Source organism: Gopherus evgoodei, chromosome 1, assembly GCF_007399415.2.
Source record: "Gopherus evgoodei ecotype Sinaloan lineage chromosome 1, rGopEvg1_v1.p, whole genome shotgun sequence".
Classification (NCBI taxonomy): domain Eukaryota; kingdom Metazoa; phylum Chordata; order Testudines; family Testudinidae; genus Gopherus; species Gopherus evgoodei.
In genome coordinates, this window is record NC_044322.1 from 95,277,651 (window position 1) to 95,685,235 (window position 407,585).

General features: G+C 43.6%; 2 protein-coding genes across 3 annotated transcripts; one reads left to right on the top strand and one right to left on the bottom strand.

Moving 5' to 3' along the window:
• Positions 1–24,555: 24,555 nt before the first annotated feature.
• DNAJC3 (DnaJ heat shock protein family (Hsp40) member C3) lies at positions 24,556–97,786 on the top strand. The gene is made up of 12 exons (XM_030567542.1): positions 24,556–24,726; positions 37,366–37,476; positions 40,900–41,024; positions 44,031–44,105; positions 70,794–70,946; positions 73,251–73,432; positions 75,770–75,889; positions 78,315–78,420; positions 78,506–78,626; positions 90,108–90,240; positions 91,212–91,360; positions 95,081–97,786. Exons 1-12 carry the CDS (start codon positions 24,645–24,647, stop codon positions 95,233–95,235), a joined length of 1,512 nt encoding a protein of 503 aa, XP_030423402.1. The 5' UTR covers positions 24,556–24,644; the 3' UTR covers positions 95,236–97,786.
• Positions 97,787–114,315: 16,529 nt separating this feature from the next.
• Positions 114,316–406,818, bottom strand: UGGT2 (UDP-glucose glycoprotein glucosyltransferase 2). 2 transcript variants are annotated; one of them, XM_030567556.1, is made up of 40 exons: positions 406,642–406,818; positions 404,195–404,277; positions 390,917–391,047; positions 389,494–389,606; positions 385,480–385,654; positions 381,824–381,920; positions 376,871–376,943; positions 367,382–367,482; positions 346,116–346,215; positions 339,727–339,787; positions 320,125–320,216; positions 315,661–315,811; positions 309,744–309,863; positions 306,183–306,268; positions 295,331–295,466; positions 280,740–280,871; positions 278,373–278,537; positions 275,175–275,298; positions 274,997–275,095; positions 273,249–273,343; positions 267,405–267,611; positions 266,310–266,348; positions 263,051–263,182; positions 251,789–251,916; positions 229,050–229,145; positions 227,307–227,409; positions 220,411–220,490; positions 205,002–205,191; positions 178,186–178,344; positions 173,943–174,028; positions 166,422–166,506; positions 162,694–162,779; positions 152,741–152,833; positions 148,932–149,016; positions 148,054–148,236; positions 146,481–146,641; positions 143,311–143,425; positions 128,716–128,832; positions 126,740–126,884; positions 114,316–116,196 (listed from the first exon to the last, which is right to left on the bottom strand). In XM_030567556.1, the coding sequence occupies exons 1-40, from the start codon at positions 406,776–406,778 to the stop codon at positions 116,174–116,176; spliced, it is 4,584 nt and encodes a 1,527-aa protein (XP_030423416.1). In that variant the 5' UTR covers positions 406,779–406,818; the 3' UTR covers positions 114,316–116,173. The 2 variants fall into 2 exon arrangements, with proteins under 2 accessions (XP_030423416.1, XP_030423426.1); XM_030567566.1 differs by lacking the exon at positions 266,310–266,348.
• Between the last annotated feature and the right edge of the window lie 767 nt (positions 406,819–407,585).

Below are 407,585 nucleotides of genomic sequence, written 5' to 3' on the forward strand. Positions count from 1 at the left end.
CACTGAAATCAACAAGGATTTTATTTAAGGATCTGGGCCTAACAGCTCCAAAAGATGTTTATTAGATGCATAACTAAGCACCTCTCTCAACAGTTTGGTGATTGGTCTTCAACATTACTTGAGTTCAGCATACTTTTGAATTTATTTTGACTCAAAGGAAGGCACACAGAGATTTTTGTCTGAGCTGTCTGGCCAATTTAGTTTACTTCATATTAAATTAACTTAAGTCATAGAAGCTGCTGTATTCTCAAGGAAGTAAAGCAGAGAGTCTCAACTGACTTAGCAGCTTTTGTTTAGCTATTACATAATCAAGGGAATAAGTAAAATTGGAGTTCATGTCTTACTCAGAGTCCTTATACTCTGTATTGTATTTATGCCAAACTGCATATCTATTGTGGATATTCAAATACTTTGAGTTCAGTTTCACTCTTTGGTCCTGATGTTACCCTAAACTTTAGACATCAATTAAATTAGTCTACAGTAGCTCTTCTGATTTAAAAAAAGGGTAACAAGGTAGTGGCCTGCCCTAAAGGAATTGCCAGGGTGTTACCAGGGGGCTTGTCTCCAACCTGCAGAGGGCTCCCCAGCGCAAGCTAGCCTTGCTAGCCCCTGAAAGGACACAGATACAGTTGTATTCCCTCTAAGCTGCATGGTAACCCAGGATTGATTCAAATGCTGCGTACTTGATTAGCAGAGCCACACACATCCAGCAGCATGTGTTCAGGTGCCCGGGATTCTTGCAGCTTTGCAGCCACACCCCTGCAGCTGCTCCCAGGACCCTCCTGCTGGCTGTGCAGAGTGTGGAGGGGGAAGGGATGCTGATGATGGGGTGTCCCTCTCCCAGGGCTGGCTCCTGCTTCTTTGCCGCCCCAAGTGGCGAAGCAGGGCGGGGGGGGGAGCCACTCGGCAGCAGCTCAATAGCGCTGCTTCGTTCTTCGGCAGCAATTCGGCAGCAGGTCCTTCACTCCCTCTCTTCCTCTTGGGCGGCACCTCAAAGAGGAAGAGAGGAACTGAGGGACCTGCCACCCCTTTCCATTGGCCGCCCCAAGCACCTGCTTCCTTCGCTGATGCCTGGAGCCAGTGCTTCCCCCTCCCCCCACTCCTGTATCCCATCTTCATGGAGCAGGGGACAGGGCTCAGCACTCAGAGCAGAAGAGAGCGTTGCCATCTGAGGTCTGAACATGCCTTCTGGGCAGTGAGCGAGTGCCTTAAAGAGACAGTGCACTGTCTCTCAGAGACTTCCCCAAAAGCCAGCTCACACAATCTCTCTGTCTCTCTCACAGACTCACACTCTCAGTCTCGCCCCCTCCACCCTGCCCATGTACCCCATCTCTGCAGAGTGGGGGAGGGGAGACAGGGCTCAGGAGCAGGAGAGCTTTCAACTAGTGCCTTAAAGAGCAGCAGTGGTCCCCAACATGGTGCCTGCGGGCGCCATGGCACCCACGGGGTCATCTTAGTGCGCCTGCGTCCTGGCCCCCGAGAGAACACCCGCCGAATTTCAACAGCATTTCAGCAGGGATGGTTCTCGATGACGCTTGTCACCAAGTGATGTCATCGAGAGGCGTTGCCCCCAAATTTCGGTGGGGACACCTCTCGCTGACGCCACTTGCCGTCGACCAGTGATGTCATTGAGAGGCGTCACTCCCGAATTTCGGCGGGGACGCCTCTCGATAATGTCACTTGTTGATGGCAGGCAGCGTCATTGCTGAAATGCCGCCGAAATTCGTGCTCCACTGCCGGTCCCGCCGGCCAAAAAGGTTGGGGACCACTGGCGTACAGCATCTCTCAACATTCCCCAGCAGCCAGCACACACAATCTCTGTGTCACACAGTCTTTCACATTCACCTCCCAACACATACTTGTATTATGGTTGTTGGTACTTCTTGGTATTTCCTGCAATGCACACATATTCGCTGTAATTTTACTCTTTCAAAGTGTGTTATCTTAGTTTGACTGATCTATGCATTTTATAATTTTTAATTCTCTTACACTTAAATTTAATTCTTTGAGTAGTGAGTTCTAAAATGCCTAACCTGTCCTGGCTGGAGTAATTATCCCTATGTAACTTTTAAAAAATATATATATTATATCTAGGTTTTTTGTTTCTACTGATGCACATCCACACCTACCTTGGTGCACATAACAAAATTTATTCCACACATGGATGGAAAAAATTAGAGGGAACATTGGGATACAGCCTTCTGCTCAAGGACTGACACACACAAGCAGAAATTCTTCGAAAACATAAGCATTATTAATTTTAAAAAATAAGTAATTGCAGTATTTTTGATAGAAGCAAGAAAGAATACATAAAACATTAAAATACAATAGAATTATATGAGGACTGAAGTGGTGCAGCAAAACAAAAGACAAAGATTACACAGATCATATAATATATGGAGATATACCTATCTCATAGAACTGGAAGGGATCCTGAAAGATCATTGAGTCCAGCCCCCTGCCTTCACTAGCAGGACCAAGTACTGATTTTGCCCCAGATACCTAAGAGGCCCCCTCAAGGATTGCACTCACAACCCTGGGTTTAGCAGGCCAATGCTCAAAACACTGAACCATCCCTCTCTCCTAACAGTTACAATATAATAGATTAGGCCTGCACAATTTGTAAAGTGGCAAGGGCCACATTACTCCAAAGAAAACAGCTGAGGGTCGAAACCCCCTGGCCCTGCAGAAACACCCTGCCCCAGCGCTGCCCAGCCCTGCAGAAACAAACCCTCCTTCCCCAGCACCGCCCCACCAAAACAGCTGTGGGCCAAAAAGGAAGGTTGCGGGTGGGGAGGTGATACTTTATTTTAAATCAACCAGGGGCTTCCAGCTGAAGAGATGGCTGGGAGTCCTCTGGGGCAAATTAAAGGGCCCAAGGCTCCAGCGGCAGGGGAACCAGATCTTTGCAGGGCTGGGGCAGGGATTTAAAGGGCCCAAAGCTCCTGCAGCTGAGGGGAGCCCAAGCCCTTTAAATTCCAGCCCCAGCTCCAGCCCGGCCACCGGAGCTGGGGTGAGATTCAAAGGGCTCTGGGCTGCCTGCAGCCGCAGGGAACTCTGAGCCCTTTAAATCTCAGCCGCAGCCAGGATTCAAAGGGCTCTGGGCTTCCCACAGCCGCGGGGAGCTCTGACCCCTTTAAATCTCAGCCACAGCTGGAATTCAAAGGGCTCTGGGCTACCCCCAGCCGCAGGGAGCCCAGAGTCCTTTAAATCCCAGCGGCGGGGAGCCCAGAGCCTTTTAAATCCCAGCTGTGGCTGGGATTCAAAGGGCTCTGGGCTGCCCGCAGAGCGCCCTGTGCATAGGATTTAGAATCCCCCTGCGAGCCGCACAGTGAACCTCCAAGGGCCACATGCGGCCCGCGGGCCATATGTTGTGCAGGCCTGTAATAGATATATATATGCGTGTATGAGTCTCTGTATACACTCAGTCTCTAGTCTAGATGTTGCTATTCAATAACATGTTTAATACAATTTAACATATATTACCTTTATAACTCATTACAATATTATAGTTTTAGAGAGAATTATTTACTTAATACTAACATTTAATAGTTAATTGTTTAGTGTATTAATATTTAACATCTAACATTTAAACTTCTAACATCCTGTGAACCAGACTAGCCAAGCGGTCGCAGGATGGGTAGGGAAGATTTCACTCAAAACACAGGCATCCAGATTTATTTACAGATAGATCCCCACAGTCCTTAACAATAGATGGAAATATCAGACTTACACTTGTATCCAATTTCCTCTGTTTCATCTTAATGGTCCTTCTGATCTGTCAGTAATGATGTTAAGGATGGTGATTGTCAAGGCCACAATTTTCCTAACTGCTGCCGCTGCTTCATGCTGCGGGTGTAGTGTCATTTGCTGCTGACTGTTGCTGCTGGCAGGGACTGCTGATTGCGCTGCTATGAAAGCTGTTGCCATGGTGACCTTTAGAGTTCTGCTGCTACTGCTGCTTTTCCAGGTAGCTGCTTTTTGGAATTTTCTCAGGTAGGTTCGGTTCTTCTACATAGCCTCAAACCCACTGCACTCATCCTGTTAGCTGTTGACCTTATATGCTGGTAGCTCTCTCAAGGTCTATGCATTACATAAGAACATAAGAATGGCCCTACTGGGTCAGACCAACGGTCCATCTAGCCCAGTATCCTGTCTTCTGACAGTGGTCAGTACCAGGTGCCCCAGAGAGAATGAACAGAACAGGTAATCATCAAGTGATCCATCCCCTGTCACTCATTCCCAACCTCTGGCAAACAGAGGATAGGGACACCATTCCTGCCCATCCTGGCTAATAGCCATTGATGGACCCATCCTCCATAAATTTATCTAGTTCTTTTTTGAATCCTGTTATGGTCTTGGCCTTCACAACATCCTCTGGCAAGGAGTTCCACAGGCTGACTGGGCGTTGTGTGAAAAAATACTTCCTTTTATTTGTTTTAAACCTGCTGCCTATTAATTTCATTTGGTGACCCCTAGTTCTTGTGTTATGAGAAGGAGTAAACAACACTTCCTTATCTACTCTCTCTACACCAGTCATGATTTTATAGACCTCAATCATATCTCCCCTTTAGACATCTCTTTTCCAAGCTGAAAAGTCCCAGTTTTATTAATCTCTCCTCATACGGAAGCTGTTCCATACCCCTAATCATTTTTGTTGCCCTTTTCTGAACCTTTTCCAATTCCAATATATCTCTTTTGAGATGAGGCAACCACATTTGTACACAGTATTCAAGATGTGGGCATACCATGGATGTATATAGAGGCAACATGATATTTTATGTCCTGTTATCTATCCCTTTCTTAATTATTCCCAGCATTCTGTTCACTTTTTTGACTGCTGCTGCACACTGAGTGGGTGTTTTCAGAGAACTATCCACAATGACTCCAAGATCTCTTTCTTGAATGGTAACAACTAATATAGACCCCATCATTGTATATGTATAGTTGGGATTATGCTTTCCAATATGCATTACTTTGCATTTATCAACATTATATTTCATCTGCCATTTTGTTGCACACTCACTCAGTTTTGAGCGATCCTTTTGTAGCTCTTCGCAGTCTTCTTGGGTCTGAACTTTCTTTAGTAATTTTGTATCATCTGCAATTTTTGCCACCTCATTATTTACCCCTTTTTCCAGATCATTTATGAATATGTTGAATAGGACTGGTCCCAGAAATGATCCCATGGGTCTCATGGGGGACACAACTATTTACCTCTCTCCATTTTGAAAACTGACCATTTATTAGCATAATTGCTATTTTTCCTCTAACTTATCCTCACTATGTCAAACTTATTTTTAGATAGCTAAGCTCCTCCCCCGGCACTGTCTTGGGTAGAGATCCTCTCCTGATGCCATCTTGGGAGAAATGCTGAGTCATTTCCCAATCATTGCTGGAACTTTCCATACCCTAACCCTGTGTCTTTCATAGAGGATTATTTCATCCATCATTCTGGATTTTTATCTTTAAACTATCACTAATTACTATTTATCTAAAGTCTTATTCTTAAAACTAACTGCTGTTTTATGCAAGTCAAAGTGTCCTGATACTGTCACCACATTAGTTATATCAACGGGAAGAGGTGAAATTTTTACAATAATTAAACTCCTTTTTCAATTTTTCTCTGCCGGTCTCTATCATAGTGTTGCAAGGTTTTTCAAAACAGCTAAAAGTAAAATATCTCGTTACACTGGATTGATGTGAATGCCTCTAAACATTCAGAAGAACTTCCTTCTGGATGTGAGGAGAAGTTCTACTCTCCCACAAGATGTGAAGAGGAGTATAGATGGGACTTACGGTGATATCAATTAAAACCAAGATTTTAGGATAAAACAATGAAGGTCTGACACTGTATGGTGATGTGTTCCTGGCAACAGATGTGGCGCTTTTTTTTTTCTTTTAAGTGCTTTTCTAAAGAGCCTCACAATAGGATACCAGGCTTCACAGGCGCCAACATTTCTTGGTGCTGGTGGGTGCTCAGGCCCCCCCCAGCCCCCCCCCGACTCCACCCCTCCCTGCCCCTATTTGACCTCTCCCCAAATCCCTGCCCCGGCTCCGCCTCTTCTCCGAGCATGCCATGTTCCTCCTCTTCCCCCTCCCCCCCCAAGTGCTTGCCACACAAAACAGCTGTTTTGTGCCGCAAGTGCTGGGAGGAAGGGAGGAGAAGCAGGACACAGTGGCATGCTCAGGGGAGGAGGCAGAGGAGGAGGTGAGCTGGGGTGGGGCGGGGAGCTGCATTTTTCCCCTGGGTGCTCCAGCGCTGAGCACCCATGGAGTTGCCGCCTATGCCAGGCTTATGAAAGCATGATCCCCTTTCCACTGATGGGGCTCAGCTGCATAGGGATTTCCCTAAACCCTCCTCTTCCCAAACTGCCCCATACCTCCTAGTGGTCAGCTAGGTACATTGGAACCTGAGTTATGAACTTGGGAATGGAGGTTGTTCGTAACTCTGAAATGTTCGTAATTCTGAACAAAATGTTATGGTTGTTCTTTCCAAAGTTTACAACTGAACATTGATTTAATATAGCTTTGAAACTTTACTATGCAGAAGAAGAGGGCTGCTTTTAATCATCTTAATTGACATGAAATAAGCACAGAAAATAGTTTCTTTAGCTTGTGAAATCTCTCTTTTTAATAGTTTACATTTACCACAGTACTGTACTTGCTTTTTTTTTTCCTTTTGGTCTCTTCTGGTGCCTGATCATAACTGAAGTGCTACTGTACATGCAGTGTGCTCAGTTTAGTTATTTTTCCAACCCCACCCCACCCCTGTAAATTCAGATAACCCTTCTAATTTCAGGACACTGTTCTGGTGATAGTTAAGTCTTGGGGAAAGAGTGTGTGCAAGTAGCAATTTTACTGGTCAGCACAAGTAAAAATGGAACCACCAGGAAGTTGATACAATAATATCAATGGTCTCCAATTATCTACACACCAGTCAGGGAGCTCTTTCAGTTGGTATCAATCTGATGTCAAAATGCTCAGCTAACAGGCTTATCAGAAGCCAAAAATGCAATGCATGTCTAGAGACAAAGGGGCACGATAAAGCTAGAAGGTCAAGTCTGATTTCCATTACACTGGCACAGCCCCACTGATGAGTAGGATTTGGCCCTTGGAATGGAGAGCATTGACAACAGTGAGAGAACCAGCAAAATGCAGGAACATTCCTTGAAATTGTGACCCAGGAACCTCTTTGTACCAACTGGCAAGGGGAACTGAAGGGATGCCTGGGTTTTACAGGAATCTCCGGATTCAAGTATGTGCATTCTCGTTCACCAAAGAATGTCATGTGAGGTCTCATAAAAGTGTGTCTCATGGGTCATAAATATCATTGCAAAATGTATGTATATGTACACTGAAAATGTTCTTTAAGTCTGTGTCACAGTTCAGGGCAACTGCTCCTGTATTTCCTCTTAGTGGTCCAGCAAGAGCACCCACACTCTCCAGCTGTCACCTTGCTCGGTAAGACCTGCATATGTCTCCTTTCTGACCAGGGTATTTCCAGGCTGCACAGTTCCCTGCCTTAACTGAGTTATTCCCAGCACAGACAGGTGGCTTAAGGACACCTATTTGCTTTCCTTTCCATTACCAGTGCTGAGGTTTTTGTTTGAAACAATGGGTTTCCCTCCACATAGCAGAAGATAGAAGAGGCCCTGGAAACTCCTCCATTTTGCCTGTATCCTGCTCCAGCCTCTTTCTTGCTCAGACCTCTGGACGGTACTAATGGGAGCATTCTAAGCAAAGAATTAAGTACCTTCCAATGATTTGGAAGCAACCAGAGACTTATCAAACCAGCAGTTTATTCCATCACTGCTACAAGCCTAAACCAAGAACTTCGCAATTATTGAATGTATTTGATTCCTTTAACCAATTTTAATTTTCACCTTTCTTTCTTGTTATAAATAAACTTTTAGATACTAAAGGATTGGCATCAGCATGATTTTTGGGTAAGAGCTGAGTTATATATTGACCCGGGGGTGTGCCTGGTCCTTTGGGATCAGGAGAACCTATTATTTGGTGAGACTGGTTATAAAGAACCACTCATCTTTAAATCCAGTGTTTTTGGTGTCACAAGGACTGGAATGTCCAAGGAAACTGCTTTCATGACTTCTTGTTAGCCAGTGTGGTGAAACAGAAGTTTACTTTTGTTGCTGGTTTGGTATATCCTATAGGGGATTAGCCACCAGTCTTAGGTGTATCTATCTGCCCTATTTCTCAGCAGTTTGTCCTGCATTTGGCATCCTCAGTTGTGACCCACTGAGGCATGGTTACACTATGCCTCCCCTCCTGCTCCCCAACCCCCCGTCCCAGCCCTGAGTCCCCACTGCAACCAAACTCTCTCTTGAAGCCCGCATCACAACCTGACCCACTGCCCCAGCCCAGAGACCCGCCTTTCACCTCAAACCCCTCATCCCTGGTCCCAACCCAGAGCCTGCACCTGCAGCCAGAGCCCTCACCGACCTGAATTCCCTGTCCCAGCCGCAGCAGTTTCGGTGTGGGAGGGGGCTCAGGGCTGGGGGTTGAGATGCAGTGGGGGCTGACCTCAGGGGGTCCCTGGCTCCCACCAGCATGTCCCTGCAGCTGCTAGGTGGAGGGGTTAGGGGAGTGCTGCATGCTGCCCACACCTGGAGGCTCCACCCCATGAAGCTCCCATTGGCTGTGGTTCCCGGTCAATGGGAGCTGCCCTTGTGTTGGGAGCAGCGCGTGGAGCCCTCCTGACCAGAGCTGCAGGGATATGCCTCCCCCAGAGCACCCATGGAGATCCTGCCCCGCCACGCCCCTCCCCCCCGCCTGCCCTGAGCACTCCCAGGCCAAGTTTTAGTTAGGGGTATATAGTAAAAGTCATGGACCGGTCATGAGTAGTAAACAAAAATGAATGGTCCATGACCGGTCCATGACTTTTACTAAAAATACCCAGGACTAAAAATAGCCTTATTTCTAGGTAGTCACAGTTTTCCGGATTCACAACTTTAAGTTTGAAGCTAGTCCTAGATGCATCAAGGGGCTCAAATTTCCCTTGCTTTTTATAAATAAAACAAATGTCACTATTATGTGAAGTCTTGTTTACTAAAATCTCCAAGTTTATCTAAAAAGTTGTATCAAAACTTCAGTTTTCCTTCTCCTACTATGTTAAAAATTATATATACTTTAAAGCTGCTGGGTCTGCCAAGAGGAGAACTGTCATTGCCTACATTATCCACAGCCTTTGTGGCAGTGAAGAACATTTCAAATTGTTGTGATTTATATCAGCTTGTTATATTATGGGTGCAATCCAGACCAGTGAACTATTTGTCACCTCTTACCCTATAATCCTTAAGTGCATTAAAGCTTTGCTACTGTAGCTCTCTGCCTGGGATGCCCACAATCAGCAACAAGCATGCACTTTGTGTCTATGTATTTGGCAGCCTTGGTCCAATGCTTTGGATCCAAGAGCCTGCCTGCAATACCATAGACTTCTGCTTGTCTCCACCAGCCCTGGTTAAGAACTGGCAGGGTGACTCCACACTCTCTCCAGTCCCAAATTTTCCCCAAAACATATGTTCTGAAATGCCCAGCCCTAGTCCTGGAATAATCAGAGGAATTGGTCTCTTTGCTCCTCTTTGGTCAATGGTGCTGGAACAATTTTTATATTGGGGGTGCTGAAGGCAGAAACCACATATTTGGGTTATTACTACTTCAGGCTGGGTGTGTGGTAGTACCCCCAATACCTATGTTTATAGTCCAGTGACCATTTAAAATTAATTCTTCTGAGGGTTATGTCTAGATAAAGTTCATTCAAGCCATGAGAAAGATGACATGGAGTCTCCTGGTGAAGAAATTTCTGGCTGGGGTTATCTGCTAAAATGCAAATTACTTGGTTTCTGTCCCCTCTGGTATAACTGCATGAACATTAAACATGTGATTGTCAGTCTCCTCCTCCACCATGAGGGTGTGAGGTTTACTTTGGCATTAATTCCCAGGTTAAAAAAAATAATAATTCCTTGGTCCAGGATGCAGCAACTCTTGCATGGGTAGCAAACATATTTTAAGAATTATAATTTCAGTTTATGTTCATAATTTTGCATCAATTGCTTACACCTATATTACGCGATAACCAGTGAGTCGTGAGCTTTTCACTGATAGCTTGAATGACACTTACCAGAAATATTTCATGACTTTAAAGAATTGAGGTACACTTGAACTGATTATACCAGCTCCAATTCATTACTAGCGATCTGGCTGCCTTTTGCCCCTGCCCTATTCTTAATGTCAAAGATTTCTTTGTAAAGTCAGTGAATTTGGAGAAAGTAACTATTCCAGTCATTGGACATAATTTCTCACATCAATAGTGTTTAGCAAAGTACTGAGGAGTCCAGTTTGTCAAGAGGGGAGACACCACATTTCTACTAACTGCACAGGCACCAAGCTCACTCACTCCATTTAGGTTTCTTGAAATATTTTGGTTCACAGTATGCATGCTCAGAAGTTTAACAAAGACATTTGTTAACATGATGTCCTATCATTAGATACTATTGGTATGAGCACACAACACATAGGCCCAGAGTTTCAAAAGTAAGTAGAAATTTTTAGTGCTTCAATTTTGGGGTGCCCTATTTGATACACTTTGAAGGTGTCTAATTTGTAGGAAAATAGTGTTCTTAAGTTCCAATACACAGGTTCTCTCACTAGTCACTTTTGAAATCTTGTCTCTGGTAGCTGAAATGTAGTATACAAAAGAAGAGCACCTGGGGGCAGGGATAAAGAAAAATGTGGGAGCACAGAGAACTCTGAAGATGGAATGCTCTTAATGTTACACCCTGCTCTTGGCCAACAGCAGATAGCGAAAGGGGGACATCCAGAACTAAAAGCATAAACCCCCACAGCTTGTTTAAAGAGTTAGGCTCTACAGGTGGGACATGTAACAGACTCCCATCCTTTGTGAATCATGCTTAGAAAGAGATGCAAAACACTGACCATTGGTTTTCAACTGTTAATGTAATAAATTACTTTCATTGAGAGACTATTCCTGTGGTAGAGCTGGCAGGGTCAGATACAGCACCTAATGCTATGATTTGGCCAAGTGGAGGCCTTTGCCTTCCAGAAAGCTTCTGTAAATAAGCTGTGACTACAGGTACATCAGATCTCTAGTTCTCAGCTCCGACCCCCAGGCTCTTAGTTCTTCTCATTTCTGAAACTCTGATATCCTTGTTCTTTTATTACTTTACAGAAGTGCATTTAAAATGTACTGCTCTACCCATTAAGTGGCATTAAAGTTCACCACAGCACTATAGTTACATTCCTCAGTGTAGTTAATGTGAAGTAATTTTAGAAAAAACAAAAAGTCATCACCACTACCTATCTGAGCTCATTAGATTATGTGGATTTGACTGTTTGCAGGGACCTCAAGTGGCAGTATAAAAGCATTACTAGTATGTTAAATTGTTTTGGGTTAGATGCTGTTGTAGGTTTTTCTACACTCTTTGAATATCTTGACGTGTTGAACATTTGTACTATTTTAACAACAATAATGCAAAAGAGAGAAGTGGAGGAATTGATTGTGTGGTTGAGGGTAGGGAAGTTCGTTTTTATCAGGGGAATGGTTGTGAGGAAAGCTATAAGCCTTGCAGCAAGGTAAATCAGTGTGTTGCATGTATTAATTATTTGAGGTTTATGAAGGATATTCTCAGCTGGTGAACAGTGTTGTGTGTGGTTTTGGGTGTGTGTGCATGTGTAGACTCTGGGAGAATCTTTTAGGGCTTGGGTAATTTATCTTGCTAGTATTGGGGGAGGGAATTTTTGTGCATTGAAAAGGGTTGAATAAAAGTTATTGGTACATTCTGTGGAAAAGAGGAGGATGTTATCCATCTTATAAAAGATGATTTTTTTCTTACATTAAACGGCAACCATTGAGTCATCCTGGGCTGTGTCTGCACTGAATGCATAAATAAGCAAATAGAAAAACAGACTGTAGTCTTTCATTTACTATAATTTTAGGTGTGACTTGTAATAATAATTAACTCCTGTTGCAGACCTGAGCCAGACATACACCACAGATATATTAAAGAATCCAGTCAGATTCTCAGTTTGATTAATTCCCCTCCTCTTCTCAACTTTAATACCTTTAGTTACCAGTATTTCATTCTTTCAGTCTCTCCCTCGCTTGCACTGAGAGAGAAACTACAGTATATTTTTTTCTACTTCAGGAAATTACTGCTACTCAGTTTATACTAGGAAAATTCTACTATGACTCAGTTTTTCAAGGCTCATACTGTTCACAAACAAGTGCAAAAAGCAAGACTTTGGTTTGAAGAGAAGATGCTAGTTCTACAGTCCCATTACTGGGAAAGAGGAGAGCAAGTGGATACTTTGAGGCCCTCTGGATGTCACTAGTAAGTAAACAAAACCTTCCAGAAGTCCAAGGGCTAGTTAAACCCTCAGAAAAATCCTGGATTTTAAGAATTTTTTAAAAAGTAAAATTTGACTAATGCCAGTATTTTGCTGTGATTTATAATTTATAGAAAAGATGAAGTCTACACTGCTTAACGTTGGGTACCTTTGTACAATAATTTGAGGGGAAATGCCCCTCCCCCCCACATTGCGCCTGCTTTAGACTTCTCTGCAACTAAATCCTCTTTTTCTAAGGTCCAAATGTCTTTTCAAGGCTTGTTTTCAGTGATAGTCAGCTGACCTTCCTGAGTCAACAATAAAGCTCAGCTGCTGAGCCTTCCCTCACTCTCAGACATGCCAGAGACGGAGGCAATTTCCATTTATTTTTCAGAAGTATCTTGCAGAAGACTTGAGAGTTTTGATTGGGAATTTCATACCTAGATATTAGTACTGGATCCATTAGAAGTGTTTTGCTTCCAGGGACTACGTCAGCAAAATCTGGAGTGAAAGCAGGATTTGTTATGAAGCCTGTATTCCCTGGGAGTTGTAGGGCTAGTGTTTTCTGGCAACAAAAACAGAGTAATTTCAGATTTTCAAAGCTGTATATTTTGGAAATTTCAGATAATCCTTGTAGTAATATAAAATAATATTGTATTGTAATACTGAGGGCGAGTACCAGCTGTGTACTGGGAAGAGAGCAGGGATGAAGCACTATGGATGCTGCCAAGAGCAGGTGCAAATGCCATCTGCTCTGCAGCATGGGGAGGGAACCTGGCACCAGAGTCAGTTTCCCAGTGCCCTACCTGCCATGGGGAAGTACTGCAGTGGTTTTGCCAAGTCCAGGCCTGTGAGAGGAGGGGAGAAATTGGGCAGTGAATCTCACCAGCAGCCAGCCCCCAGCCTCTGCCATGTCCCCTGGTATGGGGGGGAGGGAGGAGTCAGGTGTCATCACTTAAAAACTAAACCATCCCATTTATTGAAACAAAGTAGTGGCTGCTAGAAGATGTGCATATATTGGAAGGGGGTATTTGGAGGGAGTACCTGCAGCCTCACACTCAAGGTGAAGGGGCAGTCATGTTCCCTGTCATGGTGGCAAGTGCAGACCTGGGACTCAGCACCAGCCCATCAGTCAGTGCCTCTTTATGGGCTTCTCCGCCTCCCCAGGGCAGGGAGCCAGGGCCTTGCCTGTCACCTCACTCAAGCAGAAATCGGGAGGGGTGGGAAAGAGAACAAAGTGACCCTGCATGCTCTGCCCATGCATTGCCTCTGCCCCAACCTATGTCCTGCACCCTAGATATGAGTCGTGTCTCCAGGCAGAAATCTGGGTGGTGGGCATGGCCCCACATACCCCACCCACCTCTGATTGGGGATTCTGGAAATGAAGAGTCATTTAGGAAAATAAACATAGCAATAACAGCAATTTCCAGAAAACACCAGCTCCGCTTGGGACAGTCCCTGTGCCATGGTTGGTATTCTTCCTGACATCTGCAAGAATAACAGGAAGAGCAATACAAGTAAACCCCAGTGGGCTAATGTCAAGGTTTTTTCCCCCACTTTGAACTTTAGCGTCCAAAAAGTGGGGACCTGCATGATCACTTTTAAGCTTAATTACCAGCTTAAATTTGGTACACTGCCACCAGCCAGAAGTCTGTGTGTGGCACACTTCTGTTCCCCCAAAACCTTCCCTGGGGAACCCAAGACCCAAACCCCTTGGGTCTTAAAACAAGGAGAAATAAACCATCCTCCCTCCTTTCTGCCCCCAGACTTTCCCTGGGTTGCCTTGAGAGGCTACACAGATCCAAACTCCTTGGATCTTAAAACAAAGAGGAATTAACCCTCCCTCTTCCTTTCCCCCCACCAATCCCTGGTGAGTATAAACTCAATCCCTTGGATTCTGAAACAAGGAAAAATCAATCAGGTTCTTAAAAAGGAAGCTTTTAATTAAAGAAAGAAAAGGTAAAAATTATCTCTGTAAAATCAGGATGGAAAATGCTTTCTGGGTACTCAGATTCATGTAGACTAGAGGGACTCCCCCCGCCCTCCCAGCCTGAGATTCAAAGTTACAGCAAACAGAGGTAAAAATCCTTCCAGCAAAAGACACATTTACAAGTTAAGAAAACAAACATAAGACTAATCCGCCTTGCCTGGCTATACTTACAATTTTGAAACATGAAAGACTGATTCAGAAAGATTGGGAAAGTCTGGGTGTATGTCTGGTCCCTCTTAGCCCCAAGAGCGAACAATGAACAAAAAAAACCACAACACAAACAAAGACTTCCCTCCACCAAGATTTGAAAGTATCTTGTCCCCCCATTGGTCCTCTGGTCAGGTGTCAGCCAGGTTCACTGAGCTTCTTAACCCTTTACAGGTAAGAGAGACATTAATCCTTAACCATCTGTTTATGACACGCCCCCCAAATCTCAGACAGTGTGGAACCACACTGGCGGTGATTTCTTCCTAGAACTTTAGAATAAACAGATTAATAAAACACATGCACCTTTACATATACTACTAATTATGTAAACTGCACGACTTTTTGCATTTTAAGGACAATTTTTAACCAGTTGATTCTGGGAAACTTTCACGGGAGAGTGCATCAGCTACTTTGTTAGAAGCTCCTGAAATGTGTTGAATTTCAAAATCAAAATCTCGGAGAGCTAAACTCCATCAAAGCAGTTTTTTGTTGTTTCCCTTGGCAGTATGAAGCCACTTCAGCGCAGCGTGGTCGGTTTGTAGCTGGACCCGCTGTTCCCAAACGTATGGGCATAGCTTTTCCAGGGCATACACAATGGCGTAGCATTCTTTTTCACTGATTGACCAGTGGCTTTCCCTCTCAGACAGTTTCTTGCTGAGAAACACGACAGGATGGAAGTTTTGATCTGGTCCTTCCTGCATTAAAACTGCTCCTACACCACGCTCAGATGCATCTGTGATTACTAGGAATGGTTTGTCAAAGCCTGGGGCCCTTAGCACAGGGTCAGACATGAGTGTCGCCTTAAGCTGGGTAAAGGCCTTCTGACACTCATTAGTCCACTTAACTGCATTCGGCTGGGTCTTTTTGGTCAGGTCTGTTAGTGGGGCAGCAATTTGGCTGTAGTGGGGTACAAATTGCCTGTAATATCTCGCCAAGCCTAAGAAGGATTGGACTTGTTTCTTTGACTTTGGGACAGGCCACTTTTGGATAGCATCCACCTTAGCCTGTAGGGGGTTTATTGTTCCTTGACCCACCTGGTGTCCAAGGTAAGTCACTCTGTTTTGGCCTATTTTTAGCCTTAACAGGTAGTCCTACTTGCCTGATGCGCTCAAAGATTTTTTCCAAGTGTTCTAGGTGTTCGGCCCATGAATCAGAAAAAATGGCCACATCATCGAGGTAAGCAACTGCATATTCTCCCAATCCTGCTAGGAGACCATCTACAAGTCTTTGGAAGGTGGCGGGTGCATTTCGCAGCCCGAAAGGAAGCACATCAAATTCATACACCCCTGCATGGGTGATGAAAGCTGACCCTTTTTTGGCGGGTTCATCCAACGGTACTTGCCAGTACCCCTTGGTTAAGTCTATTGTAGAGATGAACTGGGCACGTCCTAATTTCTCCAATAGCTCATCGGTGCGTGGCATTGGATAGTTGTCGGGACGAGTTACCGCATTTAGCTTACGGTAGTCCATGCAAAAGCGTATTTCCCCATCTGGTTTGGGTACCAGAACCACTGGAGATGCCCATGCACTGGTAGATGAGCGGATTATACCCATCTGTAGCATGTTTTGGATCTCCTGTTCTATAGCAGCTTGGGCCTGAGGAGACACTCGGTAGGGTGGGGTTCTAATTGGGTGAGCATTACCTGTGTCAATGGAGTGGTGTGCTCATTCAGTCCATCTTAGGGTGGCTGAAAACAATGGGGTGAAGCTAGTGCACAGCTTCTTGATTTGTTGCTGCTGCAGACGTACCAAGGTTGTGGAGAGGGTCACCTCTTTCATGCCACCATCACTCTTTCCTTCATAGTAGACACCTTCAGGCCACTCAGCGTCATCTTCTCCCTGGGCTGTAAACTGACAAACCTTTAAGTCTATGGAATAAAAGGGCTTGAGAGAATTAACATGGTACACTGCAGGCTTTAGGGTGGAGGTGGGGAATGCTATGAGATAGTTAAAAACTCCTAGGCACTCTTGGACCATGAATGGCACTTCCTATGACGCTTAGGGGCCTGCTGCACCTTCAAGACCATAACCTGGTCTCCTACTTTGAAGGAACGCTCTCTGGTATGTTTATTATACCAGGCCTTTTGCTCTTCCTGAGCATCCTTTAGGTTGTCTTTAGCAAGGGCTAAAGAGTGTCGAAGGGTGCTTTGTAGGTTGCTTACAAAGTCTAGAATGTTAGTTCCTGGGGAAGGCATAAACTCCTCCCATTGCTGCTTCACTAATTGTAATGGCCCCTTAACCTCGTGGCCATACACAAGTTTGAATGGTGAAAACCCTAAACTGGGATGTGGTACAGCCCTGTAGGCAAAAAGCAACTGCTGCAACACTAGGTCCCAATCATTGGAGTGTTCATTTACGAATTTACGTATCATGGCCCCCAAAGTTCCATTAAACCTTTCCACCAGGCCATTGATTTGATGGCGGTATGGCGTGGCAACCAAGTGATTCACCCCATGAGCTTCCCACAGATTTTTCATGGTCCCTGCCAGGAAATTAGATCCTGAATCTGCAAGGATGTCAGAGGGCCAACCTATCCTGGCAAAAATGTCTGTTAAGGCCTGGCACACAGTTTTAGCCCTGGTGTTGCTTAGAGCTACTGCTTCCGGCCATCGGGTAGCAAAGTCCACGAAAGTCAGTATGTACTGCTTTCCTCTGGGGGTCTTTTTTGGGAAAAGACCCAGAATATCCACAGCTACTAGCTGAAATGGGACCTAAATTATGGGGAGTGGCTGGAGAGGGGCTTTGACCTGGTCTTGGGGCTTTCCCACTCGTTGGCACACCTCATAAGACCGGACATAATTAGCAACGTTCTTGCCCATCCCCTCCCAGTGGAAGGGCTTCCCCAACCTGTCTTTGGTTCTGTTCACCCCAGCATGGCCACTGGGATGATCATAGACCAAGCTTAAGAGCTTTCCCCAGTACTTAGTTGGAACTACCAACTGTTTTTGAGGATGCCAGTTTTCCTAGTGTCCACCAGAAAGAGTCTCCTTGTATAAAAGTCCTTGTTCTACAACAAACTGGGATTGGTTAGAAGAGCTGAGAGGCAGTGGGGTGCTCCGTGCTGCCGCCCAAGCTTTTTGAAGGCTGTCATCTGCTTTCTGCTCAGTCTGGAACTGTTCCCTTGAGGCTGGGGTTACCAGTTCTTCCTCAGACTGTGGACTTGGGCTTGGTCCCTCTGGAAGCGATGTAGGTGATGGGGTTGTTTCCGTTGATGGTGAACCGCTTTCCGCTGGTGCACTATGTGATATTTTAGGCTCCGGTTGAGCCTCTTGGGTAGGGTTGTCTGCTGCTTCTGCCAGTTCAGGCCCGCTGGTGCCCTCTGGTGTTGGAGTGGTAGATGGGCTTGCAAATGCTGGCGTCAGTGCTGGCAACGGTTCTGGTGCTGGTTGCTTTTCCAGTTCTGGGACTGGATGCACTATGGCTGTTGCCGTCGTTGGCAGGAGATCCGGGTCCACCACCTCTGTCTGAGTCTCTGGTAACACAGATGGGGCCCTTGTGGATGGCTTAGGAACAGGGATGGGTCTGGAAGCTTGCCTGGTTTGGCTGCGTGTAACCATTCCCACCCTCTTGGCCCACTTCACCTGGTTGGCCAAGTCTTCCCTCAGTAGTATGGGGATGGGATAATTGTCAGACTGCAAAATCCACATTCCTGACCAGCCCTTGTACTGGACAGGCAGTTCAGCTGTAGGCAAGTTTACAGATTTTGACATGAATGGGTAAATTGTCACTTGGGCCTCTGGGTTGATGAATTTGGGGTCCACTAAGGATTGGTGGATAGCTGACACTTGTGCTCTCGTGTCTCTCCACGCAATAACCTTCTTTCCGCCCACTCTCAAGGTTTTCCTTCACTCTGAGGGTATTCGAGAGGCATCTGGGCCTGGGGATCTTTGGTGTGATGGTGGTGTAATGAACTATACTTGGTTGGGGTTCTTGGGGCAGTTGGCCTTTACATGTCCCAGTTCATTACATTTAAAGCATCGCTCAGCTGACTGGTCACTGGGCCGAGGTGGGTTGCTGGAGACTGGTGAGGTGGGACAATAGGGTGTCTGGGGATTTCCTTGGGTTGTAGGTGGGGTCTTGGGTTGCCCTCGGTGATAGGGTTTATTTTCTGTTTGCCCCCTGTGATATTCGCTCCCTTTGCTAGTAGCTTTCTCCTTTTCTGCCACTTCCACCCATTTGGCTCCAATCTCCCCCACCTCAGTTACAGTTTTGGGCTTCCCATCTAGGATGTACCTTTCTATTTCCTCAGGAACACCCTCGAAGAACTGCTCCATTTGCATTAGGAAGGACAGCTCTGCCAGAGAGTTAGCATTTGCTCCTGATATCCAGGCATCCCAATTCTTTCCAATGTGGTAGGCGTGTCGGGCAAATGACACATCTGGTTTCTACCTTAGGGCTCTGAACCACCGACGGGCATGCTCAGGTGTTAGCCCCATTCTGATTCTGGCCTTGGTTGAAAAAGTTTATAATCGTTCATGTTTTCCCTAGGCATTTCAGCCGCCACCTCTGCTAAGGGTCCACTGAGCTGTGGCCTCAGCCTTATCTACTGATCTGTAGAGATGTTGTAGCCAAGGCAGGCCCTTTCAAAATTTTTTAAGAAGGCCTCAGTGTCATCACCTGCCTTGTAGGTGGGGAATTTCCTGGGATGGGGAACAGTACCTGGAGAACGGTTGTTAGGGTTGGCTGGTACATCCGGCCTAGCTTGTGCTAATTCCAGTTCATGCTTTCTCTCTCTTTCCCTCTCTTCCATTTCTTTTTCTTTTATTTCATCTCCAGCTCTTTTTGTTTCATCTTTATAGCTCTTCGTGGGCAGCCTATTTGGCTTTTTCTTCTGCGTCCAGCCTAGCCATTTGCTGTTTAACTGCTTTCTTGGCACTCATTTTTCTGCTTTCTTGTGCTGCCCACACCCCTCTGCAGCTTAGGCTGCTTGGTTAACAGAGATTTTCTAACTAGCTATACCCGAGAGATAGAAAGAAAGAAAACAATTCACTTGTAAATGCCTTTGGCTGGCTCACAACTTGAAGACTCCTCTTAACAAAGACTCTTGTTAAAAAAACTTAACACCTCTGCCCTCAGGCTGCTTTCCAAGCAGCTAGAAAGGAGAGAAAAAAAATCCTATTGGCTTTTCGGTCCCAGAATTCCCACCATGTCAAGGTTTTCCCCCCCTCTTTGAACTTTAGCGTCCAAAAAGTGGGGACCTGCATGATCACTTTTAAGCTTAATTACCAGCTTAAATTTGGTACGCTGCCACCAGCTAGAAGTCTGTGTTTGGCACACTTCTGTTCCCCCAAAACCTTCCCTGGGGAACCCAAGACCCAAACCCCTTGGGTCTTAAAACAAGGAGAAATAAACCATCCTCCCTCCTTTCCGCCCCCAGACTTTCCCCTCCCTAGGTTGCCCTGAGAGGCTACACAGATCCAAACTCCTTGGATCTTAAAACAAAGAGGAACTAAACCTCCCCCTTTCTTTCCCCCCCACCAATCCCTGGTGAGTTTAGACTCAATCCCTTGGATTCTGAAACAAGGAAAAATCAATCAGGTTCTTAAAAAGGAAGCTTTTAATTAAAGAAAGAAAAGGTAAAAATTATCTCTGTAAAATCAGGATGGAAAATGCTTACTGGGTACTCAGATTCATATAGACTAGAGGGACTCCCTCCCACCTGCCGCCTGAGATTCAAAGTTACAGCAAACAGAGGTAAAAATCCTTCCAGCAAAAGACACATTTACAAGTTAAGAAAACAAACATAAGACTAGTCCGCCTTGCCTGGCTATACTTACAATTTTGAAACATGAAAGACTGATTCAGAAAGATTGGGAAAGTCCGGTTGTACCTCTGGTCCCTCTTAGTCCCAAGAGCGAACAACGAACAAAAAAAAAAAAAAAACACAACACAACACAAAGGCTTCCCTCCACCAAGATTTGAAAGTATCCTGTCCCCCCATTGGTCCTCTGGTCAGGTGTCAGCCACGTTCACTGAGCTTCTTAGCCCTTTTCAGGTAAAAGAGACATTAACCCTTAACCATCTGTTTATGACAGCTAATACTATTGATTCCTGAGATTTTTTGTCTTGTTTCACCCTCCTATTGAATATCTGTTTCCAGGTTTCTCCACCCACCCCCCAGGATCCATGTTTCATACTTTAAACTTTTACAGGTTGAATCTTCATTATTTCACACTAGGGTTGCCAACCTCCCAGATTGGCTGGGAGTCTACTGAATCGGCTTCTATCTCCTGGTGGCTGTTGAAAGCTATCCAAGAGATTTTAGAAAGTAAAGTACAATTGACATTATATCATGATGGGGAAAAAAATCTCCCAGTATAGTTTCAGTCAGAGCTGGCAACCTAAGCCTAGAATGAGGCAGAAGAGGAAGGGTGAGTAACCCCTGGAGAGAGAAGTCTAGGTTATCTCTATTACTGTAGTGCCTAGGAGCCCTAGCTATGATGTGGATATAGAGCATGCTGGTAGAAAGAATTAGTGGCTGATCACAGAAGTGGCTTTTCTGTTTCTTCTTAACAAGAAGATCTAACTAGACCTTGATGTTTGTATTCCTCTTGTTGAAGAAGAAAATTGCAATGCACAAGATTCCCTGGCCCATATAGAGAATGTACACATTCCTTTGTAGCTCAAAAACTTGACATGTATTGTATTTGAAATATCTAGTCTTCCTGCTGTTACTGCTGTGGTACTTGTACTGGAACTAGCGTAAATCTTGGTGATGGTGGTATTTTGTGTGGGCTTTAATATACCCCTGAAGGGGTGGTGTTTTCACTTTGGTGGAGGACTAACAGAGAGCAAAGGAGACTTCAGCAGCAGCTGAATCCCAACAGCAAGAGGTAAGAGACCCTCACATGTAATACTATAATTGGGATTGTTTTTTTCTCATCTGAGATGTATTTGCCAATCAACTATGAACAGCTCACTACTAAATGCAGATAATACTAAAAAGTGAACTGTTGCATATATCCATGAAGACAGAAAATTAAAAAAAACAAAACAAAAACAAACAAACCTCAGCAGAAATATGGTGTTGCCAACTCCCACAACTTGCTAGCAAGTAACAGGATTTTAGCTGGGGCTGGAACCACTTGCTCCAGAAGTCCAGACCTCTCCCAAATTTCAGTCCTGCGGGGGTGGGGGAGGACCACCATCTGATTAGCTACCTTCCCCACTCACCTGCCTCCAAGGAAAAAACAGCCATTCAGAGCTGCTGCAGGAGGAAGGCAGAACTCCCCCAAGTCCCCTCAGGAGCTGTCACAAGCAAGACATAGGCAGTCAGACTAGTGGTCAAAGCAGGAGTCGGAGTCAGGCCAGGTCACAAACCAGGAGGTCAGCATCGAAGACAGAGGGTCAGGTTACCAGGAGATCACAGGCAGGAGACAAATTTGAGAGCAGAACCACAGACTGATAACCAGAGTCAGGACACCAGGAAGTCAAACCATGGGAGTGAATGCAAAAAGCACACAGTCCACAGCAGCATGGATACCAGTTGCACAGACAACTTCCTGTTCCTATACTGGTTTATGTAGTAGATGTGCACCAATCACAATCCCCTGTATCCTGCCAGTCAGGTTCCAGGACTGAAGTCCACTATTGAATTTCAGCTTTTATCCTAGCAACTGTTACCAGGTAGTAGTTTGGTATTTATGAGCATCTAAGAATCCTGTAGACCCAAGTTCTAGACCAGAGGTTCTCAAACTGGGGGTCAGGACCCCTCAGGGGGTCATCAGGTTATTACATGGGGGGTCACGAGCTGTCAGCCTCCACCCCAAACCTTGCTTTGCATCCAACATTTATAATGGTGTTAAATATATAAAAAAGTGTTTTAAATATATAAGGGTGGGGATCACACTCAGAGGCTTGCTATGTGAAAGAGGTCACCAGTACAAAAGTTTGAGAACAACTGTTCTAGACTCATGGTCCCCGACAGGAACCCAGAGGCATTTTGGGGATGGGTGAGGAGAGGAAGCAATTGAAACCATTCTCACAGGATAGGAGACACAGATGGAACAGAAAAAGCTCCATTGTCACCAGAATAAACTAGGAAAGGATATTTTAATAAAGACCCACACCCATAAAATAAGCCTGAGCTCCTGAATTAGGGGCTATCACCTATTAGTCACAGCAGGTGACAACAGCAACAACAAACAAACAAACAACTCTTAAAGCAACGAACCAAGACGGATTTGTTAACTGGGCAGGAAAAACGATAGACAGGGTAATAAATGCAAACAGAACAAAATAGCTCGGTGGTTTACAGAATAAAAGCAGGCTTGAAGCCTAGACCAAACGAGAATCAAAATGGACTTAAACAAATAAAGTTTCAACGTTACTCAGTTCGTTGCTGTAAGGGGCTGTAGACTGGATGGAGTCAGCTCATGTTTCCTCTCTCTCTCTCTCATTCAAGTGAATCAGGATCAGAATCTTGAGGACCACATCACCAGGGATCAGGACCGTTCGATGGGATGGAAAAGATATGCCTTCACCAATGGAACAGGTAAGTGGTTGATGTTTCCTCTTGATGATTGCCTACTGGACTAAGGTTGCCTCCTGAGCAGATACCAGCCAGGGTACCGAGTAAGTCCCTTCTGTATATCTTCTGTTGCTGGACAGATTACCTTGTGGTCATGTGACCCTTTCTCACCCTTTTCCTTCAAACTTTCCCACCTCTGCCTTGTTACCAGGCAGGATATTTCAAGCCATATTCAATTAAAGTAAGCACCTCCAAGAGGGTGCCAAACTATAATACAAGAAGGCAAACCAAATATAGAGGGTGAAAGACAACCATAAAACAAAATGGCAACAATCCTTAACACCACAACTAAGGGATGTGTAAAATGGGTCACTGTGCTCTACTCCCTTCTCAATCCCTGCAACTCCAGACTCAGGAAGGAGAGAAGAATCCCTGAGGCCTGAAAAGGGGAACCCTGTTGCAGCTGCCTCTCCAGGCCTGGGATGTGTGTGTTACAAAATCCCTAGACCTGTAAGAAGAGAAGAACTGAGGCTGGGGGTAAGTGCATAATTAATTGATTGGGGATGGGAGGGCATAACTGATCTGAGTGGGGTGGAGGCTGAGGGACCAGAATTGATGAGGCCACAGGAGGTAAATAAATAATTAGTTTGGGCTGAATAATTAATTGATGGGGTGGGGGGATGGCCAGATGGCAGTACAGAATTAATTAGAATTTGGGGGTTTGGTGAGAAGTAGGAAGCTCTGCACCATCAGAAAGTGAGAGCACCTGGAGAAGGGCCAAATCACTTGAATAAATTGGGAGAGTTGGCAAATGGCAACAGTAGTTCTCCCTCCCCCCCACCACACACTTTGGGGATGGGGGGGTCATAATCATGAGATATTCCAAAAAATACAGTATCTTTTATAAAAGAAAGTTGGAGGAGGGGCATGTCTGGCTCATGGTTTCTGAGTTTGGGGCTGGGAATACTGCTTTAGTTGGTCATGGCATACCCAGGGCTCTCTATCCTGAGGACCCAAATCCCACAATCCTGTCCACTCAAATGACTGTAGGATATGGGGGGTCTCTCAGGATGATTTTTTTTCCTTTCTGTGGGTTCTGGTCCAAGAAAGACTGAGTCCCACTGAGCTAAGGTTTTGGACCAGACTGAAGCTTTAATGCGTCATCCCTGTGCAGGCTGCAAAGCCTCGACACACTAAGCACATGCACAAGCCTCTTGCTCCTGGTCCCCCGCCCTACTCTCCCCCACTCTTGCCCCTCACGCTTCCCCACTCATTCCGCCCCTGCTACCCACCCACGTTTTGCTCAAGAAGGAGCGAGCACGTTCTCTTGCCTGGTGAGGGCAAAGTGGCTCAACTGTGGCTCTTGCGCATGCTCCGGCCACCCCTGGCGCGCAAGCGCAGTATCGTCAGGGGAGCGGCGCCTGACACTAATCCGCGGGCTCTCCACGTTTCCTTAGAAGGGGGCGGGGCAGACGGCGGCGCGGCCAATCGGATGCGCCCACGACCCACCCCAGCGAACTTGGAAGTGGAACCGCGCCGAGAGCCCTGCCTGAGGCGCGTGGCGGGGTCCGGAGTCGCGCCAGGGCTTAGGGCGCGCGCGGCCGTATCGCCATGGTGTCGGCCAGCGCGTGCGCCGGCCAGGTGGGCGCCGTGCTGCCTCTGCTGCTGGTGCTCTTCGACCTGCTCGGCGAGGGTGAGGGGCTGCGGGGCGAGCTCGCGCTGGTGCACGGCGCTGCACGCAGCCGGGGGGGGGGGAGAGGGAACAGGGCTGTTTCCTGGCGGGGCAATGCCAGCCTTCTGGGGGGAGCTGCTGCCCAGCGTGCGGGGGGTGTTGTGGTGCTGGGACGAGGGGCTCGGAAGTGTGGGTGAGCTTGGGGGCGGTTGGCACCGTGGACTGAGCACGGGGTGGAGCAGCGCTGGGCTGGTGAGGGGACGAGGCAAGGGTTAGAGTTGGTTTGGGTTTTAGTGATATGTAATCGGATGCTCACCACAGAGAATCCCGCACTTCCCCGAGCGCTGTCAGGTATTATCGCATCACAGGGTTGCTCTACCATCTCAACCGCACCGCTGCGTGGTTTGAGTATTATGTGTGCCCCTTAACCTACTGACGCTTTGAGGAGTATCACCGCAGCAGCGCTGTGCTGGGCTCCAGTAGCATGATGCCACCTGAGGGAGAACAGAGCAGCTCTGTGCTGGATTTAGGGGCAATGCTAGTCTGTGGGTATTGAAGGGAGGTAAATCTGTGATGAGCAGGGAATGTCAGCCGGAGTTGAGCTTGTCAGAGGTGCACTGTCATTAATTCTGGGTACAACCAGAGAATTATGGCAGTAAAAAATAGAAAAGTTTGTAACTTTTCTAGTTGGCGACTGTGGACAGCCAGTTTGAAAAGAATAAATGTTTCTGAAAGTTCTAAATTCAAATAGATTTTAATAAAAATATGATGACCAGAAATAAACACAGCCATTACCATGAATTGTTGTTTTTAAAAATCCTAGTATTTAATTAATAGCATTTCTAGCTTTGTGTTGTAGCTTTGTTTTGGTGAAACTACAGCAAGGTCTTAATCTGTTTTCAAAAGAAACTAGGGAAATTGATAGGGTGCTGTTTACTGTATGATTATTAAAAGTGTGGATCTAGCTTAAAGAGTGGGCATGTGGAAATGGTATGATGGAGCTCCATACTCGTGTCTTACTGATTTCGTATCAGATTTGCTCAGTTTCCAAGTAAAAATACTTTTTTTTCTAACTTTTAGCTCTGTAAGGTTGCTTTGGGCTGTGAAAATCAAGGTAGTTTTTTTTTTTTTATCCTTCATCACTGCCAAGAATAGTGGTTCTGATGAACAAATTTATTCCCTCAGCTACACTCATGCAACCCTTTCAGTTTCAGATTGTGTCCTAAGTAACATCTGTGTAATCATATGGAAAGCTAATGGGGTTGCACAAGTGTTTGTGAGGGCATAATTTGAAAGCAGGTTGTACAGATGTATCAGAAGACACAGTTTGGCCTGCAAAACTTGCATTATTGCTTTTAATTAATGAGATGGGGGGGGGGAACTTTTGCTGTCACAGCTCAGTGGATCTGGACCTTTCTGAAGGCTGTGGTCACTCTGGAGGTTAGAAATGCACTTCAAAGTTGTATTAAATGAGAATTCTAAAACCTGGAGTGTAATATTGAATGTAACGGCAAAGATACATTGTAGTGTATAAATATATGCTGCAGGATTATTTTGTTTTTTCCCCAGCTACTTTTGCAGCAATGTTAAAGGAAGAGTACTAACACCAGAAGAATCAGTCTAAGCATATGTACTTGTTTATAATCATCTGTAGATAATTCATCTTCCAAATATGTTCCCTATAGATGCAAGGAACATGGATGACCTTGTTGCTTTGTTGATTGTCGCCTTGGTAGTCACAAGTTTACTTTCTAATTTTATATATATTTTTCTAAAAGCAAGCTTTAGTAGATTGTGAAATGTTCTCCCAGGGAAGGATGCCATTTAAACCTGGACTGGACAAAGCAATCTAGGCAGGGAACAATTCTACAGATTCTTGGATGGCCAAAACATGATCTATTAGGTGTTTTTCATCTCTAATTTCTACGTCTTTAATATCTCTTATGAAGTAATATTTTATTTTGGTATATGAGTGGTTAATGTAATACATGACTCACATTTTCAATAGCTGTAGATCATATTGTACATGTACATTGTACATTTTTAGTTTCTTCTTATTCTTGCCGTAGTGGTGAAAGAGTTAAATAGTGAAATGGAGATTTGTAAATGGGGGTGGTGTATTACTGTGAAGTTTCTACCCTCCTGGAGGCTTTATTCATCTCTTCTTCTCTCTTGGAACAGAAGCAGCATTTTAAGTCACAGTTATGATGGGTTGGATCACAGAAACCCCCTTGCGGACACTCAACTGACATGCCAAGACTACTTCTGCCCCTGGTTTCCCTGCCAGCTTGGGACTCCAGAGCCCTGCCTGGCTGCGCCAGACACACTTGTTGGCCACAAACACAGACCCAGGTTTGAACCACATCCCACAAACTTTAAGCTTAACTGAAAGCAGCTTAAGAAATGTTCCTGTCTTTAACACTCAGATGCCCAACTCCCAATGGGGTCCAAACCCCAAATAAATCCATTTTACCCTGTAAACTCATAAATTGTTCGCCCTCTATAACACTGATAGAGAGAGAGATGCACAGCTGTTTCCCCCTACCCCCTGGTATTAATACATACTCTGGGTTAAATAATAAGTAATAAGTGATTTTATTAAATACAGAAAGTAGTAGGATTTAAGTGGTTCCAAGTAGTAGCAGACAGAACAAAATGAATTACCAAGCAAAATAAAATAAAACACACAAGTCTTTGCCAAATACAGTGAGAGAACTCAATACAGATAAAACCTCACCCTCAGAAGTGTTCCAGTAAGCTTCCTTTTACAGACTAGTCTCCTTCTACTCTGGGTCCAGCAATCACTCACCCCCCCCTGTAGTTACAGTCCTTTGTTCCAGTTTCTTTCAGGAATCCTTTGGGGATGGAGAGGCTATCTCTTGAGCCAACTGAAGACAAAATGAAGGGGTCTCCCATGGGCTTTCTGTTGTGGGTGGAGACCCCCTCCTCTCTCCTATGCAAAGTCCATCTCCAAGATGGAATTTTGGAGTCACATGGGCAAGTCACATGTCCATGCATGACTCAGTTTTTACAGGCAGCAGCCATTGCCCACATGCTATCTTGACTGTCTCCATGAAGACTTCTTATGTGGATTGGAGCGTTCCAAGATCCACTGTTCGTTAAGTGTATCTTGACTGGGCACTTAATTTGCACATTCTTTTCTCAAGGAACTGACCTAATGCTTTACTAAGGCTACTTAAAAATCAAGTAAGTACATAGCCAATATTCATTACTTTACATCAAATACAAAAATGATACATGCATACAAATAGGATGAATAGATTCAGTAGATCATAACTTTTACAGAGATATGTTACATGGCATATGTAGCCTCAAACATATTCCAGTTATGTCATATATGTATGTCATAAGCATATTTCCATAAAGCCTTATGGGGTGACCGTCATAACAATCTCCCTGATTTTAAGAGGAGTTTATGGGATTCTCTTGGAGAAGGGTACTTAGGTTGGGGAAAGAGATGATGCTGGAGTTCACTATTAGTTATTTTTTTAACCAGTTCTATTTCACCAGCTCATCTTCTATGAAAGTCAGTGCATGTTCCTCCAATTCACAAGTGTCTAATTTCACACCTAATACTTTTTGGTACCACCAGTCATTGAATTGTGACTTTTAAAAAGTTCCCTTTGCAACTTGATAACTTCCTATAGAAGTTCATATTAATGATGTAAGAATCTGTGGGACAAAGGAGTGTATTTTAACCTACAGTCTGACGTGGCTGCTGGTATTGTACCTCAGATGTCTAAGGGTTATGAAAAGATTCCAGAACTTTTGGAGGTGAACTGCAGCTTGCACTGCCATTTCACTAGTATTCTAGTATCTGACTGAAAATGAGCCCCAGTCTTCATCTGGAATTCTTCTGACTTAAGAGCAGAAGAATGGCCATACTGGGTCAAACCAAAGGTCCATCTAGCCCAGTATCCTGTCTTCCAACAGTGGCCAGTGCCAGGTGCCCCAGAGGGAATGAATAGAACAGGTAATCATCCCCTGTTGCCCATTCCCTGACTTCTCCAGCAGAGGGGCCTTGTGCCAAATAAAAGCCTCTTGGATCAAAGATATTTGTCCACCCCAAGCTAGAGCTGGGAAGAGAAGACTAGATGGAAAAGCCATGTTTCTCTTCTGTCACTATCCAAGTAGCAAAGCAAGTGGGTCATAAGGAGGGGGAGAAAAGATGGGCCAGCTCTACAGGCAGCGTAGCACTCGGAACTGGCTTGGCTCTCTGCTAAGCTTCTGGAAACTGCATCTCCTTACCACCCTCCTTTTTCCTTCCCCTCTCACTAGATTTCTCTCACTGATCCCAAGCTGCTGCAGAATATGGAGGGGAAGGAGTGTCACTGATGACTTTTTCTTGACCTCCCATGTCACGTCCATTTTTGGGAGTGGAGGGGATTTCTCCTCAGTTGCTAGTATCCAAAGTTACTCCATATTCTTAGTGAGTGGCACAGGTGTTCCTTTCTCAGTCTCCTCCCTTCCCAAATCTCCTTTGTCTAATTGCGTTTAGAAGCAGTACAGCTGCTACTGAAAGGCAGACCTTGAATATATGAATGGGGGAGGGTTCCAGACCCTGGCTCCGGACCAAGCCCAGATAACTGTGCTGTTGATGAGCACCTTTGTGCTACTCTTGAAAGCTCCTTGTGATGGGCACTCCTCTTCCTGCTCTATATACACTAGTTTCCCCTCAAAAAAAAAAAAATCTTTCTGCAATATGTAGAAATATTAGAAAAAAATCAGTTAATAGCAAAATGTCAGACTCACTTTAAACATCACACTTCCATGTAAAATTCTTTAGACCTTCTATAGTTCCATGTAGCAACTTAGATTAGTGTTACTGAAGATGTATACATATTTTCTTTATTTTTATGGCCTCTTTATGTACAGTCAACTTCACTGTTTCCTTTGTATAGTCACATAAGTTCCCTTGTTGCTTGTTATTTGCATGGGCCTTTCACACATCATAGGGAAGAAAGATACATTTTGGAAGAAGAAGAAAAAAATGCTATGGAAAAATCACAGACTCAGCGGGGAGACTCAAACGTGAAACTTTTAATTTTTTTTTAAAATTGGCTAGATTTCAACCCGACTGAGTCCCTCTTAAGGTTATACATAGAGATCTAGGGGATTTTAAAGTCTGTATATTCTAAAGGTTGTATATTCTACATCAGACATTCTAACTCTGCTCCCAGGATATAACTACCAGGAAATCTAATATTTCATTTCTTGAGCTAAAACAGGTAGAAATAAACAGTACTGTAAGGGTTACAGGACTAATTGCACCTCTGTTGCCTTCTGTCTCTGAGTTCACCCCCTCAGCTATCAGGCCTGGTGCCTTTACCTCTCTTTGGGTGGAATTCTGCAATTCTCCCACTTAGTTTGGTCTGAGCTACCCTATCAGCCATGCTTTCCCTGCAGGTGCAGCTGGGTTTGACACCTGCAGTCCTCCCCCTCAGGAGTCTCTGACCAGTGCTAGTGACAAGACAGCCTTCTTACAAATCAAAACATTGCTTTGTTCCACTGTTAAAATTAAACAATTAGAAAAAATGATTAAAAAACAGCAAATAGACAGGCTCATGAGCTACTTTAAGTATAGGCTTACCATTCCCTGATGGTGATCTAGTCAGATCTAGTTTTTTCAGACACCCCAGGGGGTCTTGGATGTCAGTCTGTTCCCCTCCAGCATCTTGCCAGCTACTGCCTTACCCAGGGGGTGAAGTAGGGAGCAGGAAAGCGAGTGTGTGTGTGTTTGTCAATCAGTCAGTCTTTATCTAGCAAGAATCTTAATTACTATCAGTTTCTGGGCTTTTGTCCATCTGGACCAAACCGGTGTAGTAAGCTCAGCAAGAGAGCAAATCAGACTCCTCAGAGCCAATAACTCTTCCACTGTCTCATAACAATCCTCCAGTTTTTATGTTGGGCAGCCTGTCTTGGGCCATTGTTTCCTTACAGCACATTATTAAACTAAACCAATGTATTCATACAGAAAACATCCCAGTAACCACGTCAGCATACAGTATTAAAAAATTATTATACAGCTGCTCCATGTCTGTCACAGCTGGCACTCAGGGTTCCATTCTGTGTCCCCTTTCCCCACCCCCTTATGGAGCTGATTGCACTATGATGCTTAGCTCCTTGCAAGTAGGGTTGCCAGGTGTCTGGTTTTCCACTAGAATGCCCAGTCGAATAGAGACCTTGGCAGCTTCCATCAGCACAGTTGATCGGGCTACTAAAAGTCTGGTTGACTGCAGTGGGGCAGGTAGGCTCCATGCCTGGTGGCTCCGTGTGGCTCCTGGGAAGCAGCAGTATGTCTCTGTCTCCTAGGTGGAGCGGCAGCCAGAGGGACTCTGTGTGCTGCCCCTGTCTGCAGGCTCTGCCCCAAGCACTGGCTCCACAGCTACCATTGGCTGGGACCCAGAGGGACGTGCCGCCGCTTCCTGGGAGCTGCACAGACTTCCTCGTCCCCTGGAAATGCCGGAGCTGCCTAAGGTAAGCGCTGCCCAGAGCCCACACCCTGAGCCCCCTCTCGTGCCTCAACCCCATGCCCCTGCCCTTAGCCCCCTCCCACACGCCAGACTTCTTGGCTCCAGGCTTTGGGGACTGTACTTTGGGTGTGGCTGTCCCTGCTCAGTACTTTCATTTGCTTCTATTGTTCTACTGTTGGTATAATTCTCCATCACCACATCTCATATCTGTTGCTTTCAAAATCTTGACAGCATTGGTGTATATGCTGCTTCTTTCAGTTTAACTCTGCTGAAATCCTTGTGCATGTCTTCATCTTCTGTATACTATATTACTGCATGTCTCTTCTTGATAGTTTCCCCAAGTTCCAGTTCTGCAAACTTCTGCATTTATGTAATGCTGCACATTTTTTCTCAGGTATACAAAGAATTATCAAATCAGCCCCATTCTCAAATAATTTCACTGACTTCTCATTTTAGAATCCAGTTCATAATTTTCTTCTTTGATTTATAAAACACTCTCTGGACTTGCTTCTGTGTGTTTCACATCTTGTTTTTCCTCTCTCCCCATCAAAGTTCCTTCTGCTCATCTAGCACTGGGCTCCTCTGTCGCTTCTGACAGTGTGGTTACTGTAGGGAACCGTCCTTCACGTTTCCTGCATTTGGATCAGCCTTATATTTCTCCTTGAATATATTTGTTTGTCCTTGTCTATTCCTTTTAATTTGCCTCTCTCTGCCATGATAGCTGGAATTGTTTTATATACAACTCATCTTAAAATTATTTTGGGAAACTTTATATGAAAGATACTACCCAGAACAAGTAAGTCTTATTGTATAAACTCTATTCTTGGAGCTGTACTGACATGATTGATGATGAATCAGGAACAAAGAAGTGAAGGAAGCTTGTTCAGATTCAAGCACCATTCCAAAGACAGCGAGAAATCAATCTTTTCTAAATTAGAAAGGATAAATCTGGTAGAGAAATGTTGTATTCCTCACGCAAGCAAAATTGAAGTATGAGGACAAGGAGCGGGAGGCCCTGAAAAGTGCTGTCTCCATTTAGAGCTGTGTTATTGTGAAGGACCCTATTTATTATGCAGTTGAATACCTGACCTGCTGCCAGTGTAGTTTTATTGTCAATGAATGTATGTTAATTTCAGTGCGGTTTGTTTGATTCTGCTGTGGTCCATAGCCAAAACTGTCTTTTGATCTCAGTTGAAATGAAATGTGATCCAGTAGAATATCTGACTTTTTGAAAAGGGTTTCACACTAAAGCAAATTTGAAGTGGGACATTCTGTACAAGTGACTCACTTTCACTAATTGTCTCTGTACCATTTGCTGCTGCAGTAGGTATTTATAGTTTAAGAACCTTCTTCCAGTTGACCCAGCATCTGATTGATACTGATACAGAACCCTAGCTTTGTCGACAGGCCCACCTGTCTGGAAGCCCCGTCTGAGTGTTGGACATATGTGTAGTTTTCTTATCTAGTGATGTGTTTGAGGTGTCACTTTTTTGAGTTAGTATTTCAGGCCAGTGAAGTTTTCTCAGTGACCAGATAGAGCAGGTCGGCAGCCTTTCAGAAGCAGTGTTCTGAGTCTTCATTTATCAGAGGGGTAACCATGTTAGTCTGGATCTGTAAAAGCAGCGAAGAATCCTGTGGCACCTTATAGACTAACAGACGTTTTGGAGCATGAGCTTTCGTGGGTGAATACCCACTTCGTCAGATGCATGTAGTGGAAATTTCCAGGGGCAGGTATATATATGCAGGTAAGCTAGAGATAATGAGGTAGTTCAATCAGTGAGGATGAGGCCTTGTTCTAGTAGTTGAGGTGTGAAAACCAAGGGAGGAGAAACTGGTTCTGTAGTTGGCAAGCCATTCGCAGTCTTTGTTTAATCCTGAGCTGATGGTGTCAAATTTGCAGATGAACTGAAGCTCAGCAGTTTCTCTTTGAAGTCTGGTCCTGAAGTTTTTTTGCTGCAGGATGGCCACCTTAAGGTCTGCTATAGTGTGGCCAGGGAGGTTGAAGGGTTCTCCTACAGGTTTTTGTATATTGCCATTCCTAATATCTGATTTGTGTCCATTTATCCTTTTCCGTAGAGACTGTCCAGTTTGGCCGATGTACATAGCAGAGGGGCATTGCAGGCATATGATGGCATATATTACATTGGTGGACGTGCAGGTGAATGAACCGGTGATGATGTGGCTGATCTGGTTAGGTCCTGTGATAGTGTTGCTGGTGTAGATATGTGGGCAGAGCTGGCATCAAGGTTTGTTGCATGGATTGGTTCCTGAGCTAGAGTTACTATGGTGCGGTGTGCAGTTACTGGTGAGAATATGTTTCAGGTTGGTAGGTTGTCTGTGGGCGAGGACTGACCTGCCACCCAAGGCCTGTGAAAGTGTGGGATCATTGTCCAGGATGGGTTGTAGATCCCTGATGATGTGTTGGAGAGGTTTTAGCTGGGGACTATATGTGATGGCCAGTGGAGTCCTGTTGATTGCTTTCTTGGGTTTGTCTTGCAGTAGGAGGCTTCTGGGTACACGTCTGGCTCTGTTGATCTGTTTCCTTATTTCCTCGTGTGGGTATTGTAGTTTTGAGAATGCTTGGTGGAGATTTTGTAGCTGTTGGTCTCTGTCTGAGGGGTTAGAGCAGATGCGGTTGTACCTCAGTGCTTGGCTGTAGACAATGGATTATGTGATGTGCCCGGCATGGAAGCTGGAGGCATGAAGGTAGGCATAGCGGTCGGTAGGTTTTCGGTATAGGGTAGTGTTAATGTGACCATCACTTATTTGCACCGTGGTGTCTAGGAAGGGGACCTCCCGTGTAGATTGGTCCAGGCTGAGGTTGATGGTAGGGTGGAAGCTGTTGAAATCGTGGTGGAATTTTTCCAGAGACTCCTTCCCATGGGTCCAGATGATGCATCAAATTTGAAATAGTTGTGTGTGAGGATAAAGGCACAGAGCTCAGCAGCCAGTTGTGCTGTAGCATCATCAGGGATAGTGTTCCTGACAGCTTGTATTCCATCTGTGTGTGGGATGTTCATGTAGAGAGCCTCTACATCCATGGTGGCTAGGATGGTGTTTTCTGGAAGGTCACCAATGCATTGTAGTTTCCTCAGGAAATCAGTGGTGTCACTGAGATAGCTGGGAGTGATGGTGGCATAGGGTCTGAGTAGAGTCCACATATCCAGACAGTCCTTCAGTGAGAGTGCCAATGCCCATGATGATGGGGCGTCCAGGATTTCTGGGTTTGTGGATCTTGGGTAGTAGATGGAATAACGCTGGTCGGGGCTCTAAGGGTATGTTGAAACTTCAGGACTAGACTTCAAAGAGAAACTGCTGAGCTTCAGTTCATCTGCAAATTTGACACCATCAGCTCAGGATTAAACAAAGACTGCGAATGGCTTGCCAACTACAGAACCAGTTTCTCCTCCCTTGGTTTTCACACCTCAACTACTAGAACAAGGCCTCATCCTCACTGATTGAACTACCTCATTATCTCTAGCTTACCTGCATATATATACCTGCCCCTGGAAATTTCCACTACATGCATCTGACGAAGTGGGTATTCACCCACGAAAGCTCATGCTCCAAAATGTCTGTTAGTCTATAAGATGCCACAGTAGTCTTCATTTATTCACTTTAATTTAAGGTTTCACGTGCCGGTAATACATTTTAACATTTTTTAGGTTTCTCTCTATCAGTCTAAATATAATATAACTAAACTACTGTTGTAGGTAAAGTAAACAAGGTTTTCAAAATGTTTAAGAAGCTTCATTTAAAATTAAATTAAAATGCTGATCTTAAGCCGCTGGCCTGCTCAGCCCGCTCCCGGCCTGGGGTTCCATTCACCTAGGTTGGCAGCGGGCTGAGCAGGGCCTGCGGCCGGAACCCCAGACCGGCAGCGGACCGTGCTGCTCAGCCCGCTGCCGGTCTAGGGTTTCGTCTGCTGGCTCCTGCCAGCCAGGGTCCCGGCTGCTGGCCCCGCTCAGCCCGCTGCCAGTCTGAGGTCCCGGCCCCGCCCACACAAAGTGGGTACCTATCTTCTCCCTGGTTCTGACCCATTCTCTTCCCCTCTCTCTCTCTGCACTGAGCTGAAGGCGGTGGTGCACTGAGCACAGGGCTGGGGGTGAAGGAGCAGGCTGGGGGTTGGAGTGCAGGGTCTGGCCAGGAGCTAGAATGAGGGTGGGGGCTCAGGGTTGGGACAGGAGGTTTGGGTGTGGAGCGCTTACTTGGGCAGCTCCCGTTTGGGGCAAGAGGTGCAGTTGGGAATGTGGAGGTATGTGTGCAGGAGCTCCCATTTGGTGCTCAGGGTGGGGGGTGGGGATGTGGGAGGTGCAAGAGTCAGGGCATGGGGTATGGGGAGGCTGGGTATGTGTGGAGGGTGCAGGAGTCGGGGATGAGGTCGTGAGGGGGATGCAGGGAGCTGGGTGCAGGGGTCAGAGCAGAGGGCTGGGGGCCTGTGAGGGGGTGCAGGAGATGGGGCATGGGGTGTTGGGGGCCTGGGGTCCGGCTTAGCCCGCTGCCGGGAGCCTGGCAGGCAGCAGCATGCCATTAAAAATTGGCTCGCGTGCCATAGGTTGCCGACCCCTGAGATAGAGAGAGGAGATTTGTTGGTAGGAGGGGATCAGCTGGAAAGAGCCATGGAGTAGAGCTACTTCAGCAGCGTAATGAGGAAGCACAGCCCATATTCCCAGTTGACGATCTGGTTTGCAGAACGTCCATTTACAAAGAGGCCAGAATCTTGTTTTTAAACAGAGTGGCTTTTCTCTCCAAGAGACTTCTCTCTCCCTTTCTCTGTTCCAAATTTTGAGAGAGCAGCCATCATTCAACTTTAGAAATTGCCATACTGGCTCTGACCACTTGTTCATCCATTGCTGCATCCTGTCTCTGAAACTGACTAGTATTGGATGTTCCAGAGGAGGCATAAGAAATTGTGTGGTTAATAATTATGAAATAACTTGCTCATAGGGGAAGTTTCTCCCCATTTTTGCCAGATATTCTTATGCCCTGAGACATTAGTGTTTAATTTTCCTCATGTTCTAAAGCCTCTCTTATGTAGCTGTGGATGTCATACATACATACAGATGTCTAAACCTTTTCTAAAGATAGAAGAATGAAGGACAGTCAAATTAAAAGGAAACACGTTTAAAAGTGGATGTAAGAAAATGTGTTTCACCATTACACATGTTGGGCTTGATCCCGCACCATGCAGTTGATTGGAGTTTCACCATTGATTTCAGTGGAAGCAGGATTAGATACAGAGTCTCTGCAGCAATAACAATTATAAATTCAGATTTATACTGTAAGAATTATTCCATTGAAAGTGCTTGGCTTTGTTCACATTTCATAATACACTAGGGGCTGACAGGTCTCTTGTACAACCTTGCTCTATAGGAGTTAACTGTACTTGAATATTACATGTAGAAAGTTTGACTCCTGGCAAACAGTTTGTCTTGGAATTTGAAAGACTGTTCTCATCAGTGTTTGTTTAAATTCCATTTATAATATCAAAATATGCATGATAACCTGTATTTAGGACTTGAATTTGTAAAAATTCTTAAATAAAAGAGCATAAAATAAAGTTAAGGGGAACTTCAAAAATTTCTGTGTGGATAGTCACTGAAGAGACTACGAAGTTATCCATCACACTCTCACAATCAGGTTATTGAACTAAATTTAATATTAAAAAATAACTGCTTATGTTTATTCTGTTATGCACAGTATGTGATCCTTGTATTTAGGACTTTAATTACAACAGGAGAGGACAATGTATTTTGCTACCTTATTTGGATATAGAGAAACTTGTGTGTGCAAAAGCTAGGTAGAATGTAGCTAGGGATGCATATTCAACAACTGCTTTTAAAATGGTGACTTACAGTATTTAGACTTTCTTCATTATAACTAGATCTTTGGAGGTGGAGGGGAAGAAGAGTTAAAAGTCTGAAAGGAAACTAAGATATTGTCTCAGTATTGAGCAATGTAGCATTTTGTTTTCATGTGCTTCTCTATCAGCCATATATTTTTTGGGTAGGGAGCTCTTGCCTGGTAACAAAAGATGAACTGTCCCTTATGATTTTTATGTATTATGGAGGGAGGGAGAGAGAGAACACTCTATCCATTCTTTTTTGGTAGTGTCAACTTTGTGAGAATCAAACTGCGATTAAAAATGTTGACCCTTCTATTTTAGGAGTCGAATGTGGAATAAATGCTGAAGTAGAAAAACAACTTGAAATGGGCAAGAAGTTATTGGCAGCCGGACAGCTAGCTGATGCCTTGTCTCACTTCCATGCTGCTATAGGTGTGTATCTGAAGATAAAATTATTTGACTGTGCTTGTGGTGCAGGATTTTTGTATTGAAATGCTCTATCCTTCACTCTTCCTCATAATTTGCTTAATTAATAAGCCCCCAAGTCACAATGTGTGGGTGGACTGCCATGCCCATGTGAGACCACATGGAGCCCTGCTGACCTCATGGATGCAGCAAATGGAACCCCATATGGGTGTGGAAAATTCTAGGATCAAGGCTCAAACCTAGAACAGCCGTAGAGTATGTGAACACCAAGCCTGGGAGGTGTTGCAAAGCATGAGGCAAACTAAGTGCTTGTAACCACCTGGATTAGTATAATTCAGTGGTGCACAACAGTATTACATAGGAGGGCACATAAACCTAAGCACAATGTTGTGTAGGCCAAACAGATTTTACATTCTTTAATAAGATTTACTCACCTGTATTGATTTATATTTTAAGTGCAGCTTGTTTTGCATGTATTTAGATAGACAATACTGTACCTAGAAACAGATTATTTACCCACTTGTATAAACATGATGACAAAAAGCTAAAGAACCTGCTGTTAGTATATTGTTTTGAAGCAGGCTGTGGGCCTTATGAAATGTTCTGGTGGGCCGTGTATGGTCCATAGGCCTCAGGTTGGGCACCCTAGGTATAATCAGACAACATGTTTCTGTTATTGTCTTAGCAAAATTAGAAAAGAAAACCAAGTTAACAACAAAGAAAAAGGGGGGGGCTGTGTGGGAAGGTGGGGTGAGATGCAGAGGGACTTATCCCTGTTTTCTTCCTCTACCCACCCCTCCAGCCCCATTTAAAAAAAAATCAAGCATATACTTTTAAAAAATACTACATATTCCTTGGGTGGGGTAATCTTCCTGATTTATGAGAAACTGTACAGGTCTGTCTCATCTTACGCTGGGGTTACGCTCCACAGTCAGTGTGTAAAGCGAAAATTGCGTATAGTCAAAATTACATTGAGTGTAATGGCGAGTGGAATCGCCCGCACTACAGAAACAGTATTTAAATCTTTTTCTTTTTTTGTCCTTGTTTTTGCCAACCGCATAAAGCTGAAATCGCGCATGTTAAATGCGCCTAAGATGCGACAGACCTGTAAAGTGTTTTGGGACTTACATTCCAGTACTAATTTAATTTTTTCATAACTTTTAAATTCACGCACATATCCATTGGTGGAGTGGAAGACACGGACTGTTGCAAGTTCATACATTTTGAGTATGTTCATTGCTTGGGTTGAATGCAGACTTGTGCTTTGGAATGTTATAATCTTAAATCTGCTATTAGTTAGGGTGACTAGATGTCCAATTTTTAAAGGGACAGTCCCGTACGTAAGCCCTCCTGCAGGTGTCCCGACTTTTCATTAAAAACGGGCAAATTGTATTTTCTATCTATTTCCCTACACACTCATCAGTACTGGTGGGTCCTGCTGCTGGCAGGTCCCTGTTTGCTTACTGCCCGCCTAGCAGTGGTGTGGGGTGTGTGTGTGTGTCCTGTGGCCGACGAGGGGGGTGGGTGTGCAAGGCTAGTGGTGGGGCAAAGCTGCAGTGCATGGGGCCGACTGCTGGTCCATGCTGCATGCTGGCTCTTGGCCAGCAGGGCCCTGCCTTCCTCCCTGTTTCCAAGTGGCATTGGCTGGGTGCTGCAAGCTGCGATGGCTGGTGAGTGTGGGCAGGCACCAGCTGGTTACATGTCGCCTCTGCTGCCCATCTATCATCCATGATTCCCCCTCTTGCTGTCTTCTCCATGTTTTGCTCCTTTAAACCCCAGCCTCGCTGCTCCTCCATATCTCCCCCTGTGGGGTGTGTCCTGCTCCCAGCGCTGTGCAGAGAAACAACCCCTGGTCGGAATGCTCAGCTCATGAACAGCCCGGGCGGCAGGCTCTTTCTTTCCCCCGCTGTCTCTGGCTGGGCTGGTGCCCTGGGAAAGCTCAAGACCCTCTGGCCCGGGGTGCTGGCTACGGGGAGACAAGCCCTGCATGTGCCAAAGCCCTGCACAGTGCTGGCATGGGGAAGCCTCTCTGCCCCTCAGCTAAGCTCTGGAGTAGGAGGGAGGAGAGGGGAGAAGCATTTTCCAAACTGTTCCCGCCCCGACCCGGCAGGCTCCACAGCAGCCCCTGGGGGAGGGGCTTAGCACCCACTTTACTTGCCCCCCTGCCACCCTGGGTTGTGCCCTCAGGGAGCGTGGAGCTGCTCCATCCCCTAGGCACCCTCCACTGCTGAGCCACCTCTCTGGCTGGGTTTGCTGATGCCCCTGCAGTCAGGTTCCCTGGGCCCTGATGCACAATGCATCCTTAGGGATTAACCCCTTCCAGCCTGCGCTATAGCCAGGGGACAGGGCGAGGCTGGGTTATGTCGGTGGGCAGCAGCAGTCTGGAGGCGTTATCTGCCTTCCAACGCTGTGTGGGCAGGAAGGGACAAGCTGCTTCCAGCCATGGGGGAGCCAGGGGGAGAAGATGAGCTCTACAAAGACTTGGGCTAGGTCATCTCCTCCCTTCCTCCCCCCGCCCCCTGTGGTTGGAAGCCGCTCCAGTCCCTTCTGTATTGCTCAGTGCTGAAACGCTGCTGCTGGTCACGTTCTGGTATGAATCCTGGCAGAGAGGGTTAGTTTGGTCAGTGTCGTTCTCTCCTCTCTCCCCCCCCCACCCTCGGTGTGAGAGAGGTGTACGGGAGTGTGTGTGTGTCACCTCTCCCCGGGGGGCGGGTGGGTAGGGGTGTGTGTGAACCAGCTAGGCAGTATTTCTTTTTAACAGCAACAAAGAGTCCTGTGGCACCTTATAGACTAACAAATATATTGGAGCATAAGCTTTCGTGGGTGAATACCCACTTCGTCAGATACATGTAATGGAAATTTCCAGAGGCAGGAATAAATATGCAGGCAAGAATCAGTCTAGAGATAACGAGGTTAGTTTTAACAGGCTTGGTCAACTTCATGTTAATTTGAATGTTTGTAAATTATAAAGTTATGAAAACATTGGACTATTTATAATAATGTTGGTCATTAGTGGAATAATGTGTATGCCGCCTTTATTTTGTGCATCCAGTATCAAATGTAGGGACCATGGCAAACAGTAAAAGCATTAAATACGCATCCAAAAGTAGGCCTGCAATTTGAGATAAAAAGGTTTAGTATGTTTTAGCTTAACTCCACTGCAGAGCTGAAATATCCTTACACGTTCACCTTCAAAACCCTTAGTAATGTTGCTAATATATGTTCACAACCTCTCTATTGTCAATAATGTTAACATAAGCAAATTACATGAGATGTAAAATATTACTGTGTACAAATGCTACTTTTGCTAATTGTTAAATATAATTGTCAAATTGCTTAAAATCAGGCAATGCCGCTATTATGATTGCAGCTTAGTTGTACCCAAATTACATTGAGGCGATGTTCTGATTATTTCTTCTTTGCTTGCAGAAGGGGACTCTGATAACTACATTGCCTATTATAGAAGAGCTACAGTATATTTGGCCATGGGCAAATCTAAAGCTGCAATTCGTGATTTAAGTAAAGTGGTTGAACTAAAGCAGGATTTCACATCAGTAAGTAATGCTTTTCTCGGGATTCCTTCAAGGTAAAAGAAATGGTGTCCTTTTTGTTTTCCTGTTTTGTTTATAAGGCGCAGTCTTTTTTTTAGCTGGTGGTATAATAAGAGAATTTAATACCCCATATTTCAGGAAGTTTAACATTAGAAACCACAAGATACTAGTGCGTGTACTATATTGACACCCTTACATTAGCTGAGAGAGAGACTAGTCTTGTCTCACTCTAACTTTTAATTTTATACCTGGCCTATAGTAAAATGCCCAAATCCTCTGCTAGCATATCTAAGGGTTTGTAATGAATTATGAGTAAGGCTAAGGCTTTTTTTCATGAGTATTTTTAGTAAAAGTCACAGACAGGTCACAGGCAACAAACAGTCATGGCCTGTGACCTGTCCATGACTTTTACTCAGGCACCACCCCCACAGCTCCATTGTGGTTCCCAGCCAATGAGAGCTGCGAAGCTCTGAGCAGAGGCAGCCCACAGAACTGCCTGGCCATGCCTCCACCAAGCAGCTGAGCAAGGGGGATGTCGTTGCTTCCGGGGAGCCCCCCAGGTAATCCTTGCCCAGAGCCCGCCTTATCCTGTCCCATGCCCCAACCCTCTGCCCCTTCCCATACACAAACTCTGTTGCCTGGGAAGTGTGGCGGGCCATGGGTGCACGGTGGCCCGAGACTGGCCCAGCAGTGGCCAGTGGCGTCTGGCGCAGGGCTGTCTAGCTGTCCCTTCGCCAGGCACATTGGCCGCTGCAGAAGTCATGCAAGTCATGGAAAGTGATGGAATCCATGACTTCCATGATAAACTCGCAGCCTTCACTAAGAGTCATTTATAAGCAGTAAAACTGGTTGCCAAATCAAGAAATAAGTTACTTTTTAGGATATCCGCCTACTTTACCAAACCTCTTAGAGGCTAGTTACTGGGAGATGTCTGAAGTTGGAATTAGCCATTTGACCACCCTCCCTACCTGCTACCCAATTTTTTTGTTCTGAACTGCAGATTATCTCCTCAAATTTTAAAAATAATTATTTGGACAGATTGAGTTGCACACAGTTTGAAAGGTAAAGATAGACTATCTATTTCTCTTAGCAAAAATGATAGTTTATATAATGTTTACAGTGTTGTTGTAGCCATGTTGGTCCCAGGATATTAGAGACACAAGATGGATGAGGCAATACATTTTATTGGACTGACTTCTGTTAGTGAAAGGGACAACTTTTGAGCTTTCTCAGACCTGAAGAGCTCTGTGTAAGTTACTCAGTGTCACAGCTAAATACAAGGTGGAACAGATTGTTATGTAGTTAAATCTGTTCCATCTTGTATGTAGCTGTCACACTCAGAGTACCTTTTCCTGACTGAAGAAAAGCTCTGTGGAGCTTGAAAACTTCTCTCTCACCAACAAAAGTTGGTCCACTAAAAGATATTATGACCCCCCACCTTGTTTGTTTTTATATATTTGTTACTATGACAAATTTGACAAGTTCTCTCCTCTAAGAGATGTATATACTTGTTCATTAGCCCATTCATTTATAAGCCGACCCCCCCCCCCCACCGCTCAAATGGATAGGTAAAATAGCAAAAAACTGTATGACCCTTTCATAAGATGACGCTATATTTCAGGGGTTGGAAAACTTTGGCTCCCGGCCCATCAGGGTAAGCTGCTGGCGGGTCGGGATGTTTTGTTTACCTGGAGCATCTGCAGGCATAGAGCCCCTTAGCTCCCTGAGAGGCTCTATGCCTGCAGACGCTCTAGGTAAACAAAATGACAATGTATTAGATATTCAATTCAATGATTCCATAGAATTAAAATCATCAAATTTTGGTGTAAACCTGTTTATAAGGCGACCCCCGCTCTTTGATGCATCACTTTTTTTTACCAAAAATATTCAGCTTATATACTCGTTCATATGGTAATTTTACAACAAAATTATGCCTTTTTAAATGACCTTGTTCTAGTGAACAAATGGAAAGTTTCTCTTTTCTCTCTTCCCCACCAGATTAAAATATTTGGTATAAGAATATCTTTAAAGTCCCAGGACTAGTTTACAATATTACTAGCAATAATTGTCTTGTAGTCATTAGATTTTTATTTAACTACCTTATTTAAGAAAGGGTGACTGCAAGTCTTAATATAATAGCTCTTCTAAATTAACTGGCATGAAAACTTTCTTATCCTGAATAATCAAATTTCTGTTAGGATCCTTCCAAATAATCTGCACTGACTTTTACAATGGCTTCTGCTAAGAGTCCTCATTAAATTATCAGGTTAATAGAAGTATTAACAATAAGGATTTCCATACTCTTTTGCTGCAATCTGTTGAAAAAGCTGTGAATTAAGAAAATCAAACAGTGTAGCAAATCAACAGTTTTTCTTGGTACAGCCCTCTGATGGAGGGGTTTGGGTGGTAATTGGAGCTATGCCTACATTTGCAATGATGGGTAATTACTGGTCTAAAACCTTGATGTAAAAAGCCATAATCGTTTTTGCTGAAGCTGCTCTTGTAAGAACACAGCATAGCAGGGGTCGGCAACCTTCGGAAGTGCTGTGCCGAGTCTTCATTTATTCACTCTAACTTAAGGTTTCGTGTGCCAGTAATATATCTAACATTTTAGAAGGTCTCTTTCAATAAGTCTATAATATAAAACTAAACTATTGTTGAATGTAAAGTAATATGATTTTTAAAATGTTCAAGAAGCTTCATTTAAAACTAAATTAACATGCAGAGTCCCCCGGACCAGTGGCCAGGACCCGGGCAGTGTGAGTGCCACTGAAAAATCAGCTCACGTGCTGCCTTCGGCACCCTGTTCCATAGGTTGCCTACCCCTGCAGTATAGGAAAGGGATGGAAAGAGGAGACACCTTCATATCTGCTTTTGGTTCAGTTTGCTAGATGGGATGGGGGTGAAATTTTCCATTTTAATAAATTTGGGGAGATTGGGTTTTAATTTTTCTTTTGAATACAAATAAGAACTGAGTAAAGTACAAAAATGGTTACTGTTCCATTTCAGGCAAGATTACAGAGAGGACATTTATTTCTTAAGCAAGGAAAATTTGATGAAGCAGAAGAAGATTTCAAAAATGTGGTAAGTAGAAAGCATAGAAAACTACACTGTTGGCTTTAAATTCAGATTATGAGCCAAGAGCATTTTCTCATAACCTAAATCCATTGTAGACCCGCATACATATGTAGCTGAGTTGCAGACTGCATATTTTTTTAAAGATGTTGCAGCAGAGTTTGAGCTATTTTGTATAAACAAAAAAGTAGTAATAGAGTAATTGTGTATTAACCGTAGCACCTTTTTAATGAAGCTCGCAATACTTTAATTTTTCTGTTATAAAGAAACAGTTCAGTTGCAAATGCCACTACATATAAGATGTTTTCTAAACAATATAATGAAAATAAGGCTGCATTTGTATGGCTAAGTAGATTTCTTCTGTCCCATTTTCTGTATCACTTCAATTATTGCTATGAGAACAATCGTGTAGTGTAGGATTTTGAAAAATATTATTGTCAGGTTTAAACATGTTTTACCACTTCATCATTCTTCCTTGACATCCACACTAGGGGAAAAACTTGTGCCTTCAGAGAGGAAGGAAAGCACAGACTTTACGGTGCAAGCCTGGGACTTTGGAAGATCTAGGTTCAGTTCCTTGTCCACAGACTTCTGGTGTGACCTTTTGCCAAGTTACTCAGTGTTCTGTGCCTCAGTTCTTCAGCTATAAGATGACTTCCTTACCTCATGTGGGTGTTGGGAGGTGCTCAGATACTGCAGGAATGGGGGTCGTACAAGTAGTGTAGAGGGTTTTTTTCCCTAAAAACACTTTTGGTTTATTTTTTATCTTGTCAGGTAAAAGATATTTATAAATCTTGAGCACACTTACAAAAAATGAACTACTTAATCTCAAAATTAACTGCATTTTCATCCTGATATAACATACTAGGGCCTCTTTCTTTTCTTGTCACATCAGGCAGGCTAGGTCTAGGTCGCTGAGCAAATTCCAAAAGATATTGGAATGGCTGTGTTTGCTTTGCTTTTCTCTTATGTAGAATTGTGTATTTTAATGGTCAAGCACTTAAAGCTTTAAGAGAGAGGCAATTTTTATGAGCCAGAGTAAAGAACCCTATAAATATGTGTAACTATATACCATGGTTCCAGCTATGTTCATGAAACGGCGGAAGTACAGAGATTTGATGTTTAACGGAGACCCTTTCCATGAGTGCTTAAGAGAAAAAACCTGGTGGTCATACTCAACGACCCTTAAGTGGTATGGAAGAGAGGAGAGAGATGGTATTACTGTGTTAGCTGAGTGTCTTGTCCTTATAATGGATTTTAATACTATAGTGACTGATTACTGTTTTTGTGTGTGTGTCTGTGTGTGAAATTAATGTTTCTCCAGACGTTTGCTGCTAGCACCACATTTGTTTTTTTTTTTTTTTTTTGGCCACTAAATCAGCAAAACAGTTTTATTCCCATCCAGCTTCAGGAGTCTAGAAAGAGCAACAGAACACAAAGCTTAACTTTACTTTTCAAATCCAGGCTAATATAAAATAAAGTTGCTTGGGCTTAACCTATTGAGTATCATATTAATAAAACTAAATGACTAGCAATTACTGCTGATATGGACCATTATGCTGGAAAAGTACAGTAGTATTAAGCCTATTACAACTAGTTATGAATATCTGTAGAAACCCATTTCAGTTTACTAAAACATTGTCGGAATATGACCATCAAATATTAATTATGAAAATATATACATTTTAAAATATTTGTGAAGTTTCAGACTCCTTTGGTCTCTACAAGGTAGTTGTACTTGTTCTATTTCTTTAGTTTCATAAACAAAACAGATTTGCTTATGTACATATAATCACTTTTACTGTTCTCTGAATTTCTGTTAAAAGCACAAACTTCAATTAATATGGTACAGTATGTCCCTGGCTTTTTTTAACTTAACAAGCTCATAATTGTATAGGATAATTTAGAAATGTTAGTTGAGTGAGTTTTAAGCTGTTTTTAGCTGATGTTCTGTGGTGTGTGGAGGCTGGGAAAGGGGGGAATTACCTAGCTCTCTGAAGCTAGGGGGCTTAGACCAACCTGGTGGTTCTGCCAAACATTCTGTGTAAACTATTAGTCTTATGTGTAGATCATATATAAACTAAACTTCTCAGAAGATGAGGGACATGCTTATCAATACTATACATTTTTTCTGTTGGTTTGTTTAGGCATTTGTATGGAAAGTACTTAGATGGATAGTCTTTCTGAATGACTTCCAAGACTTGTGTATGGTAATTCCGCTTTATGACCAGGGGAATGGGGGAATATCTGTTACAATTCATAATTAGAGGGCTGTGACCGTAGCATTAACCAGCTGCTGAGAAACAGAAGAGTAACAAGTTGGCCCTGATGCTGCTGTCCTGAAGGTGTGCTCTTGAATGTGGGTTGGTGCAGTCCAGGGAACCCAAGGAGGACCTTGGGTAACTTTTTCAAAAGCATTTAAGTGACTTCGGAACCTAAAAAAATTTGTGTTTGGAAAATTTACCACTGTCTCTCTCCCCCCTCCCCAGCCCCTTTCCTCCTTTGAAACAACTATTGGTTCACCTTCTAAAGCAATATTCTCCATCTTCCCTTAAACATCATGAGGAAGACCCATATCTCTCGGTCAGAATGTCCTCAACAAGGGCACAGTTGTCACAGAACTCATGGCTCTGTGTCAGGAGTCATATACCACATGAAGGCACCTTCTGACTTTCAGAACAAAGCTTTGGCTCTTTTCCTCATTCGGAAGCTGTTCTGATGGTGGGAAAAGTTTGTGCTTATGCAAACAATGGTATTTTACCAGCAGGAGTGTTGTATAGAGGAACAAGACATTTTCCCTAGCATCCTTGAACTGAGGGGGAACTCTCTTGGCTGATGCAAACCATGGAAATCTGAATGATGACAGGAATGTAGAGCCCCTTTTGATTGCCTATTCTTAAGGAAGTTTTCTCGCTGTGAATCCAAGAAACCAGTCGTTCAGTCCCTCCAGGTGAGGGTAGGGGCTCAGGGGGTGAGTCCCTATCTAGGCTAGTGTCGTGATCTAACTGCTCCCTCCCCTTTACCCTCCTCAGAAACAACCATCCGCTCTTCTTGGGCAGCTAAGCTTCCTCTCTCTCAGGGAACTGTTGCTACACCTTTAAGGGGCGAAGGAGAGAGGAGCAGGAAGACCCTTCTGGATACTACAGTGACAGTAGGGACTGCAGAGACATAAGACCCAGCCTAAATTAGTTCAGTTGGGGTTTGGATGTGCAGGGAAGACACTCTTTTGTGGGGAAGCAACCTCATTTCCCCGTCTCCCCTTAAAAAAAAAACAAAACAACGAACAAAATAGCATGCAGGCTGCTAATTCCTCCCTTCCCTCCTTATAAAATAACTTTTGGCTCTCCTGGGCAGCTCAGATCTCTCCTTTGGAAATGCACTAATGTGTCATTATTAAATATTTATTCTCATGTGGAACCTGTTAAAGCCTATTTCTTGTCTGAATGTGGCAAGACAGAGCCACATGTTACCAAAGGTCCCTAGTTAGCTCTAGAGAATTATTGTTCATTTGGAATGGCTATTCTGTCTCTTTGTACAGCTCCAAGGCTTTGAATAGTCAGCAGGGTTCCTCAGATGCTTCATATCTAATATTTCTGTTGTTCTTGTTAGCAGCCACACAATGAAAGTCACTATGAAAAGGGTTGGAGGAGAGGTCAGCATCCTCTTCTGGGCCCTGATCCAGCACTGCACTTAGTCAAGCATGTGATTAATTGTATTGAGATATATATGGGAATATTGATGTGTTAAGTGGTTTGCAGGATCAGACACTCTCTGAAAAGGGAGGCTTCATCAAGTCACATGGTACCTTTCTCCATGTGTCTTTCAGCCTTCCCAGAAGAATACTCTAGCACTGATGTGAAAAAAGTCTTTCCAAAAGCAGATGGGTGATAAGTGACAGATACCAAGTTTGCTGCACCTGAGTCGTGCAAAAACCGAGAAACTACTGCAAAGGGCCTTGCTGACAGACTTGTTTAAACTGATTCCAGTTGTGAACATTTCACTGTTAAGCACCAACTAGTATATGTGGACTGCAGTGAACATATTGTGAATAGAGATGTTCTGTCTCTTAGAGATGAATTTTGGATTTTTGAGCATGGAGGAATTATATTTAAAAGCCATAAATGGAAGATTCTATAGTTTCACTAGGTGTCAGCAAAGACTAACCAACTTTGAATGTTGGTGTACTTAGAATTTTTTTATATTTTCCTAATTTAGCACAGGCTTCAGTTACAAATATGTCACAGTATTTATCCATGGTCATCCAGTGTGTGTGTAGGAGGTCTGTTTTAGTTGTGGATGGAGCAAACAGTCCTCGTCTAGTCCAATACAAATGCTAACACCATTATTTCAGGCAGCATGAGAGCAGAGATACCCGAAGTGCTATCGTCTGTTTCTCAGTCTGAGAGGTGCACCCCATGTTGACATTAGACTAGGCCCCCAAATTATTTACACTGTAGTAAAAATGGTAGCAGCAAATAGAGAAGGCAATCTAATGTGCAGCTTTTTGGAGAGTGCCATTCTTCCCCTCCTTTGTAGTAATCTAGCATTATTGTAAATATCGTAGATGAGAAATGGGGAAGGGAATTTAGTTAATTAGTCAGTGCAGGACTTTACTTTAGAGGATATTCTAGTGGTGTTCCTCTCAAATTTTAGTAACTCAAACAATGGGGTTCTCTGCCATTTTCCTTGAGACTGTTCCACAGCCTAACAGATCTGCCTGTTAGATGATTTTCCTTCCATCCCACTGATATTCAGCCTGAATTTTTGTTTGCTCAATGTCATTCCATTACTCCTTGGACCTGCAGAAACTGTTCCTCTCCCTATGCTTGGCAGCCTATTGCTGCTTGGACTAGGCATACTGCAGTTTGTCTCTTGCAGCTCTACAGTACAGAGGCCCTCCCACTCGGACTGTGTCCTTGCTTTTAACATTCACAAATGGCTTCCTCTATCTACAATGTCACTGTAAAGCACACAACTCAATCTAGTCCATTCACTTTCTCTTTAGCATTTAAACACCTTTGTACTTATAAATTTCTTCCAATAAGGATCCTAGATCCCAACCCACTTAGATATGAGAGATCCCCCCTCACCCTCTCCATTCTCTAGGTACAAGCCATACCTTCTTCTCTATAGCTAGGTACACAGGCTATGATATTACATGTTCCACACGGAGAAATTAATTGACCTGTACATTCAATATGCTGCTTTAATTGTTAATTTCAACATGTGAAAAAGGAGTTGCAGTACTTGCACACATGTCTGCGAGGTTGAAATCATAGTCTGACCAGGTACAGAAGCATAGTAAAAGCTTGTGAGTGAAACCCAAACTTTGGATTTTTTGACTCTTCAACATTTGTGCTCTAATGAAACATTGTGTATATAATATTTAGAAGTGGCAGAATTTTATTTTTATTTTTTATAATTTTGACAGGTTTAAACATAACCATTTTTTCAAATTTTTTTTAAATTTTTGTAGTTGTGGGGAAACTTGTGGTGGGGCTCAGATATGGTTGTTTGTCAGAGAATGATTATTTAATGATGGTAGTTTTGAGTTTCAAAAAGTGGTAAAGCTTTATAACCACTAGAACACAACTTGTCAAAATATGCAAATTAAACATCCTTAAATCAAACTCTAAGTTCTCAAGCAGATTTCTTACTTGACCTATCAGTAATTTTGATGATTATCAATGGAAATATTTTTTAATTAGTTTTGCGTAATGTGGTGAAATTGATGTTTCTTCTTCGAGTGATTGCTCATATCCATTCTAGTTAGGTGCAGGCCGTGCGTGCACGTTAGTCGGAAGATTTTTACCCTAGCAACTCCGGTGGGTCGGCGGTCGCCCCCTGGAGTGGGGCCGCTATGGTGCCTGATATATACCCCCTGCCGGCCTGTCCGTTTCCTCAGTTCCTTCTTACCGCCGTGTCGGTCGTTGGCACTGTGGAGCGCGGCATAGCTGTCCCTCCACATACCTAGCTTCTCCTTGTTCACTTGTTGTTTATAGTTATCGTTAGTGTATAGAGTATTTAGTTCATAGTTGTCAATTAGTTACTGTATATAGTTCAGCGGGTTCTGGCTCTAGCCCTTCCCTGTGCCCGGGCTCATGCCCGGTTCGCCGGGATTCAGCTGTGCTCGGCCCTGCAAAAAGCCGATGCCCATGAGCGATCCCCACGACGCCTGCCTAAAGTGCCTGGGGAATCGCACATATCTGAGAAGTGCTGCATTTGTAAGGCCTTCAAGCCGCGGACCAAGAAAGAGAGAGAACATTGTTCGAAGACTCTCCTTAGGGAGGCAGCTCTTAACCCTCCTTCCTCGGCAACCGATGCCGACATCCGCGCCGGCACCGGACCGCGCTGACACCGCGAAGACGCCTCGGCACCGGCCTTCCCCGGCGCAGGGTCCCGACAGAAGAATATCAGTGGTCTCTTCTCCTGTGAAGCAGACTCGTGCGGACTGCCCGCGCCGACTCCTGCCGCGGCCCCGACGCCGTGATACCGTCGACTCCGGGCCCGAGAAGTCCGTTGAGTCCGGTCTTGGTGAGCTCCCCGGTGAGACCCATGGTCGAGCTGACAGTCCCCTCTACGCCAGAGACATTCTTGTCAGCCAGGGACCTGATTGCAATGACCGGAGTCTGCTCTGGCCTCAACCCCCGGCACCGCCGGTGCGGGTTCTTCAATCTAGAGGCAAGCCAGGAGCCATGAGACCTCCGTCCCTGGAGTCGACGGGCTGGCACTGATCTCCACCTAGGTCCCGGCACCGCTCCAGGTCCCGTGGAAGATCTCGATCGAGGCGCCACTCGCAGTCCCGGCACTGCTCAGCATGGCGGTACCAGTCGTACTCACGGCGCAGATCCACCTCCCGGTACTCTCTGCACCGTTCCGGTTCTAGTCATCACTACCAGCACTGAGACTCCCGCAGCCGCTCGCACTGTCGGCGTTCCCGATCCCGGTCGACCTCCTGGCACCGAGCTGGTGGCAGGTCCTGGTCGCGATCTCGGCACTGTTATGACTCCTGGTACTGGTCTCTGGCACCGAGGAGGTCTCCATCAATGGGGGTGAGGGGCCCATACCAACCTCGTTCGCCCCCTCCCCCCGGCCGTCCCGCCAGCCGTCTGTGTCCTCCCAGGCGAATAGTCTATATGCCCCGGACACGGATGTACCTACCACCTTGTTCCACGAACCCCAGCCTCAAGAGCATGGACCGCAGCAGTGGGGGTTCTGGACGCCTTGGGCGTACCATCAAGCCCAAGGCCTTCAGCCGGGTCCCTCACGTTCCAATGTCTCGGAGCACAGAGTTCCTGAGGCCACGATTTCCCATCCTCCTCCCCCTCCCATGGAGGAAAGGTTGTCCCAGCCTCAAGACTCTGAACCCCCTGCGGAGTCGGATGCAGTCCTTCAGGCAGAGCCCTCCGCAGACCCGCTTCTCCCAGGTCTCTCCTCTTCATCGTCTCCGGATGAGGCTGTGGCTGGGACATCTACCAGCCCGCCTCCACTTGACCTTAGGGCGCACCAGGACCTCCTCAGGCGTGTTGCACAGAACATGAACCTGCAGGCTGAGGAGGTCTCGGAGATACAAGATCCAGTGGTGGACATATTGTCAGCGGATGCCCTCACTCGGGTGCCCCTTCCGTTTCTTAAAACCATTCAAGCCAACACCACTACCATCTGGCAGTCTCCGGCTTCTGTTCCCCCCGCTGCGCGAGGAATGGAACATAAATACATGGTCCCATCAAAGGGGTATGAATACTTGTATGTCCACCCTCCCCCTTGTTCCCTCATCGTCCAATCTGTGAATGAGAGGGAGCGACATGGTCACAGGTCCCGGCCCGAAAATCCAAGGAGGCGAGACGCATGGACTTACTCGGCCGGAAAGTCTACTCTGCGGGGGCCCTCCAGCTCCGCGTCTCTAATCAGCAGGCCCTCCTTAGCCGCTACAACTATAACACCTGGGCCACAGCGGACAAATTTTAAGGAGCTGCTCCCTCAGGACGCACGTCAAGAGTTCTCCACGATTCTTGATGAGGGCAAAAAGGTCGTGAGAACTTCCCTGCAGGCTGCCCTAGATGCCGCGGACTCAGCTGCACGTACTCTAGCATCTGGCATTACTATGCGCCGTATCTCATGGTTGCAGGTCTCCAGCCTCCCCCCGGAACTCCAGTATACCATCCAAGACCTCCCATTTGAAGGCCAAGGCCTGTTCTCTTACAAAACTGACCCTAGGCTGCAAAGCCTAAAGACAATAGGGTCATTATGCGCTCCTTGGAGATGCATACACCCGTTACCCAGCACAGACCCTTCCGGCCACAGCAGCAATGCCGTCCCTACCCCCAACCCCGGCAGAGGCAGGACTTCGCCAGACGGTGAGGCAGGAATGGTCGTCGCAGACAATCCAGCAACCAAGGAGGCCAGAACCAGAACCCCTCCAAGCCTTCTTCCGGGCCGAAACCTTCCTTTTGATCGTGCGCCCGAGGGCGTTGTACGGGCGTTGTACCAGTTTCATTGATGGATCCATCCCCTCCGTTTTCCAACCGTCTTTCCCTTTTCCTCCCTGCGTGGTCCCAGCTAACATCGGACCGCTGGGTCTTATGCACAGTGGAATTTGGATACCACCTGCAATTTGTTTTAAATCCTCCCTTCCCTCGTCCCTCTTCAGGGACCCCTCTCACGAGCAACTCCTCCTACAAGAGGTGCGAGCGCTCCTCACCAAAGGAGCCATAGAGGAGGTTCCCGAGTTCGAGCAGGACAGGCGGTTTTATTCCTGCTACTTTCTAATCCCCAAGGCGAAGAGAGGTCTCAGACCTATTCTCGATCTGAGGATACCTAGTAAAGTTGGAGTTCCGTATGGTATCCCTGGGGACCATTATCCCATTCCTGGATCCTGGAGACTGATACACCGTCCTCGACATGCAAGATGCCTACTTCCATATAGCCATCTTCCCACCCCACAGGAGGTTCCTCAGGTTTGTGGTCAACCGGCAACATTTCCAATTCGTGGTCCTCCCGTTCGGCCTATCTACGGCCCCAAGAGTGTTCACCAAGTGTATGGCTGTAGTCGTTGCCCACCTTCGCTGCAGTCGTATACATGTATTCCCATACCTGGACGACTGGCTTATCCGGGGAACTTCCAAGGCGCAAGTCCTCAGGCACATCCGCATTGTCAAGAACCTGTTCGTAAGCCTAGGTCTACTGATCAACGTGGAGAAATCAATGCTAATCTCCACACAGAGGATAGAGTTTATCGGCGCCACCCTGGACTCCACTCTTGCCAAAGCCTCTCTGCCTCTCTCGAGGTTCCAAACTATGGCAGCCATCATATGGAGACTGCAAGCAGCGCCCCTGATCTCAGTGCACACCTGCCTTACCCTCCTGGGCCACATGGCGGCCTGCACGTTCGTAACGAACTATGCAAGGCTCTGCCTAAGACCCCTCCAGTCCTGGCTCAATGCACAATACCGTCTGGCCAGAGATTTAGTCGACATGATTGTCACAATTCCACAGGGCGTCTTGGACTCCCTCCAGTGGTGGCTGGACCCTTCTGTGGTGTGTGCGGGGCTCCCGTTCCATCCGCCCCAACCCTCGGTGTCCCTGACAACAGATGCCTCCTCCCTGGGTGGGGGGGCTCACCTCGGGCTCCTGCAAACCCAAGGCCTGTGGTCACCTCGCAAGCTAGCCCTCCACATCAACGTCCGGGAGTTGAGAGCGGTCCACCTTGCTTGTCAGGCGTTCCGTCACCATCTGCAGGGCCGTTGTGTCTCGGTATTCACCGACAACACGACGACCATGTATTATATAAACAAGCAGGGCGGCACGAGATCCTCTCCCGTGTGTCGAGACCTTACAGCTCTTGGACTTCTGTATAGCCCATTCTATTCACCTCATCGCGTCCTTTCTCCTGGGGTCCAAAACACGCTGGTGGATCATCTCGGCAGGTCCTTCCTGTCCCACGAACGGTCCCTTCACCCGGACGTTGCTCTTTTGCTCTTCCGGAGGTGGGGGTTTCCCCAAATGGACCTCTTTGCCTCCCGCGGGAACAGGAAATGCCAGATGTTCTGTTCCTTCCAAGGCCTCTCACCGGGTTCGGTGGCGGACGCCTTCTTTGTTCTGTGTACGACACACCTGCTCTATGCCTTTCCACCGTTCCCGCTCATCCACAAGGTCCTATTGAAGGTGCGCAGAGACAGGGCCCGCTTGATCATGGTATCTCCAGCGTGGCCTCGGCAGCACTGGTACTCCCTGCTGCTGGACCTTTCCATAGCTGACCCTGTCCCGCTGCCCCTTCATGTGGACCTGATCACTCAGGACCACGGCAAGCTCTGTTACCCGGACCTTCAATCGCTCCACCTCATGGCGTGGCTCCTAAGTGGCTGACCTGGTCTGAGCTCCGTTGCTCTACCCCAGTGCGGCAGGTGCTCCTGGGGAGCAGGAAGCCTTGCACTAGAGTGACATATTTGGCCAAATGGAAGCGCTTCACCTGCGCGGAACGGAGTTTCCTTCCCACCGAGGTCTCCATTGCTAATATCTTGGACTACATCTGGTCCCTTAAGCAACAGGGCCTGGCGATATCATCTCTCCGGGTTCACCTGGCAGCCATCTCCACCTTTCACCCGGGGGGGATGGCCGCTCGGTGTTCTCTCACCCTGTGGTGACTAGATTCCTTAAGGGCTTGGAGCATCTCTACCCCCAGGTTCGCTGCCCTGCCCCTACTTGGGACCTTAATCTGGTTCTGACCCGGCTCATGTCCCCTCCATTTGAACCATTGGCGACTTGCTCCCTTCTCCACCTCTCATGGAAAACCGCTTTCCTGGTGGCCATCACATCAGCGAGAAGGGTCTCGGAGCTTTGGGCCCTCACGGTAGATCCCCCGTATACTGTGTTCCACAGGGACAAGGTGCAGCTAAGACCGCACCCAGCCTTTCCCCCCAAGGTGGTATCGGTTTTCCATGTTAACCAGGAGATCTTCCTAGCTGTCTTCTTCCCAAAGCCACATTCGACTCGCAGGGAGCAGCAGCTACACTCACTGGACGTCTGTAGGGCGCTCGCCTTTTTACATAGAGCGAACTAAGCCATTCCGCAACCCCTCCCAACTCTTTGTTGCGGTGGCAGAACGTGTCAAAGGGTTACCTGTCTCCTCGCAGAGGATTTCCTCGTGGGTAACGTCCTGCATCCGCACCTGTTATGAATTGGCACACGCCCCCCCCAGCCACGTGACTGCGCACTCCACCAGGGCTCAAACCTATCGGCTGCTTTTCTTGCTCACGTGCCCATTCAGGAAGTATGCCGGGCAGCAACCTGGTCTTCTGTCCATACCTTTGCTTCCCACTATGCCCTGGTTCAGCAATCTAGGGATGACGCAGCCTTCGGCTCCGCCGTGTTGCACTCTGCGACATCTCTCTCCGACCCCACTGCCTAGGTAAGGCTTGGGAATCACCTAACTGGAATGGATATGAGCAACCACTCGAAGAAAAGACAGTTACTCACCTTTGTAACTGTTGTTCTTCGAGATATGTTGCTCATATCCATTCCACACCTGCCCTCCTTCCCCACTGTCGGAGTAGCCGACAAGAAGGAACTTGAGGAGCGGACAGGCCCTCAGGGGTATATATCAGGCGCCATAGCGGCGCCACTCCAGGGGGCGACCTGCCGACCCACCGGAGTTGCTAGGGTAAAAATCTTCCGATGAATGTGCACGCGCGGCGCGCACACCTAACTGGAATGGATATGAGCAACACATCTCGAAGAACAACAGTTACAAAGGTGAGTAACCGTCTTTTCTGACATTTCCTAATAAAATCAAATTGTCCTAAGCCTAATAATATTACACACACACGCACACACTATGTTAAAAACTTTACTAAGGTTGCAAAGTCAAGCATACAAAAGTTAAGAAATACTCAGAATTAAGGTTGCCCGTGCAACCTTAATTTGGCCCGTTGTGCATATGCATTATGAGAGCATGTGATCTTACAGTCTTATTATATTTTTTATGGAATCCCTGCCTCATTCAGCGCACAAGATGGACTGTGTGCACTGAGTGAGCAGTTACATAATTTGTTTCATCCTCATAGTTCAGTGGGTGGCCCCAGGCATTATTGACTGCATATTGTTCATATCCTTCTTCGAATACACAAGTATTAGTTTACCCATGGGCCTGTCTGTGGTACTTATCGGTGTAATATCAGGTGCTTCACAAATACTGGTTCTTCTTCGAGTGCTTGCTCATATCGATTCCAGTTAGGTGTGTGCGCGCCGCATGCACGTTCGTCGGAAGATTTTTACCCTAGCAACACTCGGTGGGTCGGCTGGGTCACCCCCTGGAGTGGCGCTGTTATGGCGCCGGATATATACCCCCTGCCGACCCAACCGCCCCTCAGTTCCTTCTTATGGCCCGTGACTGTCGTTGGAACAGTGGAGCGTGGCTTTGCTGATCTCCACGTGTCATAAACAGATAGTTCAGGGTTAATGTCTCTTTTACCTGTAAAGGGTTAACAAACAGGGAACCAAAAACACCTGACCAGAGGACCAATCAGGAAACAAGATACTTTAAAATCTTGGTGGAGGGAAGCCTTTGTTTGTGTCTTTTGGGTTTTGCTTTGTTCTCTCTGGGCTCTGAGAGTGACCACACGTACCTACAGGCTCTCTAATCTTCTATTCCAATGTTGTAAGTATAAAGGTAGAAAGGCGGTATAGTCTTTTTATTTGTTTTCCTTTATGTGCAAATGTGTATTTGGCTGGAAGTATTTTAAATTGTATTTCTATTGGAGGAGGATATTTTTCCAATTTCTTAAGCTGATAGACCTTGTAACTTTTTACCATCTAAATTGCAGAGATAGACCTTTTTACTTTTTTCTTTCTTTTTATTAAAAGTTTTGCTTTTAAGACCTGTCTGATTTTTTTTTTCCCTTTGTTGAGGCTCAAGGGAATTGAGTCTGTACTTAACAGGGAAGGAGAAGGGAGGGGAAGGGTAGAATCCCTTTGTTTTAGATTCACGGAGCGTGAATCTGTCTCTCTCTCCAGGAGACCTAATTTCTCTGTGTTGTGATTCAAGGGGTTCGGATCACAGTAATCTTCCAGGGTAACCCCGGGAGGGGAAGGTTGACAAAGGCAATGGTGAGGAAAGGGGGTTACTTTCCTTGTGTTAAGATCCAGGGGGTCTGGGTCTTGGGGGTCCCCAGGGAAGGTTTTGGGGGGGCCAGAGTGTATCAGGCACTCGAATTCCTGATTGGTGGCAGCTTATCAGATCTAAGCAGGTAATTAAGATTAGGGGAATTCATGCTAGTACCCATATTTTGGACGCTAAGGTTCAGAATTGGGAAAGATACTATGACACCATGTCTCTAGCTACTCGTAGTTCTTTGCTGTTTGTTGTGTGTATAGTTCGAGTTCTTGTAGTTAGTATTAGTTAGTTGTATATAGTTTAAGGAGTGATCTGGGATTAGCCCCTTTCTTCCACCCCGGTACGGGCCCATGCCCAAGGCACCAGGATTCAAACCGTGCTTGGTGTGCCAAAAGCTGATGCCAACAGGGGATCCCCACGACTTCTGCCTCAAGTGCCTAGGGGAATCCCACCTTACCGATAAGTGCTGCATCTGTAAGTCATTTAAACCAAGGACGAAGAAGGAGCGGGACTTTCGATTGAAACAGCTCCTCATGTAGTTGGCACTTAGTCCTGCAGCATCGGTACCGAGTGCCCAACAGACTGCCTCGGTAAGGAGCATCCCTTCGGCCCCGAACTGCTTCGGTACTGAGAAGGAGCCCCGGCACCGACATCTGCTCGGTACCGCTCCCTGTCCCCGAGACCCAGGAAGCACCATAGTGCTCCAGCTGCTTCAGCTCCACAGAAGGAGCACTCTTCGAAGACGGCTTATCCAGCACTATCATCTGCAGCGGCACCGTCGACTGTGGCACCGCAGATTGTGGCTCCACCCAGCGCGGCACCATCGATTCCGGTCCCACAAGGGCCGTTGAGTCCGGTGCCTGACAGCTCCCTGGCTCATATTGTGGTTGAGCTTGCCCTCCCTTCTACACCGGAGACTTTCTCCATGGCAAGGGAGCTCATCACTGTGACGGATTCGACACAGCCTCAAAACCCGGCATCGCCGCTGTGGGTCATATAATCCATCAGGAAACCGGCCCTGGTAAGGCCATCTTCCGTTGGTCCAACAGAGACGTCGTTCAAGATCACAGTCTCACAGACGCTTTCGATCACGCCGTTCCTGCTCCCGGCGCCGCTCGCAGTCCCGGCACGGCTCTCCATCATGGTACCGGTCGCACTCGCGGCACCGTTGGACATCTTGTTCGCCGGCCAGTTACTCCTGGAACCGATCCGACTCATGGCACTGCTCTCGGCACCATGTGTCCCGCTGTCACTCCAGACGAAAGGATTCAAGATCCCGGTCAACTTCCCGGCACCACTATGGTAGAAGGTCCTGGTCTCGCTCGTGGTACCATTATAGCTCCCGGTACCACTCCCTGGTACCGCCTTGGGATTGAGCCTCCAGAACAGTGGCGTCCTCCCAGAGTCTATCGGCGCTGCTGTGGCCATCGAGACACACATCAGTGTCATTGCAGGCTGGTAGCGCATCCTATCCTCAGGAGTGTGACTCTGATGTCCCCAGCCATATATTCCCAGAGAGCCAGAGCCATGAGCAAGGGCCTCATCACTGGTCCTTCTGGACAACAGGGGCATACCACCAAGCCCAAGGTGCCTCATCAGTGGCTCTACGGTCAGCCCCATCAGAACATCAGAGGCAACAATAAGCCACCCCCCAACCACGGGCACGGATGAGGCTCCGATACCAGCTGCAGACACCCAGGTTCCACCTGACGCAGATGACGCTCGTCAAGTACAGGAGCCCTCACAGGATCCCTGGTCTTGGGCCTCTCGTCTTCCTCCTCGCCTGATGAGATGGTGGCGTAAACATCCTCCTCAGGCCCTCCACCAATTGATCTCAGGGCCCATCAAAACCTTTTGAGATGAGTGGCTCAGAATATGAACTTACAGGTGGAGGAGGTTCCTGAAATAGAGGACCCTGTCATGGACATCCTATCGGCTGATGCACCTACTAGAGTTGCCCTTCCGTTTATCCGCACCATACAGGCTAATGCGGACAATATTTGGCAATCCCCAGCCTCGATTCCACCTACAGCAAGGGGAGTAGAGAGAAAATAAATGGTCCCCTCAAAGGGGTATAAATATCTCTACGTTCACCCACCTCCTTGCTCTTTAGTGGTGAAATCGGTGGACGAAAGGGAGCGTCATGGCCAGCAAGCCCCAGCTCCTAAGTCAAAGGAGGCTAGGTGCATGGACCTCCTAGGCCCCAAAATATACTTGACCGAGGGGTCTCCAACTTAGGGTGGCAAACCAACAAGCCCTCCTAAGTAGATATAACTTTAACACATGGGTGTCCTTGGGGAAGTTTACGGAGCTTCTTCCCCAGGAGTCCCGTCAAGAATTTACGGCCCTACTTGAGGAGGGTAAAAAGGTAGCAAGAACCTCCCTCGAAGCCTCTCTCAATGCAGCGGACTCTGCAGCCAGAACTCTAGCGTCAGGAGTGATGATGAGGCGTATCTCCTGGCTCCAGGTATCAGGCCTCCCCCTGAATTACCACAAACTATTCAGGATTTTCCCTTTGAAGGCCAGGGCCCCTTCTCAGATAAGACTGACCCCAGATTGCAAAGTCTTAAGGACAATCGCGTTATAATGTGCTCGCTGGGTATGCACACACCAGTGACCCAACACAGGACCTTCCGGCCCCAGCCACACTGCCCTTACGCCCCTCCTAGGCCGCGTCAGGACTTTAGCAGAAGGCGTGGTAGAGGGAATCGTCGGAGACAGTCTGGCCCTCAAGGAGGTCAAAATCAGGCGCCCCCTAAACCACCAGCGGGGCCCAAGCAGAACTTTTGATGGGACGCCTGAGGGCGGCCCACCAGTTGCTCTACCGGATCCTTTTCCTCCCTTTTTCAACTGCCTCTCCCAATTCCTCCCTGCCTGGTCCCAGCTAACTTCAGATCGTTGGGTCCTGCGCACGGTGGAAGTGGGATACCACCTTCAGTTTGTTTCAACCCTGCCTTTCCACCCTCTCTCCTCGTCCCTCTTCAGGGACCCCTCTCACGTGCAATTCCTCTTACAAGAGGTCCAGTCGCTCCTAGCCATGGGAGCCATAGAGGAGGTGCCAAAAGACATGAGGGGCAAGGGGTTTTATTCCCACTACTTCCTAATCCCCAAGGCAAAGGGAGGTCTACGACCGATCCTAGACCTGCGAGAACTCAACAAATTCATGATAAAGCTAAAGTTCCGCATGGTAACCCTGGGGACCATTATCCCATCCCTGGATCCAGGAGACTGGTATGCCGCCCTCGATATGAATGACACGTATTTACCCACCACACAGACAGTACCTCCATTTTGTGGTCAACCATCAACACTTTCCGTTTCTCTGTACTTCCCTTTGGCCTTTCTGCGGCTCCACGTGTGTTCACAAAATGCATGGCTGTAGTCGCCGCCTCCCTCCAACGTTGTCAGGTACACATCTACCCATATCTTGACAACTGGCTCATTCGAGGGACTTCCCAGTTACAAGTGTCGCAGCACCTGTGCATCGTCAAAGACCTCTTCGGGAGCCTAGGTCTGATGATCAACACAGAGAAGTCTACTCTGACACCCACGCAGAGAATAGAGTTCATCGGAGCGGTTCTGGACTCCAATCTGGCCAGAGCTTGCCTCCCACAGTCGCGTTTTCAAGCAATGGCTTCAATTATTCGAGGTCTTCAAACCTTCCCGACAATGTCAGTGTGCACCTGCCTCAGCCCAGTAAGTCACATGGCCTCCTGCACCTTCGTGACCAAGCACGCGAGGCTACGCCTCCGTCCCTTTCAAACCTGGCTTGCTTCAATATACCAACCAGGCAGAGACACCCTGGACTCGGTGCTCACTATTCTCTGGAAGATTCTGGGCTCTCTAACCTGGTGGCTAAACCCCACTCCAGTCTGTGCAGGGATGCCATTCCACCCACCGCAACCCTCGATGGCCCTAACCATGGACGCATCATCTCTGGGTTGGGGTGTCCACCTCGAGGGCCTTCGCATTCAAGGCCTCTGGTCACCTCAAGAGCTGGCCTTACACATCAATGTGCAGGAGCTGAGAATAGTCCGTCTAGTATGCCAGGTGTTTCAAGACCATCTTCAAAGCTGTTGTGTATCAGTGTTCACGGACAACACAATGACCATGTTTTACATAAACAAGCAAGGCGGAGCACGCTCCTCTCTCCTTTGTCAAGAAGCCGTCCACCTTTTGGGACTTTTGCATAGCCCACTCGATTGATTCGGTAGCGTCTTTTCTCCCAGGAGTCCAGAACACTCTGGCGGATCACCTCAGCAGATCCTTCCTGCCAACGAATGGTCGATTCGTCCGGACGTCATCCATTCTGTTTTCCGGAAGTGGGGGTTTCCCCACATAGACCTCTTTGCCTCCCGAGAAAACAGGAAATGCCAGGTGTTCTGCTCCTTCCAGGGACGCTCTCCGGGCGCCCTCTCAGATGCATTCCTGATCCCGTGGAAGAGGCACCTACTCTGTGCCTTCCCACTGTTTCCGCTCGTCCACAGAGTCCTGTTCAAGCTCCGCAGGGATAGCGCTCACCTGATCCTGATTGCTCCAGCATGGCCAAGGCAGCACTGGTACACCATGTTGTTCTGCCTCTCGGTGACAGACCCGATTCCCCTGCGACTCTGGCCGGATCCCATAACACAGGATTTCGGCAGGCTTCGCCATCCGGACCTGGAGTCTCTTCATCTCACAGCATGGTTGCTGCGTGGTTGAGCCAGTCTGAGTTGCATTGCTCTGCCTTAGTCCGACAGGTGCTCTTGGGCAGTAGGAAGCCTTCCACTAGGATGACACATCTGGCCAAGTGGAAGCATTTCTCCTGCTGATGCGCTCAGCATAACTCAGTCCCCAGGCAGGTGTCCATTCCTACTGTCCTGGATTACCTGTGGTCCTTGAAAGAACAGGGCCTAGCGGTCTCTTCCATAAAGGTGCATCTGGCAGCCATCTCCACCTTCCACCCAGGATAAAATGGCCGATCAATTTTCTCTCCTGCCATAGTTTCAAGGTTCCTCAAGGGATTGGAACATTTGTACCCTCAAGTCAGACACCCGACCCCTACTTGGGATCTCAACCTGGTGCTAGCCAAGCTTATGGGTGCTCCTTTCGAACCACTGGCCACCTGCTCGCTGCTGTACCTTTCCTGGAAGACAGCCTTCCTTGTTGCTATTACTTCGGCAAGACGAGTATCTGAGTTTTGGGCCTTGACAACAGACTCCCCGTATATGGTATTGCATAAGGATAAGGTACAGCTGCAACCACACCCCTCCTTCCTCCCTAAGGTGGTGTCCGCCTTTCATGTCAATCAAGACATCTTCCTCTCGGTCTCTTTCTCGAAGCTGCACCCATCGCATTGAGAACAACAGCTGCACACCCTAGATGTTCGCAGGGCTCTCACCTTTTATATCGAGAGAACAAAACCCGTCCGAAGGTCACCTCAGCTCTTTGTAGCTGTGGCAGACCGGATGAAAGGCCTACCACTCTCATCCCAACTAATTTCATCTTGGGTAACATGGGGGTGGTAGAACCCTTCAAAGAAAATATTGCCAATCTTTTTTTTTTTGAGCAAACAATGTGTTTTTCCCTACACTGATCTTGGAAAGGGCTGAACTGTTCTGACTGAAATTTCCCAGAGAAATCAACCTGAGGCAGAAGCCCATCATGGAAAATCTCAGCTCAAGTGGTTAAAGTTAAGCAAAAGTATAAGGAACTGAAAACAGTGTTATAATGGGAATCATTGGGCAACATTAATAGGTAGAGCTGGTAACATTTCCAACTTCAGCTACTGCATTGGAGTCTTGGGGTTTAGAGATTTTTTTTTTCTATAGTATCAGTATAGTGGGATAGCTTTGCTGAATAAATAACAATCCTGACTCAAAGAATTTATAATTCCAAGGAGCAAGTAGATACTATACAGTGCAGTAGATTGTTGAATTGGCTTTGAGTGACACATGATCACTTTAGGTTAACTAAGCGAGCCCAGTGAATAAAGTGCAAATGGCTCCCATATAGTTTATTTCTAAAATCATTCTGGTTCATTTGTGCTCCTTGTCACTGCTAATATACTAATTAAGCTGTAATAAGTGATATCTTGATTACCTACATTATCCCATGAAGATAATAGAATCATGAAAATGTAGTGTTGGAAGGGACCTTGAGAGGTCATCAAGTCCAGGCCACAGCACTGGAGGCAGGATCAAGTCAACCTAGACCATCCCTCACAGGTTTTTGTCCAAACTGTTCTTAAAAATCTCCAGTGATGGTCTGACAACGGAGGCCCAGTGGTGGTTCACTACTCTGTCAGCAACTCTTTTCAGGCTTGAAATACTCATCACACCTAACATGCTTATCATGAGATATGCCCAAAAGGTGGCATGGAAAACTAATAACTCACTGATCTTTAATATTTTTGCATGATATATGTGTAGGGTGTGTAGACAAAGTTACGGATTTGTGCTAGAATTTTATGTTCTTAAAATGTGTTTTGGCCCATTCATAAGCCCAGTCTGCCCTAGATAAAGGAATGTATATTTGCTTGTCTGACCAGCCTGGTCATTAGGCGCAGAGAGTGAAGGTACACTTACATGCAAGGTAAACAGAGCCAGCAGGAGAGCAACCTGGGGGAGGTTGACCACTTACCAGTCTTCCCCCACTTAACAAATGGGGGATGGAGACTGCACTCCCAGGAAGTCTTCCTGCCTCTTGAAGCAGGGTCCATGCACTTTGGGAATTTATAAGGAGAGAGAAAATGCTCTTTTGGCATCCTTCACCTGAAGAGACAAAGAAACTGAGCAGTATGAGATCTTTGAAGGGTCCTGCCAGAGACTCTGGTCAGCCGTGGTGGAAAAGACTTGACAAAACACTTCTTTGAACAAGACAATCTAATCCGTTAGGTTTTAGTCTTAAAAGCATATGTTTGTTCTTGTTTGCATGTAACCCTTTCTATCCATATACCTTTATACTTAATCCTATGTCCTTTTGTTAAATAAACTTTTGTGTTGTTTTTCCTGTGTTCAGTGCACTGATTGAAGGGAAGAGTGTGTTAATACCAATTAAGATAACAGGTTGCAGTGTATTGTCTCTTTAAAGGAGCAACACATTTAATTACTTTTGGGAGTGTTCAGTAAGAGGGCTGGATGGTGTCAAAAGACATCTCTGGGGAACTTCATTTGGGGATCATTGTTCCTTACTGGCAAGGCAAGGTTTGAACTGGGAGAGTTCTGACGAGTTTGCTTGCAAGGCAGATAATCTGGCAAGTCATGGTGGTGTCACACATCTTAGCAGTAGTAAAACTTTTCACCTGCTGACCCTGAGAGGGGCAATGCAGTAACACAATTCTGGGAGTTTGTGCTGATTGTTGCAGATGGGGATTCCACATCCTCCCTTGGAAGCCTATTCCAGAGCTCTAACTACCCTTATAGTTAGCAAGTTTTTCCTAATATCTAACTTTAGATATTCCTTGCTGCAGATTAATCCCTTTACTACACCGCTACCCTGATATAATGCGGCCCAATATAACATGAATTTGGATATAATGCAGTAAAGCAGTGCTGGGGGGGGGGGCGGCGGGGCCGCGCAGTCCAGTGGATCTAAGCAAGTTTGATATAACTTGGTTTCACCTATAACACGGTAAGATTTTTTTCGCTCCTGAGGACAGCGTTATATTGGGGTAGAGGTGTACGTGTCCTACCTTCAGTAGACATGAACAAGTGGCCTCGTCCTCTTTTAACAGCCCTTAACATATTTGACTGTTATGAGTCGCTCCCCTCCCCCTATCTTCTTTTCTCAAGAGTAAACATGCCCAATTTTTTAAAACTTTCTCTATAGGCCAGATTTTTGAAAACTTTTATCGTTTTTGTTGCTTTCCTCTAGACTGTCTCAACTTTGTCCCCATCTTTCTGTAAGTGTGGTACCCTGAATTGAACACAAGCCTCTAGCTGGGGCTTCACCAGTGCTGAACAGAGTGAGACAATTTACCTTCTGTGTCTTACATATAAAACTCCTGTTGTTAAACCCCAGAATATTAGCCTTTCTCACAGCTGCATCATATTATTGACTTGTATTCAGTTTATGATGCACTATAACCTACAGATTATTTTCAGAAGTACTGCCACCTAGCCAGTTACTTCCTATTTTATGGTTGTGCAGTTAATTTTTTTCCTTCGTAAGTCAAGTACTTTGCACTTGCTTTTATTGAATTTCATCTTGTTGATTTCAGACTAGTTCTGCAATTTCTCTAGGTCATTTTGAATTCTAATCCTCTCCTCTGAAGTGCATGCACCCCTCCCAGCTTGGTGTTATCTGCATATTTTTATAAGCACACTCTCCACTCTGTTATCCAAGTCCATTAATGAAAATACTGAATAATACTGGACCCAGGACCGATCCCTGTGGGGGCCCTCCATGTGTGTCAGCGAACCATTGATAACTACTTCTTTGTTTTTCAATCAGTTGTACACCCACCTTACATTAATTCCATTTAGAGCACATTTCTCTAGTTTGCTTATGAGAATATCAAGTGGGTCTGTAAACAGTCTTACTAAATAAAAATCAAGACCTATCACGTCTACATCTCTAGCCCTATCTGCTGGGCCAGTAACCCTGTCACAGGAGGAAATTAGGTTAATTTTGCATGCTTTGTTCTTGACAAATCATGTTGGTGATTCCTTATTACACTATTATCCTCTAGGTGCTTACTGATTGTTTAATAATTGGTTCCAGTATCTTTCCGTATATTGAAGTTAGGCTGACTGGTCTGTAATTCCCTCAATCCTCTTTGTTCCCTTTTTAAATGTTAGGTACCATGTTTGTCCTTCTGTAGTCCTCTAGTTACCTTTTTACTGAAGCAAAATAGGGATTAAACACCTTTGCCCTTTTCATGTTGTCCCTGCTAAGTAGCAGACCTATGCTTCATTTAGTCTTTCTCTTGCTCCTGATGTATTTATAGAACCTTTTCTTGTTGCCTTTTATGTCCCTTGCTAGGTGTAACTCATTTTGTGCCTTAGCCCTTCTGATGTTGTCCCTACATGCTTGTGCTATTCCTTTGTACTGCTTCTTAACAATGTGTCCGTGTTTCCACTTGTCGTAGGATTCCTTTTTGTTTTTCATTAAAGAGTTCCTGGTTGGATCCATATTGGCCTCTTGCTATTCTTCCTTTCTTTTCTTTGCATTGGTATAGTTTGCAGTTGTGCCTTTAATATTGTCTAATAGGTCGCTGCAGTATATTTTTATAGCCTATAGTGCTGCTGGAGTCATTTTTATGACAAAAAGCTTGGTGACAAACTTCAGATGTATAATTCAGGCATCATGGTAATATTTTTTTTAAGTTGCTTCTTGTAAAAGCATAAAATGTTTGGCTTATTAAAATCTTTTTTCCAAGCAGTTTTAAATATTGGCTCAACTAGTGGTATGTTGTTTTCCATCAGTAAACCACTGTTGTGTTTTGATAGCATGCTTCACACAATAACTACATACAAAATTTTCAAATCATGCAGAATGGTGGGAAGATGAGTTATTCATAAGTAGCCTAGTGGCAGGGCTCTGCATTGCTGTAGCAGATTCCTGGGTCTGTTTCCTGGAATCTGATTCCTGGTGTTTTCCAACAGGATTTAGGAGTCCAGGGATATAGCCAGTGAGGAGAATATGATAGATCTCGCATCTCTCTCTTGTTGCCTCCTCACTCAGTTAAGGAGCATCATAGATCAGCTCTGATAGATTCCTTTGCATGAAGAATGGTGGTCACAATGCAGAACTGTGAGTGTAGACAGGTAAACATCTGTCCTTGCATCCCTAGTTTTGACAGGGATATGAATGTATTCCTTTCCTTCCCCAACGCCATACCTCTTATCTCTTCCAAAGGAGGAATAGGTAGGGAGAACTGTCCATCATTCTTGGCTTGCTTGTTAGGAGAAGTATGGAGGATGACATCATTCTCCTAGTCTTCTTTTTACTCGGAGAAAGTTTTTATTTTTTTTATTCCCCCTTCCCCTCCCTCCCTTTCCTGGAGTTGTGAACATTGCAGATAAATCCTGTCTAGTGCACCTAGTAGGGGCAGCCTTATGATGAAAAACATTGTTTCAGTAACCCCTAAATACTGTTTTTGTCTCACTGTGTACGAGGGGGAAGGAAATAGTCTTTACTTGGTAACCTGTGTCAGGTTGGGAGAAGTTATCATTAAACATGGCTGTCACTTATCACCACAACTTCAGCTGCAGTGCTCTTGTGCCTGCACTGGATCAGCATCTGAATTGTGTAGCTATAACACTGATGCTTCAGATTTATTCCGTTTCCTTTAGTATCAGCTATGTATGTCTCCAGGAATTTTGGTTTGCATTAAGTGCTCTGTAATAGCTCACAGTGCAATAGGGTGGTCAGGGTCAAGGAACAATGGTATAACTGTTTACTATAATTAATGAACAAAAACTTCTATGGTTAGAAATTTACTTTAAACATATATTTAAAAAAAACCACTAGTTAGGCAACATTAGCATCCAGGGCAACCTTGATTCACATGCCATAGGGAAGGAAAGAATAAGGACCTAGATGATGATTAGGTGGGGTGAATAGTGGGGAGGGCAAAAACAGCAGGCTGCAGAGGGATGGCCAGAGCTGGTAGAGAAACAAGGACCCAGAGGTGGGGAGTGGAGGGCACTGATGAGGGAAGCAGGGTCTTTTTGTACCAGGGGTTTATTGGCTTAACCTTCAGACCAACCCTCTAGTAACGCCCACATGAATTTACAGGAACATGCACTCAACAATTAACTCCTTTATACCTCCAGTATACAGCCACCCATGCTGAACACCTCCAGTTGTGCAAAAGCACTGTGCTCTAACCACAGCATTTTGTAGGTAGTAATGATACTTTTATTTCCAAAAATCTAATCTAATACTTTGATGCTGCAGTTGTGACCTCTAGTGGCAGTAGAGGAATCAAAGGGCATTGCATATTATGGTAATCAGTATTTGACCTGGAAATATATAGAGAAGTTTCTAATATGTAGTGAAGCAAGTATGTGGCGAGGGAGAAGGATGTATCCAAGTTAAAATGAACACTATGAACCTGTCACACAAGTTCCTGAAGTTTACCTTTGTGTGTATTTTATTTTTGTCAGATTTTGCTAAACCACGTGTGCTATGATTTTTGACTTCTGAAGTAGTTATGTAATCCTGAGAAATTGAAATATGTTTCTAGTCCCAGCTTGAATTTTAAAGCCTATTGCTTCATTCATGCCTACTGGTAGAGAAGAGATTACACCAGTGCCTGTGTCTTTTTCTTGATGTCTCATTCATAATGTGTCAAAAAGACATTGTTTATATACTTGGTAGGTTCTATTCCTTGCTACAGTAACCATAGAAAAGATGCAGGTTTTGTTAACCTGACAAGCAGTGTGCAAAAGGGAATATGTTGTAAAATGCTTTCCCTCCCTCTTCCCTTTCTCCAGCCCCATTCTGCACCCACCTTGAAGTCAGGCTCGTTTTGTTGGGTAATCCCAACACATATTAGGACTTGAAATAAAATAAATGATTCAGTGCAGAAAAAATACTGAATTGGGGTGTGTATTGTTTTGGAATGTCTGCACTGATAGAAACGTACTCGAGGATCATCCTGGGTTTTTAGCTGGTTATATCCTATGATTTAATGTAGTCGGGGCCTTGCCAAAGCGCATAGAAAACAATGGGATTTGAATCAGACCTTTCGTTTATATCACTAGAATTGACAACTCTTTTCCCACCACGCAATATGATCGTCAGTTCTTGTGATCTCTGAAGCTTTATCCTTCCCCCTACCCATCTGAACTCTGTCAGGGATTATTAGTGATTCCTCGCTTGCTTGTCCCTGCATTCAGTTGGTAAAGGGAATGAGGAAGATGCATGGCTATTTCATTCTTGCTGGCTGTAGAGGAATTCCCTAATCATGATAACAATTTTTTTTTCAAACTGAGAGAATAAAAATATATTCTTTATGACCACAAGCCCAGACTTGTTGAGACATCAGAATTTTGGAAGCAAAAACAAAATAACAATGGCAAACAAGTTATATTTTTCTAATTTGTTCCAAAAACCTGATAAATTGATGACTAACTCTACCACTAAATCTCATTGATGGGTGACAATTATTTCTCCTCTTCAGAAAGCTTTTGGTTTTGAATACATTTCACCTAACTGCACTACTTGAGCAAATCAGTGTTTCTCACTTTGAATGATTACTTATCTCAGAAAAATATTTTACTTTTCTGTGGACTCCAAAATAGTAATTTGATTCAACTGTGTGCCCAGTTTACACTACCTATAACTCTCCAAGTTGTTTCACTTGGATGGTGTTCTTTACTACCCTCTGCTAATGCCTCTTGTTTAGTGTTCTGCATGGAATGTTTGCTTGCCTTTTTTCCAGTTACGTGATCTGTTTAGAGAAATGAAGCTTTCCCAGCTAACGTAGTTGGCCTGTTTTTTGGCAGGTGAAGAGCCCAGTCTCCCTACTGAGATAAAAGAGAAGGATGTTGAGATTAGGGAGAGAATAAATGGGTTCAAAAGAGTTTGTTGCCATTGATTTCAGTGGGGCCAGGATTTAACTCCTGGCCTCTGCCTTGGTGAATCTTTCTCAGGATTTAGGTAACGGAATAAAGAGGCCTCCTCTCCAGTGCAAAATGAAATGTCTGACATTGGGTTTGGATTCTTATCTATTTTGGAGTATGACCTACATGACTTAATGGCAAATGAGATCACACCCACCTGCCCTCATTGTGTAAAAATCTTTTGTCATTGAGTGCTTGGGGACCAATTATAGTGATCCGTCCCTCTCCAACTCTTATTCTAGGCTATGATCTTCATTCCTGCCAAATGCAAAGCACCAACCCCACATATGGACAGCTTCTTGGGATGAAAGGGGATAGCCCAAATCCACCCAGTCTCTTCAAACAATAAATTGTCACAGTAGTATCAGAGAACCTGTATTGGTGGTTGTCCAGTCAGAAGGAGTGTGTCTGGGAACCAAGGGCCTTCAGGCTTTGTCTAAAAGAAGATTTTTGTGAAGTCTGACATTTCTTGGTTTCCAGAGTCCAGGAGTTCTCAACTGATTTTATATGAACCCTCCTTGGATTTAAAACATCTGTATCTATTGCTTTGGCCATCCTTTCTAAGGAGGTGTGACAGTTGCATCTCTACAGTAACATTGAACTAATCACAATAAATTCATTATGTAAATATACCTGATTTTGCAGTGAGGCTTCTAATACATCAGACACGTAAATCCTCTACTAACCTTGAAGTACTGTATAAAAGAATCCTGTATTTTGTATCTGCCTAATGGGAGAGATGGATTAAGTAGAACACAGTTGAGGGGGTATACTACATAGGAATGAAGTATCAAAGTGATGAACTTCTAGTACAGAGCAAAAGGACCTGGATTTTTCTGGATTATAACAGTTTCTGCAGTGGCAAAGAACTCTCTCTCATCCCAACTAGAAACATTTCCAAGGGACTTTTAAATGATTCAGTTCACTTCAGCAGCATCTTTGGTTTGTTCTACATAGTACGTGATGGTTAATAGAACAAAATCAGACCTTCAGAAACCAGTGTTCAGTCTCTCTTTTTGTTAATATTTACAGCTCAAATCTAATCCCAGTGATAATGAGGAAAAGGAAGCCCGGTCTCAACTGATGAAATCTGATGAGTTGCAGCGCCTGCATTCACAGGCACAGTCTCTGTATCGTCAGGAGGATTATACTACTGCTATAAGTCTCCTTGATGGGATTCTAGAAGTAAGTTCTACATAAAATATAATTGAAGAGAAATAAGAATTTCTGTCTGTGGTAGATGTGTATGTTTCTTTTTTAACATAGAACTTGAAAGTCTGCACTGATGCGAAAACATCATGTGTTGCTGGCTCTATCCTACTGAGCACTGTCCACTTCCATTGGGGTCATTGGGAGCTAAGGATTGTCGACATCGGGCAGGACAGAGTTCTAAAGAAAAGGAGATTGTGGATTTAGTGTTGGGGAAGTGCTCCGTTTTAATTTAGCCTTCTGGTATAGATGACTTTTTGTTAATACTTTTTTGTACTTAAATTTCTTGTCCTTTCCCTCAGTCCAAAGTTCAGTATTCTTGGGACACGGTGGTTTGAATGAAAAAGGTGTGTCACATAATTTTAATTTTATCAGTCATGCTGCAGTTATCCAAGAAACTCAAATGGGTTGAACTTAGTGTGTGTGTACGTTCTCAGTGAGAACTGCGTACTTTCCTCACTTGGGGAGGTAGGGGAAACTGGGTAGAGAAAAGTAGTGAAGGATAGTATGCAGATAACGTACATACTGGTATCCATACGCACATCCTTATTCTCAGATACCCGAATTGTAGTATCCCATCTTAATGTTTGACTCTTCAGGCATTGGTCACACATTCAGATGTGGGCAACTCAAAAGTGTACTAGCATGCTGTTTTTCATTTTTTTTCTAAAAAATGTAAGAAAATATAAAACTCCTGGCCCAGATTTTTAGACACATTCTGTTACAGTGCACAAAGCATCTATGACATGCATGTAATATTAGAAATACATGAGATAAAATTAATGTTGCTGTGAGAGCCGTAACTTTGAGTGTTTTCACTCTTTGACATTTAATGATGATGGTAAAGTACAGATAATGCAGAATTGTCAGCCATTATCTGTACTCATTAAATTACACAAATTTGGTGTAGAAACACTTAAATTTACATAATTCTAACTTTTTTTTTGATACAGGATGTAAGTTAAATACCAGAATTAATATTGATGTTTTCTGTAATCTAAAGATTAGGCATGCTTGCTTAATGATAGTTCATTATTGTGCTTCTGAGAAGTGTCCTTTTATCTACAAAATAAATTACTCTTATTTGCCTTTATACTCAGTCTAGCTAGGACTGGAATTTTATAAATGACTCATGTACAATTCCCTGAAGAAGAACTTGAATAAATAAAAATGTATATACTCGATTCCTAATTTAAAGTTTGATCTGGTAACCTAGTTGCATTTTGTAACTTAGTTGTACATACTCTCTATTGCTTTATTAAACATTTTAAATACAGTTTTCTCATATGTCAAAATATGTGCGCTGCTTTTATGCACTGTTGAAGTTGCTTTGTATGGATATTACAGACAAATCCTTCAAGCTCAAAACAGTAATAAAAGAATTAGTGGATTATCTGTTGAAGGTAAATGTAATTATATCTATATTGCAATCATACTCTTATTTTTGTCATTATAACTATTCAGAGTAAGGTGGTATCTCCCCGAGTCCCCTGTGTTAAAAGTAACAAAATGATATGCTATTTGAGAGTATATCACATTAACGTCAATCATTTGTCAATTTTAGCATTTATTTCTTAACTGTAAAAGAGTCAAAGTGTGGTAAGGGGCGGAGTGGGGGGAGGGGCTGTTTTAAGATTAAACCTAGTCCTTTAAAACTGAATTAAGAAAAACATGAAATGTTTTTTGGTTTTATGCCTTGTCATTTTTTGACAACAAACCCCTCCTACATATTTATTTCAGAAGGAGAAACTCATTTTTATATCCAGGAAAAACATTAACAGTCGATTATTAAAGAGAGATGGTGGTTGTTCCTCTCTAAACCTGTACTGCCAAAAGTAAGGACAGACCTGCACAGACCATGTTGATATAGAAACCTCCTTCAGATGTCTATTTGGATAGTAGACACGTCAGCCATCACAATTCTTATCTTCCATAGTAATGGGGGGAAGTTGTAATAGTTTAGGATTCCAGTCTCCCTCCTTCAGGCTCACACTGTCCCAGTTCTTTCCAGCAGTGCTGAGAGTTCAAGCATGCCCCCCTGAGTAGGCTCATCTGCTGGGTTACAAGTCACATTTCTAAATAACTTGTTTTCTGTTATCTTTTGGAGGAATGGCTTTGAAATATCTCTGCTCTCTAGGAAGTGCATTGATGTTAAATTTCAAGCACTCTATGTGAGTAGAACACTGATTCATCACAAGAGGCAATATGAAATTAGGTAGGATTTAAAAACAAGTGAAATGCTTATAGATCAAAGTCTAGCTTTCATTGTGGTTTCTCAAGGTTTGCGTTTGGGATGCAGAGCTGCGGGAGCTTCGAGCTGAATGCTATATAAAGGAAGGAGAACCAGGCAAAGCCATTAGTGACTTAAAAGCTGCGACCAAACTGAAGAATGATAACACTGAAGCCTTCTATAAAATCAGCACAATATACTACCAGTTGGGGGACCATGAACTGTCACTCAGGTAAGTTTACCATTATTTGTAGTAGCAAAAATTAAAACACAAAGCCCAAGGCAAGGAAGTTGGACCCATCTGCTATAGTGAAAGGCAAAATAAGTGAGTGGCAGGATTAGTGCAGACACTTTTTTGTCAACATAGTTATTGTGTGGAAGTACTCATTGGCCTGTCTCTCTACAGTTCTTGTTTATCTTGTGTTTTAGCACAAGATATGGTGCCTGGAACTCTGCATAAGATGTACACTAATCATTAAAATAACCTAATAAAGTCTGGTGTTTGTTGCATCTCTATGAGTAGAGGCTGCAGCTGCTCTAGTGGCTCAGAAAAAGCCAGCTAGTCTGCCAAACAAAAGAAAATGGGCACAGTGAAAAATAGTGAAGAAGAGTGGCCAGATTGGCCAAGAATGAACTCATCCAAATACAGCTGAAAGGCCTTCCCTGGAGAGCTCTTGCAAATGTATTTGGAGAATATTTCATAGATAGTCTCTAAGTGGAAAAACCTACTCGCATATGGATACAGATGAGACTTGGAGATTGAGACAGGAGACAGTCCAGATGGTCTCAACTGCTTTGAAAAAGACCATAGTCATTGAAACACTTTGGGTTTAGAGATCAAGGACTCAGTATACTATCAACAAATACTTTCCTTTTCAGTACCATCTGTGTTGTCTTCTCTCTTCTAGTCCCCAGATCATTCAGACCCCATCTCACATGTACTCAGACTGAAGTTCATTCAGACTAAGTCTGGCAAGAAGGCAATGTCCCTCGCTTTCACTTACATAATAAAAGCTGGATAGGGGACATCTTCTGGAAAAGAGTCTACTCCCTGCTGTCTGTCACAGAGTACTTCTACTGAAAAGCAACTGCTGAGTCAGAGATTGGGGAAATTGAGAGAACAAGGGGTTGCAGCTTACTATCCTGAGTTTTCTTTAGGTTTCTCTCCTTTCCTTGTTAGTAGAGTGAATGTCAGAATGAATGAGGGCAGGGATTTTGGAAACCTCAAATGAGTGTGGTTCTCTACTTAAGCCTGGGTAATTATTTCATGCTAATATGGATCCCCTTCCAGCAGGTTGGTATCTCTAAGGGTGAAGATTGTATCCCCTCCCAACCCTCCACCTTGTTGAGGTAGCCTTGGATAGCTATACATCAGTGAACCCCACTAGTTGGGGTATGGATCAGCATTCTCGTCACACTCCCTGTCAGTGCCCGGGCTGGGAAGGCTAATGATCCAACTGGCGGACCAAATTCAGTGATGAATCCTGGTCACGGGCCACCCGTGTCATGCTGTGCATATGCTAAGAAGAAGACCACCCCACTTGTTCTCTTTTCTTCAAGGATAGAGAGATTATTTTGTCTCCTAGGACATTCATGCCACATCAGTTTTCTTCCCATTCATGGCCAAATCCAAACTGTAAGTGCAATTAAGCAAAACACTGTTTGAGACGTACAGTGGAGAGAAGTTATCCATAAAAGCAAAAAGAAGCATCTGCACTCACTGTTCTGGGATGTGAAAAACGGGCTAGAGTATGTTAGGAGATTCAGTTACAAAGATAAAAGTTTTGTAGCTCTGGGACTTCATGAGTTAGGTTACTACTACTCTTCAGGCCCCCAAGTTCATGTCTGTTCCTTTGATTGTCCCTTCCTTTTAGGTTGTCTTGGCTTCATGCAGTAAGGACTTTACTTTGCTCTTAGCAGAGACATATATCAGCATTTTCATTATCCTTTTGAGACATGACATAAGACATTACAGGATGACAGCTGTACCAATCCAAGACTTTCCTTATTAGCACCATTGCATTTAGAGATTTCAAAGAATACTGGCCTATTTCAAAATATACAGCTCCTGCTGCATGGGTTCTAGGCAAATAAGCATTGTCTGAAGAGGTTTTTAAAAATTAAACTGACATCTTTTGAGTCAAGTATCCGAGTCCCATCAGAGTGGTCTGTCCTGGTTTAGGAGGCGTACAATTTTTTTATGCTAACCTGGACTGTAATGGTATCTGTGAAGGAAGAATATATTGGAAAATAAGTCATTACAGATAGTTGTGTTAATAACTATCAAATGCTGGACAAAACAGTTGGAAATATGCACTGGAGAACAATATATTGTAATATATAGTATAACTTTATGCTGAGTATAAATTTCTGGCAACATAAAGTAATGGGGGAAAAAAGCTGTAAACTCAGGAGGATTTTTCTTGTTAAATTTCACACATTAACATGCTCTTGAGTGGAAGAGAGAATGCAGTGCAGAAAAATCTGTCACTCCAGACAGCTTTTTAAAAAATACTGTTCTCTACTTCTTTTTGAAATCCCTTAATGTTTCTTTTTCCTGCATGAAAAGTGAAGTCCGAGAGTGTCTGAAACTTGACCAGGACCATAAGCTGTGTTTTTCTCACTATAAACAAGTAAAGAAACTTAATAAGCAAATCGAGTCAGCAGAGGAACTCATCAGGGAAGGCAGGTAAGAGCACTAATCAGCATTTACTGAATGATACCAGTACTATGACTCCTCCTGAAGCAGTAAAACGTCACAGATTTGGAGATAGTATGTTTTGTTTTGTGTTTGACGTGGGATGGAACACTGGGCACGGCCATGAGAACGTCAGTTTAAAAATAGACACCAACCCACATGTTCCGTCAGTAGCATTTGTTCCTTCTTCTTTTTATCTGTTTCTTACTTGTCCCGTTTCCCTTCCTATTCTCCATGACCTATTGCCATTTTAGTTTGCTCTTTGCATTAAATAGATTATAAGATAAAGGCACGGACAATGTTTGTATTCAGCTCTCAGGTGTCATAGCACCATATAACTAATTAATAAATAAAGATGAATGCTACTACAAATTGTCCCTTGATAATAGGTGCACCAAGCAAATGGGGCTCCCCACCCCACTCCTGAGATGTGATAAATAGTCTTTTTTTTTTTTTTTTTAATTTCTGCTCCTTGTGCTTCTCAGTTTTGTATGATTTGTCAATCACATAACCACAGTTGTGCTAGGTGGTATGTAAAGTGATAAGAGTGGAGATAGCTTTTCATCATTTATTTGGGTTTCAAATGTGGTGTGGTAGCAGATTACGTTGTTTTTTTTTAAATTTATGGATATAATCTGGAATACTTCAATTCTCAAATGTGCATTTCTTGTACTTCGTAGTATGTGTGTAGGAAAACTAGTTTGCTTTACAGTACTGCAAAAATGACAAAGCAAAATTTTATCAGCAGAGTTGATTAAATATTAAAAAAATCAATAAAATTTTTGAGTAATTTTATTGGTTTATAGTGTGGCCTCTCTGGAAAGCTTTATGTGGTTATTCATTTCACCAGTAAATTCAGGTGTCAGTGCTGTTAATTTGTGTTCAATGTTGTCTCTTATTTAAAAGTGTATTTTAATGCATCAGTGTTTAAAAGTGGAGATCACAGCATATTTGCAAATAAAATATCACTGCAGCCTTTAAATTCATTTTCCATGAGTTTGTCATGACTCAGGAAGCAAGAAAATAATTACTGGAGCTTTGAGAGTTGCTATTTATGTAATATTATCAGAACTTTTCTTCAGGATGCTAATACACAACAAACAAAATTAAAATAACTCTCTCTGGGATACCAGCCTTAATCCATCCCACGTTTGTCTGAAGGGGCCTGAGACCAGCTCACAATGAGGTCCATAGATAATGTATTGTTTGTGCTTCAATATCTAGGCACTATGTGATTAGTTAGGGATGGGATGGGAAATTTAACCCCACACTTCTGTTTGTGTTTCAGAAAAATCTTACATTTCAGACAAATGTTAGTTTTTGTGCATTTAAAAACATAAACCTTGGTTCAGCTCTTTAGGCTGTTGGGAGTCACAGGAGCACGATAGCCAGTCTCTCTTTTGGCTCACTTGAATTGCTCATCAAATGATGCTTTCATTCTGGAGCCTCTCTGCATATGAAAGTATGCAAAGGAGCATTGTCATGAACTCTGCAGAAATACAGACAAGTCACTGGAAATGTGATTTCACTGGTCACAACTTGATTAGGTAACACATCTGGGAACTATCCAGCAATAACTTGTCCAGTGCAGGTTGTTGTACCTGTGTAATCTGTTCCCCAACTAACCTGATCCCAGCCTATAGCTGGGACCCCACTGCCTTACCCTTATGTTAGGTTTAAGGGAGTTATCTCCTCACTGTACTGGACATTAGGCGCTCCTACTCCACCCCCACCTTCTTTAGGAGATGCCTTCTCCTAATCATGTCCAATTCCACTTTTTCAGGGAATTAGATTCCCTGTTGAACAAGTACCTGCACTGGGCACCTTTTAAGTTGCAACAATGTGAATTTTACAACCTAACCTAAACTAACCACTGGGTCCCTGGACTGCTGAAAGGAACGCAAAAAAGTAATTCTGCCTGGCCAAGCTGGCAGTGAGGAAAAAATTCCTTACGTGATACCCAAAGCAAGGCCCTGAAACTCTATCCTCCTGTAACCTCAAGGCAAGGAGGGAAGAACTTTTTTTTTCTTCTGCAGAATGGTTCTTCCAGATGGGGGGGGCTTATAAGCCTTCCCTTTTCAGTGTGTGGGAGCTGATAGGCTTATGCTGCACGTATCTGTCCAACCAGTCAACCAAAGAGCCCCCTCTTCTCAAACCCATGAAGAGAGGATGGGGATGCAGTTCTTAAAGGGGCTAAGGGTTTTCTTTCTCCTGCTGGCCCAGATACAGCCTCTGAGGCTGAGAGGGGCATTGCAAGAGATGCAAATCATCCCAAACAAAACAAATTGCCCAGTGACAGTTTTTCCAAGTTACTTTGTATGAGTTAGTACATTTAATGACCACTGAAGAATTAATACAGTTGCTTAGAAAATAATTGTGTTCCAAAATACTCAGTTTATTTTCGCAATTAAAATAGGTACACAGATGCCATCAGTAAATATGAATCTGTAATGAAAACTGAGCCAAAGGTTCCTATTTACACTACTCGTGCCAAAGAAAGGATCTGTCACTGCTTCTCAAAGGTAAAAAAGAACATTTTTACCCTTGTGAGTAAATAATATTTCACAAGAAAAACAAATACAAACAGTTTTCACTTCCCCTTTTCAGAATGAGCAGTCTGCTGAAGCCATAAAAGTTTGCACAGAAGTTCTGCTGCTGGAACCAGCTAACGTGAATGCCTTAAAAGACAGAGCAGAAGCCTATTTATTAGAAGAGCAATATGAGGAAGGTAAAACTTTGACTTAAGATTTATGTTTAAAACTTTAAAGAATACTACAAGAATAACTCCTCCAGACAACCTCTGCTGAAGCGTAACTGGCAATCTTCACAAATCTTTGGATGCTACAGTATGTTTTATGGCATGCAATCAGTGCTGATACTTCTGTTTTCTTTAACTGAATTGTCATTAAGACAGCAATACATGCCTATCTTTATCCTATGCAAAGTTGTCTTAAAAGCATACAGTGAGGTAAGGACAATTAAGGGCTTGTCTACAAGATACAGCAAAGTGTGCCAGAGGAGTATGATTTGTAAAGCACAATAACATGCTGCACTCTAACTGCCCCATGTAGGCCTTGCTGGCATGCTCTGAAAAGTACCAGGAGTACATAACAAAAATTAGGTATCTTTTAGAGTACACTAGAGGAAGCCTACACAAGGCAGTTAGAGCACTTTACAAATCATACCCTACTACAGTGCTTTTGCTAGTAGACAAGTCCTTAGATCAGGGGTGGGCGAACTACAGCCCGGGGGTCACATCCGGCTCTTCAGGCATTTTAATCCAGCCCGAGGAGCAGGGTCCGGGACTTGCCCTGCTCTGCGTGTGCTGTGGCTCTGCTGCTCCCAGAAGCAGCATGTCCTCCCTTGGCCTCCTACGCATAGGGGCAGCAAGGAGACGCTGCATGCTGCCCCTGCCCCAAGTGCCACCCCCACAGCTCCCAACCGCAACCAGTGGGAGCTGCAGGGGTGGCACCTACAGACAGAGCTGCCTGGCGACGCTTCCACGTAGGAGCCGGAGTGGGGACATGCTGTTGCTTCCGGGAGCTGCTTGAGGTAAGTGTGGCCTGGAGCCTGCACCACTGACCCCTTCAAGCACCCCAACCCTCTGCCCCAGCCCAGAGCCCCCTCCCACACCCTGAACGCCTCATTTCTGGCCCCACCCTAGAGCCCACATCCAACCCCCAATTTCGTGATCATTCATGGCCCACCATACAATTTCCATACCCAGATGTGGCCCTCAAGTCAAAAAAGTTTGCCCACCCCTGCCTTAGCTGGTTAGAGGTTTGATGTGACATATTGGAGAGATTGCAAAGACTGGATTTATTAAGCCTTGAAAGAAGAATTAGAAGAGACTTAATTGGAGTACAGTATTCAAAATTGACAAAGGCATAGTGGAAGCTGATTACCTTTTCTTTCTTTTTATCCTGTCCCCAAATATGAATAAGGGATACATTATGAAATTAGATGGTAATATAGAACTAATAAGAAGAAATGATGATTGATGCATCAGCCTATGGAATTTACTGCCACTGGAAATAGTTACTGATGATGGGTTTTTTAAATGTATGGATAACTTTATAGCCATTAATGACACTTCAAGCTATGGTAAAAGGAGGTAATAATAAAATTTCATGGCTTGGTGAGCTAATTTCTTTCAGTGGGTAGTAGGTCCCCATGCTGCCATTCCCTCAAATATAGCACAACATAACCTGCTACATCTATTCTGAGATGAGACTAATCTTCTGAAGTGTTGCTCAGAGGAGGACTGTGAACAGGGTTATAATGTCGAAGCAGCAATGACTAGATTCAGTGCACTTGCATAGAGAATAGTTGGGCAGAAAGCCTGTGGGAGGGAAGCATGCTTAGAATTGACATTCACTATATCTTTAAGAAGGTACAGTAAGTACTTTCTTCTGGTGCTAGGTTCACTGCACTGAACATGCCATTAGTACTCCCGATTATGCCTCTCTTGAGTTGTGCAGCACTAATTGTTCCTATCCCTTCCGCTCTTTCTTCACTAGAGAACTTACATGCCTGTATTTTTACTATTTGCAAAATCTGAAAACATTAGTCATTTAAAAAAAAAGTGTTACTAACCTTTCTTCAGCTGTTCTTCGAGATGTGTTGCACATGTCCATTCTAATGTAGATGTGTGCATGCCCTCAGTACGGTTGCTGGAATTTTTCCCCTAATGGTATCCATAAGGATGGCTCCAGTGCCCTCTGGTGCTGCATGCTTATAGCACCAGTATAAAGGGCCCTGCTGACCCTGCACTCCCTCAGTTTCTTTTTACTGGCTGACTTTGATAAGAGGAGATGGAGGCTGGGTTTTGCAATGGACACATGCAATACATCTCAAACAACAGTTACAGAAATATTAATTGTTCTTCGAGTGCTTGTGCGTGTCCATTCCAATGTAGGTGACTTTCAAGCAGTTGCACAGGAGGTGAGCTCTGAGTTCAAGAACAAGCTGATTGCAAGACTGCATGGCTGAAGTTGGCATAATCTCTGGCCTGCTGGGTGATGGCATAGCATGTTGAGAACATGTGCACCGAAGACCAGGTTACTTCCCTGCAGATGTCCTGAATAGGGACTTGTCCTAGGGAAGTGGCCAAGGAGGCTTGCGATCTTGTGGAATGAGCAGTCAGGTTAGCTGGAAGAGGAACATTGGGTAGCTTGTAACATGCACGAATGCATGATGTAATCCGGGATGAGATTCTCTGGGTGAAGATGGGAAGGCCTTTCAGCCTCTCAGCTCTTGCTATGAGCAGCTGGGTTGATCTGCGAAACAGCTTGGTTCTTTGTATATAGAATGCCAGGGCATGTTTAACATCTAAGGAGTGTAGACGTTGCTCCTCCCTGTTCACATGTGGCTTTGGGAAGAACACTGGTAGGAAGATTGCTTGATTGCAGTGGAATTGCTAAACCACTTTCAGGAGGAACGTTGGGTGCAGATGCAACTGCACTGTATCCCCTAAAGAGGATCATCATATATGAGGGCTCTGCTGTGAGGATACAGATTTCCAAATCCCTTCTGGCTGAGGTGATGGCCATTAAGAAGGACACTTTCCAGGAGAGATGAACCAACAAGCACCTTGCAAGCAGCTTGAATGGGGGAGCCATAAGCTTTCATAAGACAAGGTTTAGGTCCCAGGGAGGAATCGGCTCTCTTAACTGGGGTATAATCTCTCCAGGACTTTAAGAAAACAACCATCTCATGCAAAAAGACAGACTGGTGATTGACCTGGGGATGGAAGACTGATCTTGCTGTTAGGTGGACCTTGACTGAAGAAATAGCCAGACTCTGTTGTTTGAGATGCAGAAGGTACTCTAATATAGTTGCAATGAGGACTGTGAGAGTGGAACTCTGTGTTGAGAGGACCAGATGAAGAATTGCTTCCATTTTGCAAGGTAAGTGGCTCTGGTGGAGGGTTTTCTACTGCCTAGCAGGACTCCATGGACTTACTCGGAGAAAACTTGGTCCTAAGGATTCAGCCATGGAGCTTCTAGGCTGTCAGATGAAGAGAGCTGAGGTTTGGGTGGAGAAGCAGACTGGTCTCGGTAGATAAGGTCCGGGTGTTGCGAAAGCAGGAGTGGAGTTTCCATCAAGAGGCCTAACAGGGTGGCAAACCAATGCTGCCTGGACCATGCCGGGGCTATGAGAATTACCCGTGCCCAGTCCCACTTGATCTTCATCAGAACCTTGCGTATCATCTGTGTCAGAGAAAAACTCAGTTCTCGCTTTTTGTTTGGGTGCAGCAGAGTCAGATACTTTATTCTGTTTAGCAGCTACAACAGGGAGAGAGTGCACTAGGACATAGGGTCTCCCCTTCCTAGAGAGGTCTCTCAACAGGTAAACAATTACAGAAAGCATTTATACTTTTCTTATAGACAATAATAAGCAACAGCTTCATTTTGTTTATACATAGGTCATCTTGATATCTTGTTTTTCTCACTTAAGAGACACCAGTCTACATATTGTATTATCTACACAAGGTTGAAAAACAACTTTTCACACAGTTCTTTTCCACTCACCTCACACAATCCTTGCTTCTTCAAATCTCGTGTTATTAGGGTTACAGTTAGCCTAACTCTTGCTAACAGAGACTGTCATGCATTAAGATCCCCTACAAATCCCTGTCAGTTCTTTCTGTACTTCCACATCTGTATAGGGGGAAAGGGGTAATACAGGTGATCTATCCAGGATAGCAGGAAGGCGTCTGTAGGAGACCTTGGGCTGTGACTTTGCAGGGAACAGAACTGGTCGCATTTCCTGTTGTTGTAGATAGCAAACAGGTCTATAAGGGGAGTTCCCCATCATTGGAAAATGCACTCTGCAATGTCTGGCCAAAGGGACAATTCGTGGTGAGAGACGAAAGATCTGCTGAGGTAATCTGCCAGCTGGTTCTGTTTTCCCAGTAGATATGATGCCTCAAGATGGATTGAATGCCTTATGCAGAACTCCCAGAGCTGGATTGCTTCCCGGCATAAGGGGAAGGAGTAAGCTCTGCCCTGCCTGTTGATGTAGAACATGGGAGTCATGTTGTCCAGGAGAACTGAAATTACTTTGTTTGTAATGTGGGGCAGGAACACTTGGCAGGCTAGATGGACTGTCCTGAGCTTTCTGACATTGATATGAGGAGAGAGCTCTTCTGGAGACCTTAAGTCTTAAGTCCTGAGTGGGCTCCACGATGCTAATGTGTCCAAGGCTAGAGAGTGGGGCCACAAAAATGGCACTCCTGCACAGACCGTGCAGTTGTTCAGTCAGCGAACCAAGGACTTGAGCTGGCATTGTGAGGACTGAATCCAGGTAGATGAATACACTCTGGCCAGCCACGCTTGGAGAGGTCTGAGAGACAGTCTCATGTAGAATCATAGAATATCAGGGTTGGAAGTGACCTCAGGAGGACATCTGGTCCAACCTCCTGCTCAAAGCAGGACCAATCCCTAGACAGATTTTTGCCCCAGATCCCTAATTGGCCCCCTCAAGGATTGAACTCACAACCCTGGGTTTAGCAGGCCAATGCTCAAACCACTGAGCTATCCCTCCCCCCACTACATAAGTGTATGATGTCATGTGGTTGAGAGGACTCAGACATTTTTGAGCTGTTGTGACCGGGTGGATCTGAAATTGTAATTGTCCAAAACCAGTCTTCCAGGAGCAAGGCTCTTGCCTGAATGGAGTTGAGAATTACACCCATGAACTCTATTCTTTCCACCAGGATGAGTGGATTTCTGTGTCCTTCTGGGCCCTAGGCTTACTGATAAAGTTAATTGGATGAGATGGATGTTGGAGTCCACCTGAGCTCTTGACTGGCCTTTGACTAGCCAGTTGTTGAAGATAGTATGTGAAGACGTTCACTCTATGGTTCCTGAGGAAAAGCTGCCCCCACTGCCATACATTTGGTAAAGACCCGTGGAATGGCTGACAGGCCGAATGGAAGAACTGCAAACTGGTAATTTACTTGGTTCACAACAAATCTGAGGAACCTTCTATAGCCTCAGAAAGATCGATATGTGGAAGTATACATCCTTTAAATCAAGGGCAGTATACCAATCCCTCGGATACAGAGAGGGAATGATGGAAGCCAGAGAGACTATGTGGAACTTTAAGTTTTTGAGATAGCGGTTGAGACAATGCAGGTCTAGGATACGTCTGAGACCACCCTTAGCTTTCAGGATTAGGAAATAACAGGAATAGAACCCCTTTCATCTGAAGTGATGCAGAATCTCTTCTACAGCCCCCACCTGAAGGAGGGATTGGACTTCTTGGACCAAAAGTTGCTTGACAGAAGGGTCGCTGAAGAGAGATGGAGAGGGAGAGTGGGAAGTCAGGATAGACACAGACTGGAGGGTGTATACCACTTCTATTGTGCTGAGTACCCAACGGTCTGAAGTAATGAAAGTCCAGGCTCTGAAGAACTGGGACAAGCAGTTAAAAACAGGGGTAATTGGATCCAATATTGCAGGGATTGAGAGGTCTACCTCAAGTATTTTGTCAGGAGCGCTTCAAGCTGCCTGACTGTCTGGGAGTGGCCTGCATCAGCCCTGCCGTGAAAGCCAGTGGCGGTCTACACCTGAACCCCCTGTTCTTCCTCCTCTGCAGGTCCTGTTTGGCTGGGCAAAGTAACGGTCAGTCTGTTGGGGCTTGTAATGCTTCCTGGATGCTGCCAGGAGCCACAAACTGGAGTATATAGCCCTAAGGATTTCAAAGTTACCTTCGAAACCTTAAGCCTGTAGAGCCTCGCATCAGTTTGCTCCAAAAAGAATGAGGGCCCTTCAAAGGAGAGGTCTCGGAGTGTTGGGTTTTCCCCTGGAGGTACAACTAACGACTGCAACCACAAGCTTCTGTGTGTGGTCGCTGTTGTGGCCATAGATCTGGCCACAGATTCAGCCACATCAAGGCTACCTGCTTTAGTAAGTCTTGGTAAGCCTTGTGGTCATCTTGCAGAGGGGACACACCCACTGCTACCCCAGCCTCATCTGGGGAAGAGGAGGCTAGGACTGGCTGAAGGGTCACCACCCCACCCTTTGCATCAACCAGGACTTGTGGGGCCTCTTCTTGAGGCTCAATGCCGGGCTTGGTACCAGAGTCTGGATCTGGGTCTCATGGCGATGTACCAGAGGTGCTCTGGTTTATACCGGCGCTATGAGTGCACAGCACCAGAGGTTACAGAGCCAACCTGACAGATACCACTAGGGGAAAATATTCCAGCAACTGTGCTCAGGGCATGCTCATATCTACATTGGAATGGACATGTGCAAGCCACTCGAAGAAAATGTTTTACTTTAAACTGTTAGTTGATAGCTGTGTACTGTAGATGCATGTGGCATTCAGTAAAAATGAGCAATGTTACACCAAGTCTGTAATATGCATTTTTTAGAAATTAATGATGAGACAGGAACATACCCTTTCATGTTCTATGCAGCAAATTAATTACACTGGTGCTTAGCATTATGGGACAATAAAGCAGTGTATGTAATAGAGAAGTCCCTGCATTTTCATTATCCCCATCAGATGCAGTAGTGTATATATTATGGGCTGGTATAGCCTGCTGTGTTTTTAAGTGACTTTGCCTGCTGCTTAATACTTTGCCAAGTGCTTTGGTTCAAGTGACAAATCAGTGGGGCTAGCAGATGACCTAGCCATACAAGAATGAATAGAAATCTTATTTGTGCTTTGTTTGTAAAAGATAGTGTGAATCACTGAGGCATCAGAAGTATTCTTCCTAGCTTTTGTTTTTGAATATCTTACTTGAAACAAAATCACAGTCTTGTCAAGTGACTAATATAAATTGGCTAGCACCTCCTGCTGTCTTGCAGAGAAAAAGCAAAAAGATAAATGTAACACAGGCTGAGAAATAACATCTGCGTGAAAATAATCTTGATGCAAAGACTTTACTTAGCAAACATAAGGGTCTTAGACTTATAATGAGACTCTCAAGATTATAAAACAGTGAAGGGGAAAGTGCTCATTACACATAAAATGCAAATCAGGGCCTGTTGAAGAATATTAAAATTTGAAGTCTAAGTATTTCACTTATTACTTTTTGGCAATAATTCAATTTTCTTATGAAGAAATGCTTTGTTCTTCTAAAAGAAGAAATCAAATCTAGAAAGACTACTTCTAATGCCCTAGTGATTCAACATGCTATCTCTTAAGAACAAAGCAGACAACAAACTGCATACCTCTTCAAAATGCCTAGTCCCTTTGCATAGTCATTACAGTATTTTCCTTGTTATGTATCTGATAGACTGCACACTGTTGAAATAGATGCTGTATTCATCTGATGAAGTGAGAATTCCAAGTAGAAGCACACATTATGTATGGAATTTAAAAGCAAAATTTTATTTATACGCTATATTGTTTCTTCCTAAATAAATATAACCATATGGTATGTAAGTGTGTGCATAGATTTCAGATGATTAGCTGTTCTTCTGTCATCATAAGCCCATGTAAAAGGGGGCATTGTAGCATATGCTACTTGGGCACCAAAGGCTGAAAACAAATGCACATTGAAGACAGGTCATATATAATGAAACCTCCAACTGCGTTGAGTATTTGAGACTAGTGGTATAAGTGCAGTGGCCTCTTTCCAAAGCTGATTGTTGCAACCTGCCTGCCAATTGCTGTAAACATCCTAGCTGCAGAATGCTCTGATTATGCCCTTGCCTTTTCTATATTTCTCTTTAGTTGCTGTAGCATAGATTCCAAGGCCCTAGGACTATTGTGATAATCTAGTCTGACTGCCGTAGGGCTATCTGAATTAATTCTTATTTCAATTAGAGCAGATCTTTTAGGCAGAATATCCAAACTTGATTTTAAAATTGCGTTAGGGAAAATCCACCATTACCCTTGGTAAATTGTTCCAGTGGTTAATTATTCTCACTGTTAAAATTCTTTGCCTTATTTTTTTTCTTGTCTAAGTTTCTCTAGCTTCACCTTCTAGCCATTGGATGTTGGTATACCTTTGTTTGCTAGATTGATACAGGGTTTTTCAGAGTTTTGTTCCCCATATTTTTTGGGGGGGTATTTATGGGGAGCTACAAAGGGACTTAGATGCCACTGAGATCCATAATCTCCTGCTTGGCTGCTGCCTAAGCCCATAGGCATCTAAATTGGTACCTACATTTTGCTGTAAAAGTCCCCAATGTATTTGTTTCTGCCTCTGGGCCTGAATGCTGCTTTCTCACTCTAGACACCTGGGCAGAGTCCCAGCATGAGCCACAAACTAGATAAATTCAGGCGTTCTCCCACCTATCTTGCTGACAGGGCCCAATTTGCATGCTTAGAGTGCATTAAAGCCCATTTAAAATCAAGAAGGTGGAGGTTTGGTGCTATAGTAATAACTGGGCCTACAGATTTACCCTAATTATTAGCTCAGCTGTAAAAAGTAAGTAAAAGTTCATAAAATGTCATAGTGACCTATAACAATAAATGTTCATGGGGAAAAAGTGCTAAAGGGAGACAAAAAACTAAATTTAGTCCGAACAAAAAGGCCTATTAATATAACTCAAGGCTTGCGTTGATATAATTCCTAGTAAATAAGAGAAATGTGGGACCGCAAATTGATGAACCTAAATTGGTGTGCCAGATAATAAGGCCTAACTGGTAAACAAAATAATAGAAGGACAGTCTGTTGCTCCTGCTACTTCCTTTTGGGGCCCTTACAAAGAGGCTTAAGGTGGAGGAAGGGAAGAAACTTTTTTTACCATCACCACAGATGCAGTGGATGGATTTGGGGGTGACACCAGACCTTAATACTCCACTGGGTTGCTCTACCACTATCACTGCACCATTGAGGACCCCAGCCTAATATGTGTGAGATTCTATTCTTTCTTCTCCTTTGTGTGTTCCTTTCTGTCCCCCACTGTCTTCCTCCTATCCACTCTCTCTCTGTGCTTTTTACCTGATCCTGAAATCAGCTGCGCTGCATGGCATCCGCACCACAATCTCTGCTCGGCCTGAGGACCAGTGAAGGAGTGGGACCTGCCAGACCTATCAGACGGTGTCTCTGCCTTGGCAACAGAGCAGACCTTGCAGCCTAAAGCACCTGTCCATGACTTGCGTGCCACCCTGTACCCTGAGAACATCAACAAAAGCCATAATTTCCCCATCTTTGCTGTCCTCTCCCTTCTCCTGTGTGTCTGTCTGTTTTCTCAAAAGCAGGAAGGTGACTCATTTCAGACTCAGAGCTGAACCATAGAGCTAACCTTCCCCACTAAAAGGGACTGTTTAACAATATACATCCTCCTGAAAAAGACTTCAATACAGAGGTCCCCAAACTGTGGGGAAGAGTGTTTTGGGAGGGCGCAACTGGGGCCTGGGCCAACCCCCACCATGGGCCAGGAGGGAGCCTCACCTGGCTCTGGCCCTGGCCCCATACCCAGGGCCCCAGCTGCTGGCCCCAGCCTTGGCTCCCTTGCCCCTCTCCATGTCTCCACCTCCTCAAACTGTGGCGCTGCTCCTGGTCCTGGCTCCAGGGAGGGCACGGACAGGGATAAGGGTGTGTGTGAGAGTTTGGAGACCATTGCTGTAACAGGTTTTGATTAACTTCGTTGTGCATTGTCACTGTGTTTTGCTTTTTGCCTTGTTTTAATCAAGGGGGGACTTCTAACCTGTGGCATGAATTTTCTCATGTGTTTGCCATGGTAGTGAGGAGGCTGATGTCTCTCTTTACCAAACCTTATCACTGTCCAATAGTAGTAGGCTCATGTTAACACCTTTTACCTTCTGGCCCATATATTCTATCTAAAGTAATCCAACAGGGCCTCCCTGATAACTGTTCTCCCAGTGGTAAGAGCCTGTACTCCAAAAGTGGGAGCCCTGGATTCAGTTCCTTCTTGTCTGTCTGACAGGGAGAAAAGCTTTGAACAAGAGTCTCCCCCCTCTCAGGAGAGCACCCTAACCATTGGTGTGACGCTCCCTCTCTCTCCTGTGAAACTGTTCCACTGTAGAATACACCTCTGGTGTTTCTTGCAAGGCGCCTAAGCTGAGGGATCACAAACAGAGGAGAGGCAACCCAGACTTAGGCACCAAGCTCTGTGGGAGGGGTGAGGTTTTTAGGACACACCCCTTTCATTGTCACCCACTGGTGAGTTTAGGCAGCTTTGCACCTAGCATGCTGGCTTTTGTGGAATCTCTTTTCAGGTGCCTCTCTCTCCCTCTGCATTGCATGGAGAGCCTAAGTTTTGTGGATTCCTGTGATTTTTATAAAAGTTGGGTGTTAGGTGTTGCTACATGCAGTATTGTAAGTCCTTTTGAGGATCTGGGCCTTACATACTGTGATCAAGTCATCCTTTAGTTTTCTCTTGTTTAAGGGAAACTGTTTGAGTCCCTGGAGTCTGTCACTATAAGGCATGTTTCCCAATCTTTTATTCAATGCTCCCTACAAGGAAACTTTCCTCTGACCAGTTTCAGAGTAGCAGCTGTGTTAGTCTGTATCCGCAAAAAGAACAGGAGTACTTGTGGCACCTTAGAGACTAACAAATTCTTCTGACCAACCACTAAATCCCATTTCCTCCCTTCCCTACCCATTCAAAAAAGTGCTTGATCCTGACTTTCCTTAGATCCATTTAGGGTCCCACTTCAATCAAAGTCTAAAATTAAAGACAGGATCCTCACATAATCCTTCTCCCAACAAGTACTTGGTCCTGAATTCCTTCTCTCCACCCTCTTTGCCCCATTCCAGACAAGAACTAGATCCATACTTCCTTCTGATGCCATGGGATGCTGCCAGTTTTGCTACATATTTGAAGGATTAAAAACTACAAGTTAATTTTCTTGCTTTGGTGAGTTAGGCCTTGCCTGTGCTGAGTTAGCCAGGAGTGCAAACCCCCTAGTATAGAAAAGATTTACACCGGGGCATCACAATTTGTTCCAGAGCATCTGAGGGATTCCAAAGTGCATTAAGAAACCATAGGCAGATAAAACAATGAACTTCATTGAGTAAGAGTCAGAATATAGTTCTTGTCTGATACTTACAAATACCAAGGAAAATATGACAAAATTAAGACTTTTTCATGAAGTTTCAGCAATTAGTTTTGCTGCTTACAAATAATAGTGGCAAAACATCTTAGTTCTAGGGATAAGGTTAGTACTTTAAACTGAGTGATTTTTTTTCTCTTTTTTTAAGTTGAGGTTTAAGTTTAAGTTGAGGTTGATTTAGTGAGGTGTATAATATGCTCTTACATTCATTTTTTATGGGCAGCTATTCAAGATTATGAAACTGCTCAGGCCAACAGTGAAAATGACCAACAGATTCGTGAAGGCCTAGAGAGAGCCCAGAGGATGTTGAAGCAATCTCAGAAGAGAGATTATTACAAAATTTTAGGAATAAAAAGGTGAGATGAATGTCCAGAATGTGTTTTACATAGTCGGTCACTAATCAAATAGTCTAACCTTTGCCACTTGTATTTATGCTTTTTTGGGTATCTTTCCCTATTCTCTCTCCCTCCACTTTAAAATCGTATAGATTTTATGTGGTCATAAGGGTTTGTTTGTTTTTTTCCAGCCTCTAAGTAGCATTTGCTCAGAAAGTCTCCTAATAAGGAATAAAGAAGTGCTAACTGGCAATAAACAGGGAAATAATCCCTCATTAGCAAAGAGTTCCAAATATGATGGAGCAAAAAGGTAGGCAAGCAGTTTGGTCATTCTTTGGTTTCCCAAAGAGAATTATGGAAGGGAAGAAAAAGTAAAATTCATTTCTGAGAGCACAGTAGCTTGGGACAGTTTAAGATGACTTGCTGGAAAAAAGTTAGGAAATACCTCCTAAAAACTCACTTCTGTCATGGGCCTGATTGAAACAAACGTAATGATTTTTATTTAAAAAAACAACAAACAAACCCATCCTTTTGTGCACATTCTTTACCAATCTTATTTTGATGACCCTGCCTCCTTTCCTCTTTCAATTTTGTGTTTGACTCAACTGTTATATCATCTCTGAATCTATTGTACACTCTTCAGCTCAGAGACCTAAAAAAAAAAGTTAAGATACTGAACTAACATTCTCTTGAGTACTTATTAATAATAATAATTAATTAATAAATTATGAGCTTTCAGAGGAAAGTAAACTGAAAAATTGGGTTTGTTTTACTTAAAATTGCAAATTGTTTTCTACTACTTATTAGAGGAAGCCATTATTGTCTGAGAAATCTTGACTGCCAGTAGCAAAATGTTAACTAGTGAATATCTGGTTTTCTTGGTGCCTGTTAGTCTGTTGTATCACCTTATTTATAACTACATCGCAGGCTCATTAATGTGGCACATGAACAGTTGGAAACTTTATAAGTAACTTAATTTCCTTCCTCCTCAGAAATGCAAGAAAACAAGAAATCATAAAAGCATATAGAAAGCTAGCATCTCAGTGGCACCCTGATAACTTCCAGAATGAAGAGGAGAAGAAGAAGGCAGAGAAAAAGTTTATTGATATAGCAGCTGCTAAAGAAGTACTTACTGACCCAGGTATTGATTAAATTTACACAGTGGTTCTTTTCAGAATAATGAATGGAACTAACACAACTGTGATGTCCATTATGACCTATTATGATTTAGTTGGTGTTAGTCCTGCTTTGAGCAGAGGATTTGACTAGATGATCTCTTGAGGTCTCTTCCAACCCTAATCTTCTATGATTCGGTTTTTGTCACATTATCTGCCATGAAATGGCAATACAAGAATATCATACTGTTTTAATGAATTCAGTAAGAACCCAAAACAGACTTCAAACGCACACCTGGGTAATAAATGGAAATAGGGAAGCTAGCCATTCTAAGCTACATATGATCACCTTGTATTTCCCTCTCTCCTCTAACCAAAATCCAGGTTCTCAAAAAATAAAACCAACCAATGGAATTTCAAAGATGGTATAAACTAGGATAGATTTTTTTTTTTCTAGAAAGCTGAGGGAAGTTGGATAAAATTCATGTGGTCTTGTTCCATTTTAATGATAGTTTGGCTTAGAAACGCTGAACTTCTGTTTTGCCTCAGCAAAGACTGGTAGTTTTGTCTAGTTTGGCAAGGAGATTTATTATTTACCTATAAATCACCTGCACAATACAAAATCCACTGAATTGCTAAATCCACATCACAGATTTTTCTGTCTGTAAATTACAACGTCTGCATTGGCCAAGATAGGGAAATAGAGAGGGTGAGCTACAAATGGACAGTCAGGTCTGGGGGAGGGAGGAGCAGGCATGCCGAAACCACTGAATGGCCTGGACTGTAATGGAGCTGTTGGATTAATCTTAGAGAATTTACAACTTCTGTCTCAACTTGAATAGATCAAGGGACCCTGGTCACTGTGAGAAGTTCTTAAAAGGGTTAATGAAAAACATAAGACAATGCCCCAACACACCCAGGGTGATGATAAAGTAAGGGGGAGAAAGGAAAGTCTTCTAGTAGTGTAGTAGCAGTCCTGATACCTTTCATCTGAGAAGTAGTACAGAGGCGAGGCCCTGTAATTCCACCACAAATCAGTGGAACTATGGTTAGTAGCACAGGGCAGGAAAGAACTGTTCAGACATGCAATGTGTTTATAACCGGAAACTAAAATTCTGCCTCTCTTACTGGAACATGGCACAGAATAACAGGTTGATCTTAACTTTTATCCTGTCCTTTTGGCCAGGAATGACATTAACACTTCAAAATGGTTCTTACTCACTTCTCTTTCAATTGAGTGTTAAGACATTCCTGTTATACATGCCAAATGTGCCCTGAAAGGCATGAAGTCACAAGGAGAATAACTTCAGCTGTCCGTGGAATATATTAATGGGCTAAAAACACACCGTAGAATACCTTACTGCTATTTTAATGACTTGCATTTAAAAACTGAATAAAAGTTACTTTTCAGAGTTCTCTTTATGGGACTCCTTTTCCCACATGATAGTGGAGAAAATATTAAGGCACAGTTTCTGCTCCCATCAAGTTTGTCCAAAACCAAAAATTCCTTGGAAAATACTCTTAGAGGTTTCTAACATTTAATTTTGAAAGTGTTCATATTAAGTACACATCTCTCTTCCCCTTTCTCCTCCTATCGCTAGGCTTCTATATCCAGTTGTGTCCTGCTAACCTCTCCCTTCAGTTAGCCCATCTCCTCAGATGGAATAGGGCACAGGCTAAATCAGAAGCTTCTTGTGTTCCTGTCTTCTGAAAAGCAAAACAATCCACCACCTAGTCCAGCTACCCACGAAAAGTGGTTGGGACTGAGATATGGTCACTCTGTAGAAGTGATGCGAGACCTCTTCCCCATCCTCTAAAGGAACTGCTCTTCAGGTTGTGTTGGAAGGGGGGGAAATATAGCAGCTAAAAATAGGAGGCAGCTTTTCACTAATAGCTACTGCTGGCCACTGTGTTTAGCAGCTCTTCCCTATAGCTGAGCTGCTATCACAATTAATTGCAAGATTAAAGAAGTCATGATTAATTGCAGTTTTAATCTCACTGTTAAACAATAACAGAATATCAATTTAAATTTTTTAGAAATATTTTTGGATATTTTTCTACATTTTCAAATATATTGATTTCAGTTACAACACAGAATACAAAGGATACAGTGCTCACTTTTATATTTTGGTTACAAATATTTGCACTGTAAAAACAAAAGAAAACGTATTTTTCCGTTCACCTCACTTTATTGTGAAGTGAATTTACAAATGTAGAATTATTTATTTTACATAACTGCACTCAAACAAAACCATGTAAAACTTCAGAGCCTACAAGTCCACTCAGTCCTACTTCTTGTTTAGCCAATTGCTAAGACAAACAAGTTTCTTTACATTTACAGGAAATAATGCTGCCCACTTCTTATTTACAATGTCACCTGAAAGAGAGAACAGGTGGATTCTGCTTGATAGTGATCCAAAGCAGTGCAGACCAATGCACCTTCATTTTCATCGTTGAAGTCATATGCCACGAAGAGAAGGTTGATTTTCTTTTTTGGTGATTTGGGTTCTGTAGTTTCCACATCAGAGTGTTGATCTTTTAAGACTTCTGACAGTATGTTCCACACTTCATCCATCTTAGATTTTGGATGGCACTTTAGATTCTTAAACTTGGGGTCAAGTGATGTAGCTATCTTTAGAAATCTCATATTGGTACCTTCTTTGTGTTTTGTCAAATCTGCAGTGATAGTGTTCTTAAAAACAACATATGCTGAGTCATTATCTGAGACTGCTATAACACAAAATATGTGGCAAAATGCAGGTAAAACCACAGAACAGGAGACATATAGAATTCTCCCCCTAAGTTCAGTCGCAAATTTAATTAACACATTTTTTAACAAGCATCATCAGCATGGAAGCATGTCCTCTGGAATGATGGTTAAAGCATGAAGGGGCATATTAATGTTTAGTGTATCTGACACTTAAATACCTTCCAACGCTGGCTATATCAGTGCCATGCCATCGCCTGTTCTCACTTTCAGGTGACATTGTAAATAAGATGTGGGCAGCATTATCTCCTGTAAATGTAAACAAACATTTGTGTGAGGGATTGGCTGAACAAGAAGTAGGACTGAGTGGACTTGTAGGCTCTAAAGTTTTATATGGTTTTGTTTGCATTATGTAAAAAAAATCTACATGTGTAAGTTGCACTTTCATGATAAAGTGAGGTGAATTGAAAAATACTTTTTTTACAGTGCAAATATTTGTAATCAAACAAAGTGAGCACTATATACTTTGTATTGTAATCAAAATCAATATATTTGAAAATGTAGAATAACATCCAACAATATTTATAATAAATTTAAATTGGTATTCTATTATTTTGTTAACAATATGACTAAAACTGCAATTAATCAAGACTATTTTTACTTTGGTTTGTGTTAATCACTTGAGTTAACTGCAGTTCACAGTCCTAGTTCATGTACCTTTCATTCATATGTCTAAATCCCCTAGAGTGCTTTGAAAACATCAACTGTTAAATTATAATAGATTGACTGACTTATGTTTATCAGTAAAAGTATACTGGCAAATTAAATTGGCAGTTTCTGTGGTAATGGGATCCATAGATATGACAGTAAATAAACCAAATTAATTATTGCATCTGACTGGAGTTAGGGACGCTTTAAAACTACTTGTTTCTTCCTTTTGTCCTGCTGGAGGTACCAAAATACTCTTGATTAGTAGACTGTTTCTGTAATAATGTGTGAACTCTGTGTCCCTTTTTACTATGTATGTATATTTCCTTAGAAATGAGGAGGAAGTTTGATGCAGGAGAAGATCCACTGGATGCAGAGAGCCAACAGGGAGGAGGAAGCCCTTTTCACAGAACCTGGAACACATGGCAAGGATTCAACCCTTTCAGCTCTGGAGGACCATTTAAATTTAAATTCCATTTTAATTAGAACCAAGACTATTTTTCTGTGGCTGCCACTGATTTATTTAACTTTTTTTTAATTTAAAAACTACGTCCAGGATTCAACAATTTAAATTTCAAATATGTTGCCCTTAACGAAAGAGTTACTTTATTAGAAGGAAAGCTAGCTCTTTAATATTATAAAAAAATAAAAAGTTTTGCTGCAGTGTGAATTTAACAATCCTGTAATTGTGAATGGGTGGGCCAGGATTTTGTTAGCACTAATATATTTGCTGTAGTGCATGCCGAAATCCTGACTACCACTGAGGAAGAAACATTGACCTGGAAAACATATAAACACATGCTTAAATCCTATCAGTCAATGACACTTTAAGAATGTGCTTAAATGCTTTTTGGAACTAGAGCCTAATAGAGGTGTAAAAGGTTACTATGTATAGCAATCTTTATAGTCACAAATGAAAATTTCAGTTAGTGTATGCAGGGTAATGATCCATCTTTCAGTATTCTTAAAAAGAAAGACTAATGACTTGACCAACTACTGCATTGTGTTGTTTTGGTCACACTGATGTGGTACATAGAGTGTGAAGAGGCCACTACAGATTGGTTTTAAATAATCTTTTTAAAATAAGATTGTTACTGTCTACCTACTTATATTTGTTTGGTAATCTGAAATCAGTTGGAATGATTAGTCCTTATTATAATGGCATCTGTCAAACATGAAAGTAAAAAATTCCCTCATTTTGAATATTTTGCTTCTGAAAGATACTTAAATAGCCAGAGTTTCTTGATTGGTTTTGTATTTTGTACTTTTTACACAAAACCTGCCTGAGATTTGAGCAGGGCACTTTAATGTGACACTTCCCCAAATATGCAGCAACTTACATCTGATTTTAATAAATACTTTAAAATAAGGAGAAATGTGTAAAAGGTAACTTCTGCTAGTGCCCAATTCGGGATCCATATAAGTTTAAAGTGACTGTGTAGTAGGTTATAGATCCAAACTGTAATAGAGTCTGGCATCTGTAAAGGAAAAGAGTCTGAAGCTAGGGTTGCACCTTATTAAAACTTCACTTCTCTTCTGGGTGACAGGTGGACAAAATAATGTGCGTCTTGCCATGCAATTGCTCTAGCGGTCCTTGTGAAGCAGCCAAGGTATCAGTGCCTTGCTGGTTTGGCCAGAATAAAGCAAGTTTTATTTTAGGCCAAAGCATGTAGACTGAGTTGTTTAAGCACAAATGGGATACAATTGTGACTTCGTTTGATGATGGGTGGTAGTGTGGCAACTGTAACAGTCAAGTACACAACTGAGTAGTCTCAACAATGTAATTGTGAAGGTGAAAAAATAATGAATGGTTAATAACTGGTTTCAATAGAAGCCACTCTTAGAACAGCTGATTTTTTAAATCAAGAACATGTTAGTAAATTCCATTTCTGTATTTCAGCTGGAAAACCACCTAGTTAAAACCTTCTCTCAATCTATTCATCCAACTTATGTTTCACTGAAAGCATGGTGAGGAATTGACTTTTGTTTTACTAAGTCATCTTTGAAGAATTAAGCATGCTACTTGAAAGAGTAATTGTACCACTACAGAGGCAGATGTTATCCAAGCATATGTCCTGTTTTCCTAAATTATACCGCATACTTCAGTGTTTGAATTAATTCTGCAGTCACATGGCTCACTGAAATGCACTTTGACAAGTATTTAAAGCGAATGACTGCATCGCACCTCTCAGTGTGTGGGGGTCTGTGTGAGCATTGTTTGGCGTGCCAGGGGCAATGGGGGGGAATAGCACTTTATGGGTGGAGAGTGGGAGAGGCTCAGAAGCTGCTGCAAAAGGGGGAGTGGGTCAGGTGTGGCAATACTGACTCATCCCCAGGGAATGGAAGGGCTGGGGAGTTGAAAAGGGGCAAGCCAGGCAGGAAAAGCCCCTTTTTCCCTGGACCAGGCAGAGCATCACCCACACTCCCCCCCCCTTTAGGGTAGAAAAACTTCAGGTGTGGTCCGGACCTGCTGTGGGTATTGTGCTAGCTGCTCCTCTTCTAGGGGGGCTAGAGAGGACTTTTCCGCTCACCACCAGATTGGCCAAGGTGGAGTTTGTTTTTTTTTCCACCTGCCCCACAGCAGCTTTTGGGGGGGGGGGGACCTTGTTATGGTGAGTAGGGAGGGGAGTTAAGCTGTGATGTAACAACTCATTATGTAAGTAAGTGTGGGGCGGATGTCCAGTGCAGGTGCTGCATCGGGAAGGGATACAATGGCTGGATAAATGGGTTGGTAAAGGACTTAAAAAAGTGTTTATTACAGGAGCTGAATGGGGTCAGGGCCCTTATGATTGGTAAGGCAGTGAGCCAACCCCCCTTTCTTATATCCCACCTTAACCTTTGTTTGTGGGGAGAGGTAAGAAAGATCCCAGCAATGGGTTGGCTGTGAGACCTGAATGGGGAAAAAAAGGGAGCCAGTGTAAGTAAGTCCCCCGGGTGTGTAGTGAATGAACATGGAGTTACCTGTACTGTACACTTTTTTCTTTGCCAGATAGTCCCAGCCATCTAATAATAAAGTTGCTGCCTGATTAAACCCATATCAAATGTCTCCTGTCCTTTCTTTGATATAGCAGGACAACATTGTTTTCTTCTCCTTAAGTTCATGATTAAGCTGAAAACATTGGTCCCTACTTTGTAGGGTAAGTTTATCATGTCAATAAGGAGGGAGGGATACCTCAGTGGTTTGAGCATTGGCCTGCTACATCCAGGGTTGAGTTTTCAATCCTTGAGGGGGGCATTTAGGGATCTGGGACAAAAATCTGCCTGGGGATTGGTCCTGCTCTGAGCAGGGGGTTGGACTAGATGACCTCCTGAGGTCCCTTCCAACCCTGATATTCTATGATTTACTAATATTTTGTAACACAATGCTCCCCTCCCCCAACAAAAGTGAACTCTGTCTGTAGCTGAGTTAAATTATTTCTTATCTAGAACTTTGACTTGCGTATTTCAGCTCTAATCTAATCCATTTGGCTTTCCTGCAAAAGGAAACAAATAAAAGGAAGTTCTTCTTCACGCAGCGCAGTGTCAACTTTTGGACCTCCTTGCCTGAGGAGGTTGTGAAGGCTAGGACTATAGCAGTGTTTAAAAGAGAACTGGATAAATTCATGGAGGTTAAGTCCATTAATGGCTGTTAGCCAGGATGGGTAAGGAATGGTGTCCCTAGCCTCTGTTTGTCAGAGGATGGAGATGGATGGCAGAGAGATCACTTGATCATTACCTGTTAGGTTCACCTCCTCTGGGACACCTGGCATTGGTCACTGTTGGTAGACAGGATATTGGGCTAGATGGACCTTTGGTCTGACCCAGTATGGCAATTCTTAAACAATTCAAAGCTTTTTTTTATGCTGTTCTAAGATAGTTTGGCCCATAGGTCCATTACTGTGTGTAAACAGCTGTTTACCTTATGTAGTGGATAGAGGGTCTAAGTTGCTTTTATTTCAAGTCAACATTTAAAATAGTTGTGTTTACACAAGCTAATAAGTCTAATAAACAGCATTGCTCTGTGTGGTAGAGCACATACAGCACACAACTATAGCTGGATTAAAGAGCACTACATATTTTTTCAAAAAACTCAAAACATTCATTTCCTCCCTTTCCACAAGCCATGGCTGAGGGAAGAGTAAGTTACTTTGCTTTACAGAGTAATCTGATTCAAAGAGCCCAGAGGAACCCCCTCTAGCCTTAAGTTCAAAGTTACAGCAAACAGAGGTAAACACTTTAGCAAAAGGAACATTTACAAGAAAACAGAAAACAAAGATAAAACTAACATGCCTTGCCTCGCTGTTACAAGTTTGAAATATGAGAGACTTGTTCAGAAAGATTTGGAGAGCATAGATTGATGTCTGGTCCCTCTTATCCCAAGAGCGAGCAACCCCAAAACAAAGAGCACAAACAAAAGCCTTCCCCCCACCAAGATTTGAAAGTATCTTGTCCCCTTATTGGTCCTTTGGGTCAGGTGTCAGCCAAGTTACCTGAGCTTCTTAACCCTTTACGGGTAAAAGGATTTTGGTGTCTCTGGCCAGGAGGGATTTTACAGTATTATACACAGGAGAGCTGTAACCCTTCCCTTTATAGTTATGACAGTGGTGTTCCCTGGGGCAGCATATGCAGCAACAGTGTTTTGTCTGCCATGGGGATGGCTTCTTTTCAAGAGAGGCACTTCTTGAAGCCCAGCGAGCTGAGCATACCCTGGTGCAGGAAGAGGTCCCTGATAAAAAATAAGGCTGGGGCGGGGGGGAAAAACAAGGTTTTTTGTTTTGTTTTCAAAGAGAAAATAAGACTGAAGACTAAAAATGCTAAATAAGTGAATGATTGCAAACAGACTGCTACTGGCTCTGTCTGGAGCCAGGGGCAGTTGAAAATAAACTGAGGAGGAGTTAGCTCAGGTGCTGGTTAGCCTCGTGGTGGGGCACAAGGAGACATAGCACCTGTGCAAGCCTAAAGGATACTGCTACCGAAGTGCTCCGATCAGCAGCACAGGGATACAAGTGCACCTAAAGAAGAGCACCCAGAGGGACACTATTCAAAGAAGAATCCATTTTCTTAATTTGGTATTTTTTTGCAACAGAAGCAAAAGAGAATTTTTATCATCTGCATGTATATCATTAAATGAAGAGGAGCGCTAAAATATAACTTGAAGGGACGAAGTTTAACATCTCTTTAAGACGAATGGGTCAGTGCATGTTTATTGATGCTATCTGGGGTACTTGGACTGGAAACTTGATAAAATTATTCTGTGTTGACATGCTGTGGAAACTGCAGCATGAAAGGACACAACATTTTTCTAATATACTTCATTTTGGGGGGCAAGTAGAATAGGAAATGGTTTGACTTCCATATCTGATTGGGAAGGAAGAGCTAAGAGGCTGGGCAGTAGAAAGAGGTAAATAGAATTCTGTGATTTTAATACTGTTCATTAGTCTCCCTCATTGTTAGGGAGGAAGTAGACTAGACTAGAAAAGGCTGAGTTGACCAAATGGGTGGATGTAAGAAATAGGTACTAAAAGGGAAAAATGTTTTGGTAACAGGAAGTGTTAATTCCTCAGCCCTACCAGTTAGGGCTAAAGCAAAAATATTACCACTTATATTTGTTGAAGGATTACTAGCTTTGCTGGCACATTAAAAGTTCATTTTAGGCCTCTTTTGAAAATACTAAGTGAGCCACGTCTGGCATGTAAGATGGCTCCCCCTCAAACAAGTAACAAATTTCCTTCGCTAGTTTTTAAGAAGTGACATGCTGTCTACCGGTGGCACAGGTACAGAAAGTTAATGGTATAAACCACACACACACACAAGCTGAATAAAAATTTCATAACAGGTGTTTGTAGCACAATAGCATTTGATTTAAAAAAAACTGCTCAGCCCTACAGTTTGAAAATTAAAAAGTAATTTTGACCACTTAAACCTCTAAAATTGACAGTTTCATTAGATTAACCTCACTGCTAGTGACTTTTTATATTCTATTTTTTTTAAAATAAATTTCCCAACTTTCTTTTTAAACATGGGAAATTGACAAGTTAATGCTTAAGACAATATTAAAATGTGTAATACTGATTTATGGCAAATCCAATATTAAAACAGCCTTGCAATGAATTTATAAACTTGTGACAGAGCTCAAAATTGCCCATGTCTATATTGTCAAGAGCAGGAAAATACCAATTGTAACTAGACTGCTTTCAAGTATGTCATAAGTGAAACTGTGAGTAGCATTCTCCATCATTATCAGATGCCTTTTGAGGAAAGGGATTACAGTTTTCTATTTAAGGAGGTGATTAATAGGAGGCTTCACTGGCAATTAGCTAGTCTGGCAAAGCAAGTTGGTGATGTTTAAAACTGCCTTGATGTGATAAACTGTTTGTTCAGCTTTGCAAAGTAGTTTATCAAAATTTTTTTAAAAAGAGTAAAATCTTATTATAGAGATGTACATTTACTTTCTTACATCTAAAGAAATAGGAATCACAAATGTTAAAACCAATATTGGTAAGCAGCAAGAAATATGTCCTTGTTTCAAATTAGATGTCTGTTTTCTTGCCAATGGACCATAAGTCTTTTTACAGAGGATCTTCTACTTACAAGTACTCATTTTAGGCTAGTCACTGACAGCACGCGATTCATTAAAAAAAGTCTTAATCTATTATTTTCATGAACTTTTAACCATTAATAATAAAGATAGGAGAAGGCAATTTGCTTGCCCAAAGTAGCAATTTTATGCTTTAAGAATGAGAAGCCTTCTAGTCTAACTTTACTTATCCAACATCTGAAATTGTACAATTTTTTATATAAAATCAAAAGAAACCTAAAAATTCATGTCTAGAAATTTAGGAACTACTTTTGTGGCACTATATTTTCACATTAACTAAATATATTTATGGTGACTGCCTGTAGTTATGGTATTCATTTATTTTCAAGGTTGTAAGTTTCAAATTTGGTCACGAATGCGACACAAGGCTATAAAAAATTCAGGTTTCTAATTAAAACAAAATCTGAAAATGGGTAATCATATTCTGCTCTTTAAAGCTTAGTGAATTTTGGGTGATGTAGCAGCTGTACATATTCCAAACCCAAGTATAAAATCTGGCAATCTTTGTGAATAATTTCTCTCTAGCCTGGTGGTGAATATCATTGGCTAAATTATACACAAAAAATTACTGTCTCTCTTCAGCTTCATAAAGGGAGCACATTTATGTGTGGAGAAGAGGTACTAATATATTGTAGACCCTTCTAACAGGATAAGAATGCTCTAGAATCCCAACATTGATAAACTACCTCAAACGGGAGAATATTACATTGTTCTCTTTTCAAAAAATAATCTGTTTGACTGTACTTACCCTACAATAACCATGATTCTTAGAGAAATTGACAACATTTATTTCGTTTCTGCAAATGCATCCCATGCATGTGACATTGGAATAATTTGAAGTAGCAGTGTCATTTGGGGCCATAGCTGTGCCCTGGATGCTCACCCACTCTACATAGTTGAGGGCATAAAGGATGGAGCAGCACCAACTGCCCTTCTGTTTCTTCAGTAAAACATAATTGAGGGGATCAAGTACTCTATAGTAGAGGGAAAGAAGGGCAGGTCCCAGAATACAACAGATCTAGAAAAACCACAGTTAATGTTACTTACCTTACAACCACTCTCTGTGATTGTCCATGATTCCACTTCTGGTGACTCCAGTAGTGAACTCATGGCCAGCAGCTGGGTGTTTGGAGTCTACTGGAAAAATGACTGTACACCAGCTCTGCCAAAAGGGTGACATTAATTCTGGAGCCCTCTAAAGAAGTAATGCTGGGTGAAAGCTGCTCTACAAATCTCTGAAATCCCATAGACAAGTTGCAGTCTCTTTTATATGTGGTGGAATGGCTGTAATAAGTGCAGCTGGGTCCAAGAAAGCTATTGTGTTTTAATACAGTCAGACACCCATTTAGATAAGGTTTGGATGGATATTGGCTGGTCCTTCATTCCAAGCCAAAAATTGACTAGAACTTGTGAATGATTTTGTCCTGCCCAGCTAATAGCAGTGAGTCCTGCCAACATCTAAAGTGTGAAGTTTAACTTGCTCCCTGGCTAGTAGGCAGCTAGATCAGTTGTATGAGGTGGTGCTTCCATGAGGATGTGGATCTCTTCTGTTGTCTGAGCTGAGGTGATAGACAGAAAGCAAGCTGTCTTCACAGACAGGTGGTATAAATAACAGGTTGCTAAGGGCTCACAGGCCAATCCATAAGCCTGGATAACTCAACAGTGAGGCCTGGAAGGGTGGAATCTGACTGGAGGAAAGACATGAATGAGGAACTTGGCTCTGAGAAGACCATTATGACTTTTGATAGGAGGAGGATGAGCAGAATTATCTGCTAAATGTACTCTTGTGAAGCTGATGGACAGTCCTGAATGCTTTAGCGCTTGTAAGTAATCTAGAATATCTATTGAGGTTTCTAATGCAGTAGGTGCTTTTATGTTCCCCTATAGAGAACCTCTTCCATTTCACTGCATAAATCTTCCTAGCAGAATCCTTCTTGCTACCAGCCAAAATGTTCTGGACTTCCATGGAGTAGGTACTGTCCATGGCCATTAGCTAGCCAGCATCTAGGCTGTGAGGTGCAGCAGTGTTGGGTCCGGGTACAGGATCTAACCTTTGCTCTGCATGAGCATGTTGGACAGCACCAGAAGTATGTCAACATTTATCAGAGCAGAATACCAGAATCCTCTGGGCCATGCTGGGGCTATCAGAATAATCAAGGCTGCATCATGCCTGAATGCCCTCAGGAGTCCTCGATTGACCATTCATGACTGTTCTGAGTATTGTTTTTGGAGCTGATCTGCTACGGTGTTTTGCAAGGATCCAGGCATGAGATGACTAAAATAATTCAACCCTGTTGAAGGGGATTTGGTAACAACTATCTGCTGCCTTTAAGGTTGATGCCTGTGAAGTTGGGGTTTCCCACAGCTCCCCTATCTAGTTCCAACAAGCCTTCATTTATTTGCATTGCGAATCTACTGGGGACCGAGGAGCACAGCTGTTCACCTGACTTCTTGTGTACTATTTCTGCTAGAGTTTTCAGGGTATCTGCCACGCACTGAGAAAGCTCCAGGAAGGATCCAGTAGATGGCACCCTGGGGTGGGATAGTGAAGTAGTAACAGCCTTATAAGATAAAGATGAAGAAATCATCATAGCTAGCTGGACCTCTTGTCTCTTGCAGATTATCCTGTTCAGCATAAATCACACCACCAAGTCCCTGGACCAGTTGTCTTACTGAGTTCTGTGACAGGAAGGAGAGTTGGGTTTAGAGGCAGGAGCAATCCATGGATCTCTTCTGCCGGTTGTACCCTCATAGGGCCCAGAATGGCCATGATTAAATAGGATATGGGTGTGGTGCTGCAGGCCATAAAGATTACTATGTTCCTCTCAAGACTTCCTGATGTCCGCTCTTGTAGCCATGTCCTCTGGAAATCTAACTATATTAACAGCAAACTAATGACAGAAAATCTGTGTGAAGAGACATAGGTTCTGCAGAGGTTCCATCTCACAGCCATAGGCAATAAGCAGGCACTGTAGGGTAGTTGCAGCTGCTTCACCCTTTTTTTTGGCTACAGGATGCAGAAGGGCATTCAGGTGCATATGGGGCCTCAAGACACCGCTCTTGAAAAATATTCTGATAATTTGTGCGTGGGGCAGAAGAACTTAGTTTACTAGCTGTAAATTTCTCATTTTACACATGTACTGGTCAATATGGAAGAATAAGTGGAGGTTACTTGTACCCATCCGAATGAGAGGTCACTTAGCTGAGGATATTGCATCTGATAATCTTTCCCCTATAAAACTTCAAAAGAGCAAGAATATAAAGAGTGAATTAACAGTAAATTAGATGAGAGGGATCCTTTCATCTTGCTGTATTTGAATGCTAGGCGAAGATCAATTCTCATCTGTTCTTACGTTGACATGCTGTGTTCAATCAGCCAATGCACAGCTTCACCACAGAGAGAGAAGATTAAAAGATGTCACAATATGAAGTTGTTCCATTGGTAACTGTTCTTCACTCATTCTTAATCCAATTGTGCCTAGTAGTGGCTTTCACATATGACATCCATCGGTGGTGATGGATTAAACTGAAAAAGTCAGCACTAAATTATTACTAACTTACTGCACTGATTCTCTGAAAGAAGAGTGAAAAATATCCAAATGAGTTGTTTTAACATTTTAATACCTTTAATGTAAAATAGCTGAAATAGATGTGCAGAAATTGCTAAGACTGAAAAAAGTGAAAATCAGCCTCTGACCTACAAACATCTAATTACATCTCTTGAAATCAATTTGTTAATTAAGTTTACACTATGTAAAGGATAAGAACTGAGTAAAGGAAAGCAACAAGAGTTAAATTTTAGTGAAATTTCAGCATATGTATTATTTATTCCACAATTATGGGGTAGATATTTTAGCTTATTATTGTCTCCTTTTTGTTCAGAATTCTTTCAGCAGGCAGCTTTGGATTACAAAGGCTTTATTTCCTTTTCAATCCAATACAATGTGCATGTTCTTGGCAACTCAATGAAATGCATTTATAAATCTAAATAGGTTTGTTAGAGTGTAGACAGCTGGAATTACCACTTAATATGGGAGGACATTCAGATGATTTTTGGTGCCAAACACTGGACCTGGAAGAAGCAAATTTATTTACATGTCTTATCTAGACAACTTAGGCAATCTGTAAAACATATTTTGCCAAGACACGCTGACAGAACACTGTTCAAAGGGAACTCGGATTCAAATCAGTAATAACTTATCATCTTCAAAGCACCTTATAAATACTAACACACAAATTTGAGTGTAAAATGAGCAACTTACCTTGTAATAAGATGGTCTCTCAGTAGAAAACTTAGTGAATGGTATAGAGAAGGTAGATGAGAAGCTTCTGTCTCATAATGCAAGAAAGGAAAAGACAGTTACTCACCTTTGTAACTGTTGTTCTTCGAGATGTGTTGCTCATATCCATTCCAGTTAGGTGTGTGCGCGCCGCGTGCACGTTCGTCGGAGAAACTTTTACCCTAGCAACCCAGGCGGGTCGGCTGGGCGCCTCCTGGAGTGGCGCCGCTATGGCGCCCAATATATATCCCAGCCGACCCAGCCACCCTTCAGTTCCTTCTTGCCGGCTACTCTGACAGTGGGGAAGGAGGGTGGGTTTGGAATGGATATGAGCAACACATCTCGAAGAACAACAGTTACAAAGGTGAGTAACCGTCTTTTCTTCTTCGAGTGATTGCTCATATCCATTCCAGTTAGGTGATTCCCAAGCCTTACCTAGGCGGTGGGGTCGGAGTGAGATGTATTTAAAACTGCTACGCCAAAGGCTACATCATCTCTTGATTGTCTGACTAGCGCATAGTGTGCGGTGAACGTGTGGACCGATGACCAGGTTGCTGCATGGCATATCTCCTGGATAGGCACGTGCGCCAGGAAGGCTGCTGACGCCGCCTGAGCTCTCGTGGAATGTGCCGTGAGGTGGCTAGAGGGGACACGAGCTAGGTCGTAGCATGCGCGAATGCATGCAGTCACCCAGGAGGAAATCCTCAGAGGAGATTGGCTGACCCCTCATCTGTTCTGCGACCGCCACAAACAGCTGAGAGGACTTCCGGAATGGCTTTGTTCGCTCAATGTAGAAAGCGAGCGCTCTGCGTACATCTAAGGAGTGTAGCTGCTGCTCCCTCCGAGAAGAGTGTGGTTTCGGGAAAAAGACCGGGAGGAAGATGTCTGGTTGGTATGGAAGGCAGAAACAACCTTAGGGAGGAATGCCGGGTGGGGTCGCAGGTGCACTTTGTCCTTATGGAAGACGGTGTAGGGTGGGTCGACTGTGAGAGCTCTGAGCTCGGAGACCCGTCTGGCTGATGTAATGACCAAGAAGGCCGTCTTCCATGACAGGTACGTGAGCGAGCAGGTCACCAGTGGCTCGAATGGTGGGAGCGTGAGCCTGTTTAGGACCAAGTTAAGGTCCCAGGTAGGAGCAGGGCAGCGTACGGGGGGGTAGAGACGTTCCAGGCCTTTAACAAATCTGGCGACCAAGGGGTGGGAAAATACGAAGCGGCCACCCTCTCCTGGTCGAAAGGCGGATATAGCCGCTAAGTGTACCTTTAAGGAGGATGTCGCCAGGCCCTGCTGCTTAAGGTACCAGAGGTAGTCTAGGACTGTGGGAATCGGGGCCTGCGTAGGGTTCACCCCCTAAGTAGCGCACCAGCAAGAGAAGCGCTTCCACTTGGCCCTGTACGTTGAGCGAGTGGAAGGCTTCCTGCTGTTAAGGAGGATGTGCTGGACCGGTGCGGAACAGCTGAGCTCCGCCGTGTTCAGCCATGCAGGAGCCACGCCGTGAGGTGCAGGGCTCGTAGGTCTGGGTGACAGAGCCTGCCGTGATCCTGCGTAATCAGGTCTGGGTGGAGAGGAAGGGGGATTGGAGGGTCCACCGATAGGTCCAGTAAGGCGGTGAACCAGTGCTGTCTGGGCCACGCAGGTGCGATCAGGATTAGATGCGCTTTGTCCCTGCGTAGTTTCAACAGGACTTTGTGCACCAGAGGGAAGGCATACAGTAGGTGGTGGGTCCATGGCAGGAGAAATGCGTCCGTGATCGACCCGGGAGAGAGACCCTGAAAGGAGCAAAACTCCTGGCACTTCCTGTTGGACTTGGTCGCGAAGAGGTCTATGCGGGGAAATCCCCATCTCTGGAAGATGGAATGGATGACACCCGGTCTGATCGACCATTCGTGGCATAGGAAGGATCGGCTGAGTCTGTCCGCCAGCGTGTTCTTGACCCCTGGGAGGAAGGATGCCACCAGATGTATCGACTGGGTTATGCAGAAGTCCCAGAGCCGAATGGCTTCCTGACATCGGGGAGACGAACGGGTTCCCCCGTTTGTTGATAATACATGGCCATTGTGTTGTCCATGAGTACGGAAACACAACGGCCGCGTAGGCGTCGCTGAAACGCCTGGCAGGAGAGGCAGACTGCCCTCAAATCCCGGACATTTATGTGGAGTGACAGCTCTTGGGACGACCAAAGGCCCTGGGTACGCAGGTGACCTAGGTGGGCTCCCCGCCCCAGGGATGACGCATCGGTTGTTAGAGTCATTGATGGTTGCTGTGGATGGAACGGCATCCACGCGCATACTAGGGATGGGGTCAGCCACCAGTCGAGGGAGCGGAGAGGGTCGGGGGGGCGACCGTCACCAATACATCCAGGTGGTCCCTGCCCGGGCGGAATACGGAGTGCAGCCACATTTGGAAGGGCCTCATTCGGAGCCTGGCATACTTCGTCACGTAAGTGCATGCAGCCATATGCCCTAGTAGTGTGAGGCAGGTGCGAGCTGAGGTGATTGGGGAGGCCTGCAAGCTCTGTATGATCATAATGATTGTCTGGAAGCGAGGTTGAGGTAAGTAAGCCCTGGCTTGGGTAGAGTCCAGGGTCGCGCCTATGAAGTCCAACCTCTGCGTGGGGACCAGGCTGGATTTCTCGGCATTGAGAAGCAGGCCTAGCTGGGAGGACCCCTTCAGAAGCCAGTCGTCGAGGTACGGAAAGACGTGGATTTTCCGCCGACGGAGGTGGGCGGCCACAACGGCCATGCACTTATAGACTCAGACTCTAGGACTGGAAGGGACCTCGAGAGGTCATCGAGTCCAGTCCCCTGCCCTCATGGCAGGACCAAATACTGTCTAGACCATCCCTAATAGACATTTATTTAACCTACTCTTAAATATCTCCAGAGATGGAGATTCCACAACTTCCCTAGGCAATCTATTCCAGTGTTTAACTACCCTGACAGTTAGGAACTTTTTCCTAATGTCCAACCTAAATCTCCCTTGCTGCAGTTTAAGCCCATTGCTTTTTGTTCTATCATTGGAGGCTAAGGTGAACAAGTTTTCTCCCTCCTTCTGATGACACCCTTTTAGATACCTGAAAACTGCTATCATGTCCCCTCTCAGTCTTCTCTTTTCCAAACTAAACAAACCCAATTCCTTCAGCCTTCCTTCATAGGTCATGTTCTCAGTCATTCTTGTTGCTCTTCTCTGGACCCTCTCCAATTTCTCCACATCTTTCTTGAAATGCGGTGCCCAGAACTGGACACAATACTCCAGTTGAGGCCTAACCAGCGCAGAGTAAAGCGGAAGAATGACTTCTCGTGTCTTGTTTACAACACACCTGTTAATGCATTCCAGAATCACATTTGCTTTTTTTGCAACAGTATCACACTGTTGACTCATATTAAGCTTGTGGTCCACTATGACCCCTAGATCTCTTTTTGCCATACTCCTTCCTAGACAGTCTCTTCCCATTCTGTATGTGTGAAACTGATTGTTCCTTCCTAGGTGGAGCACTTTGCATTTATCTTTATTGAACTTCATCCTGTTTACCTCAGATCATTTCTCCAATTTGTCCAGATCATTTTGAATTTTGACCCTGTCCTCCAAAGCAGTTGCAATCCCTCCCAGTTTGGTATCGTCCGCCAACTTAATAAGCGTACTTTCTATGCCAACATCTAAATCGTTGATGAAGATATTGAACAGAACTGGACACTTGGTAAACACCCTCGGGGCCGTGGAGAGGCCAAACGGTAGGACTGCGAACTGGAAGTGCTGATGCTTGACTGTGAAGCGAAGGTACTTCCTGTGCGGTGGAAAGATGGCGATATGGAAGTACGCGTCCTTCATGTTGAGGGCGGCATACCAGTCTCCAGGATCCAGGGATGGGATAATGGTTCCCAGGGAGATCATGCGGAACTTCATTTGTTGAGGCCCCGCAGGTCTAGGATGGGTCTGAGACCTCCCTTGGACTTGGGGATCAGAAAATTTCGGGAGTAGAACCCCTTGCCTCTCATGCCTAGAGGTACCTCCTCTATAGCTCCCGCCGTGAGGAGGGAACGAACCTCCTGCAGGAGGGTTTGCTCGTGAAAGGGGTCCCTGAAGAGGGACCGGGAAGTGGGGCGGGAAGGGGGCGAGGAAGCAAATTGCAGATGGTATCCGTGCTTCACTGTGCGTAGCACCCAACGGTCTGAAGTTAACCGGGACCACGCCGGGAGGAAGTGGGAGAGGCGGTTGGAGAAGGTAGGGGAAGGATCTTGTCTTGCGCCTGGTATGTCGCTTAGGGCGCACCTTCAAAAGTCGGACTTGGAGCCCGGTGGTGCCTTGGAGGGCCCTTGACTTTGGCCTCCCTGAAAGCCGGATTGGCGTCTGCGGCCCCCCCTGCCACGCCGTCTATTGAGGTCCTGCCTCTGACGGGGTGGGAAGTATGGGCATCGTGCTTGGGGCCTGAAGGGTCTACGCTGGGTGGAAGGTGTATGCATCCCCAGGGAGTGTATGACGACTCGATTGTCCTTCAGGTTTTGTAATTTGGAGTCAGTCTTGTCCGAGAACAACCCTTTCCCGTCAAAGGGTAAGTCCTGAACTATATATTGGAGTTCCGGAGGTAGTGTGGAGGCTTGAAGCCATGAAATGCGCCTCATGGTTATTCCCGAGGCTAGGGTTCTGGCTGCTGAGTCAGCCGCGTCGAGGGAAGCCTGGAGGGAGGTCCTGGCCATCTTCTTACCCTCCTCCAGGAACGCATTAAATTCCGGGCGTGAGTCCTGGGATAGAAGTTCGGAGAACTTACCCACCTCCGCCCATATATTATAGTTATAACGTCCCAGTAGGGCCTGCTGGTTGGCCACACGGAGTTGCAAGGCCCCAGCCGAATACACCTTGCGCCCCATGAGGTCCATTCGCCTAGCTTTCTTGGCCTTAGGGGCCGGAGCCTGTTGGCCGTGCCGTTCCCTATCGTTGATGGACTGGACAACTAGGGAGGAAGGAGGAGGGTGGACATATAGGTACTCGAACCCCCGAGAGGGTACCATGTACTTCCTTTCCACTCCCTTAGCTGTCGGCGGGATGGAGGCTGGTGACTGCCACAAGTTATCGGCGGTAGACTGGATAGTCTTTATGAATGGGAGGGCTACCCGGGTACGTGCATCGGCCGAGAGGATGCTCACTACCTAGTCCTCAACCTCTGGGACCTCATCCACAGGTAGGTTGATATTGAGGGCCACTCTATGGAGGAGGTCCTGGTGGGCCCTGAGGTCTATCGGTGGGGGCCCTGACGCTGAAGACCCAGCCACTGCCTCATCTGGCGAGGAGGAGGATACTCTGGGGATGAGGGCCTCCTGTGCGGTCTGGTGTTCTTGGCCTGGCTCCTGCTCGAGCTGACCCGGGGAGTCTGGTGGCGGCTGTTTATCCGACTCAACCACGGGGGGGCGGGAAACAGTGGCCTCTGGCACCCGATGCTCTGAGGCGGTAGAACGTGTCTGGGGCACGGGGGCATCCTGGCTCTGATGATATGCCCAGGGTGTCCAAAAACCCCACTGTTGGGTACCTGCGTCCTGCGGGTGGGGGTCCTGGAACACTCCCAGCGGTATTTTGGGATCCTGGTCCCGTTCATAGTAGCTACCCGCCTGGGAGGATGCCAGCGTGCCTCTAGATGGCCAAGGTGGAGCGGCAAAAGTCGGTGCCGAGGTACCGACAGACCTTACACCTTTGGGTAGTGGTGACCGGTGTCGGTAGTGGTGCCGGTGTTGAGAGCGAGACCGAGACCTGCGACTGGCTCAGTGCCGGGAGGTCGACCGGGATTCCGAGTGCCCCTGTCTCGATCTGCTCCTGGAGGCGCGGCGCCCACCGCGGTGCCGTGAGCTGGAGCAGCACCGGGAGTACCTGGTTGACGCTTGGGACGTCGACCGGTGCTGGGAGCCTGAGTGGTGCCAGGAGCGTGATCGGTGCCGAGGTGACCGGTGCCGGGAGCTCGACCGGTGCCAGGGTGATCGGTGCCGGGAGCTCAACCGGGGCCGAGGTGATTGGTGCCGAGAGTCTGACCGGCGTCGGGACCGAGATCGACGTCGAGAGCATGAGCGACGCCTCGATGCAGAGCGCCCGCGGGACCGCGATCTGGAGCGGTGCCGGTCTGCTACTCTGACCGAAGCAGGTCTGGTCAGGGTCGGTTTGCCCATGGAGTGGAGTACCCGCACCGGCGGTGCCGGGGGTAAGGGCAACGGTTCCTCGGTGATCGCGATCAGATCTCTCGCTGCGGCAAACGTCTCCGGGGTAGAAGGCGAAGCGGGCTCTACCCCTGTGTGCACCGGGGAGCCGCTAGGTGCCGGACTTGACGGCCCTTGTGGGGTCAGAGTCAACGGTACCGGCTTAGACGGTGCTGCGGCAGGTATTGGTGCCGGGCGATCCGTCTTTGGCGCAGGCTCTGACTGCGAGGCAATTGGTGGCGGGATGATCTGCGCCTTCGCCGCCTTCAGCCTCGGGGAGAGGGGGTGGCTCGGAGTCGGTTTCGGTGCCGGCTTCTTGGTGGCAGCACTCGGTGCCGTGGCGGTGCCCTTGCTTGTCGGCTGACTTGTGCTCGGTGCCGAGGGCAGAGGTGTCAGGGCCGCTTCCATAAGGAGCTGTCTTAATCTAATGTCCCGCTCCTTCTTGGTTCTCGGCTTGAAAGACTTGCAGATTGAGCACTTGGCCGATAAGTGCGACTCCCCGAGGCACTTCAAGCAGGAGTCATGGGGGCCTCCGACTGGCATGGGCTTGTGACAAGCCGAGCACTGCTTGAAGCCTGATGAGCCGGGCATGAGCTCCGGCTCCCGGTGTGGGGAAGGGGGGGGTCCCCGATCCCCTCAAACTACAGCTAAGAACTACACTAATAACACTAGATAACTAACTAACTACTAACTATATATATTATATGTACAACAATAAACTATAACTACTATATACAACGATAGCTAAATGAGCTGCTAGGGAGTGTGGAGGTCAGCGAAGCCGCGCTCCACAGTTCCAACGACCGACACGGGCGGTAAGAAGGAACTGAAGGGTGGCTGGGTCGGCTGGGATATATATTGGGCGCCATAGCGGCGCCACTCCAGGGGGCGCCCAGCCGACCCGCCTGGGTTGCTAGGGAAAAGTTTCTCCGATGAACGTGCATGCGGCGCGCACAAACCTAACTGGAATGGATATGAGCAATCACTCGAAGAAGAACATTCAGTGAAACTGAAACGCGTCAAATTCAAAACTGATGAATTTTGTGCAATTGATCATATTGGTCCCTTCTGACCTATGAGTCTGAGTCTAAAAGAAATATTTTAACATACTGTGTAATTAGACTCTGGAACTCACTGCCCCAGGATGTAGCTGAGGTAAAGACCTTAGCGAGATTCAAAGAGGGATTGGACACTTACATGAATAACAAGACTATCCAGAGTTATAACAATGAATGCTACAAGAGTACTGGAAGAGAGATAAAACTGCAGGTCTTAAACCAATCTAACTATTCGGGATTAGAATGAGATCCTCATATGGGAAGATTATCCCACATATGCCTATTGTGGGGTTTCTTGCACCTCACTCTGAAGCATCGGGGCTGGCTCAAAGGTGTACTGGTTTAAAAAAAAAAAAAAGTGGATAACCTAAACTCCATATTCCCCAAATGAGAATTGGATAAACTCAGTTGATCGGAGTTTACTCTTGACTACAATACTGGGCTAGTCTCTGTCAGAAACAGGATACTGCATAGTCAGGAATATAGAAATTGCCATATTGCATCAGATCCTTACTCTATGTATATCAGCACAAGTCGGTTCACAGCTTCTACTCAAACTGCTCATGTGCTCTGAAATCTGAATCAAATCATGACAAGCCAGGATACAAATGAATGTTAGCATCTGTGGTTAGTTAGCAAAAAGGGAATTTCTTGCTCTAAAAGTGAGAACCATACTCAGTTTAAAAAAACAGAACTGAAAAACATATTTCAGTTCAACTGACAACCCACATTTCAACAATATATTCTGAGCTACTCACTAGTGTCTTTATTTGCCTTTCTAACAAAGTTAAATGCACTCAACTTAAATCTAAACTAATATGTGATGTAGAAAAGGCCCAGAAACAATACATGCACATACATATAACAGCCAACAGGTTATATAAATTCTTTGTTTGAGCAGCCCACTGATAGCAACACCATTGGATCTACTCCCTGGCCTTAACCATTCTTTTATACTATCCCTTTCACATTGGGAAAGTAATGGAGACCCAGTGTTTTATTTTAGTAGAGTACAGATATTTTAAGGTTGGTATGAGCCCTCTTCATTCTCTCTAACTTCTTATATCAGAGGGGTAGCCATGTTAGTCTGTATCCACAAAAACAACAAGGAGTCCGGTGGCACCTTAAAGACTAACAAATTTATTTGGGCATAAGCTTTCATGGGTAAAAAAAATCTGAAAAAGTGGGGTTTTTACCCACAAAAGCTTACGCCCAAATAAATTTGTTAGTCTTTGACGTGCTACCGGATTCCTTGTTGTTTAAGTTCTTATATCTTACCCTAGAAGCAATCCATCATTCTGTATATATTGCTGTGTTGTCCCCACCTCCAGGGTTTTCAAATAAGAATAATAATAAAAAAAAAATAACGACCTGAAGAATCACTGCAATTTTTCCTTTGGTTCTAGTAACTGGCATGCTAAATTTATTGTTTAACACAAAATAACAGGGAAAAGAGAAATGCTGGAGGATCATAATGAAGGTACAGTTATTTTGTTTTATTAGGCCAATTCAGTGGCATCTTTAATATTTTGTATAACATTTACAGCTGTTTCTTGTATCATAAAATATAAAATGATATTCTGTGATGACTGCAGTACTGCTTTATTGAAGTCTTTGAGAAGTAGTGACTGTATTTATTGGAGCCCTTTATTTTACAAGCAAAACAGCATCTCAAACTGAAGGTTTTGTATTAGTGGGCCTTTTTCTGAAAATATGCTTCCACAAATAGAAATAGAAAAAGAAAAGTTGTAAAATATCACCTATAAACATACGCAACACTGCATAAAATACAAGGCATCTGTCCCACCAAATCTTTTAAACAGTTCCAACAAAATATATTTATTTTAGAAAATAGATATTGTTTAAACACTCTCTCAAAGAAAACAGATCAGTTTTTTTAACATTTAATCTTAAGCCAATTAAATGGGATGTTGAGTAGAGGGTTTCACATAAAATGAACAAAAAAAAAATCTATATGCAAATGATAAACCTTTCATGGCTTTGTAAGAGAAATTTTCCAACCAGCTAAGGAATAACGCTAATAGAGACAAAAAATTGCTTTAAAGCTGTAGGACTTTAGCTCTTCTTTTAACAAAAGCTTCATAGCAGAGATCTGAAACTTGAAATTCCAAAAAAGAAATCATTGCAAAACATTAGTGCACATGAACGCAAAAGGATATAAGTAAAATCTCAAGAAAAAAAAGCAAGTTCTTGACTAGGAAGATGTTTCCTTTTTAAATACACAGTATCATTTGTTCTCTTACACATATTAAGTCAATGGGAGCTGTGTACATATAGTCAACAGTAGAATCTGGCCTTATGTAAGACAGTTCTTTTATTGCTGTTTAATTTTTTAAAAAATGCTCATAGGATAGATTTCAGAGACTGGAACAGTGTGCTTGAAAAACAGACTAGTTCTCTGTTGGATGCCTTCTTATCTTGTTTTCAGACAGAATAGTTATGGAACACAATTACAGTACTGTATTTCAAATATGATAAAGGAAGTGAACATAGAATAGACTGTACTGAAATTTTAAAATATCTTTTCTTATAAAGTTAGTTTTGGATTAATGTGTAACAAAATAAATAATGAAGTGTGACTGGCTGTAAGTTGAGTTTTTAAAACAGATAACAGTTCATCAAGCTTGCACAATAAATAAAAAATTAAATCTTAGGTTTTATAAACTTTGAAATTGGTTTTAAATATTTTGGATTGGTCCAAAGTTCTATATTTCAGTAATAAACTGTTTTACAACTGCTTTGCAATGCTGTGAATTTTTCTTGTGAAACACAGTACATCTTACACAAGAAAAAACTGATGCATGTACATTATACTACAGAGTTTAAATATGCTCAACTTTGATTATGTGTAGGATAATCAAAACAATGCAGACTATTTTCAAGTATCCCTTTAAATATCTGACAGTATGTAACATTCACTGACTACAACCAGCCAATCTAAAAAAAATCCCCTTATAACTTAAATTTAAAGGGTCCAATCCAGCATTCCTTATAAACTGGGAGTTTTGGGTATGGGAGGGATGCAGGACCAGGTCCTATATATCAGCAGTCTTTGGGGGAGAGGGGGAGAATTAACAAAATAGGAATGCCCACCTACCTTGGTAAAAACAAAACTATGAAATCTTCATATACTGATCTTACATTATCAACTCTTCCCATTCTGTTTGAATGCTTTAAGCAACATATTAGTTATAAAATGTTTGACTTCACATATTGATGAAATGTTCAATGCCTCTGCAGTATGTATATCTTCCATTCCATCTCATGTAGAAGATTCAGTTGTGCCACCATAACTATTTTTTCCAAATGATGCTAAAGTTCATCATGTTTAAAAACTGTAACCAAAAAATAACAATGATATATATTCGCTCATATTTAAGCAGCAGTGCTGTAATACATTCTAAAATGTTAAAAAGGCCCCAATATCTTCAGGGGGCATTTTATTTATTCCCAGAGTCCTAAAAGTCAGATCACATATTTAAAAATTCACTACATTTTGTAGACCCTGATAACAATTGACCATAAGCATTTATAAATAATCAAAATGACTAAAGAAACGATTAAGTATTATTTAGCAGCAGAGTGCATTTATTTGCCTTCTAATTTTTGAGCTATTATGATTCACATTTTCATGATTTTCTCTGCAACCACTGGGGCTAAGATATTTTTAAAATAAAAGTTGAAATTCTCACAGCCTATAACTTCGTCAAACTAACTGTTTGGGGAGAAATTTAACATGCTGGATTTCTGTCTCAGGCTGAGCAATTTTGGAAAATTTCAGCCACAATAATTAATCTGTTTCCAAGAATGAGCCTATGGGAAATACACTGTTTTGCCAATGTTCAAAATGTTGGTAACTTTTTAGAGCTATTTTATTTTGAGCAGGGACTTGAAACTTTGCAGGGTGTGGCCTTTGTGTCTGAGGGCTTGGCTACACTGGCACTTTCTACCGCAATAAAGCCTCCCTTACAGAGTGCTCTACCTCACTCCCCGTCCACACTGGCAAAGCACGTAGAACACTCTTGACTCCCTGGTTAGAGTACTCCTGGTACTCTACCTCCAAGAGAGGGATAACAGCTGTTGCCTATTGGCTGAAATGCCCCAGGGCCAGTATGAATGAGGAGTTACAGTTACAGCATTCTGACTGACCTCCGGAAACATCCCATAATTCCCTTAAGTGGCATCTCTTCTCTTTGTTGTGAAGTTGGCTGAGGAATGCAAAAGTGCCTTTTCAGAGCTCCGCTTCAGACAGTGGCTGCTTATCTGCAACCAGGCAAAGCAAACATTTACTGAGTGAATGAATGAGAGGCAGGGGGGCTAGGGGGATCTGAATTTACAAGATAGTGTGCTGACACACTCTCAGCACTCCAAAAACCCACTCCCTCTCTCTCCCCACATACAAACAACAAACCTCACCCCACCACCACCCCCATTTGAAAAGCACAGTTGCAGCCACTTGAAAGCTGGGATGGCTTCCCATAATCCACCGCTCCCAACGCGGCTGCAGATGCCGTAAGTGTGGCCATGCCAGTGCGCTTGCAGCTGTCAGTGTGGCCAGACTGCAGCACTTTCCCTAGTGTGCTCTCCGAAGGCTGGTTTAACCCAAAGTGATCTACAGCTGCAAGTGTAGCCAAGCCCTGAGAGATGTCTTTTGACATCTTTGTGAAAATCCACCCAAGTTTGGCCAGTTTATAAGCCTTTTAAAAACACCCTGCAATTTGCATATGCTCAATAGAGACTTGTTGGACCAGGATTTCTCAAACAGAGGTCACTGCTTGTGTAGGGAAAGCCCCTGGTGGGCCGGGCCGGTGTGTTTACCTGCCCCATCCGCAGGTCCGGCCGATCGTGGCTTCCACTGGCCATGGTTCGCTCCTCTGGGCCAATGGGAGCTGCTGGAAGTGGCAGCCAGTAGTAAGTCCCTCAGCCCACGCCACTTCCAGCAGCTCCCATTGGCCCAGAGCAGCGATCCACGGCCAGTGGGAGCCGCGATCGGCCGGACCTGTGGACAGGGCAGGTAAACACACCGGCCCGGCCCGCCAAGGGCTTTCCCTACACAAGCAGCGACTCCTGTTTGAGAAACCCTGTGCTAGTCCATAGCTAAGCTCCCCAAAGATTCCATCAGCACTGGGCATGCTTCAGACAAGGGCTGACAAGGAATTGCCCTGCAATTGCAGAGCTGGACTGCTGTGGGCTGTCCAGGGCCAAGGTCTGGGCAGTGGAACTGACAGAAGGGAGATAGTCTCTTGTATGCTCTCAGTGGCTCCAGGCAGCAACGAGGAAACTGCCTGATGGGAATGCACAAAGGGATGGTGGGAGGAGCAGGTTTGGATAATGAGCCTGAGGATGGAAACTGGGACTTGGATGCTGATCTGGAGACAAGGGGAGGGGAAATGGAGGCTGTGATTGGGAGCTTGGTAAAGAAATACTGGCACTGGCTGGGCAAGACAACTGAGACTGGGAGCTGTGGAGGAGGAGGATGGGAACAAGTGGGGTGGGGGGTAGGAGGTGTGGGGGAGGGACCAAGATGCAGATCTGACAGTGGATGGGCAAAAAAGTGGGACCAATAACTGGGGGGGGGGGTGAGAATGAGATTGAATGAAGGATCAGGGAAGGGGGGCTGGAAGTCAGTGTGGACAGGAAACACGGCTGAAGGAAGGGCTCAAACTTGGGGGGAAAAAGATGGAAGAAATGTGCCCACTAGAGAACACACTCCTCTAGACCCTGGAATGGAACCCAAGATTTCTCAGTTTCACAATTCCTGTGATGTTAGCAAATATCTGTGAAAACCACTGGCAAAGTGTGTGTCTCATCTCCCTCTAATGATGATCCATATGGAGGGTGATAACCAATTGCTGCTATCAGTTAGTCTCCTAGCTCAAGCGTCAGAGGTCTGCACAGTGATTCTAAAGAATCCAACTATGCCGATGAACCATGTGGGTGTCAATATGATGCCACACTCTGGAAAAATGGTTACTTACATGTATAATATCTGTTGTTCTTTGAGTTGTGCTGTACATGTATACACTCCACTGCAGGTGTATGTGCACCCAATGCATTCGAGTTGGAAACTTTTGCCAGCCATACCAGCAGGTGGTGAGTATGCCTCTGCTATACTCATACGCCAAGTCAAGCGTTTAAAGGGGCGTGAATGCTGGCTCCCTCTCCCTTCTTAACACTGCCAGTAAGCTAAATTCAAAGTTGCAGAGAAGATGGTAGTAATAGTGGCAGTAGGGGTGTGTGGTTTTTATATGTGGACAGCTTATCTTGAAGAACAATAGTTACTGTACACGTAACTAACTGATTTCTCCTTGGAATGACTGTGCAATTTACATCCCCAGGATCAGTTTCAGGAGCAGATGCCTGAGCACCAACTTCCAGGGGATGCTGTCCCACCAGTCTTTTTTAAATTTTGTTTTTTCACTTGGGCGGGGGTAAGGAGAGGGGAAAAGGATAGGGAGGGTGAAAATGTTTTCTGCATATTAACAAAAGGGTTAGGGCTGCTCCTGTACATTCTGCTGTAGGTAGCTCACAAGCAGTTTCCTTACATGTGGTGGGACTTTGGGCTATGTGAAGAGAGACTCCAGCACCAACTTGATGATGTTGACGTAGTCTCAAGAAGCCTGAGTAACACCACAGTGTCTGGAGAAGGTTTGTACAGATGACCACATTGCTGCTTTGCAAATGTCCGCTATAGAAATGTTGCTCAAAAAGGCAGATGCAGTGGCATGCGCCTTCATGGAGTGGGCTGTTATTCTACCTGGAAGAAAGACCTTTGCCGGACTTTAGCAAAGCCTGATGTACTCACAAATCCAATGTGAATTACGTTAAATCATAAAAGATTGCCCTTTAATCCTGCCTGTTTCGAAGCCACCAAAATCTGGTGAGAACAGCTTGCTGCAGATGATGCCAATGGGCGATGTCTGAGAGGCTCAGTTCTTCTTCTTGAGGCATCCTGAGGTCTCTGCTGCTGGTAAAGTCTCTACTGCATTTGGGGATTAAACTGCTTCCCCTCTGTCACTGGGGTACAGAAACCCAGCAGATAAAGGGCCATGTGAAGGTCTTTCAACGCGAGCATTGCATCATCAGTTTTTTCAGCGAACAGCTTAGCACCTTTGAAAAGTAGATCTTCTATTGTATTTTATGGTTCTTTTGGGATGCTGGAGGCCTGCAACCAAGAAGAATCTCTCATTGAAATGGCTGTAGCTACCAGACATGATATCTGACCTGTTGGTAGCTGCTTGGAAGAATGTGTAAGCACTGAGATGACCTTTAGATACCATGACCAGAAAAATGATCCCTGTATTCCTCAGGCAGTTTTCCTACACATTGTGGAATTGCTCTACAGTTAATAAAGGTATATTTGGACAAGAATGCCTCCTAAGTTGACACCCTTATATGATCTGCCATATAGATCTAGTCTCTTATATTCCTTACCTTTTGGGGTAGTCTTAAGGTGAGACTGCCTTGAATGCTCATTTTCTGCACTAACGAGTCTGGGATGGCATGCATATAAAAAAAAATACTTGGATTCTTTCTGAGGGACTTGGTATATTTTGTCCACCCATTGGCAATGGGTGGAATAGAGACCTGAGTCTGCCAAAGGGTCTTTCCAGGTCCCAGCAAGGCTTATTTAATCGGAAGGGCAACCCTTCCAGGAGCAGGAGTTTGCAAGATGTCCTGTAGTTTGTACAGATTCTCTTGCACAAATTCTTCCTGTATTTCCAGAGATGTGGCCACTTGCCTTATGAAGTCCTGAAAAACTTTAAAGTCCTCAGGAGGAGGTGATGTCAACTCTGGGGTGATGGCCTCATTTGGAGAAGAGGAAGAACTATGAAGGAAAGGGAAATATGTAGATGTTTCTCCCTAGTGTCCTCTTTCTCTGTGAGCACAAATAAAAAGGGAGATTGTAGGATTAGAGAAGGATCTTCTCTAGCTGCCACAGGTACAAAACGTGACTTTCTCCTGCACTGGTGGTCGACAGGGGCCTACATGGTCTTGAAGAAGGCCAGTAAGTCTGAGGACAGTTGTCTTTGTATTGCCCACAGTGGAGGGCACCATACTGGGTCATTGCTATAATAATGATTTTGCTCTGGAGTTGGGGAAGCTCTACAACATTTTCTGTACGGCAACCTAAATGACCTATTGAAGATATGGGTCTATCATGATCAGAGTTCAAAGAGGAGGAAATATAACTATCCTCAGTAAATTGTGGAGCAGTCCCTGTAGGCATTACAGGAGGTCTCAGCCCTGGGGACACCTAGTGATATCCGTTGGGTACAAAAAGTTGACTAAGGATTTGATGGTGCTGATGGATGGGGCAGTCCAAATGCAGACAGATGAGTCAATGGAACCAAAATAATATACATCGACAAAGTGGATGGAACTACTGGAACTGTGGTGGTAAGTGAAGATGCCAGCACCGGCAGTAATGGTAAAGTTGAGGCCACAGAGACTAGAATTGCACAATCCAACAAAGGAGAGTCAGGGAGAGGGAGACACAGAAGGTCTTTTGCCACAAAGAATGCCTGTGGCACCAACAGCAGGAGTGAGTGCTTGAACGCTGACATTGGTGGTGCTGGAGTTGACGGTAGTGGGGTAGAATATTTCACTAGTAGGGGTGAAGACATTAGTCTTGATGGTCCCACTGGTGCTGCCTTGGACGGTGCCATTGAGCATCAGGGCTTATAGTGCTGGGATATGTAAGGGTTAAGTAGAGACCTGGGAAACCGCTAGTGTGTTGGTATGGTATTAGGGAGTAGAGTCACAAGCAGGCACCGTTTCTTCACTTGATAGATAAGTATCATCCCTTGCCTTCCCCCTCAGCTTGTTGGGAATAAATAAGTGTTGCAGCTGCATAAGAAATGTAGTTGTCTAAAGGATACCTTTGTGTAAAGAAGTGTTATCTCCCACTCCCTTCCTTTCCTAGCTACATAAACAAGCTCGGGATCATGGCCCCTCCCTCCATCCCCTGAGAACAGCTGATTAAGGGAACTTGTAGCAACAATTATTGCAAAGAAATGTATTTTCAAGGTAAAAACGTGTGTATAATATGTGTAATGCTGTAGTCAGTCAATAGGGATGGGTTTAAACATAGTATGGGAGTTTCTATTACTTAAAAAGGGTTTTGGGGGGTTATAGCAAATGTAGGTATTTACATAGATAAAAGAGTGTGATGTAATTAATTCAGTGTTTACTCAACAATTCGGTGGAGGGGAACAAGTACCACAATAAAGAAGCATGTCTACTCAATCTGCCTCTGGGTCGACCTGCTCATCATTCTCTAACAGCCAGTGCCGGCAGTAAAGGTAAAGTTGAGAGAATTGAGACTAGAACTGCACAATGCAACAAAGAGTCTGGGATAGGGAGACACAGAAGGTTTTTTGCCACAAAGAATGCCTGTGGCACCACCAGCAGAAGTAAGTGCTTGAATGCTAACACTGGTGGTTCTGGAGTTGATGGTAGTGGGGTTGAAGATTTCTCTAGGAGGGGTGAAGACATTAGTCTTAATGGTCCTGCTGGTGCTACCTTGGACAATACCAGTGAACATCAGGTCTTATTACCAGGCCTCAACTTGGCACTGGAAGACTTCTTCAGAACTTTCTTCTTCAAAAGTGTAGCAGTCTCTGAGAGTGAGGAGAGTTTTGTGCACTTTGAAAAGGCCATGGGAGAAAATGATGAGCGATGTTTCTCACCAGATTTTGGTTTATATGCTGAGGCAGTCAGGTGGGAACTCCTTGTGAATAAACTCAGTCTATCCTCTCATGGTCAGGGTTGGGCTCTGAAGAGGGAGGCATTACCTTCTAAGGAAGATGTACTATAAGGCGGAAATCCCCTTTTTTTTTTTCTTTTTGAGAAGGAGGTACAAATAGGGTATTTGTTCTTCACATGTCCCTCACCTAAGCACATTAGGGAACTTTTGTTCCTGTTATTAACAGAGATCATGGGCCTGGATGTGGCACACTGTTTGAAATTTGGGAATTTCTGCACAGTAAAATCCCAGATAAATTCACTAACTTACTTACTACACTAAAATAATATTAAATTAAGCTACAAGTATTTAAAAAAAAGTCCCCTAAAGACTAGCTAACCAAAGCTCAAGAGCACCAGGGAACTCCAACTCTCACCATGGGTGGTAAGATGGAACTGACAAGGAGGCTGCAGTCATGCCCCTTTATACTGTCATCTTGGCGAATGAGGATAGCAGAAGTGCACATGCTGCCTGATGATACGGCTGACAAAAATCTCCAACTCAAGTGCATTGGGTGCACCTACACCTACAGTGGAATGTGTATGTGCTGAATTACTAAGAATTATTTCTCTTTTTTTTTTTAGTTTGCTTTTTTAAAAAGCTACGAAATTACATATAAAACTATGTGAAAAGATTATTAAGGTTACAAAGTCAAGCACTCAAAAGCTAGGAAAAAACAATATTAAAGTTGCACAGGTAACCTTAATTCAGTCCTCTTGTAGCATATGCATTATGGTTAGGACTTCTGATTTTCAGTTTTAACTAATAAACACTGACAAAACAATCCCGAGAACAAAAAAAGCGTTTATCCTATAAATACTGCAAAAACACCAGAAATGATTACTTGTATCTAAGGGCTTGTCTACAGGGAGCAATAATGCGGACTATGGGGTGTTTCTTCTAAAGTGTAGTAATGGATTGTGCATTAGTTGGTCAGTGTAGACCCTACTGGTAAGCACTAATGGTTCCCTACTGAGCTTTAACATAGTGTTATTTTAAACAGTATTATGTTAAAGTGCACTAAGAACATTACAACATAATATATAATGTAATGAGTAACGGGGATAATAGCATCCCCTTACCTCACAAAGGCATTGTGGGGAAAAAAAAGTATTAATACTTCTGAAGCACTCATATATTACAGTAATAGACACCACAGAAAAGCCCATGAGGAAATTAATAATTCTGTCTTCAGATCAGGGTTTGAATCATGTGCAGTGAATAAGACCTGGGCCCACATATTGAACAATAAGGACAAAATAAAATATTAAACTGTTGCTAATAAGCAACCCCCACAAATCCGTTCACTGCATGAGGCATGGGTAGTGTTGAAAAATACCAAATGATCATGTAATGAAAAAATACTATAATGCAGATAAACAATGGGGCCAAATTAAAATTGCACAAGCATGTCCTAACTTTTGACTGATTGACTTTGTAACCTTAATTATTTTCTTTTAATTGTTTTTGTGTGTAATTTGATCTCTCTCACACTTCATAATGCATTTACAAAGTGGACTCTGTTTATTAGTCTGTATTTTGAGATACTATAGAATTTACACCAGAGACAGTATCAAGAAATGTTTTATAGAGAATAAAACGAACAGGCAAGTGATTATGAAGTAAATTTCAAACTGGGCTATCATTGCTGCCCAAATAAGTTTTAATTTTGAGGACATCAGTGAGGACACCACAAAGTTAAACATTTTGGATGAAGTCCTGTTCCTACTGCAGTCAAAGTAAATGTTGCCACTGATGTCAATAAGGCCGGGATTTTACCCTTTCAATGTAGTTTTTAGGCACAAAGGCATCATGTAACTAAGGGTACGTCTACACTATGGGATTAGTCCGATTTTACATAAACCGGTTTTGTAAAACAGATTGTATAAAGTCGAGTGCATGCGACCACACTAAGCACATTAATTCGGCGGTGTGCGTCTATGGTCCAAGGCTAGCGTCGATTTCTGGAGCATTGCACTGTGGATAGCTATTCCATAGCTATCCCATAGTTCCCACAGTCTCCCCCGCCCCTTGGAATTCTGGGTTGAGATCCCAGTGCCTGATGGGGCAAAAATCATTGTTGGTGGTTCTGGATAAATGTCATCACTCATTCCTTCCTCCAGAAAAACAATGGCAGATAATCATTTCGCACCCTTTTTCCCTGGATTGCCCTGGCAGACGCCATAGCACGGCAACCATGGAGCCCGTTCAGCTTTTTTTTTTTTTTTTTTTACTGTCACCGTATGTGTACTGGATGCCGCTGACAGAGGCATTACTGCAGCGCTACACAGCAGCATTCGTTTGCTTTTGCTTGATAGCAGAGACGGTTATCAGTCGTTCTATACCGTCTGCTGCCAGTGTAAATTGGCAGTAAGATGACGGTTATCTGTCATTCTGTACTGTCTGCTGCTATCATGGGTGCCCCTGGCTGAGGTCGGCCGGGGGCACAAAGGCAAAAATGGGAATGACTCCCCGAGTCAATCCCTCCTTTATGGTATCTAAAAATAGAGTCAATCCTGCCTAGAATATGGGGCAAGTGTACTAGAGAACCAGTGTATCAGAGAGCACCGCTGCTCCATGTCAGATCCCGCAGAAATGACGAACTGCATGCCATTCATGGGGGTTGCCCCTGCAACAACCCCACCCGTTGCTTCCCTCCTCCCCCAACCTTCCTGGGCTACCGTGGCAGTGTCCCCCCTATTTGTGTCATGAAATTATAAAGAATGCAGGAATAAGAAACAGTGACTTGTTAGTGAGATAAAATGAGGGGGAGGCAGCCTCCCGCTGCTATGACAGTCCAGGCAGAACATTAAGCGGTGCGGGGGGGAGAAGCCCAGCATCCCGCTGCTATGATAGTCCAGGCAGTACAGAATTTTTTCTTTACATATGAAAGGGAGGGGGCTGATGGAGCTCAGCCCCCACTTGCTATGATGAGGACGGTTACCAGCCATTCTGTACCATCTACTGGGAATGACCAGGAATCATTTCTATTTTTACCCAGGCGCCCCCGGCCAGCCTCACCTGAGGCCAGCCAGAAGCATTCACGGGCTGATGGTGACGACGGTTATCAGTCATATTGTACTGTCTGCCACCGGGGAGGGGAGAAGAGCAGATACTGCTCTTCACTGCTGCAGCATCGCGTCTACCACCAGCATTCAGTAGACACAGGGTGACATTGAAAAAAGTCGATGATCATAAGGGTCCCTTCTGACCTTAAAGTCTATGATTCTAAGTCAAGAAACGATTTCTTTCCCTTTTCTTTCACGTGGTGGGGGGAGGGAGTAAATTGACAAGCTATACCCTGAACCATGCTGGACAATGTGTTCGAAACTACAGGCATTGGGAGCTCAGCCAAGAATTGCAAATAGTTTTCGGAGTCTGCTGTGGACTGTGGGATAGCTGGAGTCCTCAGTACCCCCTCCCTCCCTCCATGAGCGTCCATGATTCTTTGGCTTTCCATTTCGCTTGTCACGCAGCACTGTGTAACCTGGAGATTTTTTCAAACCCTTTGGCATTTTGTCTTCTGTAACAGAGCTCTGATAGAACAGATTTGTCTCCCCATACAGCGATCAGATCCAGTATCTCCCGTACGGTCCATGCTGGAGCTCTTTTTGGATTTGGGACTGCATCGCCACCCGTGCTGATCAGAGCTCCAAGCTGGACAAACAGGAAATGTAATTCAAAAGTTCGTGGGGCTTTTCCTGTTTACCTGGCCACTGCATCCGAGTTCAGATTGCTGTCCAGAGCAGTCACAGTGGTGCACTGTGGGATACCGCCCGGAGGCCAATACCGTCGATTTGCAGCCACACTAACCCTAATCCGATATGGTAATACTGATTTTAGCGCTACTCCTCTCGTTGGGGAGGAGTACAGAAACCAATTTAAAGAGTCCTTTATATCAATATAAAGGGCCTCGTAGTGTGGACAGGTGCGCCATTAAATCGGTTTAATGCTGCTAAAATCAGTTTAAATGCGTAGTGTAGACCAGGCCTAATACAATGTACACAACTTCTTCAAGAAAACGGAGAATGACTCAAGGCACAATACATATGTATACTAGCCCCAATCTTTGCTTAAATTGCCAATGAGAAATCAGATAAACATGCATGTGAAAAAGCTTATTCTCTTACCTTTTCGAGAAGACTGAGTCAAGTTTTTCTTCCCTTTTTCAATCTGCTTTATTAGCTTTCGTATTTCAGAGTCATACTGAACCCATTCTGGGACTATTCTCAATGCAGCCTTTAGTTTGGGTTCTTTGGTTTTGGGGTTATTGCACTGCAAGTATAAAATATATCACTCTTGAAAAAACACCAAGCATTCTAAGTAAACACAAGTATTCTCTTCAGCATTAGTGATGGAAAAACAACAAGTCACTAAACAGAACACTGCTAAAAACTAGCTCCAAACTTAAACACTGACTAGGACAACAATGAGTGTTTCACTACGTATCCTTTTTGAAATCAATGTGGACTATTAATTCACTGGAAAACAAACTATGCGAAAACAAATTTTAAATGTTTTAAAGAAATTAAATAACTATTACGCAAATTGGCAAAAAATCCACCTATTAATATTTTGTAGTACAGCAGAGCACAACAGAACTATTATTTACCATACCTTTCAGTCACTACTCCTTTAGTCATTCTAAACATCAAGGTAACGTTCTTTATATTTGATAAACAGGACCATCTGTCACTAGCCCATAGGAATGTCTTCAGTCTCCTATATAATCATTCATCTCTCTCAGTTACCTTATGCCTAATTAGCTACTCTGTTAGCATTACAAATCACTTAAAGGGCAACATACAGTATGAAATGGTCTATAAACCAAAATCTGATAGTTATTTAAACCATTTTTTATTGAAATACTTTTCACTTCTATTGGGCTCCTCTTTGAAGAGAGGATCAAATATTTTGTCAAATGCCCAGTGGTACTGTAATGCTACTTCAGGAATTGCCAAGTATTAGGACTATACTGATACACTGATTTTAGATAACTAAGATTTCTGTCTCTCTATCTAAGTCTATGAGACTCTCTTTAGTGGAGTCTGCAAAAGACATGGATTAGCTGGGTAAAGGGATTTAGGAAGTGAAAGTAGATGGAAGTGATGATAAAGGGAAAAAGACCATATAGTCAGACTGATAAATTAACTCAAACTGATTTAAAAAGAACTCTTAACGCTTTAGATATATGTGCCAGACCAACATAAGACCTTAATGGAAAAAAAAAAAAAAAAAAAGGATTTCCCTGGCCACTTTGTGATCTTTGGATTGGAAAAATTTGAAGAATAATGACTGATCCTTACATGATGGTACAAGGGAAGAAGGATCAGCAAAATAAACTCAAAACTTTATATAAATTAAATCAACATGAGTAAGGTAAGGCATAAATCTTTCTCACACAAAAACTCATCTATTCCCAGGAAGATCTGAACTAAGCATAGAGTAGTGTGGCATCTTTTTTACTTTCATAGTGTTAGGGAAAAAACATTTGGTCACTTCCTGTGCATTTCTATTCTCAAATATTATGTCTCACAATTAGAGATGGTCAAATAATGGAAAAAATATTCACAACTTCTGCCTCCCCCTAATTCTTTGGCAAAATTTTGTTCCAAACAATTCCATAAGTAATGCTAGAAATGGTTACTGCTGATTTCCACCAACCAAGGGCTCCTCGCAACAGCTTATTCCAATAAAAGCAAAAATGGTATGAAAGCTATAAAATATACACAATAAACCTTTGGTAACAGACACCGAATGATTATTATTCTTCAGAACAACTATGCCTGGGTCTGTAATCTGAGATCACGGTGGGTCAAGATTGCAAAACATATGCCGTCAGAAATAAGTTACAAGTGAGGAACATTTTTCTCTCCCTCCTCCAAGCCCTTCTCTACACACACTTTTCATAGTATGTTTTATACATGGGCGTGCATACCCCCGATAAACCTGCCTCCATGTCACTCAGTGGGTGATAGTAGAACCAGTAGCCATTAGAACTGACAGGGTCTTGCATATGAGTACAGAGCTAAATTTCATATCTTATGAAATATGAAGAAACTTGGGTTAATAAAATGACATTTTCATCAACTCTAAATTGACTTACCAAATCAATTATTTTAGCCTTTTCCTTTGATTCATCGTTACACCAGGTTTCACACCAGAGCCATTCTTGAGGGAGAGACTTAATGGCCAACTGATGAATCATATTATTGGGAAGATCCTGCATAATTACGTAACAAACCACAAAATTAGTAACCCTGAATTTTGATATGCTAATAACCAGATACCAAAAACTGAATTATAGCACTACTACTTGAAGAAGACAGCAGAGAACACCTCTCTCTGTTTTTACTTCTGTGAAGTATTTTTACTCTCTAAGTTTCTCTCTCTGTGCTTGTCTATTTGTTTTTCAAATTGGTTAATATCTGCTATTCTTTGGTATCCAGTCCCATCGCTTAATTACAATACGAGTATGGAGGTTTTCCTTGTATTGCCATAACGTGTGGTCTTCTCTTATTCAATTCATATTCCGATATTTGATGCAAGCAATGCTGCTTCTACCTGATATTTATGGGTCTGCTTCAGCAACCTTATTCACAGTAAGTGCTACTCAATATAAAGGTTGTAGAATTAGGTCCTGTGAAATTATCAAAGCATAACTGAATCACTTCCCATTCCCCAAACGTCCAAAACTATTTTTCTTAAACTTCTTCCAAGAGCAAAATGCTAATACTGCATTCTACAACCCATTCACTTTTTATTTTATTTTTTAAAAGGCAGACTTCAGGGTGCTATTTTGAAAAAGGTAGAAGAAATAAAAGTCTTTCCTATGCTCTTCTCCTAACTCAAATTTCCTTGTTTTTAACCCATCTTTACACAATGGGTTTCAGATGCCTATCGTTGATACACTGTACAGTCAACTGCTTGATCGCACGTTGGTTCTTTATGAACTATTCTTGAGACCAAATAACCAGTGTCAGTTAGGTGTATTACTATAAACCAATAATAATATAGCACAGGAAAAAGGTTCTATGATACCAGTCTCATGCAGCATGTTAACATTCACCTTACATAGAAGATGTGTTCCCAAAGTTACATCCCTAAAGCCACCTTTTTATACTCTACCTGTTTACAAATAAATGGTACCGTATACATCATGTGAAAGTAGATTTAACCAATCAGCTTTCTACCTTTTTTTTCTGGTACCACTGTGTACCCCTTATCTCTTTGTTCTGAACACATTCATTACAAGTAGCAAGGGGTGTGAAGTCAATTTCTTGGTTTGTACAAGAGTAGAACAATCACGTTTTGTCCTCTTCATTTGGAACACTATAGTACTGGCCTGTGAGAATAAATCCTGACTATTGCTATAGTAAAATAATCATATGTCCTGATTCTGACAATTCTCCTATCAACTTAAGTCAAATCTTACTTCAACTAATGCAAGGTGTTATGGAGGCACTTGGCATAAGAGAACACCATTATAGTAAAGGTGTAGGCCAATTTAGGCTATCTAATGGCTATAATATTTGGGCTTAATGCATACTAAAATATATGTGGTGCAGATAATGCATATAACTAATGATGCTAATGCCCATGGTTTGTTGTGTATAGGGAACAGGATCTAAGAGTAAGTGTGATATCACTCAAAATTACAAAGCCAGCCTTGCACAATATATCTTCAGATATTCAGGTCCAAAGTTAAAAAAATATAGATGCAACTGTTGCATCTGCTGATAAGCAATTTTGCACATACCCACTGTGTTTATATTTGAAAAAGTAAATCTCAATATCCAAGCACTACTATAGTCAAATATTTTTGTTTTCTTGACAATTCATAATGTATTATAAACAGGAGAGAATAAAGTAACATATTTGTACTCGATCTGTAAAAGATCTAATGCATTTTAAAATATGTATCTAAAATTACTTGGTGTGTTTAGACAATAACATGGAAAGATTATACTAAATCTGCATCAAGTATCAAGATACTTACTTACATATTAACTTAAATTTAAATTTAAATGTTTGCTATTTTGCAAAAAAAAGTTCCACGAACTTGGGAAGATCTAACAAGTGGACCATTACCATCTCAAATTCAAGTGAAACCAAGATTGTTCCTCTACTGCACCTCACTGACTTTCTAAATGGAATCAGAATTCTTGAGTGAAAAGAAGTTTGTGAATGTACAAATGGAGGGTGCCACAAGGTTATAAAGATTAGAAGGGTAGTGGCATACAGATAGCTATTCACCAGTTGCATGGTTTAAAACAGATTATTGAAGTTGTGTTATTAAACATAAAAGTCAATTCAAGTGGTTATCCTTTGAGAGGAATATCTTATCTATAGTAACTGCCTTAATACTTCTAGAAGGTCAAGTAAAAGAAAAAAATCATGGCAAAGAGAAATAACTGTTGTAATAGCCAAGTTCATTTTAATCATGTGAGTCAGTCAGATGCCACCAGCAGAAGGCTGATTTTCTCCTTTGGTGGTTTGGGTTCTGTAGTTTCCGCATCATGGGGGTTGCTCTTTTAAGACTTCTGAAAGCACACACTCATCCCTCTCAGATTTTGGAAGGCATTTCAGATTCTTAAAACTTGGGTCAAGTGATGTAGCTATCTTTAGAAATCTCACATTGGTACCTCCTTTGCATTTTGTCAAATCTGCTGTGAAAGTGGTCTTAAAACAAACAGCACATCATCATCCGAGACTGCTACAACATGAAATATATGGCAGAATGCGGGTAAAACAGAACAGGAGACATACAATTCTCCCCCAAGGAGTTCAGTCATAAATTTAGTGCCAGATGCACTAAAGTTTCATTATGTTCTTTCATGCTTCAACCAGCATTCAAGAAGATATGCATCCATGATCATGGTTCTGTTCGATAACCATCCAAAACAGCTGACTCTCTGCAAGAATAGACTGGAATTGTTCCCTGCAGTCATGTGGCAGATCTTCAATAAAGGCCATGAGCTTGTTGTAATTAGTAAAGTTATACTTGGCCATGGTCACCTGAAAGTTTGCAATCCAGAACTGCAAGGTGGTGGTGAAGTATGAAAGAGATCCAGTAACTTCTTATCCTTGGCATAGGGGGGGTAACCCTCAAGAATTGCTGCCAACCCCTCTCATTCACAGCATCCACTGCAAGAGAATTAGGTGGCTGGTGAGTCTTGCCCACACACTCAGCGTTTAGCTGATCACCATATTTGGGGTCGGGAAGGAATTTTCCTCCAGGGCAGACTGGCAGAGGCCCTGGGTTTTTTTTTGCCTTCCTCTGCAGCATGGGGCATGGGTCACTTGCTGGAGGATTCTCTGCACCTTAAAGTCTTTAAACCACAAGTTGAGGACTTTAATAACTTAGACATAGGTCAGGGGTTTGTTACATGAGTGAGTGGGTGAGGTTCTGTGGCCTGCGTTGTGCAGGAGGTCAGACTATAGAAGATCATAATAGTCCCTTCTGACCTTAAAGTCTATGAGTCTATGAGCTTCTGTACCACATGATTGGATAACAGCTAGTATGACACCAATTTTTAAAAAGGGGTTCAGGGGTGATCTAGACAAGTACAGGCCAGTAAGCCTAACTTCGGTACCTGGCAAATTGGTTGAAACTATAGTAAAGAAAAAAATTAGCAGACACATATATGAACACGATTTGTTGGGGAAGAGTCAACATAGTTTTCGTAAAGGAAAATCACGCCTAATGATTCAGTTCTTTGACGGGGTCAACAACCACGTGGGCAAGAGGGATCCAGTGGATACGATACACTCAGATTTTCAGAAAGCCTTTGACAAGGTCCTTGGATCTTAAGCAAAGTTAGTTGTCATAGGATTAGAGGGAAGGCCCTCTCATGGATCAGTAACTAGTTAAAAGACAGGAAACGAAGGGTAAGATTAAATGGTCAGTTTTCAGAATGGACAGAGAGAAATAGTGGTGTCTCCCAGGGGTCTGTACTGGGACCAATACAGCATATTCATAAATGATCTGGAAAAAGGAGTAAACAGCGAGGTGGCAAAATTTGCAGATGATACAAAACTATTCAAGATAGTTAAGTCCAAATCAGACTGCAGAGAGTTACACAGGGATCTCACAAAACTGGGTGACTGAGCAACAAAATGGCAGATGAAATTCAATGTTAATAAACGCAAAATAATGCACATTGGAAAACATAATTCCAACAATACATCTAAAACAATGGGGTCTAGATCAGCTGTTATCACTCAAGAAAGAGATGTTGGAGTCATTGTGGATAGTTCTCTGAAAACATCCACTCAATGTCCAACAGCAGTTAAAGAAGCTAACAGAATGATGGGAATTGTTAAGAAAGGGATAGATAAGAAGACATATCAGCCTGGAAAAGAGATGACTAAGGGGGGAATATGATTGAGGTCTATAAAATCACAACTGGTGTGGAGAAAGTAAATAGGGAATTGTTATTTACTCCATCTCATAACATCAGAACTAGGGGTCACCAAATGAAATAGGCAGCAGGTTTAAAACAATCAGAAGGAAATATTTCTCCACACAGTACAGTCAACCTGTGGAACTCTTTGCCAGAGGATGTTGTGAAGGACAAGACTATGTCAGGGTTCAAAAAATAACTAGATAAGTTCATGGAGGATAGGTCAATCAATGGCTATTAGCCAGAATGGATAGGGATGGTGTTCCCAGACTTTGTTTGCCAGAAGCTGGGAATGGGAGACAGGGGATGGTTCACTAGATTACCTGTTCTGTTCATTCCCTCTGGGGCACCTGACACTGACCACTGTGGTAAGACAGGATACTGGGTAAGATGGACGTTTGGTCTGACCCAGCATGGCTGTTCTTATATTCTGAGAATTCGGTGGTGAGTGAGGAAATAAAAATTCAGAGCCCTTGGTGGGGACATAGTTTTTTATCAGCCCATTTGAAAGTTGGTGTTACTATTGCTGGAGTCTGCTGAACAGTCTCTGTCAGATCTGACAGGTAGCACAATTTTGGTTGGCATTGCTGACTGCAGAATGCCCAGTAACTTGCGCTCTTCTTCAAGCGCTTGCTCATGTCGATTCCAGCTAGGTGTATGCGTGATGCATGCACAGTCATCAGAAAGTTTTTTGCCTAGCAGCACCCATCGGGTTTGGCTGTGAAGCACCCTGGAGTGGCTCCTCCATGGTGCTCAATATATGACCCTGCCGACCTGGCGCCTCCTTCTTAGCCCCAGTGATGGTTGTTGGAACTGCAGTAGCTTGCTCCTGCCAGTACTCGGCTTATTCTTCTAGCTTTGTGTATGGTTGTTAATAGATGTAGTTTTCATAATGTCAGGTTTCAGAGTAGCAGCCGTGCTAGTCTGTATCTGCAAAAAGAACAGGAGTACTTAAATTTGTTAGTCTCTAAGGTGCCACAAGTACTCCAGTTTTCATAATGTTTGTAGTTTATAGTTAAGTTAGTAATTTAAGAGTGAGGGGTTCCTCCCCCCCACCCCACCTTTCTATTCTCCCCTTGGGGCTCAGGTCATGCCTCGATCCAAAGGTTTCAAACCCTGCAAGTCTTGCCACAAGCCCATGCCAACAGGCGACCCCCATGACTCTTGTCTCAAGTGTCTGGGGGAGGCACACGAGTCGGACTGGTGCAAGATTTGCAAACGGTTCCATCCCAGAACTAAAAAGGAGCAGGACTTGTGTTTAAAACAGCTCCTTATAGAGGCGGCACTGACACCGCAGCCTGCCTAGGGGCAGCAGGACCCAGCGCAGAGATCATTGGCGCAGAGTGCTCCAGCCTCCGTTAGAGAAGCAGGGCCAAGGAAAGACTCTGGGCACAGAGATCCTCGGTACCATTGGTCGCCGGCACCAAAGCCAGTAGAATCTACCCGGCACCGGTCTCACTCTCCGGAGCCACAGAAGCGGCACTGGAAGCAGGACAGAGGTCTATCTCTGGGACCAAGACCTGCTGCACTGGAGACTGCCTCTGCAGTGCATCCCGTGGAGGAGCACCAGGCATGAAAAGCTCAGGAGCTGGCACCATCTACTTCAGCCGTGTAAAGGAGACCATCAAGTCTGGTGCTGTTGGACTTCCTGAGCCAGATGGTAGAGGTGGAGCTACCATCCACCACAGACACCTTCGAAGCCATGAGGGACTTAATTGCCATGATGGCGCCATCGTCCCCAGTCCCCCAGGAGAAGCCTCCAGCACCGTAGTGCGCAGCACCGTCTCAAGGCAAGCCCACAATGATGCATGCACTGGCATCTCTGAGGCCACCGGAGAGAAGCCATTGCTCTGAGTACCAGCGCCACTCTGGCCCGCAGCACCAGTTGGACTTGCATCAATGATCCCACTCGCGGCACTACTCCATCGCAGCACTGCTCCCCGACATGGTGGAGGTCCTGCTCCCGGCACCAGTCATCCAGGAACCGGTCCAAATACTTTGGAGCAGAGCCAGAGCCAGTCAGTCCATAAGAGGCCTGACGTGGATGCAGGGCCATGGCTCGCGCAGAGGCAGGGACCAGTGCAGTTGCTATTTTGGACCCTCTGGGCATACCACTAGGCTCAGGGCACCATATCTAAGGGCTCCCAGTCTGTATTATCCAAGCACAGGGCACTGATGGCTTTGGCTAGCTGCCCCACTCCTACAGTGCTGACATAACACCGGCCACCCTATCTTCCCAGGAGCCAACCCTTACTCCCATAGTGGATCCTGGGGTAGTTGACTCAGCACAAGAGGTAGGGCAGGATGCCCCAAGGGATCAGGAGGGTCAGGACGAACCTGTTGTGTCCCTCTCCCACCCCTCCACTGGCCTCATCGTACTCCGTGAATGAGGCGGTTGTGGGGACCTCCATCTTAGGGCCGCCCCCCAAAGACAACTGCGCCCACCAGGACCTGCTGTACAGGGTGGTGCGTAATATGGGCCTGCAAGCTGAGGAGGTGATAGAGCTGCAGGACCCGATGATGGACATCCTGGCCCCGGAAGGTCCATCAAGGGTGGTTTTGCCTCTTATTAAGACCATTCAGGCCAACACCAAAACCTTGTGGCAGACCTCAGCCTCTATTCCTCCAATTGTAAAGGGTGTTGAGTGGAAATACTTTGTCCCCTCTAAGGGTTATGAGTACCTCTATACGAATCCGCAGCCCTGCTCATTGGTGGTGGTGGCGGTGAACGAATGTGAGAGGCAGGGGCAGCAAGGCCCTACCCCCAAGTCCAAGGACTCTAAAAGACTAGATCTTTTCGGCCGGAAGGTCTACTCTACCGGAGTTTTGCAGCTCAGGATTGCTAACTAGCAGGCAATCCTGAGCAGGTACAGCTTTAACTCCTGGAACTCTGTGTTGAAGTTCAGAGAGCTGGTACCTGCGGAGGGGTTGGGGCTATAGTTGAGGAGGGTAAGGCAGTGGCATGGACCTCATTACAGGCCTCACTGGATGCTGAAGACTCAGCATCACGCACCTTGCCCTCCGGTATCGCCATGAGGCACAGCTCATGGCTGCAGGCCTTGGGGCTGCCACCCGAGGTACATCAGACCCTCCAGGCCATTTGATGGAGTGGGCCAGTTTCAGAGCAGATTGACTCTAGGCTACAGAGCCCTAAAGACTCGAGGGCTACACTGAAGTCGGTGGGGGTCCATACTCCGGCTACTCAGTGGAAACACTAAGCTGCAGCCCTCTCAGTGTCCCTACCTGCCACATCCTAGACAGGACTTCTCTAGGAAGCATGGTAGGAACAGTAGGCACAAGCAGTCCCAGCCCTCATCCAACCAGGGCCAGATATGCACTTCTTTGGTCTCTAATCAGGCCTTTTCAAGGTGTGCCCAGGACAACGTACCAGACTATGGACCAGATCATCACCCATTTCCTGAATAGTCTATCCCACTTCTACCATGCTTGGTCCCAAATAACATCAGACTGCTGGGTTCTTTGCATAGTAGAAGTGGGCTATTCTCTCCAATTCTACTCTTTCCCTTCCTCCCATCCCCACGCCCCTGTCCCTCTTCAGGGACCCTCTCTCTCATGAGCATTTCCTTGTACAGGGGCAGTGGAGGAGGTACCTCTCATGAGCATTTCCTTGTACAGGGGCAGTGGAGGAGGTACCTCAGGAGCTAAAGGGCAAGGGATTCTACTCCAGCTATTTCCTAATCCCCAAAGCCAAAGGGGGTCTCTGACCCATCCTCGATCTACGAGGCCTCAACAGATTCATGAAGAAGTTGAAGTTCTGCATGGTCTCCTTGAACTCAATTATTCTATCTCTCAATCCAGGAGACTGGTAGGCCGCCCTCGATGTCAAGGATGCTTACTTCCACATATCCATGAAACTTTCAGTGGACACTCTGATCACGTTACCACCACTGTTCCTGGACCTAATCAACCAGGACCATGGTCGCCTTAGTCACCCAAACCTCCAGTCTCTCCACTTCATGGCCCGGAAGCTTCATGGCTAAACCCTATGGAACTCGTGTGCTCAGAGTTGGTCAGGGAAGTTCTTCCCGGCAGCAGGAAGCCCTCCACTAGGGCCACCTATCTGGCAAAGTGGAAAAGGTTTGGGACCTGGTGCCCCCAGGGCTGTACTCCATCGTTGCAGGCCCCCATTCCTGTCATCCTGGAGTACTTGTTACACCTCAAGCAGCAAGGGCTGGCTGTTTGTTCCATCAATGTGTACCTGGCAGCTATCTCTGCATTCCACCCGGTAGCAGCCGGTTGCTCCATCTTTGCCAACCCCATGGTTGGCCACTTCCTCAGGGGCCTGGAGCATCTTAACCCACAGGTTCGGCAGCTGATCCCTGTGTGGGATCTCAACCTCGTTAGTTCCAAACTGATGGGACCTCCGTTTGAACCACTGGCAACCTGTTCACTCCTGTATCTATCATGGAAGGTTGTCTTTCTAGTTGCCATTACTTCGGCAAGGAGGGTCTTGGAATTTAAGGCCCTCACCTCTGACCCTCCATACATGGTCTTCTTCGAGGACAAGGTGCAGCTTAGGCCTCCCTCGGCTTTTCTTCCAAAGATTGTGTCCCAATTTTACTCCAACCAGGATATTTTCCTGCCTGTGTTCTACCCTAAACCTCATGCAAGCAGCCAAGAGGAAAGGCTCCACTCTCTGGACTTTTGACAGGCACTCGCTTTTTACATCGAACACATGACGCTGTTCCGGAAGTCAAAACAGCTATTTGTGGCAGTGGCTGACCATATGAAAGGTCTCCCAGTCTTGCCACAGAGGATCTCATTGCGGATTACCTTCTGCATCCGCACCTGCTACAAATTAGCCAACGTTTCAGCCCCGGCTCTCACGGCCCATTCTATGGGCACTCGAAGAAGAAAAAACAGTTATTCACTTTCTTGTAACTGTTGTTCTTTGAGATGTGTTGCTCATGTCTATTCCAGATCCACCTGCCTTCCCCTCTACTGGAGTAGCCAACAAGAAAGAACTGAGGAGGCACTGGGTCGGCAGGGTCAAATATAGAGTGCTATGGAAATGCCACCCCAGGGGGCTCCACAGCCAACCCGATGGGTGCTGCTAGGGGAAAAACTTTCTGACGACTGTGCATGCGGCACACACACACCTAACTGGGATGGATATGAGCAATAGATCTCGAAGAACAACAGTTATGAGAAGGTGAGTAAACATTTTTTTGATTCCTTGACTTCTTTAAGTGGTATCTGCAGAGCGTCTGCCACCCATTTTATGAGGTCCTGAAATGGTGGGAAATCACTGATCATAGGCAGGAGTGGAGGCTTAACTTCCTCAACATCTGATGACAAGGAATGGTAATTTTTCCTCATCTGCCCTAGCTTCCTGCTCCTAGAATGCCTCCTTCTGCTGAAGAATGGGCTGTGGTGGAGGGGACTGTATGTCTCTTATCCTGATGGGTTCTGCTGTACAGTCTTAGACTTGCTTCTGAAGTTCATGCCCCCTTGTGGTGATACTCCGAAGGAGTTACTTGAAGTGGAGCAGCCCTAAGGCCACTACGCGAAGATGACAAGGTTACTCAACTTGTGCAATAAACTGTCAAAATGTGCATCAAAATGCCTTGGAAATTTTTTGTCATTATGCCACCCAGAGGTCCCAGGTATTGCTATTGGGGTGGGGGTGGGGGCGTAGTAGAGGGGATGGGGAGTATCATCCAAAGTTGTTCCCACTAGCTATGATGTCTTACCTGAAATGCCTCTCTCTGTGGGTATCAAACAACGAGTTCTCAAATGGCTGGGTAGGAAAGCCCAAGAGAGAATAGATTAAAGGGAAGTCTCCATTATCATCCTCAACATCATCTAGTGGAGGTGCCCCAGGCAAAAAAGGCAGTGATTCGGGCAATATGGGGAACAGATGGGAGTCCAGTGACTGAGTAGGTCTCAGTACAAAGAGACAATCTGTACCTATGAGCACCAGGAAGGCAGACATTCCTGACTGCTCTGAGTTCCAATAGGTTGATATGCAGACTGGCTTCCTGAGGTGCTCATCTACCCTGAATTGGGAGGGTACTGAGGTGTTCTACTCACCCTAACAGTGATGTGTCTGTTGTCTCAGATATTGTTGGAGCTGGTCAGATGAAAGGGACACCCGCACAGACACTGAATGGATTTTTTCATCAGTCTAGGGAATTCTTCACGTGGAGGGGAACTGTAACTGTTTGTCCATGTTATCTCTGGTGGAGGAACAGATCGTTGTGAACAAGCCCTGAAAGCAGCAAAGGTACAGACTTGCAAGTGCAATCACAAAGGTGAAAGCTGCCATATGACCAAGGAGTTGCAAACATTTCTTACTGTAGCATGGGAGGTTCCTTGAATTGTCCCAATCAGGTTTGCCAAAGTTATGAATCTGTATGTGGAAAGGAAGGCCCTGGTTGCCAACAAATCCAAATATGCTACTGTGAATTCTCTGTCAGGGGTTAACATGGATTTTTTTACGTTTAGTTAGATACCCAATTCCTGAAAGACAGAGAGAGCTGTCTTGGTGGAAGTTAATACTGTAGCGTAAGATCAGTCCTTGAGTACCCTGTTGTCAAGTTATGGGAAGACTAAAATTGCTTCTTGTCGAAGGCAAGCAGTTACTACTGCTAGAACCTTTGAGAACATCACTGCAGCCAAAGAGAGGCTGAAAGGAAGTCTCTATATGGAAATAGGCATCCTGTAAGTTGAAGGCCAGAAATCAATCTCCTGTCTTTATTGAAGGAATTACAGCTGCCAGAGTCACCATCCTGTACTTATGAGACTTTACAAATTTGTTCAGTTGTCTTAGATCTAAGATCAGTCTTCATCATCCGTCCTTTTGTGGCACAAAAAAATACTTTGAATAAAACCGTTTCCCCCCTGTGAGGAGATGGGACCAATTTTACTGTTCCTAAACAAAAGAGAAAAGTGGAACTCTTGACTCAGTTCAGTCTCATGAGATGGATCCCTGAAGAGGAATGGGGAAATGGGGGTGGGACGGAGGAAGGAAGGGACGTACAGTGGATTGTGTAGCCCAATGTTATAACCTCCATGACTCCCTTATCTATTGTAAAATGCTGTCAGACCTTCCGAAAATGGGAAAGGAGGTATCCAGAAGTGCCAAGATGGGCACAGTGTTGCAGCTTGCAAACTAGAGGTGACAGAGGAGTTGAGCCCTCCACCAGCCCATCAAAACTGTTGTTTTGATCATGACTGGGTACTTGTGAGAAGCTCTTTTCCTCTGGAATTTTCGTCTGTTCTTAGAGGGTTCAGTGGTTCTGTGAAATCCAGAGAACTGGGTCAGGCATGATCTTTGAGCAGTTTGAGACCTGCTAAATTCTCCTTTTGTTTGTTCTGTGTATACCCAGAGACATCAACATGGCCCTTGAGTTCTTCAGAAAGTGTGAGGACTCATCCACAGTCCCAGAGAAGAGCTTCTGACCATCAAATGGGAGGTCCTCAATAGTATTCTGAATCTCTTTCGAGAACCCTGACAGCTGGAGTCATAACGCTCTGCACATGACAACCATTGTGGAGACAGATCTAGCGGCAGTGTTCAGGGCATTTAAAGATGTTTGGAGAGAAGTTCTGGCTAATAACTGACTCTCCTTACTGATGCCCTGGAAGAGCTCTCTATGATCCTGTGGAAGATGTTCAATAAAGGTTGCAAACTTGTTCTAATTTATTAAGTCCTAACTGTACATGAATGCCTGACAGTTTGCAAACCAAAATTGTTGGGGTGTGGATGTGTATGCCTTTCGGCCAAAAAAATCCTACCTCTTCTGGTCCTTATTGTACAGGGTAGACCTGGAGAAATGCTGCTTATCCCGACTCATTTAAAGTATCCACCACCAGGGAATTAGATGGGGGGAAAACAAAAATTCTGAGTCCCTGGAGGGAACATAATATTTCTTATCCATTTACAAGTTGGTGGGATGGTGGCAGGAGTTTGCCACAGTCTTTGATGGATCCAGAAATGCTTGATTAATGGGAGCACAACTTGCGTGGGTGTTGCCAACTGCAGAATGTCCAGAAGCTTGTGTTGTGAGTCTTTAATTTCTAAAGAGGTATCTAGAAGGTGTCAGCCACCCTTTTCACAAGATGCTGGACTTGGTGAAAATCAGCAGCCACTGATGGTGGTGGTGGTGGTGACTGCTTCATCTGGAGATGATTACAAAACAGGAGTTTGAGAGGTGGCCTCTTTGCCTGCCCTAGCCTCCCGTTTTTCAAAGGTATTCTTGCGTTGGGGTTTGGTGGAAGGAAACTGCGCAACCCTACTCTCCTGGTGAAATAAAGCCAAAGGTCTGGCAAATTGCTGTTGTTATGCTGCCCAAGGATACCAGTATGGCCACTTGTGGGGGGAGGGGAAGGGGCTCATACATGAGTAGAGGTGGTACAGGACTGATTCTATCCTCCCTGATGTGGGTTCTTGACGAAATATGGGTTCCTGCAATTATGTGGAGGGGAACCCCCCACTGATAAGGTGGAGACTGATTGAATGTCTCCTTCATTCTCCTCAATGTCCTCCAATGAGGAGATGCAGCAGAAAAGGGCAGAAAATCCTGTGGCTCCAGGAAGCAATGGTAATCCAGAGACTGGAGTCTTGGTCGTTTGGTACCCATAAATAGTGGGGACAATGGCTCATCTAACACTGACAAGGCCTTGGAGTAGCAAAATTCCTGCTGTACTGAGTCTGTTGGTATCAATGTAGCAGTTGAGGTTGACAGTACCGTTGATCTGGAGTACGTAGGTGCCAGGGCCAAAGGTGCCTGGTGCTGCAATTTTGCCAGTAGTGATGGAGCTGAGTGAGAAAGTACCATTGGTAAGCCTGATGCAGATGATGCCATGCTAGAAGAATGTATGTCCAGGGCTTCTGTGTCCTTCACAGATGGTACTGTAGCCTGCTGGAGTCATGCTTCTCCTAAGTGCTCCAGGATCTCACAGCCCCATTGGTACCAGAAGAAAAGTCTTTCACCTCCATGGTATCGAGTTGACAGGTTGAAGCCTATGACACTGTAGACTTAGTGGAGATCCAGGCGTTTGGGGAGCTGGCTCCTGGTAGTGAGAGACCGAGGTCGTCTTCTTTGGATCCTTCCTCTAAGTCAGTTTTCCTCAAACTTTGTCCATTGCGCCCCTTATGGTCAGGTGTGTCTGCAGTCTTTAAACAATCCCGGCCTTGGTTTTCCAGCTGGGTCACTAAGTAGTTCAGATCCCCTTCTGGGGGTTTATTGCTCTCCAATTGTAGGCCACTTCCCCAGTAACCTATGGGTGGGACCTAGGCCTGCCCATTACTCCCAGCCTAGGGACCCTCAGAATAGCAGCCATGTGCTGCCATGTCCCTTTATCTGAACTGATTTCAGTTCCCATGGCCACTTCCCCAAGGTGCCAGCCTTCAGCAATGTGTCAATACTTTTTGAAGGGCTGAAGTTTTGTATTCAGTCCCAGCAGCAAACCAGAAGCTCCTTTTTGCTCTCCTGGTCCCTGCCAGCACTGATCTGTTCATGGTGCTGCAGTTTCCTTTGGCCAGCCAGAAGCACCAACTGGAATCCTCTGGCTCCAGCAAGGAACTGACTGTCTCTGCAGCTCCTTTTTATATGGTTCTCTGAGGCCCTGATTGGCTGCTCCCTGCAGCCTCTCTGATTGGTTAGAACTTTTTAGCCTCCCTCTGATTGGCTACTTCCTGTGCAGGCTCTCTAGACTGCTTCGAGGACTTGTTCCTCTCCTGGGACAGGCGTGGCCTAAGGCCTCCCTGAGAGGGCATCTCGGCCTAGTCCATCCATCACACAATCCCATGATTGCTGCAGTGTGCGCCAACAATAAGAATTGGATTTTTTTGCACTAAAACTCTGACTGATAACAACAAAAATAAAACATCAACCATTAGAACTCTCCTTGCATTTTGGTCTGTTTGTACTGACAGATGGTAGGTTGGATTCCATTGCATACACTGCGAAAGAGAAGATTTACACACATTAGATAGTAGGAGAGCTATAACCTGACATTCCATTTTCCTAAAAATGTGCATAATGTACATAATTTATTTGATAATAAATATAATAAAAATACCTACCCCTGGAAATTCTAGCTATACTTTAGTAACCAGATCACAACTTTAAAAATGTCGTAATGTGATAGCAACACAGAAGCGCATTTGCAAAACCTTCTATGGAGAGCTCCTCCTATCATAGTAAGAAAGTAATTAAGTCTACACGCAAACCACAAATAGTGAAAACTGAGAAAAACAGGAAGAATATTTTAAAGAAAAGAAAAAATGTCATTTATCTTCAGGCAGACATTAAACTCTTGCATACCTGATCTAAGTTTGATAGACTGTTTGGATCTTGACTGAGAGCCTGGTATTGGCCCCGAAGTTTGTCTCCTGCAGCAATCTTTCTGAACTTCTTAAGATCCACAACATATAAGGCACTACAAAAACAAAAATTCATTAAGTTTTGCATAATTTGACATATCTATTAGAAACTGGAAAAAACTTGATAACAAGGAGGCAAATACTGTGCCTGCATTAAAGGAATGTTATTTTAAATAACTAGCTGAAGCCCCAACACAAGAAGTGAACTCAGCATGTGCTAATCAATCTACCACATGGATTTAGGGTGGATAAAAAGAAATCAATTAAAAAAAATTAATCAGATTTTTTCATGTGTTATTTAAATTTTAAGTTTTTCTTAAAAATAAACCTGTTTAAAATGAAATCTGAATTTAATACAAAAATGTTAAGCCTAAAATTATTATAATCTCTTAACATTTAAATAAAAATAAACATGCTGAATCCATAAGCCTCTATCAAAAACTTTGAGTTAAAAGCTGTTTTTCTATGTAGACAGAGAATCAGGGGGAAAACTAACTTTTGAGGTTAAGCTTTATAAATGTCACAATAAGTCATGTACCATATTGACGGCTTGATCCTGTGAAGGACCCAAGGGCTGTGCTACTGGGTGCAAGAGACTAACAAAGGCATCATAGATGTTGGGACCCAGACTCTGACACCAGGAGACACCATCATGTATCTCATCCGGATCATTCAATAAGTCCATCTGTGTGCGCTCATTCTCCTATTTTACAGCTTCTCCCTACTTGAACTCTGGCTCAGTTGTCAAATTATGAATATCTATGCCTTCACCCATCATGGAAACTTACTCTCCGGTTCATGGAAAAATACTGATCTGCCCAGTAACTATCAGCCCTTACTTCTGGATGGTTCTCAGCATTTCAGGTAAATGACCCTTCTCTGTGTCCTTGCATATGTATGCAGACAGAGAAGCAAACAGAAACCCATTAATTTCTCAATTGCTTTCCTTTCTGTCTCTAAACAAATAAAATATTGAAGTCTAAAAGATATGTAGATTATACAAGCAGAATTTTTAGATTGTTGTGAGTTCGTTTTCTGTAGGGGTGAGAGTTATGAAAACAAGGCAGAAGGAGCAGAGTGTGCAACCAGAAAGAAGCAACACTGGTGTCAAAGCAGGACACTTTGTGAAGAAGGGACAAAATTCTTCACAATGCAGCCCGAGACATGGTTCACTCATTATGACCAGGCTACTTTTCCACCTGGCAGAAGAGAGTGTGCTAGAAGGTTACTGGATACAATATATGAGAAGGAAATTGAACAATGTGCCGAAAAATTGGAGAGAAATTTGTTAATCTGAATCTTGATGGGTGGAGCAATGTACACAATGATCCAGTAATATGTGCTTGTGTGACAAGAGAATATGGAGTTGTCAATCTTGCAAAAACAACTGATACAGCAGAATATTTAAAAGTAGCAGCAATGGAAGTAGAAGTAAAAGCTATAACAAACTGTGAACAAAAATTCAAGTGTGTAGCTTTGTCATAGGCAGTGTTGCAAAAGTAGCACAGATAGGAAGAAATTTAGAGAAAGATAATAAAAGAACCTGAAACTTATAACATATAGGTGCAGTACTCATTTGATGAATCTTTTTAGCTTAATATATAAGTACAACTCCAGGAACAAAGGAAAATGCTGCTGAAATTGCAAAATACTTCTGTAACAACCACTTTGCTTTGGCTTCACTGAAAAGAGCAGGAGCACCCAAACTAATTCTCTGCCAAGATGTACAGCGGAACTCAGTGGTTGACTGTTTTGAGCTATTTATTAAGAACTGAGCTATTTTGATGATAATTTGTGAAAAAAATTGTGACAAAATAAATGGAAGTATCACAGACTAAGTAGTCAACAGCAGACTAAAGAGAAACATAGAAGATATGCTGAATAAACTGAAACCTATTTCGATAGCCGAGTCAAACTGCAGAAAGATGGTTGCTATTGCTGATGCTGTTGAAATTTGGAAAGATCTTCAGCAGACGTTGAAGAAATAAATAAGTTAAATTACAGGCAGTAAAAAAAAAAAAGAAAAAGGATGGAACAAGCACTTACTCCACCTCATTTGCTTGCCAATATTCTCAACCCAAAGTACCAGGATCAATGTCTAACTGCTGAAAAAAAGAAGATGCTTCTATGACATGGGCATCACCCATCAGTCATGCCAAAAGTAATAAAATTATATGGCTGGAGTGATCCATTTAAGTAATACATGTCTCCTGACTGATGTTCTAAAGAAAGTCACTGAACTGGTGAAGTCACTAGCTAAGTACCTGAAACCAGAGTTTGTTGAAGTATTAAACCAGCTTTTGACAGCAGCAGCCTATTCTGCAGGCACAAAATATATTTTCTTCATTTGGATGAATTCATTCAAAGCTGAGAAATCAATTGGGATTTGAAACAGCAGGAAAACTGGTCTGTCTTCCAGTCTATAAATAAAAATGAGGAGGGAGGGGATGAGAACCACTAGTTTGAAAAAAGTCTGAAGGACAGACTAAGTAACTTAGGAGACTGTTGTCTCATTTTCAAGAGATTCAAGAACTTAAGATCAACTCACTTTCAGTTAGAGATGGTTGAAATTTTTCCCAGGATAACCTGAAAAAATCAGTTTAATTTACTGACTACAGTGAATCTCTCTGTTTATTAAATTATTTAGTTGTATATATGTAACATGTTTTGTATATCATTCACCATTTTCTAACATACTAAAAATGTACAGTTAATAAGAATCTGAAAGTATTAAGCTACATAATTGCTTAAATAAATGCATATCATCCTACGTGGCAAAAGATGTACCAAATGTAGCGTAAAGGTTCTATTTAGCTGTAAATCAAAATGTTTTAATGGTTATATTGACCAATGACAATGCACCTTTCTTTAGAAAATAACTGCAGTACAAATGGAAAAGTTCATTAAAATTGATTATTTAAATCAAAACTTTCCACTTAAGTGATTTAAATCATGATTTAAATCAATCCATGTTGCATTGATTTTATGCTTTATTTCCATCTCTCTCAGGATATGTAAGACTATTTGATTGTTATTGAATACCTTACTGACAAAAGACCAAAATTTTAAACATTTCTACAAATAGTCCAAAAATATAAATTAATGTTCAACCTTATGTGGTATTTCCTTCTTCCAAGATGTGATGCCCAATACCCTGATTTCCAGAAACGGTACCCATCCATTTCTGTGCGACTGTCACAAAAGGGGACATATCCATAGGGAGCTCCATTTAGATCTATATCTCTAAGTTCTTTGAGGTCACTTCTCACAATCTAAACAAGAGAAAAACAGGAAACACTTCTATTTAGCAGTTTAATGTTGTTTTGCCCCCTTTATATAGATATATTCCAAGTGACAACTGTACTACACAGATTTTTGACAGAAATTAGTCTAGTCTGTTAGACTAATAGTCTGTTACAACATGTTTATCTAGTTACTGCTTGGGCAAAATGCATACTTTTTTTTATTACTGTGGTAGGGTCAGCCTCTGCAGCACATCTCTGTGGCCTGCTTCCCAGTTGGGTCTGATAACTGACCCCAACCACCTGATTCCCAGTCAATCAGGATCAGCTGGAGGCAGCTGGGGGAGATGAGCGGTCACAGGTGAGGCTAGCCAGCCTGGGACAGGTTATTATGTACAGCTTCAGTTGATCATATTTAGGCTTGGAAGGATTAGATTTTTATTGGTAAATGTCAGTAAACATCGATTTCACCATACACACACAAATGAATGAAAACATATTTCCATCAATAATAACTGAAACTTACAGATAGGAAAAATAAGAAAGATGCTACTTGAGAACTTAAGAGTTTGATTTAAAGATGTTTACTTTATATATTTTGACCTGTGATACTGACAATGTGTTTAATAGTTGCAAAAAATTTAACTTCTTGAATCTGTGTCTACTGTCATTAAATAATTGTCTGACACACCTACTAATTTCCTGCAACTTCAAAACTTTAAATCAACAAAAATTTAAAAAATGCTTAAACCCCATAATTTTGCACAAATAGGCAAAAAGGCTTTAAAACAAAAATATATAGATGCCAAAATTATAAAAATTGAATTCTGCCAAGCCTCACATTTAATAACTATAAGAAATAATAAGTAAAAAGCATCATCTCTGATTTATAGACCAACATTTTTGGATGCCCAAGCTGACACACCTTAAAGAGGCATGATTTCCAAAAAGTGACAAGCACCTCCCTTCTGAAAATCAGGACTGTTAGGTATGTCAGTTTGGCCACCCAAAAATTGTGGCACCCAAATCATTAGTCACCTTTGCAAATCTAGGCCATATAATAGCCTTACCTTTCAGAAAGGTTCTGAAGATGCTTTACAAACAGTATCTATTCAGCACCAAAACGCTTACAAAAAGTATCCTGGGATTTTTAATGAACACGTGATCAAAACTTCAGCATCACATCCATTTGAGACAGCACAATGGCTCCAAGTCTATGGTGTAAAGGTATTACTTCATTAATGAGTAAAAAGGGCTGCATACTGAATTTTGGACACCACATCATGCAGCACCTTCAGTAATGCTTAGTGATGGCCAATCCAGTTATTGAGACCTGATGAGATCAATATCTGAGACAGGATATCTACATGGATGGTAAAGGGTTGACATGAACCAATGCAAAACCCTGCTTTCAGATGTATTTTTCTAAAATTGTTTCCTACCTGGTCGGCATCAACAAATATTATTTTGTACACAGCCAGTGGAAAAAGAACATCCAGAAAAAGAATTTTGTAACCCCAGATAATTCTTTGCTTTTCAGTCTGTTGATGAAGCCAGCGGGGCCACTTATATTGTACTAGTTCATACTGGAATCCATATTCTTTGGCCATGTGAGGAATAACCTCCTAGAAATGGAAAAAGAAAAAAACATAACTTTATACAGTGCAAATGCACAGAGGTTAAGTGACTTGTGCTAGGTCACACGGCAAAGCTGGCGTTGTTGATACCCAAACCCATAACTCCAAACTCCCATTTCTGTAAGTTAACCAACAGATAATGCTCTCAGTTATAACCATTCTTGTTGTCCCTATCCTATATATAGTCTCCCCCTCATCACATCCCTTTTTTTTAATGCCCCCAACTGATTTTTCTTTTTTTTTTCTTTTCTTTTTTTTTTTTTATCTTTTAGGGTCAGGACATACTGATTAACACCATAATTATGCACGAAATTGTTTTATAAATGGAGTCTGATGCAAAATGAAACTAACTACAACAACAGTTGGTGCACTTAACATGCTTCAGCTGCTCTGACAATTTCCATAATTCTAGTGGTATTCCCAACTATATGTATTTTTCTCAAAATGATATAATCTGACAGAATACAAGAAACTTTTAAAATGTACCCATTCTACCTTGGTTTCAGAAGGAAAAAAAGATCTTAATGTCTCCATAATGTAATGATTTAAATTAATTTAGTGATTTTAAAATCCATTCTAATTATAAAAAATATGATATTCAGTAAAAGCGACAATGCATTTCTATTCATTTTACTACTCTTATTAACAATGCAAGCACAATGAAAAATGGACATTACACTTACCTTAAATGTAGGAGAAAGATAATTTTTCAGAAACCAAAATTTAACAGGTGTCTTGGTATGACGCAGAACGGAAAGCATCATAATTCTGTGGAAAGAAAAGTCTATAATAAACAAATTAATATATTAATGAAATCACATTTCAACCATAACATCAAAAGGGATTTTATAGTTTTAAGACCCATTATATATTAGAAATAAAAACTTGTAGCAAACCTGATTCTATTTATGATTCTTGCTAACACAGTTTAAGCAAGGTTTGACATCCATGATCATAAACTGCATTCTGACATAGATTTTTCTAGATCACTTTTAGACAGCTAAGTCTACACTACACTGGCCAAACTATATTTAAACCACATTAGAAGGAACAGTGTTTAAATAAACATGGGTCTACTAACAAGTTCTATCGTAAGGTACATACATATATGACTGAAATGGAGCTGCTCTGTAATAATTCATAAATACTGTATGTTAACTTGGTTATTGGGATGTTTACTGTATGACTGTATTGGTTTAGTTTAATAGGGACTGTAAGAAAAAACAAGCAGGAAGGAGACAGAATGGCTCAAGATAAGCCACTATTCAGCAAACACTGACAGTGTACAGGACAATGCCAGGTCAGAAAAAGGCCTAGCAAAGCAGAAAATCAGAAAAACGGTGGCAGGTTTAAAAGTAACACTCTCAAGAGAGACAGAAGAGTTGCTTGGGGAAACAAGACCGAGGTACGTGACAGCCTGCCAGAGGAGTCTGAAGAAGCTGATCCTGCCTAAGTTACTATTAGAGGATGGCATGCCTCTCTGTAAGAAAGACATGGGTATAAACAGTTTTCTCTAAATGCTTTGTCCCTCCTGCAAAATAAATAATTTTATTTTAAGAAAGCTATTTTGAATAATTGTAGTTCACTGGTTACAGATTTCAGGAGGGAAGAACTGGAGGTGTCCAAGCTCAGTCAGACCTGCTAGGTAAGAATAGTTGATTCACAAGGTACTACAGCCCTGGGACTAGTCTAGGGGCTTGTGCACACCACTTACGTCAGTATAACTTATGTTGCTCCGGGAATAAGCCACCCTCCTGAATGACGTAAGTTACACCAACCTAACTGCAGGTATGGATAAAGCTATGTCGGCAGGACAGCTTCTCCCGCTGACATAGCTACTGCCTCTTGCAGAGTTGGTTTTATTATGCTGACTGGAGAGCTCTCTACAGTTGGCATGAGCATTTTCACCATCAGACACACTACAGCGGTGCAGCTGCATTGGTGGAGCTGCACTGCTGTATCGCTTCTAGTGTTGACTAGCCCTAAGAGTGGGGAATTACAGAATTCCATTCTGTGGGGATGCACTCAGAGAGAGGATAGAGGGACAGCTATCCCGGTAACAGCATACACAAAGACAATAAGGGAGAATGGAGAGAGATAAATAGTGGTGTCCCCCAGAGATCTGTACTGGGCCCAGTCCTATTTAACATATTTATTAATGATCTGGAAAAAGGAGTAAACAGTGAGGTGGCAAAATTTGCAGATGATACAAAACTACTCAAGATAGTTAAGTCCCAGGCAGACTGTGACAAGCTGCAAAAGGATCTCACAAAACTGGGTGACTGGGCAACAAAATGGCAGATGAAATTTAATGTTGATAAACAAATTAATGCACACTGGAAAACATAATCCTAAGTATACACATACAATGATGGGGTCTAAATTAGCTGTTACCACTCAAGAAAGAGATCTTGGAGTCAATGTGGATAGTTCTCTGAAATCATCCACTCAATGTGCAGTTGCAGTCAGAAAAGCAAACAGAATGTTGGGAATCATCAAGAAAGGGATAGATAAGACGACAGAAAATATCATATTGCCTCTATATAAATCCATGGTATGCCCACATCTTGAATACTGCATGCAGATGTGGTCTTCCCATCTCAAAATTTTAAGATATATTGGAATTGGAAAAGATTCAGAAAAGGGCGACAAAAATGATTAGAGGTATAGAATGGCTTCCATATGAGGAGAGATTAATAAGTCTGGGACTTTTCAGCTTGGAAAAGAGCCGACTTAGGGGGGAATATGATAGAAGTCCATAAAACCATGAGTGGTATAGAGAAGTAAATAAGGAAGTGTTATTTACTCCTTCTCATAATACAAGAACAAGGGGACACCAGATGAAATTAAGTAGCAGCAGGTTTAAAACAAACACAAGAAAGTATTTTTTCACGCAACGCACTATCAACGTCTGGAACTCCTTGCCAGAGGGTGTTGTGAAGGCCAATTCTACAACGGGGTTCAAAAGGGAGCTAGATATATACATGGAAGATAGGTCCATCAATGGCTATTAGCCAGGATGGACAGGAACGATGTCTCTAGCCTCTGTTTGCCAGAGGCTGGGATTGGGTGACAGGGCATGGGTAATTTGATGATAATCTGTCTGTTCATTCCCTTTGGGGCACCTGCCATTGGCTACTGTCAGAGGACAGGATACTGGGCTTGATGGACCTTTGGTCTGACCCAGTATGGCTGTTCTTATGTTAATCTCGGTCAACTGTTTCAAAAAATCTGTGAACAAAAGCAGACTAAGCAGTCTGACACAACACACTATAATGATTCCCTTAAAACAATTACGATTTATCAGATCATTAACCTGTGGATACAGTAGTATTAGTATATATAGGGAATGGGACATCACATTATAGTATGTGGATTTGGGGCCAAATTCAGCCATTATCTAAACAGATGTGACACCAATGAAGTTGTGGAGTTACTTTGCATTGTGGAAGCAGAGAAAAAGAAGAGAGGATTTAAGTGTAGCCATTTAACAGCAGAGACAAAGCAACTGTCCTGCTAAGTTTTAGCCTAGTAGAAGCAGGGCCCACATCAGAAGCAAGTGGAAAACAGCAGAATAGTCAGAGTGACCTAGCCTTGAGATAGCGACGTTTTGAGACGAGAAAGTGAGAAAATACTGGAACAGATAGCAAATAGTCTAAATAAAATGTAGATGTTTTTAATTAATGCACATCACAAAGAAGTATAAATGTTTGTGTGATTTTGTTTGTACTTTGGAGAAACTGCGCAGAGATGCTCTCTGCCAGTTGTATTCTTCCCCTGCAATTGCCTGAATAAAGCTGTCTCTGATTTTGTTGCTTCCAACCTGAGAATGGAGTTTTGTTTCTTCCACAGCATATACTAAGGCTGATTTTGGCCTTTTGGTGTTTATCACATACATCAGGGGTAGGCAACCTATGGCATGGGTGCTGAAGGCAGCATGCAAGTTGATTTTTAGTGGTACTCACACTGCCCAGGTCCTGGCCACCAGTCCGAGTGGGCTCTGCATTTTAATTTAATTTTAAATGAAGCTTCTTAAACATTTTAAAAGCCTTATTTACTTTACATACAGCAATAGTTTAGTTATATATTATAGACTTACAGAAAGAGACCTTTTAAAAAAGTTAAAATGTATTACCGGCACGCGAAACCTTAAATTAGAATGAATAAATGAAGATTCGGCACACCACTTCTGAAAGGTTGCCGACCCCGACATACATTGATGCACAGCATTAAAAAAGGATTTTCTTTAAAAGAGAAATATATAATATTCTTGAACACACAGACATTGGATCAATTAGATCTCTAGTATAATTCAATAGTTGAACCAAAAACAAATTTGATCCTTCCTGTGTACATTTTTTCTATGCCATGTTGTTATTCCTATTGTTTTCTTAAAAAGAACAGCCATACTTCCTAAAAACCATTTAACTTTTTGATGAACTTTTAGAGTATTCCCATTAAATTCCTAAGTTTTCCTTTTTGCTTAAGTTACCTTAAAAAGCGTTCATATAAATGGCCTGAAGCAACCGAAAAAATATTTAGAACATTTTTCTTCTCCTTTTCTTCTGTTTGAAGATCTGAAAAACTTAAAAATAAATATCTGTTATAGGCTCTGTAACTAGGGAGAAGGACAAAGACTATAAGCCACCCAAAGAACTACATTAATAGCAGGGTTATATATTGACAGAATTGTAAGTAATGGTTTCTATACAAGCTCAACTCTGCCCCTATCTTTTGCATATGTATTACAATATAGTCTTTAAAATTACATGACCACATTCTATTTTTCCAAAAGTCCCAGTGAATTTTCTATTCACTGCAGAGTGAATGAGACAGAGTGAGTGTGAATGAGTAATATTTGTTTTTATCATTGTTCAGTGAGTGGACCACAGCCTCATTCACTAACCATTATTCATCCAGTTTCCTGGAAGCTCAAATATGCTCTCCATTAAACCTTTTAAAATTTGTATATGTTGTCAAATTACAAGTGAAAATTGCAAACAGAACATTGCCAAGGATAAGATACAAATCTACAGGACTCCCGTCTTATTTTCTATACTACTCTATCCACCATGCACCACATACTTGAAGACAGGAGTGGGGATGTCCTGTAGAAAGTATAGGCTATGATCATATAATTAGTATTATAAGAAATGCTAACAAAAGGGTAAAATTAAGGTTCAAAGATTCATAGAGTTTAAGACTAGAAGGGACCGACAAATTGAGTCTGACCTCCTACATATTACAGGCAGTTACATTTCACTCAGTAGCCCACATAATAAGTGTAACATGTCTGACTAAAACATATCTTCCAGAAAGGCATCTAGTTTTGATTTGAAGACATCAAGAGATGGAGAATCCACCACTTCCCTTCCTAGTTTGCTCCAGGGGTTAATCACTCTAAAATTTCAAATATGAATTTGTCAGTCTTCAGCTTCCAGCCACTGGTTCTTGTTATACTTTTCTTCATCAGATTAAAGAGCTCTTTAGTACCTAGTATTTTCTCTGTATGAAAATACTTATACGCAATAATCAAATCATCTTTCAATCTTCTTTTTGATAAGATACGCAGGTTGAACTCTAAATCTCTCATTAAAAACGCATTTTCTCCAGCATTTGAATCATTTTTTTGGCTCTTTTCTGCACTGTCTCCAATTTGTGCAGTCTAGATGAAAATATCTAAATAGAACTAAAAAGGGAAAAAAAGAGTTATGAAAAACATTATGTAGAATTTAGATCCAAAATGAGCTTTCATCTAAGGAATATGGGAGGGGAAATACCCATGAAAATTTCCCTCTCAGATTTCTGCTGGGAGGAACTTAACCCAATTAACACAACAGAAGGACTCCTCAGTTCCAGATCCCAGCTGCACCCCAGGCTGGAGCAGCTGACAGTAGCTATTACATGGAAATTCCTTCTGAGTCCCTGTGATGTTATATGAATCAAATATGACCACATAAATAATTGTTGCAACCACTGTTATATATTTGCAACAAATCTTATATTAAGTATGTCATGTAAGGTGTCAATGGAAAAATTATGATTGATTATCCTATTTGTACGCATGTATCATTTTTGTGTCGGAAGTTGTGAATATTGACTATATATCTGTGTTTGCTCTTGGGTAATACCCACAAGGTAGTTTACATCTGATCTAGCCAGCACATTGTGAATGGACTATTCAAGCTGATGGCCCACTGATGAACATGTGTCCTGGAAGAAGCTTATCCCCACCTGATGGACATTCCTGTGGATGTTTTAGGCAGAATAATGGGTTCTGGCCCCAGCTATGACACACTGAAGCATGCAAGGGCATGTGACAAGCTCATGTGACACTGGACTCCATCTTGTGACTATACTTTTCCACAAACTGTGCTGGGCGCTTTGCTTGGAACAATGAGTTTCCCTCCACATGGTAGAAGCTATAAAAAGCCCTCGAAACATCTCCATTTTGCCTCTTTCCTGCTCTGATCCCTGGGCTATGGACTTTAACTAACAGGAGCATTACAACCAATGCATTGAGGATCTTCCAATCTTTTGGATGTTACCAGAGAGATTATAAGTCAGCAGTTTATGTCATCACTGCTTCAAACCTGATACAAGAACTCTGCAATTGTTGTACATACTTGATTCCTTTGACCATTTTAACTCTCTCCTCTTTCTTTTCTCTTATAAATAAATCTTTAGATATTAGATACTAAAAGATCGGCAAAAGCATGATTATTGGGTAAGATCTGAGTTATATATAGACCTAGGTATGTGGCTGGTCCTTTGGGATGAGAAGAACCCTTTGGTGGATGAAACTGGTTTTAAATAGCCATTCATCATTAAGTCTAGCATGCCACACATCTCTCCCTTTTATCATGTCCTTTCTTCCCTCTTGGCTTTGCCCCCGCCCCCGCTTAAGAGTTAGGTGAGGATTACCTCACTGTAGTCCCAAACTGACCAAGGGAAGGGGGCTGAGTCCAACAGATCCTTTGTTGCTGCCTAGGCCAGTGTCCTTTGCTCCTGTGAGGCTGGGCTAGATTTGTCTCACACATACCCTGTTGAGGTGTGAACTGACCCTCTTCCCCTGGAGAGTTTTGCCTGGGCCTCTGCTCCTGGAGAGTTTTTGCCTGGGCTTGTTTTAAGCCATGAGGACACATTTTCAGCCTCATAACTACATACATAAAATTTCAACCTATGCTGTTATTATAACAACAATGCTCAGTGCATCATGAGCCTTCGGAAGACACCCAACATGACAAACTTTGCATTGGATACCACACAATCATATTATAAGGATCAACATGGAGGTGCAGGGTGTTCCCCTGAGGTACAGAGTGTCGCAGTGTCCCTATGAGTTCTCCACTTGAGGTGACCCCGAAGCAATAGCAAAAAGAAGAGCAGCTTTGGAGCTGAATCCAATAAAGAAGGACTGTCAAGGCAACAACAGCTTTTGATTTAGAGGCACATACCAGGATACAGTGTTTGAAAAAAACGCATTGATATTCAGGTTGCCACTTTGCAAATTTCAGCAGTTGGCACATTTTTTTAATAGTGCCATGGAGTTAGTTTGGGATCTTGTAGAATGAGCTGTTCAAGGGGCCTGAATATTATCAGCCTGGTAACAAGCCAGAAATCCACTTTGAAAGTCTTTGTGTAGAGATCATGGATCCTTTAGATCTGGTCACAACTGAGATAAACAGTCCCAAAGACTTTCTAAACAGTCCAAATAGAAGGCTAATGCCCTTCTAATATCGGTGTCACATTGGGAGAAAAAGCACAGGAAGGTGGATAACATGGTTAATGTGGAAATCAGAGAATATTTTAGGTACAAACTTGGGACATGGGAATAATGATACCTTATTCTTCAAGAGAACTGCAAATGAGTGAGGGGAAATCAGCCATTAACGATCCTAGTTTCTTGACTACAAAAGCAGAAAAGCTGGCCACTGAGAATGCCATTTTCATAGATAAGTGCAGCAGAGAAGACTTAGCTATTGGCTCAACGTAGGATGAACAAAGACTGAGAATCCCAGCACAGGGGAATGAAAGGCTGTAATATCTGTCAAATTAAAACTCTGACTGAACTCATGAAAAGATCTGACTTCTTTAAATCCAACAAGCAATCAAGAACAGCAAAGAGGGAAGAGTACACCAATTGTGAGATCTCTTCCAGCTTTGAAGATAAGTATTTCAAATAGACATTTTTCTGTGGTTTAGTAGTCTTGTATCTGTCACACAGGAAACCTCTACGCCTGAAAACCATTGAAAACCCAAGCTCTGTCTTGGAGGATGGCCAAGTCCAGATAGCGTTCAACTGGAATCCTGAGACAGTGGGTGGGAAATGGTCAATGCCGCAACACTGCAAATGAAGTGAGGTAAATCAGGTAAAGGTACCAGACTTGCCTTGGACAAGTTGATGCAACTCTAGAATGACTCTAGCTTTGACTTATTTCGTTCAACATCCATTAGAATTAACAGTATCAGAGAATGTGCACAGAGGAAGTCCCTCGTCCAAGAATGAGAAAGGTGTCTTCCAAGGACTGATGATCCAGATGCACCATCAACCTGAAATTCTTGCACTGTTTGTTGGCAGTAGTTGAAAAAAGGTCCATTTTCGGAAACCCACAAAGCCAGGAAAATCTGTTTGAGAATCCAAGGGTCCAGTTCCCATTTGTAATCCTGGGAGAAATGTTTGGTCAGATCATCTGCCATGGTGTTTTGCATGCCTGAGAGGTTAAGAGGCTGAAATGAGAATATGATTGGCTATACATCACTTCCATAGTTTTATTGTTTCAGCACAGAGAGAGAGGAATCTTGCTTCTCCATGATGATTTATGTAGAACATGCACGCTATGTTATCTGGCATAACTTTGCTCAGTTAAGGGAAGAAAGTGGATACAGGTGTTCCTTACTGCTCATAATTCTAGAAGGCTGATGCATAAGAGAGACTCTTGAGGCAATCATTTGCCTTGGATGACGCATCCCCCAAGATGAGCTCTCCACCCCATAAGTAGCAAAGAGTCCTGTGGCACCTTATAGACTAACAGATGTATTGGAGCATGAGCTTTCGTGGGTGAATACTCACTTTGTTGGATGCATGTGATGCATCTGAAGTTGTGACAATAGTAGGAGGAGGCTAGGTAAAAGGAAATCATGCATGAACACTGGAAAGGTCTTTCCACCAGCCATGTGAGTGTATCACCCGATAAGGGACAGATACCAACTTGTCTAGACCATGTTTATTCAGGATACAGACTGTTCTGAGACAATTCTGGAAGCGGCAAAGATGCAGCCTGGTGTGTTGTGTTATGAAAGATGAAAGTACAAGCTGCCATATGACCCAGCAGTTGGAGTCAACTTCTTGTTGTTGTCTGGAGCCTTATTTGAATCTAGGCAATAAGGCTGGTCAGTGTTGTAAATCTGTCCACAGGGTGGTAAGCTCTACAAGTCACAGCATCCAGAGAAGATCCTATGAAGTCTATCTGTTCAATTGGAATCAAAATGGACTTTTTGATACTGAGCTGAAGTTCTAGGCTGCAGATAAGGACATGGCTGCTGTATTACAGAGAGGACTTTGATGTACAACCAGCCCTTTAATAGCCAATTGTTGAGACAGAGGAAGATGATTATTCCCTGCCAACAAAGATAAGAGGCTACTATTACCAGGACTTTGGAAAATACTCCTGGGACAGATGAGAGGCCAAAAGGGAGTACTTGATACATGAAGTGATGCTGGTCATCTTTGAAAAGAAGAAACCTCTTGAGAGAGGGGTGATAGCCATACATGATCTGAAGGTCGAGGATTGCAACCAATCCACAGAATCTAATGATAGAATTATAGCTATGATCCTTGTAACCGGGCGCGACTCACCCCCGCGGCGCCTCCTGCTGGCTGTCCTGGGAATTAGCTCAAATTCCAGCTCGGAGGGCCCTCTGCAGGCTGGTGATCCGCCTTTCGGCTACTGGCCCCGTGTCCCTCCCTGGACCCCGGTGCCCCTTTTATGTGGGGTTCTGCCCCCTGGCAGTAACCCCTTCCTCTTTCTTAGGGGTTTCCCCTCCCTGGGAACCCCCCCACCCTCTATCCCCACTTTGCCTCAGTGTCTTGGCAACTGCCCAGTCATTAGTTAGCCCCACACCCTGGGTCAGACTGCAGTATTAGCCTCTCATCATTGGCAAAGGGGGTTGGACCTGCTGCCTTGGGCTACGCCTGGGTTGCACCCTGCAATGCCCAGTACCTCTTAGCCTTCTGCTAGGCTGCAGCCTGGGGCTTTCCAGGCAGGAGCTCCCCAGCTCCTCTGCCTTTCCCCAGCCCTGCTTCATCCTAGGTACCTTATTTGGTTCCCTGCAGCCAGGCCCTTCTATCTCTGAACGCAGAAAGAGACTGTCTAGGCTCCTGGCTTCTCTGCCCTTATATAAGGGCCTGTGGCTCAGTATGGGGCATGGCCCCAGCTGCTGCCACTTCCCCAATCAGCCCAGCCTAAAAGGCTGCTTTCTCCAGCCCCCAGCCCTTATCCAGGGCTGTTTTAACCCCTTCCGGGCCGGAGCAGAGACCCACTCTGCTACAATCTTGAATATCTGATTTCACTAATGTGTTTTGAAATATGAGATCTAAAACTGATCTTCATCCACCATTCTTTTTCGGAACCAGAAAATACTTGGAATAAAATCCCTTTCCATCTGTGCTGAACTGGAACTACAGCCTCTATGCTTAGAAGAGAGGTAGTCTCCTGTTTCAGCAAATGTTTGTGAGAAGAGTCCCTGAGGAGGGATGGGGACAGGAGTGGGATGAGGTGAAATGGATGGAGTAGCTTGATATTATAATCTTCAAAACCCATTTGTCAGTTGTACTTTATTCCCATGCAGCTCAAAAATGGAAGAGACTGTCTCCAGAGGGAGGGAAGCGAGTAGTGGTACAGCTGAAGATTCCAAAGGTGGGGATGTTCTGGACCTTTGACCACACCATCAGAATTGACATTTAGATGAGTAGGGGGGCTGGGTGATAGCAATGGTTGCAGTAGCAGGCCTTTTCTTTTGATATCTAGGTCTCTTATGTGGTTCAGCCAGTCTATGAATGTCGGAGAACTGGAACAGATGGGATCTCTGTGTTGGGATCTACTAAATTTTTTATTTGCAGGTGTATATATACTGACAGACCTGAGTGTGGCCTTCAAATCCTTTACAGTGTGCATGGATTACTCAGTGGACTCACTGAAAAGTTTCAGTCTGTCAAAAGAAGGTCGTCTCTGATATTTTGGACCTTCCTAGAAAATCTCAACTGCTTCAGCCAAGATGTTCGACTCAGGACAACAGCAGAGATGGAAGGAGCTTCAGTGTCAGCTACCTCTAGAGAGGCTCACAACCGGGTGCCTGCTAAGAGATGACTCAGTTATGAACTCAGCCTGGAACTATTCTTAATGTTCCGGGGGAAGATGATTAATAAAAGTGTTGAGTTTATTGTAGTTGGTGTGCCATCTTTGCCATCAGAGCTGATAATTCACTATTCTAAACTGCAGGGTTACGAAAGAGTAGTTTTTACATCCAGCAAGGCTGAAGGGCTTCTGGTCTTTATCATATGATATGAGTCAGTATGCTGTTAGTATTGCCTACCATGCTTACTAACAGCCTCTACAGCTAAACAGTGGGGAGGAGGATGTGAAAATAAAAACTTATAATTTTTTCTGGAACATAGTACTTTTTATTTGCTTGCATACATTGTAGTTGTATGTGTCAGACTCCAGCCAGTTTTGGCAGGACGCAGTGGAGCCTCATTTACTGGTAAAGCTACACAACCAGAGGGTGTCTGTGGAGGATGTCCAAGAACTTAAGTTGAGACACTTGCATCTTTCCCAGTGGGATCTGAAGCGATTCAGCAATCTCTTTCATCAGCTCCTGAAACTGTTTAAAATAATCAGTGTAAGAGGGCAGAGAAGGTATCATACCTTCATCTGATAGAGATATTAGTTTGTGGTGTCACCTCCTTGCCCATTTTAGTCTATTGCTCCTAAAAAGACTCCTCTTCTGGTTGAGGCTTTTGAGGAGGGAGAGATGGAGCAGGAGACTGCCTTTCATGATGATCCACAAGGAATAGCTAGGAGTCCTTGACATTTGCTGATGACAGGCTACCACAATAACAATACAGCCATTGTGGGGAACCATAAGGTAGTGGGGGACGACTACAGTGCTGCTCATACCAGTGAGAAGGGGCTAAAGATTGCCTTGCCCCGAGGCTTCTTTCTCAGTTAACATGTCCAGAAAGATGTCTCTATGGTGATATGTAGGGAATCCCTGCACAGAGATCTAGGAATCTGAAGAAGTGTCTTCAGTATAGTCTACAGAAGGAGCAGACACCAATGGCAAGAACAGTTGTCCATATAGTGCTGATGGTATCAGAGAAAGGTACGATCTCGGAGACCCTGCAGATCTCATCATAAACAATTGTTTGATAAACATTAAAAAAAAAGGAAACGATTGCATCTCAGACACTGACAAGTCCTTGTAGAATTCAAGCTCCTGTAGTACCGGGTAAATCTCCGCCAGGATTGGATGAGGCTCCAGATTAACTGCTGTCGGTACCGAGGATGTTGACAGTAGTATCTTGTGCAGCCAATGGTCATGGTACTGAGGATGATGACCTCAGAAATACTAATGTTGCAGCCTAGGTCTGCAGAGGTGATAATGAAAGTTACAGATTTTCTAGAGTGTTTAGAGTCTCTGCTGGAGCAGTCATGCTTGGACGGTACCGCAGAAAACTTCAGTACTGAGGTTTGCATGGTATCATGGGTCCTTTGAGGACATCAAGATCTTCGGAGAGCTCCTGGTACCCGAGCGCTTCCTGGAACCTGAAGTCGTCAAAACGGTCATTCTTGATGGTGACCAAACTTTTTTTGAATTAGGCTCTCTAAAAGGAGATCCAGCACTCCCTCCCCATGGGACCTCTACTAGTACCTCTGTGTTCTTACCCCAAAAAGATCTAGGTATGGAGGTTGAAGGGGCACTGTGCTCACTTGGAGGCCAGTGTTCCAGGCCTGTGTCTGTGGGCTATATCTGGGCCTCGATCTGAGGCTGGTCAGAGGGAACGCTCCATTATGAAGAGCCTAAATTTAATCTCTTGTTTTTTTTTTAAATCTGCTTTTAAAAGCTGAGTAGATCTTGCATTTGGCTGGAATGTGGGTGTTTCCCAGATAGTAGATACACCAAGAATGTCCATCGCTCACTGGTATAGATTCTCAGCAGGTAAGGCAGCGCTCGAATCATGGGGATTCTGGTATGCCAGGTTGATGACAACCCCCAAGGAAAACCCTTCAGAAAAGGGGGGCTGATGGGGAAAGGGAATATAAATCAGAAAACCTTCAATTAACTAAAGGAGTATGATTATCAAAAGAACTAAATAAACTGAACTGGAACTAAGATCTTGAGGCTAAGCTAGAGCAAAGCTGAAATGGGCACGCTAGATGCTCCACCTCAGGCTGTCAAGCAGTTGAGAAAAAACCAGGTGAGGTTCACCTGCACATATATCCTTGGTACAGGGCATTAGGCTATCTAGAGCACATGCACGGGGCAAACGGGCACGGCTACTGAAAAATCTCTGATCAAAAGGTACAAGAGGCATATATGCACCTGCAGTGGAGCACCCATAAAGGATGTTACTCAAGAAGAATTATGAGTTACTTATATCCTTATTTTTGGACTTTCCTCCATATTATCCTAGTGATTTCCACTTCCAATTTGAGAAAGGCATACATAATATTATCGAAAAATAACACATTCCTCACAACTGTATCTAAAACATCTAAAATGTATTTTAAAATATCTAAAATATATGCTCTAGGAATTATTTTGGGGAAATTCTATGGCTTGTGTTATACACGAGGTTAGACTAGATGATGACACTGGTCCATTCTGGCCTAAGAATCACTATATAATTGTAAAACAAATCCAAATTATTTAAATTTAGACTTTAATATATACCCGGCAGAAAAAAAAAAGTAGAAACACTGTTTTCACAAATTTTGTCTGCTAACAGACATTATTGCCATAGCATAGTCTGCTTTAGGAATTCAATTTGATATGAGTACCATATTAACAGCTGATTTTTAATTTTTTTTCCCTAACTCCCTGATTCTCATAATAAGATTGAGTCTATGCCATAAGGTGATAAAACGCATATTTGTGGAGCAAGCTGGCTGGAGCATCTGGAAAAGGGAAGAGAGTGATGCACAAGGAAACAAAATAACTAACAAAATATTTACCTCATATCACCAAGAATATTTGTTTCTATGCTCATCTCTCTTGTCTATTTGAATTATAAACTCTTTGGGGTACAGCCTGTCTTTTCTTATGTGTTTGTACAGTCCCTGTCACATTTTGGGAGCTACCACACTAAAAATCATAAACTAATAATTATTATCATAATCATACTGTATTGGCATGATCCAAGTGGAAACAAACTTCAGTTACCTTGTAATGGATTCCCAAGCTCCTTTTTCTTCTGTAACCTCAACACTAAGGAGATCTTCATCAATTTTATCAGGTTTTTTTTGTACCTAGTCATTAAAAAAAGTAGCATTCATGTAATTTGGGAGGTTAGCTAGTAAATACAGTAGCTGTAAAATGGACCTATTGGCCAGATGAACTAATGTCCTAGTTTTCTAATTCAGCAAGTCAATTCTTTAACTGTTTGAAATTACACTGTAATAACATCATTTCATACTATTCAAATGTAAGTATTTTGTACACAATGTAGACTTAATCAGTCCTGTCCACCTGGATCTTGAAAAAAATTTCTATAGTAGCATATATTCTACAATGTTATCTATATAGATTTCTCAGATTCAGTCCTCTTCCTTTCTTAGATATAACAATGAGGAGTCCTTGTAGCACCTTAGAGACTAACAAATTTATTTGGGCATAAGCTTTCATGGGGTATAACCCACTTCATCAGATGCATCAGTTTCAACGAGAAACTGCAGAACTGGAATTAATTTGCAAACTTGACACCATCAAATTAGGCCTAAATAAAGACTGAGAGTGGCTGGGTCACTACAAAAAATAATTTTCCCTCTGTTGATACTCAAACCTTCTTGTCAACTGTTGGGAATGGGCCACATTCACTATGACTGAATTGGTCTTGTTAGCACTACAAATGTTTCTACTGACAGAGACTAACATGGCTACCCCTCTGAAACCTCTCTTAGATACGTGACCCATCCTTTCCATGTACTTTGTAAAATTTGCTCCAGGCATGCCAGAGAATAGTAACTGATTATGCAAGATCATCTGGGGATTCACATCCTCAAATCAAAGAGAAGGCTTAAGCACTCTGTGTTTGTATATGTAAAGAGTAACTAATAATACACAAAGCTAGTGATTCAGTGAATCACAAGCTCCCTCCTTGTCTCCCCCTTGCTTTGGAGAAGGAGAAAACTGTGACAGATTTGTACCTGTCATAGAGTACGCCCCTCAACACACCTTATACTCCCTTTACTCTCTTATGCCAAAGTCCAAGACTGGCCATGCCATTTAATTGAATTTGCTAGATGGCCTCACTCTCTGAACTTACAGGCATAACATATCTGCAATCCACATAAGTTTTTCAAACACTAAAAGTGTCTGAATGTATGTAATTCTATCCAAATTAATTTAGACTTTTTTTGTATTGTCAAGCTAGTTATTAGCTTTGTGACAGTACTGAATCAGTAAAAACCTGTGGCTTTTTAGTTTCTTCACAGCACGTCTCTGAAGATATATCGTAGGTCTGATTTATTATAGCCAAGACTGCAACCTAATTTAAATTAGATACTATCTGTCACGTTTGATACAAGTCTACTTATTTAAATTACTTGGTTACAACAGATAAGGGGACACTAACTTTCCAACCATATCATTTACCCAATTTTGACCCAGGTTGTGTGCAGAGAGATCTGCATGGTACAGGGTGGGGTCAGTTGCCTCTATGGCATTTTATCCCATTTCCCTCAGATCCTGGAACCTTACATCCATGGGACTGGGCAGGAGACCCAGAGGAAACATGTATTGTTGCCTCTGCCCTGTAGCTCTGTACCTTTCTCAGACTGAAAGTCCAAAACTGGGACACACTGTATGAAGAAGACTCAAAAGGAGAAACTAAAAAAATAATAATGCCAGAAACGTGGGATTCCTTACTCCTTAACAATAGGTAACTCTTCACACAATCTCACTTTCATTATTCTTTATTTCTGATGTAATTTGCAACTATAGAAGCAAAGGGACACCACATTTTTATGGAATGCAGGTAATTCTGGGACTATCCTTCAAAAAGTTGAAAGGCATGCCCATGGGAAATGCAGATAAAATTAAAAGAAACAGCATCAGAGATGGAAAAATACTGTGGCAACTCCGACAGAGCAAAGATGTTGGAAATGATAAGGGGGTTGGGGTGAAGGAGCGGCAGAGCTGGTGCAGGTGTCTCTGGTTTCCAGTTGACTGTAAGGGATCTGTGGGTTGTAGGAGCTAAGCCCTCTTGTTTCTTTCACCAGGGGAGACCAGTCTTGCATCTTCAGAGATGAAAGAATTCATAGGAAATTATGTAAGGGAAAACTCAATCTTTCCAGTCACCTACACAGGATTTTTCTGTGTAAGGGACAACCTGGGACTTAGCATTTATTATAAAATTATAATATTCATTCTATTTTGCAGATTTAGTTATCAAAAATTGAATAGTATAATCTGACCATAGGGAAATAAAAACAACCCAGGAAACTACAGACCAGTTAGTTTAACTTCTGTGCCAGGGAAGATAATGGAGCAGGTAATTAAAGAAATCATCTGCAAACACTTGGAAGGTGGTAAGGTGATAGGGAATAGCCAGCATGGATTTGTAAAGAACAAATTGTGTCAAACTAACCTGATAGTGTTCTTTGATAGGATAACGAGCCTTGTGGATAAGGGAGAAGCGGTGGATGTGATATACCTAGACTTTAGTAAGGCATTTGATACGGTCTCGCATGATATTCTTATAGATAAACTAGGAAAGTACAATTTAGATGAGGTTACTATAAGGTGGGTGCATAACTGGCTGGATAACCGTACTCAGAGAGTAGTTGTTAATGGCTCCCAATCCTGCTGGAAAGGTATAACAAGTGGGGGTTTGCAGGGGTCTGTTCTGGGACCTGTTCTGTTCAATATCTTCATCAACGATTTAGATATTGGCATAGAAAGTATGCTTATTAAGTTTGCAGACGATACCAAACTGGGAGGGATTGCAACTGCTTTGGAGGACAGGGTCAAAATTCAAACCGATCTGGACAAATTGGAGAAATGGTCTGAGGTAAACAGGATGAAGTTCAATAAAGATAAATGCAAAGTGCTCCACTTAGGAAGGAACAATCAGTTTCACACATACAGAATGGGAAGAGACTGTCTAGGAAGGAGTATGGCAGAAAGAGATCTAGGGGTCATAGCAGACCACAAGCTTAATATGAGTCAACAGTGTGATACTGTTGCAAAAAAAGCAAACGTGATTCTGGGATGCATTAACAGGTGTGTTGTAAACAAGACACGAGAAGTCATTCCTCCGCTTTACTCTGCGCTGGTCAGGCCTCAGCTGGAGTATTGTGTCCAGTTCTGGGCACCGCATTTCAAGAAAGATGTGGAGAAATTGGAGAGAGTCCAGAGAAGAGCAACAAGAATGATTAAAGGTCTTGAGAACATGACCTATGAAGGAAGGCTGAAGGAATTGGGTTTGTTTAGTTTGGAAAAGAGAAGACAGAGGGGACATGATAGCAGTTTTCAGGTATCTAAAAGGGTGTCATCAGGAGGAGGGAGAAAACTTGTTCACCTTAGCCTCCAATGATAGAACAAGAAGCAATGGGCTTAAACTGCAGCAAGGGAGATTTAGGTTGGACATTAGGAAAAAGTTCCTAACTGTCAGGGTAGTTAAACACTGGAATAGATTGCCTAGGGAAGTTGTGGAATCTCCATCTCTGGAGATATTTAAGAGTAGGTTAGATAAATGTCTATTAGGGATGGTCTAGACAATATTTGGTCCTGCCATGAGGGCAGGGGACTGGACTCGATGACCTCTCGAGGTCCCTTCCAGTCCTGGAGTCTATGACTTTCATCTTACTGTTAAACATAACCCAAGGCACCTGAGCATTATTAATATGTTTAAAGAAATGATGCATACACAAAATTATCTGCTTACATACTTTGACTTTGAGAATTCTGCTCCTGAAGTTGTTTAATACCACAACAACATCTTCCAGGTGGACTGGAGAATCTGCTCCTTCATGGCTATGAGGAAAACAACAACAGATATACAAATGTATACACTCCTTAAAATGTTACATATATTGAGTTTTATTTTTATTGTAGAACTGTTTACATTTGCTGAAGCTAAAAATGTCTGTGCACTAGTTTTCTGATGTTGGAACCTTTCTCAATTTTTCTTCTTCACGGTGCTTAACAGGAGTCTCCATACAGTTATAGTAAAATGAATGACAGGTTCTTTCACAATAATTGTGCATCATCACTGCACAACACAAGAGTGTCCTCATGACGACGTAAGACTTTGCATTTTCAAAAATCAACATTTTCTTTGGAAAGAAAACTGTAAAATGACATATCTTGCCAAACTGAATACCTGAATGTTGAATTTTTATTCCTTTGACTACTATAGAAAAACCCTACAAGTTACACTACTCGAAGATTCTTCAGTCACATTACATAAATGGGGATATTTATTGAGGTTTAAAGGAATTTCCAGTTTTATTAAGTACTAGGATTAAATATATGATGAAAAATATTAAAAACAATTTTTTGTTATGTTCGGGACTAGTATCGCTGCTTCTTATTAAATGTTGCTCAACACTTCCCTGTAATGGGGCGCACAAGAAATGGTTACTCACCTTGTGCAGTAATGGCAGTTCTTCAAGATGTGTCCCTCTATGGGTGCTCAACTATAAGTGCACTTGAGCCCTGTGCACCTTTGATGAGAGATTTTTCATAGTGACATCCATTTGGCCCGCACATGCATGTTACTCCACTTTGTGCTCCATGCAGTTACTATATAGCACTGTACAGACTAACTGTCCTCAGTTCCTTCTCTACTGCAAAGTCCCATGACAGGGAACTCTGAAGCAGAGGGGAGGAAGGTGGGTAATGGAGCACCCACAGGGACACATATCTTGAACTTCAGTTACCGCACAGAGTGAAAAGAACAGGAGTACTTGTGAAGGTATACCTTCAAATCAGCGGCACTGCTATGGGTACCTGCATGGGCCCACCGTATGCCAACATTTTTATGGCTGACTTAGAACAACGCTTCCTCAGCTCTCATCCCCTGATGCCCCTACTCTATTTGTACTACACTGATGACATCTTCATTATCTGGACCCATGGAAAAGAAGCCCTTGAGGAATTCCACCATGATTTCAAAAATTTCCAACCCACCATCAACCTCAGCCTGGACCAGTCCACACAAGAGATCCACTTCCTGGACACTACAGTACTAATAAGCAATGGTCACATAAACACCACCTTATACTGGAAACCTACTGACCACTATACTTACCTACATGCCTCTAGCTTTCATTCAGATCACACCACTCGATCCATTGTCTACAGCCAAGCTCTATGATACAATCACATGTGCTCCAACCCCTCAGACAGAGACAAACATCTACAAGATCTCTATCAAGCATTCTTACAACTACAATACCCACCTGCTGAAGCGAAGAAACAGACTGACAGAGCCAGAAGAATATCCAGAAATCACCTACTACAGGACAGGCGCAACAAAGAAAGTAACAGAATTCAATTAACCATCACTTTCAGCCCCCAACTAAAACCTCTCCAGCACATCATCAAGGATCTACAACCTATCCTGAAGGACAATCCGTCACTCTCACAGATCTTGGAAGACAGGCCAGTCCTTGCTTACAGACAGCCCCCAAACCTGAAGCAAATACTCACCAGCAACCACACACCACACAGCAAAAACACTAACCCAGGAACCTATCCTTGCAACAAAGCCGATGCCAACTCTGTCCACATATCTATTCAGGGGACAACATCATAGGACCTAATCACATCAGCCACACTATCAGAGGCTCGTTCACCTGCACATCTACCAATGTGATATATCCCATCGTGTCCCAGCAATGCCCCTCTGCCATGTACATTGGCCAAACAAGATAGTTTCTATGTAAAAGAATAAATGGACACAAATCAGATGTCAAGAATTATAACATTAAAAAACCAGTTGGAGAACACTCCAATCTCCCATGTCACTCGATTACAGATCTAAAAGTTGAATTATTACAACAAAAAAACTTCCAATGAGAGACTGCTGAATTGGAATTAATTTGCAAATTGGACATCATTAAATTAGGCTTGAATAAAGACTGGGAGTGGATGGGTCATTACACAAAGTAAAACTATTTCCCCATGTTTATTTCCCCCCCACGGTTCCTCACACCTTCTTGTCAACTGCTGGAAATGGGCCATTTTGATTATCACTACACAAAGTTTTTCTTCTCTCCTATTGGTAATAGCTCACCTTAACTGATCACTCTCATTAGAGTGTGTATGGTAACACCCATTGTTTCATGTTCTCTCTCTATATATATATCTATAACTTCCTACTGTATTTTCCACGGCATGCATCCAATAGAGTGGGTTTTAGCCCACGAAAGCTTATGCTCAAATAAATTTATCAGTCTCTAAGGTGCCACAAGTACTCCTGTTCTTTTTGCAGATACAGACTAACACAGCTGCTACTCTGAAATCTGCACAGAGTAACCATTTCTTCTTCGAGTAGCGTTCTTATGTGTGATTACTGAGCAGTTTCCCTTTAAAGAGGAGGGGGCTTTGCAGTCTATTCCAGTATGGAGGAAAGTACCAGCTGAGCCAAACACCGTATTGGAAGCAGAGTCACAGATTATTGCACAGTGTTTGGCGAACGTATGCTTAGAAGCCCAAGTTGCAGCTTTACATATTTCAATGATAGGAACATTTTTAAGAAAGATTGCACAGGTGTTAAACAGATTTCAAGAGTATTCTTGTATGTCAGTAGATGCTTCGAGATGACGATACTTGTATCAGTTACTAATACTGTCAGTTATCCACCTAGAAAGCCTCTGTTTAGAGATTGCAAGTCCTTTTGTTCTATCTGTGATCAAAACAATCTGGAAGACTTACTGAAAGGTTTAGTCTCATCTAGTTAGAGGCCAGGGCTCCCCTGATATCAAGCATGTTGAACAATGCCTTGCTCTTATCTCAGTGAGGTTTAGGTTGAAAAGTGGGGAGGTGAATGAGCTGATTAATATGGAAATGAGAAACTGCTTTTGGAAAAAAACTCAGGGTGTGGACATCATGTAACCTTGTCTCTGAAAAATACTGTAAATGTGGGATTGACATAAGAAAAGCTATTTCTATCACTTATTGAGCCAATAAGATGGCAACCAAAAATGCCGTTTTCATAGATAAATGGAGGAGTGAGCAGGCAGCCATAGGTTCAAGCAGTGGTCTTGTAAGGCATGTAAGAATCAAACTGAGGTCCCAAACCAGAGTAGGGCTTTTAACTGGCTGAAAAAGGTTGACCAGGCCTTGGAGGAATCTCATTGTTGTTGGACTGGCAAATATGGAGTAGACCTCTATTGGAGGGTGGAAGGCTGTGATGGCTGCCAGATGAACTCTAATGGAGCTAAGCAATAACCTGAGGTCTGTAGTTCTAGAATGTACTCCGGTATTTCTGGCAGCAATGAGGTGGTTGATGCAATGTGTTTGAGATCACACTAGCAGGCAAATCTTATTTATTTCCGTAAATAAGTGCAGCAGGTAGACTGTTTCCAACAGTGTGGTAACACCCTTTTTACTTGCTGTGAAAAGGCCATTTGTATGCCTATGAACCATCAAGCAGCCATGTTTTGAATTGAAGAATTCTGAGATTGGGGTAAAGGATCTTCCTGCTCTCCTGAGAGAGGAGTGTGAGGACAGTGACCAGGAAGAACACAGCCAGCTGTATTAAGTAAGGAAACTATGTTTGTCTGGGCCATGTCGGAACAATCAGAGTAACTCTGGCCTTGTCCTGTCTTATTTCGAGTAGGACTTTGGCTATCAGAAGAGTAAGGGGGAATGCAAACAGAACACCCGGTGACCACTGGAAGTGAAAGACATCCCCAGGGATTGGTAACCCAGACTTGCTCTGGAGCAAAATTGGGCACATTTCCTGTTTATCACCATAGCAAAGAAGTCTATCTGAGGAGTGCCTCATTGTCAGATTACACGGTGAAGTATGGTGGAATCTATCTCCCACTGATGGTCATGAGAGAAGTGCCAGCTGAGTTTGTTCACAGTCACATTCTGAACTCCTGAAAGGTAAGCTGCGGTGGCAACATGTGATTGTGTATGCTCCAACTCCAAAGATTTATCACCTCAACATAGATGGAGGGGGACTCTTGCTCCCCCTTACCAGTTTCTAGAAGACATGTGTGACATGTTGTCCATCATGACCTTTATGTGTTTCTCTCTGATTAGTGGCAGAAACTGGAGACACGTGTATGTGACAGCTCTGAGTTCCAAGAGGTTGATGTGCAGAGTGGTTTCTTGGGCTGTCCACCTGCCCTGAGCAGCATGGCTGTCTAGATGCAAACCTCATCAACAGGGAAGCATTTGTTGTTATGACAGTCACTGTAGGAGGGCAGGTGAAGGGAAGTCTAGGAGGTTATTGCTGTCCAATAGTAGGCCAGTTCCCTGGTGGCCTATGGGCCCTCACTACTCCAGGTCCCAGCCCAGGGACCCTAAGAATAACCGCCAGGTGTCAACATCTCCCTTTAACTAAACTGCTTTCGGTTCCCTGGGCAACTTCCTTGCAGCCCCATCCTTTACCAAAGCTTCACTGTACCTCAGGTCTCATCTCAGTTCAGCAGCAGCCAGCCAAGAGCTCTTCCTCACCGTTCCAGACCCTGGCAGCACTGAGCTGTCCACGGTTCTGCAGTTCCCTTTGGCCAGCCATGAGCATCATCTGCACTCCTCTGGCTCAAGTAAGGAACTGTATTTGGCTCTGCAGCTCCTATTATATGGCCCTCCTAGGCCTTGATTGGCTGCTCCCTGAAGCCTCTCTGATTGGCTGATTCCTCTGCAGTGACTCTCAGCTGCTTGGAAGACTCCTACTACTCCTTTCCTGGGACAGATGTGGCAGGACACTGAGGCCTTTGGGCCTAGTCCTCCCCATCACAGAAGACAAAAGAGGTGGCCTGAAATTCAAGTAAATTGATGCTCTGACTCTGGAAGAGACTAAGTCCACTGATTCAAGAGGCAGACCAGGTGGGTGCCTGATCCAAAGAGTATGGCCTCTGTTGTCAGAGAAAAGGTGGAATATGAAAGATACTCATTTTGATCTGGAACAAATGGAGTGATCATGTAAAGAAAAGGGAGGGTTAGGGGAGAAAGGTTCATGTACTTCTCCAGATTCCAAAGTATTCTAAAGGATAGCAGCACTCCACTCACAGGACAAGGAATCAACAATCCGATGAATCATTACCACTGTGTTCTAGTCTTGATAATTGCCATACTGGCCCTCAAATGGCCCCTCCCTTATCGCCCACCAAGAATTCTTTGGTTTTCTGACACTTGTGCATTAGATGAAGAGAGGGGTATGGAAATCTGAGCACCAATGGCAGAAAGGAAGGCTGAAAAGACAGGATAAAGCTCAAAGACCTTTTTAAAACCTGTACTGAAGCTGTATTATAAGCCAAGATGAAAACAGCTTCAGTAACTATGATAGATGATCTCATGTCATTGATTGAAGGAGGGCAGACATCTAATCTTCGTTTTACTAGACTTCTCTACGCATTCACCACTGTGGACCATGAGATACTGCTGTCTTGCTTAAAAGATGTGGAAGGGGCCCAGGGAAATGTGCTAAATGGTTTCAGTCCCTCCTGGAGGGACAGAGCCAAAGGCTAGTGGTGGGAGATTGCATCTCTGCTCCAGTCTCCTCACCACAAGGATCAATTTTCTCTCGTCCTATTCAACATTCATATGCAGCCTCTAGAAGGAATAGTAAAATGACATGGACTGAAGTACCATCAATATGTCAATGACCCCATTCTAGTTATCTGTCAGTACATAACCCTATATCACCACCAAGATGGCCCACTTCATGGATGAAGAATAGTTGGTTGAAGCTGAACAGGTGATTTAGGTAGGGATAAGGATAACACTTTGAAGAATTTACAGCCATGGTGCAGTCTCCTCTATTTGAAGACATACACTTGCAATTGGGCAGTTCAATCTGTACCTTAGGAAGGCTTACTCATCAGCATCCATGAGTAATGCTTTCTAGCTCTGGTTGGCTTGGAGACTGTCCTATTCTGGTAGATAATGACCTGAATTTATTATTGTGGTGCCCAGGAGTCCCAGTCCCTCACTGGACCAAGACCCCATTGTGCTAGGTGCTGTATAAACCCAGAACAAAAAGATAGTCCCTGCCCCCCAAAATTTACATACGTGCCTGTCTCACTTCTGGATTGGAAGACTACAGCAATGCAATATATTTGAGCATGAAGCCATCAACCCTTAAGAAATTCCACCTAAGACAAAATGGAGCAGTGAAATTCTCAGCAACAAACGCTACCACAAACACATCAAATCTATTCTCTGCTCTCTGCACTGGATTCCCATACATACCTGTTGACTGGGTAAGCTCTTTTTCCTTAACAAAATCTCTTTTTAAATGATACTTGCAAAACTTAAAAAAAGAATTTTCAGCATTTCTGGTTCATGCTACTGCTCAGTAAAGAAAAGAAAAAACAGTCTCAGACTTAAATCACAGTACATCATATGTAGATTAGGCACCTAAGCATATTGCAAACACTTACTGAAAATACAGAGGATGACAAAGAAAAAGAGCCAGCTAGTAAAAACATGCTAAAAGAAATCAGTCCTTCCAGACAAGGTAAACAATAAGCTTCAGTGACTCCACTGGATGAGATGTTAGAATGATGATACATGAAAAAAAATTAATGAAGAGAACAAAACACCAAATCAGTCTGAAATGAAGACACAAAGTATCTTCATCCCCTCAGTGTCTATCACTGCTTGGAACACAGTCCCGATTAAAAACTGAAGATGTAAGCAGATTTACTAAAAACAAACATGATATTGCAACATACATGTTTCTGGCATGCCAGCCAGGAAGAGAAAACTGGGACTTGTAGCATTTATGGAAAAGATATTATCCAAGTTCCTTAATATAGAGATTTAGTATAATGACACTGAAATATTATCATGAATACAAGAACGTGGGCTGGCTTGATTATCCTCACTCCCTATTTTCTCTCCACTAGTTCCCAATTAACTAATGAAATTCAGGATCAGCCTAATGACAATTTTATGTCTTTGCAAAATATTACCTCATCCTCCCCACTCTATGTGGCTAAGGTAGTTTGCCCTACTTTTTGGAAAAACCATTTGCATGAAGAGAGACTTTCACTGATACTCAACCTTTTAAATTTCACCCATTCACACCTTTTTCTCCACTGCATTCACTGATCAGTATTATCATCATTGCTAGCTTTTTGTTCTTATTTGTGTATTGTTTTTGCTTGTTTTCCTTCAGTAAATTCCATATTTTTGCAAAGACTGTGGTACTTTTTTTTTTTACAAAATATGTTTGTGATCGTAATTTACAACTGTGTTTGCTCAAAAATTAGGTTACTACTTACCCAAATATGTGGTAGATGTCTTCCGATTTTCCTTTGCGTAATCTCAGTGTCCATGCACCTGGATTTGCTTTCAACTGAAAATATCCCTGTGAGCAAAGAGAAAAAGTAGCACAGTCTGGTATAATCAAAACTTTGGAAATGACCACATTCACATGTAAACACTGATTCTCCAGCGTTCAGCACTGTCTGTCATCAAGGCTACTACACATTGTCAGCTGCAATTCTAGCCCTGAAATTAGTACTACGGTAATGCAGTCAAGTGCCTTCTCTCCTCTATATTCACATCCACAGGCTCTTAGTGATAAAGAGATTTGTTCCTACCTGAATATGGAGTTTATATAAAGAATCTTCTTTTTTCCTTTATGCTGCTTTTTCTGGTGAGGGTCGTTGTGGCAGCAGAGAGGGTAGGGAGGACCAGATCTTCTTTTCCTCTGCAAGAGGTTCCAGGTCCTCCTGGGGGATTCCCCGGCACTCTCAGGCCAGCTGGGAGATATATCATCTCCAGCATGTCCCGGGTCAGCCACAGGGCCTCAGCCCCATGGAACGTGCCCAGTAGAGTTCCAATGGGGAAGCCTCCTAGAGGACATTCTTATCAGATGCCTGAACCAACATAAATGGCTCCTCTCGATCCGGAGGAGCAGCGATTCTACTCCGAGGCCCTCCCAAATAGCCAAACTCCTCACCCTGTCTTGGAGAGTATGCCCAGCCATCCTGCGGAGAAACCTCATTTCCACTGCTTGTCCCCACGATCTTGTCTTTGTGGTCATTACCTAAGGTCATGGCCATAGGTGTGGATGGGGACGTAGAGCAACTTGTAAACCCCATCCTAGAACTCCCACTTCACCACCATGGATCGGAACAGCCCCCACATCACCGCCACACCAATCCACCGGTTGATCTCACGCTCCCACTTGCCATCACTCCTGAAGAAGACAAATAGGTACTTAAACTCATCCACTAAGGGCAGCTACTCCCCTCTCACCTGTCAAGAGCAGTCCATTTTCTTCCGAGAAAGGACCATGACCTGATTTGGAGGTGCTGATTCTCATCCCAGCCACTTCACACTCAGCAGCAAAATATTCAAATGGGTGTCGGAGATTGCAGTGTGAAGAAGCAAGAAGGACATCATCATCTGCAAACTGCTGAGATGCCACCTCCAAGTCCCCATACCAGATGCACTCCACAGCTCAACTGCACCTTGATATACTGTCCATGAAAATCATGAACAGGAGTGGGGACGAGACCCACCCTTGGCAGAGTCCAACGCCCCCCTTGAGCGAACTCGACTTAATGCCAAGAATACGAATGCAACTCTCATTCCAAGAACAGAGGGACTGGATAGCATGCAAAAGTGGCACCGGCACCTCATACTCCCACGGCACTTCCCACAAGACATCTTGGGGAACAGAGTCATATTCCATCTCCAGGACTACAAAATAAAGGTAAACCAGATTAGCAAATTCCCACAACCCCGTGAGTATCTATGAGAGAGCAAAGAGCTGATCCGTTGTTCCATGGCTGGGACGGAATCCACACTGTTCCTCCTGAATCTGAGGTTCTACTAATGGGCATAACTTTCTCTCCAGCATAGGCTTGGTATAGGCTTTGCTGGGGAGGCTGAGGAGTGTGATCCCTCTATAGTTGGAACACACCCTCTGGTCTCCTTTCTTAAAGATTGGGACCACCACCCTGGTCTTCCAGTCCAGAGGTACTGCACCGATGTTCCATGCACACTGAAGAGGCATGACGCCCCCAACATTAGCCAGTGCTTTCAACATCTCTGGATGAATCTCATCCACACTTGCTGCCTTACCACTATGAAAGCACTTTACTGCCTTATCGACCTCAACATCCGAAATAGATCTGATCTCACTGGAGGTTTCTGGCACTGTCTCCCGGAAGGGGGACATGTCCACTGGGTTGAGGAGTTCCTTGAAGTGCTCCCTCCAGCTCTCAACAATCTCCTCAGTTGAAGTCAGCATTTCACCACCCTTGCTGAGTATAGCCTGGGCAACGTCCTACTGATCCCTCTTAAGGCAACGAATGGTTTGCCAGAAAACCTTTGAGGCTGTCCAGCAGTCATTCTCCGTGGTTTCTCCAAACTCCTCCCAAGCCTGGGTTTTTGCTTCAACAAGCGCCACAGCCACAGTCCTCTTACCAGTTGGTACCTCTCAGCTGTATCAGGAGTCCGGTTTGTGAGCATTGCTCAGAAGGCTCCTTCTTCGACTTGACAGTTTCCCTCACCGCTGGAGTCTACTAGCAGGTCACCACCATGACAGGCACCTGCCTTTTTGTGGCTGCCTCTACATTGAGGCCTGAATAATGGTTCACTTGGACTCAATGTTCAAGACCTCACCCAGAATGCAGAAGTTCCTCTGGAGGTGGGAATTGAAGTCTTTCTGCACAGGGTCCTCCACCTGATGTTCCCCGGTGACTTGCACTGATCATTTGGGCCTCTTGGGTCTATTTGGCTGGCATCTCATATGTCGGATCCAACTCACCACCAAGTGGTGATCAGCTGCCAGCTCTGCCCCTCTCTTCACTTGAGTGTACAGAACATACGGCCGTAGGTCCGACTAGATGAGTAATTTTTTCCATTTCTTTCATTTGGGTAAAAAGTACATAAGATCCCTCATGCCCTTCTACCTAAACCAGTTTGAATGTGGTAATCCTACTACGTTAATCTAGTCCCAAATATTTCAGTGAATAATACCAAGCCAATCAAACAAAATAAAATTTTTTAATGTTTAAGTGCTTCACATTTTTTCCCAAAATATTAAAAGAGAGTTTGGTTCCACACACACCCAAAAACCCTCTTTGGTAACAGGGAAAACAATATGTAGCACCTTCTGAGAATATTTTAATATTAACACACTGCTGGCTGCCACTAACTCTTAGACTTCTGCTAATAGTTAAGGAAACACACAAGACTATCCAGGTTACTTAACCATTAACTGGAATTCTTTGAATATATCACTTTCACAGACCCATATTACTGGGACTGAATATCAAGTCAAATGAACACAAAACTGTAAAAAGCAGTTAGTTCACAATGGAGAACCTTGCAGAGACTGCATCTATAAAAGGAGAAATGATGGTTCCATCCTTTAAATTCTGTTCAGAATCAGCACTCCAAAGATAAAAAGAGAGGGTAGAAGAGTTTGGATCTCAGAAGACAATATACTCAGAGAACCACAATTACTGGTAAGTAAACAACTTAGTTTTCTCTCCTACAGAAATCAGTCCTACAAATACCTACTCATGAGCCTTGTCTATACTAAACAAAAAGAAACACAACATAAAATTGTGGCTAACAGTGCATAATAATGCCACCATGTGGCCTGCACTTGCTCTGAGAAAGTCCAAACGCTACGCCATCATCACGTCAGTGTGGACTGGTCCAGTGAGAGCTTAGACTACAAGCAGAGACATAATAGCAGTAATGGTGCAACCAGTGTTCTCACTAGTATTATTCAGTCACATCTTGGTCCTTCTGTACTCTGCCGGCAAGGGGTTACATTTTTCAAAAGCTCTTCATCTGTACTTACTGGGTTAATACACACCCCTGTATTTCACTGCACATACTTTCTCACCAGGACTCACCTCTTTAAGGTCACTGTGAAACTGAGCTGCTTCTGGAGTATTTCTCAGGAGACCATCAGAAGAGCATGTTGTCATACTCATTGGCTCATACTGTCCATGAGAGCATTAAAGAACAAAGGGTAAAATTTTCAAAAGTGCCTAAGTCCCATTAAAAAAATACCTAAACACTTAGGAGCCTAAGTCTGGTATGATTAATAGAAGACAACAGACAACTCCTAGGAAACTTAGGTTCTTAAGTGCTTAGATCACTTTTGAAATGGGATTTAGGCACTTTTGAAAATTTTACCCCCAATGTATTTAAAAGACGCAAACATGAAACTGCTAATTGTGCTTCCCCTAAGCACAAATATAACAACAAACACTAATTCTGGTGAGACCACAGTATTCCAAGTCCAAAGATAGCAGAAAATGAGCTGAGAGAGCAACATCTGTGCGTCACCCTTTATAGGCATCACCTCTGTGTTATTCAGTATATACATTAAAGCATACAACTCTGAGGTATGCTAACTACTTTTAGCAGTCCAGATTTTGCTACTTAGAAAAGAATACTCAAAGAATGGGTATCTTGAATAAATTTCATGAAGGAGAAAGAACATTAAAAAAACAGCAACACACAACTTTTTCGTTAGTTAATACCTACCAGATTGGCCATCACAGTTGTGTCAAACATAACAGGATTATTCTTCATGCCTAGAGTGAACTGTAATCCCCGAGGAGGTTGTCCAGTGGTCACATCAAAGCAATGTCCTTCAAGTAGTAGATATTCCAGTTCATATTCTGCTGTAACAATTCCTTCTACCTGTGGAAATCAACATTTTTATCACTAGAACATCTGGCATTTTGAATTCTCATAACAAAGGAGCATATTACAATGATGGAAATTTTGGTTTTTCATAACATGCCTTCAGTATGAATAGGTTACGTTGATTTAATTCTTTCTTTTTAACATTTTGGGTGAATTTAGTGACTGTGAAAGTTGATGCAGACCAAAGTCCTTTATTCATTCATCAAACAGATATAGTAAAGATTGGTAAGACAATTGAACATAAAGGAATGGGCATGTGTGTGTGAGAGAGAGAGTAAGAGAGAGAATGAGCATGTATTAAGTGTGTATGTATATAAATAAAACTTTATTTGGAAACATATTTTACAAATAATATACAGCAATGCTTCTCATCATGTGAATGTACAGTTCACTGTACTAAGCAAAGTTGGAATCACTGAAGTCAAGCTCCCTCAAGCTTAATGGAAGATTCAACTTTAGGATTGAGAAAATATTTTGTTGCCCATGTACACTCAATCTTTTGTCTCTATATCCTATTGTCAACAACAGTGCTGACTGGCAAGGTGATTTTAGAGATGTGGATACCTATCTGCTAACAAATGGGATGACATCACTAACTCATGTTGCATAAGCCAAACAGCTATCATCAGATAGTTCTAACTTTTGGCCATTTCCAAGCTGAATGAGATTGGCATCCATAACTCCCAGGTGAAAAGCTTCATATCCATTTATTAATTCCCTGAACCATGTCCTCCATTTTCAATATTTTCATATGGAAATCCAGAGTGTAAATCAGGATTAAAAACAATTATTTAAACTGAAGCCATAAGAATATCTAACAAGGAAAAAGCTCTTTCAACTGAATACGAACCTGTGTATTTCTGTGCTGACAATTTAGTATTGAGAAACTGAAAAACAAAATGTTTAAGGTATCTATATATTAACGGTATATTGTTTTCTATCTATTTAAAATATGTGATACAGTTACATTTCTTTTCCTTTGGATAGTTTCTACTGGTGCCAGTACATTTGCCCTCGTTTATTCTGATCAGTGAGGTATGTAGTGACAATACAGAAAATAGGGAATTTATTAATAACCATAATACCATGTATAGTCATACATAGATCAAGATTCTTGATATAATTTAGGTCTAAGTCTTTAAAAATGTCAAATTTCTGATGGTGTTTCTGTGTTTCACACAGGTTAAATAACTACCACAGCTAACACAAACTCTTGCTAAGTTGTGAAGTAACATTTCCCCTCATCTGTCTACTCTGTGAGAAAGCTGCAAAGAGGAGCTAGCCACAGATTTTAGCCAGTAAGGGTAGAAGCAGCCAATGCAGAGACTTCTGGTCCTCTGGAGAGCTTTCCACAGGTTTGATTGGACTTTCTTGGCCTTTACATGACAGGTTGTTTGCTCCAACCCTCCCATTCCTCCTTCCTTCACAGATTCTTCACCTCAGCATCACTCCTCTTTGCTCTTTTCTTCAGTATCCCCTCTCCCCTCTCTTTAGCTTATCCTTCTTAATGAAAAAGAAAACAAACAGAGAGAGTGATAATGGAACTAACATGAGGTTTGTCACCATTACATTGCTTTCTCTGTTTGTGTGTTGTACCCTTTTCTCAACCCCATGTTTATCTTATCCGCTTAAACTGTAAACTCTTCAAGGCAGAGTCTGTCTTTTGGTTCTGTGTTCAGACTGCACATAGCATAATGAGGTCCTGGTTCATGACTAAGAATCTTAAGCACTAAGATAATATAAAAAAAAATAATAACCATAACAACCTCTTTTACCTTCCCTTTATTTTATGTGTTTTATGCCTATATAACAGTAACAGACATATAGCAGATGAATCTATACTATTTGATGTAGTATTTTGAGATATAATTTTACTAGATAACGGATACATTTTAAAAAAAATTAAGATTTAAGACAGGCATTCTGTAATAGGCCCCTTCAGTTTGAGGAAATTTCATTCTATACAGTAGAACCTCAGAGTTATGAGCACCAGAGTTACAAACTGGCCAGTCAACCACACACCTCATTTGGAATCGGAAGTACACAATCAGGAGGCAACAGCAACCGAACCCCAGCAAATACCCCAGTACAGTATTGTATTAAATGTAAACTACTACAAAATAAAGGGAAATCAGCATTTTTATTCTGCATAATAAAGTTTCAAAGCTGTATTAAATCAATGTTAAGTCATAAACTTTTGAAACAACAGCCATAATGTTTTGTTCAGAGTTATGAACATTTCAGAGTTACAAAGAACCTCAATTCCTGAGCTGTTTGTAACTCTGAGGTTCTACGGTACATCCTGAACACAAAGTATTGCAAATAGCCATTTTAAATAGAAATGTGATCAATAAGATCAATATATAAATAATCTTTAGCAAAGTATATATACACAGGTATTTATTTTGTATTAAAGAAGCTAATACATGCAAATGGTACGTGGAGAAGCCAACGTGAAGTGTAAATCTTTAAGGTGAACCAAACAAAATGGTTTAAGACCATAAAACCTGATTAACTGTATCACTGGCAGTTACACACAGAGTTCTGCATATGAACTGATCCTATCAACCTTATACCACTGAGGTGTAGGGAATAATCAAGTACAGGCACAGAGGTATGTACAGCAGTTTTGTATTATTTCATTAAATGTTGTATCCTATTGGTGATGGGCCTAGTAAACAACTCAAATGACTACATTGCTGCTTGATGAACTATTAAACAAAGACAGAACCATTAAGGAGTGTGAAGAGACTTTATGCAATTTAAAAATTGATGTGTTGTTTACCCAATACATGACTTGGCTTTTTTAAGCTAAATACTTCCCAGAAAGTATGTACCTGAGTTAAAACCCTCCCAATGACTAAAATGTATGATGTGTTTTAGTAACAAGTTTAGTCACAGGGAATGCCTACACAGCAAATAAAGGTGTGATTGTAATGCAGGGTAGGCATACTTGCACCAACTTGAATCTAAGTGTCCGTTACAGCTATTCTCCTATTCCATTTTGTTTCCCCAGACTCCATTTTGTTTTCTGTTCTCCTGTGGCCGCCCTTCCCTGGCTGTTAAGTTGTTTACCAGGGCCACTGCCCTTCTCAAAGGGAGGGCCCCTTAAGTTGTTTAACAAGAGCCATTGCCCTTCTCAAAGGGATGGCCACTTGTGCTGCATGCTAAGTGGGACCACTGCCCTTTTCAAAGGGTTAGTCCTGTTATCACCTCGTTGAACCTGGGCTTGGTGTAGGGTAGGCAATGTCCAGAGCTGCAAGGCCTATTGTGGTTTTAAGATCCTGGGCATGAGTCATAGTCTCATGTGCTCTTGAGTCACCTATTGCACAGGACTATGTCCAGGCATGTCTCTGGGCTTACCTTCAGTTTTTCCCCTGTGCCCCCTCCCCTGTGACAGAGGGAGCCTATCAGGATTACTGGTGGGAAACTGCCCAAGTTTGCCTTTAAAACCAGACATTTTTGAAACACACCTCAGAAAGGTTCCTGCATTGCTGCCTGGTCTGATCAGCCAGGGGTTCTGGGGGGTCCTTTCTCCGCTCTCGTTTTATTTTTGAGCGTACCCCCGTTTTTGAACCCCCCCCCCACGAAAAACGAATTGCTACCTGAGAGATCTCCTGATTATTGAGACTGTACCGAACCCTCCTTGCCTCTTCTGATGTTGCTGCTGCTTCTGCCTTTGCTGCTGCCTTGGGGACTGGTAAGAATCCCTCTGTAAAGCTTTCTATACTTTTATTTTATTATTTTAGCTGCTGGCTCTGTTTCCCCAGCACACAGACTCAAGCTAAACCTTGGTCTGTGTCTTAAAACCTCTCTTAAACTACAGAGCTCTTTGCCACTGCTAAGCTCTGCTCCTGTGGGCTTTGCCTTGGGGCTCTCTGCTTTCAGCTGTATCCACCGCTGTAGCTACCATCCCTTGGCTTCCTTTGGAGCTGGGTCCTGGATACATACCACTCTGCCCTCTGTAACCTCCCCATAGCATAAGGTGCACCATAGGTCTTGTTTTTTTTTAATAAGTCATAGTTTGTTAAGATTGTAGAGCTTGTAAGTTTCTGTGATATTTGTTGTGTTGCCTAATTGTTGGTTAAGATAAGTTTAGAAAATCATTGCCTGGTTGTATTCTGTAGCTGCTTGTCATTTTATATAAGTTTGATTAAGTTAGGGGATAGATAAGGTTTTTACTATTTAAATTTGTCTTCCCACTGCCCCAATTCCCCCCCCCCCCCCCGAGCTCCAGAGTCACTCATTGCAGTCTCTCTGCTGTTTAAACTTGCAGCCTGTCTGCTCTCTGTGTCTCCCTGAGTTTAAATCTCCCTCTGTAGCGCCTCTATCTTTGGTTTCTGCTCCACCACGTGCTCCTCTTCCCCCATCCCCTAACCTCATTCCTCTACCACTGCCTCTCTCTCTTTCTCTCTCTTTTATTCCCTTCCCCCACGTGTTCACCCCGCTCCTACTGCTGCCAAACCTCAATTGTATTACTGAAGTTTAGCATAAAACCCCATTGGTTACCCTTTTTCTCTCTCACACACCTCACATTTATATTTACACCACTGTGACACATTTTTACCTAAAGTTGTTGGTTATTTAACACATTTTACCCATAACTGTTAGTTGGTTATATGCTGCTGTGACACACCCTTTACCTAGAAATTGTTAGCTACCTGTTACATTTATACTTCAGTGTTAGTTGGTTACCAACTGTATTGTACCCAACTGTATTGTACCCCACTGTATTGTACCCCACTGTATTGTACCCCACTATTGAAACCCCCTATACTATACTAAAAGAACTCCCTCCCCAATTGCCTACCTTAACAAACCCCATACCCCTCACTATTACATTTTCCCTGTTTTTGCATCTCCTTAATAAAGTTTATTTTGCACCCCACCTGTGTGGTAATTGCTCCCCAAGATCCCATATACCTGCAGGCAGGGACATGGCGTCACGAACAGGATCTTGGGGTAACAATTACTGCCCTCCCTGTCCCTGGAAAGAGGCCAAGACCTCTGGGACAGAGGAAGATCAGACCAACCACCTACAATACCACTTGCTGCAAAGTAAACAGCAGCCTAAGGCCCTAGAATGGGTCTGTACTATTGGCAAAGGCCAGAGCTCCAGGGTGTATACCACCCACCTGGGGCTCACTGATGTGGGGTGCCTCTTAACCTGCCACCCCACATTCAGGGCCAGCCCTGCTGATTCCAGCCTCCGGCCAGTCTGCACTAAGGCAGGAGAGCCAGCCGCAGATTCAGATCCCACCCGCCTCTGGAGAGAGGTGGGAAGGGTTGTGAAAGCCTGCGGGGGGGCTCCATCTAAGCTTGCCCCTGAACCTCGAATTTTGCAGGGGTCCCCCACCCACCAGATATTAACAGAACTGGTGCAGAAGCTGGATGAAATTCGAAAGCCCAAGAAACTGTGGCATGACATATATAAGCCCCAAAAGGTAGCCACAATTACCTATGAGATCCTGGCCCAGGCCCTTGATAAACTAACTGTTTTCCATGGGGCCCTAATGACCTCAGCCAAGGAGGCCACTAGCCAGGCTAGCCAGGAGGGACCACCGCTGACCTCTAGCCTGCCCAGTCCCAATAAATCCCCTGAAAAACCACCCCCATATACCCACCCAGAGACCTCATCTCCCCTCAAGAAAACCCCACTATACCCAGCCCTACCTTCAGCCCCTCTAGAGGCCCAAGCCCATGAACCTGCACCCACTGTCACCTCTGGTGAAGCCCTGCCGGTATCCATCAGTCGTATAAAGATTGATAACCAGGGCAATACCACACAGGTGACAGAACTCCGACCTCGCTCCAAAGCAGAGATGAAGGAGTTCATCTCGGACACCGCTAGGGGGGCCAATGAGCCACCACTACTGTGGCTAGGCCGCCTGGCTCTGGAAAACGGACAAGAGTTAGTGGATAGAGAAGAGGGCATAGTATTAGCCAGGACCAGTAGCTGGTCCAGGGGTCTCTCAGGGAGCCTGGTAATATCTAACACTGCATGGCCCCTGACCGCCCCAGCACTGGCCTTCCTCCATTTACAGCACTCCCTTCAAGGGATCCAAGTCCCCAGAGGAAGCGTCAAGGACATCTCTTCCCTCAGATGTGCCATCGCAGGGGGGTCCATCATGCTGTGGTCCCCTACCCAACACCCTCTGGGGCTTACTCAGGCTCAGATTAACCAGGTCAATGCCTTCAGACACGTTATTGACCCCACCGAGATACCCATAGACGAAGCTGCCATTGACTTAGCCATGGATAGCAGTACCACCCCTGACACTGGGGCAGTTCTGTGGCTAAGGGGGTATGCTAGGCGCCCCATTGGGCGACTCTATGAAGCCCTCGAGAAAATAAGATGGCCCTCAGCCCAAGCTCTACCCATCAGTCCACCCCCACCACACATCAGTCCACCCCCACCACATGCCAGTCCACACCCCCCACATGCCAGTTCACAACCCAGGCCCCAGTACTCACAGCATTCATTTACAGAACGCAAGATTTTTGGGTTCTTATTGTACAAGGGCCTCACTAAGGAGGTTATACGTAAGCTCAATAGTGAGCAGCAAAGAACCTTGGCCATAGCTCTGGGATGGGAAGAGCGCTCAGAACCTTCCCAGCCAAAAACGGGTAATGGCCGGGTGCTTGGCGGCGGCCAGCACCCGGCAAGGGGACCCCCGCCCCTATTATCCGCTAGTTTTTGACAAGGGTCTCGTCATCCCCTTTTTGCTGGACACGGGGGCACAGGTGTCCATTGTTCCTCCTCACGTCCCTCACACCCCCACAGGACACACCATTTATGTGCAAGGCCTCAACAGCACAGAACCCCGTGCAGAAGTAAAGGTACACGCATCCATAGGCCACACACCAGTAACATTTCGGGCCCTAGTGGGACCCATGCCACTCCTTGGGGTTCGGGAGCTACGGCGTTTTAAACTGGCCGAAGCTGTGCTTGATGCACTACCAGTCACCCTATCGGGTGCCGGTGCCCCCCATGAACCTGAACTTCTCAACCCCACACCCTGGAAATACAGACCCATACCCACAGCCCCAGAAGGTCAACCACACATTGCCCAGCTCATTGAAACATTGCTTAATGATAACAAGATTCGGCGTGTGTCAGCGAGCAAATACTTGTCCAGTGCATGGGGAATCCCAAAACCACACAAAACCAATGAGTACAGGATGGTTATAGATTATCGCGCCGCTAACAAACACATACGATCAGTAGCATTCGCCGCCAAATGGGATATCCCCACTATAGAACGCATCCTACTGGACGACACTAACCAATGGGCCTGTACAATAGACCTAAAAGATATGTTTTATCAGATCCCCCTCTATGACCCCAAGGGATTGTTAAACTTCGCTTACCAGGGAGCCCAGTACCAATGGCAAGCGTGTCCCCAAGGGTACAAAAACTCACCTGCCTGTGCCAGTGAGGCCCTAACCCGCACATTAGAGAAGGTACCATCCCTCCCCAACATTCATGTTGTCTATTACGTGGACGACATTCTTATAATTGGCACCATACCAACTGAAGTACAAAAGGTCACTGAACAGGTTCAGGCCGCTTTATCCACCGATGGGTGGAACCTCAGTTTGCCTAAAAGTGTCCTCACTGCTACTTCTACCTTTCAGTTTTTAGGTTTTACTGTAGAAAAGGGACAGCTACGCCACTTAACTTACCACCCACTCACGAATTCTTTCCCCTTGGGGGTAGCTCCCCCCAGACGTGACGTGCAGCATGTGTTAGGTGTAATTAACTATCACAGACAGTTTCTCCCTGCTGCTTTGTTGCCACAACTATCTGTTTTGCAGCAATATGCCAGGAACATTAAAACCCCTTGGACACCAGAGGCCGAGCAGGCGGTGTCTTCCCTGGCTGCCTGGTTGGGCTCTGGGCCCACCTTGGCTCGATGGAATCCCACCAACCCTATTGAGATTACCCTCACTGTGTCCTCAGACCATGTGGCCGTAACTGTGTCCCAAGAGGACCTCCCTGTCCACAATCAGGCCCGGAAGTTGTCAGGACCCGAATATCGTTATGGGCCTGTGGGCATTGCCATGCTTGCTGTCCAGTGTGCTCTCCCATGGGGTAAATCTGCCACAGGCACCCTAAAGGGGCCTCATGTGGAGCTTCTCCCATACCTCACCTTCACCCCGGCCCCCCAGTTCCAGGGAGCCCCTGCTACCTGGGAGCGACTCGTTTACCAGGCCCAGGAGGTATTTGGACATTGGGCCCTCAAGTCCTCCTCCACTGCAGCTCCCACTGAGCCGGGGGCTATTGCCCAACTGAGTGCCTATGCCCCTTGGATTGTATCTGATGGGGGCACATCGCCTTCTCCCCGAGCAGGAATGCTGTGTGCTACCTGTAACACCCTCAAAGTTAAACTCTTAGATTTTTCCAGCTCAGCTCAGAAGGCCGAAGCAGAAGGCGTCCTACTGGCAGCCTCTCACATTGTGGCAGCCCACCCGAAAACACGCGTGGTCCTGGGAGTGGACTCAAGCTACTGCGTGTCCATCCTGATGGGAGAAGGACGGCCCACCGCTCATGAAGAAATATGGGCACAGATTACTCAACTGGCAGCACAGTCCAAGCTGCCATGGTTTGTTACTCATTGTCCTTCACACAGGTCTGACAGTAACCCTCTTCATTCCAGCCTGGATCTACAACTCCGAGAATATAAGTGTAACACATCCCAGGTTAACATTATCTCTTGCAGTGATCCCTTCATCACCTGGCTTCATAAAGAGTGGGGGCACCTGCCTGCCCGTGCCCTACATCAGCTGTTGACTGACCGAGGGAGACGAACATCGAGCGTGTCTAGGCAGCAGTGCACCCAAGCTGTTCAAGGGTGTCTGAGCTGCCAACAGGCACGAGTCACTAACAAGCCTGTCTATGCTCATGGTGCTTATAGCCCTGAGCACTTTAGCCCAGGTAAAACCTGGCAGATGGACCTCATTGGCCCCCTCCCGGGGGCCAAACAGTATCCAAAGGGACTTGTAATAGTTGACCTAGGGTCTCGTCAGTTAATGTGTTCTCCCCTCAGGCGATCTACTGCACCAGCTGTTTCTGTAGCCCTTCTCCAGGTAATTGCTGCCTGGGGGGCACCCGAAGAGATCCAGACCGATGGAGGGCCACCGTTCACCAGTAAAGCTATAGACCAGACGGTGTCCCAGTGGGGGGTGCGTCTTCACACCCACCTGCCATATCACCCCCAAAGCAACGGAGTCGTAGAGAGACGGATCGGAATGCTGAAGACCCAGATTCGGGCCATACTTAGCACCCCTGATTACAAGGGGTGGGACCGGGTCCTGCCTCAAGCCCTCATTTCCCTTAATACAGCATACAGCCGATGGCCAGAAATTGCTCCTAAACCACGGGAACCTTGGAAACCTGCCTATAGTATTTCTCAGCCAGTGTGGGTCTCTATTCCCAATGCCCAGGGAACCTGCACTCCACTAGCAGCCACCATCATCACACCTGGCCGGTTCCCTAACACCTATCATATTCAAATAGATGGACGGGGCAAGCCTGACCTGGTCCACCACAACTGGCTTAGTGTTCAGTCATAACAGGCCCTAGATGGGCCACTTTTCTTTTATGTCTCCATAGGAATCAGTCGCCATGATTGCCGCCCCGCCTCGAGAAAACCCCCTGGTTGCCTGGTTGAGAGCCTACGCCCTACAGGAGGTCCTCATCGGGAACCTGTCAGATGTCCCCCCATCACACGATTGTGTTGCCTGTACAAGACCAAAGGCCTCAGAGGGAGGGTCCCCCTTCCTCTGGGAGTTCCTCCCCCTCACGAACCTGACTCCACAGCATCCAGCTTCAGCCTGCAACAACACAGACTGGGTTCATCGGCCTCTGTTCACGTGCAACACCACCAGCGACGACCGAAGACCCAACTCATTCGCCCCTGTTGCGGTGACAGGACCACTCCCAGCAGCCCCCTGCATCGTGTTCTTTGGCTTCTCCAATCCCACTCCGTTGGGGCAGTATCCCAATTGCACCCAGTGGTTCATAGGACCTCGGCCTAACTCAAACCCCAAGAAAGGAAGCTCAAGATACCGCACTGAGTTCACCAGGTTTATTAATCATCTTTCAACAAGTACAGTGTTTAACCCCACCCAATACTTATCCACAGCTCAGACCCATGTAGAACTGAGACAGGTCAGAGCCGCCCACCTACTATGGATGGAGGTCGATATACCACCTGGCCAGAAATCCCCCCAGCGAAGCTCCATCCATGACCAGTTTTTACCCTCTTCCGCAGGACAAGTGTGGCTCTGTGGGAACAACATTGCCCGGACTGCTCTACCCGCATTCCCAAAGGGGGTATGTGCCATCGGGCAACTCGTCATAAAGGGAGGAGGGCTCTTTCACCACCGTCGCCCCTTCTTCTCTTCACCACGCAAACGACGAACAGCCACCGCATGGGAGCGACTCAAGTCAGCCACCGAGATGGTCATAGGAGGGTACATACAGTTTAACCCCCTCTCATACAGTTTAACTTTACAGCAAATCCGTGGACTGTCGCTTGGTCTGGAAGCCCTCACCAACATCACAGCAGAAGGACTTCGTCGAACCAGCGACGCCTTCACTATCCTAGCCAACTACGCCGAGCAGAACCGTCTTCTCATCCAGACCATCCTACAGAAGGACTTTTGTGTCGCCTTGGAGGACCTCGATCCTCGCTTTAAAGGACAATGTTGCCTGCGCCTTCAGCCTGGGTGGAACAATGTCTCAGCCGTGGCTGACCAACTATCCTCCCTCGCCGTCCAGATTCGTAAAGAGCGTAAGCAGTGGGATTGGTGGCAAGCTCAGTGGTCCAGCTGGGGGTTGGGGACCTGGGCTCAGTCCATCAAGCAGTGGCTTATCACTGTGGCTATTGTTCTTGTGGCCTTTCTGTTGGGGATAGCAGTGGTCAAGCAGCTAATTCATAAGGTTGTGTCAGCCCTGCCTTTGCAGGTGAGGTATTCCTCCATCCCCTTGGACAGCAGCAAACCACCACCTCCATACTACGAAGACGATGACTTGTAAAACCTTTTTTTTTTTTCTTTTTTTCCTTTTTTTTGGCCTTTGCATGGGACATCCCCCTCACAGCCCGTTCAGGTCGGCCAGGGGGGCATGTCCGTTACAGCTATTCTCCTATTCCATTTTGTTTCCCCAGACTCCATTTTGTTTTCTGTTCTCCTGTGGCCGCCCTTCCCTGGCTGTTAAGTTGTTTACCAGGGCCACTGCCCTTCTCAAAGGGAGGGCCCCTTAAGTTGTTTAACAAGAGCCATTGCCCTTCTCAAAGGGATGGCCACTTGTGCTGCATGCTAAGTGGGACCACTGCCCTTTTCAAAGGGTTAGTCCTGTTATCACCTCGTTGAACCTGGGCTTGGTGTAGGGTAGGCAATGTCCAGAGCTGCAAGGCCTATTGTGGTTTTAAGATCCTGGGCATGAGTCATAGTCTCATGTGCTCTTGAGTCACCTATTGCACAGGACTATGTCCAGGCATGTCTCTGGGCTTACCTTCAGTTTTTCCCCTGTGCCCCCTCCCCTGTGACAGAGGGAGCCTATCAGGATTACTGGTGGGAAACTGCCCAAGTTTGCCTTTAAAACCAGACATTTTTGAAACACACCTCAGAAAGGTTCCTGCATTGCTGCCTGGTCTGATCAGCCAGGGGTTCTGGGGGGTCCTTTCTCCGCTCTCGTTTTATTTTTGAGCGTACCCCCGTTTTTGAACCCCCCCCCACGAAAAACGAATTGCTACCTGAGAGATCTCCTGATTATTGAGACTGTACCGAACCCTCCTTGCCTCTTCTGATGTTGCTGCTGCTTCTGCCTTTGCTGCTGCCTTGGGGACTGGTAAGAATCCCTCTGTAAAGCTTTCTATACTTTTATTTTATTATTTTAGCTGCTGGCTCTGTTTCCCCAGCACACAGACTCAAGCTAAACCTTGGTCTGTGTCTTAAAACCTCTCTTAAACTACAGAGCTCTTTGCCACTGCTAAGCTCTGCTCCTGTGGGCTTTGCCTTGGGGCTCTCTGCTTTCAGCTGTATCCACCGCTGTAGCTACCATCCCTTGGCTTCCTTTGGAGCTGGGTCCTGGATACATACCACTCTGCCCTCTGTAACCTCCCCATAGCATAAGGTGCACCATAGGTCTTGTTTTTTTTTAATAAGTCATAGTTTGTTAAGATTGTAGAGCTTGTAAGTTTCTGTGATATTTGTTGTGTTGCCTAATTGTTGGTTAAGATAAGTTTAGAAAATCATTGCCTGGTTGTATTCTGTAGCTGCTTGTCATTTTATATAAGTTTGATTAAGTTAGGGGATAGATAAGGTTTTTACTATTTAAATTTGTCTTCCCACTGCCCCAATTCCCCCCCCCCCCGAGCTCCAGAGTCACTCATTGCAGTCTCTCTGCTGTTTAAACTTGCAGCCTGTCTGCTCTCTGTGTCTCCCTGAGTTTAAATCTCCCTCTGTAGCGCCTCTATCTTTGGTTTCTGCTCCACCACGTGCTCCTCTTCCCCCATCCCCTAACCTCATTCCTCTACCACTGCCTCTCTCTCTTTCTCTCTCTTTTATTCCCTTCCCCCACGTGTTCACCCCGCTCCTACTGCTGCCAAACCTCAATTGTATTACTGAAGTTTAGCATAAAACCCCATTGGTTACCCTTTTTCTCTCTCACACACCTCACATTTATATTTACACCACTGTGACACATTTTTACCTAAAGTTGTTGGTTATTTAACACATTTTACCCATAACTGTTAGTTGGTTATATGCTGCTGTGACACACCCTTTACCTAGAAATTGTTAGCTACCTGTTACATTTATACTTCAGTGTTAGTTGGTTACCAACTGTATTGTACCCAACTGTATTGTACCCCACTGTATTGTACCCCACTGTATTGTACCCCACTATTGAAACCCCCTATACTATACTAAAAGAACTCCCTCCCCAATTGCCTACCTTAACAAACCCCATACCCCTCACTATTACATTTTCCCTGTTTTTGCATCTCCTTAATAAAGTTTATTTTGCACCCCACCTGTGTGGTAATTGCTCCCCAAGATCCCATATACCTGCAGGCAGGGACACTAAGTAGTGCAGTTAACAATGGCTGTGAAGACATGGTGGCACTGATTTCAGTGTCGACCAGCAAGTTCAAGTAGGAATCCAGGGTCCCCAGTGGGCTTGTACTGGGGTGGCATTTGCTGCACAGACGTACTCTTAGTTGTCTAGAAATTACACTAAATCAGTAAGTAAATGAGAGCATTGAGGCTGGGGAAATTCATTACCCTAACTAAACTTAGTACTGTTTGTAGTAGGAAACTGCTTCTCTACAGTTAAAGTTACACCAAGAAAACCTGCGAGTTTCAAGGAATTCAGCTTAATAACCAGACAGATTTTGTGGTCAACAGAACTAATGGCTTCTAAGGCAAAAAGAGGAAGACACTTTGAATTGGCTTGTAAGCTAAAGATTTTATCACTATCTGAATCTTTGGTTAAATTAGCATAAAAGCTTATGGCACTGGTGAAATTCCAGAGAAATTAGAATAACTTCAGAGTTATTACTTGCAAATTATATTGTGAATTTAATGTGTAATAGTTCTGTGCATGTGGCAAAGCTTGGCTATGAGTATCACCTAGTTTGAACAGAGCTGATATCCTCTGATAATTAAATAACTTATCTAAATTTCAAAATTCTACCTCAGAACTGTTCAGTTTAAGTGACATAAATAGTCATATAATTTGATTGGTATTTAAGTGTGATCAGAAATAAATAAGGATCTATATTTAAGCATCTATAGTTCTAGGCTGGTACCAAAATCACCTGCCTAGAGTAGTACAGAACTAAGATAAAAGTTTGCCTTTGTAACAAACTTGTGTTTAGACCATGAATTAATTGAACTGACTTCTTATCTCTTTAAAATCATAATATTCCATGGTGAGTTCAGTTTTTGACATTGTTTATCCTATCATCTAACCAACTTTATTTTATTGTTTGTAATGGAAAATTTCTTACCTAACAATTTCTTTTCCACTAGCAGCATCTTCCATAATTCTGCTACCTATGGGTTATTCCCTTCCTGACTGCAGTTTCGGAAGACAGTTCAAAGCTGTAGCATATCCTGTGCTAGCCACAAACCCTACACTGGCTGGCTATCAGATGATTCATTTCAAAGCTGTCTAAAAACGTATAGAAAATAATTAGTAATAATGCCAACCAATTCGCTATGTACAATAAGTCCTTGCTCATATGGTAATTATGCAAATAAAACATTGACCCTCAGATGGAGAGCCATCTGGGGTGGCTAGAACTGTGGGAGACACTGCTAGCAGAAAGGAAATTATCTGGTAAGAAATGTTCCATTCTGTATCCCAGAATCTCCTACAATTCTGCCAGGTATGGGAAGTAGCAAGCAGTGGATAGGAGTAAGGAGGGACAGAAGAATGTCCAATAAGAGGAGAAAGGAAAAAAAAACCTTTTTCAGGATTGCCCAAACAGCAAGGTTATTACTAGATGACCACCTGCAGCATCCTCATGCCAAAGGAGGCCTCTGTGAAAAGCAGAAAGTCCATTCCATAGTATCTGTTAACCAATGACAATATCTTTCAGCCCAAGAGGCTGCCAGGGATCTTGTGGAATATACCTTGACTCCTTCTGGAATAGGCATGCTGAATGTCTTTGTGTGTCTCAATGATACACAGTTTGATCCATCTGGCCAGGGATAGATTGGATACTCGAAGACCCTGACATCTTGGCTGAAAGGAAATAGAGAGATTGATCTCTTTGTGAATCCTGTATGTTTGGTACAAAATTTTAGCGCTCATCAGACGTCCCAGGTGTGCCATAGCTTCTCAGTTGGTTTCTGTGGCTTTGGACAGAATGAAGAGAAAACAACTTCCTGCAAGGCACAGAAAGCAGAATTTACCTTAGACAAAAATGTTTCTAGAGTTCTTAGCACCCCTTGTCATCAAGGAACACACAGTAAGGTTTCTGTGTAGATAAGGCTGCCACTCTGAAACTTGTCTGGTGGATGGGATGGTGACCAGAAAACAGGTTTTGATGGAGAGGTAAAACAATGGTATAACATAAAAACAACTTTATGTATTCAAAAATTCTATTAGCAGTGGACAAATGAAGGTACTCATGACTCACTGTTATGAGAGTCTACAAGAAAGGGCTTGAAATTTAGCTCAGAATTGACTCAACTGACTACATGTGCTTTGCTCAATTACATAGCATTCTGGTGAGGCAAAACATATAGAAATCCATTTATAATTCTGTTTTCATCTTTAGTGTTCAGAGTATTTAATACTCCGAAGAAATTCCCTCCATTTCAGACAAAACATAAAAACATGAATTTTTAAAGTAGTGGATTTTTTCCTAATTCATAGATGACTATGAAGTAAAACAGTGGTCTGGCCAATCTAATGGTTCTGAGGAACCTGGTTACCTGACAGTTCTCAGCCAAGGAGCCTAAGAATCCTGTAAACAGTATACTACTGAGGGTTGATACCTGGTATGCTTGGCTGAACTCTTATCCACTCCTTCTTGAAGAAAATCCAGAATAACTGGATTCCAAGGATCTCTTGGATTTTCTTTGTGCTCTTGACACAAAAGACTGAAATTGGTCCAGATGGAGGCACATTAATGACCTGGTGCGGGACCAGTATGTGATCTTCCATGTGCTCCAAGGAGTGGCTCCATACTTTCAGAAGAAAGGTCTGGAAGTGATCTTACCCAGGGGATGATTCCTATGCACAAGACTAGGAGGCCCAATAGCTTAAGGCACTGAACTATGGATGGGCTCTTGCACTGGACCAGCATGGATATCAGATCCTGAATCTTCTAGAACAAGGGTCAGCAACCTTTCAGAAGTGGTGTGCCGAGTCTTCTTTTATTCACTCTAATTTAAGGTCTCGTGTGCCAGTAATACATTTTAACATTTTTAGAAGGTTTCTTTCTCTAAGTCTATAATATATAACTAAACTATTGTTGTATGTAAAGTAAATAAGGTTTTTAAGATGTTTAAGAAGCTTCAATTAAATTAAAATGCAGAACCCCCTAGACCGGTGGCCAGGACCCGGGCAGTGTGAGTGCCACTAAAAATCAGCTCGCGTGCCGCCTTCGGCACCCATGCCTACTCGTTCTAGAATCTGTCAAGTGATGGGCAGATCTGCACTACTGACGTGTCTATCACCACACCGAGTGAAAATCCTTGTCAAAGGAATCAAGGAACTTTTCCCAGTGTTTATGATGAATCAGTACACTTGCAGTAGATTCTGAGAGTCTGGATCATGGCACTGTGAGCCATAATCTGCGATGGGGCTCTGAATAAGACGTCATCCAGACATGGCTACAGTGAATCCAAGTCCAGTTATGATCACCACCAGCATCTTTGTAAATGCGCTGGGGTGGGGTTCTGTGGCCTGCCTTGTGCAGGAGGTCAGACTAGATGATCATATTGGTCCCTTCTGACCTATGAGTCTATGAGTCTATGAGAGACCAAATAGCAGTGCTTGGTACTGGTAATGATTCATGCTGCAAGCAAATCTCAGAAGCCTGTGGTAGCAGGGGTACACTGGAATGTGAATGTATGCATCTCCCAAATCCAATGAGATAAGGAAGTCCCCTTAACAGGGATGTCACTCTTGAAGGTAGAGTCTCCATCCAGAACTTTCTTCATCCATCAGTGTAAATACGGTAGGATCTGAGGCTACAATTGGAAAAGAACAAGTTGAGCATTACTTAGACAAGTTAGATGTCTTCAAGTTGGCAGGGCCAGATGAAATACATCCAAGAATACTTAAGGAACTTGCTGAAGAGATCCCTGAGCCATTAGCGATTATCTTGGAGAACTCGTGGAGGAGGAGGAGAGATACCAGGGGACTGGAAAAGGGAAAATATAATATCTATCTATAAAAAAGAAAATAAGGACAACCCAGGGAATTATAGACCAGTCAGCTTAATTTCAGTGTCCAGAAAGATAATGGAGCAAATAATCAAACAATTCCTTTGTCAGAATATAGAAGAAAATAATAAGTAAGCATCAACATGGATTTGTCATGAAGAAATCATGTCAAACCAACCTGACATCCTTCTTTGACAGGGTAACAAGCCTTGTGGCTGGAAGGAAGCAGTAGATGTGATATATCTCAACTGTAGTAAGGCTTCTGATACTGTCCCACATGATCTCATAAACAAACTAGAGAAATATAGCCTAGATGAACCTACTATAAGGTGGGAGCACAACTGTCTGGAAAACCATACTCAGAGAGTAGTTATCTATGGTTCACAATCAAGCCGGAAGGGCATATTGAACGGGGTCCCTCATGGATCTGTCCTGGGTCCTGTTCTGTTCAATATCTTCATAAATGATTTGGAATAATGGCACAGAGAGTACACTTTTGAAGTCTGTGGATAATACTAAACTGGAAGGAGTTGAAAGCATTTTGAAGGACAGGTTTAGACTTCAAAATGATCTTGACAAACTGAAGAAATAGTCTGAAGTAAACAAGACGGAAATTAAATAAGGACAAATGCATACTACTACATTTAGGAAGGAATAATCAGTGCACAAATGCAAAATGAGAAATGACTGCCTAGGAAGGAGTAGTGCAGAAAAGGATCTATGTGTTAGTGAATCACAAACTAAATATGAGTCCACAACATAATACTGTTGCAAAAAAAGCAAACATAATTCTGGGATGTATTAGTGAGAAGTCTGAGGACTAAATTTTCTCTTTTGAAGGGGTCTATAGATCCTCAGTGACCAAGTGTGGCTCTGGAGTCTTTGAATGTGTGGAACGACACATCAGTCTCCTCAGCAAACAATATAGAACCTTTGAAGGGGAGGTCCTCGACAGCTGTTTGCACCTCTTTCAGGAAGCCTGAAAGATGCAATCACAAAGCTCATCGCATCACGACTGCTGTTGAGATGGACCAGGATGCTGTATCAGCTGCATCAAGCACTGTCTGGAATACAGTTTTGGCCACTAGCTGCCCTTCACTGATAATGGCTCAAAACTACTCCCGTTGTGATTCCAGGAGATGGTCAATAAAGGTGTTAAGCTTGTTATAGTTCATGTAATCATACTCTGCTGTTAAGGCCTGGTAGTTTGCAATTCTGAATTGCAAAGTAGCAGAAGAGTAGGTCTTTCACCTAAATAAGACAAGGCACTTCCAATCTGTCAAAGGGTGGACTTGGAATGATGTTGCCAGTCATGGGAGTTCACTGCATCTATCACGATGAAATTAGGAGGAGGGTGGGAAAAAAAGAAATTCCGTATCCCTGGGAGGTACATAATACTGTTTATTGGCCCGACTGCATGTTGGTGTGGCTGATGCTGGCGTTTACCATATAAGCTTAGTTGGGTCCAACAGCACCTCATTGATGGGGAGGGCTATCCTGGAGGAGAAGGATGCATGTAAAATATCCAGTAGCTTATGGTGAGTGTCTTTTACTTTTTTGAGAGGTACTTGTATGTTATATACCACCCTCCTAGTCACGTCTTGGAAGAGTTTAAAATCATCTGCCATAGATGGTGGAAGGGGCATTACAGTCTCATCTGGAGAGGAGGAAGAGATTTCAGTTGTGATTGGATCCCTGGGACTGTGGGACTGCTGTGCCCCCTTAACTGTCCAGCCTGGGCTGTCTCTCAAAATGCTTTGCTAGTGAGAAGCAGCAAACCCCTCCAGACATCGTTATAACTCAGCACAACTGCATGTGGAGCCCCACACACAGGTAGATTCTATGAATTCTCCCAGAGCCATTCATGAATCACACAGAGAAAGTCATCAACCAAATCCGCCCAGCTCCCAGCCTTGTACCTCAGGAATATACTGTTTTGCACTGCTCAAGACGAGCAGTGCAAGGTTATTAATTTGCTCACCGCTTCATCAATGGAAAGTGGATATACCACCAGCCTTTGTAAACCCGAGGAGATTTACCAAATGCTTCAGGCAATCTCACCGGTAAACTGGAAAAACAAGTTTATTGACTACAAAACATAGATTTTAAGTGATTATAAGTGATAGGCAAAAAATCAGAGTGGTTACCAAAATAAAATAAAATAAAATATAAGCACACAGTCTAAACTCTGCACCCTATTAGGCTGGGCAACATCTAGATTAAGCAGTTTTTCTTATCCCACTCAATATTGCAGTTCATATTACACAGGTTTCACCTTTGAAATCTGGGCCAGTCTCCTCTGTTGGAGTCTTTAGTTTTCTGAGTGTCCTTGTTGCTTGCAGCATAGGTGGAGGGGAGGAGAAAAGGCCAAGCATGGGACCACTGGGTTCTGTTTTATGTGGTTGGAGAACACAAGTCCACGCATGTCTGGTGAGCATTGCTGAGTTACCAGGCAAGTTTGAGTAACTCCTCTGGTGTGGCCTTGTGAAAGTGATTCATTGCATTGTAACTCTCTTGCTGAACAATGGCTGGGGATGTCTGTTCAGCACTCAGCTGGTTGTGGTTACCTCCCTTGTCATTGTCTCTAGAGAGCTAGTATCTGGGTGCGTCCCAAACCGACAGCATATTTTAGTGACAAACATATCACACAATTCTCATAACTTCATACGAATCAATTATATATTTATTTATTTAGGTGGCACAGTGGGTTTAGGCAGATCATAACCGTTCCCATGATTCCTTACAATGCAGGCTGTGTATGCAATATCACAATTATATACAAATGATAAATATGGGGGTTACAGGGTGCTCCCCCATGGTATAGAATGTCACATTAGTACGAGGGATTGTCCATCCCCCCAAGTGAAGGGCATGTCCAGTTCACCCAGATTTAAGTGGCGCTTCTCCGGCAAGGAGTCCATTCCAGTAACAGATGGGTATTCACTCAGTGTCCATTGCCTTGGGGAGGGCCACATTCCACAGAAGTGTACTTTCTGTCAGCATCTAAAACCAGATCCCCCCCAAAATTTCGGATTTTCATACTAATGCTCTGCAATAGAGAAGGAACAGAGGGGTCGTTGGTTGCACAGCGCCAGATAACTGCCTGAAGCAGTGTGAGATGAGGATTGCACATGTGCAACCCAGCCAGGCACTGCTGCCATAAATCTCCAATTATGAGAGCAGGGGCACATGAACATCTAAAGTGGCGCACCCACAGGGAGACACATCTCCAAGAACTTATGTTATGGCACAAGGTGAGTAACTTGCTCATAGGGAAAGTAATATTTTCCATTTATGTTCCTATGTTTGATGCTTTGGGATTTAAGTACAATAGAATATAAAGATTGATTGTGACAACCCATTTTAAATCATCTTATTGGAATGATGACTGCTTAGATCAGGGATCAGCAACCTTTGGCACGCAGCTCACCAGGGTAAGCACCCTGGCGGGCTGAGCCAGTTTGTTTACCTGCTGCATCCACAGGTTTGGCCGATCGTGGCTCCCACTGGCCATGGTTTGCTGTCCCAGGCCAAGGGGGGCGGCAGGAAGCAGCGCGAACCAAGGTATGTGGTCCTGACCCACAGTTTGAGAACCACTGATCTACACTCTGAATACATCCAGGGTATGTAGTCTGGACTGTCATCTATCCTCATGAGGTTTGGAGCAAAATGTTCTTAGGTAGATAGGTTGATTGAGGTGAAATGATGAGGTGACTTTAGACAAAAACTTAGGATGTGGCCCCAGGGAAACTTTATCTTTGAAAAAGATCATGTATGGTGGGTCTGCCATGAGCGTACCCAATTCTCCCACCTGTCTGGTAGATGTAAATCGCCACAAGGAATGCTACTTTCATAGAAAGAAGCAATAAAGAGCATGTCGCTCTGGATTCAAATGGAGGGTCGATGAGGATTCAAAGGACTAGGTGTAGGGTTTCTCACCTCAAGGTAGAGGCTGTTGAGGGTTTGAAGGAACCTTTTGGTGAATGAGTGTGTGAATATGGGTAATTCGTCTACTTTGTGATGAAATGCTATGATAGTGGAGAGATGCGCCTTAATCAAACTCATGGAAAGGCCTGATTTTTTAAGTTGTAACAAGTAGTCCAGTATTAGGAGTAAAGGGAAGAGATTGCTGCAATTTGTTTTTGTTGGCTCTCTGCATCAAATTGTTTCCATTTGTGCAGGTAGATGGCATGGGTGTTTGTTCTGTGGCTATGTAGCAAAATGTTTTGTACTTCATTTGAACATGTTATTTCAGATCTCTTGAGCCATGGAGTAGCCATGCTTTGAGATGGAGTCTTTGAGGATCTGGATGAAGAACGTGACCAGAGTCCTGGGACAGAAGATGAGAGAGCATGCATGGTGGGCATACCGATAGCTTCAGAAGGTAAAGGTACTGGGTTTGGTGAGGCCACATGGGGGGCTATTAGAGTTACCCTGGGGTTGTTCTGTCTGATTCTGTAGATCACCCGAGCTAGGAGAGGGGTGGGCAGGAAACACATATAGGAGAGGAGCACTCTACTTCACAAGGATGTTATTGCCCAGATAGTGGTGACCAAGTCCTGCCCTGGAGCAGAACTGTGGGCATTTGGTATTTTGTGCCATTGTGAGCTGGTCTATCACTGGGAATCCCCAATGCTTGAAAATGTTTCGAAGCATGTGGGTGTCCAATTCCTACTTGGGGTCCTGGGAGAAATTCCTGCTTAATGTATTTGCTGTGGTGTTCTGGCAGCCAGTTAGGTATTGTGCTGTAATGTGGATATTGTGTCTGATGCACCACTGCCACTGTCTCATCGCTTTTACACGTAGGGAGTTTGATCATGCTTCCCCTTGTTTGTTTATATAAAACATGCAAGCTACACTGTCTGCAAGGATTTGTATGGTCTTGCCTTTTATGATCAGTAAGAAATTGGAGAAAGCATTGCAAACAGCAATTAGTTCTAAAAGATTTACATGCAGAAGAGTTTCCTCTGGGGACCAGCGACCTTGGATAGAGTGTTGGCGTAGGTGTGCTCCCCAAACCAGAAGTGAAGCATCTGTTGTGATGGTCATCACTGGGAGAGTTTGAGTGAAAGGCACTCCTTCACAGATGTTGTCTAGTTGTGTCTTTTATCTTGTTTGATATTGCGAGGCGCTTGTGGGACGTAAGCTGAGAGGAGTTAGGCTTGTATGCACCACATATGGAGTCTTGCATGCCTGACAACATACTTTGTGGAGGCCATATGGCCTCGTAGTTGCAGGAACATCCTGGAGATGACTTGTGAACTGATTTGTACTTTGAAAATCAGGTTGGTTAAGGTGAGGAATTGTCATGGAAGAGTGGCCATCGCCTCAGGAGAATTAAGGTAGGCTCCAATGAATTCTATTTTCTGTACTGGTGTCAGTGTAGATTTTTGTGGATTTATTTGGAGGTCTAACCTCTTAAAGAGTGCAAGTGACTGTTCTGTGGACTCTACAGCCACTTGTTCTGTCGGTGCTTTCAGCAGAGAATTGTTTAAGTATGGAAATATCATAATTCCTTTTCTGCATAGGTAGGCAGCCACAACGGCAAGGACCTTCAAAAAAATTTGAGGGACAGTGGATAGGTCAAAAGGTAGGGCCTTGTATTGCAAATGGTCCTGTCCTACTGAATATCAGAGAAACCGCCAATGCGAGGGATGGATGATTATATGAAAATATGCATCTTGGAAGTCGCGGGCCAAGAACCAGTCCCCTCTTTCTAGTACTGGATTATGGTGGTTAGTGAGTGACGATCTTGAAGTATTGTGTTTTTACAAATTCTTTGAGATGTTGGAGATCAAGAACGGGTCTTCATCCTCTTGTTTTTTTCTGCATAAGAAAATAATGCAAGTAGAAGCCCTTTCCTCTGTATTTTATGGGTAATAGTTCTACTGCTTCTAGATTTATGAGATGGGCTACTTTCTGTCACAGTAGATGTTTGTGATAGGGGTCCCCTGAAGATGGATGGGAAGGGAGGGTGGGTAGGAGGGATGAAAGTAAATGGAATGGAATATTCTATTTTGATTATCTCCAATACCCATCTGTCATTTGTGGTGGCCTGTCCAACTGGGTAAAATGGGATACAATGGTTTGAAAATGTCAGAGATGGAAATGAGTTCCAGCATTGACAGATGTGGTGTACTTTGGCCCTCGACCAATACATCAAACTTGCATCTGGAGGATGGTTGGTGGGACATGGCAGCTTGAAATGGAGGCTGTCATCTCCTTAATGGCCTCTGTTTATGTCCCTGAGGTTCGTACTGCCTGATTGGTTGTGTATATGGTGTGGATCAGAACCTTTGGGGGTTGTAATATTTGCTGTCTTCTCTTGTTCCTAGGGGTATAAATACCCAGGGCTTCACTGTTGTCCCTGACAGTGAGTAGAGACTCATCAGTTTTGGCCATGAAGAGTTTGGTCCATCAAACAGAAGATCTTGACCAGTCGATTGTACCTTTCTGGGAATGCCAGAAAGATGCAACCAAGAAGCTCTTCTCATGACTACTGCAGTAGCCTTACAGCATGCTGCCATGTCTGCAGAGTTCAAGGCAGCTTGCAATGCTGTTCTGGCAATCAGCTGTCCCTCAGAGGTGAGTGATCTGAACTGCTCTTTTTTCTCCTCAGAGAGAAATTCAATAAAATCTGCTAAGTTTACATAATTCATACGGTTGTATTTTGCAAGTAGTGCTTCATAGTTGTCCATTCGAAGAGGGAGAGTCGCCGAAGAATAAGCCTTATGTGGCCAAAGAGGTCAAGCCTCTTCCAATCTTTGTCATATGATGTATTTTGGGGGAATGGTTCCCTGCCCTATCTGTGGACCGCATCCATAACCAAATAATTCAGTGTGGGGTCGGAAGAGAGGAAATCTATGCCCCTTGACGGAATATAGTATTTTCTGTCAGACCTCTGATAAGTTGGTGGAATCTTTGCAGGGGTCTGCCAAAACAACCTAACCGGTTTCATTATGGCATCATTCATGGGTAGGGTGATTTCAGATGAAGTCAATGTCTGTAGTATGTCGAGATGCTTGCGTTGTGCTTCTTGGACTTCTTCCAGGGAGATGTCCAAGGAACTTGCGACCGCTCCTATAGATGTCTTGACGTTGTTTAAAGTTGTCCCCAGAATTGGGAGGAGGGGCATGATGGTGTCAACAGGAGAAGATGAAAAGAAGTGGATGGTAGGTTCAACTTCCTGGTCAGAGGGTTCCTTCTATTCTGCAGGGGACTGAAACAGTCCCAGTACCAACGGTGATGGTGATTCATGTGTGCTCTCCCTGGGTTGCTGAGAGGTTTGCAGGGATGTCATCCATGGGGTCCAATACAACCACTGTGGCAGAGGCAACATGGGTGTTATCCATTGATACCTGTACCACTGGGGTTCTTTGGCCTCAGTATGATAACCTCTGTGTGACAGGGCATGACCAGCCAGATAGTGAATGGGAGAAGAGTGGTGAGAGGAATAAATCTCCCTGTCATTATTATCATGTTCGTTGCTTGAAAGAAGGGGAGCTCAGCAAGGTGCAGTGAAAAGGTGACTCAGAACTGATTAAGCTGAGATGATGTCGGTGCCAAAGATAGGCAAGTCAGGCACTGAGTAGACTGCTAAAGCCTTTTGTAGTAAGAATTGACTCAGTATCGCCAGTGCCACTGAGGTCATAGCAGATGGTGCTGCTGACTGTGAGGTCGATGTTGGTACAGGAGTGTGCGTAGGTTGTAGTATATCGCCAGTAGGTGGCAAACTGGACTGCAGTTGCAGGGAGTTGCTGGGTGCTGGACATTGGTCAGTTCCAGCGATGCCAAGGAACGGGGTTTTTGTTTTCCCCTTACTACCTGTGTCAGAGCTGGCTCATTTAGAATCCTTAGCTCTCATGGTACCCATGTTACCGGAGGGTGCTGCTATCTCAGTTGTAGAGACGGTGTGGTTAGTACTGACTGAGAAAGCCAGTATGGGGAACACCTTTTCTTGGCCGTTTCCCAAATCAGTGAAGCCGCAGGATGCTTTTTAGCCATCTTTACGGTTGGATGGTCTGCTATCTGAGCCTCAGAAGAAGAGCCTCTATCAGAGGCTGCCATAGGTGACTTCTATCCCGCAGGGGTTCTTGCTTCTGGCTCAGACACCAGCCTCAGGGACTTCTCCATTAAGAGTAATTTCAGTTATAAGTCTCTGGCTTTCCTGGTCCTAGCTTTTAACTTATGACAGTGTGGACACTTTTGAGGAATGCGTGTCTCACCTAGGCAGCGGACACACTGAGAATCTCTGTCCAACACTGGCACTGACATCCTACGGGCGAGGCAGCATTTGAAGCCCAGGGAATCAGGCATGCTCCTGTGGAGAGAATTTTGTTCCCCCACGGTTCAATAAAAACCTATTTCTAATCAAGAAAAAAAACAAACAAAAGAACAGGGCTAAGTATTAAAAAAACTAGAACTAACTGGAGTTATTCTTTGCTAAGTAAACTCTGAGGTGCAGCTAAATGTTCCAACTCATAGTCAAAGGCAGAAGAGAAGGAACTGAAGAGGAGGGGGGAGAGATTGGTCAAACAGAGCCAGATCATCATCTGAAGTGGCGTGAGACGGGACCGCGCATGTGCGATCCAACCGGGCACTGCTACCATACATCTCTGATTACAAGTGCAGGGGCGCATGAACACGTAAAGTGGAGCATTCACAGGGACATCACTAGAAGAAGAATCTATAGTTTATTCTGAGAAAAAAAACTGTGGTGAATACTGCTGGACAAAATAAACTGTAGTAGATGTTACTCTTTCAAATATGTTTACAAATGCATACTCAACATCTCAAGTTTCAAGCCAAGTTAAAAGGAAGTGAGAAACAAATTAAATATTATGCATGTGCATTACTAAACTCTGCAAATAACAGAGATTAAAGCAATGATTTCAATGGAACAGTGCAATTGGAAAGTTGGGAGCAGAGTGTGTGAATTAAACAGTCTCTATTAATGTGGAATATATGAAAACATCTTATAATCCACTGGTGAAACTGATAAAACTCAATTTTAAACAATGTCAAGACCTCTATAGAAGGGTCGTAAGTTTTTTGGACATCTCCCTAGAAGAAGTCCAAGAAGAAATAGTACACAATAATGAGAACAAAGAACAAAATATGGAAGATCCTGAATAGACTGGAAAATTCAAAATCCAGTTTTTGCCAGATGATGAAGCTAAAATGAAATACTCAATAAAAGGAAAGGAAAGGCTAACATATGGAACGACTACTTCACTGTTTCAATCCTAATTCAAGAAGATGTGCACTTTCATAAATACACCTCTACCCCAATATAACGTGACCCGATATAACATGAATTCAGATATAACACAGTAGAGCAGCGCTCCAGGGAGGGGAAGAGGGGCTACACGCTCCGACGGATCAAAGCAAGTTTGATATAACGCAGTAAGATTTTTTGGCTCCCAAGGACAGTGTTATATTGGGTTAGAGGTATATACTATTGTTTCAACGTACAACAGTAACTGCCTGTACTGCTATTATACACTAATAATTTTGCTAATTTTGTATAATTTATTGCTTAATTCTTAGGGTTTTGTTTATTTTATGAAAAAAAGAAGGCTGCTGAGAGATCTTGACAGGAGAAGATGGGATTTAAAAGGGGGAAAGATTAACAAAGTAATTCACTGAAATATTAAGCATTTATGCAAAATTATTATTGGTTTCTGCTTATATGATCCAGCTATAGTTTTCAGAGGTGTTCAGAAATTACTACTTACATCCTGTAAATGAATGTTATCAAGATCATAAGAACTGTTTACTGCTTCAACCAACCAGCTTTCAGGAGTGATCATGTTTAAAGTCAAAAGTAGTGTTTCTGGCATTTCTAGGAACTTTGCCACAGGTCCAGAAGGAAAAAGATTATTGGCTCCAGAGGTCAGTTCTGGCTCCAGAACAAAACGGTAAAAGCTGTTGAAAATAAGTACATCAAAAGATTACATATTATACAATATGCAGGCTCAGCTTTAAGTACAAGAAAGTTCTTGTAAAAAAACATGTTATAACACAGTGAACATTCCGAATCCATTTAATATATGAACGATGCTTGAGGGTATGTCAGCTCCATGTACCTGTGAGATGTGTTCATGTAATACCTACCGTTTAACACATCGGCTAAAGACTAAGCATGGGAGGATTACTTTCCCTCTCACTCATTCTGGCTTGGGAGAGAGAAGTTCCCTCTCCTTCCACACTCTCAGTGGTTGGTAAAGTGATGACCCAAGACAGGGAATCTGAAGTGGGAGCAGCACGAGTAGTCTGGCTGTGGAGTTTCTTGGCCTCCCAGAACACCTGCCAGTAGGTGAAGCAGCAGCGGCACCTCACAGAAGAGGAACTCCAAGGAAGACATCTTTGTCAGTAGCTCCAACAGAAGAAGGGGTACAGATGAGGGGAGAGACATCTCCCATCCTACCAACTACAGTCCAGAAAAAACAGATTCCAGGAGCAACAAAATGGCCCTGTTGGCTTTCTTTCCCCTGCTGTTACTCCAGAAAAGGAGGATAACAGAGAAGAACAGAACAAGAAAATGGAAAAACTAGAGATAGTGGACAAATGGGAGATTTCCATGGAGGAAAGGGAAAATTTTATTACGGGGAAAAAGTAGAAAACTAAGAAAAAAAGGCAGGCAGGCAGACTGGAAAAAGTAGTATCATAAAGGAAGGAAAAGAAATGTGTGAATCTTAGTAGGTCAAAGATATTTAAATATTTGTATACAAAGTCTGGTGCCAAAATAATGCAATCAAATACCCATTAATGTTGGATTCAGATGTCAGGATTGGGGCAGGTGAAATGGAGCTGGGGAGGCCGGATTTCAGATGGAAGACAAACAGGATACCAGGATTCTTATGAATAGGAGAGGGGATAATGAGTTGTTGTTTGAGATGTTTAGGCCCCACTGATTTTGACGGCTTTGGTGCATTTTTAAAATATATATTTAATAGAACACAACTTGCCTCTACCAAATTACAATTAAAAATTTAGTAATTTTTTGGAAGGGGGGAAAAGGGGAAAAGAAGAGGTCAAGTATAAAAATATATATTTCCCAAACGATCTTAAAAGTTTCTAGAATGCAGAAAATTGCTTTAGGTATGTCAAAATTTTGCAAGGATAAGAATTCCTGGACCTTCCAGTTTTTAATCCATTGTATTTACGTCAAAACAGACTCTCCTTCCAGGTCAAACCTATGTGATAGGCATGGCTATTGTCATAAACATGTGCTTTTGCTTGGACATTTAGGACCTCCTGCAGACCAGGAATACTTTCCTGATATTTGTTCTCTTTATACCCATCCACTTCCCCTTGTTGCATTCCAGCATTACAAGATGATACAACACTGCATCACCACATGACTGAGACCCCAACACATTAACTACCACAATTTTGAGTCCCCCTTCCTGTTCTGATTTACTTTAACTACTGCTCTACCAGAGGTGTGTGAGACATTTTAAGAAATATGGTTGGTCAGGTAATAGTATAAAATGATTAATGTGGATTCAAAAGGTCAGGGTCAAACACAGAGTGTACATAAAAGAATGAGGATTTTTTTAATCTGATAATTTTCAGGTAGCAGCGTCTCTTCACATTCCTTGCTAATGGTTAATCCCCCTCACCTATGGAATTTGGAGGCCGTCCAATGTTGTTGCTGGACACTCGAGGACTAGGCTTTGCCCTTCATCTCAGGCCACCATAGGAGCTCTTCCAAAGCTGTTGAAGCTCTCCAGTAACCATGGGTGGCAAGTTTGTAGAAATTTTGGTGGTGCCCAGAACCCACCTCCACAACTCTGCCCCCTCAAATTCTGCCCCCACCTGCCTAAGGCTCTGGGAGGAGGCTTGGGAAGGGGAGGTCTGGAGTGCAGGTCCTGGGCCAGGGGATTAGGGTGCAGAAGGGGTGCAGGGTGCAGGCTTTGGGATGGAGTTTGGGTGCTGGGTGCAGGAGGGGGTGAGGGGAGCAGGCTTTGGGACGGAGTTTGGGTGCAGGCTCTGGGCTGGGGGTGGGGGCGCAGGAGGGGGTGAGGGGTGCAGGCTCTGGGAGAGAGTTTGGGGGTGGGAAGGGGTGTGTGGGAAGGGGGTGCACGCTCTGGGAGGGAGTTTGGGGATAGGAGGGAGTGCAGGGGTAAGGGCTGTGGGGCTGAGGATGAGGGATTCACAATGCAGGAGGGGGCTCAGGGCTGGGGCAGAGGATTAGGGTGCAGGGGGATGAGGGGTTCATGATGCAGAGGGGGCTCAGGGCTGGGGCAGAGGATTAGGGTGTGGGAGGATGAGGGCTCTGGCTGGGGCTGGGGATGAAGGGTTCATGATGCAGGAGGGGGCTCAGGACTGGGGCAGAGGATTAGGGTGCAGGGGGATGAGGGGTTCATGATGCAGGAGGGGGCTCGGGGCTGGGGCAGAGGATCAGGGTGCAGGGGGATGAGGGCTCTGGCTGGGGATGAGGGGCGTTGGAGAGGCTCAGGGCTAGGGCGGAAGGGCATGGTAAGGGCAGCCTGCCTTGCCATTAGTGATTGGCAGGCACTAGGACCCTGGGGCAGCAGACAGCAGTTCTGCTGGAAGCTGCTCCACCTAGCATTGTGCTACACTGGCAGCACAAGCAGGCACGGGAAAGGCGTTGCACTGCTTTCTTTAAGGCAGGGACGTGGCGGGGGTGGTCACGCAGGGGGAGGGGTGGCAGGTGGAGGCCGGGACCTGCTCCAGGCAGGGATGTGGGGGGGCGGGGCGGGGGGAGGCCTGCGGGGGCCGGGGCCTGATCCAGGCAGGGCCGGGGGAGAGACCCAGTTCCAAATAGTGCTGGAGCAGGGCCCCCAGAATATTCCTGATTTCCGAGCACCACAAAAGTATATAACCTTCCGCCTATGCCAGTAACTGATTGTTAGTATTAAGACACCAACTTGACATAACATATTAATTAGTCCCAAAACAATTATATGTCTAATTTTCCCTTTAAACAAAAAAAAAATCAATTTGTATTCTGGTCATTTACCAGATTACCAGGTTGGTTTGAATGAGGAGAGAAGATATTAACAGAAAGAAAATTAACAGGTAAGAAATTTCTCACTCTGTTGCCCTGCTTATCTCCTCATTCATCTCTGGTGGGAAGTGTCAAGCAGTGAATTACTGAAGTAGAGAGGGAAAGGATAAGCAGAGTTTCAGTTATTATTATACTGGAATAATAGGAAGCAAAGGAAATTTCACTGACACAAAACACGACATCATGCGGTAAGTAACTCAGTTGCAGCTTCCTATCAAAGGATGCTTCTGAAGAGGAATGGGATCTTACTTTGAAAATCTCCCTTAGATGAGGGGTGTACACTTTTCCTCTACAGCCCCCAAAGGTACTTCTGGAAATAGTTTCCCAGACGCCTAGCATGCCAACTGCTAAAGGGTTTTTACATCTTGCCTGGAGCAACTGTAGTCCATTTATGCCATAGCATTCCAAAGAAGTGTCAAGGGTTAGAACAAAATGATGGGAGAACTATTTCCCAGGAATTATGGAAAGATTAACTAATCTTAAACAGAAAAGTTTCTGGAGCTATAAGAATAACCTTTTCCTTATGACAACAGCAGTGTAGTTCTTGTACACATAGGGGAACTAATTCCAAAACTTGCCTTTTAGAGGTAATGGCAACGGCCACAGGATTGTGTAATCTGTTATTTTGACTAATCTTGCCATCTGATGATACTCAAATGGAGAGTCTGACATGCCTACCTATGCAATGTTATTAGGGTCGCTACGCACATTTTTATCATGTTTTGTTGCAGGACTCCTCCAATCAAGCACTCTGGATAAACTCTAGCATAGCTGAAATCATCAGAACTTTGTGATTATGATTATATATATTGTGACATTTAGAGGCTAGGGACCCATTGGCCCAGGCACCGTACAAACCAACAGGAAGTCCTTGTCCAGAAGAGCTTTATGATTCCCTTACACCAGAAATGTAAATTTGACCAGACCAATGAATGACATATCCCAGCTGAGTTCTATCTGGATACCAAAATGTAACAACAGCCTAATGGACAAGGTATGCAGAACTACACTTCTCTTCCAGTGCCCAGGCTGTTAACTCTAAGTGCTTCTGGTCAGGATGAAGGAGTCCCTATTTCAAGAGGTACGGTCTTTTCTATACATGCAATCTGGGTTCCCTGGCTATCAAGCTAGTCCAAAGTCCTTTCTGAGCCAGTGGAGGACTAGAAAGAAGACTTCAAACTCTTCCTTTTCTTCTCTTATGTATCCTTTATGTGAACTGACTTGAAAGTCAGCTGATTCTTCTCTGCCCAAGACATTATTTACATTTTTGTGCTGAAGTTTTGACTCCCTGGTTTTGGAAGGGATATAAACATTCATGCCACAATCATAAGTCGGTGTCATGTATCTAATAATGCTTGAAATGGAAGATTTTTTTTTAACATTAATGAGCTCCTTGTAAACCACTGTAAAAGCAGCAAAGAATCCTGTGGCACCTTATAGACTAACAGACGTTTTGGAGCATGAGCTTTCGTGGGTGAATACCCACTTCCTCAGATGCATGTAATGGAAATTTCCAGGGGCAGGTATATATATGCTAGCAAGCAAGCTAGAGATAACGAGGTCAGTTCAATCAGGGAGGATGAGGCCCTGTTCTAACAGTTGAGGTGTGAAAACCAAGAGAGGAGAAACTGGTTCTGTAATTGGCAAGCCATTCACAGTCTTTGTTCAATCCTGAGCTGATGGTGTCAAATTTGCAGATGAACTGAAGCTCAGCAATTTCTCTTTGAAGTCTGGTCCTGAAGTTTTTTTGCTGCAGGATGGCCACCTTAAGGTCTGCTATAGTGTGTCCAGGGAGGTTGAAGTGCTCTCCTACAGGTTTTTGTATATTGCCATTGACACTCCCTACACTAACACAGAAGAAATCAACATGCCCCTAGAGCCCCGACCAGGGTTATTCTATCTACTACCCAAGATCCACAAACCCGGAAATCCTGGACGCCCCATCATCTCGGGCATTGGCACTCTCACTGAAGGACTGTCTGGATATATGGACTCTCTACTCAGACCCTATGCCACCAGCACTCCCAGCTATCTCCATGACACCACTGATTTCCTGAGGAAACTACAATACATTGGTGACCTCCCAGAAAACACCATCCTAGCCACCATAGATGTAGAGGCTCTCTACACAAACATCCCACACACAGATGGAATACAAGCTGTCAGGAACACTATCCCTGATGATGCCACAGCACAACTGGCTGCTGAGCTCTGTGCCTTTATACTTACACACAACTATTTCAAATTTGATGACAATATATATCTCCAGATCAGTGGCACTGCTATGGGCACCCGCATGGCTCCACAATATGCCAATATCTTTATGGCCGACCTGGAACAACGCTTCCTCAGCTCTCGTCCACTCACGCCCCTTCTCTACCTACGCTACATTGATGACATCTTCATCATCTGGACCCATGGGAAGGAGACTCTGGAAAAATTCCACCATGATTTCAACAGCTTCCACCCCACCATCAACCTCAGCCTGAACCTATCTACACGGGAGGTCCACTTTCTTGACACCACGGTGCAAATAAGTGATGGTCACATTACCACCACCCTATATCGAAAACCTACTGACCACTATGCCTACCTTCATGCCTCCAGCTTCCATCCCGGGCACATCACACGATCCATTGTCTACAGCCAAGCACTGAGGTACAACCGCATCTGCTCTAACCCCTCAGACAGAGACCAACACCTACAAAATCTCCACCAAGCATTCTCAAAACTACAATACCCGCATGAGGAAATAAGGAAACAGATCAACAGAGCTAGACGTGTACCCAGAAGCCTCCTTCTGCAAGACAAACCCAAGAAAGAAACCAACAGGACTCCACTCGCCATCACATACAGCCCCCAGCTAAAACCCCTCCAACGCATCATCAAGGATCTACAACCCATCCTGGACAATGATCCCACACTTTCACAGGCCTTGGGTGGCAGGCCAGTCCTTGCCCACAGACAACCTGCCAACCTGAAACATAGTCTCACCAATAACTGCACACCGCACCATAATAACTCTAGCTCAGGAACCAATCCATGCAACAAACCTCGATGACAACTCTGCCCACATATCTACACCAGCGACACCATCACAGGACCTAACCAGATCAGCCACACCATCACTGGTTCATTCACCTGCACATCCACCAATGTAATATACGCCATCATATGCCAGCAATGCCCCTCTGCTATGTACATCGGCCAAACTGGACAGTCTCTACGGAAAAGGATAAATGGACACAAATCAGACATTAGGAATGGCAATATACAAAAACCTGTAGGAGAGCACTTCAACCTCCCTGGCCACACTATAGCAGACCTTAAGATGGCCATCCTGCAGCAAAAAAACTTCAGGACCAGACTTCAAAGAGAAACTGCTGAGCTTCAGTTCATCTGCAAATTTGACACCATCAGCTCAGGATTGAACAAAGACTGTGAATGGCTTGCCAATTACAGAACCAGTTTCTCCTCTCTTGGTTTTCACACCTCAACTGCTAGAACAGGGCCTCATCCTCCCTGATTGAACTGACCTCGTTATCTCTAGCTTGCTTGCTAGCATATATATACCTGCCCCTGGAAATTTCCATTACATGCATCTGAGGAAGTGGGTATTCACCCACGAAAGCTCATGCTCCAAAACGTCTGTTAGTCTATAAGGTGCCACAGGATTCTTTGCTGCTTTTACAGATCCAGACTAACACGGCTACCCCTCTGATACTTGTAAACCACTGTCCTGGAAAAGTCCGGGGGGCGGAGGGTGAAAGGAGGAAAGGGTGCATGTCTCGTGCTTCCCTTGGCTATTTATAGGGAAGAGGTAGTATGCTATTCATCCTGGTCTGGGGACGATTCAGCCAAGCTGGGTTACTGGTACAAATACCTCAATTGTGGAAGTAGATTTCTAGATGTGCCTGGGAGCCTGAAAGGTTGCCTGCACACTCCACAGGCTACCTCATTTTCTGCCTACCTCCTATCAAGTTTTTGGGACAAACAATAAACAAAGATGGAATGAGTCCTAGCCCTGAGAAAGTAAAAATTTGAGAACTGAATGCACCAACTAATGTACCAGAATTGGGACATCTACTGGGGATCATAAACTACCTTGGTTGGTACCTACAAGACCTTTTTACAGTGACAAATCACTGAAAGAATTGTTAAAGCCCAACAAATCTTGGCTCTGGGGACAAAATTCAGAAAATGCCTTATAAAACGTAAAAGAAATCTCAACAGCTCCAGTTCTCAAGTACTACAAGGGGCACAAACCCATAATGGTCACTGCGGATGCAGTCAGCTATGGCCTAGTTAGTGTATTGTTGCTCCTCTCTGCTAGCTGTCTTGCTGACCGCCCTGCTAGCCACTCCTCTCTGCTGGCTGCTCTGCTAGCCGCTCACCAATATGTCTTCAGTCCCTCCCCCACTACTTAACACAGCTCTCAGTGATTTCAGCTTGTTAGTAACTTCAGTGATTTCAGCTCTTTAGTGATTTCAGCTGTTTGTAGGGGGACAGCAGTACTGGCGCACTCAGAACCACTCGCCTAAAGTAGGTCTAATGCTTAGACCTAGGAATCAGTGATTTCAGCTCTGCAGCATGTAACAAGTCTCCTAATGGAGTCAAAACTAGCTCTGTCATTACACAGTGGAGAGAGGAGGGGTCAAAGTGGTCTTTAGGGCCTTCAGAAGGGGCCCACACTACCAGGTACACATACCTGTCCCCTGCCTCTCTCTGTTCACTAGGCTTTGGAACCCATGTCCCTTGCCTAGCGAGTGCTACTTTGTTGAGGGCAAGTCCATCATAAAATGCCAAGTACAGTTGTACTGTCCTTGAGTTCATAACCAGGATAACACCATTTTATTACTCCTGCCCCAATAACAAAGAGACCGGGGGTCCCACAGCAGCCAAAGAGACCATTTGGGCAAACATTCCCTTCATGCTAGACGGGGTGGGTATACCCATGCAAACAAGATCAGCCCCTGAGGTCCTTTTTTGCACAACTCACCACCCAGATGTCAGGGAAGAGCTCATTCTGACTCTGCTTACATAAGGAATCATCAGTTTACTGGTTGAAGGATGTGATTCATCAAAAGGAAGGTCCTCGGATTGTGTTCTGCACCTCTCTCCAGGGAAACTTGAGGAGTGTAACCAGGATTCCCTCATCATGACAATTCCAGTTGCCAATACATGCAAGGCCATGTCCATGGAATAAACTGTAGCCTGAAATATGGCCCTGGTGACCAACTTGCCTTCCTATAAAATCACTTGGAATCAAATATGATCCTGTTGAGGTAGCTTATATGTTTATAGTTTATAAAGTCATATTTGGCCATCAATGCCAAGTGGTTAGAGATCTGGAACTGTAGTCCAGCCAGGAAAAAACCTTTCAACCCATAAGGTCCAATCTATTACCCTCCCCATCTGCCAGGAATCAAGAATGGGTGTTTTTCTTTGGTCTGTCTGACACAGTCTGTATTACTAATGAGTTAGGTGGAGGGTGTGAAAATAAAAATTCTGACTGTGGCAGGGTGCTGCTAGAGAGGTCTTAATCAGCTCCTGCCACTCCAGCCTCAATCAGGGGGATTGGATTGGGGCTGGGTAGATATCCTGACACTTGCCTGGTAACTGACCACACCTGCCAACCGTGTTAGCAGGAGCTATAAGGACGAGAGGAAGTGAGAGCAAAAGGGGGCAGGGAGACTAGGAGGGAAAGATCAGGCTCAGACTGAGAGGGAAGTGGGAGTCATCTAGTCTGTGGGTGGCCAGGCCTGTGGTAGGCCAAACTATGGTAAAAATCCTGTATATAGTTGGAAACTGGCGGTGCGGACCTGATCACAAATGAAGAGCACGAGTGTTGCATCAGCCTGAAGTGTCCCTGAGTCTCTGAGAAGAGGGGGAGAAGGACTGAACCGAAGGGGCATGGCGTGCACCCCGTTATACTGACCCTTTGTGGGGGGGATGTAGTACCTCTTCTCAGCTCCCTTCAGGGTTAGTGAACACGTGGCTGAGGAATGCCACATGGTGTGTGTCAGTTGAAGAATGGCATCACTGATTGGTAAGGCCATCCCCTCGGCAGTGCTGATGTGTGAAGAATGTCTAGTAACTGGTGCTGACTGTCTTGCACCTCGTCCAGTGGGATCACAAGAGCATTGGCTATTCTATATAGTTCTTGAAACTGACTATAGTCATCTGGCAGGGAGGCAGAGGTCAAGGAAACAGCAGTGTCTGGAGATGATGAAGAGAATCTCTCTGGATATGCTGGTACTGGATTGACTGGGGCATCATCTAACGCCATTTCTGAATGTCTACTGGATGAAGGGTGGGGCGGTGAAACAAGGGAGTTCTCCTGAGCCGAACGAGACTGTTCTGAAAGTCTCGGAACATAAACTCCAATATGGCCAACCTGGTTGATCCAAAACTCCATAAACATAAACTTGGGGCCATAAACTCCAATATGGCCAACCTGGTTGATCCTGCTGTTGTTGTATTTGTGCCCAAGGGAAAAAAAACTGCTACAGAATCATCAGAACCCTCTGATAGTCATGTTCTGGAATGGACGTGACAGACTGTGCCAAACATCTGGGTCCTCATAGTCAGAGGAATCAGAGTCTTGCATGAATGGCAGTGCCAATGGAGCCACCAGAATGGGATGCACTGGAGAGGTATGGTCAGCAGGAGGTAGATGTAATGCAGGAGATGGTGCTCTCTGCAGAGTTGAGTGCACCGGAACAGGCAGAGATCTTGCTCCTCCCAGGGTGAACAGTTCGCCAGGGCAGGAGTGCTTCTGATTCTCCCAGAGTCTATGGTATTCAGTCTCTTGATAGGACTGGAACTGGTAAAAGTGCCTATCTCGGAAACTAAAATTCATGGAATGCCAGCAGAGCCAAGGCATGAGGGATACCCAGGGATCCTGTGCCAAGCAAACAGATTGGCCTCTCATCACTCTAGTGCAGTGGTCCCCAATGCAGTGCCCGCGGGCACCATGGCGCCCACCGGGGCATTTATGTGCGCCCGCCTAGTGCCCAGCAGGGGAGAAAAGCCGCAGCTCCACACCTGCTGGGGACCGATAACTCCGGGGCTGCAGGCTGCGGGCGCCAGTGTTCTCTGTCCCTGGCAGGGGCGGGGACATGGCTTCTCTCCGGCTTTGAAGCTGGAGAGAAGCCACGGCCTCGCCCCTGCCGGGGACAGAGAACACTGGGGCTGCAGGCTTCATTCTATGTTAAAGTAAGAATAATAAATATATTTGGACTAGCAGTTCAGCAATGTTTTACTTTTTTAAAATAAATAAGATGAAAACTGTATGACATTTTGTAAAAACTCCTTAATTTTTCTTACAGGTAGATAAAAGAGAGCAAATTCACATGGTCAGGTGAAAGAGTAATTGCCAAATAATTTAATTAATACCTTTTACATGTAAAATTACCCTTTTTATCTTATGGATTCATATATTATGTAATATTAAATATGACTTTTTTTGTACTTTTTAATGTACAAATACAAAATAAGCCTTGGAAAATTGTTGGCGCCCACCACACTCTTCTGAAAACATGAATGTGCTGCTGGTCACAAAAAGGTTGGGGACCACTGCTCTAGTGTGTCTTGCAGTGTGTAGCTCCTCTGTGGCCGGAACTTGTGGACGATGCAGCATCCTTCTTGGATTTAGAGGAAGCCTTACTGCCACGCTTATGCATGTGCTTCCCCAATGCAGGGTCCATAGCACTAGTACTGGCGGATCCTGATGGAGGCTCCACAGTAGGGGGAGCACTCTTGGATTGCTCAGGCTGATGTATGGGGTGTTCCCCGGCCAGGATCTGATTCCAGAGCCATGGCTCCCTCCATGAGGTGCTTCTTGAGGTGGAGAGCTTGGTTTCCTGCATACAGGCAGAGAAGGAGAGGCAGATACTGCACCTGGAGGCAATATGGGCTTCCCCCAAACAGTACAAACAGCATTGGTGTTTGCTGCTGATGGAAAATGAATAAGGGCAGGAAGCATAGACTTTGAATCCTGGCATCTTTAGCAGAATCCACTACCTAGATGCAGGAGCTGGGGTCGGGGAGTATGTTTGGCAGGAAAAACCACTGAAGTGGAGTCCCACTGCTAGGAGTTACCAAAGTACAACGAAAAACAATAAAATCCTAACTATGAATGAAAATAAGAACTGTTTTTGTAAATTTTTTTGAAAACGTGTCACTAAGAACAAGAGGTCAGCAGAAGCTCCAACTCAGACCATGTGGCGTTGAGAAGGAACTGGAGCTGCAGAAGGTCTGCCTCGCCCTTTACCACCACTGGCGAAGCCATATGGCAATATAAGGACACATGCGTAGACAGCTGAGCAATGATACTTTGAAAATCTCCGGCTCCAGGCGCATGTGCATCACCCTCAGTGGAATATAGTAGAGACCATCACTTGCAGAAAGAGGAAATAATTAAAATCACAATGGACCAAACTATGTTGCTAGTCTTGAATAAAACACTGTTAAATAAAAGTATTAATATTCTTTTGAGATTTTTACTTTACCCCTCAAACACTTTGGAATCCCTAATAATCCATGGTATCTGAAATTTTTCAAAGCTCCATTTTATTAATATCTGAAAGGACTAAGTGTGACAATATGTTTAAAGAAGAATCTCAGGCATCACAATTAAATCCTTACAAAAGCAAATGCTTGATTGTTAATTCAAACCAAAAGTATTACACATTCATCACTTTTAGAACATATGTGTTAATGGGAAAGCCAAAAGAAGACAGGAGGCAGAATATTCACCAGAAGAATGAGACCATTCTGTATATGTGAGCAAGTTCAAATTGGCTTAGCAATTATGAAGCTCTACAATTATTTATTTCCTGCACAGAACCTATTTTATGCCTGAAAGAATGCACAAAAACAAGGGAATTCAAAATATGTAACAAATGATTTAATTATTTTGGTAGTGACCCAGCTTCCTGATTATTATATAAAATTAAAGCAGAAAACAAAGAAGTGGACCTAATTATGGGTTACAAAAGATAGGTGAGGTAATATCTTTTATTGGAGAAACTTCTGTTGGTGAGACACACAAGCTTTGGAGTACTTTAAAGTTATTGTTTAGTTAAACAAAAGTACCAGAAATGCTATACCAATTAGTTATACTATGAGAACAACTGAATCAAGAAGACAAACTGGCAATCTTGCACTTCAGTTTAGGGAGGGTGAAGGAGAAGCTATTTCCAAAATGGATATTTTCCAGTGACAGCATTTTCCATATGAAAGATTCCATATTCAAAGTAGAAATTTCTGTAGGTCCACGTGTGAAGTCTTGCCAAGGATACAAAGTCTATGCAGAATGCTAGCAGAGCTAGAGCAGCAGAGACCAATGAACTGTTAGAGGCCTGTATCTTTAGGGAAGACTCCAGCTATAATAAGGTCTTCTTTACCGCCCAAAGTGAGTTATCATTTGGAGTGGATGTAGACAGCTATTCTTCATTTTAATCTTTCACCAGGCAAGAATGAAGTGATGCTTATTAGAAGAGGGAAGTGCATTTAAGAATCAACTGAGACATTGCTTCTACCTTCCACTGCAGACCTAAAGCCACCATTTGTCAAAACGGTACCAACCCTCTGTGTCCTATCTGACTCCCCACTAAACATGGATGACCAGACAGCATCAGTATCTAAAAAAGTCTTTTTTCACCTCTGGCTCACTAGAAAACTTCTGTCCCTTTCTCAGAAATGAAGACCTGGCCACACCGATCCATGAATCTGTCACCTCCAGGTTGGATTACTGTAATTCACTGTATCTGAAACTGAATGTGAAGACAATGCACAAATTCCAGCAAGTACAGAATGTGGCTGCCCCCTTCTGCATGGCTTAGAGTGCTGTGAACAATCAGACCCATGCTTCAGCCCATTAACTAACTCCCAGTCAATTTACACTGCAGTTTGAGGTTTTGGTCCTAATATTGAAAACAATTAATGGATCAAGCCCAGCTGCGATAAAGACTGAATTTTGAATTACAAACCACCATACCAACTGCGCTCCTCCAGGACAAGATAGATCACAAAGGCCAGGACAAAGGTGCAAGAGACCTGGGGACAAAGCATTCTTAATGAAGGGGATCTTGTAAAGGATAAAGATAGATTCCCTGGTGTCTGAATCTAACCATCGGAACCATCTACATTTTCATTAAGTTTCTGGGGACTAAAGAGAGACTGTGGGCTTGTCTAGTCAGTGAGTTTGTGCACATCAAGCTCTGCTGTAAATCACTTAGATTTACTCTGCTTTGAAATGGGAATAGATCAAAGTGCACTAGGAAACTCTGAGTATGCAATATCAGAGTCCACACAGCCTGTTTGTGCACACCATACTAGTGCACTGTAGATTTATTCTCCAGTTTCTATTCATTAACTCACCATCTAAACTAGCCCTAAATGAGAAAATCCATTATTGGAAGTGTAAACTCTCATATGTGAAACTTAGGACTCTCCTATGGCAGATGAAAGTATGTGACCACTTCAGCCACAGACATTAGAAAGTCTCCTGCAGACAAAGAGCTAGCCATTAGAAGGATTTTGCCGGTACAGCTATGCCAGTATAGCTATACCATCAGAGCCTGTTAGTGAAGCTGCAGTTTATAACAGCATAAGAAGATTTTTTGTCAGTACAGGTAAACTGTAAACTGCCTTCTCAAACAACATAAGCTATATTGGCAAAATGACTCTTGCAGGTATAGCTGCATCAACACAGGGGGGCATGCCAACATAGCTATGTTGGTCAGGGGTGCAGATTTTTTCACGCCCCTGACCAAGATAGCTATGCTGACAAATCTTTGTAGTGTACACTTGGCCACAGTCACTAGGGTTGTTGAAAGTCTTCACTCTCAGGCCATGGCTACACTGGCGCTTTACAGTGCTGCAACTTTCGCACTCAGGGGTGTGAAAAAAACACCTCCCTGAGCGCTGCAAGATACAGCACTGTAAAGCCTCAGTGTAAACAGTGCCGCAGCGCTGCTCGCAGCGCTGCAAGCTACACCCGTAGAGGATGTGGAGCACGTGCAGCGCTGGGAGAGCTCTCTCCCAGCGCTGGTGCTGCGACCACACTCAAAACTTCAAAGCGCTGCTGGCAAGTGTAGTCGTACCCTCAGTCTACTTTTCTTTATCCATCTGATCAGTCTTTTGAGATCTATCAATTCTTGTAATCCTCCCATTTTTTAAGAACAATGAAGATGGAGCACACACCAAAGGATCATTGTTCTGAGGAAACTGGCTTTATTAAGAGAGGGAAAGAAGAACAGATGCAGGGGAGCATTCAGCTCCAGGGAATAACAGTAGCAGAAAACTTCTAGTATTATCTGTCAAAGATTGTGAGGGCTCAAGAATCTTGAAAGTGAGCAGTCCTGCCTTTTAGAAAGATGGCTGGTTGATGGCACATCCTAGAGCAGTCATGCTAAGATTTTGCAGGTGCTTCTGATCTTTGTGTTGTTCTACAGTTTCATGACCTTCCTTAGAACAAGGAGTTGCACTTCTTTCAAAATGTTTATTGAAGAAATAGTCTTGAGTTTTGCAAAAGGGACAAGCCCAAGTACTTTTTCTAAGACTTGTCTAAGTGTTATTCCAAATAAGCACCTTCATGGAAAATTAGGTGAAACAATTTGATGGGTTGCAGAAGAGAATAAAATGGAAATACTAAAGAACAAGGAGGAATTCCATAAACACTTTAAAGAAAGAATGAGGATTAAATATTTGTCACCAATAAATGAAGTGGATTTATGCATTTTAGTTAAAAGACCCCATGTGTAGCTCTCTCAACTCTTTTTGATGTTTGAGAGATTAACTGTTGAAGAAAAAACAATGGACAAGAAACTTTCAATCGGTGTTTTTAAATGTAAATATTTTTGTGATTTTAAATTTGAAAAATATATTCTCATTAATTACTTTCATCTCACACAATGTATCTTGTTATGTATAAACCGCTACAGTACTATTCAATTTAAATTCAGGGAAACTAACTGATCCAGCAGTAGGAATCAGCCTCCCTGAAACATTACTGATTCTTGAGAAGATTATATCACTGCACCATCTTTTAGTCATATAATATCACATATTTCAAAGAACAGCTATAGTTTCCTACTCACCTCTTCAAAGGTACTTCTGACAACTTAGATCTAGAGTTCATAAACAACCTCAGTTTCATGTTGACAATATCTCCAAGTACCTAATAGAAACAAGAATTTTTCCATATTAAAAATGGGTTTTGGTAGTTATCAAACTTCCTTGGCATTGAAAACAAACTATTCTCTTGACAAATCTTTTTTCCACTGTGATGGGGTGTATTAACTCCACACTAGAACTGAAGGGGTTAAGGGGTAGTGCTCGGCCCAGGTGACTCCATTCCCCTGAACCTGCAGAGCATGCTCCAGCTAGAGCAAGGGGCTTTAAATGGAGCCAGACAAATCAGATGGGGGAAGATGAGAGAACAGGGCAGATCTGCCCTGAGATCTCCTGACCAAAGTTGCTACAGAAGTCTCCACTGGGAAGGGAGGGACTACCTCAACAACTCCCAAACTGTGTATCAGTAGATGGGGTCATGGATCCAACAGGCAAGATTTGGTTTGTGAGACAATGATGTCTGCCCGCAAACATGTCTGGGCCTACTCCACAAATGTCTCACCTCCTGGCTTGACATTTGTAGAGCAGATCCAGGCTGTGTGGAGCTGGCTGTGCGAACGCCGCTCTGTCATTAGCACCACCCAGCTAAGTAAGCATCCATGTGAGAGACTTGAATCCAGAAGATTCTTATTTGTGGGCAGCAAGCTTATCAACAGAGCATTCTCTCTGCTTGAGCTGATAAGAGTGTATGCATTTTCTGAAATGGGAATCTGCAATGTCTTGTAAACTCCTTAAGGCAGGGCTCATATCTTCTTTTATGCGACCCAGAGTACCCTATAGGCATTCAGTAAAGAATTGTTTTAAATCACTGTCTCCGTGCTGCAAACTCCTGGCTGACAATGAAATTATTTAGCCTCCCACATAGATGACGACTGAGTATCTCAGCCAGATGAAGCAACAGTTTGAAACCTGTTCCCCCTGATTTGGACATGTCAAAGTCTGACTGTGTGTGAAATCCCTTTCACTGCAAGCCTGATGCCATGGATTTGCCAAAAGCTCAAAACAAAGAGCTCATCAAAATTTCCTACAATCGAGCCTGAGAGGAACATATGTCCAACTTTCTCTCCCAGAGGTCTGGTTCACTGTCAAGAATGACTATACTGCACTCTCAACACATGCCTTGAAACTGATGGTGACATTTGCAAGCACATGTGTGTGTGAAGGTGGATTCAATGCACTTGTGTCCATCAGGTCACAATATCCATCTACCACTGATGTCACACCAGAGATTAGATGTGCAATTTCTAACGTGTTGCCAGACTTGGGGAAGCTGTGTTGCAACATGCAAGACTATGTCTCACATTAAAGAGCACTAAATAACATGCTGAATGGGCAAATTCCTTGAATTGCTTGGTCGCTGTGTTGACTGTGCTGTTTGGGGTCACAGGAAACAGTAAGTCTCAAAATGGGGTCATGCAGGCAAAAAGTTTGGGAACCCTGGGCTGAAGACTGTTACCCCTGCTTTTTTTCCCTTTTGCTATCTTAAGCTAGACTTTGAGACTGTAGAGGGGGATGGATGGTAGGAAGTGGCCCAGGGAGGCAGTCTTGAGGTATGCCCTGCCGCCTGACATTGGTTGTCTCTCATAGGGCCCTCGGTCAGAGTCTGGTGGAGTGGAAGGGCTTGGGGTTCCCTAACCAACACCCTTCCATCCCTCTCAGGAGTAAAGAGAAGACAGACATTGGAAGCCTTGTGGCAAGGGGGAACCTCCTACAGGGGCTAGGAAACAGACTGAGGCTCCTTTCATTTTAAGGACACAGGACCCTCTAGAGTTCATTGGACACAGATACTGCTAAAAGGGAAGTTGAGATAAATTGGGCTCAGCTGTCACCCACCAAAAGGCAGGCCATCCCAGTTCTGGAGGAGTTGCCAACAGGAGGCACCAGAAGCCCAGGGGGAACACTAGGTGATGCCACTGCAAAGCTCAGCCTCCTTTCAAACCCTCTCTAAAGCTTCAGTAACAATCAGTATATATCTTAAGAATTAAGAAAGATTATTGTCAGTTAATTTAGGTAAAATATAGACCTGCCCTAAAATTAGTTCTGATCCAGCATGGAATAGCCTCCATAATCTAAATTTTAATACTTTTTTCTCCAAAATATTAATTTTTTTTTTAGAAACAGCTGTTGTCTTCATTTCCTTGCATTATGTATTAAAACTTTTTTTAATCTGTACCTTCCAGTTTAAAGCTAATGTTTTCTCTCTTATGAAATCTGTTGGTTCTGCAACAGCAAAGTAGCTAACTTTCAAGAATTATGCTGATATTACCAATGATGGATAAGTGATGTGTAAGACACTTCATCCCACAATTTTTGAAGTATTTCCACCTAGTCTCTTATTTCTTTCTATCTGTTTGTAGTCATTTCTAATGCACACATCTCCATAGTACTGGTACCTAGGTGCTATATAAAAAATGAGAATAATACTTCTTGCTCACATTTCTTTTGTTTTGTGGACAACTCATGGTTTAATGCTGAATTCTCTGGTGATTATATAAAGGAAAGCAGATAAATATAACAGCAATTAAAACTGGAAGGTTAACACTGTTCAGAGTCATAAGGTTGTTTTCTAGTATACTTAGGCTGCATTTGATTCAAGGAATCTAGCTCGGCTTACTAAGGCCATGTCTACATCTAAAATTTTGCAGCGCTGGTAGTTACAGCTGTATTAGTACAGCTGTATAGGGCCAGCGCTGCAGAGTGGCCACACTTACAGCAACCAGCGCTGCAAGTGGTGTTAGATGTGGCCACACTGCAGCGCTGTTGGGCGGCTTCAAGGGGGGGTTCGGGGAACGGGAGAGCAAACCGGGAAAGAAGACCAGCTTCGCCGCGGTTTGCTCTCGCGTTCCCCGAACCCCCCTGCAAACCGCAGGGAAGGAGACCAGCTTGCTCGGGGTTCCGTGAACGAGAGAGCAAACCGGGAAAGGAGACCCGCTTCGCCGCGGTTTGCTCTCGCGTTCCCGAACCCCCTGCAAACCGCAGGGAAGGAGACCTGCTTGCTCGGGGAACGGGAGAGCAAACCGCGGCGAAGCTGGTCTCCTTTCCCGGTTTGCTCTCGCGTTCCCGGAGCCACCCAGCAAACCGCAGGGAAGGAGACCTGCTTGCTCGGGGTTCCGGGAACGAGAGAGCAAACCGGGAAAGGAGACCAGCTTCGCCGCGGTTTGGTCTCGCGTTCCCCGAACCCCCCTGCAAACCGCAGGGAAGGAGACCAGCTTGCTCGGGGTTCGGGGAACGAGAGAGCAAACCGGGAAAGGAGACCCGCTTCGCCGCGGTTTGCTCTCGCGTTCCCGAACCCCCTGCAAACCGCAGGGAAGGAGACCTGCTTGCTCGGGGAACGGGAGAGCAAACCGCGGCGAAGCTGGTCTCCTTTCCCGGTTTGCTCTCGCGTTCCCGGAGCCACCCAGCAAACCGCAGGGAAGGAGACCTGCTTGCTCGGGGTTCCGGGAACGAGAGAGCAAACCGGGAAAGGAGACCAGCTTCGCCGCGGTTTGCTGTCGCGTTCCCGGAGCCACCCAGCAAACCGCAGGGAAGGAGACCTGCTTGCTCGGGGTTCCGGGACCGAGAGAGCAAACCGGGGAAGGAGACCAGCTTCGCCGCGGTTTGCTCTCGCGTTCCCGGAGCCACCCAGCAAACCGCAGGGAAGGAGACCTGCTTGCTCGGGGTTCCGGGAACGAGAGAGCAAGCCGGGGAAGGAGACCAGCTTCGCCGCGGTTTGCTCTCTCGGTCCCGGAACCCCGAGCAAGCAGGTCTCCTTCCCTGCGGTTTGCAGGGTGGCTCCGGGAACGCGAGAGCAAGCCGCGGCGAAGCTGGTCTCCTTCCCCGGTTTGCTCTCTCGTTCCCGGAACCCCGAGCAAGCAGGTAAGGAGAACCGCTTGCTCGGCGGTTCGGGGAACGAGAGAGCAAACCGGGAAAGGAGACCAGCTTCGCCGCGGTTTGCTCTCTCGTTCCCGGAACCCCGAGCAAGCAGGTCTCCTTCCCTGCGGTTTGCAGGGTGGCTCCGGGAACGCGAGAGCAAACCGCGGCGAAGCGGGTCTCCTTTCCCGGTTTGCTCTCTAGTTCCCGGAGCCCCGAGCAAGCAGGTCTCCTTCCCTGCGGTTTGCAGGGTGGCTCCGGGAACGCGAGAGCAAACCGCGGCAAAGCTGGTCTCCTTTCCCGGTTTGCTCTCTCGTTCCCCGAACTGCCGAGCAAGCGGTTCTCCTTACCTGCTTGCTCGGGGTTCCGGGAACGAGAGAGCAAACCGGGAAAGGAGATCAGCTTGATTACCAGAGGCTTCCTCCTTCCACGGAGGTCAAGAAAAGCGCTGGTAAGTGTTTACATTGGATTACCAGCGCTGGATCACCAGCGCTGGATCCTCTACACCCGAGACAAAACGGGAGTACGGCCAGCGCTGCAAACAGGGAGTTGCAGCGCTGGTGATGCCCTGCAGATGTGTACACCTTCAAAGTTGCAGCGCTGTAACTCCCTCACCAGCGCTGCAACTTTCTGATGTAGACAAGCCCTAAGTGTCACACTTTCCTCAGACTAGTTTTTGGATTATCTGGAACTCCTAACTGTGCCTTTGTAACCTAACAAAAGCCTGTTCATCTTCTTATAGTCTTAATACACAACAATTTTAAGTTTCTCCAATACAGTATCATGAGACTAGTTTGAAGTGATTACCAAATGATACAAGGTATTGAAAGCATTCTGTTTTTTTACCAGAGCACACAAATCATGAATGATTTTGCTTAAACTGCTCATAAATGCTTGGGACACTAATCATTTACTGGGGGATGACTCCTTAATTTTTTTGTTGCACTACGTAACACATAGGATTTATGCCATGGATAGTTACCATTATTATTATTTGTAGAACACCGAGAAAATGTTTGGTGCTTTACAAAACAAAATATAAATATAAACCCAGCACAGAAGAGCTTACGGTCTTGATGCCAGACATATACAAGACAAGATACCCAGAGATGACCCAACTTAGAATCTTTTCCCTTTGGGTTTTATATATGTATGTGCTTGTTTAAACAAATACACTCTTCTGGAGAAGGTGTAATGGTTTAACATTTGTAGGGCATAATGAAATAGGCAGAGCTGAATAGTTTTTCAATAGAAAATGCAGTTTCTGAATATTTTTATTTGGTTTGCTGAACTGACTCAAAATGTTTTGTTTTGACTCATTTCAACATTAAACTGCAACTCACCTCTTGGGAGATGAAGTTCAGGTCCCCATTCTCTCCTGGGCTGGGCTCCCTAGGTGGGTGGCATCTTTCATGATGCAAAGCAGCCTTTCCTTTGACTAAGTGGCGTTGTGCATCATGAGAGTTACACAGCTGCAGGTACATCACGGGAGATGTATTTGAGCCAGGGAGTCCAGTTCATAAAGAAGACCAGGAACATCAGACCTGAACTACAACTTTCAGGAGGCAATGTACCACAATAGGAAAATACAGTTTGTGCATCAACCCAAAACAAAAATATTTTGATTCAGAAACATCATAATTTTTCATTCTGATTGGAAATGCTAAAGCTTAACATTTCATCACTTCTGAACTGAATTTTTCAGAACAATTTGTTCTCTGACAAATTGATATTTGGGACAAAAACAAATGTTCAAATATCAGAATTTCCCATGAGATCAAAATTTTGCTTGGCTTCATCCTCAGGAGAGTTATGAGTGAGAAGCAAGTGGGAGTCCAGTGTACCAAGATTAGAAGGACATCCTACGCACTGGGAACATCATGGAAAAATGCATGAAAATGGGAGTTGAAAAAAGAAACAACTGTGTGAGGCTTGCATCATTTTCAAGGGGAAGGAGGTAAAACAGACTGCAACAGGAATCAAGACAGGATAGGGCAAAATTGTAGAGGGCCTTGAAGTCAAAGCAAGAAATTTAAATGTCATATGGGTGGTCTTAAAGGTATGGCATAATATGACTCATGAGAAAGGAAGGTAATTTTAGCAGCTTTGTATCCACAGTATTCTCTCTCAAGATCAGGGCTTCTCAACCATTTTCTTTCTAAGGCCTGCCCATCCATAGTCCACCTGTGCCAGAACAATTGTTTTTCTGCATATCCAGTAGATTAAAAGTTATATTAAATTTGAAGTCATACAGTTAAACACACATACACACAATATAAAAAAGAAATGGATAATATAAATACACAAATAAAAAACTAAATATTAAGTTTAAATACTAATATGCCTGTATTTTCCCCACTGAGCAGGGCTGAAGCCCAAGCCCAAGCCCAAGCCCAAGCCCTGCTGCCTGGGGCTCCCTATGGCGTGGGGCCCCAGGCAATTGCCCTGCTTGCTCTCCCCTAATGACTGACCTGCTGAAGTCAGTAGGTTTCAGCATATCATGCACGAAAATTAACACATTCTCTGGTTAAGGAAAAAAAAAGTCCATGTGTCCAGACAGAGCAAGGAGAAACAGCATTTATTTTCTGTATTCTCTGATTTATTTTAGCAGATCCCCTGAAACCTCCTCAAGGCCCCCCAGGGAGCCATGAACCCCCAGTTGAGAACCACAGCTCTAGATAATCAACAGTTACACACAACAGAGGATTGTTCTTGGTTATTCTTAGTAGCACTAGCCACCCGAAGGAACATCCATTCAAGCACTGAAATTAGGTTAGATTTTATGGATATATCTTCCAATGAAGACATTCATTTTTTATATTGTTAAATGTATATTTGACCGTTTTAAGTTAAATTAGTCTCTCAGATAAATGTTAGGCTGTAATTTTTTTTTTTTTTTTATATTTCAGGTACATAAATATATTTCATGCCAAAATAAGAAAAAGAAAAACATGCTTAGTACAAGATAAAGTACACAAAACTACAAAATTAAAAGAAATTGTCATTGTCTTACAATCAATAAATGTGCCATCTTCTGTGCTTCTCTTGTTAAAGGATCAACAATAGCAATAACATCATAGAATGGTTCATTCTGTTGAGGATCTATTTTTACTATGCTGTTAAAAAAGATGTAAAACATAAGTGAAATGAAAAATTCTAAATTAAACTTGTGAAAATAACAATCAACAAGTTTTCTTAGTTCTGAATTTATCATATTTTTAGCACTTTACATCACCTTTAAGAATTTTTCAATATAAGATATTGCTCCAAACATACATCAGAGTCTCCTTGTAAAGTGTCCAGAAAAGCATAATATTAACAGAAATACTCACTTTTTTGTTCATTATAAACCTTTCATGCAAGCAATATCAGCCAGAATCTTCCTCAGGTTTCCATCACCACAGTGTAGTGGTGTGGCTGCCTATTGAGCGTTCCTTTGGAGCTGACTTTGGGACTCCTCCCACTGTAGATGGTTGGAAAACTTTTCATCCTGTTGCTTTTGCAAAAGTTGCAGGAGGAAGGTCTGGGTCTTTTGCTACTGATCAGCTCACAGACAGACAATTTTCTCCATCCGTCCTATATCCATTTTGCTCCTTGGGGGAGGCAGAGGGGGGGTCTTTGATCCTACTGACTACACAAGTTTGTGGCTGCCTACTGAGCACCTCCGCATAGCCAGGGGTTGCTTTACAAGCATCCTCCCCTATTACCCACTCAAATACTCCAGATAGTCTATGTTGTAAGTCACAGTAGCCCTTTCTTGGGCTAGTTTAATGTCAAATAAAATTTACACAAACCTCAGAAAACTTAGTCATAAAATAATCCAAAAAGTCTTTAATATAATGTCCAAAATCATAAGCTCAATCTTAAGTCACCAGTCTCCAGCCCCACTTTATCCCTTTCTCTATCCTGAATCATCAGATTTTGAAAGTATCAAGAGTCAACAGTGACAGAAATTTGATTTAAAACATTAATAAAAATGGAAACTCGGTAATGTTAAATATAATAGAATGGAGGAACTTGTTTGTCCCTCCTAGACAAGAATTTGTTTTGACAAACTGGATTAAAAAGGAGATAATGTATTAATCATAGCTCCTTGATTAGAGGAAGCTGTAGACATAGGAATGAATAGTAGGCTCTCATTAAATGCATATGATAATAAATCATGCATTGTAAATACGATTAGTGGATTTCCACTATTTTTCACTAAACAATGTATCAGTTAGGTGCTGCCAGGAGTGTAGCCAGTGCGAGTGATGTTTTACATCCTACAGTCCCATGAGAGAATACTATGTCATCTCAGTAATCCACAAAATTCAATAATCTCTACTGGGTCTTTCCATATCAGTGCAGATTACTGAGGTTCTCTTGTAGCTGTAGTTTTCCTGCTATTTTGTTTAACTACTTTCAGGTTTTTAAATTAGTAAGTAAATATAATGTACTGATTCATCTTCTTCTCTCCCAGTACCCCCACTTCCACTCAATATAATTCTATTTGTCACCTTTTTCAGTGTTGATTAGAAATAGATAAAATGTGTCAATCTTTTACCATTACTGACCAATATACTAGTAATGAAATTAAGATGGACTGTGTTGCTCATTGGTTTCCTGAATTGTCTGTAAAATCAGTTTCTTCTTTTAACACTACAAAATGTTTATTGAAGTTCTAGAAGATTGCATACAGTACCTGAAGCATTAATAACATTTAATATTAAGATGCCATAGCTATATATGCATTATGATGACAGACTGAACTTACCTGTGTTGCTCTTTGAGAAATTCAACATTTTGTCTAATGACTGTTTTAGGCAATGAAGAGAGAAGCGCATCCACTTTCATAATCAAATCACTGCCACTAGTACAATAAAACAAACTTAGTTAATATGTGATTTTTCTAACAAAAAGGGAATAAAAGATTAAATTTCAATGTATATCTGTGTGCATAAAAGACTATGTAAAATATGATTTCTTGCTGTTGTTCACTGAAAAATTCCCTCTGACAACTCCCATGAGCAGCCACAGCTAATCAGTCCATCTTTTGGCTGCATCTTATTTATTCCTAGAGTTTCCGTGCCATTTTAACTGAATTTTTAACTGTTTTATCTCCATCATTAATTTTCTTCTGTCATTTAAAAAACAAACAAACTACAGTTAGCTACCACTGATACTGATATGAGTGCAGTGCTTAGTCAGGATCATGAAACAGGGCATATGACTGTAAAATCAAATGGGATGGAGCAGGAATTTACCCTATGTGAGAAAGAAGTGTTAGCATTAATTTGGGCCCAACAACACCGGGAATATTTGATAGGACTGTCCCCAGTGTTTCTTAAAACACCCCACTCTCTGGTAAAGTATGTGCTGACAGGAAAGACTAATGATGGCCATGTTTCTAGCTCCCGAATAGCTAGGTGGACATTAACATTATTAAATAAAAATGTGAACGTGGAAAAGGTGTCAGTTCTAGCTCCAGTTTCATATGGTCTTATGGCAGAAAAGGAACAGCACGAGTGCTCCCTGCTTGGAATCCCACCAGAGGACTGTTTATTGTTCCGAGGTGAAGCACTGTTAGGGGATAGAAAAAGTGGATGTAATCTGGTTTGTAGATGGGTCTAGCTACTATAATGAAGGAAAACCATACACAAGATATGTTGCAGTAAGGGTGTCAGATGGGATTGTTTCTAGGGAACAGTGTATATCTCACTTAGCACAAGCAGCAGAAACTGTGGCAATGGCAAAAGCACTGGAAAATACACCAATAGATAAGAGGGAGCTATCTTCACAGATTCTGAGTGGGTATTAAGAATTGTAGTAGACTGAATGCCCCAGTGGAAGAAAAGAGGAATGAGATCAGCAGATAACAAGCCTGTTGCACATGCTGGGTAATTATCTTATCTTTGACACTTAGCACAGCAGAGAACAGAGCCAGTAGAAATGGGAAAGATAAAGGCTTACAAGAAAGACACAAAGGAGGCTCAGTAAAATAACGGGGAAAATGAGGAAGCTAAGACAGGAACCAAGGAGGGACATTGTGGCAGCCACAACTCCCAATTAGCGCCAATAGCAGGCGGGCACAAAACAGAAGAAATAGATCTAATATCCCTACAGAAAAGAGATCCAGAAATGAAAAGGCTTGTAGCTAAAGTGGAACATCAAGGGTGGAAAACTTGGCAGCATGATACAGGATTGGTTCTAGCCACCAAAATGAGAGAAAATATGCCAATGTCAGTTGCCTCAACTGAAATAAGTTCTGAGATGATAACCCTAAGCCATAATAATGGACACCTGGACATGGAGAAAACTCTCAGCAAAACGCAAGCAGCAGGGTGATCCCCAAATATGAGACCTGATATAGAGCAGTATGTAAATAATTGCTTGCCTTATGCTTCCAGTAATGTAGATACTAGATTGGTAAAAGGACCCTTCGGTCACCAATGAATGCAAATTGATATTAGCTCATTAGATAAGACTGCAAAAGGGAATATATGTTGCCTAGTAATAGTGGATGCATTTACAAAAAGGGTTGAAGCGATACCCACATGAAACTGTTGGGTCTAAACTTTTGGTGAACTTTGGAGCAAAAAAAAAAACCACCCAGACTGGCCGTCTCTGCATAATCCTTTCTGAACCTTTTTTTGAACAAAGCACTGACCTGCAAACTACTCATGACACCCCCTTCCTCAAGTAGCCATTAGCCTTTATCTCTATGCATTTACTTGTTAAACTTGCTTTTCCTGTAAAATCTTGATTGATTATGCATGACCATTATCTTTTATTAATCACTTTGTTTACTTCTGTGTATAAATATTGATGCTCACCCCTAATAAAGGGGCCACACTTATTCTAAAGCTTTTGGGGTAGTGTGAGCCCGTTGATCAACGCATTGCTGTCTGGTCTCTGACAGAATTGTGTGCCCAAATTCCAACTCCGCACGAACTTGGGTGTTGGAGAGGTGAGTGAGGACTTGCTTTATTACCTAACAATTTGGGGGCTCGTCCGGGATTCCTTCTGGTGCGGTACCTCTGTCCAGTGGTCAGACCACTCATATATGAATTGGCAAGGCGCCACAGGAGATTTCTCCCAGCCAATTCAATATTGAGGGGTCGTGTATTGGACAGCAGGGTAAACGCCAGTTGGAGGGCTCCTGTCAGACACCATGGGTCAAGGGACTAGCGTGCCTCTTGAGAGTCCGTTGGGGATTGTAAATAAGTTATGGAACGAAGGGAAACTCCCAGTACAGACAGGAATGTCTAGGAAGAAGTTGTACACACTATGTGTAAGGAATTGGACTGGGTATACCGCGGTATTGGCCGACTCGGAGATGAGGTGGCCTTCGTATGGCTCTTTCGAACAGGCTGCCTTAAGAGGAGTAAAGAGCCAGATCGAAAAAGACCATCCGGGACAGTTATGTTACTGGTTTTGTTGGGACACAGCAGCAGAGCTGTGGAAATCTTTAAAAATTATGGCAGTCAGGTACTCTCCCGAGAGTGAACCCCCTCCAGGTTATTTCGATGAAGGGTGTAGACCACGGCGTGTTTTGACTCGTCAGCTGGTCCCCTCTGCACCTGCCCCTATTCCTCCGCAGGGGGACTCTCTCCTTGTAGCAGAGGGGAATCTGCAGGATCCCAGATTGGAATTTGTGCAGAAGGATGAGGAGGAATTGGAGGGGCAAACCTCGGGAGGAGTAGTTACTAGGCTTAGGTCCAAGCAGGTACAGCAGGGTGCATGCCCCCCCCCCCTGAGGATAGCCCAGAGGATGTCTCCGTCAAATCTCTTGCGAATAATAAAAGTATGGTTATAGAGATGCCTTTACAGGTGCACGATCAACCTTATATGGGCAATGATGGACGATTGCAACATGCTAGTATTGTGGAATATAAAGGATGGCTAGAATGGGATTTGAAAGAGTGGGGACAGTTGTCAGGGTCTTTTGGGGAAAATCCCCGAAAGATCATAGAACTTCTAGAAAGATTGTTTTTAAGTTATAATCCTACTTATACGGATGTGGATCAGTTGTTAAGTAGAGTTTTGACCGGAGAAGAACGTAGTAGATTGTGGATGGCAGAAAGGACATGGGGAGATAGCAATGCAGCTAATTTTACTTGGATGGATAGGCGGGATCTGGCCGCTGGCTGGAATCCCCTAGACTGGACTCAGCTAAGGCTGACTCAGCTGCAAACAGACCGAGAGCGATTGTTAGAGAGACTCAAGGAAATGGCTCGCCGCTTGCCTAATCAGGCTAAGTTCATGCAGATTCGGTAGGAATCTGATGAGCCGCCCAGAAAGTTCTGGTCGAGGCTATTGGAGGGGGCCCGAATGTTCACTCAGATGGATCCTGAGAGAGAAGCAGACCACCCTACTCTTATTTCATTTTTTGTGAATCAGTCGGTGCCCCCTGTAAGGGATTACTTCTTAAAGTTTCGCCCTGGTTGGGGAGGTGAGTCAGTCACTTCAGTGTTGGAAGTAGCTGATTTTGCCTGGGAGAAAGAAAGGGAAAGTAGTAAAAAGAAAGAGAAAAAGGAAGAATATAAGCTGATGGCTTTAGCTTTTCACGGTGGTGTTCGAGGCAAAGGCCGTGGCCGTGGCAGGGGATTCCAGGGTGCCCGGGGAAGAGGGTCCTGGCGACCCCAGCCATCAGGAAATTGTTTTCAGTGCGGACAGCCTGGTCACTTTAAACGTGAATGCCCCTGGGGACGCCCAGAGGGTCTGGTTGCATCCGCAGATGCTTATACAAGTGAGGAATACACCCCTGCACCACCAGCTCAGCCCATCCCCCAGGCCTGGATCAACTACGGGAAACAGCAGCAGCCGCAGCAAACTCAGCCTCCTCAATGACGGTACCCCGGGGGCGAAGGCAAACAATGTGATGGTCTTATTTCCTTAATGTCTTTAGCCGGCTCCTTTCTCACTTTCTCCCCTCCCAGCAAAGAGCCTCGTTTAACCCTTTCAGTCCAGGGACTGCCTGTCTCTTTCCTCATTGATACTGGGGCTACTTTCTCTCTTTTAAATCATGCCCCCTCTCCCTGGCTATCCTCTGAGGTTAAAACTGCGACTGGGGTGGAGGGCAACCCACAGTCTCTGGGACTCACTTTGCCTTTGAATGTTATTTATGCTGATAAATGTTTTTCTCACCGTTTTCTTTTTTCCCCAGCTTGTCCGATCCCTTTGATGGGCCGGGATTTACTCTGTAAGCTTGAGGCTACTTTAACCTGCACTCCTGAAGGGGTAGGATTATTGATGACAGTGTTAGGAGATTCGGCCCCTACTCAGGGTAATTGGGAAACACCTCTCTCTCTCTCCCCTGACCTCACTGACTTGCCTTCAACCCTCTGGGGAATTTCTGACACTGATGTTGGCCTGCTCCTTTCGGCAGAGCCCGTAAGGATTCAGGTAAAGCCTTCCTTAACCCCCCCGTCAGTCCCTCAATACCCCCTGTCTCTGGAAGCCCGGGAGGGCATCCGCCCCATTATTGAGGGATTCATTGCACAAAAGCTAGTCCGCCCTCAGCGCACTCCCTGTAACACCCCTATACTGCCTGTCAAAAAGCCTCCTAAAAAGGACGGAGACCCTGTTCGTTGGCGCTTTGTACAGGATCTACGAGTTGTTAATCAGTATGTGGTCCCTCTTCATGCAGTAGTTCCTGACCCAGCTACTATCATCAGCCAAATCCCCTGGGATGCTGAGTGGTTCACTGTTATTGACTTAAAATCAGCTTTTTTCAGCATTCCTGTGCACCCAGACTCTCAGTATCTCTTTGGTTTCACCTGGGAGGGACAAAGTTATGTCTGGCAACGACTTCCTCAAGGCTACAGAGACAGCCCCACGATTTTCAGCCAGTGCCTCCGCCACGACTTGGAAGGTTTCACCAGTCCGCAGGGATCCACATTGGTCCTATACGTAGATGACATCCTATTAGGTAATCGCGAAGAAGCTGCCCTCCGCATCGATGGTAAGGCACTTTTATTATACCTACACACCAGAGGCCACAAGGTAGACCCTAAAAAGATTCAGTGGGTCTCACAGAAGGTCCGATATCTGGGCTTCCTGTTAACCCCAGAAGGAAGACAGATGGACCCAGCCCGCATAAAGACTATTCAAAACTGCCCTCTACCGAACACCAAGAAACAACTTCGAGGTTTCTTAGGATTAATTGGCTTCTGTCGCCCCTGGTTGCCGTCCTGCGGGGAGTTAAGCAAACCGCTCCACCGACTCACTGCTAACCTTGCTCCTGACCCTTTGCAGTGGTCCCCGGACACTATTCAAGCCTTTCAGTTACTCAAGGACAGTGTGGCCTCCTCCATGTCTCTCCGCCCCCCCAATTACAGCAAACCCTTTCACCTTTTTGTCCACGAGAGGGGCGGAATTGCTAGTGGTGTCCTTACCCAGCTGAGCGGGCCCCACCATTTCCCGCTTGCTTTTTACTCTCAGCAAATCGACCCTGTCGCTCAGGGAACCCCATCCTGCACCCGGACTCTGGCAGCAGCTGCCCTGCTGATCACAAAGGCAAAGAGCCTAACCCTGGGTCATTTTACCACGGTTTGGACCTCTCATGCCTTGTCAGCCCTTCTGCGTAGGGGCACAACCCAAGTCTTTTCGGCCCATCGTCAGCAACAGCTAGAGGCCGAACTCTTAGAAGACACTAACCTAATTTTTGAAAGGTGTGGACCCCTTAATCCAGCTACCTTGCTTCCTGACCTGCCAGTCCCCCAGGACCAGCACGACTGTGTGGAAGTAGTTTACAGCATCTTACAGATAAGAGACAACCTGTTTGACGTGCCACTGGACAACCCCGATTGCATCCTCTTCTCGGACGGAAGCTCCTTCTATGTTGATGGCAAGCGTTTCACTGGTTATGCTGTCACCTCTGAATGGGACATTCAAGAGGCCGCCTCACTGCCAGGCAACTGGGGAGCCCAAGCCGCTGAACTCTATGCCCTGGCCCGAGCTTGCCAGTTGGCCGCTGGTAAGACCGTTACCATTTTTACTGATAGCAAATATGCTTTTGGAGTTGTGCATTGTCATATCCACCTCTGGAAGTTTTGAGGTTTCCAGACAGCTGCCGGTAAACCCATTCAGCACCTCCCCCTCATCCACAAGCTTTTGGACGCCCTCCAAAAACCCTCTGTCCTGGCTGTAGTTCACTGCCGGGCCCATACTAAAGATAGCAGCCCCGTTACCCGTGGGAATGCCCTGGCTGACGCCTCCGCCAAGAAGGCTGCCACCTTACCTTTAGCCATGCCCACATTGGCTATTGCAACCTCCTCCTTTACTCCACCGCACCCCGTACCAGTACCCGCTGCTGAACTAAAATCATGGGAAAGCCTCGGGGCCACTCTGGTCAAAGGGACCTGGCTTATGCCAGATGGCCGAGCCTGCCTCCCTCGCTCCACGTACCCCGTGGCAGTTCGCTGGCACCATGATAAAGGGGGTCACTATGGCACGCACGCCCTCGTGGACACTATCGCTCGCTTTTGGTATGCTCCAGGCATTCAACCCTATTGCCTATCAATAGTGAAAGCATGCAGCACATGTCAGCGTAATGGACCTGCTCCACCTCTTAACAAAATTAAGGGTGGAAGACCTCCGCCTGCTGCTCCATTTCAACATCTTCAAATTGATTTTGCAGATATGCCAAAGGCTTTTGGGAAAAAGCACCTCCTTGTTTTGGTTTGCCCTCTGACTTCCTGGGTCGAAGCTTTTCCTACTGCTAATTGTACTGCTGCCACAGTGGCGAAGATTCTCCTTAGAGATATTGTACCCCGTTTTGGCATCCCTCTTGTGCTCGACTCAGATCGCGGACCTCACTTTACTGGTCATGTCCTTGGCCATTTAGAACAAGGACTGGGCATTTCACACTCCTTTCATACACCCTACCACCCCCAGTCTAGCGGGAAAGTTGAGCGTATGAATAGGGAACTTAAGTTTACATTGGCTAAATACTGTCAGGAAACAGGATTAAAGTGGCCTCAGGTACTTCCCTTGGTCCTGTTTCACCTTCGTACTCGCCCAACCCGCGCATTGGGATTATCCCCCTTTGAACTGCTCTATGGACACCCCCCTTTCAAAGGCGGGGCGCTACCACGTGCTGATGTTTCACTATTGGGAGGGGATCATATGACTGCGTGTCAGTTTCTCTCCCTACAGGCTCGCCTCCGTACCCTTTGGAAAGCCTCGCAGTTTTCCCAGACCGTGCCGCTGGAGGAACAAATCCACCCGTTCCAACCAGGGGACTTCGTCTGGGCCAAAAAGTTCGTTCGTGACGACACCCTCCAGCCAAGGTTTACTGGACCCCACCAGGTTCTTTTGACAACCCAGACTGCAGTGTTCCTGGAAGGACGCAAATCTTGGATCCACCACTCCCACGTCAAGCCAGCCGTAGTGGACCACAGTGACGGACCAGCAGCTCTTGTCACCACTGAGGACACTGCCTTCGACCAGTGGACCAGCTTACCTCTCTCAGACATTAGACTTAAATTAACTCGAAAAAAATGAGAGGACCCTTTATTCTGACAACTGTATGTTTTTTATGCTTTTTTAGTTTATTTTCTGCTTATGAAGATAATGCTTTTATTAGATATTCCCACGAGGTTAAAACTCGTATTTTAGGAAATAGAAGTGATTGCTGGGTATGTACTCAATTTCCAGTAAATGCAGCACAGGGACTCCCCTTCACACCCATTCCCCTAACCACTGCTAATATGACTTGGATGCCACCGACTAGAATAAAAGATCCAGTCCAACCCAATCTTACATGGGACAAAACAGAAGTGCCAATTAACAAATATCTCAGGGTAACCAATCAAACAGGATCACTGTGTTTTGTTAAAGAAAAAGGGTCAACTTTTGTGGGAACAAGTAAATGCAACATATATTTTAATGGCACCGCCTTTAGTAAAAATCTTGGCTTCAAGCCTTGCGCATCCCACTTATCCCATATGTGGATCCCTCACCCCGATCCAACCTTTTTAACTTTTTCATGGAGGGGCAGGTTTTCAGAGTCAGTTTTTAAAAAGACCTGCTCAGATCTCGAGGGTGTCCAACTAATTGTTAAAGGATACACAATTGCCTTCTACAACTGCTCAAGCAGTACTACACTGCCCTTTGAGGACAACACTACCAAATTGTGCCTCTGCAGTTCACACAACGACCCCTCTGCGTTACCGGGGGAACAGTGGTACAACGGGTGGTGGGTTACCTCCTACTTTGAGAAATGGAATACCCAAAACGCATTATATGGAACATACTGGGTGTGCGGGCCCAAGGCTTATTATTTTCTCTCCCCTGATTGGGCAGGGTCATGTTATTTGGCATGGCTAGCACCGCCTTCTCGGATCTCCCTCACTCCCCCTCATTTTCCCCACGTTCGTAACATCCGTGAAACTGACAGAGATATTAATCTCCGTGATGGTTTGTCCTGGCAGCGGTGGGCTGGTCACACTAGCTTGAAGGGTGCCATCATCCGTCTACAGGGACTATTAGAATCTTTGACCAATGAAACTGCATCCTTATTTGAGAATCAGGCCGGGGAAATGTCCCAGCTGCGCCAGTTGGCTTTGCAAAACAGAATGGCTTTAGATATGATGTTAGCAGCCCAGGGAGGAACTTGCGCCCTCATAAATGAAGAATGCTGTGTTTTTGTAAATGACACCTACTCTGACACTTTTCAACGTACCAAACACCTAAGGGAAATGGCTAAAAACTACTCCTCTGGCCAGCCACCTTATGATTGGTGGGGAGCCTTATGGAATTGGCTGCCCGGATTTGGGTGGGTTAAAAACCTCTTGGTGGGTGTTGTTGGGGCCATGGTAGTCCTTATAATACTGTGTTGCTGTATTCAGTGTGTCCCCTCCCTCATAAACTCATGTAAGTCAGTTTATTCTTTTCCCACTTCAGCTAAAAGCCTTACTCTCTTCGAATTGGCCCAGGCTGAAATTGCCAAGCGGCCCTTGAGATCTTGAAATAGGGTGTAGCTTTTTGATTAATAGTTATCTCAAAGCTACAAATGGAGGAATGTTGGGTCTAAACTTTTGGTGAACTTTGGAGCAAAAAAAAAAACACCCAGACTGGCCGTCTCTGCATAATCCTTTCTGAACCTTTTTTTGAACAAAGCACTGACCTGCAAACTACTCATGACACCCCCTTCCTCAAGTAGCCATTAGCCTTTATCTCTATGCATTTACTTGTTAAACTTGCTTTTCCTGTAAAATCTTGATTGATTATGCATGACCATTATCTTTTATTAATCACTTTGTTTACTTCTGTGTATAAATATTGATGCTCACCCCTAATAAAGGGGCCACACTTATTCTAAAGCTTTTGGGGTAGTGTGAGCCCGTTGATCAACGCATTGCTGTCTGGTCTCTGACAGAATTGTGTGCCCAAATTCCAACTCCGCACGAACTTGGGTGTTGGAGAGGTGAGTGAGGACTTGCTTTATTACCTAACAAAACAATACTGACCTAACTACAGCCCACATCATAGCTGAGCAAATAATAACATGATGGGATGTTCCCCAAGAGATTGATTCTGATCAACGATCACATTTTGTGGGCAAAACCACAAAGGGACTCTGCCAAACATTTGGTATTAAGCAAAGATTACATAGAGCAGGACACTCTCAACGCTCAGGACAGGTAGAAAGAACGAAGAGAACAATAAAAACTGTCCTGAGGAAGGCGGTATATCAGCAAGGTAAGGATTGGGACCAGAAACTCCCACTAATCTTAATGGTAATTAGCAGAACTATAGCAGTACATGGCATAACTTCATTTAAACCTATGACTGGGAGAGATATACAGTTTCCTGGACAATGGTGGGTAACCAGAGTGCACCCAGATGAGCTGCAGCCTAGAATGCAGACAGATCAGTGGATGCAGCTGCTGCTAAAATCTGTAGCAGATACTAACAGGCAAGTGGCAGTAGCAGTTAAAACAAATGCAAGGCAAATGGACTTGAGTGGCCGGTGGGGCCCCTCTTTGGGGAGGCTAGCCCCTGGCTCCGCCCCTTCTGCCCATGCTCCCCCCAGGGCCGGAGTCCCGAGCCCCCCGACACTGTGCAGCTGGAGCTCCGAGCCCCTCCACCCCCTGCAGCTGGAGCCCAGAAACCCCCTCTCCCCTTGCAGCCAGAGCTCTGAGCCCCTCCTCTGCCTGGAGTAGCCCCGAGTCTCCCCTCCTCCGTGGCCAGAGGAGACCCTAGCCAGCTGGAGCCCACCAGCCACACAGGAAAGCTCGTCTCCCTAGACCAAGCCGCCCCACAGGAAAGCTCTTGTCTCTTCTCTTCTGGACAGGAGCGGCTCTAGACATTTCGCCACCCCATGCACGGCATCATACCACGGAGGGCGCTCTGCCGCTCACCGGTCCCGCGGCTCCGGTGGACCTCCGGCAGGCATGCCTGCGGAGGGTCCGCTGGTCTCGCAGATTCGGTGGAGCCGCGGGACCAGCAGACCCTCCGCAGGCACGCCTGCGGGTGGTCCACCGGAGCTGCGGGACCAGCAGACCCTCTGCAGGCATGCCCCCGAAGGCACCCTGCTTGCCGCCCTCCCGGCAACCGGCAGAGCGCCCCTCGCAGCACGCCGCCCCAAGCACGTGCCTGGTGTGCTGGGGCCTGGAGCCGCCCCTGCTTCTGGAAGAAGAGCCTGAGCTTTTGATATGCACCATGCAGGTTTTAGGGTGTCTGAGGAAGCGATGTGTGTTACTCAGCATCCTGGGTTCATCAGTAATCTCCCTTGGGTCCAAGCTCCATAGCTTAAAAGGATTCAAATGGAACATTGAAGTCCCTGGAGCTGCATCCTCCTGCTACTCAGAGAAAGTATTTTAAGCCCCATCCTCCCCCGTGCTTCTACCCTCTCCAGTCTAGGCAGGACTTCTCCAGGAAGCAGGGCAGGAATAAAAGAAGCAGACCTCCCCAGCTTCTGCCCAATCACATTCTGCCCTCTTCCCTCTCTCGTCTCCCTCCCCCCAGCGTCTCCAGCATGCAGCTAAACAACTGATCCTGGTGGGCGGGAAGTGCTGGGGAGGAGCTGATCAGCAGGGCCCATGGCTGGCGGGAGGTGGTGGGGAGGAGGGGGATGAGTGGTCCCTGCTGGTGGATGCTGAGCACCTACTATTTTTTCTCCTGGGTGCTCCTGGGCTGGAGCACCCATGGAGTTGGCACTTATGGATGGAAGGATGCTAGGACCAGATATAGGACTTGTACCCTACCATTGCATGATTACATCTTGGGTGTGCCAGAATATGATCTGGGACCATGGTGACAGGTTCATGAGGTCAGAAAACTAAAATTGCCTGGGCTATGTTGGGGCTATCAACATTTGGGTCATGTCCTGTCTAATCTTCCTGAGGACTCTTGGTATGAAAGGAATTGGAAGACAGGTATACCTAATACCCATGCAATTAGAAACCTATTAGAAAAACATCTGATAGGGAGCTGTGACTGGCTCTCCCTCTGGAGCAGAATCTATGTCACTTGTTCTGGTCAGATGCAATCAGGTGTAAACCCAGGCACATCCCCCCCTGCAAAAGATACCTCACAAAATGAAGCATCTGACTGACCCTTCATCGTTGTCCAAGAATTGATGACTGAGATGGTCTGCTAAAGTGTTCTGTAGTCTGGGACTGTGCAGGGCCACTGTTGTGATGCAGTGACTGATGCACATTACCAAAGGGGGACTGCTTTCTGGCACAGCATGAGAGGCAAGTTCCTCCATGTTTGCTGATAACAGTACTTTGCTGTGGTGTCCTGGAACACCTGTACTGTGGCACTTTGAAGTACTGGGAGGAAAGCTATGTGTGTGAAACAAATGGCTGTCAGCTCCAGGATGTTTACTTGAAGATTCATCTCCTGGAAAGACCAGAAAGTGGTCCAAATGGGCTTCCCATTCTGCTGTGGACACATCTGTCATAAGTGTCATGTTGTGAAGAGATGAGGAAAAGGGTACTTCATTGCAGACGAGTAGAAGGTCCTTCTACCAACCTGAAGAGAGGACTTTCTGAGGAATCATGACTATCTATGTGGTATCTGCCAGGTAGTTGAACTGATCTCAACTACTCTTGCATGAAGCACAGGTGACATCTGGCAAATTGCATCACGTAGATGCAGGAAGCCATGTGACCCATGAGTTTTAGGCAGGTTGGGGCTGATATTCTCAGGTGAAGCTGCAGCTGGTTGATTAAATTTAGAAGGCAAGAAATCTGTCTTGTGACACATAAGCTTTTGACACTGAGGAGTTCAGCACTGCCCCTATGTACTCTGTGTTTTGAGCAGGCGTGAGAGTGAACTTGGCTTTGTTGACTCTGAGGCCTTGTTCAGTGAAAAGGCTGAAGATTATTCGGATCATATTGTTCACCGGTTGCGGTAACTGACCTCAGATAAGCCAATCATCAAGTTATAGATTGACATTAATTCCTTGCTTACTCAGGAAGGCTGCCACCATCACTAGATACTCTGCACAAGTAGTGAGATTTTCCCACATGAAACCAGAATCATTTCTTGTGGACCAGGTGAATTGCAATACGAAAGTAGGCATCTTGCAAGCTGAGAGCTGCAAACAAATCCTGAGGATTTAGAGTGGGAATTATGGATAATAGAGTCACCATTCTGAACTTGAATCAACAGATGAAGTTAAGTCATTGAGGTTCTAGGAAGGGGTGCCAACCTCTTTTCTTCTTTGGGACCAAGAAACAGAATCCCCTGCCCTGCAATTCCATAGGCATATTTCCCACTGATCTGAGCTGCAGGAGGAAATCCACTTCCTTCCTGAGGAACATCTTGTGAGGAGCGTTCTTCTGGTTTTTTTTCTGAAAAGAAGCAGCAGACAGAGCACTTCTGTGGTATTTGCACTTCCCCCAGACAGAAGAGGCACTAAGAGTATATATCATGGATAAGGACTGCTCCCTCCCAAGAGGGTCAGGTCTTGAATTCAGGAGATTTGGACTCTGCCATGTCATGACGGGGGAGGGGGAGAGAGAGAGGGGCATGTGGGCTCAAAACCCCTAAAATCTTTTTTTTTCCAATACGTCAAAAGGCTTAAAAGACTAAAACTAACAACTATAACTACCCGGCTGGAAAGATAAATTGTCTCTTATAGAGACACAGACACTGCAGAGGTTCTATCTTATAGCCAGGGCTGGCTCTAACTTTTTTGTCCCCGCAAGCAAGAAAAAAAGAGTGCCGCCCTGCCATAACACCCGCCCCCCCCCGCGAGCGCCATGCCACTGAACCCCCCCCAGCGCCGCGCTGCCGTATCCCCCGCCCCTCCAAGCGCCGTGCCGCCAAAGTCCCCACCCCCCAGTGCTGCGCCGCTGAAACCCCCGCCCCCCTTAGCGCCTTGCCACCAAAACCCCTGAGCGCCGCATCGCCAAAACCCCCGCCCCCCCTGAGCGCCACGCCGGCCAAAGCCCCCGGCCCCTCCAAGCTCTGCGCTGCCAAAACCCCCGAGCGCCGTGCTGCCCGAAGCCCCTGCCCCCTCTGAGCACCGCACCGCCTGAAGCCTCCACCCCCCCAAGTGCCATGCCAACCCCCGAGCACTTGCCGCCCGAAGCCCCTGCCCCCTCGAGCGCTGCGCTGCTGAACCAGAAACAAAAAACAAAAAACCCGAGCACCGCCCTGCCCCAAGCACGTGCTTGGTCAGCTGGTGCCTGGTGCCGGCCCTGATTATAGCCACAGCCACTAAGAAGGAAAAGATTCCGATCTTGCACACATAGGACACAATATACACACACCAGAATTGGAATACATGTGGACAACCACTTGAAGAACTCATAGATACACCTGAACTCATCAAGGAGAAGGGAGAGTCTAGTATATCAAATATCTGAGTGTCACCTTGAAATAAACCATGTTGGTGAGTCCAGACAGTAAATCTCTTTTGCTTGACATAGTATATATGCCCAATGGAGTCCATTCCATTATGTATGAGTATGTTCTGGACCTCTGAGGAGCAGGTTCTCTCTAACAGTGTCAGCCGGCCTGCATCCACATTGTGAGGTGTAGGGAAGATGGATCCAGATGGAGATTTTGCCCGTCACTTTCTAGTATTAACTCTAGCTGAAGAGGTAATTTGGTTGGAGGTGTAGCAGGGTGCTGGTGCAAAAGCACCTAATTAGCCCCTGCTCAGCCAGCCCCAATCAGGGGAAATAGATTGGGGCTGGGGAGAAGTCTGGTGCCTGGCCTTTAGAACTGGCTGCACCCGCGGGCCTGTGGCTTCAAGGGCTATAAAGGCTGGCTAGCAGCAAGAAAAAGGAGAACGGCCAGGGGAAGGTCATTCTCCAGGCTGAGGGCAGACTCCATGTAGGAGAGGAGATTGTCAGGCCTGCAAGCTCTGTAAATAATATCACTGGTGGTGGGAACTTGTGCAAATAAAGCCACAGGTGCTGCACAATGAGAAGTCTCTCTGAGCTTTATTGGGGTAGCAGAGGGCCTCAGGAAGAGGGGTGAGCAGAGGACCCTGTTACAAGTGGGGGCTTGTCCAGGATCCTCGTGCCAAAGACACAGTTTGGCAACCCAGCAAAGGAGGGCACCCTGCAGTGGCTCACTGAGCAACAGACTGAAAAGCAGAAAGCACTGCAATCCTTCCAGCAGTCCCACCAGGTGGAGAGGCAGGCTCTACTTGCTTGGCAGGCAGAGCAGCAGAAGGCCCTACAGGAGTTCATCAAGGAGCAGTCGATCGTGCAGCAGCTGCTCCTGCAAAAGCTGGTGAGTCCTGCTGTGGGAGATGGCATCCAGGCCCCAGGCCTCAGCCTTTGTAAGATGGCCCCAGCCAATGACCCCGACGCCTTTTTGGGTAGCTTTGAGCGGGTGGCCCTGGGGGCGGGATGGGACCGGACAACTTGGGCCCTGTGGCTGGCCCCCTATCTCGCTGGGGAGGCACAGGCCGCATATATGGCCCTGACGGACGCCCAAGCAAGGGACTATGATGCAGTGAAGGCAACGATTTTGGACCGCCTCGGACTTTCGGTCGAGAAATATTGCCAGAATTTTTGGGCAGCCCGGTGGGTGGGGGGCGTGCAACCCTGGGCCTTTGCTCAAAAATTAACAGACTGGGCAACACAATGGTTGAGGCCCGATGCCCAAACCGTAGGACAGATAATGGATCAAGTGATCCTTGAACAGTTTATACAATGCCTCCCTGACAGTGTGCGGGTTTGGGTGCGGCGACATCAGCCGGCCACCCTAGAAACTGCCGTGCAAAGAACGGAGGAGTATGCAGAGGTTGACTTCCCACCGAGGGATCGTCAAGCCCCGCGGGACACAGAGGGTGGCAGGAAACCCCGTGAGCACACCGGGGCGAAGCCAGTAGACAGGCGACGGGAGGAGCCCAAGGGGACCCCTAGCTGCCCGGGGCAGCTTGTATGCTGGTGGTGTGGACAGCTGGGACATAAAAGTCAGGACTGCCCAGTGATGGAATGTGGGGCAACTGAATTTTGTGGATGGACTAGGATTGGGGGGTGGAAAAAGAGGCATGGGTTGGCCACTATCCTGGTGCGGGTTGGGAAAAGGCCCCAGAGGGGTCTAGTGGACACTGTCTCCGCTCGCTCCCTTATACAGTGGCGCTTAGTGAAGTCACATTGGCTTATCCCCGGGGAATGGATGTTAGTGGAACGCATCCACGGGGATAGGGAATATTGTCCCATGGCCCAGGTACCCCTTGAAGTGCAAGGGCTGTTTACCTGGAAGTGGGTGGGGGGTAATCGAAGGGTTGGCTTACCCCGTGGTCCTGGGGCTGGACTGGCACCCTCCCCAGGAGGGGAGAGACACCATGGGGAAGCGACCATCAAAGAAAGGGGGAAAGAGAACCCTGTAAAGAGAGGGCAAGACCCTGGTGGAGGTGGACCCGAAGCAAGGGAAGGCCCCACAACTTCCAGGTGGAAAAACCGAGCAGCCTAGACAACCAAGCCAATAGAGGGAACCTGAGGGAGTAACTGAGAAGCCAAGGGAGCTTCCTGGGCAGGACCACCTGGGGAAGGGAACCCCAGGGAAGGTGGAAGAAACCCAACAGGGGGAGGCACAACAGCAAAGGGACAGAGGACCTGGACCAGAGACAGGGGGTTGACTCAGGGCAGCCGGCTCTGAGCCATCGCCCCCACTAAAACAGGAAGGGAAGCCTCTGGAGCCGCCGGCCCAGCCGTGTGAATGGTCGGAGGACCTCTGGGTGAGCATGGACCTGTGGGGTGCCCCACCCCCTACCCAATGCATCTTTTGTGGGTAGGGTGTGCCAAAGCCCCATGGGGTTGTTCTTGGGGATCCCTCGGCTGAGTAGGGGGCCCAACCTCAGAGTAAAATCCCTGGCCGAGGAAAGCGAGGCCAAGGAAGACCAGGCCTGGCACCAGCTTAAGCGGGGAGGTGTGTAGCAGGGTGCTGGTGCAAAGGCACCTAATTAGCCCCTGCTCAGCCAGCCCCAATCAGGGGAAATAGATTGGGGCTGGGGAGAAGTCTGGTGCCTGGCCTTTAGAACAGGCTGCACCTGCGGGCCTGAGGCTTCAAGGGCTATAAAGGCTGGTTGGTAGCCAGAAGAAAGAGAACGGCATCTGAAGAAGTGAGCTGTAGCTCACGAAAGCTTATGTTGAAATAAATTTGTTCATCTCTAAGGTGCCACATACATGTACTCCTGTTCTTTTTGGCCAGGGGAAGGTCAGTCTCCAGGCTGAGGGCAGACTCCACGTAGGAGAGGAGATTGTCAGGCCTGCAAGCTCTGTAAATAGTATCACTGGTGGTGGGAACTTGTGTAAATAAAGCCACGGGTGCTGCAGCAAGAGAAGTCTCTTTGTGCTTTACTGGGGCAGCAGAGGGCCTCAGGAAGAAGGGCAAGCAGATGACCCTGTTACAGAGGCCAAATAAACGAGATTCAATAGGCCTGACAACCAGAATTGCCTTGGCCAGCCTGGTGCCAACATGACCATCTTGGCTGAGTTCTGTCTTAGTTTTCAGTTGGAAAAGTATTTGGAATTATTGGAATTGGAGGGCATGCAGTCTTGAAGCCCAGGGGACAAGAAAAGCCTCTGACAGAGAACCCAGGCACTGATCCTTTCTGGATCAGAATCTAAAACATTTCTTATTCTTTTCTGGTGTCTATGGAAGGTCAGCCCCATCTAATGAATATGTCCTGTATGATAGTGTCTTTCACTGTGCTCACTTGCAAACTGCCTGCTGAGGTGATCCGCTAGAACATTCTGCAGGCCTAGTAAGCAATGGGCCATTGCAGTAATTTTCTACCAAGTGCAGTACTTCCATAGATGCACAGCTTACTGAGAAAGGGGGGTGGATCTTGCTTCTCCTTGCCTATTGATATACACCATAACTGTGGTGTTGTCTTACATAATCTGAATGATTAAACCTTTCAGAACTGGTAGGAATTTTGTGCAAGCCTGATGAATGGCCTTCAGCTTTAGAACGCTGGCTGAGTTTCCTGAGCTAACCAGAGACCTTGAGCGCCCCTGAAGCCTGAGACAAGCTCTTACTCATGACCAAGATTAGGTTCATAGCTGTTTGATCAGCCCAGGAGTGGGCAACCTTTCAGAAGTGGTGGGCCAAGTCTTCATTTATTCACTCTAATTTAAGTTCTGTGTGCCAGTAATACATTTTAACGTTTTTAGAAGATCTCTATAATATATTAGTAAACTATTGTTGTATGTAAAGTAAATAAGGTTTTTAAAATATTTAAGCAGCTTCATTTAAAAATTAAATTAAAATGCAGATCTTATCAGTTTAGTGTGATCCTTGCCCTTACTTTTCCTTGCTGAGTTTTCCAATGTCTGGCACGCATTTGGATACTTTAAGCTGCACACAGGCTTCTGAATGGTCAATTGTTAACTGGCTCCAAGAGGGACAGAGGACAGATTTCATGTGTGAAAACACCTGTTCACACAGATATGTGGATCCAAACGCGGAAAGCACTGCAAACACAATTTTCTTCAAACAGTTAAATTTCATGGCAGGGACGTCCAGCAGGTCAGAATAGAGGTCCCGTGATCTCTCTCAGTAGCTTTAAGTGCACTCCACAGATTTCCAAACTTTGATGCCCACAATTCTGAGCTTTTTAACTGAATTAGCTGCATTTTAAAATCTTTAATGTCCATCCACTGAAATACAGACAAATCCAAATTGCTTTCGTTGAACTTTTCAGGTTTAATTAGAAATGAGAGCATTGGGCCAAATCGCTGGAAATCTTGAAATCTGTCGGAAAATTCTTATTCCAGTTCTTGCATCTACATTCCAATCTCATTGACTCCAACAGTGCAACACATTGATAGCTTGTTTATGTGTTGGAAGTAGAGAAAAGTTGAAGTTCGAATATCCCGAGAAAAAACTGCTAGTTTTATAATAAATGCCTTCCAGGTTTCATAAAGATCCAGAACCGTTTGCCCTGCACCCTGGAGATGGAGGTTGAGTTCGTTTAGGTGAGCGGTTATGCCAGGTAGAAACAGAGCTTACACGGCCATTTGTCATCATCCAATTCGGGGTAGTTTTGTCCTTTTTCTGACAAAAAGGGCTTGATTGCATCAAAACAGTTTACAAAGTGCACCAAAACCTTGCCATGACTTAACCTTGACTGCTGCTGTGAAGTGGAATGTCATTATAAGCACTGTCCATCTCTTCTAGCAGTGCTTGAAACTGTCTGTGAGTCAAAGCAGATCGAGCAACAAGGACATTCACAATTTGCACCACTGTATTCATGACATTATTAAGCTCTGAGTTAGAAATTTTAGTACACAGGTTTTCTTGATGGATGATACAATGAAATTTGACTGTCGGGTAGCCAATCTGATCTTCAAGTAACTTTACAAATCCCTTCTATTTTATGACCATGGCAGGAGCACCATCTGTTGTTACACAAAATATTTTTCAGATGTCAACTCCTTGTTCTTCAAAATGGTTTACAAAAGTTTCCGCTATATCTTCCCCCTTTGTTGTGCCATGTGGGGGTTTTAGGCAACAACATTCCTCTTGCAATTTCATCAGAAGCACAATATCTTGCAACAACTGCCAAACACGGAACGTTGTTTATATCCACACTCTTATCAACTGCAACACTAAACACTGCTGTGTCTTTTAATGCAGTCACCTGCTTTTCATTAATGTTTTCTGCCATTTCGCTTACGTGTCTCTCAACTGTTCTGGCAGAGATAGGCAGTTCTTTTATTCTGGATACGCATCTTTATTTGGTAAATCATTGAACAAAACCTCCGAACTGCTGAGAAAAACGTCTTTTATATATTCCCCATCTGTAAATAGCTTTCTGGTTTTTGCAATGCACTGTGCAATCTTGTAATTTCCTTCTGTGGCTTGATTTTTACTTACACTTAAGCATTTAAAAATACTGCTTTGCTTGTCATATCCTTCTATTGCTTTTTTGATCGATCCAGTCTTGTCTGCTTTGTCAAGAAAGGTTTTCTCGTGCTTCATTTGAAAATGTTGTCGAACACCTGATGTGCGACAAACAACACTTTCACAACAGAAAGCACAAACAGCACGCGCCTTCTTTTGAATAAATCCAAACGTTTCTGTCCAAGAGGCTGAAATGAACAGACTAACTTTGCTTTCTTAGGAACTAACATTTTGTCAAATGTACCTCTCAACTTACATGGAAAAAAAAATCACAGCAGATAGCATGCACAATGTCAAACACAGTGCGCTGTTCCACGTGATGTGACAGTGATGTAAGCAGCAAATCAGGACTTAAAAATATCCCAGTACAGTGACTCTGGAACAATTTTTAAGGTGGGGATGCTGAGATGCGCCCCGTCTTGCCTATGTGTGCATCCCTCATTGCCCCAGGCTGGGGTCAGTAGGCCACAGCTGGGAGAAAGCTGCAGAGGCCTAGGCCGGGACCCGGGACCCCAGGATGGCAGCAGAGCCCCTGAGACCAGTGGCCGGAACTGGCAATGGGCTAGGCGGGGCTGGCGTCTGGGACGCCTGCTGGCAGGGGGCTGGCGTCCAGGACCCCAGGATGGCAGCAGAGCCCCCAGGACTGGTGGCTGGGACCCAGGCACTGTGAGTGCCACTCAAAATCATCTTGTGTGCCACTTTGGCACGTGTGCCATAGGTTGCTGACCCCTTGTTCAGACATACTATGGTGTCAAATCTTTCTGGAGTCAGATAAGCCTGTGCTGTGGTAAAGTCCAGTACTGTCCCTATAAGTTGTATTGTTCGGATAGAAATGTAACACAAACTTTTCCTTGTTGACTCTCAGTCCTAAGGAGGTGAAAGGCACAGTACCTGGTGAATGGAGTAGTTCAAATACTAAGGAGATCTCTCCCGAATGAGCTAGTAGCCTATGTAAAGGAAAACTTGGATTCCTTGTTTTCTCTGGTATACATCCACTACCGCCAGCCATTTGGTAAACACCAAATGGATCAAATGGCAGAACCCTGTACTGGTACTGGGAATTGCCTAACCGCAGCCTCTGGTATTTCCTGTGGGCAAGATGGATAGCTGTATCAAAGCATGCATCCTGAATGCTGAGAGCTGTCTACTAATCCTGTGAATATAGATGGAATTACTTACTGCAGCTAGTGTTACAATCCTGAACTTGAACTTCCAGATGAAGGTGTTCAGATGTCTCATGTCCTGAACTGGGTGCAAGGCCCCCTTCAAAAGTATCAGAAAGTAATGGAAACAAAATTCATTCCTCCCCCCATAATCAAAGCATTGTTTCCACTGCTCTGAGACTTGGAAGTGAACTCCACTTCTTGATGGGGCATGCTCTCATGAAAGAGGTCTCTCATGACAGCAATCTCTGTATCTTTTTGGCTACTTCAGGCTCTGTGATGTGAGAAGTATACCTGTTTCTGATAGGGTTGAGGTCTAAACTCTGGTGCACACATTTCCAAAGATTTCACTGTTGCCCTAGAACCTTTCAAGGAGTGCAGGGTCTATTTGTTTTGGCCCTTAACAATTTACATCCCTCAAAGGCAGACTTTCTAATGTCAGCTGCACCTTCTTAAGTATTCCAGATAACTGTAACCAAGAAGATCTCCTTATGGATATCGATGAAGCCCATGGCATGGACTTGGTTGTGCCTGTTGTTTTTTCTGTTCTTGGGCTACCATCACTGCCAGGCACAGGATGAGTGTAAAATTTATACCTCCTGTTTGCATGCTTATACAGTGACACCAGAGACGCAGGTGACTGTCAGAGTAATTTAGCTGGTTCTAGCAGATTTTCATTTATTGGTGTCATTTATTGGTGAGCCAGGAACAGAGCAGAGTCACTGGTACTGGAGTGGGTGCCCAGAGGGACCCTTCTTGGGCCTTGAGCTATCTTTTGACATGGCAGAGCAAGAGCATTTCTGCTTTTGGAGCTAGCACCCAGAGAGTGACCTAGATCTATGTCCCTGAGAGGAGCTATTCTCCTTCCTTCTCTTGACTTCAGAAGTTGTAGTGATTCAAGAGGAGGATTTTTTAGAAACATTACTCACAGAGCTTCAAGCTCAGGAGCTGACAGGAGCACTAATCAAAGACGATTGCTCAGGGATTTCAGCCCCCCTCGCTCCAGCATATAAAGAGGGATGCATGGACCCCTACAGCAAAAACAGCTTTATGCCAGTCTATCTTGTCTTTTGTGTTCTGTTTAAGAATGACTTGCAAATAGCACACCTCTCAGGAATGTGTTCCTCATTAAGGCATAATAAACATCTGGCATGCCCTTCATTACAGGGCATTATTGCCTGGCAAGAAGGACAGTTTCAAGTCCTGCAGACTTTGTTCCACCATAAGAGCTCAGCCTGGAAGCAGGAAAGTCTCACAGGGGGAAAAAAAAAAGCTTGTTTTGCTTTTCTTTATTTTTAAAAAAGGAAACATTATGAAAAACCTAGAACTAAAGACTAACTAACCAAGTAACTATCTGAAGTTATTTACAACTATTTACACAGGAACAGTGAGCGGGAAACTCGGGCTATGGCTACACTAGAAAGTTTACAGTGGCAGAGCTGCAGCGATGCAGCTGCACTGCTGTAAACTAATGTAACCACTCTAAGCAGACAGGAGAGAGGTCTCCTGTCAGCTTAACTACTCCAGCCTCATGTGCAGCAGCAGCTATGTCAGCAGGAGAGCTGACACAGCACTGTCTACATTGGCTGTCTATACCAGTGCTTAGGTTGGTGTAACTTTTATTGCTCAAGGGGGTTGCTTTTTCACACCCCTGAGTGACATAAGTAACACCGCAGTAAGTGGTAGTATAGTTATAGCCTGAGACACTGCCGAAGTGCTTACCTGAAGCCACAGGCAGTAAGAAGGAACTAAGGGATACACTCCACGCTTTATGCGTTTGAATGAGAGGCATGAGGACACCTGGAGAATAAGGGAAGTCCCAACAGAAGATGCTGTCCAAAAGAATCCAAACTCGGGCACATGCACACTAAGAGTGGAATACGTATGGACAAACACTGAAAGAAGACCTAGATATCCTCTAGAAGAAAGTGAAATAATTAGTCATAGGTGATAAACTCAAATGAGTCTCACATGCACTCAGACAATAGATTCCCAAAACCCAAAAGTGTTTTACTCTTTAGAGCTGATTCCCATCTCTTTGACAACGCCTTTAATCTTCTCTGCTGATGTACTGAATGTTATCGTTTCCAACAAATGAAAATCTTCAGTATAGAACTCATTTTCATCCAAAGGACCCAGGACCTTAAAAGGAAAAACAAATGACACTATTTTACTAGAAGCTTAGGTTTTCAAAAATATTTCCTCTGTAAGCAAAAAATACACTCCATTTTTAATAAAGTAAAATTTTCAGTATTAAAAATCTCTCTCCTGCATACCACTAGATTTTACTATTTATACAGTATTCATGCTGTGAAAATTTCAGCATTTACAATTTTCTATTAATTAAATTGAACTATAGTATATTTTAAATATACATTCCTTTCAGGTGATATCCCTAATAGCAAGTAGAAAACATTCATCAGGCAAACAAGGGATGCATCTATTGTAAAAAAACAGTTACAAAAAACAGTTACAGTTACACATGCCTATTTACAGAAATGTATTATTCTGCAACATAAATTCCTTTTAAACAAAAGCTCAAAGAAAAAAAGTGCAAAATTTGAACACAAACCACCACGATACTGCTTTGTGCTTAGTTGTTACATCCCATACAACCTTCATTGTCTCCTACATCAGAACTATTTTAGTGTATTGGTGTGCAGAAAGTTGTTTAAAAAATTTGGGAAATTAATAAATTCTCATACACATGCCAAAACATATAAGAATATGAATACATTACACACACACACACACACACACACACACACACACACACACACACACACACACACACTTTTCTATAAAGAAAATAAGTTTCAGTTATCCAGTCTCAGTGGAAGCAGAAGTAAATGGACAGGTGATGTTTTCAGAAGATTAAGTAGCAATGAAGGGCCTGACCAAAGCAACTGAGGTCAGCGGGAGTCTCTCAGTTGATTTCAATGGATTTTGGATTGAACTGTAAAATCATTACGGCAAACTTCTTCAATTTCGTTTTAGGAAACTGTTGAAAAGGCAAAAGGAGTTGAAATGGGAGTTTTACCACTGACTTCTATGGGGACAGGATTTCATTCTAGGTCTTAGAAGGTCTTATTATTATTCTTAAATAAAACATCAATAACAATAATTGATTGAAAAAGAGAGAAATGTAAAGGGCCCTTTTGGTCAGGAAAGTGATTCTGAAAAATTGCATGGTCTTATTCAATATATCTTATTGCTGTGTGCACTTAGAGTCATCTTTTGACATTAGAGACTAAAAGTTTTCATTGTTTTTAATTCCTTCTAGAACCATAGCGCTAATGCAGCTACCAGAGTGGGTTTGTGATAGGTGCCTGGACCTTCAAGAAGTGATGAGGTAAGCTTTGACTGTTACCTAGAAGTTAACCACTTGCAAATTGAGATCTGGACTCAATTACAATTAGCGATCACAGTTGTGGAGGGGTCAAGGAGGACATCATACAGAAGGAAAAGAGCTAAGTGAAGGAGGAGACCCTTGAGGGAAGAGTTTCCTCTTTCTGGAAAAGGACTGGTGAAGGCATGCTCGCGTGTACCACAGCGGGTAAGGTAAGCTCCTGTGGGAGGCCCTGAGATAGGGCTTGTAAGAAGCAGGTCAGTCTTTAGGGGAAGCTGCAGGAGTCCCTGGAAAGGGGATGCAGTGGGGAAACCTGCTAGGAAGAAGGGCCTCTAGGGAGAAACACCAGCGGAGGCACTGCTCCTTCAAAGGAGCAAAGAAGGAACTCTGTACTCCCCAGGAGCAGAGGTGAAGAGCAAGGAATTTCAGCATAACCCAAGGGGCAGAAGGATCTTGTGTTTGGACATTGTTTGGGATTCTTTAGTTGGACTGTTGTTACCTCAGAAGGAGATAGAAATAGAAAGAGGTGACCCGGGCTGGAGGGCTAGGCCATAAAAGACTTAGCCAGACATAGGCCATCACAGGAGATGCTATAGACTAATACCTTTGCAACACCATGCTATGACGCCAGGGGGCACTACAGCAGTAAATCAAGCTGCTTGCAAGATGCATTCTATTTTGACTTGTATCAACATAATTGTTTGCTAGGTTCCAATTTCAGGACCAAAGTTTGCTCTCAGTTATACCTGTGCAACTTTTTTTACACAAGTTATGCCAATAAGGCAAAATATACATACTTATGAAATAACTTGTTAATTACTGTTCTAAACCATTTGCACAGTATGCAAACTTCTCCTTACTATCTTAGAAAAAAAGTAAAGAGCTCAGAAATCGTTACGTTATTATCCCGAAAATTTAAATTTCTTTTAAAAATCTTTTGGTTTTCTAGCAAAAATCCCAAGAAAATTTCATAATACTTTTCCAGTTAAGAACCAGTCTCTAAATGTGTTAAATTTAGAAGTGTTAAATAGTTAAATTAATTTCAAATAATCATTCATTAACTTTGAAGAACAATTCCACTGTGAAAAGTTATAGTAAAATTATATTGGTAAATCTAAAGTAGACGTTTTCAATGCCCCCATCATATCTTGGTGATGTTGCACTGGTATAAATGAAAACTGACTTTGGCTTGCAAATTCTTTAGGCCAAATGTTGTCAATGGAAGTTGTATGTAATACATGAGCCAGAGACCCTGCCATGATTTTCAGATTCCATGCTGAGTTTGCAGGGCTGGCAGATAGAAAAATAAAAGGTGTTTTTTCTTATTAACTGACAAAGTTTGGTATTGAAATCATTGAGAGATGCATACAGAACCTAACATTTTTAGTCATCTTTCTAAGAAAAACTGATCATTTGTTCATTGTATCAAGGGCAACTGTAGTGCAAGAAAACAGAATCAAATGCCTTTGACATTAACAAGGGGTGAAACGGGTGTGTCTTAGCAGCTGGCCTGGACCTTGCAGCTTCAGGTTTAGGATACCCATCTCTTGTGTTACATCAACAAGGAAAGCAAGATCTTTCATCCATTTGTAGAATGAGTGCATGCAAGTGAAGGTGGTTGAATGTTGAAAGACTGGTAACAAGAGTTATGCAGCTTGATATCTACTTGAAAAGTCTCTGGTTAGAGACTGCCAACCCTTTTGATCTGTCTGCTAGCAAGACTAACAACTTGTTGGTCTTTCTGAAGGCTTTGCTCTGTCTATCAAAGCTCTCCTGACATCCAGGGCATGCAGCTGAGTCCTGGTGATTTAGAGACACACATTGGAGTGGAAGACAGGCTAGTGAATGAGTTGATAGAGATTGAACTCAGAACAAACCATAAGTCAGAATTTGAGGTGCGACTGCAGTGTGACCAGCGTGTCCTCATCCTTGATCAGTTAGTATGCCATCAAGACCCTTATTTCTCCAATGCATCATGCCAATGTGATGGCTATCAGGAATGACGTTTTCATTGACAAATGAAGAGTGAGCGGGTAGCCAAAGGTTCAAAAGGTGGGGTACCATACTGGAATATTATGTTGGATTGGCAGATAGAGGTGTCCCAGACCTCTAAGGAATCTTGCTGTTACTGGCTGTGCAAAGACAGAATAGCCTTCTGTTGGGGGGTGGAAAGCCATGATGGCTGCCAGGTGGACCCTGATAGAGCTCATCAATAGACTTGAGATTTTGAGCATTATGGTGTATTCCAGTATATCTCGGAGTGATGCGGTCATTGATGTAATTCCAGGATATATGGAAGTGATACAGTCATTAATGTAATCTGACTGCGCTCACACTAGCTGGCAAATTATGTCCATTTTTGAGAATATGTACAGCGAATAGATTCTTTCCCGCTGTGTAGTAACATTCTTTTCACTTCTTCTGAGCAGGCTCTCTCTAATCCTATGAGCCATCGACCAACCATGCTTTAAGACGAAGCACTGTGAGATGAGGATGAAAAATCTTCCTATCCTCCTGGGAGAGGAGATGCGGAGCAGTGTGGGGCATAATCAGAGAGCAAACAGACAGCTGTAACGGGTAAGGAAACCACATTTGCTATCGGTTTTAATGCTGAACAGGACACTGCCTTCAAATGAGAGGTACTCAAGTACTGTATGGATCTCCTTTGGCATCCCTGAAGACTGTCACCATGAAGCCCTGTGCCTAGTAGTGGATGCAGACTTTGTTCAAACTGGTGTGTCTGATGTCTCTAACACCACTTGCCAAGTAGTATGAGCTACCAGCCAATTCTCAGTTATAACTAACATTAATTCTTCCCTGTTGTCTTGAGTGAGGTTCCCCCCCGAATTGTGATACCCTGTCCCAATTAATCATATTTTGCTAGGAGGGCCCAGTAATTAGCAATAAACATGTGTAAACTTGATCAAGAATAGGAGGTAGCCATGTTAGTCTATTTACAAAAACAACAAGATGCATCTGAAGAAGTGGGTTTTTTACTCATGAAAGCTTATGCCCAAATAAATCTATTAGTCTTTAAGGTGCCACCGGACTCCTGGTTGGTTTTGATCAAGAATAGTTCATTCTGCAAAAAAAAGTGTATAAAGTTTTTTGGATACTTGTCCTTTGAAGTCATTTTTGGCGGCCCTTACTGTCTGGACTGCTCATGTACAGCACCTACTATCACGGATCCCAGAACTGGATACGTGTACAAATGTTCAAAACCAATAGAAAAAACTTTCTTTTTTGAGGTAAGTGCCATACATCCTAGAGTCTGTCAAAGATGTCTTGCTGGCTCAAATACATCTCATTTACTGGCATGGTCAATCTTCTGGGAAATTAACGTGGAAGATATCATGCAGCTTGTGAGACCTTTCCTAGACTATCTCCACAGGGATTTCAAGCATATCTGCCATTCTGTGCAGAAGTTCTTGAAATGTCTTGAAATCGTCAGACTGAGGAGTAGTGGGCCCTACTGCCTCATCTGGGAAGGATGAGGCAATAGCTGCTGGGATTAGTGATCCTCCTTAGTTTCTTGTTCTTGATGAATAACATTAAAGAATGTTACCTTTCCCTCCTGAAAAATCCTATGGGATTTGGTAGGGGAAAGGGAAGTGAGGGAAATGGGCCTATTTGAGCAAGGCCCAAACCATCAGTTTTCTTGTTCAGCAAATTTAATGTTTCTTTTGCTTAAATAAGCTTTATAATATTTCAGTCAGTTGTTTTGCTTAGAGATGATCCTTCACTCACCCAGTCAGGCTACAAACAGTTAGTTAGACAATTCTTTGCCCAGTAAAAATCCCAGAACAGTTTAAGAAATGCTGAGAGAATGAAATTTATATGAGTGGAAGTATGAATGAAGTAAGAAATGGTATCAGTCTTATAAGGTCATTTGGATGACTTCCAGAATGTGTAGAGGTCTAGAGGAATTTGACCAGCTGTACCCCCTCAGAGGAGGAGGGCGAGATTTCCATCTGTGGAGTCATCTCCTATTAATTCCACAGCATTTTTTCCTATTTTTGGAATACATCTGTTTTTGCAGTTTGATATATATTGTTACAGAACTGCCAGTGAGAGACAGGACTTCCCAGGCTAACAAAAGGACAAACTCACCTACTCTCAGATTAGCCATGTTATCGGGGTATGAGATCACCTGATCTACTTGGAAGGTCTCTCATCAGGTGTCATGGGATATAGCAAGCTAGAATCACAGCCTTAAATAAAGAACAAGGTATGATACTCCTGGGCCACTACAATACCAAGAAGAGCTGATAGCTCTTCTTCCCCTAAGAAGGAGACCCAGGTTATTATAAGCCATGCCACCCTTATCAGCCAAGTGCCCTCAGGAAGCCCCCTGGCCAGCATAAGGTACAAACCCAGAGGCAACATCACTTGGTTTCCTGAACTGCTGTCCCAATTCTGACGCTCTGAAGACCAACAAGCTTAAGAATTAACCACCTTCTCTTAAGAAGCTTTTTTTTCTTTTTCCTATTTTGTGGTTTGGCAGAGATGCCAGGAGTCCACATTGGTTTTTTTTCTCTAACACTTTTTAATGTTGAATGATAATGTATGTTATGTATCCAAATTTTAAGTAAATCCTATTATAAAACAGATTGCATTACTCTGGGCTATAAAAGAATGCCCAAGTAGAACTACTCTATCCTAACAAGGGAATTTGTGGGTTGTTAACCACTCTGTAGCACAGGAGAGATAAATTAGTTGAGAAACTAAAAGTCACCTAGTAAATATCAACCTTGCTGCGTTAGATTTCCAGGTATAGTATGTATAAAAATTGATCATATGCTATGTCAACTTCATGATTTACTCTTGAGCGTGTTCATCCAATGATTGGGTCAATTGCTGGTTTCATTTCATGTTACTGGCAAATTGCTAATTTATTAACTCAATTCCAACTGTAATTTTGACTTCATAACTGTGCTGTTTAATTCTTAGTTAGTTTTAGTTAGAAATTTAATTGATTTTAAGTTTGCTCTCTTTATTAATGCATAATAAAACTCATATAAAGCACACACCTCTCTCTCCAGAGGGCAAAGGTCATTTACTAAACTATTTCAGAGCTACTAGATTCTGTCCCTAAATTAATACTTATATCCCAAACAGAGGTCTAGGCTTAGAAGAGTCGATAGAGGTCAGTTCCCTTGCTGGATGCATGCCCCCAAGGAGCCCAGTACAACCAAGACTGTACAATATAGAATTAAGGGACTAGGGGTCACAACCATGATGAGTGTTCTTAGCTTTCTCAGGCCTATGTCTATAGCACCAGGTCCCAGACTCCCTGCCTCACCAGTAGAGGTCATACAAATGGGACCAAGGCAAGTAGGTAAGGGATGCCTCCCTTCTGTGGTAGGGCTACCCTAACAGGAATCACAGACAGAGCTAGAGACTGTCCCCTTGTTGACCCTGAAGAGGTGATTGGTACTGTACCAGTGTTGGCACATGGTACTATAAAGGGCACTCTCATAATCATAGACCAATGGTCTTCAAAGTGGGGTGCGCGCACCCCAGGGGGTGCACAAGACAATCCATTCGGGGGCACGGCAGGAGGAGTGCTGCTGGGGGGGGGGAGGGAAAGAGGGTGGCCAGAGAAGGGAGGTAATGAGCGAGTGGGAAAGCTGCCCCCCCAGCCTCCGCAGGCAGGGCCACCCAGAACACAGGGGCTTTAGGGGCTGCAGGGCCCTGGGCTAAGGGGGCCCCAGCTCTAAAGCCCCTTTTGGAATGCGGCCCTGAGTCCTCTGGTCCATGGAGGAGCAGGGTCAGCCACACAGCCAGCAGCCGGAAAGAAGCGGCGCTTTCCCCTTCAAAGCCGGCTGGAGAGAAGCGGCCCTTTGAAGGGGAAAGTGGCACTTCTCTCTGGCCACTGGCTGTGCAGCTACCCCTGCTCCTCCTGAGTCCTCTGGCCTGTGCTCGCAGGGCCGCATTCTGAAAGAGTCTTTAGAGCTGCAGGCCAGAGCCTTGGGGCCTCCTTAGGCCAGAGCCCTGCAGTCCCTAAAGCCCCTGCCTGGGGGGGCAGCTCCCAGAATCACAGCCATGGGGCTGGTGCTGCGCTGTGCAGAGCCACCTGCACACCTCCTGTACCAAAAAGAAGCTACTCCAGGTAAGTGCTCTGCACCTCCTGCCTGCCCCAGCACTAAGCCTTTTCCCGCACCCCTACCTTGAGCGCCTTCCCGCACCCTAACTCCCTCCCAGACCCCACACCCGACCTTGAGCACCCTCCCGCACCCTAACCCTAATCCAGACCTTCGAATCACTGTATCACAAAGTGTTAAACCAAGATGTTCAGAAATAATGAAGCATATTCAATCACATTGCTCACTAAAAATATTAATAATAATTTTTTGAGAGAGCAAAAAGGGATTTTGTACTGTTAATAAAATTTTTTTCATCTTTATTTCATCCTTTTTTAATTTCTTTTTTTGTGTATGTTTTATAATGTACATAATATATTAGTATAGTAGTACATGTATATATAATTTATACATAAATAAATATACATATATTGAGGGTGCGTGCTCAAAAATTTTTTACTGATAAGTGTGCACGATCCAAAAAGTTTGGAGACCACTGTCATAGACAGTAGTGGTGACACAAGCTGTGCAGTAACCATCAAATTGTTCAGTACCAAGAAAAACTTCGGTGTTGAGACGGTTGTTGCAGGTAGCAACCATATCATAATGGTCAGTACCGGAAGTGTGGGTGCCAGGGTCACTGGCATGAAGTGCACCAATGGATCATACAAGGCAAAGGATGGTGCTCTACTTCAGATGGTACCATCGCTTGGTAACTGGGTTCTGTCAGGTTGTCAGAAGGACCCAGTTTGGAGCATGAACCACCTTTTGACTGAGTAGCCTGAGAAGATCTGCACCTCTCTTTATGAGGCACCAAGGTCAAAGGGAAGAACTAGACCTGTGCTTGCTGTGGGAACCATATTTCTTCCTATTCCTTTCAGATGACTGGGTAGAGAATGACTTAGATGCTCTGCTGGTCTCAGTAGATGGAGATTTCTTTGAAGAGTGAGCATAGGAGCTCAGATCTGAGCAACAACTCAAAGGAGCACTCAATTATAAAGGCTATTCAGGTCTGGTAGGCCCTTTTCCCCCCATTGGTTGTGAGGAGGTTCTCATCAAATGCTTAATGGAAATAATCTAAGGCTGGTTTTTCTTGCCTTCTGTGTCCTCTTAGAAACGGAATAGCAAATGAAGCACCTATTGGAGATATGCTTCTCTCTAAGGCAAAACAGACTTCTTTCAGCTTCATCACAAGTGGGACAAGTTTTGAAGCCTAAAGACTTCAATTCAGTCATCCTGGCTAAATCCTGGTACTGAGGAAGTCTCTATTTCTAAAAGATAACTTCTTTTTTAATTTATTTTTCAAGCCAACAGGCATTAAATTAATACCAAAATTCACATTAACAACTATACCATCTACACAAATATACTAATTATTTATATATATACACAAAATGGATTTAAGTGTCACAGTGTGCAAGAGAAGTGGCATGGCTGGGCCACTGGTTCTGCGCTACCAACAAATCTGTCAAAATTGAGAACAAGAGGCTAAGGGTTGAGACTGATCCTCTGAAGAAGAGCTCTGTCTTCCTGTTTCATGTTTGAGATGTCTTTTGGTAGCTACATAGGATTGCTGAGAATGAGACTGGTATCTCCTCTGAGCAAAAGAAAGGATTGAGGTTCTAGTGTATTGTGTTTGGTGTCAGAAGCCCAAAAAACAGAATCTCTTCTTTAAGGCAGGTAGTGATAGTACCACAGACCTTGCAACTGACCTTGCTATGGTCTCATCAATTTTGTTACCTAACAATCCTTCCCCTTCAAAGGAAAGATCTTCTCTTTTACTTGCACATCAGAAGAGAATCCAGACAAATGCAATCTTGAATGTCTCCAGAGAACAGAAGAATGGCCACATTGGGTCAGACCAATGGTCCATTGTTGGTCTTTCAACAGTGGCCAGTGCCAGGTGCTTTAGAAGGAATGAACAGAACAGGCAATCATTGAGTGATCCATCCCATCATCCACTCCTAGCTGCTGGCAATCAGAGGTTAGAGGGGCACAATGCATGGAGTTGCATCCCTGACCATCTTGACTCAGAGATATTGATGGACCTATTCTCCATGAACTTATTTAATTCACTTCTGACCCCTATTATAGTTTTGGCCTTCACAGCATTCCATGGCAATTAGTTCCAGAGGTTGCCTGTGTGGTGTATGAAGAAATACATCCTCTTCTTTGTTTTAAACCTGCTGACTATTAATTTCATTAATTTCATTGAGTGACCCTGGTTACTGTGTTATGTGAAGGAGTAAATAATCTTCCTCATTCACTTTCTCAGTACCAGTCATGATTTTATAGACCTCTATCATTTCGCCTCTTAGTCATCTCTTTTCCAAGATGAAAAGTCCCAGTCTTTAATCCCTCCTCTTACAGAAGCTCTAGACCCTTAATCATTTTTGTTGCCCTTCTCCGTACCTTTCCAATTCTAATACATATTTTATGAGCTGGGCTGACCAGAACTGCATCCAATATTCTAGGTGTAAGCATACCGTGGATTTATGTAGTTCATTATGATATTTTCTATCTTATTATCCATGCCTTTCCTATCGGGGGTAGCCGTGTTAGTCTGTATCCATAAAAACAACAAGGAGTCCAGTGGCACCTTAAAGACTAACAGATTTATTTGGGCATAAGCTTTCGTGGGTAAAAAACCACATCTTCAGATGCATCCCTATCCCTTTCCTAACAGTTCCTAACATTCTGTTAGCTTTTTTGACTGCCACTGCACATTGAACAGATGTTTTCAGAGAATTATGCATAATGATTCCAAGATCTCTTTCTTGAGTGGTAACAGCTAATTTAGACCAAATTATTTTGTATGCATAGTTGGGATTATGTTTTCCAATGTGCATTACTTTGCATTTATCAACAGTGAATTTCATCTGCCATTGGTTGCCCAGTCACCCAGTCTTGTGAGACCCTTTGTAACTCTTCAGTTTGCTTTGGACATAACTGTCTTGAGTAATTTTGTATCATCTGCAAATTTTGCCATCTCTCTGTTTACCCATTTTTCCAGATAATTTATGAATATGTAGAACACCACTGCTCCCAGTACAGACCCCTGGGGGACCACTACTTACCTCTTTTCATTCTAAAAAACTGATAACTGATTCCTACCCTTTGTTTTCTGTCTTTTATGCAGTTACTGATCCATGAGAGGACTTTCCATCTCGCTCTCTGGATAGAGGGAAGCCACAGACCTAGCTGTTGCTTCAGAGGCAAAAAACATCTAGCACTACTAATAAAATCTTTTTACAATAACAATTTGAAAGAAATGAAGCATAAAATCAAAAGTCCCACAGGCACAGCAAAGACTCCAATTTACACACATACTCATACTAAGAAAAATAAAAAAGAATGGCAGTGGTTAGGCCTGCATGGCCCTTCGACAACCTCCAGAATATATAAAAATCTCAGACAGAACTATTGAGCAAGTTATAAAGATACACATTTTTATAAAAGAATTTTGGAAGGGATATAAACCCTCACATTGCAGCGTAAGACAACCTCTAATTATTGGAGTTAGGAGGAAACCTTCCTTGGAGGTAGGTGATCCCATAACTACTATTGCAGAGTTCTCACATCTTCTTTTCACACATCTGGACACTGTCAGAAACAGGATAGTGAACCAGATGGGCCCCAGTCAATTCCAGCATGGCACTTCCTATGTTCCTGCATAGTTAATGATTGCAAATGAAATCCGTAATAAAGAACTATAGAAAAAATAACCACACTGTGGAGAGTAATAAAGTAATATAATGCATTGACCTTACAATTACATAAAAGTTCAAGGAGAGGAAAGAAAGCATACATGGAGAATAAGAAAATGAACTGTTTCTTTACTTACCCTCCCATTGCTGATAACAGCCATTTGCCCAGGAAGCAGTTTAAGAACTTCTTGACAGAACATTTGGTGAGTTTGAATTATATCCACTCCTAAAGTGTTGTATTTCTTCTCAAAAGTACTGTCATCCATTCCCTAAAGCAGAAGTAAGGTGTAAGGTGGTGGCCAAATTCAGCAAAAACAAAATACAGTGATAGTCAGCCAGGGTTTTCTTCAAACTGTTTATAATGAAAATCTAAACAAGATAAAAGCAAGAGCGAACTCCTCCAGCCTTAGCTTCAGACCAGTCATGTAACCGTGGGAGCGAAGCCCTACATATCTACATTCCTCTGTGTCTGTCCCAAGCAGCTAATTTATACTTCTTTCTTTTGGAGCAACAGCACAATATAAGAGCCAGGCTTAGCCTGAGTTTAAGCACTTTTTGACCAGTAAGTGCTCAGAACACTGTCACATAAAGAATCATGAATCTTACTACAATAAAGTCAACTATTCTGTTAATTTACCCTATCTTGCACTCTTAATCAGAAAAAAATGGATTATGAAGGAGAAAAAATAAAATTTCTCATTAATAAAAATGACAGTTACTCACTTGTAACTGGAATTCTTCAAACTGGACTCTGTGTATTCACACTTGTAAGATGAGCTGATCAGGTGTAGTTTAGATGGTGAAATTTTAATTAGCAGTGCCTGATGGAAAACTCATGCATCACTCCCACCCTTCATAGATTCATAGACTCTAGGACTGGAAGGGACCTTGAGAGGTCATTGAGTCCAGTCCTCTGCCCTCATGGCAGGACCAAATACTGTCTAGACCATCCCCGATAGACATTTATCTAACCCACTCTTAAATATCTCCAGAGATGGAGATTCCACAACCTCCCTAGGCAATTTATTCCAGTGTTTAACTACTCTGACAGTTAGGAACTTTTTCCTAATGTCCAATCTAAATCTCCCTTGCTGTAAGTTAAAGCCCATTGCTTCTTGTTCTATCATTAGAGGCTAAGGTGAACAAGTTTTCTCCCTCCTCCTGATGACACCCTTTTAGATGCCTGAAAACTGCTATCATGTCCCCTCTCAGTCTTCTCTTTTCCAAACTAAACAAACCCAATTCTTTCAGCTTTCCTTCATAGGTCATGTTCTCAAGACCTTTAATCATTCTTGTTGCTCTTCTCTGGACCCTCTCCAATTTCTCCACATCTTTCTTGAAATGCGGTGCCCAGAACAGGACACAATACTCCAGTTGAGGCCTAACCAGCGCAGAGTAGAGCGGAAGAATGACTTCTCGTGTCTTGTTTACAACACACCTGTTAATGCATCCCAGAATCACGTTTACTTTTTTTGCAACAGTATCACACTGTTGACTCATATTTAGCTTGTGGTCCACTATGACTCCTAGATCTCTTTCTGCCATACTCCTTTCTAGACAGTCTCTTCCCATTCTGTATGTGTGAAACTGATTGTTCCTTCCTAAGTGGAGCACTTTGCATTTGTCTTTATTGAACTTCATCCTGTTTACCTCAGACCATTTCTCCAATTTGTCCAGATCATTTTGAATTTTGACCCTGTCCTCCAAAGCAGTTGCAATCCCTCCCAGTTTGGTATCGTCCGCAAACTTAATAAGCGTACTTTCTATGCCAACATCTAAGTCGTTGATGAAGATATTAAACAGAGCCAATCCCAAAACAGACCCCTGCGGAACCCCACTTGTTATACCTTTCCAGCAGGATTGGGAGCCATTAATAACTACTCTCTGAGTACGGTTATCCAGCCAGTTATGCACCCACCTTATAGTAGCCCCACCTAAATTGTATTTGCCTAGTTTATCGATAAGGATAAACCATCTCCTCTGATGGTGAGACCTAAAAGGAGGCATGGCACTCCCACCACCTCAGTTCCTTCCACATCTCCCTCAGGTCCTGTCGGGAAATCAGGACTCAGAGGAAGAGGGGCAAGGCGGGGCAGTATACATATGCAGAGTCTGGTTACAGTTGAGTAATATTAATTTCTTCTTTGAGTACCTTCTGCATATTCCCACTTCTGGGATAGTTTAACTCTCAGTATTCACATTACATGGATTCCCAATTAAAAAGTGCCTGAAGAACTGGCCTGCCAAATCTAGCACCTGATCATTAATACTTGTAGTTCACCGACTCTTGCTTAAGTAAAGCCATTATGAAAACTGTCTTAAACAACTAAAAAAAGAACATTCACTCATTGGCTCTTGAGTAAACAGTGATTTATCAATACCCAAATAAAATGCAGATCAGTGTAACCACATACAAGATAACAAAAGATAAACAAATTTAAGATATAGTCAGTAACCTAATATAGACTGAACTGGTGCCACATGTGGAACAATATTATTTTCTAGTTATAATAAAACCCTTTTTCATTTGCTAATAAAACAAGCATATGTAGACCCTTTCCTATTATTAGGTAAAAACCTTTGCACATCTACAGAACAAGTCCACTCTGTATCCATTACAATTCTATCACCTACATCATGAGGTGGAGTGAACTCAAGCCCAGATGATAAACTTGTCCTTTCTGAGGGATGTAAGTCTGGAGAAGGGGGAAGGGGACATAAGACTCCTCTGAGGAGTTGAAGTAGGTTAGGAAATAATGGTTACTTAAGTAACTGTGGTTCTTCAAAATATAGTTTTTGTGAATTGCATTCTAGGTGGGCATAAGCATCACAGGGTGTTTTTTTAATAGCAGTTTCCACTGGGACCCAGGCATGTGCCTTGTGTTTTCTCATGCTCCTGTACAAAGGCATCAAGGACAGGACAATAAAAAGACCTTTCTTCAGTTCCCTCAAAATTTAAAGCCCATATGGCTGAGCACCACAAAAGAAGGGATAGAGGTTGGGTCATGGTATCCACACTGACAATAACATCTCAAAGGACCACAGTTCTAATCTAAAAAAGGTACTGAAAACCAGACCCCAGCCAAATCATGGAGCTGTTCCTGGACATGGTAGAAAGGAACTGTGGTGGCCAGAGTTCCATTGTCTAAGATGCACGCAATCAATGCACCCCATAAATGGAAATATAGAAAGGCCACTTGAAGAACTTCTAAATATATTCTTGAGCAGCTTTCCTAATTAATAATATTGAAGTACATAGCTGTTTTTGAAACCAGCATTGTAGTCTGGTGCTGTTACTTGGTGGCTGACATCTAAGTGACCTCTCACTCGGAATTGCTGACTGTGTTTCAAGTTAGCAATAATATAAGAAAACATATTTTAAACACATTAACTTACCTTCCCTGCTTTAAGGTCAACAGACATGGAAAATGATTGCTGGAAGTTAAGTAATTGACACTCTTGTTAATTTCAGTTGCTTCAGTCCATGAAGATTATCACCATCATTGCTAAGGATACGATTTAGTCACGGAAGTCACAGATTCCGTGATTTTACCAGACCTCCATGACTTCTTTGGTTTCAGTTGTGTCAGTGGCTGCAGCCAAGGCTGGGGCTGTGCAACCCCTTACCCTGTCCCAATTGCAGCTGGAGCTGTGCACCCCTGCTCCACAGCTATGGCTGGATCTGGGCTGCGTGCCCCATCCAGAGGCATGTGGAGGCAGGACTGTGAGCTCGAGTCCCATGACTTTGGCCAGGCAGGAGCCAGGGCTATATCCCCCAACCCCATAACAGTGAGGCTTGGGCTGTTAGTCTCCTCACCTCTCGCGGTGGGGCTTCTGCTGTCAGTTGCCTCCACCATGGGGGTCCAGCTGTCATTTTTCCCCTCTCTTTCCTCTCCCACTGACTCCTGTTATTTTTAGTAAAAGTCACAGACAGGTCACAAGGTCCTGTGAATTTTTGTTTATTGTCCACGACGTGTCCATGACTTTTACTAAAAATAACAATGAAAAAATCTTAACCTTAATCATTGCTCAATAAATTCAATACTGAAAGTTTACAATAGGAGCACGGTAACTTTTGGATTAAGCTGATAATTCTTTCCAGATAGGAGTTACATATCTAGTGTTTAAAAAGTACAAATCAAGAAATGGCTTTAAGAAAATCAGTGATGACTAGAGCTATTTGGCTCTCAATGACCTGATAGCCACATTGTTCAGTAAATTGTTTTATTATTTTTCATAATAGAAAAATCTTTCAAAATAAAAACAAGATACCCCAGTAACTGTACTTAACAACAACTATTTTATGGTTAAAATCACTTCCTTTGACCTCATGCTTCATGACACCAGGCAACAGGAAGTTAGTCTCTGATAGAAATGTGCCACCTGTCATATAACTGACGTAAAGTATCTATGAAAAGAAAAAAAGAAATGGGCAATAGTTTATATAAAGACATCAAGTGACTATTATTTAATAAAATGTTGTTTACTGACCGGAACAAGCAATTTATTAATTTTAGTTCCTGTAGCAAGGGCTTTTGCTGTTTCCTCCTTAGCTATCTTACTTAGGAAACTTTTTAAGCTGCTGTTTTTCTGTGTTAAAAAGGCAGTCAAAATTGCCCTTGCAACAGCTGTGTTATCTTCCGTTATTTTTGACATTGGATTGTTCACAATCCCAAGCCGCATATGACTGCTTGTTTTCTGCAAACAAAGAAAAATATATAATTACAATCTTCCAATTTAATCTACTCACACCTGATGTTTACATATTTATCATCTTAGTCATCTGTGCAGTGAAATATCCTTAGAACAATTGTTCTCAACCTTTCCATACTACAGAACCACTTTCAGGAGTCTGATTTTTCTTGCGAACCCCAAGTTTCACCTCACTTAAAAACTACTTGCTTACAAAATCATACAAAAATACAGAAGTGTGACAGCACTCGCTTATTTCTCATTTTTATCATATAATTATTAAATAAATTGATTGGAATATAAATATTGTACTTACGTTTCAGTGTGATACTTACCGTATAATAGTATATACATCAGTATAAACAATTCATTGTCTATATGAAATTTTAGTTTGTACTAACTTTGCTAGTTCTTTTTATGTAGCCTGTTGAAAAACTATGCAAATATCTAGATGAATTGACCTATCCCCTGGAAGACCTTTGCGTTTCCCTAGGGCAGGGATTCCCAAATTTGGTTCACAACTTGTTCAGGGTAAGCCACAGGCGGGCTGCGTGACGCTTTGTTTACCTGAGTGTCTGCAGGTACAGCCACTTGCAGCTCCCAGTGGCCACAGTTCACTGTTCACGGCCAATGGGGGCTTACCCTGAAAAAGCCACGAACCAAGTTTGGGAACCCCTGACCTAGGGGTATACCTACCCCAGGTGGAGAACAACTGCCTCAGAGTGTTTATTTTTGGCTATTAGTTTTAATGAAAAATATATGTGTGACTGCTAAACGTAGACTTTTAGTTAGCAATAGAAAAGGCAGCTAGTAGGCAGATATTTACCCTGTAACAAATATTTTAAATACAAGGTATTCTTTGTGGAATGACTACTTTTGGCTACTTTTGGGTACTCTGACAGTTCAGTAGGAGTACATGTTTAATTAGTGTTAATTATGTGCCATATTTCACTTGCATAACTTTCAAAAATGGCTCAATGGATTTTCTCAAATTTCTCTAAAAGAGTCAACTTCAGCAGAGAATAAATTGGAGAAATTCACTTAATTATCCCCCGAATCTTGATCATAAATCAGAAAGAAAATCTTGAATACTCATTAAAGGCAGTGATGCCACACAAGCCTTTGGAGGAAAACATTGATAAGAAATTATTCCTTAGAGAGGAGTGAGTAAGTACAGGCTGATCAGGTGAATTTCTAGTTCTCTAAAATCAAGGAGAAGCAAATGAAATGTATTGCAGTAAAGGATAAAATTACTGGCATTCAAACTGTGACCTCTGAGTCTCTAAATTGCAGCTCTTGACTATGTACCCTGAACTGTACCCTGATTTCAAAAAGGAAATGCCCAAGTGGCCATACTCCAGCTAGAATAGGAGGAGAGCAACACATTCTGGTCTCTCTCTCTCCCTACCTCTGATGCCCCTTATGCCAGAGACTGTGAGGAGTGTGATATAGGAGCTGCTTATGCCAGCTCCACACCCTCTAAGGACTTCACTTGGTGGTGGTTTCCACTACCCTTGTGCTTCCTGAATGGACTCAAAGGATTGAAACAGGGTAGAGAATGTACTGATGCAGTTCCTTGACCCTTTGAAATAAAATGTTTGGCCATCAGGCTGAAAATTTTGGACACCACTAGATTGAATGGTTCACACAGAAAAGGGGATTTATCCAGATCAACCCCTCTCCTAGTCAACTAAAGCATCTCCCATGTGGAATGTTTTGTTAGTTTGTTTGGTATTTTTAATAATATTTCATATATTTGAGTTGTGGGATGCAGGCTATACAGAACATGGAGCATCACTTGTTTTAAATTGCTTTCATTTTTTTTCCACTTGTTCTAGAATTTCTGCCTCTGGAGATATTTTTTTCTGGTGGCAGGAACTGATAGCCAGTTCTGACACGTGTCCCTCATTATCCACAGTAAATAACAATATAAGAAAAGCTCCATTTTCCCTCCTGGAGCTTACATGTGCACTAAATACTGGACTCATCAATGAGTAGTAAATTTACTTTTATTAATTTTATTTTTTTTTAAACCTCTTTTGTCAACCTCTTTCACTGGATCCTTATTTCCCTACTCAACATTCGTTTTATCTCATGCACACCTAACACAAGTCAAATTTTAATATTAAGAAAACGTAATTGTTTGTGAAAGGTGCTAGAATAAGAACCCTGAAGATTAAAGTCTACAAAACAGACACAGCCTGGACACAGATAGTTAGCTTCTTAATGCCGCCACATCAATCTGTTTCAACCCTGACTGACAGCAACTACCTTTAGCAGAACTCAAGTAATTCATTCTCCATGCTCATTCAATCCTTGCCTTCTTCTCTGTGATCACCAATAATGGAATCAATTAGTGAAAATTGCTGTTAGTCTTTAATCCACAAAGAAGTTACCAACTAATTTCACATAGGCTAGTCACCCTCTGGATGGCAATGACTATTGCTGATTACAAACATTGACCGTATTTGAAACTAGCAACCTACATTTGAAACAGTCTGTATCCCAGTTATTCAATCCATCTAATTACTTCTCTGGGTAGCTACTCAACCAGGGATATGAGGAAATGATAAGTAATAGTAGTAGTCCTGACAGCTATGCTGTATGCTACAATTTCTCCACTGATAATTAGGTGTGGCTATGTCTACACTATGAGCTAGGGGTGTGATTCCCAGCTCACATACACATACTCTCACTAGCAGAGTATAAATAGTGGTGTAGCCACAGTAGCATGGCGAGCAGCAGCAGCATAGAATAGCTGTGCCGAGCACAAATCTGCCCCAATTCCATGGGTACGTATATGGCAGGGATCAGCAACCTTTGAGAAGCGGAGTGCCGAATCTTCATTTATTCACTCTAATTTATGGTTTCATGTATCAGTAATACATTTATCAGAGGGGTAGCCGTGTTAGTCTGGATCTGTAAAAGCAGCAAAGAATCCTGTGGCACCTTATAGACTAACAGACGTTTTGGAGCATGAGCTTTCGTGGGTGAATACCCACTTCGTCAGATGCATGTAGTGGAAATTTCCAGGGGCAGGTATATATATGCTAGCAAGCAAGCTAGAGATAACGAGGTCAGTTCAATCAGGGAGGATGGGGCCCTGTTCTAGCAGCTGAGGTGTGAAAACCAAGAGAGGAGAAACTGGTTCTGTAGTTGGCAAGCCAGTCACAGTCTTTGTTCAATCCTGAGCTGATGGTGTCAAATTTGCAGATGAACTGAAGCTCAGCAGTTTATCTTTGAAGTCTGGTCCTGAAGTTTTTTTGCTGCAGGATGGCCACCTTAAGGTCTGCTATAGTGTGGCCAGGGAGGTTGAAGTGCTCTCCTACAGGTTTTTGTATATTGCCATTCCTAATGTCTGATTTGTGTCCATTTATCCTTTTCCGTAGAGACTGTCCAGTTTGGCCGATGTACATAGCAGAGGGGCATTGCTGGCATATGATGGCGTATATTACATTGGTGGATGTGCAGGTGAATGAACCAGTGATGGTGTGGCTGATCTGGTTAGGTCCTGTGATGGTGTCGCTGGTGTAGATAGGTGGGCAGAGTTGGCATCGAGGTTTGTTGCATGGATTGGTTCCTGAGCTAGAGTTATTATGGTGCGGTGTGCAGTTACTGGTGAGAATATGTTTCAGGTTGGCTGGTTGTCTGTGGGCAAGGACTGGCCTGCCACCCAAGGCCTGTGAAAGTGTGGGATCATTGTCCAGGATGGGTTGTAGATCCTTGATGATGCGTTGGAGGGGTTTTAGCTGGGGGCTGTATGTGATGGCCAGTGGAGTCCTGTTGGTTTCTTTCTTGGGTTTGTCTTGCAGTAGGAGGCTTCTGGGTACGCGTCTGGCTCTGTTGATCTGACAAGACAAACCCAAGAAAGAAACCAACTCCTACTGCAAGACAAACCCAAGAAAGAAACCAACAGGACTCCACTGGCCATCACATACAGCCCCCAGCTAAAACCCCTCCAACGCATCATCAAGGATCTACAACCCATCCTGGACAATGATCCCACATTTTCACAGGCCTTGGGTGGCAGGTCAGTCCTTGCCCACAGACAACCAGCCAACCTGAAACATTCTCACCAGTAACTGCACACCGCACCATAATAACTCTAGCTCAGGAACCAATCAATGCAACAAACCTCGATGCCAAATCTGCCCACATATCTACACCAGCGACACCATCACAGGACCTAACCAGATCAGCCACACCATCACTGGTTCATTCACCTGCACATCCACCAATGTAATATACGCCATCATATGCCAGCAATGCCCCTCTGCTATGTACATCGGCCAAACTGGACAGTCTCTACGGAAAAGGATAAATGGACACAAATCAGACATTAGGAATGGCAATATACAAAAACCTGTAGGAGAGCACTTCAACCTCCCTGGCCACACTATAGCAGACCTTAAGGTGGCCATCCTGCAGCAAAAAAACTTCAGGACCAGACTTCAAAGATAAACTGCTGAGCTTCAGTTCATCTGCAAATTTGACACCATCAGCTCAGGATTGAACAAAGACTGTGACTGGCTTGCCAACTACAGAACCAGTTTCTCCTCTCTTGGTTTTCACACCTCAGCTGCTAGAACAGGGCCCCATCCTCCCTGATTGAACTGACCTCGTTATCTCTAGCTTGCTTGCTAGCATATATATACCTGCCCCTGGAAATTTCCACTACATGCATCTGACGAAGTGGGTATTCACCCACGAAAGCTCATGCTCCAAAACGTCTGTTAGTCTATAAGGTGCCACAGGATTCTTTGCTGCTTTTACAGTAATACATTTTAATCTTTTTAGAAGGTCTCTTTCTGTAAGTCTATAATATATAACCAAACTATTGTTACATGTAAAGTAAATACGGTTTCAAAATGTTTCAGAAGCTTCATTTAAAATTAAAATTAAAATGCAGAGCCCCCGGACCTGTGGCCAGGACCCAGGCTGTGTGAGTGCCACAGAAAATCAGCTCGTGTGCTGCCTTTGGTGTGCATGCCATAGGTTGCCGACCCCTGGTATATGGCATGGTTCAGCCATGCTGCCGCTTTCAAAGCTACACTATTATTCATACTTACGCTAGCTCTTATCGATCTAGCATGAGTATATGTATGCTCATCCCTCTGGCTCATAGTGCAGACATAACCTTTGACTGCAAATTTTAGAGATAAAGTATTAAAATTTGTGTTACAGTTTACTACACAAGTAAAACATTTTGTCCTCTCTTCTAAACAATCCAAAAAGAGTTTTGGAAAACAGACAGAGATCATCATTTAAGAAACTTCCAAGGGAGATGGATTGAGTAATTCTGTCTTCTATATGATCCAGAAAGTCCCTTTTGCTATTAATGTTCATATGGCATTTACTTGTAGTCTTTTAAATCCTGTTGAAAATACCACAGAACTAACAGAAATAAGCAATCTCAAATGCAGAAGACCCTTCACGTTTCCATGAAACTAATTATTAGTCTATTAAAATGTTGTATTATTTTACTAAATCTGCCAATAAGTATTATATATCTTTGTTTCTTAAATTAAGATTACTTTCATATCTGCTATAATTTAATAAACAGAGCTGTGGACAGTATTCATATCTCCATAATCGCAGATATTTAAAATAATTATTTTCCGATAGGAATTGTTAAAAACTCACCAGGTGTTTCAAAGCTTTAGAAAGCAGATATCTCCCAGCTGGCTTGTCAAAATCAGCAATAATCCAGATGGTAACTGCATATATTACATCTTCATCTGAAAATAACAAATAACCTAGTAAAAGAATTTTATTCTAAAAAGTTTAAGTAGATAACAATATTTCCAAATAACAAAATCAAGGAAAGGCTCTCATCAATATAACATAATCAGATGATAAACATCAATATTTATTTAATAACATTATTCTGTCCTGTGATGTGCTGCTACACATTACTTCTTATCTAGATCAGGGTTTCTCAAACAGGAGTTGCCGCTTGTGTAGGGAAAGCCCCTGGCAGGCTGGGCCCGTGTGTTTACCTGCCCTGTCCGCAGGTCCGGCCGATTGCAGCTCCCATTGGCCCCTGCAACACTTCCAGCAGCTCCCATTGGCCCTGAGTAGCGATCCGCAGCCAGTGGGAGCCACAATCAGCCAGACCTGCGGATGGGGCAGGTAAACACACCAGCCTGGCCTGACAGGGGCTTTCCCTACACAAGCAGTGACCCATTTGAAAAACCCTGATCTAGATCATCACAGGTCGGGGTCTCTGCTCCTGCATGTTAGTGAGGTGGGAACTTACTTAAAATTCTAAACAGTATATTGCCAACCTCTAGTGTTTCAATCATCCGTTTCTTTCAAACTGAAGGTAAAAATATTCCAATATGCAAGAAAAAATATTCCTTTATGGTCAAAGTAATATTTAAATTGCAGTGCCAAAAGAAATCCAAAGACAACAAAAAAAACAAAAAACATCCAACAGCTACAGAAGCCAACCCTTTTACTCAGAGAGCAAGCACGCAGATGAGTGCTAATCCATCAAAACATATTCTTCAGGAAACTTCAAGTAAGTAATTTCCCCTTCCTCAAAGACAAAGTTATAATAAATGTAGAGACTAAGCAGGGTAAACAGAAAAAAATGTAACAAAGAGTGATCTTTAAAACAGGCAAAAGGAATTGAAAAAGTCAACCTAGCATGAACAGCAGCAATATACAAGTTAAGGGCTGGAGTACCTCCAGTAAATTTTAATATTAATAGATATGATAGAGAGGCTACTGCTTCTCCACAGAAAATGTTCCAGATAAGTTTCTGTTTTAAACTGAAATTTGCATCCTCCCTAAAATCCTCAAGTCAAATCATATCAGCCTGATAATTGGAGTTTGCGGAGAAAATCTGAAATCATTTGAATAAGGAGTTCCCAAAACAAAGCAATATTAAGCTGTTTTTGTAGGTGCAAAAGCTTTCTAATACTTTTTGCCTACATCTATAGGAAAAAACGAGGCATTAGACATGTGAATAACATGGGGTCAGATTCCTCTTTGGGAGGAAAATTAAAGACAGATTTGCAAAATTAAGTAAAACACTCTGTCACTTTTTTGGTTTCAAGCAATCAGATTGCTTCTCATGATTACTTTTTGCTTTAAAATAATCTAATACAATAAGGCTATTGTTTTAACAACTTTGATAGCGACTTCAATCCCATCATCAAACAAGCTTACTATCCCAAGAGATTTTGGATGTTGCATAAAATACAAAAATCAGGGCTCACACAGATCCTTCCTAGACCAGTCTTTGTATATATATTCACCTCAACCACCACTAACATTTCTTTATTATTCTGAATTTCCACATAATTACTCACTTGTATGCATTACTGTCATAACTGTAAGCAAACAGCATTATATAGTTAAAAGGTTGTACAAAATAAATTTACCCTTTTTTGTTAAATACTTCATGTTCTGTGAAATTACAGCACTCTTATCTTGTGAGTCCAAAAAGGAAAAAGTAGAGAAATCTTCTACGCCAACAGGAACTGCAAAGTTAAATATAAATGTGTTACAATTAGGAGTTGGAAAAAACATGATAACTAAACAGGCAAGAAAAGCATTTACCTGACATGGATATGAAATTTATGTATCTTCTCTTAGTGCCAAGAATAATGGGATTTATACGGGAAACTACATTATGCTGATCCATGAGGAAATCTACTGCATCCATATGATCGTTTAGCAAACCCTGTAATAGCAAAAATAAATCCCACTTTTCCATTAATGTAATAATTTTAAGATAAATACAAGATGAGCATTTATCTATAAAATAAAATTCAGGATTGTCTCTCTGTGTGTCAGTCTGAAGCCTAGAATATCTGCAGTGTTAGTGCGAAGAGATAGAAACAGCTACAAGCATGGCTGAGAGTTGTTTTTGTCCAGAAGATCACCAGATTCAATCATGAGTGGGATCTGAGGGCTGCTACTGTCCAATTTTTAAGTTCTCAAGCCACTGTGACTTTATGAATTACATCCACATGACAGCATGGCATGCATCTATTAGATCAATTTACCAAGGGTCATGGTGAATACTCCATCGCTGACAAATTTTAAATTAAGAGTGGATGTTTTCTAAAAAAATATGCTCTAGAGAAATTCTATGTCCTATATTATATAGAAGGTCAGAGCAGATGAACATAATGGTCCCTCCTGGCCTTGGAATCTATGAACTCACACCATGCCAGCAAGAGGAGATCCCTGGCAGCTGCAAACACCTCTGGCGTGATTGATACTGAGGTAGTATCGGTACGGCGCAGCTGATATGGAAGCCTCTTCTGGCTCTGGACTAAATGGTACCTACATAGATGTCAGAGTCAACCGTGGTGGCTTCTGCAGTATTGAGGCGGAGGAGTGCCACTGGATTTGTGGGCTTCCTTGTCATGACCCCGAAACTTAGGATGTTCTAAGTCCTCATGAACTGAGCGAGAAGATTTGCTTGACTTAGGTAGGATTGTATCTGACTTCTTGAAACGAATTTAGAGGAGAATTTGCTCTTGCATTTATGAAGGTTCCCTGCCTTCCCGACAAGACCCCAACAGGGGATCTCTGGGAGCAGATTCCTTTTTCTTAAGTCAGACCTTGTGGCAGGAGTTGCACTCCTTACTGAGTAAGGCTGATGTACTATGGGAGTCCCTCCTGGCCTGGGGGTCCAGAGGGCCCTGTGGCTTTCTCCATGAGGTTCTTCTTAAGATGAAGTTCCTTCCTGTCACAGGTGCAACTGGGAAAAGAGTGGCAGATACTGCTCCCTGCTGCAATGTAAGTTCCCTAAGGCACTACAGACAGTGTTGACAGTCATTGCTGACCAAGAAAGAGTGTGGGTCAGGAGGTACAGATTTTTAAGCCCGGAGTCCTGAGCACAGTCCAGTGCGTATAACAGGGATACAGTCGAGAGAGGGGGAATGGGACAGGGAATCTAACTAGAAAAATTAGCTAAAACTATAGAGTAAAAATCTAAACTACTTACAAAATATGCTATCTACCTACCTATAGGTCGAAGAATAAATGAAGACAAAGGTCAGGACACTGGAGGTTTAGAACCAGGTCATGCGCTGGTAAGAAGGAACTGGAAAGGCAGTTAGGTTGCTCCACCACAATTGGAGGCATGAGGGTAGCGAGAGCACATGCACAGACCAATGAATACTGCTTTTAAGAATTCTCCAACTCCAGGTGCAGAGTACATGTGTACCCACAGTGGAATACACATAGGAACCAGCATTTGAAGCAGCAGCAGCAGCACCTGAAGCCTTGTACACCTGTCCTTGTGAGCTTGGGAGTGAAAGATCAGCAAATGGAACTAAGGTGACCAGATGTCCTGATTTTATAGGGACAGTCCCGATTTTTGAGTCTTTTTCTTATAGAGGCTCCTGTTACCCCCTGATTTTTCACACTTGCTGTCTGGTCACCCTAAATGGAGCACTCAGAGACAGAGAGTGTCCTTTGCCCAGATATTTAAAACACTTTACATGTTAGTCCAATGTAGGGAAAACAACAGGGCATGAAACACATCTCTTTGAGAACATCTTTTTCTTTTGCAGTTCTCCCATAACACATGGAACCAACTTTATAAATGTATACACGATCCATACCAAAAACTATTCTCTGCTACAAGTTATACTAAGAACAAACAACTATAGTTATAAAGTTAACAAGGCAATAAAAATGGAGAAAACCCTGGGTCGAAAGGACTGAAGTGGTTCACTTTCAGAAAGAATTGAGGTGGTAGGCACAGCAGAGCCCCTGCTCTCAGGGACATTCAAAGGCATCTAGGGACTGACTAGTAGTGGGCACGTGTGAGATCCGGAAAGCACTGCTTGGAGAAGGTTTTACCAGTAGGCACCACCAGGCAGCACAGTACTCATAAGTGGGAATATGCAAAGCCACTCAAAGAAGAATCCCAAACACACAGAGCGCCTCATGGCAGCACACATCCCTTATTTGACACCCACAGAACTTTCCCAGCACAACACAACTCCAATACCACAACACTACCAGCACACAAAAATGCCCCCCAACACATATAGCCCCTCAGGGAAGCACATAGCCCTCATTTGCCACTTGCACAAATCAACACAATTCTCCCAGTCTAATCCCCTAGACACAAATCAACACAACTGCCCACACAACAATATATCCAGCACATACAGTAACCCCACTTGGAAGCCTAGAATATCTGTGGAGTCAGCATGAAGTGATGGAAACAGCTGTAAGCATGACTGAGAACTCTTTATGTTTAGAGTATCACCAGGTTGAATAATCACTGGGACATTCACATGTGTAACCATCCAATTTTTAAACTGTCAGCCATTTTTGACTTTTATACATACATGGTTTACAAATTACACTCGTATGACAGCACAGGATGGATGGATGAATTTGTATGAATTTATGTTTCTGTTTAGTTTAGAACTTTTATATATTGAATGCTAAGAGAGACTGCTTAAACTGAAAAGAAGTGTGTATTATTTATATACAAGAGATTTTAACATCTGAGGTCCTCATTTTCTTATGAATAGCTACAATTTCTCTTCACTTCTTGGCTGAAAACATCTCAAAGATTAACATGTACTTACTCAAACCTTAGAGTTTCAATAATCAATATGCATTAAGTTTCAAATTCATGAATGCAAATTAATGATGTCATTTCAGCTTTCATAACAATAATTTCAAATTACCTCATTATAAAAAATATAGGTAGTAATCATGACTGTAACAATCTATTGATAAGTATTTCACCTTACATTTTTTCATAAATGCTAAGCATACCATGAAAACTGCCCTCTGGAAGAACCCCATGGCATCAGTGATCCTCTGAAGAATAACTGTTTCTAACTCTGCAGCAGCCATCTCTTCACCATTAAAGGGCACACCATTGAACAGAGCTTGAGGCAATGGACCAAGGCCTGTCTTTTTATAGAAGGTTGCTCCTGCCTATTCAAATCAGAAATATCACAGAGTTAAACAGAATGTGGCTGACTGTAGTAAGAAAGAAAACTAATATTAAGAGACAATGAACACTAATGTCCAAGCACTCTGTGTTGTGGCCTACTTTTACATGAGTCATAATGAGTAAACTGAACTCACAATTCTGTTAGGATTTTTCAGAAAGCAGCTTGGAAAAATTAATCAGTTAAATAGTACCTGAAGCACACATTTATCAAAAAGGAGAGACAAAAACTCCTGTAAATTCATATCAAGGTTTTTTTAAACCTTTGTTTTTATATCACTCTGTGGCAGTCTTGCTAAGAGCTATTATTTATCAGGCATTATTTAAAGAATATTAATCAAATAAAGCACAGATAATTTTACAGATCAGACATGGTTGAAAATAATGCTTGTATGGACTTCTGCAGAAAATTACCTACATTATTATAATAGAAGAAAATATTCCCTTCAAGTACTATGCATAAAATTCAGCGCTCTATTTACTATTTCTTTTAACTCTGCCACTCTGAACTTCACCAACAGGGAAGTATGGTGACTTTCCTCTACACACAGTGATTGACCTTTATTTAATGGTATATTGATATATCTTCAACACAGACCTTTGATTACAAATTACAGAATACTTTTTTTAAAGAAACATCTATTGATAATAGAAGAAGCAACTACTGATAACAGAAACTATAAGTTTCAAGATAGACATATTTGCTCCAATTGTCAGAGCAAGTCTTTGCTTTGGAAAAATGTTTCACATCTGAAAATTACAGGAATCCAAATTAACAGAAAAAACAACACAGTTTCACTTTATGCCAACAATGTGACCCTCTATAAAAGAATTCTACTCCAATTTACCAATAATCCTACAACAAGAAGGCCAATTCAGTAAGATTTCAGTATAGGAAAATCAATGTATGAAAAAATAAAATGGGCTTAAATTTGATAGGATACATCCTACACCTCATATCTCAGTAAGGCTATGTCTTCACTACCCGCCGTATTGGCGGGTAGCAATCAATTTCTCAGGGATCGATATATAGCGTCTCATCTAGACACGATATATCGATCCCCGAACGAGCTCCTGTCGACTCCGGAACTCCATCAATGCAAACAGCGGTAGCGGAATCGACCGGGGGAGCCAAGGACGTCGATCCCGCGCCGTGAGGATGTTAGGTAACTCAATCTAAGATACTTTGACTTCAGTTACACTATTCACGTAACTGAAGTTGCGTATTTTAGATCGATTTCCCCCCCTAGTGTAAACCAGCCCTTAGAATGCCCACCTCCAGTGTATGTGATCTGGTGCTTAAATTAACTACAGAATGATTGCAACATTATACTTCAAATCATAAATCCTGGCTACATCGAACTAAAATTGTGAGAATAAATTATAAAAATGTTATTTTTTTTATTTGGAAGATTTGCCCTTAGTCTCTCACTGAACATTCATATCAGCAAGAGGGTATGCATCTCTAAAATCTTCTAGATAATCTTGGAACTCAAGACTTACATTCTAGTCTGGGGACTGCACAGATAATTCCCTATAGAAGGCCTCTTGTTTTCATTTACCAGTCAACTGTATGTGCATTTCAGCTTACCACATATGTAATCCTTATAATTTATGATGTCATGACTGGAAGCAAAATGTTCACAGTACATAGTCACTTTCTAAAGAACATAAACCTCATTTCCCCTCAGAATCAGGTGAGGGCTTGAAAAAGTTCCCTGGCAATCTCCCTGATTGTTCAGCATTACATGCACATACAAATGAATGATGTATGTTTGTGCCTTTGCTACCTCTTCAGTCTCTGACACTAGGAATCTTGTGATTCTGAGTCAGAATGGCCATATCCACCAGGCAGATTCTTTCCCAGGAAGATATGATTTGCCCAGAAGATAGAATTTCTTCTTTAGCCAGGCTGCTTGGGTATCCTACCACCTATCGCAAATGATACACATCTAATAAGCTTATCACTAGGTACCATTAATAGTAGCAGATATATACAGTAGATAGAAGTCAGCATTAAATATTATTCTTGAGGACAATAATCCAATGGACCCTTCCAACATTGCAATAGTCTGGAAAAAATTGCAACCCCATTGCATTTAAGTGTTTTAACTCTTAGAAATCATTAAACGCAAAACTGGTCTCTGTGCAGATTACTATTTCTTGCAAGTATTTTCTTAACATACCTTCCTTTTCTCATCATATTCAGAGTCAACACCCAGTATACTCTGAATATCAGCATGAGGGAACTCACTTCTAAGAACATTCCTCACATGGTTCACAGTAAAAACTTCTCCATCTTTCATTTCATGGTACATCTGTGAAAATTATAAAACAGATAAAAACCAAAGCTATTTTACCCTATATATTAATATTACTTTATCATTTATCATAACAATATACATTGTTTTTAAGTAGAATATAGGATTTGCCATCAGATCACTAGTCTAATTAGTCTACTATCCTATCTCTGGCAGTGGTTAATATCTTATACTGCAGAGGAAAGTACATCCAATACTCCAGGTCAGTTAGCAATAGTTTTAGTGACTGGGAATTCCTTTCTACTCCCTGTTCAGTCTTAGCATGAACTTTAGAAACAAAAGACAACAACTAGAAGAGATGCTCCTCCACCCCTGGCTAGTGAGCTCTGTCCCCCACCATCACAAGCAATCTTGTCATATAGTCCCATTTATACATTTGTCCAGCTCTCTCTTAAAACTAATTACATTGTTTGCCCTCACAGCTCCTATTGGGAGGCTGCTCCAGAACCTCACTCTTCCAGTGGATAAACACCTTCTAATTTCCAGCCTCCATGTGTTCATAGCTACTTTATAATCATTTGTTCTTGTGCCAATATTGTCCTTTAGTTTAAATAGCTCTTCACCCTCCCTCATGTTTATTCCCCTAATGTATTTAGAGAAAGCAAGCATAACCCCTCGCTGCCCTCCTTTTGCTAGACTAAACAAGCCAAGCTCTTCCAGACTCCTCTCTTACGATAGGCCCTCCATTCCTCTGATCATCATAGCAGCTCTTTGCTATACCTGTTCCAGTTTGAATTAATGTTTCTTGAACATGGGTGACTAGAATATACAGTATTCCAGATGAGGTCTTACCAGAGCTTTGTATAATGGTATTAATACTTCTCTCTCTCTACTGGAAATGCCTCACCTGATACGTCCTAGGATCACATTTGCTTTTTTCAGAGCCACATCATACTGGTGACTTATAATCACTCTGTGATCAACCCATACACCCAGGTCTCTCTCCTCTTCTATCATTTCCAACTGATAAGCCCCTGGCTCGCGAAGATAGTCTTATTATTAGACCCTAAGTGGATGACATTGTATTTGTACTACTGAACTTCATTCCATTTTTGTCACTCCAGTCTTGAAGGTCATCCAGATTTTCCAGATTAATATTCCAGTCCTCCTCTGCATTGACAATGTGTCCCATCTTTGTATCATGAGAAAATTTCACTAGCACACTGACACTTTTTGTTCCAAGGTCATTAATAAAAATATTCAATATAACTGGTCCCAAGACTGATCCCTGAGGAACTCCACTAGTAACCTCCCTCCAATCGGTTAGTTCATCTTTCATCATAACCAGCTGCCTTCTTCCTTTTAGCTAGTTCCCTACCCATGTCACAATCCAATGGCCCCCTCCCCTTAGGGAGTCCCCTGGGACTTAAAGAAATTAATTAAAACCATAATGAACGCCGGGGATCAATTAGCATGGGATTCTGTATGCTCACAGCTCCAACAATATTTAACCCAACAAGTCTGTAGCATACAGGAGAATGTGCTCCATGGAGTCTGGTTTGGGGAGATTCATCCCCACTCTGGAATCCCCTGAGGACAATGTCCTTTTCGCCATTTCTGAAAGCTTACTAATTGAAAGTGCACGGGCATAATCTGCTCCTTCACGGCTTTCGGTCCCATAAAAAAAATATGGGACCCTGCTACAAAAATCCAACCAGGCCTTTGGGAAGGCTGCCTCTGGGACTGGGTAGTCCACCGCAACGCATGGGAGGTGGGTCCCCCAAATGACATAGCTAAGCAGTATGTGCTGACTGCATCCTCGGACTATCAGCACATATAAATTGCAAAAGGCAACACCTGGCAACTCTGGCCTATAAAACCCCCTCATATGGTGTGTAAAGAGAGGGCAGTGCCAGGCCACTTTTATAAGGCAGGTCGACACATCGAGTCATAAACAGATAGTTAAGGGTTAATGCCTCTTTTACCTGTAAACGGTTAAGAAGTTCACCTAGCCTAGCTGACACCTGACCAGAGGAACCAATGAGGAAATAAGATGTTTCAAAAGGAAGGAGGGAAGTTTCCTTTGTTTAGTCAGTTTCAGTCGGAGTGAAAAAGATCAAGGAACCAGTCTCTTATCAGAGTAGTAAGTTTTAGAAAAGGATAAATAGGTTTATGTTTATTTCTTTGTAATCTGTCTTGTGCAATTAGAGGAAGAATCAAATTGGGTATTTGGCTATTTTCATTGGTGTAATTAAGTTTTTGCCCAGGGGAACATCCTCTGTGTTTTGAATCTGTTGTCTGTGAGAGTAGCTTGTACGCTAATCCCTCTCAGAGGGTTTTCTTTTACCTTTCTTTTCTTTAATTAAAAGCCTTTTTTTTAAAATAACCTGATTGATTTTTCCTTGTTTTTAGATCCAAGGGGGTTTGATCTGGATCCACCAGGAGTTGGTGGGAGAAAGGAGGGGAGATGGCTAATTTCTCCTTGTTTTAAGATCCAAGGGTTTTAGATCTATGTTCATTAGGAAATTGGTGAAGTCTCTCAGGGCTACCCAGGGAAGGGAGTGCTTGGGGGTCGTGGCAGCCAGACCAGATCTAAGCTGTTAATTGAGCTTAGAGCTGCTCATGCAGGTCTCCCACATCTGTACCCTAAAGTTCAGAGTGGGGAAGGAACCTTGACACATCTATTAAAAAGAGGAGGCATCAAAATATGCCCCCATCACAACACATCTGTTTACCAATACATCAGCGTGTGTCTGGAAAACCACCGACCCCAAGTTGCCTCTTAATTTACTGTTAAGGTCACAAACACCAAATTTTTTGGTGCATTGGCCCGCCGTTCTGCAACAAACTGTTAATGTTTCTAACTATGTTGTGTTCAATTTTTCATAAACAACACCCAGTGTTTCCTCCATTAGCACACACTCAAAACCAGCTTTCAGTATTCCAGACAAATGCCTCCTCCTTCACAGTATTATGACATATGTTTAACCAGGAGAAAGCTGCGTTTGCCACCATTCGAGTGGGGCATCTGTGCCAACGGGGGGATGTATTATGCTATATAACTAATAAAGCCAAAAGTCATTACTGGCTAGTGTATGCAATTGTTGCTGTCCTAATAATTTTATATATACTATATTGCTGTTTATATAAAAGGCCAATAGTAAGCCTCACCACCATACTAGGGGGAAAATGAAAACCTAACTGGTGACCCCTCCCAACAAAATGTTGATTCGGATCAAGGGGGGGTATGTCACAATCCAATGCCCCCCCCCTTAGGGAGTCCCCTGAGAAGGCAGATCAGCAATGTATATTGCTAACGCTGTTGCAAGCATCGCAAAGCATTTTGGGGAGAGTCAAAGGTGTGTGAGTGAAAAGTGGAAGTTTCCTCAGAGAGTTTGGGAGAACAAGGGGGAGGGGGAGAAGAAGAAGAAGAACAACAACAAGGGGTGAACTCAACACTGTAGCTAGCAAGCTCAGTCCGAAGATAAGAAGCTGACTTCTGCCCAAGGCCAGTTGCTACCTGCCAAGAAAGAAGGGCGGAAGTCCAACCCCCCCACCAGCCAGCCGTGAGAAGAGAATGAAACACAGAGTTGCAGAGATAACAATGAGAACAGTGAGAGCAACAGTAGAGGCCAACAGAAGGGAAAACAGTCTCCGGAGCCGAGATGTTTTGGGAAACAAGGAAGGCCACAGCAAGCCTGTTTGGACTGGCACAAAAAGCACCAGGAACATAGGGCCCTGAATGAAAACGACCCCAAAAGAACCCAAGACTTATAACCCTCCCAAAAGCTGAAGCAAAGGGGAGAACACAGCGGATTCTTGGATGGCCTGAGCCCAGGACAGTGCTCCCTATCCACCCTTCCCCCCTTTCTTCAGCTTACATTACATCCAGCTTTGGGCTGGGCATATGCGAGTAAAAAAGTGGGTTAGGGCTTGGGGCATTAATGCTTTTTTCTTTCTTTTGAGTGACATGGAAGCTTTTCCAGCATTCTCTGCTGTCATTTTATTATTTTATTAATAAAGCTTTAAAATTCAGACACCTGGTGTGCCTTGTCATCTTCTCCCCAAAAAATCCTGTGGCCACAGCCTGATCAACTGTGGTCCCAGGCAGAATGGTAACAAAAATCTGTCACTCCTGCCTTACTATTCTTGTACTAATCCCCATCTTCTCTAACTTAATTATTTTCCATGTGGTATTATGTAAAATGCTTTACTGAAATCCAAGTATATTAGAACTACTGCATTTCTCTCATCTAAAAAAAACTTATTTTCTCAAAGAAGGAAATCGGGTTAGTCTGGCACAATCTTATCTACCTTTGGTAAATCCATGATGTATTACATCTAAGGCTATATTTTAGTCATGAGTATTTTTAGTAAAAGTCATGGACAGCAAACAAAGAGGTTCCCAGCCAATGGGAGCTGCAGGGGCGGTGCCTATGGGTGGGGGTAGCGCACGGAGCTAGAAGGTGAGGGAGGGACACACATCACTGCTTCCAGGGAGCCCCCCCAAGGTAAACACCACACAGAGCACTTACCTTCTCCCCTGCCTCAACTCCAGCCCTGAGCCCCCTCCCACACGCACCCAAACTCCTGCTGCTGTTGCTGGAGGGGCGGGACGGTGGTAGCCACTGCAGATGTCACGGAGGTCCTGGAAAGTCACAGAATCCATGACTTCTGTGACCTCTGTGACTAACTCGCAGCCTTAGTTACATCAACTATTCTGTTTACCTCTATAAATTCAATAATTCTTTTCCTCACAGTTTATTCCAAAATTTTGCCTATTAACTGAGATTTACAGATCTGTAATTGTCGACATCACCTTTTTTTAACCTTTTTTTAAATAGAGGTACAATGTTAACATTTTATGACTAGAGAAAAGCTATCTCTGAACAGATAGATTTACTAACATCCTAGCTACTGGACTAATAAATCTCAGTATTCTGCTCTTTCAGTATTCTGACATGAAAATTATCCAGTCCACCTGATGTGGTCATTTCTACTTCTACATATCCATTTCCAGCTGCTGTCCTGCCTTCACGCCCATGTTCAATATTTAATGAAAACCAAGGCAAAGAATTCATTTAGTTTTTGGGCCATATCTAGATTATCTATAATCTCCTCCCTCTCCATGGTACACAGCAGCCAAATCGTATCCTTCCTTATTCTCTTTTTATTTATATAACTAAAAAACCCAACCTTATTATTTCATTTAATTTAGCAAGTCTCACTTCATTTCTTCATTTTCTAATCTCCATGATGTAGCTTTCTTTGCTGGTAAATACCTTCTTCTATTCCCTAAGGGCTCTCTATTTACTTTTGAGATGGTTATTCATACTGTTAAGTCTGGAGTCTTTGCCCATGTAATTTCCCCCCTTGCTTGAAATGTAAACTGCAGATAGCGTCTATATAGCTGATTCAAAGAAATCCATAAGAACATAAGAACGGCCGTACTGGGTCAGACCAAAGGTCCATCTAGCCCAGTATCTGTCTACTGACAGTGGTCAATGCCAGGTGCCCCAGAGGGAGTGAACCTAACAGGTAATGATCAAGTGATCTCTCTCCTGCCATCCATCTCCATCCTCTGACAAACAGAGGCTAGGGACACCATTCTTTACCCATCCTGGCTAATAGCCATTTATGGACTTAACCACCATGAATTTATCCAGTTCTCTTTTAAACACTGTTACAGTCCTAGCCTTCACAACCTCCTCAGGTAAGGAGTTTCACAAGTTGACTGTGCGCTGCGTGAAGAACTTCCTTTTATTTGTTTTAAACCTGCTACCTATTAATTTCATTTGGTGACCCCTAGTTCTTGTATTATGGGAATAAGTAAATAACTTTTCCTTATCCACTTTCTCCACATCACTCATGATTTTATATTCCTCTCTCATATCCCCCCTTAGTCTCCTCTTTTCCAAGCTGAAGAGGCCTAGCCTCTTTAATCTTTCCTCATATGGGACCCTCTCCAAACCCCTAATCATTTTAGTTACCCTTTTCTGAACCTTTTCTAGTGCTAGAATATCTTTTTTGAGGTGAGGAGACCACATCTGTACACAGTATTCGAGATGTGGGCGTACCATGGATTTATATAAGGGCAATAATATATTCTCAGTCTTATTCTCTATTCCCTTTTTAATGATTCCTAACATCCTGTTTGCTTTTTTGACCGCCTCTGCACACTGCGTGGATATCTTCAGAGAACTATCCATGATCTTTTTCCTGACTTCTTGTAGCTAAATTAGCCCCCATCATATTGTAATTCCAAGTCTCATCTACATTTAAATACTTGAGCTCTTCAATCCAGCCGACTTCTTTCACTAATTTTCTTAATTTCCCAAAGTCTGCTCTTTTGAAAGCAAAAACCATAGCTCTTTACTTGGTTTTGACTATCCTTCCATTTAATTTAAACTGAATCAGGTCACGATCATTTGATCCAAGGTTAATTCCCATGACTGACTCTTCTGTGATGTCCTCGCTACTTACAAAACTAAGTCTCAAATTCCATCACTTCTCCCATTATGACAATTCCCAGTAGTATTTCTCTCTCTAATAATATTAAATAAAGAGATCTCTCTCTGAGTCTGGCCCCAACAGTCTATGGCAGACCCCTAACACTATACCAATAATACTATCTCTTTTACAATCCTTCCCAAAAGTGAGTTTGACCCAGATTCTGTTTCATCCGTGCCATCACTTCTTATTTCTTTACAGTTTATCCCACAATTAATATACAACACTGCCCCTCCATCTTTATTTCTTTCTCTCCTAAACAGTATATACTCTTTAATATAGCTAGCGAACAGGAGTGGCTAACAGAGGAGTTTGGCGAGGGAGTTTACAGGGGGAATGCGAGCAAGGGCTAGATACACCTAACATTCTTTGCACTTAAAGGTCAAAATACCGCTTGATAAAAACAAAGCACCAACAAAGAAACAAGCTTTGGGGGTATAATTCCCCACTCTGAACCTTAGCGTCCAAAAGATGAGGTACCAGCAGGAATTCCTCTAAGCTCAATTACCAGCTCATTACTTGTAGCGCTGCCACCAACCAGGAGTTCCAGTGCCTGGTACACTCTGGTCCCCCCAAAACCTTGCCCGGGGACCCCCAAGACCCAGACCCTCTGGATCTTACCACAAGGAAAGTAAACCCTTTCCCTCACCGTTACCTCTCCCAGGCTTCCCCTCCCTGGGTTATCCTGGAAGATCACTGTGATTCAAACTCCTTGAATCTTAAAACAGAGAGGAAAATTCACCTTCCCCCCTCCTTCTCTCTCCTCCTCCCAGACTCTCCCTGAGAGAGAAAGTAATCCTAACACAGAGAGAAATTAACCTCTCTCTCCCCCTTCCCTCCTTTCTCCCCACCAATTCCCTGGTGGATCCGGACCCAGTCCCCTGGGGTCTCACCAGAATAAAAAAAAATCAGGTTCTTAAACAAGAAAAGCTTTTAATTAAAGAAAGAAAAAACAGTAAAAATTATCTTTGTAAATTTAAGATGGAATATGTTACAGGGTCTTTTAGCTATAGACACTGGGAATACCCTCCCAGCCTAAGTATACAAGTACAAATTAAAATCCTTTCAGCAAAATACCAATTTGAACTCCTTCCAGCCAAATACACATTTGCAAATAAAGAAAACAAACATAAGCCTAACTCGCCTTATCACCTAGTACTTACTATTTTGAATCTATAAGAACCTGTATCAGGGAGATTAGAGAGAAACCTGGTTGCACATCTGGTCACTCTCAGAACCCAGAGAGAACAACCACCAAAAACTAACAGCACACACAAAACTTCCCTCCCTCAAGATTTGAAAGTATCCTGTCCCCCGATTGGTCCTCTGGTCAGGTGACAGCCAGGCTCACTGAACTTGTTAACCCTCTACAGTCAAAAGAGATATAAAGTTCTTCTGTTCTACTATCTGTTTATGACAGGGAGTAAAAAGAAAATGCAGGCAGAAGTCCAGCCACAGAGTGGGAGCTACCCAGTTTCTTGCACCCAATGCAGCATGTATGATTACCTGCCCTGTGGGCTGGTGGCATATGCATGCATTCAGTGCAAGGTGCTCCTGACCCTCAGAGACCATGTACGGACTTAGGAGAAGAGAGTGGCTGAGCTGAGGGAGACAGAAAGGTACACAGATGAGACTTTCCGGGACACAATAGAACAGTTCCCCCCTGGGTCTGACAACTTCTGTGCTGTGGAGGAGGATGAAAGCCTCAGGGAAGGAGAACATCCAACCGGAGCAGAGGGAAACAATCCCATAGTTGGGACCCTCCTCCCAGATGATGTTGTGGCATCCTCTTGCACTGAGGAGACTTCTCCGAGGGAGAGAACTCCAGTTATTATCAAGAGACCGGTATTAGTAATGGGCGATTCGATCATTAGAAACACGGATAGCTGGGTTTGCGATGATCAGGTGAACAGCATGGTGACTTGCCTGACTGGTGCAAAGGCTGTGGCTCTCTCGAGACATCTAAATAGGCTTATGTGTAGTACTGGGAAGGAGCCGGTGGTCATGGTACATGCAGGTAACAATGACATGGGGAAGGATAGGAGAGAGGTCCCGGAGGACAAATTTAGACTGCTTGGTAAGAGTCCAGAACCTCCAAGGTAGCATTCTCTGAAATGCTTCCAGTTCCACATGCAGGGCACAGTTAGACAGGCAGAACTGCAGAGTCTCAATGCATGGATGAGACGAAGGTGTAGGGAGGAGGGGTTTAGATTTATTAGGAACTGAGGAAGCTTTTGGGAGAGGGGGAGCCTATACAGGAAGGATGGGCTCCACCTAAACCAAACTGGAACCAGATTACTGGCACTTAAAATTAAAAAGGTTATAGAATAGTTTTTAAACTAAGGGCTGGGGGAGAGCCGACAGGTGCAGAGGAGCATGTGGTTCAGACATCCCTTAGGGGAGGATCTATAAATGGAGATTCCCTATGTCCTAATAAGGAAGAGAGGATGGAAAATGATAAAATACAGGGAGGATCTGATGAGAAACAGGCAAATGAAAAAAAGTCCTATTCAATTATGTCATGCAATAGGGGACAGCCAAAAAATGACACGTTTTTTAAATCTTTATATACCAGTGCTAGAAGTCTAAATAATAAGTTGGGTGAACTAGAGTGCCTAGTATTAAATGAGGATATTCACAGAAACCTGGTGGAATGAGGATAATCGATGGGACACAGTAATACCAGGGTACAAAATACATCGGAAGTACAGAACAGGTCATGTTGGTGGGGGAGTGGCAATATATGTGAAAGAAGACAGAATCAAATGAAGTAAAAATCTTAAATACACTGAATTGTACTATAGAGTCTCTATGGAGAGTAATTCCATGCTTGAAAAATAAGAATATAGCAGAAGGGTTATATTATAGACCAACTGACCAGGATGGTGTCAGTGACTCTGAAATGCTCAGGGAGATTAGAGAGGCTATTAAAATAAAAAACTGAATAATAATAATGAGGGATTACAGCTATCCCCATATTGACTGGGTACATATCACCTCAGGAAGGGATGCTGAGATAAAGTTTCTTGACACCTTAAATGACTGCTTCTTGGAGCAGCTGGTCCTGAAACCCACAAGAGGAGAGGCAATTCTTAATTTAGTCCTAAGTGGAAGTGGAGCACAGGATCAGGTCCAAGAGCTGGACCGCTTGGTAACAGTGACCATAATATAATTAAATTTAACATCCCCGTGGCGGGGAAAACTCCACAGTGGCCCAACACTGTAGCATTTAAAATGAGAAGGTTAGTGAAACAAAAATTAAAAGGTACAGTACCAAAAGTAAAATCCCTGCAAACTGTGTGGAAACTTTTTAAAGACACCATAATAGAGTCTCAACTTAAATGTACACCCCAATTTAAAAAAACATAGTAAGAGAATCAAAAAAGAGCCACCGTGGTTAAACAGCAAAGTAAAAGAAGCAGTGAGAGGCAAAAAGGCATCCTTTAAAAAGTGGAAGACAAATCCTAAAGATGAAAATAGAAAAAAGCATAAACTCTGTCAAATGAAGTGTAAAAATACAATCAGAAAGACCAAAAAAGAATTCGATGAACAGCTAACCAAAGACTCCAAACGTAACAGCAATTTTTTTTTTAAATACATCAGCAGCAGAAAACCTGCTAAACAACTAGTGGGGCCTCCAGACGATCGAGATGCTAAAGGAGCACTCAAATACTGTAAGACCATTGTGGAGAAACTAAACAAACTCTCTGTATCGGTCTTCACTGTTGAGGATGTGAGGGAGATTCCCAAACCTGAGCCATTCTTTTTCAGTTGATAGATTTGAGGAACTGTCCCAGATTGAGGTGCCATTAGAGGAGGTTTTGGAATAAACTGATAAACTAAACAATAAGTCTCCAGGACTTCATAGTATTCACCCAAGAGTTCTGAAGGAACTCAAATGTGAAATTGCAGGACTACTAACTGTCATCTGTAACCTACCATTTAAACCAAATGACTAGAGGATAGCTAATGTGATGCCAATTTTTTAAAAGGGCTCCAGAGATGACCCTTGCAATTACAGGCCTCACTTCAGTACCAGGCAAATTGGTTGAAACTATTGTAAAGAATAAAACTCTCAGACACACAGATGAACATAATTTGCTGGGAAATAGTCAAGATGGTTTTTGCAAAGGGAAATCATTCCTCACCAATCTAATAGAATTCTTTGAGGGGATCAACAAGCATGAGGACAAAGGAGATCCAGTGGATTTAGCATATTTAGATTTTCAGAAAGCCTTTTACAAGGTCTCTCACCAAAGGCTCTTAAGCAAAATAAGCAGTCATGGGATAAGAGGGAAGGTTCTCTCATGGATTGGTAACTGGTTAAAAGATAGGAAACAAAGGGTAGGAATAGATGGTCAGTATTCAGAATGGAGAGAGGTAAATAGTGGTGTCCCCCAGGGATCTGTACTGGGCCCTGTCCTATTTAAGATTTTCATAAATGATCTGGGAAAAGGGGTAAACAGTGAGGTGGCAAAATTTGCAGATGATACAAAACTACTCAAGATAGTCTGCCTGGGACTTAACTATGACGAGCTACAAAAGGATCTCATAAAACTGGGTGACTGGGCAACAAAATGGCAGATGAAATCTAATATTGATAAATGCCAAGTAATGCACATTGGAAAACATAATCCTAACTATATATATACAATGAAGGGGTCTAAATTAACTGTTACCACTCGAGAAAGAGATCTTGGAGTCATTGTGGATAGTTCTCTGAAACCATCTACTCAATGTGCAGTTGCAGTCAAAAAGCAAACAGAATGTTGGGAATCATCGAGAAAGGGATAGATAAGAAGATAGAAAATATCATATTGCCTCTATATAAATCCATGGTACACCCACACCTTGAATACTCCGTGCAGATGTGGTTGCCCCATCTCAAAAACGATATATTGGAATTGGAAAAGGTTCAGAAAAGGGCAACAAAAATGATTAGGGGTATAAATGGCTTCCATATGAGGAGAGATTAGTAAGACTGGGACTTTTCAGCTTAGAAAAGAGGCGACTAAGTAGGGATATGATAGAGGTCTATAAAATCATGAGTGGTATAGAGAAAGTAAATAAGGAAGTGTTACTTACTCCTTCTCATAATACAAGAACAAGGGGCCACCAAAGGAAATTAATAGGTAGCAGGTTTAAAACAAGCACAAGAAAGTATTTTTTCACGCAACGCACTGTCAACCTCTGGAACTCCTTGCCAGAGGCTATTGTGAAGGCCAATACAATAATGGGGTTCAAAAGGGAGCTAGATAGATACACGGAAGATAGGTCCTTCAATGTATTAGCCAGGATGGGCAAGAATGATGTCCCTAGCCTGTTTGCCAGAAGCTGGGATTGGATGATGGCAAGGATCAGTTGATGATAACCTGTCTGTTCATTCCCTTTGGGGCACCTGCCATTGCCACTGTCAGAGGACAGGATACTGGGCTTGATGAACCTTTGGTCTGACCCAGTATGGCTGTTCTTATGTATTCCAGCCATGAGTGCTATTCCACAATGTTTCTGTAATCCCCATAATATCCAGTTTGACCTTCTGCACCAGTAATTCCAGTTCCTTCATTTTACCGCTGAACTTTCTTACATTCATGTACAAGCATCTCAGTTCCTTCCCTCAGACCACACCTAGTTTTTTAGCTGGATTAGGTATAGTCCTTTTACTAACTGTACCACCTACGTGACTACTACTCCAATCAATATTTGTAATTTCTTTTTCCTTGCTATCTCTTATCTTACAATGTTTCTTTATTCCCTATTATATCTCTGTTTAGCTGATTTTCCTCCTCCTGTGTACTGAAGACAGATGTGGATATTTCACAAGTCTCTCCCAACCTTCTTCCCTCATCTACTTCTTATCAACTGTGCAAGACTGGATGCTAGAAGGTTAATACCCCAGATCAGAGGCCGGCAACCTCTGGCACGTGGCTTGCCAGGGTAAGCACCCTGGCGGGCTGGGCCGGTTTACCTGCCGCATCCACAGGTTCGGCTGATTGCGGCTCCCACTGGCCGCAGTTCACTGCTCCAGGCCAATGGGGGACGGGAGGGAAGAGGGGAAGCTCTGGCCAACATATGCCTGTGCCACTTCCCGCACTTTAGGGGCCCCAGGGCCCTGGGCTAAGGAGGCCCCAGGATCCTGGCCTGCAGCTCTAAAGCCCCTTTCAGAATGTGGCCCTGCGAGCGTGGGCCAGAGGACTCAGGGGGAGCAGGGGCAGCCATGCAGTCAGCAACTGGAGAGAAGCACTGCTTTCCCCTTCAAAGCCGGCCAGGGAGAAACAGCACCTTAAAGGGGAAAGCACCGCTTCTCTCTGGCAGCTGGCTGCGTGGCGGCCCCTGCTCCTCCTGAGTCCTCTGGCCCGTGCTGGCAGGGCCGCATTCTGAAAGGGGCTTTAGAGCTGCAGGCCAGGGCCCTCTTAGCCCAGAACCCTGCATCCCCTAAAGCCCCTGTGTTCCATGTGACCCTGCTTGCTGGGGTGGGGGGCAGCTCCCAGAATTGCAGCCATCGGGGTGGTGCTGCGCTGCACTTAGCCACCTGCACACCTCCTGCACCAAACAGGAGCTGCCCCAGGTAAGTGCTCTGCACCTCCTGCCTGCCTCAGCCCTGAGCCTCCTCCTGCACCCCTGCCCTGAGCACCCCCCCACACCCTAACTCCCTCCCAGACCCCGCACTCCACCCTGAGTGCCCTCCCACACCCTAACTCCTTCCCAGACCCCGCACTCCACCCTGAGTGCCCTCTCGCATCCTAACTCCCTCCCAGACCCCGCACCCTGAGCACTCTCCCATACGCTGCACCCCCATCCCTGAGACTCAGGGGTAAGCCTGGCGCACCTCTCCACCACAGTACAGTACAGTACATGATGTCTTTTGTCTGCCCCAAAAAAGTGTCCTTGGAATCTAACCCCCTGCATTTACATTAAATCTTATGGGAAAACTGGATTAGTCTAACATCATTTCACTTAAAGTTGCATTTTTCAGGAACATAACTACAGCGTTAGGTGAGGAGCAGGGCCGGCTCCAGGCCCCAGCACACCAAGCATGTGCTTGGGGCGGCATGCCGCTGGAGGCGCTCTGCCGGTCGCCGGGATGGCGGTAGGCGGCTCTGGTGGACATCCCACAGGCGTGCCTGCGGGAGGTCCACTGGAGCTGCGGGACCAGCAGACCCTCCGCAGCCACATCTGTGGGAGATCCACCGGAGCCGTGGGACTGGTGAGCAGCAGAGCACCCCCCACGGCGTGCCGCCATGCTTGGGGCGGCAAAATGGCTAGAGCCGGCCCTGGTGAGGAGTTACTATATATGGTTACAGAATTTTTTAAAATCTGTTTGCACCCAATTCTCTAGTTCAATTTCTTTTTGTCAAGAGTCCTCAGAGATCCTGTACTTCAAGTCAACCCATTTATCCCTTGTAAGTCCCTAAATGTTCCCTAAATTTCCCTTCTGAAGCCACTCCCTCTAGCCGAGGATGTCAGACTTCTCTCCCAACATCTGAGCCTGGAAGATTTCCATATTCTTTCAGAGACATGAATAGAGTCAACCAGACTAGGCAAACACTTGTATAAAGAAAATGTCTTACCCAGTCTACCCCATTTTCTATACCACTGAATGACCATGGAAGTCCTCATAAATCATAAGGCATGACCTAAACAACTTTGGAATATCATTATTCCAGTGTGTGCCAGAACACAGACAAGAAGACATGCATGAAAAGGCCATATAAAGAGTCCCAAACTATGACTGCACATGAAAATACTGCCTGCTGAAAGGTATGTTTACCTTCTCTTAATCCTTGAAGAAAATTTGTAAATAGACAATATTACCAGAATGAATTTGTCTGAGGAGCAGGAAAATGTTTTCAGTAAGATATCCTGCAGCAACCTAATATCCACTTTTAGAACAATTTTGTTTCCAACTAAAGACAGTCACAAGGAGGAGAAATTCTGAATTTATAAGAAAGCAAATAGTTTTAAAAAGTATTATGCATTATTTTTATCTATTTACTGGCACTAACATTTATCATGGATATAAAGGCTTGAGAAGTATCAGATTCTTCTGCAATGTAGTTAAAAGCTCTCAAAAGAGCTACTCCAGCATCCTCATTCCCGTCGATTTCTTCATTAGTATTTAAGATGAAAACAAATCCAATTCTGTAGGGGGAAAAAAACCTCTGTAAATATTCTTATCTGGCTTTTTAAACCTTATTGAAAACAGACTGAAGATATTGCAATTTCTCATGATTGTTCAGAGACAAACAATGTGAGGATTTTCTACCAATATCCTACAAATTAATATCTGCAATATTCAATATTATAAAACGTACTTGCATAAATTAGGACTATTTGTACTGTTTCCTCCAAAGTTTACAGAGAGTGGGCTCTTGCTTTACAAAATTATTGTTTCATATATGTTGTGCTCTCCAGATTATTTGTAATGTACAAAATTATTGTTTAATATATTCTGTGCTCTCCATGTAATTTATGGAACTAGGTATAAAAGTACACTGCAATGTTGACTAATTATGGTACCAGTTCAATTGTACAGATAAAAAACATATAGCTGGGCTCCTGATTTAAGTCAACCACAAAAGTTTATAGACATACATTGAATTTTTTAAAGATTTTTGTCTCAAAATGGCAATGAACTCGTGGGGCCAAATTTAGAAGTGACATAAGCTGAAGTTTAAGTTACACATAAATAAGTTTGTAAGCGGACGTAACCTATGCTCCACTACAGTGGAATGGCAAGGAATGGCAAACAGAAGCAGAGTGTAATTTCTCTTTCACTGTCTTGTTGGTTGCTTTTCTTGTTACAACCATGCCCTTCCCAACAGTCTCAGTATGTAAGTTATAACCATTTACACTGATACATAACACTAGTATTTACATCATCTCTGAATCTGGTCGTTGATCTTAAACATTAATATTTAGAGAAAGAAGATGAGTGAGGTAATCTTTTATTGAACTAGTTTCTGTTGATGAAAGAGAAAGCTTGTCACTGTCACCAATAGATGTTGGCCCAATAAAAAATATACCTCTGTCACGTTACACTCCATATTCTTCACAGAAATATTGTTATGGTATGAATATGGCATAACTAAGATGTTTTATGCAAGATGGGTATTGTGATATCTCATTGGAAAGGTTATGATTTACTGAATGTGATTATCCAATTTGTACTCATGTATAATTTCTGTATCTAAAGTTAGGAATATTGACTATGTAACCATTACAATTGTGTGTGTACTTGGGAAACACCCACCAGACAACAGGCCAACAGCCTTGATGGGCCATTAGGAAGAAACAATAAGGCTTTGATCATACTAATTTCTCTCCTTCCTGAGAAGCTGGGATGATGCTTTGACACTACAAGGTCAGGCGGTCTTGTCACCTGGTACTACACACCATCTTGGACAGTGGTTCTCAAACTTTTGTACTGTTGACCCCTTTCATATAGCAAGCCTCTGTGTGTGAGCCCCACCCCCATTAATAAAAAACACTTTTTTTTCATATTTAACACCATTATAAATGCTGGAGGTAAAGCGAGGTTTGGGGTGGAGGCTGACAGTTCGCGGCCCCCCATGTAATAACCTCGTGAACTCCTGAGGGGTCCCGACCCCCAGTTTGAGAACCCCAGAACTTGGACATCTAGTGATTTTCCACTAAAGGAGAGGGAGGTCAAGACTGGAAAACAAGAGGTTCCCGCCTTATGTAAATTTTGTTTAAGGCTGGAGAGTAAATTGATCTAGGTTTACTCTTCACTGCATCCCCACCCAAGACGACAGCTGGAAAGCTCTGAGAAACAAAGTCATGCGGGGGGTGGAGGAGGAAAGAGTTGAACCCAGGCTGGAAAAGGGATCTGGTCTGTGAATATGGTGTCTGAAGATTTAAGCTGCAAGAAGGGTAGCTAACCTTCAAGAATTTTTGCATCCTGCCCAAAAGCAACATTTAGGGTGAGAAATTACTTCTTGAAACCAGTCTCTTTAAGATCTTAAACTTAGTATGCATGTATTGTTTTATTTGCTTGTAATCTGCTTTGTTCAGTTTGCTATCCCTTATTATCACCTAAAGTCTGCCTTTTGTAGTTAATAAACTTGTTTTTGTTTATTACAAAATCCAGTTTGTGCAATATATAATGGGGGGGGCACAAGAAGTTGTGCGTATCTTCCTTCACATTGAGAGAGGGGGCAAATTTATGAGTTTACATTCTATATATTTCTCTACAGTGCAAGATATTATTATTTTGGGTGTATTTTCCAGAGGGGAGCTGCACTTGAGTGCTGTACAATTTCCTAGCTGAGTCTTCTCATAGAGAGCTGCTGGCTACTCTGTGTGATTCTCCAGCTGGTGCATCCTTACCTGTGTGTGTGTGTACTGTCAGGGGCCAAATAGCCTGATTCACCAAAACAGGGAACGGGAGCCTAGGCTAGTGCAGAAGGCATCTCAGTACATCAGGTGGCACCCTGGAAGGGGGATCCAACCCGTCACCACCTCATTTACCTTGTCTCACTAATATCTTAGGACTAACATGGCTGTAACAACAATGCAATCAAAATGTATACATATTTTGATGTATACTTTTGATTACTGTCCTGCCAAAAAAAAATTTTCAACATTCCTCCCAAATAGGAACATTTCTATATTAACATCTCACTGTACCTTGCACTATCTATTATATATGAAATAAAGTTTGCCAATAGTTTTAGTTGGGACGCAGTCCACAACGTGTAATATTACTTCTACTGTTCTTAATTGCAGAATCAAATCATTCTTCTTTTAAAGCTTCTCCTTCATTCTACATACATAAAGTTTTCCATCAGAGTGGAACATATTGCAGTCCTTTAATATTCATAATATAGTAATAATAGTAACAATTAAAAATCATAAATATTTCATAATTACATAGAGTACCATCAAAGTATTTCAAAAAGCAGTGTACAAATGTTATTTAAGCTTAACATATCTGTGAGACAGGAAAGGGTTATCTCCATTTTACAAATTGAGGATGTGACGTGGCAAAGCTCATATCGGAATAAGGGTCAGAGCCATGGAAAGAACCCAAAACTTCAGATTCCAAGAGCCCAGGCTCTAACCACGAAAGATACAACCTCCTTTTCATAACAGTAAATAGTAATATAAATACATTTTCCAATTTTCAGATCCTGGGCTTGATTCTAAACTGTGTTTTCCCAGTTTTACACCAGTGTTAACTCATATATATATACACACACACACACACACACACACACACACACACACACACACACACTTTAGTAACACCACTGAAATCAGTAGAGTTATACTAGTGTACACTTGTGTAACACAATGAAGTATCAGGCCCCTTGTGAATGAAACATTTAAATAAAATGTGAATGTTTAGATATGGTGACTACTGGATTATCTGCCCCAAAATAGAGGCAAACTGTAAAACAACTATACTGAACAAAATGAGAAGTAATGCAGGAAGAGGAAAAGGAAGAGAGCACTGTGATCATATTGGGAAAAAACAGTAAATGAATCAACATCAAGGACTTATCATAAACATAATTACAAAACTGTATGGATTCGAATTAAAACTAGATCAAAATAATTAGATAGCTTCCTATCTTCAGCATTACAGATTGGTTCAACATCTTTAATAGAATACTGTCACAACCAATGAATAGACTGTTTGGCTGATTCAAATTTATTTCCTTGGAGGAAATAAAATGAGATTTTTACCATGCCATAATGATACAGCAGAACTAAACTTAACTAAAAAACTTAACACTATATGAAAAATATATGTAATAGGTTTTCCAAATAATAATTAGCACAAATAATAATTAGCACACGGGGGAGTACCTTGTGCTACAATCAACAGCTTCTCCCACTCTTTCCACCAGACCTTCTGGTTTGAGGCTGTGATAGCCAAAACCAGAGTTGGCTACCAAAACACGAGCATGCCCAAGGTAATCACTTTGAAAGGTGCGATGTGATAGAACAGAGCTGATCATTTATCCATGCTAGTCACATACATTTGGAATGATCAACCTTTATCACAGGCAACTTCCAGTATGATTTTTGGAAAAAGTAATGTGAAGGAATTTATTCATTATCGTCTCCAAGAAAAAAATGCAGATCTTAAAAATCTTATTAAATAGGATTTGGAGATGACCAGACCATCATGTAAAGGTGCTGTTAGCTGTTCTGAGAGAAAAATCACACAATCAGTTTATTGGGTTACTTGCTTTTAGGCATACCTTGCTTTGAGATTTTAGACACCACTAGGAGGTGCAGAAAAGCTTAAGAAACAGCCATTTGATTAAAACCTTGTGAACTATGCAGTACTTTAGACCAGAACTATGTTACAAAGCCTCTAGGATTATGCAGTGAGGTCAAGCTGTTGAGAAAAAATCCATTTGAATCTGTGCCAGCAGGATAAAGAAAGAAGCAGTTTTATTCCTAGTGCTTCCTGTTATAAAATCATTGAGCTGGGAAAAATTCAGGCAGTTTTTTCTGAAGAGAGGAGACTAGTTATGTGACTGCAGTCTTACAGATATACATCCCAGTCACAGAGAGTATCCCATGTTTCTGAGAGAGATATAACACTAGCAATTCAGGTGTTGTTTTTTCAGCTGGGGTTCCACTTGTTTCTGAAAAGGGTTTAGGGGATGTTGCCACAATTTACACTGATCGCTAAATTAATGGAATTATTATCCTCTTTTGTCATAAACAGATAGTTAAGGGTTAATGTCTCTTATCTGTAAAGGGTTAACAAACAGGGAACCTGAAACACCTGACCAGAGGACCAATCAGGAGACAAGATACTTTCAAATCTCGGTGGAGGGAAGCTTTTGTTTGTGTTTTTTGAGTTTCGCTTTGTTCTCTCTGGGTCCTGAAAGGGACCAGACATGCAGCCAGGTTTCTTGCCAATCTCCATGCTACAGTCTCTTATATATTCAGAATAGTGAGTATAAAGTAGAAAAGGTGGCTCTAGTCTTTTGATTGTTTTCTGTATTTGCAAATGTGTATTTTGCTGGATGGATTTTGATTGGTATTTGTGCTAGGGGGAGACTTCTTTCTAGTGTTTATAAACTGAAAGATCCTGTAATATTCCATCTTGATTTTACAGAGATTTCTTACTTTTTTCTTTTATTAAAAGCTTTTCTTTTAAAAAGACCTGATTAATTTTTTTTTCTTGTTAAGGCTCAAAGGAACTGAGTCTGTACTCACCAGGGAATTGGTGGTAGAAGGGAAGGAGGAGTGTGGGAGGAAAGGTGAATTTCCTCTGTGTTTTAGATTCATGGAGCTTGAATCTGTCTATCTCTCCAGGATAGCTGAGGGAGGGAAAGCCTGGGAGGGGGGAGAAAAGAGAGAGAAAAAAAACCTGATTTCTCTGTGTTGTGATTCAAGGAGTTTGAATCACGGTGATCTTCTAGTGTACCCAGGGCGGGAAAGATCTGGGAGGAAGAAAGGAGGGGGGGGGAAATGGTTTATTCCCCTTTGTTGTGAGACTCAAGGAATTTGGGTCTTGGGGTCCTCGGGGAAGGTTTTTGGGGGACCAGAGTGCCCCAAAACACTATATTTTTGGGTAGTGGCAGCCTATCAGATCTAAGCTGGTAATTAAGCTTAGAGGAATTCATGCTGGTACCCCATCTTTTGGACTCTAAGGTTCAGATTGGGGAATTATACCAAGACATGGTGGTAATGGTGGGATAAGAATCCAAAAGCCAGTGAGTTAAAAGCAAAAGCCAGTAGGATTATTATTTTTCTTCTTTCCTCTCTGCTAGCTGTTTGTAAGCAGAGGAGAGGATTTTTAAAACTACAGCCAGAAATTTTTTTTTTCCTTTTCTCCTTTCTGGTTTTGCATAGAGACTGCCCAAAGGCAGAGACATTAAAGTTTAACGAGGATCTTTTGTTAAACAATGGAACTCCAACTGTGAGTCAAAAGGAACTCCAGCAAAACATATTTGCAAATGAAAGGTTTTTTTGTTTCTAACTTTATCAGGAAAGGCTACTTAGAAAAAGTTAAAGACTTTGTTGCTAAGCAACCCTAAGAAGGCAACAGAGGAACAGCATTTCTGGCAGTAAACAGAAGAGGGAGCACCAGCACAAGAAAGCAGGAACAATGAGCACCAGTGCAGCAACAAGCAAACTAAAAATAGCTAAACTAAAAGCAATAAACAAACATAACAAACATAAAAGACGAATGGAACTAATTCAGGCAGAAATGGCCAGGGAAGAGGCTGCCTACAGGAGAGACATGGAGAAGAAACAAAAAGAGATGGAGCTCCAAAGGGAGGCCCACCAGCAGGCCATGGAATTAGCAAAAACTAAACAGAATGACACAGCCAATCCTACCAACCCTTCGCCAGTTATTTTTCCACATCCCAAGAAATTTCCCACCTACAAGGCAGGTGATGACACTGAGGCCTTCTAAGAAAATTTTGAAAGGGCCTGCCTTGGGTACAGCATCCCTGAAGACCAGTACATGATAGAACTGAGGCCACAGCTCAGTGGACCCTTATCAGAGGTGGCAGCTGAAATGCCTAAGGAGAACATGAATGATTATAAACTTTTTCAAACCAAGGTCAGAATCAGAATGGGGCTAACACCTGAGCATGCCCGTCGGCAGTTCAGAGCCCTAATGGAAACCAGATGTGTCATTCCCCCGACATGCCTACCACATTGGAAAGAATTATGAGGCTTGGATATCATAAACACAGGTTAACAATATGGACGAGCTGCACCTCCTAATACAAATGGAGCAGTTCTTAGATGGTGATCCTGAGGAAAAAGAAAGGTACATCCTAGATGGAAACCCAAAACTTTAACCGAGGCAGGGGAGATTGGAGCCAAATGGATGGAAGTGATAGAAAATAAAAAAGCTACTGTCAAGGGGAGCAAATACCCCAGGGGGCACACCGACAATAAACCCTATAACCAAGGGCAGCACAAGACCCCACCTACAACCCAAGGAAAGAGATGCCCTATTCTCCCACCTCACCAGTCTCCAGTAACCCACCTCGGCCCAGTGACCAGCCAGCTGAGCGATGCTTTAAGTGTAATGAACTGGGACATATAAAGGCCAACTGCCCAAAGAACCTCAACCGAGTGCAGTTCATTACACCACCATCACATCACACCAAAGATCCCCAGGCCCAGATGCCTCTCAAATACCTCGGAGTGAAGGGAAACTTTGAGAGTGGGCGGAAAGAAGGCTACCGCGTGGAGAGATCCGGGGGGCACAAGTGTCAGCTATACACCAATCCTTGGTGGACCTCAAATTCATCAACCCAAAGGCCCAGGTGACAATTTATCCTTTCATGTCACAAGCTGTAGACTTGCCTACAGCTGAACTACCTGTCCAGTACAAAGGCTGGTCAGGAAGGTGGACTTTTGCAGTCTATGACAATTATCCCATCCCCATGCTGCTGGGGGAAGACTTGGCCAACCAGGTGAAGCGGGCCAAGAGAGTGGGAATGGTTACACGCAGCCAAACCGAGCAAGCTTCCAAACCTATTCCTGTTCCTAAGCCGTCCACAAGGGCCCCGTCTGTGTTACCAAAGACTCAGACAGAGGTAGTGGACCCGGGTCCCATGCCAACAAATGAAACAGCCACAGTGCCTCCAGTCCCAGACCAAGAACTGGAAAAGCAACCAACACTGGAACCATTGCCAGCACTAACGCCAGCGCTTGCAAACCCATCTTCAACCCCAATGCCAGAGGCCCTGATCTGGCAGAAGCTACAGACAACCACCCCCAAGAGGCTTCTCCAGAGCCTGAAATACCACCTGGTGCACCAGTGGAGAGTGGTTCACCAGCAACGGAAACAACCCCATCACCTACATCGCTTCCAGAGGGTCCAAGCCTAAGTCCACAGTCCAAGGAAGAACCGGTGTCTCCAGCCTCAAGGGAACAGTTCCAGACTGAGCAGAAAGCAGATGACAGCCTTCAGAAAGCTTGGGTGGCAGCACGGAGCACCCCACCGTCTCTCAGCTCTTCTAATCGATCCTGGTTTGTTGTAGAACAAGGACTTTTATACGAGGAGACTCTTTCTGGTGGACACCAGGAAGACTGGCACCCGCAAAAACAGTTGGTGGTTCCAACTAAGTACCGGGGGAAGCTCTTAAGCTTAGCCCATGATCATCCCAGTGGCCATGCTGGGGTGAACAGAACCAAAGACAGGTTGGGGAAGTCCTTCCACTGGGAGGGGATGGGCAAGGACATTGCCAAGTATGTCCGATCTTGTGAGGTGTGCCAAAGAGTGGAAAAACCCCAAGACTAGGTCAAGGTCCCTCTCCAGCCACTCCCCATAATTGAGGTCCCATTTCAGCTAGTAGCTGTGGATATTCTGGGTCCTTTCCCAAAAAAGACCCCAAGGGAAAAGCAGTACATACTGACTTTCATGGACTTTGCTACCCGGTGGCCAGAAGCAGTGGCTCTAAGCAACACCAGGGCTAACACTGTGTGCCGGGCCCTAACAGACATTTTTACCAGGGTAGGTTGGCCGTCCGACATCCTTAGATTCAGGATCTAATTTCCTGGCAGGAACCATGAAAGAACTGTGGGAAACTCATGGGGTGAATCACTTGGTTGCCACCCCTTACCACCATCAAACCAATGGCCTGGTGGAAAGGTTTAATGGAACTTTGGGGGCCATGATACGTAAATTTGTCAATGAACACCCCAATGACTGGGACCTAGTGTTGCAGCAGTTGCTTTTTGCCTACAGGGCTGTACCACATCCCAGTTTAGGGTTTTCACCATTTGAACTTGTGTATGGCCACGAGGTTAAGGGGCCATTACAGTTGGTGAAGCAGCAATGGAAGGGGTTTATGCCTTCTCCAGGGACTAACATTGTGGACTTTGTAAGCAACCTAAAAAGCACCCTCCGACACTCTTTAGCCCTTGCTAGAGAAAACCTAAAGGAGGCTAAAAAAAAACAAAAGGCCTGGAATGATAGACATACCAGAGAGCGTTCCTTCAAGGTAGGAGACCAGGTTATGGTCTTGAAGGCGCAACAGGCCCATAAAATGGAAGCATCATGAGAAGGGCCATTCACGGTCCAAGAGTGCCTGGGAGCTGTTAACTACCTCATAGTATTTCCCAATTCCTCCCTAAAGCCTAGAGTTTACCATGTTAATTCTCTCAAGCCCTTTTATTTCAGAGACTTACAGGTTTGCCAGTTTACAGCCCAGGGAGGAGATGACGCTGAGTGGCCTGAAGGTGTCTACTACGAAGGAAAAAGTGATGGTGGCGTGGAAGAGGTGACCCTCTCCACCACCCTGGAACGTCTGCAGCAGCAACAAATCAGGGAGCTGTGCACTAGCTTTGTCCCATTGTTCTCAGCCACCCCAGGACGGACTGTGAGGGCATACCACTCCATTGACACAGGTAATGCTCACCCAATTAGAACACCACCCTACCGGGTGTCTCCTCATTGCCAAGCTGCTATAGAACGGGAGATTCAGAACATGCTACAGATCGGTATAATCCGCTCATCTACCAATGCATGGGCATCTCCAGTGATTCTGGTACCCAAACCAGATGGGGAAATACGCTTTTGCGTGGACTATCATAAGCTAAATGAGGTAACTCATCCACACAACTATCCAATGCCACGCACCGATGAGCTATTGGAGAAGTTAGGACGTGCCCAGTTCATATCTACAACAGACTTAACCAAGGGGTACTGGCAAGTATCGCAAGATGAACCTGCCAAGGAAAGGTCAGCATTCATCACCCACACAGAGGTGTATGAATTTAATGTGCTTCCTTTCAGGCTGCAAAATGCACCTGCCACCTTCCAAAAGCTGGTAGATGGTCTACTAGCAGGATTGGGAGAATATGCAGTTCCCTACCTCGATGATGTGGCTCTTTGACCTCACAGTGAAAGTCAAGTACCACAAAGGAAGCCATAACACTGACAATTCCATAACATGGAAACTAGTGGATACTGTTAATGAAACAATATTTGGAGGACAAAAATTGAAATAGACCACTCTGACACAGTCCTCACACCCAAGTCAAATGTTAACTTTGAGGACTGCCTGTATCACAGAGTCAGATATACACGCTCAACAGGAGAAGCAAAATACAGTTTAAAATGCATTTCACCAATAGAGGCAACATTCTTGAAAACATTTTAAAATAAATTTCCCCAGGAACCCTCAGGAAAAACAAACAGTGATAACGTCTATCCATGTAACACATGTTCAGATGGTATGCAACACCACTTGAAGCCATCACTTTTCTAAAATTCCATAAAAGAAAAATCAAAGAAAATGGAGGGGAAAAAAACAGGAATATTAAAATCTTAAAAGGAAATTTAGCAATAAAAAAATCAACAAAAATGATCCTAGGAAACAATGGGTGCTTGAAGTACTTGATTTAAAAGTTCCATTTAAAATGTAGGCTCTAGTTATTTATTTATTTATTTATAGTACACCAATAAAATCATGTAAAGCAAAACCTCTATCCAAAGAACTGAATTCATCAACACATCCTATATCATTGTACATCAACCATGTGCATGCTTTTTTAATGTTTTGCTTTAAATAGAAGTTCCACATTGACATCCGTTGGGATTATTTATGATGCTAAAATCCAGGAAAATTTTATCTGGTCATTCTCCACATGTTCTTACAGAGTAACTGCAACCTACCAGCCTTTGGAAAACTATTTTCTCATGAAAACTAAGTGCTACAGTATGTTAAACACAACTAGGCCAACTAGTAAGCCCAGTGATAGCGTTTTACATAGCTATGCTGGACAATTGAGTTTCACTTCACATCTTTCTCTTTCAGACTGGGAAATGATGAGAGAGAAGTAGTACTCATCAAAAAGCAGATAACATCAATTAACATTGCAATTTTACATTACCTAAGTGGTATATTGTGGTGATAGAATAATTCTGTTAGTTTCACAAAATCAGCTGCATGTTCCTGGACAGGATCAATAAACAATACCTAATAGGAGAAAAATACATAATATAGTCAATATATAATCCTTTTAGTTCCTTTCAGATTTAAAATACAAAGTAGTACAGAGATTCCAGAAGGAGTTCTGCAGCCCTACATACAGGTCTCAATTGTCATCTCAGAAATTCATCACAAAAAAATATTAGGGGTACATATAAAAACAACTCCAGAGTTTATGTATTGTACTAAAAGCTGAAAATTTTGAGATAACCACCAACTACATTTCACCACAGCTGTACAATCACCACTCTCTTTTTGAAAATTAGAGAGCTATATATTTTTCATAAACTCATGCCTTGTTCTAAATTTGCTGTCACTTCCTAAATATACCTTGAAAAATGAGAACACTAAAGGCTAAATAGATATGTAAAGCCTAAACAATCTATGCCATCTAACTTTGTTGGCAAAAATAAGAAATATATTTTACTTTGAAAGAAAAACCTTCACCTTCCTCCCTGCTGCATTTTTGTTTTCAGTTTTTGTTGTTGCTGTTGTTGGATTTGTTTGTTTTAACTTGGAATGCAAAATAATCTCTTACTTGCAATCTAAGAAGCTGAAACTGCAACTAATCCACCTGGGGGGAGTCTTGTCTGTATGTGGATCAGATTACAGAACTGAGACCTTAGATATTCAGCCCTGCAATGCTATCCAGTTTAGTGTTCATTGTAATTTGCCTCCTGTTCAACATACAGTACATATAACAATATTTTATACAAATGTGCAAAAAAACTCCAAACCCTATTCTTTGATTAAAAGACAATGATGCCTTTTCTTATATTGTAAAAGCAGCAAAGAGTCCTGTGGCACCTTATAGACTAACCTGGAAATTTCCACTACATGCATCTGACGAAGTGGGTATTCACCCACGAAAGCTCATGCTCCAAAACGTCTGTTAGTCTATAAGATGCCACAGGACTCTTTGCTGCTTTTACAGATCCAGACTAACACGGCTACCCCTGTGATACTTATATTGTAAAGTTTCTATAACAGAGAGTCTTATATTCCAAAACCAATATTTAATTATGTGTGCACACACACACACACTCTTTCTATTATATATAGACACACCAATAAGCGCACACATTATTATTATTATCATTATAAACATATACATTTTTATTTTATATACTGTTGTGTTTTATTTTGAGCTTCTTCTTCTGAAATATTTACTTTATAACTAATTTTAAAATGCCTAAACTAGTTAACATTATCTTCAATATTTTATGTATTAATATTTCAAATGAATAACTTTGTTTTAAGACTGCACGGTTAAGAAAGTCAAAAATCATGGAATGCCAAAGTTAAAGTCTATCCCCTTGTGCATATGCATTGTGATATAGTATTGCATTACAAAATCACATGTTAAAAATTATAGATGATACAGGCAGTAACACCTATACTTATGGCTGCCTGACACTTCCCATTATAAGACCGCATTTTCAGTTGTTTATAACTTTGTCAAACTTGGTTCGAAATTTTCTGCGCCAGGTATATGCCTCACTAACCCTCAAACAGTTTAGCTGTTTCTCAGAATTAGGTTAGGGAAGAATACATTGTTTTGCACATGTTAATTTTTTTACAGCCACTTCACTAAAAAGTTCTAGCGCCTTCATGCGTTGTAGCAGAGTACTGACATTTAATAAGGGGATATTATTAAGGATGTGTCAGGGATGTATTTTTTGCCAAAGATTCTGTTTGTAATGAGCATGCTACAACACAGGGGTGCATGGACTGAGCAGGACTTTCCCTGTAGTTGTTTCTCCCCAGAGCCACAGGGCACCATACACAAGATCTAAGAGCAGAGAGAGTCCATGGGCAGCCCTAATTGGGATTTCCTAACTTTTAAATACTTTACTTTGCAAACTTTATATTTTTTAATGTGATTTCTATATGCAATATATAAAATAGAATTTCCTATACATGGGCACTCCCACTCAGTAGTTAGTTGTGCTCATTTCACCACAACAGAAGCAAGTCAGGCTTCCCTCTACCTCCTCCCCTATCCACAACTGCATTCCTCCTTTGAGTTCAGACTCCTTCAGCTGGACTGTGGCAACGCTGCACTCTAACCCCAATTTACTCTCCCTTCCATCCCAGAGAGCACAAAAACATTTTAGAGTGTGAAAATTTCATCTCACAAATCAGTGGAATTTCAAATGAACTGGTTTTTCAGTAAGTGGAACCAGTTGATCTTCTTAAATTCCTGTGCGCTGAATCTACATTCCTTCTAGCTCCCACTGAATGTGTCCGTATAGCCTAGATTAGACTGCCACTGTCATAACTCCCACTGCCTTAACTCAGCAATGCAGTCTAATTTCTACCAGCAGCTCACCAATGTCAGTAGTATACCATCTGCTCATAATATTCTGATGGCACCTGGTAGCAACACCATAATTAGGGTTGTGTTCTAAAATAGGTATCAAATGGGGCATAAATTTCTGTTCTTCTCTAAAAGCAGGTGGTGTTAGTATTTATACCTTTGAGCTTTAGTGATAATGGTTGCTCCTGCTCTGACCTTTATCTCTGTGAAAGATTCCATGGTGGCCTGATGCTGTAAATCAGCATGGTACTGTACAATACAAGCAGTAACCTGATACATATACTGAAGTTTAGCATCTAATATTCATGGAAATAGCCAAGATGGGAATAAAATAAGAGAGACAGGAGATTAAAGTACTCCCTAATATAACAATGTTTTGATTAAAAAAACAAGACGCTATTACCTGAATAGAAAGTCTGCGTTTTAAGATCACAAAGGTTAACTGACCTGAGGAACTCATCACTTGTGAATGCACAACTCCCTCTGACGTCATTGGTATTTGAACACACATCCCCACACTCAACCAACATGATAACTGGGCCCAGGAAATCCAGAATTAAGCTTATTGTGTCAACTTTAATTCCACCTCTCAACTCCTGCACATTGAGAAGTATTTAACTGGGCAATGCCAATATCTTTGCTTTTATTATTATTATTATTTTGTTACATGACAAACTACACAAGGCAATGTGACATTTATAATGAAGAGTTACGTGATTTTTATACATACAGATTAAAGAAGTGTCTGTGGTATTAAGTAGTCTTTATTGTACCTTATACAATTTAACATTAATTGTAATTCTGATAACATTTTTATTGAAATGTAATGCCTTTTGTAATAAATAAGTCTAATTTTCAGTACAAACAAAAACACGCAGAATGCCATCTACAGTTAACGGCAGCCACAGAAATTTAGCAATTCTGAAAATCAGGCCTGATATTTATATATTATTTAATGAACTAGAAAATTTTAGGTAAGATTTCAAGGTTCTAAATGAAAAATGTGAATTTCCAGCAAACCTAAAACTAAATGCAATGCTATATATATTTCCTCATTAAAAAAAAAGATTCATACATAGTGCTGTTCATACACTAGGCAGCAATACATGAATATTCACCTAACATAAGAAACTCAAAACTTACCAAATTATACAAATTGCGCCTAATCTGCGGTATAACTCCTGGAAATGTTTGCTTAAGCAGTTCCTGGAAACTTGTGGGCCATTTGCTGTAGATGTGATCTTTTTCTATGTCATTGACCCACTAAAAAACAAAACAAAAACACACAAGTGAGTCATTCAGAAAGGCCACAAAGGTTTACCATTGAATCACATATTTATAGCCAAAGCCATGCTAATAAACACACTATTTTCTCACAACAGCTGGCGGAGCAAGTAAAAAGGACCAGCTTCTTTCTAAATGAGAGAGTAATAGAAAATAGACTCTAAAATATAAAAATAGGAATCCTAATTTGTTGTTATATGTAACACTTCAAATAGATGAAATTGTAAGGCCTAGTCTAATCTTAAAAGTTTTCTGGTATAGCTACAGCAGCAAAACTTTGCTAGTGTAGATGCTTATACCACCAAAAAAAGTACCTATACCAGTTGGGTGAATGAAGTGTGCTATGCTGGCAAAAGCACTTTTATGCCAGTATAATGGCAGCTATACTATATGATTTTATCATATATAAATGTCAACTAAAAGTAGATCCCTAACTGACAGCACTATATGAACAAAAGCTTCTAGTGCACACCTGGCCTAAGATAAGTTTATTTGAATAAACAGAAGTTGTCACCGAAGTACAAATCTTCTTTTGTTTAGTATCATTTAGATCCATGTTTAAACATGTGCTTAAAACTACTTGTGCTTAACTGCTCTGCTGGATCCAGGCAATACTGAGTATACTACTGAAGTATATAAACATAGGTGAGTGGGACTTGTTTAAAAACATCAGAATTCTATTACCTGTCCTAAAATATGATGGCACATAACTATTAAAAACTAAATGCAGGTGGCATATCAAATTTCCTGAAAATGCTGAGAAGCAATAATACTTTTAGGTTTTTTTCCCCCTTTAAATCAGATCCTTAGGGTTTTTGAATTAAGGTATGTAATGAAACATTGATCTAACAGAAACAAGGAAAAGGAAAAAAGATCTTTAAGATTATCATTACCTAATCAGAGGAAAGATAGAATTGTAATTCTGTGCTGCAGTATGACTAAAATCAATTTCAGTTCTCTCAGAGCAGAAAAGTTATATCAAATATCAAACAAGTAAAACAAATATTCTATCACTCATGGGAGTATGTAAATTGTGACACTAAGCACTCCTGCATTCACATCATATATATAATCTTTATACAAAATATGCCTTATGAGGTATCTTTTGAAAACTAATAACTCACTAATCATTAGTTTTCTTGTATGATGTATGTATGTGATGGTTATTAAGAGTTATGAATATATACTGTAATTATAACTAAGGTGTGTGCAGACCAGGTATGCCAACAAAGGAAAGAGTGTTTACCTCAATTTACATGTAAACATTAAACAGGTTCATCATGACATTAGGTGGAGGAGATGGCAAGGAATAAAACAATTTGCATTTCGGCAAACACAAGTGGGAGGGAAAAAAAGAGCATGGAGCCTCTTTCTCCAGCAGACTCCATGTTGCCTTCTGCACTCCTAGAATAAACTTTACTCTGAGGGGTAACCTTCAGAAGAATCTATTTAAAAGGTTTACTGGTCTATATAACGGGGCTGAACTTCAAGTGATAAGCAACTGAATCAAGAGATTGTATACAATATTACTGTATTATAAGAGTGAATAGAGTGAGATCCTTTCTGAAGGTAATGACACATTGGTGATTAATATCACTGTGGAATGTATGTATTAATACTACGTAAGGAATCATGGATATTCATTGACATAAGGTACAGTCTGCCCAGACAGGAGGGTATGTCACAGCTATCTACCTATCTCCTGTGTAAATTAAGCATGGTGGAATCAAACAAGGGAAGTCTTATTTATATAGAAATCAAACAGTGGGATTGGAAGCCCACAGAAAGAGAAGAACACCATGAGGTCATCCTGCCTCTTGAAACAAGTTCATTGAAGCCATCTTTGACATCCATCACTGGACAGACTTCAGAAGCTAGAGTTCTTGCAAGCTGACAAAGATGGGTCCTTCAAACAAGAGGAGTCTGAAGTCTCTAGAACTGAATATAGGTGACAAACCTGCCTAGGTAAAGATTTTTCACCTAAGACAACAAGGGAAGCCAGCATCTCATACTTTTGTGGAAGAGCCTGACGAAGGAGAAAATCAGCTATGGCTAGGAAGAAAAGTGACTGGTGAGAGAAACCATACTGAACAAAGCCTGTATCTTGCTAGATTAAGTTTTAGACCTTTAGAAGCATATTTTGTTTTGTTTTACTTGTAACTTTCTGTTTTCATTCTTTATACTTTAACTTACTTAATCTTACGTATATTTTATTAATAAAATTATTGAGCATTACCATAAACCAACTCAGTGCTGTGTTTAAAGGGAAGGGTGTATTTACCCCCAGTTAAGTTAATAAGCAGTGATGTGTTCTGTATCTTTAAAGGGACAAATGAACCATATTATCTCTCTAAATTGTCCAGGAGAGGGCTGGACACTGCAGAGCCCATGGTTTTGGGAAAATCTGTGACTGAGAATGTGTTCAGATCACCCTGAAAGTAGTAACTAAGGCTGATGGAAGCCAGAGTAAGACTGTGCGGATGCAGACAGGCTTCTGGAGGAAAAGCTGCTGAGCCAGAGTTGTCTAGTACACAGACACTCAGGGTGTGACCTGTTTGCTGGTTGTGAGCAGCCAAGGTTGGAAGCTACAAAAGCAAAGCACTGAGAGGCATCCAAGGTTACAGGACAGGTAGTGACACAACCCCTCACTAGTCTGGATTGAACCTACTAGACTGTAATGATAATATAGATAACAATAAAAGACTAAAATTTGCTCAGTTATCATTAGTTTTCAATAAAGAGGCAATTTGGCATTCCATGAGGTTTTTTTTCCTTTTCAATTTCTTCCTCAATTAAAGGACATATATCATTTGTCACTGCAGACTGTTCTTTAACTGTTTTTCATGGAAGCCTGTGTATAGTTAATAAATTAAAGAATGACATACGGTGCCTTCAGATGAGGAATAATTAATATTTTTACTGCTTTTTCCACATATAAACAAGGCTGCAAGAGCAAATTGTATCAAATTCTATGACACGGCTAAAAACAGGGAGAGTGCGTTTAGTGAGTAGAACAGGAGCCTGGGAGTAAAAATTTCTGGGTCCTCTTCCTGACTGTCACTGAGTTATTGAGTAACTATGGACAGACAATTAATCTCTGCGGCTCAGTTCTTTCATCTGTAAAATGGGTTTCACAGTCATCTACCACAGAAAGGTACTATGAGGCTAAATTCATATTTGGTACAAAGTTTAGACAGTCAGATGAAAGGTCCTTTGTGAGTGCAGAGATTATTGTTCAGTTGTAGTAAAAGTAGATATTTAACACATCTTCTTTTCCTTTAAATATCCTCAGAATTTGAAGTTTTGAATAGGATATAGGAAAATATTCATAATATATGGTAAAATGTTATCCATTTTATGAACATAAGAATATAAGAATGGTCATACTGGGTCATATCAATGATCCACTCAGTCCAGTATCCTGTCTTCTGACAGAGGCCAGTGCCAGATGCTTCAGAGGGAATTAACAGAACAGGGAAATTTATCGAGTGTTCCATCCCTTGTCGTCCAGTCCCATCTTCTGTCTGTCAGAGGGTTAGAGACACCCAGAACATGGGTTTGCATCCCTGAACATCTTGGCTAATAGCCACTGATGAACCTATCTCCACGAACTTTTCTTTTTTGAACCTAGTTATACTTCTGGCATTTACAACATCCTCTGGCAACGAGATACACAGGTTAACTGAATGTTGCATTAAGAAGTACTTACTTATGTTTGTCTTAAGCCTACTGCCTTTTAATTTCATTGGGTAATGTAGCATTCTGTTGGCTTTTAGACTACCACACTGCATATTGAGCAGATGTTTTCAGAAAACTATCCAGGATAATTCTAACATCTCTTTCTTGAGTGGTAACAGCTAATTTAGACCCATCATTTTATATGTATATTTGTGATTATGTTTTCCAATGTGCATTACTCTGTATTTACCAACACTGAATTAAATCTGCCATTTTGTTGTCCAGTCTCCCAGTTTTGAGATCCCTCTGTAACTCTTTGCAGTCAACTTTTGACTTATCTTGAATAATTTTGTATCATCTGCACACTTTTCCATTTCCTGATTACTCCTTTTTCCAGATCATTTATGAATATGTTGAACAGCACACGTCCAAGTCCAAATCCTTAGAGGACCGTGCTGTTTGCCTTTCTTCACTGTGAAAACGGACCATTTATTCCTACCCTTTGTTTCCTAACTTTTAACCAGATACTGATTCACGAGAGGACCTTCCCTCTTATCCCATGTCTCCTTATTTTGCTCAAGAGCCTTTGGTGAGAAGCCTTGTCAAAGGCTTTCTGAAAGTCCAGATACACTATATCCACTGGATCACCCTTGTTAATACATCTTTTGATCCCCTCAAAGAATTCTAATGGATTGGTAAGGCATGATTTCCCTTTACAAAAACCGTGTTGACTCTTCCCCAGCAAATCATGTTCATCTATATGTCTGACAATTCTATTCTTTACTGTAGTTTCAACCAATTAGCCTGCTACTGAAGATAGGCTAACTGAGCTATAAATTACCAAGACTGCCTTTGGAGCCTTTTTTTTAAAAATCGACATTACATTATCTATCTTTCAGTCATCTGGAACAGAGGCTGATTGAAGCAATAAGTGACATACCAGAGGTAGTAGCTCTGCATTTTCATATTTGAGTTCCTTCAGAACTCTTGAGTGAATACTATCTGATTCTGGTGACTTAATATTGTTTAATTTATCGATTTGTTCCAAAACCTCCTCTATTGACACCTGAATCTGGGACAGTTCCTCAGATTTATCAACTAAAAAGAATAGCTCAGGTGAGGGAATCTTACTCACATTCTCTGCAGTAAAGACTGATGCAAAGAATTCATTTAGCTTTTCCGCAATGGCCTTATCTTATCAGTGCTCCTTTAGCACCTCCATTGTCCAGTGGTCCCACTGATTGTTTTGCAGGCTTCCTGCTTCTGATGTACTTTAAAAAATGCTGTTAGTTTTGGTAGTTGCTCTTCAAATTCTTTTGTGGCCTGTCTTATTGCTTATTGTACTTTTACACTTGACTTGTCAGAATTTATATTCTTTTCCATTTTCCTCAGTAGGATTTGACTTCTAATATTTAAAAGATGTCTTTTTGTCTCTCACCATCTCTTTTACTCTGTTGTTTAGCCATGGGTGCATTATTTTGGTCCAGTTACCGCTTTTGTGTTATTGTTTTCTTTAATTTCGGGTAAAAATACAGTTTGAGCCTCTTTTATGGTGTTTCTAAAAAGTTCTCACGCAGGCATTTCACTATTTTGGCTTTTTAATTTCCATTTAACTAGCCTCCTAATTTTCATGTAGTTTCCCTTTATGAAGTTAAATGATTCTGTGGTGGGTTTCTTTGATATTTCCCCCCTAGAAGGATGTTAAATTTAATTACATTATGATCTCTATTACCAAGTGGTTTGCTTCTTGGACCAGATCCTGTGCACCAGTTAGAACTAAATCAAGACTTGTCTCTCTCCTTGTGAATTCCAGAACTAGCTGCTCGAAGAAGCAGTCATTAATGCTGCCTAGAAATTTTACCTCTGCACCCCATCCTGAGGTAAAATGTACCTGTTTATGCTATATAGACAGATATTGTCCCTTACCCTGAAATGTTTTCCATGGTTTACTGACGTTTAATATTTTTGACTTGTAATTCCAATGCAATTGCTGACAGAACAGAAAATATGTAAGAAAAAGACATACAACTCAAAAACACAAACTAGCAAATTTTGTCACCAGCAAAATGTAAAACTAAGTAGTTATTTGGCTACTCACTATTATCGAAGAGTGACGAATATCTAATGAACAACTGTCATCCACAGGATGGATCTGTAATCCCATAAATTTGCTGAAAGCCTTCTCTTTGATTCCAAAGTCATGAAGCCCATGAAGCACTTTTCCTTCCAGTTTAAGAGTTTCCAAAATACTTTGTATTAAAACAGAAAACAAGTTATACATATAAGTTTTTATAATGACATATTCAGGGAAACATATTCCAAAAGTTTGAGGAAGAAAGGGATACTTTTAGTATTAAAAATGTTCCCAAAAATGCCTTCTTTCTGCAATCAAATGCTTGAAAGTAGATTAAAAATAAATAGCTATTATTTTAAACCCCTTTCCAAAATGCATTAAGACACTATTGTAACTATGTTTATACGTTTTTCTGCAGAGCAGCAATGGTTAAGGCAAGCTGTTTGTCACAGGAAGCAAATGTAGAAGTCACAGTTTTGTCAATCACAAAATCCAAAAATCCCAATTTATCTGAAAAATAAGGTACAGCAAACTTTTTCCCAAATATATATATTTTTATATTAAAGTACTAAACACATATTACATTTATTCAACTAGGAAAAATCATAAATCACATTGAATAATGATACAATGTTTTTAACAATTATACAAGGCCTGTTTTGAAAAAAATGCTATATAATAAATGATAATCTAGTGACCATGAGGTTGGAAAAAAGGCTCTCTCAATGGCTGGATAGCTGAGATCACTGTTATATGGACTCTCGGGGAACTTAGAGAAAGACTCAAGGATTTGAGAAGGAACAGGTGCTCTAAAATGTTTTGAATCTTAGCTTCTGCTGGATGTATTCCCTGAAAAGTGGGCCAGACTGAAAAACATTTCTACTTAGTCAAATAAGTGGATCTAGTGAACTGCTTTCTCATATTAAGCAATATTTCCTGAACTGCCACTGAGCAGTCCTTCTGAACTTGATTTTCAACTGAGTGAATGTTGGGTCCTTGGACTTGGGGATCAAGAAAATATTGTGAATAAAACCTCTTTCTAACATGTTGAATGGGAACTTCTTCTGTGGCTCCTACATTGAGCAAAGTCCAAACTTCTTGAAGGAGCTATGACTCATGAGATGGGTCCATGAAAAGGGACAGGATAGATGGGAAGAAAAAGGGGGTGGAAAGGTACTGGATAGAATATCTCAACCTCATAGTGTTTAGGACCCATTTTTCTGACATTATGTCTTCCTAAGCACTGAGGGAGTGGGATACTCTGTCCCGAAACAGGGATGTGGAGTGGTGAGCAGGAAGATCACCAATGATGTATTGCTGTCCTCGAAGGAGAACTCACATGAGCTGCTTACTCACAGCTGACAGAGAACAAGCTGGCAGTGTTGAGCAGAAGGGTCTCCTTCTCTGTGATTTGTGCTTTCTTCTTGAAAAATTATACTGCCTTGGTTAGTATAAAGATCCTTTCTAGTACAGATGTTGATATTGTAGCTGCAGGGGTCTGCATAGAATCCCAGTGAACGAAGTGTAGCACAAGGGTCTTTAAATGAATGTAGTTTCATCAATTGTATACAAAAACAAAAACTGACCAAATGAGATGCCCTTCATGGATTGCTGGAGCTCCAAGACTATGCCCGAGTTTTGTAACTGTGAGGCTGCCCTCACTTTTATCGCAGAGAACAACCTCTAAAAGAAGTTGCATCAAGCACAGACTAGAGCAACGTCCTGGCTACCATACAACCTTTTACCAGGAAAGCCTTATATTCCTTCCTGATGTTGTGTCCCAGTTTACAAAATCCTATTTAGCTAAGAGCACTTGACGGTTTGCTATCTGCATCTGCAGAAAGGAGTCGGAATATTTTTTTCTCCCAAACAAGAGTCTCATTGGCTCTTTTTCTTTGAGGGTTTATTTAAATCTCCCCTGATGCGATATCTCACTGGCAGCCACAATTAGCAGGGAATTTGAGGCAGGATGGGAATAAAAACACTTGAAGTCTTGCAGTGGGCCACAATACTGTTATCTGTGTGATTAGCTATAGGATCTAAGGAGGCTGGTATGTGCCATAAGGTCTTTGCCAGTTCTAGATGAGCCTCATTAATTTGGAGGGCTACCCTCTTGAGGAAGCCACCTGGATAATGTCCAAAAGCTTGTGAGTGCTCTCATGCACAAGCTTAGATTGAATGCCTAAAGCCTCGGCCTGTTTCCTCAGCAGGACCTGGTAAGACTTAAAATCCTCTGGAACAGGAGAATAGTGTGCGATCCTTGAGTCGACAGGTGAGGAAGTCAGGTTAACAGTAATTGATGGATCCTCCTGTGGTACAACTGGTTCCTCCTGCATCACTGGCTGCTTGTGGCGAATAGTTTCTCTGTGTGCTTCCAATCTAGGTGGCTCTGCAAACTGCTTTGCCAAACATTCTGGCAACCTTCTGACTGAACTGGTGATTAAAACCTGGGGGGATCGGGAAACATCCCAGCAGTTCCAAAACAGCCACTGAACCCAACTGTGATGAGCTATCAAAGTAGTCAGTTGGTATTGAGGGGTGTCAAACCAGATGAGGCCACTAACTGACCTGACTTATTTGTAGCCCATTGTGAAGATGCCAACATCGATACTGAGTTCAGGATGATAGACTGTACCACAAATGCATCCCAAGACGTCGAGGGTATGGCGTCGTAAATTGATCCTTTATAGCACTGATGTTGATAATGTAGCTGCGGAAAGACCTTGTAGTCAGTGCCAAGGTATAAACTGTAAGCAGTACCCACTACGACGAACATTCCAGTAGCAAGGCCACAAACACCGAGCCAGAGAGAAAAACCAGTACTGAGGTTGAAGGCCATACTAGTGCTGACATTGTGTATGCTGGTGCTGAAGATGGTACTGAGGCCAAATATGTGCCACATTAGTTAACTGGTACCGATACTGGCACCACTAACAGTCTCTGCACCAGAGACAGGCCCAGGACAGCGGAAGCCATTTCCACCGCTGTTGACTCCTGTACCACAGGAGAGTTTGAGATGGAAGGCAGAGAAAATTCCTTGGCTACCTCATAAGCTTTTGCTGTTGTCAGTACTAACAATAGTGATGCCAAAACAGAGTCTGTTGGTACCAGAATTGACAACACAGTACTGGTATTTCCCTGCTGCAGTACCAGGGAGACAGAGATTGAAGGCCCAGCTGAAGAGTCCTGATGATGTTCCAAGTCTTTTTGTGAAGAACAAGAGGAACCCTTCTTTGATTTCAAGTGGTTGTAGTCTATCTTATGGATCCTGATTCAGGGGAGACCCTGGAAAAGAAGACTGACTCCTCTTTCTCTGTGGAGAAGAATCTGAGTCCAGGCGTCTGTCTGAAACATCAGCGGGCAGGCAGCAGGGCACACAATTGAGGGTCCTGGAGCTGAGGCAGGCCTCACTGCCAGCTCTGTTAGGTGTATGAGGAGCATATTTCTGAAGACCTTCATTCTTTTCTTGAAATAATGACAGACACTGCACCTCTCCTTTGTATGTCCCTCATAAAGACACAAAAGGCAGCATGGGGTCACTATTTGGAACTATACTGACTGGAAAAAAAAATTGTGATGTTAAAAAAGGCTTATTTCAGACATCCAAAAAATGTTCAATCAAACAAAAAATAAAATAAAAAATAAGCCTTACAATGCTTCTGTCAATGAAGTTTAATAAATAATAAGTGGTCCACTAAACGATATTACCTCATCTACCTTATCTCTCTAATGAAGCATAATGTGATACAAAATGTCACTCCTAGCTGACTACCTTAACTTTCTAAAAATTATGAAGATGAGAATGTAATGCATTGTAATTCATGTAATTTATCTTTAAAAAAATAAAGACTTTCTACACCTGTTTTACATATGCATACAGTATTCCTCCCATTCTCTATTTTCAGTTTGCATAGCAAGTTGTCCTATCTGTAAATAAGATATTCCAAGAGAAAATACTATCATATAGCACCATAAAATGTTCACATACAAAGCCATGTCACTTGTATTTCATATATACTCTACAAGAATCTGAATTCATAGATTCTAGGACTGGAAGAGACCTCAAGAGGTCATCGAATCCAGTCCCCTGCCCTCATGGCAGGACCAAATACTGTCTAGACCATCCCTGATAGATATTTATCTAGCCTACTCTTAAATATCTCCAGAGATGGAGATTCCTCAACCTTCCTTGGCAATTTATTCCAGTGTTTAACCACCCTGACAGTTAGGAACTTTTTCCTAATGTACAACCTAAACCTCCCTTGCTGTAGTTTAAGCCCATTGCTTCTTGTTCTATCCTTAGAGGTTAAGGTGAACAAGTTTTGTCCCTCCTCCTTATGAAACCCTTTTTGCAATTGTAATACTGAAGTTATAAATCTGACACATCTCAAAGTATGGAACACAGAATATTATCTAACATTGTGAACACAAAAAACCTGTTAATTCTACAAACTGTAGAACTTACAAATTTAATAATGAAACACTTACCTAAATGGATCATGAAAATCCAAGTCAATAGGAAGACCATTTAGAAATAAACGTGCTTCTCCAGGCTGAATTCCGAGGATTTCATGGAAATGCTTGAAAGGGAAAGTGGAAAAATTGCTAGTTTTCTAAGATAAATGTCAACAATAAAACAAAAACTTTTTTAGAACTTAAAATAAATCCTACAATACCTGCACATTTTATGGAATACATGGAAAATCTGATCTCCATATTTAAAAACAAACCCTTTCATGAGAATTTTAGCAGAACAAAATAGAAAAAATCCTGTTCTAAACAGAATCTTACATATTTTGAATGCTATTACAAATGAAAAAGCTATAGAAAACATAAAATGTGGTTTACGCTGGTTTTATAATATAAACATAATATATTCTTAATGTTTCTTGTTAGAAAATTGATACTTCTCAGCAATATAGGAAAGTGGCACTTAATTCTTCAAAAACTATCCAGGCCATTTTCTCCCCAAACAAGCAAAAGCAAACAAAACCCCACCTTTGTTGCATACTACAGAATTGCCACTCAGAGGTAGCATATAAACATTGAAGGGCAGCTTCCTCAGATGTTAGCCTCTATATTACAAAATGCAAAACACGGTGTTTTGCAACATTTAAGAGACAAGGTCAAACTTAAAAAACACACTTCTGTATAAAGAACTGTTACCTTCTAATATTACAGGTGAAATCACTAAAACTGTAAGAGTTAAAGAAAAACTATTTTTCCATGTTTCCCCCAATTTGTTTCCTTTATGCATTTGACAGCACTTGCTATGCAGTTGCTGCTGTTAATAATCAGTTGCACTTCCTGTCTCATGAACTACACATGACATCACACTCCTGTGCTGCTCTGGAGGCAGCTCAGACATACATCCCCAGCTCTACAAGAGGGTGTTTAACAGCAGCAGCAGCAGAAAAGCTGCTCTGAGTTTTGTATGATGTGGATCTCTCTTTTTTCCACTGGGAAAATACATGGAAATGGAGCAAGAGGAATCAGCGGCCAAGAGAACATTTCTTCACTTCCAAAACTAGGCATGGGGTAGGGGAGCAACGACATTCTGAAAAGGGGAGAAAGTGAGCACTTCTATCATGGTCAGACCTCTACATATAGTTGGAACGCTCCCTTACACTCCTCCTGGTGGACACCTGATACTAGTGAAGGCAATGCAACTCACCCACATGGGCCTAGATCACAAAGGGAGAAGATACTCTATACTGAACTGAGAAAAAAGAGACAAATTTAGCAACCAGAAAGGATAGTAGCATCTGAATGGGGGCTTGTCATAAGCAGATTGTTAAGGGTTAATGTCTCTTGTACCTGTAAAGGGTTAAAAGCAGGGAACTGGACATCTGACCAGAAGACAAGATACTTTTAAATTTGGGTGGAGGAAAGCTTTTGTGTGCGTTCTTTGTGTGTTCTTCTCTCGGAGGGTCTGAGAGAGACCAGACATTACTACAGGCTCTCTAAGTTTCTTTTCATATAGTAAGTAAAAACAGGCGGTTTAGGCTTTTTGATTGTTTTTACTCTATTTGCAATTGTGGATCTGGCTGGTTAACTTTTATATGTGTAGTTGCTGGGAATATTCTGATTTGTATTGGTACTGGGGGGAAAGTCTCTTTCTGGTGTCTGTAAGCTATAGGACCCTGTAAGATTTACATCTTGAAGTTACAGAGATAATTCTTTATTTTTTCCTTCCTTTTATTAAAAGATTTCTTGTTGGGTTTTTTTGTTGTTTTTTTGAGAACCTGATTTTTTCTTCCTTGTTTCCCTTGTGTTATTCCAGGGGATTGGGATACTCACCGGGACGGGTGGGGGGGAGATAGAATCTCTCTTTGTTTTCCTTGAATCTGTTTGCCTCTTGGTGGAAGGGAAGGGAGATGCTTCTCTGTATGGTGATTTAGAGGTTAGATCAGTATCTCTCAGGCTAGCCCAGGGAGGGAAATTCTGAGAGGGGGAAAGGTGGGGAGAATGGTTTATTTCTCCTTGTTTTAAGAACTCAAGGGATCTGGGTTCTTGGAGTCCTCAGGGAAGGTTGGGGAGGTCAGAGTGCCCCAAAACACTATATTTTTGGGTGGTGGCAGTGCTATCAGATCTAAGCTGGTAATTAAGCTTAGAGGATTCAGGTGCTAGTATCTCATTTTCTGAACTCTAAGGTTCAGATCTGAGAAGGAATGCTATGATAGGGCTACCACACATGCTTTCTAACTATGAATGAGAAGAATCTGCCTGATACTAGGCTGGAAGGGAGGGAACAAATAAGAGAAGGCGTGCCCCTCAGCCTTTTCTCAGGACCAGCAACGTATTGGCTCTGAAAAGGGGACAGATAGCCTATTCCCCAGCCTCTCTACAGTTGCTGGCAACAAGCCAGGGATAAGAAAATCAACAAGGACAAAAAAGTCTTACCCCCAAGATGACAATTCCCACTCACAAAAATTCAGGAACAGACCAGGAAAGCATGAGGGTCAGCAGGGTCTCTGAGATATGGCTCAGTCCCCACCAGAGGAGTAAAGAGAACCAAAATCAGGCATGTAAAGAAAGAAAAGCTGCTGCCTGTTGCTGGTGCATGAGAGGTGTGTCTGCATTCTAACAGAAAACCAATTGGAACCCTTTTCTATGCAAGATACTCCATTTGTGTGATTCTTTCATACTGCAATAAAGAAGTAAAAAGTAGGAAAATTTGGTCAACATTTATTCTGAAAATGTGCAGACGGGGCTCAGAAACTAGTCAACTTACCCAAAATTAGCTAACCAAGTTACATTATTTTAGTTATATTGACTAGTTTCAAGATGGCAGGGTCCTTTTGAGACAGCATAGTTATAACCACAGACTCAGGAAATGAAAAGGTAAGAGCTAGATTGTCAGCATATAACAGAAGCCCTGAGTAGGAGACACACAATCCTTCTCCCAGCTCCACCATCTCTTGGAATGGTACTATGTTTCCTGGGTTAGGTAACCCTTCCACCAATCCGTGTATCGTGGAGACATGACATGACATCTCCTCAAGGAGCCCAGAGGGGATAGTCCCTCCGACAGGAAAAAATTAAACTGTGCCATGCCTGAGTTTACCCCTAGTGCAGAGGGACTCCTTGTAAACATATGCTAGGCAATGTCCCTTAACCAGAAAAACAGTTTTAGAAACATATGATATATATGTACAATACATTTGAGTTAAGATTATTGAAAAATTTACATTTCCTGCTTTTGTGATTTTAACCATACAGACTTAACACTGCATTGCACAGATTTTCACATTTAATTTCTTTATTCATTTATAAAAAAGATTAAATTATAAATTACTTGGGAATAGTAATATTACCATTTAAATGCCTGGACACTTACATGCCCTTGGGTGAATTAGCTGGAGGATGCTGAACTCCTTTTTTGGCTGCTGTTATTGTTTACATTATAGTAACTGTATCTTCACAACAGAGATAGAACTCGAAAATTACCATCAACTGCTATAAAACTCATGGAGGATTCCCAAAAATATGGGATGTTTATGTGTCTGCAATTTCCTCCCAAGCTGATATTAAGCAACAGGGACAGCTTTGTTTAGAAACACTGCTTTGTTTTTCAGTGGGGCATTTTCATAGAGTGCCATCTCTGCTGAATTACGACAGAGCTATATGTGCTGCCTCAGTTAGCCTTCGGAGGAAGATAATTATTTTAGGCACTCTTGACTGTTAATTCAATAATACCCTTCTTAGAGCTGATTTGTTACAAAAACTCTTACAAAAAAGATCATAACGAAAAGTCTCAAATAAAAAGTATTCTCGCTTTCAGGATTCCTCTTACGTCTGCCCTCTATGCTCTGTTCCCAGTTCCCTGAGAGGTCTCTCTATGGACTTGTCTACACTTCAGATGCTGCAGCTGCACCACTTCAGTGAAGTGCTACCTACACTGACAGGAGGGATTCTCCCATCAGAATAGGTACTCTACCTCCACAAGAGGCAGTAGCTAGGTCAATGGGAGAATTCGCCCATCAACTGAGCTGTCTACACTAGGGGTAGGTTGTTTTAACTGCATCACTTAGGGGTACGGATTCTTCACACCTGTAAGCAACATAGTAATACCGACCTAATTTCTCAGTGTAGACCAGGCCTTAGTCTTTAATCCTCTCTTCACGGCAGGAGCACCAGCCCCACTCCTGGAGCTGGGCGGCAATTTATCTCTGTCTGTATCTTCTTCTTATGGCAGAATCCCCAGCTCTCATTTTGGAGCCAGATCATTCAAAAAATTATTATCCCTCTCCTTAATAGGAGGCCCCAGTTTCCCTTCTGGAGCAGGGGGCACATCATCTCCCTCAGCTTGACCCCTGGGTCCACAGCTGTGACGTTAGTGATATAAACTGGGACCATATAGAACATGGGTTGCAACCAAGGTCCTGTAGTGGCACCAAATCCTAGGTAAAGGGGGTCATATAAGGTGTCTAAGACCAGGTTACGGAATACTGGTTATGATTATGCTATCTGTATGTCTGTAGCATTTTGGTAGTTGAAGTTATGAATATTGGCTGTATGCTGTCTGTATTGCAAACTTGTGTTGTGTTACTGGGAAAGATCCCAGACAAGTTGGTGTAAGCTCTGTTTAGCCTGCTTGATGGCCCATTAAGGACCATCACCTACACAACTGTCCCATCGAGAGAAGGCAGTTACGCCTTGTGACTCAGCAGGGTGTGCGTAAACTGGCCCATGTGACTGCAGACTCCATTTTACTGTAACTTTCCACAGTAAGAACAAAGAAGTGTTCTTGCACCTGGAAAAGCCTATATAAGGCGGAGGCCTCATCTCCATTTTGTCTTCAGTCCTGCTTACCTCTGGAGGGATTTTGCTACAAGCTGAAGCTCTACACAAGGGACTGAGGACCCATCCCAGTGGGGGATGTTCTCCAGAGACTTGATTTGCACCTGCAGTTTACTCCATCACTGCTACAAGCCTGAACCAAGAACTTTGCCATTACTGTATGTAATTGATTCCATTTAACCAATTCTAGCTCTCATCTCTATCTTTTTCCTTTTATGAATAAACCTTTAGATTTTAGATTCTAAAGGATTGGCAACAGCATGATTTGCGGGTAAGATCTGATGTGTATATTGACCTGGGTCTGGGGCTTGGTCCTTTGGGATCGAGAGAACCTTTTTCTTTTACTGGGGTGTTGGTTTTCATAACCACTCATCCCCAGGACGAGTGGCACTGGTGGTGGTACTGGGAGACTGGAGTGTCTAAGGACATTGCTTGTGTGACTTGTGGTTAGCCAGTGGAGCAAAACCGAAATCCTTTTTGTCTGGCTGGTTTGGTTTGCCTTAGAGGTGGAAAAAACCCAGCCTTGGGCTGTGACTGCCCTGTTTGAGCAATTGGTCCTGAATTGGCACTCTCAGTTGGGTCCCGCCAGAATCGCATCGTCACAACAGCCTCAGAGAGTTTGGCAGCCTTTCTGCTGGTGTCTGCCCCCTGCTAATTCAAGGCCCTATAGAAGCTTCTTACTCCTTACAGTGCCTGCAGGATCTGCCCCACTATGTTGGAGGAAGCCAGCATTTATCCTGGCTCCTTCTCCCAGCTCATTCCTTGTTGTCAGTGTAAGAGGGGACCTCTGACTCCACCCTATCTGCAAAGCTCCAGGTCCCAGGTCCTTAAAGATACAGCAACAGGATCCCTTCTAAATGCTACTTCTTCCTGGCACCTCTTCTCTCTTCCCATATCTTCTCTACCTTTGCACAGGAGACCACCCAAAACTCTTAAAGGACCACAGCAGGTGACAGACAGTAGACAGTACAGCTCTTAAGGGGCAAACTACCCTATCACAGGAACCTACTATCTCCTTCATGCAAATTATTTCAGTAGCCTTCTGAAAACTTAAAGCCTTGGGCCTTTCCAAGCTGGTCAGTGAGAATATGTACGATATCAAATGGGCTGGAGCTTCATGATCCCTTTCTTAAAAAATATTAGCAGACTTCTACTGAGTGTGCTCAAAATTGAGCTTTCAATTACTCGTATATTTCATATTGTCATTAAATATCATAAAACTAATAGGCACTTGTTGCTGACTGGGATGACTGCTCTTCTTTTTTTTTGTCATAACTCTACAGTATCTGATAGAAAGTGAGTATTCTCCTGGACCACAAGAACTCAGGATTTTCCATCAGGAGTCAGTTTTTAAATCAAGATTTGGATGTTTCTAAAAAACCAAAAAACCTTGGAATTATCCTGGGGAAGTTTTATGGCCTGTGTTATAAATCATACTAGATGATCAAAATGGTCCCTTCTGGCCTTGGTATCTATGAAGGTCCAGAGCCTGTGTCATCCACCTGAGAAAGTCATGAAAATTGCTGTACTGCCAAAGTGAAGTAGCAGAAGAACGAACACTAACATGAGGAAAGAAGGAAGATGGATGACACACAGGTTGTTCCTACACCTCCTTCAGACACAAAGAATCTTCAGTTACCATCTTCAGGAGGTGCCAGGCATCATTCAAATAAGAACAGAAAGTTAGACAAGAAGTTCTCATTGATCATATCAATGAACATATGGGTCTTCCAGGGGAAAAAAAGGAGGAAGAAAGTCCATGTTTCTCCAAAGCTTTTAACAGGAGACTTTCCTCAATAGGCTGATGCCTACCAGACCAATGTATGTTGAGTCTATAAGGACAAGATGGCTGGCCATTAGTCATATTCAAAGGAGTTGGGGAGGCCAAAGTTGGATCACCTGGTCTCCCAGAAATTGCAGCATCTTCTAACATGGGAGCTAGGGCTCAGCCCACAGGCTTGGAGAATGCAGACCCAGGCACGAAGGGTGAATTTTAGACCCAAGAGCCTCTAGGGAAAAACTCGGACTCCAACAACAATGGCAACAAGATCAACTTCTAGAACAATGGCTCTGAGTAAGTACTGCATGCTGATGAAAGCAGAGTTTCAGAGGGCAGAGCCTTAATTAGTTCCAAAGGAAAAGGAGAAGGTACATCCCAAATGGTAACCAAGGCCATAGAGAAGCAGCTCACAGAACTGACACAGGACCTGTTCTCACCATAGGTGTTGATACAGAGTATTCCAGCTTTTTGCAATGCCTGGGGATGGGTCACTGATGTGACTGGAACGGAGGAATCTTGATGAGCTGGCAACAGTTTGAAGGGTGAAAAAATTCTTGCAGTAGCTTTCACAGTCCTCCCAGAGCTCTGGGGGGAAAGCCAGGCAAGATGGATCAGGCATTTGGTGAGGACTTCCTTCACACATACTGATGGTAGCAGGTATGGTCACCCACAGTGGAAATCTTACCATTACTGAAGACACAGTGCTGAGTCCCACATGCTTGGATCTACAAATAGACCAGAGAGTTAACTATGATGCACAGATTGCAACTGGTCAATTCAAGAGGTACAAAATCTACTAAATAAAACTACAAAAAGCAAGAATTAAAACTAGAGGAAACAGTCACAAGGTATGGGAACATAAGTCTAAAGGATTTCCTCGTCCTCTGCTACTGCAGTAGGAAAAGAACTGGGTAGGATTAGACTTGAGGCTCATTATGTAATTTCATACCAGACATTTTGCTCTACAAGGGAGCGTTCATCTGGCCCCAACATTACTGCTTTCAAAGGCATTCCTACTCCGATGCAGAGAGTCTTTAAGCTTCCAACAGTGGGATTTCTTCTTCAACACTTACCTGAATGGTCGGCCATAGAGATTGTTTGCCATTTGGTCTGTTCCTACATGGTTGCAAGGCCCCGACAGCCCGAGAGTCCAACATCGGAACAGACTCGATGAACCTATGTAATAGGGGGTCTGCCTCTTGGCCGCCTCTACCTCTTGGTTGGTGGAATTGTATAATGGATGTTACAAGCCACCTGGAGAACAGCGCTCATTGGAAAATCTTGTGGCATTCCCATGACATGTATAAAAAGCATAAGGCCCTGTCTGAGGACAAGGGCCCTGGTAGTTTGTAGACCAGAGTGACCATAAACATCTGCATTACAAATGCATTGGCATTCGCATTTTGTGTGGAAAGCCTCCAGCTTTGTCCAGTCTGAGCAGCGTAGTTTCCAGGTTTTGCAGGTTTTTGCAGTATGGGGAGGATACAGCTTGAATAGATCCTGAACATGGCTGTTGAGTTGAGATGTTGATTCCGTATTCACTGTAAATGACCCATGGCAGATGCTGCTATGCCAATCCAATGGAGAACCTCTGTGTGAGAGTTGGAGGAACTGGTGAGTATAGAATTCAAATAGCAAAAGCTGGAGATGGCTGTTTCATTATTCAAAGAAATTGGAGTCACTGGTGGACCTGGTCCTAGATTTTGCAGCTTTGTCTTTGACCATGAAACATGGAGGCCAGTCTTGGCTAACTCCTCCTCCACTTGTTGGAGTGCCTTGTGAAACCTGTCAGAGATCTGTATCAAAAGAGCAATGTCATAAACGTAGTCAAGGCCTCTGTCATTAACAGAGATCACCAATCTCAATGCCTATGGACCTAACAGAATGCATGAAGTCCACTGCCCAACAAAAGAGTGCAGGGAACAAGATGCAGGCCTTCCTGACACCAGATACTGATTTAAAAGGTGCAGACACCCAATTCCCCAGATGTACACAGGCAGTGGTTCCATTTTGCAGCTCTCTAATCAATTCCAACAGAGTGGAAGGGACATCTATGCCCTTTAAGGGCACTAAGTGGGGGTTGATGCAAACAATACTAAAAGAAGGTGGTCTAGTCATATAGTTTGCAAATTACTGCACTTGCAAATGTGTTGTATTTAACAGGTATTTTGAATTATTCACATACAGCAGTCCCTAGTACAGACTCAAGTTGGATGTCATTTTGACTACATTCAATCATCATATGATTTTCAACCTTTAATATGTTTTAGTCATTTCCTCTCATTACATTTTCTATTCAACTTCCATTATCTGAGAAGGGAATCATTCAGTTATGCACAGCATGAGATCATATCTTCCCTGCTGCTAGATGGATGCACTGTAGCTCAAGAAGTTGCATGACAATTTAATGCACTGTAATGGTGACGTTTAGAAAGTTGTCTAACTTTTATTCATGCAAAATAATTTATTTTTTATTATTTTAAAGTTATATGCTGTAGTATTGATGTTTTACTGGCCTTTCCTTTAAATTATCCTCGTCAGTTAATTCCAGATGGGTATTTATTTGCTTGTATTTAGGGTTTGTTTTTAATTGTTCTGTTTGAGGGAGGTGTTTTCATTTGATGGTCTTGTTTTTTGTTTGTTTTTGTATAACTACAGCTAAACTACAACCCCAAATTTATTTATTTTGCTGGCCTTGTTGAGAAATGGTGCCATTTACTACTTTTGGGTAAGAGAGAAAAGTGTTAGGGAAATTACAGATTTATATTGTAAACAGTATGGGTTCCATAATCTCTTTCAGTCAAACAAAGATAGTGTTAACTCAAAGCTCATTGAATGAGGATTATAAAAAAGAGGAATGCTGAGGAAGGGCTAAACTCAAGGACTACATACTGCTTACATCCACATGACCACAGCTCTGTAAGAGCAATACTTAAAATTATTTTTAAGTATGTCTAAGTATAAACTGACTAGATACTGAATTCAGTAACTAGTTATTTTGGCTTCTGCATATTTTTGTAAGTTTTAAAGTACAATATTAAGTTTGGATGAGCAGTTTAAGTCAGTTGTAATGAGAGTATGATGATGGAGAATGTTTAGTAGGAAAGAGGCTGAATTGTTAGCTGTTAATTTCCAAACTTGCACAGGTTTGGGCTTTTAAAGGTGTAAACAGAATTTTTGTAAAGAAAAAAAATATTGTTTTAGAGTATTAGCTGAAATTCATTAAAACTTATTTTCAACCTTAACTCTATTTTTATTGTGTTTGATTTTTTGTTCATGAATCAGAATCAAGTCAGATACTTTAGTCTTCAGTTCCAGGAAGTGGAGAAAGTGTGTATCCTTAACGGAAGTCATTACTCTTGTCCTCTTCTCATATGGAAATAGTTGCTGAAGAGTTATCAGTCTCCTCAGAATTTAAGTAGAGCGCTCATCTTCAGCAATTTTCCTCCTGATTTCCAAAAAAGTTTGTAGGTAGCTGCATCAACATGGGTGGTAGAAGGATCAGTGCAGGTAGAATAAGCAGTAACATCAGCTGTGCTAACACTACTTTCACAGTAAGTTCCATTGGTAACTGAGATGGGATGTGCATCATGCGCTATAGTACAGGTCACAGATTTCATTGTTGATGTCACCAAAACTTCCACAGTGCTGTGGATTCCAACTTGTCCAATATGAGGATGCTGTTTTTTGGGATTAAGGCTGTTACAAAAACAGTCTAACGATAGAGGTGATTAGATTATGCAATAACTCTTGCTATAGCCGCTTAGAATCAAATATCACACAGTCACTGCTTAAAGAGATGGCTGGCAACCCAAGAACAATGTTAGCTGGGAATCAGGTGACAACTGTTCCCCTCTTAGCACAGATTGAGCACAGAATTTTGGAGATGATGATGTCCTGTTTAACACTCAGAAGACAGTGCTGATGTGTCCCAGTGACACAAATGCAATCAGTTCTTGCAGGACTCTATACACATGGGAATGCTGACACTGGGTTTATCTTTTCACTGGACCTGCACTAAATCAGGCTGACAAGAATTTGTAACAACCAACTTTAAAAACATCAAGTCTGGATGTTACTTTGAAGTAGAGAATGACTAGTCCTTTGAAATGAAGTAGTTTCAGCTCCCTTGTGCTAGAACAGGTGCAATTAAGGTTGACCAAGTAAGAGGCGGGGCAGCATCTGGATGGGGCTATAAACATCCAGGCTTTCAGTAAGGAAGTGGGATGATCAATGAGCAAGAGCAACAGGGAGTGGCTGCCGAAGTCCTCTGAGAGGGGAAACACTGGGAACCGGGGTCAGGAGAGGGAGAGGAGAAGAGAAGGGCATCCAGGGAAAAAGCTCTGGGAGACAGTGTTCATTTAAAAGAGCACGGAAGAACCCTGCTAGAGGCTGTGAAGCAGAAGGGAGTGAAAGGAAAGGGGAAAACCTCCTGGGAGCTGTAGCCCAGGATCAGCTAAGGAACTGGGTTGTTGGTTTTGCTCATGTTTGGAAAATAAAATTGTTTACAATAAGATGCTGAGTATGGCAGCGGGTCCTTTAAGGGCTTGGGACAAGCCAGTGCCTTTCAAAGAATGTACCTGAGAACCTTCTGTAAGACCTGAAAGTACAGAGCGACATCTAAGCACATATTTTACATTGAAGACAACCATAATCTTTACTCAGGTAGAAGACCTTGTAATCATGTCTCTTCATTAGCAACACAAAGATTATGTCTAGGCTACCTACAGCAGCCCCAGGGTGTTTTTCATTCTCCACCTGAAAGAGAAATGGTACTTACTACAATTTTTAAAATGAAGAAGTGTAAAGGTTCATCAAGAATTGAACCGCATCAATCAAATACCATAAACTGGGCATTCAAAATACTATGGTGATGGGTATGGTATAAATTTTTTATAAAACAGTCTAATGTACAGAACCAAAGTGTGGTACCAAGAAACTGAAGAGCTCAAAGCCTGCCTGTATTAACAATCAGAAGCACAGAAGGCCCAACCTCACACCAAAGTGCAAAAGCACCTGGAAAAAGTTAAGCAATGCCTCGTGCTCCATCAACTCACCCAGCTACAGTGCTTTATGGGTAGATACAATGCTCCATGTCTAAAGTCCATTGTCAACTAGATGCTCCAAAGTGAGAGGTAGCATAGGCAGGACGACGGGAGGGAGGGAGTACCAAGAATGTCAATACTACCGACAGCATCATAATTTGCCAACCAAGTCAGTGCCTTGATTGAAGACAATTTTTAAAATATATAAGGAAACTCACAGAAGAAAATTCAAAATTGATATAAGGATTTGAAGGCAAGCTGTGTTCCCAAAGCATGATCAAAGCTCAGATAAATACTGTGGAGAACTGGTAACTCCTCCATCAAATATAGAATCATAAAAGATTAGAGTTGGAAGAGACCTCAGGAGGTCATCTAGTCCAAATCCCTGCCCAAGGCAGGGCCAGCACCAACTAAATCATCTCAGCCAGGGCTTTGTCAAGGCAGGCCTTAAAAACCTAAGGATAGAGATTCTACCACCTCTCTAAGTAACCCATTCCAGAGCTTCACCACCCTCCTAGTGAAATAGTGTTTCCTAACATCCAATCTAGACCTCCCCCATGCAAGTTGAGACCATTGGTCCTTGTTCTGTCATCTGCCACCACTGAGAACAGCTGAGCTCCATCCTCTTTGGAAATGCCCCCTCACCCCCGTTCAAGTGGTTGAAGGCTACTATCAAATCCCCCCTCACTCTTCACTTCTGCAGACTAAACAAGCCCAGTTTCCCCAGTCTCCTTGTAAGTCATGTGCCCCAGCCCCCGATCATTTTCATTGTCCTCTACTGGACTCACTTCAATTTGTCCACATTCTTTCTGTAGTGGGGGGTCCAAAACAGGACGCAATACTCCAGATGTGGCCTCACCAGTGCTGAATAGAGGGGAATAATCACTTTCCTCAATCTGCTGGCAATGCTCCTACTAATGCAGCCCAATATGCCATTAGTCTTCTTGGCAATAAGGGCACACTGCTGACTCACATTCAGCTTCTTATCCACTGTAATCCTCAGGTCCTTTTCTGCAGAACTGCTGAATAGCCAGTCAGTCCACAGTTTGCAGTGGTGCATGGGATTCTTCCATCCTAAGTTCTGACTCTGGACTTGTCCTTGTTCAACCTCATCAGATTTCTTTTGGCCCAATCCTCCAATTTGTCTAGATCACTCAGTACCCTCTCCCTCCAGCTTAGTGTCGAACTTGCTGAGGGTGCAAGCCATCCCATCATTCAGATCATTAATAAAGATGTTGAACAAAACTGGTCTCAGGTTGTGCTCAATATGCTCATAAAGGAAATGTTGTCGGGATAATGAGTGAAGGGGTATTATGAAACATTTAGAATTAAGAGGATTCTCACCTGGTCACACTTTGAAAGCATAGACAAAAGAGCAGAAATCCATCTAGATGGGAATTTTTGGACAACTGCATGTTCTTCGAGCAATTGCTCATATCCATTCCAGTTAGGCATGCATGCGCCGTGTGCACGTTCATCGGAAGACTTTTTACCCTAGCAACACTCGGTGGGTCAGCTGGGCGCCCCCTGGAGTGGCACCACTATGGCACCGAATATATATACCAGTTGACCCAGCCACCCTTCAGTTCCTTCTTACCGCCCGTGTCGGTCGTTGGAACAGTGGAGTGCGGCTTAGCTGACCTCCACTCCCCTAGCTACTCGTAGTTTCTCATTCGTTATCGTGTATATAGTTATAATTCTTTTATAGATATAGATATACGTTTCTTCCTAATAGCATAGTTAGTTTAGTAATAGTTAGCAGGGTTCTGGGAGTAGCCCCTTCCCCACACCCGGGTTTCAAACCATGCTCAGTCTGCCACAGGCCAATGCCGACAGGAGATCCGCACGACTCCTGTTTGAAGTGCCTCGGGGAATTGCACTTGACAGCTAAGTGCCCCATTTGCAAGGCTTTCAAGCCGCGAACAAAAAAGAAGCTGGACATCACGCTTAAACAGCTCCTCATGGAGCCGGCTCTCACCCCTCCACCTTCAGCACCGAGCGCTGGTCAGTCGGTGAGCAGAAGCGCCTCCGCGACACCGGTCCGCAGCGGTACACTCAAAGATTCTCAGCACCGGATATTGCTGGCGCCGAAGTCGGCTCCACAATGCTCCCTCTCCCCAAAGTTGGGAAAGGCGAAGAATCCTGCTGCTTCGGCACCGCCCGCACCACAGCCAGAGAGTACGCCTAGGTCGGACTGCCCGGCGCTGACACCCGCTGCGGCACCAACTAAATCGGCAGCATCGATTCCGGTCCCACATGGGCCGCCGAGTTTGGTGACTGTTAGCTCCCCGGCGCATGCCGCGGTAGAGCTCACCATGCCGTCCACACCAGAGGCGTTCTCTGCGGCATGGGACCTGATCGCCTTGACAGACTCGGCACTGCCTCTACCCCCGGCACCGCTGGTGAGGGTAATCCAATCCATAGGCAAGCCGACCTTGATTAGACCACCCTCTGTCAGCGCAACGGACCGGCACCGCTCACGATCGCAGTCCCGCAGACGCTCCAGGTCCAGACAGCGCTCCCGCTCTCAACGCCACTCGCAGTCCCGGCACCTTTCTACTACATGGCACCGGTCAGACTCACGGCACCGGCTGGACTCCCATTCACTGGCTCACTACCTGCAGCACCACTCTAGTTCTCGGCACCACTCCAGGCACCGTGCCTTCCGAAGCCATTCACAACGCCGGCATTCAAGATCTCGGTCGACCTCCCGGCACCGATCTGGTAGCAGGTCCCGCTCTCGATCTCGGTACCGATATGCATCCCGGCACCAGTCCCCGATACGTAGGGGAGCGAGGTCTGTTGGATCATCTGCACAAGGCTTCTCTGCTCCTCCATGGCCATCCAGACATACATCAGTGTCCTCCCAAGCAGAGAGCTACTATGGCCAAGACCGCGATTCGGATGTGCCCACTGGAGTGTTTCAAGAAGCCCAGTCTCAGGACCCAGGACCTCACCAGTGGTCCTTTTGGATACCTTGGGCGTACCACCAGGTCCAAAGTGCTCCGCTAGTTCCGGCCCGCTCCAATTCATCAGAGCACCGAGCACCAGAGGCCACAGTTAGCCGTCCTCCTCCACCCGGGATGGAGGAGACACTAGTCCACCCACCGGGTTTCCCTGGTGCCGCTGGAGCAGGAACCGGCGCATGAGCAAGAGGCCATACAGGACCCACTCGTCCCTGGCATTTCATCTTCTTCCCCTCCAGATGAGGCAGTGGCAGGGACTTCCTCCTTAGGATCGCCTCCAATAGACCTAAGAGCCCATCAGGACCTCCTCAGGAGAGTAGCGCTCAACATGAACCTCCAGGTGGAGGAGGTCCCGGAGGTCGAGGACCCTGTAGTGAGCATCCTGTCGGCAGATACCCCCACTAGGGTGGCTTTGCCCTTTATCAGGACCATCCAGGCCAATGCAGACACCTTATGGCAGTCCCCAGCCTCCATCCCCCCTACGGCAAAGGGGGTCGAGTGTAAATACATGGTACCCTCTCGGGGGTACAAGTATCTATATGTCCACCCTCCTCCCTAGTTTTCCAATTGGTCAATGAGAGGGGGCACCAGCCCCAAAGCCAAAGGAGGCTAGGCAAATGGACCTACTCGGCCACAAGGTGTATTCAGCAGGCGCCCTACAGCTCCGGGTGGCAAATCAGCAGGCTCTACTGAGCTGTTACAGCTACAACACCTGGGCGGAGGTGGGTAGATTTACAGAACTACTCCCCCCGGACTCCCGCCAGGAATTCGCTGTATTCCTTTAGGAAGGAAAAAAGGTGGCCAGAACCTCCCTCCAGGCTTCTCTAGATGCGGCCGACTCGGCAGCCAGAACTCTGGCCTCCGGTATCACCATGAGACGCGTCTCATGGCTACAGGTTTCCAACCTCCAGCCTGAGTTACAATACACCATTCAGGACTTACCCTTTGATGGTAAGGGTCTGTTCTCGGAGAAGACTGACCCCAGGCTACAAAGCTTGAAAGACAACAGGGTCATCATGCGTTCTTTGGGCATGCATACACCTGTGACCCAATGCAGACCTTTCCATCCCCAGACTCACTGCCCGTACTTTGTGCCCAGACACAGGCAAGATTTTAGCAGATGGCGCAGGCAGGGTGGCCGTAGACACCAGTCCGGACCCCAAGGGGGCCAAAACCACGGCCCCTCAAAACCACCAGCAGGACCTAAGTCTGCCTTTTGAAGGTACGCCCGAGGACGGCGTACCAGTTTCAGGAAAAGATCCTTTTCCTCCCTTCTCCAACCGCCTCTCCTACTTCCTCCCGGCGTGGTCCCAATTGACCTCAGACCTCTGGGTCCTATGCATGGTGAAATAAGGATACCACCTCCAACTTGTTTCATGCCCATCTTCCCACCCTCCAACCCAGTCCCTCTTCAGGGACCCCTCTCATGAGCAATTCCTCCTACAAGAGGTGCAGACGCTCCTCGCCATTGGAGCAATAGAGGAGGTACCACAAGACGAAAAGGGCAAAGGGTTTTACTCCCATTACTTTCTGATCCCCAAGTCAAAAGGAGGCCTCAGGCCCATCCTAGACCTGCGAGGCCTCAACAACTTCATGATAAAGTTGAAGTTCCGCATGGTCTCCCTGGGGACCATTATCCCGTCCTTGGATCCTGGAGACTGGTATGCTGCCCTCGATACGAAGGACGCATACTTTCACATCGCCATTTTTCCTCCACACAGGAGGTATCTTCACTTTGTAGCCAACCACCAGCACTTCCAATTTATGGACCCCCCTTTTGGCCTCTCCACGGCCCCAAGGGTGTTTACAAAATGTATGGCCGTAGTCGCCGCACACCTCCGCCGACGTCGGATACACGTATTCCCATATCTGGGCGACTGGCTCATCAGAGGGACATCCGAGACACAGGTCAGGCAGCATGTAGGCATTGTCAGGGATCTATTCACATGCTTAGGCCTGATGCTCAATACGGAGAAATCCACACTGGTCCCCACACAAAGGCTAGACTTCATAGGAGCTACCCTGGACTCCAATCTAGCCAAGGCCTACCTACCCCAGCCGCAATTCCAGGCAACGGCAACGATCATTCGAGGTCTGCAGAACTTCCCAACGACCTCAGCTCACACCTGTCTTGGTCTCCTAGGTCACATGGCTGCCTGTACTTATGTGACCAAATATGCCAGGCTCCGTCTCCAACCCCTCCAAACGTGGTTCAATTCGGTCTACTGTCCGGGCAGGGACCCAATAGACACAATAGTCACCATTCTCCCGAGCATCCTACGCTCCCTCGACTGGTGGCTAACCCCCTCCCTGGTATGTGCAGGGTTACCGTTGCATCTGCCACAACCCTCACTGTCCCTGACGACGGACGCGTCATCTCTCGGATGAGGGGCTCAACTCGGACACCTTCATATCCAGGGCCTTTGGTCATCGCAGGAGCTGACGCTTCACATAAATGTCCGAGAGCTGAGAGCGGTCCGCCTGGCGTGCCAGACATTCCAGCAGCATCTACACGGCCGTTGTGTCTCAGTTTTTACAGACAACACAACGACCATGTATTATATCAACAAACAGGGAGGGACTCGATCTTCCCCCCTCTGTCAGGAGACCATCCGACTCTGGGACTTCCGCATAGCCCACTCAATAGACCTAGTGGCGTCCTTTCTCCCAGGGGTTCGGAACACTCTAGCGGACCAGCTGAGCAGATCCTTCCTCTGTCACGAATGGTCGATAAGACCAGATGTTATTCATTCAGTCTTCCAGAAGTGGGGCTTTCCCCACATAGACCTGTTCACCTCTTGCACGAACAGGAAATGCCAAGCGTTCTGCTCCTTCCAGGGTCTTTCACCGGGATCAATCTCGGACGCATTCCTCATGTCGTGGAAGCACCGGCTGCTCTATGCCTTCCTACCATTCCCACTGGTTCACAAGGTCCTGATAAAACTCCGCAGGGACAGAGCACACCTAATCATGATCACGCCAGCGTGGCCCAGACAGCACTGGTACACCACACTGCTCAACCTGTCCATAGCCAGCCCAATTACCCTGCCTCTCCACCCGGACCTCATAACGCAGGACCACGGCAATCTTCACCACCTGGACCTGCAGGCCCTTCACCTCACGGCATGGCTCCTGAGTGGTTAAACAGGTCGGAGTTACGCTGCTCCGCTCCGGTACAACATATACTCCTGAGTAGCAGAAAGCCTTCCACTCGGTCAACATATCTGGGCAAGTGGAAACGTTTCTCCTGCTGGTGTGAAGCGCAGAATACTACTCCCTCTCAGGTCTCGATCCCCACTATCTTGGACTACCTCTGGTCCCTTAAGCAGCAAGGCTTGGCGATATCTTCTTTGAGGGTGCACTTGGCGGCCATCTCCACATTCTATCCAGGAGAGAGTGGCCACTCTGTGTTTTCCCACCATTTAGTTCTCAAGGGCCTGGAGCGCCTCTACCCCCAAGTACACCACCCTGTCCCTACCTGGGACCTCAACCTAGTCCTAAACAGGCTTATGCTTCCGCCATTCGAGCCGTTGGCAACTTGCTCACTGCTATACTTGTCCTGGAAGACAGTTTTTCTAGTAGCCATTACATCGGCCAGATGGGTCTCCGAACTTCGAGCGCTTACAGTGGACCCTCCGTATACTGTCTTTCACAAGGGCAAGGTACAGTTGCGACCACATCCGGCGTTCCTCCCTAAGGTGGTGTCGGCCTGTCATACCAATCAGGACATCTTCCTTCCGGTCTTCTTCCTGAAACCTCAGTCGTCTCGACGGGAACAGCAGTTACACTCCTTAATGTCCGTAGGGCGCTCGCTTTTTATATCGATCGGATGAAGCCCTTCCGAAAATCCCCCCAACTCTTCGTTGCAGTGGCTGACCGGATGAAAGGCCTACCTGTCTCCTCCCAGAGGATCTCCTCCTGGGTGACGGCGTGCATATGCACATGCTATGACCTGGCTCATGTTCCCTCGGGCCATCTCACTGCGCATTCTACCAGAGTTCAGGCTTCATCAGCCACCTTCCTGGCCCATGTACCAATCCAGGAGATATGTCGCACAGCTACCTGGTCCTCGCACCTCCTTTGCTTCGCACTATGCTCTGGTCCAACAGTCTAGAGCTGATGCAGCCTTTGGTTCAGCGGTTTTGCACTCTGCCACATCTCACTCCGACCCCTCCGCCTAGGTAAGGCTTGGGAATCACCCAACTGGAATGCATATGAGCAATCACTTGAAGAAGAAAAGATGGTTACTCACCTTTGTAACTGTTGTTCTTCGAGATGTGTTGCTAATATCTATTCCAAACCCATCCTTCTTCCCCACTGTCGGAGTAGCCGGCAAGAAGGAACTGAAGGGTGGCTGGGGTATATATCTGGTGCCATAGCAGCGCCACTCCAGGGGGCGCCCAGCCGACCCACCGAGTGTTGCTAGGGTAAAAAGTCTTCTGACGAACGTGCACGCAGCGCGCGCACACCTAACTGGAATGGATATGAGCAACATATCTTGAAGAACAACAGTTACAAAGGTGAGTAACCGTCTTCTATGTATAAAAATTCACGCAGTAAATTATGTGACCTTTTTGATAGAAAAATGTACACTGTATATATGCAATTAAATATTCTACTAATATATGTTTGAAACAGTTTAATTAAGATTAACCCCCGCCCCCATATGGTTTACTTAAATATTAATGGTCTGATTTCCCAACAAGATGAGTATCTGCAGCTCCCATTCATTTCAGTGGGAGTTGGGTTGCTTAGCAGACTTACAAACCAGCCTCATGTCCTTTCATTAACGAAGGACAGAGCACAGTTAGTGAATCAAACACAAGAGAAGTGAAGAAAAAGAAATCAAATTACTTAAATTTAGGAACAGAATAAATGTTTAAATGATTTCCTCCTCCATTAGAAATCAGTTAAAAGTTGCTACATTAATACAAAAATGTCCCATGGCTGTAATTTGATAGTCACTTTATGTATAATTCAAGGAACAAGGGCAAACCTTCTGATTTTTCTCTATTTCATTTCGCATTTGTTGGTTTACAGGAATTCTGGTCAAAGATCTGTAGGAATAAAACATTGGTATTACTCAGCCATTCTACATTTAAACAAACAAACATTCTTCCTTACCTAATATATGTTATTTTAAGAGGTACAGTGATCAGCCTTAAAAAAAAATCCCAAATCTAAACATAGACGGTTACCTCAATATTTAAAATATTATTTTACCTTCTTTATATTAATTTTAGGGAATAGCTAGCATTCTGTATATACTGAAGTTACTTAAGTATCCAATATATATTATCTTACTTCATAATTTCAAATCTGGATGTTAAAGTTATTTACCTCCATATCGAGGCAATTAAATCAAAGTGTTCTGAAGCTCTCAATTTTGACCTTAGGCTATTGGAAAGTGTTATGAACAACCAATTACAAGTTCAAAGTATTACTAATAACGGGTATCTTTACTTAGTAACAAACTTTTTCCTATATCTACAGCAACCATAGTTTGGCTCCCTTCACCATTTAAGAAAGTTGTGGAAGGCTTTACCAACTTTATTTCATGGAGGTGAAAATATGCCTCTGAAAATATAATCCATCTTCAACAAAGACCACTGGAAAAAGTGCAGAAAGTATATCATGCTGCCTCAAGAGGCTGTCAGAGGCTTTTTAGTTCATTTTCTACAAAGATAAGCAAAGCTTTCTTTTTTGAGATTTAGCTGCCAGAAAGACTCATGAACCCATTCTAACACTTCAGGGCAAGGATGAATTCATTAGTGAAACATGAATATAGTGAAAGTCAGAGAAAATGATTACTTCTGAGATGGCGTGGGGACAATCTCAGTTTCCACAAATAAGCTTCACTTCCCTTTGAACATGCTAAGAAGTCTTGATTGCCTGACCCCTCCCCAAAAGGCATGTCAGTTACTGCCTTGCTCCTTATGGCAAAATATTCTTCTCATAGTGAGAAAAGGACAACTTAAAGCCTCAATATCTGCAAGAGGTACAGATGAGTTTTTTTCTTTGATTTAGCTTTCTCTTATTCCATGCTTTCAGATAATAAATTTCTAAAGGAAGAAAATGGTGGCAAGAAAACACTAAGGCAGTCCCTGTCCTATATGAGGCAGGCATAAAATTGGAAAAAACAGAAGTAAGAGCTATAGAGGACAAAAAATTCCTGGATCGTAAATAGTTATCACTCTGCCTGTCAAAGGGAGTGAAGAGGAAGAACTCAGGGTCTATGATCTCAGAGAGAAAGCTGCAAAAATACAGACTAGATTGTGTGTTATAAAGATGTTGATGTCAGTAATTGTTTGGGAAGACGTGAATACTCACTCATGCCTTCACATCTCATGAATAATACAGTCATCCCAAATTCATCCTTATAAAACTTTTATAATCACACGACCATGTTTATTCTCTATGCATACACAAACACAGTAAATATCCTATCATCTGTGTCAACTGCTTTTTTTTTTAGTTTTTTTTTTAAGTATAAAATTCTAATGCAGGAGAGCAAGAATGGAAACGATATAGAACAACAATTTCTTTCAAAAATGAAAACAGATTTAAATGAAAAATTTATAATAAAGAAAATATAAGCACAAGGATTGATAAGAACAACTCAGACTAGCTTAAAGATGCCAGCAAAACACCCAATTGAGAAATGAAGCACAGGGGATAGGAAAAAAACACCATTAAGCTAAAAGCCTGAAAGCACAGAGTTTTGAGAGAGCCTGTTACCAGCAATAAGCATCATTTAGAAACATAGCTTATACAACATTTTCCCCCATCAGAAACTATTTCTGTAACTGATGGGAATTAATACTGAGAGTTAATTTAGCCAAAGGAATAATTTAGCCACTAAATAAGTAGGACAAATCACAAAGCTAAAAACTGAAGAGCGAAACATGTAAACACCAACACAGTAAATATCATTCTGGCCCTGTCTGAATACTTTCAAACAGTCTTGAAGTAGCTAGTCATTGTTTAAGAAAAAATAACTTGGTCTTATTTGAATCTGACTACATTTGGCATAATTTGTAGTTTATTATTATTATTATTATTATTGTTATTGTTATTGTATTATTATTATTAGTGGTAGTATAAAATTAGCTCCTAGAGGCCTCAAGCAGAATCAGTGCTCCATCATGTGGGGAACTGTTTAGCTACAAATCAGAACAGTCCCTGTCCAAGGAGTTTACAATCTAAATAGAGCAAAGAATCCTGTGGCACCTTACAGATTAACAGACGTTTTGGAGCATGAGCTTTCGTGGGTGAATACCCACTTCGTCGGAGACATGTCTCCGACGAAGTGGGTATTCATCCACGAAAGCTTATGCTCCAGAACGTCTGTTAGTCTGTAAGGTGCCACAGGATTCTTTGCTGCTTTTACAGATCCAGACTAACACGGCTACCCCTCTGAGACTTGACAATCTAAATAGAGAAGACACAGAAAAATAGAGGCAGAACACTGTGGAAGGGGGAAAAGAACAGACAAAGCTGTCATGACATTAACAGGAACCTAACATCACATGTGTTATCTTAAATGCTTGTAGGATGGGGTTTTTTGTAATAAGATAAGACAAGCGAACAACAGATGATATTAATGAATCACTAACTGTCCCTGTGCCTAGCCATTATCATTAGGCATGGTGTCATGTTTTCGGGGGAGGTAGATTATGAAAAAATTTGAAGGGGAGAGGACAGTAGTGGAGAACTGAGAAGAACATTTCATGCATAAGAGGGAGCATGGAAGAAGATGTAAAACCACTTGTGGAAGAGATGTCAAAATGTCATCACGGACATATTAATAAAATGAAGTACTGTGTTTTTGTAAATAGAGATGAGCACTTAAAGCTGACAAAATAAACAAATATTTAGCAATGATGCATAAAAGATACTGTAAGATACATGAAAGATACTGAACTGAAATGTATAACAGGCGATTTATCTCTGGTTATGCTATGTTATATTAATAGTCAGACTTTTCAGTTTTAGTATTTTCCAGTTTCACTATTATAAACAACAAATTTAAAAATAATAAAATGAGCTCCAAACAACATAAAGGAATCTGAAAAATGGATAAGAGAAGAGTATACAGTACAGCGATGCACAAGTAGATATGTTTATTCAGAAAGCATCATTTTAACTAAACTGTAATTACTTATTTTGATGCATATAAGTTAAATGTGTAAGGGGAGAACATTAGGACACACAAAGCAGTACAGTGAGGTCAATGAACATCCCAGAACCCCACCCATCGAGACTTAAATTAACCTCCATCTGCAGCTAAGTGGTTATTAATAAGACTACTATGTGATTTTGAGAAGGTTTATGTAATATTGAAACTGTTGCAGTGTTTGTCTTTCTTTATTAACAGGGGAGGGATAGCTCAGTGGTTTGAGCACTGGGCTGCTAAACCCAGGGTTGTGAGTTCAATCTTTGAGGGGGCCATTTAGGGATTTGGGGATTGGTCTTGCTTTGAGCAGGGGGTTGGACTAGATGATTTCCTGAGGTCCCTTCCAACTCTAATAAATCATAGATTATCTTTTTCTCTTTTATCTGATAAAATGTAAATATATACCACTAAGATAAATGCTTATTAAAGTATAACTTTTAATATGCTCAAAATATTAAAACTTATAAATTATGCATGGATATCAGGAAACTCAAGGTATGTACTAGTACTGCATATTGTTATAGAATTATGTAATGGCCAGAAACTTACAAACTGGTAAATTGTACGTCAACTAACAAAAAAAAAAAGCTGTTTTTTTTTTTAAAATCTTCCAAGCATGTCACTTGTTTCACTGTCTGCAAACTGTCAAATGAACTGACCTCTCAAATTAGAAGATGTTATTTCATAAATACTAAGGTCATGCTGACCTTTCTTCTAGGAAACAGAGTGAGACATGAAAATGAAGCTCACCACTAGAAAGCCTGGGAAAAGGACACTTCTAAAGTTTTAAACTTTTCTTTTAAATAAAAGGACCATTTTTGGACACAAATGTCACTTCTTAATTTTAATTTGACAAATACAGTTTTGTGTTTTGATTTAAATATTTGTCTACAATATTTACAACCCAAACTTTGCAGAATTGCACTAGTTCATGATAGCCAGAAAATTAATACTCCACTTTCACTGTCCAAAATGAGTGATGTACAAAAAAATAAATAGTATAAAAATGAAAAGTAAATTTTATTATTAAAATTATTTCAGCTGAACTATTAAAGTATCATTGCTAATTCAAGTTAGAAAATGTAATTTATTTTGTTCAATGGGCCTGATTCTTCTCTGATTTACTCATTTGACTCCACTGACTTCAGCAGAATTACTCATAATTTATGACAGGTTATGTCAGTGGAGAATCAGAATACATGAATTCTTTTTACTTGATGAGTTTTTTCAATTTAAGACTGCTATAGGCACACACTCATCAATTTAAAAATAATATTTTATCTTATTTTTAATTTATAGTGTTAAAAGTAATATTAAAGATTTGTATAACTAAAAAAATTAGAGTGATAGAATCTATTTTTATTTCTAGACTGTTTATGTCTATTTTCATTACAGTCTATTTCCCCTGTCATACACAGCAAAAGAGAAGACAAACACTTTATATAAGAACAGCCGTAATGGGTCACACCAAAGGTCCATCTAACCAGGATCCTGTCTTCTGACAGTGGCCAATGCCAGGTGCCCCAGAGGGAATGAACAGAAAGGTAATCATCAAGTGATCCATCCCTGTCACCCATTCCCAGCTTCTGGCCAACAGAGGCTAGGGACACCATCGTTGCCCATACTGGCTAATAGCCATTGATGGACCATCCTTCATGAATTTATTTGCCATATATATTTGCTCATAAGCTGAATATTTTTGGTAAAAAAGTGACACATCAAAGAGCAGGAGTCAGCTTATAAACAGGTCTACACCAAAATATGATGACTTTAAACTCTATGGAATCATTGAATTGAATATCTAATACATTGTTGCTTTGTTTACCTTGAGCATCTGAAGGGCTCCATGCCCATAATGCTCCAGGTAAACAAAATGTCTTGACCCGCCAGCGGCTTACCCTGATGGTATGGGAGCCAAAGGTTTCCAACCCCTGAAATATAGGGTTGGCTTCTGAAAGGGTTATACAGTTATTGCTATTTTTACTTATCCATTTTGTGAGGGTCAGCTTATAAACAAACAGGCTAATGAATGAGTATGAATGAGTTCTTTTTTGAACCCTTCTATTGTCTTTAAGAGAAAAAAAAAAACAGGCAAATGTGGTTGGAGAAACACAAAAACTTGCAGGGGCTGGGACTGGTATAGTACCTGGAATTAGTTTTAACTCTTTTTTAAAACTTGATGATTTCAAGATTTTTTAACTTGATGATTTTTAACTTGACGATAATGTCCCTTCCACTTAACCATTTTTCTAAAGTAAGAATAGAATAAGCCTTACAACTCATGTACCTTTTTCCCTGCTTTCTAATGATGAGGTATATTTTTCTAAGTGTTCACTTATACCAAACTGGTTGCTTTATATTTCTTTGCAATTATATTTTGGCATTTAAAAAAAAGTTATTTAATTTTCTTTGCAATTAGATATGATTGAAGTAGCTGTTATGTTACACTGCAGTTTTTCTTTAACAGAAAAACAATGGGGACAATAAAACGAAAAGAGATCGTTAAATTAGGAGTTGTAATACGTTGTGAGACAGTCTCAAGCAGAGAACCCTATTTAGCATCATATTTAACTCAATAATTCACTTTAAAAAAACTGTGGGACAAGCTGTGACATACATTATGTGACACAAAAAAATTTCTCAGTGACAACGCATGACTGGCTCACAGAAAAAGCAATCTTCTACATGAGCAGAACTATGACAGTGCAACAAGACAATTGGTTTCTGTAACAGAGGAAGCCTGGGAAATACATCTGTCCCATTGAGATAAACAGGACCAATCCCATGAGCAAAGTTATTCACATATGTAAGCGTCTGAACGATCAAGCCCTTACTTTGTAAAGGTCTCCATGCACTAGACAGAAGATCACTAAGAGATTGATCCACAGTCCTTCTAACACAGGGTTTCTCAAAGAGGAGTCACTGCTTATGTAGGGAAAGCCCCTGGCGGGCCAGGCCAGTGTGTTTGCCTGTCCCATCTGCAGGTCTGGCCGATTGCGGCTCCCACTGGCCGCAGATTGCTGCTCCAGTTCTAACAGTTACTCTGCTCTCACTGAAGTCACTTGGACTCCTTCCAAGAGTAACTATACAAGACCATGATTATCTATTTGCACGATTCGGCCAAAATCTCTAAAATATTCATTAAATTCAAATAGAAACATAAATCAATAAATTAATTGATACTCAAAAAGTAAGCAATTTTATCATACCTGGCCCTTATTGGGAAGTTCTGAGCAATGTCTTTCATTACCTTTAAGGCACTATAAACAGGGGTGGAGATAATTTGAGAAGCTGCTTGAAAACTTAGATCTGTAAGAAAAAAAAATCACTAAATCATCACAGCTTATATTGTAAAACTCTTAACACGCAAACACAGAGAGTTGGAACTCTTTATATTTAAATTAAACAGAAAAAAGCAGCATTAAAAGAAGATTATTAAGGTGGTTAGAGACAAGGTGAGTGAGATAATAGCTTTTATTGGACCAATTTCTGTTGGTGAGAGAGACAAGTTTTCAAGCCAAATAGAGCTTTTCTTCAGCTCTGGGAAAGGTCTGGCTTGAAAGATTGTCTCTCTCACCAACAGAATTTGATCCAATAAAAGATATTACCTCATTTACCTTGTCTCTCTAATATCCTGGAACCAACACAGCTACAAATACACTGCACACATTACTAAGGGTGTAAAGTCAAGCACACAGAAGTTATGAAATGACAGAATAAGGGTTGCCTTCTGTAATTTCTTAGGTTTAAAAGAAAGTAGGCAGATAAAACAGAAGTTCCATCATATGGCCTCACATTGACACCCATGTGGCTAATCTGCAAGGTAACTTCAGATCCACTGCACAGTCCTCTGTCACCTGAGCTAATGAAGTAACTGATAGCAATATTAGTGTGTCATCCTCTTTGTGGATCAGCACTAGAGAATGATGAAATACAAATTTACCAGACCAAGAACATTTCCAAATGGATAGAATATTTGGGGATTTTAGCTGCTGTGTTCTATCAACTCTCTATTGAGCATGTGCAAACTGTGATTTTTCCAGGGATTTTTCCACAGGGATGACAAAAGTTACATTACTAGCATAAAGGCAATTCCCCTTACAAATTTCAAGTCCCTGCTCCAAACCATGAGAATGCTACAGAAAGGGCATCAGAAAATTGTTTAAATGGGTAAAATAATATTGTGGGTTTTTTTTGTTTTTTTTTTTTTGTTTTTTTTTTTAACACACACAATTTTAGGTTAGGCTGAAATTGTTAAAAAAAAGAGCCTGAGGCAGATACCTGGCATGGAAAATTTCAGACCAAATGCTTAAAGTTTGGCAAAGTTACAACAACTGAAAATAGGGCCTTATAATGGGGAAGTGTGGAGAAAGACTTAACAATAGGTGGTGTTATGAGCTCCGCCTATAATAATATTTATTATTTCATCATGTGTTTTAAATTCTTAATTTCATATTTTCCGCTGGCAGTAGATATGCCTGACCTATCTAGAATTATTAAAAAAAATGAACATGGAAAAACACCACTCATTACCTGTGCAAAATAAATCGCATACTAGGTTTCAGAATTCAATGAATATCTGGCATGTCTTATTGATCAATTCTGTATTCATAAAATATACAATAAATATTTTACTGTTGCAGTAGATGTGCAAATGTCAGTTACACAAAACAGAAAAACAGACAAAAAGAAATGAAGTCACATCATCATTACCCATATGAATGAAGCACATGAAGCAGAAAAAAAACCTTCATAATAACAAAGTTTAGCAACATAAAGAAAATGTGAAAAATGATGTGTTAAAAAACAACAAAGAATAACTAAAACAAAAGTTAAATCAGAAGTACTATTATTATTATTGTTGTTATTATTGTTTAGATGGTGGCAATAACCACCAGGTGCTAGGCACACAAAGAAGTTACTCACCTTGTATAGTAACAATGATTCTTCAAGAAGTGTGTCCCTATGGGTTTTCCACTGTAGGTGTGCTTGCATTGCTGCGCTGCTGATTGGAAAACTTCAGTAGTGTCCATAGGCCCACACATGCACTGTTTCTCCTGGTACCCCTCCATGAAGCTAGCCAGTGTGTGCGGCCTAACCCTCCTCAGTTCCTTCTCTACTGCACAGTCATTGACAAGATCTCTGAAGCAGAAGGGAGGAGGGTAGGTTGAGGAGCACCGAGAGGGGGACAAATCTCAAAGAACCATCATTACTGCACAAGATGAGTAACTTCTTCTTTGAGCAGTGGCCCTATGGATGCTCCACTGTAGGTGATTTCCACACAGTATCCCTACCAGAGTTCCCAGTGATCGCATAATGTTCTGCGAAGGTGTGGACTGATGCCCATGTCACCACTCTACAGATTTCTGAGATAGAGACATTCTTGAAGAAGACAACGAATGAGGAGATCGACCTTGTGGAGTGTGCACAAATATTATTTGGCAGGGTCATGCTGTGGATCTTATAACATTGTATAATGCAGTTCGAGACCTGTTTGAAGAGTCTCTGGGATGATATTGACAAGTCCTTAGATCTTGTAACAATAGAGAGGAAAAGTTTAGGAGATTTCCTGAAAGACTTCGTCCTACTCAGGTAAAAGTCCAGGACTTTTCTGACATCTAGAGTGTGCAATATAGCCTCCCTGTTTCTGGATGAGGCTTGAGGTAGAAAATTGGAAGGTGAATCAGTTGGTTCATGTGAAATGGGGAGGTTACCTTAGGGAGGAATTTTAGATGTGGCCTGAATGTAAGTTTATCCTGAAAAATATTGGGGGGGGAGAGGGGGTGGAATGTGCCATTGGAGCTGTTATTTCTCTTATTTTCCTAGCTGAAGTGTTTGCTGTCAGGAAGGCCATTTTCATTGAAAGGTATGTAAGTGAACAGTTGACCACAGGCTTGAAGGGAGGTCTAGTCAGGTCTTTCAATACCTGCATGAGGGTAAGATGCCAGGGTTGTGGGGAAAAGTTTACTCTACCCCTAAGGAATCGTTTAGCCGTCGGGTCTGATAGCACTGAGTATCCGTCTACTAGACAGTGAAAGGCTGCTATAGAAGCTAGGTGTATCTTGAGGGAACTGAGAGGTAGTCCCAAAGATTTCAGAGTTAGTACATAGTCTAGGATCTTTGGAAACGTTGCAGATATCAGAGAGAATTGTTGCGAAATACACCAAATCCAAAACCAGGACTATTTTTCTAGGTAAGTCCAACATGTCAAGGACTTTCTACTGTGTAATTATACCCCTTGTACCTCCTTCGAGCAGGAGTTCTTTATGCACTGGAACCATGAAGGAGCCAAGCCCTGAGGCAAACAATCCCCACGTTGGGATAGAGGGTGCATCCTTTGTTCTGTGAGACAAGGTAAGGAATGGACTGGAGAGAGATTAGCAGGCACCTTACAAGTTGTAACAGGTAAGGGTTCCAAGTCAGTCTTGGCCAAGGAGTAATCAATATGATGTGTCCTCCTTCTCTTTTTATTTTTAATAGGAGTTTTGACAGTAGGGAAAATGGAGGAAAGGCATAGAGAAGGTCCCTGCCCTATGGGAGAAAAAATTATTACTAACCTTTCTGTAACTATAGTTCTTCGAGATGTGTTGCCCATGTCCATTCCAATGTAGGTATGTGCACATCTGAAGTACAGCTGCTGGAATTTTTTCCTTTAGTGTTATCCATTGGGGTGGCTCCAGTGCCCTCCAGTTTCGGGCACTCATAGTACCGGTATAAAGGGCCCTACTGGCCCCACTCCCCTTCAGTTTCTTCTTGTAGATAGCCTCCGAGAGCGGGGACAGAGGGTGGATTTTGGAATGGACATGTGCAGCACATCTCAAAGAACAACAGTTACTGAAAGGTTCGTAACCATTTTTGGTTCTTCAAATGCTTGCACATGTCAACTCCAATGTAGGTGACTCACAAGCAGTTGTACCGGAGGTGGGTTCAGAGATCAAGGATAGGCTGACTGTAAAAGCACATGGCTGATGCCAGCATTGAGTACAGCACTGATGAACTCTATCCTTTGGACCGGGATGAGGATGACCTTCAAATGTGCAGCTCAGTCCTACTCGGATTAGGGCTTGAAATGCCTGCAGATTAGGTAGTGGTCTTTCCTCTGAGCTTCCCCCAAACACTTGAGGAAGCTCAAATGTGAGTTGCTCAAAGGCACAGGCTTACTGCGCGAGGCGCAGGGCTTAAACCTCAACGACAGAGGCATGCCCCAGTACTATCCAAGTGAGGAGGTGTCCAAACTATCTAAGATCTATAAAGTACTAAAACTAAACTACAAGAACTATTAACACTACATTTGGAAGAAAAAAACACTAAGAGAAGGATTGCCTAAGCAATGAAGGGTTCCAGCAACTGTCACGGGAGGTAAGGAGGAACTGAAGGGGAACAGGGTCAGGAGGGCCCTTTATTCCAGTGCTACAAGCATGTGACACCAGAAGGCACTGAAGCTGACCCAACAGATACCGCTAAAGAGAAAAAATTCCAGAAGCTGTGCTCAGGGTGTGCACACAACTACACTGCAATGGACATACGCAAGCACTGAAAGAGGAAGGAGAGTCTTGCCCAATGAGTGTTGTCCCATGCCTGCTCTGGAGCAGTAGTATGGACATTCCTTGTTCAGGTAAGTGATGAACAAGTCCATGGTCGATGCCCCTCACTACCTGAATAGGTCCTGAAGTACCACTGGGTTTATCTCCCACTTGTGGTCATGTGGGAATTTGTGACTGAGACTGTCCATTATCAAGTTGTGAGAGCCCAGAAGCCAAGCCACTGGTAGTGTGATATCATAGGTGATGCACCAGTTCCACAGTCTCATTGCCTCTGAACAGACGTAGGGTGATCTGGCTCCCCCTTGTCGATTTATATAGTATATACATGCTACGTGGTCTGTTAAGACTCTCGGGTGTGATCCCTTGATCAGCAGGAGGAAAGACATGGGCACAAGGAGAAACAGTGCATGTGTGGGCCTAATAGACACTGCTACCGAAGTTCTCTGATCAGCAGCAAAGGAATGCAACCACCCATAGGGATGCTATTCAAAGAAGAAAGACATTTCTTAGCACAAAAATCATATAATATCAGACAACAAAGACACATGAATGTGGGAGAAAGGAATATAATATACAAGGAGAATAATAAGAGTGATGTTAGGGGGGCGGGATAGCTCAGTGAGGGGGGTGGGATAGCTCAGTAGTTTGAGGATTGGCTTGTTAAACCCAGCGTTGTGCCTTCCTACCCCAGTGGCTCCACTTAGGGGGCCACTTAGGGATCTGGGGCAAAAATGAGAACTTGGTCCTGCTAGTGAAGGCAGGGGGCTGGACTCGATGACCTTTCGAGGTCCCTTCCAGTTCTAGGAGATAGGGATATCTCCAATTATTTAAAAAAATCTTACGTCTTAACTAGTTAACTTTTGGTTTCTTAAAAAAAAAAAAATAAGGCAAACACGTTAAATTTCTCTCTCCCATCTTCCTCCCACAATTAAACAACCTCATGTTCCCTCCACAGCAATTCCCTACTTCAGTTCGAATGGCAATAAACCCCATCTCTCACATAAAATATGTAGTTCACTCACAATATAAATAAAGAAATAGACAAGATGATGAATTAATCAACTCGTTTCTTGAAGTCATGGATGAAATGAGACTTCAGGAGTGATTTAAATTAAAAGAGGAGGGATAGTCAAGAAGAGTTGTGGACCAATTACAAAATATTAATGGACACTTTATAAAAGAAAAATATCTCTGGACAACGAGATTTTGAGAAAAACACATTACTAACATTTTCATAACTCTTGTTTTTTGAGATGTGTTGCAAGTGTCCATGTTTCACTGTAGATATCTGTGTGCACCAGTGTACAGGTGTTAAAGAGTTTTTACCGTACTCGTTGGGGCAGCCTCGGCATTCTCTGTTGTCTCATGTACACTGCACATGCATTAAGGACTGGGCCACCCCGAAGCCATTCAGTTCCTTCCTACCCCAGTGGCTCCAACAGAGAGGAGAATGAGGTCGGGTCATGGGAGGGACATATGCAACACATCTAAGAACAACAGTTATGGAAAGGTTAACAACTGTTTTTTCTTCAAGTGATTGCAAGTGTCCATTCCACTTGTAGGTGACACACACACAGACCCATATGAAGGTGAGTTTGGAGTCTATTTGAACAGGAACTTGTGGTCCACTCATCCTAATTTAGTATAATCTCTACACAGTTGAGAGATTGTGTAGTGAGAGTCAAACGTGTGACATGATGAACAGGTTGCCACTTCGCAAATGTCTAATATAGGCATCTGAGTCAGAAATGCCGCAGAGGCTGCTTAGGATCTTGTTGAATAACCCAACATTCTATGTGCTGGCATCATGTTAGCCAACTAGTAAACACAGGCAAATAAAACCAGATATCTATGACAAAACCCTTTGCATGGAAACCAGACTACCCTTCATTCTGTCTAAAAATGCAATAAACAAAACAGATTTAGAAGGATTAGTCCATTCCAGATAAAATGGTAACACTTTTCTAATGTCTACAGTGTGCAGTTTCTCCTCTCCTTTATTACTGTCAGGCTCTGGGAAGAAGGTTGATAAGAAAACTGCTTTGAGACATGAAAAGTGAAGACCACTTTCATAAGAAAACTTGGATGGGGCTGAAGGTAGAGTTTATCTGCTTTAAAAAAACGTATAGGGAAAATATGACACTGAACACCAGCAATTCCCCTATTGGCCTGGCCAATACAATCGCTTCTAAAAATGCTACCTTCACTGAAAGGTGCAACGGAGACCAGGTCACTAGAAGCTCAAAGTGGAGATCCATCAGCTTTGTTAAGACTAGATTCAGACTCCATGGTGGAACAGGGCTCTGTACGTGAGGAAACAGTCTATCCAAATCCTTTAAAAACATTACACCCATCAGGCTGGGATAAGAAAAAGAGCAGTTGCTCACAGGCGAGTGAAACGCCAATATAGTTGCTAAGTGAATCCTGATCGAGCTAATCACCAATCCTTGATGTTGTCAGATAAAAAAAGACAGTTCAGCACATGATGAATAAAAGCAAGAATAGGGGAGATCTCTTTTAGCCTCAACCAGACAGAAAACCTCTTCCACTTAGACATGCCAGAGCAATGTGTATAAGATGGACCTTGTTCAGTTTGACTTTGCACAGTTCTGGGCAGAAGAGGGATCGGGGAGAAGCATACAGCAGAGCCTCTGAAAATGGCAGGACAAAAGCATCCATCAATTAACCTGGGCTGTGTCCAGCTCTGAAGCAGAACTAGTGACAATTTGTGTTGTCCTTTGTTGCAAACATATCTACTAGGCAAGTTCCCCAGAGCTGGAAAATAAATGTTGTTATATAACTGGGTGAATGAACCACTCCTGATTAATAAACAAACAGTCTCCTCATGTGATCTGCCAGCATACTCTGAGCCCCTGGGAGATAGGTCACTTTCTGAAAAATAAAGTTGCTGATGCAGAAGTCCCAAACCAGGACTGCTTCATGACAGAGTAGAGAGAACTGGGCTCCTCCGTGCTTGTTTACGTTGAATTGTTGGTCAACCCCAATACACCCCTTCCCCTTATGCAAGGAAGGAATACCGTGCAAGCTAAATGAATTGCCCGCAGGTCCCTGATGCTGCCATGTAGATTGAGATCTTGGGAAGACCGGAAACTCTGCAGGAGTCCCAGGTGAGCCCCCTTCCAGGTCAGAGGCACCTATGACTAAGGTAAAAGATTGTGGAGGTGGGGCAAAAGGAACTCCTTTGCAGACATTAATCAGATCTATCCACCAATCTAGGGAGGTTAAAATGTGATTTGGTATGCATACTAACATGTCTAGGTGGTGCCTTCTTGGAGACTACACCTCTGTCACCTAGCCCTGAAGGAGTCTGAGATGCAGTCTGGAACATTGGACCCTAGCAGCCATAAACAATTTCTCACCATGGTGAGAGGATAAGCCTCTAAGTCCAGAATGAAGCTTCACATGTATGAAACCTTCTCTGGGGTAGCAAAGCCCTAGCAGCTGTTGAGACCAGGACCAACTTGTCTGAGTCGATCAACAGACCCAGCACGTCCAAGATGGATCAGATTATGCAAAGGCTGAACAGCACTTGCAATCTAGATCAACCAGTCATTCAGGAAAGAGAATATATGGACCATAACCTCTGGAAAAATGCTGCTACTACTACCATAGGCTTCGTAAAAACATGTGGGGCAGCTGAGACCAAAGAGGAGGCCTGTAAACTAATACTGGAGGATACTGACAGTGAATCTCAGAATTTTTCTGTGGCGTTGAGTTGCCAGGTGAAAGTAGGTGCCCTTTAAGTACAGAGCAGCATATTGGTCCCCTGGCTCCAAGGAAGGAACAACAGAAACTAGAGTGACCATCAGGAATTTTGATTTTTTCAGGAACTTGTTTTAACACATTGTAGCGAGGAGGTGGGATACCCCACAGCCCCGCTGAGGGACAAGCCTCCCCTAGCACCAATGTGGGCAGAGCCAGTGGATCCTGCACCCGGCCCCCCAGAGGTCATGGTGCAGGAAAGGAAACAGAAAAGCCCTGCTGCAAAGCTCAGTTGAAAGCCAGCCGCCGGAGAGGCCAGATGCCTGTGGCCTAGCTCCGGGGGGGGACGCCGGCAGGTTGCGGCTGACCCGACGACTGGCCAGGCCAGCCGAGCCTACCCCTCGCCAGCTACCCCGAGAAGCAGCCGCGCCTACCCCTCGCCAGTTACCCGGAGTAACCGATGGTGCTGGGAACCGCCGAGGACACCGGCCAAACCCACGTACCTTACGAGGGGCAGTCCGGAAGTAGCCCCGGGGTCAGCCGACCCTGGCCTGGCCGCAGCAGGGTCGGAACCAATATCAGTGTGTTGCAGTCAGGATCCCCACTGATGCGGCAGCAAGTCTTCTGCCACTGCTAGGGCCCCAGGCTGGGAGGCAGTGGAGTGGGTGGGCCTGTTCCCCCCTGCTACCCTACTCACGGGTGGCAGTCTCCACCTCGCACCAGACACTCAGAAGTCGGAGCTCCTGATTGTGTGTTTGCTGCCCTGCCCTGACCTAGGGCCAGGGCTCATACTGAACTATTGGCTCAGCCCTTGCCTAAGGGCCCAAGCTCCTGACTGCGTGTTTGCTGCCCTGCCCTAACCCAGGGCTTGGGCCCAGAGCGACCTAGTGCAAGGCGGTGGGATACCCCACAGCCCTGCGGAGCGATGAGCCTTGGCTGAGCCCTTCTACACATCTTACATCTAAAATAGGGCTTCAGGATCAGGAAGTACTGGGAGTAAAACCCCTTTCTGCTGAACAAAGAAGAGACTGCCTCTATTGTATCTCTTGCAATAACAGTGCCTCATGAAAGAAGTCCTGCAAAGTGTCAGAGAAGCAGTTGAGGGGAGGCAGAAATAAAATGAAGTATATGTCCCACTTCTACCATGCTTAGAACACACTGATCTGCTGTGATGTGGGCCCAAGTATGACAAGAGTGGGACAGGTGGTTTGCAAAAATTGGAGAAGAAAAATATGGCATTCATGGAACTGATAGCCTGCTGTCGACCTACCCATCAAAATGAGCTCTTGGAAGATGCCACCTTCCTCAATGATCCAACCACTTTATCTGGGAGCTTGTTTATGAACTTCAAAAGTGTATCCCACAGGATGAAATCACAATGTACAAGCAAAGCTTGCTGGTATGCAATGTAAAGATGTAATTCATCTGTGGAATAAGGCTTCCTCCCAAATAAGTCCAGCTTCTTATCCTCTCAATCTTTTGGGGTTGACTCCTAGTGCCCCTGCCTCTCTTTTTCATTGGCTGCTGACACTACAAAGAGGCCTGGAGGAGGATGGTTATACAGGTGCTCGAACCCCTGGAAGGGAACATAATACCGTCTCTTCACTCTTTTTGCAGTTGAAGGCAGGGAAACTGGGGTTTGCCTGAGGACCCTGGTACACTCTGAGATACCCTCATTTATTGGGGGAGCTATCCTAGCTGGAGTCAGAATGACCACCAGTTTGTAGGATTTTTTCCTGGAGCTTTTTCAGGTAGATATCTAGGGCCATAGCCATCCTCCTCAACAACTTCGGATGAGTCTTAAAATCATCAGGAGGTGGAGAAATAGGTTCCACCACAATTGTCTCATCAGAGGATAAGGAAGAATGGTACCAGGGACTGATCCAGTTCCTGGTCCTCTTGCAGCTGAGAGGGATCCAGACTCTGCTCAATGCTGGGCTCAGTACCAACACTATGGTGTTTACAGTGTCGATGCTCCTGCTGCCAAGAAGTTGAAGCCGGGTGAGGTGGTTATACAGATAATCCTGATTGAGAGGGAAAGTCCCCTATGTTTCAAAAAGGCCACTGCTATGGCCCAGGCCCCAGCTACGCACAGCCCAAGGGTCTCTCCAATACGCCCCATGCAAGTACTGAGACAAACTAGGGCTGGCAGGTGAAAAAGGGATGAAGGAGAATCCAGGGAACTACAGACCGGTCAGCCTCACCTTTGTCCCTAGAAAAATCATAAATTTGGTCCTCAAGGAATCCATTTTGAAGCACTTGGAGAAGAAGGTGGTAATCAGGAAATGTCAACATGGATTCATCTGACCAACCTGATTGCCTTCTATGATGAGATACCCACAGAGCCAGTTATCGGGAAAGTGGTGGACGTGATACAGCTTGACTTTAGCAAAGCTTTTGATACGGTCTCCCACAGTACTCTTGCCAGCAAGTTAAAGAAGTACGGATTGGATGAATGGACTATAAGGTGAATAGGAAGCTGGCTAGATCATCGGGCTCAATGGGTAGTGATCAATGGCTTGATGTCTATTTGGCAGTCAGTATCAACCGAAGTCAGTCCTGGGACTCGTTTTGTTAAAAATCTTCATTAATGATCTGGATGATGGAATGGATTGCACCTCAGTAAATTCATGGATGACACTAAGCTGAAGGGAGAGGTAGATACGCTGGAGGGTAGGGACAGGGTCCAGAGTGACCTAGACAAATTGGAGGATTGGGCCAAAAGAAATCTGATGAAGTTCCACAAAGACAAGTGCAGAGTCCTGAACTTAGGATGCAAGAATCCCATGCACTGCTACAGGCTGGGGACCAATTGGCTAAGCAGCAGTTTTGCAGAAAAGCACTTGGGGAACTAGATGTGAGTCAACAGTGTGCTCTTATTGCCAAGAAAGCTAGCGGCATATTAGTCTGCATTAGTAGAAGCATTGCCAGCAGATCGAGGGAAGTGATTATTCCCCTTTATTCGGCACTAGTGAGGCCACATCTGGATTAATGCGTCCAATTTTGGGGCTCCCACTACAGAAAGGGTGTGAACAAATTGGAGAGAGTTCAGCGGAGGACAACGAAAATGATTAGGGGGCTGGGGCACATGACTTACGAGGAGAGGTTGAGGGAACTGGGGTTATTTAGTCTGCAGAAGAAAAGAATGAGGGGGGATGTGATAGCAGCCTTCAGCTTCCTGAAGGGGGGTTCCAAAGAGGATGGGTAGTGGCAAATGACAGAACAAGAAGCAATGGTCTCAAGTTTCAGTGGGGGAGGTCTAGGTTGGATATTAGGTAAAACTATTTCACTAGGAGCGTGGTGAAGCACTGGAATGGTTTACCTAGGGAAGTGGTGGAATCTCCATTCTTAGAGGTTTTAAAAGCTTGATAAAAGCCATGGCTGGGATGATTTAGCTGGGGTTGGTCCTGCTTTGAGCAAGGGGTTGGACTAGATGACCTCCTGAGGTCTCTTCCAACCCTAACCTTCTATGACATATTCCTCTTGGTGAGACTGTTTAAATTGGGATACATAGGATCTCACTTCTGAGTTTGATGAAGAAAAAGGTACTTCCTGTGACCACGGCAGTGCCATACCCATCAGTACCAGTGAAGAAGGCTCAGACCTTGAAGGAAGAGGAGCTAGAGAGATAATCTGTGACTTTCCCCTGGACAGTACTGCCTAATTAGAATCCTGATGGCTGAATTTGAGGGAGCTGCCTGATGAGGAGGTGAAGGTACTGAAGGAAGTACCTTGGGTGCTGGTACCATCTGAGTCTCTTAACTGCTAGTGATGGTAGCACAAATAGATTTAACAACTCTCTCTCAGCCTCAAACACCTCTCGGTACTGGTAGTTCCAGAGACAGATGGTAGATTCTGGGGTGCTCAGTACCCAGACTGAAGAAAACGGTTCAGATGGAAAATGTAGCACTAATTAGCAGATATTTTAATTTGGCTGCCCTGTCCTTTTTTAGAATGGTGCTTAATACCTTGACAAGTACCACACTTGTTGCTCAGATGAGCCTCCTCCAAGCACCTAAGGCAGCTGAGGTGAGGGTCACTATTAGGCATTGCCTAATCACAAGAATGGCAGAACCTGAAACCCAGAGAGTGCAATCTACCACCAGTAGTGGGGCCAATGCCCAAACTGGATGCCAGAACTATACAAAACAACTTTTTTTTTTTTAAACTAACCAACTAACTACTGAACTACCTAACAAATTCCTAGGTACTATTTACAGGTTTTGAAAAAAAGACTTGCAGAAACAAGGACAGGGAGTTCCACCAACATGGGCAACAGGAAGGAACTAAGGGGAGATTAGGGACGGCTTGGGTCTTTATGCATATGCGGGAGACAGCAGAGGGCACTGAGGCCATCCTGATGGATACCACTAAGGTTCAAAACTCTCAGACTACTATGCACTGGACAAAACACATACACCGGAATGGACATATGCAAATCACTCAAAGAAGAACTTGCACTTCTACTGGGGCAGTAAAAAAATAAAAATAATCCCGTTTCAGATCAATGAATGCTGAATGCACACCAAAGCTTTCATTAATTAGTACCTCTAGAATTAATTTCATGCAGCACCATTAAAAGTATTCACCTGTTTTGCGTACAAATTAATAGCCATAGATAATAAATCAAAAAAATAAAACCATATGGAATTGGAAAGAATTAGAGTTACTGATTAGTGTTACTGACTGTGAAAAATGGAGCATATATAATCAGATTTTGACATCCTTTAATGTTCCCACCAGGAATCAAATGCCTCATTAAGTATGTATACATCCTGCACTGACCAATGTTTTCCACGTGGGATAGTGGAATAATAATAATTAGTCTTACATCATTCCCTCTTACCCAGTTAGAAACCATCCAAATGTCTCTTCTGGAAATCAGGACACAATATTTGAACTATGAGGGAAGACTAGACGCAGAGCTATGGGTCAGTTATTTTACAACAGAAAGATTATAGATTTAGATACTCAACAAGCACTTTTAGCAACTTGGGGTTCCTTCTCTCTCATGTATAATTAAGGAATTATGCTCTTAACATCAAAGATGTGAAAATTTTCCAGAGATTACTGACAAGAAGAGAAAGTAAAATATCCTTCTTTTCAGTCTCTAAGGTTTCTAGGTTATTTCCAGCATGGGCTGAGTAAATAAGAAACCATTTCTCAAGTATTTAGTTTTGAATATTCAGTGCTAACATTTATTTTTCTTCAGTATGTTTCTTTAACATCACCTTCTGCTGCCCAATCTCTTTGAGCCTTAATGGAGAATCATAATTTGAAATACAATGTTCTAAATAGGACAGCTCTTTTATTAAATAAGCACACTTCTCCACAATACTCTTTTCCTGAAACAACCCACAAAAAGTGTTATACTTTCTATTAAGCTAACACGTAAATAAACTAAAACAATGACTTCCTACTGTAAATGTGTCCTGAACTGAACATATTATGGGAATCCTAACAGGTAACTGATGGGGCAAGTGCTATTAACGTGAAAACAGATAGACTTATTAATTTAAAAAAAAACAAACCTGATTTTCTCTGATTATAATGGCTAAGCAGGTATATGCTTAATTCTTTGATGAGGGTTAAGATAATAGTGCTTGAAGTTGAAGCTTTGTTGCTTCCCAGAAAGAACAATGTCTGCTCTTACTAATTTTCCATTCTTCAATAATTTTATTATGACAGATTTTATACAGCAGATGTGATGGATTTAGAGCTACTCTGTCATAATTTGTTAATACTGTATGTTGGCCTGGTTATTGAGATATTGTCTGTATGAATATATTGCTTTAATACAACAGATGGATGTCTGGGAAGCAGACAGAAAGGGTGAGAATAACTTACGATAAGCCCCATCTCTCCACAAATATGCTCAGGGAGATCAGAAAGTGGACAGAGGAGCAGCTAGCCCTGTAACTATTACAACAGGTTTTAATTCCTGCTTAGTAGCAATGCTCTGCAACTTTATATGAGACACTTGGGTTTAATTCCTTCTCCTATTTGTTTGTTCCTCACTTCAGTTAAAAACAAGATTATCCTATCATCTGGCTTCTATGTGCTGCCATCCTGCAGAGCTAAAAAACAAAGCACGGTTTGAGTCGGTCAGTATGTGGATGGGTAACCTCCACAGTGGGAAAAAGGCTTTGGAGAGTAGAACATATGCTAGCTGGGCCAGCTGGCCTTATCTTACTGTGCTACAAAGTTTGAACCTGGAAAGTAGCCTTTTCAAAGCCTTTACCCACTCACAAAGATCAGCAAAATCCCTGTTTACCAAAGGGTTTGAGACCTTCAAACAAATTGGATTATATCTGCCAAAATGTGATATTTATATTTACCATATTCCAGTTTTATCAAGCAACTATAGTTCTCTACAGGGCTGTCATTCCAGCATTCACGGCAGTAAACCACTAAAGTTCAGAGTAAAGAGAATTTCCATTTGAAAAACTCCTCCTTCTCTTGCTCACAAATCCCCCCCTCACCCCACACACACACACTTCCTTTGGCCCAACTTTTACACATTTACAGATTGATATTACAGTTGAAGACGACAAGCTTTTTGCATTTAGGGTGTTGTTTGTTTTAAATCTGGGCATATTCACAAACATAACAGTTAAACTTTTATCATTGTAGTAAAAGATCATTTATCAGCTATTATATAAGCATACTGCTACACACACATCGTAACTTAAGAACAAATGGTGGACTGAGAAAGGGTGCAGAAAAGATCGTTACTCACCTTTGTAACTGTTGTTCTTCGAAATGTGTTGCTCATATCCATTCCGTTAGGTGTGCGCGCGCTGCGTGCACGTTCGTCGGATGATTTTTACCCTAGCAACTACTCGTGGGCCGGCAGGGCGCCTCTGGAGTGGGCGCCACTATGGGCGCCTGATATATACCCCTTCCAGCCCATCCGCCCTCAGTTCCTTCTTGCAGCTACTCCGACAGTGGGGAAGGAGGGCGGGTGTGGAATGGATATGAGCAGCACATCTCGAAGAACAACAGTTACAAAGATGAGTAACTGTCTTTTCTTCTTCGAGTGCTTGCTCATATCCATTCCAGTTAGGTGATTCCCAAGCCTTACCTAGGCGGTGGAGTCGGAGCGAGAAGCTGCGAAATGCAAGACCGCTGAGCAAAAGGCGGCATCGTCTCTGGACTGTTGAACCAATGCATAGTGCGATGCAAAGGTGTGGATGGAAGACCAGGTAGCCGCGGGGCAGATTTCCTGTATGGGAACATGGGCCAAGAACGTGGCAGATGAGGCTTGAGCCCGAGTAGAGTGGGCGGTGAGATCACCAGTCGGGACGAGAGCCAAGTCATAGCATGCCCGAAATGCAGGATGTCACCCAAGATGCAATCCGTTGGGAAGAGATTGCCATGCCCTTCATACGCTCTGCCACACTACAAATAGCTGAGGTGAACGCCGGAAGGGTCTGGTCCTGCGGGACAATCCAGAGTAGTGCAGCTGCTGTTCCCGTCACGATGAGTGTGGCTTTGGAAAAAAAGACTGGCAGGAAGATGTCCTGATTAACATGAAAGGCAGAGACCACCTTAGGGAGGAACGCTGGGTGTGGTCGCAGCTGTACCTTGTCCTTATGGAACACCGTATACGGAGGATCCACAGTCAAAGCTCGAAGTTCTGAGACTTGTCTAGCCGAGGTGATAGCGACTAGGAACACTGTCTTCCAGGACAGGTACAGCAGCGAGCATGTGGCTAAAGGCTCAAAGGGGGGCCCCCATGAGCTTGGTTAAGACGAGGTTCAGGTCCCAGGTAGCGGTTGGGCGTTTGACCTGGGGATAGAGTCGCTCCAAGCCCTTGAGGAATCTGGAAAAAAACGGAACTGCCAGCCTCCCCAGGATGGAAGGTGGAAATAGCTGCAAAGGTGTACTCTTACAGACCTTGCTCTTTGAGAGACCATAAATAGTCCAAGATAGTGGGGACTAATACAGACTACGGAGAAAGGTCCTGCTGGGCGCACCAGTGACAGAAGCGTTTCCATTTAGCGAGGTATGTTGAATGTGTGGAGGGCTTTCTGCTTCCCAGCAGCACCTGTTGCACTGCGGCAGAACAACGCAACTCTGATTGCTCACCAGCCAGCAGCCATGCAGTCAGATGAAGGGACTGCAGGTCCGGGTGCTGCAGCCTGCCGAAGTCCTGCGTGATCAGGTCCGGGCAGAGTGGCAGGGGAATCGGTCTGACAGAGAACAGGTCAAGCAGTACGGTGTACCAATGCTGCTCGGCCAAGCTGGAGCGATCAGATAGGCGGGCTTTGTCCTTGCGGAGTTTGAGAAGAACTCAGTGGACAAGAGGAAAGGGTGGGAAGGCATAACAGAGGTGGCCATCCACGGAATGAGAAACGGGTCCGACAGGGAGCCCGGGGAGCGACCTTGTAGGGAGCAGAACACTTGGCATTTCCTGTTCTCCCGGGAGGCAAAGAGGTCTATGTGAGGAAAGCCCCACCTCCGGAAAACTGAATGGAGAACGTCCAGACGGATGGACCATTCGTGCGTCAGGAAGGACCTGCTCAGGTTATCTGTGAGCATGTTCCGGACTCCTGGAAGGAAGGAGGCTACTAGGTCTATGGAGTGGGCAATGCAGAAGTCCCACAGTTGGATGCTTCCAGACACAAGGGGGAGGACCGTGTCCCTCCCTGTTTGTTTATATAATACATGGCCGTTGTGTTGTCCGTGAATACTGCAACACAATGGCCCTGCAGATGGCGCTGGAACACTTGGCACGCCAGCCGGACCGCTCTCAACTCCCGGAAATTGATATGTAGCGTCAACTCCTGGGACGACCAAAGGCCTTGGGTGCGCAGGTGCCCTAGGTGAGCACCCCAGCCCAGAGAGGACGCGTCCGTTGTTAGGGACATGGAGGGCTGGGGAGGATGGAAAGGCAGACCTGCACACACCCGGGACGACGTTCGCCACCAGTCGAGGGAGCAGAGAACGCTCGGTGGAACTGTCAGAATGATGTCTATTGCGTCTCTGCCTGGCCGATAGATGGAGGTGAGCCAGATTTGGAGAGGATGCATTCGCAGCCTGGCGTGCTTTGTGACGAATGTGCATGCAGCCATGTGACCAAGGAGACCAAGGCAAGTGCAAGCAGAGGTTGTTGGAAAACTCTGAAGACTTTGGACAAGGGAGACTATGGCCTGAAACCGGTGGAGGAGTAAACTAGCCGTCGCCAGGTTGGAGTCCAGCATTGCCCCGATAAGCTCTATCCTCTGCGAGGCACCAGAGTTGGCTTGTCTAGATTGAGGATCAGGCCTAGACGCATAAACAGGTCCTTGATAATGGACACATAGCTGATGACTTGTGCCTCGGAGGCCCCTCGGATAAGCCAGTCGTCGAGGTAAGGGAAGACGTGTATTCGACGACGGCGTAGGGAAGCAGCGACGACCGCCATACACTTCGTGAAGATCCGAGGGGCCAAGGAGAGGCCAAAGGGGAGGACAGTAAACTAGTAGTGTCGATGATTTACCACAAAGCGCAGATACCTCCTGTGCGGGGGATAAATTGCAATGTGCAAATATGCATCCTGCATATCAAGAGCGGCATGTTCCCAATCTCCGGGATCCAGGGAAGGAATAATGGTTCCCAGGGATACCATGCAGAACTTGAACTTTTTGATGAATTTGTTCAGTCCTCGCAGGTCTAGGATAGGACAGAGACCCCCTTTCGCCTTGGGAATTAGGAAATATCGGGAATAAAACTCCTTACCCCTTAACTCCTCCGGTACCTCCTCTATAGCTCCGATTGAGAGGAGCCTGCGGACCTCCTGGATGAGGAGTTGCTCGTGAGAGGGGTCCCTGAAGAGGGATGGGGGGGTGGGAGGGACTGAAGATGGTATCCAAGCTCCACCGTACATAGGACCCAACGATCTGACGTCAACTGGGACGACGCAGGAAGGAACAGGGAAAGGCGGTTGTTGAATTGAAAGGAATCTGGGGAGGCAATTGGTACATTGCTCTCGGGTGCACCCTCAAAAGTTTGATTTGGGTCCCGGTGTTTGTTTGGTGGGACCAGAATTGTTACCCCCTTGAGGTCCAGACTGACGTCTGCGAGTGGTACGACCTCATCTTCTGGCAAAGTCTTGCCTTGGCCGAGGCGGGGGTGTAAGGGCGCTGAGGTTGGGAATGGAAGGACCGTCTTTGAGGCTGAGGCGTATGCATTCCCAATGAACGCATAATTACATGGTTGTCCTTCAGACTCTGCATTCTGGGGTCCGTCTTTTGGGAGAACAAGCCTTGTCCATCGAACGGCAAGTCTTGTATGTTATGTTGCAACTCAGGTGGCAAGCCGGACACTTGCAACCATGATATAAGGTGCATGGCTATGCCAGAGGCAACCGTTCTAGCCGCTGAATCGGCGGCATCTAGCAAGGCTTGGAAGGAGGTCCTCGCGATCCTCTTCCCCTCCTCCAGGCGTGCTGCAAATTCCTGGCAGGAATCCTGCGGACCCAACTCGGCAAACTTCCCGACCGCCTCCCAGGCATTGTAATTGTATCTACCCAGGAGGGCTTGTTGGTTCGCTATGCGGAGTTGGAGGCCTCCCGCGGAATAGATTTTCTGTCCCAAAAAATCCATGCGCTGGGCCTCCCTAGATTTAGGCGCAGGGGCTTGTTGGCCGTGGTGCTTCCGTTCGCTGACGGACTGTACCACCAATGTACAGGGAGCGGGATGCATGTAGAGGTACTCATACTCCTTGGAAGGCACCATGTACTTCCGTTCGACCCCCTTGGCTGTAGGTGGGATGGAAGCCGGGGATTGCCAGACAGTGTCTGCTCTAGCCTGGATCGAACGGATGAAGGGGAGAGCCACTCTGGTGGGTGTCTCCGCGGACAAGATGCTAATCACCGGATCCTCCACCTCTGGAACCTCCTCTACCGGCAGGTTGATATTCTAGGCGACACGCCACAGAAGGTCCTGGTGTGACCGGAGGTGGCCTCGATGCTGACGTGCCCGCTACTGCCTCATCCGGGGAAGAGGAGGATGACAGCCCCGGGACGAGTGGGTCCTGCACTGACGCCTGGTCCGGGGGGACCTCCGTCTCCGGAAGGTCATGCGGGTCCAGGGCATGTGCACTGGTTTCCTCTGTGCCAGCGGGGGGGGAGGGGGTGTCGGCTGACGGTGGCCTCGGGCACACGGTGCTCTGAGTGACTGGAGCATGATGGGCCAGTCGGTTTGCCTGGGGCTTGATGATATGCCCAAGCCAAAAGGACCACTGGTGAGGTCCATGGTCCGGGCCATGGGCATGCGTATCAGAGTCCCCGTAGGAGGCACTGTCCGCACAGGAGGAGATAGATGGATGACGCGAAGGCCACAGAGAAGCTGAAGTTGACTGGACCAGGTCTCTGCATCCATTGGACTCCTGTCTGCACGGTACTGGCAAACGGTACCGAGAGTTGTAGCGGTGCCGGGAGCAGGACCGGGACCTGTGACCAGCACGGTGCTGGGAGGTTGACTGGTGCCTCACGTCTCCATGCAGAGATCGGCTGCGAGAGGTACGGCAGTGCCGGGATCTGGACCGGTGCCAAGAGTACCGTGATGGAGACCGGGATCTCGAGCGGTGCCACAGGTACGACCGGTACTGGTACCGGGATGGAGAGCGGTACCAGGACTGCGAGCGGCGCAGGGTAGGCGGGAGCGATGGCGGGACCTGGATTGGGACCGGCGGCGTTCCGCAGTGCCCAGCGAAGATGGCCTCATCATGGCGGGCTTGCCCAGTGACTGAACAACCCGCACCAGCAGTGCCGAGGGTTGGGGCAGCTCAGACTCTGCCCAAGCAACTAGTTCCTGAGCTGTGGAGAAAGTCTCCGGCATCGAGGGCACAACGAGCTTGACCACAGCATGCGCTGGAGAGCTGGTAGGCACCGGACTTGACAGCTCCTGAGAGACCAGAATCAACGGTGCGGAGGCAAGCGGTGCCGCAGCAGTTGACGGTGCCGGGCGGTCCGCCTTGGATGTACACTCCGACTGCGGTATAGATACAGGTGCCGCAGGAGTCTTGTGTCTCTTGCTCCTCAGGGAGAGGGATCGGTGCCTGCCAGAGGGTTGAGCCGGTGAAGGCTGGTGCCGAGGAGCCTTTACTGGAACCGTGCATTCCGGTGCGGAGGAAGCACTCGTCCCCAGTGCCGGAGTCGGTGCCAAGGATGGAGGAGTTAGAGCTGCCTCCATCAAAAGTTGCTTGAGGCGAATGTCCCACTCCTTCTTCGTCCGGGGCTTGAAAGCCTTGCAGATTCGACACTTGTCCGCAAGGTGGGATTTGCCCAGGCACTTTAAACAGGAGTTGTGCGGGTCTCCTGTGGGCATCAGCCGATGACAGGCCGCGCAGGGTTTGAAGCCCGGTGAACCGGACATGGGCCCCGGTACCGGGGGAGGAGAAGGTGCTAACCCCCGATCCCCTCAAATTATATACACAACTACTATAAAAACTACTAATGTTAAAGTTAACTAGAACTATAGAGAACGAAATATGTACACAATGACTATATAAACGAGCGAAGAGCTAGGGAGGTGGAGATCAGCTAAGCCGCGCTCCACTGTTCCAACGACCGACACGGGCGGTAAGAAGGAACTGAGGAGCGGATGGGCCGGCAGGGTTATATATCAGGCACCATAGCGGCGCCACTCTAGAGGGCGCCCTACCGGCCCACCGAGTGTTGCTAGGGTAAAAATCTCCGACGAACGTGCACGCAGCGCGCGCACACCTAACTGGAATGGATATGAGCAAGCACTCTAAGAAGAACTCCAACATCTCACAGACATCCACAATACATGTGGTTTCTTTAGTGCCACCAAGGCTGTTCATGGGTCAATCTGTCATGGTATGGAAGGAAGAAACCACAGTTCTGAAGGACAACAAAGCCATCTATTCTCGCTGGAAAGAACATTTTGAAGATCTCCTAAACTAAAGCTCCCAAGAGCAGCAAGGAGGAACTTTATTGCAGACCAGCAGTTCCCTTCATTTCCCTGGTACAGAGCCTGAGGTGGCAGAGGTATAGGCACGGACCAGATGGACACTGCTAAGGAAATATCTCCAGATCCTGGAATGCACGTGCAACCTAAAGTCCATTACGTACAGGGACAAGCACTTGAAGAATAAAGTAGTTTTTGTTATAGTTTTTATAATCACCAGTACAGCAAAGAAGAATTAAACAAAATGAGTGTCAACTCACAAACAAACACAGCATACTAGATATATACCTTGTAGCTCCCAGACCTTCAGAGGTTCCAAATTATTAGTACTTTCAATTAGGTGTTTTCTGAACTCCCTCAGATTATCTTTAAGGTCAGGATACATCTGTCTAGATCAAAACATTAAAAAAAAAAATCTAATTACCTCCCTCCATCACATACAAAACTGTTTATGGTTTTATCTTGCTTCTTTATTTAAGGTAACAAACAAGAATTTAACACTTCAAGTTCACTTCTATAAACAGAGATTAGGATTTATGAATGCAGCCACAATTTAAGGGCCTCATTTTGAAAACGCTAAACAGCCACAGCTTCTATTCATGATTTCAAGGAGAACTGCAATTACTCAGTAATTCTCTAAAATAGACCCTAAATAAATGGATGGGATATTTTAACCTAATTTAGGTTTCTAATAAATAGACAACATGATATTGTATATGAAATGAACTTTGCATTAAGTGTATTAAGGGTCTGGCAAAATGCTCACAAATTTAGAGGATTTAATGCAAACATGGGGCCATGTACATCCACGAGTAACTCAACTGATTTCCATGGAGTTACATAAGGGTTGTATTTTGCATGTTCTTAAACTATTTTCACCATAGTCACCTCCCAAAATTTATTATATATTAGAAGGTCACACACTTTGTTGCTTCTGCAGCCTGATCTTGTTTCATATACCAGGGTTCCTTGCATTCCTCCATTCATACTCAGAAGCTCCCTGAGTGACACCCTTCTATAACTCTCTATTTCAGGGACTCTCTGCAACCTCCCTCCCTGTGAGAGGGTCTCTGTGTGTTCCCCATTCCCCGCCCCCGCATAACAAAGTGCCCCATTTTCCCCCACTCATGTTAGGGGCTCTGTGTGCCTCCCATTCCCTCTTTATGCCACAGGCCATCCCCCTTAATTCCAGTACCACTGTGTTCCCCATATTTCCTCCTTCCCCACTGAAATGCATGAATTGATTGGATAAGGGGTTCAAAAATTATTACATTACACCACTTCCTCGATATAATGCCACCCGATATAACACATATTTGGATATAAAGCAGTAAAGCAGTGCTCCGGGGGGTGGGAGAGAGGGGGGCAGGGCTGCGCACTCCGGTGGATCAAAGCAAGTTCAATATAACACGGTTTCACCTATAACACGGTAAGATTTTTTGGCTTCCAAGGACAGCGTTATATCGAGGTAGAGATGTATATCCAACAGAGAAATGCCATCAAGTTGAGTCTAAGTCCTCACAAATTCCACCAATTAAAGAGAAATTCTGCTCTCCAAACACATGCACACGCCTGTCACAGCATGTGACAATACTAATTGTATATTTCTGATCATTCTGGCAATGTTCAAATACAATAGTGATAAGCACATTATCAATATTTATGACTTGTCTACACAACAAGCTGGTATGCTGTAGATTTACACTCTAGCTTGCAGCACAGTAACCTGCTGCGTAGACAAGCCCTTAGATAAAAGTAGATAGAGATGTGGACAGAGAGACTGACATTAACTCCAGTGGAACCTGTTTGAAGTGTGAGAATAGCATTTGGCCCATGCTGTCACTGGAATTCCTAACTTTAAAAATTGTTCAGCAATTAGTTCAGCTTTTTAATATCACAGCAATCAGAACCAAACTAATTATAAAATACTTACTGAAGTCGGTGGATTCTGACCCCTGTTACATAACAAGGGTATTCTTGTAACCCTTACCACGTCAAAAGATGGGCCATAAAATAATTTTTTTTATCAGTTCATTTCATCCTTCATTACATGATACCAGAAATAAACTAAATCTCCAACAATAATAGTGCAAACGAAGCCACCTGAATCCTTTAGTCTAGAAGGGAACCTTGCAGAAAACTGACAAAGAAAGTTGCAGTATTTCCAAATTTTCCTGGAGACAAGAGGATTAAACATAGATCCAAGGAAGTGATTTCCTCCACACATCTACATGTAACTGGTCCGGAGATACTTCCAATCTACAACTGATTCCAACAGGAGCATGAAGGAGACTACAGACTACTAGATTACATCATTCAGAAATTTCAAGAATACTTTATCTCAGTCAAAAATGTCACTTGTGCAGGACGTATTTTCTGTATAAACTACCATAGAGAACCATTAATCATTAGATTAAAGGCCTATTTAATAAATCTAAGTCATGTGAATTTGAACAGTTAGCAGGTGCAATAATTACAGAGTCAATTATTGGTGGCATATTGACAGCTATGTCAAAACTTACAGTATATATCTATCCTATGCGGGTCTCTACACACCTAAGCAATGTCTCCCATGTCTACATTGCGATCTTGGCAGAGTAGTGTTCTGCTGCCTCCCACTGCTCGAGCTTTTTCTTGCTACAGTCAAAGACTGTCACCAGGGAAAGGCTCTGGCAGTGGGGAGTGACAGAGTGCTGGGCAACAGCAGCTGATCCAACACTCTAGTCACTGCAATTCTAATTAGTTGCTCTAGAGTAGACCTGATTAAGGCCTGGTCTATACCACAGAGTTAGGTTGACATAAAGCAGCTTATGTTAACTTAACTCTGTAAGCATCTACACCAGGGGAAGGCAACCTATGGCACGTGTGCAAAAGGCAGCATGTGAGCTGATTTTCATTGGCACTCACACTGCCTGGGTCCTGGCCACCGGTCCAGGGGTCTCTGCATTTTAATTTATTTTTAAATGAAGCTTCTTAAACATTTAAAAAAAACTTATTTACTTTACATACAACAATAGTTCAGTTATATATTATAGACTTATAGAAAAAGACCTTCTAAAAAGATTTAAATGTATGACTGGCATGCAAAACCTTAAATTAGAGTGAATAAATGAAGACTCGGCACACCGTTTCTGAAAGGTTGCCAATACCTGATCTAAACTAAAGCTCCCACTGATGTAAGTCACCATTACATCAACTTAAATTCACGTCCGCAAGTGGTCAATGCAGTTAGGGTAAGGCAGTATCGATGTAGACACTGCATTACTTACATCGCCTGTTAGCTGTCAGCCCCATGCAGGGCTCAGAACTGGAGTCCTGCTGTCAGCCCTGTGTGGGGTTCACAGCTGGAGCCCCTCGCACTCTGACTGACACTCCGAGCTGTCAGCCCCATTCAGAGCTCACAGCTGAAGCCCTCCAACCCTGGGGCTGACAGTTTCTTATTCAATCAAACAGTGCTCCTTGGTGGGGGAGTACAGGATAGTTCTATTTTTTAGTTCTCAGGTGAGAGTGATAGTCAATTTCCTGCATTACATAAAACTGACAGACACTGAATGGAAACAAGAGATAGGACAACAAAGGTGGTGGAAATATGACTTTTCCTGATGTTCTCATAATACAGGATGGCTGGTTAGAGACATCATCCAGTTGGTCTGATCAGGTCCCTCTCCTTCTTAGGCTGGACAGAGCTGGATGGAACATCTTATTTTATCGTACTGTCCCATACAATATAGTTGATTTCAGGAACTGAGTTCCAGGTAGCTGCTTTAAAAATCTCTGAAACTGGGACACATCACAGTGAAGAAGTAGAGATTCCCTGAGATCTGGTGGAATTGGTCCTAATCTGCCCAAGTGGGGTTTAAATGGGTCACTGCCTAGCATGTCTTAATACAGTCTGTGACCCATTTAGACACTATCTTTGAGTGGAGATTGAGAATGCTAGGAACAATTTCGGAGAATTCCTCAAAAGGGTCTGTTCTGTCTAGATAGTAAGGCTATGTCGACACAGCCCTACAGTTTAGACTAAAAGTGTGAACTGCAGCGTGTACTAGTATGCTGCACTGTAACTCCACCATGTGAATGCTGCTGGAACAAACTAAAACTCTTTAAATAGACTATGTTAACACAAACTAGGTAACCTTTTCGTTACCAAATGAACAGTGGTGTAGACAACCACTAAGACAGAGATCTGACAACATCCAGGGTGCGAAGTTTAGCTTCTCCCCAAGTAGTGTGAGGCAAATCAACTGATTAAGATTAAAATCAGAAACCACTTTAAATAAGAACTTGAGTGAGATTCTAAAGTAATTTTGTTCCTGTGGAATACTACATAAGGTGGCCTCGCCATAAGGGCTTGAATATTTTCTATCCTTCTGTCTGAGGTTATGGCCACTGACAAGATGGTTTTCATGGACAGGTGGTACAAAGAGCAAGTCACCAAATGCTCAAAAAGAGATCCTATCAAACTTGTTAAAACAACTTTGAGGTCTCAGGAGGGCAGAGGGTCTCTGACTGGTGGTAAGAAATGAAGTAGACCGTTGAGAAATCTAGCCACGGTCAGATGACAGAAGACCATGTGGCCTTCCAGAAGGGAAGAGTGAGGAAAGATAGCCACTATGTGCATTCTTAGGGAGCTTATAGAAATGCCTAAACACTTTAAGTACTCCAGGATACTAGCCAGCAGTGCTTTCAAGGGAGACAAACAATTCTCCAATGCCTAAAGAGAGAACCTCTTCTATTTAGCAGTTTAAGTAGGTCTGGTAGAGTCCTTTCTTCTGCAAGCTAGGATGTTTTCAATGCTAAGGAGCAGTATCCGTCAGCGGATGTCAGACAGCCAACACCCAATCTATGAAATGAAGAGATGTGTCCAGGTGAAAGGCTTCTCTCTTCAATTGTATCATCATTTCTGGGTATGTTGGAAGCGTGATTAAGGGCCATGTTAGCAGGTTAATGAGGTCAGAGAACCAAATCAGCTTGGGCCATGATGGGGCTATCATCATTAGGGCTGCATCTTGCCTGATCTTCCTGAGGATTCTCAGTATCAAAGTACCATAGGATCAGAAATGTGCCCAACACAGACATGGCATTGGCTCCCCCTTTGGAACAGAATCTGTGGCATTTCTTGTTCTGGTTGGATACAAACAGGTCCAATACAGGGTCTTCCACATGCAATGGTGTAACAATCTGCCTACCTTGAGCAAGACAGCAAACCATGAGGCTCAGAACTCCATGGATGTAGACAACATCAGCAGTTGCGAACATTTATAAGATTGAGACCTCACTGGGAAGTTCCATCAAATGGAAGGTTCTGAATGGACTGCTAAACCTCTGGTGTCAGTCGTGAGGACTGGAACCAAGAGGACTTTCTCACGACCACTGCTGATGCCATTGTTATGGCAGAGTGTCAGTTCCATTTAGGGCAGCTTGGAGGGAGGCCCCAGCTATGGTCTTCCCTTCCTCCAACAGAGCAGAGAATTCTTGTCTAGAATCCTGAGACAGAGAGTCCTTGAATTTTGACATGGAGTCCCAGACATTATAGTCATATCTCCCAAGTAAGGCTGCAGGTTGGAGATGTGGAGCTGTAACCCACCAGTAGAATAAATCTTTATACCAAACAGGTCCAGCTTCTTTGAATCCTTTGCCTTGGGGGTCGCACCATGCAGCCCTTGTCAGTCTCTTTCGTTGGCCGCTGTGACCACAAGGGACCTGGGAGGGGGATGGGAATAAGGTACTCATACCCCTTGGCGGGAACATAATACTTTTTCTCTGCTCTTTTTTGAAGTGGGGGACAGAGAGAATGGGGTCTGCCATAAGGACCTGACTGGACCCATAACAGCCTTTTTTAGGGGAAGGGCCACCTTTGATGGGGCCGCCACAACCAAGATGTCAATTAGGCTGTTTGAGGACTCTTTAAGCACCTCCACTTCCAGCCCTATATTAGAAGCCACCCTTTTCAATAGCTACTGGTGAGCTCCAAAGTCGTCCTGTGTTGCCGAGCCGCTCAACCTCAACACAGCTTCGAGGAGGAGGAGGTGGTCTGCACTGGTAGAGCGTCTTCCTCCTCTTCTTCTGCACCGACCTCATCATGCAGTACCGGAGTCTGAGTCACGTGCCAGATGGTGCGGCAGAGGGGCCATTCTCTCAGACATCCCCGAGTACAAACAGCTGGAAGGGATAGCAATACCAGGAAAACCCCCATGGATTCAAAAAGGCCATGCCCACCCAGCCAGATGCCTGGATGGGCACACGCACCAGTATCCGACAGAACATTAGTACGTTACTGGTAACAGCTCCTTGGCTGGGTGAATGAGTCCACCTCTGACTCCAAGGACAAGACACCTTGGGGGCACCCTCACTTCTGTTGGCCGGTGCCGAGGGAGGCAAGAGCTGTTCCAGCAGCTATCACAGGCAGTAAGAGGAAACTGAGAGGGTGCAGAGCCAGATAGTCCTTTATACCAGCGCTAGAGCCAGCCCAATGGATACCACTGAGCGAAAAAATCTTCAGCAACTGTGCCCGCATCACGTGCACACCTAACATGGAATGAACATGAGCAAGCACTCGAAGAACAGGAGGCAGTACAGATTTAAGAATCAGTGCAATTTTCCACTGAATTCATCAGACACTGGGATCTTGATGGGACTGAGTCACCAAAGGCATTGCTTGCACCTGCAAGGCCAGCGCTACACTGTGTGCCTGCAGGACACGGACCTAGGTTTGTAAATTCTGCAAGGCACTCAAACTCCACCAAAGCAACACTGGCTTTAGTGGGGTCCATCCCTGCAGCTGAACCAGGGCCTCTCCGTTCTTTAGGCAATTCAAACTATCAGGAACCGGGGATGGGTGTCCTGATCAGGTGGTTAGAGCCAGAAACAGGAGTCAGAGATGAAAAATTGGAAACAAGGCAGGAACAAGGCTGTGAATGAGGCGGGTACAGGAGATCTTGCAGTTGTGGCATAAACATTGAGCAGCTGACAACATACCACTGCTGCTGAGTTTAAATGCACACCTGTTGGTTCCTTGTAGCCAATGGGGTGGGCCAGCCAGTCAATCGATCTTGCCACAGCTCAGATGGACTCATTAACCAGCCTGAGTGATGAGCTGGCTAAGTTCCTGACAGTGGGTTTCAGTATATGAATAAGCTACTTGCGTTTTTAAAGTTTACACATTGATTCTAATAAATAGAAAATAGAAATCCAATTTCCGCAATGATTTATTTCAATAATGATTGAATATTTTAGAGTATTAAGACTGTCTTTATTTTAATTTCACCCTCATATCCTTTAGGCTGTTCAGACGAGCATCCATTCGGTCGGAGAACAGGCTGACCCTGTCAAACAGAAGGTCCTCAATCAAGGCCTGAATCTCCTGGGACAGGCCGGCGGTCTCTTTGTCCACCGGGGTTGTGAACTCTTGGGCCGCTTCCTGGGACATGAACTCCTTAAACATGCAGACAGAGTCCCACAAGTTAAAATTATAGCGGCCCAGGAGGGCATGGTGGTTTGCCACCAAAAACTGGACGCAGGCCATAGAATAAATCTTTCAACTGAACAAATCCAGTCTCTTTGCCTCTTTGTTCTTAGGGGTAGAACTGTTGGGCCTGTTTGTCGGCCACTGACACAACCAACAAACCCGGTGGCACGTAAGTGTATATGTATCTGAAACCTTTCGCGGGAACAAAGTTCTTCTTTTCCACCCTTTTTGAGGTGAGGGGGATGGAGATGGGGTTTGTCAGATGCTTTTGGCAATGTTCAAGACCCCTTCAGGTACTGGGAGAGCGACCCGGGTTGAGGCAGGGGCAGAAAGCACATTAAATAATGGTTCTGTCTGTTCCTCCATTTCCTCAGCCTTTAGGCCCAAGTTAGCCACCACCGTGTGGAACAATGCCCGGTGCTCAAGGAAATCGTCCAGTGGGCTAGCTCTAGACGGCCCTGCCACCGCCTCATCTGGGGAGGAAGAGGATGATTGGACAACCGGGGGAGGTCCAGAGGTGTCCTCACCCACCGGGGAGGGCGGCCTTAGGGTGGGTAACCAGCTATTCACCCAGGCAGTCTCTGGGATGTCCTACCCCAAGGCCGGTGCCGCAGGTACCGAGGCGTCGCTGGCAATCTGTCTGACGCAGCGACTGAAGGCTGGCATGATGTGAACGTCCCATGCATTCCAATATGGCCATTGAGTTGGCCACTGGCTCTGCTGACAGGCCAGTGCCGAAGCCCCTGATGCACCCTCCAGAGCTCAAACACGTTGTCTGGGCGAGGGGCTGAATTGTGCCTCCGAGTCTGAAACATTGTCCATCTTCGGCGACCAAGGCAGTGCTGTGGAGGTTTGAGTTTGAGGGCTCACCGTCGGAGACTGGCGCTGGGAACACTCCAACTAGTGCTGGGGGTAAGGGAGGTGGCGTCGAGCCAGGGAGTGCCCTTGAGGTCTCAGCAACAATGACCGACGGTGGGATGAGGACCGGTGCTGGGGATGTGTGACCACGCCTGGGCAAGCCCTCAGCATGACGAAGGGGATCAGGAGCACGGTGTTGACGGCTTGTAATGACGAGCTGGAGACCTAGACTGGCACGTAGACCAAGAACGTGGTGACCTAGGGCTCTGTCTTGGCTCCAGAGACCACTGGCGCTCACCTAACTTGTGTGAGGCCTTGCCAGTGGGCTTGCCCTCACGGGAAGCCATAGCCAATTCCTTTGCCGCACGCAGTATTGGATGCGGTGGAGGTGCTTTCAGTTCTCCTGGCGCTGGGCCCTCGGAGGGGGTCGGCTGAGACATTGGCCTAGGCCTCTTACCGCTCCCCGGAGTTGGTAGGGGGTAGTTATGAGGGGAAGAACTCCTCACAGCTGAGCTCTTTAGCAGATCCTTTAGTGGGCGTGAGGCCCGAGCAGGGTCCTTTGCCCAAAGCTCCTTGGTCGGGCTTGGCCGGTGCCACCTTCTTAGTCCTTTTCTTCAGTACCAGCGGCGGGGATTGGTGCCGGGAGGACCCTGGTGCTGGAGGTGTGCTATACACTGAAGTTGAAAAGCTGGGTGCCAGATCAGGCCACTCCATCTCTGAAGCTGGGAGCAGGGCAGCCGGCATCAGGAGTGCCCTGAGGTGCATGTCGCACTCTCTTTGTGTCCGAGGATGAAAGTTCTGGATGACAACACTCCTTTATATGGGTTTCCCCAAGGCACTGTAGACAACTCTCGTGCAGGTCACTAACAGGCATAGGCCTCTTACACAATGAGCAGGACTTGAAACCCAGAGAGCGGAGCATGTCCTGCTGAGAGAAAGTCCCCCTAGAACACTATCTAACTAAACACTTAACGGGTACTTAACCACTAATTAACAACTATTTAAACTATCTACAGGTGAAGCACAAGGCTAAACTAGACAAAAAACCACTGACCAATTGCGAAGCAAGGGACAGAGTCGCTTCGACTGTCCCCCAGGGGCGGTAAGAAGGAACTGAGAGGGCTCAGGGCCAGCGGTGCCTGATATACCGTGCCATGAGTGTGGCATACCAGAGGGCACCACAGCTGGGTATTGCTAAGACAAAAGTCTCCAACAGCCACGCACATGCATGCGTGCACATGTACAATGGAATCAACATGAGCAAGCACTCAAAGAATAACTGATAAATACTGTTAAACAATGAAGTACACAAATACACAAAAATTAACCAATGTTGAGTCAACTTATTGACACAACAGACTTTCATATCATATGTCTGAACTTTTGTTTTAAGCTCAAAAAACAGCTATTTTACAAACAAAGCAGTTTAATTGTAAATTAAATCAACTCACTTTAATTTGTCAAAGAGAAATCCCTGGACTTCGCCTGCCTCACCATCAACCTCTTCCGTTGTGTCATTTGTGGCTGAACACATGGAACACACATAAAACACAAAACAAGAAAATTATTGTGATGTTGCACTCCATATGATTTTATGAAAATATGCTAATGAGTGTGAATATAACATAACTGGAATATGCTTCATACAAAAGGTCTCTTGTAAGGTATCATTACAAAGCTTATAATCTACGGAGTGTGGTCATCCTATTTGTATAAATGTATCATTCTTGTATCTGAAACTAGAAATATGAAATATAACTCTGAGGTCCTATTGTAATTATGCCATGTGGGCCATTAATGGTGGCTTGGAATCTTGATGGCTCCCATCAACTAGGACAATTGGTTGTAGATGTCTCTGTTTACTTGCAAGCCTTCCTGAAAGTCAGGCCAGGAAGAATGAAGGCTTGGGGTTTCACAGGACATATGACCATGTCACTTGGAACTGGAATCCGTCTTAGACCTGATGCTTTTCTATTTAGAAGGAGAGGTGGGGACCCAGAGAGACACAAGATTCCCACCTTGTACCGAAGCTATATAAGGGGGTGGAACAGATCAAAGGAGGTTCCAGTGATGAGAAATCTTCTAGTTACCACCTGAGCTGGAGTTAACAAGAACTGTAGCAGGGGAAAGGATTGGACCCATACTAGGAAGCAGTCCAGTCTGCGGAAGAAGCTTATTGGAACATCTCTGAGGGTAATATTTCATCTGTAATCAGTTTCTTAATGTATTATGCTTAGTCTTGTATGTTTTGTTTTATTTTGCTTGGTAACTTACTTTGTTCTGTCTGTTATTACTTGGAACCACTGAAATCCTACTTTTTATATTTAATAAAATCCACTTTTGCTTATTAATTAACCCAGAGAAAGTAATTAATACCTGAGGGAGCAAACAGTTGTGCATATCTCTCTATCAGTGTTAGAGGGTGAACAACTTATGAGTTTACCCTGTATAAGCTTTAGAGAGAGTAAAACAGATTTATTTGGGGTTTGGATCCCATTGGGAGCTGGGTATCGGGGTCCTAGAGACAGGAGCACTAACTAAGTCATTTTCCATTAAGTCTGCAGTTTGGGGGGCATGAGTCAAACCCTGGGTCTGTTTTGCAGCAGGTTAGCGTATCTGGCTCAACAAGGCAGGGTTCTGAAGGCCCAACTGGCAGAGAAAACAGGCTCAGAGGTAGTCTCAGCACATCAAGTGACAGTCCTAAGGGGGTCTCTGTGACCGAACCCATCACAATTACCAATATATTTTCTTCCCAAATATCCTGCCATCACAATTATACAACCCAAACATATACTTCTCAAATGTGATGCCAGCTTGTAGATTCATATTTTGGCCTCAGACTGGCTCTCTTAAGAGAACATGTGAACCTACAGTTTAACTCTATTTTAAAAAAAAAAAATCATTAAAAGTGTTTACTTTTTCAATTGTGTGTCTGTGTTAGACAGTACAACCAACAGCTTTGCTTCTTAAAATGGCTTTTCCTCAATTTGATCAAATGGTAACCACTGTAGATAATCAAATAATACTGGGCTCTATTCTTAAAAAAAAAAAAAAAAAGTTTGAATTTGAACCATGAACATAAGAGACTTACAGCATTGGTTTTGAACCAGGCACCATGCTAACGTCTACATACAGCTCTAAATATTGCTGTTTCATCCTCACCTCACTTTCAGCACTTTTTCCCCTTCCCATCCTAAATTTTTCCAGATCAGAAGAGACAAATACTTTAATTACATTATTCTCTTTCATTGCCATTCTTAGACCTTGTCTACTCTACAAAAGCAATCCAGTGTCAGGACCAGGACTTGGGCAGTCTGACCTACTGGATACAGTTGGGTTCAGGAGCCAGAGCCATGGACCAAAGCTGGAACCAGGAATCAAGCCAAGGGATAGCGCCAGAGCCAGGAGTCAATAACCAGAGCCAAGGGTCAGAGTCAGAAGCTGGCCAATGGAGCAAGGCTGGAACAGGGCTAGAGCAGACTCAAACTGGACAGGAACAAGTCAGGAGCGAGGCTGGGTACAAGGCAGACACGAGCCATCATAGTTAAGGCTACATTTTAGTCATGGGTATTTTTAGTAAAAGTCACAGACCAGTCATAGGCAGTAAACAAAAACTGCCAGCCCATGACCTATCCATGACTTTTACTATATAACACTAACTAAAAATTGGGGGGTGGGGGTGTTGGGGGAGGGAAGCCTGGATGCCGGGGGGACGGGTGGTGGCACATGGCCTGGGACCTTTGGTGCTGGAGAAGGGGGTTGTGAAGGCCAGCAGGCTCCCTACCTGGCTCCATGCCTCCCTCTCAGCAGTAGCAGAGTTTGGGTGTGGGAGGGGGTTGGGATACAGGATGCAGTGAGGTGGGCTCTGGGCAGCCCTTGCCTGGGGGTCTCCCCAGAAGCAGTGACATCCCTCTCACTCAGCTGCTAGGCAGAGGCACGGCTGGACAGCTCTACGTGCTGCCTTTGCCTGCAGGTACTACCCCCACAGCTCCTATTGGCTGCAGTTCCCGGCGAATGGGAGCTGCGAAATCAGTGCTCTGGGTGGAGGCAGTGCACAGAGCTGCCTGGCCACGCCTCTGCCTAGCAGCTGAGCAAGAGAGATGTCACCACTTCCAGGGAGACCCACAGGTAAGTGTTGCCCAGAGCCCAACACACTCCACTCCATGCCCAAACTCCCTGCCCCCCTCCCACACCCAAACTCTGCTGCTGCTGGGGTTTGGGGGGAGCAGTGGCCCTAGACTGCCCCAAAAGCTGCCAGTGCAGAAATCATGGAGGTCACAGAAAGTCATGGAATTTGTGACATCCGTGGCGTCTGTGACAACTCACTGCCTTCATCATAGTTGCAGATGCTGGTGTTGCAGATGCTGGTGTTGAGCAGCCAGCGGCCTGCTCCTGGTGCTGAACTTACATGAAGGACAAGCTCCTTTCAGCCAATCAGACAATCCTGCTGTAGACTAGCTGGGCTCATTAACTGGCCTCAAGTTTGAACCGGATAGCTCCTGGCTAACCGAGGGAACTCAGCCTGATGGTTCCTAACACCCAGTCCTGACAGAAAGTGTTAGAAGTGGACTTCACTGTACATAGTAAAACTGCACATGTAGACCAGAAGCAACTATGCTTAGCATCATTTCAGAAAACCATGCTTAAAAACTAGGGTTGCCAACTTTCGAATGGCACAAAACTGAACACTTGTGCCCTGCCCCATCTCCTGAGGCCCTGCCCCTAACCTGCCCATTCTCCAAGGCCCTGCCCCTGCTTGCTTCATCCCCCTTCCCTCTGTCACTCACTCTCCCCTACCCTCTCTCACTTTCAGGGGGCTGTGGCAGGGGGTTGGAGTACAGGGGGCTATGGGCTGTTGGTTGGGGATGCAGGGTACAGGTGGGATCAGAAATGAGGGATTCAGGTTACAGGAGAGGGCTCCAGGCTGGGGCAGGGGGCTGGGTTGCAGGGGTGAAGGAGTCCAGCTGGGGGTGCAGGCTCTGAGGTGGGGCCAGAGATGAGGGTTTTGGGGTGCAGGAGGGGGCTCAGGGCTGGGGCAGAGGGGGTGCAGGGAGGAAGTTTGGGTACAGGAAGGGACTGTGGGTTGGTACAGAGGGTTGGGATGGAACAGTGGGTGTGGGGTCCTTGTGACACTTATCGTGGCTCCCAGGAAGCAGCCACCAGGTCCCTGCCACCCCCAGGGCACATGGGTGCCCAGGGAGGCTCCACCCGCTGCCTGCGCACCCCCAGCTGCTACCCCCCGCAGCTCCCATTGGTTGCAGATCCCGGCCAATGGAAGCTGCAGAGGTAGCACTCGGGGCACACAAGGACTGGCAGCCACTTTCAGGAGCCATGCAGAGCTAGGGAAGTCTGGGAGCCTGCCTTAACCCCGGGCTCCCGCTGTGCCACTGACCGGACTTTTAACACTGTCAAAAACCGGAAGCCTGGCAACCATAATAAAAACTGTAGTCTTAATAGCTTTCTGAAGCAATGCTGAGTATGGTTGGTCCTGGTTTACATTTGCATAAACATGAGTAGCTAAATCTATTGATAACACTGTCAACAGTAGGTAATAACTTTTTTAATATAAACCAGGACTCAAAAGTCCACACTCCAAGCACAAGATCAGATAGGAACTATTATGATTCTAGAGTCTGAGCCATTACGCTAACCAGGTGACATGCACTGCTGTAGCAGAAAAAGACACTGACACCTACTGCCTCCAAGAGTCAGTATTTATTCTTATTTATTTCAGTTAATAAATGTAGCTAACAGCCAGTTAGACATTTGCAGTTTAAAAACATTTTTTAAAAACCAGAAAAGTCAAATCATTAGAAAAGAATCTCAGCCCTAAAAATATTTCTCTTTAACACCATAATATCATTTAACATCTTCTCTCGTAACATACTACTAAGTACTAAAGCCATTTGTTTCAGCAGTATGAGTCTCATTTCAGTCCCTGAAAATGGAATGTGCTTCAATAGGCAAATCTTTTCCAAACAAGGAGGTGAAGTTAACCTCATACGTATAAAAGTTGGTACCTAGACATTGTTACTAGATACTTTAGAGATGCCTTAACAGTTAGAGATAGAATACTAAAATGATACAGATTAAAGAACCCTCAACCTACTAGGAAACAAGGAATATGGGCTATGTTATGATGTATATCTTCAGAGAACAATAGCTACTAGTAAGTAATTCCCTATCCTCTAAACATTGTTGTCTATAAAAAACTTCCATGGATATAGATTTCTATGTTAATTCTCAATGCCCGAGACTACTTTTGACATATCCTGTACAAATAAACTATATATGTCAACAAAATTTAAACATACTCAGAGCATAACTATCTTCAAAATTCAAGAAGGTGCTAAATATTTTGAAATAGAGTCTCCAAAAACACAGTACAGAGAACAAAAATATACCTTTAATCTGAATGTCATCCACGGCTTTGTATTCTGTACTTTTTATTGCAAGTTCCACACCATATCCAGACAAATACATTTTCCTAGAACTTGGTTTCTGTTTGAACATATTTTAACAAGTGAAAAATATAACTTTAAAAAGTGCTCTTTATAGAAAATGTACGTCATCTAATCTAAACAAGTTTAAAATGTCATGAAACAGTTGTTACTTATCAATCCAAAACTGATATTTTCAATTATTGTGCACAATAGTTTGTTCAATCAACCAGAAAAAAAAAAAAAAAAAAAGAGAGTTACAAACCTGTTCCATAACTGTTGTTCGAGATGTGTTGCACATCTATTCCCCTCTTCGTGTCAATGCACCCAGCACGTGGCTGTCTAAAACTTCTTCCCTCAGTGGTACCCACTGAGGGATTCCCCCTGCTGCCACATGCCACTGCATGAAGGGAAAAGACCAGAGCCATCCCTTGCCTTCCTCCTTCTTGCCATAACTCTGATGAATAAGGGAAGGACAGTGAGTTGTTGAGTAGATATGTGCAACACACCTCAAAGAACAGTTATGGAACAGGTTAAGGAACCCATTTCTTCTTCAAGTGATTGCACATATACATTCTATTCTCAGTGACTCACGAGCCATAAGACATAAGGCAGGATCAGAATCTATTTCAATACATATTGGAGAATAACTCATTCCACCCCAGCATTGTCTCTGGAGACTTGAGCCACAGCACAGAGAAGGAGGCAAATGTAGGACCAAGTTGCCACTCTACAAACATCTGCAGTTGGAACTTGTGCCACAAAGGCTGCCAAGACTGATTGCGACCTCACTGAATGAGCGGTGACTCTGCTGGGTGGAGCAACGATTAGCCACATTAGAGTACATGAGTTTCCAGATGTGATCCAGAAAATTTTTTCCTGGATGATAAATGATTGACCTCTTACTCTGTCTGCTGTGACACAAGCAGCTAGGAGGATTTACAAAAGTGACTGGTTCTGTTCAAATAAAATGCCAAGGCTCTTCTGATGTCCAAGGTATGCAAACGATCTTCCTCCCTAGTTTTACATGGTTTGGGGTAGAATATAGGCAAATAAATTGGCAATTGAAAGGAAAGAGGAAACCACCTTTGGGATGAACTTTGGGTAAGGACACAGGTAAATGTTGGCCTTAAAAAAGAACGTGTATGGAGGTACCACCATTTATGCCCGCAGCTCTTCTGGCCAAGGTAATGGCCATCAAAAAATGCCACCTTCATTGACAGATGCAACAGTGAGCAGCTAGCAAATGGTTCAAAAAGGGGACCCAAACAACTTGACAATACTAAGTTTAAAGCCCATGGAGGAACAGGATCTTGAACTTGAGGATATAATTGACTAAGCCCTTTAAAAACCTCGTGGGCATTTCACCAAAGAAAATAGAGCAATTAGGATGGAATGCCAAAATAGCACCCAGATGTACTTTGATGGAACTAACCAAGAAACCATGGTGTTTCAGGTAAAAGAAGTAGTCCAGAATATGCTGAACTGAAGAACTGGTCGGTGATACCCCATTCTGGTGAGACCAAATGGAGAAAACACCTCCATTTAGCAAGATAAGCAGCTCTTATAGAGGGCTTTTTACTATTTAGCAGGACCTCTAGAACATCTTTTGAGCAAGCTTGCTCTCTGTCTAGCTACGGAGCATCTATACAGTTAAGTGAAGGAACCATAAGCTTGGGTGGAGTAGGCATCCATGATCCTGGAAGATCAGTTCCAAGTCTAGTGGAAGTGAGATTGAAGTTTCACTGAGAGCTCCAGGACTATAAGTATGGGGCTATAAGTATGACTTTGGCCTATTCCTGTGTTACGTTTAGCAATACTCTGTGAATGAGTAGGATTGGTGGAAAAGCGCAGAGGAGCCTGTCTGACCAAGCAAGTAAAAAGGCTTCTGTTATGGACTCTGTGCTGTGAACTGGAAGAGAACAGAACTACTGACACTTTCTGTTGGACTTTGTTGCAAATAGGTCCACTTGGAGAAACCCCCACCACTAGAAGATCTATCTGGCCACATCTGGGCACTCAAACGATCTGCTCAGGTGGTCTGCAAGCAGGTAAGACACTTCTAGATTTACTGAGATGGCAATACAGAGTTCCCTTCTGGACAGAGTAGAGAACAGTGGGCCCTCCCCTGCTTCTTGAGGTTAAACATTGCTGCCATGTTGTGAGAACTAGCAGGCCCACCAATCTGATAGCTTTCCGTTCTCTGACACTGGTGTGTAAAGCTAAGTCCTCTGAGGACCATAGAACCTGTATTTGTAGAAAACCCAAGTGGGCTCCTCATCCCAGAGCAGAAGCATCTGTCACTAGCATGAGAGTTGATTGAGAGAGAGCAAACAGAAAGCCTACATATCCATTGGCTGAATCTGTCTACCAAACTAGGGAGGTGAGGACATGGGAGAACACTTTTACTACTGTGTATAACTCAAAATCCACTTGTCCCAAGTAATCTGGGAGCAAGCTCTGTGGAAGTGGGACAGACAGTTTGCGAAGGTGAGAGGGTCTGGCTCATCAAAATGCCTACTTTGTGGTTCCTGGATGTCTTAAGGGGCCCAGAGACAGAGCAGTAGGAGTGGGAGGCCTACACCTATAACCCCATGACCTCTTTTTTTAATAGGCCCTGCTGAGGAGGAGGAGCAGAATATCACTGTGTCTGTTGTGGCCGATAGTGCTTCCTGACTGGAGCACATGTATACAGACCTAAGAACTTCACAGTGGCTCTAGAGTCAGTAAGTCCATGGAGCTTGCTGCCCGTCTGGTACAAGAATAGAGCAGGACCCTCAAATGGTTAAGTCCTGGATAGTACTGTGGACTTCATAGGGAAGACCAGAAGACTGCAGCCAGGATGATCTATGCTTGGCCACTGCAGAGACGCTGGGTTTAGTTGCCGAATTTGCTGCCATTGCAGTTCTGGAGGACTTCTCGTGACCAGTCTGCCCTCATTTACCAGGTAAGAGAACTCCTGCCTAGCATTCTACAGAAGTAGTTCTCTGAACTTTTCCACAGAATCCCAAATATTAAAATTGTATCATCTCTACAGAGCTTGTTGGGTAGCAATATGGAGTTGCAAACCCCTGTCAAACAGACTTATTTAAGAGGTAAAATATGTATTTATCTGCACATCCATGTTTAACAAACCTCTTCATTTAAATGAAACTAAATATTAAAAGCAGTTTGTCCCAAGCTTTACAGCCTGATGAATAATCATTCTTAATAGTATTATACTACTAAGTTCTTAGCAATCTTTGTGAACTGACAGTAATTTTATCATATTGCACATTTTCAAATACTGCCCGCATAACTGCAAACAATTAATTTTGATTTTGACATTGTATTCATTTTTAATCAAGAAAAATGATGGCAATGTTGGAATTAGTAAATATTTTACATAAACCTCAGTGGAAAACACATGCAGCTAAGACAATGCAAAATATTACCACTTTTTTTCCACTTTCAAAATCTATGTTAGGTGTTACTAGATGAAGTGAAAGTTTCAAAATTAGTGTACACAATGTGCGTGAATTCGGCACAGTGCAAACTAGAGATATGCCCTATCAAAAACATCATAAATACATTTTCAATAATTACAGTTTATTGTATTATTGTCAATTTGAGTTGCATACCTGAACATAATGCCGGAAAATATAAACAATTTCCTCCTTTTGCACTTTTTCAGACAAAACTGTGTGAAATTTAACAAAGTCTTTTGTACCAATTTCTGCATAAAGAATAACCACTGGAACATTTTCATTCAGTGCAGGGAATTTATGCTCCTTTTTAAATAGATATGGCCTGGGCCTGCAATTAAAAACAAATAATTCTGCAATTAGATACTGAGTTGAAATGTTACAGTAAATAAAATATTACTTTTTCCCCACTTTCTGGCTATCAAACTATTACAGAAATAAAAGTAAAAGCACGCAAGAGTTAAAAAAAAATGAAATTATCACGTGTGATCACAAAAAGACACGACAAGACATCAACTGGTTTTCAAACTAAAGTGTAATAAAACTGAAAATTAGCATAAACTACTCGTGATTTTATTGCATTTTATCAAGTCACACCTAAAACTGCATTCTAATTACAGGAGAACCTCAGAGTCACGAACACCAGAGTTATGAACTGACCAGTCAACCATACATCTCATTTGGAACCAGAAATGCACAATCAGACAGAACTTCAGAGTTAAGGACACATCAGAAACGGAGGTTGTTCATAACTCTGACATGTTCATAACTCTGAACAAAATGTTATGGCTGTTCTTTCAAAAGTTTACGACTGAACATTGACTTAATACAGCTTTGAAACTTTACTATGCACAAGAAAAATGTTGCTTTTAACATTCTTAATTTAATGACACAACCACAGAAACAATTTCCTTACCTTGTCAAATATTTTTTTAAAAAAAAACTTTCCCTTTATTTTTAGTAGTTTACGTTTAACAGAGTACTGTACTACACTTGCTTTTTATTGATTGATTGATTGATTGATTGCTCTCTGATGCTGGCTGATTGTGTACTTCCGGTTCCAAATGAGGTCTGCGGTTGCCTGGTCAGTTTGTAACTCTGGTGTTCATAACTCTGAGATTCTATTGTAATTTTCTTTTTTAAAGCGGTCTCTGCATATTCCCACTTGTGAGAATCTAGCAAGCAGCAAAAGGAGGTGGGTTGAGGAGTTCTCATTAAACAAGTATTGCAGCACTGGTCTTCCACAGCAAACACCATAGCCTGATGCCAAATCAAAAGACCAAAAAAATATGTGAACATCACTCCAGGTAGCAGCCTTCAGAGTTCTGTAATAAAAGTGTCAGAGATGCCTTCAATGTGATACTAGTAAATTGAGTTTGGGGTTCTGTCATAACAATTAACATGATTAGAACAGCGTTTTAATACACAGGCTAATCCACTGACACTGCAAGGAAATGGCATTCCCTTTACATTGATCCCCTAAAGCTAAACAAAGTCTAAACAACTTCCTAAATATCTTACTCATAGACATATAAACTTGAAGCACCTCAGACATCTAAGTTATTGCTTCGTTTTCCCCAAATAAGAACCAGATTTCTGGGCCAAATTTGACTGGTGTTGAGACCACATAGGCCAGGTCCAATGCCAATCCAATTTGGCCCTCTGCCCCTCTGTCTCCATCTATGGAGGGGCAGGTGTGCCAAAACAGAGTGCTAGTGCAACCACGTGGGTCAGGTCATAATACCTGGAGGAAATATTCCTGGACCTGCTACTAACAACAAGAAGGATTGCCTCCAGCAATTGGGGACCACACTTCCCTTCTACAACCCATGCTCCAGCATTGCCAGCTCACATTTTATCGCAAGCCTCCTGATATTTGCTGTTTCTCTTAAAGACTCAGCTTCTGGAACCCTCTGATTATGCAAGAATCTCCAACTTCATTTAAAAAGGGAAAAAACAGGTCTCTAACCCTCATAGGTGCAGAGGAAACCTTGCTAATCTGACTGGATCACACTCTAACCACCCCCTAACGAAAAGGCAAATAAAAAGTAAGAATATTTTAGACATTTGTTTTTCTTTCTATTTGCTGATTTTTAAATCAGTCTCTTGAATTTTTGGGGTTCAATTCATTACTTTTGAACACTTGAGCATACTATGTGAATATCTGGTCCCCTGATTTTTATAGAGGGCTCCTGAAGCACATCAATGTTAGGGACACATCCCCACAAATGGGACTATGCAGAAGCCACCTTGGAGTAGTAGTTAGAGCACGGGTCCCTAATACGGTGCCCATAGGCGCCATGGCGCCTGCCAGGGCATCTATGTGCACCACCGTACTGGCAGGCGGACAAGCATCCGCCGAAATGCCGCCGAAAAGCCATTGATTTTCAGTGGTATTTCAGCAGCAACACCTCTTGATGTTGCCACTTCAGTGGCATTTCGTGGATGCTTGTCCACCGGCCACGGTACTTGGTGGCTCATCATCCGACGCCCGCCACCTGGAAAAGGCTGAGGACCACTGAGTTAGAGTAATTCCCAAGAGTTTATTAAAAAGGCTGGGAGTGAGAGTCAAGGTCTCAAAATGCCCTAATGCTCGGCAAAATAATTTAATTTTGTTTTTTTAAAGCTACAATATTTTGGTATATACTTTTAAATCTAAGAAGTTAGAAGAAAGTTTTCAGGGCAGGAAATACACTAGAGTTGCCAAAAATAGCCTGATGCAACTTCAACACTGAAGTATTTAGGTGGAAATCATGGATATTCGATAAACAAGCAATTGATTTATATACTGACTTGTAATTCCATCAAGAGGCTGTGGTCATAGGGAAAAAACCATGTAAGTAAAACTCAGGAGGTTTTTGTAATCCACAGAATCCAAAAAGATATGTGGACTAGAATATGACCTCTCGAGATCCCTTCCAGTCCTATGATTAAAACTTTTTGTGGTTTATATTTTATACATAGCAGAGTCCTGGATTTGTGCCTTGCAGGAGTGTCTTTCAGCTCCACTTATCTCTACAAAGAAGTTGAGGGTATCACCTGCACTGCTTCACAAAGTTATGATGGCAATGACCATTCCAGGAAAATATCCAAAACACTAAACACAGGTCTTGGAAAGCACATAAATTACTTTCCATTTTCTCCGTGTTAAGTGTAATTGTTTTCGCTAGTTCTACACACATATTTAGTAAATGATTTTGACATATTATACAGATTTGACCTTACAGGCTAGATTGATCCAAGGACTATGCTGGTTTCTGCAGTCATAGATCCTACAGGAGGCCTCCAAAGGAGGGAAGTCTAGCAGGGTTGGGAGGAAGGTTGATTATATCAGCGAAAAGCTGTCACAATCTCCACTCCACTGAATGGCTACCAGGGGTCCAGCAGTCCAAAACATGAATGGCACTGACTGGATAGGGGAAGAAGTACAATGAAAGCAAACACTGATTCATTGTATTGGCTGATGAGCTCCAACAGAGTGCACTGTAATGTTATGCGTTGGATTAAACCTTGCTGAAGCTGGTAGGTGTAACAGCTGCTCTTAGTTCAAGGTAAAGTATAAAAAGCAACTCTTTTGGAGATAAGTGCTGGCTTGAAAGGGGCTTGGAACTAAGAATACAGAAAATAAACTGTCTCCTGCTGTTTGATTCCTGCTTTATTCAGGAAAACGGGACTTCATGTACATTCTTTGTAAAGAAACAGGATTGCATAAAAATGCCTGATTCCATCATCCATTTTTCCTCCTAACTGAAACAACCCGCTAGCACCCAACTTTTTGTTAACTGTTTGGGTGAGTCAAAAAAGGTTTAAATACTGTTACTCTATCTTCCCCTCACAGAAACTCAGTGAAATGCAAAGTATGTCTCTTTGCATTAGGCTGGATGAATCCAGCCCTATGGTTTTTTTTAACATAATATTTTGGATTCACAGTTTGGTTAATTTCTTGTAACAGTAAATATTTATAACATTTCAAGATCAACAATAACACACTTTTCAAAATAACAAATTATTAATAGATGAAGTCTTGAAGCATAATGCATGATTTATTTGCTTCATAAAAAACAAATCAGATAAGTGTGCGCTTTCAAGATACTTGAAGTTTTTGTAGTGCAATATTACATTTTCCTCTTTAATAATATGTTTTTCCTTAAGACAATACATTATATTTACCTCTCGGCTGCCTTCTTCAGAAGTTTTTTAATTTCATTAGTCTTACAGGTGCGCTTTTCATGAATAACCACAAATGCACTGCAACCTTCTGGTGGAGGTTCATCAGCTGCAATCTTAATATTTCAACAATTACACACAACCAATCTGCTTTAATTGCACTATAACTTAAAATTAATGCACGACTCTGATTAAAATAACTCATCAGCTACTATTAAGTTGTGCTTTTAATTAGATAAATTCAAAATTGGGTACATGTGAAGACAATAATTAAAAAGATTAAAAAAATAAAACCATATAAACATATGTTTTCTCAACAGAGCAACATTCTACCAAATCCATTTTTATTTTAAAGAACAAATATTCACATCTACTGTTTTATCTTTTTGGGGAGAGTAGGCGGGGAGATCTCTTTCACAAACTTTGCATTGGTGGAATGTATTCAGAGAAGGAGGGATTTTACTTTTGAGTTGTTGGCTGCCATGCTAATGAACAGCGAGAGATAAGTAGGCAAAAGAAAATTAAATACAATACTACCCTCAAAATTAAACAGTTCACATCTGTTATTCATTTTTCCTTGTCTTTTACCCCTATTCCATAATTCTTCTTGGAGCTCTGTCCTCCAAGTCTCTGGATATTTTTTAATTACCTCCTACTTCGGGTCTCCTCCTACCTTCTCTCAGCTACAGCAATAGCTTTACTTTCACAAAGTAAAGCAAGAAAAAAAATGAAGAAAATGGCTTTTGAATTGACCCACCATCACTAGAGAATGAACTTGTTGCCAAAGAGCTAAACTAGGAGACAGCTGAGGATCCCATTCAGATATTTCTTTCCATACCTTGAAAGCAGCACTGCTACAGGAGAACAACAGGAGGAAGTATAAGCTTAGGCTGGTGACATGAGATATGAATGATCTGAGTATGTACTTCATTTCCTATCTCCCCCCTTCTCAGCAATGGAAGGAGGTAGAGACCTGACAGTGCTCTATCTGTCCTAAAAATGTCCAAACTATAGAGTGGGATAGAAATGAAAACCCCACTAAGCAATGAATCCAGAATGCCAACCACAGGAAAGATTTTCCTACTTGGGGAAAGCTTAAATTGTGAAGAGCAAAAAGTCTTCATTCCCAAAGCAGTAAAGAAAATAAGCCTGAGCTCTGACGTAAAAACAGATTCAACAAAACTCTCCTTAAAAACAAACAAACAAAAAAAACTATCTATTCCATAAACATGGACACCTTTTCCTCAAAACTTAATACAATGCTTTTATAAAGTACATTATAACATAACCTATTTATAACATGCATCATGTTTGGTTCCAAACAATGTCTATTACATTCTACAGATGTTATAGACTACATGATTTACTTCAAAGTACAGCTATCAAACATTTCAGAAGACCAAATATATCAGCTAATTTTACATACCTGTTGAAACATCTGAACAGTTGGTGAGTATGCCCTTATGGAAAGAGCAAACTTCAAGAGATTGATCTGCAAATTGGATAAAAATTGTCCTGCTTTCTTCAAGATTAAGTTGTAATAAGAATGTTCTGAATCTGTTAAAAACAATACAGGGAAGATTTTAGTATTTGGCCTCAAATAGTATGGCATGTCCATTGGCATTAGGCAATATGCAAATATTACACCAGTATTGATTACCAATGGAACACAAAAGGATCTGAACTGTCTCACTTGGTGAATTGTTTTACTCAGCAAAACTAAAAGCCTCACATCAATGGGAAAAAAAGCTGCAAGTGTGAACTAATTCACCATTTTCAGGAACTGAAAAATCCACTTAGGACAAGAAAGGCAATAATGCTTCCTTATATAGCTTCACTTACTGCTCATACTGTATTCATTTATTTCATTTTTTTTTCTGAATCTGAGGCTCTTTGTGCTTTGTGCTGTTCTAAAACATTTTATACAAGCTATACGGTTACTCACCTGTACATGGAGTTCTTCCAGATGGCCTCTGCACATTTGTTTTTGGGATGCACTATCAGTGCAGCTTGGACTAGTGGAACTTTAGACCAGCAATGCCCATTAAACTGCTCTCATGCCCCGTGCACCTCCCTTTGCAACGCCAAGTGTTTGAAGAGCAAAGCTATGAAAGAGGGTGTAGCATACCAACCATCTCAGTTCTTTCCACTGCTCCTCAGGTTGAAAGTTCAAATTAGGACTCCAGGGAAGAGAGGAAGGTGGGTATGGAATGTGAATATGCAGAGGTTCATCTCAAACTCTCATCACAGGAGAGTAACCTTCAGTTCTTCAGATGGCCTCTGCACATTCCCATTCTAGGGAGTTTGGCAATCACAACTCGTCCCTCCAGACAGTGGATCCTATTTAAATAGAGATTATAATATTTCTTTATCAAATTATTCATCTGGCTTACGCCAGACCTAAAGGAATAACATTTTGTAAAAGTATGACTCAAGTTCCAAGTGCCAGCTCTACAAATTTCTAATATGAGAGTATGTCTACGGAAGGCCATCAAAACAACCTTCACCCTGAACAAGAGTGCTCCAAAACCTCCTGAAAGAGGAATAGTGGAGTGTTTAACACACTATTCAATAGAGTCTAATAGACTTAGGAAGGCACTGAGATGTGAATGCCTGGTCCTTATTCTTTTCCCCACACGAGAAAAGCAGTCTAGGTGATTTTCTTATATGCTTTAGAACTATTCAAATATAAGGCTAATACTCTCTTAGCATCCATGGTGAACTGCTATCTTTTCTTTCACTGAAAGTGAGGCCTAGAAAAAAAATACTGACAAGTTTATGGACTGGTTGTGGTTACATGCTTTTACCACCTCTGAGAAAAATTTCAGATGCGAATGGAAGACCACTTTATCTTTGTGAAAGGCTCTATATGGGGGTTGCAATCATAAGAGCCTGAAGTTCACTAACTCTTCTAGCAGATGTAATATAAAAGCTTTGATAAAGCCTATCTTAATTGAAAGGGGGAAAAAAAAACAGAAAATGTGGAAACAGCAGAAGTGCTAAATGACTTTATTTCAGTTTTCACCAAAATGTCAGTAGCGCTGGATGTCTAACATAGTGAATGCAAGTGAAAAATGAAGTAAAATCAGAGGCTAAAATAAGGAAAGAACAAAGTTAAAAATTACTTAGGCAAGTTAAATGTCTTCAAGTTACCATGGCCAGATGAAATACATCCTAGAATGCTCAAGGAGCTGACTGAAGAGATGTTTGAGACAGGAGAGATTCCAGAGGACTGGAAAAGAGCAAATGTAGTCTATAAAAAGGGAAATAAGGACATTGGGGAACTATAGACCAGTCATCTTAACTTCAATACCTAGAAAGTTAATGGAGTAAATAATTAAGCAATCAATTTGTCAACACCTAGAAGATAGTAAGGTGATAAGTAACAGTCAGCATGGATTTGTCAAGAACAAATCATATCAAAACAACCTAATAGCTTTCTTTGATAGGGTAACAAGCCTTATAGATAGGGCAGAAGCTGCAGGTGCGGTATATCTTGACTTTGGTAAGGTTTTTAATACTGTCTCACATGACCTTCTCCTAAATAAACTAAGGAAATACAACCTAGATGGAGCTACTATAAGATGGGTACATAACTAGTCAGAAAACCATTCCCAGAGAGTAGTTATCAGTGGTTCACAGTCAAGCTGGAAGGGCATATCAAGCGGGGTCCCACAGAGATCAGTTCTGGGTCCAGTTCTGTTCAATAGCTTTATCAAGTCTGTGGATGATACCAAGCTGAGAGGGACTGCAAGTGCTTTGCAGGGTAGAATTAAAATTTAAAATGATCTGGACAAACTGGAGAAGTAGTCTGAAGTAAATAGGATAAAATTTAATAAGGACAAATGAAAAGTACTCCAGTTACGAAGGAACAATCAGTTGCACACATGCAAAATGGGAAATGACTTACTAGCAAGGAGTCCTGCAAAAAGGAATGTGGGGATCATAGTGGATCACAAGATAAACATGAGCCAACAGTGTAACACTGTTACAAAAAAAGCAAACACCATTCTGGGATGTATTTAGCAGGAGTGTTGTAAGCAAGACACGAGAAGTAATTCTTCCGCTCTCCTCCCCACTGATTAGGTCTCAAATGGAGTATTGTGCCCAGTTCTGGGTGCCACATTTCAGGAAAGATGTGAACAAACTGGAGAAAGTCCAGAGAAGAGCAAAAACAATTAAAGGTCTAGAAAACATGACCTATGTGGGAAGACTGAAAAAATTGGGTTTGTTTCGTCTGGAGAAGAGAAGACAGAGAGGACATGATAACAGTTTTCAAGTACATAAAATATTGTTACAAGAAGGAGGGAGAAAAAAAGTTCTTGTTAACTTTTGACGATAGGACAAGAAGAAATGGGCTTAAATTGCAGCAAGGGAGGTTTAGGTTGGACATTAGGAAAAACTTCCTATCTGTCAGAGTGGTTAAGCACTGGAATAAATTGCCTAGGGAGGTTGTGGAATCTGTATCACTGTAGATTTTTAAGAGCAGGTTAGACAAACACCTGTCAGGGATGGTTTAGATAATACTGAGTCCCGCCATGAGAGCAGAAGACTGGATTAGATGACTTCTCAAGGTCCTTTCCAGTTCTATACATATACCTAAGGATCAAAGAGTCACCCGCAAATCCTTCAACGTGTGAAGAGATGTCAGTCTTTTCAGCAAATAACTCTGTCCCCTCCAAAGGAAGGTCCTCCACTGTGGTTTGGACCTCTTTACAGAAGCTGGACAAATGCAGCCACAAAGCCCATCTTATAACAAAGGCCATGGAAATTGAGCGTACCGCCATGTTGGCCACGTCTAATGCAGACTAGAGGGACGTTTTAGCCATCAACTAAGGCCACCTTCATTGATTATGGCCGAGTTGATCTTTATGGGAGTCCGGAAGTTATTAAATAAAGGAACTGAATTTCGTATAGTTCTGGTAGTCCTATTTTGCCAGTTAGGCCTGGTAATTTGCTACACGGAACTGGAGGATGGCTGATGAATATGCCTTTCTGCCAAACAGGTCCAAACGTTTCCCATCTCAGTCATTTGTGGAGGATTTAAACTGCTGCTGGTGACCCCTAGAATTAACCTCATTCACAATGATGGAATTCGGAGGCAAGTGGGAAAAGAGAAATTCTGTATCCTTTGCCAGGATGTAATACATTTTGTCCACCCACTTGCATGCTGGCAGGACGGATACAGGGGTCTGCCATATGACTTTGGTGGGGTCCAGAAGTGCCTCATTAACTGAGAGGGCCACAATGGCAGAAGAGTGTAAAATGTCCATCAATTTGTAGTGAGGCTCAGTCACTTCCTGCAACTGTATTTGCAGGGCTTCTGCCACCTTCTGAGATAGGACCTGGAATGATTTAAAATCATCAACCATGGATGGCGGAGCAGGTATCATCACTAATCTGAGGATGACCAGAAATGAGCTTGAAGAACATCTTCCTCCTCTGCCGCAACTTCCTTCCCCAGCTGCAGGTTTGAAGCCTTTGAAGCTGCAGCTGAAGGAGGATGCCACCTTGTCTGTTGGTATGTCATACTAGGGGCCTGGGAGGCCTGCTGCCTCTGAGTCTGCCAAGAGTCCCAGTACAGCCACTGAGGATAGGGGACCCGTGGCAAGTACCACAGTTGGCCAAACCATGGAAGTCGAGGGTCAGGTGGACGATATAACTGGTGCCGATAGTGAAATAAGGCCCCATATGACGAGTAAGACCAGTGGGAACCCAAGTCCTCTTGCTCACTTTCCGACTCCGATGATGAGAAAGGCAGTGCGCGGCAGGGAGATGTCAGCAAGTCCAATGCTCTTGGAGAACTTAGTACAGGGGTGAGTCCGGTGTATAGAACACCAAGAGATCTGTCACACACCAGGAATCAGGTGGTGTGGATGGCATCGGTACCAGTGGCGTTTGTCGGTGCTGAGAAGCTTGTAACAATGGAGTCGGAGATGCAACCCTAGCCATATAGTCTGCTGGTGTCATGTGCACCAGGGTCTGTGCCAGTGCCGATGTCCATGCAAATGTACCCTTGCCCAGAGTGGATCTTCCACGGCTGTCACGCCTCTGAGGTACCACTACTTCTTTGCCTATACCCATCGGGTCTTTGGCAGACCAACATATTCTGTTGGCTTGGTACCAGGCATGACCTGGGTACCAGCTTTAGACAGCTTCAGTGCCTTCAGTACCAATACCAACAGAGCTGGAAATTGTTTCCAGCTCATTCAGGGCTTGCTATGGGGACTCACAGACCCTTTCGTAGTGGTCTTGAACGACTGGTTCGTCTCCTTGGGATCATCTGCCTTCAAAGTAAAAAGGTTGCACTGAGAGTTCTTGCCGGGACTTTGGGGCATGAAGGGCTGACTCCATGAGCAGGAGTTTGAGCCTTAACTCTCTCTTTCCTAGCCCATGGTTTCTGTTGCTGGCACCAACCACACTTTTGTGGATTGTGCTTTTCTCCCAAGAAGCGAGGGTCCGTCAGTCAATGAGATAGGTTCCTTGCAAATGAAGCACTTTTTGAAGCTGGAGAGCCAGAGTTGGTGGTAGGAAAACCCTTTCTTCTTTTCTCCTTCTTCAAAAAACAAATAAAGTAACAAAGGAAAAGGCTTCAAGGAAAGATACAATTTACAAAACTAAAGACTGTTAATCTCTAGCCAGGAGTGGTTGAGAAGGAACTGAAGAGGGAATACCTGTGCATGCTGGCAAGCCTCGTGGCAGGCGAGGAGTAGCGCATGTGCGGGTGGGACAGACTGCTACCGAAGTTTCCAAACAGCAGTTCAGGAGTGCAGACACACCTATAGTGGAGCACCCATAGGGATACTACTACTCGAAGCTAATGTGCCGATATTTAAATAGGGTAGATGGGATGACCAACATGGCTATCAGCCTGCAGGTCTGACACTGATTCCAGGCAAGATAATGGAGCAGCTGATATGGGACTTGATTAATAAAGAATTAAAGGAAGGTAATATAATTGATGCCTATCAACATGGGGTTTATGGAAATAGATTCTATCAAACTAATTTCATATCTGTTTGATGAGATTACTAGTTTAATTGATGATAACAGTGTTGATATAATCTACTTACACTTCTGTAAGGCATTGACTTGCTACCATACAACAGTTTGAAGGAAAAAGAGATATAACATTAACATGGCACACAGTTAATAGATTAAAAGATGGCCAACAGATAGGTCTCAAAATGTCATTTTAAATGGGGAATTATCATCATGCAGGTTTGCTTTTAGTGGGGTCCTGCAAGCATTGGTTCTTGGCCCTACGCTGTTTAACATATTTATCAATGACCTGGAAGAAAACATAAAATCATCACTGATAAAGTTTGCAGATGACACAAAAACTTGGGGAGTGGTAAATAATGAAGAGGACAAGTCATGGACAGAATGCAATCTGGATTACTTTCAGAATGGGGGACTCTATCCCAGGAAGCAGTGACTCTGAAAAAGATTTGGGAATCATGCTGGATATTCAATTGAAGATGAGCTTCCAGTGTGATGCTGTAACGAAAACGGCTAAACATGGGAATCTCGAGTGGGATAAACAAATTATTTTATCTCTGTATTTGGCATTACTGTGACTGCTGCTGAAATATTGTGTGCAGTCCTGGAACTCACAGTTCAAGAAGGGTGTTGATAAACTGAAAAGGGTTCTGAGAAGAGCCACAGGAATGATTGCAGGATTAGAACACATGCATTATAGTGGAAGACTCAAGGAGCTCAATTTGTTTAGCTTTATTAAAAGAAGGTTGGGGGTGATGATTACAGTCTAAGTACCTACACAAGGAACAAATATTTAATTATGGGCTCTTCAGTCTAGCAGAGAAAGGTATAAAACACAATCCAATGGCTGGACTGTGTTATACCTTTCTCTGAAGCTAGCCAAATTAAGACTGGAAATAAGGCAAATGTTTTTAACAGTGAAGGTAAATGACCATTGGAACAAGGTATAACAAGGGTCATGGTGGATTCTCCATCACTGGCAATTTTAAATCAAGACTGGATGTTTTTTCTAAAAGGCATGCACTACAAATTATTTTGGGAAAGTTTTATGGCCTGTATTACACAGGAGGTGAGACTGGATGATAACAATGGGCCTTTCTCACCTCAGAATCTACTATTCTGCTTTAAAAATTGCCATCCCACATGTTGGATTTAAAACACATTTTGCCAGCTCTAATAAAATATCTAGATCTGGTAAAATAGACTTACTGCTGAAAGGTGAACCCAGAATATCAAAAAAACCAAGAGTTTGGTTTCCGCTAAGGTTACCAAAAGAAAGTTTAAGGTAGTAGCTATTTTTTTTTAATTTGAGCTCATGAAATTAGTGCATATCTTCTGGTGGGGAGGAAGAAGATGGTGCACCTACACTGTCATCGGGTGAAGTTTGTACATCAAGATTCTTATTTATGTCCAGAGATTTTACAGGCCCAGGTTGCTCTTCTTCAGACAATGACTTCGGGACAAGTAAAGGAGACAGTTCCTTTAGCAGCACCAGTGAGAGTGATAGATCTGGGCAGCACAGTTCCCATACAAGACCTTTCCCTCAAACCCTTCTGGGAGACCATTCTTTTTGTGGTTACCTTTCTTCAGCATTTTTAAACACAAAGTAATACCTATGAGAAAGTTATAATGGCCACACTGCCCATGGTAGTGCCTCCCAGTCCTGCCAATATCAAGAAAGGAGTTCCCTATCATAATCCACAGGTTTGTGAACCCACCCTCCCTATCTGAAAGGCTGGAACTGAGAATCCCAATAAAGCTTTCTGATCTGTTCCCTGGGACAAGAAAGGCAAGTAAAGTCATCCAATTTGGTTATGGTTTGATTCTGGATTCAAGTGTGGATCCAAGGCCTGGTATGAGGAAGTTTCCAAGGGTGACAACAACGGCTTAGTTAAATGAAAAGCAGAAAGGGGTGAGACAAATTTCCTTGAGCACAATTATGCACCAAAACAGGAAGTTCTGCAAGGTGTTTTGCATAGCTAAAGAAATGGGTTTAGCCTTGTAAGGCTTTCTTGTTTTGTTTTGTTTTTTTTAATTTTCCAAGACAAAGAGAAGAAAGAACCAATCCCACTGCCTTATTCTTCTTCCTTTTATCTTTAATTACCAAGGATAACAACCAATGCAACATAAGGGGCCCCCAATCCAAAGGCAAGTCCAAATGGAGACATTCCAGGGGTTTTAACTCAATGAACCTGAGCCACAGTAACTGTAGATCCAGGAATGCATCATGTGTGCTATCAGCTTCAAGTATGAAACTCGATGATTTATAATCCTGTGTAGGTGTAAATAATCCACATTAAGGTGTTGGCTCTCAATATGAACCCATTGCTATTGCTATGACTTGAGCCACAGTGTAATGATTTGACTTCGGTGCACAAAATAAGAAGTACCAGATCCTTATGGGGTATGTTCCTGAGGACTGCCTCTTTTAGCAGAGGCCAACATCTATGAGGCCAAATGTGGTGAGAGGTACCAGCACCTTTGAGGCCCCCTCCTGGTGGCTTTGTGGTCCTGCCACAGCCCGTTCCATGAAAAAAGCAGTGAAGTTGAGTCCTTCCTGGCTACCAATAGAAAGACTGCAGGAAAGCAGCCATCAGAGCCCAGCCGGCTCAGTTAAAAGGAGCTGTATTCCTAGCTGGCACCAGAAGAGTTGGATGACTGAACTCTACAGACAAGGAGGCCCCAGAGAGACCCTGTTCAAGCAGGAAACAGATGGAGAAAACCCAAGGACTGTAACCCTAAGGTACAGGTGAAGTGATGGGATCAAGTGGGACCCATTCAAGGTCCTGTTTACAGGGTCTCTGGGTTGGGACCTGGAGAAGTGGGTAGGCCGGGGCCCTCTACCAGCCAGTGAGGAAGTGGCCTAAGACCAGAAGAGAAACAAGATTCTTTACTAGAATCCAAAGAAAAGGGCTAGATTTAAAGGGGCACAAGAGGAGCTGAAGAGAGAAGGCATTCTTAGGAAGGAGGGGCTGAATCCTGCTTGAGTCAAAGAATTGGAAGACTTTTGTTTGTGTTTATTTTGGACATGAGTACCTCAGAAGGGTTTCACTCATGCATATTGACTCTGTGACTTGGCTGGAGGTTACCTAGCTAGGTTGTCAGCTGACAGGGAGTGCCAGGAGTAGAGGGAAAGTGCAGGATTCCACCAAGTCAGTAGGAGGCACTTACAAGAGGTAAGTGTCCCTGTCACATCAAGTGTTTATGTTCAGGAGGATCCAATGCATGCAGAATCATTATGACTGGTCCCTGAAGTTTGGCTACAGAAAAGGAGACCGACATCTGCACGGGGACTCTGGTAAGCTTTTTAATCCAATCAGGGGGTTGGAGCTGGGTCTGCCCTCCCAGATAAAGCTGTCAGCTCCGTGGGTGCTCTGGGGCTGGAGTACCCATGGAAAAAAAAAATAGTGGGTGCTCAACACCCATTGGCAGACCCTGCCGATCAGCTGTTCAGTGGCGTGCAGGAGGCACTGCAGGGAGGAGGAATGAGGGCAGAAAGAAGTGGGGAAGTGAGCAGAGTGGTTGGGGTCTGCGGCGGGAAAGGGGTTGGGGGCTTGGAGAAAGTGTGGAGTTAGGGCAAGGCCTGGGGCAGAATGGGGGTTGAGCACCCCCCAGGAACTGAGGAAGTTTGCACCTATGCTCCCAGACCTTCTGGATCCTTGCATTTCAGTGCTGGAAGGTTTAGCTGGTAATGCTTCCTGCAACAGCATAGCTTGGAAGAAATTCTGATGCTCCTTTCTGGACCTGGTAAAGGTGCTGATTATGGAGTAACAAAAGTCAGAGAGGCTAAACAGCACGAACATGCATTTAAAGCAATAAATCAGCATGGCAGTAAGTGCATCTCTTGAAATACAGTTTCTTAGTCTTTCGTTTCAATATAGCATATTTTCAACCCTCATCAATACTACTCTGCCCAAATGGCCTAAAAAGATCTGAGAGCGTTTGCAATTTGCCTGAAAGATTAAGAAACCTGACTTTGCCAACTAACAAAGTATCAAGTAACTCCTCACAAAAGTCTCTCCTCTCTGTTTCCATCACAAACCCAAATCTGTCATTTACAACAGGGATTCCCAGACTAGTGTGTATCTACTGCTGGTGGTACACTAGCTTGACCTTTCATCAATTCTCTCTCTCTAGAAATAACATAATTGGAATATTTTTTTTTTTGGCAAATTGGTTGTATTAAATTGCAGGAGCACAATATTCTGCCTTGAATATGGAAGATTGACATCTATGTAACAAGTGTGTGTATTGTTTAGTAGTAAATAGGGCCACAATCCAGAAAAGAACTTAATCACCCACTTAACGCTGAAGACATAACCAGTCCCCTAACCATAGTGAATAATTTTGATGTTAGTGATCTGTGTGACATATGTTGCAAATTTATTTCAAGGAAAAAGTGACTCAGTTTTTATTGCTCTATTAAGTTTAAGATTTAAGTGGCAAGTTTAAGACTGAATGGATGATGAAAGTAGTTAGGGATAAAAAGCAATACTGCCATGTAACGGGGGGAACTGACTGCATACCCAAAATGTGTACTCCCACACTAACTTTTTAGAGATTTAAAAATGTTGAGGTGTAAATGTAACAAGTTTTAACCCTTTCAATCTTACATATCTTTAAATTGTTTTAATACATCTGTCCTATGATATGACAACTCTATATATATGCAGCCCAAATCTACATTACACAAAGTGTCAGATGTAATATATTTACCCCTCTTTCCAGATCACAGAATGAAGGTGTCAAGATGCAGCAGACATGATCTGCAATATATCTGCCTGCGCTGCCAGGATATTTTCCTCTGACTTAATACAATGCATTTTGTTTATTGTTACATGGCTGGAAAACTGGTCAAAGGACATCACTCATGTCCAAAGAGCCTAGAAATGTTTGCTGTGGAAAAACATGGAATTTGCATTTTTGCAGAGAATCTTTAGCTTTTATATTTTGTGAATAAACATTAACTATTTACTAAATTGTACATCAAGTACCAGTGTCACTTATTCTATAGATTCTCAAACTGGGGGGCACAGAACATATTCTGGGGAGGCTGAGAAACTGCTGGTGGTAGTGGCATGGAGAGTGGCTGCTGCTGCCTGGGCACCCAGAGCTGAAGGCAGCGCCACTGCCAGCAGCACTGCTGACAGCGGGCTTACCTTCAGAGCTGGACGGCAAGAGAGCAATTCTATTAATTGTATTATGATTGATGGCACTGGTAGGCTTTGAACGTGCTTAAAAATTGTAAATATAACAGTGTTAAACTGACACCTATATGTACTTTGGCTAGGGAAACTAAAGTTCAACATTTAATTTTAATGGGGAAAAACAGATTTTAATTTTTTTCCAGAGAATTTTGTTCTTTTTTTAATCACAGAAAATTAAGATCCCTGCTCAAGCCCCAGCCATTTTGCATACTTATTGTCACACACTTGTATTCAATGTATCACTTAAAGGTTTCACCAAATTCCATACACATTGCTCTGCCTGAATCCTTTTTTTATCCACTAACTTTGTAATTAATTACATACAAAAATGATAAAGTTTCTCAGGCATTATTTTTAATTTGTGCCCAAATTCCTCACTGCTATTGATTCTATTACTCTTATAATGATTTCTCTCTCAATACCAGTTCTATCATCTTACCAAGTTTTAAAATTAGACTTACCAGATGACTTATGTCTTTTTATCTTTTAAAAATAAAAACTTCCACGTTTGTGTTTTTTTCTAATCCTGTACTATCTTGCCTAGTTCTCCAACACTCTTAATAAGTAATTGCCACTGGGCTGGGATGCAAATCCACCAGCCATACTTTATATACATACAGTTTTCCCTCTCTACATCCTCAGTCATACAACTGTTCTCTATATAACTTAAGTGATAAATATAGCTAAACATGGATTCAGATTTATGCTCAACAGATATCTACATTTAGTCACCAATGATTATTAATTAGTGCGGCTTCAATTCCTGTAAATTAGGATCTTCAGTTTTCATCTCCTCTTCCAGAAGGATGTAAAAAATGAGTTGTGTAGCGTCTCCTGTTTTTCCATTTATTGTATTCTTACACACATTTCATGACTGATTTTGAAAGCTTTTGACAATGCCTTTGTTTTTCCCAGCATCTGTCCTCCTCTCCCCATGACTTAATGCAGTGGTCCCTAAACCTTTAGGGTCATGCCTCCCCTTACTTGTCTGCACACACACTGCCCAGGGCCAGGAGTGGAGCCATAGCTCCTGGGGCAGCAGCAGGAGACATAAGGACAGCCATACCGTGTCAGACCAGGGCCACCACATCCTCCCAAACATTCCTCCACACCCCCATAGGGGGCAAAGCATGGGACATAGGCACCAAGTTTCTTCCAGAGGTGTTCTCACTCAGGCCCTGCCCCTACTCCACCCCTTACCTCAAGGCCCCACCCCAAAACAGCTGATTGGCAGTAGGCACGGGGCGGGAGGGAGAGGCACTGACTGGTGGGGCCTGCCAGCAGGCAGGAAGCGCTGAGGAGAGATTGTCAGGGGGGTTCCTCCTCGCTCACCTCACTTCCCCGCCCACCTCCTCATGAAGCACAGGGCCTTCCAAAGCAGGTCACCTAGATTCACTATAGCCTAGGGACAGGTCTGATAGGGGTTGCATCCCACTTTGGGGACTTTTGACTTAATAGGTAGTACTAACATTCAAGTTGTACAAGTAATTCTACCACATCTAAATAAAAGATGCAATTCAATCTTAGTGTAATTAGTTAAAGAAAATCCTTTGACAGGAAATGGAAAATAGAGCTTTTTTGTTACATTTGTTTTTTTGTTTATATTTAATAGAAGATATAGTGATGTTCTCAGCTGACTTGGACTGTCAGTCACAAACTGTTCCTGTCTTGCTCCTGGGACAGTACAGCCCCTTACTTAGGCTGGATCAGAGGGTTTTAATTCAACTACTTTTTAAATGGGCTTTGGAATTCAACTAGCTGTAAATCTGCCCCTTATTTCTTTTCATATTATGCATAACTAAAATAATAAAATTAAAAGGAAAAAATACTAATCAATTTTGCAGTATTTATATAAATGATAATCATTATGTTTTGTGAACATGTGAGTCTAATTGGTTAATGATTGAGCACTTCAGGATATTCAGTTCAGAGACACCCAATGGCAAAAGAAACCACTCATAACTCTTGCAGAGTGTAACATTTTTTTCATAGAAATTGGTGTTTCTAGAGTAAATATTCACGTCCAACAACTAGCTTCACCACAGGCATCTGGGATCAGCAGAAACCCTTCTTAATAAGACTCCCTTCTTGCACTCCTGTACCTCTTGAATTTCCTGAATAAGCTCCATTTCAGAGCCCTCACACGGAGTAGAAACCTCCCCAAAAGGAAAATATCCTGACTATTCTCAATGATCTCAAGGTCACATCATACCATATATCAGAGAGACAGGCTAGGCAATGTTAGACATTGTCTTTAGCAGCATTGTGTGCTCAGGCAGCTAAACTTGGAGCCAAAACGTGATTTAAGCAGTCATGTAAAGAGGATGCACTTGAACAAAATAAGATCTTGTCACTGTGGCAAAAGAGCCTCTACCAAGGAGCAGCTGAAGAGTGAGTCTTTGCATAACTGAAGTTAATGTGTTAATGAGAAGATTACAATTATATTTAGTACAAGGTGGTAGTGTCTGATTAAAACATGCTTTTTAATTACTTACCTCTTTTCTTATAAATTGTTAATTCTCGTACAGTTTCCAAAAACTGCCAAAACTTCTCATTACCTTCCTCTGCAATAAATTCACTGTTTAAAAAAAAATTAAATTAATTTGTCCATATGTGATTTTTGTTTAAGTGTACAGCACAGTAAAAATCTACACTATGCTACTTTGAAATTATATAGCAACATAATAGTTCTAAATATTAACTATAGTCTTGCAAGCTTCTATGGTAAAATAATGAACACTGACCTAGTTGTATCTTTTTCAGTTAATTTAAAAGTCAGAACCAAATGCTTTCAGTATGACTCAAGCTCAGCAATCAGATCTGCACAGTAAAATCAGCAGGTAGATAGAGGTAGATTAGCACCTTTTACAGGAATAGATGAAACTTATAGTATATTTTATTTTTGTTTCACATACATGTCAACATACAGAATATACATATGCAATTAAACACATACATTTTTTCTATATTTGCTTTGCAAAAATGAAAATGCACATTTGATCAGTTGAGAATATTTAATTAGTTACAAAACTGTATCAGTGACAATAACCTAGCTGGAGATCCACAGGTGGTCTCCAATCTACACAGAGCCTTTAAAGATGGATAGTTTGTTACCACCACAATAGTGGAAGACAGTTATTGGTTTTATTGCAAAGAACTAAAGTCCTCTCAATTTAACTAATGTCACTCTTTCTAATCACACTTCTATTGTTAAAAGGACATCAACTGAAAATTTGCTACTTTGCTTCCAATGTTTATAGATGAAGAGCTATAAATGTACATAGAAAGGGGAAACTGATGAATTGACTGCTATGTGAGTCTTTCACACAGCAAGAGGGGTGATAAAAGTTATAAAACTGAGAAAGTACAATTGTAAATCCATATTTAGTGATAGAGGCTGTAAAGGGCATATATATAGTACTAGAAACTATGTTTAACTCATTTTTTGAAATTGAGGAGATTTCAAGCTAACAGTATCACTTTAAGTGTGTTGGTTTTGTTTTAGTAATATTAAAACTATACACATTTATCCACCCTTTACTTGATATGCCTTTGCTGCATTTGGGAGGGGAAAGTTATTTTACTAGGAAGATGGGGGGGGTCAGCTTTATGTAGATATCTCTGAGCTAGGAAGTGAAAACCTTATCTAATAGCTGGTTGTTGCTCCTCAATTTGACCTGTAAAACATGTGAGTAGGGGAAAATATAACAACTTTTATGTACTATACTTTGAAAATGATATAGTTTGTTAACTCATACAACCATAGCACTATATAAATAGCCAACAGCATCCATGTATGCTCCTTAAAGATGTGAACTGCTATGACAGTGGGAAGTATTAGGGCAGATATATCTCAATTAAGGGTATGTCTACACTAACTGCCGGATCAGCAGGAAATGATCAGTCTATTGGGGATCGATGTCATGATACATCGATTCCCAAACACACTCCCTGTTTACTCCAGAACTCCACCAGTGCAAGAGGCAGAAGCAGAGTGGACTGGGGAGCAGCGGCCGTCGATCCCACGCTGCGAGGACGCTAAGTAAGTCAATCTAATATACATCGACTTCAGCTACACTATTTTCATAGCTGAAGTTGCATAGCTTAGATCGATCCCGCCCAGTGTAGACCACAGGCCTTAGAGACCACAGTCAACGTTTCAGGCCTTAATTCAATCATTAACTATTAGGGCAGGGGTCGGCATCCTCTGGCACGCGACTCACCAGGGTAAGCACCTGGCAGGCCCAGCCAGTTTCTTTACTGGCCACGTCGGCAGGTTTAGCCGATTGCAGCTCCCACTGGCAGCAGTTCACTGTCCCAGGCCAATGGGGGCGGTAGGAAGCAGTGTGGGCTGAGGGACACATTGGCCGTGGCTTCCTGGCACCGCCACGGCCACTGGGAACCACGGTCTGCCAAACCTGTCAACATGGCAGGTAAACAAACTGGCCCAGCCCACCAAGGTACTTACCCTGGCAAGCCATGTGCCAGAAGTTGCCGACCCCTGAATTAGGAAATGCTTCTTCCAAAAGGGTGGGGCAAGAAAAGCAGGCAAATAATCACATTTTGCACCTTCCTCTAAAACACCCACCCATACTGGCATCTATCAGAAAGAGGATACTGGACTGAACAGAATATATTGCTGATCCAGTAGGGGAATAGCCTCTTTTTTTCTTCCCCGTAATAACTACTAAATTGAGGTTACTACTGAGAGGCGGAGGTGTCTCAAAAGGAGCACCCACAATTACTCGACACTCACAAAAACTTGCACCGCTCAAGACAAAACTCGTATTACAGGGAGCCTCGTCCTCCCTCTCGAGGGGGAAGCGGCACCGGAGAGCGAGAGAGAGTCTCCCGCTGAAGTCAGGACTCCCCAGTGCCCCACATGCCGCGGCCGCTCCCCTTCCCGGGCCCCGCGGCGCGGAAGCGTGTTGCCCGCACACACCTCGCCTCCAGCAGCAGGGAGGTCGCCGGCCACTTCGCCGCCAGACGGGCCGTCACGGCCTTGGGGGAGGCTAGGGCCCCGCACGGGAGCAGCCACGCGCACAGCAGCAGCGGCAGCGCCGCGGCGGCCGCCGCCATCGGCAAGGCCAACTCGGTGTCGGAGCAGGGGGCCGCTGCCACGCAGGAGAGTGAAGCGACCGAGAGACCAGCCCACAACAGCCCCGCTCCTCTCTGACCTCTCGCCCCTTACCCCTCTGGTTCATACAATAGCTCCGCCTCCGAGCACGGCACCCTGCTCCCATTGGCCCGGAGATGCGCTTTCCTGCGCTATTGGTCACCCAGGGGACCAATCAGAGCAGCCATCCGCAGGACTAGCGTGGCTAAAACAGGCGGCAGCTCCTCAGAGCGAGTACGCGGCGCTAGGAGTGGGGCTGGCGTGAGAGGCGGGGCGTGGCTCACGGGCTACGTGAGCGGTCAGGCGGGGACTTTTTGCTCCTTGCTTCTTCCAAGGGCCGGTCTTCGGGCCAGTTAACTCGCCCCGCCCCCTCCGGGAAAAGGTGCGTGGGGGGACGATGCTCCAGACCAACAAGGATAAAGCGACATCCCTCCTTCATGGTCTAGCTACAGTGCGGGACAGCAGACACACACACCCCGCGTCGCACGCAGCGCTGAACCCGAGGGGACCAATTATTTACATCACCTGCAAAGGATCATTTAGGCTGAATTGATGGAAAGTCATTTCCACCAGCGGGTGGCAATCTGAGGGCCTCTCTCCCCCTCCAAAACGTAGCAAAACGGAAGAGGGTTTCAGCTTATAAAATAGGAGGTTCAGAGTATTGCCAAATTGAATAATTTTTTTTATTGCAAAACTTGGGGAAGGGGCAGGGACAAGCTTCCGCTGTTGACAGTCTGAGAATCTCAGCTCTCATTTATCTCTCTCTCTCA

Coding starts and splice junctions, on each gene's coding strand:
- UGGT2 (XM_030567556.1), bottom strand. CDS start 406,778: ATGGCGGCGGCCGCCGCGGCGCTGCCGCTGCTGCTGTGCGCGTGGCTG. Junction 273,344..274,996: donor GAAGTATTTAACAAAAAAGG/GTAAATTTATTT, acceptor TGTTATTTTCAG/ATGAAGATGTAATATATGCA. Junction 178,345..205,001: donor ATAACATTCATTTACAGGAT/GTAAGTAGTAAT, acceptor TGATTTCCACAG/GTAGAAGGAATTGTTACAGC.
- DNAJC3 (XM_030567542.1), top strand. CDS start 24,645: ATGGTGTCGGCCAGCGCGTGCGCCGGCCAGGTGGGCGCCGTGCTGCCT. Junction 44,106..70,793: donor AAGAAGATTTCAAAAATGTG/GTAAGTAGAAAG, acceptor TAATATTTACAG/CTCAAATCTAATCCCAGTGA. Junction 73,433..75,769: donor GACCATGAACTGTCACTCAG/GTAAGTTTACCA, acceptor CTGCATGAAAAG/TGAAGTCCGAGAGTGTCTGA.